The 576716-nt window shown below is 47.6% G+C and overlaps 1 protein-coding gene and 2 long non-coding RNA genes across 4 annotated transcripts; 1 reads left to right on the top strand and 2 right to left on the bottom strand.

Annotated features, from left to right (window-relative positions):
* Window positions 1-259788: 259788 nt before the first annotated feature.
* Window positions 259789-271420, bottom strand: LOC137207099 (uncharacterized). 2 transcript variants are annotated; one of them, XR_010934932.1, is made up of 5 exons: window positions 271114-271420; window positions 270894-271024; window positions 270615-270789; window positions 270338-270477; window positions 259789-259932 (listed from the first exon to the last, which is right to left on the bottom strand). It is a non-coding gene; the product is annotated as an uncharacterized lncRNA (long non-coding RNA). The 2 variants fall into 2 exon arrangements; XR_010934931.1 differs by lacking the exon at window positions 259789-259932 and adding an exon at window positions 266099-267410.
* A 522-nt stretch (window positions 271421-271942) lies between these two features.
* XYLT1 (xylosyltransferase 1) lies at window positions 271943-576428 on the top strand. The gene is made up of 12 exons (XM_067706537.1): window positions 271943-272341; window positions 358796-358834; window positions 436759-437269; window positions 493474-493646; window positions 494588-494790; window positions 527885-527965; window positions 542559-542775; window positions 545845-546021; window positions 550594-550856; window positions 557355-557550; window positions 563907-564240; window positions 569937-576428. Exons 1-12 carry the CDS (start codon window positions 271994-271996, stop codon window positions 570257-570259), a joined length of 2865 nt encoding a protein of 954 aa, XP_067562638.1. The 5' UTR covers window positions 271943-271993; the 3' UTR covers window positions 570260-576428.
* Window positions 539449-549826, bottom strand: LOC137207101 (uncharacterized). The gene is made up of 2 exons (XR_010934934.1): window positions 549782-549826; window positions 539449-539761 (listed from the first exon to the last, which is right to left on the bottom strand). It is a non-coding gene; the product is annotated as an uncharacterized lncRNA (long non-coding RNA).
* Window positions 576429-576716: the final 288 nt, after the last annotated feature.

Here is a 576716-nt window from a genome sequence, read left to right as displayed (position 1 = left end):
CATTAGGAGACGGGTGAGGGTCAGGCTTCGGGGAAGGTTTAGGGTTAGGGTTCGGGCTAAGGTTAGGGTTAGGGTACGAAGACGGTTTAGGGTCCAGGTGAGGGTACGACAACGCTTTAGGGGGAGCGTACGTGTGAGGGCGCGGGTTAGCGTTAGCTTACGGGTTAGGATTAGGGGACGGGTGAGGGTCAGGCTTCGGGGAAGTTTTAGGCTTAGGGTTCGGGCTAGGGTTAGGGTTAGGGGACGGGGACGGTTTAGTGTCCAGGTGAGGGTACGACAACGCTTTAGGGGGAGCGTACGTGTGAGGGCGCGGGTTAGCGTTAGCGTACGGGTTAGCATTAGGGGACGTGTGAGGGTCAGGCTTCGGGGAAGGATTAGGGTTAGGGTTCGGGCTAAGTTTAGTGTTAGGGGATGGGGAAGGTTTAGGGTCCAGGTGAGGGTACGACAACGCTTTAGGGGGAGCGTACGTGTGAGGGCGTGGGTAAGCGTTAGCGTAAGCGTTAGGATTAGGGGATGGGTGAGGGGCAGGCTTCAGAGAAGGATTAGGGTTAGGGTTCGGGCTAGGGTTAGGGTTAGGGGAGGGGGACGGTTTAGGGTCCAGGTGATGGTACGACAACGCTTTAGGGGGATCGTACGTGTGAGGGCGCGGGTTAGCGTTAGCGTATGGTTTAGGATTAGGGGACGGGTGAGGGTCAGGCTTCGGGGAAGGGTTACGGTTAGGGTTGGGCTAGGGTTAGGGTTAGGGGACGGGGACGGTTTAGGGTCCAGGTGAATGTACGACAACGCTTTAGGGGGAGCGTACGTGTGAGGGCGCAGGTTAGCGTTAACGAACGGGTTAGGATTAGGAGACGGGTGAGTGTCAGGTTTCGGGAAATGGTTACCGTTAGCCTTCGGGCTAGGGTTAGGGTTAGGGGACGGGGACGGTTTAGGTTCCAGGTGAGGGTACGACAACGCTTTAGGGGGAGCGTACGTGTGAGGGCGTGGGTTAGCATTAGCGAACGGGTTAGCATTAGGGGAAGGGTGAGGGTCAGGCTTCGGGGAAGGGTTAGGGTTAGGGTTCGGGCTAGGGTTAGGGTTAGGGGACGGGGACGGTTTAGGGTCCAGGTAAGGGTACGACAACGCTTTAGGGACAGCGTACGTGTGAGGGCGCGGGTTAGCGTTAGCGTACGGTGTAGCATTAGGGGAAGGGTGAGGGTCAGGCTTCGGGGAAGGGTTAGGGTTAGGCTTCGGGCTAGGGTTAGGGTTAGGGGACGGGGACGGTTTAGGGTCCAGGTGAGGGTACGACAACGCTTTAGGGGGAGCGTACGTGTGAGGGCGAGGGTTAGCGTTTGGGTTAGGATTAGGGGACAGGTGAGGGTCAGGCTTCGGGGAAGGGTTACGGATAGCCTACGGGCTAGGGTTAGGGTTAGGGGACGGGGACGGTTTAGGTTCCAGGTGAGGGTACGACAACGCTTTAGGGGGAGCGTACGTGTGAGGGCGTGGGTTAGCATTAGCGAACGGGTTAGCATTAGGGGAAGGGTGAGGGTCAGGCTTTGGGGAAGGGTTAGGGTTAGGCTTCGGGCTAGGGTTAGGGTTAGGGGACGGGGACGGTTTAGGGTACAGGTGAGGGTACGATAACGCTTTAGGGGGAGCATACGTGTTAGGGCGCGGGTTAGCATTAGCGTACGGGTTAGGATTAGGGGACGGGTGAGGGTCAGGCTTCGGGGAAGGGTTAGGGTTAGGCTTCGGGCTAGGGTTAGGGTTAGGGCACGGGGACGGTTTAGGGTCCAGGTGAGGGTACGACAACGCTTTAGGGGGAGCGTACGTGTGACGGCGCGGGTTAGCATTAGCGTACGGTTTAGGATTAGGGGACGGGTGAGGGTCAGGCTTCGGGGAAGGGTTAGGGTTAGGCTTCGGGGTAGGGTTAGGGTTATGGGACGGAGAAGGTTTAGGTTTCAGGTGAGGGTACGACAACGCTTTAGGAGGAGTGTACGTGTGAGGGCGCGGGTTAGCGTTATCGTACGGGGGTAGGATTAGGGGACGGGTGAGGGTCAGGCTTCGGGGAACGGTTAGGGTTAGGGTTCGGGCTAGGGTTAGGGTTTGGGCACGGGGACGGTTTAGGGTCCAGGTGAGGTTACGACAACGCTTTAGGGGGAGCGTACGTGTGAGGGCGAGGGTTAGCGTTAGCGTACGGGTTAGTATTAGGGGACGGGTGAGGGTCAGGCTTCGGAGAAGGGTTAGGGTTAGGGTTCGGGCTAGGGTTAGTTTTAGGGGAAGGGGACGGTTTAGGGTCCAGGTGAGGGTACGACAACGCTTTAGGGGGAGCGTACGTTTGAGGGCGCGGTGTAGCGTTAGCGTACGGGTTAGGATTAGGGGAAGTGTGAGGGTCAGGCTTCCGAGAAGGGTTAGGGTTAGGGTTCGGGCTAGGGTTAGGGTTAGGGGACGGGGACGGTTTAGTGTCCAGGTGAGGGTACGACAACGTTTTAGGGGGAGCGTACGTGTGAGGGCGCGGGTTAGCGTTAGCGTACGGGTTAGCATTAGGGGACGTGTGAGGGTCAGGCTTCGGGGAAGGGTTAGGGTTAGGGTTCGGGCTAAGTTTAGTGTTAGGGGATGGGGAAGGTTTAGGGTCCAGGTGAGGGTACGACAACGCTTTAGGGGGAGCGTACGTGTGAGGGCGCGGGTTAGCGTTAGCGTACGGGTTAGGATTAGGGGACGGGTGAGGGTCAGGCTTCGGGGAAGTTTTAGGGTTAGGGTTCGGGCTAGGGTTAGGGTTAGGGGACGGGGACGGTTTAGGGTTCGAGCTAGGGTTAGGGTTAGGGGACGCGGAAGTTTTAGAGTCCAGGTGAGGGTACGACAATGCTTTAGGGGGAGCGTATGTGTGAGGGCACGGGTTAGCGATAGCGTACGGGTTAGGATTAGGGGACGGGTGAGGGTCAGGCTTCGGGGAAGTGTTAGGGTTAGGGTTCGGGCTTGGGTTAGGGTTAGTGGATGGGGACGGTTTAGGGTCCAGGTGAGGCTACGACAACGCTTTAGGGGGAGCGTACGTGTGAGGGCGCGGGTTAGTGTTAGCGTACGGTTTAGGATTAGGGGAAGGGTGAGGGTCAGGCTTCGGGGAAGTGTTAGGGTTAGGCTTCAGGCTAGGGTTAGGGTTAGGGGATGGGGACGGTTTAGGGTCCAGGTGATGGTACGACAACGCTTTAGGGGGATCGTACGTGTGAGGGCGCGGGTTAGCATTAGCGTACGGGTTAGCATTAGGGGACGGGTGAGGGTCAGGCTTCGGGGAAGGGTTAGGGTTAGGGTTCGGGCTAGGGTTAGGGTTAGGGGACGGGGACGGTTTAGGGTCCAGGTGAGAGTACGACAACGCTTTAGGGGGAGCGTACGTGTGAGGGCGCAGGTTAGCGTTAACGTACGGGTTAGGATTAGGAGACGGGTGAGGGTCAGGCTTCGGGGAAGGGTTAGGGTTAGCCTTTGGGCTAGGGTTAGGGTTAGAGGACAGGGAAGGTTTAGGGTCCAGGTGAGAGTACGACAACGCTTTAGGGGGAGCGTACGTGTGAGGGCGCGTGTTAGCGTTAGCGTACGCGTTAGGATTAGGGGACGGGTGAGGGTCAGGCAACGGGGAAGGGTTAGGGTTAGGTTTCGTGCTAGGGTTACGGTTAGGGGACGGGGACGGTTTAGTGTCCAGGTGAGGGTACGACAACGCTTTAGGGGGAGCGTACGTGTGAGGGCGCGGGTTAGCGTTAGCGTACGGGTTAGCATTAGGGGACGTGTGAGGGTCAGGCTTCGGGGAAGGGTTAGGGTTACGGTTCGGGCTAAGTTTAGTATTAGTGGATGGGGAAGGTTTAGGGTCCAGGTGATGGTACGACAACGCTTTAGGCGGAGCGTACGTGTGAGGGCGTGGGTTAGCATTAGCGTACGGTTTAGGATTACGGGATGCGTGAGTGTCAGGCTTCGGGGAAGGGTTAGGGTTAGGGTTCGGGCTAGGGTTAGGGTTGGGGACGGGGACGGTTTAGGGTCCTGGTGAGGGTACGACAACGCTTTAGGGGGTGCGTACGTGTGAGGGCGTGGGTTAGCGTCAGCGTAAGGGTTAGGATTAGGGGATGGGTGTGCGTCAGGCTTCGGAGAAGGGTTAGGGTTAGGGTTCGGGCTAGGGTTAGGGTTAGGGGACGGGGACGGTTTAGGGTCCAGGTGATGGTATGACAACGCTTTAGGGGGATCGTACGTGTGAGGGCGCGGGTTAGCGTTAGCGTACGGGTTAGGATTAGGGGACGGGTGAGGGTCAGGCTTCGGGGAAGGGTTAGGGTTAGGGTTCGGGCTAGGGTTAGGGTTAGGGGACGGAGACGGTTTAGGGTCCAGGTGAGTGTACAACAACGCTTTAGGGGGAGCGTACGTGTGAGGGCGCAGGTTAGCGTTAACGTACGGGTTAGGATTAGGAGACGGGTGAGGGTCAGGCTTCCGGGAAGTGTTAGGGTTAGGCTTCAGGCTAGGGTTAGTGTTAGGGGACGGGGACGGTTTAGGGTCCAGGTGAGGGTACGACAACGCCTTAGGGGGAGCGTACGTGTGAGGGCGCGGGTTAGCGTTACCGTACGGGTTAGCATTAGACGACGGGTGAGGGTCAGGCGTTGGGGAAGGGTTAGGGTTAGGGTTCGGGCTAGGTTTAGGGTTAGGGGACGGGGACGGTTTAGGGTACAGGTGAGGGTACGCCAACGCTTTAGGGGGAGCGTACGTGTGAGTGCGCGGGTTAGCGTTATCGTACGGTTTAGGATTAGGGGACGGGTGAGGGTCAGGCTTCGGGGAAAGGTTAGGGTTTGGCTTCGGTCTAGGGTTAGGTTTAGGGGACGGGGAAGGTTTTGGGTCCAGGTGAGGGTACGACAACGCTTTAAGGGGAGCGTACGTGTGAGGGCGCGGGTTAGCGTTACCGTACGGGTTAGCATTAGACGAGGGGTGAGGTTCAGGCTTCGGGGAAGGGTTACGGTTAGCCTTCAGGCTAGGGATAGGGTTAGGGGACGGGGACGGTTTAGGTAACAGGTGTGGGTACGACAACGCTTTAGGGGGAGCGTACGTGTGAGGGCGTGGGTTAGAGTTAGCGTACGGGTTAGCATTAAGGGAAGGGTGAGTGTCAGGCTTCAGGGAAGGGTTAGGGTTAGGCTTCGGGCTAGGTTTAGGGTTAGGGGACGGGGACGGTTTAGGATCCAGGTGAGGTTACGACAACGCTTTAAGGGGAGCGTACGTGTGAGGGCGCGGGTTAGCGTTAGCGTACGGGTTAGGATTAGGGGACGGGTGAGGGTCAGGCTTCGGGGAAGGGTTAGGGTTAGGGTTCGGGCTAGGGTTAGGGTTAAGGGACGGGGACGGTTTAGCGTCCAGGTAATGGTACGACAACGCTTTAGGGGGAGCGTACGTGTGAGGGCGCGGGTTAGCGTTAGCGTACGGTGTAGGATTAGGGGACGGGTGAGGGTCAGTCTTCAGGGAATGGTTAGGGTTAGGGTTCGGGCTAGGATTAGGGTTAGGGGCCGGGGACGGTTTAGGGTCCAGGTGAGGGTACGACAACGCTTTAGGGGGAGCGTACGTGTGAGGGCGAGGGTTAGCGTTAGCGTACGGGTTAGGATTAGGGGACGGGTGAGTGTCAGGCTTCGGGGAAGGGTTACGGTTAGCCTTCGTGCTAGGGTTAGGGTTAGGGGACGGTGACGGTTTAGGTTACAGGTGAGGGTTCGACAATGCTTTATGGGGAGCGTACGTGTGAGGGCGTGGGTTAGCGTTAGCGTACGGGTTAGCATTAGGGGAAGGGTGAGGGTCAGGCTTCGGGGAAGGGTTAGGGTTAGGCTTCGGTCTAGGGTTAGGGTTAGGGGACGGGGACGGTTTAGGGTACAGGTGAGTGTACGACAACGTTTTAGGGGGAGCATACGTGTGAGGGCGCGGGTTAGCGTTAGCGTACGGGTTAGGATTAGGGGACGGGTGAGGGTCAGGCTTCGGGGAAGGGTTAGGGTTAGGGTTCGGGCTAGGGTTAGGGTTAGGGGACGGGGACGGTTTAGGGTCCAGGTGAGGGAACGACAACGCTTTAGGGGGAGCGTACGTGTGAGGGCGCGGGTTAGCGTTAGCGTACGGGTTAGGATTAGGGGACGGGTGAGTGTCAGGCTTCGGAGAACTCTTAGGGTTGGGCTTCGGGCTAGGGTTAGGGTTAGGGGACGGGGACAGTTTAGGTTCCAGGTGAGGGTATGACGACGCTTTAGGGGGAGCGTACGTGTGAGTGTGCAGGTTAGCGTTAGCGTACGGGTTAGCATTAGGGGAAGGGTGAAGGTCAGGCTTCGGGGAAGGGTTAGGGTTAGGGTTCGGGCTAGGGTTAGGGTTAGGGGACGGGGACGGTTTAGGGTCCAGCTGAGGGTACGACAACACTTTAGAGGGAGCGTACGTGTGAGGGCGCGTGTTAGTGTTAGCGTACGGGTTAGGATTAGGGGACGGGTGAGGGTCAGGCTTCGGAGAAGGCTTAGGGTTAGGGTTCGGGCTAGGGTTAGGGTTAGGGGACGGGGACAGTTTAGGGTCCAGGTGAGGGTACGACGACGCTTTAGGGGTAGCGTACGTGTGAGGGCGCGGGTTAGCGTTAGCGTACGGGTTAGCATTAGGGGACGGGTGAGGGTCAGGCTTCGGGGAAGTGTTAGTGTTAGGCTTCGGGCTAGGGTTAGGGTTAGGGGACGGGGACGGTTTAGGGTCCAGGTGAGGGTACGACAACGCTTTAAGGGGAGCGTACGTGTGAGGGCGCGGGTTAGCGTTAGCGTACGGGTTAGGATTAGGGGACGGGTGAAGGTCAGGCTTCGGGGAAGGGTTAGGGTTAGGGTTCGGGCTAGGGTTAGGGTTAGGGGACGGGGACGGTTTAGGGTCCAGGTGAGGGAACGACAACGCTTTAGGGGGAGCGTACGTGTGAGGGCGCGGGTTAGCGTTAGCGTACGGGTTAGGATTAGGGGACGGGTGAGTGTCAGGCTTCGGAGAAGTCTTAGGGTTAGGCTTCGGGCTAGGGTTAGGGTTAGGGGATGGGGACAGTTTAGGTTCCAGGTGAGGGTATGACGACGATTTAGGGGGAGCGTACGTGTGAGGGTGCGGGTTAGCGTTAGCGTACGGGTTAGCATTAGGGAAGGGTGAAGGTCAGGCTTCGGGGAAGGGTTAGGGTTAGGGTTCGGTCTAGGGTTAGGGTTAGGGGACGGGGACGGTTTAGGGTCCAGGTGAGGGTATGACAACGCTTTAGGGGGAGCGTACGTGTGAGGGCGCGGGTTAGCGTTAGCGTACGGGTTAGGATTATGGGACGGGTGAGGGTCAGGCTTCGGGGAAGTGTTAGGGTTAGGCTTCGGGCTAGGGTTAGGGTTAGGGGATGGGGACGGTTTAGGGTCCAGGTGAGGGTACGACAACGCTTTACGGGGAGCGTACGTGTGAGGGCGCGGGTTAGCGTTACCGTACGGGTTAGCATTAGGCGACGGGTGAGGGTCAGGCTTCGGGGAAGGGTTAGGGTTAGGGTTCGGGCTAGGGTTAGGGTTAGGGGACGGGGACGGTTTAGGGTCCAGGTGAGAGTACGACAATTCTTTAGGGGGAGCGTACGTGTGAGGGCGCGGGTTAGCGTTAGCGTACGCGTTAGGATTAGGGGACGGGTGAGGGTCAGGCTTCGGGGAAGGGTTAGGGTTAGGGTTCGGGCTAGGGTTAGGGTTAGGGGACGGGGACGGTTTAGGGTCCAGGTGAGAGTACCACAATGCTTTAGGGGGAGGGTACGTGTGAGGGCGCGTGTTAGCGTTAGCGTACGGTTTAGGATTAGGGGACGTGTCAGTGTCAGGCTTCGGGGAAGCGTTAGGGTTAGGGTTCGGGCTAGGTTTAGGGTTAGGGGACGGGGACGGTTTAGGGTCCTGGTGACGGTACGACAACGCTTTAGGGGGAGCGTACGTGTGAGGGCGCGGGTTAGCGTTAGCGTACGGGTTAGGATTAGGGGACGGGTGAGGGTCAGGCTTCAGGGAAGGGTGAGGGTTAGGCTTCGGGCTAGGGTTAGGGTTAGGGGACGGGGAAGGTTTAGGGTCCAGGTGAGGGTACGACAACGCTTTAGGGGGAGCGTATGTGTGAGGGCGCGGGTTAGCGTTATCGTACGGGTTAGGATTAGGGGACGGGTGAGGGTCAGGCTTCGGGGAAGTGTTAGTGTTAGGCTTCGGGCTAGGGTTAGGGTTAGGGGACGGGGACAGTTTAGGGTCCAGGTGAGGGTACGACAACGCTTTAAGGGGAGCGTACGTGTGAGGGCGCGGGTTAGCGTTAGCGTACGGGTTAGAATTAGGGGACGGGTGAGGGTCAGGCTTCGGGGAAGGGTTAGGGTTAGGGTTCGGGCTAGGGTTAGGGTTAGGGGACGGGGACGGTTTAGTGTCCAGGTGAGGGTACGACAATGCTTTAGGGGGAGCGTATGTGTGAGGGCGCGGGTTAGCGTTAGCCTACGGGTTTGGATTAGGGGACGGGTGGGGGTCAGGCTTCGGAGAAGGCTTAGGGTTAGAGTTCGGGCTAGGGTTAGGGTTAGGGGACCGGGACGGTTTAGGGTCCAGGTGAGGGTACGACGACGCTTTAGGGGGAGCGTACGTGTGAGGGCGCGGGTTAGCGTTAGCGTACGGGTTAGGATTAGGGGAAGGGTGAGGGTCAGGCTTCGGGGAAGGGTTAGGGTTAGGGTTCGGGCTAGGGTTAGTGTTAGGGGATGGGGACGGTTTAGGGTCCAGGTGAGGGTATGCCAACACTTTAGGGAGAGCGTACGTGTGAGGGCGCGGTTAGCGTTAGTGTATGGGTTAGGATTAGGGGACGGGTGAGGGTCAGGCTTCGGGGAAAGGTTAGGGTTAGGCTTCGGGCTAGGGTTAGGGTTAGGGGACGGGGACGGATTAGGGTCCAGGTGAGGGTACGACAACGCTTTAGGGGGAGCGTACGTGTGAGGGCGCGGGTTAGCGTTAGCGTACGGGTTAGTATTAGGGGACAAGTGAGTGTCAGGCTTCTGGGAAGTGTTAGTGTTAGGCTTCGGGCTAGGGTTAGGGTTAGGGGACGGGGACGGATTAGGGTCCAGGTGAGGGTACGACAACACTTTAAGGGGAGCGTACGTGTGAGGGCGCGGGTTAGCGTTAGCGTACGGGTTAGGATTAGGGGACGGGTGAGGGTCAGGCTTCGGGGAAGGGTTAGTGTTAGGGTTCGTGCTAGGGTTAGGGTTAGGGGACAGGGACGGTTTAGGGTACAGGTAAGGGTACGAAAACGCTTTAGGGGAGCGTACGTGTGAGGGCACGGTTTAGCGTTAACGTACGGTGTAGGATTAGGGGACGGGTGAGGGTCAGGCTTCGGGGAATGGTTAGGGTTAGGCTTCGGGCTAGGGTGAGGGTTAGGGGACGGGGACGGTTTAGGGTCCAGGTGAGGGTACGACAACGCTTTAGGGGGAGCGTACGTGTGAGGGCGCGGGTTAGCGTTAGCGTATGGGTTAGGATTAGGGGACGGGTGAGGATCAGTCTTCGGGCAAGGGTTAGGGTTAGGCTTCGGGCTAAGGTTAGGGTTAGGGTACGGGGAAGGTTTAGGGTCCAGGTGAGGGTACGACAACGCTTTAGGGGGAGCGTATGTGTGAGGGCGCGGGTTAGCGTTAGCGTACGGGTTAGGATTAGGGGACGGGTGAGGGTCAGGCTTCGGGGAAGTGTTAGTGTTAGGCTTCGGGCTAGGGTTAGGGTTAGGGGATGGGGACGGTTTAGGGTCCAGGTGAGGGTACGACAACGTTTTAAGGGGAGCGTACGTGTGAGGGCGCGGGTTAGCGTTAGCGTACGGGTTAGGATTAGGGGACGGGTGAGGGTCAGGCTTCGGGGAAGGGTTAGGGTTAGGCTTCGGGCTAGGGTTAGGGTTAGGGGACGGGGACGGTTTAGGGTCCAGGTGAGGGTACGACAACGCTTTAGGGGGAGCGTACGTGTGAGGGCGTGGGTTAGCGTTAGCGTACGCGTTACCATTAGGGGAAGGGTGAGGGTCAGGCTTCGGGGAAAGGTTAGGGTTAGGCTTCGGGCTAGGGTTTTGTTTAGGGGACGGGGACGGTTTAGGGTCCAGGTGAGGGTACGACTACGCTTTAGGGGGAGCATACGTGTGAGGGCGCGGGTTAGCGTTAGCGTATGGGTTAGGATTAGGGGACGGGTGAGGGTCAGGCTTCGGGGAAGGGTTAGGGTTAGGCTTCGGAATAGGGTTAGGTTTAGGGGACGGGGAAGGTTTAGGGTCCAGGTGAGGGTACGACAACGCTTTAGGGGGAGCGTACGTGTGAGGGCGCGGTTTAGCGTTAGCGTACGGTTTAGGATTAGGGGACGGGTGAGGGTCAGGCTTCGGGGAAGGGTTAGGGTTAGGGTTCGGGCTAGGGTTAGTGTTAGGGGATGGGGACGGTTTAGGGTCCAGGTGAGGGTATGCCAACACTTTAGGGAGAGCGTACGTGTGAGGGCGCGGTTAGCGTTAGTGTATGGGTTAGGATTAGGGGACGGGTGAGGGTCAGGCTTCGGGGAAAGGTTAGGGTTAGGCTTCGGGCTAGGGTTAGGGTTAGGGGACGGGGACGGATTAGGGTCCAGGTGAGGGTACGACAACGCTTTAGGGGGAGCGTACGTGTGAGGGCGTGGGTTAGCGTTAGCGTACGGGTTAGTATTAGGGGACAAGTGAGTGTCAGGCTTCTGGGAAGTGTTAGTGTTAGGCTTCGGGCTAGGGTTAGGGTTAGGGGACGGGGACGGATTAGGGTCCAGGTGAGGGTACGACAACACTTTAAGGGGAGCGTACGTGTGAGGGCGCGGGTTAGCGTTAGCGTACGGGTTAGGATTAGGGGACGGGTGAGGGTCAGGCTTCGGGGAAGGGTTAGTGTTAGGGTTCGTGCTAGGGTTAGGGTTAGGGGACAGGGACGGTTTAGGGTACAGGTAAGGGTACGAAAACGCTTTAGGGGAGCGTACGTGTGAGGGCACGGTTTAGCGTTAACGTACGGTGTAGGATTAGGGGACGGGTGAGGGTCAGGCTTCGGGGAATGGTTAGGGTTAGGCTTCGGGCTAGGGTGAGGGTTAGGGGACGGGGACGGTTTAGGGTCCAGGTGAGGGTACGACAACGCTTTAGGGGGAGCGTACGTGTGAGGGCGCGGGTTAGCGTTAGCGTATGGGTTAGGATTAGGGGACGGGTGAGGATCAGTCTTCGGGCAAGGGTTAGGGTTAGGCTTCGGGCTAAGGTTAGGGTTAGGGTACGGGGAAGGTTTAGGGTCCAGGTGAGGGTACGACAACGCTTTAGGGGGAGCGTATGTGTGAGGGCGCGGGTTAGCGTTAGCGTACGGGTTAGGATTAGGGGACGGGTGAGGGTCAGGCTTCGGGGAAGTGTTAGTGTTAGGCTTCGGGCTAGGGTTAGGGTTAGGGGATGGGGACGGTTTAGGGTCCAGGTGAGGGTACGACAACGTTTTAAGGGGAGCGTACGTGTGAGGGCGCGGGTTAGCGTTAGCGTACGGGTTAGGATTAGGGGACGGGTGAGGGTCAGGCTTCGGGGAAGGGTTAGGGTTAGGCTTCGGGCTAGGGTTAGGGTTAGGGGACGGGGACGGTTTAGGGTCCAGGTGAGGGTACGACAACGCTTTAGGGGGAGCGTACGTGTGAGGGCGTGGGTTAGCGTTAGCGTACGCGTTACCATTAGGGGAAGGGTGAGGGTCAGGCTTCGGGGAAAGGTTAGGGTTAGGCTTCGGGCTAGGGTTTTGTTTAGGGGACGGGGACGGTTTAGGGTCCAGGTGAGGGTACGACTACGCTTTAGGGGGAGCATACGTGTGAGGGCGCGGGTTAGCGTTAGCGTATGGGTTAGGATTAGGGGACGGGTGAGGGTCAGGCTTCGGGGAAGGGTTAGGGTTAGGCTTCGGAATAGGGTTAGGTTTAGGGGACGGGGAAGGTTTAGGGTCCAGGTGAGGGTACGACAACGCTTTAGGGGGAGCGTACGTGTGAGGGCGCGGTTTAGCGTTAGCGTACGGTTTAGGATTAGGGGACGGGTGAGGGTCAGGCTTCGGGGAAGGGTTAGGGTTAGGCTTCAGGCTAGGGTTAGGGTTAGGGGACGGGGACGGTTTAGGTTCCAGATGAGGGTACGACAACGCTTTAAGGGGAGCGTACATGTGAGGGCGGGGGTTAGCGTCAGCGTACGGGTTAGGATTAGGGGACGAGTGAGGGTCAGGCTTCGGGGAAGTGTTAGGTTTAGGGTTCGGGCTAGTGTTAGGGTTAGGGGATGGGGACGGTTTAGGGTCGAGGTGAGGTTACGACAACGCTTTAGGGGGAGCGTACGTGTGAGGGCGCGGGTTAGCGTTACCGTACGGGTTAGCATTAGACGACGGGTGAGGGTCAGGCTTCGGGGAAGGGTTAGTGTTAGGGTTCGGGCTAGGGTTAGGGTTAGGGGACGGGGACGGTTTAGGGTCCAGGTGATGGTACGACAAAGCTTTAGGGGGAGCGTATGTGTGAGGGCGAGGGTTACCGTTAGCGTACGGGTTAGGATTGGGGACGGGTGAGGGTCAGGCTTCGGGGAAGGGTTACGGTTAGCCTTCAGGCTAGGGTTAGGGTTAGGGGACGGGGACGGTTTAGGTAACAGGTGAGGGTACGACAACGCTTTAGGGGTACTGTACGTGTGAGGGCATGGGTTAGCGTTAGCGTACGGGTTAGCATTATGGGAAGGGTGAGGGTCAGGCTTCGGGGAAGGGTTAGGGTTAGGCTTCGGGCTAGGGTTAGGTTTAGGGGATGGGGACAGTTTAGGTTCCAGGTGAGGGTATGACGACGATTTAGGGGGAGCGTACGTGTGAGGGTGCGGGTTAGCGTTAGCGTACGGGTTAGCATTAGGGAAGGGTGAAGGTCAGGCTTCGGGGAAGGGTTAGGGTTAGGGTTCGGTCTAGGGTTAGGGTTAGGGGACGGGGACGGTTTAGGGTCCAGGTGAGGGTATGACAACGCTTTAGGGGGAGCGTACGTGTGAGGGCGCGGGTTAGCGTTAGCGTACGGGTTAGGATTATGGGACGGGTGAGGGTCAGGCTTCGGGGAAGTGTTAGGGTTAGGCTTCGGGCTAGGGTTAGGGTTAGGGGATGGGGACGGTTTAGGGTCCAGGTGAGGGTACGACAACGCTTTACGGGGAGCGTACGTGTGAGGGCGCGGGTTAGCGTTACCGTACGGGTTAGCATTAGGCGACGGGTGAGGGTCAGGCTTCGGGGAAGGGTTAGGGTTAGGGTTCGGGCTAGGGTTAGGGTTAGGGGACGGGGACGGTTTAGGGTCCAGGTGAGAGTACGACAATTCTTTAGGGGGAGCGTACGTGTGAGGGCGCGGGTTAGCGTTAGCGTACGCGTTAGGATTAGGGGACGGGTGAGGGTCAGGCTTCGGGGAAGGGTTAGGGTTAGGGTTCGAACTAGGGTTAGGGTTAGGGGACGGGGACGGTTTAGGGTCCAGGTGAGAGTACCACAATGCTTTAGGGGGAGGGTACGTGTGAGGGCGCGTGTTAGCGTTAGCGTACGGTTTAGGATTAGGGGACGTGTCAGTGTCAGGCTTCGGGGAAGCGTTAGGGTTAGGGTTCGGGCTAGGTTTAGGGTTAGGGGACGGGGACGGTTTAGGGTCCTGGTGACGGTACGACAACGCTTTAGGGGGAGCGTACGTGTGAGGGCGCGGGTTAGCGTTAGCGTACGGGTTAGGATTAGGGGACGGGTGAGGGTCAGGCTTCAGGGAAGGGTGAGGGTTAGGCTTCGGGCTAGGGTTAGGGTTAGGGGACGGGGAAGGTTTAGGGTCCAGGTGAGGGTACGACAACGCTTTAGGGGGAGCGTATGTGTGAGGGCGCGGGTTAGCGTTATCGTACGGGTTAGGATTAGGGGACGGGTGAGGGTCAGGCTTCGGGGAAGTGTTAGTGTTAGGCTTCGGGCTAGGGTTAGGGTTAGGGGACGGGGACAGTTTAGGGTCCAGGTGAGGGTACGACAACGCTTTAAGGGGAGCGTACGTGTGAGGGCGCGGGTTAGCGTTAGCGTACGGGTTAGAATTAGGGGACGGGTGAGGGTCAGCTTCGGGGAAGGGTTAGGGTTAGGGTTCGGGCTAGGGTTAGGGTTAGGGGACGGGGACGGTTTAGGGTCCAGGTGAGGGTACGACAATGCTTTAGGGGGAGCGTATGTGTGAGGGCGCGGGTTAGCGTTAGCCTACGGGTTTGGATTAGGGGACGGGTGAGGGTCAGGCTTCGGAGAAGGCTTAGGGTTAGAGTTCGGGCTAGGGTTAGGGTTAGGGGACCGGGACGGTTTAGGGTCCAGGTGAGGGTACGACGACGCTTTAGGGGGAGCGTACGTGTGAGGGCGCGGGTTAGCGTTAGCGTACGGGTTAGGATTAGGGGAAGGGTGAGGGTCAGGCTTCGGGGAAGGGTTAGGGTTAGGGTTCGGGCTAGGGTTAGTGTTAGGGGATGGGGACGGTTTAGGGTCCAGGTGAGGGTATGCCAACACTTTAGGGAGAGCGTACGTGTGAGGGCGCGGTTAGCGTTAGTGTATGGGTTAGGATTAGGGGACGGGTGAGGGTCAGGCTTCGGGGAAAGGTTAGGGTTAGGCTTCGGGCTAGGGTTAGGGTTAGGGGACGGGGACGGATTAGGGTCCAGGTGAGGGTACGACAACGCTTTAGGGGGAGCGTACGTGTGAGGGCGCGGGTTAGCGTTAGCGTACGGGTTAGTATTAGGGGACAAGTGAGTGTCAGGCTTCTGGGAAGTGTTAGTGTTAGGCTTCGGGCTAGGGTTAGGGTTAGGGGACGGGGACGGATTAGGGTCCAGGTGAGGGTACGACAACACTTTAAGGGGAGCGTACGTGTGAGGGCGCGGGTTAGCGTTAGCGTACGGGTTAGGATTAGGGGACGGGTGAGGGTCAGGCTTCGGGGAAGGGTTAGTGTTAGGGTTCGTGCTAGGGTTAGGGTTAGGGGACAGGGACGGTTTAGGGTACAGGTAAGGGTACGAAAACGCTTTAGGGGAGCGTACGTGTGAGGGCACGGTTTAGCGTTAACGTACGGTGTAGGATTAGGGGACGGGTGAGGGTCAGGCTTCGGGGAATGGTTAGGGTTAGGCTTCGGGCTAGGGTGAGGGTTAGGGGACGGGGACGGTTTAGGGTCCAGGTGAGGGTACGACAACGCTTTAGGGGGAGCGTACGTGTGAGGGCGCGGGTTAGCGTTAGCGTATGGGTTAGGATTAGGGGACGGGTGAGGATCAGTCTTCGGGCAAGGGTTAGGGTTAGGCTTCGGGCTAAGGTTAGGGTTAGGGTACGGGGAAGGTTTAGGGTCCAGGTGAGGGTACGACAACGCTTTAGGGGGAGCGTATGTGTGAGGGCGCGGGTTAGCGTTAGCGTACGGGTTAGGATTAGGGGACGGGTGAGGGTCAGGCTTCGGGGAAGTGTTAGTGTTAGGCTTCGGGCTAGGGTTAGGGTTAGGGGATGGGGACGGTTTAGGGTCCAGGTGAGGGTACGACAACGTTTTAAGGGGAGCGTACGTGTGAGGGCGCGGGTTAGCGTTAGCGTACGGGTTAGGATTAGGGGACGGGTGAGGGTCAGGCTTCGGGGAAGGGTTAGGGTTAGGCTTCGGGCTAGGGTTAGGGTTAGGGGACGGGGACGGTTTAGGGTCCAGGTGAGGGTACGACAACGCTTTAGGGGGAGCGTACGTGTGAGGGCGCGGGTTAGCGTTAGCGTACGGGTTAGGATTAGGGGACGGGTGAGGGTCAGGCTTCGGGGAAGGGTTAGGGTTAGGGTTCGGGCTAGGGTTAGCGTTAGGGGACGGGGACGGTTTAGGGTCCAGGTGAGGGTACGACAACGCTTTAGAGGGAGCGTACATGTGAGGACGATGGTTAGCGTTAGCGTACGGGTTAGGATTAGGGGACGGGCGAGGGTCAGGCTTCGGGTAAGAGTTACGGTTAGCCTTCGGGCTAGGGTTAGGGTTAGGGGACGGGGACGGTTTAGGTTCCAGGTGAGGGTACGACAACGCTTTAGGGGGAGCGTACGTGTGAGGGCGTGGGTTAGCGTTAGCGTACGCGTTACCATTAGGGGAAGGGTGAGGGTCAGGCTTCGGGGAAAGGTTAGGGTTAGGCTTCGGGCTAGGGTTTTGTTTAGGGGACGGGGACGGTTTAGGGTCCAGGTGAGGGTACGACAACGCTTTAGGGGGAGCATACGTGTGAGGGCGCGGGTTAGCGTTAGCGTATGGGTTAGGATTAGGGGACGGGTGAGGGTCAGGCTTCGGGGAAGGGTTAGGGTTAGGCTTCGGAATAGGGTTAGGTTTAGGGGACGGGGAAGGTTTAGGGTCCAGGTGAGGGTACGACAACGCTTTAGGGGGAGCGTACGTGTGAGGGCGCGGTTTAGCGTTAGCGTACGGTTTAGGATTAGGGGACGGGTGAGGGTCAGGCTTCGGGGAAGGGTTAGGGTTAGGCTTCAGGCTAGGGTTAGGGTTAGGGGACGGGGACGGTTTAGGTTCCAGATGAGGGTACGACAACGCTTTAAGGGGAGCGTACATGTGAGGGCGCGGGTTAGCGTCAGCGTACGGGTTAGGATTAGGGGACGAGTGAGGGTCAGGCTTCGGGGAAGGGTTAGGTTTAGGGTTCGGGCTAGTGTTAGGGTTAGGGGATGGGGACGGTTTAGGGTCGAGGTGAGGTTACGACAACGCTTTAGGGGGAGCGTACGTGTGAGGGCGCGGGTTAGCGTTACCGTACGGGTTAGCATTAGACGACGGGTGAGGGTCAGGCTTCGGGGAAGGGTTAGTGTTAGGGTTCGGGCTAGGGTTAGGGTTAGGGGACGGGGACGGTTTAGGGTCCAGGTGATGGTACGACAAAGCTTTAGGGGGAGCGTATGTGTGAGGGCGAGGGTTAGCGTTAGCGTACGGGTTAGGATTGGGGACGGGTGAGGGTCAGGCTTCGGGGAAGGGTTACGGTTAGCCTTCAGGCTAGGGTTAGGGTTAGGGGACGGGGACGGTTTAGGTAACAGGTGAGGGTACGACAACGCTTTAGGGGTACTGTACGTGTGAGGGCATGGGTTAGCGTTAGCGTACGGGTTAGCATTATGGGAAGGGTGAGGGTCAGGCTTCGGGGAAGGGTTAGGGTTAGGCTTCGGGCTAGGGTTAGGGTTAGGGGATGGGGACGGTTTAGGGTCCAGGTGAGGGTACGACAACGCTTTAGGGGGAGCATACGTGTGAGGGCGCGGGTTAGCGTTATCGTACGGGTTAGGATTAGGGGACGGGTGAGGGTCAGGCTTCGGGGAAGGGTTAGGGTTAGACTTCGGGCTAGGGTTAGGTTTAGGGGACGGGGCCGGTTTAGGTTCCAGGTGATGGTACGACAACGGTTTAGGGGGAGCGTACGTGTGAGGGCACGGGTTAGAGTTAGCGTACGGGTTAGGATTAGGGGACGGGTGAGGGTCAGGCTTCGGGAAAGGGTTAGGGTTAGGGTTCGGGCTAGGGTTAGGGTTAGGGGACGGGGACGGTTTAGGGTCCAGCTGAGGGTACGACAACACTTTAGAGGGAGCGTACGTGTGAGGGCGCGTGTTAGTGTTAGCGTACGGGTTAGGATTAGGGGACGGGTGAGGGTCAGGCTTCGGAGAAGGCTTAGGGTTAGGGTTCGGGCTAGGGTTAGGGTTAGGGGACGGTGACGGTTTAGGGTCCAGGTGAGGGTACGACGACGCTTTAGGGGTAGCGTACGTGTGAGGGCGCGGGTTAGCGTTAGCGTACGGGTTAGCATTAGGGGACGGGTGAGGGTCAGGCTTCGGGGAAGTGTTAGTGTTAGGCTTCGGGCTAGGGTTAGGGTTAGGGGACGGGGACGGTTTAGGGTCCAGGTGAGGGTACGACAACGCTTTAAGGGGAGCGTACGTATGAGGGCGCGGGTTAGCGTTAGCGTACAGTTTAGGATTAGGGGACGGGTGAGGGTCAGGCTTCGGGGAAGGGTTAGGGTTAGGGTTCGGGCTAGGGTTAGGGTTAGGGGACGGGGACGGTTTAGGGTCCAGGTGAGGGAACGACAACACTTTAGGGGGAGCGTACGTGTGAGGGCGCGGGATAGCGTTAGCGTACGGGTTAGGATTAGGGGACAGGTGAGTGTCAGGCTTCGGAGAAGTCTTAGGGTTAGGCTTCGGGCTAGGGTTAGGGTTAGGGGATGGGGACGGTTTAGGTTCCAGGTGAGGATACGACAACGCTTTAGGGGGAGCGAACGTGTGAGGGCGCGGGTTAGCGTTAGCGTACGGGTTAGGATTAGGGGACGGGTGAGGGTCAGGCTTCATGGAAGGGTGAGGGTTAGGCTTCGGGCTAGGGTTAGGGTTAGGGGACGGGGAAGGTTTAGGGTCCAGGTGAGGGTACGACAATGCTTTAGGGGGAGCGTATGTGTGAGGGCGCGGGTTAGCGTTAGCGTACGGGTTAGGATTAGGGGACGGGTGAGGGTCAGGCTTCGGGGAAGTGTTAGTGTTAGGCTTCGGGCTAGGGTTAGGGTTAGGGGACGGGGACAGTTTAGGGTCCAGGTGAGGGTACGACAACGCTTTAAGGGGAGCGTACGTGTGAGGGCGCGGGTTAGCGTTAGCGTACGGGTTAGAATTAGGGGACGGGTGAGGGTCAGGCTTCGGGGAAGGGTTAGGGTTAGGGTTCGGGCTAGGGTTAGGGTTAGGGGACGGGGTCGGTTTAGGGTCCAGGTGAGGGTACGACAATGCTTTAGGGGGAGCGTATGTGTGAGGGCGCGGGTTAGCGTTAGCCTACGGGTTTGGATTAGGGGACGGGTGAGGGTCAGGCTTCGGAGAAGGCTTAGGGTTAGAGTTCGGGCTAGGGTTAGGGTTAGGGGACCGGGACGGTTTAGGGTCCAGGTGAGGGTACGACGACGCTTTAGGGGGAGCGTACGTGTGAGGGCGCGGGTTAGCGTTAGCGTACGGGTTAGGATTAGGGGACGGGTGAGGGTCAGGCTTCGGGGAAGGGTTAGGGTTAGGCTTCGGGCTAGGGTTAGGGTTAGGGGATGGGGAAGGTTTAGGGTCCAGGTGAGGGTACGCCAACACTTTAGGGAGAGCGTACGTGTGAGGGCGCGGGTTAGCGTTAGCGTACGGGTTAGTATTAGGGGACAGGTGAGTGTCAGGCTTCGGGGAAGTGTTAGTGTTAGGCTTCGGGCTAGGGTTAGGGTTAGGGGACGGGGACGGATTAGGGTCCAGGTGATGGTACGACAACACTTTAAGGGGAGCGTACGTGTGAGGGCGCGGGTTAGCGTTAGCGTACGGGTTAGGATTAGGGGACGGGTGAGGGTCAGGCTTCGGGGAAGTGTTAGTGTTAGGGTTCGTGCTAGGGTTAGGGTTAGGGGACAGGGACGGTTTAGGGTCCAGGTAAGGGTACGAAAACGCTTTAGGGGAGCGTACGTGTGAGGGCGCGGTTTAGCGTTAACGTACGGTGTAGGATTAGGGGACGGGTGAGGGTCAGGCTTCGGGGAATGGTTAGGGTTAGGCTTCGGGCTAGGGTTAGGGTTAGGGGACGGGGACGGTTTAGGGTCCAGGTGAGGGTACGACAATGCTTTAGGGGGAGCGTACGTGTGAGGGCGCGGGTTAGCGTTAGCGTATGGGTTAGGATTAGGGGACGGGTGAGGATCAGGCTTCGGGCAAGGGTTAGGGTTAGGCTTCGGGCTAAGGTTAGGGTTAGGGTACGGGGAAGGTTTAGGGTCCAGGTGAGGGTACGACAACGCTTTAGGGGGAGCGTATGTGTGAGGGCGCGGGTTAGCGTTAGCGTACGGTGTAGGATTAGGGGACGGGTGAGGGTCAGGCTTCAGGGAATGGTTAGGGTTAGGGTTCGGGCTAGGATTAGGGTTAGGGGCCGGGGACGGTTTAGGGTCCAGGTGAGGGTACGACAACGCTTTAGGGGGAGCGTACGTGTGAGGGCGAGGGTTAGCGTTAGCGTACGGGTTAGGATTAGGGGACGGGTGAGTGTCAGGCTTTGGGGAAGGGTTACGGTTAGCCTTCGTGCTAGGGTTAGGGTTAGGGGACGGTGACGGTTTAGGTTACAGGTGAGGGTTCGACAATGCTTTATGGGGAGCGTACGTGTGAGGGCGTGGGTTAGCGTTAGCGTACGGGTTAGCATTAGGGGAAGGGTGAGGGTCAGGCTTCGGGGAAGGGTTAGGGTTAGGGTTCGGTCTAGGGTTAGGGTTAGGGGACGGGGACGGTTTAGGGTACAGGTGAGGGTACGACAACGTTTTAGGGGGAGCATACGTGTGAGGGCGCGGGTTAGCGTTAGCGTACGGGTTAGGATTAGGGGACGGGTGAGGGTCAGGCTTCGGGGAAGTGTTAGGGTTAGGCTTCGGGCTAGGGTTAGGTTTAGGGGACGGGGAAGGTTTAGGGTCCAGGTGAGGATACGACAACGCTTTAGGGGGAGCGTACGTGTGAGGGCGCGGGTTAGCGTTAGCATACAGTTTATGATTAGGGGAAGGGTGAGGGTCAGGCTTCGGGGAAGGGTTAGGGTTAGGCTTCGGGCTAGGGTTAGGGTTAGGGGATGGGGACGGTTTAGGTTCCAGGTGAGGGTACGACAACGCTTTAGGGGGAGCGTACGTGTGAGGGCGCGGGTTAGCGTTAGCGTACGGGTTAGGATTAGGGGACGGGTGAAGGTCAGGCTTCGGGGAAGCGTTAGGGTTAGGGTTCGGGCTAGGGTTAGGGTTAGGGGATGGGGACGGTTTAGGGTCCAGGTGAGGGTACGACAACGCTTTAGGGGGAGCGTACGTGTGAGGGCGCGGGTTAGCGTTACCGTACGGGTTAGCGTTAGACGACGGGTGAGGGTCAGGCTTCGGGGAAGCGTTAGGGTTAGGGTTCAGGCTAGGGTTAGGGTTAGGGGATGGGGACGGTTTAGGGTCCAGGTGAGGGTACGACAACGCTTTAGGGGGAGCGTACGTGTGAGGGCGCGGGTTAGCGTTAGCGTACGGGTTAGGATTAGGGGACGGGTGAGGGTCAGGCTTCGGGGAAGGGTTAGTGTTAGGGTTCGTGCTAGGGTTAGGGTTAGGGGACAGGGACGGTTTAGGGTCCAGGTAAGTGTACGAAAACGCTTTAGGGGAGCGTTCGTGTGAGGGCGCGGTTTAGCGTTAACGTACGGTGTAGGATTAGGGGACGGGTGAGGGTCAGGCTTCGGGGAATGGTTAGGGTTAGGCTTCGGGCTAGGGTTAGGGTTAGGGGACGGGGACGGTTTAGGGTCCAGGTGAGGGTACGACAACGCTTTAGGGGGAGCGTACGTGTGAGGGCGCGGGTTAGCGTTAGCGTATGGGTTAGGATTAGGGGACGGGTGAGGATCAGGCTTCGGGCAAGGGTTAGGGTTAGGCTTCGGGCTAAGGTTAGGGTTAGGGTACGGGGAAGGTTTAGGGTCCAGGTGAGGGTACGACAACGCTTTAGGGGGAGCGTATGTGTGAGGGCGCGGGTTAGCTTTAGCTTATGGGTTAGGATTAGGGGACGGGTGAGGGTCAGGCTTCGGGGAAGTGTTAGTGTTAGGCTTCGGGCTAGGGTTACGGTTAGGGGATGGGGACGGTTTAGGGTCCAGGTGAGGGTACGACAACGTTTTAAGCGGAGCGTACGTGTGAGGACGCGGGTTAGCGTTAGCGTACGGGTTAGGATTAGGGGACGGGTGAGTGTCAGGCTTCGGGGAAGGGTTAGGGTTAGGCTTCGGGCTAGGGTTAGGGTTAGGGGACGGGGACGGTTTAGGGTCCAGGTGAGGGTACGACAACGCTTTAGGGGGAGCGTACGTGTGAGGGCGCGGGTTAGCGTTAGCGTACAGGTTAGGATTAGGGGACGGGTGAGTGTCAGGCTTTGGGGAAGGGTTAGGTTTAGGGTTGTGGCTAGCGCTAGGGTTAGGGGACGGGGACGGTTTAGGGTCCAGGTGAGGGTACGACAACACTTTAAGGGGAGCGTACGTGTGAGGGCGCGGGTTAGCGTTAGCGTACGGGTTAGGATTAGGGGACGGGTGAGGGTCAGGCTTCGGGGAAGGGTTAGGGTTAGGCTTCGGGCTAGGGTTAGGGTTAGGGGACGGGGACGGTTTAGGGTCCAGGTGAGGTTACGACAACGCTTTAAGGGGAGCGTACCTGTGAGGGCGTGGGTTAGCGTTAGCGTACGGGTTAGGATTAGGGGACGGGTGAGGGTCAGGCTTCGGGGAAGGGTTAGGGTTAGGGTTCGGGCTAGGGTTAGGGTTAAGGGACGGGGACGGTTTAGCGTCCAGGTAATGGTACGACAACACTTTAGGGGGAGCGTACGTGTGAGGGCGCGGGTTAGCGTTAGCGTACGGTGTAGGATTAGGGGACGGGTGAGGGTCAGGCTTCAGGGAATGGTTAGGGTTAGGGTTCGGGCTAGGATTAGGGTTAGGGGCCGGGGACGGTTTAGGGTCCAGGTGAGGGTACGACAACGCTTTAGGGGGAGCGTACGTGTGAGGGCGAGGGTTAGCGTTAGCGTACGGGTTAGGATTAGGGGACGGGTGAGGGTCAGGCTTCGGGGAAGTGTTAGTGTTAGGCTTCGGGCTAGGGTTAGGGTTAGGGGACGGGGACGGTTTAGGGTCCAGGTGAGGGTACGACAACGCTTTAAGGGGAGCGTACGTGTGAGGGCGCGGGTTAGCGTTAGCGTACGGGTTAGGATTAGGGGACGGGTGAGGGTCAGGCTTCGGGGAAGGGTTAGGGTTAGGGTTCGGGCTAGGGTTAGGGTTAGGGGACGGGGACGGTTTAGGGTCCAGGTGAGGGAACGACAACGCTTTAGGGGGAGCGTACGTGTGAGGGCGCGGGTTAGCGTTAGCGTACGGGTTAGGATTATGGGACGGGTGAGTGTCAGGCTTCGGAGAAGTCTTAGGGTTGGGCTTCGGGCTAGGGTTAGGGTTAGGGGACGGGGACAGTTTAGGTTCCAGGTGAGGGTATGAGGACGATTTAGGGGGAGCGTACGTGTGAGGGTGCAGGTTAGCGTTAGCGTACGGGTTAGCATTAGGGAAGGGTGAAGGTCAGGCTTCGGGGAAGGGTTAGGGTTAGGGTTCGGTCTAGGGTTATGGTTAGGGGACGGGTACGGTTTAGGGTCCAGGTGAGGGTATGACAACGCTTTAGGGGGAGCGTACGTGTGAGGGCGCGGGTTAGCGTTAGCGTACGGGTTAGAATTAGGGGACGGGTGAGGGTCAGGCTTCGGGGAAGGGTTAGGGTTAGGGTTCGGGCTAGGGTTAGGGTTAGGGGACGGGGACGGTTTAGGGTCCAGGTGAGGGTACGACAATGCTTTAGGGGGAGCGTATGTGTGAGGGCGCGGGTTAGCGTTAGCCTACGGGTTTGGATTAGGGGACGGGTGAGGGTCAGGCTTCGGAGAAGGCTTAGGGTTAGAGTTCGGGCTAGGGTTAGGGTTAGGGGACCGGGACGGTTTAGGGTCCAGGTGAGGGTACGACGACGCTTTAGGGGGAGCGTACGTGTGAGGGCGCGGGTTAGCGTTAGCGTACGGGTTAGGATTAGGGGAAGGGTGAGGGTCAGGCTTCGGGGAAGGGTTAGGGTTAGGCTTCGGGCTAGGGTTAGGGTTAGGGGACGGGGACGGTTTAGGGTCCAGGTGAGGGTACGACAACGCTTTAGGGGGAGCGTACGTGTGAGGGCGCGGGTTAGCGTTAGCGTACAGGTTAGGATTAGGGGACGGGTGAGTGTCAGGCTTTGGGGAAGGGTTAGGTTTAGGGTTGTGGCTAGCGCTAAGTTTAGGGGACGGGGACGGTTTAGGGTCCAGGTGAGGGTACGACAACACTTTAAGGGGAGCGTACGTGTGAGGCCGCGGGTTAGCGTTAGCGTACGGGTTAGGATTAGGGGACGGGTGAGGGTCAGGCTTCGGGGAAGGGTTAGGGTTAGGGTTCGGGCTAGGGTTAGGGTTAGGGGACGGGGACGGTTTAGGGTCCAGGTGAGGGTACGACAACGCTTTAGAGGGAGCGTACGTGTGAGGACGATGGTTAGCGTTAGCGTACGGGTTAGGATTAGGGGACGGGTGAGGGTCAGGCTTCGGGGAAGGGTTAGGGTTAGGCTTCGGAATAGGGTTAGGTTTAGGGGACGGGGAAGGTTTAGGGTCCAGGTGAGGGTACGACAACGCTTTAGGGGGAGCGTACGTGTGAGGGCGCGGGTTAGCGTTAGCGTACGGTTTAGGATTAGGGGACGGGTGAGGGTCAGGCTTCGGGGAATGGTTAGGGTTAGGCTTCGGGCTAGGGTTAGGGTTAGGGGACGGGGACGGTTTAGGTTCCAGGTGAGGGTACGACAACGCTTTAAGGGGAGCGTACATGTGAGGGCGCGGGTTAGCGTCAGCGTACGGGTTAGGATTAGGGGACGAGTGAGGGTCAGGCTTCGGGGAAGGGTTAGGGTTAGGGTTCGGGCTAGGGTTAGGGTTAGGGGATGGGGACGGTTTAGGGTCCAGGTGAGGTTACGACAACGCTTTAGGGGGAGCGTACGTGTGAGGGCGTGGGTTAGCGTTACCGTACGGGTTAGCATTAGACGACGGGTGAGGGTCAGGCTTCGGGGAAGGGTTAGTGTTAGGGTTCGGGCTAGGGTTAGGGTTAGGGGACGGGGACGGTTTAGGGTCTAGGTGATGGTACGACAAAGCTTTAGGGGGAGCGTATGTGTGAGGGCGAGGGTTAGCTTTAGCGTACGGGTTAGGATTGGGGACGGGTGAGGGTCAGGCTTCGGGGAAGGGTTACGGTTAGCCTTCAGGCTAGGGTTAGGGTTAGGGGACGGGGACGGTTTAGGTAACAGGTGAGGGTACGACAACGCTTTAGGGGTACTGTACGTGTGAGTGCATGGGTTAGCGTTAGCGTACGGGTTAGCATTATGGGAAGGGTGAGGGTCAGGCTTCGGGGAAGGGTTAGGGTTAGGCATCGGGCTAGGGTTAGGGTTAGGGGACGGGGACGGTTTAGGGTCCAGGTGAGGGTACGACAACGCTTTAGGGGGAGCATACGTGTGAGGGCGCGGGTTAGCGTTATCGTACGGGTTAGGATTAGGGGACGGGTGAGGGTCAGGCTTCGGGGAAGGGTTAGGGTTAGACTTCGGGCTAGGGTTAGGTTTAGGGGACGGGGCCGGTTTAGGTTCCAGGTGATGGTACGACAACGGTTTAGGGGGAGCGTACGTGTGAGGGCGCGGGTTAGAGTTAGCGTACGGGTTAGGATTAGGGGACGGGTGAGGGTCAGGCTTCGGGGAAGGGTTAGGGTTAGGGTTCGGGCTAGGGTTAGGGTTAGGGGACGGGGACTGTTTAGGGTCCAGGTAAGGTTACGAAAACGCTTTAGGGGAGCGTACGTGTGAGGGCGCGGGTTAGCGTTAACGTACGGTGTAGGATTAGGGGACGGGTGAGGGTCAGGCTTCGGGAAATGGTTAGGGTTAGGCTTCGGGCTAGGGTTAGGGTTAGGGGACGGGGATGGTTTAGGGTCCAGGTGAGGGTACGACAACGCTTTACGGGGAGCGTACGTGTGAGGGCGAGGGTTAGCGTTAGCATACGGGTTAGGATTAGGGGACGGGTTAGGGTCAGGCTTCGGGGAAGGGTTACGGTTAGCCTTTGGGCTAGGGTTAGGGTTAGGGGACGGGGACGGATTAGGTTCCAGGTGAGGGTACGACAACGCTTTAGGGGGAGCGTACGTTTGAGGGCGTGGGTTAGCGTTAGCGTACGCGTTACCATTAGGGGAAGGGTGAGGGTCAGGCTTCGGGGAAGTGTTAGGGTTAGGGTTCGGGCTAGGGTTAGGGTTAGGGGGCGGGGACGGTTTAGGGTCCAGGTGAGGGTACGACAACGCTTTAGGGGGAGCGTACGTGTGAGGGCGCGGGGTAGCGTTAGCGTACGGGTTAGGATTAGGGGACGGGTGAGGGTCAGGCTTCGGGGAAGTGTTAGGGTTAGGCTTCGGGCTAGGGTTAGGCTTAGGGGACGGGGACGGTTTAGGGTCCAGGTGAGGGTACGAAAACGCTTTAAGGGGAGCGTACGTGTGAGAGCGCGGGTTAGCGTTAGCGTACGGGTTAGAATTAGGGGACGGGTGAGGGTCAGGCTTCGGGGAAGGTTTAGGGTTAGGGTTCGGGCTAGGTTTAGGGTTAGGGGACGGGGACGGTTTAGGGTCCAGGTGAGGGTACGACAATGCTTTAGGGGGAGCGTATGTGTGAGGGCGCGGGTTAGCGTTAGCCTACGGGTTTGGATTAGGGGACGGGTGAGGGTCAGGCTTCGGGGACGGGTTAGGGTTAGGGTTTGGGCTAGGGTTAGGGTTAGGGGATGGGGACGGTTTAGGGTCCAGGTGAGGGTATGCCAACACTTTAGGGAGAGCGTACGTGTGAGGGCGCGGGTTAGCGTTAGTGTATGGGTTAGGATTAGGGGACGGGTGAGGGTCAGGCTTCGGGGAAGGGTTAGGGTTAGGATTCGGGCTAGGGTTAGGGTTAGGGGACGGGGAAGGTTTAGGGTCCAGGTGAGGGTACGACAACGCTTTAGGGGGAGCGTACATGTGAGGGCGCGGGTTAGCGTTAGCGTACGGGTTAGGATTAGGGGACGGGTGAGGGTCAGGCTTCGGGGAAGGGTTAGTGTTAGGGTTCGTGCTAGGGTTAGGGTTAGGGGACAGGGACGGTTTAGGGTCCAGGTAAGGGTACGAAAACGCTTTAGGGGAGCGTACGTGTGAGGGCGCGGTTTAGCGTTAACGTACGGTGTAGGATTAGGGGACGGGTGAGGGTCAGGCTTTGGGGAATGGTTAGGGTTAGGCTTCGGGCTAGGGTTAGGGTTAGGGTATGGGGAAGTTTTAGGGTCCAGGTGAGGGTACGACAACGCTTTAGGGGGAGCGTATGTGTGAGGGCGCGGGTTAGCGTTAGCGTACGGGTTAGGATTAGGGGACGGGTGAGGGTCAGGCTTCGGGGAAGTGTTAGTGTTAGGCTTCGGGCTAGGGTTAGGGGTAGGGGATGGGGACGGTTTAGGGTCCAGGTGAGGGTACGACAACGCTTTAAGGGGAGCGTACGTGTGAGGGCGCGGGTTAGCGTTAGCGTACGCGTTAGGATTAGGGGACGGGTGAGGGTCAGGCTTCGGGGAAGGGTTAGGGTTAGGCTTCGGGCTAGGGTTAGGGTTAGGGAACGGGGACGGTTTAGGGTCCAGGTGAGGGTACGACAACGCTTTAGGGGGAGCGTACGTGTGAGGGCGCGGGTTAGCGTTAGCGTACAGGTTAGGATTAGGGGACGGGTGAGGGTCAGGCTTTGGGGAAGGGTTAGGTTTAGGGTTGTGGCTAGCGCTAGGGTTAGGGGACGGGGACGGTTTAGGGTCCAGGTGAGGGTACGACAACACTTTAAGGGGAGCGTACGTGTGAGGGCGCGGGTTAGCGTTAGCGTACGGGTTAGGATTAGGGGACGGGTGAGGTTCAGGCTTCGGGGAAGTGTTAGGGTTAGGGTTCGGGCTAGGGTTAGGGTTAGGGGACGGGGACGGTTTAGGTTCCAGGTGAGGGTACGACAACGCTTTAGGGGGAGCGTACGTGTGAGGGCGTGGGTTAGCGTTAGCGTACGCGTTACCATTAGGGGAAGGGTGAGGGTCAGGCTTCGGGGAAGGGTTAGGGTTAGGCTTCGGGCTAGGGTTTTGTTTAGGGGACGGGGACGGTTTAGGGTCCAGGTGAGGGTACGACAACGCTTTAGGGGGAGCATACGTGTGAGGGCGCGGGTTAGCGTTAGCGTATGGGTTAGGATTAGGGGACGGGTGAGGGTCAGGCTTCGGGGAAGGGTTACGGTTAGGCTTCGGAATAGGGTTAGGTTTAGGGGACGGGGAAGGTTTAGGGTCCAGGTGAGGGTACGACAACGCTTTAGGGGGAGCGTACGTGTGAGGGCGCGGGTTAGCGTTAGCGTACGGTTTAGGATTAGGGGACGGGTGAGGGTCAGGCTTCGGGGAAGGGTTAGGGTTAGGCTTCGGGCTAGGGTTAGGGTTAGGGGACGGGGACGGTTTAGGTTCCAGGTGAGGGTACGACAACGCTTTAAGGGGAGCGTACATGTGAGGGCGCGGGTTAGCGTCAGCGTACGGGTTAGGATTAGGGGACGGGTGAGGGTCAGGCTTCGGGGAAGGGTTAGGGTTAGGGTTCGGGCTAGGGTTAGGGTTAGGGGATGGGGACGGTTTAGGGTCCAGGTGAGGTTACGACAACGCTTTATGGGGAGCGTACGTGTGAGGGCGCGGGTTAGCGTTACCGTACGGGTTAGCATTAGGCGACGGGTGAGGGTCAGGCTTCGGGGAAGGGTTAGGTTTAGGGTTCGGGCTAGGGTTAGGGTTAGGGGACGGGGACGGTTTAGGGTCCAGGTGAGAGTACGACAATGCTTTAGGGGGAGGGTACGTGTGAGGGCGCGGGTTAGCGTTAGCGTACGGTTTAGGATTAGGAGACGTGTGAGTGTCAGGCTTCGTGGAAGCGTTAGGGTTAGGGTTCGGGCTAGGGTTAGGGTTAGGGGACGGGGACGGTTTAGGGTCCTGGTGAGGGTACGACAACGCTTTAGGGGGAGCGTACGTGTGAGGGCGCGGGTTAGCGTTAGCGTACGGGTTAGGATTAGGGGACGGGTGAGGGTCAGGCTTCAGGGAAGGGTGAGGGTTAGGCTTCGGGCTAGGGTTAGGGTTAGGGGACGGGGAAGGTTTAGGGTCCAGGTGAGGGTACGACAACGCTTTAGGGGGAGCGTATGTGTGAGGGCGCGGGTTAGCGTTAGCGTACGGGTTAGGATTAGGGGACGGGTGAGGGTCAGGCTTCGGGGAAGTGTTAGTGTTAGGCTTCGGGCTAGGGTTAGGGTTAGGGGACGGGGACAGTTTAGGGTCCAGGTGAGGGTACGACAACGCTTTAAGGGGAGCGTACGTGTGAGGGCGCGGGTTAGCGTTAGCGTACGGGTTAGAATTAGGGGACGGGTGAGGGTCAGGCTTCGGGGAAGGGTTAGGGTTAGGGTTCGGGCTAGGGTTAGGGTTAGGGCACGGGGACGGTTTAGGGTCCAGGTGAGGGTACGACAATGCTTTAGGGGGAGCGTATGTGTGAGGGCGTGGGTTAGCGTTAGCCTACGGGTTTGGATTAGGGGACGGGTGAGGGTCAGGCTTCGGAGAAGGCTTAGGGTTAGAGTTCGGGCTAGGGTTAGGGTTAGGGGACCGGGACGGTTTAGGGTCCAGGTGAGGGTACGACGACGCTTTACGGGGAGCGTACGTGTGAGGGCGCGGGTTAGCGTTAGCGTACGGGTTAGGATTAGGGGAAGGGTGAGTGTCAGGCTTCGGGGAAGGGTTAGGGTTAGGGTTCGGGCTAGGGTTAGGGTTAGGGGATGGGGACGGTTTAGGGTCCAGGTGAGGGTATGCCAACACTTTAGGGAGAGCGTACGTGTGAGGGCGCGGGTTAGCGTTAGTGTATGGGTTAGGATTAGGGGACGGGTGAGGGTCAGGCTTCGGGGAAGGGTTAGGGTTAGGCTTCGGGCTAGGGTTAGGGTTAGGGGACGGGGAAGGTTTAGGGACCAGGTGAGGGTACGACAACGCTTTAGGGGGAGCGTACGTGTGAGGGCGCGGGTTAGCGTTAGCGTACGGGTTAGTATTAGGGGACAGGTGAGTGTCAGGCTTCGGGGAAGTGTTAGTGTTAGGCTTCGGGCTAGGGTTAGGGTTAGGGGACGGGGAGGGATTAGGGTCCTGGTGAGGGTACGACAACGCTTTAGGGGGCGCGTACGTGTGAGGGCGCGGGTTAGCGTTAGCGTACGGGTTAGGATTAGGGGACGGGTGAGGGTCAGGCTTCGGGGAAGGGTTAGTGTTAGGGTTCGTGCTAGGGTTAGGGTTAGGGGACAGGGACGGTTTAGGGTCCAGGTAAGGGTACGAAAACGCTTTAGGGGAGCGTACGTGTGAGGGCGCGGTTTAGCGTTAACGTACGGTGTAGGATTAGGGGACGGGTGAGGGTCAGGCTTCGGGGAATGGTTAGGGTTAGGGTTCGGGCTAGGGTTAGGGTTAGGGGACGGGGACGGTTTAGGGTCCAGGTGAGGGTACGACAACGCTTTAGGGGGAGCGTACGTGTGAGGGCGCGGGTTAGCGTTAGCGTATGGGTTAGGATTACGGGACGGGTGAGGATCAGGCTTCGGGCAAGGGTTAGGGTTAGGCTTCGGGCTAAGGTTAGGGTTAGGGTACGGGGAAGGTTTAGGGTCGAGATGAGGGTACGACAACGCTTTAGGGGGAGCGTACGTGTGAGGACGATGGTTAGCGTTAGCGTACCGGTTAGGATTAGGGGACGGGCGAGGGTCAGGCTTCGGGTAAGAGTTACGGTTAGGCTTCGGGCTAGGGTTAGGGTTAGGGGACGGGGACGGTTTAGGTTCCAGGTGAGGGTACGACAACGCTTTAGGGGGAGCGTACGTGTGAGGGCGTGGGTTAGCGTTAGCGTACGCGTTACCATTAGGGGAAGGGTGAGGGTCAGGCTTCGGAGAAGGGTTAGGGTTAGGCTTCGGGCTAGGGTTTTGTTTAGGGGACGGGGACGGTTTAGGGTCCAGGTGAGGGTACGACAACGCTTTAGGGGGAGCATACGTGTGAGGGCGCGGGTTAGCGTTAGCGTATGGGTTAGGATTAGGGGACGGGTGAGGGTCAGGCTTCGGGGAAGGGTTAGGGTTAGGCTTCGGAATAGGGTTAGGTTTAGGGTACGGGGAAGGTTTAGGGTTCAGGTGAGGGTACGACAACTCTTTAGGGGGAGCGTACGTGTGAGGGCGCGGGTTAGCGTTAGCGTACGGTTTAGGATTAGGGGACGGGTGAGGGTCAGGCTTCGGGGAAGGGTTAGGGTTAGGCTTCGGGCTAGGGTTAGGGTTAGGGGACGGGGACGGTTTAGGTTCCAGGTGAGGGTACGACAACGCTTTAAGGGGAGCGTACATGTGAGGGCGCGGGTTAGCGTCAGCGTAGGGGTTAGGATTAGGGGACGAGTGAGGGTCAGGCTTCGGGGAAGGGTTAGGGTTAGGGTTCGGGCTAGGGTTAGGGTTAGGGGATGGGGACGGTTTAGGGTCCAGGTGAGGTTACGACAACGCTTTAGGGGGAGCGTACGTGTGAGGGCGCGGGTTAGCGTTACCGTACGGGTTAGCATTAGACGACAGGTGAGGGTCAGGCTTCGGGGAAGTGTTAGTGTTAGGGTTCGGGCTAGGGTTAGGGTTAGGGGACGGGGACGGTTTAGGGTCCAGGTGATGGTACGACAAAGCTTTAGGGGGAGCGTATGTGTGAGGGCGAGGGTTAGCGTTAGCGTACGGGTTAGGATTGGGGACGGGTGAGGGTCAGGCTTCGGGGAAGGGTTACGGTTAGCCTTCAGGCTAGGGTTAGGGTTAGGGGACGGGGACGGTTTAGGTAACAGGTGAGGGTACGACAACGCTTTAGGGGTACTGTACGTGTGAGGGCATGGGTTAGCGTTAGCGTACGGGTTAGCATTATGGGAAGGGTGAGGGTCAGGCTTCGGGGAAGGGTTAGGGTTATTCTTCGGGCTAGGGTTAGGGTTAGGGGACGGGGACGGTTTAGGGTCCAGGTGAGGGTACGACAACGCTTTAGGGGGAGCATACGTGTGAGGGCGCGGGTTAGCGTTATCGTACGGGTTAGGATTAGGGGACGGGTGAGGGTCAGGCTTCGGGGAAGGGTTAGGGTTAGACTTCGGGCTAGGGTTAGGTTTAGGGGACGGGGCCGGTTTAGGTTCCAGGTGATGGTACGACAACGGTTTAGGGGGAGCGTACGTGTGAGGGCGCGGGTTAGAGTTAGCGTACGGGTTAGGATTAGGGGACGGGTGAGGGTCAGGTTTCGGGGAAGGGTTAGGGTCAGGGTTCGGGCTAGGGTTAGGGTTAGGGGACGGGGACTGTTTAGGGTCCAGGTAAGGGTACGAAAACGCTTTAGGGGAGCGTACTTGTGAGGGCGCGGGTTAGCGTTAACGTACGGTGTAGGATTAGGGGACGGGTGAGGGTCAGGCTTCGGGAAATGGTTAGGGTTAGGCTTCGGGCTAGGGTTAGGGTTAGGGGACGGGGACGGTTTAGGGTCCAGGTGAGGGTACGACAACGTTTTACGGGGAGCGTACGTGTGAGGGCGAGGGTTAGCGTTAGCGTACGGGTTAGGATTGGGGGACGGGATAGGGTCAGGCTTCGGGGAAGGGTTACGGTTAGCCTTTGGGCTAGAGTTAGGGTTAGGGGACGGGGACGGATTAGGTTCCAGGTGAGGGTACGAAAACGCATTAGGGGGAGCGTACGTTGGAGGGCGTGGGTTAGCGTTAGCGTACGCGTTACCATTAGGGGAAGGGTGAGGGTCAGGCTTCGGGGAAGTGTTAGGGTTAGGCTTCGGGCTAGGGTTAGGGTTAGGGGGCGGGGACGGTTTAGGGTCCAGGTGAGGGTACGACAACGCTTTAGGTGGAGCATACGTGTGAGGGCGCGGGGTAGCGTTAGCGTACGGGTTAGGATTAGGGGACGGGTGAGGGTCAGGCTTCGGGGAAGGGTTAGGGTTAGGCTTCGGGCTAGGGTTAGGGTTAGGGGACGGGGACGGTTTAGGGTCCAGGTGAGGGTACGACAACGCTTTAGGGGGAGCGTATGTGTGAGGGCGCGGGTTAGCGTTAGCCTACGGGTTTGGATTAGGGGACGGGTGAGGGTCAGGCTTCGGAGAAGGCTTAGGGTTAGAGTTCGGGCTAGGGTTAGGGTTAGGGGACCGGGACGGTTTAGGGTACAGGTGAGGGTACGACGACGCTTTAGGGGGAGCGTACGTGTGAGGGCGCGGGTTAGCGTTAGCGTACGGGTTAGGATTAGGGGAAGGGTGAGGGTCAGGCTTCGGGGAAGGGTTAGGGTTAGGGTTTGGGCTAGGGTTAGGGTTAGGGGATGGGGACGGTTTAGGGTCCAGGTGAGGGTATGCCAACACTTTAGGGAGAGCGTACGTGTGAGGGCGCGGGTTAGCGTTAGTGTATGGGTTAGGATTAGGGGACGGGTGAGGGTCAGGCTTCGGGGAAGGGTTAGGGTTAGGATTCGGGCTAGGGTTAGGGTTAGGGGACGGGGAAGGTTTAGGGTCCAGGTGAGGGTACGACAACGCTTTAGGGGGAGCATACGTGTGAGGGCGCCGGTCAGCGTTAGCGTACGGGTTAGTATTAGGGGACAGGTGAGTGTCAGGCTTCGGGGAAGTGTTAGTGTTAGGCTTCGGGGTAGGGTTAGGGTTAGGGGACGGGGACGGATTAGGGTCCAGGTGAGGGTACGACAACACTTTAAGGGGAGCGTACGTGTGAGGGCGCGGGTTAGCGTTAGCGTACGGGTTAGGATTAGGGGACGGGTGAGGGTCAGGCTTCGGGGAAGGGTTAGTGTTAGGGTTCGTGCTAGGGTTAGGGTTAGGGGACAGGGACGGTGTAGGGTCCAGGTAAGGGTACGAAAACGCTTTAGGGGAGCGTACGTGTGAGGGCGCGGTTTAGCGTTAACGTACGGTGTAGGATTAGGGGACTGGTGAGGGTCAGGCTTCGGGGAAGGGTTAGGGTTAGGCTTCGGGCTAGGGTTAGGGTTAGGGAACGGGGACGGTTTAGGTTCCAGGTGAGGGTACGACAACGCTTTAAGGGGAGCGTACATGTGAGGGCGCGGGTTAGCGTCAGCGTACGGGTTCGGATTAGGGGACGTGTGAGGGTCAGGCTTCGGGGAAGGGTTAGGGTTAGGGTTCGGGCTAGGGTTAGGGTTAGGGGATGGGGACGGTTTAGGGTCCAGGTGAGGTTAGAACAACGCTTTATGGGGAGCGTACGTGTAAGGGCGCGGGTTAGCGTTACCGTACGGGTTAGCATTAGACGACGGGTGAGGGTCAGGCTTCGGGGAAGGGTTAGTGTTAGGGTTCGGGCTAGGGTTAGGGTTAGGGGACGGGGACGGTTTAGGGTCCAGGTGATGGTACGACAAAGCTTTAGGGGGAGCGTATGTGTGAGGGCGAGGGTTAGCGTTAGCGTACGGGTTAGGATTGGGGACGGGTGAGGGTCAGGCTTCGGGGAAGGGTTACGGTTAGCCTTCAGGCTAGGGTTAGGGTTAGGGGACGGGGACGGTTTAGGTAACAGGTGAGGGTACGACAACGCTTTAGGGGTACTGTACGTGTGAGGGCATGGGTTAGCGTTAGCGTACGGGTTAGCATTATGGGAAGGGTGAGGGTCAGGCTTCGGGGAAGGGTTAGGGTTAGGCTTCGGGCTAGGGTTAGGGTTAGTGGACGGGGACTGTTTAGGGTCCAGGTAAGGGTACGAAAACGCTTTAGGGGAGCGTACGTGTGAGGGCGAGGGTTAGCGTTAGCGTACGGGTTAGGATTAGGGGACGGGTTAGGGTCAGGCTTCGGGGAAGGGTTACGGTTAGCCTTTGGGCTAGGGTTAGGGTTAGGGGACGGGGACGGATTAGGTTCCAGGTGAGGGTACGACAACGCTTTAGGGGGAGCGTACGTTTGAGGGCGTGGGTTAGCGTTAGCGTACGCATTACCATTAGGGGAAGGGTGAGGGTCAGGCTTCGGGGAAGTGTTAGGGTTAGGCTTCGGGCTAGGGTTAGGGTTAGGGGGCGGGGACGGTTTAGGGTCCAGGTGAGGGTACGACAACGCTTTAGGGGGAGCATACGTGTGAGGGCGCGGGGTAGCGTTAGCGTACGGGTTAGGATTAGGGGACGGGTGAGGGTCAGGTTTCGGGGAAGGGTTAGGGTTAGGCTTCGGGCTAGGGTTAGGTTTAGGGGACGGGGAAGGTTTAGGGTCCAGGTGAGGGTACGACAACGCTTTAGGGGGAGCGTACGTGTGAGGGCGCGGGTTAGCATTAGCGTACGGTTTAGGATTAGGGGACGGGTGAGGGTCAGGCTTCGGGGAAGGGTTAGGGTTAGGCTTCGGGCTAGGGTTAGGGTTAGGGGACGGGGACAGTTTAGGTTCCAGGTGAGGGTACGACAACGCTTTAAGGGGAGCGTACATGTGAGGGCGCGGGTTAGCGTCAGCGTACGGGTTAGGATTAGGGGACTGGTGAGGGTCAGGCTTCGGGGAAGGGTTAGGGTTAGGGTTCGGGCTAGGGTTAGGGTTATGGGACGGGGACGGTTTAGGGTCCAGGTGAGGGTACGACAACGCTTTAGGGGGAGCATACGTGTGAGGGCGCGGGTTAGCGTTAGCGTATGGGTTAGGATTAGGGGACGGGTGAGGGTCAGGCTTCAGGGAAGGGTGAGGGTTAGGCTTCGGGCTAGGGTTAGGGTTAGGGGACGGGGAAGGTTTAGGGTCCAGGTGAGGGTACGACAACGCTTTAGGGGGAGCGTATGTGTGAGGGCGCGGGTTAGCGTTAGCGTACGGGTTAGGATTAGGGGACGGGTGAGGGTCAGGCTTCGGGGAAGGGTTAGGGTTAGGCTTCGGGCTAGGGTTAGGGTTAGGGGACGGGGACGGTTTAGGGTCCAGGTGAGGGTACGACAACGCTTTAGAGGGAGCGTACGTGTGAGGACGATGGTTAGCGTTAGCGCACGGGATAGGATTAGGGGACGGGCGAGGGTCAGGCTTCGGGTAAGGGTTACGGTTAGCTTTCGGGCTAGGGATAGGGCTAGGGGACAGGCACGGTTTAGGTTCCAGGTGAGGGTACGACAACGCTTTAGGGGGAGCGTACGTGTGAGGGCGTGGGTTAGCGTTAGCGTACGCGTTACCATTAGGGGAAGGGTGAGGGTCAGGCTTCGGGGAAGGGTTAGGGTTAGGCTTCGGGCTAGGGTTTTGTGTAGGGGACGGGGACGGTTTAGGGTCCAGGTGAGGGTACGACAACGCTTTAAAGGGACCGTACGTGTGAGGACGATGGTTAGCGTTAGCGTACGGGTTAGGATTAGGGGACGGGCGAGGGTCAGGCTTCGGGTAAGGGTTACGGTTAGCCTTCGGGCTAGGGTTAGGGTTAGGGGACGGGGACGGTTTAGGTTCCAGGTGAGGGTACGACAACGCTTTAGGGGGATCGTACGTGTGAGGGCGTGGGTTAGCGTTAGCGTACGCGTTACCATTAGGGGAAGGGTGAGGGTCAGGCTTCGGGGAAGTGTTAGGGTTAGGGTTCGGGCTAGGGTTAGGGTTAGGGGACGGGAACGGTTTAGGGTCCAGGTGAGGGTACGACAATGCTTTAGGGGGAGCGTATGTGTGAGGGCGCGGGTTAGCGTTAGCCTACGGGTTTGGAATAGGGGACGGGTGAGGGTCAGGCTTCGGAGAAGGCTTAGGGTTAGAGTTCGGGCTAGGGTTAGGGTTAGGGGACCGGGACGGTTTATGGTCCAGGTGAGGGTACGACGACGCTTTAGGGGGAGCGTACGTGTGAGGGCGAGGGTTAGCATTAGCGTACGGGTTAGGATTAGGGGACGGGTGAGGGTCAGGCTTCGGGGAAGGGTTAGGGTTAGGGTTCGGGCTAGGGTTAGGGTTAGGGGATGGGGACGGTTTAGGGTCCGGGTGAGGGTATGCCAACACTTTAGGGAGAGCGTACGTGTGAGGGCGCGGGTTAGCGTTAGTGTATGGGTTAGGATTAGGGGACGGGTGAGGGTCAGGCTTCGGGGAAGGGTTAGGGTTAGGCTTCGGGCTAGGGTTAGGGTTAGGGGACGGGGAAGGTTTAGGGTCCAGGTGAGGGTACGACAACGCTTTAGGGGGAGCGAACGTGTGAGGGCGCGGGTTAGCGTTAGCGTACGGGTTAGTATTAGGGGACAGGTGAGTGTCAGGCTTCGGGGAAATGTTAGTGTTAGGCTTCATGCTATGGTTAGGGTTAGGGGACGGGGACGGATTATGGTCCAGGTGAGGGTACGACAACACTTTAAGGGGAGCGTACCTGTGAGGACGCGGGTTAGCGTTAGCGTACGGGTTAGGATTAGGGGACGGGTGAGGGTCAGGCTTCGGGGAAGTGTTAGTGTTAGGGTTCGTGCTAGGGTTAGGGTTAGGGGACGGGGACGGTTTAGGGTCCAGGTAAGGGTACGAAAACGCTTTAGGGGAGCGTACGTGTGAGGGCGCGGGTTAGCGTTAACGTACGGTGTAGGATTAGGGGACGGGTGAGGGTCAGGCTTCGGGGAATGGTTAGGGTTAGGCTTCTGGCTAGGGTTAGGGTTAGGGGACGGGGACGGTTTAGGTTCCAGGTGAGGGTACGACAACGCTTTACGGGGAGCGTACGTGTATGGGCGCGGGTTAGCGTCAGCGTACGGCTTAGGATTAGGGGACGGGTGAGGGTCAGTTTTCGGGGAAGGGTTAGGGTTAGGCTTCTGGCTAGGGTTAGGGTTAGGGGACGGGGACGGTTTAGGTTCCAGGTGAGGGTACGAGAACACTTTAGGGGGAGCGTACGTGTGAGGGCGCGGGTTAGAATTAGCGTACGGGTTAGGTTTAGGGGACGGGTGAGCGTCAGGCTTCGGGCAAGGGTTAGGGTTAGGCTTCGGGCTAGGGTTAGGGTTACGGTTCGGGCTAGGGTTAGGGTTAGGGGATGGGGTAGGTTTAGGGTCCAGGTGAGGGTACGACAACGCTTTAGGGGGAGCGTACGTGTGAGGGCGCGGCTTAGCGTTACCGTATGGGTTAGCATTAGACGACGGGTGAGGGTCAGGCTTAAGGGAAGTGTTAGGGTTAGGGTTCGGGCTAGGGTTAGGGTTAGGGGACGGGGACGGTTTAGGGTCCAGGTTAGGGTACAACAACGCTTTAGGGGGAGCGTACGTGTGAGGGCGCGGGTTAGCGTTAGCGTATGGGTTAGGATTAGGGGACGGGTGAGGGTCAGGCTTCAGGGAAGTGTGAGTGTTAGGCTTCGGGCTAGGGTTAGGGTTAGGGGACGAGGAAGGTTTAGGGTCCAGGTGAGGGTACGACAACGCTTTAGGGGGAGCGTATGTGTGAGGGCGCGGGTTAGCGTTAGCGTATGGGTTAGGATTAGGGGACGGCTGAGAGTCAGGCTTCGGGGAAGGGTTAGGGTTAGGGTTCGGGCTAGGGTTAGGGTTAGGGGACGGGGACGGTTTAGGGTCCAGGTGAGGGTACGACAACGCTTTAGGGGGAACGTACGTGTGAGGGCGCGGGTTAGCGTTAGCGTACGGGTTAGGATTAGGGGACGGGTGAGGGTCAGGCTTCGGGGAAGGGTTATGGTTAGCCTTCGGGCTAGTGTTAGGGTTAGGGGACGGGGACGGTTTAGATTCCAGGTGACGGTATGACAACGCTTTAGGGGGAGCGTACGTGTGAGGGCGCGGGTTAGCGTTAGCGTACGGCTTAGGATAAGGGGAAGGGTGAGGGTTAGGCTTCGGGGAAGGGTTAGGGTTAGGGTTCGGGCTAGGGTTAGGGTTAGGGGATGGGGACGGTTTAGGGTCCAGTTGAGGGTATGACAACACTTTAGAGAGAGCGTACGTGTGAGGGCGCGGGTTAGCGTTAGCGTATGGGTTAGGATTAGGGGATGGGTGAGTGTCAGGCTTCGGGGAAGGGTTAGGGTTAGGCTTCGGGCTAGGGTTAGGGTTACGGGACGGGGAAGGTTTAGGGTCCAGGTGAGGGTACGACAACGCTTTAGGGGGAGCGTACGTGTCAGGGCGCGGGTTAGCGTTAGCGTACGGGTTAGTATTAGGGGACGGGTGAGGGTCAGGCTTCGGGGAAGTGTTAGTGTTAGGCTTCGGGCTAGGGTTAGGGTTAGGGGACGGGGACGGTTTAGGGTCCAGGTGAGGGTATGCCAACACTTTAGGGAGAGCGTACGTGTGAGGGCGCGGGTTAGCGTTAGTGTATGGGTTAGGATTAGGGGACGGGTTAGGGTCAGGCTTCGGGGAAGGGTTAGGGTTAGGCTTCGGGCTAGGGTTAGGGTTAGGGGACGGGGAAGGTTTAGGGTCCAGGTGAGGGTACGACAACGCTTTAGGGGGAGCGAACGTGTGAGGGCGCGGGTTAGCGTTAGCGTACGGGTTAGTATTAGGGGACAGGTGAGTGTCAGGCTTCGGGGAAATGTTAGTGTTAGGCTTCATGCTATGGTTAGGGTTAGGGGACGGGGACGGATTAGGGTCCAGGTGAGGGTACGACAACACTTTAAGGGGAGCGTACCTGTGAGGACGCGGGTTAGCGTTAGCGTACGGGTTAGGATTAGGGGACGGGTGAGGGTCAGGCTTCGGCGAAGTGTTAGTGTTAGGGTTCGTGCTAGGGTTAGGGTTAGGGGACGGGGACGGTTTAGGGTCCAGGTAAGGGTACGAAAACGCTTTAGGGGAGCGTACGTGTGAGGGGGCGGGTTAGCGTTAACGTACGGTGTAGGATTAGGGGACGGGTGAGGGTCAGGCTTCGGGGAATGGTTAGGGTTAGGCTTCGGGCTAGGGTTAGGGTTAGGGGACGGGGACGGTTTAGGGTCCAGGTGAGGGTACGACAACACTTTAGGGGGAGCGTACGTGTGAGGGCGCGGGTTAGCGTTAGCGTACGGGTTAGGATTAGGGGACGGGTGAGGGTCAGGCTTCGGGGAAGGGTTAGGGTTAGGCTTCGTGCTAGGGTTAGGTTTAGGGGACGGGGAAGGTTTAGGGTCCAGGTGAGGGTACGACAACGCTTTAGGGGGAGCGTACGTGTGAGGGCGCGGGTTAGCGTTAGCGTACGGTTTAGGATTAGGGGACGGGTGAGGGTCAGGCTTCGGGGAAGGGTTAGGGTTAGGCTTCTGGCTAGGGTTAGGGTTAGGGGACGGGGACGGTTTAGGTTCCAGGTGAGGGTACGACAACGCTTTACGGGGAGCGTACGTGTATGGGCGCGGGTTAGCGTCAGCGTACGGCCTAGGATTAGGGGACGGGTGAGGGTCAGTTTTCGGGGAAGGGTTAGGGTTAGGCTTCTGGCTAGGGTTAGGGTTAGGGGACGGGGACGGTTTAGGTTCCAGGTGAGGGTACGAGAACACTTTAGGGGGAGCGTACGTGTGAGGGCGCGGGTTAGAGTTAGCGTACGGGTTAGGTTTAGGGGACGGGTGAGCGTCAGGCTTCGGGCAAGGGTTAGGGTTAGGCTTCGGGCTAGGGTTAGGGTTACGGTTCGGGCTAGGGTTAGGGTTAGGGGATGGGGACGGTTTAGGGTCCAGGTGAGGGTACGACAACGCTTTAGGGGGAGCGTAGGTGTGAGGGCGCGGCTTAGCGTTACCGTATGGGTTAGCATTAGACGACGGGTGAGGGTCAGGCTTAAGGGAAGTGTTAGGGTTAGGGTTCGGGCTAGGGTTAGGGTTAGGGGACGGGGACGGTTTAGGGTCCAGGTGAGGGTACAACAACGCTTTAGGGGGAGCGTACGTGTGAGGGCGCGGGTTAGCGTTAGCGTATGGGTTAGGATTAGGGGACGGGTGAGGGTCAGGCTTCAGGGAAGTGTGAGTGTTAGGCTTCGGGCTAGGGTTAGGGTTAGGGGACGAGGAAGGTTTAGGGTCCAGGTGAGGGTACGACAACGCTTTAGGGGGAGAGTATGTGTGAGGGCGCGGGTTAGCGTTAGCGTACGGGTTAGGATTAGGGGACGGGTGAGGGTCAGGCTTCGGGGAAGTGTTAGTGTTAGGCTTCGGGCTAGGGTTAGGGTTAGGGGACGGGGACGGTTTAGGGTCCAGGTGAGGGTACGACAACGCTTTAAGGGGAGCGTACGTGTGAGGGCGCGGGTTAGCGTTAGCGTACGGGTTAGGATTAGGGGACGGGTGAGGGTCAGGTTTCGGGGAAGGGTTAGGGTTAGGGTTCGGGCTAGGGTTAGGGTTAGGGGACGGGGACGGTTTAGGGTCCAGGTGAGGGTACGACAACGCTTTAGGGGGAGCGTACGTGTGAGGGCGAGGGTTAGCGTTAGCGTACGGGTTAGGATTAGGGGACGGGTGAGGGTCAGGCTTCGGGGAAGATATATGGTTAGCCTTCAGGCTAGTGTTAGGGTTAGGGGACGGGGACGGTTTAGGTTCCAGGTGACGGTACAACAACGCTTTAGGGGGAGCGTACGTGTGAGGGCGCGGGTTAGCGTTAGCGTACGGGCTAGCATTAGGGGAAGTGTGAGGGTCAGGCTTCGGGGAAGGGTTAGGGTTAGGTTTAGGGATAGGGTTAGGGTTAGGGGACGGGGACGGTTTAGGGTCCAGGTGAGGGTACGACAACGCTTTAGGGGGAGCGTACGTGTGAGGGCGCGGGTTAGCGTTAGCGTACAGTTTAGGATTAGGGGACAGGTGAGGGTCAGGCTTCGGAGAAGGCTTAGGGTTAGGGTTCGGGCTAGGGTTAGGGTTAGGGGACGGGGACGGTTTAGGGTCCAGGTGAGGTTACGACAACGCTTTAGGGGGAGCGTACGTGTGAGGGCGCGGGTTAGCGTTAGCGTACGGGTTAGGATTAGGGGACGGGTGAGGGTCAGGCTTCGGGGAAGGGTTAGGGTTAGGCTTCGTGCTAGGGTTAGGGTTAGGGGACGGGGACGGTTTAGGTTCCAGGTGAGGGTACGAGAACACTTTAGGAGGAGCGTACGTGTGAGGGCGCGGGTTAGAGTTAGCGTACGGGTTAGGTTTAGGGGACGGGTGAGCGTCAGGCTTCGGGCAAGGGTTAGGGTTAGGCTTCGGGCTAGGGTTAGGGTTAGGGGACGGGGACGGTTTAGGGTCCAGGTGAGGGTACGACAGTGCTTTAGGGGGAGCGTACGTGTGAGGGCGCGGGTTAGCGTTAGCGTATGGGTTAGGATTAGGGGACGGCTGAGAGTCAGGCTTCGGGGAAGGGTTAGGGTTAGGGTTCGGGCTAGGGTTAGGGTTAGGGGACGGGGACGGTTTAGGGTCCAGGTGAGGGTACGACAACGCTTTAGGGGGAGCGTACGTGTGAGGGCGCGGGTTAGCGTTAGCGTACGGGTTAGGATTAGGGGACGGGTGAGGGTCAGGCTTCGGGGAAGGGTTATGGTTAGCCTTCGGGCTAGTGTTAGGGTTAGGGGACGGGGACGGTTTAGATTCCAGGTGACGGTATGACAACGCTTTAGGGGGAGCGTACGTGTGAGGGCGCGGGTTAGCGTTAGCGTACGGCTTAGGATTAGGGGAAGGGTGAGGGTTAGGCTTCGGGGAAGGGTTAGGGTTAGGGTTCGGGCTAGGGTTAGGGTTAGGGGATGGGGACGGTTTAGGGTCCAGTTGAGGGTATGACAACACTTTAGAGAGAGCGTACGTGTGAGGGCGCGGGTTAGCGTTAGCGTATGGGTTAGGATTAGGGGATGGGTGAGTGTCAGGCTTCGGGGAAGGGTTAGGGTTAGGCTTCGGGCTAGGGTTAGGGTTACGGGACGGGGAAGGTTTAGGGTCCAGGTGAGGGTACGACAACGCTTTAGGGGGAGCGTACGTGTCAGGGCGCGGGTTAGCGTTAGCGTACGGGTTAGTATTAGGGGACGGGTGAGGGTCAGGCTTCGGGGAAGTGTTAGTGTTAGGCTTCGGGCTAGGGTTAGGGTTAGGGGACGGGGACGGTTTAGGGTCCAGGTGAGGGTACGACAACGCTTTAAGGGGAGCGTACGTGTGAGGGCGCGGGTTAACGTTAGCGTACGGGTTAGGATTAGGGGACGTGTGAGGGTCAGGCTTCGGGGAAGGGTTAGGGTTAGGCTTCGGGCTAGGGTTAGAGTTAGGTGACGGTGAAGGTTTAGGGTTCAGGTGAGGGTACGACAACGCTTTAGGGGGAGTGTACGTGTGAGAGCGCGGGTTAGCGTTAGCGTACGGTTTAGGATTAGGGGACGGGTGAGGGTCACGCTTCGGGGAAGGGTTAGGGTTAGGCTTCGGGCTAGGGTTAGGGTTAGGGGACGGGGAAGGTTTAGGTTCCAGGTTAGGGTACGACAACGCTTTAGGGGGAGCGTACGTGTGAGGGCGCGGTTTAGCGTACGGGTTAGGATTAGGGGACGGGTGACGGTCAGGCTTCGGGGAAGGGTTACGGTTAGGGTTCGGGCTAGGGCTAGGGTTAGAGGATGGGGACGGTTTAGGGTCCAGGTGAGGGTACGACAACGTTTTAGGGGGAGCGTACGTGTGTAGGCGCGGGTTAGCGTTACCGTACGGGTTAGCATTAGACGATGGGTGAGGGTCAGGCTTCGGGGAAGGGTTAGAGTTAGGGTTCGGGCTAGGGTTAGGGTTAGGGGACGGGGACGGTTTAGGGTCCAGGTGAGGGTAGGCCAACGCTTTAGGGGGAGCGTACGTGTGAGGGCGCGGGTTAGCGTTAGCGTACGGGTTAGGATTAGGGGACGGGTGAGGGTCAGGCTTCGGGGAAGTGTTACGGTTATCCTTCAGGCTAGGGTTAGGGTTAGGGGACGGGGACGGTTTAGGGTCCAGGTGAGGGTACGACAACGCTTTAGGGGGAGCATACGTGTGAGGGTGTGGGTTAGCGTTAGCGTACGGGTTAGGATTAGGGGACGGGTGAGGGTCAGGCTACGGGGAAGGGTTAGGGTTAGGCTTCGGGCTAGGGTTAGGGTTAGGGGACGGGGACGGTTGAGGGTCCAAGTGAGGGTACGACAACGCTTTAGGGGGAGCGTACGTGTGAGGGCGCGGGTTAGCGTTAGCGTACGGGTTAGGAATAGGGGACGGGTGAGGGTCAGGCTTCGGGGAAGTGTTAGGGTTAGGGTTCGGACTAGGGTTAGGGTTAGGGGACGGTGACGGTTTAGGGTCCAGGTGAGGGTACGACAACGCTTTTGGGGGAGCGTACGTGTGAGGGCGCGGGTTAGCGTTAGCGTACGGGTTAGGATTAGGGGACGGGTGAGGGTCAGGCTTCGGAGAAGGTTTAGGGTTAGGGTTCGGGCTAGGGTTAGCGTTAGGGGACGGGGACGGTTTAGGGTCCAGGTGAGGGTACGACGTCGCTTTAGGGGGAGCGTACGTGTGAGGGGGCCGGTTAGCGTTAGCGTTCGGGTTAGCATTAGGGGAAGAGTGAGGGTCAGGCTTCGGGGAAGGGTTAGGGTTAGGGTTCGGGCTAGGGTTAGGGTTAGGGGACGGGGACGGTTTAGGACCCAGGTGAGGGTATGACAACGCTTTAGGGGGAGCGTACGTGTGAGGGCGCGGGTTAGCGTTAGCGTATGGGTTAGGATTAGGGGACGGGTGAGGGTCAGGCTTCGGGGAAGGGTTAGGGTTAGGCTTCGGGCTAGGGTTCGGGTTAGGGGACGGGGAAGGTTTAGGGTCCAGGTGAGGGTACGACAACGCTTTAGGAGGAGCGTACGTGTGAGGGCGCGGGTAAGCGTTAGCGTACGGGTTAGAATTAGGGGACGGGTGAGGGTCAGGCTTCGGGGAAGTGTTAGTGTTAGGCTTCGGGCTAGGGTTAGGGTTAGGGGACGGGGACGGTTTAGGGTCCAGGTGAGGATACGACAACGCTTTAAGGGGAGCGTACGTGTGAGGGCGCGGGTTAGCGTTAGCGTACGGGTTAGGATTAGGGGAAGTGTGAGGGTCAGGCTTCGGGGAAGTGTTAGGGTTAGGGTTCGGGGTAGGGTTGGGGTTAGGGGACGGGGACGGTTTAGGTTCCATGTGAGGGTTCAACAACGCTTTAGGGGGAGCGTACGTGTGAGGGCGTGGGTTAGCGTTAGCGTACGGGTTAGCATTAGGGGAAGGATGAGTGTCAGGCTTCGGGAAGGGTTAGGGTTATGCTTCGGGCTAGGGTTAGGGTTAGGGGACGGGGACGGTTTAGGGTCCAGTTGAGAGTACGACAATGCTTTAGGGGGAGCGTACGTGTGAGGGCGCGGGTTAGCGTTAGCGTATGGGTTAGGATTAGGGACGGGTGAGGGTCAGGCTTCGGGGAAGGGTTAGGGTTACGGTTCGGACTAGGGTTAGGGTTAGGGGACGCGGAAGCTTTAGGGTCCAGGTGAGGGTACGACAATGCTTTAGGGGGAGCATATGTGTGAGGGCACGGGTTAGCGATAGCGTACGGTTTAGGATTAGGGGACGGGTAAGGGTCAGGCTTCGGGAAAGTGTTAGGGTTAGGCTTCAGGCTAGGGTTAGGGTTAGGGGACGGGGACGGTTTAGGGTCCAGGTGAGGGTACGACAACGCTTTAGGGGGAGCATACGTTTGAGGGCGCGGGTTAGCGTTTGCGTACGGGTTAGGATTAGGGGACGGGTGAGGGTCAGGCTTCGGGGAAGGGTTAGGGTTAGGGTTTGGGCTAGGGTTAGGGTTAGGGGACGGAGACGGTTTAGGGTCCAGGTGAGGGTATGACAATGCTTTAGGGGGAGCGTACGTGTGAGGGCGTGGGTTAGCGTTTGCGTACGGTTTAGGATTAGGGGATGCGTGAGTGTCAGGCTTCGGGGAAGTGTTAGGGTTAGGGTTCGGGCTAGGGTTAGGGTTAGGGGACGGGGACGGTTTAGGGTCCTGGTGTCGGTACGACAACGCTTTAGGGGGAGCGTACGTGTGAGGGCGCGGGTAAGCGTTAGTGTAAGGGTTAGGATTAGGGGATGGGTGAGTGTCAGGCTTCGGAGAAGGGTTAGGGTTAGGGTTCGGGCTAGGGTTAGGGTTAGGGGACGGGGACGGTTTAGGGTCCAGGTGAGGGTACGATAACGCTTTAGGGGGAGCGTACGTGTGAGGGCGCGGGTTAGTGTTAGCGTACGGTTTAGGATTAGGGGACGGGTGAGGGTCAGGCTTCGGGGAAGTGTTAGGGTTACGCTTCAGGCTAGGGTTAGGTTTAGGGGACGGGGACGGTTTAGTGTCCAGGTGAGGGTACGACAACGCTTTAGGGGGAGCGTACGTTTGAGGGCGCGGGTTAGCGTTAGCGTACGGGTTAGCATTAGGGGACGGGTGAGGGTCAGGCTTCGGGGAAGGTTTAGGGTTAGGCTTTGGGCTAGGGTTAGGGTTAGGGGACGGGGACGGTTTAGGGTCCAGGTGAGGGTACGACAGCGCTTTAGGGGGAGCGTACGTGTGAGGGCGCGGGTTAGCGTTAGCGTACGGTGTAGGATTAGGGGACGGGCGAGGGTCAGGCTTCGGGGTATGATTAGGGTTAGGCTTCGGGCTAGGGTTAGGGTTAGGGGACGGGGACGGTTTAGGTTCCAGGTGAGGGTACGACAACGCTTTAGGGGGAGCGTACGTGTGAGGGCGCGGGTTAGCGTTACCGTACGGGTTAGCGTTAGACGACGGGTGAGGGTCAGGCTTCGGGGAAGGGTTAGGGTTAGGGTTCGGGCTAGGGTTAGGGTTAGGGGACGGGGACGGTTTAGGGTCCAGGTGAGAGTACGACAATGCTTTAGGGGGAGCGTACGTGTGAGGGCGCGGGTTAGCGTTAGCGTACGCATTAGGATTAGGGGACGGGTGAGGGTCAGTCTTCGGGGAAGGGTTAGGGTTAGGGTTCGGGCTAGGGTTAGGGTTAGGGGACGGGGACGGTTTAGCGTCCAGCTGAGGGTACGACAACACTTTACAGGGAGCGTACGTGTGAGGGCGCGTGTTAGTGTTAGCGTACGGGTTAGGATTAGGTGACGGGTGAGGGTCAGGCTTCGGAGAAGGCTTAGGGTTAGGGTTCGGGCTAGGGATAGGGTTAGGGGACGGGGATGGTTTAGGGTCCAGGTGAGGGTACGACGACGCTTTAGGGGTAGCGTACATGTGAGGGCGCGGGTTAGCGTTAGCGTACGGGTTAGCATTAGGGGACGGGTGAGGGTCAGGCTTCGGGGAAGTGTTAGTGTTAGGCTTCGGGCTAGGGTTAGGGTTAGGGGACGGGGACGGTTTAGGGTCCAGGTGAGGGTACGACAACGCTTTAAGGGGAGCGTACGTGTGAGGGCGCGGGTTAGCGTTAGCGTACGCGTTAGGATTAGGGGACGGGTGAGGGTCAGGCTTCGGGGAAGGGTTAGGGTTAGGGTTCGGGCTAGGGTTAGGGTTAGGGGACGGGGACGGTTTAGGGTCCAGGTGAGAGTACGACAATGCTTTAGGGGGAGGGTAAGTGTGAGGGTGCGGGTTAACGTTAGCGTACGGTTTAGGATTAGGGGACGTGTGAGTGTCAGGCTTCGGGGAAGCGTTAGGGTTAGGGTTCGGGCTAGGGTTAGGTTTAGGGGACGGGGACGGTTTAGGGTCCTGGTGACGGTACGACAACGTTTAGGGGGAGCGTACGTGTGAGGGCGCGGGTTAGCGTTAGCGTACGGGGTAGGATTAGGGGACGGGTGAGGGTCAGGCTTCAGGGAAGGGTGAGGGTTAGGCTTCGGGCTAGGGTTAGGGTTCGGGGACGGGGAAGGTTTAGGGTCCAGGTGAGGGTACGACAACGCTTTAGGGGGAGCGTATGTGTGAGGGCGCGGGTTAGCGTTAGCGTACGGGTTAGGATTAGGGGACGGGTGAGGGTCAGGCTTCGGGGAAGTGTTAGTGTTAGGCTTCGGGCTAGGGTTAGGGTTAGGGGACGGGGACAGTTTAGGGTCCAGGTGAGGGTACGACAACGCTTTAAGGGGAGCGTACGTGTGAGGGCGCGGGTTAGCGTTAGCGTACGGTTTAGGATTAGGGGACGGGTGAGGGTCAGGCTTCGGGGAAGGGTTAGGGTTAGGGTTCGGGCTAGGGTTAGGGTTAGGGGACGGGGACGGTTTAGGGTCCAGGTGAGGGTACGACAATGCTTTAGGGGGAGCGTATGTGTGAGGGCGCGGGTTAGCGTTAGCCTACGGATTTGGATTAGGGGACGGGTGAGGGTCAGGCTTCGGAGAAGGCTTAGGGTTAGAGTTCGGGCTAGGGTTAGGGTTAGGGGACGGGGACGGATTAGGGTCCAGGTGAGGGTACGACAACACTTTAAGGGGAGCGTACGTGTGAGGGCGCGGGTTAGCGTTAGCGTACGGGTTAGGATTAGGGGACGGGTGAGGGTCAGGCTTCGGGGAAGGGTTAGTGTTAGGGTTCGTGCTAGGGTTAGGGTTAGGGGACAGGGACGGTTTAGGGTCCAGGTAATGGTACGAAAATGCTTTAGGGGAGCGTACGTGTGAGGGCGCGGTTTAGCGTTAACGTACGGTGTAGGATTAGGGGACGGGTGAGGGTCAGGCTTCGGGGAATGGTTAGGTTTAGGCTTCGGGCTAGGGTTAGGGTTAGGGGACGGGGACGGTTTAGGGTCCAGGTGAGGGTACGACAACGCTTTAGGGGGAGCGTACGTGTGAGGGCGCGGGTTAGCGTTAGCGTATGGGTTAGGATTAGGGGACGGGTGAGGATCAGGCTTCGGGCAAGTGTTAGGGTTAGGCTTCGGGCTAAGGTTAGGGTTAGGGTACGGGGAAGGTTTAGGGTACAGGTGAGGGTACGACAACGCTTTAGGGGGAGCGTATGTGTGAGGGCGCGGGTTAGCGTTAGCGTACGGGTTAGGATTAGGGGACGGGTGAGGGTCAGGCTTCGGGGAAGTGTTAGTGTTAGGCTTCGGGCTAGGGTTAGGGTTAGGGGATGGGGACGGTTTAGGGTCCAGGTGAGGGTACGACAACGTTTTAAGGGGAGCGTACGTGTGAGGGCGCGGGTTAGCGTTAGCGTACGGGTTAGGATTAGGGGACGGGTGAGGGTCAGGCTTCGGGGAAGTGTTAGGGTTAGGCTTCGGGCTAGGGTTAGGGTTAGGGGACGGGGACGGTTTAGGGTCCAGGTGAGGGTACGACAACGCTTTAGGGGGAGCGTATGTGTGAGGGCGCGGGTTAGCGTTAGCGTACAGGTTAGGATTAGGGGACGGGTGAGTGTCAGGCTTTGGGGAAGGGTTTTGTTTAGGGTTGTGGCTAGCGCTAGGGTTAGGGGACGGGGACGGTTTAGGGTCCAGGTGAGGGTACGACAACGCTTTAGAGGGAGCGTACGTGTGAGAACGATGGTTAGCGTTAGCGTACGGGTTAGGATTAGGGGACGGGCGAGGGTCAGGCTTCGGGTAAGAGTTACGGTTAGCCTTCGGGCTAGGGTTAGGGTTAGGGGACGGGGACGGTTTAGGTTCCAGGTGAGGGTACGACAACGCTTTAGGGGGAGCGTACGTGTGAGGGCGTGGGTTAGCGTTAGCGTACGCGTTACCATTAGGGGAAGGGTGAGGGTCAGGCTTCGGGGAAGGGTTAGGGTTAGGCTTCGGGCTAGGGTTTTGTTTAGGGGACGGGGACGCTTTAGGGTCCCGGTGAGGGTACGACAACGCTTTAGGGGGAGCATACGTGTGAGGGCGCGGGTTAGCGTTAGCGTACGGTTTAGGATTAGGGGACGGGTGAGGGTCAGGCTTCGGGGAAGGGTTAGGCTTAGGCTTCGGGCTAGGGTTAGGGTTAGGGGACGGGGACGGTTTAGGTTCCAGGTGAGGGTACGACAACGCTTTAAGGGGAGCGTACATGTGAGGGCGCGGGTTAGCGTCAGCGTACGGGTTAGGATTAGGGGACGAGTGAGGGTCAGGCTTCGAGGAAGGGTTAGGGTTAGGGTTCGGGCTAGGGTTAGGGTTAGGGGATGGGGACGGTTTAGGGTCCAGGTGAGGTTACGACAACGCTTTAGGGGGAGCGTACGTGTGAGGGCGCGGGTTAGCGTTACCGTACGGGTTAGCATTAGACGACGGGTGAGGGTCAGGCTTCGGGGAAGGGTTAGTGTTAGGGTTCGGGCTAGGGTTAGGGTTAGGGGACGGGGACGGTTTAGGGTCCAGGTGATGGTACGACAAAGCTTTAGGGGGAGCGTATGTGTGAGGGCGAGGGTTAGCGTTAGCGTACGGGTTAGGATTGGGGACGGGTGAGGGTCAGGCTTCGGGGAAGGGTTACGGTTAGCCTTCAGGCTAGGGTTAGGGTTAGGGGACGGGGACGGTTTAGGTAACAGGTGAGGGTACGACAACGCTTTAGGGGTACTGTACGTGTGAGGGCATGGGTTAGCGTTAGCGTACGGGTTAGCATTATGGGAAGGGTGAGGGTAAGGCTTCGGGGAAGGGTTAGGGTTAGGCTTCGGGCTAGGGTTAGGGTTAGGGGACGGGGACGGTTTAGGGTCCAGGTGAGGGTACGACAACGCTTTAGGGGGAGCATACGTGTGAGGGCGCGGGTTAGCGTTATCGTACGGGTTAGGATTAGGGGACCGGTGAGGGTCAGGCTTCGGGGAAGGGTTAGGGTTAGACTTCGGGCTAGGGTTAGGTTTAGGGGACGGGGCCGGTTTAGGTTCCAGGTGATGGTACGACAACGGTTTAGGGGGAGCGTACGTGTGAGGGCGCGGGTTAGAGTTAGCGTACGGGTTAGGATTAGGGGACGGGTGAGGGTCAGGCTTCGGGGAAGGGTTAGGGTTAGGGTTCGGGCTAGGGTTAGGGTTAGGGGACGGGGACTGTTTAGGGTCCAGGTAAGGGTACGAAAACGCTTTAGGGGAGCGTACGTGTGAGGGCGCGGGTTAGCGTTAACGTACGGTGTAGGATTAGGGGACGGGTGAGGGTCAGGCTTCGGGAAATGGTTAGGGTTAGGCTTCGGGCTAGGGTTAGGGTTAGGGGACGGGGACGGTTTAGGGTCCAGGTGAGGGTACGACAACGCTTTACGGGGAGCGTACGTGTGAGGGCGAGGGTTAGCGTTAGCGTACGGGTTAGGATTAGGGGACGGGTTAGGGTCAGGCTTCGGGGAAGGGTTACGGTTAGCCTTTGGGCTAGGGTTAGGGTTAGGGCACGGGGACGGATTAGGTTCCAGGTGAGGGTACGACAACGCTTTAGGGGGAGCGTACGTTTGAGGGCGTGGGTTAGCGTTAGCGTACGCGTTACCATTAGGGGAAGGGTGAGGGTCAGGCTTCGGGGAAGTGTTAGGGTTAGGCTTCGGGCTAGGGTTAGGGTTAGGGGGCGGGGACGGTTTAGGGTCCAGGTGAGGGTACGACAACGCTTTAAGGGGAGCGTACGTGTGAGGGCGCGGGTTAGCGTTAGCGTACGGGTTAGAATTAGGGGACGGGTGAGGGTCAGGCTTCGGGGAAGGGTTAGGGTTAGGGTTCGGGCTAGGGTTAGGGTTAGGGGACGGGGACGGTTTAGGGTCCAGGTGAGGGTACGACAATGCTTTAGGGGGAGCGTATGTGTGAGGGCGCGGGTTAGCGTTAGCCTACGGGTTTGGATTAGGGGACGGGTGAGGGTCAGGCTTCGGAGAAGGCTTAGGGTTAGAGTTCGGGCTAGGGTTAGGGTTAGGGGACCGGGACGGTTTAGGGTCCAGGTGAGGGTACGACGACGCTTTAGGGGGAGCGTACGTGTGAGGGCGCGGGTTAGCGTTAGCGTACGGGTTAGGATTAGGGGAAGGGTGAGGGTCAGGCTTCGGGGAAGGGTTAGGGTTAGGGTTTGGGCTAGGGTTAGGGTTAGGGGATGGGGACGGTTTAGGGTCCAGGTGAGGGTATGCCAACACTTTAGGGAGAGCGTACGTGTGAGGGCGTGGGATAGCGTTAGTGTATGGGTTAGGATTAGGGGACGGGTGAGGGTCAGGCTTCGGCGAAGGGTTAGGGTTAGGCTTCGGGCTAGGGTTAGGGTTAGGGGACGGGGAAGGTTTAGGGTCCAGGTGAGGGTACGACAACGCTTTAGAGGGAGCGTACGTGTGAGGGAGCGGGTTAGCGTTAGCGTACGGGTTAGTATTAGGGGACAGGTGAGTGTCAGGCTTCGGGGAAGTGTTAGTGTTAGGCTTCGGGCTAGGGTTAGGGTTAGGGGACGGGGACGGATTAGGGTCCAGGTGAGGGTACGACAACACTTTAAGGGGAGCGTACGTGTGAGGGCGCGGGTTAGCGTTAGCGTACGGGTTAGGATTAGGGGACGGGTGAGGGTCAGGCTTCGGGGAAGGGTTAGTTTTAGGGTTCGTGCTAGGGTTAGGGTTAGGGGACAGGGACGGTTTAGGGTCCAGGTAAGGGTACGAAAACTCTTTAGGGGAGCGTACGTGTGAGGGCGCGGTTTAGCGTTAACGTACGGTGTAGGATTAGGGGACGGGTGAGGGTCAGGCTTTGGGGAATGGTTAGGGTTAGGCTTCGGGCTAGGGTTAGGGTTAGGGTACGGGGAAGTTTTAGGGTCCAGGTGAGTGTACGACAACGCTTTAGGGGGAGCGTATGTGTGAGGGCGCGGGTTAGCGTTAGCGTACGGGTTAGGATTAGGGGACGGGTGAGGGTCAGGCTTCGGGGAAGTGTTAGTGTTAGGCTTCGGGCTAGGGTTAGGGTTAGGGGATGGGGACGGTTTAGGGTCCAGGTGAGTGTACGACAACGCTTTAAGGAGAGCGTACGTGTGAGGGCGCGGGTTAGCGTTAGCGTACGGGTTAGGATTAGGGGACGGGTGAGGGTCAGGCTTCGGGGAAGGGTTAGGGTTAGGCTTCGGGCTAGGGTTAGGGTTAGGGAACGGGGACGGTTTAGGGTCCAGGTGAGGGTACGACAACGCTTTAGGGGGAGCGTACGTGTGAGGGCGCGGGTTAGCGTTAGCGTACAGGTTAGGATTAGGGGACGGGTGAGGGTCAGGCTTTGGGGAAGGGTTAGGTTTAGGGTTGTGGCTAGCGCTAGGGTTAGGGAACGGGGACGGTTTAGGGTCCAGGTGAGGGTACGACAACGCTTTAGGGGGAGCGTACGTGTGAGGACGATGGTTAGCGTTAGCGTACGGGTTAGGATTAGGGGACGGGCGAGGGTCAGGCTTCGGGTAAGAGTTACGGTTAGCCTTCGGGCTAGGGTTAGGGTTAGGGGACGGGGACGGTTTAGGTTCCAGGTGAGGGTACGACAACGCTTTAGGGGGAGCGTACGTGTGAGGGCGTGGGTTAGCGTTAGCGTACGCGTTACCATTAGGGGAAGGGTGAGGGTCAGGCTTCGGGGAAGGGTTAGGGTTAGGCTTCGGAATAGGGTTAGGTTTAGGGGACGGGGAAGGTTTAGGGTCCAGGTGAGGGTACGACAACGCTTTAGGGGGAGCGTACGTGTGAGGGAGTGGGTTAGCGTTAGCGTACGGTTTAGGATTAGGGGACGGATGAGGGTCAGGCTTCGGGGAAGGGTTAGGGTTAGGCTTCGGGCTAGGGTTAGGGTTAGGGGACGGGGACGGTTTAGGTTCCAGGTGAGTGTACGACAACGCTTTAAGGGGAGCGTACATGTGAGGGCGCGGGTTAGCGTCAGCGTACGGGTTAGGATTAGGGGACGGGTGAGGGTCAGGCTTCGGGGAAGGGTTAGGGTTAGGGTTCGGGCTAGGGTTAGGGTTAGGGGATGGGGACGGTTTAGGGTCCAGGTGAGGTTACGACAACGCTTTATGGGGAGCGTACGTGTGAGGGCGCGGGTTAGCGTTACCGTACGTGTTAGCATTAGACGACGGGTGAGGGTCAGGCTTCGGGGAAGGGTTAGTGTTAGGGTTCGGGCTAGGGTTAGGGTTAGGGGACGGGGACGGTTTAGGGTCCAGGTGATGGTACGACAAAGCTTTAGGGGCAGCGTATGTGTGAGGGCGAGGGTTAGCGTTAGCGTACGGGTTAGGATTGGGGACGGGTGAGGGTCAGGCTTCGGGGAAGGTTTACGGTTAGCCTTCAGGCTAGGGTTAGGGTTAGGGGACGGGGACGGTTTAGGTAACAGGTGAGGGTACGACAACGCTTTAGGGGTACTGTACGTGTGAGGGCATGGGGTAGCGTTAGCGTACGGGTTAGCATTATGGGAAGGGTGAGGGTCAGGCTTCGGGGAAGGGTTAGGGTTAGGCTTCGGGCTAGGGTTAGCGTTAGGGGACGGGGACGGTTTAGGGTCCAGGTGAGGGTACGACAACGCTTTAGGGGGAGCATACGTGTGAGGGCGCGGGTTAGCGTTATCGTACGGGTTAGGATTAGGGGACGGGTGAGGGTCAGGCTTCGGGGAAGGGTTAGGGTTAGACTTCGGGCTAGGGTTAGGTTTAGGGGACGGGGCCGGTTTAGGTTCCAGGTGATGGTACGACAACGGTTTAGGGGGAGCGTACGTGTGAGGGCGCGGGTTAGAGTTAGCGTACGGGTTAGGATTAGGGGACGGGTGAGGGTCAGGCTTCGGGGAAGGGTTAGGGTTAGGGTTCGGTCTAGGGTTAGGGTTAGGGGACGGGGACTGTTTAGGGTCCAGGTAAGGGTACGAAAACGCTTTAGGGGAGCGTACGTGTGAGGGCGCGGGTTAGCGTTAACGTACGGTGTAGGATTAGGGGACGGGTGAGGGTCAGGCTTCGGGAAATGGTTAGGGTTAGGCTTCGGGCTAGGGTTAGGGTTAGGGGACGGGGACGGTTTAGGGTCCAGGTGAGGGTACGACAACGCTTTAGGGGGAGCGTACGTGTGAGGGCGCGGGTTAGCGTTAGCGTACGGTTTAGGATTAGGGGACGGGTGAGGGTCAGGCTTCGGGGAAGGGTTAGGCTTAGGCTTCGGGCTAGGGTTAGGGTTAGGGGACGGGGACGGTTTAGGTTCCAGGTGAGGGTACGACAACGCTTTAAGGGGAGCGTACATGTGAGGGCGCGGGTTAGCGTCAGCGTACGGGTTAGGATTAGGGGACGAGTGAGGGTCAGGCTTCGAGGAAGGGTTAGGGTTAGGGTTCGGGCTAGGGTTAGGGTTAGGGGATGGGGACGGTTTAGGGTCCAGGTGAGGTTACGACAACGCTTTAGGGGGAGCGTACGTGTGAGGGCGCGGGTTAGCGTTACCGTACGGGTTAGCATTAGACGACGGGTGAGGGTCAGGCTTCGGGGAAGGGTTAGTGTTAGGGTTCGGGCTAGGGTTAGGGTTAGGGGACGGGGACGGTTTAGGGTCCAGGTGATGGTACGACAAAGCTTTAGGGGGAGCGTATGTGTGAGGGCGAGGGTTAGCGTTAGCGTACGGGTTAGGATTGGGGACGGGTGAGGGTCAGGCTTCGGGGAAGGGTTACGGTTAGCCTTCAGGCTAGGGTTAGGGTTAGGGGACGGGGACGGTTTAGGTAACAGGTGAGGGTACGACAACGCTTTAGGGGTACTGTACGTGTGAGGGCATGGGTTAGCGTTAGCGTACGGGTTAGCATTATGGGAAGGGTGAGGGTAAGGCTTCGGGGAAGGGTTAGGGTTAGGCTTCGGGCTAGGGTTAGGGTTAGGGGACGGGGACGGTTTAGGGTCCAGGTGAGGGTACGACAACGCTTTAGGGGGAGCATACGTGTGAGGGCGCGGGTTAGCGTTATCGTACGGGTTAGGATTAGGGGACCGGTGAGGGTCAGGCTTCGGGGAAGGGTTAGGGTTAGACTTCGGGCTAGGGTTAGGTTTAGGGGACGGGGCCGGTTTAGGTTCCAGGTGATGGTACGACAACGGTTTAGGGGGAGCGTACGTGTGAGGGCGCGGGTTAGAGTTAGCGTACGGGTTAGGATTAGGGGACGGGTGAGGGTCAGGCTTCGGGGAAGGGTTAGGGTTAGGGTTCGGGCTAGGGTTAGGGTTAGGGGACGGGGACTGTTTAGGGTCCAGGTAAGGGTACGAAAACGCTTTAGGGGAGCGTACGTGTGAGGGCGCGGGTTAGCGTTAACGTACGGTGTAGGATTAGGGGACGGGTGAGGGTCAGGCTTCGGGAAATGGTTAGGGTTAGGCTTCGGGCTAGGGTTAGGGTTAGGGGACGGGGACGGTTTAGGGTCCAGGTGAGGGTACGACAACGCTTTACGGGGAGCGTACGTGTGAGGGCGAGGGTTAGCGTTAGCGTACGGGTTAGGATTAGGGGACGGGTTAGGGTCAGGCTTCGGGGAAGGGTTACGGTTAGCCTTTGGGCTAGGGTTAGGGTTAGGGCACGGGGACGGATTAGGTTCCAGGTGAGGGTACGACAACGCTTTAGGGGGAGCGTACGTTTGAGGGCGTGGGTTAGCGTTAGCGTACGCGTTACCATTAGGGGAAGGGTGAGGGTCAGGCTTCGGGGAAGTGTTAGGGTTAGGCTTCGGGCTAGGGTTAGGGTTAGGGGGCGGGGACGGTTTAGGGTCCAGGTGAGGGTACGACAACGCTTTAAGGGGAGCGTACGTGTGAGGGCGCGGGTTAGCGTTAGCGTACGGGTTAGAATTAGGGGACGGGTGAGGGTCAGGCTTCGGGGAAGGGTTAGGGTTAGGGTTCGGGCTAGGGTTAGGGTTAGGGGACGGGGACGGTTTAGGGTCCAGGTGAGGGTACGACAATGCTTTAGGGGGAGCGTATGTGTGAGGGCGCGGGTTAGCGTTAGCCTACGGGTTTGGATTAGGGGACGGGTGAGGGTCAGGCTTCGGAGAAGGCTTAGGGTTAGAGTTCGGGCTAGGGTTAGGGTTAGGGGACCGGGACGGTTTAGGGTCCAGGTGAGGGTACGACGACGCTTTAGGGGGAGCGTACGTGTGAGGGCGCGGGTTAGCGTTAGCGTACGGGTTAGGATTAGGGGAAGGGTGAGGGTCAGGCTTCGGGGAAGGGTTAGGGTTAGGGTTTGGGCTAGGGTTAGGGTTAGGGGATGGGGACGGTTTAGGGTCCAGGTGAGGGTATGCCAACACTTTAGGGAGAGCGTACGTGTGAGGGCGTGGGATAGCGTTAGTGTATGGGTTAGGATTAGGGGACGGGTGAGGGTCAGGCTTCGGCGAAGGGTTAGGGTTAGGCTTCGGGCTAGGGTTAGGGTTAGGGGACGGGGAAGGTTTAGGGTCCAGGTGAGGGTACGACAACGCTTTAGAGGGAGCGTACGTGTGAGGGAGCGGGTTAGCGTTAGCGTACGGGTTAGTATTAGGGGACAGGTGAGTGTCAGGCTTCGGGGAAGTGTTAGTGTTAGGCTTCGGGCTAGGGTTAGGGTTAGGGGACGGGGACGGATTAGGGTCCAGGTGAGGGTACGACAACACTTTAAGGGGAGCGTACGTGTGAGGGCGCGGGTTAGCGTTAGCGTACGGGTTAGGATTAGGGGACGGGTGAGGGTCAGGCTTCGGGGAAGGGTTAGTTTTAGGGTTCGTGCTAGGGTTAGGGTTAGGGGACAGGGACGGTTTAGGGTCCAGGTAAGGGTACGAAAACTCTTTAGGGGAGCGTACGTGTGAGGGCGCGGTTTAGCGTTAACGTACGGTGTAGGATTAGGGGACGGGTGAGGGTCAGGCTTTGGGGAATGGTTAGGGTTAGGCTTCGGGCTAGGGTTAGGGTTAGGGTACGGGGAAGTTTTAGGGTCCAGGTGAGTGTACGACAACGCTTTAGGGGGAGCGTATGTGTGAGGGCGCGGGTTAGCGTTAGCGTACGGGTTAGGATTAGGGGACGGGTGAGGGTCAGGCTTCGGGGAAGTGTTAGTGTTAGGCTTCGGGCTAGGGTTAGGGTTAGGGGATGGGGACGGTTTAGGGTCCAGGTGAGTGTACGACAACGCTTTAAGGAGAGCGTACGTGTGAGGGCGCGGGTTAGCGTTAGCGTACGGGTTAGGATTAGGGGACGGGTGAGGGTCAGGCTTCGGGGAAGGGTTAGGGTTAGGCTTCGGGCTAGGGTTAGGGTTAGGGAACGGGGACGGTTTAGGGTCCAGGTGAGGGTACGACAACGCTTTAGGGGGAGCGTACGTGTGAGGGCGCGGGTTAGCGTTAGCGTACAGGTTAGGATTAGGGGACGGGTGAGGGTCAGGCTTTGGGGAAGGGTTAGGTTTAGGGTTGTGGCTAGCGCTAGGGTTAGGGAACGGGGACGGTTTAGGGTCCAGGTGAGGGTACGACAACGCTTTAGGGGGAGCGTACGTGTGAGGACGATGGTTAGCGTTAGCGTACGGGTTAGGATTAGGGGACGGGCGAGGGTCAGGCTTCGGGTAAGAGTTACGGTTAGCCTTCGGGCTAGGGTTAGGGTTAGGGGACGGGGACGGTTTAGGTTCCAGGTGAGGGTACGACAACGCTTTAGGGGGAGCGTACGTGTGAGGGCGTGGGTTAGCGTTAGCGTACGCGTTACCATTAGGGGAAGGGTGAGGGTCAGGCTTCGGGGAAGGGTTAGGGTTAGGCTTCGGAATAGGGTTAGGTTTAGGGGACGGGGAAGGTTTAGGGTCCAGGTGAGGGTACGACAACGCTTTAGGGGGAGCGTACGTGTGAGGGAGTGGGTTAGCGTTAGCGTACGGTTTAGGATTAGGGGACGGATGAGGGTCAGGCTTCGGGGAAGGGTTAGGGTTAGGCTTCGGGCTAGGGTTAGGGTTAGGGGACGGGGACGGTTTAGGTTCCAGGTGAGTGTACGACAACGCTTTAAGGGGAGCGTACATGTGAGGGCGCGGGTTAGCGTCAGCGTACGGGTTAGGATTAGGGGACGGGTGAGGGTCAGGCTTCGGGGAAGGGTTAGGGTTAGGGTTCGGGCTAGGGTTAGGGTTAGGGGATGGGGACGGTTTAGGGTCCAGGTGAGGTTACGACAACGCTTTATGGGGAGCGTACGTGTGAGGGCGCGGGTTAGCGTTACCGTACGTGTTAGCATTAGACGACGGGTGAGGGTCAGGCTTCGGGGAAGGGTTAGTGTTAGGGTTCGGGCTAGGGTTAGGGTTAGGGGACGGGGACGGTTTAGGGTCCAGGTGATGGTACGACAAAGCTTTAGGGGCAGCGTATGTGTGAGGGCGAGGGTTAGCGTTAGCGTACGGGTTAGGATTGGGGACGGGTGAGGGTCAGGCTTCGGGGAAGGTTTACGGTTAGCCTTCAGGCTAGGGTTAGGGTTAGGGGACGGGGACGGTTTAGGTAACAGGTGAGGGTACGACAACGCTTTAGGGGTACTGTACGTGTGAGGGCATGGGGTAGCGTTAGCGTACGGGTTAGCATTATGGGAAGGGTGAGGGTCAGGCTTCGGGGAAGGGTTAGGGTTAGGCTTCGGGCTAGGGTTAGCGTTAGGGGACGGGGACGGTTTAGGGTCCAGGTGAGGGTACGACAACGCTTTAGGGGGAGCATACGTGTGAGGGCGCGGGTTAGCGTTATCGTACGGGTTAGGATTAGGGGACGGGTGAGGGTCAGGCTTCGGGGAAGGGTTAGGGTTAGACTTCGGGCTAGGGTTAGGTTTAGGGGACGGGGCCGGTTTAGGTTCCAGGTGATGGTACGACAACGGTTTAGGGGGAGCGTACGTGTGAGGGCGCGGGTTAGAGTTAGCGTACGGGTTAGGATTAGGGGACGGGTGAGGGTCAGGCTTCGGGGAAGGGTTAGGGTTAGGGTTCGGTCTAGGGTTAGGGTTAGGGGACGGGGACTGTTTAGGGTCCAGGTAAGGGTACGAAAACGCTTTAGGGGAGCGTACGTGTGAGGGCGCGGGTTAGCGTTAACGTACGGTGTAGGATTAGGGGACGGGTGAGGGTCAGGCTTCGGGAAATGGTTAGGGTTAGGCTTCGGGCTAGGGTTAGGGTTAGGGGACGGGGACGGTTTAGGGTCCAGGTGAGGGTACGACAACGCTTTAGGGGGAGCGTACGTGTGAGGGCGCGGGTTAGCGTTAGCGTACGGTTTAGGATTAGGGGACGGGTGAGGGTCAGGCTTCGGGGAAGGGTTAGGCTTAGGCTTCGGGCTAGGGTTAGGGTTAGGGGACGGGGACGGTTTAGGTTCCAGGTGAGGGTACGACAACGCTTTAAGGGGAGCGTACATGTGAGGGCGCGGGTTAGCGTCAGCGTACGGGTTAGGATTAGGGGACGAGTGAGGGTCAGGCTTCGAGGAAGGGTTAGGGTTAGGGTTCGGGCTAGGGTTAGGGTTAGGGGATGGGGACGGTTTAGGGTCCAGGTGAGGTTACGACAACGCTTTAGGGGGAGCGTACGTGTGAGGGCGCGGGTTAGCGTTACCGTACGGGTTAGCATTAGACGACGGGTGAGGGTCAGGCTTCGGGGAAGGGTTAGTGTTAGGGTTCGGGCTAGGGTTAGGGTTAGGGGACGGGGACGGTTTAGGGTCCAGGTGATGGTACGACAAAGCTTTAGGGGGAGCGTATGTGTGAGGGCGAGGGTTAGCGTTAGCGTACGGGTTAGGATTGGGGACGGGTGAGGGTCAGGCTTCGGGGAAGGGTTACGGTTAGCCTTCAGGCTAGGGTTAGGGTTAGGGGACGGGGACGGTTTAGGTAACAGGTGAGGGTACGACAACGCTTTAGGGGTACTGTACGTGTGAGGGCATGGGTTAGCGTTAGCGTACGGGTTAGCATTATGGGAAGGGTGAGGGTAAGGCTTCGGGGAAGGGTTAGGGTTAGGCTTCGGGCTAGGGTTAGGGTTAGGGGACGGGGACGGTTTAGGGTCCAGGTGAGGGTACGACAACGCTTTAGGGGGAGCATACGTGTGAGGGCGCGGGTTAGCGTTATCGTACGGGTTAGGATTAGGGGACCGGTGAGGGTCAGGCTTCGGGGAAGGGTTAGGGTTAGACTTCGGGCTAGGGTTAGGTTTAGGGGACGGGGCCGGTTTAGGTTCCAGGTGATGGTACGACAACGGTTTAGGGGGAGCGTACGTGTGAGGGCGCGGGTTAGAGTTAGCGTACGGGTTAGGATTAGGGGACGGGTGAGGGTCAGGCTTCGGGGAAGGGTTAGGGTTAGGGTTCGGGCTAGGGTTAGGGTTAGGGGACGGGGACTGTTTAGGGTCCAGGTAAGGGTACGAAAACGCTTTAGGGGAGCGTACGTGTGAGGGCGCGGGTTAGCGTTAACGTACGGTGTAGGATTAGGGGACGGGTGAGGGTCAGGCTTCGGGAAATGGTTAGGGTTAGGCTTCGGGCTAGGGTTAGGGTTAGGGGACGGGGACGGTTTAGGGTCCAGGTGAGGGTACGACAACGCTTTACGGGGAGCGTACGTGTGAGGGCGAGGGTTAGCGTTAGCGTACGGGTTAGGATTAGGGGACGGGTTAGGGTCAGGCTTCGGGGAAGGGTTACGGTTAGCCTTTGGGCTAGGGTTAGGGTTAGGGCACGGGGACGGATTAGGTTCCAGGTGAGGGTACGACAACGCTTTAGGGGGAGCGTACGTTTGAGGGCGTGGGTTAGCGTTAGCGTACGCGTTACCATTAGGGGAAGGGTGAGGGTCAGGCTTCGGGGAAGTGTTAGGGTTAGGCTTCGGGCTAGGGTTAGGGTTAGGGGGCGGGGACGGTTTAGGGTCCAGGTGAGGGTACGACAACGCTTTAAGGGGAGCGTACGTGTGAGGGCGCGGGTTAGCGTTAGCGTACGGGTTAGAATTAGGGGACGGGTGAGGGTCAGGCTTCGGGGAAGGGTTAGGGTTAGGGTTCGGGCTAGGGTTAGGGTTAGGGGACGGGGACGGTTTAGGGTCCAGGTGAGGGTACGACAATGCTTTAGGGGGAGCGTATGTGTGAGGGCGCGGGTTAGCGTTAGCCTACGGGTTTGGATTAGGGGACGGGTGAGGGTCAGGCTTCGGAGAAGGCTTAGGGTTAGAGTTCGGGCTAGGGTTAGGGTTAGGGGACCGGGACGGTTTAGGGTCCAGGTGAGGGTACGACGACGCTTTAGGGGGAGCGTACGTGTGAGGGCGCGGGTTAGCGTTAGCGTACGGGTTAGGATTAGGGGAAGGGTGAGGGTCAGGCTTCGGGGAAGGGTTAGGGTTAGGGTTTGGGCTAGGGTTAGGGTTAGGGGATGGGGACGGTTTAGGGTCCAGGTGAGGGTATGCCAACACTTTAGGGAGAGCGTACGTGTGAGGGCGTGGGATAGCGTTAGTGCATGGGTTAGGATTAGGGGACGGGTGAGGGTCAGGCATCGGCGAAGGGTTAGGGTTAGGCTTCGGGCTAGGGTTAGGGTTAGGGGACGGGGAAGGTTTAGGGTCCAGGTGAGGGTACGACAACGCTTTAGAGGGAGCGTACGTGTAAGGGAGCGGGTTAGCGTTAGCGTACGGGTTAGTATTAGGGGACAGGTGAGTGTCAGGCTTCGGGGAAGTGTTAGTGTTAGGCTTCGGGCTAGGGTTAGGGTTAGGGGACGGGGACGGATTAGGGTCCAGGTGAGGGTACGACAACACTTTAAGGGGAGCGTACGTGTGAGGGCGCGGGTTAGCGTTAGCGTACGGGTTAGGATTAGGGGACGGGTGAGGGTCAGGCTTCGGGGAAGGGTTAGTGTTAGGGTTCGTGCTAGGGTTAGGGTTAGGGGACAGGGACGGTTTAGGGTCCAGGTAAGGGTACGAAAACGCTTTAGGGGAGCGTACGTGTGAGGGCGCGGTTTAGCGTTAACGTACGGTGTAGGATTAGGGGACGGGTGAGGGTCAGGCTTTGGGGAATGGTTAGGGTTAGGCTTCGGGCTAGGGTTAGGGTTAGGGTACGGGGAAGTTTTAGGGTCCAGGTGAGTGTACGACAACGCTTTAGGGGGAGCGTATGTGTGAGGGCGCGGGTTAGCGTTAGCGTACGGGTTAGGATTAGGGGACGGGTGAGGGTCAGGCTTCGGGGAAGTGTTAGTGTTAGGCTTCGGGCTAGGGTTAGGGTTAGGGGATGGGGACGGTTTAGGGTCCAGGTGAGTGTACGACAACGCTTTAAGGAGAGCGTACGTGTGAGGGCGCGGGTTAGCGTTAGCGTACGGGTTAGGATTAGGGGACGGGTGAGGGTCAGGCTTCGGGGAAGGGTTAGGGTTAGGCTTCGGGCTAGGGTTAGGGTTAGGGAACGGGGACGGTTTAGGGTCCAGGTGAGGGTACGACAACGCTTTAGGGGGAGCGTACGTGTGAGGGCGCGGGTTAGCGTTAGCGTACAGGTTAGGATTAGGGGACGGGTGAGGGTCAGGCTTTGGGGAAGGGTTAGGTTTAGGGTTGTGGCTAGCGCTAGGGTTAGGGAACGGGGACGGTTTAGGGTCCAGGTGAGGGTACGACAACGCTTTAGGGGGAGCGTACGTGTGAGGACGATGGTTAGCGTTAGCGTACGGGTTAGGATTAGGGGACGGGCGAGGGTCAGGCTTCGGGTAAGAGTTACGGTTAGCCTTCGGGCTAGGGTTAGGGTTAGGGGACGGGGACGGTTTAGGTTCCAGGTGAGGGTACGACAACGCTTTAGGGGGAGCGTACGTGTGAGGGCGTGGGTTAGCGTTAGCGTACGCGTTACCATTAGGGGAAGGGTGAGGGTCAGGCTTCGGGGAAGGGTTAGGGTTAGGCTTCGGAATAGGGTTAGGTTTAGGGGACGGGGAAGGTTTAGGGTCCAGGTGAGGGTACGACAACGCTTTAGGGGGAGCGTACGTGTGAGGGAGTGGGTTAGCGTTAGCGTACGGTTTAGGATTAGGGGACGGATGAGGGTCAGGCTTCGGGGAAGGGTTAGGGTTAGGCTTCGGGCTAGGGTTAGGGTTAGGGAACGGGGACGGTTTAGGTTCCAGGTGAGGGTACGACAACGCTTTAAGGGGAGCGTACATGTGAGGGCGCGGGTTAGCGTCAGCGTACGGGTTAGGATTAGGGGACGGGTGAGGGTCAGGCTTCGGGGAAGGGTTAGGGTTAGGGTTCGGGCTAGGGTTAGGGTTAGGGGATGGGGACGGTTTAGGGTCCAGGTGATGGTACGACAAAGCTTTAGGGGCAGCGTATGTGTGAGGGCGAGGGTTAGCGTTAGCGTACGGGTTAGGATTGGGGACGGGTGAGGGTCAGGCTTCGGGGAAGGTTTACGGTTAGCCTTCAGGCTAGGGTTAGGGTTAGGGGACGGGGACGGTTTAGGTAACAGGTGAGGGTACGACAACGCTTTAGGGGTACTGTACGTGTGAGGGCATGGGGTAGCGTTAGCGTACGGGTTAGCATTATGGGAAGGGTGAGGGTCAGGCTTCGGGGAAGGGTTAGGGTTAGGCTTCGGGCTAGGGTTAGGGTTAGGGGACGGGGACGGTTTAGGGTCCAGGTGAGGGTACGACAACGCTTTAGGGGGAGCATACGTGTGAGGGCGCGGGTTAGCGTTATCGTACGGGTTAGGATTAGGGGACGGGTGAGGGTCAGGCTTCGGGGTAGGGTTAGGGTTAGACTTCGGGCTAGGGTTAGGTTTAGGGGACGGGGCCGGTTTAGGTTCCAGGTGATGGTACGACAACGGTTTAGGGGGAGCGTACGTGTGAGGGCGCGGGTTAGAGTTAGCGTACGGGTTAGGATTAGGGGACGGGTGAGGGTCAGGCTTCGGGGAAGGGTTAGGGTTAGGGTTCGGTCTAGGGTTAGGGTTAGGGGACGGGGACTGTTTAGGGTCCAGGTAAGGGTACGAAAACGCTTTAGGGGAGCGTACGTGTGAGGGCGCGGGTTAGCGTTAACGTACGGTGTAGGATTAGGGGACGGGTGAGGGTCAGGCTTCGGGAAATGGTTAGGGTTAGGCTTCGGGCTAGGGTTAGGGTTAGGGGACGGGGACGGTTTAGGGTCCAGGTGAGGGTACGACAACGCTTTACGGGGAGCGTACGTGTGAGGGCGAGGGTTAGCGTTAGCGTACGGGTTAGGATTAGGGGACGGGTTAGGGTCAGGCTTCGGGGAAGGGTTACGGTTAGCCTTTGGGCTAGGGTTAGGGTTAGGGGACGGGGACGGATTAGGTTCCAGGTGAGGGTATGACAACGCTTTAGGGGGAGCGTACGTTTGAGGGCGTGGGTTAGCGTTAGCGTACGCGTTACCATTAGGGGAAGGGTGAGGGTCAGGCTTCGGGGAAGTGTTAGGGTTAGGCTTCGGGCTAGGGTTAGGGTTAGGGGGCGGGGACGGTTTAGGGTCCAGGTGAGGGTACGACAACGCTTTAGGGGGAGCATACGTGTGAGGGCGCCGGGTAGCGTTAGCGTACGGGTTAGGATTAGGGGACGGGTGAGGGTCAGGCTTCGGGGAAGTGTTAGGGTTAGGCTTCGGGCTAGGGTTAGGTTTAGGGGACGGGGAAGGTTTAGGGTCCAGGTGAGGGTACGACAATGCTTTAGGGGGAGCGTACGTGTGAGGGCGCGCGTTAGCGTTAGCGTACGCGTTAGGATTAGGGGACGGGTGAGGGTCAGGCTTCGGGGAAGTGATAGGGTTAGGCTTCGGGCTAGGGTTAGGGTTAGGGGATGGGGATGGTTTAGGATCCAGGTGAGGGTACGACAACGCTTTAGGGGGAGCGTACGTGTGAGGGCGTGGGTTAACGTTAGCGTACGCGTTAGGATTCGGGGACGGGTGAGGGTCAGGCTTCGGGGAAGGGTTAGGTTTAGTGTTCGTGCTAGGGTTAGGGTTATGGGATGGGGACGGTTTAGGGTCCAGGTGAGTGTACGACAACGCTTTAGGAGGAGCGTACGTGTGAGGGCGCAGGTTAGCGTTAGCGTACGGTTTAGGATTAGGGGACGGGTGAGGGTCAGGCTTCGGGGAAGGGTTAGAGTTATGGTTCGGGCTAGGGTTAGGGTTAGGGGATGGGGACGGTTTAGGGTCCAGGTGAGGGTACGACATCGCTTTAGGGGGAGCGTTCGTGTGAGGGCCCGGGTTAGCGTTAGCGTACGCGTTAGGATTCGGGGACGGGTGAGTGTCAGGCATCGGGGAAGGGATAGGGTTAGGCTTCGGGCTAGGGTTGGGGTTAGGGGACCCGGACGGTTTAGGGTCCAGGTGCGTGTACGACAACGCTTTAGGGGGAGCGTACGTGTGAGGGCGCGGGTTAGCGTTAGCGTACGCGTTAGGATTAGGGGACGGGTGAGGGTCAGGAATCGGGGAAAGGATAGGGTTAGGCTTCGGGCTAGGGTTAGGGTTAGGGGACGGGGACGGTTTAGGGTCCAGGTGAGGGTACGAAAACGCTTTAGGGGTAGCGTACGTGTGAGGGCGCGGGTTAGCGTTAGCCTACGATTTAGGATTAGGGGACGGGTGAGTGTCAGGCATCGGGGAAGTGATACGGTTAGGCTTCTGGCTAGGGTTAGGGTTAGGGGACCCGGACGGTTTAGGGTCCAGGTGAGGGTACGACAACGCTTTAGGGGGAGCGTACGTGTGAAGGCGCGAGTTAGCGTTAGCGTACGCGTTAGGATTAGGGGACGGGTGAGGGTCAGGAATATAGGAAAGGATAGGGTTAGCCTTCGGGCTAGGGTTAGGGTTAGGGGACGGGGACGGTTTCGGGTCCAGGTGAGGGTACGACAACGCTTTAGGGGGAGCGTATGTGTGAGGGCGCGGGTTAGCGTTAGCGTACGCGTTAGGATTCGGGGACGGGTGACGGTCAGGCTTGGGGAAGGGTTAGGGTTAGGGTTCGTTCTAGGGTTAGGGTTATGGGACGGGGACGGTTTAGGGTCCAGGTGAGTGTACGACAACGCTTTAGGGGGAGCGTACGTGTGAGGGCACGGGTTAGCGTTAGCGTACGCGATAGGATTAGGGGACGGGTGAGGGTCAGGCTTCGGGGAAGAGTTGGGGTTAGGGTTCTGGCTAGGGTTAGGGTTAGGGGACAGGGACGGTTTAGGGTCCAGGTGAGGGTACGACAACACTTGAGGGGGAGCGTACGTGTGATGGCGTGGGTTAGCGTTAGCGTAGGCGTTAGGTTTATGGGACGGGTGAGGGTCAGGCTTCGTGGAAGGGTTAGGATTAGGGTTCGGGCTAGGGTTAGGGTTAGGGGACGGGGACGGTTTAGGGTCCAGGTGAGGGTACGACAACACTTTAGGGAGAGCATACGTGTGAGGGCGCGGGTTAGCTTTAGCGTACGGGTTAGGATTAGAGGACGGGTGAGTGTCAGGCTTCGGGGAAGGGTTAGGGATAGGGTTCGGGCTAGGGTTAGGGTTAGGGGACGGAGTCGGTTTAGGGTCCAGGTGAGTGTATGACAACGCTTTAGGGGGAGCGTACGTGTGAGGACGCGGGATAGGGTTAGAGTAGGGGTTAGGAATAGGGGACGCGTGAGGGTCAGGCTTCAGGGAAGGGTTAAGGTTAGATTTCGGGCTAGGGTTAGGGGACGGGGACGGGGACGGTTTAGGGTCCAGGACAGGGTACGACAACGGTTTAGGGGGAGCATACATGTGAGGACGGGGGATAGCGTTAGCGTACGGTTTAGGAATTGGGGACGGGTGAGGGTCAGGCTTCGGGTAAGGGTTAGGTTTAGGGTTCGGGCTAGGGTTAGGGTTAGGGGACGGGGACGGTTTAGGGTCCAGGTGAGGGTACGAAAACATTTAGGGGGAGCGTACGTGTGAGGGCGTGGGTTAGCGTTAGCGTACGGGTTAGCATTAGACGACGTGTGAGGGTCAGGCCTCGGGAAAGGGTTAGGTTTAGGGTTCGGGCTAGGGTTAGGGATAGGGGACGGGGACGGCTTAGGGTCCAGGTGAGGGTACGACAACGCTTTAGGGGGAGCGTACGTGTGAGGGTGCGGGTTAGCGTTAGCCTACGGTTTAGGATTAGGGGACGGGTGAGTGTCAGGCTTCGGGTAAGGGTTAGGGTTAGGGTTCGGGCTAGGGTTAAGGTTAGGGGACGGGGACGGTTTAGGGTCCAGGTGAGGGTCCGACAAAGCTTTAGGGATAGCGTACGTGTGAAGGCGCGGGTCAGCGTTAGCGTACGAGTTAGCATTAGGGGACAGTTGAGGGTCAGGCTTCAGGGAAGGGTTAAGGTTAGATTTCGAGCTAGGGTTAGGGGACGGGGACGGGGACGGTTTAGGGTCCAGGTGAGGGTACAAGAACGCTTCAGGGGGATCGTACGTGTGAGGGCACGGGTTAGCGTTAGCATACGGGTTAGGATTAGGGGACTGGTGAGGGTCAGGTTTCGGGGAAGTGTTAGGGTTAGGGTTCGGGCTAGGGTTAGGTTTAGGGGACGGGGACGGTTTAGGGTCCAGGTGAGGGTACGACAACGCTTTAGGGGGAGCGTACGTGTGAGGGCGCGGGTTAGCGTTAGCGTACGGGTTAGGATTAGGGGACGGGTGAGGGTCAGGTTTCGGGGAAGTGTTAGGGTTAGGGTTCGGGCTAGGGTTAGGTTTAGGGGACGGGGACGGTTTAGGGTCCAGGTGAGGGTACAACAACGCCTTAGGGGGAGCGTACGTGTTAGGGTGCGGGTTAGCGTTAGCATACGGGTTAGGATTAGGGGACGGGTGAGTGTCAGGCTTCGGGGAAGGGTTAGGGTTAGGGTTCGGGCTAGGGTTAGGGTTAGGGGACGGAGTCGGTTTAGGGTCCAGGTGAGTGTATGACAACGCTTTAGGGGGAGTGTACGTGTGAGGGCGCGGGTTAGCGTTATCGTTCGGGTTTGCATTAGACGACGGGTGAGGGTCAGGCCTCGGGGAAGTTTTAGGGTTAGGGTTCGGGCTAGGGTTAGGGGACGGGGACGGGGAGGGTTTAGGGTCCAGGTGAGGGTACGACAACGCTTTAGGGAGAGCGTACGTGTGAAGGCGCGGGTTAGCGTTAGCGTACGCGTTAGGATTAGGGGACGGGTGAGGGTCAGGCATCGGGGAAGGGTTAGGGTTCGGGGTTGTTCTAGGGTTAGGGTTAGGGGACGGGGACGGTTTAGGTTCCAGGTGAGGGTACGACAACGCTTTAGGGGGAGGGTACGTGTGAGGGCGCGGGTTAGCGTTAGCGTACGGGTTAGCATTAGACGACGGGTGAGCGTCAGGCTTCGGGGAAGGGTTAGGGTTAGGGTTTGGGCTAGGGTTAGGGTTAGGGGACGGGGACGGTTTAGGGTCCAGGTGAGGGTACGAGAACACTTTAGAGGGAGTGTATGTGTGAGGGCGCGGGTTAGCGTTAGCGTACGGGTTAGCATTAGGCGACAGGTGAGTGTCAGGCTTCGGGGAAGTGATACGGTTAGGCTTCGGGCTAGGGTTAGGGTTAGGGGATGGGGACGGTTTAGGGTCCAGGTGAGGGTACGACAACGCTTTAGGGGGAGCGTACGTGTGAGGGTGTGGGTTAGCGTTAGCGTACGCGTTAGAATTCGGGGACGGGTGAGGGTCAGGCTTCGGGGAATGGTTAGGTTTAGGGTTCGTGCTAGGGTTAGGGTTATGGGACGGGGACGGTTTAGGGTCCAGGTGAGTGTACGACAACGCTTTAGGGGGAGCGTACGTGTGAGGGCGCAGTTTAGCGTTAGCGTACGGTTTAGGATTAGGGGACGTGTGAGGGTCAGGCTTCGGGGAAGGGTTAGGGTTAGGGTTCGGGCTAGGGTTAGGGTTAGGGGACGGGGACGGTTTAGGGTCCAGGTGAGGGTACGACAACGCTTTAGGGGTAGTGTACGTGTGAGGGCGCGGGTTAGTGTTAGCGTATGGGTTAGCATTAGACGACAGGTGAGGGTCATGCTTCGGGGAAGGGTTAGGGTTAGGGTTTGGGCTAGGGTTAGGGTTAGGGGACGGGGACGGTTTAGTGTCCAGGTGAGGGTACGAGAACACTTTAGGGGGAGTGTATGTGTGAGGGCGCGGGTTAGCGTTAGCGTACGGGTTAGCATTAGGCGACAGGTGAGTGTCAGGCTTCGGGGAAGGGTTAGGGTTAGGGTTCGGGCTAGGGTTAGGGTTAGGGGACGGAGTCGGTTTAGGGTCCAGGTGAGTGTATGACAACGCTTTAAGGGGAGCGTACGTGTGAGGACGCGGGATAGCGTTAGCGTAGGTGTTAGGAATAGGGGACGCGTGAGGGTCAGGCTTCAGGGAAGGGTTAAGGTTAGGTTTCGGGCTAGGGTTAGGGGATGGGGACGGGGACGGTTTAGGATCCAGGAGAGGGTACGACAACGGTTTAGGGGGAGCATACATGTGAGGACGGGGGATAGCGTTAGCGTACGGTTTAGGAATTGGGGACGGGTGAGGGTCAGGCTTCGGGGAAGGTTTAGGTTTAGGGTTCGGGCTAGGGTTAGTGTTAGGGGATGGGGAAGGTTTAGGGTCCAGTTGAGGGTACAACAACGTTTAAGGGGGAGCGTACGTGTGAGGGCACGGATTAGCGTTAGCGTACGGGTTAGCATTAGGGGACGGGTGAGGGTCAGGCTTCGGGGAAGGGTTAGGGTTAGGGTTCGGGCTAGGGTTAGGGTTAGGGGACGGGGACGGTTTAGGGTCCAGGTGAGGGTACGACAACGCTTTAGGGGGAGCGTACGTGTGAGGGCGCGGGTTAGCGTTATCGTTCGGGTTTGCATTAGACGACAGTTGAGGGTTCGGCCTCGGGGAAGGGTTAGGGTTAGGGTTCGGGCTAGGGTTAGGGGACGGGGACGGGGAAGGTTTTGGGTCCAGGTGAGGGTACGACAACGCTTTAGGGAGAGCGTACGTGTGAGGGCGCGGGTTAGCGTTAGCGTACGGGTTAGCATTAGGGGACAGGTGAGGGTCAGGCTTTGGGGAAGCGTTAGGGTTAGGGTTCGGGCTAGGGTTAGGGTTAGGGGACGGGGACGGTGTAGGGTCCAGGTGAGGGTACGAAAACGTTTTAGGGTGAGCGTACGTGTGAGGGCGCGGGTTAGCGTTAGCGTACAGGTTTGCATTAGACGACGGGTGAGGGTCAGGCCTCGGGGAAACTTTAGGGTTAGGGTTCGGGCTAGGGTTAGGGTTAGGGGACGGGGACGGTTTAGGGTCCAGGTGAGTGTACGACAACGGTTTAGGGGGAGCGTACTTGTGAGGACGCGGGATAGCATTTGCGTACGGTTTAGGAATTGGGGACGGGTGAGGTTCAGGCTTCAGGGAAGTGTTAGGTTTAGGGTTCGGGATAGGGTTAGGCTTATGGGACGGGAATGTTTTAGGATCCAGGTGAGGGTACGACAACGCTTTAGGGGGAGCGATTGTATGAGGGCGTGGGTTAGCGTTAGCGTACGGGTTAGGATTAGGGGACGCGTGAGGGTCAGCCTTCGGGGAAGGTTTAGGGTTAGGGTTCGGGCTAGGGTTAAGTTTAGGGGACAGGGACGGTACAGGGTCCAGGTGAGGTACGACAACGCTTTAGGGGGAGCGTACGTGTGAGGGCGCAGGTTTGCGTTAGCCTAAGGGTTAGGATTAGGGGACGAGTGAGGGTCAGGCTTCGGGGAAGGGTTAGGGTTAGGGTTCGGGCTAGGGTTAGGCTTAGGGGACGTGGACGGTTTAGGGTCCAGTTGAGGGTACGAGAACACTTTAGAGGGAGCGTACGTGTGAGGGCGCGGGTTAGCGTTAGCGTACGGGTTAGGATTAGGGGACGGGTGAGGGTCAGGCTTCGGGGAAGGGTTAGGGTTAGGGTTTGGGCTAGGGTTAGGGTTAGGGGACGGGGACGGTTTAGGGTCCAGGTGAGGGTACGAGAACACTTTAGAGGGAGCGTACGTGTGAGGGCGCGGGTTAGCGTTAGCGTACGCGTTAGGATTCGGGGACGGGTGAGTGTCAGGCATCGGGGAAGGGATAGGGTTAGGCTTCGGGGTAGGGTTAGGGTTAGGGGACCCGGACAGTTTAGGGTCCAGGTGAGTGTACGACAACACTTTAGGGGGAGCGTACGTGTGAGGGCGTGGGTTAGCGTTAGTGTACGCGTTATGATTAGGGGACGGGTGAGGGTCAGGATTCGGGGAAAGGATAGGGTTAGGCTTCGGGCTAGGGTTAGGGTTATGGGACGGGGACGGTTTAGGGTCCAGGTGAGGGTACGACAACGCTTTAGGGGGAGCGTACGTGTGAGGGCGCGGGTTAGCGTTAGCGTACGCGTTAGGATTCGGGGACGGTTTACGGTCAGGCTTCGGGAAAGGGTTAGGGTTAGGGTTCGTTCTAGGGTTAGGGTTTTGGTACGGGGACGGTTTAGGGTCCAGGTGAGTGTACGACAACGCTTTAGGGGGAGCGTACGTGTGAGGGCACGGGTTAGGGTTAGCGTACGCAATAGGATTAGGGGACGGGTGAGGGTCAGGCTTCGGGGAAGGGTTGGGGTTAGGGTTCTGGCTAGGGTTAGGGTTAGGGGACGGGGACGGTTTAGGGTCCAGGTGAGGGTACGACAACACTTGAGGGGGAGCGTACGTGTGAGGGCGCGGGTTAGCGTTAGCGTACGCGTTAGGATTAGGGGACGGGTGAGGGTCAGGCTTCGTGGAAGGGTTAGGATTAGGGTTCGGGCTAGGGTTAGCGTTAGGGGACGGGGACGGTTTAGGGTCCAAGTGAGTGTATGACAACGCTTTAGGGGGAGCTTACGTGTGAGGACGCGGGATAGCGTTAGCCTAGGGGTTAGGAATAGGGGACGCGTGAGGGTCAGGCTTCAGGGAAGGGTTAAGGTTAGGTTTCGGGCTAGGGTTAGGGGACGGGGACGGGGACGGTTTAGGGTCCAGGAGAGGGTACGACAACGGTTTAGGGGGAGCATACATGTGAGGACGGGGGATAGCGTTAGCGTACGTTTTAGGATTTGGGGACGGGTGAGGGTCAGGCTTCGGGGAAGGGTTAGGTTTAGGGTTCGGGCTAGGGTTAGGGTTAGGGGACGGGGACGGTTTAGGGTCCAGGTGAGGGTACGACAACGCTTTAGGGGGAGCGTACGTGTGAGGGCGCGGGTTAGCGTTATCGTTCGGGTTTGCATTAGACGATGGGTGAGGGTCAGGCCTCGGGGAAGGGTTAGGGTTAGGGTTCGGGCTATGGTTAGGGGACGGGGACGGGGAGGGTTTAGGGTCCAGGTGAGGGTACGACAATGCTTTAGGGGGAGCGTACGTGTGAGGGCGCGGGTTAGCGTTAGCGTACGGGTTAGCATTAGGGGACAGGTGAGGGTCAGGCTTCGGGGAAGGTTTAGGGTTAAGGTTCGGGCTAGGGTTAGGGTTAGGGGACGGGGACGGTTTAGGGTCCAGGTGAGGGTACGACAACACTTTAAGGGGAGCGTACGTGTGAGGGCGCAGGTTAGCGTTAGCGTACGGGTTTGCATTAGACGACGGGTGAGGGTCAGGCCTTGGGGAAGGGTTAGGGTTAGGGTTCGGGCTAGGGTTAGGGTTACGGGACGGGGACGGTTTAGGGTCCAGGTGAGGGTACGACAACGCTTTAGGGGGAGCGTACGTGTGAGGGCGCGGGTTACCGTTAGCGTACGGGTTAGCATTAGGGGACAGGTGAGGGTCAGGCTTCGGGGAAGGGTTAGCATTATGGTTCGGGCTAGGGTTAGGGTTAGGGGACGGGGACGGTTTAGGGTCCAGGAGAGGGTGCGACAACGGTTTAGGGGGAGCGTACGTTTGAGGACGCGGGATAGCATTAGCGTACAGTTTAGGAATTGGGGACGGGTGAGTGTCAGGCTTCAGGGAAGGTTTAGGTTTAGGGTTCGGGCTAGGGTTAGGCTTATGGGACGGGGACGTTTTAGGGTCCAGGTGAGGGTACGACAACGCTTTATGGGGAGGGTACGTGTGAGGGCGCGGGTTAGCGTTAGCGTACGGGTTATGATTAGGGGGCGGGTGAGGGTCAGGCTTCGGGGAAGGGTTAGGGTTATGGTTCAGACTAGGGTTAGGGTTAGGGGACGGGGACGGTTTAGGGTCCAGGTGAGGGTATGACAACGCTTTAGTGGGAGCGTACGTGTGAGGGCGCAGGTTAGCGTTAGCATACGGGTTAGGATTCGGGGACGGGTGAGTGTCAGACATCGGGGAAGGGATAGGGTTAGGCTTCGGGCTAGGGTTAGGGTTAGGGGACCCGGACAGTTTAGGGTCCAGGTGAGTGTACGACAACACTTTAGGGGGAGCGTACGTGTGAGGGCGCGGGTTAGTGTTAGCGTACGGGTTAGGATTAGGCGACGGGTGAGTGTCAGGCTTCGGGGAAGGGTTAGGGTTAAGGTTCAGGCTAGGGTTAGGTTTAGGGGACGGGGACGGTTTAGGGTTCAGGTGAGGGTACGACAACGCTTTAGGGGGAGCGTACGTGTGAGGGCGTGGGTTAGCGTTAGCGTACGGGTTAGGATTAGGGGACGGGTGAGGGTCAGGCCTAGGGGAAGTTTTAGGGTTAGGGTTCGGGGTAGGGTTAAGGTTAAGGGACGGGGACGGTTTAGGGTCCAGGTGAGGGTACGACAACCCTTTAGGGGGAGCGTACGTGTGATGGCGCGGGTTAGCGTTACCGTACGGCTTAGGATTAGGGGATGGGTTAGGATTAGGGGACGGGTGAGGGTGAGGCCTCGGGGAAGGGTTAGGTTTAGGGTTCGGGCCAGGGTTAGGGTTAGGCGACGGGGACGGTTTAGGGTCCAGGTGAGTGTACGACAACGCTTTAGGGGGAGCGTACATGTGAGGGCGCGGGTTAGTGTTAGCGTACGGGTTAGGATTAAGCGACGGGTGAGTGTCAGGCTTCGGGGAAGGGTTAGGTTTAGGGTTCGGGCTAGGGTTAGGTTTAGGGGACGGGGACCGTTTAGGGTCCAGGTGAGGGTACGACAACGCTTTAGGGGGAGCGTACGTGTGAGGGCGTGGGTTAGCGTTAGCGTACGGGTTAGGATTAGGGGACGGGTGAGTGTCAGGCCTTGGGGAAGTGTTAAGGTTAGGGTTCGGGCTAGGGTTAGCGTTAGGGTACGGGGACGTTTTAGGGTCCAAGTGAGGGTATGACAACAGTTTAGGGTGATCATACATGTCAGAGCACGGATTAGTGTTAGCGTACGGGTTAGCATTAGGGGACGGGTTAGGGTAAGGCATCTGGGAAGGGTTAGGGTTAGGGTTCGGGCTAGGGTTAGGGTTATGGTACGGGGACGGTTTAGGGTCCAGGTGAGGGTACGATAACGGTTTAGGGTGAGTGTACGTGTGAGGGCACGGGTTAGTGTTAGCGTACGGGTTAGGATTAGGGGACGGGTGAGTGTAAGGCTTCGGGAAAGTGTTAGGGTTAGGGTTCGGGCTAGGGTTAGGGTTAGGGGACGGGGACGGTTTAGGGTCCAGGTGAGTGTAAGACAACGGTTTAGTGTGAGCGTACGTGTGAGGGCGCGGATTAGTGTTAGCGTACGGGTTAGGATTAGGGGACGGGTGAGGGTAAGGCTTCTGGGAAGGGTTAGGGTTAGTGTTCGGGCTAGGGTTAGGGTTAGGGGACGGGGACGGTTTAGGGTCCAGGTGAGGGTACGACAAAGGTTTAGGGTGAGTGTACGTGTGAGGGCACGGGTTAGTGTTAGCATACGGGTTAGGATTAGGGGACGGGTTAGGGTAAGGCTTCGGGGAAGGGTTAGGGTTAGGGTTCGGGCTAGGGTTAGGGTTAGGGGACGGGGACGGTTTAGGGTCCAGGTGAGGGTAAGACAACAGTTTAGGGTGAGCGTACGTGTGAGGGCACGGGTTAGTGTTAGCATACGGGTTAGGATTAGGGGACGGGTGAGGGTCAGGCTTTGGGGAAGGGTTAGGGTTAAGGTTCGGGCTAGGGTTATGGTTATTTGACGGGGAAGGTTTAGGGTCCAGGTGAGGGTACGACAACGGTTTAGGGTGAGCGTACGTGTCAGGGCACGGGTTAGTGTTAGCGTACGGGTTAGGATTAGGGGACGGGTGAGGGTAAGGCTTCGGGGAAGGGTTAAGGTTAGGGTTCGGGCTAGGGTTAGCGTTAGGGTACGGGGACGGTTTAGGGTCCAGGTGAGGGTACGACAACAGTTTAGGGTGAGCGTACGTATCAGGGCACGGATTAGTGTTAGCGTACTGTTTAGGATTAGGGGACGGGTGAGGGTAAGGCTTCTGGGAAGGGTTAGGTTTAGGGTTCGGGCTAGGGTTAGGGTTAGGGGACGGGGACGGTTTAGCGTCCAGGTGAGGGTACGACAACGCTTTAGGGGGAGCGTACGTGTGAGGGCGCGGGTTAGTGTTAGCATACGTGTTAGGATTAGGGGACGGGTGAGGGTCAGGCTTCGGGGAAGGGTTAGGGTTAGGGTTCGGGCTAGGGTTAGGGTTAGGGGACGGGGACGGTTTAGGGTCCAGGTGAGGGTACGACAACGGTTTAGGGTGAGCGTACGTGTGAGGGCACGGGTTAGTGTTAGCGTACGGGTTAGGATTAGGAGACGGGTGAGGGTAAGACTTCGGGGAAGGGTTAGGGTAAGTGTTCGGGCTATGGTTAGGGTTAGGGTTAGGGTTCGGGCTAGGGTTAGGGTTAGGGGACGGGGACGGTTTTGGCTCCAGGTTAGGGTACGACAACGGTTTAGGGTGAGCGTAAGTTTAGGGCACGTGTTAGTGTTACCGTACGGGTTAGGATTAGGGCACGGGTGAGGGTAAGGCTTCGGGGAAGGGTTAGTGTTAGGGTTCGGGCTAGGGTTAGGGTTAGGGGACGGGGACGGTTTAGGGTCCAGGTGAGGGTACGAAAACGTTTTAGGGGGAGCGTACGTGTGAGGGCGCGGGTTAGTGTTAGCATACGTGTTAGGATTAGGGGACAGGTGAGGGTCAGTCTTCGGGGAATGGTTAGGGTTAGGGTTCGGGCTAGGGTTAGGGTTAGGGGACGGGGACGGTTTAGGGTCCAGGTGAGGGTACGACAACGCTTTAGGGGGAGCGTACGTGTGAGGGCGCGGGTTAGTGTTAGCGTACGGGTTAGGATTAGGGGACGGGTAAGGTTCAGGCTTCGGGGAAGGGTTAGGGTTAGGGTTCGGGCTAGGGTTAGGGTTACGGTTCGGGCTAGAGTTAGGGTTAGGGGACGGGGACGGTTTAGGGTCCAGGTGAGGGTAAGACAACGGTTTAGGGTGAGCGTACGTGTGAGGGCACGGGTTAGTGTTAGCGTACGTGTTAGGATTAGGGGACGGGTGAGGGTAAGGCTTCGGGGAAGGGTTAGGGTTAGTGTTCGGGCTAGGGTTAGGGTTAGGGGACGGGGACGGTTTAGGGTCCAGGTGAGGGTACGACAACGGTTTAGGGTGAGCGTACGTGTGAGGGCACGGGTTAGTGTTAGCGTACGGGTTAGGATTAGGGGACGGGTGAGGGTAAGGCTTCGGGTAAGGGTTAGGGTAAGGGTTCGGGCTAGGTTTAGGGTTAGGGGACTGGGACGGTTTAGGGTCCAGGTGAGGGTATGACAACGGTTTAGGGTGAGCGTACGTGTGAGGGCACGGTTTAGTGTTAGCGTACGGGTTAGGATTAAGGGACGGGTGAGGGTAAGGCTTCGGGGAAGGGTTAGGGTTAGGGTTCGGGCTAGGGTTAGGGTTAGGGGACGGGGACGGTTTAGGGTCCAGGTGAGGGTACGACAACGGTTTAGGGTGAGCGTACGTGTGAGGGCATGGGTTAGTGTTAGCGTACGGGTTAGGATTAGGGGACGGGTGAGGGTAAGGCTTCTGGGAAGGGTTAGGGTTAGGGTTCGGGCTAGAGTTAGGGTTAGGGGACGGGGACGGTTTAGGGTCCAGGTGAGGGTACGACAACGGTTTAGGGTGAGCGTACGTGTGAGGGCACGGGTTAGTGTTAGCTTACGGGTTAGGATTAGGGGACGGATGAGGGTAAGGCTTCGGGTAAGGGTTAGGGTTAGGGTTAGGGTTTGGGTTAACGTTAGGGGATGGGGATGGTTTAGGGTACAATTTCGGGTACAACAACGGTTTAGGGTGAGCGTACGTGTGAGGGCACTGGTTAGTGTTAGCGTACGGGTTAGGTTTAGGGGACTGGTTAGGGTAAGGCTTCGGGTAAGGTTTAGGGTTAGGGTTAGGGTTAGGTTTAGGGGAAGGGGTGGTTTAGGTTACAGGTTAGGGTACGACAACAGTTTCAGGTGAGCGTACGTGTGAGGGCATGGGTTAGTGTTAGCCTACGGGTTAGGATTAGGGGACGGGTTAGGGTAAGGCTTTGGTTAAGGGTTAGGGTTAGGTTTAGATTTAGGTTTAGGTGACGGGGATGGTTTAGGGTACAGGTTGGGGTATTAGTACAGGTTAGTATTTTGTTTTCATCTGTGTGTCTTTGACTCTAAGTATGCTTGAATGGTTTTAAGGAACATTCATTTATTGATTAATAGCCTTTCCTATATATCTTCTTCTTTTGTGAATTTCCAAAAAGGCTGGTGAGAGGGGCCCCAAGCAGGGGCTTACAGGAAATGGGGGGACTGCTTTGTCAAGTGGCCCCAGTTTGCCCCCCACCTGCCCTGATTCTGCCTGAGCAGAGCACCAAGGTTTGTGAGTCTTAGAGGCACCTTTTTAGAGACCATACTTTAATTAAAACCTTTCTTACATCACACATTATCTATAAATGCAATTCAGTTAGGTTATTGATTTTGCTGTGTGGTTACAGAGTTCCCATGGGGAGTCTTATTCCACTCTCTGCAGCTTTCTAGCCATGGTATCTGCAAGCTTCTTTGTGAGAATTGCATACTCACCCATGCTCATATGCCTGGACACACATGCACACACATGCACACACACGTTCAGATGCACACATTCATACTCATACCCCTGTACACATATAGACTCACAAATACAGACTCATACACATACAAAAACATGGACACACATGCACACACACATACACATTCATTCAGACACACCCACACTCATATGCCTGGACACACATAGACACACTCATACAGACATAAACATACAAGAACACACATGCACACTCACACATACAGCCTTTTCTCCCCTTCACACGCAATGCTACCGCCATATTCAATTTCTTCCACCTCTTTGCACATGCCACAATCACTCTCTCCTTGAGTACTCTGTGCACATTATTTTTTTCTGCCTGGGACCCTCTTTCTTCATGTCCTGGACTCATGCCTTCCCTAGTTCCCTGGGTCACCTTGGGGCTTCTTGCCATCACTCCTGTTGTATGTGTACCTGCCTCTTTGGTGACACTCACTGGGCTGTATTACAATTATTCCACAAGGGCAGGGATTTCTGTCTGCTCTGCTCCATGCTTTGTCCCCAGAGCCTAGGAAGTACACCTGGTAGGTGTGCAAATATATTATTCAAAGAATGAATAGTCTGGGGAAACTGATGCTCTGGTTGACTATGGACACGAAGCTAGTAAGCAACAGAGGCAGGACTCAAATGCCCAGTTTCTGACTCCAGAGCCCATGTTCCTTATCTTCTATCCTGGGACCCTTCCCCTCTCTGACACTGGTTTTTCAAAGGATTCTTTTGACTATTAATAAACATGTGCACATATACACACACACACACACACACACACACACACACACATCAACCAAAGGAAAAGGTAGTTAAATGATCTTCCAGTTGGGATCTTCTTCACCCATCAGTCCACTCATCTCCTCTATGACAGTAGCTCCCCAGAGAAAGGGACTCTCCACCCTGTTTACCTGTGCGATGATAACCTTTGCACATAACACAGTGCCTGGCTCACAGCAGACACTCAAAAGTATGTGTTAAATGAACAGATGAAAGTGTTCAATAAGCAGTCACTGAACATCAACGAAGGACTGGACTAAGTGCCAGTGGGATTGCAGAGATGAATGGACACAGCCCTTGACCTCAGTATCTTGCTGAATGGTTTTTAGATATATCTTTGCCTTTATGGATATGCAGACAGTCTGGTCCTTTCCTGATCCTCTCTCATACCTGTGCACAGACAAAACAAAAGCACACACACAATGGCATGTGTGATTGCAGCTCCAAACACCCTGCACACATACACCTGCACACCCAGGCCTCTTGTCCACGTGAGGAATAAACAGGCTGCAGTATTTGCAGCCCAACATGGTTTGTTTCCTCTGAGTTCAAAGGAGTTTATTAATCTCAGGCCCTTCATGTGGAACTAGCAAAGCCTCCTGTAGGAGATACCATAGCAACTGCAGGAAGCAGCTGAAAAGGAAGATGTTAACCTTTTGGAGCCTGCTGCCCACTTTGTATGCCCTCCTTAGCATATTTGCAGTGTTGCTCGGAATGTCTGAGATAATGAGGCTCTCCGACCCAGAGAAGCAGCTGCCCTGGGTGTGGTGAAGTCTGGGGCAAAGGGGTGCCTCCTTCCTGAGCCGAGGACCTGTGCCCCAAGCAGGCTGGTGTTGATGAGGTAAGCCTGGTGCCAGCTGGTGTCTCGAGCTGGAGGTGGAGTGAGAGGCTAGGGCGACGTGGGCGTTAGCCTCGGCTTTGCCCCCAAGCTGCAGGCTGAACTTTCTGAAATTGCCAAAAGGTCTCACTCTGGGTCCTGCTGTCTCCAATCTGACCTTTTCAGTAAGAGTGAAAAATGTTCGGTGCCTCATCTTTAGGTCCAGAATGGATTGTTTCTTCAAGCGGGTCAGCCACTTCTACTCACTTCCTGACCTTTGGCACACCACCCCAATTTTGTGATCTCATCTGTGGGCAAGGGACTCCTCTGAGAGTAGAAAGAATGCCTTTCTTTCCAGCTTGAGGGTTAGGGGGAGGCACTAGGGTACAGCACAGCTTGGGAAGAAGGCACCTAGTTTCCTGCTCTTGAGAGAAGCTTGGTGAAGAAGGGGAGAAATTTCGGGGCCATTCAGACCAGATTCAAACCCCAAGTACATTCACATACTTGCTGTGTATCTTTAAATGAGTTCCTTGTTTCTATGCCTCAGTTTCTTCATCAGCAAAATGGACACAATGAAACATACTGTACAAACCTATTAGAAGGGGGAAGGAAATCATACATGCAAGCAGTTTAGATTTGTGCTTGGTATATAGTAGGTGCTCAGTAAGTAGTAGTTTACTTTCTTCCCTATCCTGCTCTGCTACCCTCCACTCTGTGCCAACTACAGATACAGATACAAATGAAGTCAGCCCTTAAGGGGCTCCCAGCCTAGCAGACCAGACAGATGAGCAAACAGTTATGAGACAATGAAGGCAGTGGCTAATTCGATGGGAAGAAAGCTGGGCATCTCCCCAGAAGAGGTGCTGTTAACTCAGGGCGGAGTGACCAAGCACACTGGGGTGAGGGGATCTATTTCCTGTAGAACAGTAGTGCTCAACTGGGGGCAACTTTTTCCCCAGGGGACACTTGGCAATGCCTGGAGACAGTTTTGGTTGTTAAAACTGTGACGGGTGCTACTAGCATCTAATGAGCCAGAGATGCCACTAACATTTTACAAAGCACAGGGCAGGCCTCCGCAACAAAAAACTATCCAGCCCCAAATGTCAATTATGCCAAGGCTGAGAAACCCTGCTGTAGAATAGCATAATATTCTTCATCATAAAAATTATAATCACTGATGATTATTGAGTACCTACTGTGTGCCAGATACGGCACTAAGGACTTTCTGCAGGCACCATTACATTTAATTCTCAAAACCAGTCTATGGGATAATTCTCATGACTCTCTTTTAAAGCTAAGGAATCTGAGGGTCACAGAGATTAAGAACCTTGCCTGAGACCTCCTGGAATCAGAAGTCAAGTTTGGAATTCAGGTCTGCCTGACTTCAAACCCTACTTTTTTCAAACTTCACCATGCTCTGCTCAAATGTCTATTGTGGAAAGATCTGGGGCTTGCTTTGACCACCCACTGGACGAGTGGTATGTAGGATGGGTCTGAGTAGCTTAGGGATTTAAAGAAGAGGGACCACTGCTGCCTTCAGAGGTACCACCTGGGGTCTTCTTTCAGACAAGGAGGGCAACTCTGGCCCGACCCAATAATATGTCAATTCCATGGGTAGAGAATAAGTAGAAAGGGAGTAGCTGGTCCTTACTTCCCCATCTCTCAGGCCTTTTTTTTTTTTAAGTTGCTAGTCTCTTTCCCGCCTAGAGGAGTTCCTTTAGCATTTGTTGCAAAGCTGATTTGGTGGTGCTGAATTCTCTTAGCTTTCGCTTGTCTATAAAGCTTTTGATTTCTCCATCAAATCTGAAAGAGAACCTTGCTGGGTAGAGTAGTCTTGGTTGTAGGTTCTTCCCTTTCATCACTTTAAATATATCGTGCCACTCCCTTCTGGCCTGCAGAGTTTCTGCTGAGAAATCAGCTGATAACCTTATGGGAGTTCCTTTGTATGTTATTTGTCATTTTTCCCTTGTTGCTTTTAATATTTTTTCTTTGTCTTTAATTTTTGTCAATTTGATTATTATGTGTCTTGGCATGTTCCTCCTTGGGTTTATCCTGCCTGGACTCTCTGCACTTCCTGGACTTGGTTGACTGTTTCCTTTCCCATGTTAGGGAAGTTTTCAGCTATTATCTCTTCAAATATTTTCTCAGGCCCTTTCTCTCTCCTCCTTCTGGGACCCCTATAATGTGAATGTTGGTGTGTTTAATGTTGTCCCAGAGGTCTCTTAGGCTGTCTTCATTTCTTTTCATTCTTTCTTCTTTATTCTATTCCACAGCAGTGATTTCTACCATTCTGTCTTCCAGGTCACTTATCCATTCTTCTGCCTCATTTATTCTGCTATTGATTCCTTCTAGTGTATTTTTCCTTTCAGTTATTGTATTGTCCATTTCTGTTTGTTTGCTCTTTAGTTCTTCTAGGTCTTTGTTAAACATTTCTTGCATCTTCTTAATCTTTTTTTTTTTTTTGCGGTACGCGGGCCTCTCACTGTTGTGGCCTCTCCCATTGTGGAGCACAGGCTCCGGACATGCAGGCTCAGTGGCCATGGCTCACGGGCCTAGCTGCTCCACGGCATGTGGGATCCTCCCAGACCGGGGCACAAACCCGTGTCCCCTGCATCGGCAGGCGGACTCTCAACCACTGCGCCACCAGGGAAGCCCGCATCTTCTTAATCTTTGCCTCCATTCTTTTTCTGAGATCCTGGATCATCTTCACTATCATTATTCTGAATTGTTTTTCTGAAAGGTTGCCTATCTCCACTTCATTTAGTTGTTTTTCTGGGGTTTTATCTTGTTCCTTCATCTGGGACATAATCCTCTGCCTTTTCATTTTGTCTATCTTTCTGTGATTGTGGTTTTCGTTCTGCAGGCTGCAGAATTGTAGTTCTTCTTGCTTCTGCTGTCTGCCCTCTGGTGGATGAGGCTATCTAAGAGGCTTGTGCAAGCTTCCTGATCCCTCAGGTCTTGATGCAAGTTCTGCTAATGCTGTTGCTGCTACTACTATGATTACTACCACTACTTCAGCTAATAATTTAATGAACACTCATCCAGCTATGCCTTCTATTCACTTGATATTGTGTAGTCTCCTAGCAACCCAGTGAAATAAGTATGACTGCTTCTATTTCACATATGCAAAACTGCGGCCCAGAGAAAGGTCAAACATAAGAGGGAGGGCTGGTAATTGAACCCATATTGTTCTATCAGTGGTTCCCAACTGGGGGAAAATCCCCCCCGGGGGGGATATTATCTGAATATCCAAATATTATCTGGAGACAGTTTTGATGGTTACAACTGGTGTGTGTGTGTGTGTAGGGGGTGCACTGAGTCTGCTGCTAAACATCCTACAATGACAGGACAGTTGCCTACGACACAGAATTCTCTGACTCCAAATTTCAGTTGTGCCATGGTTGGGAACTTTGGACTCTACCTCAGAAGCCCCTATTGTGCTCTACGTCTTCAGCAGGCAGTGAGATTGATGGCTTCTGGTTTGTGTTGAGTAAAATGTTCATTTAACGTTTCCTAAGGACAGAAAACTCCTTGCATTGTGCCTGGAAGCACAGAAGAGCAGCAAGAAAGTTACAAATTCTTTTTTGATTTATTTTTGACTATGGGATGAGTTCTGCGGCAAAAGTATGAGAAAGGCCAGGAACATGAACATTGCAAATCCACCTGTTTATGGCTATGTGAGGGTTTGTTTTTTATTTAAAAAAGATGGAAATTGGGAAGGCTAGCAGTGAGCCTTAGTTAAATATTCATGACCCCCATCTAATTTCTAATTCAATTAAAAGGTGCTAATGTAGTTAACTGTGACAACAATTATTTTTGTTAATGAATATATTTAAATGCTTATCAGCTAAGGTGATAAGGATTGCCCACAAGACCCAGCCACAAACTTGAATTTCAAATTGGTTTCAAAGTTTAAAGGTTGTTTTCAGAAAGCTGTGAACCAAATTCTGAATTTAAAAAATGGCTTATTTCAGAATTAGCTATTCAGTTCTAAAGGCAGCCTTCCGCGTTCTTGAGGATTCAAGACAGAATTCTTTTAAAGTGCAAGTTCCTCAATTGCATGTGAAATGGGATTTGATTTATAAACATTCAAATTACAATGACTTTGCAAGAACCCAAGGACAAGAAACTGGGCAAATCTCAGAGTTTGTTGCTGAGCAGAAAACAGAGTTTCTCTGCCTGGGATGTCAAAAGATTGTCCCAGGAATGGGAGGTTATGGGCTGGGAGCCCCTTTCAAGTGAAATTGAACAACATCTCCTTCTAAAAATTCAGCTCGTCTTGTGGTGGGGAGGGGTGAACCACAGGTGGATGTACTGGGGCTGGTATACCAGATGTCTAGACATAGTCTCTCATCCTTACACTGGTATTTAAACCATGTACTTGAAATTGCCTAGTTTTAAACACAGTCATCAAAATGTGAAATTGCCTATTTTAAATTTTACAGTGTTTGCATGACTTTTAAAAGATGGGTTTCTAGCTTCTGGATGAAAAATGTCTCTTTTCATGTCCTTGATTCTTACTTTCACTGTTCTGTTAACCACAGTAGCCACAATGATGGGTATAATGCCATCTTTGTGACCAACAAATCTGGTTTTGACACTCAATTCCACTTCTCACTAACTGTGTGATTTGGGGCAAATCAGTAAACTTGTCTGAGCCAGTTTTTTTAATCTATGAAATAAAGATTATAATATCTTGCATATCTTGCCAGGTTGTTGAAGGGGTTAGAAAAGTAACCCCTAAGTAAAGTTTGCAACAATTTAAGTGCCTAACAGTGTCTTGACGTATAAGTGCTCAATAAATGGTAGTGAGAGTGGTCATAGTACTAGCAGTAGTTGTTGTGGTCATTGTTTAATCTTTACATACTTTAATCTCAAAACATCTTATGGAGTAGATAACATTATTTCTATTTTATTGATAAGGAGACTGAGGCTTAGAGAATCTTACTTGCTTGTCCAATGTCACACAGTTGGTAAGTGGTGAGATTAAGATTTGAACCAGATTGGTTTGATTCTAAAGAATATGTTCTGTTCACATATAAAGTTCCTTGCACTTACAATACATATTCCATCTCCCCTCAACCTGACTGAAATCTCTACACACCTTACAATGCCTAGTGCTTCCAATTCATTGTAGGTCCTTAATAAACATCGTTTGAGAATAACCAGTCTCACCATTGCTTTGAACAAAAAATCGCTCAGTTCCTGTATTTTATCTCTTCAAGATAATGCAGAAAATAAGACAAAACACTGTGAAGGTACATCAAGCAGTAATGTCTTTGATATTGTTTGGAGAAAGATCCAGGACACTAGTTTCTACATGTAGACCTCACTCTAACCATAGAGACCTCTTGGGTAATATCTGAGGTAACTGTTTATAAATCTAACCCTTTCCCCAAATCTATCCAGAACTGGAAATGCTAAGTTCTTGCAAAGGTAGGAGTGAGAGAAAGGGGCAAAGACTTTAGTATTTGACTTGTGCTGTTGGTTCTGTATAATGACTCAGCAGAGGACTTTTGGCTCATGCTCCTGGAAATTCCAGGAGTAGTCCAGTCCAGAGCTTTTCCTGGAGATCCCAGGGAAGGGAAAGCATATAACATTCAACTGTTTCTGGTAAGGACTCCAGACAGGAACGCTCCCGGTGTGGTTCACAATGCCAGAGGAAGGCTCAAAGACTTGATCGGAAGAAGAAATCTGCCAAAGTAACCCACTGAGGGAGAGAACATCATTTTAAAAGCCATTCAAATCTCAACAACAGTGAAAACATTATGCTAAATGAAAGAAGCAGCTCACAAGAGACCACATGTTATATGATTCTATTCATATGAAAGTTCAGAACAGAGAAATTCGTATAGACAGTAGATTAGTGGTTGCTTGGGGCTGGGGGAGGACGGGGGAGTAGGAGGGTGATAACTGGAGAGTACAGGGCTGCTTTTTGAGGTGATGAAAATGTTCTAAAATTGACTGTGCTGATGGTCGCACATGCCTGTGAAAATACTAAAAACCACTGAATTATACACTTTAAATGTGAATTGTATGGTACGTGAATTATATCTCAGTAAAGCTGTTTTTAAAAATCTCAACAACCGGGCTTCCCTGGTGGCACAGTGGTTGAGAGTCCGCCTGCCGATGCAGGGGACATGGGTTCGTGCCCCGGTCCGGGAAGATCCCACATGCCACGGAGCGGCTAGGCCCGTGAGCCGTGGCCGCTGAGCCTGTGAGTCCCAAGCCTGTGCTCCGCAACGGGAGAGGCCACAGCAGTGAGAGGCCTGCGTACCGCAAAAAAAAAAAAAAATTCTCAACAACCAACACAGGCAATCTGTTGCCTCTGGCCATGCCCTTGCTCTCAGTGCCCACCCATTGCTTTCTCAAAGCCTTTGTGGTTCTGCCTTCCTTATCCTACCAAGCTTAACAAATTGATATTACCCATATGGTCTCAGAGTACCCATAATAATATGTATCTTGGAAGCTACAGAGTCATTTCTTTCCTTTTTAGAGCATGCTGATTTTTCTGATCACCCGAATTTGTTTTTGTGTATTTCAGATATACATTTGTAGGCTTTAAGGAAATTGATATACCACCACCCAATAACCATCTGTTCTCATACTTTTAAACCTGCTCTGGGAATCATTGGAAATTGAGAGGGGAAATCTCTTCAACATTATGTTGGACTTCCTATTTGGTGTCCTCAAGGGAGGCAAAGAATAACACACAGACCTTGGGAGCTCATTTTCTAACAAATTTGAATGTTACCACCTGTGAGATCCAGGGAACATGACAACCTCTCTGAGTCTGCTTTCTCATCTATAGAAAGGGAATCATTGTAGTACCTGTTGGGTTTTCTGTGTAAATGAAATAAGATGGTGTCTGTAAATCACTTACCCTGACATGCAGTAGGCAATCTGTGGATCAGAGCTATTTATTATAATTGCTGTGGTTACATTACAATTGACAGGAGTGTGTATACTTCTGAAGTTCAATCTTTTTGACTCCCTTAGGACCTGTACCCTAGGGAATACCCTAGGAGTACTCACCTTCTCGTAGACGCCCCCTTTCTTGAAGTGACTACCATTCTAGCCTGATCCAGAATTCAAATAAACAGGAGTGTGCACGTTACAAAGAAAACCCTGGTAACCATGATGGGGTGTAATGGGAGGGCTGGATCTTCAGACTGGCTGCATGTGTTTAGATTTTGCAGACCCACGGACCATTTGGTAGCTAGAGGTGGTCATTCCTTTAATCCTTTCATCTTTACATTTTGATAGCGATTTCTGGGAGAACCAAACCAGAGAGCACATCACCCACAGGTGTGTGTGGTTTGCACCAAGAAGTGTCCCTGTCTTTTATTTAGTTATCAGCACCAAGTAAAAGTCAGACTTCATTTATCGTGTGGATTTTTGATTCCCCTGCAATGCCTGTGCACACATTTCTGTGTGGCAGCTCCCAGTTGGAACTGAAAAGCAGCTGCCCTCCTTCAAAGGGATGTGCCTACGCCCGTTCCCCCAGTCTCTACCCTTCTTCCTGACTTATTTATGTTACCTGTCTGGTGTCTGGATGCGCCCGAGTTTATGATCCCCAAACTAAGCCTGTGTGAGCCACAGGAATGAATTACTCATAGCAGAAGAGATATTGATAAGCTTTCTTGGTGTCCCTAGAAAAATCACAGTCTATGAGGCCCAGTACAGGGATTAAGGTATTTTGTCTGGAAGTACACAGGAAGAGGAGCCCAGCTAGGACTGGAAACTCTGGCTCAGAACCCCATTCTAAGATGTATGAGGGTAGGAGATGAAGCTTTCAGGACAGACAAGTGGACTATTTCTCTCCAAGTATAACACAACATCATCAATAAATCAAACCCTCTAAAGGACAATGTCGGGGAATGTGCACTGCTCTCTCTCTTCCTTAAATGTGTTAGAAGAGGAATAAGTCCGCAGCTGCAGCCATTGCTACGGGTCTCATGCAGGTCTCTGAGGCCCTCTCCTCCTCTCCAGTCCTGAAACAGATCAGCTCACGTTTTAAATTATCTAACAGAAGCACAAATGAGGTTTATGAACCATTAACCTTAGGTCAGTTTTCCAAAATCTCAAAAAGCATTTTCAAACAATTAATTACTTTGCTTCACTGGAAGCAGATTGTAGATCAGTGCAATTAGGCAGATGCTCGAGGTGAAACATTTCACTAAGATGGACCGTAAGCTGCCACCCCAGAACTTTTTTGGGGGAGGGAGAAGCTTATTTCTCATATATTCCCCCCTCCCACCTTGGCAATATTATGATCATTTCTAAGCAAGACCTGTTTGCATTTTCCAAGCCCCTCCTTATGGGTTTGAAGTATAACCTTGATTTTTTTTTTCACTGTGCTTGGGGAAAGGACAGTTCTGAGTAAATGGATTTATAGGTTAAGAGGAAGATCCTCTTAAATTCATTCAGTTCTGTTGAAAATTTCTTCTAGAAAGTCCTCCATTATTTTGTATTAAGAGGATCCTAGAAAAGAGGTGATTAATAAGATGAATACTGTGCTGAGCCTAAGATACAGGTGGGTGGAGACACTGACTTTCTCCTATAATTTCTCAGGGTTCTTGGAGCAGAAGACAATGGCCAGTGTAGAGGGTGAGTGACTTCCTTCTTTGTCCCAGCTCTGCCACCACTGTGCTGTGGAGGCTCAGGTGAGTGAGTTCCCTTATGTTAGTCTCACTCTGTTCCTCAGTAAAATGATGGATTGGACTGGCTCTCGGATTTCCTCTCTAGCCCTGACATCCTATGATTACTTATAAAACTTATTCTGTAGACACAAAAGACATAAGAAATCAGTCTACTACTTTCAGTTCAAGATGGCTGATTGAGCACATCTTGACAGAAGAAATATAAGAGCAAGAATAAATCAATGGCGGTGCTGGAAAATGGGGAACATTGCCATCAGCAGGCCAAGAATGCTGAGAAATGTGTGGAAGAGATAAAATATATGGCATCAGATTAATGACCATTCCTTAACAGCCTTCAGGAAACTATAACCCCAAGTAGATAAAAGAGGAGACAATTGTAAAACTGTGTTTTCCCAACAGAACTCTGGAGAAGAAATCAAGATCAGAGAGAGAGCAATGTGGGAGAAACAATGGTCTATGGGTAATAAATTAGAGAACAGCAGAACAGTTCCGCAATTCTTCATTCAGAAGAGAGGCTGGCTATCACACTGTGGAGTCAGTTTTCTATGTAAAGTGACAACCGGAGCTTAGGTGGCTAGAGAGAGACATGGGTCACTGCCCTGAGTAACCGTTGCTGAGCACGAGTGAGACGGAGCACCCGCAACTAGAAGCATGCTTCCCTACCTCCCATCATGAAGAGAAGCCCACTGGATGTAACTCTTCTCCACTTAATGCAGGGAAAAGTGACAGTCACATGTTCGGAGGAAAGCCATTTTAGCTGCCAACACTGGTCAGGTTAAAGCAGCACTGTACAGCAGAAGTCTGTGCTGATAGAAATACTTTATGTGCGAGAGATGAATTGGGAGCTTGGGATGGACATATACACACTACTATATAAAATAGCTCACTAATAAGGACCTACTGTTGAGCACAGGAAACTCTACTCAGTACTCTGTAATGGCCTATAGGGGAAAAGAATCTAAAAAAGAATGGGTATAAGTATATGTATAACCGATTCACTTTGCGGTACACCTGAAACTAACACAACGTTGTAAATCAACTCTATTCCAATACAAATTTTAAAAATAAATAAAATAAAATAAGCTACAAGGATATATTGTACAACATGGGGAATATACCCAATATTTTATATTAACTATAAATGGAGTAGAGCCTTTACAAATTGTGAACCACTATGTCGTATACCTGTAACTTATATAATACTGTACAACAACTATACTTCAATAAAAAATTTTTTTAGTATTCTAAAAAAAAAAGAAATACTTTATGAATCTCAGAAACAGAAAGAAGAATGGTGGTTGCCAGGAACTGGGTGGGAGATGGGGGATGAGAAGCTGTTTAATGGGTATAGAGTTTCAGTTTGGCAACATGAAAAAGTTCTGGAGATCCATGGCACAACAGCATGAATATACTTAACACCACTGAATTGCACATTTAAAAGTGGTTAAGCACAGCAAGCTCTCAACGAGTTCAGCTTCTACTACCAATGTTATTTTAGTTTTTATGAGTGAGGGCCCTGTAAAAAGGAGAGAAGAGGATGCACGGCTTTCTTCCTTTCTTTTCTCCTTTCCTTCTGTCACCTTTCTCTCTTTCCATTTCTATTTCTTGGCCACATTCCAAAGGGGTAAAAAAAAAATAAAATAAAATAAAATAAATAAAAAAATAAATAAAAAAAAAATAAAAGGGGTTAAGATGGTCAATTTTGTGTTATGTGTTTTTTACCACAATTAACACTAAAAACTAAAATAACTGAAAAAAGAAAAAAAAGGAATACTTTATAAATCTGTGCTGCCCACTCCCACAGCCACTAGCCACATGAAGCTACTGAGCACCTGAAATGTGGTTAATGACACCAAGGAACTGCATTTGCATTTCATTTCATTTTAATTCATTTAAATTTAAATTGAAATAGCCACATGTTGTTAGTGGCTACCACATTGACTATTGAAATCGTTGCCATATGGGACGGCACATTCTCCTCCATAACTATAAACAGCTGCATCACCCGACATTTGAGGGAACTAAATGACATCAAAGAGAGACATGAAACCGAGCATACTAAGATCCTAAATCTTGACCAAAGTTAGTATAGGAAACAGAAGATGACTTCAAAGAATGCTGATTAGTACCCTCAGATCTGAGAGGATGTACCATCCATACAACCACCTGGGGTTATTCATAAGAGTACTTTAACAATGCAAACTAAATCTTGGAAAATAGAATGTGATTGGCAACATTAAAAGCTAAATAGAAGGTCTGAATGGCAGAATTAAAAATTAAATAAAAGGATTGACTTAGGGATTTGGAATATATAACCAAAGTAGACTCCCGACACATGGAGTAATGACAAAATTACAACAGAAAAGTTGACACATGAAGGATGGATCCAAGAGCCCTAATATTCATCAAAGGATGTTTCTAGAAACACAGTAAAGGTATAATGGAACTAAGAAATGAGCTGAGGAAATAATGAGGGCAAAATCCAAATAATTGCTGAAAATACAGGTGTAAAATTTCAAAGCAACTGTGAGATAGCAGTTAGTAAAATAAGAGACATGCCACAAAGGTAAGTATGTAAAATCCATGCATATCTACATCAAACTATTCATCTTAGACCAAAATTCTACGTAATAAGACCTAAGAGTTGGCAAATGGAGGGTGGAAGAAATGAAGGGATATTTCAAGGATTGTCTTTTCAGAGAGGAGGCTCTAGACTACTGGTTACTTTTTGACATTGCTAAGAAAATAGGATTTGAAATGTATTTGTTTTTGTAAAAATATATGTAAAATACAAGTATTTTAAAAAAGAAGGCAGACCTCTATTTCACTGGAAAAATAAAAATAAGAAAGAGTATTTGCTCAATTAAGTAGAATGTGGAAAGGGAAAACTCAAGACAAGAGGAAAAGTAGATGACATAAATTAAGATGACAGAAATAAAACCAAACATACAGTGATTGCAGTAAAGATTAATAACAATTCCTCCTATTGAAAGGCAGACACTATTAGGATTTTTCAAAGGGAAATCTAACTATATGTTGCTTAAGAAAACTTAAATAAACATTAGCAATAAAGTGTTGGAGAAAGCTATAAATACTGAATTAGTTTCAACTATCTTTTCTAAGAAAAGATTTTCCTTGTTTAAAGATTATGTCCCACTATTTTTTATTCTTGCTATACTAAAATACTCTTATTTTATGATACGTCAACCTTCGGTTAGCTGCTAAATCATTTTGAAAATTTCACTCTTGTAAAAAAAAAATCTCAAAGTCTGGCCTCATCTGAGTTACAGTGATAAGAAATCAAGATCCTGTCAGTCATTAAAAAAATCATAAAACCTACTAGTTTCAGATTATGTTCCAGGGCCACAATTACTTTTAACCTTCTTCTCATAATATTATTATTATTATTATTTTGTATTACAAAAGTCAAACTTGGTAGTTGGAAGAAGAAATTCAAATGGTTGAAAGGTATGTAAAACACATTAACTCCTAATACACACATACATACACTGCTACCAATTAGCTCTTTTTTTTTAAATAGAATGTGCACGTTATTTTATTTTTTTAGTTTAATTTTTTTCAATTAATTTATTTTTTGGCTGCGTTTGGTCTTCATTGCTACGCTTTCTCTAGTTGCGGTGAGCAGGGACTACTCTTTGTTGTGGTGCGTGGGCTTCTCATTGTGGCGGCTTCTGTTGTTGCAGAGCATGGGCTCTAGGTGCACGGGCTTCAGTAGTTGTGGCACGCAGGCTCAGTAGCTGTGGCACACGGGCTTAGTTGCTCAGTAGCATGTGAGATCTTCCCGGACCAGGGATCGAACACTTGGCCCCCTGCATTGGCAGGCGGATTCTTAACCACTGCCCCACCAGGGAAGTCCCCCAATTAGCTCTTTAATTATTGAAATAGTGTGGAGAACCAGTTCCTCCTGAACACTTCAGATATTCATTTTCCTTTCTAGAAAGCATTCCCGACGCATCTGCTCTAATCCATCTAATTGTCCTACGGGTCTGAATTGAGAAGGTTCTGCCAGTCTCCTACAAAAATCCATGTTTAAAACAATAATTCAGGGACTTCCCTGGCAGTACAGTGGTTAAGACTTCAAGCTTCAACTACAGGGGGCGTGGGTTCGACCCCAGTTGGGGAACTAAGATCCCACATGCCCCGTGGCACCACCAAAATGTAAAAACAAACGAACAGACAAACAAAAACAATAATTCAGTAAAATGCCCTAGAATGCCACAGCAAAAATATCTCCTTTAACTAATAACCACATTTTATAGCTGAGGAAATCTAGATTCAGAGGGATGAAGAGGCTTGCCCAAGGTCACACTACTAGTTTGTGGCAGAGTTAAGATTAGACTCTAAGTATAGAGCTCTTCTTTTTGTTCGTTTAAGGTGATAGGAAACCCAACTGAAACTAGCTTTGATTCCTATAAATGACAAGTTGAGGATCAGAATTAGGTTCGGGTGAGGCCCGAGCCCGGTGTTCAGATCACGTCATCATAATGAAGTCTCTGTCCGAATGCTTCCTTCCATATTGGCCTCATGTCAGATGCCATGGGGTAGCAAAATGGCTACCAGCACCCCCAACTCCAAATTCAAGTCTGGCTATAAAGATCCTGGGCCTGTGATCTTTACCATCAAAAGTATCTTTATGTCTCATTGGCTCAACTTGAATCATGTGACCATCTCTGAACTAATCACTATAACCACAGTAATGTGTGCTCTGATGGGTCTGGTCTGAGCCACATGCCCATCCCTAGAACAGGAAGTAGATTCAACTCCACCCAAAGCACATGGGCTAAGAATCAGAGCGGAATGTTCCCAGAGGAAGATCTGGTTATTCTAAATAGAAAAAGGATGAATGTGTGCTGAGCGGCCAAGTCAAGTCTCCTTCCTTCTGGTCCAGTAAGTCCACACTGTACACTCATTGAAACACGTTCATTCCTCCACTAAAGGAAACAACTGTTGCTAAACCTAGTCATACTATCAGTACTTCAGGGGCAGGAACAACCAGGAAGGAGAACTTGAACTCTTTTTTTTTTTTTTCTGGAGTGATGTTCAAAGGGCAATAGTGAAGGATGACAATAGCAAAGCCATTGTTCATTGTCCTGTCATCATCTATTGCAAATTCCAAATCAGCAAAAGCAGCAGCTGTCTGGAGTGATAAGTCCTTTGATAAATTGAAGCCTTCCTGGTTGCCAAGCACTGACCCTGTTCCAATCATTGATTGTGAAAAATCAATGGAGACTCTGGAACCTGAGATAATAGTATTTTTGAGTCTATATGCTTTCAAAATTAGCCAGAGTGTCTAGCCACAGTATCAAATTGAGGCACCAGTCCTACAGATGCTGCTTACAGAATACATCCAGTCTTGGTGGTGCATTTTATGAAGATATATAGGAAGGGTGGTGCTGAGTAGCCCAGCCTCTCTTGGACTTGGGATTGTACTGGAGGACTTCTGTAATTCGTGACTGCTCAAAACCAATGATCTCCTTGTGGAAAAAACACCCTCCCTAATCACAGTCTTTAGAGAATTTCTTCCTCCCTCACTACAACCCTATATTTTGTATAATACAAGTATTTAAAGAATGAAGCATAGCATCTTGCCGATAGGACATAGGAGAATCTAAGTTTGGACAATAAATATTTCTATTCCTCCTGGTCATAGTGATTGGATCCTAGTTGGACCAATCAGAAACCTAACCTAAAATTTGTGTATGAAAAAGTGGGAGGAAAAGTCATCTTTTTTCTTTAGAGTTGAGGCTGTGTATGTCTGGTCCCATAGATGCTGGTGATTATGGGGATCAAGATTTAGAAAGGATGTGTGCAGGGAGGGACAGGAGTTATAGGAAGAAAGGATGTCCTACAATATCTAGTGAGACATTTGCAAACACATTTTCGGTTTTTATCCAAAAGCCTTATTAGTGGAAGCTTCTCTCTGATTCTGACAATAGGTTTATGCTATGTCCTTGTGGAGTGGAATAGCCAGACTAGATTTTTTCCTTGTTTAGCTAAAGAAGGTGCCAGCTGCTCTTCATTCTGGTGGGGATAGAAGGTCAATATAGAGCAGATGTTTATGGACTCTCTTTAATATGCAGACGTATTCCAAAGAGACTCAGATTTGAGAACTATTATGATGAGGCCTTTGGTTTGACTTAGAGAAGCTACCTATACATTCCTTTTTGCAAAGAGAAGAAGGCTACTTTGCATATGGAAACCAGGGGTTTTCTGGGAGGAGGATGTTAACATACTTGCCCCTGATTATTTTACTTATGAAGCTCTACTGGAAAGGATGGAGTGGACCTGGACAAGATTCAGTGAAAGAGAAGAGTAATGGGGCCATTAATTAAAGTCATCATAAACATAGAGAGATGCAAGACCAATGATCTCTTTCTGGAACTAACTCAAGAAAGAATAGCAAAAGGTGGTTCTGGGGATCCAAGATGAATAAATCTTCAAAAGGATTCTGATCTAGCATTTCTGGTGTTAGCTCACATCAGGAAGCGCCTGTGCGTTAGCTGGTGCTAAGGGCCAAAGCAACTATTGATGCTTTTCCCATTGATGAGAATGTTTTAGAGATGCAGATAGGGCCATCTCCCTGCATCCTGTTCTTCACCAGTGTTACAGCTAGTAAGCAGCTGTGTACTCTGAACGAAGCAGCTCTTGGGTGCCCACTGATGTTCTCTACATTTCTAATTTCTGGTGCTGATAACCAAGAGGCTACCCAAGTGGAACTAGTCTCAATCCAAGGCAGCATATTCCTGCATGAAGTGGGACTTTTCATGATAATGATCACTCCTTTCTATCCCACTTTCTAAGACAAGCGAGGTAAGGAAAGTTGTGTTTGTGTGCTCGGGACTTAAGAGTGCTTGGACAACTTCTGTAATCCATAGACCATGGCTCCATAAGGGTTATTGGCTTTCTATTAGAAAACATGCAGTAGTGCTAGGCACTAAGGATGCTCATTGTTACTGGGTTGGCTATTGTTTTTAGGAGCTTTCAGAGAATATAATATAATATAATATAATATAATATAATATAATATAATACCTCATGCATTCATAGTGATATTTCCAGCTTTAAGTGAAGACTTCTTTCATTTAACTTTTTCAAATTACATCAATATGTCTTCTCTTCCATCCCAAGAATACTGGTTTTCAAGAGCACAAGGGGTGATAGAATTAGAATATACCATAATTTCTCACCTGTTTTATACAATTTTAAACACACAACACTCTTGGAATAATACTACTCATACCATTAAGAATTATGATTGTTGAAAACATTAAGAAATTTTGGTATATGTTCTTCTCATCCCCCTCCTTTTTGTCAAGTTTATTGAGATAAAACCTACATACAGCAAAGGTTACCTGTTTTAGGTGCACAGCTCTATAAATTTTGACAAACTTATAAAGATCCCCCCTCATTCTTAATAATTGTACTATATATACATGGCTAGAGCATGTAGGCATTTCATAATACACTCCTCCTATGGGTCCTCATTTATCTTGGTTTTCTCTGTCTCAACTGCTGTTCGTTTAATGCTCATTAGCAGTCATTATGTCACTGGCTCCTTAGTTATTTTTGGTTGTCTAAAACTCATTCCATGCTAGATTACTCAGAAAAGGCTTGTGGGAACAATATTTCTTGAGTTCTTGTGCTTTGATAAGTTTGTCTATGCCCTTTGCACTTAAAAAACCAATTTTGGTGCGTATAAAATCCTTGGTGTTCTGTTTCTTGAGTATATTAAACATATTACTCAATTTTCTTATGACATAAAGCATGGCTTTCAATGCCTAATAATAATCTAATTCTCTTTCCCTTAAAAGTCACCTGCTCTTTTTGCTAGATGCCAAAAGGATTTTTTAAATCCCAGATCAGAATATGTCTTGATAGTGATCATTTTGGATCGACGTTCTTATGTATGTGGTGCTCTTTCACAATGTAATTTAAAATTATTATTTTTTAATTTCAGGAATGTTTTATTCCTGAAAACATTTAGTTTTTAGTATTTCTTCTGTTCCCTTGTTTTGGTTTTCATCTTCAGAAATTCCTGTTATCCATGTGTTCAATCTTCTTTGCCTATTTTCAGTACTCCAGTTCTTTCTTCATTTCTTCTTTTGAAATTTATTTTTATTTATTTTTAATTGTGATTAAAAAATATATAACATAAATGTTAACATTTTAACCATTTTTAAGTGTATAGTTCAGTGTCATTAAGTACATTCACATTGTTATGCCACCATCACCTCCTTCCATCTCTAGAACATTTTTCGTCTTGCAAAACTGAAACTCTGTATTTATTAAAGAATAACTTCTATTTCCTACTTCCCCCATCCCCTGGCAACCGCCATTCTACTTTCTGTCCCTATGAATTTAACTACTCTAAGCACCTAGTGTGAGTAGAATCACAGTATTTGTCCTTTTTTCCCTGGCTTATTTCACTGTCTTCAGGTTTCATTCACCTTATAGCATGTGTCACAATGCTTCCCTTTTAAGGTTGGATAGTATTCCATTGTATGGATAGACCACATTTTATTTATCCATTCATCTGTATATGGAATTTTGAATGGTTTCTACCTTTTGACCATTGTGAATCATGCTGCTATGAGCATGGTTGTACAGATAGTGGTTTGTGCTCTTCATTTCTTATTGACTTTTGAATTTTTCTTCCTTTTCACCTTCTGTTTCTTTAAAGCATCATTTCTTTTGTTCTTTCCAGTTGACTACTATGGGATTCTCTTTTTCTCAAGCTCTTCAGATTCTGCGTCTATTGCTTCTCTCCTCATCCTCCTCTATAGACTTCAGTACCAGGCAAGTCTGATATCTGTTAATGATCTGTCCCCACCCTCCTGTCTTTTGGAGCTTGTGGGCGGTATCTTTTCCCCTAGAATTGTTTTGAAATTTTATAGCTTTGCTATCTAGTTGCTCTGTTTTTGTGTGGGGATTGAAAGAGATTGAAAAACTAAGCTGCCACTGCTACTGTCTTCTGAGAATCCCACAGTTGTTTCTTTCTCTTACTTCCTACTCACTATGTCTTACTTCCTACATGCTTAGACATTTATTACTATGTTCTGCTCATTTTTCTTGGAGATTTATTTCTGGCAATCCCTTGAGGACTGGGAAAAAGTTGCATTCCTCCAGAGAGCATTTTCATTTTCCTCTGCTGGACACCTGGGGCCACAGTATGCGATCGTGTTAAAACATTTCATGGCTTGGAGGCTTTTAGACCTGTGGGTGGTTCAGTTTGGGCTGTAACTGTGATTATAGCTTCTTTAGAAGGTTTTTTTTCCCCCCTGCTGTACTAAATCCTGAAGAATTTTTCTTGCAGACTGCAGGGATTGGGGCCATATATGTACAGTGGTTTTACTTCTGGTTCATCTTTACACTGATATTATAGCTCTTTGGGTTCCATATTTTTGTGGAGTCTTGCATTTAACTTCTCACTTTGGGAAGGTCCTAGGCTTGGTATTTAGTCCCTTGTGCCCCATGAGGATGTAAAAACTGAAGCCTAAGTTGATCAGTTTAGGGAAATGCTTTCAGCACAAAGATGGTTCAATACTGTGCTTACCATTCTGAATTTCTGCCTTCCTTAGATTTTGATTTGACAATTCTTCACTATCAGCATTTTTAGTTTTTTTCAGTGAGAATATTGGCCTTCTATTTGATCAGAAATGGAAGTTCAACATGATCTTCTTCTGTGTAGGCTTTTGTAGAAATATTGTCACTTTTTGCAGTCATAATAATTGCTCTTCATTCTTTCAGTTGGATATCAGGAACCATGCCTGGTGAGGTTAGGTTGTCCAGACCAAGTACTGGCACCCAAGAGCATCTAACAAGTTCAAGAAGGCCAGATCCAATCCTAGAATCTAGGTCAGATCTTCACATAGGCAAGTCATGTTGGAACAGCCCTGTCTTGCCTTTTTCTCTTACAATATACTCTCTGACTTCAGAAGGCTCACCTCAATTTCTGAGCTGGCATAAATGCGTTTTTCTTAGTTGATCTATCATGGACTGGAGATGGGTTCTGGAATAAGACTGCCTGAGTTTGAATCCTGGCTCCACTACTGTCGGTACTATGACCTTGAGCATGTCATCTAATCTCTCAAATCTACTTCCCTCACTTTCAAAGAGAATAGAAAGAGAACATGCTTTATTGGGATGTTCTGAGAATTGCATGTGATAAAGTATTTAACACAATGTTTGGCACATTTATGAGCCCTGAGTAAAAATTAATTGTAATCTTAATATCCCCAGAGTGAAAAGTTTTATGGCATTTTTCCCCTTCATTTTTTTTCTCCTTGTTGAGACATACTTTATCCATCCCTTCATAATTTCATCCTGACCTCTGTTTTTTACCACCCTTACTCTTTGTCATAATAGAAATGCTAAACTAAAGTTTTAGGGGATGAGATGGGAAAACAGTTTGGAAATACAAGGGCAAAGGGTTTTCTGAGTGAATGGGGAAGGTGACTGATGGGGGAAAAGATGCCATGCTACAGAGACCAGGTCCTGCTGCATCTGTGAGAATGATGGTGTTCAAGAGAGAGGAGCAAGGTATGGCTGAAGTGCGGGGTGGAGGAGCAAGGCGGGTATGGGAAAGTCCTGTGCATTCGAGAGACTGGGTCACTAACTGATTAACAGTGGCACATTTGGGTAATGAAGTCTCATATTTACTGCGCTATCGACTGCAAGAATTCGGCAAACAGTAGGATTGAGTGGACTATGGGGAACTGACCCCTGAGTTTGATCTGGGTTTTCAGAGTTCCTGAAGGTTGATTTTGGCTGCTCTGTTCTTTTTTACTTCACACCTTACCATCAAGAGACCCAGAGCTCTTTTGGTAATTGTGCTGTGACAGTCCTGGACAACCACACAAGCTTTCCTCCTTGCCCTGTATCCCCATCAAAACTCACCTCTCCTGTGATCTATTCTTTGCAAATTTTCTCTGCCTTGCTAAGTTGACAAACACATCCATTCTAAAATGTGGACTAACGTATTCTCCATTCTAGGAACATTCTATTGAGGGGTTTCTGGAAAACTGGTTGCTTCAGCCCAAGGATGGCATATTGATTCTGTCATGCATGCCAACTCCAATCTAGGGCTGGTGAGAATATAAAATGGTACAGTCACTCTGGAAAACAGTGGCAGTTTCCAAAAAAACTAAACATGTAACTACATTATGAACCAGCAATTACACTCCTGGCCATTGATCCCAGAGGAATGAAAACATATTTACACATAAGTGTTTATAGCACTTTTATTCCTAATTGCCTAAACTGGAAACAACCCAGATGCCCTTCAGGGACAAATGGCTAAACAGTGATACATCCATATCATGGAATATTACTCAGCAATGAAAAGGAACAAAAAATTGATTCATGCAACAACCAGAGCAAATCTCCAGAGAAATATGCTGACAGAAAAAAATTCAGTCTCAAAAGGTTACATCCTGTATGATTCCCTTTATATAACATTCTTGAAATGGCAAAATTATAGAAATGGGAAACAGGTTAGTGATGCCCAGGAGCTAAAGAGGGGATAGGGCAGGAGGGAAGTGGGCATGACTATAAAAGGGCGATATGAAGAATCCTTTTGGTGATGGAAATGTTCTGTATGTTGACTGTATGATTATCAATTTCCTGGTTGTGGTATGTTGCGATAGTTTTGCAATGCGTTGCCACTGGGGGAAGCTGGGTAAAGGGCACATGGGATTTCTCTATTATTTCTTACAACTGCATGTGAATCTACAATTATCTAAAAATAAAAAGTTTAATTTTGTAAAAATACTAATATAAATTAAGTATTCAGAACAGCGATTGGCACAAAGCCAGAGCTATTTAAGCATTTGCATTTGCTGTTATTAGTAGTGATAGTATGTTAAATTTTCAGCTCTGTTGGGTTCCAATCCCATGGATGATAGGAAGTAAAATAATCTCTACCCATGTAGGATGAAGATGAGGAAGTGGTTAAGTGGGCCAGCCCCTGTAGAGGTACCTAGAGAAAACCTCTCTAATATCCTTGAACTTCCCTACCTTGGGGTCAAGAGAGGTCATCCCTTCTGTTCATCTCCTTCTTGGCTTCAAGAGGGCTTTGCATATCACTACAGACCAACGTTGGCCCCCCAGAAAGTCACAGATCTCTAAGACTCTCAGTCCTGTAGCTACAGGGCTCACCCAGCCTTTGGAGAAGAAATCTCTTCCCCAGTTCTCTCTAGAAGGATTGAAGCAAATCCCAAGGCTTCATTTGCTTCTACCTGCACCTAGATGACGTTGATAGCTTAGACCTGTGGGTAGACCAGAAAGAAGTCTCATTCAGGTTGCCCTGCTCCCAGAATCCAACACGACCCTCTCTTAGGAATGTCACATTCTCAGAACCTCCCTCAACTTCCTCTCTCTCTGGAATGTCATTATGACCCATGTGCCCAGCATCTCCTTGGTCTGCTCTCTGGAATGTCATTAGGATATTCCCAGATTCCCTTTGGCCCTCTCCCTGAAGGCCCTCATGCCTCAATAATGCTTGTATTTGGGAAAGTGGTCCTCAGGGAGGGGGGACACCATCTTCTGGAGAGTGGGGATTTGAAAATGGTGCCATATTTTTGGTTGTCCAAATGAAGAGCCAGCTCCTCTGCCACAGGATGCTGGGCACATAGAAAACAGTACTTTCCTTCTCCCATTAGTTGGCGTTACCACACAGCCTGTTTCCCTCTAGCTTTTACCTTAATTGTAACCACACAGCAACATGATTAAAAAACCATGAACTCTGAGCACACGTGCATGGAACTTTGTGTTGACATCAACTTCTAACCAAGATGATCCCACACCTATCTAAGTATAAGCATCACTGTTGCCATGCTGCAGGGCAATTAGGCACATATCACATGCTCTCCTCATAAATGAAAGTGATTCCGATTCCTCTCTTCAAAACACCAGACTACGTGCTCCTAGACTTAAGGGAACGTGGGCAGTAGGAAGGGATCCTGACTCAGCAAGACCTCCATTCTCACTGGAGGAAAGCATTTCCCTTCCCTTCCCGATCCTCACCTGGATCTGATTATCAGGCTCCTCAAACTCTAAAATGCAGACCTAACTACTAGATACTTGGCTAAGTTTGTTTTGAAGTTTGAGATCATGTATATTCAGCTCCTGGTAACTGTTAGACACTCAGTAGCCATGAACTGTAATTACTCATCATAATTCAGAGAGAAAGAGAGGGATGACAGAGAACCAAAACTCTATGATCATTGCTGACACGTGAGCTTGATGTCCACTGGCGTTACTTTGTCTTTTGAAATTCCAATGACACTGGCTTCGTCTTCACCCCACATATGGTGGGAAGGCCACTGCCCCTTCCTGTCTCTCTAGGATTCTCAGAGGCCTGATTTGGATAAGCTCTATCTTCTCTGGTCACTGTCCTGTGTTTCTCCTTTCATTGAATTAGATCTGTTTAGGGAGCACCTCACTGTCTTCCAAGCTCCGTCCACCAAGAGTAAAACGTTTTTTCACTTCCACCAATCCCTGAGACAAGGTTATATTCATCAGATTGTTGGTGAAGATTTAGGGCAACAGAGGAGGTTCATGTGGCAATTCCCCCAAATCCAAGCTGGAGTGTTAGACATCTCTGCTCCTAAATAATGTTCTCTGACCTCACCACTGGGAACTTATCACTGATACATTTCTCAACAGGCTCCATCTTCCCACCCTGTTACTCAGTCCCTTTTGCCTCTCCCATCTCTCCTCTCTCTTATCTGTCTCCTTTCACATGGAGGATCTTTCCACACAAAAGCAGCCCATCAAGTATTTTCCTAGTCAAACATGGTTCTCACCCAAAGATCTCTGGTTCCAGCTGTTGAAATAACATTTTTATTCCACAACATGGAGAAACTCAGAAGTACAAATGTCTTTCGGACTCTGGGTCAAGGCCACCATATAAGATTTTGCCAGTTGTGCACTGCACAAAGGTGTGTGGCCAAGAAGGTAGATAGGGGCCAAAATGTAGCCAGTTCTCTACTCTCCAAGCTGTGTGCCCCTTGATGTTGGGTACCCTCAGAGAGGTAATTTTTCCTAGGTCAACCAATGAGGTAGAAATAACTTTTCTAATTTTCTCCCGGGGGGGGGGGCGGTGGGAGGGTGGAGGTTGTTGGTGGTGTGTTCTTTTAACTCATCTGTCCAGAGGGAGCCCCATTTTCTCATTCTCACAAAGGTACGTGTTAGCAGTAGCCTTGCTTGAAGTCAGGGCGTTTGCTATCAAGTTGGGTAAATCAGAGCCCCAGATTGAAGTAACAGTGTCGGTAACTGATTGGGAACAGCAGCGGGGCTGTGTCGTTTTGAAGGCAAGACATCTGCAGTTCTCCCCAGGCTGTCACTGGGAGGTATCATTTGCATATTAAACAAATATTTAAAATTAGCCGTGCAGCAAGCAATCAGAAGCTGGCATCACAGACGTCACTCCTTCGAAGCAACATCAGGTGTGCTCTAGGTGTGCTATGTACCTCTAGGTGTGCTCATCTGGATGGGGGTGGTGTGATTTGAGCCTGGATCAGTTTCTATGACAGGTGACATTTTCAGGTAAGAAAGGAAAAATAAAATGAAATAAAGTAATAAAATAAAATGACATAAAATAGAATAAAACACCAAATCCTTTATACTCCAATCTCAGAGGGCTATTTTGAGGGTTAAATGTGGTAATGCATTTAGAATAGTGCCTAGCTATAGTAAATATTCAATAATGTGAGTTACATTTGTCCGGAGGTGATGGCCAAAATATTTGTAAATGGACCAATCAGAATGGATGACACCTATGAACAATCATATATAGTCATCATCTGACCTGATTTTCCTCACTTGATCAAAATGTATTATTCAAACAATAGCCCAGTGTTTTTTGAGTAGGCTAAGAATGTTACATGTTTTATTTTATTTAATTCTTGTGAGAGCCTCATGTAGCAGGAAATAGCATTATCCCCACGTTACAGATGAGGAAACTGAGGCAGGGAAAAGTTAAGCAAGTTGGCCAAAGTCACACTGCAGGCGTTGGAACTCATGCCAGAACTCATGCCCTTGACCCCTCTGCTAGATTGTTTCTGTCCTTCCATTCTGCTCAAGGCACTGTATAGGGACACACCCATATTCTTTGATTTAGCAGGTAAACCCTTTTAGCAATGTAGTCATTGTGCCCCATAAGTAAATTTTTTTAACCACTTTATGCTTTTCTCTATTTTCCAATTTCCCACATTTGTCCTAGTATTTTTATAATTGGGCAAAGAGTGAGAAATAAAAGCAAATGCTAGTTAAATTTAAAGGAGAAGATAAATTGTTGCTTCCCACTCGACCAAAGGGACTACGGATTTGTGTCATTAATTAAAATGCTTTCTTAGGCACAGATACTTGCATCCCCATTAGCTCATTTTGTCTTTACGATATGTGGTGGGGGGGAGCTTAAACATCCCAGAGGGAAGTGGATACAGGGAGTGTAGTGACAGGCAGTCCAGATGCTGGAGCCCCAGTCCTCCAGGGCCTAAATCATTCATTCCTACTGGCCGTGTTCAGATCCCCCTCATATGCAGGCAGAGCAGGTAGCCACCCGCTCTTGTGATCTGAAACTACTGTTTATTCTTTCTCCAACTGGAGCGATATTTGTTTTTAATGTAGTGAACATAAGAATGATGTGGAGGTATGTGTTAAAAATGTAGATTCTCATACTAAAAAATACTGCCTTATTCGAGTGAGGGCAGTTCCAGGAGCCTCCATCCCCACAGACACCTTAGAAGGTGCAGTTGAGAGCTTTCCTTCCACTTTGCTTTGGATGGGAATTGGGTGGGGTCATGGGGTGCTTTCTCTGGGCCAGGTCTGGACTAAGCATTTCAGAAACACTTTCTCATTTAATCCTCATAACCACCATCATTAGCATCATTTTACAGCTGAGTAAACTGGGACTCAGAGAGTTTAACCCAGACCCACCAGACCCCAGGGCCTGCCCTCTTGTCCAGCATGTTAACAGCCATTTCCAGATCCAGGTCTATCAGCTGGTCCCATCATGGTCACTAAGACTTTTGTTAAAAATACGTATTCCCACCCTAGAATCACTGAATCAGAACCAGAATTAGGGACCCAGATTCTGAATTTTTAATAAATGCCCCAGAAGGTTTCTGATGTGCAGACACACGTATACCCTCTATTTCTGTCCAAGCAGGGCTGGTGTTCTGCTGGTGTGCCCTGGCACACTTACCTAAGTCGGTTAAACATCAGCATACCTCCATTCTGATTGGTAGAAACAGATACATGCTGACCCCAATCTCTGGTGCTCCAGCCTCCTCCTGCACCATCCCAGCCACTCAACCAGAACGTCTCACAATCCAGCTAATAGAGGGCTGTTGCCCAGCTCACTCGGGGTTTTCAGGGGTCTGCTCCAGTGCTGAAGCCATTGTCCTTCTGATTTGTGGACGCTCCTACATACCTGTTATCAAGGACTTTGAATATCACCCTGCATATCAGTACATCTCCCTCTTGCGATCATCCACCTGGGAAGTCAGGAAAGATGACTGACAGGTCTTCCCATTGCAAACAGGGCCCTAGGCAGAGTCAAATATTCATTAAATTGAGTTTTTAAAAAATCCCGACTGTATGATTTTTGTTCTCATACGTGTTGTAAGAAGGAGCCTGCACAGATGGAGAGACAGTGCGGGGAGGACCCAGAGCCGATTCCTGGAGGCTGTACAGCAGGGTGGACCTGGGCAGCCCGGGACAAACTTCCAGGTACTCGGGAAGACGAGAAAGCAGCTCTATGGCTGAAAGAGAAAATGGGGTGCTCAGCAGACATTTGTTCAATGTTAGGTGAGTGAACATAACAAGAGAATTGCAATTGGGCTCATTTTTCACATCATCTAAAGAGAAGAAAGGACCCGTGGGTAAGAAGTATGTCAGTTTCAATTCCACTGTAGCCGTGGCATGTGGAAAAGACATTAAATTCTCAGGAAGGAACCCATTAAGCCAAATAAACGTCACAGTAGCCAAACATTATTGGCTCCCTGACTTCCACAGATAACTTTAGAGATGGTTATTTCCTTAGTTGAGAAATCATGGCCAGGTATTTTCAATGGAAATGAGTTTCGCAACCTCTCACATGTTTGAGGAAAAGGAATATTTTTGACACTCCATTCCAATAATAGATAATGCAGAATAATCTCCCAGGTAAATCAGCAATGTGGAATGATTTGCTTCATCGCAGAAAGGCTGGTTCTACTCCCACCCTCACCTTTGCTTTCTGGAATGTCTGTATCATCTCCCATGCTGCTCTCGTGCTTCAGAAAAGTAATAAGAAATTTAGGGTTATACGCTAAATGTGTTTGTAGCAGAAAGCCGCGTTTCTGCACCACCAGCACGCCCACCAGCTTCTCTGGCACCTGGTCAAGTTCACTGACTAGAGTGTTGCAGTGGAATCTAAGAACGTCTAACTAACCCCGCTTATGGCAAAATGAGGTTTTTAATAGAGGAGAGCGTGCCAAGGTTGCATTTGGGAAACGTAGAGGAAAAATAAAAACTCAAACTGTGACCAAGCCAGCTCAGAGCATGAGAAAGAAATCAGCACAGAATGCAGACACAGACGACCAGACTCTTCCCTGTGTCTCAGCTGCAAGATTTCCAAGTTGAGGTCAGCTTTGAAAATAAATTCTCCAACCTGGCCATTCAGGGCAAATTCCAAACCATTCAGGAGCTTCCTGGTTGGAAAAAGGTTGCAATCTCTATTCTTTACCATAGAGGTGGTTCCCAAGGCAGCCTCTAGACCCTAAGGAATAGCAGCCCTGGTGGAGAAGAGTCACTGATGCCCCAGGTCTCTGCTTCCTGTGTTTCCATTTCCACTCCCTGGTGGAGAAACTAAAAGACAGAAGCATTTGGGCAAGGAAATCTTTCCATTCCTTGTTGCAAAAGTGAACCCAGTAGTTTCATGTTCTTTCCACAGCAGTGGGTTATTGGTGGAAAATGAAGTCATAGGACTTGCTGATGTCTTAGAAATTACTTGAAGAGAGTTCTCAACAAGAAGTCACCATAAGTGTCCAGAGCAACTGACATCAGGGAGCTATTAACTAAAGATAATATATATATAGTTCTGTGTCTAGTTCCCCCAAATACTGTGGTTTTCTCTCTTAGAGAATTCTTTGCTGATGGAAAGAATTTGGGGTGTAGAAGATCTGAGTTCAGATCTCTGCTCATCTCTCTTGAGTGATGCTGAGCAAATTTCTTACTTTTTCTGTGCCTCCGTTGTCTCAACTGTAAAATGGGAATGACCATTTCTGACTGAGGATGCTCTAGACGGCTCAGTTCAGAGGAAGGGAAAATGATCTTCCTCCAGCTTTACCTTACGCTTTGTCATCTGCTCCTAAAAGAACTCTGAAAATACTCAGAGTCCACAACGTCTAAGGACAAGGCAGTTTCAAGCACATATAAGAAAAGAGCAGTCCCAGAAGCCAGGGGAAGGGAGATAACATGAGGCCCCTCCACGGTTGTCTTCTTTCTCCCTTTTTGACCCAACAAAATACCAGCTCTCAGTTCTTCCCTGATTGTAAAACAAAAGCCTCCATGTATATCAACAGATGCACATAAATTCCCGAGGAGAAAAGAAAGAAAAACTTACAACATTCTATGTCTGAGCACGGTTGGCCAAGACGTCCTGACACTTTATAAAACACTCTCACCAACACCATAATTCCTGATTATTATTCCTGTTATGGTTAAAAAGACATGCCTCCACCTTGCTTTTGGCTGAAGATTGGGGCAGAATTTTCAGAACAAAGAAAAATGATGTTCTGAACTTCAGAAAAAGTTAGGTTTTTCAAAACTGAACACCGAATGAATATGAGCATATTTTATATTTTCACAGGGAATTTTGTAACAGAAATTGCCAGACCAATACAGCCCTGTGCTGATTAAACTGGAGACTCTAAGATAGTGATTTTTCACACCTGACTACACATTAGAAACATCTGGAGAGCTTAAAAATGAACAAACCCCAAAACAGTGTCCAGGCACTCTCCCTACCCTGCGATCCTGACTTAATTGGTCTGGGAAGGGACCCAGGCATCTATGATATCACAGCTCCCATGGTGACGTGACTTTAACATGCAGTTAGCGTTGAAAACCACGGATCTAAAATTGTTTCTTTTGTGGCTTTTTGAGGCTGCCAGTGCAAAATAAAGAGCAGATGTTGATGTTTATGTAGGCGTAGATTCCTTACCCTTTCTGACTCTAATATCCAATAAATCTAGCTAGGTTGCCCTGACCCCCAAGGAATACTGGATGTGGTCTCAGATTCAAAGAGCCAAATAAAAGTCGTAAAGCTCATTTAGCTCAGGAAGTCACGAATGTAGATTGACTGGGTGGTGGTTTCTAATGGGGAGCCTGCCTTTGGCCATGGCTGCATTCTCTGATGGGAAGAAAAGAGGACTGAAAGAGGCTTGATCAAGAAGGAAGAGGTGAAATTGGCAAGGAAGCACAATCACTCTGTATCACTGCATGCCTCCTCTAAGAAACAGACCTAATGTAGCCAGCAGGACAGGGAGAAACCTTCTGAGCACAAACTTAGCCATCTGTCGTGCTGGCTATGCTTGGTGCATGGTAAGGTGACCCAAGAATCCTCAGAAACAAAAGACACCTACCTATCTATCGCCACTAACATTGTACCTTAAACTAGTAAGTTTATAACTGGCCTGAGCACAGTTTTGATCGATAAGTCTTGAGTGGGTCTTTCCACTGGGCTGCCTTACAAATAGCCATGGCTCATCTGTCTATGTTCATCAAAGCCTGGGAAAAGCGACCCCTCCCCCCATTTATGTCCTTTAGTCTCTCATACACATGGTCACTCTATGGGACCTTCCCCATTTTCCTTTTTCAATGCCAAGGGCACTACCTTACACCTTGGGGGCAGATCTTTATATCACTATAAGGCAAAGTTTATCTTTGGGGCTTGTAGTAGATTTAATTATTGGTCTTAATTATGCCCTCCTTTGGAATAGTATTAGACACGTACCTCCTTGCCATGGTTTCATGGTGGGCAGTGTTCCCCTACCCTCTGCCTTTGGACTTGATCACGTGAGTTGCCTTGGCCAGTGGGGTGATATCAGACAAGATGCCAGCAGAGATTGAAATGTGTTTGTATGATTAGACTTGCTGTCTTGTGTTTTTGTCATTGCCATGACATACACCTGCCCTGGCTCACCTGCTGGTCCAAAGAGAATGAGAGACACGTGGAATTGACCTGAACCCAGCTTCCAGCTTGGAGTAGAGTGTAGCCTAGATCATCTATCTATCACCGCTATATTGTATCTTTACTCTTTATAACTGGTATCGCCAGCTGGCCCACAAATCTGTGAACCAGAAATAAATACTTGTTATTGTATGCAACTGAGTTTTGGCATGGCTCGTGACATATTATTATTGTGATATTATCTACTCCAGGACCCCTCTGGCCAAGTGCCTGGCCTTCAACCTTTGAACCTTTCCTACTTTGATACAGAAAAATCATCCTTTGGTGCCCTTTTATTGTTTATGGTCTCCATTCTGAACCAATGTCTTCATCCTACTCCCTCGCCTTGCTGACATGTTCTACATCTTTCTGACCTCTGTTCCTTGACTGTTGATGGCCTTATCTGCTCCATGGAAATTGTGCTCTTGGATACCTGCTGCTCCCTTCAAGCATAAATTGCATCTGGTCTCTGTGCTGGCATTGGTTAAGCATCTTTTGTGGATGCTGGGACTCCACAACCACGCTCAAAGCCTCAAAGGCAGATCCCCACCAGGGCTCACCTATTCCTGTGAGTTGGATCTAGATACATTTCCATTTTCTCCCAAGCACACAGTGGAGAAGCAGTACAACCTAGTGGACAGAGTGCAGACTCAGGAGCCAAGGTGTATGACCTTGGGCAACCATTTTCACGTCTTTACCTATAAATTAGGGAGGGCAATGCCTACCTTCTAGGATGGCAGTGAGGATTAATACATGGAAAGAACTTAGCAGAGAACTTGGCACATAGCAAGCACAATGTAAGTTTTTGCTCTAATTATCATTATCGTCACCATCATCATCATCCTTCATCTCCCTCAAATTACTCCATTTTACATCCAGCTCTCTCCGTATCCTACTCTGTGACTGGCATAAAACACATGAATAATCAACCAAGGGTTGACTATCTGAGACACAAGTGGTGTCCTAATGCTTTAGTGCCAGGCTTCTCAAATTGAAGTGAGCACATCGCTTAGTATACAATTCTGCTAGCAAGTACTCAGAAGCCATGGAATAAATATGGTGCAACTTTCTAGAATGTTCGTTTTGCTTGACAATAAGTTATTATAAATACTACTTTTATGTACTTAAATTATTTTTTAAAAATCTTATTAGCTTGAATAGAATTTCTCTTAGGGAAGAAATTCCTATGTTTACTCAAAGGCTTTATTAGCCTTGGGGTAGAAAGTGAGGCACCTGAAGTAAGGAGCCAAAACAAATATAAAAGTGAAGGATATTTTTGGTTTCAAGTAACAGAAAACTCAACTCAAATTTGCATTAAAAACAGAGGACGTTTATTACTTCTTGTACCTAAAAATCAGGAAGATCTGGCTTCAGATAAGGCTTCGTCTTCAAATGATTTTACCAAGGACCCAGATTTTGTCTTTCCTCTTTGCTTTCCTTTGTCTTTGGCTTCATCCTCAAGTTCTGGTGGATATCTCTTTATCTCCTCCTTAAGTCCTGGGTTTCCTTCTCCCTCAATGGCCTACATTGGGTGTTCAACTCTGAACCAATCACTGTAGCCAGGAAGCTGGCACATGCTGATTGGCTTAAGCCTCTCAGAGCTAATTCCTATAGGTAGGGAAGGGTTCATTCTACTCAAACAGTAAAACTGAGAGGGGAGGAGGGGTGCATTCCACATTGAAAGTGTAATAGGCTGTTGATGGGGAAAGGGACATGGATGTTTGGATGGTAACCTGCAAACATCCAATACCCCGATGAAAGAGATGATTAAATAGCTTTGCAGAAGATAAAGAACCTGAGAGGGAGGAAGAAGAAAAATTACCCGTTTTTGAGGTGAGAAAGTATATGTATATATACACACACATATATGTTTACTATTCAGTGTGTTTATATTATCATGATATAAATTCTTCTGAGGGCTGGGCTGGTAAACGTTTAACAGCTAGTTCTCCAGGGAGACATACATAAGTTTATCCAAACCTTTACTGACATGAAGGATGTGTAGCACACAATTTACAAATGAGAACAAAATATAGGCTATTCTTTACCATCTAGCCACTCGATTCTCACAGAATGCTTTCATGAATTTTGCAGAATTCTTGTATCTATAGTTGATCTGTGGTCACAATTCAACCATGATTTGACAAAACTGGGCTAAAAATAAATACTTGATTACAAGTGTAATTCTGACATGAACGTTGGTTGATATTTTCATTTATGTTGGTGAATAAGATGGAAGTGAAACAAGGGAGACAGACCTGTCAGAACTTCACTCATTTGTCAATGACATGAATGACTCCTTTGCTAAAATGGGTAATAGTTTTCAAATATTGACAAAAATTTCTTCAGGCTTTTATGCGAGTCACAGGTATGAAACACTTAAATTTAACTGATATTCTTAACGTAGTCTCCATGAACTTTTAAGTCTAGGCCATCAACAAAACAGTTAATCAAGCTTTGATTTATAGCATTTGCCAATTTATGTGGTATAAAAACTCTCACCATGGCCAATTTCATTCTACCAATATGAAATCATTGAACATAGAATTGGGAAGAGATGCAATAGCAGCTCATTTTATAATATTTCTGCCATGTGAATGTAGTAGACAACCTCTATATCTATATCTATGGTATAGATAATAATAGAATGTAGTGAAATGATTAGTAAGTAATGAGTTTTGGATATTTATTACCTTTATCAATAACATAGTTTATTTAATTTTAAGTTTATATAATTTAATTTTTAATAATGGCTGTGTTTAACAACCAGATTGCAAAAATCTTGAAAATTTAATAGCTGGCTCTTGTGAGCCTGTATGAGCCTGGTCCTGCACATCATTGCCCCTCATCCATGCATCTCTCCCCTGTTCTTCCCCAAAAACCCATTATTAGAGTGTACTGTACAGACCAATATTTTGTGAGAATTGATTTTACTGGAAATCAAGTATGGGTCACTTTACATGCATCAAAAAGTAGAGGTGATGTCCATGGAATGGTGAGAAGATCCAGAAACAGATTTAGTGGAAACAGGAATTTAGAGCCCAGAGATGAACCTGAGGTTATAAGCACCCACCCCTACCCCACCATGGATTTTCAGACATTTTGGGAAAGGCTGTGTATATCCATTGGGTAGAGCATGGGCTGTTCTAGGAAATGTAACAGGTATTCTGGACCCAGCTAACATCTGGGGTATGAACACACACACACACACACACATAGATATGCACACACATATATATGCATATGTTTATATAATGGTTATTATTAAAATGGAATCCAAAATTATATCATTTTTAGGATAAATGAGAAAATTTCAAAGAAATTCCCTGGTGGGAACCATCTAGGCTAGAAGCTCCAGCCTCTTGGGAGTATGTTTCATTCTTCTCTGCCATTTGGGATACCTAGTGTGTTTCTCTTCCCTGAAAACTTGTGTTTTTCACCTATTCTTGACATTTTAATCAGATGACTCCCATGCCTGACTAGTCATCAGAATCTGCCTGGAGACGTTTGAAAAAATAGAGATTCCAAGATCCCATTCCTAGATGTTGTGATTCAGTAGATGGAGGCTTGGGATTGAGAATTTGAATTCTGAAGACCCTACCCAGGTGGCCCAGCCACGTGTGGTAGAGAAACCATGTGTGGGTCTAGGTCTAGGATTGAGACACAGCTCTGCCCTTCGTTGTGTGACTTGGCAGATCACAGCTCCTTCTGGGACAGTTTATCTTTCAAGCTGTGACATTCAGGACAGTGTTGTGTAGCACAGCAGGCCAAGGAGGCCTCTCCTATCCCTCCTTGTGGGAAGGTCCTATCCACCTTCACATCAGCCCAGCCCTGTCTTCATGGCTGGCTTCTGTTTGATGGGGAAAAAGAACTGAGTTTCCCCTTTGCAGTGAGATGCCCTGATTGCAATACACTTTTAAACTTTCTCTCTAACATGGAAAACTTTCACTCCCATCTAATTTGCCTGGACCAGAGGGGCTCTGCAAGTCAGACTCCTTCCAGATGGAAAACACTTGATATGAACTTTTAAATCAGTTTTAAAAAATTATTATTAATCTGCCTCATGGGATACAGCATGCTGTGACTGAAAGCAGGAGGAGTCGGATAGCCCCCAAGTATCTAATTTAACGCCTGAAAACTCCTGAGGATGATTATACCATGTAAGGAAGACATATTAAGGATTGTAAGAAAAGGTTTAATAAAAAAATGTAAATGGAGAGGTCATAAAATTCAAATGAGGCTCATTCCCTGGGTTATGACAAGCTCTGTGCTCAGACCTTGTTAATAGCTTTTTTAAAAAAATAACTTTATTGTACCTTCTATTTTTCCTGTCAGTGTAATTAGAGCTTAATTAATTCCCCTCCAAAGGGGAAAAAGAGGACAAAATGGTATTTGATCTGAGACATGTACACCCTGCAAAGCAATTAGGATCAGCAAGTTGCTTTCTGTTACCTTTTTTCCTAGTTACGTCTTCAGGGAGGCAGAAGGCTTTGGACAGAGACTCCAGAGTCTCTTCCTGGACCAGACAATCAACAGTGCCAGGACATGCAATAGGGCCAAAGGGTTTTATTTAGACAGAGATCATGCAATTAAAAATATACATATACAACTGTAGACGGCTGCTGCATCAGTTCTCAGGTAATAAGAATGGTTAGTTAAGTTCTCGATGTAAAATATAGTTCAAAGTATTAAAAGCATAGCTCATGGAGGGTACTAGAAAGAACATGACCTAAGTTATTACTTAGACATGGGATGGAATCCCAGCTCCAGCACTGAAGCTGTGTGACTTTAAAGACCTCTCTGTGCCTTAGTTTCTTAGAATCTGTAAAACAAGAAGAGCAATAAGTACTATTGTACCTAATGGATGAGCTGGTCATGAGGAAAAGGAAGTCATGTAACAAAAAGCATCAGATGTAGGAAGTTGCTAAATGACAGCATGATTTTTTTTTTTTTTTGCCCTGATTTCACAGTAATGGAATTAGTCTTGAGCAGTTCCCAGTGTTAGAATTAATTACCCTGAGCCTTCATGGCAATGACTTATTATACCAAGCCTGTTAATGTGACCTCTGGTGGCCTCATAGGCTCAGGAGAAGCCACTGGCAGCGCAGGTGTGCTAGCTAATTAGAGAGGAACTAACACGCAGGAACCTCAGTCAGTTCACACTGCATGTTGGAAGCCAGGTGCTTGTGGGACCTGCTGAGTGGCAGAAAGTGATCTGGTGGGGGTGGGGAGGTCACAAGAGGATAGAGAGAGAGACATTTATCCTCCAAAAGCAAGCAAGCCAGCCCCTAGCTGGACTCCAGCATTGCTGGGGCCTCCAAGGTGATGAGGGGAAACGAGGCCAGGGAATAGCTCTTGCTCCAACATGCTCTGAGATGAAAGCTTGGAGGCAAAGCGGAAGTCTGCTTTTTGCTTCCTGGCCTTTGCATGTTAGTTTCTTCTGCCTGGAGTGTTTGCCTCGCCTGCTTCATCAAATTAGCCCCTCCTCTTTCTTTCATACCTCTTCTGGGCAACTAATTCTGATGTCAGCTGCCTCCTCCCAACATATTAAATCCAAGACAGTTGTTATAAGCTCTTATCTCGCCCTGTGAGCACTTTTTAAATAGATAAGTTTATTTGATTAAGCTCCACTAGAATACAGATTGTTTTGTTTGTTTACTTTTGCTCACCTCCATATCCTCCATTTCCAGCCCAATTTAAGATTTTTTAGGCAGCTGCTAGTGGCTGCCCACAGATCTTGGCTTGTGGCCCCATTACTCCAGCAACAGCCTCTCTTGACCCTCCTTCCTGCCTCTTATAAAGGACACTGGGTCCACCAGGATAATCCAGAATCACCTTCTCATCTTAAGATCCTTAACTTAATCACATCTACAATATCCCTTTTGCCATGTAAGGTAACATATTCACAGCTTAAGGAGATTAGAATATGGCTATCTTCTTGGGGGTCATTACTATATCTACCACACTCTCTAAAATGATCTACAGATTCAATTCAGTCCTTATCACTATTATAACTGGACTTTTTTCAGGAACTCACAAGCTGATCTGAAAATTCCTATGTCCTAGAATAGCCAAAACAATCTTGAAAAGAAGAATAAGGTTGGACTTACAGTCCTTGATTTCAAAACTTACTTCAAAGCTACAGAATCAACACAGTGTAGTACTGGCATAAGGTTAGACATATAGATCAAGGAAATAGAACTGAGAGTCCAGAAATAAACCCTCACATTTATGGTCCATTGATTCTTGACAAAGGTACCAAGACAATTCAGTGAGGGAAAGAATAGTCTTTTCAACAATGATTTTGAATAACTGGATATTCACAAGTAAAAGAATGAAACTAGATCCCTACCTCACACCAAAAATTAACTCAAAACATTTTGTCAAACTAAGTGTAAGAGTTGTAACTATAAAACTCCCATAAAAAATAGGAGTATATCTTTGTAACCTTGTGTTAGGCAAAACCTTCTTAGATATGACATTCAACATAAATGACAAAAAATAATTAGATAAATTGAACTTCATCAAAATTAAAAACTTGTGCTTTGAAAGACAATATGAAAAAAAGTTAAAAGGCAACCCACAGATTAAGAAATAATATTTGCAAATCTTATATCAGATGAGGACCTTGTATCCAGAATATATAAAGAAGCCTTATAACTCAACAATTTTAAAAAAACCCTCAATTTAAAAATGAGGAAATGGGACTTCCATTAAGACTTTGCCTTCCAATGCAGGGGGTGTGGGCTCAATCCCTGGTCGAGGAGTTAAGATCCCACAAGCCTCGTGGCCAAAAAACCAAAGCATAAAACAGAAGCAATATTGTAACAAATTCAATAAAGACTTTAAAACTGGTCCACATAAAAAACAAAAATCCTTTAAAAAAATAAATAAAAATGAGGAAAGGATTTCAACAGACATTTCTCCAAAGAAAATAAACGAATGGCCACTAGGCAGATGGGTAGATGCTAAATATAATTAGTCATTAGGGAAATGCAAATCAAAACCATAATGAGATACCACTGAATACCTACTGCAATGGCTATAAACAAAAAGACAATAACAAGTGTAGACAGGATTTAGAGAGATTAGAACCTTAACATATTGCTGGTGGGATTGTAAAATGATGCAGCCACTTTGGAAAACAGTTTGTTAATTTCACAAAAATGTTAAACATATCTACCATTTGACAGCAATTCTACTCTTAGGTATATCCCCAAGAGATTTGAAAATATACAGCCATACAAAAATGTGTACATAAATGTTGATAGCAGCACTATTCACATTAGCCAAAAAATTGAAATAACCCAAGTATCCATCAACTTACGAATGGAAAAGTAAAATGTTGTATATCTATACAATGTAATATTATTCAATTATAGAAAGGACTGAAGTACTGATACATGCTATCCCATGGATGAACCTTGAAAACATTATGCAAAGTGAAAGAACACATCACAAAAGGACACATATTTTGTGATTTCATTTATGTGAAATATCCAGAACAAACAATCCACAAAGACAGAAAGTAGAATAGTGGTTGCCACAGGCTGGGGAGAGTAAAGAGTGTGGAGTGACTACGTAATGGATATGGCTTTCTTTGGGGCATAATGACAATCATCTGGAATTAGACAGCAGTGATGGTTGAACAACTCTGAATTTACTAAAACCTACTGAGTTGTACACTTTAAAAAGCTAAATTTTATGGCATGTGAATTACATCTCAATAAAGCTGTAACTTAAAAAAATGAAACCATAAAGAATACTCAATTCAACAAAAGGAAGAAACAGAACAGAAACAAAGAAACAAATGGATCTAATAAAAATGGCAAGATGATAAACATGAACTTAACTATATTAATAATCATATTAAATTTAAATGGTCTAAGCATCCTTATTAAAAGGCAAGAAAGCCAATTTGGATTAAAAAAAAAACAAACAGACAAACAAGACCTAACTGTATGCTGGAAATACAAGAAATGCTCTTTAAATATAAATACACAAATAGGTTAAACATGAAAAGATAGAAAAAATATACCATGCTAACACTAGTTTTATAAAAAGCCAGAGAAGTTATGTTACTATCAGAGAAAATAGATTTCTGAGCAAAGAATAAAGAAGTTTATTTCATAACAATAAAGGGGTCGATTACTCCAGAGGACATACGTGTTTATGCACCCAGTAACAGACCTTGAAAAGACACAAAGAAGAAACAGGGAAATGCAAAGAGGAATAAAGAATTCCACAATTATAGTTAGAAAAATCAAACTCTTCTCTCAATAACTGATGGAGCAAGTAAATGGAAAATCAGCAAGGAAATAGAAGACTTGAACAGCACTGAACCAGCATCACTGAATTAACATTTCCAGAACGTTCAACAGTAGCAGAATACACATTCATTTCACTGTGTTGAATGTCCACACAGGACATTTAGCTATATCCTGAACCAAATACAAGTCCCAATATAGCTAAGAGGATTCAAGTCATTGAAAGTGTATTTTCTGACTATAATGGAATTAAATTAGATGTTAATAACAGAAAGATCTCTGGAAATTCAAAATATTTGGAAATTTAATAGCATACTTCTAAATAACCCATGGGTCAAAGAAGATATCAAAAAGGGGAATTGGAAAGTATTTGGAACTAAATGAAAATGAAAACATAGCACATGGTTAGGTGTGGGGTATTGTTAGGGAGAAATTTGTAGGATTTAAATGCCTTCCTTATAAAGCTGTGAAGGTCTCAAATCAATGACCTCAGTTTCCACCTTAAAATAGAAAATGAAGAGCAAGTTAGACTCAAAGTAAGCAGAAGAAAGGATGTAATAATATGAGAGCAGAGACAAATGAAATAGAAAACAGAAAAAAAAGAAGAGAAAATCAATACAACTAAAGCTGATTCTTTGAGAACATCAGTGTATTTGATAAACATTTAGCCAGACTGATCAAAAAAAAAAAAAGAAAGAAAGAAGACACAAATACCAATACCAGGAATAAGAAAGGTGATCTCATTACAGATTCTGTAGATATTTAAAGGATAGTAAGGTGAATATTATGAACAGCCTTATGTCCATATATTCAACAAGTTGGTTGAAATGGACAAATTTCCTGAAAGACACAAACTGGGAACGCTCACTCAAGATGAAATAGATAACCTAAATAGTGCTATCTATAAAATGAAATTGTAGCTTAAGCATTTCTCACAAAGAAAGCTCTAGGCTCAGATGTCTTCACTGGTAAATTCTATACATTGTAGAAAGAAATAATATCAATTCTACACAAAGTCTTCCTGAAAAATGGAAGAGGAACACTTGCTAATTCATTGTATGAGTCCAGCATTGCCCTGACACCAAAACTGTATCAAAGACATTACAAGAAAAGAAAATCACAGAGCGAGTTTCTGGTCACTCCCAAGATAGAGTCTGGATGTGAAAATATGGAGGACCAGCCTGGATAAAAATTCTACGGGACTGTGGTTAAGAGGGATTGTTTAGTCAGCCAAATTTAGGTTCAGAATTCCTTCTCTAACACTTTACCAGCTGTATGACCTTGGACAAGTTGCTTCACCTCTCTGATCGTCAGTTCCCTTATCTGTAAAATCAAGGTAATAACAGCACCTATGGCTGAGGATTGGAGTGAAAATTCAACTAGACTGTATTTTCCCAGCACCCTCAAACAGTGCCTGGGACATAACAAGAAGCTCAATAACTATTAACTTTAACAAGATAATATTCTTGTTAAGATAAAGGAGGCTTATGCCTTTTGTAGTGTGAATAACTGTTTGCAGCCGGTAGTTATTTTTTGATCAATGAAGCCATTTCAAAATTGTTGTTTTTCTCTGCATTTAAAGGAAGAATTAAAATCCTCTATAACTACATAGCTTGTATAACAATACAACTTATCTCTTAAACAGGAAGCAGTGGCCTATCTTTTTATTTTTTTCCTTTTTTTTTTTTCTTTCTGTCATCGGAAGAAGGAAGGTTTTTCTGCTCCAACGTAATGTAGAAGTTCCTCTTGGCCATCTATATTCCTGCCAGCCGAGGACCTGACTTCCCCGTATAGCAGTCACAGTTCAGTCCGAGACAGAGTCCAAAGAAGTCTTCCTCGCTGGAATGTGCTGGTTTCCCCAGGCCCATGTGGTTTACAGCCTTACTTGAGAAAAAGCCTGTCTGGAGGCTTTACCTGGCTCTGCTCAGAGCCTTGCCTTCCCCATGACCTGGGGAATAAAGACAAAGAAATAGACCTGAGTACTTATCCTTGTTTATGCCTCATCCCAAAGTCACCAAGATACCCAAATGCAAAGGATTCAAGTCTAAAATGCATTCCTTTCCCCCTTCCTGGTTAATGGAAATTTACATGAAGAGCTGGGACCCTGAGCTTTATAGGTAGTATAGTTTCCATGAGCTTCATTGATGGTTTGCACTCTCCCACCCCCATCACCACCAAATCCTCATCATTTGGTAAAACTGTATTATAGAAAATGGCTTAGATGGGGGCTCACAGGCCCCGCTCCCCAAATCTAACCCTGAAAAGGACACACCTTTAATGTATGAAAGCATAACAAAGCATCCAGCACAGGCTTGGAGTCCACACTAGCAGACATCCGTGAAAGGCAGGCTCCTCCCTCATCTGCTGTCCTCAGCAGGGATGCCCTGCTTATTGTTTTTACTGCAGGGGTCAGCAACAGGACAGGAGAAAGAAGATTTACTGTGTCTGGGGGCAGATGAGACCAGAGGAAGTAGACAGCCTGGCTCTTGTTTTTGAAGCTTTGGGAGCCCAAAGACCCTGACTGCTTATTAATATGCCTCAACAATTGTCCCATATTCTGACAAACAGGATTACTCACTCTCCCTCCCGCTGAGAGGACAAGTAAATCCATAGAGAGAGAGACTGAAATCACCAGGATATTTTTTTTTCCTCCTCATGGTTTCTGAACTGTAGCATTGCTGGCATTTTGGACCAGACAATTCTTTGTTGTGGGGTCTGTTCTGCACACTGTTGGATTGGCATCTACCCACTAGATGCCAGTAGCAGCCCCCTTCCCAAGTTGTTACAACCAAAATGCCTCCAAACAGCGCTGAATGTCCTCTGGGCAGGGAGGGGGCACAAAACCCCCTGAGGGCTGAAAACCTCTGACCTCTGCAGAACCATGGAAGTAAGAACATTTCTCATGAGCTCTACTACAGCTTTCTCTTAGAAAAATGGGAGAAGGAAACAAATTGCTGAAGTTCACACAGCAAATCAATGGATGATGAGAGAGGAAAAAATGGGTCTGCAAACGCTGCTTGGTCAGTTAACCATCTCTTATGAATGGTCAAACTTTGTCCAAGTAGAAAATGAATCACCGATTGATTTAGTCAGAAAAATACAAAGACTGCTTTGCAGGACTCTCCAGTGAGGGCTGAGCTGGAGGCTGCAGGATGACCGGACAGTATTTCTTAACATCCTGTCCCACCTGCAATGTGGGATGTCCAGAAATGCAACACAAACCAGCAACACAGAGCAGGGAGGAGTGAAAGCAAGAGCACATCAACCTCGAACGAAGTTCTCTCCCCTCCAGTAAATATGACCCTGAGAGGTCCTCACCCCTTAGCAAAACTAGGAAGGGGTTAGCCAGAGAAACAAGCTTGGAGAAAAGAGACATTGTCCCTCCTCTGCAACAGTGGTCACCATTCATCTGTAATGCAGCAAAAATGGGCTGAGGCTAACAAATGCATGCCCCTGATGGTGAAAGGACAGAACTGTGCGGGGTCAGTTGAATAGTGGCCTCCCAGGGATGTCCGCATCCTCATCTCTGGAACCTGTGAATATCTTACCTTACAAGGGAAACAGGACTTTGCAGATGTGATCAAGTTAAGGATCTTGAGATGGGAGATCATCCTGGATTATCCTGATGAGCCTGATATAATCACAGGGCCTTTAGAAGAGGGACGCAAGGAGGGTCAGAGTTAGATGGAAGGGCATGTCATGATGGAAGCAGAGGGAGAGAGATGGTTTGAAGATGCTACACTGCAGGCTTTGAAGACAGAGGAAGGAGGTCATGAACTAAAAGATGCAAAGGGCCTTAGAAGCCAGAAAGGACAAGGCAACAGATTCTCCCTGGAGCCTCCGGAAGGAACACAGCCCTGAGGACCCATTTTAGACTTCCAGCCTCCAGATCTGTAAGATAATAAATGTGTGTTGTTTAAAGCCATTAAGTTTTTGATATTTGGCTACAGCAGCCGTAGGAAACAAACAGAGAACCCTACAGAGAATCTCAGAGAATTCAGGGTTAGACACCAAGGTTTCAGACCAGCTTAGCCACTGAGGTCCTCAGCATCTCTGAGCCGCTTTCACTCCTCTGTAAAATAACACATGGCTACACTCTGAAAACACCCAGCCAGTTCTCAAGAGGGAAGCTGGGGTGACAGAGAAAGAAGGAGTGGTGGTGTCAACCTCTGCCCTGGAGGTATGATTATAAAAAAGAAAAATCTTGTCTTTGTTCCTTGTTCCTGGCACAGAGCTTCAAAAATCTTTGGAATTTCCTGAATGGTAGGAGCATCTTATTATTCATAAGGAACTCCTCTTGAGCACACCTGAGTTTACATAAAGAGGTAACGTATGGTGGACCCTTAGATAGTTTCTAGGGAGGGTCTGGCCACACCAGAAACACTAAGCATGCAATTAGAGGGTTGGAAATTCTAGCCTCACTCTGCTTTCTTATTAAAGTTTAGATAATTTAGAATGTTGTGTTAGTTTCAAGTGTACAGCAAAGTGATTCAGTTATACATATGTATGTGTGCATGTGTGTGTGTGTGTGTGTGTGTATATATATTCTTTTTCAGATTCTTTTCCATTATAGGTTATTACAAGATATTGAGTATAGTTCTCTGTGCTATACAGTAGGTCCTTGTTGTTTACTATTTTATATATAATAGTTTGTATCTGTTAATCCCAAATTCTCAATTTATCCTTCCCCCCCACCATTCCCCTTTGGTAACTATAAATTTGCTTCCTAGGTCTGTAAGTTTGTTTCTGTTTTGTAAATAAGTTAATTTGTATCATTCTTTTAGATTCCACATATAAGTGATATCATATGGTATTTGTCTTTCTCTGTCTGACCTCTCTTAAGATGGTAATCTCTAGGTCCATCCATGTTGCTGCAAATGGCACTATCTCATTCTTTTTTGTGGCTGAGTAATATTGCATTGTATATATATAAAACACATCTTCTATATCCATTCATCTGTCAATGGACATTTAGGTTGTTTTCATGTCTTGGCTATTGTGAATAATGCTGCTATGAACATTGGAGTGCATGTATCTTTCCAAATTAGAGTTTTCTCCAGATATATGCTCAGGAGTTTCATCTCCACTCTTGCCCAGACCTCCTTGGGAGGGGAGAGCAGCTGGAGGCTGAGTTCAGCACATGGCCAATGACTTAATCAATTGCACCTATCTAATGAAACCTCAACGAAAACTCTGGACAAGGAGGCTCATAGATCTTCCTGGTTGGTGACCTATGGCTGTACAGGTAGGATGGTACACCCCAGACTCCACAGATACAGAAGCTCCTGTACTTGGGGTCTTTCCAAACCTTGTCAACTTATGAATCTCTTCATCTGACCATTCATTTGTTTCCTTTATATTAAAATGATGATCACAAATACAGCACTTCCTGAGCTCTGTGAGTCCTTCTAGTTAATTATTGAACCTGAAGGAGGATCATAGGTACCACCAAATGTATAGCCACATTGGTCAGGGAGGAGTGTGGGTGGCCCTTGGGACTTGTGGCTAGCATCTGAAGTGATTCGGTCTTGTGGGACTGAGCCCCTCAATATGTGCAGTTTGATGCTAATTCCAGGTAGTTAGTATCAGACTTGAATTGAATTATTGGACACCCATTTGCTGTCAGAGAATTGGTGTTGGAGTGTAACCCTTGAGTGGTTTATGGCCTTGGGCCTAGCTTTTCTCATCTAAGTGAGTAGACTAGTGGGGTTCATGACTTTTAGCAGCAAAATACTTTTTTCTCTAGATAATATCTTACCCCTAAGCCCAATATATCTATATCTATATCTATGTGTATACAGTTGACCCTTGAACAAAGTAGCCATTAGGGGCACCGACTCCCACCCAGTTGAAAATCTGCATACAACTTTCTAGTCCAAATATACCCACGGTTCCACAACCACGGATTCGACCAAACACAGATCACATAGTATTTTAGTATGTATTTACTGGAAAAAAAAAATCCATGTATAAGCGCACCTGCATGGCTTAAACCTATGTTGTTCATGGGTCAGCTGTATATATAATAAATTAAAGCAAATTTCAGGGCCCAAATCTCTTCCAAAACTTCCTTCTCCTTACCTGCAAGTTGCCTTTGTGAAAACCTGGGGCCCTAGTGAATAATTGGAGAGCCACTGGCCTAGGTGATCTGAGATCCCCTTTTTTCTCAGGAAATCCTATTACACACTCTCCAAGTCTAGTAAACAGAGATGTGATTTCCCCGAGGCCCTGGATGCCGCTTCAGAGGGTCCCTTCCTCTTGCAAGCAGCTCCCAGGGGAACTGGTGACAGAGGATGCCTGCCTCTTGACTGAGTTGGAAATGAGCCCTCACTCCTGTTCAAGTTCTCCACCAGGAACCAAGGTCAAACCTGTGTGGTCGCAGAGCCCAGCTCTTTATTATCAGAAATAAAATAAATTCTTCCCTTCTCTCCTCCCCCACGCAAGGCAGCAGCGTGCTCTGGCCAGCACGCCATCTCTGGGCCAGATATATGGTAATATCAGGTTTATAAGAACAGTTTCTCACTTTTATTCATTTGAAAATTGAATTAGCTTTCACATTTGCCTCCACAACTTCAAAGAACATCTCCCAGCCATCCTTTACCACACTATTAAATCGAGAAGCATCTTGTCGGCACATCTGGTAATTTGATTCTGAGTGACGTTTGTGTCCTTGCTAAGGATTTTAGCCAGCGACAATAACGTTACGGATGTGTGGCTGGGTCTTTTAACTACCAACTCAAAAGAGATTTTGACAACTGGCTATAGCACTGGTAATGAAGAGACTAGATTACTTTAAAAGTTAATATGTTTCAATAGGAGGAACTGGATTCAATTTAAAGATACTCCCAGGTCTGGCCAAAGTAACATCTTTAGTTTCTCACATGAAACTAGGTAAAAATCTGCTGTTGGAACAGTGGGCAATCTTCAAGTCCCAGCATATTAAGTAGGTTCAGGATTGTCACTGTAAAGTTCCCTATTTAGTTCATCCTTATAGGCTGTCAAGAGTTATAGGCTGGACTGTAAGAGCACAGGGTTTAGAACCAAAAGACTGAGGTTCAAATCCCAGCCCTACTTCTTGGGCAAATTACACATTCCTCGGTTTTCTCTCTAGTCAAATCAGGAAAATAATAAGAATAGGGTTGTAGACGGGATTCACTTAGATCAGAATTTCTCAACCTTGGCACTATTGACATTGGGGATGGACTACTCTTTGTTGTGGGGGCTTGTCCTGTGTATTATAGGATGTTTAGCAGAATCCCTGGCCTCTACCCACTAGCTGCTAGCAGCAAACCACTTCCAGAGTGACAATCAAAATTGTGTCCAGACATTGCCCTATGTGTCTGGGAGGCAAATCACCCCGATTGAGACCCACTGGTTTAGATAATGTTGTCAAAGCTCTTAGATGGTGCCAGACACACAGTAAGGGCTCAGTAACTGTTAATAAGATTTCTTTTTAAAAAGTATCTGAGCAGCCTCGACTTCTCTCATTAATACTGGGTTGAGTGTCCTGCCCTTGGGTCTCTGCTATACCCGTGAGACCAGGATTGTCTGTGAATCCAGGTCAGGAGAACATCTAACGAGATGTGAATTCTGTTGGCTTTTGTGTGCCCTGACAGCCTAAATTTTCTAATCAGCAGACTCACAATGCAAAAGTCAGTGTAATCACTCATCTTGCTCAGAGCAGGTTAAGATACCTCTGTGGACAAGTGAGGTTAGCCAAAGTGATCTGTCTTGTGTCCATCCATCCATTTGTTTAATAAACATTTACTGAGTGTCGATTACATGCCATGTTCTGCCCTGGGCATTTGGGATATAATGAATAAGTGCTGGTCTCTGTCTCCTAGAAGTTACAATGTGGACGGGAACAGAGAAGTAAAAGATGAATACAACAGAGAACAATGAAAGAGAAAGAAGGAGAGAGAGAGAGAAAGAGAGAGAGAAAGAGAGGGTGGTGGAGGGAGAGAGGGAGGAAGGAAGGAAGGAAAGAAGGAAGAAAGGAAGAAAGACAGGAGGGAGGAAGGGAGGAATGAAAGTCCAGAGCAGAATTTGGCCACATAACACAACCTGGAATCTCAGGGAGAGATCCCTTCGTGAGACCTGAGTTGTAAGGATTTATTTCATATTCAAGCTCTTCACCTTTCAGATGAGAAAACTCAAAAACAGAGGGGATAACTCTTGTTCAAAGAAACCCAGTGAGCTTGTACCCATGAGAGTCTACTTCTCTGCACTGGAAACAACTGATTGGCCCAGGAATGGGTACCTAAGTCAAAGAGTCCATTCATTAGGACATTTGGACTAGCATTGAGGGAATGAGTTCAGTATCTCTAGGAGGACTGACATCATAAGTAGAAAACTCAGGAGTTATCAGGGGCCATGTTCTTTGCTGTGTAGCCAAAACCCATTTGCAATGAGAGAGAAGAGTAAGGAAATGAGCAGACAAATGCTACAGGAAATGGAAGAAGAATCGTAGTGTGTCTGAATCTTGGTTTTACAGTTCCTGAGGCCCACCTGCGTTCCTGCCTTTTCCTTGGCTTAATTGATCCATTCTTCACGAGATTCCTCTGTGTCTTTATAATTCCATTTTTCCTTAAGCTATTTTGAGTTGTGTGTCTGTCACTTGGAATCTGCAGAGTCCTGGCTGAACACACAGGCCCAGCATCAAGATAAGTTCATTCCCTTTGCCTGATTTGTCACTTCTGTGGATGGTATCAGGCAGCACACACCTCCATGCTGTAAATCATAAACACAAGGCCCTTGGTCTGTAATAAAGCAACATTCTCCTTCAAATGCATTCAATACGCCTTCACAAGAGTAATAGATCAGAATTTGCTTCATAACGAAGATGCCGAAACTATAGAAACTCAAGATGGAGAATTTACTGGAGAGAGAAGAGCCGTCTATTGACCTACCACAAATGTTCTGGTTCTGCTGTTATTAATATACTTCTATTGCCTGGACTCCTGAATTTTTTCCTCCACTCTCTGCTCCTAAGCAAATGGGAGAGTCTTTCTACTAAGCCTTCCCTACCTGTATTATTTTGAATTAATTCTCCATTGTGGAAGTAGCTGTTCATGGTGTCATAGTTTGTGGCAGCAAATAGTTTAAGCTGATGATAAATCCACATAATCTGAGTGCCTCCATTCAGAGAGGAAGGAAAATCCACCTTTATCCACTTTTCTAGGCACCATCCAAATGTTATCTATCATCTGATGCTCTCAGCCACACAAAGAATGTTGTTTTCCCTATTTTGTAGATGAGGAAACTGAGGCTCAGATTAGTTAAGGAAATTGTCCAGCTGGTAAGCTGTGGGGCAGAGGTTGGAAGCTGGATCTGTCCGGTTTGGCTGGCTCCACAGCCCATGTTCCCTCCTTGTTGAGATCCTTCAGGGACACAGAGGGACCACCTGGGAGAAATTCCTGACTGCCCGGAGCGGAAGAAAGTCCCAGTTCATTCAAACCAGACTCTCCTTACTGAAACTTGAGCGCCTGCAGGCAAGGAGGAATCCAGGTACAGTCTGCAGGACCTACAGTATTCCAAGGCTCTTCTCTCTAACCAACACACGGACTCCATGTTGGGAACCTAAAGTTTTTATAAAATAACGGAAGAAAATGTTCAAATACCTTTTCTCCCATAATTCTGGTCACTGGCTTCTTCTCCCCACTGCTGCTAATATGGCCATTTTCCTTCCCACTCAGGTGGGTCCAAAGCCTTGGAAATAGTTTGCCAGCTTCTTTCTTTACCTAATTTCTATTTTGCACCCCAGAGCGAAAATGAGATCTGAATCTGCTACTTTGCTTAAAACCCTTGTCTCTACAGCTTATCCTGACTCTTAGAATAAAGTCAAAAATCCTGAGCAGGGGTTTACAGGGCCTTCCAGCATCATCCAAGTCTTCTCTTGCCTCACCCGTCACTGTTCAGCTTCACTCTTGCCCATCCCTAATCTAATTATATTTTCCTAATTCCCTTTCTTCTTACTCTCACTCAGTCACCCCAACCCCTGTCGCCCTGGAGGTCTGAGTATAAAGGGCTTTCCCTCTGAGAAGTGTATTCTGACCCTTGAGGCCAGGTTGGGCACCTGCTCTATGCTCCTGTGGCACCCTGTGCTTCCCTTTGTAACACGAAGTTAGTACCTGGTTTTCCACGTCCATCTTCCTTACTAAACTGCAGAATGATGGGCACATGGCTGTCATATTCTCAAAGACAGTGCCAATGCTTTTCACCTATAATCACCTAATTCTTCTTCCTGTAGAGAATCCTTGGTATTCATTGTTTACTTTCCACTTATCATCATCCCAAATGTCTTCATACAATGCAGTTGGTTCCTGGGTCTCCCCACTCAAGTTCCTTTTGGTTCCCTAGTGGTTATGTGACCAAAACCATCCAATGAGCATCAGCTCCCCAGTTTTTCTAAACCTACTGGGAATGTGGGCACTTTCTCCATTGCCGTTGCTAAGCCAGAACTTCTGGGAGCTTTTGGTGAGCCCACCTGAGAATGAAGCCAACCCAGGGGAAAGCAGACATAAGAGCTGGGGAGGAGAACCCTGATGACATTGTCTGGGTACCTGCAGCCCTGGTGCCTGTACTTTGCAGCTCTGTAAGCCAATACACTCCATGGATCCTTGAGCAAGTTTGAGTTGTGTTTCTGGCATTTGCAAGCAAAGGAACCCTGACTAAAATGACAGGACATCATTCAGGACCAAGAGCAGGGATTCCAGCCATGTCTCCCAGGAGCCTGGAATTGGGACCAGGTGTCTGTGTCCATCTCAACGGTGTGGCTGGATGAGGACACAAGTGTCTCCCCTCTGTGTCTTTCTGCAGGCTTGTCTGCATTATTTTCTCTTTCTCTCTCTGCATAGCAGCTGTGTCTTTCAGAGCCAGGCTTCAGAATTGTGTGGCTCTTCATTCAAGCGCCTGACAGCAACTGTGCAGAGCTCCTGAACCACATTCTTTTTTTTTTTAATTGGAATATAGTTGATTTACACTATTATATTAGTTTCAGGTGTACAGCATAGTGATTCAATATTTTTATAGATTATACTCCATTTAAAGTTATTACAAAATAATGGCTAAATTTCCCTGTGCTGTACAATAGGTCCTTCTTGCTTATCGATTTTATACATAGTAGTTTGTATCTCTTCCCCGCTCACCCCCCGACACTGGTACCACTAGTTTGTTTTCTGTGTCTGTGAGTCTGTTTCTGCTTTGTTATATATGTCTGTTTGTTTTATTTTTTAGATTGAACCACATTCTCAATCCCCAAGTGATGCTGGCATTATCCCAATTTAGGCTTAGATTTGTGTCTATCTTTGGCCCAACCTACAGTCAAGGGGCAGAACACAAGGCTCATTTTCCACTCATCAGCCTCTGTGATAGAGCCTGAGATGGGCAGAGCGGGGAAGGGGTGGGGTATAGCACACTGAGTAATTAACACGCCAGCAACATGAATGACTCCAATTCACCGTTAGTAAGTACAGGTGGAAAGGAAATCATACATAGTTGGACCACCTTCAACTCCAAAGCCTGCTGGTTGGAATATGAGGTGACCTTTCCTGCAAGATGGAGGCCAAAATGATGAGTCCGTGGCAAAATCCAATGACATCTTCCTTTCGCCTTATCTAAGACCCAAATTTCCTTCCCCATCTGTCCATGGAGATGTACATAACAAGCAAAGCAACCAAGCAGCATTCCCAACATCAGTGCTTTGACCAGGATCTACACCCTGGTGTATCACTCATCTGACCCCGGTGGAGACGTGCAGGCTCTCACTAGTCAGCAAACCTTGTCATATCTCTGCTTAAGAACATTTCCCACAATCTCCTGGTCTCATCTGTTCCCTTGAAAAGGAAAAAATAATTATGGGGCCGTGACAGATCCCCTTATAGCAGATTTTCCCAGGAGCCCCCCATAATAATCCTCTAGAGCAGCAGTCCCCAACCTTTTTGGTACCAGGGACTGGTTTCGTGGAAGACAATTTTTCCATGGATGGGGTTGGGGAGGGGTGATGGTTCAGGTGCTAATGCGAGCAATGGGGAGCGGCAGATGAGGCTTCGTTGGCTCGCCCACCGCTCACCTCCTGCTGTGCAGCCCAGTTCCTAACAGGCCTCAGACTGGTACCAGTCCGCAGCCCGGGGGTTGGGGATCCCTGCTCTAGAGCTCAGAGTGGGCCTCTGGGGACCCCACTGGAGTCTGGGAAGGTTGAAGGCACAAAGCTCCAAGATGCTGCCTGCAATTCCAATTAGCAGCTCTACTTTCATTTTGTAGATTGGGGTTCCACTGCCTTTTAAAAAATCTACAGAGACACAGAGCAGACGAGTGGATCCAGGGGCTGGGGGTGGGGGATGGGTGTGGGGTTTCGTTCAGGAGTGATGAAAATGTTTTAAACCAAATAGAAGCGATTGTTGCACAGCACTGTGAACGCACTACATGCCGCTAAACGGACCCTTTAAGTGGTTAACCTTATGTTATGCCAATTTTACATCAATAAAAAAAGCTCAAAAACTGCTAGCTTAAATAATCTTGTTTCGAAGTCACTTGTTAGGCTGTGGGAATCACTTTACCTCCCTCGGCCTCAGTTTCCTCATCTGAAAAACGGGTTAATAAATTGTACCTATATCATGGGTATGATGTAATGTTGAAATGAGACAATGATTTTGAAGACCCTCACTAAATGTAGGTATCTTTCCCCTGTATCCCTTTTTGTTCTAATATTTCATGATTCCACCTTGATCTGTAGATCACTGAGAATGTTGTTGGAATTTTAGCAAGGACAAGATATGACGCCAGTGTTTTATTATCCCTTTGCATTGAGCTGGAGAATTTTGCTTGCCCTCTTTTTTCCCTGCCCCCAGAGTCTCTCTGGAGGTCCTGCATGTATAGGCCACATTTTTCTCTCCCAACTTGCTTCAGAGACTGTCACAGAATCTTGATGGAGGGATGCAGAACCGGGGATGAATTGCCAGGCTCTAAAGTCAATACCTGTTCAGAGGCTACACTGAAAGTGAATGATTACCGGCGGGGAGAGCTTGCCAAAATGGGCTGATGAATTGGGATCTATACAGTCACAATAAAGGTTGCAATGCTGTTAGGAGGCCAGATTAGATTTTTCTGGGCTACAATAGGCTGCAATCATCTTGTTATGTCAGCTTGTTTACTGTTTTGGATCCTGACTTATTTTCAGAGTGCAAGGTGCCCACAAAATAACGGCTGTAAACACTCAAATAATCTGTGTAGCAGGCATTTAATCCCACTAGTGTCCCCCATTAATCAGTAGAATGGGTCACCCTAGGGGAACGGTGACCCCGTATTGTTCAGGAATGCTTTATCATGGTAGAAATTTCACACCCAGTAAATTGCTAATGAACATGTCATTTTGCTGCCGAATACACCTGACATACTATTTCTCTTGCCATTGCCATTAGAGATAGAATTACTGTCAGATCGACTACAAAAAACAAAATTGATTTTTAATTAGGGTTTCTAGAACTAAAGGTTAAAGATGGTTTAAAGAAATGGAGCTGTGGTTTTCTCCTTAAGTATCCCCAAGATTGCTTCCTTAGTTCGGTGAGAGGCCAGCGCCATCACCAGCAGAGAAAATGCTTCATAATTAACCCTTCATACTTTTTCTGGCAACAGGAACATGAACAAATTCCTCTCTACCCCCGCCTCCGACCCTTTTGCAAGCCAGGGGTGTCAGAGTGTCAAAGTAGAACAGATTGCTTTGGTTTGTGTAACAAGGGTTGCTAAAATTGCAATCTTACCTTCACAGACGATTCAGGGAAGGCTCCGATAACCTCATGCAGGCGTTTCACATACAAGCAATTATAGGGAGATAGATTAGAGTGTCCAGAAGAATCATAACTTCCCTTTGCCTGATTTATAAGCCATATCCTGATGTTTTATAATACCATTTATAATATCAACACCATCTAGACATCTGTCTATGGGAGTTGGTTTCTCCCAAGCTTATGCTGGTGCCCGGCTGACACGGGAAACGAGATCCTAGAGGCAAACTCCTTGGGAGAGCTGATCTCGTGGAGAGGTTCTGAGTTCAAGTTCTGGGCTTGGGCCTGGATGTGAGTCTGAGCTTCGCCACTCATGAGCTGTGATGGTGGGCAAGTGGCTTAACCTCTCTGAGCTTTGGTTTCCTCTTCTGTAAATATGGGGCAACGATAGCTCGTACACTGTGGGGTTGTTGTCTGCAGTAAATGAGCTGAAACTTATAAATGGATTAGCATTGTATCTGATACATTGTTAGCATTCAGTAAATATTAGCTGTGAGAAGGGCAGAATATGGTGATGGAATTAGGACCTAAAACCATGTGGAGCTGTGCTCATAATTCATTCTCCCAAATATCTGATAGTTTGTACGATGTCACTGGACACCCACGCCTCATGCTACCTTCATAGTTTCAAATTATCTTTGCTGTTGTAGGAAAATCTCTTTCCAGTGCCCGGTCTCTCTTACTTTTCATGTTTTCCAGTTCTTTTCCTGTGGCCAGGCTTAGTGCCCACTTAGCCCACTATCATCAGCCTGTCCTTTTTCACCTTGATGCTACATCCACAGGAAGACTGGGTCCCTGGTGACCGCTCCCCTTAGCCCTCAGTCTGTGAATATGAGAATGAGAAATTGAAGAAGACAGAGGATCTCCACTGCCCTCAGCATTTGAGTTGGAAAGCCTGGGGCAGCAGAAATCCTGTAAGTCTCCACTCTGCCCTTTGGCTTACTTCCCATAAGAAGCCACGACTTGCCCCGCCTGATAAGTTCTTTATGCTTTAAACAAAAGACATTATTGGAAGGAAGGACATGAGTGTCTCAAAGTGGTATTTTGGTACTAAAGGATGTCTTAAAATAGCATGCTTACACTTTCCACTGGGGCAGGAAGGACCAGAGGAGAGAGAACATTAAGTCTGGAAAAGCCAAAATGATTGCCAGGCATTATCGTCCCCTGATGGGTAAGACGGCTCTCTGTGAGAAGTGGCTGTGCACTCGGCTGGTGGGCTGCTGGGAGAGGATAGGACCCCGTGATTAAGTGGTGGCAGGACACGTCCTCTCAATGGACAGTGCCAGTAAGACCCAGCAAGCTGGAGCCCACTTAGGCAGTAGGAAGAGGAGAAAGGTGATGAGTTTGTGTCATTCCTTCCAAGCCTGACCTGAGACCCTGCAGATACTAAACAGAGAGGCCATAAGTGACCAGATGATGGCTGCCGTCTGGTACCCGAGCCTCTGCTTCCACATACCCTGTCTCTGTTTTAGATGCATACGTTCAGTGCCCCCCATCCCTCACACAAAGAACCCATAATTCACACGTCTCAATGTCCAATACAGACATAACACAGATTCCCTAGGGGATAGAGAGGAGGAGTGTTATATAGTACACCTATTGGAGACCACTTAAAAATCCATGGTAGACATGTCTATTCTGCAAATTCTGTCTCTGAGGGAGTCTCTCTCTCCTTCTACATCAGGGATTAGTAAACTTTTTCTTCAATGGCCATATATAGTAAATATCTTGGGCTTCACAAGCCAAGAGGCAAAATCGAAGCCATTACATGTGTACTTATATAACCATTTAAATGTAGCCATTAAAATATATAAAAACCATTCATAGCTCAAGGGCCATAAAAAGTAGAGCTGGATTTGGCCTGTAGACTATAGTTTGCTGACCTCTGTCCTATATAATTCTCAAATTTCAGGCTCACCATTTTGCCTTAATAGCTCTGAAGCACTTCACATCCTCAGGTCTGCCCCTGCTCATATCCCTAAGCCAAACCCAGTTTACAGAAACAAACAGACCCTACAACAAACAGTTAATGGCCTCCAAACAGTTAACAGGATCAAACTTGTTTGAAAATGACCAGGGTTATGGGTAGATTTTTTTTTCCTGTCATATGAGGAAACATTGGGGACATTGGTGGAAAAGGACCAACATCTCAGGATTTCTGCCCATGAGTCAGTGAAATTAGGTCATGTTTCAAAGTGAGGGTGATGCCTCTCGGTCTGCTCTGAGGGAAACTGGCCCAGTGATTTGTGGAGGAGTACAAGACCCGCTATTGCTATATCCGTGTCTATGGCCAGTGCAAACACAAGGTACATACATCCATTGGGCAAGATAAGACTCCTTAATACCGGACTTATTTTTCTTCAGAAGCCATCAGAGACAAATCACCCGGCTACCAAAGGACACAGAAGTCTGGATTTCTCCAGACGTAGCAGTCAGCAAAACTCAGCTATCATGTATTCATTCATTTGTTCAACAAACATTTATTAGACACCTATCCTCTTCAGAGATTTTTTAAAATGCAGCCAATGAACTTATAGAGCTCAAGTCCAGGTAGAGGAAAGAGTTACAGGAATGGACAAATCATAGGCCATTTAGTCCAGAAAATTTGCATAAGTGCTGGGAGGAAGATTTGCCCAGACTAAAATGGGAGGGTATGGATGTATGTGGGGGGAAACCTCCCCAGACTGGGAAGGACAGAAAAGGGTTTCCAAAAAGGGACAGTTAGTCCAGGGAGTCCAAAGGCAGAGAAAGGGAGAGGTATCCAGGGCAAGCATATAAGGGCACAAGAGAACACAGTACATAAGAGAAGTGAAAGTATAGAAGGGATAGATAGGAGTGTCTGGGGGGGGGGTGTGTGTGTGTGTGTGTGTGTGTGTGTGTGTGTGTGTGTGTGTATTGAGATAGGAATGATACCAGAACAGAGGGCAGAAGATTAAGAGGACCAGTTAGGCAGGAGAAAGAAAATGAAAGGCCCTTTCAGCTTTATTTAGTGTTTGTCCTTTATGCTTAAAGCAAGGAGATGCCATTGGGAAACTTAAACAGAAGAGTGTCCAGAATTGTGTTCCTAGAGATGAAAAAGCTCCAAGCCTTTTTGCCTAATTATGGCCCCAGTTGCCATCAGAATGAAGGTCAATTCCTGAGCATGCATTTCAAAGTCCTTTGCAACGTGACCTTTCTCTGCCTTTCCAGTTTCTCTTCTTTGCATCCTTTCCCTCCTGCCCTAGACCATTTACTCCTTCCCTCAACATGTCATTGATTTTGTATTAGTTATCTATTGCTGTGTAGCAAAGAGTCCAAAGTTTAGCAAAGCTTAAAATACAAACATTTATTACCTCAGTGAGTTTCCAAGGGTCAGGAATCCAGGGCTGACTTAGTTGGGTGGCTGTTCCTCAGGGTCTTCCATGAGATTGTCATTAAGATGTCAGCTGAGGCTTCAGTTATCTGAAGGCTTGACTGGAGCTAAAGGATCTACTTCCAAAATGGTTCACTCCATAGCAATTGACTAGATCCTCAGCTCCTCACTGGCCCCCATCCTCACCGTGGAGACTTTTTCATAGGGCTGCTTACGTGTTCTCATGACATAGCGGGTAACTTCCCCTAGAACAAGCAATTTCAGAGAGAGAACAAAGAGGAGGCCAGAGTGCCTTCTATGACCTAATCTCATGTGTCCTTATTATGTCCACCGTATTTCCATTTCCGCGAAGTAAGTCACCAAGTTCTCCCCATTTTCAGGAGGGTAGGAATTAGGCTCCAACTCTTTAAGGAAGAGTATGAAAGATTTGGGGGACATATTTTAAGACCACACCTACTTTAATATTAATGTGCCTTTCTTAAAGTTCTCAATTAGGAGACATTTGCCAGGGGACATCCGTCAGTGTCTGGAGAAATTTTTGGTTGTCACAAGTGGAGGGGAATGTGCTACTGGCATCCAATGACTAGAGGCCGTGGATTTTGTTAAACGTACTGCAAGACCCAGGGCAGCACCCCCACAACAAAACATTCTCTAGCCCCAAGTACCAGTAGTGCTGAGGCTGAGAACCCCTGGTCTCAGCTGTTAGTAGCTGTGTGACTGGGCAAATGAATTACTCACTCTAAGCCTTGGTTTCCTCAGCTGTAAAATGGGGACACAACGTAATCCATCTGGTGGAAAAATGAGATAAAACATGTAAAGCAATTACACAGTGAGTCAAAGGAGTACTTTCTCTGTGCTAGGCCCCATGCTAGATCCAGGGAACTTGGCGATAAACTAGCCAGGCGTTGTCCCTGATCCTAGCATTTTGTGTTTGGAGCCATAATCATAATATGAGTCTGAGTTTAGTATAATTTATCATGCCGAGGTCATTTTTCCGTTTTTATGAGAAAATCTTGGAGACAGGAGCAGTCCTCTTTCCAGGTCCAGCCCACTTTGATGCCTAGCCACATGCTTTTCACAGAAAAGATACCCAATCAATACTTGTTGAATTGAATTCCACCCATTTGCTTCTTGAAACGACTACTCTTCCTATGATTTTAAGGTGCTGAAGATTTTTAAATGTACAATCTATTTAATAACAGCTTTCAATTTTGTTAGAAAGATTTGGGGAAAAAAACATTCTGTTAACTATTCTTCAGTTGTAAGACACATCCTGATTTGAGAAATGTTAAAATTTGAAAAACAAAACAAAAAAGCATCACAAAATTGAGGAAATACGGTAACGTTTGTATCTTGCTCTACTAGTTCTGAGTAAAAGAAGGCTGTGTTAGTTCCTCTATGATTCTTTCTACGGGCATGGTTTTAGTGTCGGCAGATTAGTTTTCTATTGCTGCTGTAACAAATTACCTCCAGCTACATGACTTAACACAAATGTATTACCTTACAGTTCTGTAGGTCAGAAGTCCCTGAAAATCTTCACCAGGCTAAAATCAAGGGGTCTACAGGGCTGCATTCCATCTGGAGGCTTTCAGGGAGAGTCTATTTCCTGGCCTTTTCTGGCTTCTAGAGGCTGCCAGCATTCCATGGCTCATGGCCCTCTTCCTCCATCTTCAAAGCCAGCAATGGAAGATCAAGTTCTTCTCACATCACATCCCTCTGTCTTTCTTCCATTATCACATCTTCCTCTGGCTCTCCTCCCCTGCCTCCCTTCTACTTTTAAGGACCTTGTGATTATTTTGGGCCCACCTGGAGAATCCAGGCTAATCTCTTTGTCAGAAGGTCATAAGGTCAACTGATAAACAACCTAATTCCTCGGCAACCCTGATTCCCTTTTGCCATGTCTCCTAACATAATTACAGGTCCAAGGGATTATTAAAACAAGGACATCTTTGGGAGAAATGTTACTCTGCCAACCACAGTCATTGATACTGAAGGAACCACAGAATCCCTCTAGACTTGTAAAGGTAATCCAAACCAAAGGTAATCCAAATCCACATCTCATAGCATAGGGAAGGTTGAACATGAGTTACATTATCCATTTGGATGGATGAATTCCAGCCTCTGCTTTCAAATGGCAGGATCCAGAGAAATATTGCATTTCCGTGCTCCTTGCCACTGGGTGAAGTGAGACTCAATCCTTTTCTACGTAAGCAAATGGAACCTATAAACCTCACTTTGGCTACTCCACGGTTCCAACATCACATTGCTCAGTGTCGTGAAACGTGACTCTTCAAAAATCTATTATGTGACAAGCCGGGTGGTTTATGACACAAATATTGTATTTTGCACACTTCATTTGCAGTTAAATTATTGAACATCTGACAACACAGGCCATGTTCTGTTTCTTAGTGCAAATCCATTAAAAGGTACTTTTTTGGTTGTTGCTGTTAAACTAGGGCTTTAATATTTCCAGACATGAAGAGTGAATTTATTCTACAATGATTAAAAATCATTTTGTAATTAGATTTGAATGAATAGGGAGTTATTGGAAAAGCTAAGCCTAACATTCAGCTTCTAAGGGAACAATTCCAATGCTCACGTTTTGATGATATTTACTGTTGTATCACTTGGCTATTTTATAAAAGAGGAAATTAAGGCCAAAGGGGCAATGACCAATGAGAGTTGAGACCAGGGAAGTAAATCTCCAGGAAGATTTTAATTTTGATTCACATTCTGAGATAGGTCAATCTGTGAGTTTTAAAACCTTGCACTGCTCCATCCTCTCCATGATTAGGTAATTTATTGCCTACAACTGGGTCATAACATCAAAGTCTGTTACTGCTAGGCAGTTAAAGAGAATGAGAGAAATGATACTGGTGCATTAGGGAGTAGTGGGGACTGTGGAAAATTGGAAAGTATATGTCTTGATAAATGAGTAGCTGCTACTCAGCTCTTACTGATTTTTCCAGAAAGGTATGGGACACCAACCAGTCTTGCCAAATTTTCCAACTTTTCACAAGAAAATAAAATTCTGGGTTTTTATGTAAAATCTGATTTTAAAATATAGACTATTAATACAGAAACATTTAAAAAAACTATTCAGGTCAAACAAAACATGTGTACAATTCCAATATAGCCCAGAGGCCATTTTTTCTAGAATTTTGGGTTCTAATGTTCCAGACAGACTATATGCAGTAGCTCATCCAAGGCTACAAACCCTGAAGTAAGCCATGTAAGGGCAGTACAATGAGGTATTATACAGCCTATAAACAGAATTTCTTGTTTCAACCTAACCTAGCTACTAACTGTTAATGACCTTGGGCAAGTTACTTAATATCTCTGTCTCCGTTTTAGTTTCTTGTTCATATAAAATGGAAATAATATCTATCTCATAAGGTTATTATGAAGATTTAGAATCAATGTCTGTTTAATTCCAGTAGTGACTGGTTGTAGAAAGTGCTTGTGTTTTGTTGCTGTTGTTACTGGTAAGGACACTAAGCAACTCATGCTCAAGGTCACATAATAAGTGTGATTCTGTGTATTGCCTTTTATGTGTTGCTACTGGTGAAAGTGTCAACAACTGTCTCATAATTGGTTTAAAAGTGGGAAAAAGTAAGTCCATAATTTGGATACTAAGATTCCCAAAGCCTATTTCATTAACACTTGATAAATATACCACAGGAATACAAATAAATGCCCTGAGGCTCTGACTCAATCTGACTGCCTTGTTTTCTCGTTGCTAGAGTTTGCACAAGACTGAAAACAAAATCACATCACTTGTAATCCTTCAATGACTCCCTATGACCTTGGGATAAATCTTGATTATTTAGCATGGCTTTGGGGACCCTCCATGATCTGGTCTCTCCTTACAGTGTTTGTTCCAGCCCTACCGAACTCTCTCTGTGTCCAGAATGCATCACATCCTTTTTTGCCTCTGGAAATTATACTTGTTATTCTCTCTGCCTGAAACACTTTTTGCATCCTTTTTTAAATTTTATTTTATTGACTGATTGTTTGTTTATTGGATATCAGGAGCACAGAGCTGAATTAATCATATTCCCTAGCCCATGCTTGGTCATTGGATGGCCCTTGTCTTATTGTATTATTCATTTATTCATTTATTTTTTCCCCTATACACCTAGTCCCCAGTATCATTTGCCTCTCTCATCTGTTTGATAGAAGTTCATAAATACTGTAAAATATGCAGTTATTTTGATTGTGAATGTGTTTTTAATTAGCATAAAGAGCATTGTGTTATAACCCACATCCTGAGGTTTTCTGCACTCAACACTGTTTTAAGATTTATCTGTATTGCTTTCTATATATTTAGCTTGTGAATTCCTCATGCTCTATGATTTTCTGTAATGTGCATTTATCACATTTTATTTACACAATCCCCTAATGATGGACACCTGAGTTCCCTTCAATTTCTTTTTTTATTATTATTTATTTATTTTTATTTATTTTTTTTTTTTTGGCTGCATTGGGTCTTCATTGCTGTGCGTGGGCTTTCTCTAGTTGTGGCGAGCGGGGGCTACTCTTCGTTGCGGTGTGCGGGCTTCTCATTGCGGTGGCTTCTCTTGTTGTGGAGCATGGGCTGTAGGCACGCGGGCTCAGTAGTTGTGGCTCATGGGCTCTAGAGCACAGGCTCAGTCATTGTGGCGCACGGGCTTAGTTGTTCCACGGCCTGTGGGATCTTCCCGGACCAGGGCTTGAACCCGTGTTCCCTGCATTGGCAGGCGGATCCTTAACCACTGCGCCACCAGGGAAGCCCCCTTCAATTTCTTGATATTATAAACAAACTGGATGCTACAAACCCATCCCTTTATGAATCTATGTGAGAACTCTCCCAGGACGTATGCATAGGAGAGAGATTAATAGGTGATAGGGCACACACAAGCCTAAGTTCACCAAGTCCCACCAGATAGCTTTTCTGAATGGTTTTGCCAGTTTACCCTCCCTCCGGGAAGGAAGGAGAGTTCCTGGCTCCATGCTTCTTGGCATTTGCCACCTGTCTTAATGTTCTGCCATTCTGATGGATAGGCAGCATCTCATTGTTTTACTTTGTATTTCTCTAGTTATGAAAGAGTTTGAGCACTGCTTCCTATATCAGAGCTATTCAGTTTTCTCATTGTCTGAATCATATGTTCTTGGGCTTTTTAAAAAAATCTTTCCATCGGGTTTCCTTTTTGATTCTGGATGTTGTCAGTATCTCTCAGGGTCCATCATGCTCACCTCCCTCTTCTTGGGCCACCTGACTCCAGCTCTCCAGGATTCTTTAGGATCAGACTAGACATCCCTTCCTCCACAAGGCATTGCCAGGCTCCCTGGATTCTGTGTTATCCATCTCATGTGCACTCCTCCAGCCCCCGCTACTTCTCCTGTCTTCACGCTTATCAATCTATTATAATCACCTGTTGGAGTCCCAATTTCCCCACCATGATGTTGAGCTCCCTAAGGCTATACATCACATCTTGTTCATTGTGGCATCTTCAGCTCCTGTTTCAAGGGCTTAGAATGAAGAACCAAGACAAATATGTATCGAATCAGTGAGAAGGAAACTCATTTGTGAAATACCTCCTATGCATTAAACCCTGATCTATGAGCATCGTAGGCATTGATCCATGAAACCATCCCAACAACCCTGAAGAGGAGGATTTGTTATCCCCATTTTACAGATCTGGAAACAGGGGTGAGACATGGTATGTATAGCAGGGAAGATGGATAGCCACAAGCATTTGTTATTTTCCACACTCATTATGTATATACAACTCCATAGCTCGAGCTGTCAAATTAGGGTTTCAAAAGTTCTTGGCCAAAGCATGATCATTTATTTTCCCTCAAATATTTCTTTTTTGCTCAATATGGCTGCAAGAATCTGATGGGGTCTGCCCCTGCCCCTCTCTCCAGCCTCATATCACCACCAATTCTTTCCCTCCAGGTTCAAGGAAGACCTGATCCTCTTGCAGTCCCTCAAATGCTCTTCTTTCCCTTCAGAGCAGCACTTCTCAGCCTTCAATGCAAATATAAATCACCTGAGGATCTTGTTAAAAAGTTTGGATTCTTATTTACTACATGGAGGAAGGGGCTTGAGATTTTGCATTTCTAACAAATTCCCAGGTGATGCCGCTGGTCTGAAGACCACATTTGGAGTAGCCAGAATTTAGAGCACTGTTTACTCAGCTCTCCCCCTCATCTCCCAGATATTCATGCTTCAGAGCTCAGGGTAACTATTATTGCCTCAAATAATCCATCACTAACCAGACTAGACCAGGAAACATCCTCATTGCTCTCTGTCCTTATTTTTTGAAGCTCTTCACACCATCGTACTAATGAGCCATGAGACAAGTCATTTACTGCCTATCTCCCCATCTCACATAAAAGCTCCGTAAAAGAGGGAGCATCACTCTGGTTCCCCATCATAGTCCTTGCACCTGACCATGACTTGCCCATAGTAGGATCTCAATAAATATGTGTTAAATGAAAGAAGGGCTGAATGGAGATGAGTGTCCTAACATTTGATTCAGAGACCCCACGACAGTGGGTTTTTAACCTCTTTGGGGTTGCAGATCACTTTGAGAATTTGAGGAAATATATCTCCAGGAAAAATCTCTCCCAGAAAACTGGGGCATTTAAATAAAGTTTTGCCTAACATCGTACTGCACTTCAGGAGGTGAAGAATCGCTGCCCTATGTAAATGTAATCATGGTGCATCTCTTCCGAGGAGCACCAGGCACCCTCCAGATCTTCCCTCCTTTCCTCTCATTTCAGTCTCATGCTGGAGGGCATGGTGGAAACTCCTGGTGTCCTTACAGTGTCTTCATTCCAAACTCACTCCCCCGCACAGGCAGTGGCAAAGCGCAGGTAAACATGGCCAGAACAAGGCAGGGATGTGTGTGCACTGCTGGGGGGTAGGGCTACGCTTTGCCAAATCAACAAACGCATCAGTCAGCCCTGAATTAACTGAGACATGTCATGAGCTAGAAATCGCTTCACCCGGAAGTGGGCTAATTTTTAATCTGGGGGTTCCAGCAAATGAACCTGATCTTAAAACATCTCAGAGGCCTACCTCTCTCACCATCATTTCTGTGCCTCTCTGTCTGCTGGAACAGAAATGCCTTGTTTAGAGGACTAGTGTGGACTTCAGGGACAGATGCATCTGCTTTCACATCCTGCCCGCCAACGTGTATTGCTTTCGAGACCTGTGGGCAAGAGAATGAACTTCCCTCTACCTCAGCTTCCACATCTGTGAAATGGGTCCCTTCAGGGTATCCTCTGAAGTCCTGACGCATATTTTCCAGGGCTGAAACAATGTCTGCAGATGATATGGCCCTTGCTTTTAGGCGCTCTGTCCCACTGCCCCCACCTCCCCAGTAAAAGAGCCAGCGTAGAGGGGCTTGCTTTGCCCTCTCAGGCCGATTATCTAATCTTCCTGCTCACTTCTCTCCTCCCAGGCCTCTGGGAATACAGCCCATTAAAATCTGTTATTGACACTGCTATTTATTTGGAGCCAGGGATAGTTTATCCTTTTCCAACTTGTACAAACCTGGGCTTGGCTTCCATCCACAACCAGACCTAGAAATGATAATGTAGGTAATATTTAAGGTGGTTTTTTTTTTTAAGTTCTTTAATATTCTCTCAGAGGCTCAATTAGTTACCATGCTAGCTTCAGGTAGAGAGTAATTTGAATATCACAGTCAGGAGAAACTGGTGGAGGAAAAGGTAGCAGTTTGCAAATCACACAAGTCAGCCTTGGCTTTGGTGTATACCACCAAGTTGCAGAAATGGAGGCTTGCATTATATCATGTTATAGTTTATTGATTTGTTTTTAAATTACATTAAAATATACATTTCTGTCTTTAGGGGTGATATTCAGAATACGCAACTGTGATAGACAAAGGATCAAAGCCTGAGGCTGGAGCAGGGATCTGGGCAGTCAAAGCATTAACCCTTTCCCTGTTGGATCATGGGGAAGACTACAGGGGGAGAGAGACCCTACGAAAGGGCCCTGGAGGGTCAGGAGAGTGGGGACATTCTTACCTGACTGGTACAAAAATATTTCAGTATTTTCACAACTGCTATAACCCAAAGGTTGCCTAACCGCTGAATATCAGCTGTCTTAGTTGTAACATTTCAGTAGTAAGAATATAATGATGAAGTGATTAATCTCCCCTTTTAAATCCCATTTGTCCTTAGTCTGGTACATTGCCCCTCATTCAAACACTAGGAACATCTATATCTACGGGTAGGGTTTTTTTCCTTTTTATTTAACTTCATCACAAAAAATGGAATCTATGTTATGAATAATAATAGCTAGCGATTGTTAAAGCTTACTGAGTACTAGGCACAGTTCTAGCAATTTACATAATTAACTCTTCCAACCTCCCTAATAGTTTTCTCAGCTGACAGAGGAAAGGAGGCATAATGTGGTTAGTTACCTTACAAGCTAATAAGTGCTGAAGGAGAGAACAAAATCCAGGTAGCCTGGCTCCAGACCTCCACCCTCAGTATCATGAACTAAGCTAAAAAATCTATTACTCTGCACTTTTTGTTCTAGATCTGACTCATTCTTTAATGACTACTATCATATTATCTTGTAGGGTTTACCATATTTTATTAACTCTTCTTCCTTTTGATAGACATGCAGCATGGTTCTCAGCCTCTCTCTCTCACTCTCTTGCCTGCCTCTCTTTTGCATTTTTCTTTTCTTTTCCTTGAAGGAGAACACTACAAACAACGCTACAGTGTGCCCATGTGCCCTTCTACAAACGAGCCTTTGTACAGCTTTTATTTCTGGAATATGTGCTTCCAAAAAAGAATTGTTGGCCCTAATGGTAAAAGTATTTTGAATTTTAATAAATGTTGCTAGAATTACATTGCTAAAAGGCCTCTGCAGTTTCAACCAATTGTACATGTGATTGTGTGATTGCCATTCCTCCACATCCTTACCAGCACTGGAGGTTATCAGTCCATCAATTATGCCACAAATGGGAGAAGGATGGTGCCAAATGGTTGCCTTAATTTACCTTTTTCTGATTATCAGTGGGATTGAGCCAACGTTTATAGGTTTAATGGCCTCCTCCTCACAACTTGCTTGTTGCTGTTCATGTGTTTTGCCCAACTTTAAATTGGGTTGTTTATCTTCTTTCTTATTGGAGCCCTTTAGCTGTTAGGAACATTAACCTTTTGTCAGTCACATGTATTGCAAACGTTCAATCCGCATCTGTCGCTGCCTTTTGTCCTTATATGGTCTTTGAAGAGGTTTAAGAAATTTTTTTGTAATCGGTTTTTCAATCATCTATTTCACAGCTTCTGGACTTTCCCTCTCGCATAAGAAGGTCTCTCCCATCCCAAGTTTACTCATATGGTCTCTTATTTCCTTTCCTATTTCTTTTATACATTTACATATTCAATCTATTCAAAATTGATTTCTATATCTAATTTGATGTGCGAAGCTGTGTTTTCCTCCAGACGGAGAGCCAAATATACAGTTCCGTTGATTAAATTAACCATACCTTCCCCATCAGTTGAGATGCCACAGCCAGCACTGAGGACAGAATCACAGGACTGGGTGGAATCTCAGAAAGACAGAGTCAAACCATGACTCCTAATTCCTCACTCCTCTGATTGTCCACATGTGTGCCAAGTCGTGGCCGCAGGTCTCCTTGGGAAAATGCCTCTACAACCATCTGTTTCTCTTTAAAAAGCAGGCAGTGTCTAGAGTGAGAACGAAGGAAAAGGAGGGCGTTGAGTCTAGACAAAAGGACTCTCTACCCGCCCACCCCCACCTCCCAAGTACACAGGATTTGGTCCAGGTCAGGAAGCCTGGGCCATCAAACCCATCACTATTAAGAGCATCTGCTGGGCAGCACCCAGCAGGCCTGGAAGACTTGTAGTTGCCGAAGAAAGAGCCCGGAGACAGCAACAGAGACGTCAGTGGTTTACTGGCAAGGGATCTTGCACGTCCGAAACAAAGGTCCTAGAGGGACACCCCACCATGTACGACAAACAGCAGGCAGTACACAGCAGCAATCTCCCCCTTCGGAGGAGAAGGAGGCTACTGTTTACAGGGGGAATTGACATCTGATTGGTTCAACAGTTATCAGGAGAACCAGAGGCTGGGGCAGGGGGCAAGCACGTAGGCAGTTACTTATTAAGCCCTGTAATTAAGAGGATTCGATAGTCCTGTGAGTGAAGCGGGGCCTGGTTGAGCAGGGGATGTACAGAGACCAAGAGAACAGCCATCTTGAGTGGCCTGACCACACAGCATTGGTGAAACCAAATCATGTCCTGGATGATTTGGTGGGAAGGGCACCAGCATCCTGAAAGCTTGAATTATGCAGTCAGTTCCTGCCTGCTGTTTGAAATATGCACTGACTTCTAAAAACTTGTGCACACATGGCAGTGTCTTCCTGCTTTACCTGGGACCAATATAAGCAAAGTCATGGGTGACTTACTTCCAGTCAGGTCTCAGCATGCAGCAACCTGGATGAAAGTTTAACCAAAGGCTAGAAGTGCTCGGCATTTGCCAACCAAACTGGAAAGCTGGTTTGGCCACTTTTTCTTTCCTTTTCCTTTTTGTTCTTTTCTCTCCTTACCCCGCCCCCGCCTTTCCTTTTCCTTTTCCCCTCCTTGTCCACTTCCTTCTTTCTCTCCTTCCTTCTTCCCTCTATCCTTCCCTCTACACCTCTCCCCTTTTCTGGGAAGATGAGATCCCGATGACCCCACTGAGGGCTCATCTCCAAGACAGAACAGAGCAGCCTGCCCTGCATTTGATCAACAATTGAAGTGGCTGCAAATACTCTGACTTCTCATTTCAATGTGTATTGATCTTCCAAATGGAAAACAGGCATCTACAATAAATTATATAGAGTTAATCAGGAAGGAGCCCGTGCACGAGAGGAATCTGGGGCTGGTGCCACAGATTTTGCTGATATAGAAAAGTTGCAGGGATGAAATATGGCTGCTTTGGAGAGAAGAAAATAAACAAAATCCAGTCCCCAAGAAGTCAGAATTATTGGGAAGTGAACCAGGGTCTCCCTGAACAGACTTCTTCCGTGGCTGGCAATTCCGGAGGTGAGAGTACATGGATCATTAAGGACAACCTCCTTCTTGAGAAGAAGCTGCAGAAATCCTATTTGGGGAAGGAAAGATCCACTTATAATAGGTATATGGTTTTTTTCAAATTAAGCCATTTCGAGCCAAACAACGCATGACTCTAGGAAGAAGAAACCCAGCAGGGAGCCTAGTAATATTAGTCTTTTCAGTTTGTGCCTTAAATCAAGTATCTGTAGCTTCTGTCTAATTTTTCCTGATTTTGACTTTAGGAATCATCTCAAGAGAAATAGACCTGCAGTGCAGGTTTAGCCAATCAGCTTTCATCCCATTCCCCCAGGGACTGGTTCAGAGATGGATCCAGTATTATCAACATCAATGTTTTGTTTTGCCACAATTGTTTTGGTTTGTTGGCTTAAGTGATTTAGTTGCCTACATTTAAACAATGGGTCTATTTTATGTAATATCATGGATTGACGGCTTCTACACCCAGCCCACATCATTCACTAGCCCAATTCCTACTTGCCTTCGAGTTTCTAAGATAGTACTTAATATCATTTCATTTCATATCAAATGTCAAGACTGATAGAGACCTCAGACATCACTTGTCCTCAATTCTCTCCTTACAGATGGAGAAACTGGGTCCTGAGAAGGGAAGTAAGTTGTTTAAGGTCACACCACAAGTTGAGAGCATAAATGGGAAAAAAGACCTAGGACATTTTTATATTAGCTCTCAGCAGCAGACAATAGTTCTTACATTTCCTGCCAGGGAAGGGCTACTTCCCCAAGGATGCCTCCAAAGGTAATATTCTATGATGTAATCTTTTAGGTGTTAATGGTGGAATTTCAGATCCAATAGGTGGTGAATATTTTTAGGCAACGGGACTAAGTGCTGTCTCTCAAATTGCCTTTCACAGGTGGGTGCCAACTCCTCTTATAACCGGGGTTGAAGGCTTGCTGTATAAGACTGTTCTTTTCCTGATCATTAAAAAAAATATGACAATATCCCTCAGTCTTTCTGAAGTGGGTGTGATTTACAAGCTTACAGATGGAAAAAATATCCATCTTTTTTCATTTGTTCATTCAACTGTTTGTCTAGCCATCCTACATTTACTGAGCATTAACTATAGGCCATGTACTATGCTAACTTCCAGAGATACAAAGATTGGCCCATGAAGCTCTCAGTTGAGCTATAAGCTGTAATGCAGACACAAAGAAAAGATGGCTTCACTGAGGAGGTGCCCTGTTACTAACCTTTCCAAGACAAGGAAGAGTTTTGGGTAGGAGTCAAGGATTAACATCTGTGATCTGTGCTTACAGCCCAGACCCACTCTGGTTGCCCCACCTCGACCCAACCTTAAAAATTAAATTAAACAGAAGTAGTTTCCCATATCTAAAAATTGGAAGATTTCAAATAAAATTCAGACTCCCAACTTCTCTTGAAAAATCATGGATCTGAAAACACTGGGCCCACATCCCCACATGCCACAATTACGTGTTGCTGGGTGGTAGCTGCGCCTTTTAGAAAGGGTGAACATTCTCCAGTATGTCACATTCCCCCCCAGTCCCTATCAGATTATTCATGGTTCCCATCATAAACTTATGTAACTTGCCTATCCTCTCTAGGGATTTGAATCGGTAGTCCCTGACCTAGCATCTCAAGGAATGCATGAAGATCACAGAGCAGAGGTGGAGAGTAATGTGTAGGCAGAGGCTTAGAGGTGGGAAACATAGAATATATTCAAGGGATGGCACGTCATTTTGCATGGCAGGCAGATGATACAGTGGGACAGAGGGTAGGCAGAAATGAAGCTGGAGAAGTAGGTGAGGGCCGAATTGCCCACGGAAGGTCCTGTGGGTCATGCAAAGGGCTTTGTCCTGAATCCTGTACTCTATAGGGAGCCTTTGGATTCTCGGCAGGGGAGTGTTATGATGATATTTGTGTCTTTGAAAGACCATCGTGCAACCACAGAGAGAATAAAACTGGCAGAGGTCGTGAAAGAGGCTGGGACATCATTTGAGCAGCAATTGTACAGACCAGGATAGAGATGAGGGATCCAGTACTCTTTAATTCCTGCCTGGTGTAGTCAGTAGGCAAATGATATCGAGAGATGAATGATGAAGTCTCAGGGGTCACTTGCCCCTTATATCAACCAAGGGTCACCATGACCACCCTCTAGGCTTCCTGTGGTCAAAGTTAGGCACATGGTCACAGGGCACAACTGAGTACTTTCTTGTCTGGAAAATACTTTTTGGCAAAGTACATAGGAATTTAGACTTTCTTAGTAGTAATTACATTACTATGCCCCAGGTGTGCTCAGAGAATTAATGGGCCTACCCGCCTCATTTACTTCTTAGGGTCCCAGGGTCTCCTTCCATAAATGAGCATTACCAGTGCACTGAGTGGGACCCTGGAGGGCTAGAAGAGTGATTGCTTCTCTCAAAGGTGAGCTGGAGGTAAACATCAGCCCCTTGAGGACGCCCATGGCCCACTGATGGGGAAATACTGCAGCGACCGAGGCAGAAGGCACTCCAGATGCGAAGAGCGTTATTCCAGGCAGATGAGGGAACCCAGCAATTATTTCCACTCAGAAGCCGGTAATGAATAGGAATGTAATTTATTCATTCATTAAACATAGGCAAACAAGGAACCAAAGAGGAAGCCGTCTGGGCATTCTTTTAATGAATCTGCCCCGTTTCTGAGTGAAGTGTGGGCTGTGTGGATGAAACGCTGAACTCTGGAAATATATTACCCACTCAAGAAGCCATCCTTCCAGCCTTAATTAAAGAAAATCAACAGCTCCCACTTACAATGGATGATGATGGAAATCAAACTGAGGAACTGAAATACAGACTTGCCAGGCAGGCTGGGCTGGGCTTGGCTGGGCTCCCAGAAGCCTGGGAACCTCATGAGTTGGTCTGAAACATTGTGCCTTGGGCATCCAGGAAGCCTGGAGCACCAAAGGTGGCCAAGACATTGCCGAGAATTGACGTCATTACAGGACACCAGATCCTTTTGGATGAAGCTTTGGTGACTCATTCATTCATTCCCTCCGTTTTTCATTCATCCACTCAGGAAGCATTTTTGGAGTACCTACTATGTGCCAGGTTCTGCACCATAGGTATAAAATGCTAAGCAAAAATAAACACTGTCTCAGTTCTACTACTCATATTTTAGTAGAAAAGATGTTTATTATGTAGAAATTAGGTAGATATATAATCACAAATTGACCAGAACTCAGAGGGAAAAACACAGTATTCTCTGCAAACATGTAACGAGGAGCTCTGAGCAAGCATGGGGAATCAAGGTAGATATCTGGGCGGGGGGGGACTTGGGGCAGGAATTCTAAGGGGTCAGGAGGAAACTGGGTGAGGACCAGAGGGAGAGGGAGAAGGCAGAACAATCCAGGTAGTGCCAGCATGTGCCAGTGTTCAGAAATGGAAGAGAGCGCTGTAGACAGAGAAAACACCCCTTGTGTATGATTTTGCCTCACTTTTATATACAAGTAATGGGATGCTCTTTAGATGATTAAATTAGGAAATACTTGTGGGCTGAAAACTGTCATGAGAACAGAAGGCTTGGTTTAAGCGTGTTGGTTTAGATGCGTCATAAACTAGAGAGAACCGTATTTTCACCCGAATAGCCTCTTAAAAGGAGGACTGAGCTTGCTTTGATGTAGTAGGAACACGACCTCTGGGTCTCCTGTCATGTCAGCACCTCCTGCCAGGTGAGTTGTCCCACCTTGGCTGAACCCAGAGTCCTAGAGACCTCTTAGGTCTTAGGAAGAGCTCCCATGCCCTCCTCTCCATGAGGCTGCCAACAGCATGGACTCCAGAGACTGATCATACTGCCCTGCTTTTCATGAGTTCTGTAACCTTGACCAACCCACTTAACCTCACTGTGCCTCAATTTTCTTGTCTAAAAGTTGGGTGTGAAAATAGTGCCTACCTTAGAGTAGATGACTCTTGTGAGGAGGGGCTATATGGAAGGCATGGTACAGTGCCTGTTCTATAGGAGGAGCAGCAAAAATACCTATATGATTATTACTTAGGGAACTCTCCCCCCTCCCATTTCAGGCCAAGGGGCAAGAAAGAAACTTATTGTTTAACACCAAAGCAGGTGGATGGATGTGTGTATGTGTGTTTCATGTTGTTATACACACCGAGAGGTAAACACTCCTGAGACAGAGGTGTAAAAGGTGTGTAGCTCGAGCAGTTGTCTTTGGCCACGTCTAAGGCAGGGTTCTTTGAGGGACTGCAAAGTCATTGGGGCTGGAGTCCACATGACTTGAAGTCTCTTAGCAGGATTCTGCTGATGGCTTCTGTGCAGCAGCTTGGGACTGTCTGCCATAAGAACATGTACTACTGAAAGATGGTGATGTTCCCGAGCTCTCCATATCTTCAACAGCCCCACCCACTTTTCAGGCTTAGCTAGTCACGGTGTGCTGAGTTCTGCATTGAATATAGACTACTTATCACCTCCATTTTATACCCAAGCTGTTCTTTCTGCTCTGACAGCCCTTTTTCTCCTGCTCCTCCTTTATCCACAGCCATCAGGAAAACCATTTATCTTCCAAGACTTGGCTTATGTGTCACACCCCGTAAAGTACTCCTGGACTCATCTTCCATCCCCACCTCCATAAAGTCAGCTATTTCCTTCTTTATTCCTAAATGAAATGTAGATGTAACTGTCTTGGCATCTGTAATACTGTATTGTTTCACTAAATGTATGTCTATCTCCCCACATAGACTCTAGAAAAATCCCTACAAGGCAGAGCCCTCTTAGGTCTCTCATGTGCCCAGGGTCTAGCACAATGTTTGACATGCAGTTGGTACTTCAAAAATATTGGTTGAATTAATAAACAAATGAAAGAACATGTGAAAACCTAGCTTATCGTCCCTTGAGTATAAAAGAAATTAAGTCACTATAATTGTTTGGGAATGAGTGCTTGTTTTCTTTTCAAAAGGTCTTTCATGGAATGCTACTCAGCAATTAAAAGGAATGATTCTGATATGTGCAACACCTTGGATGGCCCTCAAAAGAATTACACGTATAAAAAAACCTTAAAATGTTACATACTATATGATTCTATATATATAACCTTCTTGAAATGGCAAATTATAGAGATGGAGACCAAATTAGTGGTTTCAGGGGAGAGAGTGTGAGAAAGGGAGGGAGGTAGCAGTAGATATAAAAGGTAGCAGGAGAGATCCTTGTGGTAGACTGTTCTGTGGCTTGACTGTGGTGGTGGTCATTGAGTCTACGTACATAGTAAAATTACATAAAACTAGACAACGCACACACATGTAAAACTAATGAAATGCCAGTTTCCTGGTTGTGATATTGTACTACAGTCACCCAAGATGATACCATTGGGGGAAAATGAGAGAAGACTATATGGGATGGGATCTCTTTGCATTCTTTCTTGCAACTGCATGTGAATCTTCAGTTATCTCAAAATAAAAGAAACACACCAATATGCACACACACACATACACAATGAGATCCCACTACACACCTGCCAAAATGACTAAAATTAAAAAGACTGACAACATCAAGTGTTGGCAAGGTTATGGAGCAATTGGAACTCACATACACTATTGCTGGAAGTACTGATTGATATAAACACTTTGAAAAAAATGTTTGGCAGTTTCTACTAAGGCTGAAATATCTACACCCAGCATTTCCATTTCCGGGGATATAATCCGACAGAAAAACATACATACTAATGATTTGAAGTAGCACATTTCATAATAGCTCTAAACTGAAAATTGTCCAATGCCCATTGACAGTAGAATGGATAAATCAGTTGTGGTATATTCCCATGCCTCAGTCAGTTTGGGCTGCTTTAACAAAATACCATAAACTGGGTGGCTTAGATAGCAAGCATTTATTTCTCACAATTCTAGAGGCTGAAAAGTCCAAGATCAAGGTTCAGGTAGGTTTGGTGTCTGGTGAGGGCCTTCTTCCTGGTTTGCAGATGGCCATATCTTCTCCTTATATCTTCACATGGCCTTTCCTTGTTCAGGCTTGAGGTCTTTTTATAAGATATTAATCTCATCATGAAGGCCCCACCCTCATTACCTAATCCAACCCTAATTTCCAAAATCCCCACCTCCAAATACGATCACTCTGGGGATTAGGGCTTCAACATGTAAAGTGGGGGTGAAAACCACATATTCATTTCATAGCACCCATATACCACACCCTATCACAATTAGAATGAGCAAGTCGTAACAGCATGCATCCAGAGGAATGAATTTCAGAACCATAATGTTGAATGAAAGAAGATAGTCACAAAAGAAGACACACTATATGATCCCATTTATATAAGGTTCAAAATAAGCAAAATTAGTCTGTGCTGTGAGACATCAAGATGGTGATTATATTTGGAGGAAAACAATTGGAGAGGGACACGAAGGAGACTTCTGGGGTCACAGGACTGGTCTGTTTCTTGATCTGCGTTCTGGTTATGTGGATGAATTTAAGTTTGTAGAAATTCATCTAATTGTACACTTAGGATGCATACTAAGTGTATAATACTTCAATAAAAATTTTTATGATACTTCAATAAAAATTTTTATTATACTTCAATAGAAATTTTTAAAAGAAAACAGTTTATTCATTTTGTTCTGTAGTCAACATTTATAAAGGGCTGACTCTGTTCTAGATACCCTACTAAGCTCTTTGGAGACCATATAGTTGAAAGGAACCCTGGTCTTGGGACTCCCAGTCTATGGAGAAGCTACTTATTTTCTTCTTTCTTTCTCCCTGTCTTGCAAAATAAGGAACCAATAAGATCAGGAGAAACTTTTCTGTTGGTGGTATTTGTGATTTTAATTAATTATCGAACTAAAAGAACTTGCATAACAGAGAGTTTTTCTTGTCTTTACAGCAGAGCAGAGAGATCTTTTTTATAAAGTACTTACTGAGCTCTAAATCTTGAGCCCCAGCATCCCTGAGATAATTCCTTTTAAGACCTCCTCAAACTAATTTTCAATAAAAAGAAGAAAAAAAATCGCCAAATGTAATTGCTGTAAAAGAAAAGAAACCTCCTTATTAGGAAATCTATAACTACCTTCAGGAATTCAAAAATAAAAATGTTCAAGTGAAGGAATCGTTGCTTTGATTTGCCTGGAAATATCTCAGCTAAAAAGAAACTCTACATCTGTGTTTGCAATCCTCCAGCTTGGGTGAACACACCTGCTAGCCCCACCCCAGGACAGATTATCCCCACCCATTCAAATGAAGGGCAGTTCATGGCTTTCACTGTGATTTGGTGAAAACAGTGTTTCTTGTCATTCCATCTATCATAATCGTGTAATTTGCAGAACACAGGAGGCATTAAAGCATGGATAGTGTCACCTCCCGATGCCAAAGAAGGAAAAGAGAATTAATGAGATCAATAAAGCTACTCTCGCAGGAAAAATAGAAACACAGATGGGAAATGGCACCAGAGTTGGCAAGTCTGAGAGAGAGCTGGGGATCTGCTTATGGCCCTGTCTTAAAGCCAGGACTGTTACAGGGAACACGTGAGCTGGCGACCTCACCACCACACCTCCAGCAGAGCCCCACCCTTGGCAACATGCAGGGTTCTGGCCAGGATGAGAAATCAATCAGTATGGTCAGCAGGTATTGATGGAACACTGCCATATGCTTGGCACCAGGCAAGCATCATGGTGATGCAAAGAATTATGAAATATTGCCCATGTATCAAGGAGCTTATGTTCTACTATGAAAGTCAAATGCCCTCACCTCTTCCATACCATCACTTAAGTAAACATGTTGTATGGAGGTAGACATCTGATCAATATTTACAATAAAAATTGTGTCAAAGTTTATCCACGCTTCTCGAAGAATTGAACACAGAGGGTAAGGAGATGGAAGCTCCAATCAAGGAAATAAACATATAATCTAATACATCCATTAGGTCGTCAAAGCAACCCTTAGAAAGATGGATGTAATTACACCCTGTGTGCGGATGGAAAAAATGAGGCTCCAGGGATAATATGAACTTTGCCCAAGGTCCCAGAGCAAGTGATGAAGCCAAATCAGATTGTAATTAGTTCAAAGTCCATGCTTTCTCACCCCAACCTTGTTTCCTGTAGAGAGAGGCAAGTGGCACCTGGATGGACATTTTAAGTTGTGTCATCATGCATTCACATTAATATTTATAAGAAAAAATACACATAATTAGTATAGCAAAGCCCTGATTTCGGTCACTTTGCTTCAGATGAGCCTAAAGTATTTAAATACTTTAAATAGTGCTTCAGATGAGGCTATAGTATTTAAATACTTTAAAACAAATAATGCAATTTCTTAGAGCCATATGAATAGATCATCGTGCAGGTGATAAACGTTTGTAGCAAAAAGCATGGACGATTAAAGTTTGGACAGTTTTCACTACAGAAAGCAATTATCCCTGTGATAGGGAGACTTAAGAATGTTTTATGGGGTCCCAGACAAGGACTGAGGAATCTGGAGGTTACTAGGACTCATAATTCCTGCCTGAGGCAAAGGAGGTTAGTCTACGGGTGGTGGAATCAGAGAAAAACCTAGAGTAGAGGGGACACCATGTCCAGAGGGTCTGGGGTCAACATCAAAAATCTGAATATCAATCAGTATCAATTAGCATCAATATAGGAAAAACAGAAGCTCAAGCTTTTCACTACCAAGTCGAGGAGACAGGAAATACACATAATTTTTGAGAACTCTAAGCAAGGGACATCAGGAACCCTATTACCTGGGACAGCCTGGTGCCTACTGCTCACCTTGGTGGGCCTGGCAGCTGATTTAAAGGGCAAAGGTGGGGGATACGGGACCAGACAGCAGCAGGCTTAGGAGGGCAAATTCTAATTTTCTCCTAGTTTCTCAATGCCCTCAGGAATGAGCACACCTGAGACACACGTCCTCATCACCACCTCTGAGATTAGCTTCTTGTTGGCACTTCCGTCTTCTCTTCCTACTAATCTTCTTTTTGATATTTTAATTTATTGCAGTTCATTGGGCCCTCTTTCCCTTTAAGGCACTGAAATTAATGGACCGGTCTAATTTCCTTTGAGACAACGTTTTTAATTGCCATAATTCTCACTTATATCTTTTAGGCATCCCTGTTGGCGGTGATTCATTCGCATTCGCCTTCTCCAACTCTTCAATTATAAATACTCTGTCGATACAGGGAGACAGTTTTCCTTCCATCCAAGCATTCTTCGTGGTGTGTGCGAGCTTCAGGGCCTCTGTCTACCTTTTAACGTCTATTTTACAATTGAAAATCCTCTCAGTCTTGAAGTACATTGGAATTTTTATGAACTTCTGCGAAGAGGTTATTGGGATTTTTTTTTTCTTTTTGTTTGTTTGCTTTGGAAAGTCAGTACTGTGTTGTTGTTTTGTTTTTCTTTTTAACATCTATACTGGAGTATAATTGCTTTACAATGGTGTGTTAGTTTCTGCTTTATAACAAAGTGAATCAGTTATACATATACATATATCCCATATCTCTTCCCTCTTGCGTCTCCCTCCCTATCCCGCCCCTCTAGGTGGTCACAAAGCACCAAGCTGATCTCCCTGTGCTATGCGGCTGCTTCCCACTAGCTATCTATTTTACATTTGATAGTGTATATATGTCCATGCCACTCTCTCACTTTGTCCCAGCTTACCCTTCCCCCTCCCCGTATCCTCAAGTCCATTCTTTAGTACGTCTGCATCTTTATTCCCGTCTTGCCCCTAGGTTCTTCAGAACATTTTTTTTTTTAATTCCATATATGTGTGTTAGCATACGGTATTTGTTTTTCTCTTTCTGATTTACTTCACTCTGTATGACAGACTCTAGGTCCATCCACCTCACTACAAATAACTCAATTTTGTTTCTTTTTATGGCTGAGTAATATTCCATTGTATATATGTGCCACATCTTTATCCATTCATAGGTCGGTGGACACTTAGGTTGCTTCCATGTACTGGCTATTGTAAATAGAGCTGCAATGAACATTGTGGCACATGACTCTTATTGAATTATGGTTTTCTCAGGGTATATGCCCAGTAGTGGGATTGCTGGGTCGTATGGTAGTTCTATTTTTAGTTTTTTAAGGAACCTCCATACTGTTCTCCATAGTGGCTGTATCAATTTACATTCCCACCAACAGTGCAAGAGGGTTCCCTTTTCTCCACATCTGCTCCAGCATTTATTGTTTGTAGATTTTTGATGATGGCCATTCTGACCAGTGTGAGATGATAAAACCTACTTTTACTTTATAATGTTACATTATATTAATATATAATACATTATAATTATTGGGTTGGCCAAAAAGTAAGATGTTATGGAAAACCCCAAACGAACTTTTGGGCCAACCAGTATATTAAATTAACATATTATATTTTCCTTTATTTTACTCTCCACCGCATACCATGACACCCTCCTCCCTTTTAAGGAATGTACAAAAGAGTTGGGGGAAGCAAGACCCCAAAAAAGGCTAAAATGCAAAGAGATGACCATTAAGGTTTCTCAATGGGGTTTCTAATCCTTGTGGTCCCCCTGTCCTGCCTTCTTAGCGCTCATAAGCAACGAGGAAGGAAAAGGTCTGATCATGCTGAGAGTAAACTCAACAGCGTCGACTCTAAACTGTGTGACCTTGGGCAATGTATTTTGCTTCTCTGAGCCTCAGTTACTTTACTTTTAAAATGGGGATAATAGTACCTACCTCCCGGGGTGGTCGTGAGGGTTAAATGAGTAAGAATATGTAATATGCTTAGGACCATGCCAGGTGCACCTGCAGCATTTCTGTGTCTGGTGCTCTCATCAGCCTCATCCCCCTCATCATTTCCACAATCAAGCACAGCCAAGAAGGAGTGAGAGGGTTCACCCCTTTTGTGCTCCCAGTGCAAAAGCAGTCCCTCAAAAATACTGTGCATAGCACAAGGAGTCGGCAAGCTCTGAGGGTGCCCAGAGGCTGGGATGGGGCTTGGGGAGAGACTCCTGTAGTTCCCAGCTCTCCCTAGCACCTGCACTTTGGCTTAGGTGCTTATGCAAAGTCTGAAACCCTCCCCTCTCTGCTTCCTGTTCCAGTTCTTCCCAAATATGCCTCAAGCATCTCCAGCAGGGACCACGTGCTCCGGCCAAGGAGGGTCCCACAGAACCACTCAGCCCTCGCTTCTTGGACTCTTGCCCAGTCGTGGTAACACGGGGGTGGCGTTTGGTGACTGTGACCACTTTGGTGCCTGCCAAGTCTGTCACTCAATAACCTAAGGTAATTGGTTTCCTTTTCCTTTGTGACTCACCCCATTCTGAGTCTGTGATCAGCTCTATTGGAAAAATTGAGAATTTACTTTCTATTATATCTTGTAATCACCTGTTACTGTTAAATGGATAGTTTTAATTTTTCTACTGCTATTGTAATTTTTTAAATTTTATTTTGAAACAATTTTTCATTCCTACAAACATAGTTAAAAGAGTTGCTGTGTGCCCTTCTCCAAGCTTCCCTCAACAGTAACATCTCACATAACCAGACTACACCATCAAAATTTGGAAAGTGACTCTGGTACAATACTATTAACTAAATCACAGACATTATTTGGATTTTGTCCACCTTTACAGATTCTCATTCGCGCACACGCGCACACGTGTGTGTGTGTGTGTAGATCTACGAAATTTCATCAAATGAACAAGTCCATGCAACCACCACATTCAGGGCACAGAACTGTTCCATCAGCACAAAGAAATTCCTTCACGCTACCCTTTTCTAGCCACACCCCCACCCCTAATAGCCTGCAACCATCGATTTGTTTTCCATCAAAACAATTTTGACATTTTGCGAATGCTATATAAATAGTGCCCTTGTAATTTCTTATTCTAGCTTCTGGTTATGCCTCCTTTTGCAGTTCTATCTACTGTTTCCAAAGTACCCAGAAACATACTTTTATATTTTATTTTATTCCCCATCACTCCCCATGCATGACATCCTTCACTCATTTGGGAAATGTATAAGATAGGTGAGGGAAACAAAACAAAAGAGGAGACTAAAAAGCAAAGTGACAACCGCTAAGTTTCTAAACAAGGAAATAATCGTGAGAATAGTAACACTAGCAGTAATAACAGCTTACATTTACTGGGCCCTGACCTTGTGCCAGGCACCGCTATAGGTACTTTATGAACATCATCTCATTTAATTTTTACAACCCCCATCATGAGGTAGATGTTATTATTATCTTAACGGTGCTACTATTATATTATGGGTGAGGGAACTGAGGCACATGTAAATTTCTCAAAGTTAATGCCACAAAGTAATGGAGCCGGGCTGGGAACCCAGGAAGAATTCACCCCATCCCCCGAGTCCCACCACAACGAAGAATTCATTTGGTTTCTTTTATTCTGTAGCCAGGACCCATCCACATGGCTTCAGGAAACTCTGTGAAAATTCATAAACTCCTGAAGAGTCATAGATTCTCAGAGCTGAAGGGGCATCAGAGACCATGTGACTCAATTCCTTAACTTTACACTGAAGAGATGGAGGTCTGATTGCATTTGGGGCTTGAACAAATGATTTAGAGACACAAGATTAGGACCTTGAGCTACTGGTGTCTTTTGTTTTTAAAACAAATATTCCTTTTTCCCAGCTTTTTGGAGGTATAGGTGACAAATTAAAATTGTATATAGTTAAGGTGTACAATGTGATGATTTGATAAATGTATACAATGTGACATGGTTACTACAATCCAGCTAATTTACATTCCCATCACCTCACATGTTTACCCTTTTTTTTGGTGAGAACAATTAAGATATCAAGTATACAATACAATATTGTTAAACTGTACCATGCTGTACATTAGATCCCCAGAACTTATTCATCCTGCATAACTCAAACTTCATAGATTTGAAAACCTTCTTAGGGATTTTCAGGGTTTGGACAAAAGTCAAGGTGTGGGACCAGTTACCTTCTGCTTTGGTTTTTATATGAAAGTTTCTATCACTTGCTCTTGTCCTCCTCTCGCAAATAGAGCCTTTTTTTATGATCAGTATAACTTTGTCATTTTATGATTAGTCACTAACCAAAGTCAATTCACTTGTTCGATTCATATTAGTCGGGGTTCTCCAGAGAAACAGAACCAACAGGATGGTGGTATATATTAATATATAAAGAAATTTGTTATAAGGAATTAGCTCGTGCAGTTTTGGAGGCTGAGAAGTCCCAAGGTCGGCAGTCAGTAAGCTGGAGATGCCATGCACACACACACAGACACACACAACCACACACACTTCTACTGTATTACAGCCATTGTGATTTGCAGGCTTATTTGTTATAGCAGCTAATATTACCTTAATTAATACATGGCATCAGGTCTGATTCATTTTAATCCAATTCACCCAGCAACCAGTCACTGAGCATCTATATGCCAGGCACTGGCCTGAGTCGTGGAGTCCCAGCCCCTATAGGGCAGGTATGATTCCTGCCCTCATAGTGCTTTCAGGGTAGGGGGCTGGTGCCCTGCTTCTGGCCTCTGCCAGTGTTCTGTGCTTTTGTCTATCATAACACTTCTCATGTTTCATAATCATCGTGTATTTACCTGTATCTACTGTGAAAATATGAGTTGCTTGAGGGTAGATAATATGTCTTAATTTGGTTTCTAACACTATGGTGCTGGAGACACAGGGCAGGTTGGTAAATGTTTAATGAATAAATGCCCCACCAGCTGTTGTCACATTTTGCCCCCTTAACCCTGGTCAATAGAGAAGGACCCACTCCACGTCCTTTTTGCACTTTGTGACTTACTGGATTTTTTCAGAACCACATAGAAGTCTCTCCACAAACAAGGCAAATTCATTGAATCAGAAGAGAAATTTTATGTCTCACTCCATGGCTTCCCCACCATGAGAAAATAAAATATTTGACCATTTTCTCCATTGTCCTCCTACTATGTTTTGAATTGGGCTGCATTTTGCAGTGTTTCTCCTGCTCAGAAATGATGAATACCCTTTAAACCAACACAGTGTTATTTGCAAATGAACTTAAAGAGGAACAAAACTGTACAGGGCCGAGGTGGGCTCCAGCAGTGGCTTGGAAAAACACATTTTTCAAAGTACCAACCAAAAGGAATTTATCCAATTTAATTTTCAGGTAGGTCTATAAAATTAATAAGTATTCTGACTGAAAAACATAATTAAACCAACGGTGAATGTAAATGAGGAAGGGAAGTATCGTGCTATGACTAGAATATCGTTTTGCAACCGAATGACCCATACCAAGAAAACAAATTATTAATGCAGTCTTATTTCTCGAGAATATTCAGGGAAACAAGAAAGCTCTTGCAGTTCTGTATAATCATCTTCTTTGGGATGTATGAGCAAATAACAGCAGGCTCAGCTGGAACAAGAGGTCGTTTCCACAGCACTGAAGCCAAGGGGGAGCTGCCATTTTTCATATCCAGGTGGAGACAGTTGTTATAAAACCGGATCCCACCTCCCACCCTATGGAAGACACTGCTCAAAGCTAGGCCTCCTACTAACAGAATCTTGATTTTGTTTAAGGGAGGGCATTCTGCAAGCTACAGGGCATGGATCATGACTCGTGTAAGCCATTCAGGCACCTCTGTTTACCTTTGCTGGATACCGTATTTCTCAGCTCACCTTGCAGCTAGGAGTGACCATAGGACACTGTCCTGGCAAAGGAGACATCAGCAGATATCTGCTATGAAACTGGAAAATAGTTTCTCCCTAATAAAAGGAGAAAGAAGTAAAATGATCCTCTCTCAGCACCCTGGCTCCCCCATTTTAACCTCTCGTTCCTGTCTTTGAAGGTAGCCATGATGCCTGGAATTGTGGCAGCCATTTTGCAACCATGAATCAACAAAGAATATATTTTTATGAATATAAAAAGCCAATAAGCTAGAGATTGTAGTCCATACTGGAAGAGATCTGGATATTTAATGACATAATTGAGTTGCTAAACCAAACTAGGAGTGTCTGTCTCCAGCCTTCTTGTTAGTGAGATAAGAGATGTCTACATTGTTTAGGCTACTGTTGATTAGAATTCTATTACTTACAGCCAAACAGAATCCTAACTATGTCTAATTCAATCCCCCCGTAATGTCCCCAGAAGCCATCTCTTCCTCACCAACTGCTCTGCTGCTTTCCAGTTCAGGCCTGCTCATCTTTCATCTGAGCTATTGCTCCAGCCTTTTAACCAAACTTCCTACCTTCAGTCTCATCCAGACTATCTCCTGCACAGCAGCCTCTGTGATATAATGTTCCTTCCCAATTTGTGCATCTGACAAATGCCTGTTCATCCCTTAGGCGCCTTTAGGGTCAAAGTCAATCACCACCTCCTTTGAGAATCCATCTCCGTTTTTCCAGGCAAATTCATTGATCCCTTCTCCTTTTCTACAGGTAGTACTGTTTCCATATGTATTTCAGAGTATTCCTTCCTTCCTTACTTCCTCAAACATTTGATGTACCAGAAAGCACATCTGGTCTTATCTCTTCCACTTACAGTTACATGTATCTCAGTAGAGATTTAGCTTGTGGTCAGAGACTACATCTTATTCCTTTTGTGTCCCTAGCACCTAGCACAGCCTTTGACACCTCCTAAGAACTCCATAAATATTCATGGAAGAAATTCAACCTTCAAGGCACAGGAGATGAAGTAGTGAACAAGACAGAACAGTCCCTTCTACCCTTCTGGTTTACCAACTCCAGCAGGAGACTCAGTAAACAAATAATTGCAGACATTTAAGCTTGGAGAGTGTGTGGGATGCTAAAAAAGGGGAATTAGAAGATGCTGTGAGGAGTGTAACACAGGAATCTATATTGCCGGAGGAGGGGTCAGACCAGGGCTCCCTGAGGAAGTCACTTGTATATATTAAAACCCTCAAGGCCACGAAAAGGGAAGAAATTGAGTTTTTCCAAAGAGCTAGAAGAGAGTCATTGTGGCCGTAGCACAGTGAGGAAGGGGAGGAGAGGATTCAGGGAGGTAAGCAGGGGCCAGACCACGGGGGGCTTGGAAAACTGTGGGAAGGTTTTTTTAAACATAAAAAAGTGTATTTTTTCATGCTAAAAATGTCCAATTTTGTCACACATTATGTATGTTTTAAATAAATTTAGTCCAATAATCCTGATATACAGAAAACATTGATCATCAAATTATCAAATCAATAATACCTTTCCAGCATTTGTCAATAATGCGCATGTAGCTTATCTTGTTACTGGAATAAGTTAGTCAGCGTCTATTTCCCAGATGAACTGAAACACACAAAACGTTGGTCATTCATCTCAAGTTTCAGTTTTAAAATAATGAGTAGTGGTGATATGTGGTTTAATTCTTTAAAAAAATTATTTTATGATGGTAAGACCACTTAACATGAGATCTGCCCTCTTAACACAATTTTAAGTGTACAATAGAGCATGGTTGACGACAGGTGCCATGTTGCACTGCAGATCTCCAGAGCTGAGTCACCTGACTTCACTGAAATTTTGAGCCTGTTGATTAGCAGCTCCCCATTTCCTTCCCAGCAGGCCCTGGAAGCCATCATTCCTTCCTTGATTCTACAAATTTGCCTGTTTTCAATATCTCATATAAGTGGAATCATGCATCTTTCTGTGACGGACTTATTTCACTTAACACCGTATCCTCAAGGTTCATTCATGGTTTTGCAGAATTGCAGAATTTCCTTCTTTCTTAAGGCCAGATAGTATTGCACTGTATGTCTCTACCACATTTTCTTTGTTCATCTGTTGATGGACATTTAGGTTGTTTCCACATGCAAAGGATTTTTGATGTTTCTCCCAAGTGCAATGGGAAGCGACTGAAGGGTTTCAGGAAGGTGGGATGACAGTGATCTAATTTACATTTAAGACAGTCACTTTGTTGGCTCTGATACGAAGTTACTGGAAGGAAACAAGAGTGGAGGTTGAGGGTGGAGTTAGGAGTCTACTTCAGGAAAAGATGGCAACTTGGGTTAGGGAGAGAGCAGTGGGCTGAGAGGAATGGGCAGATAGGAGGGAGGTTTGGGAGTTAAATTGACAGGACTTGGTGACAGGTTGGATGGGGGGCTTGGGAAGCAGGTGAGACACAGTTTCAGACACGCAGGGCTGTCTCTACCTTCGCCCTCCTGCCTGGCTGCCTCCTGACTTCCCTTGGGGCATGGGGCCAGGGTCTTCCATCTCCGAGAGGCTGCCGGGCTCCTTGTCCCAAGCAAACCCACTTAGTGGGAGCAAGGTCAAAGAGAAGCCTTTCCTTCTAGAAAAATCAATGTAACATAAACCAGAAGAAAAAATATTAAATCTGCCTGCCTTTCCTTCCACACATCTGTCCCTGTAGAAAGATGCATGTGGCATTTCCCAGTAATTAAATCATACGGTTGAGAGGAAATGCAAGGGATCATTTAATTCTCCAAAGTCTGTTTCCCTGGAGGATGCTTCTTCTCTGGCCCCCACGGGAGCAAGGTTTGTGCAGAGTGCCATCAACCTCCTGCTGCAAGCCCTGCCCCTCGTGGCTATGGTCTCCTCTGACCCGACTCGGTCAGGATTTCCTGTTGTGAACTCTCAGAGCCCCCTACACCTTCTAGCACTTATCACTCTGCATTTAAATAATTAATCGTGTAGGCAGTTGCGTAATGTCCTCTTAGGGTGGGGGATATGCCTGGTGTGTTTAGCCTGCTTTCAGAGTTCAGACTTATTTAATAGCACTAAATTAACTCACCCCAAGGGCTCACCCAGACATCTGACCATCCCCTGGATCAGATGTGCCCTCCTTGTGAAGGGCACCCCAAATCCCAGCCAGCCCCCAATCCCACTGACTCAGAGGAAATTCCCTCGTCTCAAGTATCTGCTCTGATGCTTACAAGCTATGTGACTTTGTCCAGTTAGCTGACCTCTCCACTTCTCTGTTTCTTTTTTCCTACAGTGAAAACTGTACCACCCACCACAACATAGTGGTTATGACCCTGGAGTCAGTGTGGCTCAGGTTCAAATCCCAGCTCTACCACTTCTCTGCTGTGTGACCTTGGACAGGTCGCTTAACCTCTCTGAATCTGTTCCCACTTCTCTAAATTGAGACTCAAGAGTATCTATGATGTAGGATTGCTGTGAAAATTAGATAAGATAATGGGGTTTTTAGATAGCCCCAAATTTGGTGCTTATTAGATACCTAATAACTGTGAACTGTTATCATGTTGATGGCTGGTTTATCATCTCATATAACTGTTGCAATGAAAGCACTTTAGTACATGGAATAGATGCTTAAATGACACCATTACCAACACCAGGGACAACAATGGCTAACTCTTGTTGAGTGCTTACTAGGTGCCAGACATTGTCTAAGTGGTTTACTTACGTTAACTCAGCAACCTTGAGAGGTGCTGATAATATCCCCATTTTAACATAAGGAAATTAGAACAACTCAACAAATATTAGATAATAGTACCATCAACAAACATTCAATCAGCACTGCTATCTGCCAAGTACTACACTCAGCCCTGAGAATACAGACATTCTTTCCTTCTAGAAACTCACAGACCAGCAGAAGAGGTAAATAAACACATCATTAACTTAAAGTGCTCTGCTCACAGTATGAATAAAATTGTATGCAAGTACTGAGTTAATAAGCAGTTTTTTCTGAGGCAGTAGGCGAGAGGATTAAACTGAAAGTATAGGAAAGAACTATGTAAATATAAAAGCACACACACACAAAAGGAAAATAGTATCATTAGCAGTTAGAAATAGCTCCCTACCTACCTGCCCAGGAGAGAAACAACATACCTTAGGTGTGAGGGGAAGACAGTCAGCTTAGGCTCACTTGATTGACATTGTCCCCTCCTTGGCTGGTAGAGGGGAGGGTCTTGAGGTGGCCCATATCCGTTCATGCCTGAATGCGGGCTGATCCGTCTAATTCCATAGTGGTGGCCTGATGTTAATAATAACAGCGGCTGAAATAGGAAAGCAGCTTTATTAGAAGCAAACCATTAATTAATTTATTCATTCAACAAATATTTACTGAGTGTAGGACTCTAGTCCGAGTGCTCGTCAGTCTACAATCTAGGCAAAGTCTGTGCCATCGTAATGCATATATCCCAGTCAGGAAGATGGACCATGAGCAAATAAAATAATTTGCTTATGTTTTAAAACGTTTAGTGGACTTGATGGTGATGTGTGCTAACAGAGGAAAATAAAGCAGGAAAAGGAGGGGAAAATGAGTCTTGGGAGGGAGAGTGGAGTTATCATGTGTACAGGGTGTTGTATTCATCCGCTAGGGCTGCCGTAACAAAACACCTCAGACTAGGGGTCCTAAAAAACACACATTTATTTCCCACCGTTCTGCAGGTCAGAAGTCCAAGGTCAAGGTGCTGGCAGGGTTGGTTTCTCCTGAGGCTTCTCTAATTGGCTTGCTGATGGCGTCCTTCTGTGCATGTGCACTCCTGGTGTCTCTTTTTGTGTCCTAATCTTTTCTTATAAGGATACCAGTCGGATTGGATTAGGCCTCACCCTAACAGCTTCATTTTAACTGCATTACCTCTTTAAAGACCCTATCTCCAAATATAGTCACATACTGACGTACTGGGGGTTAGAACATCAGTACATGAATTTGGGGGGAAGTGGGGGGACAGAATGCAGTTCATAACAGGTTTTGGGAAGCCTTCACCCATTTATAGTATACATATATATATATATATATATATATATATATATTTTTTTTTTTTTTTTTTTTTTTTTTTTTTTTTTTTGCGGCACGCGGGCCTCTCACTGCCTCTCCCGTTGCGGAGCACAGGCTCCGGATGCACAGGCTCAGCGGCCATGGCTCACGGACCCAGCTGCTCCGCGGCATGTGGGATCTTCCCGGACCGGGGCACGAACCCATGTCCCCTGCATCGGCAGGCGGACTCTCAACCACTGCACCACCAGGGAAGCCCTTTATATTATATTTGATTGTATTTGACCAGAACTTGAAGGAAGAGATGAGTCACGCGGACGTTTGGAAGAGCATTCTGGCCGAGTAACAGCAAGGGCAAAGGCCCTGGAGTAGGAATTGAGTGGGTGAATTTGAAGAACAGGAGACAAAAGCAACTCAGGCTGATTGAGTGATGCTGTCAGAGAGACCATGAGGGAGGATGAGCCTTGTAGTCCATGCTTGAAACGCGACTTTTATTCTTGGTGAAAAAGAAGGGATTTTGGAGGGTTTTGAAAAAAGGAATGGTACAGATTGCATCACTCTTGTTTTTAAAAGATTCCTCTGGCTGCCGTGCTGAGAGCAGACTTTAGGAAGGCAAAGGAAGAGAAAGAGGACCGGTTACAAAGCTATTGCAGTAATCTGAGCGAGGGATGAGGGTGATCTGAGCCCAGGTGTTAGTCCTGCAGGTGTCAGGAAGCCAGGTGGAATATGAATGTTTTGAAAGTAGAGCTGAGAGGACTTACTGATTGGTTGGATGTGGGTGAAAGAAAAGCAGGAGACAGGGAGAGCCCACCTTCTTTGGCCTGGACCACCAGAAGAATGGAGCCTTGTTTACTGAGACAGGAGAGACTATAGTTGGACAGGTGGGAAGTGGGTAGATTGGAGCCCTTTGGACCATTTAGTGTGAGCTGCCAACAAGACACCTGCAGAACTACTGAAGGAGTTTCGGCAGAGACATCCAGGTTTGGAAGCAGAAATTTAAGAATCAGCAACTTACTTTGAAACCCATGGGAGTAGAAGATACGGCGGAGGGGATGAACACAGACAAAGCAGAGAAAAGCTCTGAGGAATTGCCCCAGGACCACAGCAGTGTTGAAAGCAGAGGCTTCTAGCCAGGAAGGCCATGAACTCAGAGGGGAAAAATAAAAAGCGTCTTCATTTTCACTGACTCCTAACTGAAATTTGATATGTCCCTCAATAATGAATGAGGGAATAAACCACAGCAGCATTAAGTATTAGAGTATTGTGACCATGTCACCAATACGAATCATAGCTAATTATCATGTTATAAGTGTTGCCAATATTTCAAAATATCATTTACACTTATCACTATTTAAACATTATGAAGTCTTTAGACCTGCCACTGGACCTTTTTCTTTAATGTGTTAATAAAGAAACCCATATATTACCATTTCACACATTAGTGTTATTAAATATTTTGATAACTATTTTCAGTGAAATTAGTTTCTTTGAAAAGGCAATACATTTTATGGATTTTTTTAAAAAATCATTATTCTGAGAAGATAGCCACAAGCTTCATCTGCCTGTTGAAGGGGTCCAAGCCACAGAAAAAAAAAAAAAAGCTCAGTCCTCTGGTTTAAAGGTTGAAGGATCAACAAAGGAAGTGGCGAGGAGCCAGGCTCCCAGGCTGATTCTACAAACCTGGTCCCTGTCCCTGGTCCTTCCACCCTCCCTCCCTGATGACCATGTCCTATTTGTCTGGCCCTGTGCTCAGTGCAACTTGGATTCGGAAATGAGCGAGCCAGAGCCTCTTCCCCCAGTGACCCTGTTTTCCAGAAGGGGCACAAGTACCCAAACAAACATTATACTCGTCAGACATTCTTGCAACCTACAAAGGATACTCAGCTACTCTGTGCAAGTTCCCAAGACTATACTATATAGCTTTCAAATGCAGGTTTTTACAGCCGGGGAGCAAAGAATTGACACTGCCATTGTATTCTTCTGTGGCTTTCTTTCTCCCAGAAGTATTCAGCTCAGAGAGAAGATCTCTTTGGAGAGAGTAGTCTATCTACATTGATTTCATCACAGAAGGAGTAAGTCCCTTAAAGAACACATCCTGCCTCACGGGGCCACTCAGGATGAGAAGTTACTTTCCACTGGTGGCCCGCTCTGTTTTCTCCTCGCTCACTTAAGTCCCTCCCTGGCCCAGGCTGGAGTCAGGGATGGGGGAGGGGACCAACAGCAAGAGCTATTTTCATTGTTCTTTTGCAGATTTTCTTTCCAGAACCTTGTGGGTGCCGTTTATCCCGCTGCATTTCTGAAAATAGAAGCACCAGAATGTTCAGATCCACATTTTGGGCCCTGTAGCTTGAGGCCTTCTATCTCACTGATGCTGTTTTTGGAGCTAGCAAACGGCTGAATAGATTTTCTTGGCTCAAACCCACTGTCTCAAAGCAGCAGTCAGGGGGGTAGAGCGTTTCAGAGCATTATCTTCACCCCAAGAGGAAACCAAGAGCATCAGAAAGCATCATCCTGCCTGCATTGCTAGGGGAAGACTTCATACCCACTCCCATGGCTTGCAAAAGAAATACAGGAAAGAGTTTGCTGCAAAAAAGTGTGTCTATTACAAAGCTTTAATTAAGAGACATACTGGACCAGCTTCATTTTTCCCCATTGGTAAAATGGAGGAGATGGTCTCAACTAAATGAAAGAATGTATGTATGAGGGGTGGGTATTTTACTATGAATTTGCCTTAGTTGAGAGGAGACTGTCTCATCTTGGGGAAAATATCGTGGTAAGTGGTTTAGATTAAAGGGAAAGTGTGGAAGGCATGAGACGGCAGAAGCTCGGCTGACAGAAGACTTGGTTAAACTGCTTGCTTTAGAAACAGGCAAGAAATAGATAAGAAGTAGACACCCTAGGCTTCCCTGGTGGCGCAGTGGTTGAGAGTCCGCCTGCCGATGCAGAGGACACGGGTTCGTGCCCCAGTCCAGGAAGGTCCCACATGCCGTGGAGCGGCTGGGCCCGTGAGCCATGGCTGCTGAGCCTGCGCGTCCGGAGCCTGTGCTCCGCAAAGGGAGAGGCCACAGCAGTGAGAGGCCCGCGTACCGCAAAAAAAAAAAAAAAAAGTAGACACCCTTTCATAAACAGTGGGAACTTTATTTTAATAACATATTCAATACAATGAAGTAAGTAAGGCCTTTCTAACCATTCATCTATTCAACAAACATTTTTAAGTGCCAGGCACTGTTCCATGCACAGGGATCCACATTTGTGTCTTCTAGAAGACTCCGTGAATATAAATGTGTGTTGGAGCATGGAGAAATGTTTGTAAAAATAAGGCGGCAAGAGCGCTAATGTATTCTTATAACTGGGTGACAGAGAGCAAGGGCTTTGCCATCAGCCAGACCTGCCGGGGTTCAAATCCCAGGCCTTCCTGCCAGTGATGTCACCTTGGTCAAGTTACTAAACCCTCTGAGCCTCTGTCAACCACGGGGTTATAAGAACCAGGTAAGATAATGGTATGAAACATTTAGCACAGCACCTGTGTATATGTACTTCCCAATGATAGCTGCTATCATTAAATAAACCCTTCCTTGCTATGTTCGTTCCCAAAGAACTTAACCTGCAAAAGTGTAATCTCATAATATGCTGGGGTTATTAGTAAAATTCAACCATTAAGAAAGTGTTCTTTCCTCTGCTTAGTGTGGAATCTGCGAAGCCCTGCTCTGGAAGGAGTTGGAATTATGCACTTCTGTGTCCATTCTTGTTCATGCATCCTTTAAGCCAATATTTGTTGAAGCCACACTATGTGTCAAACACTCTGCTGAGTATTGGAAAGGCAGTGGTGACAGAGAGGTGATCCTTGTTCGCATGGAGATTGCATTTTAGCTGAGGAGATAAAGTATTAACTGCACAGATAATTACTTAGCAATTATGTACTAAACAGCAGATGGACCAGTGAGAATGAGACAGAGGAAATGATCCTGGTATGGGAAAGACTGCTCTGTGGATGTGGCATTTGGGCTGATGCTTGAAGGATCTGGCAGGATTTAACGCATGACCTTGGTGTTCCAATCACTGTGTGTTGAGCCACTGGGCTCAGCAGTCCCCTGGCATTACTATTTGTGAAATCAGAGAGAGACTGAGCAGCATGGCGGGTAAGAACATGGGTTCTGGAGCCAAACTGCCTTGTTTTGTAAACACCTTGGATGACGTCTCTGCCTCAGTTCCTCATCTGTAAAATGGGGATGAAAATAATGCCTGCCTTGTTGGTTCATGGTGAAGATCAATGAGTAAAATAATATCATCAAATAATGGGAAACACTCATACAGTAAACCCTAAGTAAGTATTGGTGATTATTGGAGTTAATATTGTTACTTGAAATGAAGGAGTAGGTCTTCTCCAATAAAATCTGTCCCACAGATCTGGGAAATGGTGAGAAAATGGGCACCAAAAATGGGCTAATCACACCGATCCCACCTGCTCATATTTTCTATGCAGTCCCAACATTTTGAAGTGAATTTGGCCTTCTTTCTTTGCAAGTGACATCGTCTGAGGCTGGGAGTGGAACCTACATTCTTCTTAGAGAAGTGAACAATCAGTATAAGAACTGCCATGGGCAGAATGTCAAACAGAGACAAAGATGCAAAATCCGATATTTCTTCCATGGTAGTGTTTCCGACTCACTTTCATGGTCTTGATTCTTTAAATCCCTGGTAAACTCATCCAGTCCCCCCTTCTATGAAGCTTCCACTCCATAAAAAGGGAGTTAAAAATGTTATTTTTATAGCTGGCATGAAAATACTCTTTAGAGGATCCTGTCTTTTTTAGAAAGACATCTTGATAATAAGATTTAAGTGTAGAAAGATAGTAAAAAAAAAATAAAAGAGAGAGATAGATGACCAGCTTTGTATTCCAGACATTTTGGGTTGGGAAAAGTGAGAGACAGAGGAAAAGGGAAAAGTCACAATAAATCCAGCAAAGAAGCCAGAAATGGTCAATTTAAAAAAAAAAAAAAGAAACAGGAATAGCTGAAGGATTTTTTAGATCTCGTGTGCCTAAAAATCAGTTTTCAAGTTGTGTGCTGGGTAGAAGTCATCCATCACCTTAAACTTTCTTTTAAGACACACACCAAATAAATGTCTTTTGTGAATTTTGGACGCAGAAAATTAAGGAAAAGTTTATGGTGTCCATATCTGCATAGCCCTCCTCAGAATGAGACTGTGGTGAGATTAACAGGAAGTTAGAACTAGAGGTAACCTTAAGAATATACGACCCTGGAATCTGCAGAAATCTTGGAGCAGAGATTAAATTTTCCAGCTGAGTGGGGGATAGGGGGCTTGTGTCAATTGTAAGGAAATGGGGCAGGGTGTCCTCAGATGACTTGTGAGTCACATGACCCTCTCCTTTATAAAGTTTCAGACAGCAATGCATGGATTGCTGGAGAAACTAGTTTATGGGCCATTCTTATGACTGTTCGGGGCAGATCAGACATAAAAGACAGTAAAAAGAAATCATTAGGTGCTCAAAGCAAAACAAATGAAAGCATAAAAATCTCAATATAAAAACTTATAAAAGAGCCTAACTAACCTAAAAAAAAAGTCTTGCTAACTGAAACAAAGAAATCAATAGGAAACTAACACAGTATTGTGAAGCAATTATACTCCAACAAAGATCTATTAAAAAAAAAGAAAGAAATCAATAGGCAAAAATGCAGTGGTTTTACTGATTTAAGGTTCACCCTCTCTTCTAGATTAAAAAGGTATATTTAAACTTTTACTTTGCTTCTCCCAAGGCACTAGGAATTTTGTCTTGTCTTGGGGTGTTTTGTTTTGCCTGAGCTCATCACCCTATAAACTACCTCCTTCTGCAGTGGGAAGAGATGGAAACAATAAAAAGCTACAGGCGTCCCTCATTTCATTGTGCTTCATTTTATCACACTTCCCAGATTTTTTAAAAATAAATTGAAGGTTTGTGGCATTTCTTCATCAAGCAAGTCTATCAGCACCATTTTCCCAACAGCATTTGCTCACTTCGTGTCTGTGTGTCACATTTTGGTAATTCTCGCAATAGTTCAAGCTTTTTCATTATTACTATGTTTGTTGTGATGACCTGTGATCCGTGATCTTTGACGCTATCATGACTCACTGAAGGCTCAGGTGATGGTTAGCACTTTTTAGCAATAAAGTATATTTTAATTGAGGCATGAACTTTTTTTTTAGACATAACGCTTTTGCACATTTAATAGACTACAATACAGTGGGAACATAAATTTTATATGCGCCGGGAAACCGAAAAATTCATGTAGCTCAGTTTATTGCATAACTCACTTTATTGCATTTGTCTGGAACTGAATCTACAGTATCTCCGAGGTCACCTGTACCCCAATTTAAAAATGAGGTGCTGGGCTTCCCTGGTGGCACAGTGGTTGAGAGTCCGCCTGCCGATGCAAGGGACATGGGTTCGTGCCCCTGTCCGGGAAGATCCCACATGCCGCGGAGCGGCTGGGCCCGTGAACCATGGCCGCTGAGCCTGCGCGTCCGGAGCCTGTGGTCTGCGATGGGAGAGGCCGCAACAGTGAGAGGCCCACGTAGCGCAAAAAAAATAAAATAAAATTTTAAAAAATGAGGTGCTTCTTTTTTTATTGACAACTGCTTTATTATTAAAAGTTACTGAATTCCATAAAGCACACAATGTAGTTTATCTTCAACTAACAAAAGTTTCATACATGTATTTAAAATAAATAATATATAGATTTATCTGTCAATATTTATATTTTATTTAAAAAGCAGTAGCTTTACATATTTTACAACTTGATTTTATAAAATGCATACACCTGCCCTATGCAAATCTTCAAGCATGAGCTTCCATTCCTATTAATAAAATGCACAATCTGTATTTCTCAATATTGAGAGAAAAATGGTACCAACTAAAAATAACATATCCATTATGACTCGAACATGCACCTGGTTTTTGGCTACTAGATAACTGACCTAATAATCTATTCAAATAACTATGTTCCTTGAGCTTGGCAATCAATTTGCGTTATGTAAACAATCTGTGATTAACTATGAAGAGACTTGCATTTCCAGGGTATCTGACACAATCTACCAAATTCTTTATTTGTCCTGTTTCAGGTTTTTAATTAGAGAAGCGAGATTTTTCAATAATTTGATGTGCCAGGAAATCTGACAAGTGAAGTCACACCTAACAAGCCACAGCCCGGTGAGTTCTGAAACCGTGCTTTTGCCTTTGAGAAAACAGCTCTGAGAATTATTGTAGGAGCAAACTTTTCTCCAAACCCTGATGGTGTATGTGCCAAGAAATAGAACAAGAACTGTTTCTCCTTTCACAGTCAGCTGCGCTCAACTTGCAAAACTCGAGTTCTTTAGGTATGTGAAGACGTACTGGCTTCTATTCAAACATTCCTTCCACATATTCAAAATGGCGTCAGATATCACACTGTTTTATTAACAAAAAATTTTTCATAAGAAAGATATTCATGTAATAATTTTGGAGATTCATCACCAACTATAAGTCCCAATGCTAACATTTGAGAATTAAAGTCACAATAAACACCTTAATTATCAGGACCATAGTCAGAACCAGAACTTCAACTTGAAGGACAGAGGTCTAAGTTTGAAGTACATGCTTAGATTCCATGGGCATCTAATGATAATGGTGTATATAAGTCTGTCTTTAATTTATGCTGAGAAAGTAGAAGTCTCCCATAAATTATTATTTTTAGAAAATAGTTCCAAATCACAAAATGGTTTAGAAACTTAAATGGAAAAACACTTTCATCAAAATAAGTAATTTAATTCATTTGGGCAATAATTAGGCTTTGAGAGAGGAGTCACATACAAAAAGTAAACAAAATTCCCTCAATACCAGCATTTAAGAACTAAATTATAGCTAACAACAGCTTATTTATCAAGTAGTCAGTTATTCAACAAGTTTAGCCATCTACTGATGGACTAAAATTAGGTATCGGAAATTATTTTATTTGTAGGATGGAGTCTTTTTATTAAAATATTTTTCTGATATAATTTTAATAATCCTCCTTCTCTGGATTTCCTAACCTCAAGAAAGGGAAAGGGAGAGGAAAGGGAAGGAAGGAAAGAAGGGAGGAAAGAGGGAAGAAAAACTGAGAGGTCAGAAGGACACTGAAGACTGATCCATTGGTATCTGTGAGTAGACAGGAAGGAAGAAAAATAAAGGAGGAATAAAAATAAAGACTGCAGGGCTTCCCTGGTGGCGCAGTGGTTGAGAGTCTGCCTGCTGATGCAAGGGACACGGGTTCGTGCCCCGGTCTGGGAAGATCCCACATGCCGCGGAACGGCTGGGCCCGTGAGCCATGGCCGCTGAGCCTGCGCGTCCAGAGCCTGTGCTCCACAACGGGAGAGGTCACAACAGTGAGAGGCCCACATACCGCAAAAATAAATTAATTAATTAATTAAAATAAAGACTGCAAAGAGGATTAGGGCCAGGAGGTGCAGCTTAAAAGATAACTTCTTCACAGATCTTAATGATGCAAAGGCATTAGCATAACAGAATAGTGCAGTAGCTGATTTTGATAACAATGAATCCTCAGAAAAGAATCATATGGTCAAGCCTCAGCTCTTTATAAAAAATAAGACTTGATTACCAGAAACAAGTAATATGTGGTTACATACCATTTTCAAATCATTACTCATTTGGGAACAATTAAGCAGTCACTAGATACCTGTTCTAAGATCTGAAGAAATTGTTATCCACCACAGGAATCTAATGATATATATTTTTGCATATAGTTAAAATTTCAGAAGGGAAAAAGTAGTAAACTATTCTAGTTACTTTATACCAAATATTTATATACCTAGTCAAAACAATAAGTATTACAATCTTTCTCCAGATGAACTCTATATAAAAGCTATTTTTAGCATTTTCTCCCAAGGATTTAAAAAAAGCCTTATTTCCCTGCTAGCTAAAAAAGAGGAATTTGTACATTACAAGTAAGTCCTTTAGAGATGAATATTAAATTCCTTAAGAGAACAGCCGTAAAATTTATTTTTAAAAATTTATCTTAAAAAACTGAAAACCCTTTTTCTCTTTAAAATCTATGGTATTAATTACCTACTTGACATAATTTTTTTTTTGAAAGGACACCAAGTTCATGCAAAATAAGGAACTGAATGTATCACTGCCTTAACAGAATTTGGCAAACCGGAAGAATGACCTTAAAATAAATAAATAAAAAAGAAGAGAGTACATATTGTCCTAAATCTGAAGGTATAATTCTGTAGACCTATGCAGCAGATAGTGCCTCACAGAGGGAATGCAGGGAAGAGGGCAGTAGCATGTTCCCATGTACACTTTCTTATTCTGGTTGTCATTCAGCAATGCAGTACAGAGAAATATTCTTTTTATTATTACAAAACTGTTAATTGCCCTCTCTTAAGCAATGACTCAGGTAAACATCTTATGTCTTTCAATTATGTAACTTAACATTTAAAATTAACTTAATTAAATCTAAGTGTACAGGAGTTTTCAATGATTCCTAAGTTCAAGGAAGTAATGCATAAGGTGTTATCAGATTGCAAATTTTGAATGGTTGGTCCTTCTATATTTTAGGATATTTCATCCTATCTTCTTCTCCTTAAACCATAAAATGTACCAAAATTATTTGGTTTTCCTTTACTTTCCTCTGTGTCATTTTAATTTATTGTACGGTATCTCTATGTAGAGAGAGAGGTATGTTAAAATACTATTATTTGTATTAAAAAACTCAATTGAGGCTATGTATGACCTATTAATCTATACAGTAGCATTGTTAATCTTTGACCTGGTATATTAATTCCTTTGGTGAATAAATGTCACAGGTCATTTCTTTATAAAAGGGTTTTAGTAAGAGGACCAGCAGTACGGAGAGAGACCCCCTACCCCACCCAGAGAATGATCAAGTGAATCAGTAGTTTAGAGCAGTTATGTAAAATATGAAAAATACATAATTTACAGCTGCAATTTTCATATTAAAAAGCAGTTAAAAACTAAGAGTAGTTCAAAGCATTCCAAAAAACATTTTTTTGTCTTGGTTGAATCAGCCAATTAATAATACTGGTAGAGACTACTACTGTGAGAACTTAGGTACATCTAGTCAAGAACAAAATGCTTCTAAGTTTAAACAGTGGTAGTTGCTAACTAACAGTATAAACAGTGTCCACAGTTTGGTGGCTGGCCATAGTTTAAAATTTTTTTCCAGTTATTTCTACAGCAGACATATTTTAGAAGTCTACCCACCCCTGAGTTCAACAATTATCCTTTTAGTGTATAAAATTATATACTTTTAATTAACATGTACAAAGCTACAAAATGTCATCTATACAGAGATTAAAAACAATTTGTAAAATATTCTTTGCCAATTATTGATTGGAAGATTTTGCTGGGGTACATATTTCAAAACTTTTAGCCAACTGGCTTTCATTTTTAAGGCCAAATTGATTCATATATTCACTGCAGGATATGTCAAAAAGAGTGCAACAATAGGCATTAGTAAAAGTAACGTTGTAGTAGAAACAGATTTTGCATATGTGAAAAGATAACTTATAAAATACATTAATTGCTTTTCAAAAAAGAGAACCTAGTTAAGTATCATTAACTTACATGGTACTGGGAGCTGGACCCTTCAAAAAAACTTTTTTCTATAGAAAAATATTATCTAGCTGTAAGCAAAGTCTTAAATACCAACAAAGCAAAGCAAAACAAAACAAAACAAATCCCTCCAGAACAAAACTGTATGGTTGTGTGAGACAAATAAGCAAACATGCCATATTCTATAGTGTACTTTTACCTAAATTTTAAAATAAAAATGTCCACACTCCTTTGTTAAAACATTAAGCCTCTGTCAAAATGTATTCCTTATTTTAGGGTGCAGGATTGAGGGACAAGATGATGCTTACAAATAAAGAAAATTTACAAGGAAAAACTTGACATAAGTTTTTCAGTTAAAGTATTGTAACGTTCAAACTTGACTTAAAACATAACAAAAGAAACAAAATTGCAGACAAAAATGTTTATGGGTTTTCCAAACATAAATAAATGAAATAGTGTTTAGGCAGCAGGGCTTAATGCTGATGGCTAGCAGGAAGTAACAGAGTGTAATCTACTTGGGAAAAAAATCCTTAATGTACAAATAACAAGCCCAAATTATGGACTGCAGCAGTTTAATCATCACTGTCATTTTTCTTACAAAATAAAGCCTTTATTAAACCATTCATACCCTATATTACCTTTACTTTACTATAAATACTATATTTACTTTACAATACCCTATATTACCTTTACTTCAGAGATTGAGGAACTATATACAACAGATGAATTCATTTTCACCAGAGGGATAACGTATTCTACCTCTCTGCCAATGTTACTTGAAAACCGTCCATGTCAAAACAATTTGACAGCAGATATAAACAATTCAATAAATACGCAATGATCTTTCATTACAGTCCTTTAAAAACGCATGTTAATTCATGCTGTTAACCTTAGGTTCACAGTGCATAGAATCCGAATATAAGCAGTTGGGGTGGCTTTCAAAGTAACGTTGGATCCCTCACTTTATTTATAATCCCACTCTAACGGATAAGTTCATTTCATAGGCCCTATCGTGCATTAATCATTGGGTGGCAGGAGTTGATGAAAATTTTTCCTGTTACAACGTCCGTTGCCGGCAACGAACGTCCCAAAACCTCCAAGGAAGTCATTGTTATTGCACAGTACATGAGGACCTGGAACTTTTCCAAAATCTTAAAAAAAATAAAAATTAAAAATGGAATTATATTTGACATTTCCTGACACCTGCATCAATACTGTATGACTAATAAAAGCATGTCAGTTGCCTGGACTGAACCAGCGATCAACATGCGCCCAGAATGCACACAAGTAAAAATGCAGTAAAAGGAAGTAGTCTTCTTTGTCTATAGGTCATTTCCAGTCAAAGGTTAAAGTTCAAAGACTGAATGATCAAAGTGCTCATTTTCTCAGTAGGACTATCTTCTGCTAGGAGGATGATAACAGTGGCATCAACAAGTATCATCATGATACCACCATTTTGTTTTCTTTGGATTCTTGTTAACATGTTCGAACATAAAAAGAATTCTGGTGGTCATCTCTGAGGAGAGTCAAAAGGATATCAACTACTAAACTTAAATAGAAGTTGAAATTTTTCTCCTTCATATAAGGTACCTGGTGCTCCTTCCATATCTACAATCCACTGTGTAAATGAATTTTGAACACTCTTTTCATTTTAAGTCATTCCGGGAGGTGGGTCATTTTGCAAAGCCAACGGTTCTTTTTGTAGTCGTTCTGCATTGACGCCATCAATGAGGTGCTTTTGAATGTTCAACATGATTCAATTCAACCAGCAAATTCTAGAATCAGCAAAATTTTATAGAAAGAGCATGGATGATTCATTCTGGCAGAACTGGGTTTGATTTCTAGTTTTGTGTGACCACAGGCAACCTGCTAAGCCTCTCGGAGATGCAGTGTCTTCAACTGTTGAGTGGAATGGTACCTACCTTACAGACTGCTGGGAACATAAACTGAGACCAAAAAAGGTGCATTATTCACAAGAGTCATGTACCATAAAGTTTTGAGAACACCGATTTAGTGAACACTGAACCATTGTTCTTAGGGGAAATACAGGTTAGGTTCCTGTAAACCTCTGGTCACAGCATTTTCATCGAATAATCAATACAGAACTTTGTTTTAAGTGTGTTTCTGTTTAAAAGCCTTTTAATATTAATTCATTAACGTTGATTCATTAATGTTGGTCTCAGGGCCAGCAGCACTATGACCCCTGCCTGTTATCTAGCTGTTCTCTCCATAAGGCATGTCCCAGCCTTACTGCACTTAGGAACACCAGACAGCACTTCAGCTCTTTACTTGGAGACCATTTTAAACAGCGAAATCACCAATAAAAAGAACAAAAAAGCAAATAGCAGTAGTGCTAAACAGACTTCAAAAAGAGCACTTGTTTGCAGTGTGAGAACTGCAACAACAAAGCCTGGTTGTTTCTTCAAAGCCGTGCACATCAGCTGGGAATGTGCACGTTGAATGACTGGAATTTTTTGCAACTCTGTGCATGGCTGCAAATAACCACCAAAGTACTGCAAGTTTTCATTTGGGGATGATGAAAAAATTGTAGCGAGTAAGCAAATTCACAAATACAAAATCTGGAAATAAATGAGCATCTACTGAAATATATATATGCTTAAAACTGAAGAAATGCTTTGTTTCCCTCTTTTTCTCTTTTCCCAATAACATGTTAGACATTGCAGGGAAACCAAGGAAGTTTGAGACAAGTAGTGTAGAAACTCAGTTTGTCAACAGGGGGAATAAAAAACAAAAACAAAACAGCAGCTGAAAATTAATTAAGATGAGAGGAATAAGCATCTCTCACAGCCCAGGGGGTGCCACAGGTAGTGGGTGATTAAAAGCCACCTGCCTGATTCAGGCAGTAAAGACTACAGCTGAAATGCAAGCAGGTCCTTGCATACGCCTAGCCTCACTCCCTCACTCCTAGCTACCCGCAGAATGTGGTCCAGGACAAACAGAACATCAGCAGTTCCTGTGACTTCTGGAGTGGAATTTGTCTCTGTGGTCACAAGCAGAGCTCTCTCACTTACCAGCTGTGTGACCTTAGGCACATGACTTAACCTCTCTGAACCCTGGGAGATGTAACTGAGATGTTAAATTCCTCTCTCCACCCCATAGGAAGGTCCCATGATCATTTGGAGAAGCACCAATGGATCAGGAGAGGATCTTGTTTCCTGAGCATTGAAATCCTCAGAGAAGCGCTTTGAAAAAACCCTGTGAACAGCTATGTAAACAGCAGATGTATGAGCGCTCTGTGACCAGCCCCTCATGTACAGGTACTGTTAGAGACTGAATGTTTGTGTCCCGCCTCAAAATTCATAAGGTGAAACCTAACCCCCAAGGTGATGGCATTAGGAGGTGGGGTCTTTGGGAGGTGACTGGGTCATGAGGGTGGAGCCCCCACGAATAGGATTAGTGCCTTTATAATAGGGACTCCAGGGAGCTTCCTCCATGTTAGAGCAGCCTGAACAGATTAGGACAGGCACTCAGTTTCCTTCTCTGTGAAACTGACGTAATAATAAGACCTACTGCAGGAACTTTGTGGAGTTGTTTTCGGTCATTACATGGAAAGCACTGAAAACAGGATTCCAGAGGATCTCAACAAATACCAGTCACTAGCAATAACCATAACAACAACAGTGGTGGTAAAAAGAATAACAGTTAATGATGGTAGTGTTGTTCCCTTCCTTCCCAGGCCCCAGCTCATTCCCCAGGTCTGGAAACAGCTACCCCAGCAGATGGTTAAGCTCTAGAAAAAAGTTTCTAATTCCTGAGCACCTTCCGTGAGCCAGGAGTCAGGCCATCTCTTTTCGAGCATGATCTCACAACATTTGCTCTTTACACGAGGTTTTCTCAACTGCAGCCCTATTGACATGGGGCACCAAACAATTCCTTGTTGGGGGTCTGTTCTGTGCACTAGGAAGTTAGCAGCATCCTGGCCTCCACCCACTAGGTGCCAGGAGCAAGTCTTCCTCCCCCACCGCTGTGGCAATCACAGATGTCTCCAGACACTGCCACATGTCCCCTGGGTGGGTGGGTGGGGTGGGGGACAATGTAGTATGGTAGTTCTATTTTTAGTTCTTTAAGGAACCTCCATACTGTTCTCCATAGTGGCTGTATCAATTTACATTCCACCAACAGTGCAAGAGGGTTCCCTTTTCTCTGCACCCTCTCCAGCATTTATTGTTTGTAGATTTTTTTCATGATGGCCATTCTGACCGGTGTGAGGAGCTGCATAGCACAGGGAGATCAGCTCAGTGCTTTGTGACCACCTAGAGGGGTTGGGTAGGGAGGGTGGGAAGGAGACACAAGAGGGAGGGGATATGGGGATATACGTATGCATATAGCTGATTCACTTTGTTATACAGCAGAAACTAACACAACACTGTAAAGCAATTATACTCCAATAAAGATGTAAAAAAGAAATAAAAATGCCCTAAATCCTCCCACATGCCCCCCAAGAGGCAGTGCTACTCCGAGGAGCGCCACTGCTCTAAACTTCAGGCAGCATCCTCCCAGCCTTCCATCGGCCTGAGTTCACTTCTCTTATTCTGGTTCAAATCCCAGGCCTGTCCTTCTAGCCCATAAGCAGATCTCAAACCCCCAGGCACTGCCCATCTCTTTCATCTCTTTCTTCGTTTCTGGCTCCTGGTGAGTTTCCTCTCTGGCTTTTAAGTTTGGGTGGGTATCCTCATGTTTTTATGATGTGTTATCCTGCCTAACTCTATGTTTATAGCAAGAGAGGATGCTGTCCGCCTCAGCTTCACCTGATAATTTGCTGGAAACCACGTGTGGTTCCATTTTCTTCCTCTCTCACTGCATCTCCTGCCCTCATGGTGATGCTGTTCAGGTGTGGTCATTACGAGCCCACCCTGTGCTTTTGCTGGGCATTGACCCCAAGCACGCCAGGCCGGGGTTTCTCAGGTCCACCATCTATAGTCATCTCACCCCTGTTAGGACAACATCTGTTCCAAGTTTTTCATGTCAGAGGCCTTGGTTCCTAACCTACATATGCAGTGTCAGGGCATCTGGTTCTAGAAAGGTCTCAGCCACGGCCTCACACTCTCACAGAACCAACCTGCCCCCCAATGACAGCCTGGTCTCAGCCCCCAACCCCAGTCCAGCTTCTCCCTGCCTCTGTGGTGAGTCTCCCAGCTGCTCACTCCTACCCCGGCTCTCATGGTTTGTGGTGAACTCAGTCAGGACCACATGAGTCAGCAGAGATATCCTATAACCTTGAACCTCAGGTATGAAGGGGTCAGCATCTCCCCAGAAGGGGGTCTCGCCCCCTAGGCAGCTGTGCCCCCCCCATAACAGCCCTCTGTATTCGTTTCCTGTTGCTTCTGTAACAGGTGACCACACATTGAGTGGCTTCAAACAAATGTATTCTCTTACTGTTCTGAAGGTCAGAAGTCTGAAGTGAGTCTTACAGGCTAAAGTCACGGTGTCTGCAGAGTTAGTTTCTTCTGTTGGCGCTGAGAAAGAGTCTGCTCCCTTGCCTTTTTCAGCTTCTAGAGGCTGTCCTCAACTCCTTGGCTTGTGGCCCTGTATCACATGGCCTTTTCTCCCTCTGCCTCTATCATCAGCTCATCTTGTTGCTCCTTTGACCTTCCTGCCTCCCTTCTATAAGGACCCTAGTGATTACATGTAGGACCCACCCAGATAATCCAGGATCATCCCCCACCCCCTCCAAGATCCTTATCAGAGCTGCAAATCTCCCCTTGCTGCATAAGGGAACATTCACTGGATCCAGGGATTAGGACTTGGGTATCTTTTGGGGGCAGAGGAGCATTACTCAGACCACCATGCTGTCCACCACTTTATAAAGGAGAGTGGGAGTGCTGAGGTTATCAAACTAAAGAAGAAAAATGTTCCCGTGCTGTTGCATACACACTTCAGAGCCATTGCCACCTCCTTGGACCACGAGACAGAGTCACCACAGAAGTAAGTGGTTCTTGGTAACTTAGAGGCCTCTCCCCCACTGGACAGAGAAGGAGCTAACAAGGCTTGCATGGACGTTTCTTGTCCTATATTTATAATCGTTATAATAATTCATCTTAGCTTACAGTGAATCTTGCTGATAAGAAGGTACAGAATTCTAACAATAAATAAAGCACACGTCCTATGCCAAGTCTATACGTGCTTTACCTCATTGGATTACCCTCAAAAGCCTACATTATCTCAATTTTCTGGGCAAGGTCACTGAGGCACAGCTAAGTAACTTGCCCAAGTTTCCCAAGTTAGTGAGAGTCATATCCACGATTGGGAGCCACACCTTTGGACTCCAGAGTCTGTGCTTCTAACAACTGCAGATCATTCTGCTGCCCAGTTCTACCGTCAAGTTGCTGTGTGACCTCAAGTGAGCCCCTTTCCCTCTCTGGATGTTGGTTAAAGCAGGTGTGTTAAGTTAGGTCACGATTTCTCAACCCTAACACTACTGACATTTGGGACCAGATCATTCTTTGTGGTGGAGGCTGTCCTGTGCACAGTAGGATGTTAAGCAGCTTCACTGGCTTCTACCCACTAGATACCAGTAGTAACCCTCCCTGAACTCCCACCTCCACTGTGATAACCATAGATGTCTCCAGACATTGCCATATGTCCCTTGTGGAGGACAGAATCTCCCTTGGTGGAGAACCACTGAGAAGTCACCCATCAGGACTTGCCAAACTTACAATATTCTAGGATTTCTTTCATTCTTTCTTTAGCTTCAAGTTAGGAATTGCTTTGTATTCAGGAAGCTCTCTCGACAGGCAAGAGTTCAGATGCAATGTGCAAGCTAACCAGTCTCATAAATTAGCACAAACATATACCAGTGGTAATTAATTAAATACCTCTGTCGCATCACTAATAGCACCAGCTGAGGACAATATTACTGTTCAAAGTACACCGTCACCCATTTCTCAGTTTCACATTGCATGAGGTATAAGAGTAAACTGTTTAGGGGGTTAAACAAAACCTATTGCTTTTTCATGTTGAAGGAAAGAGGAACCTCCCAAGATAGAAACAGAGTCTGCTTACCCTCTATTCCTGCCACTTTCTGCAAGATCTTCTCAAGGAGCCAATTTACATACAGTGGACAAAAAACAAAAAAGACTGGTGCTCATTGTTAGTTTATCTTGTTCCCTCTCCCTGTGGTCTCAGATTTGTGAGTTTGCCCTTAGCTTCACGTTTTTCCATCACATTATTATAGGAGCTCTCCAGCCCAACTGCTACCTGGTACATAGGTACTGTTTTCATGTCATTTGACTTTATCCTTCATTTAAATCAGTTTTGGATTTTTTTTGGTACTAACTGAAGTCATGAAAACACAGATAAATACCTGATTCTATATTCCAGCTCTACCACCGGTTGTGTGATTCTGGGCAAGTGGTTTAACGTATCAGTCTCAGTTTTGTCATCCGTAAAAATGGAGATAGTAACACTTATCTCATGGATGGCCATAAAGATTAAACTAGATCATATCTAATCAGTGCCAAGACAGTGCCTGGCAGGTACTGATGGCTCACTTCTGCCACAGCAATGAGTCAGCAGGCAGAGAAGTGGCTTTGGGCTTCTCCCTTAGCTTCCTGCTGTCACGATTGAAGAGTAGAGCTCATGTAAATGAGATGGTCTAGATCTATACTAAAGGAAGAAATGAGGTGGAATAATCAGCCCCTGAATAATGAACTTCTGATTACCTATAATCGCTTTGGGAAACACAGCTCCTAAAGGCTGAGTCCATGCTGGCTTTAAGCAGGATCAAGTGTCCTTCTGACATGAGCTCAGTCTGGGAAGCTTCATCACACACACACACTTCACATGCGCACATAATCAGCCTGAAAAATCAGATCCACTGGGTCACCAAACTCCCAGAGCAGTGGAAAGAGTAGAAGCAATCAATATTCCATAGGAGTAAGTTTAAGTTTAGCATGAGAAACTAATCTCTGGCCTCTATTAAAATGTTTAACAAACAGCTCTTTAGCCAATGACCCCTCTTACCTCCTGTATCAGTTAGCTTTAATAGGTTATGCTGTGTAACAAGCAACCCCAAAATCTCAGTGGCTTACAACAACTTAGGTTTTTTTCACCATCTCTTTATATGCTGGTAGTCACAGGTCTGCTACAGCTCTGTTCCACATATCTTCTCATTTCAGGACCCAGATTGAAGGAACAGTCCCTGTCAAAGCCCCAAGAGACCTGATAAAAACACACAGTCTTAAAACTTTTGCTTGAACATGGTTTACATTACATCTACTCACATGCCATTGGCCAGAGCAAGTCACGTGGATAAATCTAACATCAGTAGATCAGAAAAATATACTGCTCTTACAGGAAGAACTGGTGAATATTTAGGGACACATCTCCAAAGTGTGTGGGGGGGGGCAGGGTTGGATTATGCTCTAAGCATTTCCAGGCCTTCTCTGATTTCAAGCTAATTTTCAGTTTTGAGAAGACAAACCAAGTTAAAGCCTTATACACACTATGAGAATGCCAAAGCTCAGAGTTCCTCTTGAAGGTTCTTAGGGTCTATGGTCTCCTAGAAAAACCAGGGTTTTTCTAACAGATTTCCAACAGATACCCATAAACCTCTAAATGTACTTTGTTAGAGTAGGGATCTCCTTATGGTAACGATAATCCATGGTAAGCATCTTTTTCAGGTATCTTTGTGGCTTTTAGGTATTTTCAGCATAGGAAGGTCACAATTCCTTTCTAGACTTGCTATGGCTATGACACACTTCACACTGGTAAAAGATGAAAGGACATATATAGAAAATGGGATATGTATGCACCTTGGAAGGAGTGGGCCCCTGAGGAATATAGAAATGCTGTCACCAGATGGTGAAAAGGATGGTGAATAGCCAAAACTACAAGGATTGAGGAACATCAGTTCTTCCTTCATTTCTGAGATTTCTTCTACATCTAAGATGTTATAAGTCCAAGTTTAGATACTACTTTCTCCATATAGACATCAAACCAACTGCAATATCATTTTCTAAGCATGACACTTTCCTTCACACCACTCACCCCCTCCACTGCCGCTTGGAAAGAAGGTCCCAAGTTGTCCGTCACTAATTCTTCTATTCAAACCTAAGACCCTTTGCTTCCCATTCACTAGCACCCGCCAAATCCGATCACTCATACTCCTAGTCTTCTGATTTTCCACTTTTTCCCAATGACTTTACCTTGGGAAACTTTGCTGTCCTTGCAGGTCTAAGTCAGCATTCTGAACATTCTTGCAGCAACAGTATGAATGTTCACACTGAGTTGTATGTCCATTAAAGGGAAAAGCTCACCCACCTTTGTTATCACTATGTATGGAGTCCCCAGTGATGTTCTAGGCACTGTGCTCCATCATGTTCATTTACTACAGCCACCCCTGAGTACAGGAGAGAATATATTATGACCCCAGTTGAAGAGGTGAACCAGATGGAGGCTCAGAAGTGTGAGGTGGCTCGCCCAAGGTCACAGAAGCCAGGAACCGGCAGAGCAGACATTCAGCTTTGCCTGATCCCAGTATCCATATCTTCCTTCTACGTCATGCCTCCTTCCACCTAAATACTGGATGAAACAAGCAGTATGAAGGGCACGCCACGCTGGGCCGAAACGATGCCCATTAAGTGGAATTCACACCTATCTTGTACTTCCTGCACACTTCGATTCACTCAACAGACTGAGGAATGGAACAGAAGACACTTATTCCTCTCCAGACAATAAATCATTGGCTTACTATCTGTCACTGGCTCGATTTTCCAAAGACTTGTTTTCATCAGTTTAATGAATTATTGGATTACCTGGAAATTGCTCAGAATTAACCTGTGGCTGACATTAATGGATCCGCAACACAAGTGTCAAGCTCTCTCTAACCAGTCCTATCCATCCTTTTGCGAGGAGGCCAGCTGCCCTGCACAAGGCGATTCATTTATTTTGATGCTGCATCTGCCTGTGTCTGCAGTGGGGGTATGGGGGTGGTGGTGAAGAGCCTGTGGGGAACAAAATGGCATCCTCGTTTCCAGGGGTACCTGGGCGCTGCCTGCTGCCTCCACCCTGCCCGTGTGGGTGGGCAGCAGGTAAGAATCATGATCAATCCCATTACAACTTGCCACACCACCCTCAGTTCTTTGGAGAGGCGTGGCAAGCTTTGGGCTTCTTTGCTTGGATCCCCTCTGTATTTTAACCATCCTAGAGTCCACTTAGCTCTAACTCCAGATCTAGCTCCAATCCAGACGGTTCTCTCCATCTCCCTTGTTACCAGCCTTCACAAGCTAACCCCAATTCATGCCTCATAACTAGCCAAAAAGCATCCTCCTTTCTCCCTGCTCCCACCCCCAGCCTGCAATAATCCATTCACTACAGAGTGGTCAGAGGGACCACTTTAGATCAGATCATGCCACCTTCCACTCTGCTTAAAAGTTCTCAGTGGCTTCCCACTCTACTTGGCATGAAATCGCCCAAGAGCCTCCAAGACGTGCCTCAGTCCCTGCGTTCCCCCCCCACCCCCAATCTAGCACCTTGCTCCAAGCTCTCCCTTGGCACCCATCCCTGGGGCCTTTGTCCCTCCCACATTCCACTTTCATTTTTCGGTCTGTTTCGCTAACAGCTCTATCCACAGCACTATGACTGAGCTTGGCACATAGCAAGTACTAACTTACTATGTTGACTTGATTCATTAATGAGTTATTTTCCAGGTCTTAAGGACATTGTGGAGAATGGGGAAATGGAGGGCTGCTGATCCTTTGTGAGTGGTTTTACAACAGAGTTCCACTCAAGGGAAGTCCCAAAGCTCACTGAGCTCTGGTGTTCAATTTCCAGTTTATCTGTCAGTCAACTCTCTAGACCAGGAAGTGGTACACTCTTCTTGCATAGGGCCAGGTAGTAATCATTTGCCCCATTCAGTAGTTGTGACAGAGACCCCATGCCGCCTTCTCCAGACAGCATTCAGTCTCTCAACTACTCTAATCAGCCATTGTAGTGCAAAAACAGTCATAAAAAAATATGTAAAGGAACAGGCCTCTTATGTGTTAGTAAAACTTTATTTACCTGCAGCAAGTTGGAGGTGGTCCACTGACTATAGTTTGCTAACTCTGCTTAAACTACAAGTTTCTTGAGTAACATGGCTGGCCAGCACTCACTTCGGGCCCACTGAAGAAGGTCCAATATGGTAGAGACAAGAATTCACCCCCTGCTATGGCAATCAAGAAAGCCCTCGGGCTTCCCTGGTGGTGCAGTGGTTGAGAGTCTGCCTGCCTATGCAGGGGTCACGGGTTCGTGCCCCGGTCCGGGAAGATCCCACATGCCGCGGAGCGTCTGGGCCCGTGAGCCATGGCCGCTGAGCCTGCGCGTCCGGAGCCTGTGCTCCGCAACGGGAGAGGCCACAACAGTGAGAGGCCCGCGTACCGCAGAAAAAAAGAAAAGAAAAGAAAGCCCTTTCCATGGCCTTCTATTTCTGGGACCCGCCTTTCACATCATGAATATTGGAATCAGGCCTGTCCATCACGGCTTCCCCCACAGACAAGGTATGCAGCCTTAGACAAGTTACCAAATTGTTCTGTCTTTTCTCCCATAAAAATGGGACGAGGGTTATTTTAAAGAGCAAAGGAGATAATGGAAGTGATTCCAGGTGAAGTGAGAATCACCTAGCACAAACGTACACATGCATGCAGGTACATGACCAGCAAAAATAGTTTTGATCGTCACTGTTCCGCTAACAACCTGGCTTTTATCCTCCTGAGTGATGTTTACAATCTAGAGGCGCAGCTGAATTGCTCAGGACAACAGAAGACATTTCTTTGTAATCTTCAGGGGAAGAGGGGAGAGAAAGATGAGGCAACTGGCGAGGAGAGAAGATTTTGATGAAAAAAAAAACCAACAGGCGTCTGAAGGGGATTTTCATGCTGCATGCAGTGTCTGATGTAAAACCTCTCCCTTCACCATCCACGGGACCCCAGTAAAATATCCCTGTCTTTTTACTGTGTTGGGGAGTTGGATCCATTTGTTTTCAGGGGGGCTGATCTGCTGAAGAGCTGACCCCTACTTGCTTAAGGCATGAGCTGAGAACAAGGGCTCCCTTGCCTGGCACATTAGAGATTCAGTAAATGCTAATTCGTTCCCTTCTCATTCCACCTTCGTCACTTTGTCTTTACAAAAAATTCTTGGTAATTCAGACTCCGTACCAAAAATCAGTAAGTCTCAAGTATGGATGTTTGTTGAAGGAAGAAAGTAATTCAAATGAGGCTTGCCCGATAGAGATTCCTCAAGGATACACAAGAATAGCTTGCAATTAACATACTCATTCTTAATATATGAATGGATTCTTCTAAAGTGCCGAAGTATGCTAAAAAGCAATTTTATTCTCAGTAGTTTAAGCATTCTCTTTGCAACCTTTTCCTCACACTGTTTACACTTCTCAAGAACAGGGGAAACCAGAGACCAACACTTGCCTGAATTATAACAAATTACAAATGAATAATTGTCCTAGCACTCCCTGGGAGAGAGAATTCAGCTTTGAGTCCTGGGAAAGGGAACTCAACCGGGTTCCAATTGATAGTTTCCCATATGTTTTTGTATGATCTTGAATAAATCACTTATTCTCTCTAGGTTTCAGTATTTTAATAAATTCAAAAACATCCTGTGTGCATTGATTGGAAGACTAAATATTGTTAAGATGTCAATATACTGAAAATGACCTACACATCTTCTTGGCATTGTTTCACATCTGAACTGTGATTCATCTCAGTAAGGTGCTCTAAAAACCTATTGTTCTTGTTGTTTGTCCTCCCCTAATCCTGGAGATATGCATACACACACAGACATACACACAGACACACACACACACAGACACACACACACAAGAAAAGACACAACTTATGTCTTTTCTTGCTAGTGCTTTTGGTATCATATCTAAGAATCTGGTGCTAAATCCAAGATCGTAAATATCTACCCCTATGTTTTCTCCCAGGGGTTTTATGGTTTTAGCTCATATTTAGTTATTGATCCATTTTGAGTTAATTTTTGTCTAAGGTATGAGATTGGGATCCAACTTCATTGTTTTGCACATGGAAATCCAGTTGTCCCAGTACCAGCTGTTGAAGAGACTATTCTTTCCCCACTAAATAGACTTGGCACCCTTGTCAAAAATCAATTGGCCATAGATGGTTTATTTCTGGGCTCTCAGTTCTATTCCATTGGCCTATATGTCTATCCTTATGCCAGGAACACACTATTTTAATTACTATAGATTTGTAGTAGGTTTGGGGAAGTATGAGTTCACCAATATTCATATTTTTCAAGATTATTTTGGCTAGTGAGAGCCCATTGCAAATCCATATGAATCTGAGGAACAGCTTTTTCATTCTTGCAGAAAAGGCCATTATAATTTTGATAGGCCATTGAATCTATACATCGCTTTCTATATATTGACATCTTAACAATACTAAGTTTTCCAATCCATGAACACAGGATATTTTTTCATTCATTTAGGTCTTCTTTAATTACTTTCAGTAATATTTTGTAGTTTTCGGTGTACAAGTCTTTACCTCCTTGGTTAAATTTATTCCCAGGTATTTTATTATTTTAGAGGCTATTGGATATGGGATTGCTTTCTTAATTTCCTTTTTGGATTGTTCATTGCAGTGTATAGATTTCAACTTGTATTTGCTTTATCCCCTGAAACTTTGATGAATTTTATATTAGCCCCATAGCTTTCTTGTAGATTCTGGGGATTTTCTGTGTATAAGCTCATGTCATCTGTGAACAGAGATAATTTTCCTTCTTCTTTTCCAATTTGGATGCCCTTCATTTCTTTTTCTTGTCTAATTCCTCTGGCAAGAATTTCTAGTACAGTGTTGAATATCAGTGGTAAAAGCATGCATCCTTGTCTTGTTCCTCATCTTAGAGGAAAAGCTTTCAGTCTTTCACCATTGAGTATGATGTTAGCTGTAGGTTTTTCATAAATGCGTTCTATTATGTTGAGGAAGTTTCCTTTATCCCTTGTTTTATGAGCTTTTTATCATTAAAGGGTGTTGGATTTTGTCAAATACCTTTTCGTTATCATCTGAGATGATTGCATGTTTTTTCTTCATTCTATCAGTCTGTGTCAGACTGACTGATTTTCTTACATTGAGACACCCTTGCATTCCTGGAATAAATCTTGGCCATGGTGTATAATCCTTTTATTATGCTGTTGGATTCTATTTGCTAGCATTTGTTGATTTAAAGGAATATTTTTAATGAGTCAAATCCTCAAAAATTCCATTGTCTCCATATTGTAATAAGCAGTAGCCCACTGTCTCCTGCCTACATATAACTAACTTGTCCTCTTATAATAGCACTAGATTTTTACTTTGGGGTTATGTTTGTTGTATATATAATAGCTTAAATAACTGATCTTTTACATCCTTAAATGTGTGTGTGTTCCTGCGTGTGTGTGTGTGTGGTTGAGGCAGTAGAGCACAGTAGACTGCTCCAGGCTTTGGGGTCAGAAAGATCTGCACTCAGCTCCCAGTTCTGTCACACACCATTTGCGGGAAACTGGACAGTGTCTTAGCTTCCCTGACCTTCAGTTTCATCACAGGAATAATTTCATCTCTAGCTTTCAGAGCTGTTAAAAAAAAAAAAAAAAAGGCAAATGAGACACTGTATACTAAACACTTAGCACAGTGCTTAGCATAAGACAGAAAGTCTCAATAAAAAGAGCAATTTGCTTATCAGGATTATTTGGATTTAACAAATTACAAGTGTGTTATGTTTATGCATTTTTCTCCCCAGGAAGTTAGTTTTGTTGGGAAAAACTGTTCAGTTAACATGAGCTTGAAGTGGTGGCTGTGGTTACATCTATCCAGCCAGATGTACCATGAAAACAATTCCATCAGGCATCCAGATGTGGGAAGATTGAGGTATGGACATCTCACCCAGATGCTGAGTGCAGTACTCCGACCTCAGTGATTTTCGTTGCTCTCTGCTTTATCAGCGTGGGAAGGAGGGCGGTATTCAGCTCATCTAGGCTGATCTTTCCTCTGTGATCTCCATCCTGGGCCAAGGGGAGGGTGCAATCCCTCATTCCATCACTAGGCGGCAGGAGACTTCCCAGGAAGGGAGCGGGGCTAAGTGGGTGTCCTGAACCAGAGGCTGTTGGAATAAAAAAAATGATCAGGTATTTGAGCCACAGTCTGAAGTCATGGCCTTGATTACAGCCCAATAGAAGAGGAATTGCTAATGCCACTGCTTTGTTTCTCTGCTTTTTCTCAAGAAATGGTACGATGTTGAGGGTAGACTCACCTTTCTCCAACACCCCATAGGAAAGAAATAATTACATCCAATTCCAGAAATGATGCAGCGACTGTAATAACTGAAGTATGCTCAAAGAATCACTATGACAGAAGTTCACAGTATGGCAGGATTGTATGCTAAGAACAAGGTCTCAGCAGACAGAGTGCCTCCATTGAGGTCCAGAATGTTCCACCAGTGACCTGTTAGCTGTGTGACCTTGGACAGGATGCTTCATCTCTCTGTGCCTTAGTTCTCTTATTCATAAAATGGTATAATAATAAAAGCTCTCTCTGGACTTTGGGGAGGAGCGGATGAGACCGTGGGTTAAGCTCTGAGAACAGTGCCCAGCACGTGATAAGTATTCAATACATAAGAGCAATCATTCATTTAGCCAACATTTGTGAGAGCTCATGACAGTAACTCCCCAAAGAGTGGGTGTGAGAAATAACAGATTACACAGCTCGAGTGCTTGGAACAGAGTCAGCGCTCAAATCAAAGTTTACTATCAGAATATTAAGGAGAAAAAGTTTACAAAATACTGGTGTAGAGCATGATCTCATTTTTCAAATATGCAAAGGGTTGGGGGAGGGATACAGTTCTCCTTTCTCTCCTTGCCCTGCACCTCTGGTGCTGCTCCAGAAAACCTTGAATACCAAACAACAAATTCCACCCTGGGATGTTAGAGTATTTTGCAGGTGGTTGAGAAGCCTTCAAGGCCTAAAACAAAGAGTTTCCTAATGGGATTTGGGGCGCCTCCACCAGTTGTGCCAGATTCTGACCCTCACTCAGGACCCAGGTTTCCTGGAATGGGGGTCTTAACCCTTAATGTGCTATGGACCCCTTTGCGGTCTGAGAAAGCCCATGAGTTCCTTCTTACAATGATGTTTTTACATGCATAAGATAGACTTCTTTGGATTACAAAAGAAGCCTATAATTTGACATAAACTATGCCTGATTTCTGTAAGTGAAAAGTCACAGATATTACTGATACCATTGTCATTTTGATTTACATTCATAATTGACTGAAATGCTAAATTTTAAGTGGAAGTTAGTTAAAACTGATATGCAAATTTTTTCCCATCCAATGCACAGACTCCTGAATTCTATCCACAGATATTGTGGGTCAGTGGTCCCCAGGTGAGGACCCTTGCTGGGACAGATATCCGTTATGCCTACACCCTTAGGCAGGCTGACTGAGTCATCAAGATCTTGTTGTTTCGTTCAGGAACAACAGATGTTCCATTATGCGCCTTGAAATCTAAATGAATTGATTCAAAACACATAGCTTATCACCTTCTTTTAATTATGAGATTGAGAAAAACTACAAGTGCACCTTATGTTGTGGGAAAATCCATCTAATTGGAATTGAATGATATCAACAGCTAATTCTTTTTTTAACACAACAATTCTACATAGAGTAAATTGGTTTAGCTGATCCGTGGAAAAGAATACTGTTTTAGGGCTTAATGAGAATAATTCCTTCTTCTTTACAAAGTTCTCACTCACAACTAGATGCATATTCCTCTTATCAACAAGTTTGGAAGTGATGCCACATTGTTTTTCATTTAAAAAAGAAAAAAAAAAAACACCTTTCCTGAACCTTTTCAGTACCACGGACGTTTGTGTATATGTACGTGTGTGTGTATGTGCATGCGTATGTGTACATTTTATCCCAGAGTTATGAAACTAAGATAAATAATTCTGTACCTAACAGAGAAAACCTTTTGAGATTGTTTCCATCAAGAAACAGCTAGAAGGGCTTCCCTGGTGGCGCAGTGGTTGAGAGTCCGCCTGCCGATGCAGGGGACACGGGTTCGTGCCCCGGTCCGGGAAGATCCCACGTGCCGCGGAGCGGCTGGGCCTGTGAGCCGTGGCCGCTGAGCCTGTGCGTCCGGAGCCTGTGCTCCGCAACGGGAGGGGCCACAGCAGTGAGAGGCCCGCGTACCGCAAAAATAAATAAATAAATAAAAGACACATAGGAGGGAACGGGCAAGAGCATTCCAGGCAGAGGGACAGAAAGTGTGGGAAGACTCGGTGCCCTCTTGGACTTTCAGTAGCCCAGCAGTGAAGATGTGCTGTGAGATGGAGCAGCAAGAGATAAAGATGAGGAGGTCAGCAGGCAAGACAAAGAATGTCCTTTATTAGCTAACTCAGGAGTCTGAACTTCATTCAGCTAGTAATTGAACTAGCGATCCCAGCCTGGAGCCCAAGAACCCCTCAAGATCCCTTATGCTTGATCAGAGGTCTGTGAGTTCCCTTTAAGAATTTTTCTTAGGAAACTTCTGGTGGGATGACTCAGGGCAAGTTAATGTCACCTCTCTGAGCCTCATTCCTCTCATCTGTAATATGGTAATAATAATAGTGCCTGCCCTATAGAGTTGTGAGGATTAAATAAGTTACTATATGGCAAGTACTTAGAACAGTGCTTGGCACATAGTAGTTGCTCAATAAATACTAGTTATTGTTATTGTTATTCTTGTTAGTTCAATGAAATGTAAAAATGAATATAGGCATTTTTAGGTCATTTGGGCAGCCCACTTATAACCTGGCACAGCAATGGGATTACAATGCCTATGTTTGCATTAATATTTATGATCCCACCGGCACCACTTAGCATATCTTTCATTGTCATGGATTAATGGGGAAAGAACAAAGGTGGATTTGATCCATGAAAGGTGTTTTTGTAGTAAGCGAGGGTCCAGTAGTGTCAGGGCACAGTATTCAAACAAAGGTACCCCATCTAGTTCAAAGGGAGGAAAGGGTTGGGAGAACTGAGCCATCCCAGGACCAGAGCACAAAACAGAACCTCCATGAGAAAGAACCTACATCACAGCAGCCAACAGGGCACCATAATCTCTCTGCCAGGGTCACTTTAGTTTTGGCAAAACAACCTCATCCATCCCATTAAATTAATGTTGTTCATTTGAATGTTATTGGTCTTATAGTCTTTTTTTAATTCATAAATTTGGCTTTATTGTTGTATAAGAGCTATTAGTATATGGACTACATGCCAAGTTTTATGTTGGTACATATTTAAACAGCGATATCGTAAACATAATTTAAGTCAGTACTAGGAGTCTGCAATTTTTATATTATCATTATTACTCACACTTGAGAATACTGTAGACAGCCGGGAGGGCATTGAAGGGCTGAAGTCTGTTTCAGAAAGCTCGGGCTGTGTAAGGGGATGATGAGTGGAAAGTTCTGTTGTCTCAACAGCACAGTTTGCTCTGAGAAACTAACGACCTTGTGGAAATAACAGTACGTTTTCTTGTCTGTATCTCTGCGTCTGGAGTAGGTGACCAGCAGTTGTGGTTTGCCTGGGAGCAGGGCCAGCTTCATGAGCCTGCGATGTGTGCAGGACCCCACCCTCAGAAGGACACCACATTTACTTTAATGCCCTGTTGTCGCAGTCCTGAAATTCTTCGTACGTTCTGAGCAAGGACCCTGCACTTTCGTTTTGCATCAGGCCCTGCAAATTCCGTGGTTGGTTCTTCCTGGACTGAGGGGATTCCCCAGACATGGGGCTTTCAGTGCTAAAATTGGGACCATCCCAAGCAAACGGGGAGGGTTGGTCACCCCAACTGGCATGTAGGGCCCAAGCCAAAAAGAGAGTAGGTCACCTTAGAAGGGCATCTGGTGGCTTTACTCCCAAGCCCCTGGATGATTCAAGGGGGCACCTGGCAGAGGATTTGTTGAGCCCGCAGGTCGGGATGGCATGCACAGCCAGGCTCAGGATGTCAGTTTCCCAAGGGGCTGCTCACTGCAGAGCTGGCGGATGGCTGGGGTAGCAGCTGGATCTCATTTGGCACAAGGAGTGAGTGGGTTGGGAGGGGGATGGCCTGGCTCTGTATAAATGGTTGGGACACACCAAAGGAAACGACGTCTGTACACGTCTCCCGGCAGGCTTGCTTTTTCCAAAGCATGAGCCATTCACAGAAATCCCGACTACCTTGAGAAGTAAAAGTTGCTGTTTCATCTGCAACAAAAATCCCAGCAGGATAAGGGCCTGGCACCTCCATAGACAGCTCCCAAATCCAGCCCAGCTCTACAGTCTGCCGCTTCATCTCAGGTAATGGGTGATCAAGGAAGAAGAGAAAAACGTAGTTAATCCTTCAGCTGTCAGGCCCCCTTGACTGACTAAAGAAGGTTCAAGGAACCCGGAGGACAGAGAAGCGTGGTCATGGGAAGCAACAGAAGTAGAAGCCTCGGGCCAAATACTTCTCTGCCACTGCAGCCCAAACGCCTTCCCTTTCCCCAGAAGGTACTCGTAGCCGTCCGATGCGAACTAGAAAGAGTCAGCCCTCTTCGGATGTTAAGTCTCTAAAACAGGGACACGCTACATGATCCATTGGGCTACTGGACACAAAATATCTCTGTCATCTTTGTATATCATGCTTTTCAAGAGCTCTTTTTCATATGTGCATCATAATTTGGAGAGTATGTAGTTCAACGTAGACTTTATACATATGTGACTATTCTAATATTACAGCGCCCATCCACTTTTTTTTGAAGGAGGTGTCCATGATCAAACGTATTTGAGGACTGTTGACTCAGATGTTTTAAGCTGTGGAAGCAAAAGAGGCTGTGAATTTCCATTCAGGCTCTTTTTCCCCTTCCCACAATTCAGTGGATTATGTGCACTGACTATGCAGATGACATCATACAGATGCAGCGGAGAAGCACACACAGTCGATGTCCCCCTGGGATTTGCAATATGATGCGAGAGGCAGGGAGACACACAGAAGGGGCTTAATCCATATTTTTGAGTAAAAGATGGAGGGTGGGATTTAAGCATGGATAAGGGGTTATTGGATGGCTACAGGGCGGGAAGGTATTTTAGGCAAAAGACAGAGTTTGAACAAAAATACGGAGAATAGTGTTCAGTTTAGAGTTTAGTGTAGAGAAGAACGCAAGTGGGGAGAGTGGAGATGGATGTTTGCTTGACAGAGGACAGTGAGTAGAAAGGAGGACTGATGGGCTGTTGCCCAGAGCAACATGCTAGGTTTTCAAGAAATATTTTTTGTGTCAATGAAGAAAGGAATGAATGAAAGACAACCTTGAATGCCAGGCTAGGGACATGAAATTTAACTTTAGGCAATGAGAAGACATGATAATAATACTGGTTAACATGTATCATCTTCAATAGTTTTGAGAATAGGGGGTGAGCTGCTCAGAGCTTCACTTTGGGAAAACAGGGCACAATATATGGCATCTCGGCATAGATGGTGAGTTGGATGGGAGATGTTAAAAGTCCAACATTGTATCTACTCCAGTGGAGCTTAAATTATGTTGGTGGAAACTGAAGTTAAAGAAACATCAATGCCAGAAAAATAAGTAAAGACAGAGGTAGGAAGGAAAATACAGGGTAGTATGAAATAAAACAATGGGGAAGTTTTCCCTGAAGAATTCCCACTTCAAGTGAGAATTGAAATGTTAGAATCAGTTAGCCAGGCAAAGGGAGAGGAAAGTGCATTTCAGGCAGAGGGACAGCTCATGCAAATGCCCTGAGCTGAGAAGGGCTTTGGTGAACTAGAGAAACAAAATGAAACAATATAACAACAACAAAACTGGTGTGACTGCAGCATTGTGAGGCAAAGGGAGAGAGCGGTCCGTACTGAGGCCAGAAACAGGCAGGGGCCAGCTCAGGCCAGGCCTGGAAGGCCTTGATAAGGATTTTGATTCCCATCCAAAGAGCAAGAAAGGGCCATGGTAGGGTCTAAGCAAAGGAGTGGCGAGCTTCTATTTATGATATTTAGCAGATCACATCCAAGTGCGTGGGTCCAGATGATTTGTACCTGGACCAAAGACCTGCTTATCTTTCTTTCCTCAGGACAGTCAGATGATCTGCTTTTGTTTGCTAGTAATAGAACTCTGAAATAAAAGTGTATTAACCATATCAATTAATTTTTTTTGTACTTAAGAAGCAATCCAGAGGTAGGTGATTCCAGAGCTCACTCAGCAGTTCAACAAGAGCTTCTCTATGATTCTTTGGCCCTTTCCTCATAGTCCCAAGTTGGTTGCCACAGCTCCAAACATCACATCCTCACCTGACAGCACACAAATGGGAAAGAGAGGAGAAGAAGGCCTTCTCCTTGCATCTCCTCCTTTTTTACTGACAGAGGGTATATTTTCCACGAACCCCTGAGCAGATTTCCTCTTTATGGAGACTGGGTCACTGGCCACGCTATCGGTAGGCTAAGAAAGTGAATAGCTACCATCTTCTGCTTCTATCATAAAAAACAGTCTGCTGGCACAGCAGGGCCGTTGGGCCCGCAAACAAAAGTGCTGCCAGTCCAGCTTCTGGATGGGATTTTTGGTGACTTCCTGATTCAGTTTATGAAAGGAAGTTCCTCTTTCTTGCACCGAAGCTACATGGAAGCCAAACCATACTCTGGGATATGGGGAGACAACTTGAAGGAAGGTGTCAGGGGTGATGGTAAGGCAGTGATCAGGGAAGGAAGGAGGGAGAGATATGGATTACTCAACATGGCATTTCATCTCTTCCCCACGTTGCACAATGGGGTGATTGTCTGCTTTTTGGACAGCTTGCTGCAGGGGAAAGAACACTGGACTAGGAATCAGGAGGCAGATATACTGCCCAGCTGCATCCCTAGACAGCTGGCTGACCTTAGGCAAGGCATCACCTTTTTATAAATGAAGTATTTCCACTGGGGAAAAAAAAGTATAAAATAATGTAATAAACACCCACGCAGCTTAAGGAAACCATTCCAGCAACCATGAGACCCCTGGTTACTCTCCACAATATCATCTCCATCCCTTTAACCATAATTTTGAATTTGGAGCTTATGATCCCGTGAATTTGAGCATGGCTATTAACGTTTGTATCCTTAAACAATGCATGGTAATGTTTGGTATATTTTTGAACCTTGATATGAAATGGTCCTATACTAATAGACCCTTTGGCAGTTTGTTTTTTTCATCCACACTGTTTTCTCCTCCACGTTAAAGGTGATATGAATACCCCTAGTTCATTCAGTTTAACTGCCATATATTATTTCGGTGTTTAAATGTTCTAGTGTGTCTATCCTTTCTCCCACTGACAGGCATTTGGGATTGCTACCACTTGTTTTTACTATTACAACCTGATATTTTTGTATATATTTCCCTGTGTACATGGGTATGTTTCTCCAGGGTATATAATGGGAGAATTGCTGTGTAGGGAAAGCACAAAACTGAGAGTCAAACCCGCTTAGGACTGGATTATAGCTCTGCCACGTCCTAGCTGTACGATCGTAGGTGAGTCCTCTAACTGCTCTCCCCCAGGTTCTGCATCTGTGAACCACGGGACAATGATGTCGTTATGAGAATCATTATGAAAATTAAATTAAATTGTGTCCATTGAATGCCTAACAGAGCTCAGGCACAGAGTGGGTTCGAGTCCCCCTTACTTTTCCCTCGGTTCTTCTCTTGCTTCATTATTTTATAAAATGGTGATTATATTCCTCATCTTGCTAACCACCCAGAATCAAAGGGGATAAGGTTGTAGGTAAAAATCTTATGAAATCGCTGCCTTTATAAGACAAATATTCTAATAGCAGTAACATCACACATTTCAACCTAACATATCAAAATGCTTTGGAAGTGAAACCCAGCCCTCGTTCATTCATCAGATATTTTTTGAGATCTACTGCACGCCAGGCACCGGGTCATCAAAGATTGAGCAAACAGACCCAGACGTGGACTCCCAAACCTGCAGAGAAAGTTAGTGAACAATTAGCATACAAATAAATGTAAAATATGGTAAGTGCGAGGAAAGAAAATAATAGCTAGTAAAAATAATAATAATGGCAAATAATCTTTGCACTAACTACATGTCCTGCACTGGAGCTAATTTAATTCTCATAACAACCCTGTGAGATTGATACTGCTATTGCATGGGGTGGAATCCTCGCAGGAAGCAGATGGCATACACCAAGGGGCAACCGACATGAGTGCAACGAAGGGAACATTTACAGAGGTGTGGGCAGGGCTAAACGAAACCAGCCAGGGGTGGGGAGGCTGCCAGGAGCTGGCAGCGTCAGGGAGCTGTGACCTTCTTGGTGTTGAAGAAGCATGGTGGGGGGCAGTTTCTAGAACTGAGTGCACAGCTGCCCATCAGGAGCCTGGGGAGGCAACAGAGCCATCACCCAGCAGGCAGGGAGCTGGGTGAATAAATTGCCTGATCTCCTGTTCACCTGCCTTTCACTGACTGAATCCAGCTGGAGGACGGGGCAAACCATTGACCAGCCCAAGGGAGCATAGAGGAGAGTGGAAAAGGATGGCCAGATAGAGAATATGCAGTACGAATTGGTATCCTTATTGACCAATGAGAAAGGTGAGGCACAGGGAAAGGAAAAACAGCATTGAGATCAAGGATAATCAAAAACAACCTTTTGCTATTGTGTGATCCAGGAGGGCTTCTCTGAGGAGGTGACCCCTTCAGTGAGAAGGGACCAGCAGAAGAAAGATTGTCCACAGAGGATTTGCACGGGTAAAGATCCTAAGTAAGGAAAGTTCCAGGTGTGTTGGAGAGATGGAAAGAAGGTCAGACCAGAGTGGCTGCAGGGTTGGAGCAAGGTGGATAGAGGCACGTTACAAAGAAAGCACTTATTATTACTACAAGCCGACCCTGGCTCCCAAGGACCCGGCTGGAAGGCCCCTCGTGGCTGGCCTCTCTAATCTGGATTCACAAAGGGCTTGCTATGGACACCGGGCTGGTTTTTCCTCATCGGGTCACCCCACTGGTGTGTGGTGACCTAAGAGAGGCTGCTTTTCGGCTGGAGGTTCTTGGCAGGATGCCCCGGCCAGACTGGCTGAGCTTGGCTCGGGGCCTGAGGACCCTGCCACGCGGCCGTGAATCCGTTGAGTGATGAGCGCTGCCTAATGGAACGGAATGTGTTTAAAATACAATCCAGGTGCCGGGCCCTATTCTACATGCAGTACCGTTAGGGAGACTCCATCCTTGGCCAAACACGACTCCCGTATCCACAAGGGCACCACTTAGAATGAGATTGCACTGAAATTGACTTTGGAGGGAGGTGGCCTCCCTGAGTGAGAACCAGACAGGAGGGAAGCAGAGGGCCCCTCTACTCTGGGCACCAGGCAATTGCTGTGGGTCTCAATTACTGCTGTTCGGTGTTCTTGCCGGTGCCCTCAAGGGACAAGGCACCCTTCAGAGGGGGAAATGAATCTTCTAGCTGTTGGCATGCTGAAATCCAGTTATGGGCCTTATATAATTAACATATTTGTTTTAATAATGTTTATTCATGTATGCATATCTATATCCACCCATCCATCCAACCATCTATGTATATATCCATGCATCTATCTGTCTATCACAGATAACCACAGGGCTAACATATTTGACCACTTATTCCATTCAAGGAACGGTTATAAGCACATTAACTTCTTTAATCCTCACAAAACACCTGATAGGTACTATAATAATTCCCATTTCAAGATGGTAACATTGAGGCACAGAGTGTTTATGTAACTTGCCCAGGGTCATCCCCTAGCTAGTAAATTAGAGAGTGGAGATTTGAACCCAAGAAGTCTGGCTCCAGAGAAAGGCTGAAGGAACTGTAAGTGACCGCCTGCATATCCTCCACCTTAGATTTAAAATTGTTGCCACTTTGCAATTTCTGCTCTCTCTCCCTCTCCCTCTCTCCCTCTGACTCTGTCTCTCTCTCCATACAATACAATGCTATATGTTAATTATATCTCAATAAAGCTAGGGAATAAACAGAATTAGAGGAGAATATATTACTTATAGGCAATGCATGCTGAGATATTAGTGTTGAAGTAACATGATGTACACAGTTTACTTGCAAATAGTTCAGAAGAATGTACAGAAGACATACAGTTGGCCAACAGGCCCATGAAAAGATGCTCAACATCACTAATTATTAGAGAAATGTAAATCGAAACTACAATGAGGTTATCACCACACTGTGGTCAGAATGGCCATAGTCAAAGTCTACAAATAATAAGTGCTGGAGAGGGTGTGGAGAAAAGGAAACCCTCCTACACTGTTGGTGGGAATGTAAATTGGTGCAACGACTATGGAAAACAGAATGGAGGTTCCTTAAAAAACTAAAAACAGAACTACCATATGATCCAGGTATTCCACTCCTGGGCATATATCCAGAAAAGACAAAAACTCTAATTTGAAAAGATACATGCACCCCAATGTTCATAGTAGCACTGTTTACAGTAGCCAAGACATGGAAGCAACCGAAATGTCCATCAACAGATGAATGGATAAAGAAGATGTGGCACATATGAAATGCAATGTCACTCAGCCGTAAAAAAGAATGAAGTAATGCCGATTGCAGCAACATGGATGGACCTAGAGATTGTCACACTAAGTGAAGTAAGCCAGACAGAGAAAATATCATAGGATATCACTTATATGGGGAATCTAAAATATGACACAAATGAACTTATTTACAAAACAGAAATAGACTCACAGACATAGAAAACAGACTATTGGTTACCAAAGGGGAAAAGGGGAGGGATAACTCAGGAGTTTGGGATTAAAAATACACACTACTATATGTAAAATAGATAACCAACAAGGACCTACTGTATAGCACAGGGAACTATACTCAGCATCTTGTAATAACCTAAAATGGAAAAGAATCTGAGAAAGAATATATATATATATGAATATATATATATGAATCACTTTGCTGTACACCTGAAACATTATAAATCAACTATAAGTTAATGAAAGGAAGGAAGGAAGGAGAGAGAGAAAGAAAGGAAAAAAGAAAGAGAAATAAAAATGTGTGTGTGATGAGAAATTTTAAGATCTACTCTCTTAGCAGCTTTCAAATATACGCCACAGCACTGTGAACTATAGTCACCATGCTGTATATTGCATCCCCAGAACTTATTCATTAGACACCTGGAAGAGTGTACCTTTTGACCACCTTCACTGATCCCCCCAACCACACCCCCACCTCTGGCAACCACCAATCTGTTCTCTGCTTCTATGAGTTCAGTTACTTTAGGTTCCACATGTAAGTGAAATCCTGCAGTGTGTCCTTCTCTGTCTGACTTATTTCACTTAACATAACGCCCTTAAGGTTCATCCGTGTCGTCACAAACAACAAGATTTCTATCTTTTTTATGGCTGAATAATATTCCATTGTGTATACATGCCACATTTTCTTAATCCATTTATCCATCAATGGACACATATGTTGTTTCCGTGTCTTGACTGTTGTGAATAATACTGCAGTGAACGTGGGACAGGGATTTCATTTCTCTTGGATAGTTACCCAGAAGTGGAATTGCTGGATCATACAGTGGTTCTATTTTTTATTTTTTTTGAGGAATCTCCATACTGTTTCCTGTAATGGCTTACCAATTTATATTTTTACCAGTAGTATACAAGGATTCTCTTTTCTCTCCATCCTCACCAGCACTTACCTCTTGTCTTTTTGATGAAGCCTGTGCTAACTTGTGTGAAATATCTCACTGTGACTTTGATTTGCATTTCCCTGATGAGGTTGAGCATCTTTTCCTGTACTTGTTGGCCATTTGAATAACCTTCTTTGGAAAAATGTCTATTCAGGTCCTTCCCCTATTTTTAATTCCATTACTTGGGTTTTTCTGTTTTTTTTACTACTGAGTTGTATGGGTTTGTGTTCTCAAACCTTGCTAGCTACAGGTGGACACACTGTCTTGTGATTTCCTCTTAGCTAGCGATCTGTTAAACCCTCGGGGAAGGGGGGCCCTTACATGGTAGGGGCCAGTGAGAGACACTCAGGAGATCTGAGCAAAAGTCCTTTGCAAGAGACAAAAAGGAAGTAAAACCCAATTTCGCTGAAGGTGAACCACCTTCAGCTGAGTGATTCTCCATTTCTCACCCTGATTTTTGAAACTTGCAATGCATGAAGGTAAATTTCAATCCCACCTTCCCTCTCCCCGCTTTAAAAATGCAGCTCACTCTGCCAGCTCCCCATCAAGATGCCCACAAACATCAGACAATCCTCTGCCTTAGTTGATTCATCTACAAATTTCTCTGCCACTGTTGCAAGGCCACTAGGATCTGATTCTGTTTCCTTCCCTCAGCATCTTTTTTTTTTTAACATCTTTATTGGAGTATAATTGCTTTACAACGTTGTATTAGTTTCTGCTGTATAACAAAGCAAATCAGCTATACGTATACATATGTCCCCATATCCCCTCCCTCTTGAGTCTCCCTCCCACCCTCCCTATCCTACTCCTCTAGGTGGTCACAAAGCACCGTGTGCTATGCAGCTGCTTCCCACTAGCTATCTATTTTACATTTGGTAGTGTATATATGTCAGTGCTACTCTCACTTCGTCCCAGATTACCCTTCCCCCTCCCTGTGTCCTCAAGTCCATTCTCTACATCTGCGTCTTATTCCTGTCCTGCCCCTAGGTTCATCAGAACCATTTTTTTTTTTAGATTCCATATATATGTGTTAGCATATGGTATTTGTTTTTCTCTTTTATATTTCCTGTAGCCATGAGTGGAATATTTTTCAAGTCCTCTCTGCTATTTGTTTGTGGTTTTCTTTTTCCCTGCCCCAAGCCCATCTTCTTGTTCCTCATTGGTGGCAGGAAAGCTGGTCTTTCTGACAGCTGGACAGACTTAAATAGATCACAGCCCATAATGGGACCCTACAATAAATAGCTATATTGCTCAGAGTGATGGCCTCTCTCAGAATGAGTTATAAAGCTGGCTGACGTAGTAGCATGGCACATTTGTACACTGTAACTCCTGCTCGGTATGTTGTATTCCGTGGGGAGCATCCTGATACAAAATATGGTATTTTGCAAAGCCCTGCAAGAATTATTTGTGCAGAGTTTTAACAAAAGCTTCTTTTCGAGGCTTGCATGGAGCAGGGGGTTTTGAAGATTATAATAATTGTGATAGCAACATTTATTGAGCTCTTACTGTGTGCCAGGCACTGTGCTAAATAGTTTACATGCATATCTCATTTAATCCTTGCAACGGGTCTCTGAGATATAGGTACTGCTGTTATTCTAATCATTTCACAAACGAGAAAATTGCGGTTCAGAAAGGGGAAATCATTTACCCCACCCCCAGAGTTTCTAATTCAGTATGTCTGGGGTGGGACCTAAAAATTTGCGTTTCTAGCAAGTCTCCAGGTAAATGCTGTTGGACTGGGCCACACTTGGAGAACCACTGAGTTTTTGAGCAGCTGTTCTCATGCCAGTGCTTTACCCGTTCACCTAGGTTAACAACCTCACCACAATTCAGACAAAAAGTTGCCTTATCCCCACTTGAGATCTGAGATCCAGAAGAGGGAAGTGGCTTACTCAGAAGCATGCAGGTGTGGCTGACTTCACTTCCACCACTCTCTACACTAAAATGCAGCTACCTTCTGAAGTAAGAAGCTGTCATGGACCCAGGCAAGTGGAGGGTTTCTGAAATAAATTTTGTTGGAAGATTCTTGACATGGATTTTGAAACTCGTAGTCAAGTAGAGAATGCTGGTTAGGGTTCGCCCGCCCCTCTTTGCTGTCCCGGGATGCTGCAGGGAGCATGAGTAAAGCGGAGGCACTCATGGTGCTTCTTAATTTGATCCGGATATTTTTCCAAGTAGAGCTGGGGAGGAATGTCTCAGACACTTACTTCTAGCTGTGTCTTTGCGGGTCCGTGACTCCAGTGCCCCTACCCAGAAATAACCCTGTTTCTTCTCAGCGCTGTAAATGGCCCTCTGCTGGCCCTCAGCAGACCCATGCTCCCATTAATTTCTTTTGGAAATTAATGCAATTTCCAAAAGATTCAAGATGGGAAGCACAGAGCTGTGGAACTTGTCTGCATTGAGAGAGCCTCAATCCTGGCTGTGTCCTGGAATCACCTGAGGCAGGTGGGAAATGCCAATAGCCAGCCCCAGTACCAGAGCTGCTCATGAAAGTGGGCTGGGGGAATCTAGTGTCCCAGGCATTCCAGCTTTAAAAAACATTCCAGGCGAATTCTAAGATCAGCCAGGGGTAAGAACTGATGAAGCATGAACGAGAATCCCCCAGAGAGCTTGTTAAAACATAGATTTCTGGTCTCCACACCCAGAGACTTCAATTCCCTGGGTCTGGGGAGGAAGAGAGTAATTTACATGCCTAACCATCTGCCAGATGATGCTGATGCCACTCTCCTCAACCATACTCAGAGGAGCAAGCACACTCATCCATGTCAGTTTCAGAGACCCGAGCTCAGAACAGAGGGGAGCGATTGCTTTGGGCTACATAACCAGTTACTGGCATATTCAGGATGAGAATTCAGGTCTTTTGACTTTTGCCTGAGTCATGCTTTGCTACTCAGCCCAGAATCTTCATTCAGCCATTCAGCAAACATTTATTAAGGACCAAATAAGTACTAGGTGCTATTCTAGATTCTGGGGGGTTAGGATGAGAAAGATAGACACACTTCCTGTCCTCCCAGAGCTTACAGTCTAGTGAAGTGGTTTCAACCAGGGATGATTTCACACCTGCCCCCACCTGGGACACTTGACAACATCTAGAGACATTTCTGGTTGTCACAACTGAGATGGAGAGGGAAGGATGCTACTAGCACCTAGCGGGTAGAGGCCAGGGACGCTGCTAACCATCCCACACCGCACAAGAGAGCCCCTGCAACACAGAATGATCTCGCCCCAAATGGCAATAGTGCTGAGGTTTAGAACCCCTGGGATAGTAGGTAAGACAGACATATAAACAGGCAACTAAAATACACTGGAGGGGGAAGGTGGTGGCCAAGATGGCAGAGTAGGGAGACACTGAGCTCACTTCCTAACACAGATACACCAAATTACAACTACTTACGGAGCAACTACCCATGAGAACAACCCGAAGACTAGCAGAAAAGATTTTCCACAACTAAAGATGTAAAGAAGGAACCACAGTGAGATGGGTAGGAGGGGCTGAGAAGTGATATAGTCAAGACCCACACCCCCAGATCAGCAACCCACAAATGTAAGAAATACCTCCATCATCACCTTCCCAAGGAGCAAGGGATCCAAGCTCCACACTGTGCTTCCCAGCCTGGAGGTCCTGTACCAGAAAGGGGAACCCCCAGAATGTCTGGCTTTGAAAACTATCAGGGCTTATGTTTGGGAGGGTTGGAGGGCTATAGGAAACAGAGTCTCCACTCGTAAAGGGCACACCCAAAATCTCACCTGCTGAGTGACAGTGCCAAGGCAGTAGTTTGAAAAGAGCCTGAGTCAGACCCACTTGCCCATCATGGAGAGCCTGCTGGAGAGGCAGGAGGCACTGAGACTCCCCCTGGGGACATAGACATGGGGGGGGGAGCCATTTGGGGAGCTCTTACTACCACGATAACACCAGCACTGGCAAGCACCATTTAAAAGCACTCCCTTTAGTGAATTAGCACTGGGGACCCAGCCCCACCCACCAGTGGGCCAGCACCAGCACCAAGCACCCCAGGCTACACACACAGCCACACAGGGACCTGGCCATGCCCACCAGTGGACCAGCAGCAGACCCATGCTCCCCTGGGCCACACAGCAAACCATGCAGGAAGCCTACCTGGCCCTCCAGTGGGTCCACAGTCACTGCACGGGGCACAGCCTCATAGCGCCCCGGGTCGGGGCCCTGCCCCACCTACCAGGGTGCCCACAGTAATCAGCCTCCACCACAACAGAAGGGCACAAGCAGCCCACGTAGGCACCACTGAAGCACATAGCTCTGGTGACCAGAGGGGAATGTGCTGCTGGGTCCCATAGGATGTCTTCTACATAAGGTCACTTCAAGATTGAGAACATTACTGACCTATCTAACACACAAAATAAACACAGAGAATTGGGCAAAATGTAGGGACAGAGGAATTGTTTGAAATGAAGGAACAAGTCATACATAACCTTAGAAAAAGACTAAACAAAGTGGAGATAAGCAATCAACAATACATTAAAAGGATCATACACCATGGTCAAGTGGGCCTTATCCCAAGGATGCAAGGAGGTTCAATTTTGCAAATCAATCAATGTGATACACCACATTAACAAACAGAAAAATAAAAATTATATGATCATCTCAATAGATGTAGACAAATCTTTTGACAAAATTCAGCATCCATTTATGATAAAAACTGTCAACAAAGTGGGTATAGAGGGAACATACCCTCTAAATAAATGTAATAAAGGCTATATAGGGATTCCCTGGTGGTGCAGTGGTTGAGAGTCCATCTGCCGATGCAGGGGACACGGGTTCATGCCCCGGTCCGGGAAGATCCCACATGCCGCAGAGCGGCTAGGCCCATGAGCCATGGCCGCTGAGCCTGCGCGTCCAGAGCCTGTGCTCTGCAATGGGAGAGGCCACAACAGTGAGAGGCCCGCGTACCGCAAAAAAAAAAAAAAGGCTATATATAATGAGCTCACAGCTAACATCACACTCAATGGTGAAAAGCTGAAAGCTTTTCCTCTAAGATCAGGGACAAGACAAGGATGTCCACTCTCACCACTTTTATTCAACATAGTATTAGAAGTCCTAGCCACAGTGATCAGACAAGAAAAAGAAATTTTAAAAAATCCATTGGAATTGAAAAGGAAGAAGTAAAACTGTCACCATTTGCAGAGGACATGATCCTATATATAGAAAATCCTGAAGATGCTACCAAAAAGCTATTAGAAATAATAAATGATTTCAGTGAAGCTGCAGGATACTAAAATGATACACAGGAATCTGTTGCATAGAAATACAATAATAACTCACTATCAGAAAGAGAAATTAAGGAAACAATCCCATTTACAATTGCATCAAAAAGAATAAAATACCTAGGAATAAATTTAACCAAGGAGGTGAAAGACTTGTACTCTGAAAAGTATAAGACATTGATGAAAGAAATTGAAGATGATTCAAACAAATGGAAATATATACCATGCTCATGTTTTGGAAGAATTAATATTGTTAAGATGACTATACTACCAAGGCAATCTACAGATTCAGTGCAATCCCTATCAAAATACACAGGCCATTTTTCACAGAATGCAAACAAATCATTCTAAAATTTGTGCGGAAACACAAAAGATCCTGAATAGCCAAAACAATTTTGAGAAAGAAGAACAAAGCTGGAAGTATCACACTCACTAATTTCAAACTATACTACAGAGTTACAGTCATCAAAACAGTACAGTACTGTCACAAAAAAAGACACACAGATCAATGGAACAGAATAGAGAGCCAAGAAAAAACCCCACACTTATATGGTCAATTAATCTATGACAAAGAAGGCAAGAATATACAATGGGGAAAAGACTTCTTCTTCAATAGATGGTGCTGGGAATACTGGACAACTACATGCAAAAGAATCAAACTGGACTACTTTCTCACACCATATACAAAAATAAATTCAAAATGGATTAAACACTTAAATGTTAAGACCCGAAACCATAAAACTCTTAGAAGAAAAGATAGGCAGTATGCTCTTTAACATTGGTCTTAGCAATATTTTTTTGGACCTCAGGCAAAAAAACAAAAGCAAAAATAAACAAGTGGAACAATATCAAACTACAAAGCTTTTGCACAGCACAGCAAACTATCAACAAAATGAAAAGTCAGCCTCCTGAATGGGAGAAGATATTTGCAAACAATGTATCTGCTAAGGGGTTAATATCCAAAAATGTACTAAGAACTCATACAGCTCAACATTAAAAAAAAAAACAATTTAAAAATGAGTGGAGGACCTGAATAAACATTTTTCTAAAGAAGATGTAAGGTGGCCAACAGACACATGAAAAGATGCTTAACATCAGTCATCATCAGGGAAATCCAAATCAAAAGTGCAATGAGACACTACCTCACACCCGTCAGAATGGCTGTCATCAAAAAGACAACAAACAGCAAGTCTTGGCGAGGATGTGAAGAAAAGGGAACACTTGTGCATTGTTGGTGGAAATGTAAATTGGTGCATCCACTGCTTTCCATAGAAGATTCCTCAAAAAATTAAAAATAGAACGGCCATATGATTCAGCAATTTCAATCTGGGTATTTACCAGAAGAAAACAAAAACCATGAAAAAAGAAAGACATAGGCACACCAATGTTCATTGCAGCACTATTTACAATAGCTGCACTATGGAAGCACCTTAACTGTCCATCAGCTGATGAGTGGATAAAGAAGATGCGTATACATATATACAGTGGAATATTACTCGACCATAAAAAAAATCTTGCCAATTGTGACAACATGGATGGATCTGGAGGGTATTATACTAAGTATTTTACTATGTGAAATAAGTCAGACAGAGAAAGACAAATACTGTATGATCTCACTTATACGTGGAGTCTAAAAACAAAACAAGTAAACAAACAGAACACAAAGAAAACAGGCTCATAGATACAGAGAATAAATGGGTGGTTTCCAGAGGAGAGGAGGATGGGGGCGGGGCGGTACAGTGAAGGTGATTAAGAGTACAATCCTCCAGCTATAAAATAAATCATCCACGGGGATGTAATATACAGCATTAGAAATATGGTCAATAATATTTTAATAACTTATTATGGGGACAAATTATGGTGATCATTTCATAATGTATGCAAATGTCAAATCACAATGTAATACACCTGAAACATAACATTGTATGTCAACTACATTTTTTTTTAATGTGAAAGTTTGCCACCTGGAATTATCTCTCTCCAGAGGAATTTATTATATTTTCAGGTAATTAAATATGTATCTGTCCCATTTAACTTTGTCACATTATATTCTATGTTACGCATGGCTGTAATTTTTGAAGCGTTCCCAGATAACGGGCACACAGGATGTTTCCTCTACTGTTGCTAATACAGACTGTAATATGGTACAGTCTTTAAAAACTTTCTGTGGATATGTACTCATTTTTGCCATTAGAGATACCTAAATCTATACAATTGTTTGTGCTCATGGTAAAGTCGTTTTTGAATTTTATGTGTACTAATGGCCAAGTCATTTTTGTATTCTATGTATGTAGTTGAATTTCACTGAAAAAAGTTTTGCAAGTTTGCTTTCCAGTAAACATGGTCTGAAAGGACCTGGGATGCTGCCCCTTTTGCAAGGCCTCTAGTTCTCAGTGCCCAGTCAGGAGACTTTGGGGAGTTGGGGATAGAATTAATGACATTGAGGGTGTTAGACTCTTCTCTTCATTGAAGGTTTTCTGGCTACTGACTGCTTCTCTGACCCTGCTTAGGAGTTTCACATTAGCCACAAACAACCCAGATAAACTTCAACATAGGATTGTATAAAAACTTTGGCATCTCTCCATCTCAATAACACAGGAAACAATGTAGATGAATCTTAAGAGTTACTGAAAAACTTCAAACCTTAAGTGTTTATTTATTATTCCACTTTATTATTCCACTCATATGACACTTCTGAAATGACACATTTATAGAAATGGAGGGCAGGTAACAGATGAATGGTTGCCAAAGTTTAAGATAGCAGTGAAAGCTGGAGGGAAGTGATCATAGCTATAAAAAGGCAACCAGATAAGAACCTACTGTAGAGCACAGGGAACTCTATTCAATACTCTCTAATGGCCTATATGGGGGAAAAAATCTAAAAAAAGAGTGGACATATGTATAACTGATTCACTTTGCTGTACACCTGAAACTATAACACAACATTGTGAATCAACTATACCCCAATAAAAAGTTTTTTAAAAAGGCAACCAGAAGGATGCTTGTGATGATGGAAATGTATATCTTGAACTGTACCAACATCGATATTCTAGTCTGTACGGACCACCGTTTGGCATTGGTGGAACTGGGTAAATGGCACACGGGATCGCTGTGTATTATTTCTTACAGCAACGTGTGCACCTAAAATTATTTTGAAATAAACATTTTAATTAAGTAATATACTGGGGATGACATCTGTGAGGGAGGAAGTAGAGGGTGCTGTAGGAGCCAGAGAAAAGCACCTAACCTGCAGATAAGGGATCTGGAAGGATTCCAGGAAGAGGAAACGTCTAAACAGAAAATCGAAAGATGAGTCGAACAGGAGAATAAGGGATTGGGGCAGAAAGAGAGATCCAGACAAAGGAAACAAGTGTGTGCAAAGAGAAACAAAGCACAGTAGAGGAGCAGTCCTGCCCACTTATCTCTTCTGAGCACACAGCATCCACCAACCACTGTTGTAAGCACTGTAGAATCATTAATGCATTTGACACTCACAATCACCTTAAGAGGAAAATGCTTCTATTATCCCTGTGTTATAGACGTGGCACCTGTGTCCCAGAGAGGTCAAATGACTTGCCCAAGGTCACACAGCTGATATATAGTGGAGCTAGAATTAGAACCAGGCATCCTGGCTCCCAGACTGCATAACTTTGAGCACTCTGCTGCATGCAAACGGTAATTCACTATCTGGGAGCATGAAGGTAAAGGGGGTGGGGTGTGGATAGGTATGGGGAAGGTGGATCCAGGAGGTAGGGGATGGGCCCACATGGCCATGTAAGACACCTGAGAGGTTTAGGCACCAACTAATGGCAGTGGGAAATCGTTGAAGGATTTAGTTGGAAAAGGGACATATTTAGATATTCGGGAAGTAGCATAGGTCAGGGAAGAGCCCAGATTAAGAGTGCATTGAGGCAGAGAAGACTTTTAAATTCATGACCCTAGAGGAAATCCTGGTGCCCTTTGTATTCCAGGGAAAGATGCACATTTCTTGGCTCCTTAAGACATCTCACCTGTCCAGTATCTCTCCCCACGTGTGTCAGCAGATCACCCTTCAGCCCAAGATAAAATCAGAACAAAGTGGTAAAAAATGGGCTTCATTGCTGTATTTCAGAAGGAGTCTTCTCCATGGCCAGCTGCCGAGCATCATTTAGCCAGCTCGCTAACTAGAAGCTTTAAAAGAACAGAATCGTTGAGTAGTAGAAAAATACAGTTATTAGCTCTGATTATAGGGGAATCCTATTGAGCTGTGAGCGTGCTCTGCCCGTCTTCTCCTAACTGGCAATTTCAAGCTGCCTCCTTTCCCCAGATTTCAGAAAAGGAGAAACCCAAACCTTGCAAGCGGCTCTGCATTGTTTATTTGTTATTTTTAAACAAATCAAATGGAAATTGATCTGCCTTCTTGGGAACGCAGTAGCTACCAAGTGGCCTGGCTCTCCTGCAGGTGTTTGTGGCGAACACCATCCGCAAGCCACGATCGCTTCAACTGCGAATAATCAGGGAACTAATTACAGGCCCTGTGGCTCGCCCTCACCAGCAGGTAACGTAATTCACTACTAAGTGGGGTGAAAATGAGCCTCCCGTGCTTTGGAGGAAGCTGTCAGTCCCCATAACATTCCAACACTCCGCTACTGCAGGTTTCCCTCAAGGAAGATCTGGTGAGCCTCAACTTCAGGGAGAACGCTGACCACCTGCCCATCCCTTCCTTCTCAACACGTATGTATTGAGGCTCTAAGTTTCAGACAAGCCAATGGAGCTTGTAGCCTACAGGCTAGCCATAAGTAAAGGAGATCATTGTTTAATGGTGATAAAGACTGGGAAGAAAAGCAAACACACGTTCCCACAGAGTGGGGTCCTTAGAATGGTTGCGTCTCTCAAGAGGCAGCATCTCCCAGAGACCTGACTGATGAGAAGGATATGGTCCTGCAAAGATCTAGGGGCAGAAGATTCCAGCAAATGCAGGGGCCTGAGGAAGGAGCAAGCTGAAGGTTCAAGGGCAGAAGGCAGTGTGGCCTGAGTGGGTTGAAAGCAGAAGAGAATGTAGGGAACCAGGCAGGTCATTTCCGCTTTGCAGCCACCGCCACGAGCTTAGATGTATTGTGAGGGCAGTGGGACACTCCTGGAGGGCTTCAGGGAACAGCAAGGCAGGATTAGTGTGAGACCACAATGGAAGGTGGGGAGCAGGGCAGGAATCGTAGGCATATTCCGGAGGTAGAGCCCGGAGGTGCTGGTGACGGTGTTTAGATGATGGGCATCCCAGGTCTCTGGGCGCATCACTCCATTTCCTCCTCAGACCAGGGGACAGAGCTCTCTACAAAGCATTGTCTTCTCCACCCTGTGTTTCTTAAGCATCTGCTGAGTGCACGGGTTGGAGTTCTCTTTTGAGGCTCTGTCTACTGCAATATTCAAAGGCAAGAGACTTTCCTTAATAGAAAACCACGGTGGTTTCCAGAAAGCCTGCCATACAAATGTGAAACAATATACATTGTTTTTGGTTTGGGTTTATTTCTGGGTCACAAAGACCTTACAAATTCTCATGAGGCGTGAAATGGACTAAAACTCCCAGAAAAATGCATATGCTTATAAGATCGTTCATACGTATATTTCACTAAAGACTATCTGTTAACACTCTGGGGACCTGTGAGCCCCCAGTAAAGATTCCCTCCCATCAAGTGACAGGACACTTACCCCTTGATCCAGAAAATCTTGAAATAATATCCCCATTTTCAGCAGGCCTCACGACCCAAAGTCCTTGCCTATCATGAATAACAGAATCAGGGGCAATGCCCCCAGGGGTATATATTATCTTGTCCAGTTTAAAATGCAGATAAACTCTCGCTGTTGAAACCAAATGAGGTCACGAGGGAAAAAAGAGTCAAGAGCCAGCAAGGGTGTCCGGGCCTGTCTTGGCCCTGCACAGGGCAGACTGACTAGTGGTCACAAATGTCACCAGAGTCGGGCAGCTGGGGGCCAAGACCAGCTCTGGCACTCGCTAGCTGTGTGAGCTTGAGTGAGGCAGCGTGTTTTCTAAGGTTTTGTTTGTTCATCTCTGGAAAGGGGACGGGCATTGCACTTCCCTCCAGGTTTTGGGGGAAGGTTAAATAAGATTGTGTCTACAATGTGAGCTTCCCACGGCGGTGTGGTCATAAGCTGAGCAGGTTTGGGCGAGTCAAGGCAGCTCAGAGCCTCACGTAACAACCCACTCCTGCCCTATTGGGCTCGGGTATTTGGAGAATCAAATGGGAGAATGTACATGGAAACCCCCTTTACATCCCTAAGAGTCAATACTTATAGTACTGTTGCTCTGACGGTTCATCAGGACAGGCTTCTGAAGGTTCCCTGCTCAGAAAAGAGAGGGTCTGTGATTTAAAACAAGCAAACAACTTTCCCTTTTAGTCTGCTGCAATAGCCTTTGAGATCACTGGTGACATCCTAAGAAACTGGGGCTGGAAATTTTTCGCCTACGCTCGTAAAGCAGGTTGAATAAGACGATTGTTGGATTGCGCTGAGGAGCTGGCGAATCACAGCTTACTGCTGGGTGCGTTCCAACGTGTGGTCACATCTGGATAAGCTGGATCTGCACAGGGGGAAGTTCGGATCCCTGGATATCTGGTTATGAGAGGTTTCCCCTTTGATTCTTGCCCTGGTGTTTAAAAGGCTTTTGGAAGAACCCAAGTCCACTGCCCTTCTTTGTCAGTAGGAACTAGGGGGCAGCGGAAGCTCAGGCCGTGCCAGTATCACTGTTGTCAGGGTGACGGCCACTGTTATTGCACAGAGCTGGACAAGGACATGACACAGGTTGCATATTCAGTGTAAAGCAGGATGGACCCTCGGACATTTGTACGCCCATAAAACAGAATATTTTCTCGGTGCAGCAACTATGGAGAACAGTATGGAGGTTTCTTAAAAAACTAAAAGTAGTGTTATCAGGTGATTCAGCAATCCCACTCCTGGGCATATACCCAGAGAAAACCATAGTTTGAAAAGATACTTGTACCCCAATGTTCATTGCAGCACTATTTACAATAGCCAAGATATGGAAACAACCTAAGTGTCTATTGACAGATGAATGGATAGAGAAGGTGTGGTACATGTATACAATGGAATATGACTCAGCCATAAAAAACTTTTTGGAAATAATGCCATTTGCAGCAACATGAACGGGCCTAGAGATTATCATGCTAAGTGAAGTAAGTCAGACAGAGAAACATAAATATCACATGATATCACTTATATGTGGAATCTAAAAAAATGATACAGATGAACTTATTTACAAAAGAGAAACAGACTCACAGACATAGAAAACAAACTTATGGTTACCAAAGGGGAAAGCTAGGGAGGAGGTATAAATTAGGAATTTGGGAGTAACATATAAACACTACTATATATAAAATAGATAAACGACAAGGACCTACTATATAGCACAGGGAACTATACTCAATATTTTGTAATAATCTATATGGGAAAAGAATCTGAAAAAGAATATATATATATATGGCTGAATCACTATGCTGTACACCTGAAACTAACACAACATTGTAAATCAACTATACATCAATTTAAAAATCTCATATTACACAATATTGAATGGCAAGAGAAGCTGTTATGAATTATGTCCCTTCCCCCCAAAAAAGATATGCTGAAGTTGTAATTCCCAATACCTCAGAATGTGACCTTATTTGGATATAGGGTTGATGCAGATGTGATTAGTTAAGATGAGGTATGCTAGAGTCAGGCCATGTGAAGACACTGACAGACACACAAGGAGAATGTCATATGGTGACAAAGGCAGAGATTGGAGTGATGCACCTGCAAATCAAGGAACACTAAAAATTGGCAGCCACCATCAGAAGCTGGAAAAAGTCAAGGAAGAATCCCCTGTAGGTTTCAGAGGGATCCTGGCCCTGCATCACCTTGATCTCGGAAGTCTATCCACCAGACTGTGAGACAACACATTCCTGTTGCTTTCTTTTTTTTTTTAAACATCTTTATTGGAGTATAATTGCTTTACAGTGGTGTGTTAGTTTCTGCTGTATAACAAAATGAATCAGCTGTACATATACATATATCCCCATATCTCCTCCCTCTTGCATCTCCCTCCCACCCTCCCTATCCCACCCCTCTAAGTGCTCACAAAGCACTGAGCTGATCTCCCTGTGCTGTGCAGCTGCTTCCCACTAGCTATCAGTTTTACATTTGGTAGTGTATATATGTCCATGCCACTCTCTCACTTCATCCCGCCTTACCCTTCCCCCTCCCCGTGTCCTCTGGTCCATTCTCTACGTCTGCGTCTTTATTCCTGTCCTGTCCCTAGGTTCTTCAGAACTTTTTTTTTTTAGAATCCATATATATATGTTAGCATACAGTATTTGTTTTTCTCTTTCTGACTTACTTCACTCTGTATGACTGTGTACGTCCATCCACCTCACTGCAAATAACTCAGTTTCGTTCCTTTTTATGGCTGAGTAATAGCCCATTGTATATATGTGCCACATCTTCTTTTTCCATTCATCTGTCAATGGACAATTAGGTTGCTTCCATGTCCTGGCTATTGTAAATAGAGCTGCAATGAACATTGCGGTACATTATTCTTTTGAATTATGGTTTTCTCAGGGTATATGCCCAGTAGTGGGATTGCTGGGTCGTATGGTAGTTCTATTTTTAGTTTTTTAAGGAACCTCCATACTGTTCTCCAAGGTGGCTGTATCAATTTACATTCCCACCAACAGTGCAAGAGGGTTCCCTTTTCTCCACACCCTCTCCAGCATTTACTGTTTGTAGATTTTTTGATGCTGGCCATTCTGACCGGTGTGAGGTGATACCTCATTGTAGTTTTGATTTACATTTCTCTAATGATTAGTGGCGTTGAGCATCCTTTCATGTGTTTGCTGGCCATCTGTATATCTTATTTGGAGAAATGACTATTTAGGTCTTCTGCCCATTTTTGGATTGCGTTGTTTGTTGTTTTGATATTGAGTTGCATGAGGTGTTTATATATTTTGGAGATTAATCCTTTGTCAGTTGCTTCATTTGCAAATATTTTCTCCCATTCTAAGGGTTGTCTTTTCGTCTTGTTCTTGCCTCCTTTATCAAAGATAAGGTGACCATATGTGCGTGGATTTATCTCTGGGCTTTCTATCCTGTTCCATTGATCTATGCTTTCCTTTGCTGTGCAAAAGCTTTTAAGTTTCATTAGGTCCCATTTGTTTAATTTTGCTTTAATTTCCCTTTCTCTAGGAGGTGGGTCAAAAAGGATCTTGCTGTGATTTATATCATAGAGTGTTCTGCCTATGTTTTCCTCTAAGAGTTTTATAGCGTCTGGCCTTACATTTAGGTCTTTAATCCATTTTGAATTTATTTTTGTATATGGTGTTAGGGAGTGTTCTAATTTCATTCTTTTACATGTAGCTGTCCAGTTTTCCCAGCACCACTTATTGAAGAGGCTGTCTTTTCTCTATTGTATATTCTTGCCTCGTTTATCAAAAATAAGGTGACCATATGTGTGTGGGTTTATCTCTGGGCTTTTTATCCTGTTCCATGGATCTATATTTCTCTTTTTGTGCCAGTACCATACTGTCTTGATTACTGTAGCTTTGTAGTATAGTCTGAAGTCAGGGAGCCTGATTCCTCCAGCTCTGTTTTTCTTTGTCAAGATTGCTTTGGCTATTCAGGGTCTTTTGTGTTTCCATACAAATTGTGAAATTTTTTTGTTCTAATTCTTTGAAAAATGCCAGTGGTTATTTGATAGGGATTGCATTGAATCTGTAGATTGCTTTGGGTAGTATAGTCGTTTTCACAATGTTGATTCTTCTAATCCAAGAACACGGTATATCTCTCCATCTGTTGGTATCATCTTTAATTTCTTTCATCAGTATCTTATAGTTTTCTGCATACAGGTCTTTTGTCTCCTTAGGTAGGTTTATTCCTAGGCATTTTATTCTTTTTGTTGCAGTGTAAATGGGATTATTTCCTTAATTTCTCTTTCAGATTTTTCATCATTAGTGTATAAGAATGCAAGAGATTTCTGTGCATTAATTTTGTATCCTGCTACTTTACCAAATTCATTGGTTAGCTCTAGTAGTTTTCTGGTAGCATCTTTAGGATTCTCTATGTATAATATCATGTCATCTGCAAACAGTGACAGTTTTACTTCTTTTCTGATTTGGATTCCTTTTATTTCTTTTTCTTCTCTGATTGCTGTGGCTAAAACTTCCAAAACTATATTGAATAATAGTGGTGAGAATGGGCAACCATGTCTTGTTCCTGATCTTAGTGGAAATGACTTCAGTTTTTCACCATTGGGAATGATGTTAGCTGTGGGTTTGTCATATATGGCCTTTATTATGTTGACGTAGGTTCCCTCTATGCCCATTTTCTAGAGAGTTTTTTTAATCATAAATGGGTGTTGAATTTTGTTGAAAGCTTTTTGTGCATGTATTGAGATGATCATATGGGTTTTTCTCCTTCAATTTGTTGATATGGTTTATCACATTGATTTGCATATATTGAAGAATCCTTGCCTTCCTGGGATAAACCCCACTTTATCATGTTATATGATCCTTTTAATGTGCTGTTGGATTCTGTTTGCTAGTATTTTGTTGAGGATTTTTGCATCTATGTTCATCAGTGATATTGGCCTGTAGTTTTCTTTCTTTGTGACATCTTTGTCTGGGTTTGGTATCAGGGTGATGGTGGCCTCGTAGAATGAGTTTGGGAGTGTTCCTCCCTCTCCTATATTTTGGAGAGTTTGCGAAGGATAGGTGTTATCTCTTCTCTAAATGTTTGAGAGAATTCTCCTGTGAAGCCATCTGGTCCTGGGCTTTTGTTTGTTGGAAGATTTTTAATCACAGTTTTAGTTTCAGTGCTTGTGATTGGTCTGTTCATATTTTCTATTTCTTCCTGGTTCAGTCTCGGAAGGTTGTGGTTTTCTAAGAATTTTTCCATTTCTTCCCGGTTGTCCATTTTATTGGCATTTACTTGCTTGTAGTAATTTCTCATGATCCTTTGTATTTCTTCAGTGTCAATTGTTACTTCTCCTTTTTCATTTCTAATTCTATTTATTTGAGTCTTCTCCCTTTTATTCTTGATGAGTCTGGCTAATGGTCTATCAATTTTGTTTATCTTCTCAAAGAACCAGTTTTTAGTTTTATTGATCTTTGCTATTGTTTCCTCTAAGTAGTGTATTGTTTAGCCTCCATGTGTTTGTACTTTTTACAGATTTTTTTCCTGTAATTGATGTCTAGCGTCGTAGCGTTATGGTTGGAAAAGATACTTGATATGATTTCAATTTTGTTAAATTTACCGAGGCTTGATTTGTGACCCAAGATATGATCTATCCTGGAGAATGTTCCATGAGCATTTGAGAAGAAAGTGTATTCTGTTGTTTCTGGATGGAATGTCCTATAAATACCAATTAAGTCCATCTTGTTTAATGTGTTGTTTAAAGCGTGCATTTCCTTATTTATTATCATTTGGATGATCTGTCCATTGGTGCAAGTGAGGTGTTAAAAGTCCCCTACTATTATTGCGTTACTGTCAATTTCCCCTTTTATGGCTGTTAGTATTTGCCTTATGTATTGAGGTCCTCCTATGGTGGGTGCATAAATATTTACAATTGTTATATCTTCTTCTTGGATTGATCCCTTGATCATTATGTAGTGTCCTTCTTTGTCTTCTTGTAACAGTCTTTGTTTTGAAGTCTATTTTGTCTGATATGAGAATTGCTATTCCAGCTTTCTTTTGATTTCCATTTGCATGGACTATCTTTTTCCATCCCCTCACTTTCAGTCTGTATGTGTCCCTAGGTCTGAAGTGGGTCTCTTGTAGACAGCATATATATGGGTCTCGTTTTTGTATCCATTCAGCTAGTCTATGTCTTTGGCTGGAGCATTTAATCCATTTACATTTAAGGTAATTATCGATATGTATGTTCCTATTACCATTTTCTTAATTGTTTTTCGTTTGTTATTGTAGGTCTTTTCCTTCTCTTGTGTTTCCTGCCTAGAGAAGTTCCTTTAGCATTTGTTGTAAAACTGGTTTGGTGGTGCTGAATTCTCTTAGTTTTTGCTTGTCTGTAAAGGTTTTAATTTCTCCATCGAATCTGAATGAGATCCTTGCTGGGTAGAGTAATCTTGGTTGTAGGTTTTTCCCTTTCATCACTTTAAATATGTCCTGCCAATCCCTTCTGGCTTGCAGAGTTTCTGCTGAAAGATCAGCTGTTAACCTTATGGGAAGTTCCTTGTATGTTATTTGTTGCTTTTCCCTTGCTGCTTTTCATATTTTTTCTTTGTATTTAATTTTTGATAGTTTGATTAATATGTGTCTTGGCATGTTTCTCCTTGGATTTATCCTGTATGGGATTCTCTGTGCTTCCTGGACTTGATTGACTATTTCCTTTACCATATTAGGGACGTTTTCAACTATAATCTCTTCAAATATTTTCTCACTCCCTTTTTTTCCTCTTATTCTTCTGGGAACACCTATAATTTGAATGTTGGTGCATTTAATGTTGTCCCAGAGGTCTGTGAGACTGTCCTCAATTCTTTTCATTCTTTTTTCTTTATTCTGCTCTGTGGTAGTTATTTCCCCTATTTTATCTTCCACGTCACTTATCCGTTCTTTTGCCTCAGTTCTTCTGCTATTGATTCCTTCTAGAGAATTTTAAATTTCACTTATTGTGTTGTTCATAATTGTTTCTTTGCTCTTTAGTTCTTCTAGGTCCTTGTTAAACGTTTCTTGTATTTTCTCCATTCTACTTCCAAGATTTTGGATCATGTTTACTATCATTACTCTGAATTCTTTTTCAAGTAGACTCCCTATTTCCTCTTCATTTGTTTGGTCTGGTGGGTTTTTACCTTGCTCCTTCATCTGCTGTGTATTAATCTGTCTTCCCATTTTGTTTAACTTACTGTGTTTGGTGTCGCCTTTTCTCAGGCTTCAGGTTCATAGTTCCCACTGTATTTGATGTCTGCTCCCAGTGGCTAAGGTTGGTTCAGTGGGTTGTGTAGGCTTCCTGGTGGAGGGGACTGGTGCCTGTGTTCTGGTGGGTGGGGCTGGATCTTGTCTTTCTGGTGGGCAGGACCATGTCCGGTGGTGTGTTCTGGGGTTCTATGACCTTATTATGATTTTAGGCAGCCTCTCTGCTAATGGGTGGGGTTGTGTTCCTGTCTTGCTAGTTGTTTGGCGTAGGGTATCCAGCACTGGGGCTTTCTGGTCATTGAGTGAAGCTGCGTGTTAGTGTTGTGATGGAGATCTCTGGGAGAGCTTTCACTGTTTGATATTACATGGGGCCAGGAGGTCTCTGGTGGTCCAGTGTCCTGAACTCGGCTTTCCCACCTCAGAGGCTCAGGCCTGACACCTGGCCAGACCCTGTCAGCCACACAGCTCAGAAGAAAAGGGAGGAAAAAAAAGAAAGAAAAAAATAATAAATAAAATAAAGTTATTAAAATAAAAGTTAAAAAATATTATTAAAAATAAAAAAGTAATTAAAACAAAGAAAGAAGAGAGCAACCAAGCCAAAAAACAAATCCACCAATGATAACAAGTGCTAAAAACTATTCTAAAACAAACAAACAAACAAACAAAATGGACAGACGGAACCCTAGGACATGGTAAAAGCAAAGCTATAGAGACAAAATCACACAAAGAAGCATACACACTCACAAAAAGAGAAAAAGGGAAAATATATAATATATATTTATATATAAAATAAGGAAGAGAGCAACCAAATCAATAAACAAGTCTACCAGTGATAATAAGCTCTAAATACTAAACTAAGGTAACCATAAAACCAGAAACAAATTAGATGAAGAAAGCAAACCCCAAGTCTACAGTTGCTCCCAAAGTCCAGCACCTCAATTTTGGGATGATTCATTGTCTATTGAGGTATTCCACAGATGCAGGGTACATCCATCAAGTTGATTGTGGGGATTTAATCCACTGCTCTTGAGGCTGTTGGGAGAAATTTCCCTTTTTCTTCTTTGTTTGCACAGCTCCCGGGGTTCAGCTTTGGATTTGGCCCTGCCTCTGTGTTTAGGTCGCCCTCTGGCATCTGTTTTTTGCTCAGACAGGACGGGGTTAAAGTAGCAGCTGATTCGGGGACTCTGGCTCACTCAGGCCGGGGCGGGGGGGGGGAGGGAGGGGCACGGAGTGCAGGGTGAGCCTGTGGTGGCAGAAACCAGCGTGATGTTGCATAGCCTGAGGTGTGCCATGTGTTCTCCTGGGGAAGTTGTCCCTGGATCACGGGACCCTGGCAGTGGCGGGCTGCACAGGCTCCCGGGAGGGGAGGTGTGGATAGTGACCTGTGCTTGCACACAGGCTTCTTGGTCATGGCAGCAGCAGCCTTAGCGTCTCATGCCCGTCTCTGGTGTCCACACTGATAGCTGCAGCTCGCGCTAGTCTCTGGAGCTCGTTTAGGCGGTGCTCTGAATCCCCTCTCCTTGCGCACCTCGAAACAATGGTCTCTTGCCTCTTAGGCAGGTCCAGACTTTTTCCCGGACTCTCTTCCGGCTAGCTGTGGTGCACTAGCCCCTTCAGGCTGTGTTCACGCAGCCAGCCCCAGTCCTCTCCCTGGGGTCTGACCTCCAAAGCCCAGGCCTCAGCTCCCAGCCCCCACCCATCCCGGCGGGTGAGCAGACAAGCCTCTCGGGCTGGTGAGTGCTGGTCAGCACCGATCCTCCGTGCGGGAATCTCTCCGCTTTGCCCTCTGCACCCCTGTTGCTGCGCTCTCCTCCGTGGCTCCGAAGCTTCCCCCCCCAACCCTTCCGTCTCCGCCAGTGAAGGGGCTTCCTAGTGTGTGGAAACTTTTCCTCTTTCACAGCTCCCTCCCACTGGTGCAGGTCCCATCCCTATTCTTTTGTCTCTGTTTTTTCTTTTTCCTTTTGCCCTACCCAGGTACGTGGGGAGTTTCTTGCTTTTGGGGAAGTCTGAGGTCTTCTGCCAGCGTTCAGTAGGTGTTCTGTAGGAGTTGTTCCACATGTAGATGTATTTTTAATGTATTTGTGGGGAGGAAGGTGATCTCCATGTTTTACTCCTTCACCATCTTGAAGGTCCCTCTATTTCTAAGTCCATTTCTGTTGCTTTAATCCACCCAGGTTGTGGTACTTCATTCTGACAGCCCTAGGAAATGAATGCAGCGGCTGTTAATGCTATATAGCTAAGTGTAAGAGCAACTAATAAATCAGTGTGCAGACTATGATCTCACTTATATAAAAATCATGGTTATGTAATTTTAAATGACACGAAAGATATACAATAAAATACTAACAGATTTATCACTAGGGGATGTAATTTCAGGTTTAAATTTTTGTTCATTTTTCTAGTCCATATTTTCCAAATTTTCAAAACAAATAGATTATTAGTATAATAGGAAAAAAGGTTATTTTTTAGAGCAGACATAAATTGCCCCTGGAAATAGGCTCCCCACACATACACCTTATACCAACAAACAGCGTATTGAATTTGCTTCCTAAGGTCTCATCCTCTCTTGCCCACACATGCTCAGACTATGACTCTTCACCGAGAAAGGAGCAGAAGCAGGAGGGTTTGTGCCTCTCCCTTTTATAATCAGCGGCTCCCCAGTACCATCCGAGTACGAACCATGTGAGATCTACCATGCCCAGCCCCTGCCAACATCTCCATTCTCATCCTCCACCCACAGCCACCCTCCCATACTGATCAGCTTGTAACACACACGCACACACACACACACACACACATCACTTGTACCTATTTGTTTAGTAATATTCTGCCTCATTCCCTAAGGAATCTCATGTGACTTCCCACGTAAAACCACGCTGTGCCATGCCTTAGTGCCTTTGCTCATCCTGTTTTCTTTGCCAAGTATGCCCTCCCCAGCTAAATCCAAGTCATCCTTAGATCCTCAGCCTAAATGCCAATTCCTCCAAGATGCCCTCCTTGATATCTCTGCCTCTTTAGGTTCTGTTGGGGTTCCCGCCGTGTGTCGTCACATCATCTGGGTATCCAGATATCCTATCCCAAGTCATAATTGCTGGCTTCCTTCTGTCTCTCCCACTGCAGCTTCAGTTCCAGTGCAGGCAACACTCCCTGATCATCTCTGTACCCAGAGTACCTGGGCCTGGTATGCAGTAGCAACTCAATAAGTTCTTATTGAACTGCTTGGAAGCCCAGATAGCTGAAGGCAATAGTGAGACAGACTGGGACTTAGGACCTGGGACCCTTTGCTGCAGTGCTTACACCTGGACAAATGTCTCCTCGAGAAACAAAATACAAAGAAAATATAAGGGACTAAAAATAAGTGCGTGCATGTGCAGTTGGGGCAAATTATGGACAACAAGATATAAAAGATACAAAAAGATCAAAAAACCCAACTGCCACTTCTGAAAAGCCAGGAGCAAAAGCAGGGTACTGTGCATGTCCCCTGCACAGAACACCAAGAAAGGGGTGGGCAAAACACCTAAGCCACCCCTCTGCCCTGACCCCTGGGCACCACCCCTACCCTCACCCCATATAAGGAACCAGCTGCCCCCCTTCTCGGGGGAGCGAGCTGGGGAACGTGTTGCTTGTTCTTGCTCCGCGCTGCTGCAGCAGGGGCCCCAATAAAGCCTTGCTTGAATTTCTTGTCTGACCTCTGATCAATTTCTATTGACTGGGGAAGGCCAAGAACCTTGGTCCGTATCAATAGGCCTGTCAGACTGTGTTATTTAGAGACTGCATCTCCCTGCTCCTTCTTTTGCCCCCTCCCACCCACCATCCACAAACCAAAGTAATCATTTTAACTTACGTTTAGGCTACCTCATGCTAAAACCCCTACATGGGTCCCTGTTACTCTTAGAATAAAATTCAAATTCCATGTCATGGTAAATAGGATTGCCTTCTGACAACCCAACCTCAGCTTAGATGGTAAATGTGTTATGAAATTTGCTGAATGATGAAATGGATGCATGGGTAGGTGGATGGGTCATGGGGGATAGATGGATGGATGGATGGATGGATGGTTGGATGAAGGGGAATGTAAACTTATAGGGAGTGCAGCTTGAGTATTTACTTGTTTCTCTTCAAAGAAACCCTTTGAAAACATTCCATAGCAAGAGAAAAGTGGAAAGGACATTTGATTTTTGGTTTTGCCACTTAGTATCACCCATCTTTTTGCAAGCATTTTGCTGCCCTGGGACTCAGTGGTCTTGTCTTTTCACGGGCTTTAAGCCAGATGATTCAACAGATTTCACTGGAGATGCTTCTCTGGCCAGTGGTCCCAGGCATCCACAGGGCATTGCCTAACTGATGCCTTCCTCACCCATTCTAATCTCTTTTTTCTCTCCTCCAACCCCACGCCAGGGAAAATTCTGGAGAACCATTAAACCTTGCTTTAGGGGACTTTGCTTTTACTGACTGATGACTTCAGGGTCTCACTTTTCCTCTCAGCTGCCCATCAAGGTGTCTTTCTTAAAAAAAAGTTTTATCCCCAAGAGTAGTTTTCAAGCCAGCTGGCAAGATAATGGAAATTTCCCTACAAAACATCCTCACCAATCACTGAATAGAGAGTGGCTGAAGAACTTTTTTCTTCCCAGGATTCAAATCTCCCCACTACATTTCACTTCAAAATCAGACCAGAGCTGCCTTTGTACAATTTTTCTCTCACAGCTAGAATTCCACCTGAAGTTTTCGGTTGTAAGTCAGGGCATTCCAAAACATGCTAGAATTCATCCACTTTTCCTCACCTCTACTTCTGCTAATAAAGTCTCAGCCACTGTCACCTCCTCCCCGGACAAAGGGAACTAACTGGTCTCCATGCCTCCTCCACCTCCTGCCTACGATCTTTTTGCCACATAACAACCAAAAAATTCTTTTTGAAAAATGCCAATCAGTACATGGGAATATAAAATAGAGCTGCCATTGTGGAAAATAGTTTGGCAGTTCTTCAAAACATTAAACATAGAATTTCCATACGACCCAGCAATTCCACTCCTAGGTAGATATCCCAAAGAACTGAAAACAGGTGTTCAAACAAAAACTTCTACAAAATGTTCATAGTAGCACTATTCACAAAATATGGAAACAACCCAAATGTCCATTCACTAATGACTGCATCAACAAAACGTGTTCTATCCATTCAATGGAATATCATTCAACCCTGAAAAGGAATAAAGTTCTGATACTTGCTACAACATGAATGAACCTTGAAAACATGATGCTGAGTGAAATTAGCCAGACACAAAAGGTCCCATATTGTGTGATTCCATTTATATGAAACATCCAGAATAGGTAAGTGTATAGAGACAGAAAGTAGATCAGTGGTTAGCAGGGCTCGGGGAGGGGGTAGTGGGAGTGACTACTTAATATCTACAGCTTTCTTTGGGGTGAGGCAAATGTTTTAGAACTAGAGATGGTAGTTACACAGCATTGTGAATTTACTAAATGTCACTGAATAGTGCACTTTAAAATTAATGAGTTAATTTTATGTTAGGCAAATTTTACCTGTATTTACAAAAAATGCAAATCAGCATATGTCACCTGATTACAACTCTCCAGTGGCTTCCCCTGAGAATTAGAGTCAAATGCAAGCTTCTTCCCTTCAGGTGAGTTTCCAGGATCTGGTTCCTACCTACCTCACACTCTCAGCTCTGGCCTTCCCCCTCTTTACCCACAACATCCAGCTACACTGGCACCCATCAGGCCCATCTCCTTCCTGCCCCAGGGCCTTTGTTCTTACTCTTCCCCTGCCTGTAAAGTTCTTCCCTAATCTGCAAGGTTTTCCCCTCCAGGCAATTGCCTTAAATGTTGCCCCTTTGTGGACAGCCTCTTACATTTCATCTCTGATGACCTCATTATCCTGCTTTATTTTCCTATTAGCTCTTCTCATTATCTGAAATTATTGTATTAACATGTACTTTTTAAATTAATGTGAAATCCACACAACATAAAATTAACCATTTTAAGTGTATAACATTGGCATTCGGTATTTTCACAGTATTGTACAACCACCACCTCTATCTAGTTCCAAAACATTTTCATCACCCCAAAAGGAAACCCCATACCCATTAAGCAGTCACTCCCATCCCCCCCACTCCAGCCCATGCCTCTAACCATCTGCTCTCCCTCTGTGTGGATTTACCTATTCAGGATGTTTCACATTAATGGAGTCATACAATAAATGGCCTCTTGTGCCTGGCTTCTTTCACTGACCATAAAGTTTTCAAAGCTCATCCATGTTGTAGCAAGTATCAAAATTTCATTCCTTTTTTTAAAAAAATTTGTATTGGGGTAGAGTTGATTTACAATGTTGTGTTTATTTCAGGTGTACAGCAAAGTGAATCTGTTATACATATACCTATATCCACTCTTTTTTAGATTCTTTTCCCATATAGGCCATTACAGAGTACTGAGTAGAGTTCCCTGTGCTATACAGTAGGTCCTTATTAGTTATCTATTTTATATATAATAGTGTATATATGTCAATATCAATCTCCCAATTTATCCCTTCCCCCCATTCCCCCCTGGCAATTGCCAATTTCTACATCTGTGACTCTATTTCTGTTTTTGTTTGTTTGATTTTTGCAGTACATGGGCCTCTCAGTGTTGTGGCCTCTCCCGTCATGGAGCACAGGCTCTGGACGCGCAGGCTCAGCGGCCATGGCTCACGGGCCCAGCCGCTCCGCGGCATGTGGGATCTTCCCGGACCGGGGCACGAACCCGTGTCCCCTGCATCGGCAGGCGGACTCTCAACCACTGCGCCACCAGGGAAGCCCTCTATTTCTGTTTTGCAGGTAAGTTCATTTGTACCCTTTTTTTTAGGTTCCACGTATAAGCGATATCATATGATATTTGTCTTTCTCTGTCTGACTTACTTCACTCAGTGTGACAATCTCTATATCCATCCATGTTGCTGTAAATGGCATTATCTCATTCTTTTTCGTGGCTGAGTAATAGTCCATTGTATATATGTACCACATCTTCTTTATCCATTCATCTGTCGATGGACATTGAGGTTGCTTCCATGTCCTGGCTATTGTAAATAGTGCTGCTATGAACATTGGGGTACATGTATCTTTTTGAATTGTTGTTTTCTCCAGATATACACCTGGGAGTGAAATTGCTGGATCATATGGTAGTTCTATTTTTAGTTTTTTAAGGAACCTCCATACTGTTCTCCCTAGTGGCTGCACCAATTTACATTCCCACCAAAAGTGTAAGAGGGTTCCCCTTCATTCCTTTTTATAATTGAGTGATATTCCATTGTGTGGATAGACCACATTTGGTTCATCCACTCATCTGCTGATGGACATTTGAGTTTTTCTAGCACATGGGCTATTGTGAACAGTGCTGCTTTGGACATTTGTGTACCATTTGTTTTAGTGTCTGTTTTCAATTCTTCGGGCAGTGGAATTGCTGGGTCTTATGGTAATTCAACGTTCAGCTTGCTAAGGAACCCAACTGTTGTCCACAGAGGCTGAACCATTTTCCTACATTTTTTTTTAATTTATTTATTCATTTATTTATTTTCGGCTGTGTTGGGTCTTCGTTTCTGTGCGAGGGCTTTCTCTAGTTGTGGCAAGCGGGGGCCACTCTTCATCGCGGTGCGCAGGCCTCTCACTGTCGCGGCCTCTCTTGCTGCGGAGCACAGGCTCCAGACGCACATAGCTCAGTATTTGTGGCATACGGGCCCAGTTGCTCCGTGGCACGTGGGATCTTCCCAGACCAGGGCTCGAACCCGTGTCCCCTGCATTGGCAGGCAGACTCTCAACCACTGTGCCACCAGGGAAGCCCTTTCCTACATTTTTAATGTCTCACTGTCTAGAGTCCAAGCCTGGTTCACAGTGGTGGTCTCAGCATCTAGAAGACTGGCTGGCACATAGTAGGTCCTCATTTTATTCTAAAATGAATAATAATAGTAGAGTGACTCTCTGGCTTGTATAGGTAGGAGAAAATGGTCATCTTCAGTTCAAAGCAACAGCTCTTTAATGAGGAGCCCTTCCCTACATCAGCGTCCCTCCAGTCTAAATCCAGCTTAGGCAAAGTTCTCTCCCAGGACTTCTTGAAAATAGCTCACTCTACTGAAGGAAATCTCGTTTATAGGAAGATGTTTTGGGAAAACTTCAAGTCTCAGAGTATTCAGGAGAGAAGCTTGTCAAGGATATGGCTGCATCCTACGAAAGAATGGCCACCGCGACCCTCGCCTAGCTCCACGGTCCCCACCCCAATTTGCCATCACCATCCACCTACCCTGGGCAGAGGGAAAGGATAACCTTCTCCATTCCAGGCTCAAAGCCATGCAATCAAGTATGTCACCAAGATAATACTCACCCTTGGGATATTAGTCTCTGGGTGGATGAGAACAGACTTAATGACTCCAGGACTGGAATTAGAGCCCAAGTTAGTAAGTGCTTTGTGACTGTGGTGAGGGAACAGATCACTTAGCCCAGTTCTATTAAATTATGTAGTAAATTATATCAGCTGGTAATGGCTCCAGTATGGCAACTTTAGCAAAAACGAAGAGACAGAGATTTTAAAATTGGATGTTCGTTCTGCCTCTCTTTCTTTCTGCATACCTCCCTCCTCTGCCTACACACAATGTGTATATACGTTGTATGCACACACAAACACCCAGACACACACACCTTTACTGGAGCCCCATGATGCTTTACTCTTCAGAGAGGCCATGGAAAGAACATGGATATTTTAAAGTCAAACAAACAGAATTGTGTTAGCATCCCGTCTTTTCCACGAATCAGCTGTGTGACCCCATGCAGCTTACTTTACCTCTCTGAACCTCTATTTCTATACTATTAAAACGGGAATCTCAGTAATACTTATGCCAATCACTGTGATGGGTGTGACAAGTATCAGGTGCATACCTGCAGATTGTAGGGTGAGTAAACCTCCTTTTTCATCCCAAGGAGGCTAGAAGTCAGTGGGAGGAAGGGGCTGAGGGCTCAGGACGCCGGAACATTTTTCAGAGTCGTGGCAGCCATGTCCTGGGAAAGTCATCTCGAAAAGAAGGCCAGTTGGAGGTGTTTGGTGGTAATTTAAAATCACAAAGAACAACATGTAACCCAGCAATCTTGGAAATACCCATTAGCCCAAACCCTTAAGGAAAAAGCAAAGAGAGCCACAGCATCGTTCAGCACTAGATTTCAGACTGACATGCTTTAATCCAGCTTTTAAATGTTTAATTATGTTAATCTAATTTTAGACAGTAATGAGATTGTGGTGCACAGCATTTATTTCCATTTCAGGTTGTCTCCTTTCCTTCTCAATCACCCACTCTCTCCAACAGTGCTGGGCGCTAGAGCCAGCCAGCTTCCTTTTCCTCGGAACGCCGGCAATCGCTTCCCACTGTGCGTCTGCCTGGCTGCTCAAAGCACGGTGTGCCCACCGCAGTGGCAGCGTCGCCTGGGAGCATGTTAGAAATGCACGGTCTCGGGCCCTGCCCTAAATCAGAATCTGCATTTTCAAAAGACCCGTCAGGTTGTTCTTGAGTCCATCAAAGCGTGAAGTACTGCATTTGAGGACTCTCTAGATACCAGGTGATCTTTCTAAACATGGCTGGGCCATCGAGCCGTGGGCCACCGTGGGCTGCAAACCTAGCCAAAGCCAACTCCTCATGCTTCCTGGCTTCCTGTAGTTATTCTTGTCTTATTTCAATTGGGCTTGGAGATATATGTCCTTTGGCAACACAAGGTTTATTCCTTCCCTGTTGTCAACCACAGCTAAAGGGGCCCTTGTGAGAATAAGCTTAGCATACCTTTATTCTGTGTTGACTGTGTCAGCTCTTGTTCTCAGTGGTTTATTGATAATAGCTCATGTAATCCTTGCAGCATCCCTGGGAAGTGGGTGCCACTATTACCCCCATTTCACGGATGAGGAAACTGAGCCTGACAAATGTCAGTGACTTTCCCAAGATCACAATTAGTCAGGCTGGCACCCAAGAGTCTGAGTCCAGACCCTGAACCTTTATCAGTGTGTGCCCTGGGGGGACTTCAACCCAAGTGAGACTCTGATTCCTTCATTCAGCAGATATTTCCCGAGCGTAATGGGAAAATTCCAGACATGTGCAAGGCACTGGGTGTAGGATTGCAAAGACAGAGATTTCACCTTGGGGAGCTTAGTCTAGTGGGAAAGAAGGACATTAACCAGATAACTACACACACACACACACACACACACATGCACAAGTATGCATACGTGTACTTTCAAATGGGGAGGGTGTTAGATAGAAGAGGTACGTCTGGTATGGGTATGGGTGGGCCCCCCTAGTAGAAGATCTTTGAGTTCAAGACTCACTGAAAAATTAGCCAACAATGGGGTATGAACAGTCCAGAAAGAAAAAGCATGTGCCCTGAGGAAGGGATACCTAGGATGTGAGAGAACAGGAAGCAAAGGGGATGGAGTTGTCCAATGCAAGGAAAGAGAGAGACAGGTCCCACTGGGAGGGCCTCAGAGACCATGCCGAGAAATCCTTATTCGTGGCTCCCTTATCTCCACACTGTCCCTTTCAGTGCTCTGGGATTTCTCCCTCTCCTGCCTCACCACACCCCTGTCCCCTTGCCCCTACTCCAAGCTTTCCCCTCCCCTTTCTTCTCTTTCATGCTCTAGCCCTGTTGTGTGTCAGCACAGATTTGCGGCTGTAGTCATCAGGTCAGGGTTGGTTGCATGTGGCAGAAGCTCAACTCCAACCGGCTTAAACCTAAATGGTCTAGCTTCAGGAACAGCTGTATCCAGGTGCTCTACAATGGCATTGGGAATTCCCTCTCTTCATCTTTGGACTCTGACTTCTTGGGTTGGCTTCATCCCCAAAGGTTTTGATGGCCCCCTGCAGCTCTGGACCTCGACATCCCATTGGCTTGTTACCAGCCAAGAGGACCTAAGTCTCAGTGGCCCAGCTTGGGTGATGTGCCTGCCCCTGAACCAATCACTCTAGCCAGGAGGTGCTAATGCTTTAGTTTGCCAAGCCAGAGGACCACCCATGGAGCCCAAGTTCCCTTAAGGGTCCTAAGAAAGAATTCGAATAGTGGATATTTCAGGCATGATGAGCATGTGGGGAGGGGGCTAGAGGAGAGAGAACCATGGCTGGCTTCTGGGTGTCCTCATCCTTGACACAGTTCCTAATGGCAGGGGCAACTGAATCATTCCTTCTTACAGGAATTTACTTCAATTATAAAATGCCATTGGTTATTTTTAAAATATTGTATTAAAAGTAGACTTTTATCATAGAACACATGCTGGCTTTAGAAATGTCAGCATGGTAAGGACAACATCTTAAAATCAACGAGATGGTATCTAGTGCTTTTAGTAAGCATGAGGTTTGGGGTGAGGCACTGAGAAAACCCTAAGTAATAAATTCTCGTCTCATTTTCCCAGAGTTGCCACGTTCTGCTTCCTCACCCCCAGCAAGGTTGCTTATGACAACTGATAAGACTTCATTCATAATCTACTGAGGATAAAATTCTGTATCTTGGTGGAGGAGAGAAGGAGACTGACAGAAACAGGGTGGACAGAGACAGATAAATGGAGAGAGCAAGAAATAAAAGCTAAACACATCAAGAGTGGGCTTACATGAGAGTTTAGGGAAATGCCCCAAGCACAAGTGTAAAGTTAATCATGATTCATTTGTAAGTGGGTATGGTTCTTGGGCCAAAGGACAGGAAGCACTTTGATCTGGAATCTTCTTAGGAACTGTGGACTGTTCCTATGCCTGGAAGGGGAGAGAAAGAGGCGGGTCAGAGACGAGAAAGGCAGGTCTTCTGGGAGCTTCTTCCTCTTTCCCAAGACAGTGCAGGCAAACAGCCTTCACCTCCAGGAGGAATTGCCATGGCCCAGGCATGAGGCATCTGCAGCCAATGCACACACACCCACCCCTGTACTGTTGTTGATAAGACGTTTACAAATTCAGGGAGGGAAAAATGTAGTCGTTTATACTGCCATGTTGTAAAGCTTGCCATTAGTGGAGCTATTAGTCCATGAATCACAGAAGGAGGTAAAACTTCAAATGGGTATAAATGTCCATTAATAGTGGAAGGGTTAAATAAATTACACTTCATCCATAGCATGGAATAATATGAAGCCATTCTAAAAATGAGCTAGACCTCTACTGAGTGCCACAAAAAGGTCTCCAAGAAATACTAAGTTAAAATAAAAAAGCAAATTGCAGAACAATACATATAGTATTATTCCATTCATTTATGCTAGAAAAAAAATAGCTGTGTATGTAAATGCACAGGTAAAGGATTTGCACCAAGCAATACCAGTGATTATCTCCTGGGGGGAGTTGAGCATAGTAAGATTGAGATTTCCATAATTTCTTTATCCATTTATATTCTTCAAACATTTTCTACTATTGGGCTCTTTTTCAATGAAAAACTATATATATATATAGAGTTTATATAAAACTAAATATTTATATTTATTATTTATATATAAATATTTATATTTATTTATATAAAACTAAATATGTATACATATATTATACATATACCTACCATGTGAGAAATAACATTGTACTTACCATGTGAGAAATAACAATGAAAGTTAGTGATTTGGGGAAAGAAAAAAAGTTACTTAGCTTACTTACTTCCAGGCTCATTAGTATCCCTTGCCTCCCACCCTCCACCACCAGAACTACTGATATGCTGCCTCTGGCTGCCCTGGCCACTGTGGTTCTCCTGCCCAGGCTGGAATATTCTCCATCCCATCACGCTCCGCCATTCTGTTCTATCTACAGGGTTGTGCTCATGTAAACGCATTTTGTTCAAAAACATGTAGAATCCAGAGATGGTACTATAACCGCAATTGCCACAGTGCATCCATCAGGATAGGCATGGGTATGCTGCAGTAACAAATGAGCCCTAAATTTCAGTGCCTCAGAATAGCAGAGGTTTATTTCTTGCTCATGTCTCATGTCAGCTCTCATCACAGGTCCGATCGGACTCTGCATCAAGTTGTCTTCAATTCCAGGGTCAAAGTTTAGTCTCTGGAGCAGCCTCTGGGATGTTGCTGGTCTCCTGTCGAAGGCAAAATGAGATCAGCGTGAACCCCACAATGGCTCTTAAAACTTCTTCCTTGGAAGAGAAGAGACCTGTGTCACTTCTGCTCCTATTTCACTGACTCAAACAAGTCACATGGCCAAGACCAAGACCAAAGAGTCAGAGAAGTGTGATCCTCCTGCGGCACGGAGGTATGATGGGGAAGAGGCAGCAGATACCTTTCAACAATAATACAGCCCCTCGTGCATGGTTTCAAAGACTTGAACCACAGCAAATATTCCTGGGGTGCCTGCTATGTGCTAAGTACTGTACCCCATGGAGGGGTCTGAAGACAATTCATAATGATAAAAACTAGAGATTTTTATGCCTTATGACACCAGATACTATGCTAAACATGTTGCATGCATTAATTCATGTAATCCTTAAGTCAGCTATTACTGGACATGGCAACCTGGGACCGAGAAAAGTCAAGTCACTTGCCCAGATTCACACAATCCCTGCCCTCCAGGAGTTTACAGTCTGCAAGTGTCCCAGACTTTGAATATGAAAGCTGAGCCACACTCTATGCTTTTCAAGAATTGATTTATTAGTGTATCAATCACCCACCATATACAAGAACTGAGCAGGGTTCTTAGGATACTTTAGAAGAAAAGTATCATCAGAACATTAGTTCTTCCTATCTCTCTATTAGCTATATGACCTAGGGAGTGACTCAACCTCTCTCGGCCTCCAGATTCTCATCCAGGACTGAAGATGATTGTGGAGCCTGCCCTTCATTCAACAGGATCTACTGAGCGCCTCCTCTGTTCCAGACACAGTTCTAGATATCAGGGCCTCAGCAATGAGTTGATCTCCCTCCACCCTTATTGGGGGCTGAAAGTCTAGTGAGGGAAGAAAGAAATTAATCAATATATAACTTAATGTGGATATAATAAGTGCTATAAAAAGTAAAAAGGCAGAGAAAGGAGACTGGGTGATAGGGGTGCTATTTTAAATAAAGTGGTCAGCAAGGACCTTACTGATGTGGTGATACTTGAGCCGAGACCCAAATAAAGTGAGGGACAAGAAGGTCATGTGAAGTTCTAAAAAAGAATGTTTCTAGTGGAGGAAATAGCAGATACAAAGCCCCTGAGGCCAGGCTGTTTCCCATACGTGTGGGGAGCAGAGGAGGCCAGCGTGGAACGGCTGAAGCCGGTGAGCAAGGAGAATGGCAGGAAAGGGAGGCAGGACCAGATCGTGAAGGACCCCATGGGCCATGGAAAGGGGTTTCAGGTCCATTCAGCCCTGAGGGTAAAATGAGATAATCCCTGGGATGTGCTGAGCGCTGTGCCAGGTGCGTAGTAAGCCTTCAACAAATGAATGGATGTCAGCAGTTCTTCATGCCATCGGTGCCCAGTGACTTATACAGGGCCTTTACGTGCTAGGCATTGTCCTGGATGCTTGGGAATCATCAGTGCACACGGCGTACAAAGATGCTCTCGTGAAGTTTGAGTGTGAGAGCCAGGAAACAAAATAAATAAATATAATAAATAAATAAGTAAACGGTGAGGCATGTTAGAAAGGGATACGTGCTATGGGTAGCAGATAGGGAAGGGGGTTCAGGCATGGGCAAAGGGGTGTCAGGCTGTGATGTTAACTCCTATTGCATGGGTGAATAGGCTTCAGTGAGAACAAACACTCAGGTGAGCAGTTTAGGGAAGCAGATCTCTGGGGGAAAAGCATTGCAGACAGAGGGAAGAGCTGGAGCAAAGACCTGGAGGCGGAGGCGTGACTGATGTTTTCCGTGGACATCAAGGACACCAGAGAGGAGCAGTAGTGATAGGAGCCAGATCACGATCACGCAGGGCCTCGTAGGCCACTGTAGAAACCTTGCTTTTGCTCTGAGTGCCAAGGGTACCACGGGAGGGTTCTGAGCAGAGGAGGGACATGATCAGAGGTAGGTTCTAACAGGGTGGCTCCAACCTCTGGTTGGGAAGATATTGGGGGGGGGGTGATTGGAAGCAGGGAGACCATTAGGAAGCCAGAGCAGGAATCCAGGTAGGGGGCACTGGTGGTTGTGGCCCAGCTGGTAGTGATGAGGGTGATGGAAAGGAATAGGATTCTGAATATGTTTTGAGGTTAGAGCCCCCTCCGCAGACCTCTGTCCATTTCCTCCACCCCCAACCTCTGTATTGTTCCTGCCATGAACAATTGGGGAGAAGGGAGGTCACCATCAGCGTCCCATGCCTGAGCTCTAAGCTTGGGACATCGCGCACATCTCTATTCCCTGCTTTGCTGGACAGCTGTCCGCTTATTAATGCCGGCTGCTCCCGCCTCTGACAGCATGGAAGCAGTTCCGTTCAGCTCAGATTGGCAATCTGAGTGTGGGTGAGATAGGAGCACAGGATAAAGATGAGAGCAGTAGAAAGAAAGACAGCCTTTATACGAGAGGACTCTCATCTCTCAGTCCTCCCCTGGTGCTATTTCTAGAAGGGCCCCCCTGTTTAATCCTATATACACCCCCTTAAAGTCTTGGAAGAGTGATCTTACCTGATTCCCTGTTATCATGCAGACACGCATCTTGGGTCTTTCTTTTTAAAAGGAATTAACGCATTCTTGCTTTCCCATGTCCCTTCATTTATTCGTTTTGCAAATAAATTTAGTGTGAGGCATTCTGATAAGTGATAAAGATAGAGTGGGCACAATCAATACAGCCCTTGACTGTGCAGAGCATATAACTGAGTAGACAGATAATGAATAAGTAATCCAGCCTATAAACAGTGGAACACTGTAGTCAGGAGGAAGCAGGGGTTAGGGTTTCAGACTTTGGAGCTAGTTGCTTGCCGGAGGATATTGGGCAAGTTACCTAACAACTCTGTGCCTCAGTTTCCTCACTTGTGAAAGGAGGGATAATAGGACTTCCTACTTCACAGATTTAGATGTGTTGATGGATTGAATTCACATGGACAAAGAAATATCCAACTCATAGGAAACATCGTCTGAGTGTTCGCTACTATTATCATAAGCATTTAATTCTGATTATGATTATTCTATGAAGGGAGTTTACAGGGTATGTACAAAGGTGGAGAAGATCAAAAAGGGTGTGGAGGGTGACTTTAAGGTGAGCCCTGAAGGATAAGGAGGAGCCAGCTTTGCGGACATGTAGGGGGAGGGGCCGCAGGACAGAGTGTTGGAGGCAAGGGGGAGGGTGTGGTGTAGGGAAAGAGGCTGTCTCTTTGGGGAGTGCAGAGAGGGTTGGGCAGGGCACAGTGCACCTGCAGATCCACCTGGTCCTTTCCTGAGTCTTAGACAGCAGGAGGCAGGTGACGGGGGTACTGACTGAACTAGCCACTGGCAAGCTTATTGCCCCAGAAGATTCTGACATGGATCCTTGTCGAGTGGTCCTTCCAAAGCCCAAGTCATTGTCAATCACTGCAGGCGTTTGTCCTCTTTTCCTGCTTTGTGTATTGAAGATGCCTTTTAGGCCCCTATCTGGCTCACACCCCTGCGACCTGGTATCTACCCCACCCCTCAGGGGTCAGCTCCTGCGGCCATGTTTGTGATATGGGACTTTGACCCCAAGCATAGATGATTGGACGAGAGGGCACAAAATAGGCCAATCGGATTCTCCCCTGGGAATTTGGAGTTGTACTTCGTTATCTTTGCTGGTCATTTATGGAGACTAGAACTGAGAGAAAATGAAGAAAAAGCGGGGTGGCCACATTTGGGTTGTGGGCAGGAGAGGCGTAGAAGGCTGCTCTACCCAGCAAGGGAAAAGAAAAAACAGATTAGTTGAGAGCAGCAGAGAGGAGGGAGAATGCAGCTCCAGAATGAGGAGAGAGAACAGAGCAGCCTTAGACCCTGATATGTCCAATTCTTGGCTCTAGACCCTTGAGCCCAGATGTGTTGTAGGAGGTACCCTTGAATACTTTTGAACAAGCTTAGACTGATTTGAGTCAGTTTCTTTGGCTTGCAGCCCAGCACCCCCTGAGAACCTTCTTCACCTCCTTCACCATTCCATGAAATGCCAATTACACTGTTGCCAATTAGACTTCCAGGTCTCGGGAGTGGGCACAATAAGGTTTCATGGACAGTCCACCAAATCTTCCACTTCTATGAGCATTTTATTTGATTATATTTTTGCATTCTTGTTTTAACCCAAGATTTCTTTTTTTAAATTTTTATTTAAATATAGTTGATTTACAATGTTGTGTTTGTTTCAGGTGTACAGCAAAGTGATTCAGTTATACATATAAATATATATATATTCTTTTTTTTTTTTTGGCTGTGTTGGGTCTTTGTTGCTGTGTGCGGGCTTTCCCTACTTGCGGCGAGCAGGGGCTACTCTGCATTGCGGTGCACGGGCTTCTCATTGCTGTGGCTTCTGTTGTTGCAGAGCACGGGCTCTAGGTGCATGGGCTTCAGTAGTTGCAGCATGCGAGCTCACTAGTTGCAGGACGCAGGCCCTAGAGCACACAGCCTTTGGTAGTTGTGCCATGCAGGCTCTAGGACGCGTTGGCTTCAGTAGTTGTGGCACACAGGCTCAGTAGTTGTGGCTCGCAGGTTCTAGAGCACAGGCTCAGTAGCTGTGGTGCCTGGGCTTAGTTGCTCCGCGGCATGTGGGATCTTCTTGGACCAGGGATCGAACCCTTGTCCCCTGCTGTGCTACCAGGGAAGTCCCTATATCTATTTTTTTTAAGACTCTTTTCCCTTATAGGTTATTACAAGATATTGAGTATATTTCCCTGTACTATACAGTAAGTCCTTGTTGGTTATCTATTTTATATATAGTACTGTGTATATTTTAATCCAAACTCCTAATTTATCCCTCCACCCCCTTTCCCCTTTGGTAGCCATAAACTGGTTTTCTATGTCTGTGAGTGTATTTCATAAGCCTTTTAAAGTAGAAAATTCTCTGCAACAAATACATGTGCATTCCAAGAACAACAACAACAAAATCCAGCTCAGCATGTAAGGTCTTTGTACAAGGTCTTTGTACATACAAAGAGCAATCGTTTTAGGTGGTTTATCCTAGAATTTCTGCATATCTGGGCATCTAGTTGACTGAAATATTTGAAGGAGCATAGATCATTTGGACATTGTACGAACAGATCTATCCACAGAGTAGCACTTACGGATTTCTTTTTTTTAATTTTCTTTTCTTAATTAATTAGTTGTAGACTTAATACTAATAGTTAATATTTATCAGTTAATTATTATGTGTCAGATACTGCTTTGAGGGCTTGACATGAATTAACTTATTTAATTCCCATAGCAATCCTATGATATAGGTACTATCATCCCCATTTAAGATGGGAAAACTGAAGCACACAAGATGGAGAAACTTGCCCAAGAACATCTGTTAATAAATGACAAAACTGGAGTTAGAACTCACTTGTTGAGTTCCAGAGTCCAGGCTTTTAGCAATTACACAGCATTTGTCCCATGCTCTACATTTCATAATCCACAGAGCTCGTTCTCTAGCTGATTTTTATAGTGTTATCATGTTTCTGACAGTTACTATTTTATTCCTCTGAGATGTTAGAAAGTCTCTTTCCCCATCTTCTCTGCCACCACTTCACTCTCCCTTCATCTCCAAATATTTGGTAGATGTGGCAGATCAACCAAGAGGCATTATTTGCATATGAAAGAGTAGAGCCACTAGGCAAATAATTCACCTAAGGAAATGAATATGATGGCATTTATATAGTCCTTAGTGTATACCAGGCTGTGCAATCATTATTTCACTTAATCCTTAATTTTCCTTGTGAGGAAGTATACTTATTCCTCCCACTTTGCAGATAATAAAACTCAGACTTAACAAGATAATGTGACTTAGTCAGGGTCACAGAACTCGTATATGGTAGAGCCAATATTTAAACCCCTGTTGTATGACACACATGCACACACACCCCCAAAGCCTTGACTGTTAATTACCAAGACCTTAGTCCCAGAACTGGAAGGAAGGACAAGATAGAACCCAGCACAGGTCTTGCAATTCAGACCAGTCCGTCTTGAACCCAAGGGACTCTTGCCTGAATGCTAAAAAGCACAGGCTACAGTAAAAGAGGTCAAAGCCAAAAGCGTTGTTTCAGTGAAATTTCTGGGGACCCTGAGTGCACCTGTGGTCACTGGTGGGCTTAGCAGTATTTGTTTCGACAGGGACTTTTGGAGTGAGTGGCACTGTGGTTCCAGTGCCATCTCATCACCCTTGGCGCTAATGGTGTCCTCGCCCCCTCACCCATAGCGGGCAGTGCAGAGCAGAAAGAAAAAGGCTGGCTTCACAGGATGGCCAAGCAAACTAGGCTTGTGAGAATAGGCCAGATGTTCCCCCAGAGACTCCCAGAAATGGTGAGGTTGCTGGTACTGTGAGCTTCGGGTGGAGACTGGGGTTATCGCCATTGGAGATAGAATGAAGGCAGAGAAATAAGGCTCTGGGATATGTGTCCAAGATGATCAATTTAGTCTTGTCACCTTATGGTCCATCAAACACAGATTACACACCCATCAAAACAACACAGCTTTATTCACTCAAAATTCACAAAACACCTCTCATGAGCCAGGCACTGTAGGATACAGCACTCACAACAGAAGAAGAGGCAGTACATCCACAGGTAACCAAATCGAGATGAGGTTATCAGATGAGAGGGGTGACAACAGAGGCAAAACGATTGAAGATGTTTTCACATGTTCACATGTGTCAGTGCTAAACTAGGAACTTTATTGAATCTATTTAATCCTCACAAAAGCAAAAACAAAAAAACGACAACAAAAAACCAGGTAGATGTTAATATTCTCCAGGGATGAGAAAACCGAAGCTCAGAGAGGTGAATAATGTTATCAGGGCCACATAGCCGGTAAGAGGTGGTACCAGGTTTCAGGTTTCAACATCCCTCTGGCTTCTGAGCCCAAGTGTGTAAACATCAGGCTATATTGCTTCTCATGTTTGTCAAATTATTTTCTTCCTTAAAATGGGCTCCAGATATTCATGGAAAGTTCCCCTTGGAGAGACTCCATTCTCACCCCACGAGCTGACAAAGGCTGATGCTTGCTGAGCAGTCAGGGCGATAGGACACGGAGAGGCAAGGAGACACTGCTGTCTCCTCAGAAGCATTCTAAGGGTTTGGGCTTGTTCCGTAAGTTTTTGTGGGTGAGTTTGATCTGGTTTTTATTTTTTAACAAAGGCCATAAATAGTTGATGTGGTGAGGCTAACCACCTAGCCCTCCTTTCTGTAGTGGGGTCTGCATCCCAACCTCATACAGCCAGGAGGTATGTTTTAGCCTAGAAGGAAAAGTCTCAGTCACAGAGCTGCTGACACAAGCATTTCATTCCTCTATGGGGTGGCAGGATTCAAAGTGAGCAGACAGGAAGGCCAGGCATCATCCATGCCTGCAGAGGCCAGAGTCTCAGGCTTGGGACCCAAGCAGGGGTGCAATGCCAGACACCTCTTCCCAGCTGGGGACACAGAATGGAAATTCAGGTAGGGCGATGTCAGAGCCCAGTTTCTGGTTTTCAAGCAACAGGAACCAATTCAGGCTGGTGTGAGCTGAAAAGAATATTACTCAGGCATAAGAAGAAATGAAACTGAGTTATTTGTGGTGAGTTGGAAGGACCCAGAGTCTGTCATACAGAGTGAAGTAAGTCAGAAAGAGAAAAACAAATACCGTATGCTAACACATATATATGGAATCTAAAAAAAAAAAAAAAAGTTCTGAAGAACCTAGGGGCAGGACAGGAATAAAGACGCAGACGTAGAGAATGGACTTGAGGACACGGGGAGGGGGAAGGGTAAGCTGGGATGAAGTGAAAGAGTGGCATGGACATAGATACACTACCAAATGTAAGACAGATAGCTAGTGGGAAGCAGCCACATAGCACAGGAAGATCAGCTCGGTGCTTTGTGACCACCTAGAGGGGTGGGATAGGGAGGGTGGGAGGGAGGGAGACACAGAGGGAGAGGATATGGGGATATATGTATATGTATAGTTGATTCACTTTGTTATACAACAGAAACTAACACAACATTGTAAAGCAATTATACTCCAATAAAGATGTTAAAAAATTTTTTAAATATATATATATAAAAGGTTATTTGTGAGCTCACAGGATCTCCAGGAGGTGGTACAGTGGATTGAATGGTGGCCTGCAAAAAGACACATCCATGTTCTACTCCCTGAAATCTGTGAATGTGACCTGATTTGGGAAAAGTCTTTACAGATGTAATTAAGTTAAGGATCTTGAGATAAGATCATTCTGGATTATCCAGGTGGGCCCTAAATCCAATGACAAGTGTTCTTACAAGAACAAAGCAGAGATTTGACACAACTGGAAGTGAAGACACAGAGAAAAGGGAAGACCACACGACCAAAGAGGCAGATTGGAATGGTGGGGCCATAAGTCAAGGATTGCCAACAGCCACCAGAAGCTGGAAGAAGCAAAGACCCAATTCTCCCCTAGAGCCTTACAGAGGGAGCTTGGCCCTGCCAGCACCTTGATTTTGAACTTCTGGCCTCCAGAACTGTGAGAGAACAAATTTCTGTTGTTTTAACCCACCAAGACTGTGGTTATTTCTTAAAACAGCAACAGGAAACTAATACCAGTGGAGAGAACCAGGCCTTGAGGCTCCACCAAGAGCAATCCCTAAACTCACACCGCAGAACTGGTGCGGCAGCGGCATCACCGCCCCCACAGTGGGCCCTACGGACCTTGCAACGTCAGCTCTCTGGACGTTCTACTACACCATCGACCACTGATGCCTCTGGAAGCTGGATGAAAGCTGCTGCCATTATGGGTGGTACCAGCTTCCAAGGCAAAGTCTGGAACAAGCAATCTGATTGGTGGAGACCATGCTTTCACTCTAGCCGCAAGGGAGGCTGGGAAAGGGGGCATCTGGCTTCTGTTGTAAAAGGTGGGAACTTATAGCAGGGAAATTCCCCAAACATAGGAAGGTGCTGGGCAGTCAAAAAGAGGAAGGGGTGTCCTCTCAGGGTGGCTTGCTGGGCAGAACCCCATCCTGTTCCCTAACTCCTCCCATTCAGTTGAAATAACAGGGAGTCCCCCCGCATCTCCAGCTATCATCAGCCCCGGAACCATCTTACTGAGTGAACTGTGCTTCAGGTATAATAAGGCATGGTCATAAAATACTGTAGAGTTTGCTTGCCCAATTTCATTACTGTAGCAGCTGGGTTTTGTTTTCGCTTCTGTTTTTCAGAGTTAACTTTTCTTTTGTTGTTGATATTTGCTTCCTTTTGAAGGCTATGCAGTTACAGGTCACATTGCATGATCTGGCCCTGCCACTCTCCCCACTGCTCCCTTGGTTCCAGCCACAGTGAGCTCTCCACTGCTTCTTGAACACACCAGGTACCATCCTCCTCAGGGCTTTTGCTCATCCATTCCCTCCTGCCTGAAGTTCACATCCCTTGAAACTGACATGATTCACCACCTCACTTGATTCAGCTTCAGCTCTTGGCCCAAATGTCATCTCTTTGGAAAAACCTTTGCTGACCACCCAGTTTGAAATAGCAGCCCCTTCCCATCACCGTCCATCTCTTTACCCTGCTTTATTAGTAAAAGCACTCATTACTAACCAGTATAAATTGCACATTTATTTGCTTATCTTATATGGTGCCTTCCCCGCAACTAGAACATAAGTTCCACCAGAAGAGGAGTTTTTATGTTTTGTTTGCTGCTGGGTCCCCAGAACCTGGGATAAGTCCTGGTATGTAGGTGGTGCTCAGTAATATTAGTTGAATGCAGAACTCATATTGTCACTAATAGTTTAAATGTTTTCTCTCCCCCACTAAGATTTAGCCATTTTTATGAAATGATTCAATCTTATTCTTCTGTATTCCCCCCGGAGCCTAGCAGAGTGCTGAGCACACAGAGGGCCCCAGGGAGTATTTATGAGAGGAATGAATGACTAGGCAAGCACATTCACACTCTTGTTAAACCCAAACACTCGCATGTACAAGCAAGGTTCTCAAGTGGAGATTTCTCCTAATGTTACTTCCCAGCTCTAAGCTGGCATCCAGTATAATTAGATCTGCCTTTCTATAGCTAACTTCTCACATACAGACAGCCAGAGTGGTTTTGTACACATAGCATCTAATTCTTGTACGTAGCAATAAGCATCCACCTAACTTGTGTGTTTTTACTCATTAACAGAAGAGTTCTCTTTTCCCCCAAACAAGAACTGACCCTGAACACCAACCTGTAAAACAGATAAACAGGGAATGGCTCTGGTCAGGGGACCTGACTCCTTGCCCATGGGACCTCTCCTTGTAGCATCACAACTGTGAGCTCTGGGTCTCTCTAGCGACATTGGGAACAATTCTATTGCTGAGAACAAGGAGTGTCTCTGTCTCCTTAAGATGGCATACAAATATCCTTTGTTCTTCTTTCCTTCTTCTGTTGTCAATGACAACTCTTCTGGCTGTGTGTCTAGAAGGTGGATAACCTCATGGGAGCTAGCAAGCCTGGGCAGGAGTGCAAGTAAAACAATCAAGACAGCCTAGCTGGGGATGTTGTCCTCACTGCCTAATTCCAGGGGTTTCCTTTTGGCTTGATCGGGGGCCTCTATGAGAAGAGGCTTCTTAACATATATGTATACCTTATATTTATATTATATGTTACATGTATATTATAGTTATATATAATGTGTGTGTGTATATATATATATATATATATATGCACACACACACCATGTGTTACACACTATTAGAGCATTAAATGCTCTACATTCCCACATTTACATTGGGCGCTAGGGACTATTCCTATCACACCCATTTTACAGAGGAAGAGGAAGAGATGAAGGCTTAGAGAGGTGATCTTATCATTTACTTAGGGGCACAAAGAGACAGAGCCCTAGAAACCAGGTGTGACTTTCAACCTCTACCTACAGAGGAAAAGAGGAGGAATGACTTCTTTCACCAATTGCATTTGAGAGCTCTGAGATCAGACTGCCACAGCCCTTAACTCTCACTGGGCTCCCAGGTGGCCAATGGCGAGTCCCTAGGAGGTGGTGCCCAGTGTCTTGACTTACTGAGATTGCAGCTGGGCTGATGGCTGGCCGATGTGAACTCCATGCTGACAGGAGGTGCTGCCTTCAAGGAGGCTCTTCCCTCCTATGTCAATGACGGATGGTGCCGGGGCCCAGCCAAAGAGCGTCCATCAATCCACATTTCCTGGGGGCCTGCTCTGCACCAGGCACTGTGCTAGGTGATGGGGATGTGCAGAGATCATGATGGCCAAGGCCTACCAGGCCAGCAGAGGGTCCATAGCCTGCAGCCCCCAGCTGTGCCCTGGGCTAGATGCCTTTGTGCAGTGCATGGAGGTACAGCCCTGGCCTTCATTTTCATGGAGCTGCTCATCAAAAGGTGGGGAAAAAATGCATAAGCCTACTGAATACACCATTCGTATAAGAGTGACAAGGGAGGCACAGGAATGTATGAAAAAGGAAACTGAGCCAGATCAGGGAGAGTCAGAAAAATCTCTCCAGATATAAATATTTGATCTGAGATGAAAAAGATGAGTGAGAGTAAATGATGTGGCGTGTGTGTGTGTGTGTGTGTGTATAAGAGAAGGAGGGGCAGAGCCTGGAACCCAAGCTAAGGGAAGAACTTGTAGGAAGCGGAAGCATGATGCTCAAGGCCGTGCAAGAAGTCCAGCGTGATGGGAGCGCAGTGAGCAACGGTTGGAGCAGTGTACAACGCAGATAAAACAAGGCTACCTTTAGTCCAGTCTCAGTGACACTGTGATGAAGAAAGACAAATCTAAACCCCAAGAAATGGTTTAATACTCACATTTTTCTCACCATATCATGGGCTTATCATCTAAATCACACCTATCCAAGATGCATGGAAGGCTCAGTTTCCATCGGTATTGACAGTTGAGCCCGCCGTTTAAGCTCCTGTGGATTTTATTCTTTCATCAATAAGACTCAAGGCTCTCACTGACCCTTCAGTCACGTCCTGAGAACCTTTGTCAAGTCCCATCCCATTCACCTGATTGGTGTCTCCTTAGCTTGAATGGGCTCCCTTTCTCACCGTTTTGCAGACATCGTTCAGAATGCAGTGGTCATATACAGACTTGGACAAACAGGGCACTGGGTAGCCATGAGATAATAACAAAAACATTTTCCTGTGTTGGGAACTGTGAGGCCTTTTATGATTTACTGGGGATGTCTCCAGGCTCCTAAATTGTTTGAACTTTTTAAAACATGACCTTGAACATAAATGATCTTTGGGTAACAAGTGAGAGAATTCATATTTCTAAAGCAGGAAGCCATATTAAGTACTTTCCAAAAGGAGGTCTATTGTATTTGCCAGGGAAAAGGAAGTTCAGGCATATACCCCTGACTGCCTATGTTCTTCTTCCATTTCAGACTCTCTAAAAAGGCACTGGGGGCTTCCCTGGTGGCGCAGTGGTTGAGAGTCCGCCTGCCAATGCAGGGGACACGGGTTTGTGCCCCGGTCAGGGAGGGTCCCACATGCCGTGGAGCGGCTGGGCCCGTGAGCCATGGGCACTGAGCCTACGCGTCCAGAGCCTGTGCTCCGCAACGGGAGAGGCCACAACAGTGAGAGGCCCGCGTACCGCCAAAAAAAAAAAAGGCACCGGGCTTGGGATTCTGTATTTCCAAGCTCCCAGTGCTCACTAATTTCTCTATAGAAGAAGAGCAGGTGGGCCGGTTGCCACAAAGTACCTAAGAGGAAGCTTGTCGGAGTTTGGTTTATTGGAACAGAAATGACAGAATGTCAATTTCCTTCCTAACTGCATGTCATCATCAGGAATCAAATAAGCAATTACACAAGGCTAAACTGAATTCATTTTACATTCAGATGTGCAGCCTGCACCTAGGATGTCCCGCCAAGGGGATACAGCCTTTCTAACTATGTGTATAGTAAGAGCAAACCCATGGGTGGTGGGTCTTTGAGCCATGCTACCTCTCTCCTGCTCAGGGTTGGCCTGAAATTGTCACTAACAACTTCCCACCTGGTCTTTCCATATCCACTCTTGTGATCTGTCATGCCCTACTCCAAGCCTCGAGCTGTGAAAAGTGGCAGCGATATAGCTCTAATGGTAGAATTTTAGGCATCAAGTCAAAGTATGGGGATGTGTCCATAAAAGATCAGGCCCTTTGTGACTCGTCCCAGGGGCTCTATAGAGCATCTTTTCAATTGGTCCTGCCAAGTAACATGGTAGTCTTTGAAGGTGAGAAAAAGAGAATGAAAGAAAATCTCATTTTTTTTTTAATGTCAGTCACTGGATGATACATGATTAAACGAACGAATCCATTTTAGCTTGTTTAATTCTTAAAATAACCCTCTGAAATAGGTATTAATGTAATTCTTTCCATTTTTCCAAAATCTTAGTTGCCAGAGACAGTCTCGTACATTCATGTTCTCCACTGTATTTCCTTGCCTTTATTGATTGGTTTTGGACCACGTGACTTGCTATAGCCATTGGGCTATAAGCAGAAGTGATCCATGTCGCTTCCTGGCCAAGGTAGTTAAGACACCTCCTCCGACTCTCTCTTCTCCTGTTGCAGCAAACATGGAGGCCACGTGGTCCAAATGGTGCACTACCAAGATGGAGGATGGTAGTGTTAATTATGCTTACACACTCATATTTGAAAGAGTTTTTAGAAGGCTGATACTTCTCCAACATCACAGCCAAGTTCATTTCTTCTTCTTGTACACTTTCAGTAACCAAGAGCTCACCACCTCCTGAGCTCCTTATACGTAATTAAGCTGTGTCGAATAGCACTTGTTTGCAAACAGAACATCTTTCTCAGTATTTAGATAGAAGCACTCCGTCCTTTGTGAGTTTTCCTTTTCCCCAGCTTAGTTTAGTTTAGTTTTGGTTTGGTTTTTTGCGGTACGCGGGTCTCTCACTGTTGTGGCCTCTCCCGTTGCGGAGCACAGGCTCCGGACGCGCAGGCTCAGCGGCCATGGCTCACGGGCCCAGCCGCTCCGCGGCATGTGGGATCTTCCCGGACCGGAGCACGAACCCGTGTCCCCTGCATCGGCAGGCGGACTCTCAACCACTACGCCACCAGGGAAGACCCCCAGCTTAGTTTTTTTAAGCTGTTCCTTTCTTTTGCTTGGTGTTGAGTTCACTCACCTCTCATATCTCAGGCAGGAAGACAGAAGCCCACAGAGGGCAAGTGAGGCATCAAAACATAAACCGTTCCTTACTGACAGAACCTGGCATTGAACACTCAGTTCCCTGAGGGAAAGGATTTGAGTCTGTTTGATTCACTCACTGTTGCATCCTAGAACAGTTCCTGGCACATGGTAGGTACTCAATTAATATTTATTGAAAAAATGAATGAACGCAAGAGTCCCAACTCTCAGTCACTTTTTTCTTTTTCCTTTAAACAACGTAAAGAAATCAACAGGCAATCATAACTTCCATTCTAAACTCATAGATTCGAACCCTTGGGCACAAAACACTATAACACATCCAAGTAAAACAAGTATCAAATAGGCTTGGGCTTATAAGGCACTTAAACTGGGCAAAAAGTTTGTGTGTGTGTGTGTGTGTGTGTGTGTACGTATCTTAAAGATGATGGTGAACACACGTTTGACCACCCCACCTCCCATTCCCACAGCTCTAACTTTGTTGGATCTATAGTAAACCATTTCTCACGGAAAGTGTTCCAGATGCCCTGCATTCTAATTCTCTCCACCAATATCATGATAATCTCTAAAGCCTTATTAAGACACATATATTTTGAGGCATATTTCAAAAGCTTGGATAATAACTTCATGGATTAGAGGTAAGCACAATAACAGAATGTACCTAGCTTTTGACATTTAAATTATTTACGTTTTTTTTTTTTTTTTGCTGCGATGTGACATTATAATAAGGGAAAACTTTTCTTTTGAAAAGATGAATACGATTCTGGGATGAAAAATGAACACTGGTTAAAAAAAACACAGATAAGTATACCCTGGCATGATGCCATTATGTTTAGGCAATAATTTAAATATGTCTGCCTTACTCCCCAGTGGATGAGGCAACATATTGCTGAGAAAAAAATAGTTGGGGGGATGGGTGCAAATCCCAGCTCTGGTGTTAGCTGTTGTGATCCAGCTTTTCATTATGTGTAAAGTAAGGATAAGATAAAATTCATTTATTCATTCATTTAAAAAATAGCTTTGGAACTCCTAAGATATGTCATGCACTGAAAGTTTAATTGCTTTCTGTAATAAAGGGAAGAGCAGTCACTAACTAGTTAGTTATCTGAGTGACCAAGTGGGTAGGTAGATGGATAGATATGGGTAGATGGATAGATATGTAGGTGGATGGATGGATGGATGGATGGATGGATGGATGGATGGATGAACAGCCAGATATATAGGAAGGATGGTAGAGAGCCTTTCTTTGCATTTCCAGGATTACCCCCCTTTCATCCAATAATAACAATCCAATTCTTTTTAGGGAATCCCTCTTCATCATTCTCTGCCCATATGTTTTACATGGATCTGGCCATAGCCATTACCAACAGACCCGTCCTGACCAATGAGACCACTGAGACTGATCCAAGGCTAGGCAGAGCCCAACAGCTCTAATTCCAGACCTAGGGCAGGCATGACCTAGAGAGAGGCAACACTCTTCTACTGGACTTGGATTTGGGAGGGTCTAAGCCTGGCTTTGCTTGGTAGGTTGTGGGTGCACACCAAGAGAGCTTGCCTAGGAGTGAAACCACCAGAGGGGAAAGCAGAGGTGTAGGAAGGAAAAAAGTAGAATATTGAGTAAATGATTTGAACATCTGCTTTCTGCCATGCTTGATACCAATATCTAGGCTTTTGAATTCACGTGAGATTTTACATCTCCACTTTGTTTTGCATAAGTTTCTCTTTTGGTCTTTTGCAATGAAAAGCATTCTAAAAACCCAGATACCTAACTCATAGGGACTCAGCTATTGCACAATGTGCTATGGAGGATGTAAAGTGGAATCAACCACGGCATCCCATTCACTACCTCTTGGATGAGTAACCACAGCCTGTGGGCCATGTGACCTGCCTAAACTTTGGGATACAGTCTATAATCTAATTTCAAATTCAACAATTTGAAAGCCAATGGCATGGGGCTACTTCTTAAATATTTGATATTTAGTATATCAAATATACAGATATTTGCATTTTAGTGGCCAAAAAGCAAGGCAAATCTTCTACTGATGGCCTTCCATTTAATTGAGTAAGCAAGCTCAGTTTTGAGAATGCATCCCTTCCTGCCAAGGAACTCAATAAAGCTATTCCACTTTGAATTCACTTTGAATGAACCAAGAGGATGTAGATGGTAAACATGTTTATTTTCCCCAAAGCAGTCCTTGTGTATAAAATGTTGCTCACCATTGTTTTTGATAGATGATATCCTCCCAGGGTCTTTCCAGCCTTAAAACCCTGAGATTGCATGAAAAGAGCAGTGAGAAACTTCTCTTTGCATCATCATGTAAAATCCTCCGAGCTCAGCAGAGTGCCCAGCACAGAGAAGGTTCTTAGTAAGTATTTGGTGAATAATTAATGAATAACTTTCGACTCCTCCAGAATCCTCATTCCCCTACCTGCTCACTTAGGAGGACCCCAGTAGAGAAGGCTCATAAGAGGCAATTAGATTCCAAAGGAACAAACCCGGAGAGTCAAAATGTCCCTTAAAACTCCGCTTAAGCTACCCACACTCTGAAGAAGTAGATCATTCTCAGTACATCCAACTGAGTCCATTCTCCCTCCGTCTTGAACAGACTACCGTGTCTTGGGCTGAGCAACTGATGAAGAGGCTGAGTTGTGTTTAAGCAAATCACGCTGACTAAAAACAGCAGTGTGGCCCTCAGCACGGGGAAACACTCGTACTATGAGAGGCAAAGGGACTACAGGAGGGATCTGTAGAATCAGATTCTCCATCTTCTGCTTTCTCAGCCTGTGGGTGGGATGGAGGTTGAAATAATCTATGTGATTAAAAAGATTCTCTCTCTTCCTTGGCCTCCTTCTCCTTCTTCCCTCCCTCCCTCTCTCCCTTCCCTTCTCTCCCCTCTCTCGCCTTCCCCACTACCCATCCCATATAATATAATTTGGATGACTAAAATATACTTCTGATGCAACTATGTTGTTCAACTGTTGTTGAACACTATACCTTCAGAGACCAGTGAATGCCCCCAGTGAAAGGCACAAAAAGGAGATTTCCCCCTGTCCCCTGATGCCCGTCCTAATACAGAACATTCCAGGGTTGGTAGAAAGTATTCTTTGTGTCCTTCCTTGTTCCATATTCTGGTGATCTTGAAGCAGAAAGATCAGAGGGAAATGCTTCAAGCAAGCTCCACATTAGACCCTAAAAACCACGATGATTCATTCTTTTTCCATCCAAACAAAATCCCTGTCTTTACAGTAAATGTGATGAATAGAAACGGCATCCTCAGAGATTTATGTACATCTTACAGGCTTTTTCCCCCCTTTCTCTCTCTTCTTCCCCATCTTCTTTTCATTTTGCAGTGCAACAAACTTTCACAAGGAAGGGTTTTATAGGAAATCCATGTCTAGGGATTTATTCAGGCTTTTGTCATAAATTATAGCAACATAGAACCAGTCTCTTGATATACAATTCCAAATATTTCAACAAGGTGATTACAATAAAGTCCTCGGCTCTCTTCAGCTGGAGTAGGGCTTGTGAGTGTGCAGCTGCTCGCCCAGATATGAGTGAGACAAACGTGATACAAAGGCTTCCTTTGATGAAAAGGCAAGGCTTTTGGAAGGGAAGGCAGTTTTTCCCCCGAAGAATACTATGTTGAAATAGAATTGTCTTTTTAAAACCCAGATCAGCATCTAATCTATGGGGCACGGAAATGACAGCATGCAAGACTAAAGAGTTTCCCTGGATGAGAAATGACCTCATCCCTGATTCATCTTTGCAGTTAATATAATGACCCTTAAAATCGAGTTGCTGAGAATTGGACAAACGTTAAAAAAATCAAGCATGAAAGCCCCAAAAACATGATAAGGGATTGTTTAAATGCCAGCTAATTGGGCGCCACGCCATCTGTGACCTACAACGTAAACCAAGGGAGCAAGCGAGCCATTTTCCTCACGGTCTCTGGATAAAAATCTAACGTGAGAATTAAGAAGTACTTCAATGATCAATTTCCATTCTGAGCCAAATTTCTATGGCCCGTCCAACCCTAGATGCAGCCTTCATGGAGGCCACTAGGGATGGTCAGTGGTCCAGCTGACCATCTCAGATAAACAAGATGGTCCCCTCCATCCATTAGATGATGCTGTTGATTCATTTCGGCTTTGAGCAGGAACTTGTGAATCCCTTCAGTTTCAACAGATCGAGTTTTATCTGCAGAAGCCTGGATCTTCTTTGTCCTTCATTTCTCAACCTCCTCCAGAGGTCCTCCCTGGTCACTTCATAGAAAGACTCTTTCCGTACCCAGTCACTAGCTACCATTCCCCATTTTATTTTCTTCATGTGTTTTAATATATACACTTCCTCATTAATATATTTATTTAGTCATTTATTTATTGTCTCTCTCCCTCCATAGAACCTAACTCTGAAAATCCTTTTCACTATGGTGTTGGCACCTAGAACAGTGCCTGGAACCCTGCAGTTGAGGATAAAAAATTCTGAATTATAAAATGGCTGTCCTTTCTAAAAATAATTTTTCCACGTGTACTTTATTTTGTGGAAGCCAAATTATTCTTAAATAATTTACAAGATTCTTCCAGTTGATAAAGTAGATGTGGTATATATATATACAATGGAATACTACACAGTCATTTAAAAAAATGAAATAATGCCATTTGCAGCAACATGGATAGACCTAGAGATTATCATACTAAGTGACGTAAGCCCATAGAGAACAGATTTGTGGTTGCCAAGGAGGAGGGGGGGTTAGGGTTGGGGGAGGGATGGAGTGGGAGTTTGGGATTAGCAGATGCAAACTATTATATATAGAATGGATAAACAACAAGGTCCTACTGTATAGCACAGGGTTCTATATTCAATAACCTGTAATAAACCAGAATAGAAAAGAATATATATATATATATATATATAATATCTGATTCACTTTTGCTGTACAGAAGAAATTAACACAACATTGTAAATCAACTGTACTTCAATAAAAGAAAAAAGAAAAAAGAAGATTCTTCCACTTGAAATTCCACAAAAGAATCCTACAGCCCGCTCCACGAGGACATGAAGGGACAGTTTCACCCCCTGTCTTTCAAGAGCACAATAGATACAATTGGAAACACGAATCCACTTTGGAAACTGTTGAGGCACCTATGGCATGTCCGGTCTTCTGGAAGCAGATGTTGACTTGGAGTCTGGGGTACAAGGTGTTTATTAGGAATCAACACCAGGGAAAGGAAGCAGGCTGGAGACAGAGGTAGTAAGAGGTGGAATCGCAGTGCAGGCAGGTCTTAGCTCTGGAGCAAGTACTGGGTAACATCAGAGTGACCCAAGTGAGACATTAGATCATAACGCTGCTTCACTAAATCACAGGCTGTGGGCTGACCTGGGGCCTGAATCTCTGCAGCTGGGGCCGACCCTGAAGGAGCTGAGAGCTGGAGGTCATCTTCCAGCCTCACTGCATAGAGCTGGGCATGGAATCGCTCCTCTGAGGGGCGCCTGGACAGGGCACCACCTCCACACTTCAACGCTGCAAACTTCAAGCGTGAACCAGCGCTTTTAGAAGTCTGGCTACTGGGTGTCCACTGAGTTCCCGCTGTCTTCAAAGATGAGCCACAAATAGTCCAATTCCTAAATTAGCATTCACGTCCTGTAAGTGCTTGCTGACTTGGCAGCAACAATAATTTCACAAATAATGATGTTATCCGAGGCAAAAGTTGCATTTGATCAATTACCACTCTATTTCGGCGCCATCTTAGTGGCTCTGTGTTTATTTCAGTTCACCTATTTTTAAACCAAAGCTCTTAGGCTTCTGAACCACAACCATGAATGCACCTTCCTTTTCCAGTCCTTGACAGCATCTTGCTCACATTTTGAACTAGAGACTAATGATTTGAATATCCTCCACCCCAATCTCGCATCTCAGCTTCCTTTCTTTGTGTTCTTTAATTTGGGGGGAGGGGGAGAGGTTGTTCAGCTACAAAGAGAGTCAAAAACTTAAGGCTCAAAAAAGAAAGGAGAGAATATTGATATCATAGGAGAATGAAAGGAGATGAATTTAAACTGTGACAGGAGAAAGTTTGCGTTAGATTAGGAACGTTTTCCTATTGGATAAGGATGTTGAACATGGGTGAGCTGTCAAGAGCAATCATTAGACCTCAGATGCACACCTATGTGGCTGGTGTTCGGGACTGAATTGTGTTGCCCCCAAAATTCACATGTTGAAATCCTAACCCCCTCCCCGTACCTCAGAATGTGAATTTATTTGGAAATAATGTTGTTAGAGAGGTTGAAGTGAGGCCATTAGAGGGGGCCCTAATCCAGAATGACTGGTGTCTTTCTAAAAAGGGGAAATTTGGACACAGACATAGAGGAAAGATGGTGTGAAGAGACATGGGGAAGAGAAAGCCATTGTTCTGAGCTGACTATTTGTGTCTCCCTCCCTACCCGCCCCCCTGCCTGTGCCTCTCCGTTACTCTCACGCGACTATGACAATCATGCTTCTGACACCAGATGTGGGCGGAGGGTTCCCCACACCAAGCAATTCTAAAACCCCAGCTGGGTGTCGTACAACTTAACTCAATTCTGACACTGTCTACCTGGAGACAGCATCAGATCCCACTGGTTAAGGGCTCATTCCCACAAGACTGCCCCCCTACTTCAGATGCCAATCACAAGTATGAGATTCCCAGATGACCCACAACTTCTGTCAGACTTGGCTACAAATCAGAGGCTCCCATGACCTCCTCCCACTTGGATTTGAAGATTTGCTAGTACAGCTCACAAAACCCAGGGAAACACATTTACCAGTTTATTAAAGGATGTGACAAAGGAGACAGATGTACAGCCAGATGAAGTGACATATAGGGTGAGGTCTGTGAGGGTCCCAAGTGCAGGATCTTCTGTCTCTGTGGAGTTGGGGTGTATCACCCTCCCAGTATGTGGATGTGCTCGCCAACCTGAAAGCTCTCTGAACCCCATATTATTGGGATTTTATAGAGGCTTCCTTGTGTGGGCATGATCCATTATTAACTCCATTTCCAGCCCCTCTTCCCTCTCTGGAGAATGTGGGTGGGGCTGAAAATTCCAAGCTTCTAGTCATGGCTTAGTCTTTCTGGTGACCAGCCCCCAACCAGGAGCCATCCAAGAGCCCACCCAGAGTCACCTCAGTAGAACAAAAGATGCTTCTAGGGCTCTTATCACTTAGGAATTTACAAGGGTTTTAGGAGCTCTGTGCCAGGTATTGAGGGCAAGGACCAATCTTTATATTTTCTGTTATCTCACACCCTAAAATTATATGTTGAAACCCAAGTCCCCAGCATGACGGTATTTAGAGGTGAAGCCTCTGTTTAAGCTGCCTGGGTTCTGGTACTTTGTTAAGGTGGCCCTAGCAAACCAACCCAGCTGGATGAAATCAAGTGAAGACCAGGTGATCCTTATGAACTGTCCTAGCTCCAGGCTGAAGGACTCACTGTGTCTCAGAAAGTAGGGGAATTTAGAGGAGAGAGTCCCGCTGTCATGCAGGAGACCCAAGAGAATATGAGAAAATCACCTCCTCCTCCCTTCACCCTCCTCTCCAACATTATATTTACCCTTCCATTCCCTGACCTCGGGTCTTTCTCCATATCTATTAAACAGTAGATGTGTTGGCTGTGACATGGGGCTCCCTGCATTTCAGGGCCCTTGTATATCAAATGGACATCATAAAATAATCAATGTGCAAGTGCTGTTGAGAGGAATCCATAGAATAATACAGGTACAGGTAAATAGCAGGTGCTCAGTAAACAGACACTATAACCACCATTACTGGGTGAGCAAGAGCTTTACATTATACTTTATCCATTGGCATTTATCACTGTGAGTAATGATAAGAAATTATAATTAATGGGTGAATCATTATTATTATTGGTATATCAAAGCCCTCTTCCAATCTCTCTCTCATTCCTGGGATGTGTCATAGATCACACAAGCCTCTGTTCAAAACCTGGCTCTACAATTTACAAGTGGTGAGACCTGGGTAAGATGCTTAAGGGATTTGCAGAGATGGATATGTAAGGGGGGGAGCCTAAAGACACTGAAAGGGGGGCCAAGGAAACAGACCCATCCCAATGAAGGAGGAGTTGAGTGGAGAAAAGAGGGTGGAGGACACAGTAACTGGGTGGTTTTAAAACATCGGGGTAACTTTGGGGAAGAGGCAAGAACAGTGAGTGATTATTTTGTTTCTGACACCTGTCCATGCCCCACTGTAGTTGGTTAGTATTGAAGGTAGAGCCCTTCGTCCTTAGCACCAAACTCCTGAGGTCTTGATCACAGTCAGCCACCCATATCCACGAGTTCTGCACCCACAAAGGGCTGACTGTCCTGCCCCATTTTATATAAGGGACCTGAGCATTGTGGATTTTGATATGGGGGTGGTCCTGGAATCAATCCCCGGTGAATACTGAGGGATGATTGTGTCTTATTGGAGATAAAAATCACAAACATCTTCAAATCTACAAGGGACCAAGAAGTTTTCCAACTAGTGATAATAATAGTTTGGGATATTTTGTTTGTTGGTTGGTCGTTTTTGGTGATTTTGTCATTTTGACCCCTCCTCTGTGCCAGGAACTCTGGTCACTACCTTGGATATATTGTTCACGCTCTTAAAAATTCCATAATGTAGTCCATATTGTTACCCCATCTTAGAGAGATAAGAGATCGTAGGGGCAGGAGTCAAGGTGGTGGTGTGGGAAGACATGGAGTTCACGTCTCCACACGACTAGGGTGCCTGCAGGACACTGGTGGGGGACCTCGAAGCCCGAGGAGACAGGAGGAACCCCCAAGTGAACCGGTAGGATGTGGGGGGATTGAGGGGGGAGAAGTGGAGCCTGGACAGGACTGGGACCCCTGAGGGGTGGCTGAGAGGGGGGATGGGTTCCCACACCTGGAGGGACCCTCGGGGGGATCAGGGGGGAGCGCACCCAGCGTATCCCCTGCCCAGTCAGCCAAGGAAGTCTGCCTGGCTCTCAGGCTGGGTCCTATGCCCTCAGAGGCCCTTTCTGGGCTGTATTTGTCCTGGGGGCATAAGAGGGAGGCCGGGGTCGGGGGGAGCAGGAGAGGCAGGCAGGAGGGGCCCTCCAGGACCAGAGGAGCAGTAGAGGAGCGGAGGGCATTTGCCCCACCCACTCAAGCCCAGGAAGTCTGCTGGGCTACCAGGTGGGGTCACTCACTCTCTGAGACCAGAGGTGGGGGCATGCCTGGGCCCCTTCTGCTCCGTTGAGGCTAAACCCCACCCCCCACAACCCACACCCCACAGGGCCTTTTCCAGCCCTGTAGGTCCTAAGCATAGGCCCCACCCACTGCCAAACCCTCCCCCTTTTTAGGCCCCGCCCTCCACAGCCAAGACGTTTTCCACCTTTTATTTTTTTTCCTACTCCTCTTTTTTACTATCGTGGTCTGTTTTACCTTCTGGTTGTTGTTTCATCTATATTTTTATTTTTATATTCTTTTTAACATATCTGTTAGTTTCTTAACCTAATTTTATTTTTTACTTTGTTATTGTTCTTTCTTTTTACTTTTTGCTGCCCCACACAGCTTGTGGGATCTTGGTTCATGAGCCAGGGGCCAGGCCAAAGTCCCTGCGGTGGGAGCTCCAAGTGTGAACCACTGGACTAACAGAGAACCTCAGACCCCAGGGAATATTCATCAGAGTGAGGTCTCCCAGAGGTCCTCATATCAGCACCAAGACCTAGCTCTACCCAACAGCCTACAAACTCAGGTGTTGGAAGCCTCAGGCCAAACAACCAGTAAGACAGAAACACAATCCCACTCATTAAGAAAAAAAAAAAAAATGAGATGGCACAAAAATGTGTCATGAAGGAGCAAGGTAAAAACCTACAAGACCAAATAAATGAAGAGGAAATAGGCAATCTACCTGAAAAAGAATTCAGAGTAATAATAGTAAAGATGATCCAGAATCTCAGAAATAGAATGGAGGCACGGATTGAGAAAATACAAGAAATGGTTAACAAAGATCTAGAAGAACTAAGGGACAAACAAACAGAGATGAACAACACAATAACGGAAATGAAAACTACACTAGAAGGAATCAATAACAGAATAACTGAGGCAGAAGAACGAATAAGTGAGCTGGAAAACAAAATGGTGGAAATAACTGCCAAGGAGCAGAATAAAGAAAAAAGAATGAAAAGAATCGAAGACAGTCTCAGAGACCTCTGGGACAACACTAAACTCACCAACATTCGAATTACAGGAGTCCCAGAAGAAGAAGAGAAAAAGAAAGGGTCTGAGAAAATATTTGAAGAGATTATAGTGGAAAAATTCCCAAACATGGGATAAGAAATAGTCACCCAAGTCCAGGAAGCACAGAGAATCCCATACAGGATAAACCCTAGGAGAAACTCACCAAGACACATATTAATCAAACTATCAAAAATTAAATTCAAACAAAAAAATATTAAAAGCAGCAAGGGAAAAACAAAAAATAACATACAAAGGAATCCCCATAAGGTTATCAGCTGATTTTTCAGCAGAAACTCTGCAGGCCAGAAGAGAGTGGCAGGGTATACTTAAAGTGACTAAAGACAAAAACCTACAACCCAGATTACCCAGCAAGGATCTCATTCAGATTCAACGGAGAAATCAAAAGCTTTTCAGACAAGCAAAAGCTAAGAGAATTCAGTACCACCAAACCAACTCTAAAACAAATGCTAAAGGAACTTCTCTAAATGGGAAACACAAGAGAAGAAAAGGACCAACAAAAACAAACCCAAAACAATTAAGAAATGGTATTAAGAACATACATATCAATAATTACCTTAAACATGAATAGATTAAATGCTCCAACCAAAAGACACAGGCTTGCAGAATGGATACAAAAACAAGACCCATATATATGCTGTCTACAAGAGACCCACTTCAGACCTAGGGACACATACAGACTGAAAGTGAGGGGATGAAAAAGGATATTCTATGCAAATGGAAATCAAAATAAAGACTCATATCAGATAAAATAGACTTTAAAATAAAGAATGTTACAAGAGACAAGGAAGGACCCTACATAGTGATCAAGGGATCTATCCAAGAAGATATAGCGATTATAAATATATATGCACCCAATATAGGAGCACCTCAATACATAAGGCAACTGCTAACAGCTATAAAAGAGGAAATCAACAGTAACACAATAATAGTGGGGGACTTTAACACCTCACTTACACCAATGGACAGATCATCCAAACAGAAAACTAATAAGGAAACACAAGCTTTAAATGACACAATAGACCAGATCGATTTAATTGATATCTATAGGACATTCCATCCATAAACAGCAGATTACACTTTCTTCTCAAGTGTGCACGGATCATTCTCCAGGATAGATCACACCTTGGGTCACAAATCAAGCCTCAGTAAATTTAAGAAAATTGAAATCATATCAAGCATCTTTTCTGACCACAATGCTATGAGATTAGAAATCAATTACAGGGAAAAAAACATAAAAAACACAAACACATGGAGGATAAACAATACATTACTGAGTAACCAAGAGATCACTGAAGAAATCAAAGAGGAAATCAAAAAATACCTAGAGACAAATGACAATGATCCCACTTATGTAAAATGTCCACAAAAGGTAAATCCATAGAGACAGAAAGTAGATTAGTGGTTGCCAAGAGCTGGGAGTGGGAACAGGGATTAACTGTAAATGGGCATGTGGGTTCTTTTTGGGGTGATGAAAATGCTCTAAAAATAAATTATGGTGATGGTCATGCAACTCAGTAAATTTGCTAAAAATTATTAAATTGTACAATTAAAATGAGTAAATGTTATAGTCTATAATTTATACCTCAATAAAGTTGTTTATAAATAAAATGAGGAAGAGGGCTTCCCTGGTGGCGCAGTGGTTGAGAGTCCGCCTGCCAATGCAGGGGACAAGGGTTCGCGCCCCGGTCCGGGAAGATCCCACATGCCGTGGAGCGGCTGGGCCCGTGAGCCATGGCCGCTGAGCCTGCGCATCCAGAGCCTGTGCTCCACAACAGGAGAAGCCACAACAGTGAGAGGCCCACGTACCGCAAAAAAAAAAAAAAAAAAAAAAAAATGAGGAAGAAAGTGGACATAGTGAAGTAGTCGCTGATGTCCTGCCCACATCCCCCAGGCCTGTAGGTTTCCATACAGGCTCTCTGGCTTCCACCTCCAGTTCTAGAGCTCTTGGCCTAAGGGCTTTCTCTGGTCACCAGCACTCATTCTGCCCACATGTGTGGCAGACTGGAAGTGCCAGTGAATTCATGTCCCTTGAGAGCAGCACTCAACCACTAACTGCTAAGAATTGGTGTATAAATACCTCAGCTCCCTGCCCTTTGGGCACATTTTACATGGTGCTTCCCAGATACATTGCTTCCTAAGATACATTTTACAGGCTTCCTTCCCTCCGCTGCTTCAATTTCCCACTCCTCTACTGGTGTTTCCTGCCAAATTACTTCCACTTGAATCGCTATCTCAGAGTCTGTTTCTAGGGTAACCGACTAAGGAAGATGTGTTGGCAATTGGTAAGAAAAGTTAGATTAAACCATTTAGACTGAAGTTGAGCCATAGATTCTGGAGTCTGATTCCCTGGGTTGGAGCCTCAGCCCTACCTTACAACTCTTATGACTTTGACTAAGTTTCTCTACCCTAAAATCTCATGTCTCTTATGTGTCTAATCGGGATAACTATACTATCTACCTCATAGGGATACTGTGAGGATGAAATGCAATGCCATAGTGCAGCTGGAGCTCTTAGCAGAGGGATCGGCACGTAGTAAACGTTTAATAAGATGTAATTATATGTGATTTTATGAGGCAATGACTGGTCCACCAAATAATCAGACATTGGATCCAGACTGAAAAAGAGTGGGTTGGATTTTCTGGGGCTCAACCCTAGAGGATGCATTTGTAGCCAAGATCATAAAGCTCTGGGCTTGTTACTAGGGTGACATGAGCACCACCCTCACCAAATGACACCAGCCACTCTGGGGTTGGGCAGAAAATGGAACAGACCGTGCCTTATCTTGTCTTGATGAACAAACTGGATTACATATTTCTCCAAAGGGACCCATTTAACTAAAGTAATTATTAAAAATTAGCAGGATTAGCTTTATGACCTTCTGAAAAGTAGGGGACACTATCATATTTTATTTGGTTCCATGTTAAGCCCGAGTTGTTCATTGGCTCAATGTATAATTCTGCTGTGACTGTGGGACTTTGAAGAGTTGTCTCCCTTCTCTTAGCCTAGGTCCTCATCTGTCAAAAGGCAATAATAATGCTCACCTTAAAGGGATATCCTGAGATACGATGACTTATGTGTAGAGGACTGTACAAGGTCTAGCATGGAGCAGATGGCCAACATTTACTGTTTTGTCCTCCTCTGTTAATGTTTCTCCAGTGATGTTAACTTGGATAGAACTTGGTTTTTTCAACCTGTAGGATATAGAGCATGTGTCAGGGCTGAAGTGACCATCATTAAATTGGCAGAAATAATCCAGCAGGTATGGCAAATGCATGGCACATAAACCACAATTTCCCTGTCCACAATAACAGCAGACATTACTAATCGATCATTACGCTCTTCATCTGAGTCTGGATACAGTCCCAGAATTTTTCCAGCAGAGCACTCTAGGCCACCACTACCAACTGATCAAATTTGGCGTGCAAGATGAAAGTTATTTGCTAACCTCTAGTGTAAGCTTAAAAATAGTGGAGTTTAGCACAATGTCTGGTACTCGATAAATACTTAATAAATGGATGACTAAAGGATAAATGCAATGAGGTTAGTTAATACTGTCATCACCTATGTCTTCACTAGCAATCTTACTCAATGATCAAGCTCAAATTCCTCCAAGTTCCTCCTCCCATAATGTGGATCTTTCCTTAGTGGTTGAAGGTTTTGGAGGAAACCTGGAATGCTCATAACTATAGGTTCAAAGGAACCTCCTCTGAAAATATGTATATTGGTATGATCTCATCTTGGGATATTAAATCTCCTTTAAGTTACAGCATTTTAATCTAGTGCTGGCTGCACAGAAACTTCCCAGAAGTGTAAGTTTCTGAAGCACTTGTTCTGGCAACAAAGGAGAAATCCTTAATTGGTAGAACATAACCAACTATTTTCTGAGCAGGTGGTACATCTCTAAACTGTATGTCAGGAGAATTACTACTGAGCTGTAACGCTGAAGCTGATGGTGGTCTCCTTAGGAAATTGGTTTTAGCCATGGGAATGACTGCCCTTTTAAAGTAAAGAGACCGGCATCTGACAACAAGTCTGCAATTCCAAACATCCCATGCTATTAGTCACTGCAAGATTGATTCCTGGTCCAATGTTTGCTTTTTTCTATTATAAATTTAAAAGTATTGATTACATTTATACAATTGTGAAAATTAAACATATTTATTATAAATGCAGAAAATTTGAGAGAAGAAAACAACGTCATCCATAGAGTCACCACTAGAGGATAGTATTAAAATCTGGAGTATTTCCCTCTTGTCATTTTTCTATGATATTTTAGCACAATTATGTTGGCGTACTATACGTAAAGATTTTACATTCTGATTTTTTTTCCAATTTAACTTTATAACATGGCATTTCTCCATGTTTTTGCAAACTCTCCACACACATTTTAGTTGTATAAATATTCCAATAAGTGAATATGCCATAATTTACTTAACCTTTAGATGGTATTGTCCAATGTTAGGTTGATTCTGATGTTCTGCTATTGTAAAAAATGCTATGATGACTATATTTGTATATAAGGTTTTTTCTGTATATATGAATGTATGAGTATTTCCTTGGAATACTTGGGTAGATTCCAAATCTTTCTTTGTCTCTATCTCTGTCTCTCTCTCTCTCAGAGATATAAAATACATAAAGGGATAAAGTATACACATCTTAAGGGTAGAGCTAAACTACTCTTTATGCATGTATCCGGGTACCACTACCCAGGTCAAGGTGTAGTACTTTTCCAGCACACCAAAAGGCACCCACGAGTCCTTTCTATGCCATGATTTTTCAATAAAAATTTGCACTTTGCACCCTACAAAGAAATACATCTCCTTCTTTGCCTTTAAAAACCAAAGCACTATCACTGCGTTAGACTATAGAGATGTCTTCCTTTCCCATCACTGTGGAACCTTGGTGTATGCAAGGTCCTCCCAAAGCAAGCTGCTGAGAGGTTGCTTACACCACCTACAAAGGAACTTAGAGGGGTGCTATTCAGACTCTACAAACAGCATTTAGTTCTCCTTCCATCTGTCCTTGGCATGTTGATTAGAAAGTTTGAAGATACCACATATTTTCCTCTCCAGTTTAATAAATGACTTTGGGAGAAGCCAGTGATTTTCTCTCTAGCAGCTGTGGAACTTGACAAAATTAATTTGCCAGATGATAACTCACCACGGATAATAGTGTGAATGGTAACATAAATTATCTATGTATAAAAAAATACATATAAGTAAAAATTAGAATGAATAAAAATAAACATATTTATACATATTTCTCAGATTCTTTCCTGCTCTAATCCTAATCACCACCACCCCGTTATCGTCAACACCATCACATTTATTGAGCACCTACTATGTGCCAGACATTACCTAAATTATTTATATACATCACCTCATTTAATTCTTCCCATTTTGCAGATAAGGAAACAGGCCACAGACCACACAGGGAGTACGTATCGAGACTGGCATTTGAACCCAGTGTGGTCTGCCTCCAGAACTGGCACATTTAATCACCAAGCCATACCTCTTGCTAAGGTAACGCACACTTGAAGTTTTAGGTGATGGTGATGTACTGAGCTTCCATTTAGATTTCTGACAACTGACCTATTTGAAATGGTATATGCCAATTCTGGAAAAAGGACATTTGAGCCTTATATCCTTGGTGAAATAGGTTACCCTATGTTTTGCAAAGTTAGTAAACAAATGTGGTTTACTCTGTGGTTTAATGAGCTTTACTGAGATTTAATTTACATACTGTAAAATGCACCTGTTTGGGTGTGTTTAGAGTTATGCAACCATTACCACAATCTAATTTTAGAACATATCCATCATCCCCCAAAGAAACTGTGTACACATTATCAGTCACTTCCTGTACCTGCCTTTCCCCAGCCTCTGGCAACCACTAAGCTTCTTTCTGTTTTAATAGATTTGCCTATTCTGGGCATTTCGTATAAATGAAATCACACAGTATATGGACTTTTGTGTCTGGCTTCTTCTTGAGCACGTTTCTGAGACTCCTCCATGTGGTAGCATGAATCTGTACTTCAGTCCTTTGTATTACCCACGCTGAGGCACTGGTGGTTCAGTGGTAGAATTCTTGCCTCCCTTTATGTTACCCAATAGTTGTCAACTGTGCCATTAATATTTTCACCACACTAAGCATCTTTCTTATTCTTTCCCAGTTTGTAAGGCTCAATTTATTCAAAAGTGTCTTTCCCTCCCTCAGGTCAAGCTCTGCCTGACCTCCCCATCCTCCTGTTGTAGTTTATTCTTAAAGAGTTGCTTTCTCCTTTCCTTCTTTCTTCCTTTCTTTTCTTCCTCCCTCCCTCCCTCCTTCCTCCCTCCCTCCTTCCTTTCCTTCCTTTCTTCCTTTCTTCCTTTCTTTCTTTCTTCCTTCCTTCCTTTCTTTCTTTCTTTCTTTCTTTCTTTCTTTCTTTCTTTCTTTCTTTCTTTCTTTCTTTCTCTTCTGACATTTTTATTGTTTTACTTATATTCAAGACTTTAATCCATCTGGAATCTTCTTGTACATGATATAAGTGCTCAACACTATTTTTTCCCAATGGAAAATCAGTTGGGCCAGCAACATACTTTAAAGAGACCATATTCTCCTACTGGATTCAAACATCACCTTTGTCATATAAGGAGTTCTCTGTAAGAGATCTAAATGATCTACCTTTTTCTATTCCTAAACCAGCAATAACATATTTATTAAGTTTGACTTATATTCTGATATAACTTGAGGCAAGTCTATCCTTGACACTTGTTTATTTATTGGCTATTTTAGGGCGTCTCCTCTTCCGTTTGTTTAATCTAGTCTCCTACTTTCCCTCTCTTCAACACGAAAAGCAAGTTGTTGATATTCTAATTGATACTGAAATTTTAAGTTAATTTCATTAACTTTGGTAATATTTGCATTTTATATCTTCCCACTCAGAAATATGGTATTTGTTTCCATTTGTGTGAATCTTGTTTTATGAAATTCAATGATTGTGAAAATTATTTTAAAAATACTTTTCTTCATATAATTCCTGAGCTTCTCTTCTTAACTGTTCCCCAAGTTATTTTATGGTGGTGCTATTGTGATTGGGATATTTTTTCCATCTAAGTTCTCCCATATCCATTTCAAAGTCATTATTGTTAGTATAGAGAAAAGCTATTAATATTTATATAGTTTTATTGTTTCCAGTCATCTTACAAACATGCTTATTGATTCTAGTAAGATTATTGTTTTAATTTCTATTAAAGTCTACTAGTTTCCTTAGTATACAACCAAACCATCAGTAAAAATAGTTTAAAGTTTTCTTTCCAATGCTTACACTTATTTTATTTTCCTATTTTAATGCATTTGCAAGAACTTTTGTAACTATTTAAATAATTCACCATTTGGAATAGGGTTTTTTATTCATTAGCCTAAATTATATTTAGGTGATTTCCTTCTATTAATGATTTACTTGTTGATTTATTAGAAATGACTACCAAATTTATTCAAATGGCTTTTCAGCTTCACCTTTAATATTGATGTAATTAATATATTATGTCGATACCTTCCCTCATCCAAACAAGCCTTGAATTCCTGGAATAAGCTCTCCTTTGCCATAACACTTTATGCGTTTGGTGCCAATAGCTTAGTGAAAAGGTTTGCCTTTATTCATAAGTAAAATTTATAGTTTTCTTTTCTGGTGCTATCCATCAGAAGTGGGTTTTAAAAGAATCGAAACACTTATAATTACTTTCTGTGGTCAAGGTTATCAACCCTGGCTGCGCATTAGATCATTTGGAGAGCTGTTTTAAGATGCTGACGCCTGGGGCTTCCCTGATGGCGCAGTGGTTGGGAGTCCGCCTGCCGATGCAGGGGACGCAGGTTTGTGCCCCGATCCGGGAAGATCCCACATGCCGCAGAGCGGCTGGGCCCGTGAGCCATGGCCGCTGAGCCTGCACGTCCGGAACCTGTGCTCCGCAACTGGAGAGGCCACAACAGTGAGAGGCCTGCGTACCGCAAAAAAAAAAAAAAAAAAAAAAAAAAGATGCTGATGCCTGGCATAGCCCAGAGGGATTGAATAGGAAATTCTGTGGATGGGGTTTGAACATCATTAGTTTTAAAAAATGCTCCAGGTGATTCTATCATTTGATCAAGTCTCAGCATCACTGTGTATGATTTGCAATTGTTTAAACAACATTGGAGTACCAGTAGGTGGGCACCAGCCCCAGGCCCCCTAGTACCCCCAGCCAGCTGCTCTGGGAACCTGACCCCCCAAACCAGTGGGTCAGCACCAACCCTGGACCTTCCTGGCCCTGTAGCCAGCTGCCACAGGACACAGACCCATCCACCAGAAGTCTGGCACCAGCCCCAGCCCACATAGGCCCCATAGACAAAACCCTGGGACCTGGCACAAAACACCTGCAGGTCAGCAACCTCTGCATGAGGCAGGGCCTGGCAGCCAACCAGGCCAGGGGCCAGCCCCACCCACCAGTGTGCCAACAGCAGTGGGCACTTCCACAACAGAAGAGAATATACAACCTGTATAGCAGGCACCCCTAGAATATACAGCTTTTGTTTCCAGAGGAGAGTATGCTGTTGGGTCTCATAGGATGTATCCTACATAAGGCCACCTCTCCAAGACTGGAAAATGTAACAAACCTACCTAATATGTAGACATAAATACAGAGAATTAGGCAAAATTAGGAGACAGAGGAATATGTTTCTAACAAAGGAACAAGACAAAACCCCAGAAGAAGAACTAAGAGGCTTCCAATAAATGCCCTTTTCCCTTGAGCCTTTTTGAAATGGATTCCTGAGTTATACAATTGAAAGAGACTTGAGCGACACTGAGGAATAACAACAGGTAGAAGATGGGTTGAGATGAGGGTGCAGAACAGAGGCTGCAAACAAGGTAGGAGAAGAGTTTGGGGTAAAAGGCTGAACCTACCACCTTAAAGACACAGGGACTAGACAGAAACATTGGTAACACAGAGAACCTCTGAGAGGCATGAGTGTAAAGTTAATAGCACAAAAGGGTGTTTGGACAAAAAAGATTGAGGTGTAATATTATTGGGTTGGCCAAAAGGTTCATTTGGGTTTTTCCATAAGATGTTACAGATGTTTTTTTGGTGAGATGGTATCCTTTTAACTTTTTTCTTTTTTAAATGAACTTTTTCCTAATTCATTCCATCCCCCCATCATACCACGCAAATTGTTGAGTTTTCAACAATTTCAACAATGAGTAATCATCCAAAACGACAAAAGAACTACTATGAATTAAGTGGCATTTGTCATTTATACATTACAAGAGCACGTATACACGTTTGAAAAAATAGATCTGTTACTTATTCGGCCGACAGATCATGGTGCTTTAAAGAAGTCAGACGACAGTTCACGAAACACTCCAGCGTAACCCCCTTGCTGAGGCCCCCTGGCCAGCCTGTTTAAACTTGCCCTATTCTGGTCATTCTAGCAGGTGGCTCCTTTTAATTTTCTTCGGAACACTCATCACTCTCTGACATTACTTGTTGACATATTTATTTACTTATCTTGGTCCCATCTGCAGTCTAGAATCTAGCATGCTATCTCCAGGAGAGCAGGGGCCTTCCATGTTTTATTCAGCATTGAATGCCCCGACATGAGCACCATCCTGGGTATCTCGTAGGTTCGCAATAAATATTTGGTGAATACTATTGTTAACAGTATCAATACAGGGCTTGGCACATAGTAAGCGCTCAAAAAATTTTAACTCTCACCATCACCATCGTTATCATCACCACTATCATCACTGCTGTCCTCCCACAGTTCTAAGCCTATAGCCCCAGGGACAAGATTGCACACCACTAACACACAAAATAAACATTTATTTTAAAGAAAAAAAGAAGTCTGCCAAACTAGTCTAAGACTTGGATCTGGAGTGTGTCCCCTTTTCAAACATCACATGATTGAGAGGGTAGTACAAAGGCTGTGAGGTGTCTAGAAGTGGGTCAAAGGGCTGGTACAGAACAAGGTCAGATAATCCGCTAAGCAGTGTGGTGACTTTCATGCATCTTTTCCTCAACTGGTGTCTCTTCCTCTCCCGGATCACTACCCAGCCCTGACCCCCACCCCCCAAGCTACCCTTGCAAATTGGTGGCGTTTTCTTCTGCACAGGATGGACGCCAGCTCCACTTAGGACCCCTGCTTTTCCTTGTTTCCTACAAATCTTTTCTACAGGAAAGTACTGTCTGCTGTCAGAGGACAGTTATTTGCTACCTAGAGCTCCCTCTGCTGATACAGTGGCTGGATGGTTCTCTGGAAAAGCTGCAGGTTTCAGAAGCACAGCTGGGAGTCTGGCGGGGCATGTCCTCTGCCTAAGCCTGTGGTCTGAACAGAGGCTGTTTCCTTCTCTTGGGTGGGGTTGGGGGGGGGTGTGGTACAGGTGATGCGTGTTCATGGCTTCATGTGCTTCTGGGGGCCCCGAGGGAGGGGCTTTGGGCATCCTGGCTCTTCTGACCTCCAAGCGCCCTGGAACCCTGGTGTTTGCATGCACTTGGAGAGAATTGGGAATTCCTGGGGATGGGAAGATGGATGTTCCATGCATAACTCTCCTGCTGACACTCAGGGACAGGTGACCCATGTTGATGATATCTCTCTTCTGATGACACTCAGGAACAGGTGACCCATGTTGATGATTTCACTTCTGATGATGCAGAAGTGAAACCTAGGGGGAGGTTTTTAATTTTTTAAGAGCAAAGTCAGGGTCAATTTGTAGAGTCTGGGTAAAAAAAGCCTCTAGTAAACCAAAAAGAAACAGGCACATGCTTAAGATTTTAAAAAATAATAACCACATATTTGACTAAATTTATTCTTAGGCTGAAGTTTATTTAAATTCAGAAGAAGGCATGTCAAGTCCTAGGTCTCTGGTACCTTCTGCCAGAACTATTTGAGAGAAGGGGAGAGCATTTCCTTACAGACCAGCCTGCTAACATTCCTTCAACTCTGCCATTGGTCAGTGCCAACATCTTATAGGAAATATATGATGCCACTTCCCTGTCCCTGCCCCCTAGTAAACTTAAGAAATAGGTATTACTCTCTTTCACTTTTTACACATGGAGATATTGAGGTCTGGTTAAACAACTTGCTTAAAATCATACAACTAAAAAGTTGCTGTGATGGGGTCTGCGAACTTGTGGGTACCAAGCTCCACTCGCCAGCTGTCTTGCCGCTGGAGGAACACACTAGGCTCATTTCCAGCTGCACGCCTGTCATTGGTGTTCATTGCTCAACCAGAGTTGACTCAGTGCCCTGCACTATGGAAAGTGCCAGAGAGAGCCGAGAAGAATGAGACCAGCTCCCCGCCCTTGGGGTACTTGGCAGTCCTCCATCAAAATCAAGGACTAAGTTTAGTGCCACTTCTTCTAGGCTGCCTTCCCTGACTATGCTTTTTTCCCTCTTATATCTTTCGACTCTGCCTTACTGTTATAAATGAAATCAATAATGCCTTACCTTTATTGAGCACTTACTGTGTGCCAGTCTCTATAGAAAAAAATCTTTACATGGGTTACCTAATTTAATCCTTACAAGAAATCTATGAGAAAAGCCCTATTATTATCCCCCCATTTTACAGATGAAAAAACTGAGGCATAAAGAAGGGAACAATTGATGCTGAAAGTCTCAGTTAAAAAGCGGCAGAGCTGGCAATCTGACAGCTCCTTGAGGGTGAAGACCGTGCCCCGCCTCTCCTCCCGATTTCCCTCTCGGCCCCGAGCCTAGTGCTGGGCAAACCAGGAGCTCAAAACTACTGATTCACTGATTTTCTCTCCTCTCCTTGGAAAGCAGTGATGAAACAAGATTTGGGGATGGGGAAGGGAAGGGAATCCCACAAATCAGCTGGAACTTTTTTGAGCTCTGGCTCTCAGTTAATGCAAGAGTAAGAACCATACTTAAAAAGAAAAATTCCTTAGGGAATCTTCTTCATTTCTATATCTCGCCTGCCCAGCATGACGCCTGGCACATAATAGGGTCCAATACATCTGTGTTGAACGACTGAATGAGCTTTAAAAATTCTCAAGAAACTTGCTGCTGTTGCTAATGGCTGCTGCCGCCGGAGTCTCAGGCAGTGCTTGAGCTCCACGAAGGTGCCTGAGGTGCTGCTCGTCTGCCCTGGGGCAGGAAGGTGGGCCCTAGAATTCTGCCTTCCCGCTCCTCTATCTCAGGTGATTTTTTCATCCTAAAAACCTCACATAAGCTGTTTATGGCACCCATAACCTGCCCGGAGCTTTTAAACCTCTTTTTCATGTGGCATTTTAGGAGTTGAGATAAACAAACCACTCTTTCTCCAGGGACTTGGGGGCCTGGATCCTTAACCTCACTCCTTCAGCCTGTGGCCCTCGAGGGAGCTGAACCAGAGTGTGGGCCCCAAAGGACTGTGGTTAAACGTATCACGTGGAGGAAGCAGATAACATCATTGCTGCTTAGAGGAAGAACGCAGCAGAGCCGTTGAAGCAAAGACGGGCCAGAGGGCAGGGATGACAAGAGTCTCCAGGGCAGCCTCTGCTGGATTGAAAAGCTCTCTTTAGACATTGAGGAAGAGTTTTGGGGACATGACATGATGATCTTGGGGACCATCTCATCCAATCCTTCATTTGGCATGAAAGAAACTGAAGTCCTGGGAAAGGAGTGGCTTGCCCAAGGTCATGTAAGCATCACAGTGGCTGCATAGAGTAGAAGCAGCCTCCCCGGCACCTATTCCCACCTTCCTGTCAGATCCTGATCCCTATAGAACATCCAGGTGGTTGTAGGGAAGCTGGCTTCGCCTGGGTGCCAGAGGAGGTATATGGGACCTTGGCCAAGCTGATCAGCACATTCTATCTTTCTGGCCACAGTGCTTAGTTTAGGGGTGACCTATGACCTAAAGCTGGTTCAAAAAGAGAGAATATCTGGACCTTTGAGGAGAATGCTGGGAAATACTGACCCTCCTTCTCCTCGGCTAGAAATGAACAAAGGATACAATTAATTGATGTCTGGCTGTGACATGAAGAGAGGACCTCAGGATGAAGCAGACCTCGTGAAAGGCAGAGAGGAGAGATGGAGAGTAAAAGAGTCCTAGGTCATAGTTCTGATTTGCTGGATCAAACTTCACCTGATATCTTTACTCTAGAACATTTTGTTATATGATCCAGCAAACTCTATTTTTAAAGGTATAATAAATGCTTTATTACTTGTAACCAAAATATTCCCAGGTGATAAACAGATGACAAAAGACTTGTGGCGTGGCCATAGGAGCTCGCCTCTGTTCGAGCTCACTCCTGGTTAGGTGGGCTAAGCGCAAGGGGGAGGCCTCTGTGCCTGGCTCCACGGCTGGCCAGGTTTGGGTAATCTGAAGGCTGAGTCTCATTTGAAGTTCAGACCACGCCCCCCGCCACCAGCTGCCATTTTACACTCCCAGTTCAGGGAAGCGGGCTCGCTTATTACACGGATCCAGAAAGCATCTTTTTGGTGGTCACTCCTGCCCCACCCTCATGAACCCATAGCACTTTGTGCACATCTCCAAAGTGACACTGACCTCACTGCTTGTTAACGACCGACATGCACGTCAGGCTCCTCTAGACCCCAAGCTTGCTGAAGGGGAAATGAAGCCTTACCCACCTTTGGATTCCTGCACCTTGCCCAGTGTCTGACACAGCTTGATGTCCACAGACTGTCGTTGAGTGGATGAAACCATCTCTTCCCTGCCTCCTCTGATGGATCCTCTTTATTCCTTCACTTTCCTCCCTTAAAATTAGGATCTGGTTTACAAACACAGTGGACAAGATGCAAAACGTTCACCCCGAGTCCAAGACTGACAAGCCGGGGATTTGATCTGCTATTGTATTCTGATAGTGCTAAGTCCTGTCTGGGCCACCCACTCCCTCTATCCGCTCACCATGTGTTCAGGGCTGCTGGGCAAGAGGACAGGGGAGGGAAAGACTGAGTCAGAGAAGGCTGACTATGAAACTTGAGGCCGTTGGGATCGTCAGCCTTAACCGTCGTTGGCAGAGGAGGAAGCTCAGGCCCAGGGAGGAGTCCTCCTGGCTCAAGGTCACCAGGACAGTCCAGCCCTGATGGGAAAGAACTCCACTTTAGAAGGCAAGACCTGTTCCCCCAGGAGGTGGGCCCTGTGCAGTCAGGAAGACGGGCTTCAGGGTGGATGAGAAGAATGGACCTGGTGGAACGCAGGGGCCAGACTTTGGGGCTTGCAGCCAGTGAAGGTTGAGAAACTCCACTGGGTCTCCCTTTCCCCATGAAAAGCACTTGCTTGCCAACTGGGTTTGGAAGTCTCTTGGCTTGTTCGTCCTTAGGGATCAGAGAAGTGACTCAATAAAGCACTTAGTACAGTACATCTTTGGCACTAGGGGGTGGGGTGTGATTCAGAAGTCACTCACACTCATTTGTAGCCTCCTCCCTGCCCCTTCAAACCAGGGATCCAGGGATCCGCAGCGTGAGCCCCTTCCCTGGACGACACATTCCTGACACGTTTCTCCCGTCTCCACCTGCCAAGCAGTCTCTGTGCTCATAGAAGACACCTGGACCGCAAACTCCGGACGGGGAGCCCGCTCCACTCAGCTGCCTCGTGCTTGCTTCCCACATGGAAGGGGATCTTAGGACCTCCAGAGCTTCCCGACCACCCCTAGATTCTGAGCGGGCCGACCCTCACCCAAAGCTCCCCCTGCTTTTTTGACCCCTCCTCGTCTTCTCGGCCGCGGGAACTGTCCCCCTTCCCCCACCCACTCCGGCTCGGGTGCTGGGGGTGGGGTGTGGGCCCCTTCAGCTCGCCCCCACCCCCTTCCGCTCCCTCCTCCTTTTCCCTCCCGTGCTCCGCCCCCAGGCCCCACCCCTCTCCACCCCAGCCCGCTTGCCCGCAGCCTCTTCCCCACCCCCGGCGACCCCAGCCCAGGCAAGGGGCTGCGGGGCGGGGGGGAGCCCCGCGGGCTAGGCCCCCCGCCCTCCCCGCGCGCCCCGCCCGAACGCGCGCGCCCGCCGCCCCCTTCCGCGGCCTCCAGCTCCCCGCCTCCCCGCCTCCCCGCCTTTCCCTCCTCCTGGTGACGTCCGGGTCCCTGCCCGTCTGAAAACTCCGCGCCGCGGCGGTGAAGGCGGCGGCGGCGGCGGAGGAGCGGCGGCGAGCCGAGGCAGCGGCGGCGGCGGCGGCGGCCAGAGCGGGAGCCTGAGCGGCGGCGGCGGCGGCCGCGGGAGCCGCGGGGAGCGCGGGGGCGGCCCGTAGCGCCCGGGGTCCCCCGCGCCCCGCTCGCTCGCCGCGCTCCGAAGATGGTGGCGGCGCCGTGCGCTCGGAGGCTGGCCCGGCGCTCGCACTCGGCGCTGCTCGCGGCGCTCACCGTGCTGCTGCTGCAGACGCTGGTCGTGTGGAATTTCAGCAGCCTCGACTCCGGGGCCGGGGAACGCCGCGGGGGTGCAGCGGTCGGTGGCGCGGAGCAGCCGCCCCCGGCCCCGCGCCGCGAGCGCCGGGACCTGCCCGCCGAGCCGGCTGCAGCCCGAGGAGGAGGCGGCGGAGGCGGAGGAGGACGGGGGCCGCCGGCGCGGGCGCGAGGAGGCGGCCCCGGAGCACCCCGCGCGCAGCAGCCGGCCAGCCGAGGGGCACTGGCCGCGCGGGCGCTGGTAAGTAAGATGCCTTTTCGGCTCGCGTCCCGGAGGGAAGGAGGGAGGCAAGCGGGCAGGCGGCCCGACCCCACGCCCCCCAGCCCTTGAACCCCGCTCATCAGACCGGGACTCCCCAAGCCTGCTGGCTCCACATCTCTTTCCCCTGGAAACCGGGGTTCGGTCCCTTCCCAGGCTCAGGGGCCGAGGGCTGCCCCATCCCGAGTCTGAGGACTGCCCCCTTGGGGTCTGGGGAAGTTATCTCCAGAGGAGGCGCTTTGGGGGTTACCGGAGCCTGGCTGGGCCCCTGTACCCCGTCACTCTCGCTGGGCGCCCCGACTTGCTCTGTGCATGTGGGTGTTGGCGCCTCGCTCCCGGTCTGAGTGCCTGGACCGTGCCGGGATCCTCAGCTGCTGCTCTAGGCGGTGGTGCTCACCGCATCTCTGGATTTTGCCCAGCTGGGTGCAGGCAACTCAGTCCTCAGCTTGCTGCCTCGTTGTTTTTGCCTAGCCTGAGAGGGAGGGGGTCTGGGATCGGTGCCCCAAGTCCTCAGCCGTGCCCCGGAGTCAAGACTCAGTCTTGGGTGCCTGGTCTTACTTTGAGTATCCTGTCTTCCATCCCTGGATGTCTGAGACTCTTGTCTCCACCCTGCCCGTGTCTAACCTTGCCCTGTCCTGGTGCCCTCTCTCCAGTGTCAGGGCATGGCCCCTTCTCCTAGGTGGTTGTGTTTGGCTCTCTGTCTTGTGTGTGTGGCTAATTCCTGTCACCAGCTGTGTGTCAGATCACATCATCTCGACTTAGGCTTCTGTGGGTTTACTTTGCCCTCCTTGGGTGTGAACAGACCAGGCTCTGAAACTGTTCCTTCCGCAGATCTTCTGGGGCCATCAGGGTGTCTTCTACCCTGCCCCCAACTTCTCCAGGGGTGACTTTCACACCTTCTTTGGGCTGATTTGTTTAGCCCACTGAGCTAGGACCACACAGGAGAGGTCAGAGTCCCCAACTTCGGGCCAGGGTCTCAGTGCCCTGTGGGCGTGTCTGTCTTGAGGCATAACGATGTGCTGTGTGTCTGTCTGTATCTTCATTACTCCAATTGCCTAGAGAGTTTCTCCCAGCCCTTGCGGACATTAGACACCAGGGGGTAGTTTCAGGCTCTCAGGTGTTGAATGCATGTCTCTGTCGTTTGTCACTTTGGGAGGCTTCACTGAAGGCTGCCTTCGGACACAGCGTGATGCTCTTTGATCTGCTAAACTTCTTTGGAGTCAAGGCAACCCTCTTTGCCACAGCGCTGCTCTTTGTACTTGTGGGCTGAGCCAGCCCAAGACGTGATGCGATGGCATTTCACGTTGCTGGCTGGTCTGTGTGGGTAGCAGGGAGAGACATCTTTTCCCCATTTGTGGGGAGGAGAGTGGAGTGAGATTCCTGATGGAGAACCAGAACATTCCGAATGCCTCTTATTTATAGCAAAGAGTACTCTCAGACACTGCCTTTGAACTCCAGGAGTGGATAGAAGAAACGCAATTAGAAGTTCTTTCTAGATTCGGAGGCCTGCGGGGAGGTGGGGTGGGAGGGGGTCAGGACATGCACCACTAGCCTGGGGAACACGTGGGAGGCATAGGGCTTACTGTACCCTTTGCACCCGGGGGTCCGGACAGGCATCAGGAGGTGCCTTTCCAGGCAAATACCACCTGTTGAAACAAGCGGAGGGAAGGAAGGAGGCCTGGCTGGTTGATTTCTTCCTGGGTCCCTGACATTTTGGGTCCTGTGTCCACACCTGCTCTTTGTGCGTTCAGTTCTGTGTCTTACTGTCTCATCCCCCAGCTCGGCTGCACTGAGGTTTGCAATTGGGAAGGTAAGTGGGAGCGTGCCACTTTTCCTTTTTTATTCCTTTTGGAACACCAGTTCCAGCAGCAGAGTTGCTTTGCTTTTCTGAAACTCTGCTCTCACCTGTAAGTTCAGTGACTGTCCCCCTACACACATCTCCCAGTGTCTCAATTTCTTCCGATATAGACATCCCTGTATTTTGTTTTTTCTGCCCTTCTCCCTTCTTTGTGGTTGTCTACCATGCGGTTGTTCACTGCTGTCTCTCCTGGATTTGTACTTTATTTTATCTGTTTGTGTCCTCTCTCTTCCTTTCCCCGACGTCTACCCCAGTGCCCTGCTAGATCCTGAAATCACAGCACAGACCTGCCGGATGGAGCTGGGGGTCTGTCCTTCTCTAGGTGTGCCCACCCAAGCGCTGCCCTTCCACAGAGCTCAAGGAGACCAGAAGGGGGCAGGCTGTTCCCAAAGTCCGGCGTTGTCTGAGCTTAGGTTGCAGGCTGGGAGGAGAGGACCAGGCCTTTCGGCAGGCCATTGAGGCCCTCAGAACATATGGTTTGTTTGCAAACCCTGCTGAGGCTGCCGGTGTGTGATGCTTTGGCGGGAGACTCAGGAGTGGGACATAAAAAAAATTCCCTGTGATTTTCCAGATGACTCTCATAAAGAGCTGGTGAGGCACGTGCTTGGGAGATGATGCTTTGTCTCTGTGCTCTGCAGAGGATGCAGGTGGGGAGGACAGTTGTGGTTTTGGGATGCAGAGGGACTCTGTGGCTCTGGTGGTGGTGGCAGTGGGTGTGTCCCAAGGAGTGTCAGGCAGGCTCTGTAGACAGAGCATTTTTTCAACCAGACCTTGCTGCTTCCTTGTGTTCACCCTCCCAGAGCTTGTACCTTTTATGTTTGGGGAGCTGCACCCCAATGGAAGGACCTGATTGTAATTTTGGTGCATTTTAAGAAGTCAAAAAGAAACACCCAGTTTCTCAAGCAGACAGAGCCAGAGAGAGTGCAGGTGGCGGCGAGCCGGTCATATCCCTAAAAGATCTGCAAGCTCCCCTTTTCCTCTCCACCCCTGTCAGAGCTCTTACATATTAGAATTATTGGGTGGATGGCAGCTGAGTTTTGCGGCCGTGATACTCATCCCTTCATTGGGTCTCCAGTAAGCTGTGGATTTTATTGTCATCTCAGAATGTAAGAAACAGATGGGCTCACTTATGAAGGGAGGGAAAACATTGAGGAGAGTGTCAAAAAGATCACACTACAGGTTCTGAATCAATTTTGGGGAGAATGAAAGAGAACTGTATGTTAATGTAACGAATGTTTATTTTCTTTCCCTTTGCCCCCAGTGATCCTCTGAAGTCCTCACATATATTGCTTGTGCCCTTAGATAAACTATTACCCAGTAAGTTTCATTTAAGAAACCTAATTTTTTATTGTGCACACACACACACACACACACACACACACACTCACACACTCTTAAAGTAGAATGGACTTTCTGTATTGTCTGACTCCTTTGAAATGTTGATTTTTCGGCAGAAATTCCTCATACTTCAGATTACTCAGATAACTCAGGACTTTTTCAGACATTGGCAGTGACTTTGAAAAATTGGTTCACTGTATCCAGATCGCCTCTGGTTCTAACAGCCTCAGAGGCGTAGCTTTTCTTTCTATCCAAATGTTTTGAGACCAGAGAGAACAGAGGGTATTTTATTGATGGTTTGTTTTTCTCACACTCTCAATGGAGGTTTATTTTGCCTGAGCAGTGCATTACACTTTGTATACAGAAATATGCATCACTGAACAATATTTATCTTGATGCAAATGTTGCCATCTGCTTAATCATGTACTGGAAAATGTTAAATAGATAAATAAAAGTAGAAATTATTATATGCTTATATATATTTTACATATATATTCACTTTCCTTCCAGTCTTACACTTTAGACGTTCTCTCTAGTTTATCACTTCTTTTTATTTTAATCTTCCAGAAGGTTGAGTGTCAGATGCTTGCTGTTTTGCAAATAGGAAGCCAAAGCATAAGTTCCTGTTTGCTGGGGATTGTCCAACTTTGATCCATGGTCTTAATAGAAAAGGAAATTACTTTGAGCTAGAGCATATATCTGACATTGTTGTGTGTGTGTGTGTGTGTGCGTGTGTGTGTGTTTCCCCAGAAAACAAAATATCCTTAAGGATATCTCTGCAGTAAGTGTCTGTCCTTCCACCCAGAGTTATTTATGATCAGTGGGGCCTTAAATCTACATGCAGAAAGACAAAAATGCAAGCTGCCAGCATAATTGGACCTGGTCTCTATCTTGGTCAATACTGCCCTAAGACTTGTCACTTATAACTCTCCCGGTTTTTCCTTTGCATCTCCCATTTCTATTGCCCCCAGCCCCTATCTACCAGAACCAGAGAGAAAATACTTTAGGGAAAATGAAAAAATAAATAAAATACAAACTCAACCTCAACAAAACCCAAGCTCAAAGGAAGGGGTATGGGAACAGGAGAAGAGTCACATGAAACCCGTGCCAGGCCCCAGCACAAGCGAAAGAGGCCTCCATTAACTCTCCTTGGGTCCGCCTTTGCCGGGTTCAGGTCCCGGCTCTGCTCTTGGCCACCCCTGGGATCTTGGGCAATCATTCTCACTTCGTTCCTCTGAAAATCAGGGCCACCTCATAGGGTTATGTGAGGCTGAAATGTAATAATACGTGGGAGCCAATTTGCGCCTGGCACATAATAATAACAACGGCCAAATGTGAGCCGTTGTTCTTAAAAAGAAACTCTTAGTATGTTTGAAAATAAGCAAATTTTCGCAATTATTCATCTTCCCAAGCCAAGTAAGGCTTGAGTGTAATCCAAGGCAATAGAGTGCGTCCAACTCCTCTGTGTGTCAGCCGTGGAGCAGGATGGAATGTGGGGGAGGGAGGAGCATTGTTGAGTGCCAGCTGCCGGGCATCCTTCAGGTGTTTTGCATATATGATGTTATCTTTTTTATTACTACTACTATTATTATTAATTTGCAATCACAGAGTGGTATGCAGTTAATAGAACAGCAGTTATTTTGTACAAGTTGAATCAAAGACAGTTGAAGATGGGGAAAAAGCCAAACTCTATCTGTAACTAATTTGTACCACGTACCAATAAAACCTGCTTTAAATTTCTGTGCCAATTTAAACCCCTGTACTCTACCAGGCAAGGTTGGTGGCTATTGAAAATACCATTAAGGACAGGGCTATCTAAAGACAAACTTGATAGTATGTTATTTTTACAAAAATGAAAAGGTACTGTACAGTGTCCAGTTTAAAAACAAATCATAAATCATGCACATATGATGTTAATTGCTCACACAAAAAAATAATAATTCAGGATGTAAGAAGGTGTTGTATACAGAATTGAGACTAAGGACTCCTGGCTAGAGATTGCTGCCCTTCTGAGTACCAGTTACGTGGCAGGGATAATGAAAGCTCTGCAGACATTACCTCACTATCTCAGTGAATCTTCCTAACTCTGTGGGATAGAACTGTTGCTGTCCCCACTTCACAGATGAGGAAACTGAGGCTCAGAGCAGGGAAGCAGCTTGCAATGCTGGGGTTGCAGCACAACTGGGATCCAGACCCAGGACTGCCCCATTCCAATCGATGTGCAGATTTCAGAGTGCCTTGTCTGTGTAGTTCTTTGACAAACCTTAAATGCAGCCAGCTCATTCCTGAAAATCTTCATACCACTTTTCTCACTTGTTGCAGATTCCTAAACATGTGCCAACCCTGAGATACACAGTTTTCCTTGAATCAGACCCCTGAATAACGAGACAAATAGAAGGGTAATCATAATAACGGTAATGATGCCTGTGTAGCAGTTAGGTGTGCCAGGCACTGTTCTTGTCCTCCTTATGTATTTTATTTCTTTAAGGAATGCACTGTTATGTTTCAACAGCCAACAGTCACGATGCTTAATAGAACCAGGCCCTGTTTGGGGTGTTTTACAAATATTAGCTCATTTAAACCTCATGCTACAGTGAGGAAACTGAGGCGTAGGGAGCTTAAGTAACTTTCCCAAGGTTCACAGTGTAAATGGCAGAGCCGGGATTTGAACCCAGGCAGTCTGTGTTCTCAGTCTCTCTATTCCACAGTCTCCCTCTTCTAAGCATCTTGTGAAGGGCCCCAACCTTGGAACCACAGACCCCATTTAAGGAGGTGCATAGGTAAGTGATTCGGTCACAGTGCCCTGCCCCAAGGACAGGATTTTATGGTCCAGGAAAAGAAGGTATCACCCTTTAGTGAAATATGCATCGTGCACCCTAGGGAGTAATTGAACTTGAACTGCTGAGTTGGTGGAGGAAGGTGTTTTGAATTCAACTCCCCCAGCCAGGGGAGGAGGGGAAGAGGGTGCTGTGCAAGCTTCCTTGACCAGAGAGACAGACTCCTGCTGGTCTGCTCACCAATGACTGTTCCCCAGGAGCCTGGGTGGAACCAGGAGGCGTCGCCAAGAACACGCAGGCACTTCCTTCTTTCCACCTGCAACAGAAACTACCTGTCTGCCCTCAGATACTCATTGGGTCGCGCCCTTCTGATCCCTGTAGGGCTGCTCCCTCCCCCATCGAAAGCCAGAGCCTTGAGAAGAAGGTGGCGGGGACAGGGCCAGTGTGTGTGTCACCTTCAGCCCGTCAACACTGTAGTGAGCAGGGAGCTGGAGTGATTACTATCAGAGTCTGCGAGCCCAGACACCTGGCCGGATGGGGAAGGGGTGGGACCCTAAAGGCATTCTCCAGTCTTCTGGGGGAGGAGAAAATCTCCTTCAGGGCCCTCTGAGGGCAACAAAATGGATTTGTTCTGTGTCAGGCCTGGTTTGTTCCAGCCAGGTGACTGCTGGCTTATCTGGGCATCTAATCCACGCTGATGTGTCCGGGGATGCTAATGACAAGCATTTCTCCTCCCAGGGGATCCTTTGCTGTAATCCTTGGCCACAAGTCACATGGTTTAAGCCCAAAGGAGTTGAGCTAATGGGGCAGAGAGATTGATGCAAACGTCCCCTACCCAAGGGGTACAGACATTGTAACTATGATCCTGATGAGAAGGAGGGGGGCTTCTCTTTATTGAGTGTTTACCTTGCTCTAGACACTGTGAAGCACTGGGAAGACATGGTCTTATTGAATCCTTGTCCTGCAAGTTAAGGGCTCTTAGTCTCATCTGTTTTACTGATTACAAGTAATAAAAGCAAGACAATAAGTTGGATGAAAGTGAGAGATAAGAGGGAACCAGACTAGGAATTGAAGGTTCGTGGTGACCCCAAAGGTTGCGTTCTTGGTTTCTACCCAATTCAGAGTCAGTAAGTCCCCTGTCCTTTACCCCTGCCCTGTCTCCCCTCCCTCCTATCCGTGCATGCATCTATCCATGCCTTCATGCGTCCACCCTTGCATCCATCCACATGTCCACCCATTCACCCATCCACCCGTCTTCCACTCCAACCGTGCCCAGCACTGGGACTGCCTTTGTGAAACAGGACAGATGTGCCCCTCCCCTCAGGGAGGGCTGGTCCAGCAGGAGAGGGTTAGGGCCACGGCCTATCAACAGAGAGCTTCCTTTCCGGTCCTAGCCCAGTTCACTCCAGAGTGGCTTCTTGGACACAAGAGAAAGGTGTCCTCTGTCAGGTGGGGCCTGGAAGCCCTCAAGTCTCCTCCCACCCCCAAAGCTGCCAGACTTGAGACCTGACTGCTCCATCCATGGAGTTCAAGCGCATCTTCTGGCCGAATAAGGAGCCCAGAGACAAACCCAGAGATGTGGTTTGTGAGGGGAGCAGCTGGTTGGAAGCTGGGAGGGCTGGGAGGCGTGTCATGAAGTGTCAGGTTGAGGGAGCAGTGTGTGACCCAGACACATTCCTTCGCCTCCTGGGGCTTGGTGTCCTCACCTGCGATGCAGGGACCTTCCTACCTGGGAGGGCTTTGCGATGAGGCACAGCCCCTGCTCCCACCTTCACCTGACGCAGCCTCACCACGAGAGATGTTTCCAAGACCGGCCCTCGTATTCACGGCCCGTGGGTAGGTTTCTTTTGGCCCACACTGTCTTAAAATAAAAACTGAAGTCTAAGGATTAGGATAGAAGACAGCGCGGATGTTTGGAATGCCTTTAAAAAGTCATGAGATGTGGCAGCACTGGGCCACAGCCTTTCCTGTTGTCCACTGGCCAAGCTGGGAGGACCTTCCCGAGATCCTCCAGGTTCCCGAGAGCCCGCCCCCCCCCCCAAGATCTCTTCCTTTACCTGTGATACCTGACTGGGCCCTTTAGGCTGATAAGTTTGCAGCCTCTGCTTGGAAGATCTCCGTGTTCACTGTGACGAGCTAAAAATAAGCATCTGTGGTCACTTTTCAGTGATCCCCATATGGTTTATTCACAGCACTTCTTTACCCTGAGTGCCTTTGCCTTCCGCAGGCCTGATGGTGGTTTCCTTCCTTCTCTCCCTGCCTTTGGTGTAAACCCAGAATATGCAAATTCTTGTAAGCATTAGGCATTAGGACGTTGTGAAGGCAGTGTCCTCAACAAAAATAGAATCGTGCATTCTCCAGTTTGGTGGACTGGTCTCCCCTCTGCCGGGGGCGTGGGTAACACGCTGTTTTGAATCATCTGCCTTCACTTTTCTGAGCGCCTCACCACCTTGCCCTCCCCCGCCCCCCACAACATGTGTTGGGATGTTGTGAGTTGTCAGAGAGCTGGCCAGGGGTTGGAAGAGTGGGACGTTCCGGAGCATCTTGGCTCAGGTCCCGACTCTGTCAAGGGACAAACCCTGACTTTCACCTCTGAGTCTTTTTGGCATTTCTGCCAGATGATGCTAATAAGCTCACTCCACCCCCTCACTGACTTGTGAGGATGTAATTCGATAAACAGATGAGAAAGCATTTGGAGGCTCAGAAACCCTGCGTGAATATAAGACGGGGCTCCCGTCTTTGTTCTTGGAGCAGAAGAATGTGGGAGCAGTCAGGCCAGTTGGCAGTGCTCCCCTCCCATCGCCTTGGAACCCCTGGGGGGCGAGGAGAGAATGAATGGGTGAAATCCACCAGAGGTTTCCCACCCACTCCTCCATCTGCCCATTATTTCAACAGGTAGTGTTTGAGTGTTTGTGTGCCAGGCGCTGCACTACAAAGTATGGGGGAAGGCCGGCTGTGCCTGCCCTCATGGGGTTTATGGTCAGGAGGCAGGATGACTCCCAAAGAAACAAATTTTTTTTGTTGTTGTTGCGGTACACGGGCCTCTCACTGTTGTGGCCTCTCCCGCTGCGGAGCACAGGCTCTGGACGCGCAGGCTCAGCGGCCATGGCTCCGCGGCATGTGGGATCTTCCCGGACCGGGGCACGAACCCGTGTCCCCTGCATCGGCAGGCGGACTCTCAACCACTGCACCACCAGGGAAGCCCCAAACAAATTTTTTAAATTATCAAATTGTTCCAAATGCAGTGACCTCCAGTTGGGGTGCTGAGAGAAGACAAGAGGCTGTGGGTGAAGATTTATTTATGATGGGGTGGATTAATGTTACCTGTTTTTGCTTGAGGACTTATTCTGGACGGACATCTTTTGCCAGAGTAGCTCCAGACTGACCCTAGGAATCCGAAGTGTGATATGCACGTGGATTCTGATACACCAGTGATTGAAGGTGCTATGTGGGTAAACAGTCTCTATTATAGCAGCTTTTTTTTTTTTTTAAAGAGGATGTTGGGGGTAGGAGTTTATTTATTTATTTATTTTTGCTATGTTGGGTCTTCGTTTCTGTGCGAGGGCTTTCTCTAGTTGCGGCGAGCGGGGGCCAGTCTTAATCACGGTACGCGGGCCTCTCACTGTCGCGGCCTCACTTGTTGCGGAGCACAGGCTCCAGACGCGCAGGCTCAGTAGTTGTGGCTCACGGGCCCAGTTGCTCCGCGGCATGTGGGATCTTCCCAGACCAGGGCTCGAACCCGTGTCCCCTGCACTGGCAGGCGGATTCTCAACCACTGCGCCACCAGGGAAGCCCCTGTAGCAGCTTTTAATAAAGAGTTCCTATTCATACCTGTGCAAAATTTATTTATTTCCTAACTTTTGCCTATATTTTTAAATGTTTTTTTAACCAAAATATATACACAAAAGTGCACGTTATTCTAAATGTATAATTCAATGAATTTTCACGAACTGAACACACCCAAGTAACCCATACTCAGACCAAGAAACAGGGCATCTGTGACCTCCCAAATGCACCCATCCCTTGCTTCTTGGGTGAACATTTTTTAACACTTGTCATAGCTGTATATATCTTTAAATGTTTATTAGGGGAAATAGGTGGATATAACCAGTCAATCAAAATGACCGCGTCAGGGCTCTTACTGCTTAGCATGCAGGTGAAGGGGCATTTATGTAAAAAGAAGTTAGCTAACATAATGAAAATGCATAAATTGTAGTATCTAAAACTCTCATTCTAATGCTAATCCTGACCTCGGTTTAGATGTATGACTGACCGGGGGTGGGGGGGGTGGTGGTGGGGGCAATGGAATGACCAAGGTTTGGTAAACGTTGGCTTAACCAGTTTGAAGATACCCTGCGCTTCTGGTAAACAGCTGTGCTGTTTTGTTCTCAAGTCCAAGTGGAAAGGATTTAAGTTAGACATTAGGAGGAACTGTGCTCTGGGCCTGTTTGAGTGGACATCCCCGTCGTGGGCCCTCTCTGAGGGTTTGGGTCGCTCTCTGCATTGCTTCTATAGCTGTGGGCCTTCCCAAGCCCATCTTCTGGACTCGGGTCTGGACTCTTCCTGTGCATCTCTTGGCTTCACGCTGAGCTTCCACTTCACATTGACTCTTTGTGCTCGAGTCCCCCCGTGTGTTGGACATGAATCAACTGTGATGAATGGGTCCCCAAATGGGCCCATAATGACTACATTAACTTAACCGTGAACCTAGACTGTCTTCAGAACCAGGATAACAGAACCACAGTACAACTGGAACAGCATTTCAAAAGGGCAGTGGAGAGGACTAATCATTTTATAAAGAGCAAGAGGAGAAGCAAGAAAAAGAGCCCAAGGACGGCATGGTAATTTCCCAAAGTCTTAGCACTCAACCAGACTCACGTTAATAAAATAAACAAATGTTTTTTGTAATGGAGAGCTAATGTATACATTAGTTGAGGAGAGTATTAAAACCAGATTAGATGGATCAAGTAGAGCAGTGGTTACGTCGTTAAGCATCCTTTCTTTGGGGATGTGGAAAAGTTGTTCTCTCTTTTTTTCTTCTTTCCTTGTGAAATGGTGCTTTATTAATTAGAGAGGTAATGGGGAATCTTTTTTTTTTCCTCCCAGACTGGTGGCTGTTTTCTATTTATTTTTTAATGTAGGACCATGCTTTGCAGATGTTCTCTTTGAAATAAAAGCCTATTCATTGTCTCTCTTCCTCTCTCTCTTTTATCCCCAGCTCAGAAGGGGCAGCTGTTATAAAAGACACAAACAGAGAACCCTGTTTGCTTGTCATCAGGCATTACAGAAGATCCCATTCCCCATGTAAAATGCCCCCATTACCTGCCCTTTCTCGTAGTCCTACTGAGGAACAGTTTTTGAATTGTTACATCTGATTCCCTCTTCTTTAGAAGAGGAGGTGATGACAGAGAACAGGGTGGAGATGACCTCAGGGAAGCTCTTAGGAGAAAAACTGACCTGTTTGCAGATGGGCGTGGACTCGGTTGTTAACTCCTCTTAGGACAGAGGCTGCCTGCTGTTTGGTTTTCTGTTAGGGTTAAAGAAAAAAAAAATCATGTGGAGCAGACGAACTCTTTTTTTGGAGTGAGCAGGTGGTATTAAACCCCCAATAAAAGTGGACGCTGTGAAGTACCGATGAAGGGAGATGGGCCCTCTGTGGGTTGGAGCTGGGCAGCATAGAGCTGGCTTTCTTATTCTCCTTGGTTTGGTATTTTAGTTTTTTTTTTTTTTAAATTAAATTACTGGCCAGCATTTAAAAATCAGTGATTTAAAATAAAAATTGTTTGGCATTCCTATGAAAAATTTTGAAATTCTGGCCTTTATTCCCAAAGAGGTAATAATTTGAGGGAGCAGGGGAAGATGTGGTTGTCCCCCTACATGGAACCCCTCTTTCCAGTTTTCTACGGAGCCCACCTGTCTACTTGGCTTATTTGTGTTTCTTGCAGGACCACTGTTAGGATTTGAGTTTACAACTCTCAAAATAATAATAATAATAGCTATTATCTATTAAATGCTATGTGCCAGGCACTGTGCTAAGCAGCATCTCATGGACTATCTCATTTAATCATTATAACAACCTTATGATATTATTCCCATTCACAGATGAGGAAATTGAGGCATAGAACAAGGAATTGCCCAAAGTCACAGACAGTAGACTTGGAATTTGAACTCAGGCAGTGTGGCTGGGGAGCCCGTGTGTAAGATCACTTGTGCTGCACAGAATGTTTTAACAAAGCAATTCTGGTTAGGAATTCTTCACATTGACTTTGCAAAAGGGTGGCACTGTTTGCCCATTGCATGGATGGAACCAGTGAGACCCATCAAGGTCAAACCATGATGGAAAATGCAGATCATGACTCACTATCTCTAAAGAGAGGACAGGCATGAAAATGACCGTGGGACTTGGGCACTGGTGAAGCTGGCAGTCTGGCCGTGGCAGAAGGACCCTCACCAGGATCCCCACCATCCTCACACTCACACAGAGCAGGGCAGGGGTGGTGGCCTCCACCCTCCATCCTTGCAGCAGCGAGGTAGTATCTACAGGGTAATATTTTGATAAGTTGCTGATTTGTATTAAAATAATAATTACAGTGATAATTACGAGCACAGATTTCGGTGAGGCTCAGCTGCTGACTGTGAGGAAAAATAATTAACTGCGTATTCTCTCGGAATCAGATGGAAACCAGGCCTGGCCTTTCTCCTTTGTGTGGATCCAGCACAGGTTCTGCTGCAGGTTGAAGGCCACATGTTTTGCCAGATGCTGTTTATGTTCACAGTATCGATGGCAGATCTCTGCGCGAGGAGGAGCTGGTCATCGGGCGAACACCATTGCCTCCTACCAGCATGGACAAAAACAACCTGATTGAGATCTGTGGGCTCACCATCCTTTAACTCATGAAATGCACCTCTCCCTGGAAGCAAATGCAAAAACAGCTAGAGGAAAAGTGATTTAAATCTACCTTTAATAAGTAAATGCTTGAGCATTGGCTGTTACCTGGCCATAGTGATGGCTTTGTAGCTAATTTAATTGGAAGGCTGTGATTCTCTTTACATGTCTATTTTTGAAGCCGATTGAATGGTCCTGCCTTGATTTTAACCACTTGCTAAATTTCACTTGAAGCAGAACATACGTACAGAAAAGGGCAGAAATCATGAGTGTACAGCTCAACCAAGTGGCCATGCTTGAATGATGAGGACTCAGATCCAGAGCACGGAGCATAAGTTACGGCTCCCTTCTCCTTAGGATCCTTATTCCCACTTCTAATCCCTGTGTCTCCAAGGGTAACCTTTATCATGATTTCTGACCCCATAGATTACTTTTGCCTCTTTTTAGCAATGGAATCATGTGGGCCATACTCCCTTGTGCCCACTTTGTTTTGCCGAACATCGCTTGTGATTAGATTATATGAGATCACATCAGTGGTTGGCAGACTACAGCCCACAGGCCAAATCTAGCCCATTGTCTGTTTCTGTATGGCTCATGAGCTAAGAATGGATTTCATATTTTGAAATACATGGTTGGGAAGAAAACCAAAAGAAGGATATTTTGTGACATGAGAAAAGCACTGAAATTTAAATGTCAGCATGTATCAATAAAGCTTTATTGGAATCTGGCCATGTCCATTTGTTTACATAGCAACAATGGCTACTTTTGCCCCCTAATGGCAGAGTTGAGTAGATTCAACAAAGGCATGTGGCCCACAAAGACCAAAAGATTTATATCTGGCCCTTTACAAAGAAGTTTGCTGACTCCGTATCTGTATTGTTTCATGTATTTGTAATTGTCCATTTACATGGCTCTATAGTATTTCATTGTGGAACACACCACAATTTACATAGCTGTTCTGTTTATTGGAAGGATCCCGGGTTTGGGCCATTACAAAGAGCACTGCTATGAACATTCTTGTGCAGGTCTTTTGGTAAAAAAAAATGTTCATAAGCATTCCTATTGGGTATATATGTAGGAGAAGAATTGATTTTGCTGCTCTGTTTTGTTGTTTTGTTTTTTAAATGGGTTGATTTGACAAGTGTATTTGAATTTGGAAGTCTTACTTTCCCTACTAGGGAGTAAGGCTCGGTGATATTTTCATGTGTTGAAACTCTGGAACAAGGTTTACTTTCAAAAAAGTAATTAGTCTTGCAAAATAGAGCATCCGTAGACCCTCAGTTCATTAGTGGATTACTGTTCTTCCATCTCAGTACCTTCAAGGATGCTGGGAACATGCCTGATATTAACTGCTTTAGTTGCTTTTGGGAATGGTGCCATCACTGAATTTCTTATACCGAAGCCATATTGTCCAAAGGCCTCTTATCTTTATGCGGCAAAACAGGTCTGGCAGAATTAGGTGAGTTTTTCCGATGTCGCTTTCTGCTTTGATTGACTTCTGTTTATCTCTAGCTGTCCTGCTTTTCTTGCTGGGAAGCAGATGAATACAGCTCTACATCCCCAATAAGATCTCTAGCCTACAGTAGCATGTGTCATTTGGCATTGAAACAGTGTGCTGAAATGTCCCTTCGGGGACTGCAGACATTGTATGTGGCCACAGCAATGGAGCTCAGAGATTTCCCCCTAAGGAGCTGTCTTCCTGTGCGTTGTCAGTATTGTTTAGCAGCGTCGGTCCTGTGTCAGTTCCTGCAACGCTGGTCCTTTTCTATTTGCTGTCCCACTTTTGCAGGCAAAGACATTGACAGGGTTGGGAGAAGAATGTCAGGATTCCGTGGGATCCACCGGTCTTTCAGGTTTGCTTGGCACTGCCTGCAAATGGCTTAATATTCTTTCTGGAGCTCTTCAAAGAGTCGTATCGGCTTCCTTTTTCTAGCCAGCACACTTTACCAGGGATAAAGTCCTGTTTGTTTTAATCTTGCCTTCTGGTTGCACCTTGTGCAATTAACAACCTTAAGGAATGTCACAAGAGAAGATGTTCAGAGGATATTTTAGTATTTCTTTTGGAAGACAGTTGGATTCTGTGGTGAAGGGGATAATGGAATTGAAACCTAGTCTCAGCTAAAATGTAGTAGTGTAGCTGACTCAGTCTCAGGCAGCCTCAGTTTTATAGTCTTTAAAATGGGGCTACAGAGCAATACCATTGTGGGTAATAATTCCTAGTATGGAACTAGATCAGAGAAATTTAATCCTTAGATTCTGGTAGTTCCTCCCCCTCCTTAATAGGTTGTTTACTTTCTTTGTTTGGATATTTACTTTTGAAAAGATAAAACTTTCTTTGGTAAGCATTATATGAAATTCTTTACAAAGGGGTGTGTGTGTGTGTGTGTGTGTGTGTCTTCTAGGAGATGGCCTTTTCTTTTTAAAGACTATTTTCTAGATGTTCTAAGATGCCCTAATTAAAATAGATAATTAATTTGTCTCAAAAGAAACATAATAGATTTCAAAAGTAGAAATTGTGCAAGCCTCATTTATAAAACAATAAGATATATTAAAAGTTAGCCTCTAAAAGGCTAGCATTAGAAAATTTAAACAAACCAACAAAACTCTTGTAAGTAACTCTTAAATCAAAGGAGAAATCAAACTTAGAATTTCATATTATAGGGTGATGAATGAGAATGAGAATACCTCATATCAAAACCCATGGGATGAGGCTAAAACTGTGCCCAGAGGAAAATTAATAGCCTATTATAAAAGCACTTTAGCTTTGGACATTAAGTACAGAAGATGAAAATGATTAAGACTCCAATTTTTATTTTAAAAAAATCATTGCGAACAACCTGAAAGAATGTAGGAAAGGGGCTAAATAGAAATAAAAGCAGAAATTCATGAAACATGACACAAACACGGTAGCAGTTGTTCTACAAGATCCTCTAACGATTAAGCACGCAATATTGATCTAGTTCCTCCTAGGGTTAGAATCTGTGAATGGGCTGCGTGTTGCTAACTCCCAACATTTGCTCAATGCTTCTGTTATGGCTGCTGAGTAAAGGAAGCAGTGGATAGCAGGAAGAGTCCCTGAACTCTCATGTTATTTGGGCTGGGTGGGTTAGAGGAAGTTATCGCTTAGCCTGTCCACATCAAGGCAGAGCCAGCCTCCTGCGCTTTTTTTCTTTTGACCAACTCCGTCTTGCCTTTAAGAACAATACAGCTGGCAGGGCATTTTGTTATTTTGTAGAATACATTGACACTCCCGCAGGTTCCGGGAGAGATTTACCCCCAGGTCTGATGCCTTCCTGGGTCTTGTAAAGGCAGCGTTCTCCTTGTCCTGGAGTTACCTGTTGGGGTTGGGTGGGGACTTGAGAGTGGACGTTGGGAGAGTGGACGTTGGGAGCCGGGCAAGAGGCTTCTGTCTCGCTAAGCATAGGACTACTCTCCGGGAGGAATGGGAAGCCAACCTCGTGGGCTGGGGTTCGGTTTTAATGTCCTCCAAGCAGCGTCCATTGAGGATCTATGGTGTATCATGTGCTAGACATTTTACATGCATGTATCGCTGTCTAGATTTACCCAGAACATTCACTTATTCATTCATTCATTCCCAGTATTACCAGGGACCTACTGTGTGCGAGGCATGTGCTGGGAGCTTTGGACAAAACAGGATCCCAGCCTGCTTGTAGCTCACGTCCTGGTGCAGGGACAGTGAGTAATGGAGGGGTCATCCGGGCAGACTTTTCCAGCAAGGTGACATTTAGGGTGAAACAAATAGAAGGTAGTCAGGCACGGATTGGGGGAAGATGGGGACAGAGTGTGACCTTCATGAGCAAGGGCATAGACGTCAGCTGGGGAGAGACAGGAGCCAGGGCCTGCAGGGGCTTCTGGGCCACTGTGCGGCGTTCTCTTCTGTAAGGGTCCCCGCAGCCCCGTCAGTGTATTCATCAGCCCCGTTTTCCTAAAACCTAAAAACGTTGACTGGGTTAGACATTATGTGATTTGGAGGTGGCCCTTGAACAGATGAAAAAGTTTACTGTTGTCCAAAACCATTCTGTCTCCAGTGGTCTTTTCAGAGCTTCTCTGTCTTTATTGCCACTCTGCCTCCAACAGGAAATATTCCTGCCTTTGCAGGGGCCTCTCACATCCCCGCCTGCTCCTCCAGCATGATGTCTCCAACTCGGAACTTTTCTCTGCATTCATCTCCATATCAAAACTCACCTGTCCTGCGTCCCATTCTCAGGGAGTTTGTTTGATATTGGCATCCTGCACCAACCCTAGCCTGGTAGCATCAGCCCAGAGAAGTGGCAGAGAGGGGCCTGCTGGCCTGGGCCTGGCAGCTGTTCTGGCTGTGGCAGGCGCTGTGCCGTGCTCCCGGGTTGCTTACGCAGTTCACGAAGTGGATCTGTTCTTCCAGGAGTCAGACACCTGGGGACCAGTCCTTGTTCTGCATCTCACTTGGCGTGGCTTTGGTGTGGTCCTCTCAGGGCCTCTGTCTCCCCGTCTTTCAGCTGCACTAAGAGATTTCCAAGTCCGTTATGCTCCCCGCTTTTAGGTCTTTTGTGGTTTCCTGTGCCCTGGTTGCATGTCTGTCTTCTTCCAGCTATGACCTGCCCCCAGCAGGGGAAGTTACGGGGAGCCTTACCCACCTACCCCATGTATAGTTGGCTGGTCTGGTGTGGCTCATGTGCAGAAAAGGGTCTTATTCCCCCCGACATCCACATCCTTCTGCTTGATGATAAACTCCAGTGTCTTAAGACCGTATTGGGAGTCCCCATCGCTGTCACGGCTGGTCTCTGGCCCACTGCCTCCGTCAGGGCATCCCCAGTGCTAGAACAGTGAATGGCACACAGTAGTTGCTCAGTAAGTGTTTTTATGTTTGTTTCCTTCAGAAATTGCGTGAAAGATCAGACGATGACATGCTCTAAAAGAGCCATAGAGCCCTGCTTTCAAATGACATTTTAACACCCAGAGGTCAAAGATTTTGCTAGAATTTGAATCATGTGTTTTTCCCTGGTTTCTCATCGGCTCCCCAACCACATTGATAGCACCTTAGGATTTACTTCTTGTGTTTAGTACCTGATGCAGAGACCTGTGGATGAAGATGTTGATGATGGTACCTAATAATAATAATTAAATAATAATAATAATAATAGCGGGTAACATTTATTAAGCACTTACCGCATGCCAAGCATTTTAACTTTTAATGCTTCCAACGCCCTGGGATGTGAGCATTGTGGAAGTTACTGTTTTGTGGACTGAGGAAGTAGGGCACAGAGAGGTTAAGTGACTCCCCCGAGATTGCACAGCTGGTAATAGGCAGCTCTGCATTTTCACCCAGGCAGGCTGGCACCTGATAACCACCATGTTATCTAATGCTAAGTCCTCCTCATGTGATTGAGAATTGGCTGGACCAAGGTGGACCAGGGGAGGTCCCCTCTGCCAGCTCTGGCCCCACCCCTTCCCTCTAGCCTGCAGGTGTGGCAGGTCTCCGTCTGCTTCTGCGCTCTTCAGGGTCTCCCGTTCTCCAGGCCCACAGATGGGGCGAGTGAGAGGCTGGCCACTGCAGAGTCTTCACCCGGGATGGGGCTGCAGACGTGGCCCTCCCTCCATTGCCATGGTCAGCTGGCCCCATGCAGATGCAGGTAGAGAGCTCGGAGGAGAGGCACAGACTTGGCCTCATCCTAGGGAGAGGAGGTTGGGCTCTCCAGGCCCAGAGGAGCTGTTCTGTTGCTTTTCATCATGTAGGAAGAGGAGGAGGAAGAACTACAAGAGGGGAAGTGTGGCCTGGCTGACTCAGCTCTTCCTCTCCTTCCTCCCTCCAGAGAGATGTGGGGACTGGATCCTGTTCCCAACTCAGCCGTGAATGTCTGTGTGCCCTTCAGTCAGTCACGTATCCTCTCTGTACCTGCTTTCTCACCTAAAATTAATATAATGATTGTAATAATAATAATTGACCTCATTTTAAGATGCATATTTTTATATTTAATAAATAGAATTTCCAACATCTGGGATGAATTTTACAATTGATGTATTTCCTTTGTTTCCTAACACAGCCTGTTGCCCTAAAACGGTTTTCAAACCAATGATGCATCTCAGAAGCAGTGGGGTCTTAAAATTAAGAGGCCATGGTGTCTGTGAGGTTCCAAACAAGGTGGTACCTGAGTGTTTTCACACGTGCCATTTTATTTACTCCTAACCACAGCCCTAGGGTGTAGGCACCATTACTGTCCCATTTTACAGATGGAGAATGAGGCTCAGAGAGAGAAAACTGAGGCTCAGAGAGAGAAAAAGTGGCTTGCATGGAAGGTCATGCTTGTTTAAGCAGCAGAACTAGTGCTCAACCACGGATGGGTCTGATGCCAGAACCTGAAAGTCTTTCCCAAGGGTGTTGGGTAACATCTCTTTCCTTCTCCCCGGGATGTGGGAAGTTGTTCCTGAAGATAGCCTCAGGTTTTTCAGGGGAAAAATGTTAATGGTGGCCTTAATGGCTCATAAGCCCCTGCCAAGTATCAAAAGTTCTTGACCATGAGCTTGGCAGGGCGACAGCACATCTGGGAGACCCTCGCAAGTCGTGCTTTCTGCAGAACACAATGTTTTCTGAGTCTGAAGGATTTTAGAAAATAAGGTGGGATTCATCCCAGAGCCTGGCAGAGGGTCTAGAATTCCTGAGCCCTGTTTTCCAGTTGGATTAAACTGAGGTCAGACATTCTGCCCCCAAGCCTGAAGCGAGTCACGCAGGCTGGGAGCAGCCCCTGGCTATCAGGCCGCTCCCGGGCTCTGGGCACCGAGGGGCCTTCCCCCTCCGTCTCTCTGCCCAGTGTCGAGGTGGGTAGTGGTTGCTAGACTTTGGGGGGGTCTGTGGGGAAGGGAGGAAATAAACAGTGGGCTGCCTGACAGCCTGGAGGAGGGCTTTTGGGAAGAATCCAGACATGATCTTGCTAACAGTGACAGTCTGTGAGTTAGTGGGAAGCAGGGTCGTGAATAATTGATTGCCACTAACTGAGCTGTGAAAACCGTTTTCAGAGATTCCAGTCATCGGGCTCACTGAGGGGGGCGGGTAGATGCGAGTGGGGGCTCCCTCCTCCCTGGAGCCCAGGGGACATTCTGAGGCTCCCTCGTGTCTGCCTGTGACCTTGACCACGGCCCCTGGACTCGGAGGTGGCGCTGGCTGCTCAGCGCCCTGTGTGGGGACCAGCTGTGAGTGGGTCAGGCGGAGAGGTGACCTCGCCGCTGCTGGGTGGGCTGTTTCTCCCTGAGGGTTGGTTGGGCCCCTTCTGCGGGCAGGTCCCCAGGTTGTCTCAGGTGCAGAGCAGTTCCCTGTGTCTTTAGAAGGGTGACACTGGAATGCAGACCTCAGGACACTTTGGGACTGGTTCATCCCACTTTGTTTCTAGAAAACGCAGCGTCACTGCATCGTTAGGAACCGAGGGCCTGGGCTTGGATGCTGGATCCACTCTGACTCTCTGTCTGACCTGGGACCAGTCACGTTACCTCTGTCTGCCTCAGTGTGCCGTCCGTAAAGTGGGGCTGACAGTGGTCCCTACTTGAAAAGATTGTTGTGACAACGAGGTTAGTGTTTAAACGTAAGGATAAATAAATACAAGCGCACATAAAAGAAAACTGCAGCTGTTTCCTCATTCGGTCCTCTTACCAGCCTGTGAGGCAGGCAGGGTGAGAAAGGATGGGCAGACGAGATGGTACAGGCAGGAGGGATCCAGTGTCAAAGCCACACAGCTGGCTTAAGGAGGGTAGACAGCCTCTGAGTTTGTGGGAAGCGAGGTTGTAAGTAATTGATTGCCGCTGAGTTGGGAAAACTGTTCTTGGAGATTCCGATCTGGGTTCAGATCCTGGTGCCACCACGGACCAGCTGTGAAACCCTGCTCAGTGCTGCTGGACCCTTCGGAACCTCACTTCCTCACATGCAAAATGGGGTGATAATATCACCTCCCCTGTGGGGTAATGTGAGCACTGATGGTCGTTCATTCATCCATCCAGTGAATACTTACCGAGTGCCTAATACCTGCCAAGCACTGTCCTAAGAGCTTGAAATAGATCTTGGAACAAAGCAGTGACCCCTGCCGTGTGGAGTTAACGTTCTAGAGGGGGAAAGCAAGTAATCAGTAATAAACATTTTAATAAATACAATAAACACTCTAGAGAAGGAACAGGCTAACATCTTCTGTAAAGGGCCGGATAGTAAATATATTAGGCTTCACAGGCCATACGGTCCCTGTTACGACTCAGCTCTGCCCTTGAAGAGTGAAGGCAGCCACGGACAGTGTGTGAACAAATGGGCGTGGCGGGGTTCCAATAAAACTTTATTTACAAAAGCAGACCATTGGCTGGATTCAGCCCACGGGTCATAGTTTGCCAACCCCTGTTCTAGACAAGAGTATCAGAAGGTGGTAAGTGTTCTAAGAAAGAAAATATGGGCCTACTCCAGGGTGACTCAGATGTGCAGGTTGGAAGGATAACGCGTGTTGGAGTTTGGACGCATGTCGACACTCGTGTAGCCTAGTGAGACTTCGCAGAACCGGAGGGTTCAGGGCCAGATGCAAGGTTCTCTCTGAACAGCGAGTGGAACGAGCTTGGTGGCACAGTGTAGACGGTGCTGTCTCGGGGCCCATCCTTTCCCTATGTCACCTTGGGAGACTGATGGGACCTAGACCCCCAGGGTGAGGTTAGTGACTGGTCAGTGTCTCGTCAGCATCGAGACACAGATGCTTTTCCCGTGGTCCCTGCCTGCCTTCCAGGAAGCATGGTGGCTGTCAACGTGTCTCACCAGGAACCTTCCTAGCCACTGTGGCCTCTGTCTGGAGCAGGGAGATGCTTTTCTTGGGGCTTCAGGGACCAGAGGTGAAAGCTACTTTCTGGGGTGTGTTTGAACTTGTGGGCTTAGTGCCGACCTTGGGCAAGAACTTCTTTACCCTTCTGCCTCCTTAAACCTTTTCTGCTTCTCTCTCCCTCTTTCTTACCCCAGCCTGCCTGTGGCCCCTCTGGGTCCCTGACCCCATGTCTCTTATCGGGATGTGAACCTCTTCCTCATGTTCCATTGCTGAGGGGAATCAGGAGCCCATAGCCCACAGTCAGATGCTCAAAGACCCCGCAGAAGGTTTCTGGAACCTTCTCTACTTTCTCTGACTCGTGAGAAGGCTTTGCTTAACTCTACATTATAGCCGAATCTTGTGGGGAACTTGAATGGAGGGAGAATTGGTGCTTTTTAGCCTTCCTGTCAGGAAGGTGATGGGGGATGAATCTTATGAAAGAATGAGAAAAGAGGGTGGGAGCCAGGAGAAGCCCTGGGTGGGGAAGGAAAGCGGGCCTCCATTCTTCCTGTGGGTTTTCGAGCTGGTCTGGTGAACGCTGGGTGCTTGTAGGCTGCTACTTTGTGCCTTTATGTGAGTTAGAGAAAAGTGCCCACTCTAGGGAATGGACATGGCTTGGCCAGAAAGCAGTGCTTGTGCAGAGAAAAGATGCCCCTTCCTCTGAGCAGTGCAGTCCTGGATGGTGGAGTGTGACTAGATTTTCCCCTCACTGGGCACTGTATGCAGTGCCCAGCCTGTACATGGTGGCCCTGTGTAGGATGGCACGTGTATTTAGTAGCAGGTAGTCACTTTCCCTGGGCACCTTGCTCTCTCACTTCAAGCCTAAAGAGCTATTCCAGGTTTCTCTTATCCATGGGTGCTCACCTGAGTCCACTGTTCGGCTGACCCCTTGGCCCATGCCTAAGTTTTCAGCTGGGAGTTGGAATGGACTCTCAGGTATCCCTCGAGAGGCTGACATTGTGCGAGATATTGCCCCAAGGCCTGGGGCCTCCCCACGCGATGTCTTCCTGCTTGTGTCCAGACTTCCTAAGGGTCCCCCACTCTTTATCCTGTTAAAAATAAACACCGTTTTCTTCGCTCCCTTCAGCTGCTGAATTGTGCCCTGGAGAACAAGCGTTTGTGTTTCCTCCCAAAGGCTTCGAATAAACAAACTGTAAACAGCTGTTTCTCCTCTGGTGACAGGATTCAGACAATAGACCCTTGGAGGGTATTAATCAGCTGCCTTTTCCGTGGCAACTCTGCGTTGCGGGCTGCCGAGGAGCCTCCATGCTGGGGTGACGGTGGCTGTGACTTCCTGAACGAGCAGGGGGCCGTTATCCCACACAGGCCTGGTGGCAGTCGCCACCTCAGCACAGCCGTGGGGGACTGGTGCAGTTTCCAAACAGATGTCCAGGCAGCTGGTGGGAAGCTCCCAGCTTCCCTCACTGGCAGCCTCTTGAGAGAGATCCTCGGTTAGAAAAGTGGCCTCCAGCTGACTCACTCTACCTGGTCACCTCTTTCTTTGCAAATGGATGGCATTCACTCAAATACCCTTCATCCAACAAATATTGAGCACCTGCTGTATGCCAGGTACTATGCTAGGTTCTTGGGATAAATCAGTGACCAGTATTTAATTCAAGAGGTTATTTATTGAGCACCTACTATATGCAGGTGCTGTACTAGTTTCTTGGGACATCTGTGAACATTTGAAAACAGATACCCGCCCTTTATCTATTCATTCCTTCAACCGCATGTCAACAGATATTTACTGCGTACATACTGTGTGCCAGGTACTGTCCTAGGTACTTGAGATGAAATGGTGAGCAAGATAGGCAAGGCCCCTGCGTTCCACCTGAGGAGGATACACCGTCAACCTCAAATATATAAATAGGATCAGTTCAGGTAGCAATGAGTGCTCTCACGAAGGGAGAGAGAAGTATGTGATAGAGGGTGGTTGTGATGGGATGAGGCTGACTTAGCAGGGGTGACCAGGGAAGGCCTCTGAGCAGGTGGCATTCACACTGACACCTGGACATACAGCTTTCCAGGCAGAAGATGCGGCAAGGGCAGATCCTGGACTGAGTTTGGGATTCAGAGAGGTGACCAGAGGCCTCTGGGCCTGGGTACCCTGAGTGAGGGGCGCATGGGTGAGATGGGAGGGGGTCAGCAGGGCTGAAGTGTGTGGGGCTGGGAGACTAGGGCCAGGAGCTCCGGTTTTATTGAAACTGTGGGAAATCATTGAGTTTAAAGCGGGAAAGTGATCTGCTTTGAGCTTTTACAAGAAATCCCTCTGGTCTAGACATGGTGACAAAATGCATTGTGGTTTTCTGGATTGGATGCTGGAACAGAAGAAGAAAAGGTCATTAGTGGAAAAATTGGTGACATCTGTATAAAGGCTGCAATTTAGTGTCTTAATGAATAGTGTTGCACTAATGTTAACTTCTTGGTTTTGATGAATGAACCATGGGCAGGGCAAGATGTGGACATTCGGGGAAGCTGGGAGAAGGGCACGCAGCAACCCTCTGGACGATCTTTGCAATTTTTCTACAAATCTAAAATTGCCTGAGAATAAAAGGTATGACATTAAAGCTCCCTCTGGGTGATAGGTATTAGGGGAAGCACTGAAAAAAGGTGAGCGAGGAGACAGGGAGAACAGCTAGGGGGCTTTTGAGGTCAACCAGATGAGGGATTATGGTGGGAAAAGCACAGTGGGGTTTCTGACCTGGGAGAGGGGGCCTCCTTAGTTGAGTGGTGGGTCTGCAGCCCTAGCTCTTGAAGATCTTTCTGTCACTGATCTAAGTTGCCCAACCAACTCCAGTTCAGCTGGTGTTTTTTGAGCGTGTTCTAGGTGCTCAGTGCCATGCTGGGGGTCAAAGTTCGTCTTCACACCCCCTCCCGGTCAGTGTGGCCTCTTATTTCTACTTGCCTCATTCCCTTGATGGAAATTCCCACCATCACCTTTGGTAATGACTTGGAGTTAGTGAGAGGGACAGAGACAGAGAGATAGACACCGAGAGTGAGTGAGTGTGTGTGTTTATATAATGCCTGACCCTCCACTACACAGGCTAGGACACATGAAGCGGGGGTTAATTTTATTACTGGCAGGTAGCAAGCACTCAATAAATACTGTAATTATATAAATATTTTACTATGTATACACATAATAATATGTAAATACTATGAAACAACAACAATAATAGTGACAGTAAGCTCTTGATTAGCATTTGCTATTTGCCAAGCACATGTTAAGCCCTTTGCTTGAATTTTAATCCTTGCAGCCCTATGAGGTAATGACTATTTTTGTACTCATCTTACAAAAGGGTTTAAGATCATTGCTCAAGGTCACAGAGCAGCGCCAGGATTTGCACCCAGGGAGTCTGGCTCCGCCGCCCCCAGCCTCTAAACATTGAGCTACATGCCCGCCGTAGAGTGAATGCAGAATGAATTGGTAACTTTTATTATCTTTGCTGATTAAAATAACATATGTTCTTGGAGAAAAATTTAGAAAACCAAGACGTGTGAAGAAGAAAATCCAAATCCCCTGTACCACCACTCTCAGTTTCCTTCTGGAGGACAGGAATAAGGTGGTCATGTCTTCTTTCCTGGAAGAGACTAAGGATGCGGAGAGTTGGGCTCAGGAAGAGATGGGGGAAAGGGGAAGAGAGCTGCAAAGGCTTATGGGAGGATGTTCTGCACTTCTTCCAGCATTCCTTGGGGTGGCATCTGTCTCTTTCCTCAAGGCAGGAGACTCCACCAAGCTCACTGGACATCCAGAGCCGAGAGACCTTAGAAGCTAAAACAGACACTCCAGTCAGCCTGTAGTAGCTGGTGAACCTCTAGGTAGTTGAGTCTCCTCAGCTTAAACAGCGGTTCACGGGAAGAGATGGGGCTTCCCGTGGTTCTTTGATTATGATTTGCCATCAGTTGTAAGCTCTGTACCATCGATTTGATAACAGCTTTTTTTTTTTTTTTTTGAGAGGGGGTTGTATTAGCTTCTTCCAGAGTAATAGAACCAACAGGATGCATTTGTAGAGAGAAATAGATTTATTATAAGGAATTGGCTCATGCTGTTATGGAGGCAGAGAAGTCCCAAGATCTGCCGTTGGCAGGCTGGGGCCCGGGAGAGCTGGGAGTGTGGTTCCAGTCTGAGTCCGAAGGCCCAAGAGCCAGGAGAACCAATGGTGTAAGTTCCAGTTTGAAGGGCAGCATAGCCAGGAAGGCAGTGTTTCAGTTTGTATCTGAAGGCAGGGAAGAAACCACATTGTCCCAGTTTGAAAGCTGGCAGGCAGGAGGAATCCTCCTTACTTGGGAGAGGGTCAGCCTTTTTGTTCTATTCAGACTTTCAACTGATTGGACGAGGCCCACCCGTGTTAGAGAGGGCAGTCTGCTCTACTCAGTCTACCAATTCAAATGTGAATCCCCTTCAGAAACACCCTCACAGACACACCCAGGATGTTTGATCAGATGTCCGGGCAGCCGGCGAGGCACTCAACTGGACACATAAAATGAACCACCACAGCATGGGGGGAGGGCAAAATTTTTGATCCATAAGCTCTGGCAGCTCGTTTTTGGGTCACGTGCAGAGGGCTGTTAACAGAGGGCTGGATCTTTATCCTCCTTCTGATCTGACTCTGTCTGTATCCTCAGCCATTATCTGGCTCTTCCTGTTGCTGAGGATTTCCTTAGGGAAGACTTAATCTTATTCATTATCTATTCTTGCTATTGCTACCTCAAGTACTTAATATTTTTTCAAAAAAAAAAGTCATAGAATTTCAAATGGAGCCAAATCCTTAAGGAATTAAAGCAACGGTCAAAACCCCAAATGCCCTTAAGGCCAGGCAGGTAGGTAAGTGTGTTCTGTGGGACAGGTGTAGGGCGATTGGGAGTGGTGGGGACGGTGTTGAATAGAAGAGCAAGTTCTCTGTCCTAAGCGGACAGCGGCTTCTAGGCTGCAGCTGCCGGTGGCTGTGAGAGAGTCAGGCCCAGGGTCATCTGCTCTTTCGAGTTTTAAGAGAAACCAGAAACTTGGATTTTTTTCACTGTGATCTCATATATATTGGCAGCTAATTCAATTTTTTAGATTTATTTTAATAACACCCTGTGTGAACCAAACAAAACAGTTTTGTGGGCTGGATTTGTCCCATAGACCTCTGTGTAACCAGTGATGAATTAAATAATCATAGTGAGAATAATAGTAATCAGTAATAATTTTAACAAGATAGCTAACATGTATTTAATGTTCACCGTGGACCTGGCACTACTGCAAGTCCCTAATTACATTATTTCGTGCGGTCGTCAGAAACAAGGTGGGTGCTGATGTTATCCCCATTTTACAGATGAGGAAAAGTTAGGCGCTCACAGACACACCGTTAGTAGGTGTTGGAACTTAGCGTTTCTAAATCCATTGCCTTTGCCTTAAATTCCTATGTGTTGCTGACTCTCACACCCCCTGGAGACTTCAGCCTGGGTTATCACAGATCACAGCAGAGAGCCAGGGAGGAGCTTACACAAGGAAGCTCATGTTTTCTTGGGTAACTATGTGCCCTAGACCATGCTGAGCACTTTCAGATATAAACACGTTGAACCTTTGCATTGACACAGTGATGTGGATTTTATCCACATTCCGCAGATGAGGAAATAAGACTCTGTTTCTGTTTCCCCAAGGTCATGTAGCTAATGAGGGTGGGCCTGGAACCCAGGTCCAGGTGTCCCTAAGGCCCGTGGTCTTGCTACTCTCCTGCATAATTAAGGTCAAAGCATTGAAAAAGAGCTGGTCCAAATCACTGAGCGAGAACATGGTTGTACTAATGATAGCTAGACATGGGTGTGGGTCCTCGTTCAGACGGGCACTCTGATTCATACCTTAGTGCTTACTTGTGTGAGTGAGCACATCTCCACAAGTTGATGAAATGGTCAACATTTGACAGCTGTTTGTGTTTCCATGTTGAAAATTTTTCTCCATAAGGGTTTTCATTCTCTGTCTTTTATGTTGATGGGTCCAGTGATGGTGTCTGTTCGTTTCTGTCTTCACAAAATAAGTGCAGATCCATCTAATGCCTTCTGATTGGTGACCTAGTTTTGGCTCTAGACTCTCCAAAGGTCCTCTCACACACCTCAGTCTTTATAGTGTGAAGACATTTACCGTCTATACTTTTAGACCCATGCATCCCACAGCATGGGATGTGTTCTGTCAGTGGTATTCAAATTGATCGTATGTGGCACTGTATTAATTACCTATTTTGCATAAATTACACCGAAAACTTAGTGGCTTAAAACAGCAGACATTTGTCATCTCGGTTTCTGTGGGTCAGGGATCTACAAGCAGTTCAGCGGAGTGTTCTGGTTCAGGGTCTGTCTTGAACCTCATTTTCTAAATTTTTCTCAGTGAACATGTATTACTTTAATTAGAAAAGGTAACTAAAGTTATCCATTCGTTCTGCATTTGAACTGGTGAGTAGGGCTGTGGCCTCACCTGAGGGCTCAACCTGGGGGGAAGATCCACTTCCCAGCTCACTCACATGGTTGTCAACAGGCCTTGGCTTCTCAGAGGCTGTTGGACTGAGGGCCTCGGTTTCTTGCTGGTGCTTAACCGGAGGCCTTTCTCAGTTCTTCACCATCGGGCAGCTCACAGCATGACATGTGGATCCCCCCGGAGCTAGTTATCCAAGAAGGAGAACCATAGGAAAGAGAGCACCAAAAATGGGAGCTGCAGTTCTTGTATAACTGAACCTTGGACATGAAATACCATCGCTTCTGCCATATTCTGTTCATTAGACGTGGGCGTTTACCCAGTTCACCCTCCAGGGGAGGGATTTGCAGAAGACAGTGAATGGTCCGTCCAGAAGGGCTGTCTATACCAAGCAGCATCCAGTATTCAGCCCCTTTGCTACAAGTATTGTGAAGCATGATTTGGCCCTGGGGAAATGGTGCTGGAGTCCAGGAAAATGAATTTCACTCTGTTTTTAAAAATGGCCAGATTTATGTTTCTGCATACTTCTGAAAGATTCCCCCCGCCCCCAAGAACAATTTTCTGTAACTAGTGCATGGAGAGAGGTACTTCGAAGGAGTGGTCTGCTTCCTCTTTCCCTCTCCTCTCTTTATCTAGATAACTGCTCCATGAAAAGTAGGCTGTTGATCTTGTTGGACCTGGTGGCACTTTTCCAGGACGGCACTCCAAGAGAGACATAATTCCAAGTGTTGCAATGTGGTCATGAGTGCATGCCAAGCAGATGTGGGTGACATTGTTCATATTGGCTTAACATGGGACCGTTTCCTGGAGTGGTCCCAATAAACATTTGGTACAGATAAAGATCACTTGTCCCCAGATGCCTTCTTGGTTTCAGTGGAGCCAAATATGATTACAGGCAGAGGATGCTGGGCTTGAAAAGCGCTTTTCTGTGGCCATGTGTGGGAGTTTAGCCCAGGGAAAATGCCAATAAAGTGGGAAGCAGGCAGCTTGTACCCGACACAGGCCCGGACGGTCCCAGCCGTCTTGCCTTCCTGTGTGAGATGTCAGGATTTTGGCAAGCATGTTTTTTTTGTTTTTGTTTTTTTCCCTTGACGTGATCTCCAGTGTTCTTTGCAGCAAAGTGTTGGAAATGTGATCTAAGGACTGAGTCACATGCCCCTCAGTCCCACGACCTGCGTTCACAGCCTGGCTTCAGAGCCTGGTTTGCCTCTCTGTAAAATGAGACCCGTGACATTTGCCTGTCACAGAAGGGTCTTACGAGGATTAAATGGGATAGCGCAGTTAGATCATTTAGTGTGGGTCTAGCAACCAGGAAGTACACAGGAGGGTCAGTTATTATTATTGTTATTATCAGGCTTAGCCATCTCACACGGATGGCCTTCCAGACTGTTCTCTCGGGGAAGCACGAATGTTGGAAAGTGAGTGGAATAAGTCTTCATTTCCCTGTGTGACCCAAGCAGTTATATAAAACCCTGTGCTCCTATATTAGGAGCTTAACAGAAATGCTAATTTTACAAAAGAGAAAGTACCAGCGGAGACTTAAATTGTGTTTCTGAGCTGTTGCGTAATTCTTCAGCACATCTCATTTAATCATAATATATTGAGGCCCTGTCTTAACTCTGTGGTCATTTGAATAGATTCCTTTCTGTATTCCTACCTCGAACTCCAAGAAATTCCTCAGGGTAGACTTCTGCTTTCCATTTTTATAGAATGACCTCGTTCCTGGCCCATAGCTTAAAAGCTGAGAGTGATTGCAGTAGCTTTAAATAAGATGATCAAATTCAATGTAGCAGACATTGGCCGAGCCCCTACTATGTGCCAGCCACCACGTCTGGAGGCTGGTGGTGCCAACGTCAGAGCCACGGCAAACTTCCTGGAAAGATGAGGGGGCATGGTGGCTGCAGGCAGGGACTCTGGAGCCAAGCAGCTTTCGTTCACATCCCACCACCTCCTCCTGTCTGTGTGACTTTAGGGAAGTCGCTTCACCTCTCTGAGCCTCGATTTCCTCAGCTCTAAGATGGAGACATTAATAGTACCCGCCCACCTTTAGCTGGACGTAAATGAAGTCGTCTGTTTCGTGCCTCCTGTGGTACCCAAGCATCGTGCCCAGCTTCTGTCCCCAGCCATTCACAGGTCACGTGGGACAGGTAGAAAATAAAGCAGATGAGAGACTCTTGAGAAGATTAAACCCTGGAGATTCCCTTTGGCCGCCTGTTGGTCTTGTCTGGGGAGGCCGTGCTGTCTCGACTGGGTCATTGGCCGTTGGCCACCCTGCCTCTCCCCTGGCCCAACATCTGCTGTCTGCGTGTCCCTCCCCAGACTGTCATCTCCTGCGGGCAGGCCTGCTCTGTGCAGCTCCCCACTGGATGTCAGACCCTCGCCTGGAGCCTGGCACACGGCAGGAACTTTGTAAATATTGGCTGAAGGAGTCGATGACGTCTGCCGAGAGTCTTTTTCTCATCAGGCACAGTTTACCTCCGCAAACCTAGATGTAACCAAAGCTGCAGCTGCCGTTCTGACAGAGACAGAGCCTGAAATAGCCCCAAAGCCCCTCATCATGTATATTTCTTCATTTACTGCAGCTGCTGTCGCCTTTTAAAAAAGCTCGCTTGTGTGCTAGGACAAAGTGAATAGATGTTGGGTTGCCTGGTTCTGGGGGACCCTGGCTGGGAAAGAGAGGGTCTCGGGGGGGCCAGGTGGCACTCCTTTAGCCTCACCTGGCTTTCAGAGGCGGACCGCCGCCGGCCATCTCCCTTTCTGCTCTTGAACCAATGATGTGAAAGGTCGGTAATCGGAGAGCTCTGCGTGCACTTCCAGGACAGGTCCCAGGAGGATGGAAACTGCCCGTAACCCGCTGACGCTTCAGCCTGATGACCCCTTGCCTCCCACATGTCACGCTGGACCCCTGAGCTACTTACTCCGAAGGCATCTTAGTGGCGTCCTGCCTGGCTGCCTGTAATGTAAATGGCCCCTCTAGCCCCGCCGAGAGAGCGAGCTAGGAATGGAAAACTGAGATGTGTGCGGTGGATGCAAGGACCAGGCAGCCTGGGGACCCACGCGCTGGGCACCATCTCACGCGTCCCTCCTTTCATCTCTACGACCGCAGGCGTGTTGTTGCGACTCTGCTAAATCCATTTGCTTCAGTGGTTAACCTCAGGGTTAAAGAGAGGAGCTGGCTGCCGAGGATTCCTGACCCAGATCTTTCGCTTCCCTATTTTTTCCTATAGCTCACTTTTCTTTATAATTTTTCCCCCCACAAATTACAAGTAATGTGCTTTTCTTCCTGGAAACTGAAGAAATACAGAATACACATTGCATTGTTCACAGACCTTCACTGGCTGTGGCCAGTAGAAAGAGGAATGTGGGGTGAGGTGGCCCCCGGAAGGGAGCCCCGCACGTAACTCACCGGGGGGTGAGGATGCACGGTCACCGAGGCTGGGACATGGCTCGTTCTGGGCTGTACCAGAAAGACTGCTCCTAAAACATCACTTGACATTGATGATGATGGACATAATCTGCAAAGATTGGTTCCAGAGGGAGAGGGGAGAGTTTCTGAGCCAGAGCGGCTCATTCCAGGGCTGTCTACTTAAATAAAGCCCTGGCTTAGAAAACCCCAAACACGCTAAAGTGGATACTGTAATGGGATTTATGCAATACTCGGTTAAGGGCAAACCCAGCCCCATAAATACATGTCCGAAATTCAGTCTGCCAAATGAAATGTTAAAGGCGCCAAATGGATTTCTCGAAAGGATCAGAGCTAAGATGTAGTTTGCCTGCACTTGATAAGCTTATCCAGCCTTGCCACTGGGAAAGGAGAGAGAGAGAGAGAGAGAGAAAGAAAGAGAGAGAGAGAGAGAAAATGTAGTTAAGGATTTTACTGTGTTCTCCAGTATCTTAGATATTTTCTTTTTCAATGAAAAAGGAGACAGATTATCAGACTTCTAGCTGTGAAGCCAGTGTTTCTGATCCAGATACCTTCTGGGCTGCAGAGGGAGTTCTGTTAAATCACTAGCTGGAGCCCCAGTTCCATTCTCCTAGCCCTGAAGCCTCCTCGACAGGGTTCCTTCCATACCTGGTCAGCTCGGGTGCCTGGGTCTGGCACCCAGGTGGCCGAGGTCGTGGCTGGGCTGGCACGTGGGTCAGCCTGAGTGCCAGTTCCCATCCCCAAGTTCTGCCTTTGACTAGGCTGCCACCGTCAGGTGTGTTTGTGGGTGATGAAGTGAGTTAGGAGAGGAAAGCCGCAGTGGAGACTGTGCAGCATTCTGGGTACTTCCTCCTGATCTCCCCCTTCTCATGTTTTATGATTTTCCATCAGCAAGGAATACATCATCTCCTGCAAGTGAATTGGATTGTCCTGTTTTTCCAAAGGAAGAGATAGCGTAATAGCTCAGAATTTCGTAAGATGTTTTTGGTACCATTTGGAGGTCAGCCAAAGCTGTATTGCCAGTGAGACTTTTGCACTTTCTTCCAGGCACAGGAGAGTTGCTTCTGGCATCAGGATGTGACCCCAGAGAGGCACTTTCAGGGTGACAGCATGCTTCAAAGAACATGCCGTCTTGGTGGGTATGTGAGTCTGTGGGTGTGGGTGTACTTGGGGAGTTGGTGAATTTGGCTCTCAGCATAGCAAGTTTCCTTTTTCTCTTCTACTTACAGCTGATGCATTAGACCTTCACCATAATTGCCCTCACTCTTGATTTTCCTCAGGCCAAGGCTTTTGGGAGCCTGGTGGGCTGGGGTTGGGTTGGAGCCCATGGCTGTGGGTGTGGAGGCATCTTCACAGGCATCGCCCTGCTGGGCCCGGATGACGATGCTCGGACCACAGACGAATTCAGCACTTGCCGGACACATCAGGGACCTGCTCCTTCACGTTGATTTCCCTCCTTTGGCGAGTCAGTTGATGTGCCACCTCCAGGGTGTTTGTCTGGGCCAAAGGCCTGGGTTCAGCCTCATCTGGAATAACCAAAGGGTCTTCTGGGTCTGTTGAAGTTTACGGGATCCCTAAGGGATCCCTAAGTATTTTAAGAACCAGAGAATGACACAGGAAAGGACACAACGGGAACAGTTAATTTTTAAAACAACTTTATTGATGTATGATTTCTATACCATAAAATGTACACATTTTAATACTATCCAGTGATTTTTCGTAATTTCACCAAGCTGTGGAGACATCACCATAATCTAGTTTTAAAACATTTCCATCACCCCAATATTAGATTCTTTGTGCCCATCTGTAGTCACTCCCCAGATAACTGCTCTTCTACTTTCTGTCCCTGTAGATTTGCTCATTCTGGACCTTTCATAGAAAGGGGCTAATACCACGTGTGGTCTTTCGTATCTGGCTTCTTTCACTTTGCATAATGTTATTGAGGTCTGTACTTGTGGCATACTGCTGAGTAGTAACGCACTGGATGAGGGCCACTTTCTTTATCCATTCATCGGTTGATGGCCACTTGGTTCGCTTCCACTTTGTTGACTGTTGTGAATGATGCTGCTGTGAGCATTTCTGTCCAAGTCTCTGTGCGGACATACGTTTTCATTTCTCTTGGGTAGACTCCCAGGAGTGGAAATCTGGGTCATATGGTAAATTTGCATTTAACTTTTAAAGGAATTGCCAAACCGTTTTCCGAAGTTTTCCCAAGCTGCATCATTCTGCATTCCCGCCGGCAGTGAATGAGCAGAACCGTTCATTTCTGATCTTACTGCGAACTGGACAGTGAAGGTGTTCATGAGAGACCACTGCAGGTGAAATCCAAAAATTGCCCCCGGCGTGTGGGCAGCAGGCCCTCAGTGGGATCTTGACAACACACCAGAAGGGTCTTGACCCCAGTTTCCACATAAGCTTCCCCAGCAGATGTCAGAGCTTCAGCCCAGAGGGGCCACTGGCCCTTACTTCCACTTCCCTTCCCAGCTCCAGCCTTGCTAGCCACACTCCCCTGCAGCCCATCTCATTCCAGAGAGGATTCGCTCTTATGAAAAAATGTTCTGCATTGCACTGGTGCTAATTTAGCAACTTTATTGGACAATGTGATTTACCATCCGTGACCTGCTTTCAAATGGATTCATTTACCTGCATTGATTGGTATATGTTAACTGCCGCCAGCAAATGCACAGCAGTCCTTAAAAACTGTGTAGCATTTTGCTTTCTGGTAATGATAGTTAACTCCATCCTTGATCGCCAATGACATGGTACTCCCCTCTTGGAGATGGACTTAAATTGCATAACTCTGTTCCTTGATGATGAGAAAATAAATTACTCTTCAATACCGTATTCTGCTAAGAACTTCTTAAATTTGCGTTCTTTGGTAGGTGTTCCTTCTTTTCTTTTCTTTCTTTTTTGTTTTGTTTTGTTTTGTTTTTTTGCGGTATGCGGACCTCTCACTGTTGTGGCCTCTCCCCTCGTGGAGCACAGGCTCCGGACGCGCAGGCTCAACGGCCATGGCTCACGGGTCCAGCCGCTCCGCGGCACGTGGGATCTTCCCAGACTGGGGCACAAACCTGTGTCCCCTGCATCGGCAGGCGGACTCTCAACCACTGCGCCACCAGGGAAGCCCTCCTTCTTTTCTTTTTGGGTATACTCTACTCGCTATTCAAAGTGCTGTCCTTGGACCACTGGCATTGACATCAACTGGGAGCGTGTTAGAAATGCAGAATCTCAGGCCCCACCCCCAACTTCCAGAATCAGAATCTCATTTTAACAAGATCCCCAGGTCATATTCATGAACTTTGAAGTTTGCAAAGCGCCACTCTAAATCTGGAGTCATCAGAATAAGACCCTTGGAGCAAATCTGGCCAGCTGCTTGTTTTAGTAAAAAAAAAAAAAAAAAGTTTTATTAGAACACAGCCACGCCCACTCTTTCTGTATTGTCTCTGGCTCACTGGGACTCGAACTGCAGAGTTAAGAGCTATGACCGAAAGTGTTTATGGCCCGCAGAACTGAAAGTGTTTACTTTCTGGACCTTTACAGAAAAGGTTGCCGACCTTTGCTCTGGAGATGGTTTTATTCTTATTTACTTATTTTTATTATATAATATATAATTAATTGTGATTTACTTATATTTTTGTTTACTTAATTTCTAAAAATATGTTAGTTTTTCTTATTTTACTTTTTTCATCTTCCATTTACTATAACCTTTGGGTCATTCCACTTTTTTTTTTAACTAAGTTGTGAGTGCTGTCCATCCCCGGGTTCTCTTAGGATCCTGCCTCTTAGAATAAAGTGACAGAACTTAAATGAAGCTTAGGCTTCGGGTTTCTCATCCACAAACTGGAAAACTCTGAGGTGCCCTGATTTCTCAGATGCCATCCCACTCTGCTTGAAGAGTGCTCTGGGTAAGCTCTGTCATTTTATTCTTTGCAAAAGAGGAGATTATTTGTGAAACAGGAAGGCCATATTTGTTATTTTTTGTAAAGGCTTTAAAATGGAGATACTCACAAAGTAGAAGAAAGAAATGAATTCCTTTGTCAAATCACAGGGTCTGGTTAGGGTGGGAAAATCTCACCAGAATGGTCATGGGAGGCACCCAGAAAGGGAAGGGGGCAGGACAGTCTTCGTGGGGTGCACCCTATGCACGGGGTCCCACGCTCAGGAGGGCCCTGTGCTTGTTTCATGCTCTGTTGTCACCATCTTGAAATTCTTAATAACTTTAAAACCAGGAGCCCCCACTTTTGTTTTGCATCAGGCCCTGAAACTTAGGTAGTTGCTGGAAGCTAGTGATGGGGTTGGAAGACCCGCCCAGTGCCTGGTTCCTGGAAGCTGAGAGCTACGTGTGTGCCGTCCCGTTAGCCAGCACTGAATTATCCTGAACCAGTGATTCTATCACTGCCGAGCTGTCATCACCAGCCCGGCGTGTGTCTGGCTCTTTCTCTTACGTTACTTTGTGCCAAGGGAAGAAAGACCACTTTGGATGATTTCTTAAATTAAGCACTTCGGTAAATCTGCTCGAGCAGAGGCAACTCAAAGTGAAGTTCGGATTATCTCCAGTTAAGGTTGGTATTTGAGCCTCACAACTCGAATGTGATTGCTTTCAGGGGTTGTATGTTGCACTTTTCCCTGCAGAGCCAGTGAGAGATGCCGCTTTTCTGACAGGGGTGCTTCTTAAAGAAATTGGGCTCCCACCCGGTTTAGGTTAAGGTCTCTGGGGACATCTAAGCAGTCGGGGTTTTCAGGCCACAGGTCACTGGTGGAAGCCTCCCAAGGGTGCCACTTTCACCTGGTCCCTGTGGGGAGGAATTACATCCAGTGACCCTGCAGGTGGCTGACTGAGTCTGAAATAGCAGCCTCCCAACCCAGCAGGGACCAGAACAAGGAACATTGCTGTAATTTCTTTCTTCCTCCCCTCTGAACGATTGTTCATAAGGAGCCTTTTGGAAACAAAAAATCAAAGGAAAGCAAGAAAAAGGAGACTTAGTTTGGTGAACCCAATGGAAAACTATACTGTCCAGCCAAGAGGTCCCCAAAGGGTGATGAGTGAGCCGGGCACTGGGGATGTCTCAGAAGTTTAGACATGTTGGTGACAAGATGCTTTTAGCACTTTTTGAGAGACCAAAGGACATTTGATGATCATAATTATAGCCCTAAATAATTATGTATTTGTCATCACAGGTGTGGTCATTTATTGAGCATCTACTATGTGTCAGGGCCTGGGCCGAGTCATGCATATCTCTTAATTCTTACCCTGTGTACGGCCCAGCTCTTTGTTACAAATGAGAAATCTGAGGCTCTCAAGGTTTGACTTGGCCCAGAGCTCACAGCTGGTCAGTGACAGGGTCAGATTTAAGCTCTGTCTGACTCCAGAGCTTGGGCCAGGTTCCCTAAGCTGCCCTCTGACCTCACCGCCCCCTCTGAAACCACTACAGCACTCCCTCCCCAAAGTCATGTCAGGAGCTGGTCCTGGGTTGCATTAAATGAAGTTCCGGCAGATTTGAACGTCAGCACTTGTTTCCCAAAGAGTAGATGAGATGAATTTAGGTGGTAGACAGGTGAACATTTAAAAGAATGTCTTTATTGTATTTTAAGGAAAAAGTATATTTTTTACTGGTATATTAAACCTGTGATTTTAGAGAGAACTAACAGTTTCTTTTAAAACACGAATGTAAGAAAAGAAACAGTCTTTTAAATAAAAATAGTGTGGGCGAGATGTGTACGGCCCACTGGTTCAGCTGTTCTAGAGACCCAGAGAGATTTAGCAATGCACCCAAACTCGCAGAGCTAGGAAGTGAATGGATTTGAACACAGATCTTTCTGGCTCTAAAGTCCGAGTGATATGCACCAGCTTCTCCGAGGAAGAAAAGGAGGAAGGGTGTCCAAACATTCTCTGGGGTGGGTGGACAAATTTAAAGCTTCTCAGGACAGGCACAGATGGTAAGGCCGCTCAGACCTCCCGCCCCTTCTTGGGAGGCAAAGACAGCTTCAGCCTCCGACATCTAGATTCCTCTGGGTTTTGGCTACGGGACCTGCTTTGACTAAGAATTGTTCTTGGGACACTGTCACCATGGCACGGTGAGCCTTTAATCATCCCCTCAAATAACGGTGATCAATATTGACTCCCGCTGAGAAGCCCAGAAGGGTGAGGTGGGGGAGGGACGGCACACAGGACAGTCCCCACAGAGACACTGCCCAGCGCCCGGGGTGGCGGGAGTCCCCTCCTTTCTACCGGAGGCTCATTAGTAGTCAGTCCTCACGCAAGGACCTCGGAGGAAAAAAGTCATCTTAACGGGTTCTGAACAAGCCGAACCGGCGGTCGTTGTTGGACGGTGACAGGAAGCAGACTCGGCTGCCCTTGCCCTTGGGGCCGGGCAGTGACGGCCGAGCGCTGAGCTCTGCCCCGGGTTGGGCTGTTTCACGTGGCTTCGATCAACAAGCACCACCACTGAGTGAGCAGACCCGCTGGGCAGGGAGGGCTTCAGCCCGCATGTGGGGTTTGCAGCTTACGGAGAGAAGGAGGAAGGACTAGATTCAGTGGGCAAAGCCCAGCGAGGCGGCCAGGAGAGCAGCGGGAAGGATAACGGCAGTTGGCTGCGGTCATCACATTCTTCCTTAAAACTCATAAGTTTCCGGGGGTCAAGGTCTCAAATCTGGACAGCTGGGCTTGGGGTCAGTTCTGGTATATAGGGGCCCTTTCTCCTTGCTGGGATGATAAAGGCACCCTTTTCGTGGAGGACTAGAGAGAGTGTCCAGCTGGGCGAGGGCCGTCCTCCCCGGGCACAGCTTGGTGAGGGGCACTGGCTGGATTTCAGCCACCGCTTTGCAGTCCGCACACTAGATGGCCATTCACAGTGGCCTCGAATGAACTTGTTTACAAAACAGAAATAGACTCACAGACATAAAAAAAAAAAAAAACTTATGGTTACCAAAGGGGATAGCAGGGTTAGGGGGGAGATAAATTAGGAGTTTGGGATTAAGATATACACACTACTATATATAAAATAGTAAACAACAAGGACGTTGAGTATAGTACAGGGAACTATACTCAGTATCTTATAATAACCTATAATGGAAAAGAGTCCAAAAAAGAATATATAGATATATTTGTATAACTGAATAATCACTTTGCTGTACGCTTGAAACTAACACTGTAAATTAACTATACTTCAGTAAAAAGAAAAAACACAAAATATAAATATAAAAAAAATCTACAGGTACTAGTTCTCTAGTATAGTTTAACAAGCTCGCTGAAAACCTAGTGGCTTGAAACAACCGTTCTGTCTTGTTCATGATTTCGTGGGTGAGGAATGTAGGAAGGGCTCTGTCGGGTGGTTTGTTTCTGCAGCTGGGGCTGGAGGACCCACTTCTAGGATGACTTTTCCATTCATGTGGCAGGTGTCTTGTTCCTCCTTACCTTGTTCCTCCTCTCTGTCCGTGTGGCATCGTCTGCCAGAGCCTCTTGTGTGGCTTGATTTTCTCACAGCCTGATGGTCTCAGAGGAGTGACACTTCTTCTGTGGCCACTGGCCTCCATGAGGCAGGAAGTGGAGGCTGCCAGAAAGCACAGCGTCGCCCTTGCCAGTTGTCCTGCTCAGAGCAGTCCAAGGGCCCGTGCAGATTCTAAGGGCTGGAAAAATAGATCCCACCTCTTGTCAGGATGGGGAGAGGGGGTGTGGGGGGCAAGGTCGCCTTGCAGAAAAGCATATGGGACGGGCGATACTGCATTCATCTTTGGAAAATACAGTCTGCCACTCCTTAACTGGCAGGGATTTTTCAGGGACCTCACAATGATTCTTGGACTCCCCTCAGCCTCCCATCAGAAGAACAATGAGCAAGACACAGGCGTATTCTTTTAAGATCAGAATATATGTCTAATTCTTAATTGTGTTAATGGAGTCCAGTTTGATCTGAAAGATGATGCTAATAAGGTAAACCAACTTGCAAAGAGAAGAGAACCCCAGCTGTGAGCACTGCTGTGGGGGAAAGGAGGCCAGATGCATGTCTCTGGTGGTTCAGGAGCGCCGTGGCAAAAGCAGCTGGCTTGGGTTTGGTGAGGTCTCAAAGATGGGGCCATTTGACTTGGAGCAACTCAGCGCCTGTCCTGGTGTTTAAATTCGAAGTGCATTTTACTGAGTCAATCAAGAAAGATTCAGTTGTTGAAATGGAGGCAAATTCAGACAGTAAATTGATGTTTTCAGTGGAAACTTGCTTCCAAGCCAAGCCCTTGGGTCATTACTGGACATTCGCCTCCCTTTAAAGATATGGTGTGACAAATAACATGCACGCCCATTCAATTGAACATTTGAACCCTTAGCTAAAAAAAAAAAATCTGAATAATTAGCCAAGCACATTTTTTTTGGATGTTGCTAAACTTTGCAAAGAACGATGGAAAGAGATGTTGCATGTCAGTTATAACTGGAGAGGAGTTATCCCGTTCTCCTGAGGTGTTCCACGTGTAAGGGGGCTGGGGGCTAGAAGCTGTGGTTTGCAGCCTCTTCTCTGCCACTTACGAGCTGTGACCTTGGGCAGGTCACTGGTACTTACTGTGAACGTCACTTTCTTTACCTTTCAAATGAAAACAGTTATACCTATGCCATCCACTTCTGAGTCTGATCTAAGAATAAAATGACACCATAGTGTTTTTTAAAATTGCTTTGTGAGTTCAGAAATCCTTTACATATTGAGTCATCATTGCTAATAATAATTAGCGTAGCAAATTTCTGTTGCCTGAGAATAAACACAAACATGCCTTTGTGGCTCATTTAAAAATTAAATGTATAGAGTCTATAATTATTTTAAAATACAGAGGTTGAGAAGTTAACTGTATAACTCTGACATCTAGAATTTGGGTACAACTCAGAATTTGTGCACTGTGCCTAATATGTTCATAAGTCCGGTTATTGTGCCAGTTTGGGCTAACACATGTAGTACTTTCTGAAATTAAAGGCTTGAGTCTACAAAGACAAAAGAGTAAGGAAGCCATTAGACAATGTTTTGCTGCTTTGCATAAACTTCACACAGCAGTTGAGCCCTATTGTTGAATGGACTAATGGTAATGAGTGGATTACTCCTATTCTAATAGATATAGATTCAGTTATTTATTAACAAATAATTTACTGAGGGCCTGTGAGGGGAAGTTCTCTTTGCCATTAGCTGCCTCAGTACTTTCCAGATGTCGTTCTCATGGGACGTTGCTCTCATGAGCTGGCCAAGGGCATCCCATACTCAACTCAAAGAAAGCAAGCTCACCCTCCCCCAATTTACAGACAAAAGAAGAGGTCAATGGATGAGATTTTCTCTACATTAATTTTTTTTACTGTATCTTTTTCTTACATCTTTAGCACCTGAACCTACTTGACCATGCTAAAATATGGTGAAAGATGCCATCTACAATGCAGTATTGAGTACTGAAAGTCATTTTCCATCACAGGTGTTGCCTGTTTCATTGGTCACTCCCAAATTTAAGGACCACTGGATTACACTCTATCCAGGGATGGGCAAATCTGGCCCGCTCTCTGTTTTGTAAATAAAGTTTTATTGGAACACAGCTGTGATCATTCATTTACATATCATCTATGGCAGCTTTCACCCTATGGCAGAGTTGAGTAGTTCCAACAAGAGGCCTTATGGTCTGCAAAGCTGAAAATATTTATGTGGCCCTTGACAGAAAAAGTGTGTCGGCCTCTGTGCAAAATACCATGGTGAGGGCGTGACAACACAAGAGCAAGCTCTCTTCAACTCTGAACTTTCCCCTGGCTTAGACAGCTGCTGAGGCTACCATTTTGTTGTGACAGGACTCGATTTGAGCATTCCATTTTTCCTCCCAAACCTGTAGCAAAAAAGAAAGGCAGGGGGAAAAAATGACGTTTTCCTTTCAAGGGAACATGAGGTCATGGTTAAAAAAGAAAAAAGAACGGGGATTTGGAGTTCTGCAACCTAGTTCAAATCCAGACTTCACCATTAGTTAATTCACATATTCAAGTTCGTATTTAATCCACAGATAATATGTTTATTAAGCACCTACTCATAGTTGCTGCCCCAAGAATGTACACCTAAGGTGTACATCATCCTGGATCCTATGGGATCCTGGTTATCTATTGCTGTGTAACAAACTTAGTGGCTTAAACAGTTACTTATTATTATCTTTTCAAGTTTTTGTGGGTTCACTGGGCTTAGCAGGATGGTACTCCCTTGGGTTTTCTCATGCGTTACCATCAGCTGTGGGCTGGGGCTGCCATCACAGGTTTGGCTGGGATGGAGCCCAACGTGTCTCATTCCCAGGGCTGGCAGTGGGTGCTGGCTGTTGGCTGGGAACTCAGCTGGAGCTGTAGACTGGAGCACACGTGGCTTGGGCTCCTCCAAGCATAGTGGCTGGGTTCCATGAGGATGCTTCCCAAGAGTGAACGTTCCAGGAGTCCCAGCAGGAGCTTCTTATAACCTAAGCTCAGAGCTCCCAGAACATTACTTCCACCACATTCTATTGGTCAAACAAGTCACTAAGGCTAACTCAGTTTCAAGGGGAACGTGACTGCACCTTTCATTGAGGGGAACATCAAAGAATCTGTGGCCTCTTGAATCTGCCACATATACATGCAGTGGGGAGCCAGCACACAGTGGCTCTTTTGTTAAATTGCAACATAAAGAAGCCCTGATGATAAGAGAGCTTTTAATAGGGTGGTTTGGTCTGGAAGAAAGCCAGAGAAGGCTTCTTGGTGGATGAATAAACTGAGATGTGAAGGTCCAGTGGAGTTAACCAGATGAAGAAAAGAGGACAGGAAGCAACCTGTGCAAATGTCCTGGGGCAGGACTGTAAGAAGGTTGGTGTAGCTAGAGCTTAGAGTGTGAGGGAATTGCAGTAGGAGTTAAGTTTACTAGCTTGGTGATGAATGTCACAATTCCTCATCTCTCCAGACTTCTGTTTTCTCACTTAGAAAACAGGATAATATTTGCCACATGAGGCTATTGTGAGGATAAATTAAGAATGAGTCAGTAAAGCCTTGCACAGTGAAATATTTTTTCCTCTTGGAAATGGCCATTAGCAAATGAGAAAAGCATCCCCCTGGCCCCTCTTCTCCACCTCCTTGTCACTCATCATCTCTCTCCAGGGTCAGAAGTGAGCCTGCAACTCATGCCTTTAGAGTTGCAGTGGATCCATGAAGTCTCACCTAAACTGTGAAGTCCTGGGGCTTGTGAAGAGTCCCAGTGAACTGAAGCCATTGCCTGGCCGTTATTTGTTTTAAAGTGACACCAACCACCGCCTCAGCAGCACGTGTGGGTACTGCACAAAGGGTACATTTCTTTGCCTGCCCTCAGTGCTGATTTGCATAACTTTTCCCCCAGCCTTCACCACCCCTCCCCGACCTGACCAGCTGTAGTTAACACGTGAATTCACTTACAGTGCACGGGACAGCCCCCAATAAAAAAGTATGTTCTGGTCCAAGATGTGAGGAGTGCTGAGTCTGAGAGACCCCACTCTACTCCCATTCTCTATGGCTCTCCTCTTGTTACTAATTCGTCATCACTCTGGCTCCCTGGTAGTTCCGCAAACACGCTGACCCCCGTCTTATTTCAGGGCCCTTGTACCCGCCTTCCTTCTGCCTGAATGTGCTTCCCCAGAGACGCCTTCCCTGGTCTCTAGATTTCAGTCAGCCTCCACAGCAGCTCTTGCTTCCCCTTCATGGCTCTTTTCTCTGTCCGCAATGCTCCACTTGTGTCTGCCGCCAGCCACCATCCCCTGTGACCCTCCCTCCCACTACCCTGTAAGAGTCGTAAAGACTTGGTGTCCTCAGCTCCCCGCCCAGAGCCTGGCACAGAGCTCAGTATATATTCATTGAAGTTGGGGGACAAGGAATGGGAGAGGTTGAAAGTGGGGAGAGGAGAGGACTGTTTTTAGAATCAGAAATCCTGGCTGCATGCACCAATTTCTAGCTTTGTGATTGGGGAATACTTGCCCAACCTCTCTGAGCCTCGGTTTTCTCATCTGTATAATGGGGGTGATAATCACTTCTACCTGGTTGGCTTGCTGTGTGAGGATGGTTTTCAGTGTTTGTACCAGATGTAGTAAGTGCTGAATCAAGGGTATACACATTGGGATGATCTTTCCTCCACGGAGGGCTGGCACCGATGCCCTGAGTGCCTGATTTGAAACGGTAGCAGTTAACACCCGGACGGCACTCTCTATGCGCTGGGCACCTTCGCTTATTAATGCGCTTTCGTTCTCACCCCGCTTCCGGTGTCACGAGTCCCACTGAGGAAGGGCAGTTCAGGATGGGAACAGCTGAGCCGGGCCCACGGTGAGTAGGTGGCAGAGGTGGGGTTCAAACACATCCAGGCCATCTGGCCCCAGAGTGTTAACCAGGACTCTGAGCTGCCCGCCTAGGATTTGTTTCTCACCTCACTTTGTGGAAATGTTTTTTTTCTCATTTCTCATTGCGTGTGTCAAGACTTCCTGTGGTTGCAGTCCAGACAAGCTGATTAGTCAGATGGAGTCGAGGCTGGGGGTGCGGGGAGGGCAGGACACTCATAAGGAGACCCACAAACACGCCCGCCCCATTCTGTGGCCTGGTCTTAGTTCATGAAGGTGACTGAGTGATGACCTGGAGAGGCCATGGAGAGAAGAGTTTCATGTTACTCACTGTTTCCCTAGAAATGAGATGCAGGAAGTGGAAGACGGGAAGGAGGGGACCGTCTAGGCCAGAGCCTTTATTGGGGTTTCTGAGGGAAAGGCGAGGTGGGGCAGAGTAAACAGCTTAGGATTGGCTAGTTTGATCATTCTGAAGGGCTCTGGGCTATAGGACCTGTAGTTGCCTAAAACCCAGCCCTGGGGCGATTTAGGGCAGGGGAAATATTGTCTCATCAAGGTCGTTGTTGAGGGTTGCAGACGAGAGGTCGGGTGGTGTGTATGTGGACCCAGGGCTGTCTCTCAGAGCTGGCTCGCCCTGGGGCGGTGGGGGGGGGGGGCAGGGGACAGTCTCTCCCCGGGTCTGTAAGGCCATCACATGCTAGAGCATCAAGAATACAGAAAGTAAGAAAATACAGTTAATATAACTGGCCCTGTGATGGGGATGCCAACTAGACAAAGAAAACACAGAGCATCACTTTCCCTTGCTAACGTGTGGGCACCTGGAGTGACACTGGGGAGTCCAGCCTGGGCCCCCTGAAGTGCAGAGCTGTGCGGTGTTGATTCATCTTGTCATCAGAAATGCCACCTCTTTTCTGAGTAGACTGTCAGGTCCCAGAGGCACAGACAGGCCAGCTGTCGCCATGCCGTTCTGCGGGCTGCATGCCTTGAGCGCCTGCTGTGTGTCAGGCTCCGGGTGAGGTGCGGCGGAGCAGCGGTGAGCAGTTAGGCTCATTCCCTGACCTCCAGACGCTCGCAGTCTAGTGGGGGAGGGGGAGGTTAGTGAGATTTGGCAACAGGGAGATCAGTCTGGGAGATCATGGAAGTCTTCTTGGAGAAAGTGACATCGTAGTTGAGTTTGGAAGGGTGTTTTGAGAATGTCCGGTGGAAGCCGGAAGAAGGGGAAAATGGATGTAGCAACGCCCAAGTACACTTTTCTTCTAGCTCTGAAGGACCTGTGAACATCTCTGTGCCAAGAACCAGGACCAGCGCCTCCTTTGGGGGTTCAGATCTGGCCTTTTGCGAAGGTTGGATTGCTTTGTGGGGTGTGCTTTGCCTCATGGTCTATCTAAGCTTGAGCGATAATGAGTTTCGGGGAAAAGAGGAGTGTCATCACTGTATGTATTCACCCCTCCAGCCACACTCAGCCCACATTAGCCACTGGAGTAAGTGACTAAACAGATACGAATATTAAACATGGGCTGGATTGCAAATCAGGTGTAGGATTTGACAAGTTTTATACCCCTCCTTGCTTCACCCCAACAGTAGGACCATCAGGAAAACAGCATTGCAGCTGCAGACACACCCCTGTCCAGGTGTTTCTTGTCTGGGAAATCAAATGTGTTTAGACCTCCTCGGAGCTCCATCAGTTGGGCCACCTTCCAAGACGGCGGATGGTACCTGACAGGGAAAACCAAAGTTTGAGACCACCCTATTTCCATCAGGGCTGGAAAAGAACTTTGATTACTTCGATTCATGAGAGCCTCTCTGCCCTTCCCTACTCCCCTGAGAATTGATAATCTCAACGTGAATCTTTTTTCCCCCAATCCTTGGTATTTGTAAGGTTGGAATTTGGTTGTCATGGCATTTAATCTGTTTACATGGGTTTTATTCTGGCCTCTAAGTACACTGTGGGCAGTGGGGTCGAGTCCAGGCAGGGTTAAGCCTGGGGTTCTGGAATCCTTGGGTTGTGTGTGTGTGTGTGTGTGTGTGTGCGCGCGTGCCCGCATGCTGGGTGCTTCTCACATGGATGTGAGTGTTATGGTCTCCACACCTCCAGAGGTGCTATTCATGTAGTTTCTCACGTGAGTGATTCCCTTCGACTCGGGGTGAACTGTAGCCATGAGAACGCAAACTCCACCTCATCAGGATATGGACCTTCACCTCCAGGATCTGTGTACAGCATTTGTGGGGGGCGTTTGGGGACCCAGAGAAACAATCTTGCACGTACTTCTCACACATGCCCTTCACGGCAAGTTGGTGTGAGATAAGAGGCTCTGGACACCTGCGCATTAAAAACATGATTATATTACGATGGGGGCAAATCTCGTTCCCCCTTCTGTATCCTCCCCCCCGCCCACCCCGAAGAAGTTTGAAGGGCTTTCTGAAAGTCATGTGCCAGTGGAAAGGAAACACCCTTTTAGCCTTAGGCCTCCTTGCCACCTACTGTTGAGAGCCAGGCTGAGCGTCAGAGTAGATTTCATGATTTAAACAGCTAGATCAACTGTGTCCGTCTAAGTCCGACAGAGGCCTCCAGGCACTAGGGTTTTCTTCTTGGGTGGTCTCAGGAGTCCTGACTCTGTTTTACAGCCAGGTAAGCAGTTGGTTACCCTCACAGATGTACCCTAGTTACACTCTCTGACCCAGAGCCGCTAGAGATTGGAGGTCTCGGAAAAGTCACCCTCTTGAGCAGTTACCCTCCAATCCAGAGCCAGCCAAGGAGTGTTTTTATCCGCTCTTCAGATGTGATTTTTCTCAATTCAGTGTCACGAGGCCTCATGGCCAAAAGACTTCTTCAAAAAGTAATAAACTTTCATCAAGTGAGTTGACAGGGATGCCTTCTAAGCAAGTTCGTGGTGGCAGGGCACTTTTAACAGCCCGCGGTGACACTGCCAGTATTCCTCTGAGAGTGAGATGGTATAATTCAATTTGGATATATTATAATTAATAAATTGGGGAGCAGATTGCATTAAGTAGATGGCTCTTGGCTTTAAGGGTACTCTGTCAAGAAACTAGCACCGCGAAGGGGGTTGTGATATTATTATTTTAATTTTTATTATCAGCATCAATAATAGCAACTCCAGCTAATATTTTTGCACACATTTATGTTACAGGCACCACTTTGAGTGCTTGGCTTTAATTCACTTGTATTCTATAAACCTCACAACTAGCCTGTGACAGGCGTGCTCTTGTGATGCGCATTCTGCAGTGGGGGTTGGATTCATTGCCCGAAGTCCTCCAGGTCATAAGGGCTAGATTGCAGGGTTCAGACCCAGGCAGGTTGGTTCCAGAGCTCAGGTTCTTTACTGCTGAGTGGGCAACCCAACGTCTTTATTAGAATATTTACATCAGTGTCTGGAATATGCAAGAAGCCTTATGCAAGGCGTGATGGTCGGCAAAAGAGAGCCAAAGTGTGGTGGACCCGGTGGGCCGGCGATGTTCAGGTTTTCTCTCTACACACTTAAGGCTCTAATGTACCTTTCGTATCAGCATTTCTGGATTTCACGCGGAAGCAAATGAAATGAGGAAGCGGGCCCAGCACTCTGGTGTGAAGGGCAGCAATGGAGGTGTTGGCTGCAGGGCAGCCAGCCCAAACTCATGGTTTGGGTTCTGTGCCCGGCACAGGCGGTGTAAACTCGAGAGCAGCAATGGCAGGGTCTGTACGGGCCGGTCCCAGTGTGGTTGGGTCATCGTCTCCCCCAGCAGAGCCTCCAGACTTGACTCCCGTTGTCCCAAAGGCCCTGCAGATCACCTGGTATCATTTAGTGCATTCCTTTTGAATCTGTGTTTACAACTGCAACCTTATTGTACACACACCCTTCAGATATCAAAACTGCAAACACAACTGAGTAACTCAGGCGGGCATTCTTTCTCAGTCTGTGGCCAGCCATCTGGTCTCCTAACTAGAGGAGCTAGGACGGTAACTGTGGTTCAGAGTGAAGGGCACGCACATCGTTGCTCATTGGCTTGTGCCCAAGGGGGCTTTGAGGGGCTGTGAAGATATGGGGAACCCAAGCTGTTGGATTTATGAATTCTTTGGTCCTAATATGTGTGTTTCAGTTTCCTCCTTGTCTTCAAACTGCCGGCCTCTCTCAAATCCCTTTCTTATTTTCTGCTTTCCAGTAAATTTCAAAATAGAATTAAATTGCAAGTTGGAATTTGACCCGTTACTCTTTCTAGCTCTGAAGGAGGAGGTCTGGGCTCACTTTGGCAGCTCCTCCTCTTTCTGTTCACTTTTAGAAGGTGGTTCGGAAGAAGGTCTTTGTAATTTTCATCTCTTTTTCCCCTTGACTAAGGCTTTCTCTGGTTTTAATGTGTGTCATTATGGGCAGATCCTTTGGCCCAGTTCCTAGAGCCCAACTTGGGTCCTGAGTACTGTCTAAATCTGGCATCTGAACTCAGAACAGGCCTGGGGATGTCGACCAAGTGCCTCCCGATGTCCCTCCCCACCAAACATCTGACGCTTCTTACTCTTCTAGCTAAAAACATATCAACCAGGGTTATTGTGGTCCCATCTAGTGGGTTTTGAATAAGCTGGAGGAATGTTTCCAGTTTGAGCCTGGAAACTGGGTACGTGGTCAGGAAATTTCTGGGTGAGCTATTGTGATCACTCAGATGTGGAGCTTAGGAGTGAATGTCAACCACTCAGGAAACCGAGATTGGTTCTAGAAGATCAGTGTGGTGGCCTTCCCGACAGCTTGGCTCTGAAGACTTCACGAGAATTTGTGATATATTCGTAGAGACCATTTAGTAAGTGCTTACCAAGCGCGTGTCACTGGGCCCAGTAGGGACTTTAAAAAGCAAGATCCCGTTTATTCCTTAAAAAGAAATCTGTGTGATTTCCGTTTTGCAGGAGAGGTAACTGAGGCCCTGAGAGGCTAAGTAACTTGCTTAGGATCACACAGCCTGTACTGGCAGGATTAGAATGCATACCTGCCTGATTCCCAGGACCGGGCTCCACATTGACCTTCACAGTGCTTGTTTCAGCAGGAGTCCCACAGATGGGTGGTGAGCAGGCAAAGAAATGAATGAATGAACGCGGCAAAGGGTTTCAAATAAAGAGGATGACTTTGAAAGACTGCGTGACTCTTGCAAGAAGAGACACTCTCCGTTCTTTTGTTTTCCTTTCGCATCCCCACACCCAGCCCAGTGTCTAGCATATTCTAAGCACACCACATAATTTGTTGAATGAACCCTGAATTCATGAGCAGAAGAAAAGGCCACTTCTTTTCTTTTCTTTTGAATTAATGATTTAGCTGTTTAACATCTTCCTCCTTGTCCTAAAGGGCCCTGTGGTCCCTTTTGACCCCCAGCTTCTAAGGGCTGTTGAAGAAGGTTGGCGTGAACACAGCTTCTTTTCCCCAGGACCTCCTTCTCCCCATCTGCTTTCCAGATGAGCAGATGACTCACCAACTCCCTGCAGCCTTCCCAGACCAGCTTTTTTGTCTTCTCCGCTCTCTTTCCTAGTCTCCTGGGCAGAGCTCTTTTGGCCGCAAGTGATGGAAAACAACTCAGTGTTGTTCAGACCCTAAGGGGGAACTTGGGAACTTGGTCCCAGATGGTGGTTCACAGAACCCTAGGAGAGAATTCACTGAAGCACAGAGAGGGGCAGTGGTGTGCTCCAGATCACCCAGCTATTAACTGGGGGGAAGGCTGGGGAGAGCTTAAGGATTTTGAGAATAAACTGCATTAGTGTGGAGACTCTTTCATTCACCATGGTGTGTGCTTAAAACAATAACCCCCCGCCACATAGTAGGTGCTCAATAAATATCGTTGACTGGATGAATGAGTGAATGAATATGTGAATAGATGAAGTCGTAGTCTTAGAACCTCCCTCCTCCCCATGGTGGAGTCGCGGGGGAGGGTAACTGAGACCATGGAGGAGGTTCGGGAGGGCCGTTGCCAGCCCCGCTCAGCTGCCTCCTCCCCATCACGCCAGGCCCCGCCGCCTGGCTTCTGCTGGCTCCCGGCCCCAGGTTCTCTCTCTGCCTTGAGTCCATCTCAGCCCCTGCCGGTGATGCAGAGCCTGCTCGCCTTAGTCCTGGCTTGAGTGTCTCCGGGCTCCCAAAGGCCCCACGGTGAATGAATGGGCTTTCAGTTCTTTTATCAGCCTGTCTCGGCTGTGACCACAGCAAGCTGTGGCCCCTGAGGAAGATGCCAGAAGCGAGGTCTACTGCCAAGGGCTCTCCGATGCCATCCCCGGGAATTCCAACTCCCTGGGGCTCCCAGCCGGCGAGAACAAGGGCCTGCTGTACCCAAGCCCCCCAGTCTTTGGGTGGGGTGAGTGCTGAATGGAAAGTCAGCCGCCTGGGCCGCGTGGCTTGGCCTCCGTGAGCAGGGATGTTTCATAAAGTGACTTTTCAAGGCCTTCTCCCTCCACCGGGCCTTGGCAGCCACGCCGACTCTGCAGAACTGAGCGGGCCTTGTGTCTGTTGGGAAGAAAGACGTGAAAATGAGGGCTGGAACGGACGCGGGGCTCCGATTCCAGGAGAAACAGGGCTCCGTGTCGTGCTGCCCCTGAGGCAGGGCCGACAAGCGGCACATTCATTCCCAGGCAGGAGGCTCTCCCTGGGTGGCATCCCATCCCCCTGCACAGCCGCCGTGGGACAGCGGGGTCGCCGTGTGAGAGGTGGAGCTGGGGGAGCCCTCAATCCTGGCTTCTCGTCTGAGTTACTCCTCCGGGAAGCTCTGTGCTCATGCTTTGTATTCTGTGTGAATGGTGCCACCTGGAAGTGTGCAGAGCGGTGGCCCTGGAATGGAGACGGGTGTGCTTCTTACAGACTGAAGGTTTGTGGCAGCCCTGCGTCAAGCAGGTCTGTCCGTGTCAGTTTTCCAACAGCATTTACTTACTTCGTGTCTCTGTGTCACGTTTCAGTAATTCTTACTGTATTTCACACTTTTTCATTATTATTATATTTGTCAATGTGATCTGTGGTCAGTTATCTTTAATGTTACCACTCCGACTTGCTAGAGGCTCAGATAATGGTTACCATTTTTAGCCATAAAGTCGTTTTAAATTAAGGCACGTACTTTTTTTTAGACTTTATGCTATTGTACACTAGACAATAATAAAGTATAAACATAACTTGTACTGGGAAACCAAAAAATTCGTATGACTTGCTTTATTGCGATTTTTGCTGTATTGCGATGGTCTGGAACTGAACCAGCTGTATCTCCGAGGAAGCCTGTATTTACGCCTGTCTTTTGTGTGTGGACACAACTCTTCGTCTTGTTTGTGTGCACATTACTGTGTGCACGAGTGTGGCTACCTAGATTCAGATCACAGCCGCGTGACCTTGACAGAGCAACTTAACCCAGTAAGCCTGGCTTTTCTCACCTTTGCAAAGGGGATGATGATTGTTCTTACCTCACAGGATAGTCACGGACAGTAAATGAGGCAGTGCCGGGCCCCAAGTAAGTGGTGGATAAATGTCAGTTCCTGCCACTGTTACCGTGTCTTGACTGTGTGTGTGTGTGAGTTTCTCTGTGGCTCACTTCACATTGTCAGCTTTGACAGGAATTGTGTCAGCTTTTTCTCTTTCTTTCTGAGCTAAAGGTCCAGCACTTTGAGTTCTGAAGGGGAAGTGACAGCATCAGAGGCTCTTTGGGTCTCACTGAGGCTGCCCAGCCTGTTCTGTCTCACTGGACAGGGGACAGGTGTCCGTCCCACTGGTGCCCTGTGTCCTCCTCAGCTCACTCATGCTTGTCACCCTCTCTCCGAGCCCTTCTACACACACACACACACACACACACACACACACGTGTGCGAGACTACAAACACACACGCACTCACGTGTGCGCGGGACTACACACACGTGCGGGACTACACAGACGCACGCACGCACGGGAGTACACACACACACGCGCGCACGCGGGATCTTTCTGATGTCACTGCAGTTTCCAGGGGGCCTTAAATAAAATTTTCCATGGCTGTGGTCTCAGCTGCAGAGAGAACGTCTTTGTCCTGATCCATAGAGTGGACCCTCCTTACCCAGCCTCTGGCTCCTAAGAGCGACTCTGGTGTTTCAGGCGGCCTGTCTACCCCCAGGGCTTGAGGTCTGGGAGGCCAGCTCTCAATGAGACCTTGTGTCTAAAGTAGAGACCGGGGTGAGCTATTCTGGGATGGGCCTCTGGGCAAGGGACCTCTCGCTTCCTCCTGCTGTGAGCAGCCTTCCTGGCTGTTCATCAGAGATGGATTGGTGGGTTGGTTGAGCGTCTCCCCGCCTAGACTGTAAACTTGACGAGGGCAGTAGGCACCAGAACTGTGTTATTCTCCAAGGTACCTAGCACCTAGCACAGTGCTGGTACATGGTGAGCTGTACCCACTGTTGGTTGACTGAATGCTTGATGTACCTCCTGGCACCTGTCCTTGCCATCAACATGGCCATAGACTAAGAAGACTGTGAGCGCCAGGGGAGAGTTTGAGGTTGTGATTTCCTTGTTGCATAATGAATGTGAACCCCAGAGAGGACCAGTTAATTTGATGGCAGCCCCTGGGGGAAATCTGTTGACTGGTCCTTGGTGCCTGGATTTAGAATACAGTGGTTAGGTTTTTTTCCTTCCCAAAGAAATATTTGCTTTATCTCTGACAGTGTGTATTTTATTGGCATAGACCAGGAGGATGTTGACCTGCAATGTGAAAACATAGTTTCCAAAGAGACTCTGTCAATGGCTTAAAATTAATAAAGGCTCAGCGGTGGTGGGTGGGGACGGGGAGGGCAGGGACCTGGTGATTGAAGTGCTGCCATTTTGCTGTGGGTACACAGTGCTTTTCTTTTAAAGGTAGGTTAAGGGGATGAAAATCTGAATTGGCCTATCTATAAACAAGTTATTACTTCAGCCGTGAGATAATTTGTTGAGAAAATGCCATTATTTTCCCAGTCTAGGTCCTTGGGAGTCTCTGGGTTAGCACGCTGCCGGTGTTGCTCCTGCACGTAGAGGCTGAGAAGTCGCCGAGTGGGAGAATGAACCTCGGGTTAAAGCCTGTTTGTTCTCAGATAAATCGAGTTTTCTGTTTTCCACGGTGTGATGAATGGGGAGAAGGGCTTTCGCTGCTGCTTGCAGTGCGGGGACCTGAGTTGTCCACCCCCTCCCTCAACTCTCAGGATCCTTCTGGCCGTATCGAAACTTCAGGCGGCCCTGGTTCTGCTCAGAAAAATCCAAGGGCACCCAGGTCCTTATTCTTCTCAGGGAGGAGGCTCAGAAAGGGTTCTGAGACTCTCAGCTCCTTGACCCCATGCTTTCCCGCCACCTTGAGGAAATCATCTCTTATGGATTGAACTGTGTCCCCCCCAAATGCGTTATGTTGAAATCCTAACCCTCGGTACCTTGGAATGTGACCTTACTTGGAAAGAAGGTCATTGCAGATGTAATTAGTAAAGATGAGGTCATTCTGGAGTAAGGTGGGCCCCTAATCCAATGTGATTGGTGCCCTTATAAAAAGAGGAAATTAGGACACGGACATGCACACCGGGTGATTCATGTGAACGTGAAGGCAGATGTTGGGGTGATGCTTTTATAAGCCAAGGAACCCTGAAGATCACCAGCAAGCCCCCAGAAGCTCAGAGAGAGGCATGGAACAGATTTTTCTCACAGCCCTCAGAAGGAACTAATCCTGCTGACACCTTGATCCCAGACTTCCAGCCTCCAGAACCGTGAGACAGTACGTCTCCATTGTTTAAGCCGCCCCATCTGTGGTGCTTTGTTACAGCAGCCATGAGAAATGAATGTGTCATCCAGGCTTGGCTGACCTAACATCCACCGCTAACTGCCCACCCCTAAAAAAACCACTCCTATCCACTCAAATCTCTATATCCACCCTGTGCCCGGGGTGGGCCCTTAACTACCGCTTGGTCTGCCTAGATTTCAGCCCAGGCTGCCCTTCGCACTTTCCAGAAACACAATCCGCCTTGTATTGTTCCTGTGCAGGTACCGGCCTCCCTGTGAGATTCTGAGCCCCAGAAGCCCAACCAGGCCTCTCTCTCTGTGACCTGCTTCCAGTAGGTACCTAGTCAGTGCTGGTCAGATTCATTAGATTGTTGACCCTGACGCAGATCTGATACCTGTCCACTTGTCCTTCTTTTTCTGGAGTTTTAACCTCTTTCCTCATTAATCCCTTGGTGAGCATATGCTCCTTAATCTTTATGCAGCCTACGTGGATCCAAGATCTTCTGCCTTCTCTAAGGTCTCACGTATGTGAAAGACCCTGCAAACTGTAAAGTGCCCTGGAAAAATCGCAGTGATGATGGATTCTTTTGTTCGAATGTCTGAAGAGGGGCAGTGAGCTGGAGTCAGAGGCCCTGGCTCCTGTCCAACTTTAGCATTTCCCAGCTGGGTGTCCTTAAGGAAGGCACTTAACCCCTCTGAACCTCAGTTTTCCCATCTGCACAGTGGTAATGATTACCTTGTTTATCTCCTGGATTAGTAGGGGACCGAAGAATATGTATGGGAGGCCTTTGACAGCAATGGAGAGGAGGCCAGATCTGTATAAACTGGGGGCGGGAAGTGGGTCCTCCAGTGAGCTGGAGAGGCTCTGTAGGAGGGCAGGCCCACAGTGTGCTAGATACTCAGAATTTTACAATAGAAGCCAGAAAGGCAGCTTAGCATGATATAGCCCAGTCTTCCAGTGCCATCTCAAGTACTTTTAAAGCCATACAGCAGGTTTGCAGACTGTTTCTGGTCCTATGAGCCACCGTTTGGTGGCCTCTGCTGTAGAATTTAATATAAGTAGGGGTTGGTGGCAGTCCTTGCTTGCTTTCTTTTACCCAAACCTTCAAGAACTCTGTGAAAAGCAAGAATTAATACTGACTGAGGAAAAGTTAGGATGTCACCTCCTTCAGGAAGACTTCCCTGATCTCATTCCCACCAATTTGAATTGGATGAGGGGTTGGTACACCTTTTCTTAAAGGACCAGGTAATAAATATTTTAGACATTGAGAGCCGTTCAGTCTCCTTGGTGACTAATCAACTCTGACTCTGCAATGTGAAAGCAGCTATATGTAAATAAATGGGCATGGCTGTGTTCCAGTAAAACTTTATTTACAAAAACAGACCACCAGCCGGATTTGGCCCATGGACTGTAGTAGCTTGCTGACCCCTGAATTAGATGCCTCTTTTATACATTATCCTAACACTCTGACCTTAGCCCCTTTCAAGCAGTCTACTACTACAACTAAGAATAAAAACATTAATGGAGCGCTGTGTGCCAGGAGCTGTTCTCAGTCTGTCATTTGCAATTACTCAGTTCTCACAAGTTTATGTGGAAGGTTTAGCTGCTATCCCCGTTTCACAGATGAAGAGACTGAGTCTCCGGGAGGTTAAGCGGCTTGCCCAGAGTCACCCAGCTCACAAAAAGCTCAGCTTTCACAGTGTATTAAAGTGAACTCTCTGCTTCTCTGGCTCACCCAGCAGAATGGTCCTCTTCACCTTTGTCTCCTCGGTGCCCAACACGGACCAGCTCAAAGGATATGCTCAGGAATCACTGAGCAAGTGACAGGCATTGTTTCAGGTCTTGCAGACCTGTCCAGGAGGGGGATAAAAATGCCACGTTTCGGGCTTCCCTGGTGGTGCAGTGGTTGAGAGTCCACCTGCCGATGCAGGGGACACGGGTTCGTGCCCCGGTCCGGGAAGATCCCACGTGCCGCGGAGCGGCTGGGCCCGTGAGCCATGGCCGCCGAGCCTGCACGTCCAGAGCCTGTGCTCCGCAACGGGAGAGGTCACAGCAGTGAGAGGCCCGCGTACCGCAAAAAAAAAGCCACGTTTCCAAATAGACTGCAACAGTCCGCCTGTGGCAGGAACCTGCCCCCAGACTTTTCCAAGCAGGTCCCTTTGCCTCCCTGGCACCAGGAATCTGGCAGCGACTGCTGGGGGTGGAAACCCTAACTTGGGCTTGCATGGGCCTGATTTTGAACATCTGGTTCTCTTAACGGCCCTAAAATCTGACAGACCTGTGACAGGGTTGATCTCTCTGCCTCGTTGCCTTGAGAACCATCACAGCCTCCTGCCCCTGATTGGAGGGACTTGTGAGCGGAATCTCCCACTAACCAACAAACAGATGAGCGTAACAGAGAAGACGCAGGAGGTCTGGGTGTGTCCCTGAAGACTTCCGTGCCAATGTGGTAAATTGATTCTATTTGAAAAGCCCTTCAGGTATTTCACCATGTTTAAAGAAGTTTCCGACGGGAATCCTCTGGACTATAAATGATCTCCTGGTAATTTCCCTGCTTTAGGAGTCTGGCTTCGGTTTAACTGGGGCACCTGTATTGTCCTGCCTTTCTGCCAGCAGAGCTCCAAGTGTCCTAAAGAGTAGTAATAGTGAGTACGATGATTTTTATTGAGACCTTCTGTTTACCAGGCACCCCGCCAGCTGCTTTCTGTACACTGTCTCATTTGACCCTTTCGACTTTTCTATTAGCTTAGGTGCTGACCTGTGGGTAGATTGAGGCATGGGAGTTAAATAATGTGCCCAAGGGCACACAGCTAGTGAACGCTGAGACTTGAGCCCAGACGGGCCAGCTCTGGGGCCCAAGCTCTTCACTGCCTGTTGTGCTGTTCCCTCTGTGCGCAGTCTTATTAGCTTCCATAAATGATGTCCTTCTCCATGGTCAGACGCAGAGGCTCGGGAGCATGGCACACACCGGCCAAGGTCATGGCAGAAATCAGTGAGGATGGAGTGACCACCTTCTGTTCTCCCGAACACCTGCCTCCTTGGTGGAATGATGATTACCCCTGGGAGTATCACTACCTGTGTCACCCAGCATTGTGGCCACCAGCTATGGGCGGCTGTTGAGCCTTGAAATATAGCTAGTATGATGAGAAATTTAATTTTATTTGATTTTAATTAATTTAAGTTATAAATCGGATACAGTTATTGGAAAGCTTCTAAACACGTTTGGAACAACTTGGGCCTGAGAATTTGTTTTTCCATCTGACATTTTTACGAACCAAATACGGAGCATGTATTTTTCATGAAAATTTATCGTCTAGATTGAGATGTGCTGTAATGTAAAACACACACCGTGCCCTCCACATTCAGCTATTTTCTCCCTTAATGTAGCTCAGCCATGTTTTCTTCCAATGAACATTTATTCATTGGACAGAGATTTCTTGAGCACCAGCTATGGGCATGCTGAGTGTGCAGCAGTGAACAAAATGAGAAATCAAAAACGAAGAAAAAATTCAAATGATAAGCATTGTACGTAGAATTAAAGCCAGATGATATGATGGAGATGCCGGTCACCAGAGGGCCCTCTGGGGAGGTGACATTTGACCTGACATCTGAATGACCAGAGAAGCCATGTAAAAACCTGGAGAAAAAGCATTAAGGGCAGAGGGAATAGACCTTAGGCTGTCAGGGAGGGTGGAATGTTCTAGAAACAGAAGGTCGTCAGGACCGAAGCACAGAGGAAGAGGGCAGAGTGGTGTGAGATGAGCCTGAGAAATAGGCAGGACTCAGGGCGGACTAATAGCAGTCCAGAGTGAGGGGTTTAGATTTTATTCCCAGTGAGATGGGAATGTTGGATGGATGAGTCACTATTTTGTATGTTATTTGGTTTATAATTTTACAGAGGCCCCTCCGGCGGCTGGGTAGAGACAGGACCCCAGGCAGGGAAGAGGTGTTGATCTGATGTGACCTTGACTTGGACTAGCATGATGGTGGCCGAGACCAGCAGTGGATGGTTCTGGACACTGTTCGGTGGTGGATTCTGCCGGACTTGCCAGCGAACTGGAGCTCGGTTGGCTGTGGGGGGCACGTGAAGGACAGAGGAGTCAAGGGGACTCCTGCATTTTTGGCCTGAGTGCCAGGGTGGGTGGTTCTGCCATCGACTTAGGGTCCTTCATGTTGCTTCCAACCTGCAGTATTGTTTTGATTTCCTTCCTCCCTCTGTCTGTCGAGCTCTTTCTGGTAGCTGGTAAATGTATATATAGCCTCAGCCTTTTTGGATACATCTGCTGTGAGTGGGGAAAGTGAGACTTGCTTGGTTCAGGGCTCTGCTTCCCCCCTGCCCTCCGCAAAGTCTGTTCCTGCTGTTGGAAATGACGTTGGCACTAAGAACAGACCTCTTAAACCTGGCGTTGACTTTCCTGGTGTTTTTCTCTCTGTGGGGAGATGCTAAAGATGCCAAAGAAGTGGGGGGTGAAGTGATTATTTAATTGTGTGCAAATGAGAAGCCACAGACAGAGGGCACGACGGGAATTCTGTAAGAGCAACCTGACACGATTCCATTTCCTGACTTTAGGGTCTAAATGAATTTCTAGCTGACTAAAAATACCTCAAGAGCTAGGTGGCAGCTTAAAATGCTGTCGGTAAATTTAAAACAGGTTTACGTGCCACTGATAATAGCAGAGCATAAAAAGTTGGGAGAGAATTGTCGGCTGCACGTTTTAACTCCTGCTTCTCCAGCCTGTCTTATGTCCTAACCACTCTGATTATCTGGGGAGTTGGGATGGCAGGTTGTATATTTAACTTTCTTTTTTTTTTCTTTTAACTTCTTGAGGGCCAGGGACTCCATTGAATGTATTATAGGCTTTAGTTCTGTCCTGCTTAAGAGAAGATGAGATGCAAATGTCCTGGGGCTGAGTCCAGGGCAAGTTTAGTGTCAATCAGGCACGTCTCGTGCCTTGCTGCATAAACACTCCCAGGCTACATATTTATCTGCAAGACAACTCCAGAATGCCTCCATCCCATTCTCTACCTTCCAGCTCTAAGAGCCATCCTTCTAGATTATCCTGGAAATAAACCATCATGAACCAAAAACTAAAAGCAGCTAGTGCTGATGGAGTTTGTTTTAAACACTTTACGTGCGTTGTCTCATTGAATCCACACAACAGCCCTCTTGAGTGTTGACAGGGTTGAATTTTACCTGAGCCCTGTGCTCCTGGGAAAGAGCAGAGGGCTCTCCCCACCACTTTGTGTTTTTGAAAATTGCTTACTGCAAAGAGCCACCCTTCTCCGTTTGAAGTATACGATGCACAGGTGCCCCCTTGTTTACCGGTGAGAAAGCCAGGCGTACCCTCCGCATTCCCATTCTTTGTCTCATAAATGATTAGCTGAAATGCTCGTCACCTCTGATCACGCAGAACAAAATGCTCGTTAACCAAACTTTGCTTAAGCTTCTCTCCTTCCGCCAGCCTCAGCCTGAGCCAGCGGACAGCCCCTCCTGAGAACAGGCTGGCTTCAGGATAAAACATCCTCTGCTCTATCAATCCCTCCACCCTTTCATCTGGTTTCCCCACACCCAGTTCTTTCTGGTCTGTTTTACTCCTGTCTAGAAAAGAAAACCCCCAGCTTTTGAGATGCTTGCAGATCTTACGGTTCAAAGCAGCCTTCTTATTGCAAGAGTCCCCATCCCCTTTTTGCAGTAGCCCCTTTCTCACCCTTGCGGTAAAGCCTTCAAGTAAAGCCTGTCCTTACTAAGTCCAGATTTGTTTTCTCTTGGACAGTACCTGTTACAAAGATCTCAGCTTTGCAGAGGAAGAAGTTGAGGTTCAGGGAGGTGGTAAAAGGCAGGAGAGGGAGCTCTGGTCTCTCTGAACCCAGATTCTTTGCCTGTGCTGCTGACGATTTACCGAGGCTCTGTTCGTGAATTTTGGACTTCATCTGAACTCCACCTGGCCCTCAACGTGCTTAGTATCTAGCTGGAAACTTAACACAGCGAGTTTGTGCAGCGTCTTTGTTTTATAGCTCTTGGAGGAGAGAAGAGCGTGCAAGATGCTGACTGTGTCCCTGCCCTACCCCCATCCCCCATGCTGAGCTCCCAGCTGGGATGTAGGAGGAGGTACTTGGCCCTGGAGGATGGGTCCGTTGGGACGATGTGGGGTGGCAGGGCTCTCCCGTAGGGGATCATCTGGGATGAACGTGTGGGTGTGAGAAGTAGGATGAGGAGAAGGGCAGCGGCAGTGGCACCCGTGGCCTTGCCTGCCAGGCTGCCAACTGCACCATCTCTGGGCAGTGGGGAGCCACGGCAGGCCTTTAGGCAGGTGCGTGTCATGATGAAAATGACAGTAATAATGATCGTGCTGATAATAGCCTGCTCCTCCGTGTTTTTATAGCTGCTCTCCCAAGGTGCCCTTCTCCACGAAGCTGGGAGCGCTTCGCAGATGTTATCTAATTAATCACCAGCACTTCCCTGCCGAGGGAGGCGAGGGGGAGCTAATATCCCCATTTTTCAAGGGAGGAAAATGAGGCATGAGAAGCCCTCAGGTAGCCTCGTAAGGCGGTGTCAGCAATGGTGGAGCCTCTGCCAAGAGTTCCTCGTTCTCCCTTTATCCCCAAGGCCCACAGCCCACCTCTGGGGAGTAGAGGCTCCCAGGAGAGACTGGTTTGTGCTCAGAGAGGTTCTGATGTCAGGATCCCTAACATTAAGGACGGAAGAGAGGGTCTGGGCATTGAGTGTTTAGAGGTGCTGGAGCATGGACAACAGGGGGTCACATCTGGCTTTGGGCACAGCCTGGACCCTGCTTCTGCTCCCCGTCTTCTGCTCCCACAAAAGTCTCTCTTAGGGCCTTTATCATCTTTCTCTGTATCTGTTGGCCTCCTCGGCGATCTTCTGTGTCCTCCTTGAGGCAGGGATCCTGCCTTTTATAATATAACCTCAGTGCTTGGTTCCTGGATGTAGGCTTGAGTATTCACTCAGCCATCCACTGGCTGTAGGAGAATCACCTTCCCTCTCTTAGCTTCAGTTTCCTCATCTACAAAATGATGGTAACAATGACACCCTCTCCACTGGGTCGCTTTGGTAGCTAGATGAAATAATGCATGTCGTGTGCTCAACAGCACCTGGTACATTACAGGGACTTACAATGACATGTAGTAAATTGTCAGTGTTTTTATAGTAGGGGCTTAAGAATCAACATGCTGGATCACTGCTTTAAACTGGCTCATGGATACAAGTGCATCTTCTTTCATGCAGTTGACGCACAACCAAAATACTGGGTAGGAATAGGGTTCTTTGAAATGGAATAGTTTTCTGTTGTTGAAGCCCATTATAATTTTAAAGAAAGCATGCACACTTTTACATTTCTGGTTGGGCGTAATCAGGCCTTTGCTTCGAGTTCCTGGGCCCCTCTACCTCTCCATCAAGTATTTAGTAATCCATAAACAAGGCTTAAGCCGCTATTTAAAGCAACTCTGCTGTTAATCCTTTTGTAAGAGCAAATCCTTTTGGAATGTGAATAACCGTCTCTCCCCTGCCCCCCAGCTCCTCCCTTTGACTCTCATTGTGTAGAATCTGGTTTTCCAATTTTATTTCTTTTTAGGTAGGATCATTCATGGATTGAGAGTTTGAGATTCCGAGCTGGAAGGTGGATGGAATTTTAAGAGTGTCTAGCCCAGAATTCTCATTTAAAAGATGGGAGGATGGGGGCCTGGGCCCAGGGGGCTTTACCCATCTGGGTAGTAGCAAAGCAGAGGCTCAGCCCTGTGTCTCCATAAGCGTTTTTTAGCTGCTACATCAGTGACTTTTTTTTTCTTTCAATTGTCATATAATTATTTTAATATGTTAAATGATACTGTTTGGTTTTTTTTTTTCCTATAAAGATCCTAATACAAATAGTACTCATCGTGCTTACTGTGGACCAGGCACTTTTCTAAGCACTTGCTGTGAATTAACGTTACATGTTTTAGTTCATTTACCCCTAACATATGGAGGTAGCGCTCATTAGTCTGTCTTACAGATGGGAAAGTTGAGGAAAGAGGTTTGCTCCCTTTTCCAAGGTCACACAGCTAACAAGGGATGGTTAGCTCCCAAGCTCATTGATTACAGGGGTCTCTCGATTGCCTAACTATAGTGTCAGAAAGTTTTATTTTTAAAAATAGACATAATTCAATTTAAAAAAATGAGAGTTGGTCAAAGAAAATACTCAATTGTACAGGTGGCCAGAGAAATATGGCAAGAATCATGAAACTGTCGTGTAAGCTTTGGAAGCGTGGACATGTTACAGGCACCATACATGATGTCAGAGAGGTACTAAGCAGGTTTTCAGTAAGGACTTGTGTGGTGCCAAGTACTGCTGAGGCTCCAGAAACACACAGCTGTTTGGAAACAGACCATGTCTGTTTCCTGCCTTCCCTGGAGTGTATAATCTAGTGGAAGAGAGACAATGCACAAGAGAACAAATAAGATATTGCACCTTGAGGGGAGGGTATTACAGTGCTGGGGAAAAGCAGACGCGCGTGTGCGCGTGTGTGTGTGTGTGTGTGTGTGTGTGTGTGTGTTACGGGGACAGGGACAGAAAGCAGGGGCCTACTTTTACCAGGTGACACTTCAGAAGAGACAGGAAAGTGACATGAGCGTGCTTGTGTCTTCACCTGCTTTATCTCCTTGTTCCATCATTTCCTCTTTGAACTGTGAGTAAATGCAGAGACCTTGCAGGCCCAGGTCTCTCGGCAGCTCCCGCAGCCTTCAAGGACTCTGCAGTCACCTAAAATCAAGAGTTCTTCCAGGCCTGAAGCTGGGAAAAGGACGCTCGCCTGACACCCGACTGTCAGGTGTAGATTGATATGCTGAGCCACGAGTGATTTATTTTTAGCTTTCTCCGTGAGAGAGGCGGCGAAGACATGCTTAGTTTATTATTAAACAGAACCATTTATTCATCTGTGTCTTTACATATTGGTGATGTCAAAGAGACAGTCAGGTGGGTTTGGAATACTGAGTTTTACTCAGACTCAGATCTGCTCCTTGCCTCCAGCTAAACCAACAGCGGGAGGACTGTTTCTGGCCAGATCCCTTCTCATAGGGCAGGGCTAAGTCAGATGCCTTCTGAGCGGGCAGGTGATGAGAACGAGGGTGGCGGTCACAAGGGAGCTGAGAGCTCCCACACCCCATTGCAGGTGGACACTTGCTTCTTAGCTCTGGCTGATTGGGAATGCAGACCCAGCATGGCCAGATTTTTGATTTTTCAAGCGAGGTGGGATACCCAGAATTTGAATGCATGGTGTCTTCCTGAATTTTAGATATTGGCAACCAATTGAAAATTTTTAAAATGCTTCATAGGCCAAAACCAAAATCCATCTGAGAGTCAAAATATATCTGGCCGCTCAGTGTCTTTTGTCTGAGGGACCCTCAAAACCCAGGCCTGGCCAGCTGAGAAAGCCAAATGGGTGCAGTCTTCCAGAACTTAGTGAGAAATGAGGAGGAAGACATTGGCAAATCACCTGTTCGCCTGGGACTGGCTGTCCAGTGCCACTTCCTTCGCTCTGATATGCTTTCATTCTGAGACGTTGGGCCCAGAGCTGGCTGGTCTTTGGGGTCCGCCTGGATGAGCTCTGTTGCATAAGCTGTCCTTTTAGGTGACTTTCCAGTGATCGAGGACATTTACCTTGTGTCTTATCTGAGCTGAGGTTCCATGCCAAGTGTTTTCCATATGTTGTCAGCTCAGGTGACCCTCACAATATCCCCTGCAGGTAGATCCTAATGGCATCCCACCTTATAGATGGGAACTGTGGGCTCCAGGAAGCTGAGATCCTTTGCTTAGGGTCACCCAGCTAGAATGTAGCCGAGTTGGAAAACTCACCCTGGTCCGTCTCCAGGGCCGGAGACGTTGAAACATTCTCACAACTCTCTCCCTTTGACATAAGCCAGTTCTTAATTCACCTCCTAAAATTTAAATCTTCCTTTTGTTTAAACCATTTGTCTTATCATTGCCGTTCAGAGTCTGAAGTGCATGGGCTCATCCCCCATGGAATTAGAAGTTCAGTTCCTTAGTTGCACCAGCCACATTTCAAGTGATCAGCAGACACAGGTGGCTAGTGGGCGCCGTATTAGATAGCCCAGATATGGAACATTGCTACCACTGTAGAAAGTTCTATGGGGCACTGCTGCCTTAGACAACTCCTGGACCCTTGCTGAATCTTTCCCTCAGAGGAGCTCTGTGTGTGCCTGTGATGGGGGTGATAGTGCTTGCCTACCCTAGAGGTGAAAAGAAAAGGTACCAGGACTGGCATCTTTACCTGTCCCTTTTTGTAAACTTATGGCTGAAAGTGGCTTCTGTCACTGTGAATCCAGCCTTAGAGAGGGCCTGACATGCAGTAGGCTCTCAATAATAATTGACAGAGGGGTCTGGCACAGTGGGTAAGAGCATATGTAAGAGCATGGATTCTGGAATAATCCAGCCCTGGTTCAAATTCTGGCTTCTCTGTGCCTCAGTTTCCTCATCCATTCAATGGGAAGAACACCAGTGATGTCCTCATAGACTTGCTGTGAGGATTTATGAGATAAGGTTTACAGAGAACTAAGCACAGTGCCTGATGCATATAGTTAGAGCTCATTAGATGATAGCTCTCACTGTGATTAGTTGAGTAAATTCCTAGAAGTCTTTTATTTTCTTTTGGTATTTTACCTGGACTTAGAACTATAATTCATAGACTGTCAGAGTTAGAAGGTTAGAAATTTTCTAATCTAACCCCCTCATTTTGTTTTATTTTATTTTATTATTTTATGTTGTTACCTTTTTTTTGAAGAAGAAGAAGAAGATGTTGGGGGTAGGAGTTTATTAATTTATTTTATTTTTGCTGTGTTGGGTCTTCGTTTCTGTGCGAGGGCTTTCTCTAGTTGCGGCAAGCGGGGGCCACTCTTCATCGCGGTGCACGGGCCTCTCACTATCGCGGCCTCTCTTGTTGCGGAGCACAGGCTCCAGACACGCAGGCTCAGTAGTTGTGGCTCACGGGCCTAGTTGCTCCGTGGCATGTGGGATCCTCCCAGACCAGGGCTCGAACCCGTGTCCCCTGCATCAGCAGGCAGATTCTCAACCACTGCGCCACCAGGGAAGCCCCCATGTTGTTATCTTTTATAAGTTCTCTTTTGTTTAGTTGTATAGCATTAAATTTTTTTTTTTTTGGCCACGCCCTGCGGCATGCAGGATCTTAGTTCCTGACCAGGGATCGAACCCGGGCCCCCTGCATTGGGAGTGTGGAGTCTTAACCACAGGACCACCAGGGAAGTCTTGGCATTAAATAGGTTTTTAAAACTTTTTTTTGGTCCAGCTTTATTGAGGAATAATTGACCTGTGATAATTGACTTGCACATGTTTAAAGGTACAGTTTGATGAGTTTTGATGCATATGTCCACCTGTGACACTGTCACTGCAGTAACTGGAAAATGAACATCATCCCCAGGATTTCCTTGTGACCCTTTGTAATGCCCGCCCCGCCCCCAACCCATTCCATGGCAACCGCTGATCTGCTTTGCGTCACTATAGATTAGTTTCCATTTGCTAGAGTTTCGCATAAATGGATTATAGGGTACGGACTCTTTTTCGTCTGCCTTCTTTTACTCAACATACTTATTTTGGGATTCACTCGTATCAACAGTTCATTCCTTTTTATTGTCAAGTAGGCTTCCGTTCTATAGATGTACCACAATTTGTTCATTTTTTCATATTTGGAAATTTGGGTGACTACTTACATGGAAAGTTTACAGAAGAAATAACAAGTTATTTATAATTCCCTGGCTCCAGTAATCCCTAATGCATTTGCTTTTAAAAAATTTTTGTTTTGTTTCTCGGTAAAACCTCTATCTGATTCCAAAGTCAAATCTACAAAACAAGAGGCATTTGGAACAGTCTCTCTTTTTACCACCAAGTACCAATTTTTATTGGTTTTTGTCTTATCCTTCTATTTTTTTTGTCTTTCACATATTTTATTATGGAATGATATATGTAACATAAAACTTACCATCTTAACCATTTTAAGTGTACAGTTCAGTGGCATGAGTACGTTTACATTGTTGCACACCATCGCCATCACCCATCTCTAGAACTTTTTCGTCTTCTGCAAACCCAACTGACACTCTGTAACCATTAAACAACAGCTCACCGTTCTTACCTCCCCAGCCCTGGCATCCACCATTCCACTTTCTGTCTCTGTGAATTTGACTGCTCTGGGAACGTCGTATCAGTGGAATCATACAGTATTTGTCCTTTTGTATCCGACATATTTCACTTAGAGTAATGTCCTCAAGGTTCGTCCACATTGCAGCATGTGTCAGAATTTCCTTCCTCTTTAAGGTTGAATAATAGTCCACTTTATGTGTATACCACATTTTCTTTATCCATTCATCCCTCTGTGGCCACTTAAGTTGTTACCTACCATATTTTGGCTATTGTAAATAATGCCATTAGGACAAGGGTGTGCAAATATGTGTTTGAGTGTCTGCTTTCAGTTCTTTTGGGTATAGACCCAGAAGTGGAATTACTAGGCTCTATGATAATTCTATGCTTATTTTTTTTTATGATAATTCTATGCTTATTTTTTTTGAGGAACCATATACTATTCTTTCATTTTTAAGTGACATTTGCTTTTTAAATAAAAGGAGTTACAAGCATATGACAAGAAAATTCACCCATGAGAGAAGGATACAAATAAAGTAGAATTCTATCTCCCCCATTTTTTCCAGTCTCTCTTAAAAGAAATCATTGCTAACAAATTCTTGTGTATCTTTCCAAGGGAAATATCAACATTTTCAAGTGTGTCTTGAGAGTGTGTGTGTGTGTAACTGAGTCATATCCCTCACTTCAAGGATGGGGAAACTGAGAGGGTACACTTGGCTTCTTGCCAGTCCCGAGAATGACATGAGCCTCAGAGAACGTTTAGAGGTCACCGCAGCCCCTGGCGCACAGATTACTTACCCACTTCCGCCTCACCACCGCAAGACCCGCAGCCCTGGCGTGGCTCCCTCCAGCCTCCACCCACTGCACCCTGTCTAATTTCACTCCAGCACCCTCCCTGGGATAAGCTCTCGTTTTCTTGCGGTAATAGTTTGCTCAGAAACGCTGGGGCATCACTGCTGGGACAGGCTGTGCTAACGCACAGGGGTTTCCATCTCTCAGCCGGCCTTTCTGATTTCAAACTGCCTGTGAGATGCTGCAGATTACATTAGAAATTAGCCGTTTGGGCTGAATTTTGGAGAAGCTGCCGCCAGATGGGAACTCTGGAGTGTTTTTTTCTATGTATGGTCTTTATGATGAGCTAACTGAAGTGAGCATGGTTTATTTTAGGAGGTAACTCCTTGGAGCAGGGCAAGGTAGATGGGGCTGCTCGCCCAGGAGAGCATTTGAGAGATTGGTAAGACCGACATCCTGCAGGGAGATCTGGCCTCTGAAACTTCTGTGGCATTAGTACGTTTACACTAATGTGTAAGAAGAAGATGCACTTTGGCTGCACTCTCCTCTGTAGCTGGCAACAGTCCTGAGAGGTGGTTGAGAATTACACCGATTTAACAGATGAAACAGTTGAGACTCAGTGATTTTGCAATGTGCTAATGATTGCGAAGCGGTTGTAATAGAGCTGAGTCAGGACGGAGGTTTTCCAATTCCTTGTTTCATATCCTTCTGGTAAAAATTAAGTTCCTTGGAGTGTCCTGTGCATGGAAAAATACTAAGAAAAAGTAGAGGGTGGAAGTGGGCTTTAATCTGAGATGAATAGGACATTGTGTAAAGAACTTGGACTTCAGAGTAAGACCCAGGTTCAGTCAGCCTCTTACTAGCTCTGTGACACTGGAGCAGTTATTTTACTGTCTCTTAGCCTCAGTTTTCTCATCTGTGAACTGGAGATATCTCCTTATGGTGTCATTATGAAGGTGAAAATGAGAATCCAAAAGCGTTAAGGCCAGGACTTCCCTGGTGGCACAGTGGTTAAGAACCCGCCTGCCAGTGCAGGGGACATGGATTCGAGCCCTGGTCCAGGAAGATCCCACATGCCGCAGAGCAACTAAGCCCGTGCGCCACAACTACTGAGCCTGCGCTCTAGAGCCCACGAGCCAAAACTACTGAACCCACGTGCCACAACTACTGAAGCCCATGTGCCTAGAGCCCGTGCTCCGCAACAAGAGAAGCCACTGCAGTGAGAAACCCGCGCACCACAACGAAGACCCAATGCAGCCCAAAATAAATAAATTTAAAAACAAACAAACGAAACAAAACAAAGAACAAAAGAGTTAAGGCCAATAGAGTACCTGGCACATAATATATGCTTAATAAAAATAGCAGCTCATTACTTTATTTGAAAGAAAGGAAGCCTTTAGCAATATCTGCCTAGAAATTACTTTAATTAGAAGGAGGCAGCTTTGCTAGAATACTAAGATTTTAGGTTAAATTATGCAGATGTGTATATAGGGTCACCTTTTGGAAAGTGGCCACTTACTGGTGGTCTGGCAGAAGGAGACTTCCATCAGGTTTCCCTGCGAGGGCCTGGCCTCTTTGAGCAAATCTAATAGACATAATCGAGATTATAGAATATATTGTTTAAGAGGTGGTTATAATAAAATGATTTTTTTGGTAAAAACAAAAAACAAGAGAACACCCATTTGGTATGGGGACCGCAGTGTCTCTGTCTCTCTGTCTCTGTCTCTCTCTCTCTCTCTCACACACACATACACATACACTCACACACACACACACACATATTGTCCCTCCAACAGTATACCTACTAAATGCTTGCTGAACATTCACTGAACATTTATTGTCAGCTGTATGCCATGCCCATTGGTGTGAAAACTCCTAGCAGTTGAGTAGTTATGTTTGACCTGCCCTAATTCAGCTGTGGAGAAGGAAGCAAAGGAGAAAAAGCACAATGCGAATCGTCTGAATGTCTCCTTTGTTCTTCTAAGCCTCAGTTTTTCTGTCTGTACAATGAACACAGCTGGATGTAACTGTCTCTAGGTTCTTCGTAGCTCTTTGCTTCTAGAACTTTGCCAAGGTCAGGAGTTTCTTTTCCTTGATCGGCACCCCAGCAGGCCGATTCAGAGCTGCTGGTGAGGCCATTCCACCATGTGATGGAATGCTCAAATGCTCACACTTGCAGTCATCCTGTGGTCAAGCCAGAGACAGGAAGAAAGTCACGTCTGGGCTTTGAGGGCTCCCTGATCATTCTAGTTGTCTTTAGAAAGGGAGTTAAGGATAGAGTGGACTGATGGCATGGGATTGTATCTTCCATTGCACAGAAGTTACAGTCATTCAGCCTTCTTAAGTGGGATGTGTGTGTGTCAGGTGGGGGTGACAGTCTTTAAGGGTCTTGGGAGGGGCAGTGATCCAACTGAATGGTTTTCTAAGTCCTTCCCCAGGAGGTGGAGCAGGCTGGCTGTCCTGCACACCAGATTTGAGCCTTGGTCCCCACTACTTACCTGCTGTGTGAAGTTAATAAGTGTCTTTAGCTCTCTGAGCCTGTGGTTTCCTTATATTAATACCTATGGTTATGGTGGGTTGAGTGACCAATTCATCCTAGTTTGGGACTTTCCTGATTTGAGTACTGAACACCCAGACAAATTGGGACGGTGGCCACATTAGTTACGAGGTTAAAGTAAACCAGAGCACAGGGCACGCAGTAGGTGTCAGGAAATGGGAGCTTGCAGGAATTAGCATATACAGCTTTGTTGTGTGTGTGTGTGTGTGTGTGTGTGTGTGTGTGTGTGTGTGTGTGTGTGTGTGTGTAGGGGTAGGGGGGACGTTTTTGCTATTCATCTCTTTTAACTGAAAATGCCTCTGGCATTTTCCTAAGCCATAGAGCTCAGAGTTGCAAATTGACATTTGTATAACCTAGATCAATTTCTTTTTTGTAGACGTACGAAAGATATCAGACTTTCGTATGCTGTGACATAGCAGCACTTTTTTCACTGTCTATAACAATAACGAGGATTGAATAACTCACGAGGTTGGTAGGTCGTAGCCACCTATGGCTTAAACTTTATGGGCTTTGTGACCCCTAAAAGTGGGAAATAGAAATGACTTGAAACTCATCTTGACTCTTCAGCGTGTTGGTTCACTGAGTTGGTTTTCGGAAATACCTGTGGAGCCGATACGGAAAGCCAAGTATATGTGATTTAGATGGTGGCACTGAAAGCTGGCTTCTAACGAAGATACGTGTCCCTCCACACTAAGCCTTGTCAGCGACTCACCATGCTCTTTGGATAAGATCCAGACTCCTTCCTCGGACCCCGCGGGACTCCATCACCCAGCCCCTACACCAGTCTTCCCACCTTGTTGGCCACTCGCCCGTTCGCATTCTTAAGTTCAGACCTCCTCTCTTTGTTTCTTAAAAGTTATGTGTTCTTTCCCACCTCAGATCCTTCACTAATGCTGTTCCCTCTGCCTAAGATGCTTATCCTTTCTCCCATCTCAGACAAGGTGCCCTTTCTTTGAAGCCCAGTTTAAGTCTCACTCCCTGAAAGAATCTTTCTGATCCGCCACAGTGGTCGAAGTCCCCTGTTTTGTGTCCTCCCTCGCTCCCCTTTGGCAGTGCTTATCACAAAATTAACTAAATCACCAATTTGGTCATCAGTTGTTTGATATATGATGATTGAATCAGTCGATCCCTCCTCTGTCTCTTTATGCCTTTTGTGTTCATTGAAAAGGTGACGGTCATCGAATTTTACAGCTATTATGAGAAACTACAGAGCAGAGGGTTCAAGATCAGGGGGTCTGGAGCCAGATCTCCTGCATCTGGTCAAATTCTGACTCTAACACTTTGCAGCTGTGTGCTTTGGGCGTGTTGCATAACCTCTCTGAGCTCAGTTCCCTCATCTGTAAAATGGGGGCTAATAACAGCCCCACCCTTACAGGGTAGTTGTGAGGATTAAGTGAGTTAATACCTGACAGTGGCTCAGAATAATGCCGGGCACGTTACGTGTGTTGGCTGGTGGTGGTTGTTACCATTTGTTCTCCTACGAGCAGCAGTAATCGTCTTCAGACATGTAGCTTAAGAAAATGTTAAAGGAGAGATTGTTCATTGTTCGTGCCACGTTATGACTGTTTTATTAGCAAGCTGTGGTCACAGAAGAGTTGTTTAAAGCCTCAGCCTCCTTATCTATAAATGGGTTCGGTGCCACCTGCTCCATGTTACCTATTCACAGGGCTTGTGTGAGTTCAGAAAGATGGGGCTGTGGATGGCTGAGCCCAGGCACACAGCAGGTGCTTGGTGACATTTAGCGGTCCAGGCACTGTGAGAACCTCCTCAGGGGCTCCTCAGGTGCCACAGCCTGAGCTGTGCTTGGGCTCTGAGGAACCAGACTGTAAATCTGGGCTCCCACAATAGCCCTTCAGGGAGAGGTCTGCTTCTCTGTGATTTAAAACAAAACAAAATGAAAAATAATGATGGATGATCTAAGGTGCTGGTTTTAGATGGCAGCTAACGGGATAGAAGGACAAGTAATTGGAGAAGTTATTGCTAACAGACAACAGTAAATACAGCTGCGATTATATATTAGCCATTCTCAAATGTCTCGTAATGCAGTGAGTATGCATGAGGTCAAGAAAGAGTTAGAAAACAGATGTTGTTCACGTGCGTTACAGCCTTATAATAGAGCCCATGCTTTTTAAAAGAAATACTTATTGGATGATTCTTATGAACCAGACATTATTTTAAGTGCTTTACAAATGTTAATTCAATCACTCCTGATAACAGGCATGGGAGGTAGGCATTATTATTATCCCTATTTCTCGTAGGAGGAAACAGAGGCACCAGGATAGTAAGTAACTTGCTCAAGGTTGAACAGAGCAATTGACTGACCCAGCATCTGAGCAGAGGTCATCGGATGCAAGAGTCCGTGTTCTCAACCACTACTCCATGCTGAAGCCACGTGGAAGAATATGACGAATGGAAGTAGAATAATTGAATGCAAAATACCCCCTTTCTTCTTGCGTGGGCAGGACCAGCTGTCCTTGGTCCTGATATCTACAGGTCTCTCCATTGATGAAACTTGTCTAGTGGATTCTGGAATACTAGCGTTGGCAGAATGTTAGCCCTCAAATCAGTGGAAGCTATACAATCTCTTCTCTTTACCTTTGACACTGTGCCCACCCCCGCTTCACGCCTTCTCCCCAAACTGATTTTCTTTTAATTGGTTAAAATGAGTGAGCCGTTTACCCTACCTGCTGAAAGCAGGGTCTTAATTAGCCTTAATTTTTGCAGTTGGCAGCTGTAAACGGTGTTGAAAGATTGAAAAGATTACTGCACTAGTAATAAGATAATTGTCCCTGAGAAATGCTGTTAGCATGTAAACACAGTTAGCATATGAAATCAGAACAACTGTAATATTTCCCCCTTTTGGTGTTTAAAGATGCTCCTGTATGAATAATTATAGCTAAGTGCAAAGTGCAGAAATGAAATTCTGCATGCTTTTATTCTTTCTCGCTTGTGTCACAGCTCAGAAATAGAAGTCTGCTTAGTGGAATCTCTCCTGATGCTGCTTCCCCGCCCCCAGTGGCCATTTGAAATTAGTACAAGAGTGGGGTGACTCAGGGGAATTCCCCAAAATGAGAGATGCAGGGCAAACGAAATCCACAGATCCCTCTGCAGCTTTTTAGCAGGGCTTTGGATGGAAGAGACCCCATATACGTGCATGTGTATGTTCACAAATGTTTGCATGTGTGCACATACATACAGGCACACAAACATACACACACACTCATATACAGAGCTGGAAAATGGTCTTGGCTACATACAGCAGAAGCAGATACAGTAAAACCTCAGTCTACCTTTTTAGACCTAGAAAAGCTGCAAGAGAATATGCTGCATCTGCCCCGACTCTGAGGGCTACCTTGTCTCTGGTGAGGTTTTGGATCCTTGGATACCTTGGGAACTTACTTTCATTTTACGATGTCAGCACATGTCATATCTTCCCAACAGACCTTATGCTTATAACGTGTATATCAAGTATACTGTGTGTCATATGAAGATGACCTCTCTGCTTCATCATCTCAGACGTCCGCCAACCAGTAAGTAGGTTGAGCTCATCTACTTCTGCTCAGTCTTTCATTCCCAAGGGACTTGTCTTGACTTGCAGTTAGGAAAACATCCTGCACCTCTTAAGTGGGCTGGGTTCAGAGCATATGCGTCTCTTAGGTTCCAACCCAACACGACTTGAGCTTCGGTTGATTTTGGTTCAACAAGAATTTGCCCAGTGCTGTCCGTGTGGCAGGCCCAGGACTTCGTTAAACATGAACACAGAGAAGATTGCCTTGGAAAACAGGACAAGTTGTTAAATAGTGTATAGCAAAGAGTGAGGAGAGCAGAAGAGCCTCACCCCTATTCGTGGGCGTGGACGCTTTTCCTCACCAAGGGTTCCTGGTTGTGTGTTCGTGTACATTTCTTGAGTCGAATTTTGAATTTTGTAGCCAAGTTTGCTTACAACCAGTCCATATCCCATCCTTCTCTCCAACCCCAGGGCCTCTGCTGAGAGCTTTGGGACTTGATATACTAGAGATTGCAAACGTCAGTGCTCACAGCAGCCACGTGGCAGCCTTAGTGAGGGAAGCATGTCAGGGGGTCAGTGGCAAGCTGGAGGGCGCGTGCCCCATTAAGAGAGACAACCTCTCTCCAGATCTGAGCTCACAGTCAGTGCCTTACGGAAATGATGAATTCCTGTTGCAAGATCTTCTGATTTTCAAAGAAATGCCAGAGCTTTGTAGTTTTACATGAAACCTCCTGAACTTTAAGTGTTGGCATCACACGTAGCATTCTTCTTTTGAAAACATCATGCGGGCTGAACAAAACACGTCTGAGCTGAATACTGCCGATAGGCCCCCAGTTTGCTGTTTGCTCCCTGTGCAATAAACCCTCAAAGATGGTGTTCTCAGGGAGCCTGCAAAGCAGAGGCTCGGGGCTTCCCTGGTGGCGCAGTGGTTAAGAATCTGCCTGCCAATGCAGGGAACACGGGTTCAAGCCCTGGCCCGGGAAGATCCCACACGCCGCGGAGCAACTAAGCCCATGCGCCGCAACAACTGAGCCTGAGCTCTAGAGCCCGCGAGCCACAACTGCTGAGCCCGCGTGCCAAAACTGCTGAAGCCTGAGTGCCTAGAGCCCGTGCTCCACAACGAGAGAGGCCACCACAATGAGAAGCCCGCAACGAAGAGTAGCCCCCGCTTGCCGCAACTAAAGAAAGCCCGCGCACAGCAACAAAGACCCAGCACACCCGTAAATAAATAAATTTTATAAAAAAAAAAAAGAAAAAGCAGAGGCTGCTGCTGGGTGGTCAGCGATGAGTTCCCACTGCATCATGAATTTGGTCAACTTGAGACGGCAGACTTGAACTTGCATCGTGCTTCTCCAGTCTCATCCTTTCTCATCCTGCCCTATCCCCTCCCTCCATACAGATGTCTCAGTGAAGTTCGTGAGAAAAGAGCACTTACTATCCTGGGGAGATCCTACAGTTATGCCCAACAGGTCACGCGTGTGAATGAGGGGCCCCCGCCCCCGTGCAGAAAAGCGTAGAAATCAAAGGGGCTCATTGTAGATGCTGGGTCAGCCGAGCAGCACTGAGCACAGTGGTCATCTCCTGGGGGCTGATATCAGCTTGCTGGGGGATCTCAGGCTCTTTCCTGACCTTGGCACAGGGTCTGGCAAATTTGGCTTTCTGGGTGTAGAATGGGTTGTTTCAGAAACAAAGCCATTGAGGCCGAGTCGAGGAGCGTACTCCATTCACCTCTGAAAGGAGCTCATTGTACAGGATCGGTGGGCCCCACTGGATCCCCTTCCTCTGGCCTCCCCCTCCTCCCTTTCCCCCAGCTGGGGCTTTGTCTGCGGGCCCCGCAGGATGCTCTAGGCCAGGCTGCGCTTTCTTCCCATTTTCCTGTCTCGGCAGCTCTGGGGCTGTCCTGTACAGAAGAAGAGCTGGGCTCGGAGCCCCCGCGCACGTTCTTGGCTCTTTGGGCCAACTCTGTTGTCGTGGGTGATGAGAGCGCTTCCTTCCAGGAGAGCTGGGAACAAACGGTCAGTTCACAGGCAGCTGCACGCCGCGGCCGTGCAGGAAGCAAGAAAACAGTGGGCGCTAATAACTTCTTCCTGTTCCGCACTCTGCACTGAAGCCTCCCCGCCCGCCACCCGCTGTGCCTGATGCCCACCGCCCCCGGGAAAAGTCAAGACCATTGAGCTCCAGGTAGAGGCTCGTAGATGAATGAACTGTAGTGCTCAGCTCACTTGTGCAATATTAGAGCTTGCCTCTTTCTCCTCTCAGGTCTCGGCATCCTGAACTTTTCTTTCTTGGGATCCGGGGTGAGCCTGGAGTCACGTAGAATAAGTTGTCCAGTGGATAAAATGGTACTGTCCTTTGGTGGGAGAAATAAAGTATGGTAGTTAAGAGGTGGGAGGTCACAAACTAAGATGCTTCTGGGGCCAGCCCAGGTGGGCGGGGTAGGGGCTGTAGCCAAGAGGAGGGTGTGTACCCATCGTCAGGGGGTAGCAGCAGTGGTTAAGAACCCGCCTGCCAATGCAGGGGACACGGATTCAAGCCCTGGCCCGGGGAAGATCCCACATGCCGCGGAGCAGCTAAGCCCGTGCGCCACAACTACTGAGCCTGCACTCTAGAGCCTGCGAGCCACAACTACTGAAGCCCACGTGCCGCAACTACTGAAGCCCGCGTGCTTAGAGCCCGTGCTCCGCAACAAGAGAAGCCACCGCAATGAGAAGCCTGCGCACCGCAACAAAGAGTAGCCCCCGCTTACCGCAACTAAAGAAAGCCCACATGCAGCAACGAAGACCCAACGCAGCCAAAAATAAAAAATTAATTAATTAAAAAAAAAAGTGGTAGCAGCTACTCAGCTCCAGCTGCAGCCATGCCAGCCTGCACACCTACTTGGCTGGATCTTCTGACATTTAAGAAAAGCCAGAAATCTGGGTATTGTGAAATCACCCAATTTTTAAATGTTGGCAACTAGGTTTTTTTTAAACGATATTGTGCACTGTGTAGGTCAGACCATACCACATCCACGTATTTTGGTTACTTTATTTTTTTAACTTAGAAGATATGAAGGTTAAATGGGCCTGGCTCTGACTTTTGGGCAAGTCTTCCTGAGCCTCTCTAAATTAGGAATACTACAGGAAATCCATAGTCTGGAGACAGAAGCAAACATATAACGTCATCAGGAGCATCTCCCAATGGTACGAGCATAAAATAAAATCATCTGTGTTTCCAGACTCTATGGCCATCCTGTAGCCACCCCATGAGGTGAAATAAGGATTTACTGAAATAATGCATAGAAATTGCTAAACAGGGTGCTTCATAAAGACTTAAATGAAAGCTGTCCTAATGGCCATTGTCACCCATCCCGTCATCTTCATCCTCATTACCATCATGAGCATTAAGAAATACAGGAAAAGGCTGGGGAGGCAGGAAGGGGGCAATCAATCCCCCCAGGTCCCACCTCTTTGAAACTTCCTGACATTGAACCTGACTCTCACTGTAGGAAGCCTCTGCCCATCTGTCTCCTGTAGGCCCACCTGTCAGCCATCTCTCTTCCAGCCCAGGAAGGAGGCTCCCCTGTTCCGAGGCACAGCCTGGAGCGGGGGATGCGCCCCCTGTACCCGCTGTAGAGCTCTCCACTCCATCACCATGTGTCCACATCCTGGGATCCATTTTCCCCCAGTTTGAACCAGCAGTTCTGTGTGCACCTCTTGGAAACATTCCAGACATAAAGCACTGCTGGATCACAGTTTTCCCAGAGCTGGGATCCGCTATCTTTTGAACAAAAGATGTCCTAGTTAGAGGCTCTGGTGAGGAGCTGAAGAAGAAGAAATGAAGAAAAGGTGGGGGTGGGGGGCGGGCAAGGACACACGTAGACATTTATTTTGGCAAAAAAGGATGAACCCAGGATTTTCTATCAAGAAACTTGGATTCTAGACTGGGTTTTGCTATAAATGGTGTGTGGCCGTTAGGAAATCCACTTCCCATTTTGGATCTCATATGCCTCACCAGAAAATGCTGGGTCTGATTCAGGTCAGGGCAAGAAATATGTTTCATCTCACTGGAAAGCAGGAATCTACTGGTAGTGTCTGCTCGTAGAGCCATGTCGAAAATTTGAGGCCTATCAAATTTTCCATCATTGCTTAGTATCCACCTTGGGCATCCTATAGAGAAGCTGCTGCTTACCTACCCTACATAAGTATCTTTCCAGCATTCACAGTCTTAGATTCTGGGGCTCAGATCTTTAAACTAGATCCCCGTGGAACAGAAAACCCACTGAGCGGTGCCAGGAGCTGTAGAGCAGAGCATAGTGTCTTTGGAACTCTGGACAGTGTCTACAGGACACCTGGCAGCGTTGGTTGCAGTTGGGCCACACGCCATCTTGGCAACCACAGCCAACGGGTGCCAAGTTGGCAGGTGCCGTGCGGCCTGTGCCTGGGAAAAGGTAATTATTGGGCTGAGCTGGAGATGCGCCTTGTGTTCTGAGCTTCAGGAAGGCTTGTGTACAGGCCGAGCCCAGGTGGCCGGCCTCAGAAGGACCTAGAGCCCTGGACGGGCTACCAGAACCTCTTGTCCGGCGTTGCTCAGCTTTTTCTCGGTGTGTGGCAGGCATGCCTTCTTTCTGGTCCGAAATGCCTTCGAGCTGTGAAAAACAGAACGCTGTAAAGTGACAGTAATTGTCCTCCGAGAGGAACTACCATTTGTGGCTTGCCTCCTCAACACCAGGACTGGGCAAGGCTCTGATACACCATCTCAGTCAGTCTTTACAGTGACTGTTGAGATGGTTATTATATTGTTATTATTATCATTATTATAAGTTAAATAATTAGCTGAAGATCCACAACGAGGAAATGGGAAGATCCGGTATTTCCTAAAACCATGTAATCCAATTCCCTGCTCTATAAGGCTTCCTAGCGCTAGCAACTCACAAAACTATGAACTGTGGTTTAGTGATTACGATTTACCATGTGGTTGTCCCGCTGGAAAACAGTGTAATTTAGTGGTCCAAAAGCGCAGCCTCAGGAATTAGGCTGTCCTGGTCCAAATCCTGTCTCTGCCACTTAGTAATGAATGCGTTTGAGCAAATTACTTTCCCTCTGAGCCTCAGTTACACCGTCTGTAAATTGGGGCTATTAATATCTACTAATGATACCTATTAATACTCTAAGAGTTGTTGTGAGGTTTTAATGAGATGGTTCTTACAACCCACTAAAAATAATGTCTTGTGATCAGTATGAGCCCCGTGTTAGCTACTATTCTGATTATTGTCATTATTGATCAGACATGTGACCCTAGGATAACTGCGTGATTAAGGGGGAGGTGACAATACCATTGTTTGCCAGGCAGCAGCCATACGGCCGAGAGCTTTGCTTTCTGGCAGAAATACATGTCCAGTGTCTCAGGCAGGTGTATTCAAAACGTTGTCGTTCTGAGAACTGTCATTCTGTGTACTTTGTAAAGAATTACAAAACCTCTGTAGGCACACACAGAACAAAGTGTTATATATGATGGTTTAGATTTTTGGTAACCGAAGATACACACACCGAGCTGAGAAACACAAAAATCACTGCCGAACTTCCATGAGTCTGTGGTTTCTCCTATCTTCCCAGGCTGGGGATGGTCAACTACCAACTCCAAGGGCTGGAGCTTCATTTTGAGGCTCTGTTGCTCATTTCTGGGGTCTGGACTAAAAAATGTGGAAGGAGTGCAGAAGAGCAAAGAGGGCTCTAAACTTTTAAAACCTTTAAGACAAAAGAGAGACAGACGGAGCGAGGAAATTCCACCCCATTTTAAGGTGCTAACCACATCTATCACCATCTCTCTGAAGCAGTGAGAGTCCCCTTGCCCTCATTGTGGGGTTTCTGCTTTCTCCCCTGAGTCCTATTTGACGGTGAGTTTGCATTTTCTAACAAGGTGAGTCTGTGTGGTGCTGGCCAGCTTCACATTCCAAGTGCAGCCTTTCTCAGAGAACAAGGGCGGTCTGTGTCCTTGGCATTTCTCCCTGGTCTCCCAGTGCCGCCTGCCATGCACGTGCCCCGCCTTCATCTCAGGAGCCACGGCCGTGCGAGATAAGCTCGCTGTGACATCCCACAGGGACGTCTAGACAGAAAGCCCCATTGTGTGAGCACCCTCATGGCCGTGACCAGATCTCGAGAAGGAGTTGAGAAGGGGTCACACACCCCTGGGGAGGGAATGGTGGAGGGAGGAGGGTTGATGACAGGGTTTCTGGGGCAGGAGGGATACCGTCACCATTTAAGTGGGGAGAAAGGAAGGGGTGGAAGCCACCCTGCTAGAGGCTGAATGTGTGTGTCCCCCCCAAAATTCATATGTTGAAATTCTAACTCCCAATGGGATGGTATTAGGAGGTGGGGCCTTTGGGAGGCGATTAGGTCATGAGGGAAGAGCCCCCATGAAAGGGATTAGTGCCCTTATAAAAGAGACCCCAAAAAGCTTCCTCGAATCTTCTGCCATGTGAGGCCACAGCAAAAAGACAGCTATCTGTGAATCAGGAAGCTCTCACCAGATCTGCTAGCACCTTAACCTTGGACTCTCAGATTCCAGAACTGTGCGAAATAAATTTCTGTTGTTTATAATCCACTCAGTCTGTGGTATTCTGTTAGAGAAGCCCGAATGGGCTAAGACACACCCATCAGGAAATTTCTTGGGGGCACAGAGCACGAGCACCAAAGTCCTAAGCATGCGTTAGACACTTGGTGGCTGGCAGGCTATCAGAGGTTGGGGTCGTAATAGAAATTTTTGGTTTTTCGCTGACTGTCCTTCTCACCTTGGATGCTTTCAGTCTTGTATTATTCGGGATATAATCAGGGGTTCTCAGGTTTTGGCCTGCGTAAGACTTGCCCAAGAGTATCTAATAAAAATGCAGGTTCTTTGGATCCTTACCCAGAGATCCTGATTCAGTAAGTTCACGCTATTAGAAACACCAGGATATTGGGTAAGGGACCAGTTTCTGGCAGTTTACAAACCTGAGCACCGGTCCAGGCTCCATCCCTTATCAAATCTGTGTTTTAGAGCAAATTGTCCTGCCGGAGCGTCAGTTATCTGATCTGTAAAATGGGGATATGAGACTTCCCTTGGCAGAGCTGCAAGTCGTTCACATGCTTGGCACAAAGTAAGCATTCAGAACAGAGTAGGTAAACTTACCCATTTCACGGCTGTCCAGTTACCTGCAATAACTCTCAGTTCAGAAGAGCTGTGGTTGAGTAGGGTTGGGTGTGGAGGGTTATGTCTTAGCCTTCATAAGCCTGGAAGAAGAAAACAAAGGGAAGGTTATCTTTGAGCTTAATTTTAACCCAGGGACCAGACAGTTAAAATAGCGGGTTTTATTTAATGTTCACGACAACCTGTGATGTCAGTGGTATCCTGTTTTCAAGGCAGGAGGTGACTGTGTATCTGGGTTCCTGTGAGACAGTCCAGGTTTACACCTGTTAAGCTGGTGTAATAGTTATCAGTACTCCTTCTCACTTACAGAAGTGGCCAGACAATACACTCTGTGCTTTACTCTCTTGCAGTAGCTCTGTAGGAGAATACAGACCCACCTGTTTACATTGTGTAAACGAGAAGGGGAAAGCTCACAGAAGCTGTGGAGGTCGCTAGTCTAAGTGGTTGTCACCTGCTGACTCGCCAACCCCAGTACTTGGGAACATGGTTGCATTTGGAGACAGGGCCTTTAAAAAAGTGATTCAGTGAAAATGAGGCCTTTAGGGGGGCCCTAATCCAGTCTGACTGGTGTCCTTGTAAGAGGAGGAAATTTGGGCACACAGAGACACATAGAGGCTCACGCACAGAGGAAAGAGACCACGTGAGGACACAGGGAGAAGGTGGCCGTCTGCAAGACGAGAAAAGAGGCCTCAGAAGAAAACAACCCTGCTGGCATCTTGATCTTGGACTTCTAGCTCCCAGAATTGTGAGAAGATAAGTTTCTCTTGTGGAAGCCACGTAGCCTGTGGTATTTTGTTATGGCAGCCTGAGCAGACCAAAACAGTGGTTATGCATGATTTGAATCCAGAGCTGACCCCAAACCTGCACTTTTTTCCCGTGAATGAACCTTCTTTGCCCTATGCCAGGCTGCAGTACAAGTGACCTTATCCGTTTAGGTCTCTGGCCTGACATCCAAACTCAGCTTCCACTGGGTGGTCTCCAGTGAGCCAGTTTCTCCAGCAGGCAAGGGTGCTGAGTTTTTGATCCCATGAAGAGCTCATTGCATTTCCCAAGGCACCTGGTGTTTGACAGTGACCAGAGTAAGGTCCAGTCTCTGGATGGTGGAAGCTTCCTCCTTCTATCGCCAAGCAGAGGGCTCCCGGGGAGAGCACCACCCAGCCTTCTGCAGTGTTGTCCTGGGTGTGTCTGCGCTGAGGCTGTACTATTGGGGCCCATTGTCTATATGCTGACTTGATGGGCCTCGGGGAAACTGGCTCAGAAGGCTTGAATCACAGGATTGTCTCACCTGTACACCGAAGTCATCACTCAACACGCAAGAGCAAACGCTATCTTATGATATCATCAAAGCCAAGGAGGAGAACGCCCCTTCCATTGACTAAGGCTTACGGAGGTCTCAGCATAACCAGGAAAGCCAGAAATGTTTGATGCATGCCTGGAATGAAAATGAACAAATTCTTCCTCCTCTCTGCTTTCTTTATGAAAGTTTAATTGCTTGTTAAAATTAGGGCTTTGGCCCTGATGGGCTCGAAAGTTTTTGAGCCTGGCTTCCTGGTCTTACGGGCAAGACTCGAGGTGCAGACAAGTTTCAGTTCTGCAGGAGCTGTAACCAGGCTCTTGCCTCTCTTTTAAACAGCTTTGGGATGGAAGGGCACACAGGGTCCCTTTAAACTCATTTTTGTCTCCCTCAGGGTACCTGCCAGGCATAGCGCTAGCTGCTGAGTTGGAACACGGTAAACATTTGTGGACGGATTTGGCTAACCCTGCATGGTTCCTGCCGTGGCACAGTGACTGCATTTTGTTTTTAGTCACGACACATGTACTGATTTCGATCAACCATGTCCACTACCTTTTTAAAAAAATACAGATACTAAAAAAGGATTCCAGTAGTTGTTAAGGTGGTACCTTTCATTTGCTGTATTCTTCCTTTAGACAGACATTCTCTAGGTTGCAGGATTACATTGTCTAAGGTGGGACGATATTCTCAGATAAGAGCTGGTGTAAAATAGTGGAGCACAGGTTTCCTGAGTGTGGGACGCTGGGATTGAATCCGGGCTTCAACACTATCTGTGTAGCCTTGGACAGGTTATTCAGTCTCTATGGTCATCAGTTTCCCCATCTCTATCATGGGAGTAATGGTGGTTCCTACCATAAAGTTGTTACAGTGGTAAATGGAAAGATGCAGGTATAGAGGTTAAGCCAGTGCCTGGAACATGGGAAGAACTTAACAAATTATTAGCCATTACTTAACAAGTAACTTGGGAAGTTAATAGCTACTACTAGTATTCATGACTGTTCTGAACTGTGGTCAAGTAATATGCCTATGGGATAAAGTTTAGAATAAACCAAAAGAATGAAAAATGTCTTCATCTCAGGGCAAGGGCACTCTGAGTGATGATTTCCATTAATGTGGCTGTAACGGCATCTAAATGAATTCAGAAGGACTGGTATATTTAGCAAAGAGGGCTGAAGGCTAACTCATAAGTAGTGCAAGATCCTGATGGTCGAGTAATTTCTTTGCTTGGTGTAATGTACATCTTGCATGGAGCCTGGCACGTAGTAGGTCCTCAATAAATGATAGCGATCAGTTTGGTTATTTCCGGTTCCTGGGATGTATTTGCAGACTTAGGGAGAGTATGCATCATTTCGTTTCCAAGGCTGGACTGTCTGTACAGTATGTTTTGGTTCTATCAAGGTCCATGTTTGGAGAGTGTATCTGCCACAGTGGTGCAGTATGACAGATCAACCTGAAACTCAATGACTGGAAAGAACAAGCATATATTTTCTCCATGTGTGAAGGTTGGCTAGGGGTTGGCTGATCTAGGCTGGGTTTAGCTTCAAGCTGCAGATTGGATGGGGTCTGCGCCGACTGTCTCTCATTCTCCTTGGACCAGCAGGCTACCTGGGGCACATTCTTCTTGTGCTGATGGCAAAAGCACAAGAGGTCATGCTCAATCACGCAGCCACATTTCAAGCTTCTCTTATGTCCTAACTGCTAATGGGCAAGCCCAAGTTCAAGGGATGAGGAAGCACGCTTGGCAAAGAAATGCAAAATCACAGGAACAGAGGGTGTGGATCTAGGGAGTGGTGAAAACGAGGGCCACTTATTCAACCTACCCAGTTCCCCAATTGACTTCCTCCATGTAGTCATCGCAGTAGATGATATGAAAGGGCTTTCCTTGCTTTAGGTGGTTCCCTGGTTCCCAGTCCCCACATTAAGATTCTAAAAGCACTCCACTGTAGCATCCAAGCACGTTGCAGGTTCCCCTTTGGGCTCTGGGAGCCTTTCCTCTGACAGACAGGAGTTTACTGTAAACCAAAGAGTCCCAATTTAGACAGACAGGATGGATTAGGCAGACAGCATCAATGACCTGGTTCCACTTCGTTAGCCTTTCCAATTAAGGAGGATGTTACTGAAAGTGAGACCTCACAGAGGTGCTGTCGTACCTTGAATCCTCTGCGCTGAGCCTCCGTAGGGAGAGTCTTATATTTCAAATGTGCACAGAGGAGGGGAACACAGCTTTCTTGGCAAGTGAATCCCAAGTGTCAATGACATGGCCATTTGTGAGTTACTTTGTCTTCTTCTTGGCTAGGTGATTAACATGCTGAATAGATAGCATTTTTGCTTTTGTTTTTCAGAAGCTTTTTAATGAATATTAGTCCCCTGACCCTGAGCCCAGAAGGTCTTCCTCTCCGTTGGAACACCAAATAAAGAGTTGGTGCGACACTGTATCCAAGGATCAGGCTCTGGGTTTTGTCAACACAGTTGTCAGAGGTTCCCTGTGGTTTCCCAGGAAGGTTTTTTCCAGTGGAGTTGTTCATAGGGGTTCAGGATGGCATTCTCCCCTCTCCACCCCACCCCACCCAGTGGGATTCTGAGCAGTGAAGAGTAATCCCCAAACAATAGCCGAATGGGCTGTGAAGTACAGCTTAATTAATCTGGGCACGCACCCAACACCCTGTGCAATGCTTTGCAAAGACCTGGCTTTAAAAATGAGGCTAATGTCTGAGTCTGAGAAGCAGCTTCTTCTCTTCTAGTCAAAATCTGGATGGTAGGATCTGAATAAGGAGAGGGACAGGGCTTCCCTGGTGGCGCAGTGGTTGAGAGTCCGCCTGCTGGTACAGGGGACATGGGTTCGTGCCCCGCTCCGGGAAGATCCCACATGCCGCAGAGCGGCTGGGCCCGTGAGCCATGGCCACTGAGCCTGCACGTCCGGAGCCTGTGCTCCGCAACGGGAGAGGCCACAACAGTGAGAGGCCCGCGTACCGCAAAAAAAAAAAAAAAGAGGGACAGACAGACACACGGAGACTGAGCTGAAGCACAGACTTGCCTGCTGTCACTCACTGAACAGCACGGTGGGATCTGACCCACACTGCCCGGCACAGACCAGGATGATGGCCTTGCCTCCTGGCAACTAGCATGGGCCCTGCCCAGCATGCTTGCCTGACACAGGGAAACTGGGAGTACAGGGTCCACTCTCCCTGCATACGAGTGATACAGGAGCTGGCTGGGGGGCTTCGTGAGAGATGCTAAAATAATGAACCTCACTTGAAAAAAAGTGGTTCAGTGAAGGTTCTCCCCCGTCATAGTTGCCACTGCTTTCCCCTTGAGAAGGAGCTAGTAAGGGTTTGAAGACAGAGGCCTGCAGTATTTCTCTTAAGACTTCTCCAAGTTCCTTTATGGGCCAAGGCTGCAACGTGGGAGAGAAAATGCCCCTCAGTCTCTTCCTGAGTACGAGGAATATTCAGTGCCAGGGTGGAATGTGAAAATTAGAGTGAGACGTTCTCTTGGCAACAGTCTCTGAGCTGCACCGTTGGAGAAGTGCTGGGAATTAGAACAGGAATCAGGAGAGAGCATTCCCTCGTCTTGAAGGAAAAGTCAGTACAGACCAGAACGCAAAATGATCCTGGGGTCAGGACTCCACGCTCATCACAATTAGGTACCAAAGAGAAATGAACAAGAAATGAGTGACAGTTCACCTGGGGTAGGGGTTTAAGATGTTCCGCTTTCTCTACACTTCCTTCTTTTAAAGTTGTGGAAAGAACACTTCACATGAAATCTACCCTCTGGGCAAAATTTTCAGTGTACAATATAGTTTGTTAACTCTAGGCTCTGTGTCGAACAGCAGCTCTCTGGAGCTTATTCATCTAGTGTGAACAAAATTTTGTACCCGATAAATAGCACCTCCCCATTTCCCTCTCCCTCCGGCCCCTGCCAACCACCCTTCTACTCTCTGCGTCTAAAAGAGTTTATTTTAGGTTCTTCATATAAGTGGAATCATGAAATCTGTACTCTCATGTTTATGGCAGCCAAATTTGTAATAGCCAAAACATGGAAAGAACCTACATGTCCATTGACAAGTGAACGGATAAAGAAAATACATAGTATGTACATGCACAGAGGAATTTTTTTTTTTTCTTTGTGGTACTTGGGCCTCTCACTGTTGGGGCCTCTCACTGTTGTGGCCTCTCCCGCTGCGGAGCACAGGCTCCAGACGCGCAGGCTCAGCAGCCATGGCTCACGGGCCCAGCCGCTCTGCAGCATGTGGGATCTTCCCGGACCGGGGCACGAACCCGTGTCCCCTGCATTGGCAGGCGGACTCTCAACCACTGCGCCACCAGGGAAGCCCTGCACAGAGGAATATTATTCAGCCTTCAAACAAGAAGGAAGTCCTGCCGTTTGTGACAACATGGATGAACCTTGAGGACACCATGCTAAGTAAAATAAGCCGTTCACAGACAAACAGATAGGGTGTGATTCCTACATCTCCTTCTTGTTGACAGCAGAGGCCAGTGAGCTGGGGCTAATTTGCATGGCTTCCTTGAAGCCTGTGTTGGAAAATCTGCTCGGATAAAGCAAAGCTTCCAACTGAGTTCGCACTGAGGGGCCGTAAAAATCACGCCCATTCTCTGTAAGAGGCAGCTTGAGGTTACTTTCCCAGAATCAGGAATCCAAGATGATGAAGCTCAGAGCTGACATAGTCCAGACAAAAATAGCCTTTATGTGCCGAGCTTCCTGTTTTCTTTGGAATCCACTTGCTGAAAACCATTACCTCCTCCCCAGCTGCCCCTTCCTCCTCCGTACCCACCCTGCCCCCCACCCAAGAGTTCACGTTTAATGACCCGAGACATTACCTCCAAGCATTTCCAGTCAATTGGCTTTTGTAGCCAGTGAATGAATGGGACTTTCTCTGGCCTTCTCTCGCCTGAAAGGAGTCTTCCCCAGCCCATTGGAATGTGCCACACAGACCAGGAATTAAGCTCTTCTTTTCCTCTCAGTCCTTCCCTCATTCTTTCCAAGATCAGACACAAAGTGGTGGCCTTGCCCCTAATGGGGATTTTATATTCTTTCAGGTTTATTTCTAATCCTCTTACGGACCCATCTTCTCCTTCACATCAGTGATTTGAACACGCTTTGAGATACTCGGCGAGGGGCCGTTGTTTCTTATTTCTTTACGCTGACACTTCATGGTTGTGCACGATCTCCACGCGGGTGTCCCTGTATCCGCCTAATGAAAGATTACAGCCTCCTTCGTCCTGTGGGTGTGGGAGGAGGTGTGGTGGGGGGAGATTGGGCCGGGCTGTCCTCCTGTCACGTGGAATGGGGGCGACAGAGGGGGGCCAGCTTCCCTGCCGGGGTTGCTTGATGCCGGGGCAGTAGGTTACACTTCTCCCACCGCTCACGTGTGTTTTCTCCTCTTTTCCCACAGGCCGCACAGCCAAGCCCTGTGATCACCCTGGAGGCCCAGGTGAGTACCTTCCCGTGGTGTTTGTCACTTTCTCTGCACTGATGTCCCCGGACCAGCTCTCCAGGGAGCGTTCGTGCATCCTCTTGGCTCCAGGACTCAGGAAGGCTGGACGGACACATAAGGCCATCCTCCTGCCCGGTTGGGATATGTGCGTGCACCCACATGTGTACACACACCAGCTGATTGTTCATGAGTGTGTGTGCAGGCATGCATGTACCCAGGTTCTGAAAGCACCGTGGGAAGAACCAGACGTGTTTCTTTTGAGTTTTCTTCTGCCCTTTGCTTCCACCCAGCAGTCGCGAGGAGGTGTATGCAGGGGGAGAGGGAAGGCAGAGAGGAGGCATGCAGTGGGGGATGGCTGCCCTTTCATGCCTTGGGTTTGGAGAACTTTCTCCTGGGCAGTTAGTTGTGTGCTTGTGTCTGCTTGCGCGATGGGCCATTCTGAGGAATGTGAATCACGGTGGCATTTCTGTGCGGGGGTGGGGGGTGGGGGGGCAGGTGACCAGTGGGCCTTGTAAGGAGGGAATGGCCCTTACTGTCTACTTTCTGCTTTCCGGGGAGCTAGGACAGCGGGGCAGCTGTGAGTCCAGCAGACCCAGGTAGAGCCCCAGAGCTGTGTCTTCTGGACCTGAGGGTCACTGAACCGCTCAGCCTCTGTCTCCCCATCTGGAATATTATTACCACAGGGATCGTGCCTGCCCTGCAGGGCTGTGGTGAGGAGGAAAGGACAGGGTGTCTGTGAAGTCATCAGTATGGCTAAGTGCTTGTGAGTGTTAGCTTTTTTTTTTTTTTAAACATCTTTATGGTGGGAGTATAATTGCTTTACAGTGGTGTGTTAGTTTCTGCTGTTTAACAAGAATGTTAGCTTTTTAAACCAGTACAACGGTGCTTTTCTGACGGGACTTGAAGGGGGTGTATCTTTGGATGGATGGTTTCCTTAGCTCTGGTCAGACAGTAAACAGAGAAGCCAGGGTGGATGCCACCAGCGCCCCACAGCTAACGGCGTGTCAGACAGGCGAACGCAGCTGAGCTTCTCAAGGCTTCTCGGTGACTCCTGCACATCCTGGGACCAGCTGCGCCCTGCTCTTCACCCTCATCGCGGGCATCTCTGCCCTGCCCCTCCTTCCTTCATCAGAAAGGCCGGACGTTGGGAGGACAGTGGATTCTCAGGGTTTCTTTGGGCTCTTGTGGCCTCTCACTACCCACCCCCGCTCTCCCCACACACACTTATGTCGGCTTCAGGGATGACCAGACAACAAAGCTGGCAGGAAGGAGCAGTGCAGGGGGACTTGGAGGGGATAAACGCCCAGTTTTTAGCCTCTGTTTGGCCATCCTCTGGTCTGGTTTTTGGCAGACTTCGGCCAGTCACCTGTCACCTCGGCCACGTTTGGCAAATGTGAATTGTACCTGTGCCAAGTCACCTAGAAACACATCCTCCCTGAAATGAACATATTTTACTTTCAGAAGTAATGTTAAATTAATACAGTTGAAAAGCTCCTTTGGGTGCCCGCTAAAATCACTGCAGCGTCCTCTCAGAAGTATGGGAGCCATACTTGGGGACACGTGTCTCTCTCCACGTATTTTGACAGAACGTCCAGGGCGGGTTTTTGAAATGCTGGCCCTTCTCTTCTTTATCAGTCTTTCCCCAGAAGGAAAAGTTACTAGACTCAGGGAGACCCCTGGGCAGATAGTCTGCACCCAGAATTCTGGAAGCCAAATCTGAGGTGGAGTGGCTGCAGCCTGGATGGTTCTGTCCTTTGCCCTGCTGTATCTTTCGCCCCACCAGCCCTTCAGAAGCTCCATGGGAAAGAACGGTCACATGCCCTGGCTCTGGGCTGTGACAGCTCACCCCTACCTACACAGTGACCTCTCCCCGAGTCACATCCATCGGCCTGAGAGACCTGAGCCCTGGTCCGCACGCAGCCAGCTGTGGCACGTGGCCGGCTTTCTGGAGCTCGGTCTTTGGGGAGCCGTAGGATGCTGTTGTCTTTCCCCGAGTTCTGGTTTCCCCTGTTAAAGGGACGTTGGAACCCAACCAAAGTGCAGATGTTTTATTTTTGTTTTTTTTGTAACTGTTGGCACAAGCCCGTGGCCAGATCTGACTTTGTGCTGGGCCTCAGCCCATCATGGGACTCAGGATGGGATCCTCTTCAGCTGCCTGAAGGCAGGTCAGATGAGAGGGGCAGGGAAAGGTTCTCTGGCAGGACATGGCACCCCAAATATTACCCATATAGCACAAGCGAGGTGGCAGATGTGGCCGAGCTTGGAAGAGCCAGCCATGCAGAGGTGAGTGGTAGATGTGCTCTGAGCCCTGGGTCAGTTCCCACTTCCTCCCCCTGTGCCCTTTGCTCCCAAGAAAGCCATCACCTGCTCCATCCTGGAGCACAGGTGCCACAGGTGGGCCTGAATTTGATATTTCACCGTGAGCCATGTCCGTACGTCATGCTTCAGTGGCGTGCCTGTCCAGGGTCCAGTCTGCATAGGGACATTGGGCCAGCCAGGGACCCTTCCCTCCACGCGTTCCCTCTCTCCCTAGTCCTCACTGCATCAGCCCCCGCCCAGTGCTCAGTGCATCTGTCCCCGGGCAGCTGTTCTGAGTTGGAGGGGGCGTGGGATTGCTTGGCTGCTGAGGCCTCCTCTAGTGCTCTGCCACTGGCACAGCAAAGCTTCGCATCTGTTGGCATCAGCAGGACTGTCTCTGCTTAACGGCCAGATTAATAGGATGAGGGCGTCGAGTAAGGTTTAAACCCCTGGTGTCAGCTTTCCCGCAGCAGGTTGCCCCTGGGCGGTACCGAGGACTCCCTCACTTGCAGGGGTGAATACTTTTCTAGTCTCCAGGTGGTGGTTACCCGGGAACCAAGTGACCTAGAGATGAAAAAAAAAAAGCGTCTGAAAGGAATTTGAATTTGGTTAGCAGCATCGTCAATGATCCCCGCTCTTACTGATATTTACCACTTGCCAAGAACTGGCTTCTCCCACTGAATCCTCAAGTGCCGTTATTACATAGGTCTTTTCATGATACCCGACTTCCAGATGAGGACCCTAAGGGTCAGAGAGGTTAAGTAACTTGCTCAAGGTCACACAGGACCTAACATTGGTGAGTGTCAGACTTGGGGCCATATGACATCAGAATCTACCTTCTCAACCTCTCTCCTATTTTTCCAGGAAAAAAAAAGTTGCCTAGAAAGATTTGCTGATGCTCAGAAAAGCTGGAGGGACGAGCCTGACGTATGCACCCCAAGCTCAATATAGATAAATAGATAGATGGATGGATAGTGCTTTGTACAAGTATCCGCAGATGTACTTAGGTAAGTAGGTAGAGGGATGATAGATAGATGATATGTGGGTGGATATATAAATAAATAGATAATAATGCTTTACATGGTAAGTGATTCTTTGACCGATAGTTTTGCCACAAGGCTGGTAGGTAAAAGGGTTTAAGCAATGGACCCAATAGAAAATTTATTTTTAAAACAACACAAATGAAACATCTCCCCGTGCATCAGTAGTGTTTTGGTAAATATGAATGCTCATTATTTGATTCTTTCTCATTGATCGCCACGATGGTTTATCATTTCTGAATTCACTCCAACTGGCAAGGCCTCTCGTTATTCAATTGTAGCTTCTGTCTCCCTTCCTGCCACCCCTTCCCCCAACATCTTCACTGTCAAATTACTTCATGGCCTCTGCGCCAACAGTGAGATCCCCTGGGAGGTGTCATAAAGGAACTCTCAGGACCTGAAGATCAGGGGCATCAGGAGGAAAACTCCTGACTGCTCAGCTTTCAACAACCAACCAGGTACTTGAATTTCTTTGATCAACCAGCTGGGGGTATAAGGGGAGGGAGTTACATTCACATTATTTAATGATGATGCTGGGGTCATTGAAGATTGTGAGCAAAACTCACGAAGAAAACGAGTAGTGGGTGCAAGGAAATCAGTCGGTGAGAAATTAATCCATTCATCCAGTTGGTTATTTAATAAATAGTCTGGGGTCCAGGAAGAGGCCAGGCCTTGATGCTAAATGTACAGCAGTGAACGAGACAGAAGGCACCTTGCCCATGGGGCCCCCATTCTGTCTGGGGGAGTCAGACAGTGAATTTAAGAGCAAATAAATACGCCCATGGTTTCAGGGAGTAATGAGTGAACGAAAACAAGACCAGCGTGTCTGTAAGTGGGAGTGACCGGGCGCCACAAGGGGGAGAGTGTTCAGGGAAGTCTGTCTCTGGAGGTGAGTTTTAAGCTCAGGAGGTGACATCTGAGCTGAGAGCTTACAGTAGAAAGAGTTAACCAGGCAAAGAGATGGCAGTAATTGTGTTCTGAGAGTTTTGCATATTATATCTGGGTTCCTGTAACAATAATGCCAGTTCTCCGTAGAATCAATTAAAAGTTCTAGCTCCTTGGAGCTCCTTCAATGCCTCGGTGTCATTAGAACGTCAGGATGAATAAGGAATTACCTTATCAGACAAGGGTGAAGGGCAAGGACTGAGGGGGTGGGACAGAGGAAAAGGGGCTTAAATTTGGGACCATCCAGTCAAACTAACACCTGCGGTGAGCATTTTGACAGGGAACTTCTGACCTGAACAATGTTGTGCTGTGATAATGGGGCTTATGTGAGAAATCGGCTAATATTCATCATTAGCTAATTAGCTGGCTCCCTTTCAGCTGAACGGAAGCCTGAGTCTAAACCAGTGGTTCTCAACTTGGGGCAAGTTTACTACCTTCACACCTGAGGACATTTGGTGATGTCTGGAGACTTTTTTTTTTTTTTTTTTGGAGACATTTTTGATTGTTACAGCTTGGGGGCTGGGGAGTGCTACTGGCATCTAGTGGGTAGAGGCTAGGGACATTGCTAAACACCCTACCATGCATGCAGGAAAGAATCATCTGGCCCCAGATGTCAGTAGTGCCAAGGTTAAGAAGTGGTGGTGTAACCTCATGTGCTACGCGGACAGCTTATTTTACAAAGACAGTCCCAGCCACATAATTGTGACCGTGTAGAAGGGCGAAACTTGTTCCTTCCCACCTCCGCCTCCAGGCTCTTGGCCGTGACACCTCCATCCCCCAAAGCCTCTAGGTCTGAGTTGCCAGGGAGTGACTGCACACAGGGTCATGATTCATGATGTGTGTGAGCATGTGCACAGTGTGTGGAAAGGGGAAAAAACCTCTTAGAGCTAGTTTTCTGAGAGATGCTAGGGCCCAACGGCATTTGGAGAAAAATGCAGCATTTAAATAAAAAAAATGAAAAAGCCCATCTACGTGGCTGAGTTCAGAGAGGGTTGGGCTAAGGTTTCTGGACCAACAGAGTAGGACTTGTGAAAGCCTTAGCTTCAAGGCCCAGTTCCTTTTTCAGAGGCAGACCACAGCCTCTTCTGTGCAAACTTCTTTCTCCTGAAGCTCTTCCCCCACTCCCGGGATTAAAGCAATTGCTGTCTCCTCACCTCGCTTCCAGCTCTGGGCTTCGATTAACCTTTTCCTCCGTGGAGAGCGGTTTGGGGAGTGATCAGGGAGCTTCTGAATGGCTCTTACCTGAGTCTCCAGCCCATTAATTCTTATGGTGCCTGGCATCTGTTGAGAGGACGTTGAGACCAAATTGCTTCTCAGCCCATCTGCTTTCCTCTCCAGAGCAGACAAGGCTGCTTTGGGGACAAGGCAAATCCCTCCGCCACAGTCTTTTCCTCTGGCTCTGATTTGCTGGGTCTGTAATTAGACCTGGTGGGAGAGGTGGGGCAGGGAGGTGACCAGCTGGACCACTGCCCGGGCCAGGACTTGGCTTGCCAGGCAAGGAGGCCGGACCTGGCGGTAGAAACGTTCTCAGGGAGGATTTGCGTTCCTATGGCCATCGTGCCTCTCTAGTCTGTATGACTCAGGGCAAACGAAGTGATGCAACATTCCATAAATAGCCGGCAAGTTCCCCAAAGTGTAGCCACATGCGCCGTTTCAAAAAATAGATCGTGTTGAGGTCATTATTCCTCTATTCTCCATGCGAGATGGTTTCTCCCGAGACATTGGAGGTTTGAGTTTAGCTGTTGACTGAGAACACTTCAAACTATTGCTCTTGTCAGTAATGACCAACATACATCGACTATAAGTTTACTATGAGCCGAGAACTGCACACTGTATGTGTATTTGTAAATTTAGTACATTTAGCCAGTATCCACTAAGCACTGGTAACATGGGCTGGGTGCTCTTCTAAGTAAGCGCTCAGATTTCACAGCTGCCCTCGATGGGAGGTATTAAATCCTTCCTGTTTTACAGATGAGAAACTGAGGCATCACAAGACTAAGCTCCTTGTCCAATAGCTACCAAGTGGAGCAGCCGGGATTTGGACCTGGCAGTCTAGCAGGTACAGATCTTAGCCCCATTTTACAGACAAGCCGACTGAGGCCCAGAGAGACCGAGTTTCCTATAAAAGTTATACAGTCAGGGCTTCCCTGGTGGCGCAGTGGTTGAGAGTCCGCCTGCCAATGCAGGGGACACGGGTTCGTGCCCCGGTCCGGGAGGATCCCCCGTGCCGCGGAGCGGCTGGGCCCGTGAGCCATGGCCGCTGAGCCTGCGCGTCCGGAGCCTGTGCTCCGCAACGGGAGCGGCCACAGCAGTGAGAGGCCCGCGTACTGAAAAAAAAAAAAAAGTTATACAGTCAGTAAGTGGTTGAGGCTGGATTAGAGCCAGGCTACAAATGAAGCACCGTCTCCTTCGCTGCTGTGTTGCTAAGACATAGATGACATATAGACAGAGAATAGATACAGATGATAGATAGGTATAGGAGGTAGAGATGTAGGCGTAGTTATAGGTCTGTAAATTAATTACATAATGTGTATGTGATGTACAGTGTATACAGTCAGCCCTCTGAATTCCCCATCCACAGATTCAACCAACCATGGATCAAAAATATCTGGGAAAAAATTCCAGAAAGTTCTAAAAAGCAAAACTCGAACTTGCCATTTGCTGGCAGCTCTTCATGTAGCATTTACATCGTATGAGGTGTTGTAAGTGATCTAAAGATGATTTAAGGTGCACAGGAGGATGTGTGTAGGTTATATGCAAATACTGTGCCGTTTTATATAAGGGACTTGAGCACCTATGGATTTTGGTCTCTATGGGGGTCCTGGTACCAATCCGCCTGGAAATACTGAGAGACGACTGTATACACATAATACATATATACATTATGATATCCATTATACATTAGATGTCATATATTATACACTGTACATTAGAAAATATAATTCTGTATCTATCAATATATCTAATTTATATCTCTATATCTGAACCTATGTCTGTCTAATCTATATCTAATGTATATATGTATTATAGTGCATATATTATTATAATGCATGTATGTGTAATGTATACAAATAGCATATATATGCTACATATAGATTAGAAAGATACAGAGATTAGGAATAGAGAGATAGATTAGATAGAGAACATATACAGATATGATGTAGCAATAAATGTAGATATAGACATAGATAAGATTTAGATATAGATATAGCTACAGATATATGTATAGTTACAGATATAAGTAGAGATAGAGACAGAGGTAGAGATCACTCCCTTGGCCATCCCCAGCAGACGGGTTTGGAATTATCTGTCCGTACGGAGTGAATTCCAGGTGCGGAGCCGAGGTTCCATGCAGCGGGAGGGTCCCCCTGCAGAGAGCAAGCAGCGTGGTCTCACAGTGAGAAGGAGACACTCACGTTTCCCTTCCAGCAGATGCACCTTCTTGAAGAGCACCCGCCCACACAACTTCCAGCACTGAGGGGAAGCCCACAGTGCCACCAGCTGAGCAACATGGCAGTGTCTCCAGATTTGCATCGAATTACAAGCTGGAGTCTGGGTGAGCAGGCGTTGCTCCTGTCTGGCATCCGTAGCACATGGACCAGGATCTTTGAGGCTTAGTGTGTCTGCTCCGTGAGGTTTCCGGGCAGGGCGGTGTGAACCCAGGAGCTTATTTAAAAAGAGAAGAATGTTCAGGCTGGGTTTGAAGGTTCTAGCTGTCGAGATAATTCAGTCAAGAAAATCGCTTTCGCATAAAATAGCACGACAGAGGTCCAGGTGGTGGAGGGACATCAAAGTCAATACCCAGAGCCCAGACCTGGAGGATTTAGGAACCAGAGGGGATCTGGGTGCTGCTTCTGCAACATCGCCTGCATGTTTGCTCCACACCAGGGACTTTGCTAAGTGCTTTTTTTTTTTTTTTTTGCGGTACGCGGGCCTCTCACTGTTGTGGCCTCTCCCGTTGCGGAGCACAGGCTCCGGACGCGCAGGCTCAGTGGCCATGGCTCACGGGCCCAGCCGCTCCACGGCATGTGGGATCTTCCTGGACCGGGGCACGAACCCGTGTCCCCTGCATCGGCAGGCGGACGCTCAACCACTGCGCCACCAGGGAAGCCCTGCTAAGTGCTTTTTACGTATCATCTCATCTAATCGTGATGGCAGCACCTGGGGAAGGGGCTCGCGTTCCCCTCCTTTGCAGGTGAAGACACTGAGACATTGACAGGTTAAGTACTTGGTTCAAGGCCACAGCCCTCCTGAATGGCAGAGGGAGGACCGAAGCCAGACCTCCGTCTCCTGCAGCGTTTGCTGTGCCCCCTGCCCCTCAGGGCTCACCTTTGTGCTTTATATGTGGAAAAACCCAGAGTGGCTCCACAGCTTTCATGGTCACCCAGCACGTTAGTGGCAGACCCGGATTCAGGTGACACTTCACCATTGCCAGTCAGATAAGCCACACGTGGTTCCTGGCCACAGGAAGTTCAGGCTCCGTGTGGAGGGTCAACCGCCCCACGTCTCCCTCACGCACCCTCTTGCTGATGCCACCTCGGATGTTAGGTCTCAGCTGAGATGAAGCGTGTTGGCTGTATTCTGTCCCCACCCGCCTCAGATCCACTCTCCACCCATCCTCCCTTCCCTCGGCCCCCAGAGGCTGACCTCGATGGATTTCATCAGCATGCACTTCTCATTGCTTGGTCCAGGGGAGGCCATGGCAGGAGATGGGAGGAGGTGGGGACAGTGGGATGGGGTCATTTTCTGTGGGTTGGCTGAGTCGCCTGGGAGGGCCACAGCTCCTGTAGGGCTGCCCTGTCCCACAGCTACAACTGTTCTCTCCAGGACCTGATCACTCGGATCAGGTGGTGACAGCTCCCCGCTGTGGCCAGAGCTGCTTTGTCGGTCCCCCTTAGAAAGTGTCTCTTGGTAAAGTGTCCTCAGCTTTCCCTAGGAGAGTGGCCTCTGTTTCCTCGGGGCCTGGACACGGAGCCTCCAGCCCCTTCTTCCCATAGCACTGCCAGTGGGTTTTCCCAGGGTGAGTCACTGTCGTTTCCTGTCCTGTTGTGATAAAGTGGGGGGGTCTTCAAACCAAGGGGTGGTCCCAGAAGGGGTGGGAGGGAGCAGTGATTCTTTTGAAACTGAATGCCCAGTTGTGGGTATCTGAGCATTTTTCTGGGCAGAGGATCAGGGCTGTCATTCTATTTGTGACAACCTCCCCCCAAAACCAAATCGAGAAGCAAACATTCTCAACACCGCTGTGCTAAGTAAAGCACGAGAGGACCCACATGCGTGAGAAAGATGCCCCAGGCAGGGGCCAGTTTGCTCTGAGTCTTGTCACTCACACCCCTCTGTCTGTCTTGGCTCTGAGACAGTGAAGGACTCCTTCACCCGGGAGGGACCAAGGTCTAGGCTGACAAGGCGGGGAGGGCAGGACTTCAGCTCCTCCCTGTAACCCCAGAGCAGACAGGCAGACAGAGACAACAGGCTATTTCTGCTGGCAGGGAAGGCCTTTGCAAACTCTCCTTTTCTCATTCTCCATCACACCTCCAGGAAATTAACTGTCTTAGCATTTGAAACTGATTTCTCAAAAGTGCCACCACCTCGCCTCTGCCTCTGAAAGGCCCTGGGAGGTCCAGCACGTGGCCATTTCTCCAGTCCAAGTGGTTCTGGCTGGGGAACTGGGCTGTCCTCTCCCAGGAGGTTGGAGAGGTGGGGTCCCAGCTCCAACCTCAATGCAACCCTCCCTGCTGGGTTCAAGTGCCTTTCTGAAAAGGAACATCTTATTAATAATAACCCCTTCTGATTTTCTTCTGGGAACTATAGCACTTATTTTTCCACTGAAAGGAAGGGGACTGGATGGAAAACTCAAGTTAGCTGTGGTACCAGATGGGTGGGGCTGAGGACAGTGGGACAGTTTTATCGTCTTGAGAAGGAAGAGCCCAGCCAGCTCAATGCTAGAAGAAAGAAACTCCAGCTATACAAGGGGCCTAAAGCAACTTCTTTGCCACACGCTCCCTGCCCCAATTATAACCGGCACCAGTTATGCGGTGGCAGGAGGTAACTTTCTCATGACATCATCCTAGACCCAGAGTCATACACAGGCCTCCTGGTGGCATCTCCAACTGGCCCACGGGGTTTTGGGGGGCAGGGAGGGGGTTTGAAAGGTTTTTGAAAAATTGGAAGGTAAAACTACATTGAGCCTTTAGATGTCAGCTAGTGGCAAGGACTAGCTGCCCCCTTTGGATGGAGCCCAGTGTCCTGGATTCGAATCCTGACCTCTTCACTTACTGAATGCATCACCTTTGAGAAGGTATTCAGCTTCCTGAGACTCAGTTTCCCCACTGGTGAAAGCAACCACGTCACCTACCTCCTTGGACTTTTAGAGGCTGGGGTGATGATGCCCACTTGTCACTTATAAACACTAACCCCACCCCGCTTTCTCTCTTGTGTCAGGAGCAGACCCCAGAAGCAAGGGCTCTTCAGTCTCCTTCCATTGTCTCCCTGTGCAGGAATTTGCTTTGTCCTTTTTCTGGAACATTCTTCCTTCTCTGTTCGGATGGCTGCTTCCCTCTTTGCAGAGAGGGAAGTAGCATTAGTTAAATTACCGGAATGTTTCTGGCAGCTGAGCCAGGTGCTTGCGTCCTGTGAGTGGGCTGGGACGTTTGCCTTCACGCGGGACAGGGCAGGCTGTGTTGTCACCACATAAGCAAAGCCCAGGTCTGCCTGGACTCCGAGTGGTCAGCAGAGTGGCAGAGGCAGGCACAGTTCTTCTAATGAAAAAGCGTCTTCTGGAGGGGAGGGGAGGGGAGATGAGGCTCTCCCACTAGCCCGGCCAGTGGAACTGCCCCTGGTTAAGAGCCCCACACAGCTTCCTTAGACGGCTAGACGGCCAGACGTCGAGCATCTCAGTAGCCCTCAGGCCGAGTGTGGGCCGGGTCTCATCAATTCTTCTGCCTCCTGTCTGCCCATCACTTCAGGGTCTCCCTTCCCCAGGGCAGCCTCGTCGTTCACCCTGCGCATCCACCAAGCTTGCTCAGCCGAGGCACTCCTGCCGTTTTGGACTTCACTGTGGGCGCTGTTCTGTGCAGCGGACCTGGGCTCTACCTACTACGTGCCAGCGATGCCCCCTCCCCAGTTGCAACAACCCAGAATACCTCCAGACACAGCCAGATGTCCCCTAGGGGCAAAGTGGACCCCAACTGAGAACCACTGGCCTGAGTGTGGTTTGCAGGGACCATGTCATGAAACGGTGCTGGGGAGGGTTAGGTGAAGTCCACGGGTTGGATACCTCCTATAAATATCATTGGATTTGACGTCTTTGCTCTCAAGTGACTTTATATGGGTGGGGCGAGAGGGAGAGTTTAAACAAACCGGCACATGCCAAGCCTTTCATTGCTGGCTAGATGAGATACGAAGGAAAACTCAAATGTTCCAGCAAACTCTGAGCACAGAAAGGTGAAGGGCCCGGCGTGCTCCTGGGGGCTGGAGACCCTAACCCCAGCTCTGAACACTGGCCGAGTTGCTTTTAGGCTGGGTGCCTGGTGAGTGAGGGCCAAGTTCCAGGCAGGGCTCCCGAAGCCTGCAAGCGTGGGGTTGGCAGATTTGCTGTGGTTTGGCGCTCTCAGGAGGGCGTGGGCTTGCCTGACACCCGGAAATAGTCTGTGGCTTTGGGACTGACTCTGTAACGTGTTCAAACCGGCTGGTTTTACTCCCCAGTTACTAACTCTAACTGTACCGCATTCATACAAGCTGCTCTTCACTCCCTGGACTCCGTGAAAGGGTCCTATGTGCGGAGCATCAGCTTAGAACAACCAGGCTGCTGTGTGCCGTGCCGGAGGTTACTTGTTTACGTGTTAGTTTGCCCTTGAGCGTTTCTCCACCCTGTTCTCTATGGCTAGAAACATGTTGGTTTTTAATTTTTATTCATTTATTTATTTTTAGGTTTTCCTTTTGGGACTTAAGATCTTTTTCTGGATTTGTTTTTCATTGTTGCTATGATCAGTAGTATATTGTATTCTCCGTTTAGTACTATATTATTGATTAGTTCATTCATTGAATATTTATTGAGTGCCTCCTCTGTGCTAGACACTGTTTCAGGGGCTGGAGATACAGCAGCAAACAAGACAGGAGTCCCTGCTCTCACGCGCCCTCATTCTAGACAGATGGTGAACGAGAGATGTGTGTTTCAGTGTTATGTCAAATGGTGACAAGTGCTAAGGAGGAAAGTGAGGCAGGGGAGGGGTGGGCCAGGCCAGGTCAGTCGAGGAGGGATTGCCCTTTGACTGTGGTGGGGCTGGGGAGGGCCGCCTGGAAATGAGGCAGCGTTTGAGCAGAGTCCTAAAGCGTATGCGTGGGCGAGGAACAGAGAGCAGCCAGTGCAAAGGCCCTGAGGTAGGTTTTGCTTGGCGTGGTTTTTGCACCGTAGAAGCCAGTGTGGCTAAAGCAAGAGTGAGCAAGGGAAAGAGGGGTGGAGGTGGGGCCAGAGCGTTAGGATCTTATTGAACCTAGAAAGGACTTTGCTTACACTCCGTGCTGGGAAGCCTCTGGAGGAATTTGAGCAGAGGAGCGACATGGCCTGACTTTTGAAAATGGGATTGGTTGCTGCCCTGGTGAAAATGCACGGTTGTTAGTCAAGGGCAGGCACAGGAAGACGGGCGAGGGAGGAGGCTTTGCAATATCCAGGGCAATGCAGTGGCGGTTGGGACCAGCATGTTCACAGTGGAGGCCGAGAGAAGTGGTTTGATTCTGGACACTTCTGAGAATAGAGCCAACTGGACTGACTGTGGGTTGAACACATATAAAGCAGTACAGGCACACAATAACAAATAAATAAAATCAAATAATACAGAAGAGTATCAAGTGAAAGGTAAATCTTATACCCCTTTTTCCAGTGTTCAGAGGCAACCACTATTAACAGTTTTCTTATTTCTCCTTCCAGGTTTTTCCTTTGCATATTAATGTGGGGGGGTGTGGGGAAGGGTACATAGGCAGGGATTTTGTTTCCTTGAAACTGAATCTGAAGAAACATATTTTATAATAACTTGCTGTTCCTCTCTCTGTATCTTAGACGTCAATTTATATCAGCACCCATCACTCTTCTTCATTGTTTTTAACTGCCTTCCATTTTCTCCAAGTATTCCCAGCACCCAGCATGGTGTCTGGTATGCAGTAACTGTTCAATAAATATTAATCAAATGAATTAAATATCCCATCATCTCTTTAACTGATTTCTTGTTGGTGGACATTTAGATTGTTTCTCTCTCCCTTTTTTTTTTTTTCCTGTCTTAATGCTGACATTCTTGTACACGTACCTTTTCACAATTGAGCGTGTACGTCTGTAGGGTGAATGCCTAGATCTGGGACGGCTGGCTCAAAGGGTATGTGCGTTTTAGGTTTTGGCAGGCATAGTGGATCTGTCCTATACAGAGGTTTCTTCAAATCACCTATCGAAGTGATTTCCTGTTTCCTCTCTCAAAAGCACTGGGGATTATCAACCTGTATAATCTGTGTCAAACTGATGGGTAAAAACAGTACTTACTGTCTTGATTTGCATTTTAGATATGAGTGGGCTGGAGCATTTTTAAAAAGTCGTATCTGTTGATGAATCCCTTCACTCTGTTTTCCTGGGTGCCGGAGGCAGCACTCTCATCCTTGGCCTCCTTGAGATGTGCCGGGTGATACCCGAGACTTGCCGGGCGCTTGCTGTGCCAGCACGGTGCTGAGTGCTACACGTGCGCTAACTCCTGTGATCATGCGCCATAAACGCTGTGAAGGAGCTGTGGTTATGTCCTCCCTCTCAGATAATGAAAATGAGGCTCAGGGAGGAGTTAAATAAGTCCTCGGAGGTCGTTTGTCATGTGGAGTGTACGTGGGGAGCTTGCAGACCTCGTTTTATTGCACTTTGCTTTATTGCACTTTGAAGATACTGTGGGGTTTTTTTCTGCTTTTGTTTTTTTTTTTTTTACAAATTGAAGGCTTGTGGTAAGCCTGCCTTGAGCAAATCTGTTGGGGTCGTTTTTCCAACAGCGTTTGCTCACTTCACGTCTGTGTCATATTTTGGTAATTCTCACCATATTTCAAAATTTTCATTTGTTATGGTGAGCTGCAATCCATGATCTTTGATGTTACTATTATAATTGTTTGGGCACATTTTAGCGATAAAAAATTTCAAATTATGATAGGTACATTGTTTTTTTAGACATAACGTTATTGTGCACTTAATAGACCACAGTATGGTGCAAACAACTTTTATATGCACTGGGAAACCAAAAATTCGTGTGCCACGTTTTACTGTAATACTTGCTTTACTGTGTGGTCTAGAATCAAACCCACGACATCTCCGAGGTGTGCCTGCATTGGACCTGGGCAGAACTCTTACCTGCCGTGCCAGACAGATCAGTGGATTTGGTAATGGCCACGATCCCCCACTTTAAGACTTGGCCTGATATTTGGAAAACAAGCCAAAGCATTCCCTGGCTTTAGGGAATAAATGGACTGGACCTGGCACGTGGCCGCACGTGGGCCTGGGGCCCCAGCCCGTGGGGTGAGAGCTGGAGACACAGCTCTGAGCCAGGCACGCCCTGCCCAAGGCCACACAAGAGACCGGGGTCACCTTTTTCCCCCCAGGAACACATCTCCTCCTGGAACTGGATCTGGGGGCTGACTGCAGAGATGTCAGTAGTTAGAACTGTGGCTTGGATCAGGTAGCTGGAGAGACGAATGGAAGATGACGGAGGGACAGATGGAAAGAAGGAAGGATGGAAGGAGGGGAAGGAAGAGAAAGGAAAGTGGGAAGGATAGATTAATAGATATAAGATCTCAGTTCATATTAAAAAATCCCTACTATACACTGACCACTGCTTCAGGTACCCGGGATTGGAAGATGACGGACCCAGTGCCCTGCACCCAGGGAGCTCACATCCAGAGCAGGGTGTTTAAACCTTTTGTGTCGTGGACTCCTCTGGCATCCGGCAAAAACCTGTGGCCCCCTCTCCTTAATAATCTTTTTAAATGCAAAAAAACAAATGCATAAGATTACAAAGGAAAGCAGTTATATTGAAGTACAGCTATCAAAATATATATAAAAATAACATACATTGAGAAATAATGCATTTGCATCTTTATTAATACATTAAGTAACTAGATTTGGTGGCAGGTCTAATAACTATGGTAATTTTGAAGTAGTGACAAGTGTGAATAATATTTTGAGACATCTGGTACCAAAGCAATGTGATATGAAAATATCTGTAATTTCTATTGGTGTTGGAGTCTCAGGTCTTGCTAATACCTCTGCAGCCTGGTGCCTACATTCATAACTGAAGGACATGCTAAATTTCAGTTAGATTTAGTGAAAATAATTATGAAAATAAATACGTACACATTCAAGACCCCCGGAATTCTCTCCACAGACCCCCAAGTCCATGGACAAGGACCCCTGGGTTAGATGGAGAGAGAAATCATTGCAAGGTGGTGTATACTCATTTCACTGAGCGCAGTGGTGGACAGGATCACCTGTATTATTTAAATGAGTTGTCTTGCTGTCTCTCTGTCTCTCTGCCCTTTTGTGTTTTTCCTGACCATTTATAATTGAAATTGTTGTAAGATAAACGGACTTTTGATATCTCTTCCTGTGGAGTGCTGTCAGGTCTATAATAATGTAGGAGCACCCAGTACAACCCAGAACACTCCTGGAAGGCTCCCTGGAGGAGCCGTTGCCCACACCATTGTCCTGAAGGGTGAGTGAGAGTAGGCCAGGAGAGGCAGGGATGAGGGGATGTACAGGCCATTGCCAACAGAGAGAACAGAGTTGAAATGATGGGTTCTATCAGGAAATTACAAGAAATATGATATTAGTGGTGAACAAGGAGAGGAGCAGAGAATGGCAAGAGATGGGCCTGATGAGATGAGAACAGGCCCGGATGATGTAGACCATTCAGGGAGCTTGAGATTTATCAGGTAGGCAATGGGGAGCCATTGAAGGTGTTTGAGCAGGAGAATGACATGGTCCAAGACCAGTGTGAGAAGATCACTCTGGCTGCTGCTTGGGGAATAGATTGGAAAGGTGAGCCGGGAGGCAGGGGGACCAGAAAAGGGGCATTCAGTCCAGAAGAGCTATGATGAAGGCCCGAACGGGGCAGGGACAGTGGGAAAGGAGAGGAGGGGACAGATCTAAGGGCCATTAGTATGTAGAGTGGACAGGGCAGGATTTTGGCAAGCAGTTGAGGGGAGCACGGGATAGGGAGGGCACAGAAAAAATTGAGGTAAGGATGTGTAAATAAAGGACCAATTTGGAGGGAAGATGAAATCTTCTTTGGACACGGAAGTTTGTGCAAAGTCTTGTGGGGCTGTCGAGGAGCAAGTGGAGTGGAAAAGCCCTTCAGGAGCCTCCTATGCCTGTTTGCCCAGAAGCCCAAGCCTTGGAAGGGGGTCCTCTCTGGACTTAGCAATATGGAATCTTGCACCTAGGACCTATTTGGGGTGGCATTGCAGTGCTGCAAGTTTAATACAGGCCACTATCTCCCAGGAATGAACCCAGGCAAAGGGTAGTAAGAACTAAACCACTTTTTAAAAGAAAAACCTGCACTTCGCAGGGATTTATATGCCTTTCTGTGGCTGAATAATAAATTTTTTACAGCTACAGCTGGCGTTATATATGACCTTATAAAACGCCATGATAGCGTCTAACGAATATCGTATCGTGGAATATATGAATTTCTTTTCCAAGGGCTTTTTAAAGCATCGTCTGTGGCTTGGGCAGGCAGGAAAGCCTCACTGCACTTCATCCGAGTGGGCAGGCGAGCATCTTCTCTGGGACTGCTTGTCACTGTCAAGGTCTCCAGGCCCTGAGGAGGCAGCCACTGGCAGGGAGCGGGGTGCTGATCTGACACACATGCAAAAGCCCTCAAGTTTGGGGGATGTCAGCTCAGCTGGATCAAAGGTCAGGCTGGCTCTTCCCCATGGCATTCAGCCTGGCTGGACTTTCTGTGACCAGTTTAGAAGTTGACCTTTTACAAGATATGAGTGTCTTTGATGGCCTGGAGGAGCCCTGGGAGAATACACACACACACACACACACACACACGCACGCACACGCGCACACGCACACACACACACACACACACACGCACACACACACACACACGGAATGGGATTCCAGTGTCAACATTGTCTCATTGGCCTTTGACTACCCCCGCCTTTTTCTCCATTCCTATCCCCCCCACCCCGACCTTGGACATCTGCATTCAGAATTCACCATCCTCCAGAAAACAGGATTTTTTCCCTGCCAGAAAAGTGCAGTCTAATGACAGTTTTGGGAAACACGGGGGAGTGGCAGCGGGGGCTTGGGTTAATTGTTTTCTGGTTAACTGGGAGTTATGAGAACACTATTGTTTCAACCCTTGCTTTTAAAGTATTTCCAAAGTATGTCAGTCCATATTCCCGGTGTGGTAAATGCATTGTGGGTAACTGAACCTGTTTGTAGTGATTTAATTACACAGGTGTCAATTTCCTCTCCACATTACATGCCTCCACACTCCATCCGTGTCCACCTCTGCACCTTTCTCCATGCTGTGCTCCCCGCCTGGGGTGCCTTTCCTCCCCCTCCTCCTACACAAAGTCTTCCCAGCCAGCCAGGCAAAGCCAGGTCTCGACTTCTGATGGCAGCCTTTTCCAAAGTGCCGCATGAACTGGCAGAGCACGAGATCGTTCCCAGCAGTGCATGAACAAACTTCAAAGAAATTAATTGCTATCTGTTTAAATTTCTAGTTACATTCTATTTATGGCAAAAATTATGCTAGTGTTTCCTCCAGTTTATGGGTAATATTTGCTTTTTAAATTAGTTCATTAAAGATAAAGATAGATGAGCTGATGTAAAGAGCATTGGTAAATAAAGAAAACAGCAGACGCTACATGGATAGGTCAAAATCGGAAAAGTTAGCAGATGAATGATTAAAATTTGGAAGGGGTGACTGTTTCTTGCTGTCTTCTTCCTCCTGAAATTCCCAGTGCAGCGGCGGGTAATTCATTCATTTTTCTGATCTCAGTTTTCTCATCATGGTACCTGTCTTATATGTCGTCCAACCCTCGTTCCAGGTAGCCAGCAGCCAGTTTTTATTGGACCCATAATTAATTGATCTTTTTTCACGTGGGATCTGTCACTGCCCCTGCTAGACTGCAGGCTCCTTTGGGGAAAGTCTTTGTAAGCATCATCAAACTCTGTACATTCCTGGGTGGTCAGTAGGAAAAAGGTCTTTTTAGAGAAGGATTTACTTTTTTTGGCTATAAAGCGTGAGTTCATTTAAAGTGAAAGATGGGGCAAATACTGTCATAGTCTGAGTCTGAGAAAGAGGCAGGTGGTTTGGTGGAGGCCATGGTCGGCAGCGCCTACTGCAGCCACCTTTCTGCTGGGAAAGGCCCTGGCAGCCCCTTCTCCAGGTACGAATAGACCCACTAGAGCCCAAATTCAACTTGTCCATTATGACGCACCAGTTGGGAAGAGACACGTAAGCGGTTGTTGATTGACGATCAATTAGTTGTAAACACCCAGAACCAGCGTTCTCAACAGTCAGTTGAGACGTCTGCTCCAGAGCTGCCCTGTCCCGGACGGTGGCCACCAGCATGGGGGTTGCTGAGCACTTGAAATGAGGCTGGTTCAAGTTGAGTTGTGCTCTAGCAGAACGAGTACCAAAGTATCACATCGATACTTTTTCATCTTGATTACATGATGAAATTATAATATTTTGGATATATTAGGTTAAATAAAATAGATGATTCAAATCAATCTCTCATTTCTTTTCCTTTTTTTTTTTAAACTGGCTACTAGAAAATTTTTTTTTAAACTGGCTACTAGAAATGTAACCATGACGTTACATTCATGGTTCACACAATGATGAAGGAAATCGGGCTGGATCAGAGCCAAACCTTAGAAAACAATTTTTCTTTTTACTTTTTTAGAGTTAAAAAAAATTTTTTTTTGACCACGTGTCTTGTGGGATCTTAGTTCCCCGACCAGGGATCGAACCTAGGGCCCCAGCAGTGAGAGCGCTGGGTCCTAACCACTGGACCGCCAGGGAATTCTCCAATTTTTCTTTTTAAATTATAATGTTCTCAGTTCCTAAGCTCGGGGTCTCCTGAGAGGAAGCAAAAAGATTTCAGTTAATTGATGGTTCTGGTTAGTTGAGTTCACTTAATCAGGGCTTTGCCTCTAATTGCATCTACTGTCACCTCTCACCAGGTACAGGGCACACCACTTGTTATCAATTGCTCACGCTTTCTCTGTGGCTCCTGCCCAGGCTCCATTAAGAAAGGTACGGGTTGCAGAATTCAGGGCTCCTGCCTGTGGACACGTGGTAGGGTGACAATGGAATGTTGAAAGAAGTAGGACTGCTGGATGCTGTCAGTGCCCAGTCTGGGGATGAATCGAGACCCGGTTATCTGAATGCCAGAGCCCTCGGCACCTGCGAGGAGGCACTTTGCCAGATGACCTCTTGAGGGGGACTTGGCAACAATATATTCTCTCAGGAAAGCAAGGCAGCGTGCGAGGCTGGGGTTCCCACCCAGGGTCCTGGGGATGGCTGAATGCACGACACCCAGTGCCAACAGGTGAGACGGGCAGCAGTATTTTAGTCCCAGATACAGCCCCAGGGAGGAGGATGTCACATGCCATGAAGAGCCATGCAGGGACTTGCACTCAGGGACAGAGTGACCATCCAGGGCCTCCGGGAGGCTGACTTTGTAGTATCAAGAGGATGAGGGGACCACTGGTTCCCACAAGAGGACATGGTTACCTTCTTTGAATAATTCCGAGGAACTGAAGCAGGGATGAGCAGGAATTGCACCTGGTGCCTGTAATAGGGAGGGTCCTTTGGCTAGGGGACCTTATCCCGGGGAGCAGAGTAGAGGGGGAATTACATTCAGGCCCTTTGAGTCCCTCCAGGTTTTCCCCAGATATCACGGCAGTGCATATTATTAATTTTAGCCCTTAGGTCACAACGTGGTGGGGGGAAAACTGGATGGTGGAATCATCATATCTGGGTTTGAATCTTGGCTGTGTTACTGATTAGCATTTCAGCTCATGGATCCTCAATAAGCCCATCGGGGATGTTAACATCTACCGTGTGCGTGAGTGTGTGTGTGTATGTATGTCTGCCTGTATAGCTATCTACCTATCTACCCACATACATAGATACATACACACACACACACACACACACACACACATTTCTCCTTTCCAAAAGGGTGGTTTAATCCCCACCACCAGCTTTAAACAACAACATAACCACAACCAACTCAAGAACAGCATTTAATGAAGAGCAGATGCGTCAGTTAAGCAAGCTGAGTTCTTCCAGCCAAAGGCTACATCTGGCCCTCCATGTACTATTTCCACTGACTTACTGAGGATTTGGTTTTGCATGGACAGAGGCAGACATTGGCTCATTCTGATTCAGGGCCAAGGAGCCAGGCTGTTAGTTTATGTAATGCTAAGAGGACACAGCCTCCGCCCTAGTTCAGATAAGGAAGGCCAAGCTCCAAGGGCTTTCCTTGGCATAGTTGAAGGCAGCTGCCTGGGAACCAGGCAGCCCCATAGCACGATGACCCTGTACGCTGCAGCTCCTCCAGAGGTGAGCTATTGCCTTCTTAGCTTAGCGGTGGCCTCACCTGCACAGACACCCAGGGGACCAGCAGGGACCTGGTTGAGCAGAAGTACCCCCTGCATGCAGAGCAGTGGGGCATCCGTTGGCTTTTTCCTTCCAGATACACACACTGTCTTTCTTCAAAGACAGAGCCTCATCCCAGCAGTTCAAGGGACCACCCTCAAGCCTCCTTTGCTGCTTCAGTTCCATCTGTGTGTTGAGGATTTTGCTTCTTCTTGTTCACCCTCCTCCTTGGCAGGGACATTCTCCGTGGAAACCCCAGCCTTGGTGTGTCCTGGGATCCTGGATTCGCAGCTGTGCTGAGCACCTCAGGGGACTCCACTGGTGTGGTTCTTTGAGCAATGTGGGTGGTGGTGTTCTGGAATCTGGCAAGCAGCCAGCAGAATTTCATAATCCCACGCCTGGGTCACTCCTCAGCACCTTCCAGGGGACGAATGGATATGGATGGACAGTTGTGAGGACCTTGGGTAGCCCAGCCCAGCCCACCTATCAGCTGTTTGCAATTATCTGTTTACATGCATGTGTGTGTTCATAAACAAGCAAACAGCTCTTCAGTGAGCCCATGCTTTGTGTCAGATATAGTTCTTGCCTGCATGGAACTCACATCCCTGTGTGCACGTGTGTGCATGTGTTTGCATGTGTGTGTAGGTGTGTGTAGGCCTGTCACTAACAAAGCAATGATCATCGATGGGACATTCCCTGAATGTCAGGCCCTGGGCCTGAGAATACTGTTCTCATTTAATCCTCACGACCACACGCAACAGAGGTTGGTGGAACACTTACTACAATATGTGCGAGGCATTATATTGAATACTAAGCTTAGCATTTCAAGGTAGAGCCTTCTAGAACCTATCCTATTATTAACCCCATTTCACAAATGAAGAGACCCAAGCTGAGTTGGTCAAGTGCCTTGCCTGGGGTTATACATCCAGTAAGCGGCCGAGCCGGAACTCATAAGTCATGCCCCTAACCATGGTGCCTCGTCTATCTACATGGATAGATTTCTCAGTGGGCATGTCTACAAATTCGTGTGCATCCGTGTTTGTATGAGTAGCCCCAAAGCCAGGGGTTACTGGGTTTGAGAGTATACTTTATCCCTCCGGCTATGGTATCTACTGCCATGAGTCTTTGTTTCCTTATCAGTGAATCAGTTGATGATGTCTGTCTATTAGCCTCATGGAATATGGGCAGGGGGGTTGGGGGCAATGAGATAATGTTCAAGAAAGGCCATTGTCTGAAAAGAATCATATGGATAAAGAACCAAGAAAAGTATCCTGTAGATGGAAAGAAAAACTATTGGGTGAAGAAAGTTAATTTTTATCAATTCTCTACTAAGTTTTCCATTTGAAGCTCATAATCACCCAGACGAGTGGGTATTATTGTCCCCCATGTTACAATTTGAAAGAGGGAGAATGAGCCTCTGAGTAACAAGATGGTGGAGACAGGGTTCTAATCCAGGTCTGGCCCTGCTGGAGCCCATGTTCTTTGCTCTAGACCAACGGTTGGTCAACTATGGCTCACCGGCCCAATTCGGCCAGCTGTCTGTTTTTGTAAGTGGAGTTTATTAGGAACACAGTCATGCCCATTCCTTACAGACTGTCCGTGGCTGCTTTGAGCTACAACAGCATAGCCGAGCCATTATGACCGAGACGGAAGACTTTACTATCTGAGCCTTTACCGAAAAGGTTTGCAAACTCCTATTCTAGACTCTGATATAAGGCCTGTGGTAAGAATGATTTTTTAAAGTAGGTAAAAAAGAAATGCTAAAAAATGTGAACACGTACATATACTGTGTATGTTGCATGTGTACAGAAAAAAACTCCAGCCCTCTGGAGCCTTTGGGAGATAAGACAAACCTCATTTCCTCAAGTTACATTTTACCCATAAGGAATATTTCTAAATTATATCACCCACTTTCCTACCTTCTGAGGCAGAGTATGCTGGGCATGTGTTAAACTTTCCTTGAAGAAATCTCACCATCATTTTAAGCACTAGATTCTGGGTTCTGCTAAAAGCACTAATGACTCCTGATGGAATCGAGAATACTGTAGCTCTTCACTCAATGGCCCCAGAGTCCTTTTTTTAGAACTAATCTTTCTGTCTGCTTTTCAATCATTTTTCCTGCTCTTACATTTCTCGCCCACTGTTATTTCTCCCCGCTTTCAATGTGGCTGATTGTAACCCTCAGCTGGCTCTGCTTCTCAACTCCAGAAATCATCGCACTCATTAGAAATGGACAGAGAGTAAATAGGTTGTGGTTCCGAAGCTGACACCTGTGTATCCTTCTTGTCCTTGGCTGTTCTGTGTAGCTGAGCTCCATGGAAGCGAGTTGACACCTTATGTGTTGGTTTCCTGCTGTTGTCTGAAGGCAGGAAGTGGTCCGTGTTTCCCTCTCCATGATGGCCCTGGTGTCCCAGGGTTCAGATTGACGGTAGCCGAGGAAACAGCAAGCACCGGAAGCAGATGGTGAGTGTGGCTGGCGCCTCTCACTTTGCAAAATACCGAATCTTATCCTCAGGTTTGAGCTTCAGTAGCCAGAGCTGACTGACTTACTTTCATCTTCATCACAGATGGTAGCAGAAATAAGGCTGAACATGGTGGAATTTAAGACTTGGGAAACTCAGTTGCCTTTGAAATCCAAGCACAGTTTCATATTTAGAGACGTGTCTTTAAAATAGAAACTGATTGTAATCAAGTATGAAAACGCAATTGTTACTCGTTTTTTAATCACCCGACCTGAGTGTGGTTAACTAGTTTTGTTGACATGTGTGAGTGTTTCTTATTGAAAGTAAGAATTGTGAGTAATTCTTATTGAAATGTACACACTTGGTCTGCCAAACACTTTTAAATCCGCTTTTGTTTCGGTGGGTGGTTGCTGGTAGATGGCAACAGCTAGAGATGAGGGCAGGGCTAGACGGGCGTGTGTCCCGTGCTCAGTGGGACCCTGCACTTGGTTGAATGCTCTCTTGTCACTGCCTTGAAATTCTTAGTAAGTTTTTAATAAGAGGCCATGCATTTTCATTTCGCACTGGGCCCCGCACATTACGTAGCTGATTTTGGCCGTTATGGAATAGGATCGTGGAATATCAAAGTTGGAAGGAGCTTCAAGATCAGCCTTCCAAACCTCCTATTTTATTAATTTTTTAATGTATTTTTTTATTGAAGTATATTTGATTTACAATGTGTTAATTTCTGCTGTACAGCAAAGTGATTCAGTTATACATATATATTTTTTTTTCCGTTATAGCTTATCACAGGATATTGAATATAGTTCCCCGTGCTCTACAGTAGGACCTTGTTGTTTATCCATCCAATATATAATAGTTTGCATCTGCTAATCCCCAGCTCCCAATCCATCCCTCCCCCACCCACCTCCCCCCGGCAACCACGAGTTTGTCCTCTATATCTGTGAGTCTGTTTCTGTTTCGTAGATAAGTTCATATGTGTCGTATTTTAGATTCTACATACAAGTGATATCATATAAAACCCCTCATTTTAAATATGGAGGAACTGAGGCCAAAACAAAAATGGAAGTGACTTGCCCAAGGAAACAGGGCAATGGATGGCAGATTCAGAGACGTGGGACCCCCGATCTTCAGGTCCCTGTGATTACAGCCCCTTTCTCCTACACAGAGGCAGTGCTTCCTGCCCAGTTCATGATTAGGGATGATGAGCGAATTTAATAATAATCTAAGCAGTTAATACTGATGAATTTAAATTTGCCATTTATCCCCCTTTCCCCAACATACATGCACACAGAGTAAGTAACCAGTTTTGTCTGTAACATTCGAAAGTGGTATAATGGAATTCTTATTGATAGTATAAAAATTAGGACAAAACTCAAAAATGCTAGCAATTTCCCTGAATTAAAAATTTGAATGGCATTTTCTTTCTTGCTTACAAAAGTAATACATTCTCATGGTTGGAAATTTGGAAGATGACCAAGAAGAAAAAACAAGTCACCATGCCACAGTTTATGTGTGTTTTTTCCAATCTTCTTTTCCATGCATGCACGTTTTTTAAATAGTTGATCTCTAAGTCTATTCGTTGAACCTTTATATTCCGTTTAACATTATATTAGCTTACACCGTATGAAATTGCTGTTTTTGTAGATCAAAAAGGGTTGAATACTGTATTGGCAATTTGACGTTCAACCAAATTGCAAAAGCGTTTCCTTAAATCATGGAGTATTCTTTGTAAACGTCATATTTATTGGCTGTATAAAACTCCATCGTGTGTCTGCATGCAGTTATGTAACTTTTACTGAACAGTATTATCCTATTTTATGTAGTAATTAATATACTTATTATAACATCATACATAAATAATTATACACAAATAACTGTGTCTTATGATAAAGCATCTTATCCCCTTGCCTTCATAGATGGAATATTCTTTGCTAAAAATCACTTTGATTCTTTTTTATGTTAAAAAAAATGGTGTTTTATTTAAAAAGCTTAAAAAAGGTGGAAAGAAAGCAAGAAGTAAAATCATCATCCTGAAATATAGTCTTTGGGGCATTTCTTTCTGGTCTTGGTTTCCTATGTTTGTATGCATTTGAAAGCCTGCATTTTTTTGTCGCTGAACAACATGTGGTGAACATTACATAGAATATTATGAATCTGATTAAGTGCATTCCCAGTGACTGTGGGAAAAGAACTCCTCAAAGTGAGGTCCATGGGTCAGGGCCAGTCACGAAGCGTTTGTTTGTCACCGTCTGTGCTGAGACAACTTCAGAAACTGAGGGCAAGCTTTTAGAAACTTTTATAGTAATTGGGCATTGCCTGGCGCCCAAGCATGGCCAAGCATCTCTTTTTTTTCCCTTTTTTTCCGATACTTCATTTTTTGTTTTATTTTACAAAGCCATCAGTCTGAGATAGAGAGGAGGAAAAAGACCTTTCATCCCAGCGGGATGGAGAAGCATTGCTACATAACCCAGCCAACGCCCGGGCTCCAGCACAGGGAGGGCAGATGCTTCTTCTCTGATCCTAACCACACGTGTGGTACAGGCTTTTAAAATTCCTGGGTTTGCTCTCTTGCTGTCTTTTTTGTCTTTTTCTGTCCCTTTTTGCTGCTCACATTGAGGATGTCTTTCATTTTCTTTGTTCCTGCCTTTTCCTCTTCTCCCTTTTTCTTCTCATTTCTCCCCCTCTTATCTCCTGGTAACAAGGGAGGAGGATAGCAAACCCCAGTTTTACGCTTGTTAGAATGAGTTGGGAAGTGTGTCTTACTGGGGTCTCAGAGTGGCTCCGTGTAAAGCGAACATGCGTTTTCATCCAGCTGTTGTGACACATCCTCCCACAGCTGGAGAACGAGGCTTTTTCTTGTTTAGTAGATACTGGTTGCATTTTAGATCTGAAGTTGGCCGTCTCTGAATAACTTCAATGTGTTTTACGGCTGAACATTTTTTTTCACGTTAGCTACACTTTGTCACCTTCTCTATCCCTGCCATCCTTCCTTGATGGAGAGTCAAGAGCTAACTGGGCATTTTGGGGGGCATATGCAGTACCTGATCTTTTTCTCAGCGGGCTTCAAACCCAGAGAAGACAGCTGCACGTTGGTGACGTCTTGTTGCCGGTGAGCAGGAGTGAGTGACATCACGCTTTGGAATGTGCGTCTCAGGCTCCACCAGCCTGATGTCCCCTGGATGACACGCACAAGGCCAGTGCTGAGAATAAAGCAAACCGCGATGCCAAAATAACTGGCTTTAGTTAAATAATTTGCTGTTTACGGCTTCTCTGTTTATGAATCAGTTAAAAGCCCTTTTAAGTGAAATTGGATAGACTACAGAGTGTTGGTTTCATGTGTTTTATTTGCAGTTTAATCAGCGTGGTCCAGCTGCTGGAGTGGGAAGAGTCGAGCAGGGGTTTTAATTATCCCTGCTTTGACCAAGTTAGGAATTCCCAATGGTGCAGTCTGTGCGAAGATGCCAAAAACTGCATTGTTCTTTAATTAGCTGTTGTAATTGTTTTAGTCTAATCTCCGTGATTAGCAGCAGCATTAAATACAGCAGGAAGAAAAAGGCCTGTCCTCTACGCTCTGCCCCAGTAAACAGAGCCTTTCTCCCTTCTGGAGAGGGATATCAGAGAGAATCAATTAGAACTCAACCAGCGTTGATTGGAAGATGATAAAGACCAGCGACCATGAAGAAGAAATGGCTCCGGCGAGTTGGTTTATGGCCCCCACTGCCGGCTGGCCTGGGGCGCTCTTCAGCCCTGCCCTGTCCTGGAGGCGCTTGGACAGGCCCCGCTAGATGGCTCTGTCCCTCTCTGGGGATGGGGAAATGGACAGGTCAGGCACCAGCTGTTGTTTTGGCTTCTGGTCCTCTGCTTCATGCATTCAACCACAAGCTTTTCTTAAGCACCTCTTTTGTGCCAGGCATCATGCCAGGCGCCCGGGCTACAGCTCTGATCAAGGCAGGCACAGTCCCTGTCTGCACAGAGTCTGTAGTCTAGAGGAGGAGACCGATGTTGATCAAACACTTGCATGAGTCTTTAGTTCATTGTAAACTGTGAAATGCTGTGAAGGAGACCTAGGAGGGGGTTTAACGGAGGTAACTCACCTGGTCTGAGGGTCAGGGAGGGTATCCCAGAGAAGTGAAGTATATAAGCTGAGTGCTAATGGGGAAGGAGGGTTAGCTGAACCCAGAGGCCAGAGGAAGGGTGTTTAAGGCAGAAGGAACAGCTTATGCAAAGGTCCTGAGGCAGGGAGGAGTTTGATCCTTCCTTTGCATCATTTTCTTGGAGGCAGTAGTATGGTGGCAATGAGCCAGATTCTGGATACAAGCTCTCTGGGTGCAAATCCCACCTCTGCTACTTACGAGCTGTGTGAAATTCTTCAAGTCACTTCACCCCACTCTGCCTCAGTATTTCCAGGCTGTAAAATGGGGATGATGATGATAACCATGGTAGTATCTGGTTCACAATGTTGTTGTGGAGATTAAGATCATACATGTTAAGCATTCAGAACATTGCCTGGCATGTGGTGAGGCTCAGGAAGTGTAAGCCAGGGCAGCCTCGACTTTGGAATCAAACAGAATGGGCTAAAATCTAGATCTGCTGTGTGCAAACTTTGTGACCTTAGCCTGGTTACCTGCCCTTGCTGTCCCTGCTTGCTTTTGGATGAAGTGGGGACATTGCCTTGTGGTTTAGTCCTCTTGTAGTCTGTTGTAGATCCTCAGAGACTAGTAGCTATTGTCATTTTTCATGAGACATCTGCTTGGCACAGGGCTCGAGGTTGATACTCAGTAATAACAAATTCCCTTGGAGTTTTCTTCTTTCTTATCATTGTCTGTGGTCCTCCCCACACCTACAGAAAGGGTATCTCTATAGCAAGGTTTCCCAACCTTGACATTATTGCCTTTTGGGGCTGGATAAGTCTTTTCTCTAGTGGTGTCCTGTGCACTGTAGGGTGTTTAGCAGTATCCCTGGTCTCCGCCCACTAGGTGCTGATACCATCCTTCTCCCCTGAGGGGTGATATCCAGAGTGTCCCAGACATTGCTAAATACCCCTGTGGGGCAGAATTGCCCCCAGCTGAGAACCACTGCTCTAGAGAAAAATAGAACAAGTAGACTAGCTGTTACTTTGGGAATGATCGTTGGATAGTAGGATAAAAATGGTAAAAATCTATTGGAGAAGGGAGTATACAACTGATGGTTTTGAGGCCCTTTGAGCTTAAGGAGTTTACAGTGGTTCTCGAATTCAGCTCTGCACTGGAATCACCTAGGGAGGATAAAAAACTGATGCCTGCGCCCCCCGCTAGAGGCGCCAATGTACTGGTGACCCTTGAACAACTCGGAGGTTAGAGGCGCCTGCCCTGCACGCAGTTGAAAATCTGCTTATAACTTATAGTCGGTCCTGTATATCCGTGCTGCCAGGCGTCCACAGTTCCTGGTACCCAAGGTTCTTCATCCTCGGATTCAACCATCTATGGATTGTGTATTACGGTAGCATTTACTATGGAAAAAAAAAATCCATGTTTAAGTGGACCCGCGAAGTTCAAACTCGTGTTATTGGAGGGTCAGCTCTAATTGAGCTGGATGCCGCCCAGGCATGAGGATAACGTGAAGCTCCCCAGGTGATTCTGATGGGCTGCCCGGGTTGAGAACCACTGCCTGGTTTCGGAGTGGACATACCTGTGTGAAAGGTAAGGTACTCGGGTGGACCTCGTGTTTCTGTGCCACAAAATGGTAGTGACAGGAGTATTATCACTGCTGCTGCTGCTACTACTACTAGACGTCGTTTATTCACGTACAGGACCTAATTCTAAGTGCTTTACATATGTTAACTCATTTAATGCTGAAAACAAGTCTGTGAGGTAGGTACTGGTATCATTACCCCTGTTTTAATGGTAAGGACACTAAGGCACAGCACAGAGTGGTTAAAAACTTTTCCGAGGTCACACAGCTAAAAGCGGTGGAACCAGGAGACGCGTCCGTTGCCCTAGAGCCCATGCCCCCATTGCCTTAGGATGTGAGGCGGGAAAAGGACAGGACGGGGCACTGGGGGTGGTTTGGTTGGAGTTTGGGGGACTGGGCTGGGTGACGGCTTTGATGTGTACAGAAATGCCAAGCACTCATCCATTCACTCATCAAACCTTTATTATTATTTTTATTTATTTATTTGCGGTAGGCGGGCCTCTCACTGCTGCGGCCTCTCCCGTCGCGGAGCACAGGCTCCGGACGCGCAGGCTCAGCGGCCATGGCTCACGGGCCCAGCCGCTCCGCGGCATGTGGGATCTTCCCGGGCCGGGGCACGAACCTGTGTTCCCTGCATCGGCAGGCAGACTCTCAACCACTGCGCCACCAGGGAAGCCCCATCAAACCTTTATTGATCACTTGCTGTGTTCCAGGCACTGTGCTAGGTTCTGGAAATACACTGCTGACTAAAAAAGGCATGGCCCCTGTCCTCAGGAGGCTTACAGTCTCACAGTCTGTGGAAGAAACAGAATGGAAACCAGGGAACGGCACTCAGTATATAACCACACATGTTGAGGGGTGGTAATAAGAAAATTAATACAGAGCTGTGGTCAGATCTCATAGAGGGACCAGTTTAGCCAAGACACCATAGAGCCAGAAGGAAGGCTGTTCCAGGCAGAAGGAATGGCAGGTGTAAATTCTCGAGGCCCAGATTGAAGACCTGAAGAAGTCCAGCGGGGAGGGGCCTTATGCATGGGGTGGGCAGGGGAGTAGGATGTGAGGTTAGAGAGGTGGACAGGGACCGGATGACACCGACCGTTATCCTACTTGACGGCTGAGGAAACTAACCGCCAGAAACAGGGTGAAGGTGCATTGTTTCCCCAAGGTCACACAGCTGGTGTCAGAGCCGATTTCAAATCCAGGCTGTGCGGCCTGGACGTGACATGGTCCAGAATGGTCCCTGTTTCCTCCTCTGCCCCGAGGTCAGCCTTTATGTTCTGATGTGGGGTTTGAGAAATGCAGTGAAGACAGGGCTCTTCCTGTCATGCTTCTAGGATCTAAGAGGCAGAGAAAACTCCGGCAAGGTACCGACTGCACTTGAACTTCTTAGGCATGTAATACATCTTTCGTGACCACTGCCTGTGAGGCGCCAGGCTCTGTAATTGACACTTGCCATGTATTTCTGGACATGGCATTGGAGGTAAGCCCTTTAAAATAAATGGACTCTCATTGTCCCCATTTTACGTATGTGAAAACCAAGGCCTAGAAAGTGGGGGCAGCTCTTTCAAGCTCACCCAGTAAGGGAGTAAGCAGAGCCCTGGGAGGAAGCTCGGGCTACCTGACAACACACCATGCTTTCTTCCACTCTGCTTTTCTGAATTGTCCCTGCGTTGTCCGTGACGCCTGGAAGTTCGTTATATACATTTGTAGCATCAGTTGTTGAATTCATGGGCCAGGTTCTGAGCTGCAGTAGCGCTTGAGATCTACGTCATTGATTTCTGTGTTGCCTGACATTGCATTTTGCTAAGTCACCAGCTTGGTCCTAGCGTACAGGAAAGGGACCTCTAGCTAGAACCAAGCCAGGAGCCCCTGATCCCGTATGTTAGGGAAGTATTGACACAGGAGCCAAGGTGATTCTTAGGCAGTGGTTTACAAAACAAAATCAGATCTCAGCCTTCTGGTGAAAGGTACCCCTCCCCCCCGCCCAAAGCCACATGCACCAGCATGTCTTTGGAACATGGTGGTGTCTTTGGAAGTCCAGCAGACTTAGCAGGATGTCCTGTGCTGAGGCAGTGTTGCCCAATGGTTAAGAACTCAAGCTTTGGAGTGATATCAACCAAATTCAGGTTCCACTTTCTCTATCATTCTTTCCCGGAGTATTTATTCAGTATCTACTGTGTGTCGGTATCGTTCCAGGCATTGGGCGTACTGGGAGTCTAAGGTCCCTGACTTCATGGAGCTCAATAAGTAGAAACAGACTAGGAACACCTAAGCAAAGTCATAAATAAGAAACTTCAGGGATGTGGTAAGGTGCTATTAAAAAAGAAGGGTGATGAGATGGACTAACGACTTGTGTGGGGTAGGTGGTATTTAAGCCTAGCTTTGAGAGAATGATGAGAATCAATCAGACTGACATTCAGGGATTTAGGGAAGAGTAGTCTAGGCAGAGGAGTGAAATGTGCAAATGTCCTGAGGAAGGAATGAGCTTGGCCTGGTGGTTGAAACATAGTGATGCGTGAGGGGAGGAGGGAGGGGCTGACGGGGCGAGGTGGGGGGGCAGTCGTCGGATCCCATAGGGCCTTGCAGGCTGTGATAGGGAGCTGGGATTTTATTTTAATTACAAAAGAACACATGAGGGTAATGCAATACTGCATATAAATATCCATACAGTACCTGGCACGTGTGCTAGGTCCTCTAAATATTAACTGTTTGTTTCATTATTTATTTATGGTTACTTTTTATTTGGACATTCATTCCCCAGACCTCTGGAGTATATGCCATGAATCTCAAAGGTTGCCTTTTCTCTCCAGTCCTAAATGACCTAAGAAGTTACAGCTCAAAGAGCCATGAAGAGATGGCACGAGGCAAACACCTAGAAATGGAATCCCATCACAGTTCATCCACAGTTCATGCCAATGATGAGATGCCCATTAAATCTGTCTGGAGCTTAAAAGTCAGTTCTTTCTGATACCAGGTTCTGTGGAGAATTAGCTTTATCCCAAATCCTTCCAGTCTCCAAGCCAGCCAAGTAGAGGTAAAACAGGGCCTCAGGAGAAGGGACCCCGACTCAGAAATCCGCACGGAGTGCGGAAGCAGGGTAACTGTGCCCCACGCCCACCCCGCCCCCAGCTGTCATTCAAAACTCAGTACATACCCGCTGCCAATAACCTACAGCACCCCAGGCCCAGATGACATGTGTAAGTATCTCTTCTCCACGTGGTATCCAAAGACTGAGTCAATAAGCTTAATTTCCTGTGGATTCCACTGTTTGGTTGCGGCAGCCTAGAAAACTGATCAGATAAAGGCTGTGTGCTTCAGGGAAGACAGCTTGTGTTGTGAGTAGGGATCCTGCCTCATCCCTCTTCGCTCTCGCACTCTGCTGGGGCCTGACCCAGGTATGGCTGCAACTTACTGACCCTCTTCTGGGAGCTTTGCAGGTCGTCATCACATTCTTGTTGGCCCCGGGTCAAAGCACAAAGATCTTGATTTAATTCAGTGGCAAGAATCTTGCAGAGTAACATCAGGGCCGGATCTTCTGATTCGAGTCCAGAGCAGTTGGAGGGAAGGATCAAGGGCCCTGGCCTTGGAGGCAGACCTGGGAACCACCAGCAGGTTGGTGACCTTGTGAGCTTCTGTTTCCTAATCTAGGAATCATTCTCTGTCTACCTCATAAGGCTCACTTATTCACCAGAATTTTTTAAGCACCTGTTATGTATCAGGTCTGGGGCTGTGATGCTGGAGGAAATGCAGTGGAAGGCATGTCTTGATCTTCATGAGATACCAGATGTCCTGGTGGAGATCATAATGACCCGCTGTGACTGGGTGCTAGGAAAGAAGAGAACAGGTCTGGAATTGAGGGAGGTCCTACATAAGATAAGAGTTTGGGAAAGGGCTCTCCAGGGGCTAACTTTGAGCTGAGACGCAAAGGATGAGGGTGCACAAATGCCCAAAGTGATAAACACACAGGACAAGAAATGGATGGAGATCAAGGTAGCGGAAGGGAGGGGACGGAAGGAAAGAGGCATGAGTTGGGGTTGAATGGAGAGGTGCGTTCAGAGCGTGCCAAGCCTGGTAGGTCCCAGGAAGTAGCATGGTTTTATTCTAAGCGTTTGCACCATCTCTTGCTTTAGCCTCCACATCTGCTTCCCTCTTTCTCCCTTCCCTCCCCCACCCCCCTCCCCTCAACAGATATGCTCAGCATGGCTTCCAGAGCTGCTCTTTTAAATCATGTGTCAGATGAGGTCATGCCTCTGCACAAAGCCTTCCAGTGGCTCTCATGCCACTTGGAGTATAAGCCAAAGGTGCATCCTTGGCCAGGCTGCCACTCACCTCTGGACTTCATCACCTACTGTCTCCTCCCTCCCTGCAGGCACATCACACCAGGTCTGAGCTTTTCTCTTTTCTTTGCCTAAGCTTCCAGGTTATCGGATCGTGAGTTATATAAAACAAGACATCCCTTTTTGCTTTGGCCGCCAGGAAGCTCAGAGCCTCATCTAATGTCAGTCGTAATCATTCTGTTAGGTTTGGTTTGTACAGTTTCCCCTTCATCACTTCTGCCTCTAGTGCAGTCCTTGTCTGGCTTCTGTGTCTTTCATCACAGGCCTGCCTTTTTTTGGAATGGGAAGGTGTAACTTGTAAGTTGGTTTCACGTGTTGCGGTAACCTAACGGTGTGTCCATTTCCCCCCTAGTATGGGTTCTTTTGGAGAGCAGGCGCATCGATGCCATTCATGGAGAAACAATTGTTGGCGTTGTGGGGGGAGAGGGAACCCTCTAGCACTCTGAGGGGACCCGCGATGCATATTCTGGGATATCGAAGCTAGTAGTTTCTAGAAGGCTCTAAAAATGACTTTGACACAGCCGGTGCAGCTGGGGTGGGCTGACTTTTCCTCTTCTGCAGCACCCAAGGTGCTGGTGTGTGGGTGATGAACCGGAGGCTTCTGAAGTCAGAGCCCCATCGGGTTCCTTGCCAGAGAGTGGGAAGCTGGGTGACACTCCAGGGCCGCCATTCATTACCCCCGGTCCTGTCACTGCAGAACTTTCTCTGAATCTCCCAGTCCAAGGGTTATGGAGAGCTCCTGAAATGGTTCCTGGAAAAGGGTTATTTAGAAATCAAAACCAGTAACTAGTGAATCAGCAAGTTTGCTTTGACCCGTAGAATTTTTTTAGACAACTGGGTTTCCATGTTCTCTTGGCTGGACAAGCCCTGTCCGGTGCTTCCGGCCCTCCTACAGCGGATCAATGACCATGACTCAGTGCTGCACCCTGTCTGGGGCTGCACTTCGAATCTCTGGACAGAAGAGAAGTAAAAGACCGCCCCTCCCCCTTAACCCTGTCCGCTCAATCCTACTCTCTCCCATACAGAGCTCTGTGGGTTAACAGTCTAGGGTGGATCCTTCCAGCCTGATGCACACTTTCCAGTTGGGGAAACTGAGGATCAGAGAGGTTAAGAGAGGAGCTTCTTGATCGGGCCCTGACAGTAGTTGCTCCACATCGACGCAAACTCGTTCCCAGTGCCGTAGTGGAGTTTTTCAAACTTTTTTTCCCATATGGTTTGAATTTTTTTTTTCTTAATGAAAAGAAACCTCTTCTACCTAACTACACCAATAGCATTATAGCAACAGGAACAGAGCACCAAGTTGAAGAAGGAAAGAACTCACCCGCAGCCCCACCTATCTATCTGGCCAGAAACCAAGTGCAGCGTACATGGGTCTGGGCAGTCCCTGTCCACACACATAGATCTTGCTTACAGATTTCTAAGCACAACGAACGCTCCCTTCCAAGGAGCCCCACATGCCATAAAAGTCAGCAGCAAAGGGGAGCCTTGTCTGGTAGGTCGCTGGCCACGAGGCAGTCTCTGGAGGCCTGGCTGGTGAGGGAGGCCTTGTTCCGTGCTGTAAGGCCTCGCTGTGTATCCCCTCTCCCCGCTCCTGCACCCCACCCTAACCCCAGCAGCCAGGGGCTGAGAGGTTGGCCAAGCAGCCCAGCCTCCTGCTTCTTGCCCTCACAAGCAGGCCTCTGTGGGGTTGCCAGGCGCCAGGGCAGGGGCTGGGACATGGAACTGCAGCTTTTTGTCTGGTCCTGATGTTGGCAAGACAGCCCAGGCCAGCCTTGCAAACATCACCAGACCAGGTACCTGGGGGCAGACCTGGCAGACAGGAGCACCTTTGAGCCGGAGCGAGACTGCCTGGGAGCCAATGGGACGGGGCATCTGTGGCCACAGCCCTCTCCCCCGGCTTCTCCACCCAGCCTCTGCCAGTGGGCTCTTTCCCAGAGGACCTGGTCCTTCAGGACAAGCCTGGAGCCTCCATTTGCCACCCAGCAGTTGTTCTCAGATGTGGATGGTCCCAGAAACATCCCTGATCCATGAGAGCTTGCATGCATGTCAGAACTTGCCAGAGAAGCAATAATGAGTGTCAGCTTTGAGCCAAACTTCTGGAATTTATTAATATTTCTGCCCCCTGCCCCTCCTGTGCAAGTTGCTTTATTCTCTCTGCGCCTCAGTTTCCTCATCTGCAAAATGAGGTTCTGATAGGGTGGTTATGAGGAATCAATAGTAAATACACGCGTACACACACAAGTGAGTGCAAGGAAAATCTGAAAACTAAGGCCTGTGGTCTGGTTCACAGTACTGGACTGATGTTCATTGTCTGGCTCTGATATTGCACCGCCGTTACATAGGATGTCACCTTTGCGGGAAGCTGGGCCAAGGAACATGGACCTCCCTGGACTATCTTGGCAACTTCTGTGAGTCTATAATTATTCTGTCATACAGAGTGAAGTCAGTGAGAAAGAGAAAGACAAATACCGTATGCTAACACATATATAGGGAATCTAAGGGAAAAAAATGTCATGAAGAACCTAGGGGTAAAACAGGAATAAAGACACAGACCTAGTAGAGAATGGACTTGAGGATATGGGGAGGGGGAAGGGTGAGCTGTGACAAAGCGAGAGAGTGGCATGGACATATATACACTAACAAACGTAAGGTAGATAGCTAGTGGGAAGCAGCCGCATGGCACAGGGAGATCAGCTCGGTGCTTTGTGATCGCCTGGAGGGGTGGGATAGGGAGGGAGGGAGGGAGACAAAAGAGGGAGGAGATATGGGGATATATGTATATGTATAGATGATTCACTTTGTTATAAAGCAGAAACTAACACACCACTGTAAAGCAATTATACTCCAATAAAGATGTAAAAAAAAAGTTGAAAAAGAAAGAAAAAGGGCTTCCCTGGTGGTGCAGTGGTTGAGAGTCCGCCTGCCGATGCAGGGGACGTGGGTTTGTGCCCCGGTCCGGGAAGATCCCACTTGCCGCTGAGCGGCTGGGCCCGTGAGCCATGGCCGCTGAGCCTGCGCGTCCGGAGCCTGTGCTCCACAACGGGAGAGGCCACAGCAGTGAGAGGCCCGCGCACCGCCAAAAACAAAAAAAGAAAGAAAGAAAGAAAGGAAAATATGTTAAAGTATGTAAATAGCCTTAGGACAAGGCTTGGTGTGAGGACGTCTCAGTCCCTCCTTTATGGCGCCTCAGTCCCTCCTTTATGGCGTCTCAGTCCCTCCTTTATGGCGCTGGGCCACAGAGATCTTACAGGCCAAGAGGAAGCGGAGCTTCTGTGGCCTCCAGGCTCCCTCCCCTTCTCCCCTCCCCCCCCACCTGGCTGGTGCAGGACATTCCCTGTGCACACCTTGCTTCCTGCTGCTGACGGCCCTCCTGCAGTGCCCTCTGTCTGGAATGCCCCTCAAACCCTTCTTGTCCAGTGCGCTCCAGCTCACACTTGCCTCTTTCAGAAGACCTTCCTGGGCCCCCGTGACCTCTGCCTGGACCCTCACAAGTTTATAAAGCAGTTGTTCTCAAAACATGGTCCTGGGTGGACAGGCGGCATCAGCATCATGCGGGAACCTGAGACAAATGCAGATTTTCCTGCCACGCCCCGGAGACCTCCTGCATCAGAAAGTTGAGGGGGGATGGGGGGGTAGGGAGATCCACAGTTTAACAAACCCCCCAGGTGAGCTTCTCACACTTTAACACGAATCACACCCGGGCTCTTGGTCAAGCGCAGATTCTGATTCAGCTGGTCTGGGGTGGGGCCTGGGAGTCTGCATTTCCAAACCAGCCCGCAGGTGATGCAGTTGCTGCTGGGCTCCTGGAGGCCACAGTCCACATCTCCTTTCCACTGCCCAGGCAGTAGGAACTTGGCAACGTGTTGTTGTTGTTGAAACAGCGGGTGGATTTGCAGGGACTGGTGATCCTGGACTGAGGGGCGGTTCTTCTCATGGAGGGCGGGGGGCAGGCAGCCAGGACCCGTCCTCACGTGGCTGCAGCTGGAAGAGGGAAGCTTGTAAAGTGGCGAGAGAAGGGTTGGCCACAGACCATCCAGGCAGGCAGACACCACGCTCTGCCCGGCCCCCTTTCTATCCTAATGGTGTCTGGGAGCGGAGCCATGGGACGTGACCCCTGAAAGGGACACTCTTTGTCTACGCTTGGAGCAAGCCTCTCTCTTCCTCCTCCTATTTATGCACTTATTTATTCTGCAAACGTTTATTGAAACTGAGTAGAGCAAAGTCACGTTAGTGGGCAAAATAGATTCCCACTCTGCCCTCAGACAGTGCCATCGTCTGTTTGGGGAAAGATGTCGGTCATTGAGCAGGACAGTGATAAGGGCAGTGAGATGAAGGTTGAGTGTTCTGAGGGGTTCTGCTGCAGGACCTGGCCAGGGAGCGTCAACAGAGTTTCCCTGGGGAAGTGACATTTAAGCTGAAACAACGAAGTGTAGACTGGGTAAGGATTAACTGAGGAAGAGGAAGCAGCATGGGCAAAGGTCCTAGGCTCAGTGGGAACTCATTCCGACTCATAATGACTGGAGAGAAAGCTAAGAAGCAGGAGAGAGTGGAGAAGGGAAGGGGAGGGTGGGCAGGGGCTGTATCTAGCAGGGCTGTGCAGGCTGCAGTCAGAATTCCATCTTTGTCCCAAGAAAAATAGGGAGAATGGAAGGATTTTAAGTGAAGGAGTGGCATCTGATCTGTCTTTTCAAAGGATCGCTCTGGCTGCCGGAGGGGAAAAGGAATGGATGGGCGGGGGAGGTACATGCAGGGGCTCAGTCAGGAATCTGCACTTCTCATCGGGTGCAGGTGATGGGGGAGCTGGAGGGAAGTGGATGGGGCCAAGGGAGACCTAGGACTTGACAAAGGATTGGAGTTGGGATGAGAGAAGGAGGTAGCGTCCAGTGATTCATTTCGGTTGCAGCTCATTCCTAAAGGCAGATCCCGGAAGTTTCAGTCTAATTCTATCTTTACGCCCTGCCGCCAGCCTCCAAGCCCAGCTGCCTTTGAGCTCACATGACTTTTCTCCCCTGCTACCCTTTTCCCCTGGGGTCCTTCCACCCATGTACCTGTGACCTTTGCACTTTGCTTTCTCTCTCCGTAGCCTCCCTGAGCGTCCCCTGAAAGGTTACGTTCAGATGCTAAAGAGAGGCGCGGGTTTTGCCACCTCTAAGCCCAAACCACAAACCTGCGGCTTAACTCCGTACCTCTTCATCTTCCCGACTGCAGAGGCTCCTCCACGGAATAGGAACATTAAACCATTGGGGACGAGAAGTGCTTCGAAAGAATCGCTTTGGAGGGAGAGGAACGAGAGGCAGGTTGAGTGGCGGGGATGTTTACTACGATATCCACATGAAATCTTCAGGGCTGGAAAAGTAGGTTCTCAGAAAAGTCTCCCTCTTCACAAGGCAGAGCACAAACGATGCACTCTCGTAGCAGCCGACTGTTTCAGAGAAACTGAGCTGGTGTCTGCCCTGGACAGCCTCTCTCCCGGCTGAAGCAGGCAGGGGCGGCTCAGTGCTGTGCCCTCGATCCTCTGCCCCCGCCTTCTTCCAACAAGTAGTTGCTGAGTGAGGGCCCACTGTGCGTCGGGTGCTTCAGACTAGTGGCTCTCAACCAGGGGGCCCTTGTGCCCCCCAGGGGATGTTTGGCAAAGGCCAGAGACAGTTTTGGTTGTCTCCATTCCAGGATGCAGAGGGAGGGATGCTGCTGGCATCTAGTGGGTAGAGGCCAGGGATGCTGGTAAACATCCTACTGTGCACAGACAGCCCCCCAACCACAGAGAATCATCTGTCCGCACATGTCAGTAATGCTGAGGTTGAGAAGCCCTGTTGTAGACCCTTGCGCTTCCCTGAGCCTCCCTGGCCCCTCCTCCGCACTGGGCAGATGTCTTCTGAGCTCTCCTTCATGCTAGGCTCCGCGTTGCAGATTTGCTTTTCCACGAACCTTCATTTTTTTTGGTCATTCAGGTTTTCATTCCCCTGTCTCCGTCCACCCAGATTTACTCAGCATCAGTCGTGGCATTAGGCACCATGCTAACTGCTCTTCCTACCTTACCTCTAATTCTCACGGCAATTAGAGGAAATAGGCATTTTTCCCCACAGAAAATAATGAATCCCATGTACTGAACATCGTGTGCCAGGCAGTGGGAAGGATGCTGATTTCTACACCTCATGGCAACTCTGACATGAATTAGGCTTTATAATCCCATTTATCCCAACATTGGCGCTTGGATGAGAGAAGCATCTCAGTCAAGTTCACAGGCCTAGGAAGTGGGAAAGAAGCTTGGGATCGGGGCGATCTTTAGGCTGGTTTGCAGAGCATGGGCAGGTGTCTTAGGACTAAACCAGCCTGTGAGAGGCAGATAGAGCTTCCGTCTTCTCTGCATCCTCGGCCGCCTTAGAGAAACCAAGCGAGAAGTGTCGGTGCTAGTGGAGTCTGACCCTCACCAGCTCTGAAGAGGAGAAGGGCAGGAGCTCCCTTCATGCTAGGTCTGTGCTGTGCCTGGCCCTGGTCTGTGCGCATGTTTCATAGCCCTGGGGACGTCACACAGCAACTTTAAGGCATGTTTTGTCAGCTCTGACATACTGCTGCTATTCCGAGCTGGATCTCTCTTTGTTGTGGGGGGCAAGGAGGTTGTGTACTGTAGGATGTTTAGCAGCATCCCTGGCCTCTGCCCACTAGAAGCCAGTAGCATCCCACCCTACCTCCCCCGGTTGTGAAAACCAAAAATGTCTCCAGGCAGTTCCAGATGTCCCCTGGAAGGTAAAAGTGCCCCAGCCCACAAATTGAAAACCACTGCCGTAAGATAAGCAGCCTCACACCAGTTTTGCAGGAAAGGAAAGCACTGCCCAGAGGGAGAAGTCTGTTGCTCAAGGGGCGATAGTTAGCCAGTAGCCTCATCTAAGACTGAACTCAGGCCTCCTGGTCTCCCAGCCAATGGAGCGCTCAGGACATCGGCCGCCATTTTGGGCAGTTGGGGTCGTGGAAACGTCTGGAGGAATGGGCCATCCTTCTCAACCCCCTACACCCCTTTGCCCTGTTCTGGAGCCTTCGGGCTCTCCCACTCTGCCCAGCCCATTGTGGATTCTTAAGAGATGCCAACAGACTGGCTGATGGATGCGCTGAGGCTATATTACACCCACCGTGCGTTGGTGATCACCAAGAGGGGAGACAGATCTGCTGTTTCTGAACTCCCAGTGGCAAGCCTTTCCTGTGATCCCTTTCAAGCTTGAGACTTCCAGGCATCAGCCCCTCTGCAGACCCAGCAGACGGAGGCTGAGCACGATCAACCCATCACTGCCCACTCTTCAGAGGCCATGCTTGCCCCTACTGGGCACTCCCTCCAGGAGCAATTGCCCAGTTGAGTTCCATTTGTAGACTCTGCCTCCGAGAGCGCAGGAAGGCCCCCGGGCATGGAAGCAGTCCAAGCCTCGATCAATCCCTTCTTTTATTCAGGGCAAAGTTACAAATGGGCCGGAGTCATTGGAAAGATTTTCTACCTCACTGTTCAGAGAAGCCCTTATGAAAGATGTATTGATGGATCCCCTTGCACCAGGATGTTACTGACCTCAGGAAATAAGGATCTGCTGGCTATCATCCTGCCACAAAAACCCTCTTTCAGGTCAAATTTCCTCTGTGCCCAAGCTCATTTGGTTTAAATCATTTCGCTGCAAAATATAAATAAAATAGAGATGACTGCTGTAATGAAAAGGAGAAACACCCTGGTGATGTAGTTTTGACTTCCAGAAAATAGGATGTTAAAACTACAGGCTCATATAACTAACGGATTCCCAAGCCCCAGGCACTGGCCCACTTATTTCAGGCAGCACAAGTGAGTAACCACCCGAACGTGTACCGCCAAAGAGACCATACTCTCAGGTTCGAGACTCAGCTATGACTCACTTCATCTGTGTGATCTTGGTCGAGTAACTTTGCCTCTCTGGGCCTTAGACTCTTCCTGTGTATAATGAGGAGGCTGGAATACATGCCTCTAATATCCTTTGGTTTCATGAATGTAGGGACATTCAAGACTTGGAAACTCAAAACTTACCAAAAGCATACTCTTTAGAGGCTGGGAATTGGTGTTCATTTTCCCAGAGGACCCTTGTCTTTGTGAGTGGGTTTGGAGATGGTGTTAGAGGCTAAACATTCGTAACCCCAGCCCCCTCCAAATTCGTATGTCAAAGGCCTAACACCCAATGTGATGGTATTTCGAGGTGGGGCATTTGGGAAGTAATTATGGTTCAGTGAGGTCATGAGGGTGGAGCCCCCAAGATGGGATTTGTGCCTTTGTAAATAAAAGAAGAGATACCAGCACTCTCTCTCCACTATGTGAGGACACAGTGAGAAGGCTGCCATCTGCAAGCCAGGAAGAGGGCTCTCACCAGCACCTGGCTATGCTGGTGCCCTGATCTCACACTCACAGCCTCCAGAACTGTGAGAAATAAATGTCTGATGTTTAAGACACCCAGTCTACGGTATTTTGTTATTGCAGCACACATGGGCTAAGACAGATGGATACCTTCAAGTTGTGAGCTTTCAAAGATGTATACAAAGAGGACTTTTTAACAATTCTGTTCATATCCAATTTTTCAGAAGAGCATCTACTGCATAAAGTGAAACACACGTGTACAGTGGAATTGTATCTTACTTGGGGTTTAGGTTTAAAAGTCAGCAAGAATCCTGTGTGGTCTGAGTTTTTGTTCTATCTTGTATATTCTCTCTCCTCTCTCATTCCTTCTCTCTTTACTTCTCTCACTTTTTTCCCATTCTTTCACTCTTTTTCCCTCCTCAGTGACCTACATTTGAATGCTCTTAATTCGAATACACATATGACGTATCCCCGCCCCGTCTTAGCTCAGGCTACTCCAACAGAATACCGTAGACTCAGCGGCTTATAAACGACAGACTTTTATTTCTCACAGTTGTGAAGTCTGGAAGTCTGAGATCAGGGTGCCAACATGGTCAGCTTCCCTTTTCTTGGCTTCAGACAAACAACTTCTCATTGTGTCCTCACGTGGCAGGAACAAGGCAAGAACTCTCTAGGGTCCCTTTTATAATGTCACGAATCCCATTCATGAGGGCTCTACCCTCATGGCCTAATCACCTCCCCAAGGCCCCACTTCCTAAGACCATCCCATTGCGAGGTTAGGATTTTAACATGAATTTTGGGGGAAACCGGCATACGTAACCTAATAGAAGAATGCTCTTGGTAAGTTACTCAGGAAACGACGCCCGCATGGAAAGGAGAGTGGAGAGCTTTCAGCTGCCCTTTGCTTCTCAGAGGCCCTCGGGGTTGACTTTATAGCTGTTTCCTGGCTCAGGTGTACTTCCCTCTGCGTGTGTCGGGGAAGGGGCTTAACACGGCAGTTTTCCCCAGCTGGAGAGGGCACCCCATCCCCCATAGGTAGCCTTACCCAAGGCCGAAGGAGTGATGGGTGAGTCACCGTCAGGTTAGAAGCAGTGAGTTAACACCCCCGCCCAGGCTCCCCATGGCCGCCCAAGCGTCTGGTCTGCGGGAAGGGGGTCAGCACACAGGACTGACTGTTTCTCACACGGGTGGGCTCCAGACCTGGCTCTTTTCACCTGGAAATAAAAACTGTCTGGAAGCCACAGCCTAGGGTGTTGCTTTAGTAGAGCAAAACCTCATCTGTTCAGCAGAAAGGTATTCTGTATTGTAAATAAATGTTTCAGAGACCAAAAGCTGACCCCTGGAAGTCACACACACACACACACACACGGTTTAGTTGACTTGTCCTCTAACGTGATGTGTCACGTCTGTGCTTTATCAAACATGGTCTGGAACAGAATGCAGCGTTCTCAATGGCATCCTCATTATCATCGTTGATGGTTGTGCTGTGCTGTGGTTTGTGACACCTGAAGGAGGTATGAGGGTGCGACAGAGCTCTCTGCCTGTCCACTGAAGGCCCCTCTCCCCGCACCTACTCCTACTGACTCCGCCCTCTCCTCCCTTCTGCAGCGTCCTTCTCAGTGCGCTTGCTTCTAGGAGGCCGTATTGATCTCCCCTCCCCAGCCTTCCTCTCCTGTCCTCTCGTTCACACTCACGTACTCATTCTCATCTGCATCCAGAAGGACATTTTTTTAGAAACCAGAGAAAGTGGTTCGATGAGTAGCCGTAGATTTATACTCACATTGGACACGTGAGCTTGAATCCCAATCTGAGAGTGAGCTGAGCTCCTGTCCCGGTTGGTCAAGGCCAGGGCATCCTGACGTAGGGAACTGAACGAGCTTCGGAGTCAGCACCTCCCTGTTCAACGGGGGTGATGTGCAGGGCCGCCGGGTGTGACCGCGGGAGACACTAGGAAGTGTGACTGCACACATGCACGTGGGCTTTGGGGTCAAGACTTCGTGGCCACCCGGATGCCATGACCCTGCCTTTTCTGGGTCTGTGGCTTTGTTCTCAGTGAGTTTGCCGACCGAGAATCCCTGCAGAAGAATGTCGGAGCCATGACCTCATTACCCCATCCTTTCCTCTGTCTCTGCAAAGTTGGGGGATATGTACACACTTTGATTTACTTGTCTTGAGTGCTCTGCAAACATTCTGTGGAAACAGACACCTTCTCGCTCAGTTTTACTGGCCAGGTGCAAAGAAGGAACTTGCTCAACTGGCCCTACAATTCCGATGACAACCCATCCAGTTCCCACGACTTTCTGGGGAAAAAAAAAAGTCTTACCTGTGGATTGAGTAGGTTTTTGGCAGGTGATTCATTTGGACATAGGCTTACAGCAGGTTTAGGACCAAGAACACATGTCAGCTGTTTCAAAGGAGCTGAGAGGAGTCAGCTGAAATAAAGTGTGTTGCAGTCACTGACCGCTCTCCCCTTCCCAGCCCAAATCCCAGTCCCTTGTTTCACGCCTCGACTGTCCCATCCACGTATGGTCCTTCTGTAATCCAAGGAGAGTGAGCCATTGGTCACTGCTTTGGTGAGGGGAGGGGGAACAAAAGACACACTGCCAGATATGCATCTCTGCACCTGAACTTGCACCTGCCCTTTCCTCTGCCTGGAGCCCTGTGCTCCCAAATTCCAGCAGGCCCGCTCCCTCCCCTGTCTTGGGTCATCTTCTGGGGAGGCCATCCCCACATCGCCACTTTTAAATTGCAAAACTGCCACTGTTCTCTGTCCCTCTGCTCTGCTTTGTTTTTCTTCGTAGCTTTTATTAGCAACTGCCCTACTATGTGCTGTCACTGTTTGCTCCCCCATTCCCATGTAAACTCCATGCGAACATGACTTTATGTCTTATGAACTATATATATACACGTATATACACACCCCCGTGTATGTACACATACGTATATGTATTGTTCACATAGATGTTCACATAGATGTTCATATATCCTGAGAGTCTGCCACATCATTGGTTTGCAACAAATAAGAATTAACAAATCATGTGTACACATTAATTATAAGACAAGCCTTAATTTCAGAAATGTTAAAATAGGGGAAAAATGTTTGCCTTAAAATCAAGAGAACAGAGTAAAAAGTATCCTGAAAAATGCCTGGATCACTTAGATCAACTAGTCATACCTATTCCTGGAATAGGATGAAAACGCGGAATGTATTTTAAAGACGTGTTGGAGTGAAATCATTTCTCTTCTTCCAACCACTGTAATATCAGAAATAAGGAGGATAGAAAAGTATTGCGGGCGCCTGTGTTCTAGGCTTGCTTCTGAGTACTTCCCATGCATTCTCCCATTTAATCCCCACGATGGCATGCTTATCGTACCAGTTTAATAGAAGGGAAAACTGGGGAGAGAGGGTATCAGAATTTCATTTTTGTTGATTGAAACATTTTTAAATACTCACAAATAAAATGTGCGGTGGGCAGACTTTCTGTGAAGAGCCAGATAGTAAATATTGGGAGCTTTGTGGGCCAGATGGCCTCTGTCACAACTGCTCGGCTCTGCCGGTGTAGCTCTCAAGCAGTTGTAGACAGCATGCAAAGGAGCAGGCGGGGCAGTGTTCCAATCAGACTTTACAAAAGGCAGCTGGCAGGCCAGACTGGGCGCAGCAGGTAGAGCGTGCCGACTTCTGAACTAAGTATAATCTTCATGAGGGCAAAGGACCCTGCCATTTTTTAGTTCATCATTGTATCCCGTTTAGGGAACACAGTACTTTGCACATGGTAGGTCTTGAATGAATGAATGAACCAGGGACCTGTGGTTTCTGCCTGTTGAGACCCCGTGACTAAAGCTCGCTTTTCCTCTTCATACACGTACTTCCCTTTCCTTCCCTTGACCTTCTCTCCGGCCTGCCTCTCCTTCTCACCACTCTAGGCCCAGGAGACCGCTCCCACTTTCCCAGCCTCCCTCAAAAGGCCCCAGGGAGTTGGGTGATGTAGCCCAACGAGTTATTCTGCCAGTAGTGGCTTTTTCTGGAACCTCTCAGAGTTCTGTGTGTGTACTGATTGATCTCTTTACACCCCGTCCTGTCCTAGGGAGGGTGTGTGGCAGTCAGCAAAGCAAAATACGATTGCATAAATTAAAATGAGGCCAAAGGAAGGAAACACGATGCTGGGGCCTCAAGTGGGAGTCAGAATTGACTTAGAACACAGGCCACGAAGACCTCGCTTGTGCGGAAACTGGAGATTCGGCTCAGAGCTTTCTGGGCAGCCAGCAGGAAAAGCAAATATACTCCCTTCCACCACTCTGTGTCCAAATAACTGACCCAGATCGTTGCTCGTGGCAGGCGAAGCTGTTCTCAGCACTCAGGTCGGTTGAAAATGTCTCCAAAGGGACTCACGAGAGGAAACTGTGAGGGCAAAGGAATAGCAGCTCTGAGCCTTCCGCACAGCGGACATGCTGGGAGTTCCTGGCCGTCGGGTACCGCGGTCCCTGGACTGCTGCTCAGATGGGTGAAGACACATCTGGGTATCTGGGCCTGGGTTGACCTGGCAAACGCCAGAGTGGATTTCAGGGCAGCTTCATAAACATCTGGACCCTGTGGCCTCCGAGCAGTACTAGAGCATTTAAGTGGAAGCTCTGAGTCAGGGAGACCAGGTGAACATTCTGCCTCTGCTCTTGACCTTTGGCCTAGTCCCATCACTTCTTTGGACCTCAGGCTCATCATCTGAGAAATGGGGCTTGATATTAGCATTCAGCACCCGGATGGAAAGACAGCCCTGCGGCCTCTGCAGCTCTCATTCTGTTTAAGCCTCACAGCCCTGTTGTAAGGTAAATGTCATCCCCATTTGCCTTGTGCTGCTGAGAACTTTAGATCAGGGTTCCTCAACCTTTTTTTCATTAGTATCCTCCCAAGAAGAAAAATTTAATTTAATTTAAATTCTCCCTAGTGAGAGAAATTAAATAATAAGAGATAAGATTGATCATGTAATGTTGAGCTTTGGAGGACCACAAACCATTGTAATAGCTAAGATTTTTTTCACCACTGCTTTCTCTGAGCCAGTCTTTGCTCCCTTGTGGGGATGATATCACCCCATGAGAATGTGTGTTGTAGAGATATTGCTGCTTCTTAAGAGTCCATTTGGTGGATGAAGAAACTGAGGCCCAGAGAGGTAAAATAACCTACCCAAAGTCCCATAGCTAGAGAGAGGGAATTGGAATTCAATCTTAGAGAGTCAGCCAGACTCTAGACTGTGCTTTGAGCCACATGCCAACTAACTGTGCCTCTGTTCTGTGTCCTGCTTTTTTCCCTTCTCTGTATACCTTGTCCACTGCTCTGTTTCAGTTCATATAGAGTCACCTTGTTCTTTTCATTGCCGCATAATTTTCCATTTGCATCAGCATAGCCTGTTATTTATCCAGGCCACAGCTGATGAAGATTGGGGTTATCTCCAGTCTCTGGCAATTACAAACTCAGCTGTAACAATCCTCCCTGCGTATATGTCATTTTACCTAAGTGCAAGCAGCCCTGAAGGTTAAATTCCTCGAAATGGAATCGCTGCACACTTGCTAAAAGATAGCATTTTGGATGGGAGTGTGGAAACTGTTGAAATTCTTACCAAGCCATCCAAAGTAGACTTGGACGACTTTCTCAACTTCTAAGGTACTGTTTTGACCCCCTCATTCCGCCTGACCTGGTTATTGATTTAGATATGCGCTCCCCACCCCTGCCACCTTTTATGCATTTGGGCACTGGATTGTCCTTGTGTCATTTGGTATTTCCCTACGAGGCTTTGCACAGTTATTTTTGAACTTCAATTCTCATTTCATTAAAAGAAAGCCTGGGCAGCCAGCTTTTATTCCTGCCACCTGGGTACGTGCCTTGAAGAGGGCTTAGAAGGAGGCAGCACATCGCTTCTCCCAGGTCTCGACGCCTCTCGGGTTGGGGGCAAAGCAAAATCCTTCCCGTGTTGCTAGTCCTTTTGAAACTTTCTCTAAGAGCGAAGTCTCAGTCTGCAGACTTTCCTTGACCTTCACTTATATGGGATAGGGCTGTCCTTTGGCAGTCAGGGAAATCCAGCATGAGTTGTCCTGCTTCAGTATCTGCAAGGGGCAAATTAAAATCGCTTCTCCTAGACCTTAGTGGTAGAGTTTCTATGGCTGAGTCAAGACTAAATCGACCCCCATATACTGTGATCTCCGTGAGAAAACCTTGAGGTGGAAAGGGGACTGGAAAGGGGACTGGAAACTCATGGAAGGTGCCTTCAGCCGCTCTCTGCTGCAGCGTGGGCTGTGATTAAAGCCTGTGCACTATTAAAATCATCTGAGTAATTAAACCTAAGGGTGTCTGGCAGTGGTTTGTTCTGTTAAGTTCCATGAGGAAGACTGGTTAACGGGATGGGAAGGCATGAATAGTATTTGGTACAAATAGAACCTCGCAGCCTACTTTGGTTGTGAAGTCTGGCTGTCGCTTACTGCCACCCCACTCCCATTCTGTAAACTTTCTCCAACTCAGCTTGGCTGATTAAACATGGCGGCCAAGTTGAAAATTGGATGTAGCTGGGTTCCACGGTGGGTGGTGGTGGGGTTAACCAGGGGGAGGTTCTTGGAGGAGGTGTCTTCTGAGCAGTTGCATGAGGAGTGAACCATGAGAATATTTAGGGGGAGATTTTTACCAGGTATAGAAAACAGCAAGTGCAAAGGCCCTGAGGTTGGTTACAGCATTTGCCTTGGGAAGCACCAGTGTAAGGTCTGCAAAGAGCACCACAGGAGGTCAGAGCTGAAGGCTATTCAGTGAAGCCCCTGCCCTGTCAGATGAAGACTGAGGCCAGAGCAGGGGTAGCTGACTGTCCCCAAATCATACAGCTGCTGGTGGAACAGTTTTTCAGGACTACTGACTCCCATCCTCACACTTTGAGGGGCCTCAAGTGTCATGTCAACCAACATGGCTCAACTCCCAACATCTCCATTCACCAGCTGTGTGGCTTAAATTACTTCACTTCCCCTGAAGTGACCTCAGCTGCCTCATCTGTGAAATGGGAATAATGAGAGCAGTTACCTTCAGGCTCACTGTGAGGATTAAGTAACACATGGGCTCCGTGTGTGATGTGCAGTAGCTTAGTCTGTAGTGAATCTTAGGGCCCCAAACTTCTTGGTACTGAATATACCACCCCCCCAGCCTACTCCTTCACCCCCAGGGATGATACCCATCCTTCCTTACGTGGCTGTCACCTGACCCAAACCACATTTGCGTTTGTTTGGACTTTTCTTTGGGGGCTCTGTTTTCCCGATGAAGACTTCTGGCAAGTGGAGCAGTGAGGGATGTGCTTCGGTTTCCTCCTCTGTGAAAGGGAGCTGTGATTCTCATAGCTGGCTCTCAGGTGTGTTACAAGGACCTGGCCTGGCAGCACACGTGGGAAGTTCTATGTGCTCTGCGTATGGTAGTGTCACTAACAGAACATGGAGAAAAGGGGATTCCACTCCCTGGTCAAGATGCGGTTTAATCCCTCGAAATCACAGCACTCTCGTATTAAAATGGGACACCCAATACCACATTGGGTTGTTATGAGAATTTAACAAGCTAATAAGTCTAAACATTTAGCCCGGCATCCAGCGCCCTAGAATCAGTAAATATGACTTCTCTCTTCTCCATTCCTTCCCTTCCTGGCCAAAGTGATTTCCAAGGGTAATTCCTGGTTGTTGCTGTTTGGTTCCATTTTACAGACGAGGAAACTGAGACTCAAAGAGGTTAGACTATTTAACACAGCCAGGAAGTGAAGGAGCCAGGATTTGAACCCTGATGGTTTGACTCCAGCCTGGAGAGCCTTCCCCTGCCCTCTCCCATCTGGAAGCGCCCTCTGGATTCTTGCTGCTTTGATTTGATTTACCCGTGAGCTGACAGAAGAAGGCTGGACCTTAGCAACTCATCTGTCCTTGTGTCTTTGGTCTGAGCTAAAGGGTCAGCCTGGCCCTGGAGAAGCCACCCCCATTTGGCCCTGGGCTCTGGGCTTCTGGCCCCAGCTGACCTCATCCCCAGCGATCCCCGCTGACATTTGTCTCAGATCCACCTCACAGTTTTATTTTCAGAGTTTCTTAGATGTCTTGCACAGCTAGTTCCTCGTCCCATGGGACCATGGCTAATTAGCCTTTGATTATTCACCAACAGAGGCAGGAACGGAGACTCGAGTCGTCCGTGCTTTAATCACCCACGTGAAACTCAGGCAAGACTCTAGGTATCTGGAAGTGGCTTGGCCAGGATTTGAAGATCAGAGGTGAAAACACAAGAAATCACCAGGGAAGCCCCTGCCTTCAGTCTTCACATGGGGAGAACAAACATTGATCTGCTCTCCTCTGGGGCCCCCTCACAGCCCCGGGTCCCAGCAATCATGTTTGTTATTGTTGATTTTTGCTTTTTTCACTTGGGAAGCTCCTGGCCACCTCCATGTCCCCGCAGCCGGCTTTCCAAGAAGTTCCTTCTGTTGTCACCAGACCAGAGGACAGCTGGCCTCCTTTTAGGCTGCACATGAAGTAGGACACTTCCAAACCAGGAGTTCCACTGTGTGCTTTGGCAAGAAGAAAGGTCCCTTTTCTTTCATTTTGACTCTATTAATAGGAGGAAGGGTTCTGAAGAAGATGGAACATACCTCCCTACTTACGATTTGTGTTATCGTTGGTGCAGGTGTAGGGTTGTTCATTCATTCAACAAATAATCTCAACTCACTCAAGCCAAAGTCCTTACAGTGATCTGGATTTGCACTTGGTGACTTACTGGGCTGGATAATTATTTGCTGGGCTGTCCTGTGCAGTGTAGGAGCTTAGCATATTCCGTGGCCTCTGCCCACTAGAATGCCAGGACCCTCCACCCCCAGCTGTGTCAACCAAAGATGTCTCCAGACATGCAAGATGTCCCATGAGGGGTGAAACCGCCCCCATGAGAACCAGGGTTCTAGAAGGCTTTGTATGATCTAGCCCCCATTCCCCCTCTCTGACTTAAGCTACTTTTCATTCTTTTACTTCCTCCATTCCAGCCACACTGGCCTCCTTGCTGGACCTTACTGGCAAGGTGAACTCTGCGGGGCGCACTGTCCCCTCAGGGCCTTTGCACTGCAGTTCTGTCTTCCTGAAACATTTTTCCCCTAGTTATCCACACAGCCTGCTCACTTACCCACTTTGAGCCTCTGTACAAATCCTACCCTCTCAGTTCAAAGCCTACCTTGAACATTCTTTTAAAAGTTGCACCCCTCCCAGCCTCCTAACCCCCTTTCTCCTGCTCTCTTCTCCCCTCCTCCCCCCCTTACTTGTACATATTATTGTTATTGTTATTATTATTTATTGTCTGTCTCCCTACGCTGGAATAGTTCCATGAAGGCAAGAGTTTTGTCTGCATTGTTCACCGATGCCTCCCAGGCCCTTGGATAAGCCCTTCTTTTGTGATAGATTTCTGCTGTGCCTGCTGTGTACGTGCACCAGGCGTTATCCGGACACTGGGAAGGTAATGGTGAGCACGGCAGATCGGGGTCCTGCCCGGACAGAGGTCAGAACGGTCATCACGCAGATCCCACTTGCCCAGAGCTAGAAGATTAAGTTTTGTCCCCGGTGCCACAGGAAGAAGGAGCGTGACGATCCCTGGGCTGGGCAGTTAGAAGTCAGGGCCCTCCCCTGGGGCAGCAGGGAGCAGGGCTGAGTTTGGGGAGAAGGGCCTTTCTCCCCGCCAGGTCTCCTCACTTGGCAGGGCAGGGCCCTGGCCCCTGGGATTCCCCGCAGCCAGCCTCCTGCGGGCCCCATTGATATTCAGGCCGCCCCTTGCTCTGAATAAACATTTCCCTGTCATCCAGCCTTAGGCAGCAGCTCTTGCCTGTGGCCTGAGAGTGTGGGAAAGGCGATAAAAATAGTGTTTAGTTACCTGCACTCTGCTTATTTTGTACTTTCCAGCAGTAACATGTCTTCTGACAGGTCGGGCCCGCAAGCTCATCATTTCTCCCTGGCGTTGAGCAGCCTTGAGACAGCCTCCCAGGTGCCCCGTTGTCTGGCATGCGTCTTCAGCTGTCAGGGACACCGGCCAGATGGACCCAGCCCTGGCAGCCAGGTTTTCCAGAAACCTCCCCTTCCATCCCCCGTCTTGGTCAGCAACCCCTAAAGAATAGGACAGAAGCAAATTTGGAGGCTGTGCTGAGCAGAACCCATGCAGGGAAACTGTCCTGACCCTTGTAGTTGCTCCTGCCTCCAGCCACAAGGCTGCTTTGGGGACGCCTAATGACACTGGCCGAAACATTTTCTCTCCTTTAATTTTCTCCACCAGTTGGTAGCTGTCTTTGCCCCCATTTTACAGATGAGAGGACAGCGAGGTGCAGAGACGTGAAGTGAGCAGCTCAGGATCACACTGGGTGCGGGCAGTAGAAGGTGGAGCCGGGATCCCACCCTCTCCTTTCCAGCCCACGCTGGGAGCAGGGCCCCGTCCTGGCCCCGCCCTGCCCTCTGCCCTTCCCCTAGAGCTCTCCAGGGTTTCTTGCCTGCAGCTGCTTTTTGATGCCCTTTCTGAATAGCAAACAGTAGTCACTAATGTCGACTCTTCAGAGAGAGATTCTTTTTCCACTTAAAATCTTTTAAGTTAGAGCCCTCAGGCCTCTGGTTTGGGAGTAAATACATGGCTTTACACCTCTAAAGTGTCGCATTATTTAATTGGTACAACTATCCTAAGGGAACCACAGTGGCTTTGCTAAGTGGAGGTTACATTAGGGAGATGCGGGCAGGTCAACAGAATGAGAGATTAAAGAGCAGCTGTTGGGTATTAAACAGAGGTTTCCAGAGCTGTCTGACGGCATTAAAGTCCGGGATGGCAGGATACCTGTCCCGCCCGTCACCCATCCTCCCTCCTGGTTTCCTAGGATCTCTGGACGTCAGCTAGAGTAGCAGACAGGGAATCATCTTCCCTGTGTCCTAGCGCAGCGTTCTCCTAAAAGGGCTGCTCTGGTGCACAGGGCTTGGAGGGTGGAAAGGCATTCTCGGCTCTCCTTCGCTTGCAGCTGCAGACCTGAATTTTGGCCCAGGAATGCTCCCACGTGGTCAGCGAGCCCAGCTCAGTTTATGGTTCGAGCGCGTGGAGCCAGCAGAGCAGTGTCCGCCAGAGGCTGGTCCCTGCCTCTCACATGCGGTGCCCCACGTGGCCCTCTCAGTGCTCGGGGCTGAGATCAGTTGGATGGGCCTTACATCCTTTCACCAGAGGGACTGGGTAGGGCATGGAGAGAAGTGGGGAGCAGGCACCTTATCCCCAGGTGCCTCACTTTGTACAGAAAAGGGTTTCAGAAAATCTGTGTGGCGCATAGATACGACATCTACCCAAACGTTCATTTTTTCATTCACCTCCGCTTTAAAGTAAGAGATTTCTCTACTTCACTTCTGATTGCTATTCTGGTGGCGCAGTCTCCTACCAAAGAGGTTTTAGACTTCTCCTTTATCACCAGTTTGTTCATGTGACACTCAGTAAATAAACACTTGACTGTACCAGGGGTGCAGGGATGTGAGCCGGCCAGCTCATCTGAGCTTTTCTGTAGAGCTGTGCAGCAGATCATTCCAAATCAGCTCAGCAGTTACGGAGACAAAACTAACGCATAGGAAACGCCATACAATCAGAGCTGATGACACTGAAAAATGAGGGGTGACAGAGTATCCTTTTTTTGAAAAAATGAGGACTCCCATTTGTGACACAGAAGCAAATAACCAGCTTTGTTTCTCTCTTTGCATTGCCTACTAGGAAGCTCAGAGACAGAATTCATACCTCTCACAAGTGCCCAGGACTTGTGGTAATTTTCTGGATGCTTACCAAGTCCTGGTGGCAAATTAAGTTTCCTGTTTCTTGATTCCCTTGCTTACTTCCCCCTACGTCCTGTGTTTTGTCTGTAATCTTTGGTCAGTGGAATAGTGTGTTTTGCTTAAGCCTTTTATTAACATGGAAGAGCAGGGATAAATAGATATCGAGATAAAAATACAATTTGCGGCTATATCTTTTGCGTGCGTATGCCTTTTATTTAAGCATGTTTTGCCCCCCTGCACCCCTTTTCAGTATATTCTGAATGTGAGGCACTCAGAAGCATATTTTGGTCTTCAGAGGTCTAGGAAAGCACAGTTCAGAGGGCTCACAGGATTCCTGGCCTTGGAGTGTGTAGAGGCTGTGCAAGGTGGGCACTCCGCCCCACCCCGCCCCCAGCCCCCAGCCAAATCCACACCCCTTTATCGACTCTGGGCTGGAAGTCCAGGATGTGTGGTCCATTCTTGACTGTGCCACTAACGACGGGCTGGTGACTGTGGGCAGGCTTTTCTCCCTTCCCTGGGCCTCAGTTTCCACATCTCTGTAGTGGGAAATAATTACCCTTACCTGCTGACCTCATAGGTCCCATATCTTACATGCTGCTCATCAAATGAAAGTCCTTTTAAAACAAGACAGTTGGCAGGTGGCCCAAGGATGGTCGGGATTTAGTGGGAGATCCAGAGGTATTGACAGACACCTGGACACTGTCATCACCCACACAAATATGACCCTTTGCTAAGTCAGTTATTTCGTCTTGATTAAGAGAGGTCTCTGAAGTCAGACAAGCTAGCTGTGAATCTCAGCTCTGTCGTTCGCTAGCTGTGGACCTTGGGTCTTGGTCTCGGTTTCTCTATCTGTATAACTGAGATAATTATGTACAGAGTGGTTAACACAGCTTCTAGCACAGAGCAAGCCTACGTCATTGGGAGCCATTGACAAGTACATGCTTGTGGCTGGCTTTGGGCTCTTCGTTGAGTGGATCAGACTAATTAGGGTGCCCCAACTACAGTAGAGGGTTCTGGACATGGAGTACACACATAGCTCCACGTACTTGAGGACGCTGTTCTGTGAGGCATCTCTTTTCTCTTCGCCCTTGGCCATCGTGGTAATGATGGCTCCAGAAACAGCTCACTCATTGCCAGGTCCTGGGACCAAGGGCGGCTGTTCTTGGAAATTGAATTTAACCATAATGAAAAATGAGATGGGTCTTCCTCTGCCTTCCTAGTTTTAGGACTTTAAAACTTAAGTCAGTCCAGATAGACATCTTTATTTTTACTTAGAAGGTTAAAAATTCTGGAAAGTTTGACACTAACCCTGACTAACCTTGGATGAAATTTTCAAGACGTGGCTCTCAGCTTCTAAGTTGGATGAGCTCCTTTGCTAAACTCTTAAGTCTACTTTTTTTTTTCCAATTGAAGGAAAAAAATAGCCAAGCTCAGAGTTCACTTTCATTGCCAGCAAGGTTCTGTATTTTAAGTAGGGCAGCAAAGAAGTGAAAAGGGCTCAAGAAAGATGTGGAAAAACTGAAATCTGTTATAACATTTTATTTTCTGGATGAGATGTCCATCCATAAAACTGAAAATCGCTGAGATTTCATTTGTTCCAACCCCAGTTTTTATTCTCTGCAAGAAGTCATCATCACATGCCTCGTCTGCTTCTTAGAGAGAGGTTGCCCCAGAGACCGGGTGTGTGGAGTGATGAAAAAGCTCTCAGAATTACTTCTGTATCACTCTGGATTTTTGGGGGGGGGGGGAGGGGGGACTTTTTTGGAGTGAGTCAAATTTCTACAGCTACAGATCTGAAACTTCTTCTTGAAATGTTCTGAACAGGAGTAATTTGCATTCCCAACTGTCACGGTGATGATGTTGGGTCTTGGATTTAGAATATAATCATAACTTTTTAAAGTTCCCATACCTGGGGAATCCGGAGAGCTATCAACCTAACATTAGGAAAACATATCAGTCAAATTGATTTTTGGAAATGACAGAGATTTGCAAAATTAGGGAGTGGAGTTACACACATGCTGGGAAAACAAAGCCACTGAGTTTAGAGTTAGTTGTCACATGTCGTGGAGTAGAATATAAAAATGGCGCAATGTAATGAGGGGTTTTGCATGGAAATCCTAGAGAAAAGGAAGAAGTGAAATTACAGGGAAAAGAAAGGGAAGAAAGGGTGGTACGAACAGTGGTGGTGTAGGGAAGTGATCTACAGCTCATGGGCCAAATCTGGCCCTCCATTTGTTTTTGTAACTAAAGTTTTATTGGAACACAGCCATGCCCACTTGTTTGCATATGGATTATGACTGCTTTGGCTCTGTAATGGCAGAGTTGAATAGGTGCCACAGAGACTGGCCTACAAAACCTAAAATAGTTATTAGCTGGCCTTTTACAGAAATAGTTTGTCGACCCCTATGGTCTAGATGGTCTCGATCATCGTGGGTAAAAACTCTGAGAATGGTGCAGAATCCCTGCTCCATCACTTATTAGCCGCGTGGCCTTAGAAAGCATCTTCACGTCTCCAAGCCTGTCTCTCTGTCTGTATAATGCTCATTCTATCATTGGGGTGATTTAACAAAGCACTCCCAACTCGGTGTTATAAAACTGTAAGTGTTTTTGTTCTTAGTTACTGCTTACAGGTCTTTGGGTCAGCTAGATGGTTCTTCGGGTCTCTGCAGCGGCTCCTCTGATCTTGGCGGGCTCTCACGTCTGGGGATCGACTCGCTATGGGCGGCTCTAGGATTGTCTCATCCGGGAAATGCGGACTGTCCTCCGTGTGGTCTCTCCTCCTCCAGCAAAGGAGCCTGGGCCTGTCCTTATGGCAGTGGCAGGGTTCCAAGAGAGAGTGCAGGAAGTGTGCAAGGCTTCCTGAAGCCAGACTTAGAACTGGAACGGGCTCACTTCCACCACATGCTTTTGGCCAAAGCAAGCTCCAGGCAGCCCCACATTTAAGATGTGGGGAAACAGATTCCAGTCCGTGATGGTAGGACATGCAAAGTGACCTCGCCCAGGGCGGGGATACAGCAGACTGTGGCTTGGGGCCATCAGTGCAGCGGGTCTACTCTACTCCTAATAAGACAGGCCCCAGTAGGAACAAAAGAGTCATGACCATGACTGACAAGTAGGAGGCGGGTAAGAAATCCCAGCTGCTGCAGGAGTGAGGCTGCACACCTAGGGTTGTACTCCAGGGGTGTGGCTGCGATGGGTGTATCTCGTGGCCTCCCTGCTTGGGCAGGGCATCACGCTTATATTGGGGAAGGGCAGGTAACTGCTGCAGGTCCGCGATTGAACAAGTGCACTGAATATTGCGCCTGGCACCTGTTAAGCCCCCATTTAGTGTTAGTCTTTGTTAATAAGTGATTGATAAACTTGATATCTTGTTATTATTTCTACTGCTCGTCAGAAGTACCAGGCTCTCCCTTCCACACAGACTTGGGGTTGGTGTCTCTGTTTTTCTTCTTCAGATGCCCGGTCTCTCTCTCTCTCCCTACCTCTCACCTCGCTCCCTTTATCCCCCTCTGTCTCTCATTCCCTCTTTCTCTCTCTCTTACCCTCTCCCTCTTCCTCATTTAGCTTCTCTCTTGGCGACATTTAGCAGAGAGCCGTTGTGCTCTATCTCTGGGAGCCCAGGCCAGTGAGCCTTTAATGCAAAGTGACATCTGCTCCGAGTCCAGGGCCCTGGGAGTGCTCCCTGGTCACAAGCGCTTTGGGCTGCAGAAGCCTCAAGCAGAGCAGGGTCCCAGGAATGGCCAAATTGTAGCTGGACAGTGTAGATCGGGAAGGGTCACTGTGCAAAGTGGCTGCCTGACTGAGGTGGGGAGATAGCGCCACCGAGGTACCCACTGCAAGAATTCGACAATTGTCTTGTTGCAGTGGAGAGTCACCGTCTGTGAGCCCAGAGTCTCTCTGAGACTGGGATGAAGTTGTCACAGCTCCTGGGGATGGAAGGGGTCTGTTCTGGAAGGATCTCTCTCGACCAGTACACCTTGACTGAGCTTTTGCCCACTTAAGGATACTGGACTGGGCATTTTCTGAACATCCTTGGATAGGATTGAATCTAGAATTGCGTTAGAAAAGAGGGGTGTGGTGTCTGAGGTGGGTGATGGAACACCTATAGTGATTAAAAGCCAGATGCTAGTCGGACCTGGGTCGGAATCTCAGGTCTGCCATTTATCTGCTGGGTCACTACTTCCGTGTACAGTTGTCCAGGATGTACACTGCACAAGGGAACAAGTTGGAGCTAAAATTCAACTTGCAGTTTAGTCAGCAAGGCGTGCACCTAAACTCGGCATTAAAGTTGCCCAGAGTAAGGGACAATTCTTGTCAATAATTCTTACAGAACTGCAGTTTGAGAGAGCAACAGTCTGGGCTGGGTCGCGTTGGGAGAGTTCAACCTCTCTAAACCTCACTTTCCTCATCTATAAAACAGAGATGAAAATAGTACCACATCATGAGTTTGTTGATCACATCAAGTATTTGTAAAATGCTTGGAATAGTAAAAAGGCCCAATCAATAATGGTTACCCCTAGGGCTTCCCTGGTGGCGCAGTGGTTGAGGGTCCGCCTGCTGATGCAGGGGACACGGGTTCGTGCCCCGGTCCGGGAAGATCCCATATGCCGTGGAGCGGCTGGGCCCGTGAGCCATGGCCGCTGAGCCTGCGCGTCCAGAGCCTGTGCTCTGCAACGGGAGAGGCCACAACAGTGAGAGGCCCACGTACCAAAAAAGTAAATAAATAAATAAATAATAATAATGGTTACCCCTAGTGGTTAAGAGGGCAGATGACCCGAGTTCAAATTCTGTTCTGCCACTTGCTAGCTGTGACACCTTGGGCAAGTTACTTAAATGCTCTCGTTTATTCATCTTTTAAAATGGGGTGATAATAATATTACCGTCCCATGGAGTCATGGTGAGAATTAAACGAGTTAGTATCTATAAAGTGCTGATTTAGTTAGCGCCTAAGTATCTGCCACGCAAGCCAGTTTTAGTGCTGTTGTGACCAAGGATCCATGTGGGTAACAGGTCAGTCCAGGCTAGAGCATTCGCCATGAATAAGCAGCCGTGGATAATTGAAGGTGAGTGGTTTGGGATGCAAGAAACAGCAGCTTGTATGTCGGCAAGCCGATGGGCATTTCCACTGTTCCACCAGGAGAGGGAAGAGAGTCTCTGACGTAGTGGTTCTAATTTTCCATCTGCCATCCTCTTTCCTGATGCTCTAGCCAGTACCACACGCTACTACCCACCCATAACCCGCTCTCGGTCCACCCTTTGAGGTTCAGAGTAGTGATGAAGGGGCTTGACTTATGGGCTTCAGTGAGCCTGGTTCATATCCCCAGTCCTACCGATGACCAGCTGTGTGACCTTAGGCAAGTTTCTTAGCCATCTTAACCTTCAGTTTCTTTGCTATAAAATGGGAATAATGAGAGGTCGCAGGTTTACTGTGAGGGCAAGTCAGGTGTCCAGCACATGTGGGGAGGGACATGGGCTCAGCCTCATATGTTAGCTGCTGCTGGTGTTATTGTTGGCATAACTTGCACACACGTGCACACACATACACGCAGCAGGTTTGGGGCTAGACTTTTGGGGGTTATACACATAAGTAAGATCTGCTTCTTGGAAGTACGTATTTGGATGGAGGTTACACCTATGCTAACCAGTTATCCGCATGCAGTGTGGAGGTGAGAACAGAGTTTTGTAGGTGCAGAGGAGGAGAAGCATGTCTGGTGAGCACAGGGCTGTAAAGCAGAGGGGAGACGGAAAGCGGGAGTCCTCTGAATGCTAGCTTGTGGGTGAACTACATTCTCAGCCAAGGCAGCGGCAGAGAGCAGCCCTTCCGGGTGGTGGCGGAACGTGCAGCTGGGTTGAATGCTGATTCTGGGTTCTGGGCATGAACACACAGTAGCCACTGCATGCCAGCAGGTAGGCATCTCCCACTCTGAGACCGTGACAGGGTAGGGGCTGCCCCAGGTCACCAGGGATCAGAGCCCCAGATCTGGTGGGAAATGACAGAGTCATTCATTCTGCCACCGACTCGCCACTAGGGACCTCCTGAGGATAGGTCAGATGCGGCCCCTCCAGGACAGGCAGCCAGGGCTTCTGGGGGGCTTCAAATTAGTCAGCGCTGCCCTGGTACTTGCGACACATTAGAATTGTGATTTAGGACCATTGACCGGCGTGAGATCACAACGGGGTGCTGGGTGGTTATGGCCACCCAAGCTTGCAGCCGAAGACTATTAAATAAATTCCCATCACTTCCAGTGTTACTCGTGCCTGTCCCCAGCCGTCCCTGACAACACCCCAGAGTCGGGGAAAGGCCAGAGCAGCGCCCAGGAAATGTGTTCTCATCATCATGGACTTGGTGGGGGCTGCCTGCACCTTTGTCCCCCCTCCTCTGTTCTCTGCCTGCGTCTGTGAGTGGTGAGGGACAGGGCCCCTCCTCACACCAGCTAGAGGGACCTTTGTGAAACATAAGTCTGATCGTGGCACGTTCTCCTGCTTGAAAAGCCTGGTGTCTTCCCAAGGCCTTATCATGAGATCTGGAGTCCTTCTAGGTGGACAGCAAGGCCCAGCCCCATCAGACCCCTCCCTTCCTCAGCTGTTGCACCTCGGACCCCGTGACCCCATCACAGCCCCACCGGCCTCTTTCTGCTGCCTACATAGGCTCATTTCTGCCTCGGGAACTTTGCTGTTCTGTTCCCGCTGCCTGGTGCCTCTCGCCCAGAATCTTCTCGTGTCGGCTTCTTCCTGACATCAGACCCAAATGCCACCTCCTTGGAAACGTCTTCCCTGACGCTCATCTGTCATTCCCCACCTCTCTCCTGCTGTCTTCCTTTAAAGGACTCAACGCGATATCACATCATATTTTACAACCATTTGTTGCTCTGTTATCTCTCTGACTATAGAATGTAAGTTCCATGGGTCTATTTTGTTCACTCCCCAGCACCCAGAGCGCTAGGTGTTGCTTAGAAGGTGCTCACATATTGGAGGGATGAATGAATGAATAAGAGGTAGTAGTAACAATAGATAGAATAGTAGTAGTAATAATAATAATAACGATCGCTAGCTACTACTCTTCAAGTGCATGCCATGTGTCTGTCGCCAGGCTAACCACTTTACCTACGTTTTCTCATCTGATCTTCACGACAAGCCTATTGAGGTTGGTGCTATTTCCTCCCATTTTACAAATGAGAAAACTGAGGCTTGGAGATGTTAGCAGTAGCTCGCCTAAGATCACCCAGCTTGTAAGGGGTGATGCTGAGATTCAGTTCCGTTCTTAACCCCTGCTCTGTGTTGAACTGGAATAGTGAAGACAGGGGGCCATGCCCTCTGTTCCCCTTCCCTGGCTGAAGGGCTCAGGGGGGCTTATTGCTGTCGACAGAATCACAGCTGGCTCCATGAAAGACAGTGAAGTTGGTGAGACCGTCTGAAAGTTCAAGTGGTTTTCAAGTGGAAAAATATTGCCTGCGGCCACCATCATCAAACCCCACCCCCTTGGAATGGTGGTGGTGGGGTTGTGTGTCTGACCCAGGACACACGAAGGACCCTGAGACAGGCCAGAAGACAGGGTTCCAGAGTTTTCTTGCTTTACTTCATCAAGAAGATGAGCTGTGTTTGCTTTGAAAGTCCCAAGCAGCTAAGCGGCCTGAGCCATTTACATCTTTTCAAATTGGAGCTTTTTTTTCCAAAGGGAAAATCTGAAACTCCACTTGAATCTCATTGCTGAATACAAAGGAGGCTGATACGGGCTTTCAGAGACTCTAGAATGTCAAGTGAGAACCTGGCTGTCAGGGAGAGGCAGCGTTGTGTGCTTGTGTGTGTGTGTCTGTGTGTGAGCACACACACGCGGGTACACAGGCCTGGACCATGCTGTCTGTGGCCTCTTTCTTGATGCTCCGCACCCTTCTTCTGTGATGTGGGGGGACGGCCCAACCAGATTCCTTTGTGTCTTTCTGAGTGACTGTGACTGCCACTGGCCTTCGGAGTTTAAGCTCCTGACAGATATTAAAGAACAATTCACTTATTTCGGCTAAACAGAAAAGCATATGGAAAAAGCAAACTGCATTAACATCTGCCGCCTGGGCCCCATCTGCTCCCGTTGGCGTGGCTTCCCCTGCAGCCGTGCCAGCCTGTCAGCTCTCCACGGCCGCTCCTTTTTCCTTCCAAGCCAGGGCAGGATGTGCCCATTCATTTCGATCCACTCACGCAGGACTGGGCACGTCCTAGGTGTTTTGGAAATGTGGGGAAGTGCATGAATGCAACAAGTGGGGAGGCGGTGGGCTCTGGAGTTCATACTCTGGATCAGCTGCTTACTAGCAGGCCTTAGGCAGGTGTCATGCCGTTTTTGTGCCTCAGTCTCCTTGCCTGTCAAATGGGCTTAGCAATAGCGGCAGCTACATATAAGGATCATTGTGAGCATGAAATGATATAATGTATCTGAATCCCTTGCAGTGGACGGGGGGCATAGAGTAAGTATGCAGTAAATACTAATTCTTGCTTTCAGTAAGAATGTTCATTCCCCGCTTCCCACCTGTGTTACTCATCCTCTTTCTACAGCTTTACAACTTGTCTTAAAGATGGTCACCTATAGCAAAGTTCACACTGACACCTTTAGGGACACAACCCCTTCTCCCCAACCATCGTCCAAAACACACTGGTGTCTGGGCAGGGCTGACTGTGATTCACAACAGGACCTGAGGCTGGAGGGGGCTGAGTCGGGGGTTTGCACCTCTGGCTACACATTGGGATCACCTAGGGAGCTTTGAGAAGTTTCCGTCCCCAGGCTCCAGCCCAGACTAACTCAGTCGTATCTCCCAGGTTGCAGCGTGGGCATCAGTATTTTTTAAAAGCTTCTAGGTGATTCCAGTGGGCAGCAAAGATGAGAACCAGTGGGCTAAAACTCTGCCCATTCTCAGTGCCTCATGTTATCTGAGGGAAGAAGAATTGAGAACAAAAATTAAGGGGAGACGGCGGGTGGGGAACGCTAAAAAAATACTGAATGAAACAAACAGATTGCAAAGGGGATATTTACAGCCAGCCTGGTGCCGTTTTGTCAAACTTATAAACACAAAAATCAATATTACATACTGTATGTGGAAACATACAAATTTACTAAAGATATAGACACACAGATGTGAAGGGTAGAAGTGACCTCTGGGTTTGTTTTTTTTTTAAATTTATTAATTAATTTATTTCTTTTTGGCTGTGTTGGGTCTTCGTTGCTGTGAGAGGGCTTTCTCTAGTTGTGGCGAGCGGGAGCTACTCTTCATCGCGGTGCGCGGGCCTCTCACTATCGCGGCCTCTCTTGTTGCGGAGCACGGGCTCCAGACGCGCAGGCTCAGTAGTTGTGGCGCACGGGCTTAGTTGCTCCGCGGCATGTGGGATCTTCCCAGACCAGGGCTCGAACCCGTGTCCCCTGCATTGGCAGGCAGATTCTCAACCGCTGCGCCACCAGGGAAGCCCACCTCTGGGTTTTTGATAAAGGGGATTAAGTGATGAGAGGTGTTTCAACTGTATCTAAAGTTTTCTTCCTTTAAAGAGCTGAAAAAAGCATGGCAAGACTGGTACATGGGGGCGTTAGGTTATTTTTCTGTACTTTCAGTATGTTTCGAAATCTTTCATGATTAAATGATGATTCTATTAGAAATTTGATAAACATTTGCATTAAGAAACTATTTAGATCCATTTGAGAAAATGATGTAAAAACCATAATTTGACCACCTCACTTCCGAAGTTTAGCAACTTTTAAATGTCCCAGGCCACGGGCAGCCTTTTGATTGGGGAATGACGCAGGACAGTGGGGTGAGAGAGAAGGAAGAGATGGACAGACAGAGGGACAGAGAAAGGGCAGAGACCCACAGGTGGAGACAGCTTGACCCCCTGGGGGTGTGAATGAAGTCAAGGTCCTTATCATGCGAGGCTGTCCCAGCGAAGGTGAGTGCTCTCCACCTGACTTCTTCCGGGACTTGGAATTGTCCTGTTACTCCTGACGTGGACACCTCAAGCCTTGGCTACAAGCGGTAATTAATACAGGAAGGGGAAAGTCGGGGAGGCCCAGCCTGACCCTCATGAACTTCTCTGGCCATCCTGATGGAGCCGTCAGTGGCCTGGAGGTGGATGGAACCGGATGGTGCTGGGCAGCTGACCTCCGCGGGTCATCCTCCGCACAGAGAGTGAGCCCAGGGTGGATCTGAAGTTGCAGGCATGGCCGTCCCCAGAGAAACTGCCAGCCTTTTTCTAGGTGTTTCACTCCCAACAAGAAGAGCTCATTCCCAGACTGTGGCTCGAATGGGGCTGTTTTGGGAAGTGTCTCTGAGCTGAGGCTCCAGAGTCAGGCACTGTGGTTTAAATCCCCGATCTGTGTGGCCTTGAGCAAGTGTCTTTACCTCTCTGAGCCTCTGTTTACTCATTTGTCCAAAAGGATAGCCTACGACTAATAGGAGTATTATTTACAGCTGTGATTTGTGTTTTAGGCACTGTCCTACACGCTTTCCCAGCGATGACTTGTTGCATCCTCCTAGTAATTTTTTTGAGCTGGTTACAGCTGGGAAACCTGCCCCAAATCGCAGGGCTTTGAAATGGCACAGGGACCCAGGTCGTCCACTGCAGTGCTCATGGCCATGGCCGCTGGCAACACTGCCTCTTTGTAAAGCTGTTGGGAGCATTCAGCGAGAGACCACATGGAAAATGCTGCCCTAGCAGTGGTGCTGCGTCATGAAATCATGAACACCTGCTGTCAGCTAGGATTCTCGTAGTCTCAACTACAGGCGTGTGGATACAACAGGTAATATTCTGTTGTCTTCCTGAGGTCCAGCCAGGAGGGCAAAGTTCACAGGTGGCCTTGGTCCAACTTCGGACACTTCTGAGGCTATTGAGAGATGAGGCTGGGAAGTTAAGAGCACAAGGTTTGGAATCAGACCGGCCTGGGTTTGATCCCAGCCTTGCCCCTTCCTACTACCTGTGTGACGCTGGGTGAGTCACATGACCTCCTCTCTGGGCCTCAGTTTACTCTTAGGTCAAGTGAGGATGATAACATCCCGTATGTCAGAGATCAACGTGAAGGTCAACGGAGGGAATTTTGCAAAGTGTTAGGTAAGGTGCAGGCGCTCTCCCGTGTAGCGAGTGCCAGGTGGGATGGGATGAAGCAGACATACAGAACGGCAGGAGGTGGGATGAAGCAGGAAGCTGGGAAAGTGGGCAGGCCCTGCTTTACTGAGGCAGCTGCAATGACTCGGGCATTTGGCCTGTATGTAGTAGTCAGCGTGGGAGTCCCTGTCTTGCTGTCTTAAACTTTTCTGAAGTGAAAAATCCTGACGGGAGGAAAAGGAAAGTGACCCGCCCTGGGGCAGTCAGGCAGCCAGGAGACCCGAGGAGACCCTAGAGGGCTCCCCAGAAGCTGAGGACTCAGAAGGACTACTTAGAGATGTGTCCCGTCCAGAGAGAAGGCAGCCTGTCTTCAGAACCTCCGTACAGCTAGTTGCACTCTGTAAAGTTCACGGGAAGAGCCATCTAGTGGCCTGAACTACTGTGGTCCATTGGGTCTCCCAGAACCACCTTCTGCTGGGTCTGTTTCATGGGTCGTTTGAGGATAAAGGGGAGCTCCTTTGTCTGACTGCAGCCCGACTTGAGAAGTCAGGGCACGTCTGCCAGGAAAGATCCGCTGAACAGCTCCTTGAATAAGGAACTTGTCCAACAGCAAACCATCTCCCCAACCCAGATGGCACGTGTTCTGGGGGAGGAGTGTCACTCTCCAGGACAGGAGGGGCAAGAGGAAGCAGAAACAGCCCTTTTACCTGTCGCCTGGGCACCCAGCCTCTCTCCAGTTCCTCTTCTCGCTTTCCCAACTCTCTGGGGCCAGACAGACCTGGCTCTTCAACCTGCTTAGAGAACCTCTTCCAGCCTCAGTTCCCTCATCTTTAAAATGGGTGGATAAAAACATGTAAGAGATGCTCAGCATTGCATCCGCAGCACGTCCCGTCTATTTTTGTCTTTTTATTGAGTTGTTGGTAGGTTGGTTGTCTGTCTTGTTCTACTAGAATGTAAGTTTCACAGGAGCAGGCGTCGCTGTATCTTAGTGATAGACATAGCCCTGCTGCCAAGGACGGTGGCTGGCGTGTACTTGGCATTCAGTAAATACGCATGAATTGGTGCACCACAGAAAGTTACTCTAGCAGTTTGGGTGAAATGATGTTGATAACAGCTTCCATTGTCTGTGCTCTGAGCTGTGCTTTTGCACAAAGTCGGTATATCTTCTCATCAACCCTGTGAGGTTTAGATATCATTATACCCGTTTTACACAGGAAGGAACCAAGGCTCAGAGAGGTTAGCTAACTTTCCCAAGGTCACACAGCTAGAAAGGGGCAGGGCCAGGTTTCAAATCCAGAGGAGTGACCCCAGAGCATGCCCTTGTAACCCGCCAGCATGTCACAGTGGCCGTGATTGCCCATTGCCCCCTCTGACTCAGCACAGTTTGAGAGATGAACATCAGACACATCCCATCTGAAGGGAGTGACCAGAACTCTCCTTTGCGGGGAGAGAACAGGGCACACAAAAGTTAGTTGTGAGGAGGTTTTCCATCCTGAAGCTTGACAGAGAATGTCAGGGGCTCGTGGGCCGTGTGGCGGTGAATGGCATGTCCCATCACACAGCCCCCTCAGGCCAGGAGGCAGAAGCCGTTTTCCACAGCTGTTGAAGTGGGTACCACTGTCACCTCCATCCCCATGGCCCTCGACGGAGATGGCTGTTCTTCTCCATGTCACGCCAAACCCACACGTAAACAGGAAGTACCGGTGGGGCTCCTACAGTTGGCAGGGGGTAGGCCCGCAAAAAGGCAGCCTTCTTTGGGAACTTAGCCAGTGAAACCTTGCATGGAGGCCCCATCCCTGGTAGGTAGGGCCAAGGCAAACACACGCTCGTAAAGGAGATTTAGGGGGTGACAGCAGCACACTCATTTGTACCCCTGCATAATAAAGATGATTTATTGGGAGCTGCTGGGAAGCTCAGCTCTGAAATCACGTGGATGGTAATGTCAGGTGCCTTTCCCTTGTTTCCTCTCCCCACCCCAAATGGCTCTGGCTTTCAGATGGTATAAATTAATTGGGTTTGTATGCATGTATTTGTGCATATATATTTATTTATTTACAGGCGTCTTTCCTTATTTATATTGCTGCCTCCGTGAGCATTTACATTTCTTTAGAGACTTTGCAGTAATGAGCTTACAAGTGGGTCATTCATTACCCACTTGTGGCAGGGTGTGTGGGGAGTAGGGGACCCGGCAAATGCAAAGGATGAGTTTGATTCATCCACAGGAGGCCTGTTTGTCTCCTCAAGTGCCCCTTCCCCAGAGGACCTGGATGGGAGAACATCAAGCAGGAGATGCCGGTACCACGAGGGCTTCCAGGGACTTGGGGCAAGAGAAACATAGACAGTGTGCAGGGAAATAAAACCACAACAGATAGCACACTGAGGCCAGCGGGTACAAGGCTGGGGTTAGTCTCAAGTAACGGAGACAAGGCAGCGGCGCAAGAGGACTTTACACCAAGGACTCAAGTTGTTCAAGTAACCCTCTGCCTGCTGACCCTCTCTCCGCGCTTAAAGATTTCAGCCCACTTAGTGGTTGCTCTCTTCCAGGGTCTTTGGTGGAGGTGGTGTCACCCCCTAGGGGTCATTTTGGGTACACGTCGGACGCTCCTCCAAGCCTGGATGTTAACAGCCTGAGGGAGTAGAGTGTAGCTTTTATAGCCATGCTGTGTGATTTGGAGCATGTTACTTAACCTCTCTGTGCCTCCATACATTCATTCACCTGTAAAATGTGGATACTAATAGTACCTACCCAAAAGAGTTGTTCTGGGATTCTTTTTCAGCTGTGTTGAGGTATGATTGACAAATAAAATTGTAAGATATTTAAAGTGTGCAATGTAAGGAACTCAGTGGGAACCCCACTGAGTTCATTAACAAATGGTTCTGGGATTTTTAAAGATAATCTGTGTCAAGTGTTAGCGCAGTTCTTGGAATAAACGTTCTATAAGTGTTAGCTGTGCTCGTTGTTGTTACCAAGTTTGGTTGTGCTGGGCTCGCCTGCCCGTGATGCCCTTGTCTGCCTCATGAACATGCTCTTTCTTCTCAAAACTGGGCAGGAAAACTGCTTTCTCTGTGAAAGGCTCCTTTACTCTCCTTGGACCCCGGACCACGTTAGGTTCCAACTCTTGATGAAACCCTTGGCACTCATTCATCGCCCCCCTGCCCGCCTTCACTCCCGCCCTGTATTGGAATAATGTATGTCCACACCCACTCCCCTGTCCTGTGTCTGAACTCCAGCAACAGCAGGAAGCATGTCTTAATTCACTTTCCTATCCTTTGCCTCCGCCGTGCCTGGTAGGTACATAGAGTGAATAAATCAGTGCTTCTCAACCCTATTGGACCCAACCCCTCTTCCTGCAAAAAATCTTTGAAAATGTTCCTTTTGTCTCTCATGAAATGAAATCCATACTTGTTATAACCTACTTACACTCACAACTCTGAAACGTATCACTATACTGCCCTGATAATAATATAACGAATATATAAAAGTAATTTAAAATAAAAACAATGTGTATTTCATTCTGTAAGTGATCAGGCACAACACCGCCAGACTAGCACCTCCCAAACTGTAATGTGCAGATGAACCCCCTGGGGGTCTTGTTAAAATGCAGATGCAGTGGGTCCAGGTGGGGGCCTGAGATCCTGCATTTCTAACAAACTCCCAGGGATGCTGATGCTGCCGGCTGACGAGCCTCACTTTGAGTGTCGAGGGCCTGGAAGACACATGGAAAGTTCCCGTGCTGGATGTTGAATCATCAAGAATTACAGTTACACACAGCTTGCATGGCTGTTGATGATAGGATTTTTTTGAAATCGTACTAAAATTCTGTATGATGTAGGATCTCCCCTTGAGTTAAAGGTAGTTACTTTCCTAGAAAATTCAGTTACATTAAAAGCATTCAAAAGTGCTCTGTCATACGTAAATTTGTATTAGGTTCCTGACCTGCAAAATGAAAGATGAGTTGTTCACCCACGTGACATGTAGAGACATTCAGAAGTCCTGCAGGATGTGAGACACTTCCCTACTGCTTTGGGAACATGCATTGCCAGGGATCTGGTGTCCTGCCACCAGTCTCTTCCAGGAGCGACCCCCGGTCATTGTGGCAACCAAAATGGCATCACATGTTTTCAGAACACCCCGTGGGGGGCGGTCCCACTTCCATGGAAGACTCTGGAATTAAAGGATTCATTAAGGGCTCTGAGGTCTTTGAGGCAAGGCTCTGAAGTTGAGTTCGTTGAAGATCCTGGGTCCTTGGTTTCGAGCAGGCTCGCGGCATGCGGGTGGGTAAGGGGACCTGGGCCAGGCTGGACGAGAGCTGTGATGATCTGTCCCCAAATGTCCATAATATCATAGTTAAGAAAGTCCGTCTTAGAGGAATCCAGAAGGCTTTGTTGTTGAAGCAAGGCTGGGTTGTTCATTGTCACTGTCACTGTCACATCCTCCTGGTGGGCTGCAAGGACAGCGTGGGTCAAGTCTGGACTCCTGTGCTGAGGCCCCAAAGACGCGGCATTATGGGGTTGAGGTCCAGACCATGTGGCCTTGGGCAGTGTCAGAGATAAACAAGACCGTAAGGACAGATTTTGATCTGCAAAGTACTGTTGCACTAGGGGGAAGGGTCCAGTGTGAACTGAACTCCACTGTGATTTGTACAGCGTGACTGGGTCTTTTAAAGGGAGCACGAGGGAATAGTGCGGGGGTGAGCAGGGGCTCAGTAGAGTCAGGGAAGTGAAAAATGACAGAAAGCAGAAAGGGGGGGCTCTGTCCCCAGGAAACTCATCTGGGTTTGCTGACTGGCGCTTCTCCAGGTTAGTCCTCTTCCCTCCCACAAAGGCTGGGACGGATGCTGGGGCCCTGTCGTCGGGGGTTGGCTGGAGCAAACTAGATTCTATTAGCAGCCTTGAGTTTTCTCAGGCAGGCGCTATGCGGGGGGCTCATGTCATGCAAGAGCTGTGTCCTTGAAATGTCAGAAACTATGTTAGTGTTTGCTCAAGTCTACAGGCCAAGGTTGAGACCTGGTTGAGGAGGGGCTCGGAGGGGCTGGGCTAGAGTTTGGTCAAAGGGGAAATCTTTGCCAGCAGGTCACTCTCCCCCCAAGAGGGTGGGCCAGGGCTTCAGGGTTCTGCCTCTTTCTAGATAAAAGTAGTTATCAGCACCCCATTTCCAGTTGCCCTAGATTTCTATCTGTGTGTGTGTATTTATTGTGTGTGAGAGTAAAATGTAACTCCACAGGCTTGGTGTATAGGGAAGGACCCAACTTAAAAAGGCCCTCAACTTTTTATTTCCTCAATGAGTAGATATTTCGGATGACAAGTATTTCAGCAATTCTCAAACTTGGTGGTCTCCATGGACCCCCTTATATTTTCAAACATTATTTCAGACCCCCAAAGAGCTTTTGTTTATGTAGGTTATATCTATCAGTTATTTGCTATATATTGAAATTGAAACTAGGGCATTCTTAAAATGGTTATTTATTGATTTACTTAAATTAACCGGGCTTCCCTGGTGGCGCAGTGGTTGAGAGTTCGCCTGCCGATGCAGGGGACACGGGTTCGTGCCCCGGTCCGGGAAGATCCCACATGCCGCGGAGCGGCTGGCCCCGTGAGCCATGGCCGCCGAGCCTGCGCGTCCGGAGCCTGTGCTCCGCAACGGGAGAGGCCGCAACAGTGAGAGGCCCGCATACAGCAAAAAAAAAAAAAAAAAAAAAAAAAAAAAAATTAACCATAACCCGTTACCTATCAATATAAGTAAAAAATTTTATGAAAAATGCATATGTTTTGTACAACAAAAGCAAATTTTGTGAAAAGAGGCATTGTAATATCTGGCTTAATAGAAGACAGCTGGATTCTCACATTTGCTTCTGCTTTCAATCTGTTGCGATTTCACACATCATGGAGCCTCTACAAACTCCACTGTGTGCTTGTGTGAGAGGATGAATGAGAAAAAGGAAAATAACATCTTCAAATTATGATGGAAATGGTGACCTTGAAGATCCCCTGAAAGGGTCCCCCAGGAGTCCCCAGAGCACACTTTGAGATCTACCTCATTAGATCATCACAGTAAGCATTAATTCCAGTTAAATCAATTGTAGCTAACATTTATTAAGTTCTAGGCTTTGTGTTAAGTGCTTTACACGTATTTAACTCTTTGAGCTGTTGTAAAAGCCCGGTTAGGTAGGTACTGGTTATTATGCCCATTTTACAGAGAGGGAGACTGAGGCTCTCAAAGGTAGGTACTGTGCCCCGGGTCACTCAGTGAGCAAGTGGCAGAGGCCGGGTGGATCTGAACGCACTTCACCTCCCGACCCTGCCTTTCCAAATGATTTAGGTCTGCTCCTCAAATGATGGGGTGCCAGGTAAAAATGTTGATTGAGGGCTGAGTACATATCAAGCCTCATGCTAATTGTTCTGTTGTTAACTAGAATTAAATATGAGTGTGCCCTATTATTTAATCTCTCCTGCACCTTTGCAAAGTAGGTCTTCCTACCCCTTTTTTTTTTGTAGATGAGAAAACTGAGGCTGTGTGAGGCTAAGCTTCTTCCTCTGTATCTCAGGGTTAAGGGGCAGAGGCTGGATTCCAAGCCAGCTCTATCCATCCAGCTCCCTCCCTCCTCACCCCATGCTGGGCGTCCCGTTAACATGACTAAATCTGCTAAATTATACCAGGCTTATTATTGAGGGTTCTGTTAAAGCCTGGCCTGCCCGTGCCCAGCAAAGACCACGGGTTTCTAAGCTCTGGCCAGCCCTGCCACTTTTTGTGCATGCAAATGAGCCAGGCGGGTGGGCGCCGGGCCTCTGTGAGGTCTATTTGCATTGGCAGCCCGGTAATTGCATGTCCTAATTGGGTGCAGCCATGCACACTGCGCCTCCTCCATTCCACTGCCCTGGCACAGAAGTCCTTCTGGAAGCAGGTGTGGGCTTCTCCCCCATGTGCCCCTCTCAATGGCCTTGATCACCTTGGTGATTGGAATGAAGCCTTGGACACTGAGTTCAACAGCAAACAGCTACTCAGCTGGCAGTGTGTCCACATGGCACAAAAGAAAGCCCTAAACGGGTCATGATGAGTGAGCAGGTGGGACAGGCGCCCTCACGCCTGCACAGCGCACCTGGCCGGGGCTCCCCTCTGACACCATCTCTATTCCTCATAGCTGCAGAGAGGCGGTGCAGTGTTGGCGGGTGTGGCCTCTGGACCCCAACTGCCTGGGTTTGAATCCTGGTTCCTCCACTTCCTAGATCTGGATTTAGTCACTTAACTTCTCTGAACCTTCATGATCCCATCCAAAAAATGGGGAGAATAACATAGCATCTCCTTCATAGGGTCCTCATGGGGATCAAATGAACTAGTCTCTGCAGAGGGCTTGGGAACAGAGCCTGGGGCAGAGCCAGCACTGTATGCATATTTTCTAATAGATGCATGTTTCGTAAGCACCTTGCACGTGTCAATCACTGTGTCCTGTGCTTCGTCTGTTCTCTCAGTTCCAGGGAGTTAGATGCCAGCCTCAGCCCCTGGGATGGATGAGGACGTCAGGGTGCAGGGAGATGAAATGGTCGGTCCCAGATCAAAGAGCTGCTGGAGAAAATGATCACAGGATGAGGCAGGGGGAGAAGACGATGCACTTAGGAGCGTCCATCTATCCCTCAGTCCCTGGTCTCTTAAAATCCATCAGTTATTTCTCAATGATCTGAAATGGCAGAGCTTTGTTCATCGATTGTATCGATTAACGGTTAATTCAGAGAATGTTCAGCAGCACACACACAGGACCTGTCATTTTACAGATGAGAAAATCTGATGGTCGCTAAAGCAAGACAAGTACCCAGGTCTCCTCCTTTCTTGTTCGGTGTTCTTTCTACACAAAAATAAGAGCAAAGGTTTATCAATGAGTGGAGAGTTTGAAAACACAGCAGCCCACCTCCACCCCTCGGAAACAGGACCTGGGTACAGGGGAGGAGGTTGGGCCGATTCAGTTGATCAAGTGAGGAGAGATCCATCCTGAAGTCTGAACGTTAGAGAACCAGGAAGGACAGAGCAGACCCAGGCGTCTCTGAAACAGCAGCCTGGGTCCTGTAACCTGCCTCTCGAAGCGATCTTGTGCTTGGCATATTTCTACCTGATTGAAATTGACTCTAAACATGCCCAAGGTTGCATGGGAATAGAGGACATTATTGCATTTAATTATTTCTCCAGAATAAAAATGGATTCTAGCAACAGCTTAGGGGTAAGGCAACAGCAGAGCAATTAGAGTTTTGGAGCTCGCATGCAAACATTTGAATGTGCAATCATTGCAATAAGTACATTAAAATAAAATAAGTCGAAGGGTTGCATTTGCATAAATAACCCAAGGTGAGAGTGTTGGGTTGCTTAAGAATAAAGGGGACACAGCTAGCGATCGTAATGAAGAAATACTAACTGATCGGTCCTCCAGGTGGAGACCATCAGGGGTGAGGTGGTGGAGGCCCAGTGTTGATTAGTAGGGAAACTTCTTTGCTCATTGTTTCTCCTGCTTTGGGTGTGGTGGGCACATTCTGGACGTCTTGACATACATTCATCCTCACCAAATACCCATGACATAAGTATTATTTTCACACCCCCATTTTCCAGATGAGGAAACTGAGGCATGCAGAATTTGAGTCATGTCATTTCTAGCATCACATTCATTCCTTGGTCAGGTTATTTAACCTCCCTGTGCCTTACTTTCCTCCCCTTCATTAGGACTCATGCTGTTGCTTCACTGGGCATTCGAGAGGATTAGAGACACAAGGTGCGTGAAGGGCCAGAGTATGAGGGGACATGGGTGCTGAGGATATGATAGTCATCTCGCGTGTATTTGCCTGGAAACCTCCCAAGATTGGTTTTTACAGGGAAGGGAGCCTGGGTTTGGATGTCTGGATCTTGATTCTCCAGGGGAAGAAGAGAAAAGCTGAGACCCGTTTGCCTCTTGGCGAGCAGGTGAAGAGTTAGAGGGAAGGTAAGGTGATATCTCATGCCCATCGAGGGATGGATGGATAAAGAAAATGTGACATAGACGTACAATGGAATATTATTCAGTCTTGAAAAAGAAGGAAATCCTGCCGTATGTGATGCCATGGATGAACCTGGAGGGTGTGATGCTGAGTGAAATAAGCCAGACAGACAAAGACAAACGCTGCTTGATCCACTTACATGAGAATCTAAAACAGCCAGACTCAGAAATTCGGAGAGTAGAATGGTGGTTGCCAGGGGTTGGGGGAGGGGAAATGAGGAATTGCTAATCAACAGGCATAAAGTCTCACTTACGCAGGATGAATACATTTTAGAGATATGCTGTACTACCTTGTGTCTGTAGGTAGCAATACTGTATTGTGCACTTAAAACGTTTGTTAAGAGGGTAGAGCTCATGTTACGTGTTCTTGCCACGATAAAATAAAATGTACAAGAAAAGAAAGAAAACTGTGGAGGGAAGGTGTAGGAGAACTCATCAGCTATTGTAGGAAGCAACCCTGACTCAGCGTGACAGATCATCCCAGGCCTCTGGGTGATGCCTGGTTCTCACTGACTATGGCTCAGTGGCTTTTCTGGAAGCTATCGAATATCTGTGAGCTCTTCATTCCAGAAGACAAAATATTGCCCTTTTCTCTTACACTCGAATCTTTTGATTGGCAGCTGAGTAGCACCTGGGGCCAGGCGGAAGGCCAAGGGGCCACCGTGAGCTCACCATCCCCATCGCGGGGGTGTCTCTAAGTAGACGACGCTTATTAATCAGGAGTCCTGTTAGAATTGATGGTGGCGCCTGGTCCTGATATCACAAATTAACCAGAGGAGCCAGCCGTTCTCTGATGGCCACATTAGCTTCGTTGATTGCAGTGCTTCCTGCGACTGGTGTTGCTTGGAGAACTTCTGCCAGAAGGTGGTAGATAGAGAACGTGAGCTTTTGAAATTAGTGGTTTTATGGAGGTTTTCTGCTTGGGGGACAAACTGGTGATCATCAGTTCATGATGAGGAAAGAGAACAACCCGGGAACAGTACTGAGGATGTGTTTGATGAGAGAGGATGCAGATGGCTGTGAGGGCAGAGGCCTTTCTGCTCAACTCTCTGCCTTCTTGTTAACTTCTAGAAAACGGGCTTAGGGACAGAATTTAAATTCTTGTTCTCAGGCAGCAGGAGTCATCGAACTGATTTTCCAACCGTTAGAGGCAAAAAATGATAATAAACTGGCTTCTGTATCTGAGGGCAGCTAAGAGGAAGAAAGCAGATCAGGTTGGCTCCTGTATTAATCAGGATGAGCTAGACTATGCTGCGGTAACAAAGATCCCCAAACCTCAGTGACAGCAGCAGAGGTTTATTCTGCCCATGGAGGGTTGGTGGAGTCTATCCTCCACCCTGGCCTCACTCAGGAATGCAGGGCCTTCACCATCAGGAGTGTGGCTGGATGCTATGGGGGAAGGAGGGACATGGCAAACTGTGCCCTGGCCCGAGTCACTGGTCTTGGCCACGGCAGGTTGATTGGCTGTGCCTCATTTGCAGGGGATGGGAAGTACAATTGTGTCATGTGCCTAGAAGGAAGAGAACTGGAATATTTGTCAAGGGCTTTATTGAATACCATCCCCCCATCCAGCTCCATCCCAGCCTAGGCTAATATGAGCAAAGAGAGAGATACGCCATCCATTCCCCCACAGAGAGGGGGGAGCTAAATGCTCCTCCCTTGACCTCTCAGCCAAACAGAAGAGGCACGAAACTATAGCAAGTTTTAGAATTAAACGGGTACGCGTTCACAGCCTCCCCTAAATGATGTCGGGCAAATCACTGAACATCCCCAAGTCCCCCTTGTCCCTCTTTTGTAAGATGGGGGAATGGTAATACCTGTCTTGAAAGTTACTTCTGAAGGTTAAACATGGAAGGGCTTGGCACAGTGCCTGGCACTTGATACGTGCCCGTGCCTGAGAGTGTTAAAGCAACAAGCCTGACGCCTCTTTCTGTAAAATAGTGAGGAGGGTACCCCTTATGGGACGACTGTTGGTATCCAGTAAGTAATACCTGTGTGTCGTTTGCATATGGTGCCTGCTGACAGCGAGTGCTCAGAAAGTGCATCTGAGAGGCTGCTTGGGATTCTTCAAGGGCCTCTGGACAGAAAGAAGGGAAAAGAGGAATATCAGTGTGGTTTGTTTATAAGAACAGAGGAGCGGCCCCTCACTGAGGGGGATTTCTTGCAAGATACGTGGAGAGGTAAGAAAGACTGGAAACGGGTGTCAGAACCAGAAGTTCCCCTTCACAGACCAGCATGTAATAGCAGCTCCTGTGTATGACCAGTAGCCACTCCAGGACCCGTCACAGACTCCACTCTCCCTCGGCCTCTCCTTGTTTCCTTCTTCCTACCCATTGCCTCTCAGCTCCTGCCACCTCAAGCTCCTGGTGCTTCGTAGCCCCTCCTTACTGTCCTCTCCCTCTCTGTGACTCCCTGCCACCTAATGGCCACTGACCAGCCTTGACACGGCTATTTGGAGATGACATGCCTATCCCAGATCCATTTAGCTGGGTGGGAGTGGCTGGGAAGGGAGCCAGGCTACAGTGCTTAAGGGGACAGAGTGATGGGGATCAGAAGGGCTCTGTGGCTTCCCGGAAGTGGCTGGTGGAGCTGGTAGCCTAGGGCATGGGGTCTGCAGTCTATCTGGCTTGAATCCCAGCTTCACCACCAACCAGCTGAGTTACCTTGGATAAGTCACTGATGCCCAGTACCTGCAAAATGAGAATAAAAGTAACATCAACTTACAGAATGGCCACGAGGTATCTTAGTGTAGTCTTCATTCTTACGGCCTCTTGAAATTGGTGCTTGATGCTAGGGGAGATGGGACAAAGGCAAGAAGAGGGCAGACACGTTGCTGGGCCAAATGGGGACATTGGAGACAAGGGCAGTCAAACCAAGCCCGGGAGAACCTTCTAAACTCACAGTTCTTGGAGAGCTGGGGTCTGCACACTTTTTCTTAAAGGGCCAGCTAGAAATATTTTAAGCTTTGCAGACCAGTCTCCATGGCAACCGCTCACCTCTGCTGTTGTGGCAGGAAAGCAGCCATAGACAGTCCATAAATGAACAGGCGTGGCTGTGTTTCAATAAAACTTTATTTACAAAAACAAATGGCGGGCAGGATTTGGTTCGGGGAGGGCAGTAGTTTGCAGAACTGCTGAAGGAGGAGCCACGCTCAGTGTCAGCTGCACGTCAGCCGATCCTGGGCACCAGCACTACCGCCACTGCTCTCCACCACCCTCTTCCTTGAGAACCTTTAATTGGCACATTCAGGAAAACGCACAAGGATGTCTGTCCTCAGAATTGCTACTCATTGCCAGTGTGTTTCTAGAGCAATGGGTGTAGATTTATGGAGTCAATTAGCGTTCTCTGTGGCCTCTGTGTCCCCTCTGACTAGCTTTGGGACAGTGGATTCTCTTTCAGGTTAAGGCCTTGATAATGGGCTCTAAGCAAAAGCAATGTGTTTTGGAAGTGATGCAGGATGGTAGTTGACCAGTGCATTTGATCCGAGATCAAAATGGCCAGGGCCCACCTACCCATGGAGAAGCTGAGTTTGGGGTGCCCGCCTTCCCAGAAAGACTCATTTTCTCCAGAATGATTCTTGGCCTTTCTCTTGACACCCTGCCCCCCCACCCCGTGACTTAATCAGTTCTGCTCTAGGTACAGACATCAAGAGTCAAAGCTCAAACATAAGACTGTCACAAGTTTTCATCCCCCTGGGACCCACTGTAGGATCCTTGCATAGGATTGTCCTATAAAGGGCATATTCCCCTCAAGATAGCCGGTGATGCCTCCCCCTCAGAATTCACTATGGCACGGTCTGATTTCTCTTACGGGCATAGATCTACGAGCATGTCCTAAAGGCAATGTAAATTATATACTAGCCTACCAATATTTTCTCCCCTTAGAGCTTTATTATGGCATTTCTAGCCATTAAATAAACCATCACAGTGCTTGCTGCTAGAATTTAAACAGGAAGCTTGGAACAAACTGTCCAGATTCCAGTAGCAGAGACAACCAAGGAGACTTATATGAAAAGGGGGTGTGGTTAATAACAAGCATTGAGGATCATAGTCGTAGCACGTTAGAGCTTGCAAAAGCTTTATTTTCTAGTTGGAACATCTTCTATTTCCAGGTTGGGAAACTGAGGTTCAAAGAGAAAAACCTAACATGAAGTCTAACATTAAGCTCGTAGCAAAGGCAGGGCGTGGAACCAGGGCCCAGACTTCCAAGCCTACGTGCCCCACCCTCCAGGGCCTGCTTAGCGTGATGGCAAAGTCAAGTTTCTCTTCTGTGTTTCCTTCCTGTCTTCTCCAGGATGGCTACTTCTCTCACCGGCCAAAAGAGAAAGTGCGAACAGACAGCAACAATGAGAACTCTGTACCCAAGGATTTTGAGAACGTGGACAACAGCAACTTCGCACCCAGGACTCAAAAGCAAAAGCACCAGCCCGAGTTGACGAAGAAGCCCCCGAGAGGACAGAAGGAGCTTCTGAAGAGGAAGCTGGGGCAGGAGGAGAAGGGGAAGGGGCATCTGTCCCCAGGGAAAGGTGCCAACGAGGTGCTGCCTCCTGGTGCGAGAGCCCCGGTCAATGGCAGCCGAGGGAAGGATGCCCCCAGACAGCCCCATGCCCGGAAGAGTGGGGGCAGCTCCCCCGAGATCAAGTCTGACCGGCCCCTCAAGTGTGACATCTCGGGTAAGGAGGCCATCTCCGCCCTGTCCCGCTCCAAGTCCAAGCACTGCCGCCGGGAGATCGGGGAGACCTACTGCCGCCACAAGCTTGGGCTGCTGATGCCCGAGAAGGTCACTCGGTTCTGCCCCCTCGAAGGTAAGTCCCAGCCCCGTTCTGCTCACATTCTCAGACCTTCTCAGAATAACCGCCCTAGTTTTCAAACCCCAGATGAAGACAGGAGATCTTTTGTTTTGGGCCTCCCTGAATTCAGAAGTCTCGTGTGAGAAAAGTTTCGCAAAATCAAATTACCTTTTGTTACAGCTTTAACCTGTCGCTTTGGTGGCCAAGGATAAAGTACAGTGCAGTCGGGGCTAATGTGGAAGTCGTAGGAGGCAGTGGTATTGATATGGTTTGTTTTCTGTCTCAGCAGAGTATTGGGATTAAAATTGACACCAATGTTACTGTAATTGAATAAGATTTGAAAGGTTTCTAGTTGGTTGCATTGACATTGGAGGCTCTGGAAAACATCCTTCCCATTTTCCTCCACCTAAAATTCCTTCCTTCCTTATTTTCTCCCTCCTTCCCGTCTTCTGTCTCCCTCCCTCCCTCCTGCCCTGTGCTGGGCCCTGTTCTCTGTGCTGATGACCAGTGATAAATCAGACCTCTTGCTGCGATGCAGTGCGAGTCAGAGCTGTAACAGCGGCGTTCACAAGCACAGGGGAGGGTCCTCAGAAACTGGGGGGGGACAGTTTTGCACAGGTGAGGCATCACCGTGCATCTCTGCATCTCACCTCACGCCTCTGACACGTATTCCTTGCTGGCAGGTTTCACCTTTTCCAGTGCGTGTGAAAGGGGGGTAATAACAATTACCAAGTGCTCACTGTGTCCCGGGCACAGCACGGGCACTTTGCATTCAATCAGCTCATCTCACCCACCGCCCAGTGAGGCTAGCACCGTCATCGTGAGCATAACTTTTTTACACGTGAGAGACGTAAAACAACTTCCCTAAGGTCACGTGGCTTGTAAGTGGCCTTACAAGCCTGCAGGTAGAGACATCCTGAGATAGAGATATTGCCATCCTGGGTTAGGTCATATTTTGTCAAGATCCCTTCTTAAAAAAAAAAAATATGTTATGGCAGAAAATTTCAAACCCACCGCAGAGTAGGGAGAACCTTCATGTTCCCATCGTCTGGCTACAGTTAACTCGTGGTGGTCACTACTGTTTCACCCATGTACCCTCATCCCCACATAAGCTCGTTGTGAGCCAGTAGATTTATTTTTCCTTGCAGAAGACGTTACATCCCAAATAGTTTGTGAATTAGTTCGTCCAGTGGTTTTCTCCATGCAGAGGGCGGACTGCATCCAAAAGACACTTTCTACAAAGAAAGAGCCAGTGTCATTGGGAACAGACAGGGAGGGATGCATTTGAAATGGAGAGATTGTGTTCTAGTGGAGTTCAGCCATGAACTGATAGGAAAAGCCCTTTCCGCTCGCTGGTTCCGTCTTCCTTATGTGTCCAGGGAGTGCCCTGCATTAAATACTCGAAGGGTCTTCCCACTTGGTCTTCCCTTGCGGCCCATTTCCCAATTTGCTCTTGGTCACCCCTCATTCTCATTGGCCATAATCAGTGCAAGGGGTACCCCGCTATCCCTCACTAAATGGTCAAGCGTTCAAAATACCTCCTTGTTGCTTCTGAATTCAAATAACACCAAATGCTTTAGTTCACTCTCAAGTGGAGAGAGAAGGTCCCCGACCATGGGACAACCCAGAGGTCCTGAGGGCAGGGGTTGGGGGAGGACACGTGGAAAGACCTGCATGGGGCAGGGACAGGGTCCACGCGTGGAAGAGGAATGGGTCCATGGTCCCAGTGGCTGGGTCCGCCTCTTTGTCGAGACAGAAGGTCAGAGCATCAGGAAAGGTGACAACAGAGCTGGACCAAGAGGCAGGGTGGGGGCAGGGGGCTCTCAGTTCCCCCAACATTGGAGGATTTGGAAGCCAGGCAGGAAGATGCCTAGTGCTTCCTCAATCCCCCATCTCTCTCGAGAGAAGGATGTGCATGGTAAGAATGGCTCCCAAGGAAAAGGGGACTAGATCACCCCTAGAGAAATCCTAATTCCGTCTCTCCACTGGACAGGTAAGAAACGAGGTCCATAGAGGAGAGGAGACTTATCAACGAGGTCACCTAATCAGTTAGAGGCTGAACTTGGGCTAAAATTCAGGCCTCCTCATCTCTCACACATGCTTCTCTGTTGACCGCTGGTCACAGAACGGAGGGTGTGGCTCAGGTGGGGGATGGCCACGTGGGTAAGTGTGTAAAGAGGCTTGGAGGTGTCCACGGCAAGCCCTTCACGTGGCCCTCTGGGTGGGGTGCAGTGGGGACAGCTTCAACTCATTACTCAAGTTCATCTGTATTTTTTAAGTTTTCTGTTGGAAACATGTATCTGTACTATACTCTCTTTTCAATAGCAAGGTCTAAAAAGAAAAGGTTTGCTTCTCTCTTGCATTTTAAACCTTGTCTAAGCAGTCCCGGGGTCCCCGTCATACTCTTGACACGACTTGGCAGATGGTGGCAGAATAAATAAGTGGAGATGTTTCCAAAATCTTTTTCTTAGCCAGTGCATGGCCTGGCGGAGGCCTGAGCTGAATGTCTTTCCATGAGAATGACAGTGGGTCCTCGCTGTGTACCAAGGGTCAACACACTTTTTCTGTAAAGGGCCAGAGTAAATATTTGAGGCTTTGTAGGCTGTGCAGTCTCTGTCGCAACTCCTCAACTCTGCCATTATATCTCAAAAACAGCCAGGACAATAGATACGCAAATGCGCTTGGTTATTCCAATAAAACTCAATTTACAAAAACAGGCTGTGGGTGGGATGTGGCCCATGGGCCATAGTGTGCTGATCCCTGCAAGGTACCAGTTCTGTGTAGTAATACCTCCAGCACTGTGCCTCCCATCCCACTGTATCCTCACACCAGCCCTATGAGGTCGGTCTCTTATCGACCCGTTTAATGGATGATGAAATGGGGGCTCAACGAGGTTTAGTCCTTGGTCACAGGTGCATGGCTAGTAGATGGCAGGGCTGGTATCGTATCGCAGGAATACAGAGCCTGAGTCCTCCCGAGAGCCTTTCCCTCTTCAGGAGGCAGAAGGTTTCACTTTAGCCTAAACGGTCCGAGCTTGGGGATGTCCTGAGCCCGCAGGCTGTCTCTCTCCACCATCAGTACAGTTGCAAGGAGAAGGGTGGGTGTTGATGGGGGAGCGAGCGGGCTGATGTGGCCTGTCCTGGTCCCGCTGAGACACCTCCAGCATGGCTGTGCAGCCTGGGGGATTCCCTGTGGCCTCTGCTGTGTCCGCCAAAGTGGCACACCCTCCAGGGAGCTGGGAGCTGGGTAATAAGATGGGTGTCTGAGCCTTGGCACACCAGCCCGGGCAGTGCCTTCATTTACTGCACCACAGCCTTCCCCTTTTGCAATAAATTCTCTGTGAATAGACTAATTGCAAAATAACCCTAATTGGGTAGTTATCAACGAACAACTTCCCGTGGAACAAAACAGCTTACAATTAATAGCATTTAAACCGTAAACTATTCTTCTGCAGAAAGCTAAGATGTAATTACACCCCATACGGAGATCGCGTTCCCTTTCTGGAAACCATGACAGCCGGATTTCCCTCCGCTCAGGAGGGATTTGAGCTCCAGCTCTGAGGGCAGTGAGGAAGCCAAGTGGGGAGGGGAGGGGAGGGGAAGTAGGTATGTGTGTAAACAGACAGACACGTACACTTCCGCACGCAGATGTACGCACTGTTTGTCATTTTGCCGAACTCAGCGTCACCCAGACTTCAGCTGACAGGATGCCGGAAGTTGAATATCCCTAAGGACACAATTCCTCATGGCTTGAAGTCTGAAAAGTTACGAGGGGATCGATGTGAAATGTTGGCTTGCTGAAGGGCTCCTCCTCCGATCCCCATGCCTCCAGTCCCCGCGGCCCAGCACCTTCAGGGAAAAGGAAGAGTCTAGAACCCCCGGATTGGTGTGCTCTGCACGGATACCTTGCCCCTGTGACTCATCTGCTTCACTGCCAGCCTCTGGGAGGAAGCAGTTGGAAAGGTGACATGTTTTCAGGAGGAAAACGCGGATCTGCGGACCATCTACTCACAGCCCCCAGGAGTGAGATGCGGTGAGGTCAGGCGGGGTCCTCTACCCCATCGGCCCCCAAGCCTGGCCTCCGAGCAGGTTGTTTCTAATCCCGCAGCGCCCCTCTTTCCTCCCAGAGCCCCCCGTGCTCACTGCAGCCGCCAAGCCACCGGACCCCACCCCCGCCCACGTTCCCCACCCAGGTGGCCCAGCCCCCAGTGGCCCCCCTTACCTCCCACAGTTGCCTAGGCCTCCTGTCCCTTCCTTAGGCTCCAGAATCACCCAAGAGCCTCCAGGCACTCCAACCGGACCTCCCAGAGTTCCATGGAAATGAAACCATGTTGGATGGAAGGCCCAGGGTGGCCTGGGCTGGAAGAAGCTTTTCCATCGGAAGATCTGCTGACACTGGGTTTTGAATCCTGGTTCTGTCTTTGCTAGTGGTGTGACCCTGACTTCCTAGTGCCTCAGCTTCCTCATCTGTAAAATGGACACAGATACTCGTACCCTATCCTCATAGGGTTGTTGGCTGACATGGGGCCGTGAATATGAAACCCCTGGTGCAGAGGGGGGTAGGGTACGGCGAATGTGTTTGGCTGTCGGCTGTAGCAAGGCAGTGGTGGTGGCGTTGAGAAGAGTGGAAGGCCCGCCTGTAGGGTGACCACCCCTTGCCCAGCCCTAGATGTCTCGCTCTGGTCTTCAGACAAGGCCCCGCGTGCCTCAGCCACTCCCTCCTGCTCGTCCCAGCCCCCTGCATTGTTGCTCCCACTGCAGACTCCACCCCAGCTCTTCCCTCTCCAGATCTCAGCCTAAATGCCTCTTCCTCAGAGAAGCCTTCCTGGACCACACCTTCTGCGGGGAGCCCCGGCCACAGAGGACACACCAACCCTGGTGAGGGGCAGAGGTAGCTTTCCCAATAAAGACCATTTGACCTGTAGGAGGCATTCTAAGCAGGCAATACCTCATTATATTGGGAACAATTAAAAGTCAAGATGCTCTCTCCAACAGCCCTCATAGGCCACCAGCCTCCTTTCATCTTGAGTTAAAATGCCTCAAGAGAAAAAAAAAACAACATCTCAAGAGAGGCCCCACCGGTTACCAGGGTGCCTCTGACACCTCCTCACTCTTTGCTGTGCCAGGTAAAGCCAGTGGAGTGACTGCAGCCCAGGTGTCCAGGTGAAGAATGAGAGAGGAAAACGGAGAGGTTCCACGGAAAGCAGTCACTGAGAGCGGGGTTGGGGGCCACCGTAGCGGGGGCTCCAGGCCCGAGCCTCTGAGTGGGCCGGTGGTCCTCCGATGAGTGATGAGCAGGGGCTCTCCCTTTTCAGTCAGCTGACCGGCTGCAGGTTTGCAAGCACGTGCACGTGGCAGGGGCAGTGGCTCCAGTATTAGGAGTGAGGACGGACTGGAGGAGGTTTCTGATGAAAAGGCAACCATCCTTGGACGCAGCAACCCGTCTTTACCCATCAGTCTTTGCAGGAAGCCAGAGACTCTGGACAGATGGCTTCCGGATGGAGGTGGCTGAGGGGAGACTGTCGCCTCAGATTCCCCATCTGTCGGGGCAGGAACACTGCTTTCTCCCGGGTCTTTGCTGTATCGCTCAGTATGAGACAATGAGGGAACAGCCGTGGACAACTCAGAGACACCGCGCTACCGGGGTGGCCGTGATGAAGCCAGATGATCTTCCTGCGGCTCAGCGAAGCCGATGGGGCCGACGTGCCCGAAGCCCAGGTTTGCAGAGGACTCTTTCTCGGCTTTCTCTCGTCAAACCCCAGTGAAAAGGAGGTTTCCAGTAACAGTTCATCGGGGTCGGAGTAACCTCATGCCAAAGGCCCTCCTTGGGCTTCTGAGGGATGGGTAGGACCCTGACCGCAGTCAGTCCAGAAAAAGTCAGCAGACCCCATTCATTGGTCGCCCACTAGGTGCCATTGGACGTCCCAGGCCAGCACTCCCCAAACGTGTTCTGCGAAGGGCCAGATAGTAAATACAGTATGAGGCCTTGCAGGCTGCAGGGTCTCTGTCACAACTACTCAACTCTGCATGAAAGCACCCACAGGCGATACATAAACGACCAGCATGGCTGTGTTCCAATAAAACTTGATTCTGGGCATCAGAATGTGAATTTCACATAATGTTCATGTGTCGCGAAAGGTCATCCATTTGATTTTTTTTCAGTTATTTAAAAATGTAAAAAGTGCTCTTAGCTCGCAGGCCATACCAAAACAGGCAGTGGTGAGCTGCCCTTTGCCAGCTCTTATTCTAGTATCTGGGGACGTAACAGTGAACAAAAGCACAGGACGCCTCATCCCCACAGGGCCTCTGCCCTACACAGCTCAGAGCACCATGTCTGTTGCCACAAGCTGGATGGTGACTCTGGGAGGCGTGCAGCCTGAGGCCCCACCTTGGTAGCACTTCTGCCCTAATGGGAGAGGCCAGAGGGGACCGGTGACCCAGTAGACCTACAGTCCACTGTCTGGTGTGACGAGAGCTCGTAGACAAGCACAGCAGGCGACAGGACAGGGGAGGTGGACGTTTTAGGTAGGTGGCCAGAAGGCCCCTCTGAGGAGCCGCGGTGGCAGTGTCACCGGGAAGAGGAAACAGTCCTAGCAAACAGCCTGGCTTGTTCCAGAGGCAGCCAGGAGGACAGTATGGCTGAAGCAGAGGGAGCAGTGAGGGGAGCAGAAGGGTGAAGGGTCAGAGGCCAGGGGTAATGGCCAGGCCACCGCAGGGGGTTTGGATACTGATGTCAAAGAGATGGGAGCCATTGGAGGAACTGAAGAGTTTTAACATTATCTGATTTTGAATTTTTTTTTTAATTTTATGCTACTTTAACATTTTTTTATCTTATTTTGTTTTTGTTTTTGTTTTTTTGGTTTTTTTGTGGTATGTGGGCCTTTCACTGTTGTGGCCTCTCCCATTGCAGAGCACAGGCTCCGGACGCGCAGGCTCAGTGGCCATGGCTCACAGGCCTAGCCACTCTGCGGTGTGTGGGATCTTCCCGGACTGGGGCATGAACCCGTGTCCCCTGCATCGGCAGGCGGACTCTCAACCACTGCGCCACCAGGGAAGCCCTTATCTTATTTTGATGAGAACACTTAACGTAAGATCCACTCTCTGAACAGATTTTCAAGCGCACAATGGTGTATTGCTGGTTACAGGCACAGGGTCGTACAGCAGATCGCTAGAACTTATTCATCTTGCTCAGCTGAAACCTTATACCCATGGAACCCCATTCCCCATCCCCCCAACCTCTGGCAACCACCATTCTGCTCTTTGCTTCTATGAGTTTGACTGTTTTATATTCCTCGTATAAGTAGAATCGTTCAGTATTTGTCCTTCTGTGTCTGGCTTATTTCACTCAGCATGATGTCCTCCAGGCTCATCCATGTTGTTACACATTGCAGAAGTCCTTCGTTTTTTAAAGCTGAATAATATTGCATTGTAAGTCCGAATTTTTTAGTCCCTTCATTCCTCAGTGGACCTTGAGGTTGTTTCCACGTCTTGGCTATGCTGCAGTGAATGTGGGTGTGCTAATATAATATCTCTTTGGGATGCTGATTTCACTTCTTTTCGATAAATACCCAGTGAGATATCACCCCACACAAAAGACAACAAGTGTTGGTGAGGATGCAGAGAAATTGGAATCCTTGTACATTGTTGGTGGGAATGCAAAATGGTGCAGGCACTGTGGGGAACAGTTTGGAGGGTCCTGAGAAAATGAAAAACAGAACTACTGTACGATCCACCAGTCCTGCTTCTCACATGATTTAGCTTTAAGGAAGGAGTAGAAACAGGGAAATTGTGGAGAGGTTCTTGCCGCGGCCCCAGTGAGAGGATAGGGTAGTAGGAAAAAGCTGCTAGGATTGGCCGATGGACTGGATGGGGGTGACCAACTGTTGGTGTTCTGGGCTGAGGGGTTCCTTTGGGGCACAAAGACGACTCAAGCCTGACCCTTGAGCAAACATTTATTGAGCTCTGCTGTGTGCCAGGTCGTGTGGCCAACAGTCCCCCAAGGCCCCCCATCGGAAGGTGGGTCTCCACAGGCCAATCCCACGTGGCCTTCTCCTGCTAAAGCACCGTGGTATTTGACCCCCTCCCCATTTGGGAATCGTAAAAAAAAGCCAGCTGTTGCCCACATGGCTTTTTAGAAAGAGAAATATGCAGTTATGGGAAATATCATAAATGCCCCCCCCACCTCCCTCCCACCTTCCTCCTCCCGGAATGGCCTGCCAGCTGCAGGCTCTGCCCTTCACTCTGAAAGTTGTCATCAGGGTGTGTTTGTTCCCTAACTGCCATGCCTAGAAGGCAGAGCTGAAAGGTTTAGGCACGGAAAGAAGATGAAAACACCAGCCCTGAAAGAGCGGGATTAGCGCCCTCCCCGGCCTCACCCGGGCAACCGGTTCGGAAACTTCAGGCAGACATTTCCCAAGGCTTCCGCAGTGTATCTGAGACAAGGGGATCATGGTTAGATGGATTTTTTTTTTTCCTTCTCATGTGCTCACAATGACATCTAGAGACTAGGGGACCGGGAGCATGTTGATAACCCTGCATTTGTGGACCACTGCTTGGAGCAGCTCTGCAGAGAGCCTGACTAATCGGGGGCTTTGCAGACCAGTAGGGATTTTGTTCTTAGCTGGGTGACCAGGGGGAGCTGCTGAAGGGATTTGAGCAGGGCTGGGGGTGGGGGCTGACCTGACGTGTGTAACAGGATCCCCTGGCTGCGGTATTGACAGTAGCTGCTAGGGGTGAGGACGGAAGCCAGGAGAGCTCTTAGGAGTCGCTGGTCAGCATTTGCTCTGAGATTGCACATGGGGCATGAAGAAAGCGCCCCCTACTGTTTATCTGTCTCTGCCCCAGCCCCACGTGGCAGGGGCTCTATCTTACTCATCTGAGAATAGCACTGCTTGGCATGTCATAGGCCTCAATCTTATCCTCCCTGGGTAAGAAGATAACACGGTTGTTTTGAGCTTCAGTGGCTCAAGCTACCTGTCCCGGGAGCTATGCAGACGCCCTCATGCACTGGGATGGGAATGGAACAGTTAGAAGTCTGTGAGTGGCATAGCCACCAGCTGAGGACTGAAAGTGTCTGTCCCCCACTCCCTTCAACATTCACTCATTCAGCAGTTACCCACCGAGCGTCCTCTGTCTATGCGGGGCACTAGGTTTGCGGGATCTGTTTGGGAGGAAAACAGACAGAATCCCTGTCCTTATGGAGCTTCCAGCCTGTTAAACGTGGGAGGGGAGACACACGAATCCAGTGAGCACAAAAATAAGTGCAGAATTGCAACCGCACCACCGATTCTGCAGAGACATGTGGTTGAATTTTAGTGGGACTGAGAGATGAAGAGTGGGAGGAATTACCTAGGGAAAGAGCAGGAGGGGGAGTCTTCCAGGACAAGGGTCCATCGTGTGCAAAGGCTCTGAGGCAGTAGGAGGCGTAAGGAGGTTGAAGAACTAACAAGACCACCTGGGGAACTCTGACTATGAGCAGGAGGGTTGGTCTGTCGTCTTCCCAGCTGGATTTTAATTCCCCAAATCACTGGGTCTAGATGATCTATGTCTTTGTTTTGAGTGAGGAGAATGGAGCAGAGGCATCTGTAGGGACCAAACCGAAATCACCGGAGAGCCAAGGGAAGACCAGCCCGAAAGACAGGCAAGGCTCTGGCAGTCCGGGACCGGGGACGGGTCCCACATCCCCTCCAGAGAACCGTGCTCCTTCCACCTTTGGGCCCTGACCCCCACCTCCACCCCAGCCTGAACGCGGGCTGCCAACTCCTGGGGGCCTCACCTCCTGTGGCACCTTCGTTTTCCAGGACATCCAGGGCACAGAGGGGAATCCTCAGTGCCTCCAGCGGTGAGACAGACTCAAGCAGGCAGTGTGCCCGGGGGTGTTCCACTGGCACTGAGCTAGTGCAGGCTTAGGGGAAGGCTCTGAACCAGTCTCCCCAGGAAAGCCTGGCGGCCCCTCTACCACTGAGTGAGCTGCCAGACCCTCAGACAAGGCACTTGTTTTCTCTGAGCCTCACTTCTTACCTGTAAAATGGGTTGTTGGATGCCTCTCCTGCCTCCTCGGGTTGCTGTATGAAATACCGTGTTTGAGAATATTTAAAATTTGCCCTCTGTTCAGTCAGCGAATATTTACAAGCACCTGTTACAAGTCAGCATTAGATTATTGCGGTTCGGAAGCCAGCCTCCAGGGTGGGCACAGTGGACCCGCTTACGCAGCCGGGCAGTTTAGGATGCTTTCCTCAGCTTCCGTGAGTGTCTCGCCCAGAACCTGCCCTGGGACTAGGTAGTCACTAGGACAGTTTCTTGTGCTTTGAGCCGTTCCTTCCTTTGGGTGCAGCTGCTTCTGTGTCAGCCGCCCAGGGCTTGGAAATCAGAGCCCTGGTGCGGAAGGAGAGCCCGGGCATGGCCCTTGAGGCGGCTGGTGGATGACAGTCAGTCTGAGCTAGTCCCTCCTTTTTGCACAAATCAATAAAACCAGCTTGCTTTTTCTCCTCTCTCAAATTATTTGTCAATTAAGCGTTAAGAATTTCTTTCAACATCACTTCCTTCTGGAAGTCTTCTGGGACTCTCTCCCTACCTCTCCATGAGGTTCTCAGACTGTGTACCCCCAAATCACCTTACCCGCTCACCAGTGGAGCACACATCACATTATCCTGGAGTTGCCAGGGTCATCTGCAGCCCCCATTTAGCCACGAGGCCAATCTCATCTGTGTTCCAGGTCATATCTCCAGCCCCTGCTGTTTGCTAACCCCATGTTACAGGTGGGGAAACTGAGGCTTGGGGAGGTCGAGTAGCTTGCCCGGGGTCACACTTGCAAGTGGGAGACCTTTCAGACTCAGTTCTCTCTGCCTGACTTCAAAACCCACATCTCAGCCTCTCTGCTCTGTGGAGCCTTTAGTAAACCTGCCATCGGAATGTGTCGAATGAGTAATCCAGTTTCTCCAAAGATAAAGGGAAATGCAGAGGCAATGGTAACACCTATCTCTAGCTGTTCATTACTCTCCTTCCCTGCAACCAGAAAGAGCAGGGCGCCGAGGTCTCCGTACAAGAACCTGTGCTTAGATAATAATGCTTAACCTTGACCTAGGGATTGCTAAGTGCCAGGGACTATCTTAAGCGTTTTAGCCATATTAGGTCATTCATTCTTCTGACAACTCTGTAGTCCAGGAAACTGACGCACAGAGAGGGAGGACACTTGCCTAAAATCACACATTTGCTCAGTGACAGAGCCAGGCTCTGAGCTCAGAGGCTTTGGTGCCAGCGGCGAAATGCTGAACCACCGTGCTTCTATCCCTCTAGCAGCGGCTGCCTTTTAGCTGCAGTTTTCCTCCTCAAGCTCTGTCTGTCTGTCGCAAAGAGAACCACGCAGTCAGGTGATCTACCTGGTGCTGGAGGGGGGCTGATCCTGTGAAAGACCTCAGGTCTCACCTGCAAAGCTGCGTTGGGTGAGAAATTGCCAGTGGCAGTGGCCTCCCATTTTTCTGCCAGTGTCTAGTTTCCATGGTATATTTGTGTTAGTGTAAAAATGACAAAGCAATCATTTTTCATTGTATCCCTCAGTCACCCATGAGAAATTGGATTTAGGTCACAATTTATTACCCCATGGAACTGAATCCAATTTTTAACACCATGTCAGCCATTCTGGTACTAGAGCCTTTTAATGGCTGTGAAATTTATACAATGATAAAGTAATTTAAAACATATGTAGGAAGAGCATTAGGCAAATTGATGTATGGAGAACCCTGTGGTAAAAATTGAGTAGGAGATAAACATGGGAAATGGTGATTGATTAGAGGACAGTTGAAATAGGGCTCGCTTTGAGAAACTCTTAATGGCGAAATTAGTAAATTAATTTACTTCTCGGAATTTTGAGGGGGGTTTATGTTGCCCTAAATCAGAATCGAGGATGAGGCACAAAGTGCAAATTAATAGCTCACCTCAAAGCGTGGCACCGTTTGAGCGAGACGCCTCGTCTGAGTAACTGGGATGCTGCCAGGAGCCTGGCCCTGGTGGTGTTTCCAGCGGCCAAAGTGAAAGGATGGGGAGAAGACAGGGCAGCGGGAAGGGAAGCAGAATTTTTTTTTTTTTAATTTTTAAAACTTGCTCAAATAATACAGAAAGCATGCTTGTTATAATACCTTTATTCAAGTGGGACCATATGCATTCTCATTATTTCAAAAAACTGGAAAACGCAGCAGATAACTGGAAAATCTTTAAAAACTTGGCCAGTCCCCTCGGAGAGGTAACGACTGCAAGCACATTTTTGGTTTTGTTTAGATCTTTAAAACCAGCACTTGCAAAAATAGAGTTTGTTTTGGAACAGAGGGTTTATAAATAATAAGAAACTGATGTATAAATCTGGAACTTACAAAAATATCAAATCTGGTTTGGGGCATGGGAAAATTCAAAAATCATGTGAAATTGATATCTGGTTCTGGAACTTGCTTCTTTTCATCTGGGCGTGTATCTACGTCTGAGACCTGTATCCCTGTCAGGAGATGGAGAACTGTATAATCCTTTTTTTCTGTTTCCCAGTATAATGTTTATTTACCCAGTCTCTTTTATTGCCTATATAACTCTTCGTCATGGCTGACTGTTACTCTGGAGTATGGCCTCACCACAGCTTAACTAGCCATTCCCCTATTGGTGGACATTTAAGGTTGTTGCCAGGTTTTCGTATATTGGGTGGCTCTTTTCTCAACTCTCCCAAAGATGGTGCATAACCTCTACCATTCTAGGTGCATCAGAGAAAAGCTAATTGCTGCTTATGGTGGGTGCCTCAGGACATTAGAGCTTAATTCTCTTGGGGACCCTGAGTTGAGACTGGCTGCTCGGAGCATCTGAGAAATGGAATTGGTGGGTCCAAAGGCTTGTCTGTTTTAAATTTCAGTAAATACCATCACACTATCCTGCAAACATGCTGTACCAATTATGGCAGCCTGTTCTATCCTGTGTTAGTCATACACAGGATGTTGGAAGCTTCCAGAACATCCTCCTCCTCCTAAAGGGATCTGCTTTCTTCCCAGGAGCCCTGGTCAGGTTTCAAATTAGTAATGGCTCTGCATCCCAACCTTCTGAGATCCTAGCAAGTCTCCTCCATGACCCAGGACAGTAGTTTGAACATTGAACTCCTGAATATGTGGGCACCTGGGCCTGCCCCCAGAGATGCTGGTCCAGGTCTAGCGCGGGACCCAAGAAATTACATTTCTAACAGATGCTGCAGTTGCTGCTCCAGAACCACACTTTGAGAACTACTGACCTGGAAGAATGATTCATCCCCTCTAGTTCTGCCCGTTCTCCAGGTCATTGGTTCTGAATGGGGCAGTTGTGCCCCCCAAGGGACATCGGGCCACACCTGGAAATGTATTTGGCTGTCACAACCTGATGGAGGGGCAGGGTGCTATTTGCAACTAGTGGGTAGAGACCAGGGATGCTGACAAATGTCCTACAGTACACAGAACAGCCACACAATACTTTTCCGTCCCAAAATGTCAATAGTGCCTTGGTTGAGAAACCCGCCTGTGGTCCTACCGGGATGGTGTGTCTGAGACGGGGCCATCTGCCTCCCTCCGGGGGCCTTCATCTCCTCCACGTGCCTAGCTCACATTCAGCATGGCTGTGTCGCATCCCCAGCCTGGTTCCTGGCCATGGAATACCTCCAACCTCACCCCCCCCACCACCACCTTTCTGAGCCCTTAGCTGGCTCCTTTCCCCCTGAAGGCTCATCTCCCCAGTCTGAAGAGCCAATAACAATTAGATACCATGTATTGATTACCAGCTGTTGCCAGGCTGCGTGCTATGTACGTGGAATTGTGCTTCACAATGAAAGCTTTAGTCAGTTGGCCTGGGTTTGAATTCTGGCTATGCCACTCACCAGCTGTGTGACCTTGAAAAAGTAACTTCACCTCTCTGTCCCTCATTTTTCATCTGTAAAATGGGGATGATGACTGGCATTCCAGTTTATCCCAGACAGTCTCGATTTGTGCCTGTTGTCCCAGTACAATTATTAATAGTGCCCCCTTTCCCTCTCTAGAATTACCCAGTGTGGGCAATAAAGTTCTGTGGTCTCTCTCGTGATAATAATAGTCTAACCTTGTAGGGTTGTTTGAGCACTGAGTGAGGTGATCTGTGTGGAGTGTTCATGCAGAGGCTGGCCCTAGGAAGTGCTTGATAAAAGTTAGCTCTCCTCTTCTGGGTCTATACCTAAAAGAATTGAAAGCAGGGTCTCAGAGAGATATCTAAACACCCATGTTCATAGACGCGTTAATCACAAGAGCCGAAAGGTGGAAGCAGCCCAAGTGTCCACCGACAGATGAACGGATAAACAAAAGTTGGTCTGTCCATACAATGGAATATTATTCAGTCTTAAAAGAGAAGGAAATTCTAGCACATGCTGCAACACGGATCAACCTGGCAGACATTACGCTAAATGAAATACGACAGGTGTAAAAAAGGCAAATACTGTGTGATTCCACTTATATGAGGCCTCCAGAAAGGTCAAGTTTATAGACACAGAAAGTAGAAGGGTGGTTGGTTGCCAGGGGCTGGGGGAGGAGGAATGGAGAATTGCCGTTTAATGGGTAGAGTTTCCCTTTTGCAAGATAACAGAGTTCTAGAGACTGGTTGTACAACAATGTGAACGTACTTAACGCTACCGAACTGCACTTAAACTTAAAAGCTTACAAATGGTTGAGATGGTAAACTTTATGCTCTGTGTGTTTTACCACAATTAAAAGTAAAGTTAGTTCTTCTACAGACATGTATCGCCTCATGTGAGCCTCCCTCGGCCTCAGTGAGGTCAGCTTCGTTGTCTTCATTTTATAGACGAGGATCCTAAGACCGAGTGAGGCTGGGTGATTGGTCTACACATACAGACGAATGACGGAGAAGGTGTGGGACATTAGACTGGGGCCCAGTTAGAAGGTTCTGGAAGTCTGGGTAAGGCATTTCCCTAGGAGAGTAGGGCGCCCTTGGTGGGTTTTGAGTAGGAACAGTGGCATGCTCTATGACAGGAGCAAACTTTCCATAAAAGGCCAGTTAGTCTTTTACAGCGTATTATATAAGTCTTTGTCTTAACTACTCAGCTCAATGTGCAAACAGGATGGAGGTGAATAGGCATGGCTGTGACCGATAAAACGTTATTTACACAACAGACAGGCTGGATTTGGCCCGAGGGCCATAGTTTGCTGACCCCAACTTCATAATGAGCTGACTGCTGTAACCTCTCAGCTGTGGTGGGTTGGGAAAAGAGTTGCAGAAGACAGGATACTTCCTTGCCTCTTCCCCAACCATACGCCCAAGGGAGTCCCCCATGTCATCACCTGGAACTTGTAACGAGCCTCCCAGGGAAGCAGCAAGCCCCCACTGGTGGCCCATAGGTCCCAACCTAGGTGCAGCCTCCGCTCCCCCTGATTATACTGAAAGCCCCCGGGGGCAGGACCCTGACAAGGTGACCTGGAGGCCCAGCGAAGCCACAGCAGCCAGGCCAGCCATCTGGGCCCTGGATGCTGGCTTGAGAGTGTTGTTTGTTTCAAGACTTTATTAACATTGCAGCTGGGGACCCAGAGAATTTAGAGGTGCTGTTGCCATCGCTTTCTCAGCCTAGACCTCAAGGGGCAATCACCCTGGTTATCCAGGCCTCCCGCCTCCCCCTGTTTATTGCTGTGAACACAGGAAATGCACTGTGAAGGGGCATGGAACGCTATCAAGGAATTTAACTGTAATTTAAAAGGCTCTATGGGGAGGACCCCAGTGGCTGATTAATAATGCATTTGCAGAACAGTGAAGACTCCAGCAGATCAGTGGAGCTCCGCCTCCAAACTTTATTTATGCAGCTGGAATCCTATAAGCCTCCTCTCCAGGGGGTTGTCGGCACTGGGGTTTCCTGATTTGAATTACCCTGGGCAGGATCCTTGCGAAATTGAGAATTGCAGAAATGGGACTACTGAGCTGCTGGACAAGGACACGGGGGTTCTGATCCTTGGGCTTCTGGAGGTGAAGCCTGGTTCTCCAGGGCTAGCTATGGAACCTTGGGTGTGCTGTTCAAACCTCTCTGTGCCTCATTTTTCCCATCTGTAAAGTGGGACTAAAGATAGTATCTAACGCATAGGTTCCGTTAAATGAGGTGATGCGTATGAAGCACGTAACACAGGACCTGGCACGTACAGAGCAGGTGCTCGTACAGTAGTAACTGTCCTATTTCTGCTGTCCTCACTTGGATTAGTATTCCCTTCTGAGGAGCTCAGGTACTGAGGCTGGCTCAGGCTTGCTTCTGAAGAGATGTAAAAAGTCAGTTTTTATTTTCACATCTCACCCAGCACTGAAAACTTTCCTTTCTGCCTCCCGAATATCACTCCCTGGTCCCTGTCTCTCTGTCTCCTGGACGAGTTGCCAACATCTCTTGTGTGGGTGGGGCCAATATGTCCCTAACTCATCTTCTCACATCTGCTCCGCCGCAACCCCCCTTACCCTGCTGCCAAGTGATTCTCCAGTCTGCATCCAGAGCGTTCTTCTTAAGGTATACTGTGGACATTGCTCCTTGTCTGCCGAAAACCTGCCAAAGGCTGCCCGTGGCACTAGGGCAAATCTGCCTCCTTACGGCACCCTTCGGAGCCCCACCTCTCTCTCCAGCTTCATCTCCCATCATTCTCACCCCTCCTTCCCCCATGGCTCACGGTGCCAGGGCCCGCCAGCATCCTGCAGCCCCTAGAGAAAGCAGACTTCAGACTAAGCCTAGCCCACGTGCTGATCTCCCTGTCCAGACTCCTGTTCTCGTGTCTCTCCTGACAAGCTCCCATCATTCCTTGGACCTGAGTTTAAATCAAGTTATGCTTTCTCAAGGGAACCTTTACTTTTCTTTTATAACATTTATTCTGGCTTGTCACATACATATATTTTTGTGGTTGTTTCTTTAGCATCTTTTTCCTAATTAGACTCAAATATCCAGGAAGGTCGGTCCTACCTTTTTATTCACTACTTACCCCATCTGGCACAAAATAGGTACCCAGGAAGGATGGATGAGTGGATGGATGGATGGATGTGTTGATAGACCAGAAGATGGGTGGATGTATGAATGGATAGATGAAAAGATGAGTGGATTAGATGAATGGATGGACAGACAGATGGATGAATAAGTGGATGGATGGATTAGAGAAATCGAAATCTGCAGGCAGAGAGTCCAATAAACATGTTTCGGAGCTAGTCCAGGCGAGAAATGACGATGGGTTCAATTAAGAAAGAGGAGAGGTTGGATCTGAGAACAATTCAGGAGGCAGATTTGATAGAACTTGTCAGTTGGCTGTAGAGACGAAGGATGGAGAGGAATCAAAGGAGACGCCTGGATTGTTCATTAGAGTGACGGGCTGGTGTTGGTAAAAAACAGCTGAAATGGAGAATTTACCGTTTACCATGTCTGGAAAATGAAGCTGATGACTGCACCCACATCACTGTTGTGAAGGTAAACAAGAGAATGTAAACTCCTTGGCTATTTTGCAAAAGCCGATGGAAGTGGGAAAAATTTCCTAGATTCTGAACTAAACTGGAGTCCAGTTCGGGTGGACTTTTTTTTTTTTTTTTTTTTTTGCGGTACGCGGGCCTCTCACTGCTGTGGCCTCTCCCGTTGCGGAGCACAGGCTCCGGACGCGCAGGCTCAGCGGCCATGGCTCACGGGCCCAGCCGCTCCGCGGCATGTGGGATCCTCCCGGACCGGGACACGAACCCGCGTCCCCTGCATCGGCAGGCGGACTCTCAACCACTGCGCCACCAGGGAAGCCCTCGGGTGGACCTTTTGAAACAGGAAGAACAGCTGTGCAAAATCCTGAAGTAGCCAAGCACTTGGCAGGACCAAGAAGAGACGGGAGGAATGGGTGACTGAGGATCAGTAAGGAATGGGGGGGTCCGCTGGGCCATGAAGACAAAGAGTAGGGTAGAGTCTGATTGGGCGGGGCCTTGTAGGCCGTGAAAAGGAATTGAGAATTTTTCTTTGGTGGGATCCAACAGCATCACAAAAACCACACCTGATTTCTCAAAGACAGGAGTCCTTGGTCCACATGGGCTGGCAGCCTGCTTCTGTAAAGCCACGGCTGCACCCATTCACACATGTACTGCCTGTGGCTGGTTCCCAGACTCAAGCACAGAATGGAGTAGTTACAGCAGAGGCTGAATGGCTCCCAAAGCCTGTTTACAGTCTGTCCCTTTACGGAAAAAGTTTGCTGACCCTTGTTCTAAGATAAAAGCTCCCGCTTGCTATGTCCTGTGTATATTCCAACATTTTACAGATTTGCCATAGCCTTCAAAACAGATTGACGGGAATAAGTTAAAAATGTAACAAGGTGTGACTAAAACCTTTTGGCAGGGTTTCAATTGATTTTCAGGGATGGGGTGGATGGATGGAAAAGTCAGAGGAAAAATGCTCTGATTCTAGCTCATTATAAAAAAAGCCTCCACCCTATGTCCCAGATACACCTACACTCACTGGAGAGATGCTGCAGAAGGCAGGATGCCTGACACATAACAGATGCTCAGCAGATGTTTGTGGAATGACTAATGGATGAATAATAACTTTCAGAGGAGTTTGGAGCTGGCCTCTCACCTGGAGTGTTTTAATACTGACTTGGAAATAGGATAAAGACTTACCAGCCTGCTGCTGCCTTTTACCTGGGCTCTCAATCAGCTAACTTGTCCTGAATGGCCTAAACCCCCAGTATTCACCTAAGTGGCACCAGAGGAGGCCCTGAATTTTGCCAGCAGACGACACACATCATCGACACCACTGTGGTCTCACAGGGAGCAGAACTGGGCCCAGATGAATATGGTATCATCATTTTAAAATGCTGGTAAGAAATGCTGATGATTACGGTCTCCGGATTCTAATTACACCACTGCACTGCCTCTCTCAGGAAGGGAGAGACCTTTTGCCACAGGCATACTTCGCAGCTCATCTGAAACCCAACGGGCTCTGGTTAATTACATGTGCACTTCCTGAAACCATGAGAAAGGTTCTGACAAACGAACTCACCGCCTGTCAGGAAAAAGGGCATTGATCTTAAACCTTGAACACCACTGGTATCTTCAACCAAGACACAGTGCTATGCCCGGCAGGCGAGGGGAGGGCACACCAGCTTGTGGGGTGAGAAAATTCCATCTGGAAAAAAGATGAATAATTTCTCCTCCATTTCTTTGAGCTTCTTTCCAAAGCGAGACTGGGAAAGAAAATACTGGAAAATACAGATCTGACTCTGGAACTCTTTCAAATAATAGTAATTATAATAATGAAAATAATAATAGTAATGCTCATTGATTGCCATTATTTCCACTTCTGGACATTAAAGTTTGAGAAGCACCAAAGCTTTATTACCAAGCAGCGTTATTACACATAATTGGATCTTTAATTTTTTAAATCCCTGAATGAGATTCACCTGAAGGTTGTTCTCCATCTTCATGAACAGTGAACAGTCAATCCTGGTGAGTCCCAAATCAGGCCTCTTCCCAGAGTTACAGAATCCTACACTCAATTGCTAGGTAGATATTATGGGTTGCATCATTTCCCCCAAAAGATGTTGAGGTCCTAACCACCAGTACCTGTGAATGTGACCTTATTTGGAAGTAGGATCTTTGCAGATGATCAAGTTAAGATAAGGTCATTAGCGTGGGCCCTTAATCTGACTGGTGTCCTTATAAGAGGGGGAAACTTGGACATAGAGATAAACAGGGAGAATGCCATGAAATATAAAAGTGGAGATGCTGGTTATATATCTACAATCCAAGGAATGCCAAGGGTTGCCAATAAACCACCAGAAGCTAGGAGAGAGGCATGGGACAGAATCTCCCTCACAGCCCTCAGGATCTCCACTTCCAGCCTCCAGAGCTCTGAGACAGTTTGTTGTTTAAGGCCCCTGGTTTGTGGTACTTTGGTAGGGCAGCCCAGGAAACTGAAAGAGTAGACATCGCCTCCCAGAGGTCCCTCTGGCACCCCAAACCCTCCACCAAATCCAGCCGTCTGGTATTCTCTTTTTCAGTCATTCACTCTAACTAACAACCCAGTGTCTTCTTTGCTTCCTGATAGCCATTTAGGCTAGTAAACAAAAGAGAGGATTTAAACCCTAACACCCTCTGACTGTCACTCTTAGCCTTGGGGCTAGGGCTCGTCGACTGGCAGGTCTGGATGAGATGTTAAATTTTCTGAATCAGTTGCTAATAATTAAAAATTGGAGATCTTCATTTAAATTTCCAAATTTCCAGATTCCCTTGAAATTAATGGGAAGAGCTGGCAGCCCCAAGCCTGCAATGCCCCATGTTGCAACATTTATCTGTTTCTGAGAAGTAACCTCTTCTGCTGGGACACAGATTCTCTCTCCTGCAGTCCCCACCACGCAGTCTGGTTCCCGCCCCCGCCCCGGGCCCTCCTCATTCATCAGGTTACCCGCCTGACCCCTGACAACAGCAGTTGGCAGGATGCCAGGGGACCAATTCCAGCACAGTGGATAAGTGGGGACAAGGCTCCAGAATTTCCATGGTGAGGAGAAATGAAACCATCCCATCAGCCAGTGAGCCCCCCAGTTTCCACTGAATCTCCCCCACCTCTTAATGACTTTGGTCCTTCCTTCTCCCCATCAATACAGTCTTGGATAAAATAATCAAGTATAAAGTACATGGTTAAAAATATAAGGATGATAGCACCTAGGAACTGGCTGTTTCTTGAAGGATGCTCGAGGTGCCACTTTATCAACACATCAGATTTTCTGTAAATAGATGCAGGCACTAGGCAAACGTGTTTCCAGCCTGAAAGCCCCATGATCAAGAGAGACACAATCCTTAAAGGAACTACTCTGAAGGCATTTGTTATAATTCCCCACTCAATATCTCAAATGCATAATTCCTGCCCTGAGTCAGCGCATCTTTGGGGACTGAGAAATAAACAATCCCTCTCATGTGTATAAGAGTTCAGATCCTGCTGCCACCGCTTTCTAGCTCTATGACCTTCAATAGGCCACTCACCTCTCTGATCCCTTCGTAAATGAGGATATTGGTACCTCCCTTTGCAGATTCGGTGGGAGGCCTAGGAAGAGCGCTGTGCACTATGCGTAGCACATAGTAGGTCCTCAAAAAAAACAGCATCATGATGGTGTTGGAGGCTTGATTCTACCAACTCTAGGCCACTTTCAACACACTTCATCTTATGTGTGATTCGAATGGCTTTGATGCGTCTGGGATCAGGGAGTTTTTCTTTCTGAAATCCAGAACTTCATTTAATTTGGCATCAGGAACCTTCGTTCCCAAACTGAATTGGAGTGAGCTGTTTTTCCACACTAAAACAAAACAATGACTAAAATGGAGCATTGTGACTCTATTTTTTTTTTTTAGGGAGTTTCCCCATTTTCTCATAATGAGAGATCATTAAAACAACCAGAAGACAAATGGCATCAAATTAATTAAAATGTGAATCAAATGATACTCTATTACCTATTTTTGCTCAATTGCAGTTGAGGAATGCGTTGATTAAGCTGCCAGCAAACCATTATGGTCATATTAGTTACTAGAGCATAATCTATTTTATTATGATAGGATAATCACTAACACAGTCTTGCAGACAGACATTTCTCTGTGGGCTAAGTAATCATTTACTGTGGATCCTCACCAAAGAGCACTGGGTTCATTTTGTTCATGGTGGAATGGAGCCTTTGAGCTGGGGAGGGGAGAAGATAGTTTACTTTCTTCGTATTTATCACATAGCTCAGCTTGCTGGGTTCTCAGGTGGAGGACGCTTGGAGTACTGCTGTGTAATCTACAATGATCCAATAGAGGTTGCAGAAATATTTTTTAAAAAAGGTAACCAGTGAGCTTATTTAATTTTTTGTTGTTTTTATCTACTCCATACCCCATAGTGGATTTGATTGATTTCTCATGTGCTTATTTATTCATTAGGTTCATTTATTCATTATTCATTAGGCAAACAGGTGATAGGGTATGGCGGAGGGCCCAACCCTGGCCTTGCAGACATCAGTATCACAAGATCTCGAATTGCTCACGGACTAAGGGGAGAGGCAAGGGCGCAGCTGAGCAGTTAGGCTATACAGGGATAGAGATATGCACAGAGATTGCTTATAGCAAAACTGGAGCGGTGATTTTGCCACTGCATGCAGGCGGCCTCAGAAGTGTAGCCCCTAGAGTAGCAGTGATGATGAACTTGAGTGCAAGAGGCAGGCCTTCTGCATTTGAACCCAGACCCCGTCACTCACGAGCTAGGAATTCCTGGGCAAATTACATCATTCCTCTAATCCCAAATTTCTCCTCTGCAAGCTGGGGGTGATCACAGGACTCCCGCACTGTGGTTCCATTATGTAGATGAATGCTTTGCATTTACTGTGTATTGTCTTGTTGAAGTCTTCAGTATGGAGGAACCAGTGTCATGGCATTCTTGCTTTTTACCCAGGAAGAAATTTATCATTTAGAGAGAGTGAGCACCTTGCCCGAGGTCACCAAGCCAGCCTGAGGCAGAACCAGGAGAGGAAGGCAAGTCTCCTGTCCTCCCAAGTGCATGCTCTGAACCAGTATGAAGTGAGCATTTTCATACATCTGTGTTGTTTAATGCAAGGGTCACAAAATACCCTGAGGGGCCAGGCAGGACGTGGATGCCTGGAGCAGGCAGGCGGGGATGTGAATAATAGCACAGGTCCATCTAAAGCCCCACACGATCTTGCCTTGTGGATTACAGGCTCAGGCTTGCTCACTCTCCTAATTTTTTTGAAAATAAGAAATCTGACGTTTTGTCCAAAATCTCTTGATTTAACTGACAATTATTTTAATTTAAAACAGAGTGTGAGCCCAACAAAACCTGTCTGCAGATGGGGCAGGCCCAGGGGCTGCCAGCCTGCAAGCTCTGCTGTGAAGGAAGACCTCTCTGCAGGCCACTAGGTGCCCTAAAAGCCTCCTGCACACTTCGTCCTACTTCAGTTTCTGCTTGGAGGACCCTTGCTTGTCTCCGGGCAGTGAGAAATCTCTGACACAGGCTGGCAGCAGGGAGCCGGGCTGCTTCTTTTCCAGCCCCTCTTTCTGCGGGGCTCAGCCCCAGCACCCATCACTCACTGTTCACAAGAAGGATGGTCAGGCTCCACCCTGTAAGGAAGCTTGTCTTCTGGGGCTGCCCCGACTCTCAGAGTGATTTGAAGCTGGGGATGGGTTTGCCTTGCGGGGGGGGCGGGGGGGGCGTCTCCTTCAAGCAGGCAGGGATGCAAGTTTCCCCTGAGTTGTTTTTGTTCTCATTGTTTCTTTGGGTTGAGAGAAACAAATTGGACCATTTAGGTGGCGTAGTAATCCACCCCATTCATTGTTAGCGTGCGTTTACTAAATGACCATTCTTTGCATGGGCCAGGTGAGGGGAGGGGTGCCCTGTAGGGCAGGGGAGACAAGTAGGTACAGGAATCCTGAGATCATACGGCAAGTATGGTGGAGGCATTAACAAAATGCTACAGAACACAAGTGGGGAAGAATTATGCCCAAAGGAGGCCATCGGTGAAAGTGTCATAGTCTTTGAGCTAAATCGCTAGGTGTGGATATAATTTCACCAGTTCAGGAGAGAAGAGGAAGGACAGTCCAGGCAGAGGGAGAACACTACCACCATCACCATCATTGCCACCACTGTTGCCAACACCATCACCATCCAACACCATCATCAGCCACTAACCATCACCATCATATGATCTCCATCGCCACCAGCACCATCACCAACACCATTGCCAACACCATCGCCAACACCATCATCATCACCTCCATCATATCACCACCACCGTCACCACCACCATCTTCACTATCCTCAGTGAATCAATAGCCAACATTACTGAGAGCTTAAAATAAAGTCCTTGGGGCTTCCCTGGTGGCGCAGTGGTTGAGAGTCCGCCTGCCGATGCAGGGGACACGGGTTCGTGCCCCGGTCCGGGAAGATCCCACATGCCGCGGGGCGGCTGGGCCCGTGAGCCATGGCTGCTGAGCCTGCGCGTCCGGAGCCTGTGCTCTGCAACGTGAGAGGCCCACGTACCACCAAAAAAAAAAAAAAAAAGATGAGGAAATTGAGGCTTAGAGAAATGAGGGGACTTACCTTCTCACAGCTCATTAGTGTGACTCCAGATTCCAAGCCAACTGCCTGACTTCAGAGCCTGCACTCAACCCCTGCATCTCACTGCCGGCCGTACACCAATACCTGAAGGGGACAAAGGCCTCAGAGTACATGTGAAGGGATTAGGGTGCTGCTGGCACATAGTAAGTGTTAGAGACTGTAGATTCTTTCAGAAGAATGTTAAGGGCTCTTGCCCAGTCAAAGGGCTTCTGTAGTCAAATACCTATAGGAAATGGTAGCTCAAAGAAAGTGAAGCAGGTTTGGCTGCAGAACTTGTCAGAGCCTTCCAAGTGTAAACACACATTGGGAATCTCCCAGAAGCAATGCAGGAACCTTTACGCCCTGAGCATGTGGTCAAGATTAGGGTTCCTTGAGAAACACAGATCATGAGATAGATAGTCAAGAGCATCACAGTGGGGTTAAGTGGGCTCAGGGTTTCTCAGCTGTGGCACTATTGACATTTGGGGCTGAATCCTTCTTTTTGGGCAGGGCTACAGTATACACGTTGGATGCGCTTTGGCCTTGACCCACTAGATGCCAGTCGGACCCCCTCCCCCGGTTGTGATCATCAAAAATGTCTCCACACGTTGACATAATGGGAGACAAAATCACTTCCAGCTGAGGGCACAGTATGCTCTAGTCCACGGAAGGACTAGAGCAGCCAATAGCAGAAAATGCCATTAAGATGGGAAAATCTGACCTGGTCCAGAGAAGGACGGAGGAGGGCATGGTGGAGAGGGAGTCAAGGAGGAAGTGGGTTGATGAAGATCCAGAAGAGGGGATAGGCAGAGAAAGGTTCAAGGACGTGATCCTTTCACCAAAAGAGGGGCGGTGCGCACTTGCTTCTCACAGACTCACAGACATCTTTGGTTTAGCCCACTGTATTCGTTTCCTAATTCGGTGGCTTAAAACAACATGAATTTATTGGTTCATTCTAAAGAATGGGAGTCCTGGAGGTCAGAAGTCCAAAATCAGGTTGTCAGCAGGGTTGGTTCCGGGTCAGTTCCTTCTGGGAGGGGTCAGAGGGAGAATCCATGCCTCTCTCCTGGCCGCTGGTGGTTGCTGGCCACCCTCGCATCCCTCGGCTTGTGGACGCACCACTCCATCTCTGCCTCCTAACGGGGCTGTCTTTCCTGTGTGCCTTCACCTGGCATTCTTATGAGGACACCAGCCATTGGATTTAGGTCAGCTAATCCAGCTGACCTCATCATTTTTTTTCTTTGCAACAGGTTTTTATTTTTGCTTTATATGTATTACAGGGTTTGAAACCTGAAGAAATACGTTTTCTCTTCAAATTTGGATGTGTATATAAATATCATTAGTCTGGACTCAGCACACTCAATGCCATGGTTTCTTGGCCTGTATCTGCTCTGAAATCATCAAGCTTTGTCTGTCTACCCAGGGGCCCTGAGAACAAAGAAACCACAGCCAGAGTTTATAGTTCTTAAAAGCAAATAAATTTGAAAAGAAAAACCAGTGAGGAAAAAGGTTTGATTCACCTTCTTAGGGTCTGTAGCTGGGAGCCCCAGTTGATTTTGAGGGACATCTGGTCTGTCTTGGTAGTTGGGGCCTCATACTGCCTTTGCTCCTTTAATGGTTCAGACAAAGGCAGTTCCCACAAAAGCTGGCTAAAAGAGCCAGTACCCAGCTCCAGGGCCTGAGGGTTTTGGCATGGCAGAGTTTTCTCTTCCCAAGCCCAGAGGCTGACCATCTGACCTACATGGGGGAACAGGGCTAGAGTTTAGCAGAGGGGTTCACAGCTGACCTCATCTTAACTTAGCTAATGACATCTCCAAAGACCCTAAATAAAGTCCGAGTGGATACGAAGTTTGAGGAGACAGCTACTCAACCCAGTATATTCACATACAGATTTTTTACAAATTTGACTCAATAACCATTTTAAACATTGGGATATGGAACATAAGAATCAGTATTTCTGGGGCTTCCCTGGTGGCGCAGTGGTTGAGAGTCCGCCTGCCGATGCTGGGGACATGGGTTCGTGCCCCGGTCCGGGAAGATCCCACATGCCGCGGAGCGGCTGGGCCCGTGAGCCGTGGCCGCTGAGTCTGCACGTCCGGAGCCTGTGCTCCGCAACGGGAGAGGCCACAGCAGTGAGAGGCCCGCGTACCGCAAAAAGAAAAAAAAAAAAAGAATCAGTATTTCTGGAGTCTTCTGGAAAACCAGAAGCTTTAGCAACACTGGACTGTATCCCCCATGGCAAAAACAGTTGGCGCAGACAAGTGATTGCCCGTGTTAGGGTGAGCGGGCTCGTTCTAACCTGCCACAGCTCCTGCCCAGCCTGCTTCCCTCATTGACCTTACCTGGGTGGCCCCTGTATGGGCTGGAGTTTCAGGTGCCTGGCCAAAACCCTGGGGGCAGAGCCCCATTTTCTAAATTACTGACGGTCTGATGGAGATCAGCTGTCATCCTCCCCTGATGTTCTTTCTGATCCTAGGTTTAACCACAGTCATGTTCAACCATCCAGCTTAGAGCACACAGCTGGGATTACACAAGCGGGTAACCCCACTGGGCCCTCCTGTGGGTGTTGGACCAGGACTGGCTGGGTCTGCTAGTGTTTCTCCAGTTAAAGTTCAGGAGGCCCTTGGCCATGGTGGTGGTTCTGGAATCGCACTTCAGAAGGGCATGGTGCCAGCTTTAGAAATCAAACAGATCTGACTTTGAGTTCTAAGGCCAGCCCCAGGTACCTGTATGGCCTTCGAATGAGGATTTTGTGAGAATAGGAAATAATGTGTGTAAAGTGCCTCAGACTGTCCCAGGTTTGAAATGAGCACTTGATAAATGCAACCGTGAAAAATTATTACCAGTTCTGTTGTTAGATGAGTTCCAGGTCACCAGACAGATGGCATATCGCATTCACAGGTCAGGGAGAGCAAAGTGGATGGAGAAGAGGGAAGACGAGGCCTCCCCCGACTACAAGCCTCAGTAAGGAGGACAGCAGGATTCTAAGTCACCCATTGGCCGTTTCAAACGGGAAGTCTTTTAAGCAGCTACCACCCATCCCCTTCTCCCCCACCCCCACCCATGTTCTGTGCTCATTTCATGTGCACCATCCAGTGTTTAGGTGACACTTTGTTAAAACAAGGTCTGCCTGTGACCCAGCAAGTCACAATGAAGACAGGAATTAAGATATAGCTTCCTGCAATGCCTAATTGGATTACAAGGATCTTGTGAATGTGGCATTGACTGTGAAATGTGCAGGGGATTATTTAGTAATGACTTTTCTTCTGTCCTCCTTCACTAATCCTGTCAATTGGGAATAGCTTTAGATTAGGAGAGAATCCCAGTGGAAGGAGCTGTCTTCCTCATTTACAGTTGGGCCTTCCCGGGCATTGGGGGAGCAGGGTGGTTATAGGTGATTGATTGCCCGGTGATGACAGCTGCCGTGTGTAAGCCAATGACCCTGGTCCGAATCACTCATCTGGATTCCTGCTCCAACCATCCTACAGTCAATGGACGTTTCTACCCTGGGATCTACCCAGAAGCCCAGGAGTCTCTGTTACTTCCACTCCCTTAAATCCATGAGGTCACTCTCAGTTTAAACTCCTAAACATCTCTTGTGTCCATCTCCTCCTCCCCCACCGTGTTCCCCCCATTAGGCCTTTATGAGCTCTCTCTTATGGTATTACTGTCACTCCCCCACTCTGTCTCTTGCCTCTACGCCTCTCCAATTAAAACAACAATAACAACAACAAAAAGATAACAAAAAGCATGGCTTTCAGAATGAGTTTTTTTTTGTTTTGCGGGCCTCTCACTGCTGTGGCCTCTCCCGTTGCGGAGCACAGGCTCCGGCCGTGCAGGCTCAGCGGCCATGGCTCACGGGCCCAGCTGCTCCGCGGCATGTGGGATCTTCCCGAACTGGGGAACGAACCCGTGTCCCCTGCATCGGCAGGCGGACTCTCAACCACTGCGCCACCAGGGGAGCCCTCAGAATGAGTTTTTAAAAACGTCCTTCTGCTCATATCACTCGCCTGATGAAGATCCTTCCATCACAAAACCAGTAAATAAACACTGCGTGTTTGGGTCTCCTCTTCCCTCCGGGGCCCAAGCAGACATTACTGATCAATCACTGCATTGTGTCCTGCTGAGCAGGATTTGAACAGAGCTTTGCTATGAGCTCATTGGCCCTGATATGTCAGGGTCCTTCATCACCTGCCTTCTGCCTGCCGGTCTTGTTTGTCTCTTGCTGCTCCAGCCCTTCCCCCACCTCTACTGTGGAATTCACCTCCCAACAATCCTGAGCTCTGGGTAGTTATGAACGACTCATACCGCCAGGCCTTTGCATGTGCAGTTTCTTCTGCCTGGAATGCCCTCTCTCACACATGTCTGCGTGGAAAACTCTTCCTTCACTCAGGTGTCATCTCTATGAGTCCCCAAGATGTGGGCATTTTTCTCTAAGCCCCCCTTGCCTGTGCCTCCTTTTCAGCAAGTGTCCCATTTCCCTGACGTGGTTGGTTTGCATGTCTGGCTGCCCACTAGTTTTTCTAGCTCCCACAGTGGGGACAGGGACGATGGCTTGGCTCATGCATCACTACGTCCTCAGCACCTATCATGGCTTTATGGTGGTCACTAGCTGTTTATCAAGGAAGTGATTGGATAAGTAGCATCTCTTTATTGACCACTTACTTTGTGCCGGACACTGGGCTAAGCACCTTCATGCATCACCATCCTCCATTCTTCTATGAGGTAGTCAGGCTTCTTTTCCATTTTGCATGAGAGGAAACCAAGGCTCAGAGAGATAAAGGCACTTATGGGCTCAAGGCCACACCCAGGAAGGACCCATTTCTGTCTAAACTACTGTTCCCCCAGGGGACATTTTGGCAATGTCTGGGGACATATTTGATTGTCACACCCGAATGGAGGATGCTCCTGGCATCTAGTGGGTAGAGTCCAGAGATGCTGCTAAACATCCTACAATGCACAGGACAGGCCCCCAATAACAGAGAATTACCCAGCCGCCATTGTCAATAGTGCCAATGGTGAGAAACCCTGCCCGTAACCCTTCGCAGATAATCATGGCCTTGAGCACCTCTCTGTAGTATGTGTACCTTTGAACTGTTGGTGTTTTCACTGGTTTTGGTTGCTAAGGCTTACAAACTGCAAAAATACAGTTAGAAGGAGCCGCCCTCTCTTTGGTGACATCAAGACTGGATGGGGACACACATCCAGGTGTACATTCTAAATCATAGGACTTCTGAAAAGACATTAAACCATGACAACACCCAAAGACGATAGATAGGTCTCAGTGTAGCTATCTGCTCCCCAGTCTGTCCACCCCTGAGGGGTCACCTCCAAACCCACTGCTTTATGCAGATTTCCAGCAGCTGAAATAAATACATGCAAATTTTGGGGGGGGTGGGGGGAGGGAGCAGATGCTCTTAGGAGCAAGGTAAATAAGTAATTTAGATAAATGCAGAGAACCCATGATCCGATCTGCTTACACCCTATGAAGTCGGCAGAGGGTTAACAGTACTCAATCCATTTTCATGAAGAAATCTGAACGTTGGTCCCAGTGTGCAACTTAGCCGGATTTTACATTATTTATTATTCATGGGGCCCTGTAACTTACCACAGTCTCTGAGTAATCGTTTTAAGCCTGCCAAAAGAACTGGTGTTAATTGCTTACACTGGAACATATTTGCTGTTGGAAATGTCACACCGTAATTATATCCCATTTCGCTGTCTGACAAGTAATATACTAAAAGAAAATTGGGTTTCTTTTTTTTCCCTTCTTCTTCTCCTTCTTCCTGTGATGTGTGAAACCATTCCCGAAACCCTTCAGGCAGCAAGAAGGTAGAAAGTTTCTTTACTTGTCAAGAAGTTAGAAAACTTTTGGGGCTGGATGATGGTGATACAAATGAGCAGGGCTGGCTCATGGACAGACGTGCTAGCTGGACAGTCGCTCAGAGCCCACGCCCAGAAGGGCCTGCACTTAACTTACTGCTCTGATTTCACTCTCTCGAAATTCTTCATCATTTTTGAACAAGAGGCCCCGCGTTTTCATTTATACTGGGCCGTGCAAATTATGGAGTCCAACCTGCAAAAGGGGAAGGAACGGGGCAGTGATGTGGCCCGTGGAGGTGTGGTCAAAGGTGAGGCAAGAGTTGATGTGAAAGGAAATGGTGAGAATTTCTGGGACACAGACCAGTTATAACTGGAAAAATACGTGTATCTGTTTGTGTGCCTGTGTGTGTCGTAAGAATCGGTGGCTTGTGAGGTCAGGCAGGGCAGAATGTCTAATCAGATGGCTCTTTCTGGAAGGCGAGTGACTATATTTGGGTGGCTGAGTTTCTCTTAAACCCGGGGCTGCTCAACTATAGCCCCCACTCCTGTCGTGTAAGTCAGGTTTTGCTGGAATGTAGCCACATGCGTTTGGTTAGGTGTTGTCTAGGGCTGCTTTCTCATACGAGGGCAGAGTTGAGTAGTTGCAGCAGAGACTGTATAACCCACAAAGTCCAAAATGTTTACTCTCTGGCCCCTTACAAAAGAAGTTTGCTGAGCCCTGTCTTAAACCAAGAGGGGGGGAGCTTCATCCACCTGGCTGCACGAGAGGCTCAGAAGTGCTGTCTCAGCTGGGCAGCCACTTTCCCATCTACAGAAGAGACGGGAGAATGGATTTTCATGGGTGGTTAGCTGTTTCTGCCACACCCATTGACTTCAAGAGATTGAACCATTTGCTCACAGAGAGAGGTCCACCTGACTTGAAAGTATTAAAGTGCATGTTCTTTTTTTGATCTGATATAAAAACATGTACCTGTCACTTCCCCATTTCTCCAACATCCTCTCCTTTTCCTCTCTTCAATAAATAAACATGCATAGTTTCTCTTTTGTCATTCTTATTCCAGGAGCTGGCACCATGGTTTTTGAGGGATGTAAAATAAGAAATGAAGTCTGCTTGTGTCGAAAAAGATACTACAAATTTATTCTATAAATACTGAATCAGGGTATACTCTGTGCTAGGCCCTGGGCTAAGCACTTGGGATAGGATGTTGACTAAATTGTCCAGGTATAAGTAATTAATTAAAGTCCATGTTTTCTAAATTGTAGTAGTTTACCTGCATCAGGTCACAAACAGACATGCACTGAGTAATCTTCTGCACAGAGCACTCTATAGACTGAGAAAGAAAACTAGCTGAGTCACAGTGGATCTTGCCCTGGAGGGCAGATGAGGCCTGCACATGCTTGATCCTCATAAAAGGTGATCCTGCTAAAGGTGTTTGCTCATTCAAGCCCATTTGGAAAGTTCAGGCTGCACCTGTACCTGGCTCGGTGCCTTGCCTTCCGTTCATGTCCCCGACTGGTTGCTGACAGGCCAAGGCTGAGCGCATATGTAATAGCTACCAGTTACTACATGGTTACTCTGTGTCACACCCTCTAATTAAAATATGTAGGTTAATCCTCCCAAGTATATTATTTCCATTACATCTGAGGAAATTAGGCTCAGAGAGGTTCCTGTAACTTCTCCAGATCACACTGTTAGCAGGCACTGGTCCTAGACTTTTCTGCTCTCAGAGCCCAAATGTGCAGTCAGTATATTACTTAGGGCAACGTTTGCTGCTGTAAGAAACAGGCCTGGTAACGTATGATGCCTCAAACATGAAGGAGGCTTGTCTCTCAATGCTATGCCATCCAAAATGGATGTTCCGGAAATTGGTTCCCCTCCAACTGGTGATTCAGGGACCCGGGCCCCTTCAGTCCTCTGGCTCCACCAGCTTCAACACACAGATTGCCGTGCTCTTCTGCATCCAGAAGTGGAGGGGGGAAAGCATGGAGGAGAGTGAGAGGGAGGTACCCGCGGGTCAAGCCTAAAATGCATGCTTGTTACTTACACTTGCACTGTATTAGCTAAAGTGCAGTCATTGAGCCAGATGTAACTGCAGAGGATGCTGGGAAGTCAGTTCTAACGAGTGGTAAGGAAAAAGCAGAAATGGGTTTACCAAGGAGCCTGCGCCACTCTGCTTTGCTCTACTGCTCTGGTCTTGCTTCCTCTACTGCTCTGGTCTTGCTTCCCCCTCCTTTGGGTTATTTCTATCCAAGCCCAAGTCCCCTGGCCCCTTTGAAGTATGTGACCACGTGGCTCTTTTCCGGCAAAAGGGTCACCTTCCCCGATGCTGGGGATGCATCTCCAGGAAACATTCCTCTGTTAATGTGGCTGCATGTCTGACAGGGATACGGGGCACGGGAGAAGGCGAGGTTAGTAATTTAGTTGTCATTGGCTGACAGGTTAGTCTTAGAATATGTTCCCTGCAATTCAAGGCTTGCGAGAGAGAGACGGAGAGAGGCACTGAACAAATGTCAGCTTTTTTTTCCCTGGCACAGCTGTCTCACACTGACCCTGACACGTTCGGGGAGTGTCTCGGCACCGTTCCATCAGCACTTCTTCCCCTCACCCTTGGTGTTCTTGTCTCATTTTCCTAGCAAGGTTCCCCTGCGTGGGGTCCACAAATAGCGATCATCACGATCACCAGAGGGCCTTGTGAAAGCTGCCAGGAGAGTGAGCTCCTGGGAGGAGCCCAGGAATCTGCATTTTTGATAAGCTGCCCAGTGAATCTGTTGCAAATCACTGGTTTCAAGCAGTTTTTCAACCTCAGCACTTGATATTTTGAATCTGATGAATCCCTTTTGGGGCCTGTCCTGTGCATGGTAGGCTGTTTAGCAGCATCCCTGGCCTCTACCCACTAGATCCAAGTAGCACCGTCTCCCCCAGTCATGATAACTTAAAACGTCTTCAGACAAATTGCTAAATGTTCCCGAGAGGGGGCAGAATTGCCCCTGGTTGGCTTAGAACATGACTCACTGTGTTTCTGTGCCATAAACTGTAAATGCTCCCCAGGGACCCATGTTCTCCTCTCTGTTGCCCACTCCCATGCTTCTGGGTGGGGTCCTGGGGCTGGGTCTCCCTAATAGGGACATGAGTGGAAGTGATGGTTCACTTCCTGACCCTGGCAGTTAAGGGTGGGTGTGAACCCCACCCTGATCCCTAACCCCTCTGTGCAGCAAGAGGACTCTGAGTGAGATGGTGGAGTTGCAGTGGAAACAAGGTGGGTCCTCAAGTCACCTCTTGGAGGATAGGCACTGGAAGGAGCTGCCAGCATGGCACACGAGTGAGAAATAAGCATTGGTTGTGTCAAGCCACTGAGATTTGAGGGCGTACACATTACTGCAGCAGAGCCTTGTGTGGCCCTGACTAATACAAGATCTAGTGCTCAGAGGCTTCCACGTGAGAAGCAGTCACCTTCTTTCCCTCACCTGTCCCCCGAAACAGGTTCACAATACATTTAAAGCAGAAGCGGGTAGTGTCTCTGAAATCAGATTAGCCGATGGTACCTGCCTCACAGTGTTTCATGAGGATTCAATGGGGAAAAAGTGCAACAGAACAAACAAAACCAAAAAGCACACTTGACGCTGTGCCTGGCATATTGTAAGGGCTCAACAAAATGTGAGCTTTTCTCAGTATTCTATTTCTGGCAGGTTCAATGTAGACATTGTTTCTTGGTTGTTTTTTTTTTTTTTTTTTTTTTTGCTATATAGCAGGTTCTTATTAGTTATCTATTTTATACATATTAGTGTATGTATGTCAATCCCAATCTCCCAGTGCATCCCACCCACCCTCCCGTTTTCCCCCCTTGGTGTCCATACGTTTGTTCTCTACATCTGTGTCTCTGTTTCTGCCTTGCAAACCAGTTCATCTGTACCATTTTTCTAGATTCCACATATATGTGTTAATATACAATATTTGTTTTTCTCTTTCTGACTTACTTCATCTGTATGAAAGTCTGTAGGTCCATCCACGTCTCTACAAATGACCCAATTTCATTCCTTTTTATGGCTGAGTAATATTCCATTGTATATATGTACCACATCTTCTTTATCCATTCGTCTGTCGATGGGCATTTAGGTTGCTCCCATAACCTGGCTATTGTAAATAGTGCTGCAGTGAACATTAGGGTGCATGTGTCTTTTTGAACTATGGTTTTCTCTGAGTATATGCCCAGTAATGGGATTACTGGATCATATGGTAACTCTATTTTTAGTTTTTTAAGAAACCTTCATACTGTTCTCCACAGTGACTGTATCAATTTACATTCCCACCAACAGTGCAAGAGGGTTCCTTTTTCTCCATACCCTCTCCAGCATTTATCGTTTGTACATTTTCTAATGATGGCCATTCTGACCAGTGTGAAGTGATACCTAATTGTAGTCTTGATTTGCATTTCTGTAATAATTAGAGATGTTGAGCATCTTTTCATGTGCCTCTTGGCCATCTGTGTCTTCTTTAGAGAAATGTCTATTTAGCTCTTCCACCCATTTTTTTGATTGGGCTGTTTGTTTTCTTGATATTGAGTTGCATGAGCTGTTTATATATTTTGGAGATTAATCCTTTGTCCATTGATTCATTTGCAAATATTTTTTCCCATTCTAAGGGTTGTCTTTTTGTCTTTATGGTTTCCTTTGCTGTGCAAAAGCTTTTAAGTTTCACTAGGTCCCATTTGTTTATTTTTGTTTTTATTGCCATTACTCTAGGATGTGGGTCAGAAAAGATCTTCCTGTGATTTATGTCCAAGATAATTATTCCTATGTTTTCTTCTAAGAGTTTTATAGCATCTGGTCTTACATTTAGGTCTTTAATCCATTTTGAGTTTATTTTTGTATATGGTGTTAGGGAGTGTTCTAATTTCATTTTTTTACATGTAGCTGTCCAGTTTTCCCAGCACCACTTATTGAAGGGACTGTCTTTTCTCCATTGTATATCCTTGCCTCCTTTGTCATAGATTAGTTGACCATAGGGGCTTTGGCTTATCTCTGGGAGTTCTGTCCTGTACCATTGATCTATATTTCTGGTTTTGTGCCAGTACCATATTGTCTTGATTACTGTAGCTTTGTAGTATAGTCTGAACTCAGGGAGTCTGATTCCTCCAGCTCTGTTTTTTTTTTTCTCAGGACTGCTTTGGCTATTCGGGGTCTTTGGTGTTTCCATACAAATTGTAAAATTTTTGTTCTAATTCTGTGAAGAATACCATTGGTAATTCTATAGGGATTGCTTTGAATCTGTAGATTGCTTTGGATAGTGTAATCATTTTCACAATATTGATTCTTCCAGTCTAAGAACATGGTATATCTCCCCATCTGTTGTCATCTTTGATTTCTTTCATCAGTGTCTTATAGTTTTCTGACTACAAGTCTTTTGCCTCCTTAGGTAGGTTTATTCCTAGGTATTTTATTCTTTTTGTTGCAATGGTGAATGGGATTGTTTCCTTAATTTCTCTTTCTGATCTTTTGTTGTTAGCGTATAGGAATGCAAGAGATTTCTGTACATTAATTTTGTATCCTGCAACTTTACCAAATTCATTTATTAGCTGTAGTAGTCTTCTCACGGCATCTTTAGGATTTTCTATGTATAGTATCATGTCATCTGCAAAGAGTGACAGTTTTACTTCTTCTTTTCCAATTTATATTGCTTTTATTTCTTTTCCTTCTCTGATTTCCATGGCTAGGGCTTCCAAAACTATGTTGAATAAGAGTGGCGAGAGTGGGCATCCTTGTCTTGTTCCTGATCTTAGAGGAAATACTTTCTCAAAACATCACTGAGAATGATGTTTGCTGTGGACTTGTCATATATGGCCTTTATTATGTTGAGGTAGGTTCCCTCTATGCCCATTTTCTAGAGAGTTTTTTATCATAAATGGGTGTTGAATTTTGTCAGAAGCTTTTTCTGCATCTGTTGAGATGATCATATGGTTTTTATTCCTTAATTTGTTAATATGGTTGTGTCACATTGATTGATTGGGGTATACTTAAGAATTCTTGCATTCCTGGAACAAATCCCACTTGTTCATGGTGTATGAGCCTTTTAATATGTTATGGGACTCTGTTTGCTAGTATTTTGTTGAGGATTTTTGCATCTATGTTCAACAGTGACATTGGTCTGTAATTTTCATTTTTTGTCTGATATCTTTGTCTGGTTTTGGTATCAGGGTGGCGGTGGCCTCGTAGAACAAATTTGGGAGTGTTCCTCCCTCTGCAATTTTTTGGAAGAGTTTGAGGATGATAGGTGTTAGCTCTTCTCTAAATGTTTGATAGAATTCACCTGTGCAGCCATCTGGTCCTGGACTTTTGTTTGTTGGGAGATTTTTAATCACAGTTTCAATTGCATTACTTGTCATATGTCTGTTTATATTTTCTAATTCTTCCTGGTTCAGTCTTGGAAAATTTTACCTTTCCAAGAATTTGTACATTTCTTCGAGGTTGTCCATTTTATTGTCATCTAGTTGCTTGTAGTAGTTTCTTATGATGCTTTGTATTTCTGCAGTGGCAGTTGTAATTTCTCCTTTTTCATTTCTAATTTTACTGAGTTGCATCCTCTCCCTTTTTTTTCATGATGAGTCTAGCTAAACGTTTATCAATTTTGTTTATCTTCTCAAAGAACCAACTTTTAGTCTTACTGATCTGTGCTATTGTTTTCTTCGTTTCTAGTTCATTTATTTCTGCTCTGATCTTTATGATTTCTTTCCTTCTACTGACTTTTGGTTTTCTTTGTTCTTCTTTCTCCAGTTGCTTTAGGTGTAAAGTTAGATTGTTTATTTGAGATTTTTCTTGTTTCTTGAGGTGAGTGTACAGCAGATATTAGCACAACATTGTAAATCAACTATACTTCAATAAAAAAATAAATCTAAAAAAATAATAAAATAAAATAGATAAGAAGGACCTACTGAATAGCATAGGGAGCTATACTCAATATTTTGTAATAAGCTATATGGGAAAATAGTCTGAAAAATATATATATATATGTATGTATATGTGTGTGTATATAAACATATAGCAGAATCACTTTGCTGTACACCTGAAAGTAACACAACATTGTAAATCAACTATATGTCAATTGAAAAACATGAGAAAAGTCAACAGGGACGTTGGCCAGAGTCCCCTCGATTCATCCAGACCACCTCCAGCCCAAGCTGCCACTGCTTCTCTCAAGCACATTGTACTGAGAACGCTTAGGGGCCCTGGCCCGGGTGACAGCTTGCTGAACTTTCAGTTGTGCTTGTATATTTTTTATGACAGTCTTAACAAATTCTACCCACTGATGCATTATTTAACCAAATGTCATTTCTCTGCCTTTCTCATTTAAGCATCATCTGTTCGATTTACACATTGGTACCCCCATGAAATTAACATTACACATGTTTCCTTTTGGAGCCGACTGAATTTAATTTAATTTAAATTGTTGTCACTGTCAGTGGCCTTCCAGAGCTGCAGTAGTGCGGGTCTTGTCTCCTCAAAGGCTTATCTTAACCCCATCCTGTCTCAAAAGCTACAACTCTGCTTTCTCTGGTCTAATGTCTAGTCCACATGTAAGATGAGCTTCGTCTGCCAGTTCATTTATAGGGGTTCTTATTTACGAAAGGGTCTTCTCAGAAGTCCCCTGGCTTAAATGAAGCTTCCAAGCCACGGTTGAGAAACCAGGGTCTCTTTGGCCTTCTAGGCTGATCAAGAAGTCTCAACCCAACATGTTAGGGGACTTGATTAATACAAACACCATGGCAAATGATGGTTATCCCACCATGAAGCTCTAGTGGTGAAAGACAAGACATAGCATTTGTTCATTCCACATTTATTTAGAGACTCGCTAGGAGAGAGACTGCGCCTGTCTGGTCCATGCCGGACCCCTCAGTGTGTCCCCAGTAGCAGGCATCTGATAATTATTTCTCAAATACGTGATACTCAGTCATACCTTGGAGACATTGCGGGTTTGGTTCCAGACCACCGCAGTAAAGCAAATATTGTAATAAAGCGAGTCACACGAATTTTGGGGTTTCCCAGGGCATATAAAAGTTATGTTTACACTATACTGTAGCCCATGAAGTATGCAATAGCATTATGTCTAAAAAAACAATGTACATGCCTTAATTAAGAAATATTTTATTGCTAAAAAATGCTAACCAGTCTCTCAGCCTTCACTGAGACGTAGCAGTAACATCAAAGATCACCAATCACAAGTCACCATAACAAATATAACAATAATGGAAGAGTTTGGAATATCGCGAGAATCACCAAAATGTGACACAGAGACACGAAGTGAGCAAGTGCTGTTGGGAAAATGATGCCGATAGACTTGCTCAACACAGGGTTGCCACCCACCTTCAATTTGTAAAAAATGCAGTATCCGCAAAGAGCAATAAAACGAGGTGGGCCTGTGTCCATCCTGTTGTGCGCTGCCCCGCCCCAGGGCATAGCACTCACGGGCATTTATAATTATGTATCAAATGAATGGTGTCACGTGCTCAGGAGACTTCTAAAAAAATTTTTACAGTGATCTTAAGCTGTACTTGTGCCACAGATGTCAGCCAAAGTCTGATGGCGTCTACTCAGTCTCAGGAAAGATCGTGACGAAGACACCCTAAATGCAGCAGGAGCGAACTGAAGTGAGCTGGGGGCGCACACTTGGCCTGGACTTGGAGTTTGGTCGGGGGCGGGGTAATTGCGTAATAACAATTTCCAAGTACCGGAGAGGCTGCAGTGCTGTCTTTGAAGGCAGAATTAGGACCAGCGGATGAAACCTTCTGGCAGGCGTATTTTGGGAAAAAAACAGCTCAACACTGTCCACAAGCGTGACTAGCTGCTGCATAAGGCACTGAGGTGCGCATCTTTGGAGGCATTCAAGAAAGAACTGACAGACCCTTCACTATGTTTTCACTATGTTTTTTTGTCATTACACTAGAGAAATTTCAAAAACACAGGAAAGATAGCTGATTCACTTTCTTATAAAGCAGAAACTAACACACCATTGTAAAGCAATTATACTCTAATAAAAATGTTAAAAATAAATAATTTAAAAACCCCAAACAAACACAGGAAAGGATTGTGAAAAACCAAACGGAGACCCCCACCCCTTTAAAAAATTCTGCAAAGTACTGTTTTTACCTCTTTGAGACCTGGACTCACGGCCTTTCTTTTGCCTGAAGAGACACCCTCTTTACCTGGCTCCCACCTCCTCATGTTTCAGATCTGGGCTTCATTGTTGCTTCTTCAGAAAAGTCTGAACACCTGGTCTGCATTGATCCCCCCACCCCGTCTTCCTCCTGCTGGTACTCTGCACCTTTTCTTCATTGCATTAAACATCTTTTGTAAAATATGTTTGTCTCTTCCCTTCACCCACCCCACTACTGGACTGTAAGCTCCTTGAAGACAAATTCAATATCTGTTTCATTCTTGTGAGCATCCCCCAGCTCCTGGCGGGGACATTGCTCATGGTAGATGCTCAGTGAATATTTGTGAAGGAAGGAAAGAAAGCACGTCTGTGCTCACTGACGTGGAGAAGGTGTCAAGAGCATATTGTTGAAAAGAGAACGCATATGACAAAGCAGAATGTACACAATGGTATGTAATGTGTGTGCATAAAAATATTTGGCAAACGTTCACCAAAATGTTAACAATAGTGATATCTGGATGCTCTACTATTTGAGTTTTTTCTTTTTTTTCCTTTCTTCATATTTTTCTGTATGCTTGAATTTCCTATAGTAAGTATATGTTAATCTACATAGAGACACCAAAGAAACCATCCAGAGCTGGCAAAGCTAGATGGGCTTCTTCTTGGTTTAATCCTGTAACTGCAGCTCCCAAGTGCCGTGTTCTCCGGTCTGGGCGTCTGTCCCCGTGCCCTAGTCTCACCAGTGCAGGGAAACGGGTCTATCGTGATCCCAGGTGCACCTGCGATTCTGTGTTACTCATTGCCATGAGCCCTCTTGCACGTGTATTTTGACATCTGTTTCTTCCTTCAACGGGAATGTATTCAGTGTGTCCCAGGTGCTTCTGGCATTGTCACTGGACATTGGGCTGAGCCCCAGGGAGGCAGAAGTAAAGAAAAACGTAATCCCTGCCCAGTAGGAACAAAACCTAATGTTGTATTGGATTAACTGTGTCTGTCACTGCTGTTGAAATCAACTGGACAGCCTGTTAGCACTGGGGATAGCCAAGAGGCTCCCACGGGTACTTGTTTCTCAGAGGCAGGATGGCTGAGGTTTCTGCAATCAGCTCACCTAGATTCAAAGCCCAGCTCCATTATTTCCTAGCTGTTTGGCCCTGGGCAGGTCCCCTCTGTGAATCAGTTTCCTCATCTGGAAAATGGGGATGACAGTGGCACTCATCTCCTAAGTTTGCTGCAAGGACTAAATGGCCGAGTGACCAGCACAGAGTAAAGGCTGCACAAACGTGAGCCTAGGTCATTACTCCCGTCTGCGTGCCGTGATGTGACAGCATTAACGTGACAAATGGGTAACAACTGGAGGAAACATCCCTGTTTAAATAGAAGGCACCTGCAGGACGTATTTATGGTGTAGGATCAGGAGGCAGTGTTAATGGCCCTTATGTAATTACTATAAGGATTTTTATTAGGAAAATTCCAACCAATTTGGCATTAATTAATGTACTGTTACTTTAGTGTGTTACCCTTCTAGTCCTTGGAGAGTTGGAGAAAATAAACCTGTTATTTTCTCAAACCCTTTCCTGAGAAGTAAGTAAGTGTTGTTCTCTCCTCCAGTGGCTCCATTTGTAATAAAAATAGATGAGTCCCTGTGTTTTTCTAGGGCAGGATTTATGGAGCCTTCAAGGACCTTCAGGAGAGGTGAAAGGAGGACAGAGATGAAAGTGTCAGGCGACGGGAAGGCTCTTAGGAGAACCTGTGAACAGCAGCTCAGGCTCAGAAGGCAGGGAGGGAGCAGGTGATCTTAACACCTCAAGCTGCAGCCTGCAGGAGGGCCCAGGCTCCACTCTGCACCCTGAAGCCAGGCTTCTCACACCAGCCCACCTGTGGTTCCACCTACAGTCCACTCCTCAGCCACCCTCAGCAAGCCCGTTGTGATGGTTTGTCACTCTCTTCCACTGCAGCCCTTAAAATGGTGCCCAAGGCCCTGCATGGGGCCCCTGCTGTCTTTCCATCCCCATCTCACCCTGTGCTCTGTCGTGGCCTCTGTGCTCCAGCCACACTGACCCTCCTGCATGTCCCCTCACTTACCATGCTCTGTCTCACCCCAGGGCCTTTGCATATGCTGTTCCCTCTGCCTGGGGACACTCTCTGCTCCCCCCTTTTACCTAGTCAACTTCTTACTCAACCTGTAGATCTTACTCCAAGGAATGCATCCCTTGAGCTCTGACTAATATATTAGTCTGCTCAGGCTGTCATAACAAAATACCGTGTAACAACAGACACTTACTTATCACAGTTTTGGACCCTGGGAGTCTGAGATCAGGGTGCCAGCTGGTTGGGTTCTGGTGAGAGCGCTCTTCCTGGCTGGCAGGCTGCCTTGTCCCTGTGCCCTCGTGTGGCAGAGAGAGAGAGAGCAAGGTCTCTGACGTCTGTTCTTATAAGGGCACTCATCCCATTGGATCAGGGCTCTTCCCTTATGACCTCATCTAACCTTCATCACCTCCTAAAAGGCCCATCTCCAACACAATCACATGGGAGTTCGGCCTTCAACATAGGAATTTGGGTGAGTGACACAGTTCCTTTCATAGCAAGTCATATTTTTGAAAAAGGAACAGAACAGTTAGGAACAGAAACAGGGGTTTGATGACATTATGTTACAGCTTCCCGGAAAGGGAAACTGGGTGAGTACAGTGGGAAGTGAGCTGGAAAGGGGAGAAGAGAAATAGGATGCAGTTCCTTGCATGTCGTTATGTAAGGTAACTGTAATGACAGCCGCCATTTAATTTTCTTCATATCATGGAATTGTATGTGTTTATTGTCTGTCTTCCCTTTGGGAAGGTCTGCTCTTCAGAAGCCCAGGCTCTCGGTGGCATGTGCTTTGCTCTGTTACACCTAGAACACTGCCTGCCTGGCATGTCATAGGTGCCTGTTCCAGTTACTACTGCTGAGTTAAAAAAAAACCACCCCAAACACAGTGGCACAGAACACTTCATTTTTTATGCACATTGATTCTGTGGAATCGGGAATTCAGAAAGAATACCTAGGAGATGGGTGGTGGCATGGACAAAAACCACCACTCTTACTAGGCACTTTTCTGAGCACATGATTCCATGGGTCCCTCCCTGTGAAACAGGAGTCAATATTTTACCCTTTTTGTACTGATAATGGACTAGAATCTTAGAGGTGATATAATTTGCCCAGCCTCACAGAGTTAGAGAGTGAAGAGCTGTGGTTGGAAGCCCGATCTCTCTGATTGCAAAGTTTGCAAAGCCAAACTTCTTTCCACTTGCCATGCTGCCTTTCCAGAGTGACTGCCCATGTTGCCAAAAGTGAAGTAGGCCATCTTGGCAGGGAACCTTCTGCCTCCCAGTAAGATGAGTGGTTCTCAAGCAACAACCGTATTGATTCGCTATAGGGGACTCTGGGAAATATAAAGGGGAAGAGGCTGTTTGGGGGACTAGGGATATTAAATGTCCCATAAGGCATGAGACAGCCCAACCCAACAAAGAATTATTATCTCTCCCCAAATGCCAGTGACCCCTGTTGAGAAACACTGCTTGAGAAGGGGCAGAAATGTGTGAAATATTAATCTGTACCAAAACCATCTGTAAGGTTACTCAGATGACAATAGAAGCTGTTTTTTCCTTGCATGGTTTAGCTTAGGGCTTGCCTTAGTCCATTTGGGCTACTATAACAAAATACCACAGACTTGAGTGGCTTATAAACAACAGAAATTTATTTCTCATGGTTCTGGGGGCTAGAAAGTCCTGCAGATCTGGTGTCTGGTGAGGACTTGCTGCTGGTTCATAGAGCACTGTCTTCTCCCTGTGTCCTCACTTGGCAGAAGGATAAGGGAGGTCTCTGGGGTCTGTATTATAAGGGCACTAACCTCATTCATGAGGGCTGCACCCTATGACTGAATCACCTCCCAAAGGCCCCACCTCCCAATACCATCACTTTGGGGATTAGGTTTTCAACATATGATTCTGGGGGGCACACAAACATTCACACCATAGCAGGGGTTAAAAGCCCTCATTTTAGTGGCTGACAAATGGAGATCTGAATCCCAATTCCACAGTGTATTAGCGGGCCCCAGGTCACATAACCACTCTGAGTCTTGACTTCCTTATCTGTAAAATGGGAATAATTAGAATACCTCCCTCATAGGTCTGCTGTAAGAAGTAAATGAGATAATATCTGCTTAAAAACACTCTGCCCGGGCCTGGTACACAGTAGTAGCTGTTCATCATAATAGCACTTTCATCCTTGATGTGTGGGAAAAGTAACATCAGCAGGATGGACAAGAGCTTGCAGGCCTCAGCACAGTGCTTTTGCTGGGTAACCAGCAGAGTGACTGGGACCCAGTGAATTGCAGTGAAATGCACCATACGCCATCAATATTTATCCCACTGGTTTCCATTTATTGAGCAGTACATCATTAGAATATCCCAGGGCTCTTGACAATAAAATCAATAAGACGGTTCAGCCATGGGCTGTGGTTTAATAACTCCAGACTTGAATGAGGGGGAAAAAAAAATCAGTGAGCAGGAAAGTTTCCTGAGTGCTTGATCAGGAATGGAGGGAGACGTTTCTCAGAGCGGGAGAAAAATAATGAGTGAGACAGCCTTGGGTCTCCAGCGGAACAGGAGGCTGAGAGCGTGTGAGGTGGCACCCAGAGAGTATCTGGGTAAAACTCTTTCCACCTTGAGAGATGCAGGTTTTAAGAGGAGGTTGAAAGGAAAAGAAGGTACAAAATGTGGTCCTCAACCCTGACTGCATGTTGGATCCCTTGGGGAGCTTTAAAAACTTGCCAATACTGGCACCCACCAAAGTAATTAAATTATTATTTCTTGGGGTGGGGCCCAGGCATGGGTTTTGCTTTTTGTTTTGTTCTCTTACCACGTTCAGGTCATTCTAATGGGCAGAGGTGAGCCTCACTAGCCTGGGCCAGTGGATTCGAACTTCAGCTTGCCTGAGAATCACCTGGAGGGCTTGTTAAAACACAGATTGCTGGTCCCCACCCCAGAGTTTCTGATTCACAAGGAGTGGGGTAGGGCCTGAGATTCTGCCTTTCTAGCAAGATCCCAGATGATGCTGTTGCTGTGGACCAGAGACCACCTTTTGAAAACTTCTGTTCTAGAGCAATGCTTTCCACCGAGAGTGATTTTGCCCCTCCTCCCAGGGGACACTTGTCAATGAATGGAGACATTTTTGCTTTTTCACAAGCGGAAGGATACTGTTGGTATCTAGTGACTAAAGACCAGGGATGTGACTTAAACGTCTCACAGTGCATAGGACGGCGCTCATCTCCCACAGCAAAGAATTATCTGGTACCAAATATCAATCATGCCCAGACTGCAGAACCCCATTCTAAAGTAGGCAGTGGTTTAGAAGCCATTCAGGGAATACGATGCTTTGGGTCCAGATGAGCTTGGCAGTGGGAGCCTGAGTGGAGACCGAGATGCCCAGATTCTTGCTAGGAGCATGCATGGAGCCTAGTATCTGAAGTCAGGTCAGTTTGTTTCTGTTTCTTCATCTCTTCTTCACCTCCTAGCTCTGTGACCTTGGGTGAGTTCCTCACCCTCTCTGAGCCTGGGCCAATTATCTGTAAATGGGGATAATTTCTATATGCAGCATTGCTATGAGAGGTAAGAAGTCTGTGCAAAAAACTTTATAAATATTAAATGCTCAACATATTGGAGTGCAAGTCAAAAGGACAGTGTTTCTCAGCAGACCCTTGTGTCTGTCTGTCTGTCTCTCTCTCTGTGGCAGGAAGGTGGTCTCCCAGTGGCTACTCCAGAAAACTCCCAACGAAACCCTCCTGGGCCCCTGAAGCCTGGAAAGCAAATGTCATCTGGACCTACAGGTCCTTCCATGAAATACGAGGCTGCTTGGGCATCAGTCTGTACCTGGCCTTCACCTGCCCTCATTTGTTTAGCAACCTCAGCACATCCTAGTTGGAAAGCAAGTTTGTGGAGTCTAATTAATATTCTCCAAGCTTCCTTCACACTCTCTCACCTTCACGATTTTGCCAAATCCCTATTTGCCATTATGCCCTATTATTTGCATAATGTTTTCATTGCAGTAGACTCGCTTTCATCTTTACTTAAGTCAATTGTATTTTGAAAGTCATTTTGCATCACTGCCAGAAGTGGAGATCTCTCTCTCCCTTGCCATAGAGACAGCAACCATGCAAATGAATCGGTGAAATCACAACAGTGGTCTTCAGTGCCCGTAGTTACTTCTCTTTTCTGCCAGAGACACCAATACTGTGGGCAGATCTCCCCTTGTTGGGAGAGGAAGTTCAGTCCCCGTGCTGTTGAGGAGATGTTTGCGTTGATCTGAGACTCCCTTGGTGGGCTGGCTAATCAGAAAGGCTGGATGATAATTGAAAAGGGAATCCCTTTCCCATTCTCACTTAGTGCCATTTGATGTCCTGTGTGTGGGCTATGTAAATCTTCCCTTGGGAAGAACACCAGCTCTGAAGTCCTCATGGTCAGGTCCTGCCCCCACGCCCCCCACCCCGCCCAGCTGTGTGAACAATTACAAGTTTCACTGCACTGGGCAAGGGTTCCACAGTCACCCCACATGGGCTCAACAGCTGGCTTCTCCATTGTCGAGCTGCATGACCATATTTTGCCTGTGTTATAGCTTTTAGTCCTTACAGCATCCCTTGGAGGTGAGCACGCTTTGACAGATGAGGAAACAAAGGCACACAGCAGCCAAATGACCTGTGAGTAAGTGGTGGGTTCAGGATACAGACCCAGGCTGAGCCCCTACATGGGATGGCTGAGTTCAGTAGTGCAGGATGGGTTCCTCAAAAAATAACTTAATAAAAATTAAGTTACCATATGATCCAGCAATTCCACTTCTGGGTATATACCCAAAAGAATTGAAAGCAGGGTCTCAAAGGGATATCTGAACACCTATGTTCATAGCAGCTTTATTCACAAGAGCCCAAAGTTGGAAGCAACCCGGCTGTTCACTGACAGATGAATGGATAAACGAAATGTGGTACATACACACAGTGGAATATCATTCAGCCTTAAAAAGGAAGGAAATTCTGCCACATGCTACAACATTTTGCTACATGAAAGAAGCCAGTTGCAAAAAGAACAAATATTATATGATTCCACTTATGTGAGCACCTAGAGGAGTCATAGAGACAGGAGTAGAATACTGGGTGCCAGGGGCTGGGGGAGGGGAATGGGAGTTAGTGTTTAATGGGTATAGAGTTGCAGTTTTGCAAGACGAAAAGGTTGGTGGTGACGGTTGCACGACCATGTGAAGGTACTTAACACTACTGAACTGTAGGCTCAAAAATGATTAAAAAGGTAAATTTTAAGTCATGTGTATTTTACCACAGGTTTTTTTTTAAAAAGAAGAAATTCAGGATTCTTGGAGGGCCTGTGGGAGGGTGGTGCAAGGAAGGGATGGGGGAGGGGGTCAGGGATGGCTTGGCAGAGAAAGGGCCATTTCTCCTGAGCCCCGAAGCGTGTGGCCTGGCCAGCTTTATCCTTGGACTTGCTCCCTCAGTTCCCCTCTCCCGACTCCACGATCCCTGCTTAGTATCTCCTCCCCTCACTTCCCATCAGGTCAGGTTGGAGGTGACATGACCACAGGAGTCAGAGCAGCAGCCCTGATGTTAGAGACATGACCAGGCACTTGCCCGGCTCCTCCCAGGGAGGCCTGGGGCTCCTGAACAGGGAAGAGCGGGGTCCAGCCCTCAGCCAGTTCACATGAGCGGAGACCGTCCCATGCAACAGCTCGGCCCTGAGGCTTCCACTTCGGCCCCCTGGGCGCTGAACGGCTTAATCCATCAGTCCGAATCGTTCACTCTCTGAGGGCCTCTCCCCTGAGCCGGCAGGGGCGGGGGCGTAGGTGATGGGGATGGCATGCTAGGAGAGATGAAACCTTGGCCTCGGCTCATGAGGAACTGCCAGCTATCAAGAAAGCCCACCTGATGTGGTATATACCAGGGAGTATCACTCCGCCTCGAGAGAGAAGGAAACCCTGCCATTGCGACAACATGGATGGAACTTGAGGACATGATGCTAAGTGACATAAGCCAGAGAAAGACGAACACTGTGATATCACTTACATGTGGACTTAAAAACAGTTAGACTTTTGGAAACAGGGAGTAGAGAAATGGTCACCAGGGGCTGGGGCGTGGAGGAAAGAGGAGAGGTTGGCAAAGGATACAAACTCTCAGCAATAAGATGAATAAGGTCTGAGGATCTAATGTGACTGTATCCTGGTGACCATAGCTGATAGCACTGTGTTGTACAATTGAAATTTGCTGAGAGGGTAGAACTTAAATGTTCTCACCCCCAAAATACATAATAAACAAACGAATAAGTGAGGTGGTGGATGTGCTAACTCACTAGATGGGGAGAATCATTTCACAACGTGTAGTATATCAGATCACCCCAATGTACAACTTGAATTATCTTACAACTTTATATGTCAGTTATACCTCAATAATAATAAATTATACCTCAATAAACCTGAAAAAGGGAGGGAGGGAGGAAGAAACTAAGTGAATTACCAAAAACCAACCCTGTCTCAAGGGAGGACAGTTTTCTATTCAGTGATGCTGACTCCATGATTGGGCTAGAATCCCAGACTATGGGAATGTTATCTACTCATCTGCTAGAATAAAGCATGAGTTTGTCTCTGAGCCGACACTCTACAGAGAGGGTAACTCATCAGTTACTCAGGGCCTCTCAGCCTCAGAGTCCTCCATGGTGAGATGGGGGTAATAATCACGGTGCCTGCCTCGTAGGCCTTAGGAAAATTAAGTAATGAAATCATGTATGCATAGTGCTTAGGGGTCAATATGCCTCAGACATCATTATTTTTCTAGAAGAGTCTTCAGGACCAAGGAAGGGAAATGACTCGCCTAGGGCCCCACGGCTGATTCATAGCAGAAGCAGGATTTGGACCCAGACTTGTGGCCCTTGGTGTGCTGCCCAGTGAGAGAAAGGCCCTTCGGCCCAAGTCTGACAAAGAACCTGGAGCCTGTCAGGCTTTCCCCTCCGATGACATGAACCCCACTCCGTGCGGTGTGCCTGGTGGGCAAAGGTGCCCCATCCACAAGCACGAATCACCCCACCGTCAGCAGGGCCAGGATGGATCTCTCATCCCTCTTTATTTTTAAAAAAATTTTATTGTATTTTGGAAGAACACTTAGCATGAGCTCTACCCTCTTAGCACAGTTTTAAGTGCATAATACAATGCCGTTGGCTGCAGACACAGTGCTGTACTCAGGTTCTCTAGAGCTCGTTCATCTGCCTTTTGCCTGAAACTTTTTGCCCATTGATGATAACTCCTCATCTCCCCAACCCTTCAGCCCCTAGCCACCATCTTTCCGCTCTTCGAGTCTATGAATTAGACCATGTAAGATAGCTCATATGAGTGGGATCACACAGGATTTGTCTTTCTGGGACTGGTTTATTTCGCTCTGCGCATGTCCTCAGCGTTCATCCTGGTGGGAACGCAAAACGGAGTAGCCTCAATGGAAAACAGTATGGAGGTTCCTCGACATATTAAAAGTAGAACTACCTGTGACTAACCCAGTTTATAGAAGAAGAAGTGACAACCGGAGAGGTGTCTTTCCAAAGCCCCCGCGGTGAAGAGGCAGAGCTGGACCCAGTTCTGAGCCGCAGAGCCCGTGCCTCGCTGGCGGCAGGGAGCTGGGCCCACCCCTGATGCAAGCCCCGTTTGCACACAGCCTCGTCTCCACTGGTCTCCAAGACCCAGCCTCCCCTCTTATTTGGAACCAAGTCAGAAAGCTCCCCCTCGCAGTCGCCGGAAGAGCCCCTTTCAGAGTATAGGTAGAATGGAGGGCTTTGTTGGTTGGAATAACTATTCCAGTCCAGAGGCTCCTTCGTTTTGCGTTTGTTATTTAGTCATTGTTTTCAGAGGCAGACGCTGCAGAGGGACATCCAGGGTGTGGATGTTTATTTGCAACCCGTGGGCTCTGGGGTATACACAGCCCTGGGAGACTGTGCCGCCTTGGGTAGGACGCTGGAGCTGGGCCCACTGGGTCCACCAGACTTGATCCACATCCTTGGGGACGAACAGCCAAATAGAGTAACACTGATGGTGATGCGAGCTATTCTAATGGCCATGAGCGTCCACGAGAGACAGGCTCTGATGATCACATACCCATTTTTACAGATGAGAGAACCGAAACTTAGAAAGGTGGCTTACCTGGTCCAAGGTCACGCAGACCTGCCTGACCAGAGGCCACACTCCTAATCCCTGCAGCTTAACTTTCTCCTCCCAGATCGTATTCCTACAAGGTACCACAGGCGTGATCATTGCTAGCATCACGACATGTGCACAACCCATTGACCCTTGCCAAGTACCTTCATCTTCGCCATCTCTTTAGGGCCCGAGGTTTACGTCGTCCTTATTTGACCAAATGATGATAAAGAGACACACAGAGCTTGGGTGGGTAACAGGCCACAGCCCTCCGTGAGTCCTTGGCCTCCACACCTGCATCACAAAAACATACTTGATATGCTTCCCTACAACCCTGGGTTTTTAACATGTGTCTGAAGTCAGCTTTCCCCGCTGCCTCTAATCACTCTGATTCTTCCACCTATTTTCTGTTTTGTACCACAGGAATCTGATTATACTGTTAAATTCATAGCTTTTTTTTAGGAGCCGGGCAGTGTTTGGGTTTCCGTCTGTAAAGACACACATAGCTCTGACCACATGCCATTGTTTTCTGTCCTGCAGCTGGAAAAAAGTCAACTGACAGGCTTCTAGGAACAGATTTTTGTCTTTTGGAAATGGGGACAATTGGATCGAGCATAGTGGCCATGCTAGGGCTCTGGCATCACAGACCAGCTCCGTTCCCAGCTCAGCCAACTCCTAACTGGGATGTCTCTGAGCTCCAGCTTCCTCAGTTGTATAAGAGGAAGGTAATAACTCTTTTCTCATAGTGGTTTGGATAGAAGTAAAAAAGTCATGCACAGAAATTGTTTTACACATAGTAGGCACTCAGTAAACAGTATTAGAACTAGCAATAAGCATCACCTTTATTGTTAGGTTCCATTATAAAAGTAATCCATTTTACAAAATGCAGTTAACACGGCAAAGTGTAAAGAAGAAATGAAAACCGTCATGCCACCATCTGACCCTCTGTTAATATTTGGGTCCATGTCTTTTAAATTGTTATGGATTGCATTGTAGGACTTCTCTTTGGCTTAATATATTATAGGCAATGTTCTGTATCAACAAGTATTACTAAGACCTTTGGGTCGACTCCTATTTTGGACCATTATACACACTATTGAGGTGGAGGCCCCAGGACCTTTGCACTTGCTATGCCAGCTGCCCAGAATCCTCCTCCATCCATGATAATTGCATGACTCACTCCCTCAGTTCACTCGTTCAGGCTTGTTCAAGTGTATCCACTTCACATCAGCCTACATTTGGCCACCATAGCCAAATAAACCCCGCCCTGAACATGCTTAAATTTTTTTCTTCATAACCTGTGTCACTGTTTGCAATCGTATTCTCTATTTGCTTACTTTTTTAGTGGCTTTCTATCCCACTAGCCTAAGCAGCGTTTGGGAAAGGACTCTGTTGTGTCCACTGACAGGACCGGAACTGTGCCTGGCACAGAGGAGATGCCGCATGAGTAACTAATTGAACAAAGAACATCCTATACATAGAGATGGGCATATTTGCCTTCTCCTCCCCCCAGGATAGATTTTTAGGCATGGAGTTACGGGGTCAAGGGGACTGCATGTTTAACACTGTATGCTGTTGCCACATCACAGCCAGCTGTGCCAGCTGCCACTCCCTCCAGCAGGGTGGGAGAGAGCCCATCCCCAGTTCCCGCCCCGCTGGGAATCTCACCACAACCCACTGACGATCCCACTCCTGGTGCAGGAGGCTGGGTGCTTTTCAGGAGCACAGTCCCAGAAACGGTGGCCCGGGTGGGGGAGGCCCACCCCCAGGGGGGGCCTCTCTGCCTGGTCTACGGGGTGTTTTCTTGTCCTGTCCAGTGACCCTGTGTCTGAGCAGCTTGCCAGAAAGGGCGATGCAGGAGCCGGGGGTGTGGAGCAACTATAGGAAGCTGGTTACTGGCACCTGGCAAAGGGCACCATGAACCTCGGCCCCTTTGAACAGTACCCCACCCTGCTGCAACTCGGGGCAGAGAACTCGCACATTCAGTCTCCTGTTTATTCGATAAAACCCCTCAGGGTCCAACCATGTGCCAGATGGGGAACACTGCCATTGTGGTCATGGAGCCAGCCGGAGACTGTCCCACCAATTTGATGGGTCCTCGGCAAGGCGCTTCGCCCCCCTGAGCCTCACCTTCTTCCTCTACCTCTGGGCTCATATGTGGACAGGACTGGTCAGGGCACAGGCGAGGGGCAGGTGTGTAAAGGATGGAGGTAGACTGGGGGGCAGGGGGAGAGGAACAGGCAGCGTCTCAGGCCTGGAGGCATTGTTTGACTCTGAGATTCTGGAACTTTCGTTGGCCTTTGCTTTTAAGGATAGCTGCAGTGCTCTGAGGTCGAGTGCATCCAGCTTTTACAGCGTGGCTCCCCTCCTTCCCTCTGCCTAAGCTGTCTCAGTGTGTGTGTCTGGTCATGTGTGTTTGTCTCCATTTATGTCCGTGTGTCTGTCTTTCCCCGCGTTTCTGTGTGTCTCTCTCTACATGCGTGGTCCCCCGTATGCGTGGGAGGGGAAGGTCCTCCTGTCTGTTTGCAGGTCTCTCTCTGCGTTTCTCTCGATGTGTGTGGCCTCTCTGTATCCCTCCCCTGATCCCCACCTCTCATCCCCATCTCCATCTCTCTGTCTCCTTTCTGTAGATATTTTTTGTCTTTCTCACCCACCCTTATCCCCAAAATAGCTGTGCTCCAGAAGAACTCTAGGTTTTTGTTCCCCCTTGTCTTTACTGCTCCCCAGACCGACCGTCTGACCCAAGGATGGCTTTATGCTATTCACGCCCGGGAGCCTCTGCTGCTGGTGTGGCAGTGTATCCATGTCTGCGTCTGTCTGTCTGTGAATCTGCTCTGCTTTCTAAAAACCCTAGAGAGAAGTTACAAAAGGCGTTTCTCATCGTCAACACCCAAGTCCCCTTAGACACCAGCGGCCTTCACTCCCCGTACTGCTCTCCAGTGCAGCAGAGCGGGGGTGGCAGGAGCGGGGCTGGATTGGGGCCCCTACTCTCGCCTCTGTGCGCACTCGCTGTGTGACCGGGGGAAACGTGCTGACCTCTCTGAGTCTCGAGTATGACGTAGAATTCCTCCTGGAGCTAAGTAATGACCCACACAGAGCCCCCAGGACCGGCACTCAGATGACGTCAGCTCCTCTGGACCAGAGCAGCCCGTCTTCTCCAGAATGCATTCATTCACTCACTCATTCAACAACATGGCAAGAGACATCCAGGGCTGGAGAGCGTGGCTGTTCCCAAAGGCCTCATAAAGCTCACTTGCTGGGAACTCCAGATCATTGTTACCCAGAGGCCTTGGGGCAGGGGTGAGCAGTATTATCTGAGTGCCACCGGGAACTCCTACAGAGTGGACTTCCTGTGAAGCATCGTATCCACGTTTAAACCTTTGAAAAATCACCCAATGAAATCCAGGGAGAAAAAAGTGACACAAGTAGCCATTGTGTTTTTGTTTTGTTTTTTTTTTTCGGTACGCGGGCCTCTCACTGTTGTGGCCTCTCCCGTTGCGGAGCACAGGCTCCAGACGCCCAGGCTCAGTGGCCATGGCTCACGGCCCAGCTGCTCCGCGGCATGTGGGATCCTCCCGGACCGGGGCACGAACCCGTGTCCCCTGCATCGGCAGGCGGACTCCCAACCACTGCGCCACCAGGGAAGCCCAGTAGCCATTGTTTTTAAGCATCCCTCCCTTTGTTTGATAAAGAGTCTCCAAGGGAGGCGGAGAGAGGTTACAGCCAGCCCTGTGATAATTACGCTGCCTGTGGGCTGTGGTTGTGGGAAAGAGAATGTAAGCTTTTCTCATATGTCATTATCTTTTTACTTTGGATTCTCACATTCCTTAATCCATTCATAATCCATTTGTGAAAACAGCCTCACATCCCATGTGCTTTTGTGCTCAAGACTGTGTCCAGGACTGGCAAGTAGGAGGGTTTAAGGATTCTGGGTGGTTGGTTGGATGGATGGGTGGATGGATGACTAGGTTGTTGTGTGAGTGTTTAAAGGGACATGATCCTTCCAGGCACACCTCTCGTACGACCACCAGGAAGGCCCAGTGTATTTGCAAGTGGTTTGGAGAGATCAGAGGGTGGTTAGGATAACCTCTGCTCCCCAGCTTGTCTTCAACCAGAGCCAAGCTGTTAATTATCCCCAGGCTCGCAGCTACTGACTGAACAGTCAAGGAGACAAAGATGGTGGGGTATCAGGAGAGCCGGGGAAGTGGGCTCCGGAGCTTTGGGCTAAACTCTCTGCGGTCTCCTCTGTCCCTGTGGGCAGATTGTTCACTCCTCCCCCACCCTCCAAGAGCACACTTCTATCATAAAACAATTGAGCATTGCCTTCTGTTTTTCCCACTTGTCTGAGAGCTCCTCAAAGGCAAGGATTTTTTCCCCCAATTTTAATTTTCTAGTACCTAGCACAGTATGTGGCACGTAGTATAGGCTAAGTTAATATTGCGTGGATCAGTGAGTTGATCGTTAGATGTTTGGAAGAGTGGATGCGTGGATGGTTTGCTTGGAGGAGGATGGGTGAGTGGATGAATGGATGGTTGGGCTTTTTGGGGGAGGTGATAGGCCATTGAATGCTTTGCTAGGTGGGTAGTTAAATGGTTTGTTGGATGGGTGGTTGAATTTGGACGGATGGATGGATGGGTGGGTGGGTGGAGGGCGGATGAAAAGATGTAACCTTATTGACTACCTAGAGTCAGCCTCCCACATGATACAGGAATCCACCTTGCAATGCCTCTGACTTCCTCAAGTACATGCCGATCTACCTGCAATAACTAATTTACAAGATATTTCATTAACTAAGCAGAATTGTTATAAACATTTCCAAATTCTGGGTATGGTAATGTAGTGTATATTAGTGGTTAAGCACATAGGCTTTGGAAACAGACCTGGGTTTGAATCTCAGCGTAACTTAATTAAAGCAGTGTGACCTTGAACAGATAAATCGCTTGGCCTCGCTAAGCTGTGGTTTCCTCATTTGCAAAACGGAGATAAAGGCCCTACCTTTCAGGGTTGCTATAAGGATTAAATGAAATAATTAATGGTAAGGACTGCTGAATGCTCAAGAAGAGGTACTGTAATCGTTATGGTACCAAAATGTACCCACCTGTAACTTTTATTTTCACCAAAAACCAGATGTGTGCCAGATATTCTTACAGTGTTATGTATCCAATGACAAACATTCTGATACAGTCCCTCATCTTTTGGCGTTTATGTTCTAGTAGGGGGGTTCAGACAATAAACAAGGAAACAATTTCAGATGGTGTTAAATGCTATGCAGAAAATCGAAATAGGTCGAGGTGAAAGAGAGTGATGTGGTTGGTGGGGGCCGGGTGGCCTTATTGTGACCTGTGAACTAGTGACACGAAGATGTAGCCATACGAAGATCTAGGGAGAGTGTGTCCCAGGTGTCAGGAATGGCCAGTGGAAAGGTCCCAAGGCAGAGACGAGCTTGCTCAAGGAAAAGATAAAAGGCCAGGGGGCGAGGTAGATGGTAGGGGCGATCAAGGCCCAGGGGTGTGCAGTCATATCTGCGGGAAGCAGGTCCCACAGGCCGTGGACACGATACACGCTAATCTCATTCCGTCCTCTGGGACAACAAAGAAGGAGCCTCGCTCATTTGGTGGCCATTCAGCTTCCCAGTGGCAGCTGACAGGCTCCCAATCTCCTGACCTCCAGGCTAAACAGTCCTAGTTCTCAGCTTTCCCAGTTGACAGTCGGAGACACCTGCAGCTGCTACCCTGACAAGGTTCTGAGTCCCACAAACCTAGAACCCACAAGAAATCAGCTTAGACCCAAAGGAAATTCGGCTCAGGAAAACCAGGATATTTCTAGTTGGGCCTGTAATGAACTGAACCAGTAAGCTGTGTTCCTCCCTGAAACCTTGCCCCTGGAGCATTTGCAAGGGAAGAAAAGGAGAAAAGGTGTCTTTGAGGCTGCTTCCAGGAGAAAAGAGGTCTGGAATCATTTATTCAGGAGCCTCTGGTACAGGTTCTGGGCTTTCAAAGAAAAGGAAGCTCTGACCGCGGCTGATCTCCACCCGGGCTGATCCAGGAGCCCAGGTGGGTTCATGAGGACCTAGACCCCCTCCATCGCTCAGCAGTGCTTCCCTCTGTGTTGGCTTTCCTCTCCATGTGGGGACCAGAGGGCTCTGAGCATCTGCCAGTTTCATGGATTGCAAACGTCTCTCATCTAGTAGTTCCAACGAAAGTCCAGAATTCTGTCTTCTTAGCTGAACAGCTTGGTTAGGGCTGAACCATACCTACTGTGGCCAGAGAGAGGCGGTGTCCTGATTAACCAAGCTTCATCCCTGTGACCACCCCTGAAATCGACAATGGAGAGAGACCCTCTCCTTCCACACAGACTGAGAATTGAGGAGGGGGATGATGCCCCCCCAAATGTCAGATGATAAATTTCCCATTATGCAAGATGGATAACTTCTAGGGATCTGCTGTACAACATTGTGCTTATAGTCCACAGTACTATCCTGTCCGCTTAAAAATGTGTTAAGAGGGTAGATCTCATGTTATCTGTTCTTCTACAATTTTTTTAAAACGGATGCTCTTAGGAGGAGAAGGGAGAGTGTATTCTGGACAGGCAAAAACAGCATGTGTATCTTGCGTTTCCCAACTTGAAATTAACTGCTCCTTCCTCTGTGATTCAGAAATACAGCTCTTCCATCTCTCATCTCCTCCTGCCTTGTTCAGTAGTTTAATATGTGTACACATGTCTCCGTCCGTTCTTTTCAGCTTCCTGGGGATGGAAACCGTATCTTCAGGTCCTCAGGGTTCCTACTCCTGTTGTACCAGGACAGCGTAAGGGTCCAGGACTTGTTTGGTTAAGTTGAATCAGGTTTCAGGGCCCAATATGACTACTTTGCCCCTCAAATAGTTTCCGGGGAGAAGCATCAGAGAAACGCCCCCCGAGGGCGACCGAGCTCACCCCACCTCTGTGGTTTCTCGGGTTTTCCCAGGCAAAGCCAACAAGAACATTCAGTGGGATGAGGATTCGGTGGAGTATATGCTGGCCAACCGGGTCAGAATCGCCTTTGTCCTGGTGGTCCACGGCCGCGCCTCTCGGCAGCTGCAGCGCATGTTCAAGGCCATCTACCACAGAGACCACTTCTACTACATCCACGTGGACAAGGTGAGGACCGCCCTTTCTCTGCAGGTCTGTCTGCCTCTCTCCAAGCTGACCTCCCTGCTTCCCCCCAGAGCATTTGGTCTTGAAGTGCTGTGTGTGTGTGTGTGTGTGTGTGTGTGTGTGTGTGTGTGTGTGTGTGTTGGTTTCAAAGTTCCCAGCTGTGACTTTAGACTTTCTCCATAAACATTGTCATTCGTACCTCTTTTCCTCACTGTCCCACTGCCTGATGCAGTGCCTGTCGCTCTGTGAAGATAACTAACCCAGGGGTGGGCACACTGCTTCTGTAAGTGGCCAGAGAGCAAGTACTTCAGGCTTTGTGGGCCATACGCTGTGTCGCAGCTACTCAGCTGTGGCATTGTAGCATGAAAGCAGTCATAAAAAACATACGTAAATGGACGTGTGTGACTGTGTTTCAATAAAACTTTACAAAAAACCTGCAGCCAGCTTGCTGACCCCTGAGCATCTTGTTCCAGAGGTTTCTGTCGGTCTGCTGACGTGACATGACTAGGTCTTTGGTCAAGAAGGCAAAGGGGATGCCTATCCAAAAAGCTTGCTTCTTGCAGGCCTGTGAGAGGGTAATGGAGAAATTCTACCTCTTGAAATACTCATCAGGTCTAGATGCAGCTATATTTCTTAGCTTGTTAACCTCAGACCATATGTATCCATCTTGTAGAAAAATGCAGACTCCCAGGCACCCGCCTACACCTAGTGAACCAGTGGCTTAGAGGCGGGGCCAGGGAATCTGCATTTCAGATAGCTAAAGTAACATTTTAAAAATAATGAAGTTCAAATAGCAATGCAGAAAGACACCCTAGGCCTGAATCAGTTACTTGGCAAAGTTCAAAAGCCCTGTCAACTAGAAGGGAAGGGACAGAGAGGGGGCAAGGGACAGGTCTTAGTGTTTTCTGCGCTGCTGAATGTCACCCTTTCTCTCCTGGGAAAAGCGCTCTAATTACCTGCATCGCCAAGTGCTCCAGTTCGCCAGGCAGTACAGCAACGTCCGCGTCACCCCCTGGAGGATGGCCACCATCTGGGGGGGAGCCAGCCTGCTGTCCACGTACCTGCAGAGCATGCGGGACCTCCTGGAGATGACCGACTGGCCCTGGGACTTCTTCATCAACCTCAGCGCGGCTGACTACCCCATCAGGTAAGGCGGCCCGGCCCCAGGCCAGCCTGCTGTGGAGTCCTGCTTCCCCTGTCACAGCTGGGAAGCCAGAGGCAGAAGCAGCCTGCCTCCTGTCTGGAGAAGCCTTTGTGCCTCTGTGAGACGCTTATGCACTGTCTCCATGAGATCTCTCTGCACAGGGTCCACCCTGAGCCTGAGAATCATGTGAGCATTCGCTCATTCATCCACTCGTTCAACAGAGATTTCTTAAGTACATGGTTTTTCCAGCTCTGTTTGAGAACACACTGCAAAGGCCAAAACCTTTGCAGTGGGGGAGACAGCACATAAAATAAGTAAAATGGTACATCAGAAAAATAAGGCAGAGAGCAGCAAGATGAGAGTGGCCAGGAACGTCCTTCCCGAGAAGAATGGAAGACGCCGCTTGAGCCACCCAGACAGGGAGAGTGGTCCAGGAGGAGGGCGGAGCTGGTGCTGGGCCCTGGGGATGCCTGGTGTGTTCCAGGAACAACAGGGCTCAGCGTGGCTGGAACAGAGTAAGTGAGGGGAAAGTGGTAAGAGACAGAAGCCAGAGAGAAAACTGAGGTGAGATCATGGAGGTTCTAGAATTTGGCCATTACTCAAAGAAAGATGGGAATCGCTGGCATGTTTGGGGCAGAAGAGGGTCAAGGTCTGACTTACGTGTTAATCTGAAAGGGACAAAATGGAAGAAGGAGGAGTGCTGTGACGGCTCCGGCAGAATCACAGACAGGCGCCTCCGGGTTGGAGGCCCGTGGTGTGTTCACCTGGCTCCTCTCAGATTTTAACACATGAGTTGATTGCCCACATTTTAAAACTGGGAGATTGCAACTGAAACTCCAGATTTCTAGCTTCTCTTGAAGCCCTCCCACTGAACCTGCAGGCTGCTTGGCCACAATTGTGGGCAGCTGGCGGAACAGCCAGCAGCCCCTAGGCAGAGAGAAACTCAGATGCCACCAGGAAGGCCTGTCCCTTTGCACGAACATTGGTCTACTCTTTAAAAGAGACGTAAGCAAAGAAAACCCCTGGAGATCTGTAGAGGGGTAAAAAGGCAAGAAAATGAACTATATTTCCGATCAAGAAGGCAACTCTTTGCTTGACTGTGTCTTCCATCTTGATTTTTTTTTTTTTTTTTTTTTTTGCGGTACGCGGGCCTCTCACTGTTGTGGCCTCTCCTGTTGCGGAGCACAGGCTCCGGACGCGCAGGCTCAGCGGCCATGGCTCACGGGCCTAACCGCTCCACAGCATGTGGGATCTTCCTGGACCGGGGCACGAACCCGTGTCCCCTGCATTGGCAGGTGGACTCTCAACCACTGTGCCACCAAGGAAGCCCCCATCTTGATTTTTGACAAGGCTGAAAAGGAGAGGTGAACAGGATGAAGGGGAGAGGGCCTTCCTTCCTCTCCTGGCACTGGGTATAGCATTCCCAGAAGAGCTAGATAAAAGTTTTTGTCATTGTTGTTTAATATTCCTTTATCCGGGCAATTTTCAAACATGCACAAGAATATGAGACTAGTATAGTGACCCCCACGGCACCCAGTTTCAACTGTAATCAATTCACCTTGTTTCTATACAAGTACAGACTTTCACCCTCTTCCACCAACCCTTGGTGAAGCATTTCCAAGACGTCATACAATTGTATCTGTAAATATTTCAGTAAACATATCTAAAAGGTAAAGTCTCTCTTGGAATTTAACATCAATTTGATTATCACACCCCAAATATTAACAGTCATTCTTAATGCCATCAAATGTGGAGATCACATATTCCCAGGAGTTTGGGTTTTGAATCAAGATCATAGAAGATACAGGCATGGAGGGAAGACCTCTCTTTAAAACTAGCAATGGCTTCTGTCTCCTTTCCTGTGCCCCTTTCAGTCCTGGGCCTGGTGGCATCCCATCATCTGCTGGGAGAATCTGGACCTTGGAGGAGATCAGGGGAAAGCACAATCCTTGGTTAGTTGACGTAGGATACTCCTGGCACTCTTTGAACCTGAGGAAAATAATGGGGATTAGAAAGATACCAGTTTTCTTTTATTCATAGGGTGGCAGGAATACAAGGGGGTGATTATGAAGTATCTCTGGCAGACTTTTACTTACTTATTCATTCATTCAAACATTCATTCCACAAACATTTATTAAGCAACTACTATGTTGAGTACTACAAGCACTCCTTGGGCATTCAGTGGAGCATGGATCCTAGCTGGGAGGATAGAATTAGATAATCATGCAAGCGACACATCATAGTAGGTGTGAACAGACTGTAAAGAAAGGAAGATGGTGTGAGTGGAGGAGGGGCATAACCAGGGGGTCAGAATGGCAGCAGTTCTGAGCTGAGACCTGAAGGATAAGAAGGGATCGGCAGACAAATGGAAAACAGGAAGATCCTTCTAGACGAGGATTTCCCAACCTAGACACGAGTGACATCAGGCTGGATCATTCTGTGTCCTGGGGGCTGCCCTGCTCACTGCTGGCGTTTGGCAGTACCCCTGGCCTCTACCCACTAGATGCCAGCAGTGGGCCCCGCCCCCAGTCACTTGTGACAAGCACAGACATCTCCAGATGTTGTTCCCAGAGGAGCAAAATCGCCTCCAACTGAGAACCGTCTGAACAGCCTGGACTCGGGTCAGAGATGAACTAGTTGCCGTTGAGAAATTTAAACATGGCTGGAGTATAATAAACAAAACGGTGAGGAGAGGTGAGTGTAGAGAAGCACAAGGCATGGGTGAGTTAGAACATTCTCCCTCCACCTTCCAAATAAGGACCGCATTCAGAAATATCCCAGCATGCTGAGTGCAGCTGCTAGCGTGGCAGGCACTCCCATCAAGGGTCTAGGGTCTCACTCTCCCACCTCCGGACCTCCTGTGGAGGCCTCAGAGTTCATCTCAGCCTCGGTCGGGTGGTGACACTTGGCCAGAGATCTCAAGGGCAGGTGGGCCAGCCCATGGCCCTTCCCCGGAGAATCTCATCAGGTCTCAGTGCTGCCCCCCAGAGGCCCTCTGTTGATTTGCAAGTTGAAGCTGTAGCAGCGGCCACTTAGCCAGTTCACCTCGGCCAGGATGTCAGGATTTCTAGCATTTCATATGCAGGAGGATGAGTGCTCAGGCTTCCATCTGATGGCTCAAGGTTTGACTCTGAGTTCTGCCACCTTACGAGCGGGTGACCCTTGGCCAGTAAATTCAATCTTTGTGAAATCAGGTTATAACAATAGAACCGAGCAGAGTTTGGGCACTTAGAAAGCTCAGTAAATGTCAACTGTTAATTCCCATGCTGTCTCCAAGGCTGCACCTCATAATCTCCAAGAAAGATCCAGAAATCCTTTCTCAGACCGTGCGCCCCACCCATTTGGGGGTTCAGAGAAGGGAGTCGTCATTTTTTTAGCTTTAATGCTTCAGTTGTCTCGACATCTCTGTCAGTCTGTGTCTCCTCTGCCCCCCACGGCCCTCATTCCCATGCGCCCCACCCCAAGCTCTTCTGGCCACTCACGTTGCCAGCCTCGTGGCCAGAGGCACTTCACGCATCAGGCACTGCTGCTTCCTCTTGCTGTTGTTTTCGTAAAATCGCCCCACACAGAAACATATGAATTTTGCAGATGAATGGTTTTATCCTGGGCAACTCTGATAAGCTTTCACTTCCCATCTGCCGCTCCATCTGTAGCTTCCAAAACCATGACTTCTCCCCTCCCAGGAAGGATGAGCAAACTTAGGAGCCTTCTCGAAGGGGCGTGAGTGCCCAAGTCAGTAGCTTCTACGAGGCTCTGAAAACCTGGGGGGATATCCAAGGGCAGAGGCCACCTGTCATGGCTGCTCTGAGCTGTTTGTGACTTGACATCGCCTGCCTGGTCTGCTGCCTAGTTCTGACTGCTGGCCAGACTCATTGGTCTTCACTGGCCAGTAGCCTCGATGAGACCGTGGACACAGACAGCCTGACTGCAGAATCTTCCACCACCGGCCGGCCGTGTGAATTGGTACCATCAGCTTCAGCCTTCTGCATCTCAGCGTCAGCACCTAAAAGGGGGCACAGTATCAGTACCTACTTCATAGGACAGTTAGGAGGATTAGAGGACATGTTGCATGTCAAGGGCTGAACACAGTGCCTGACACAGAAAGTGCTCGTTAAATGCAGGCTGTTATTATTATAGTGGTGGAGTAGCGTGGACCCCATGGGCTGGACTTCACCGTCAACTGAGTTGCTTTCCTTTTTCCCTTCACTCGTGAGAAGACCAGGAAAATATTTCTTGAACATCTCTTTCAAAAGTGGGAAAATCAAAGTTAGACTTGAAGCCTAAAATGTTTCAAGAGAAGCAGGATAGAACCAACTCGTCTATGAATGGGAAGACTGTTCTCATGTTTGGAATATGCAAGCGAAGTGTGTTTAAGAATCCAGGTCTTTCTCCTTCGCCGTTGATGTGACCGCCTGGCCCACGTAGGCTCTGGTTGGAGATGTTTACGTATCCAGCGTGTGAATGCAAATGGATGCTTTCAAGCACTGAGACCCTGCTAGGTCTGGAATCCTCAAAGGACATGATGGTTTTATTCAATATGTTCTATGTACTGAGTAAGGCTGGACACTGCGCTAGCATTCTTCGGTTAGATGGGCCACAGGAAGGGATGAAACCCTAAAGCATTGCGCCGTTGGTCTGCGTGGTTTGGGCCAGTAGCAACAGACCCCACACAGTCTGTCACTGGGCTCTGTGTCCCAGAGCAAATCAGATGCAAAGGCCGAGTGTGTCCACGGCCCCTCTGGGGCTCATATTCTGTCTGTGGTGTATGTGTGCATGCGTGGGTGCATGCATGCATGTGTGTAGGTGTGTGCGAGCATGTGGTAGGGGAAAACAGTATTTCAGTTTTTCAAGCTAAACCCAGGATTTACTAATTCTGCCTCTTGGGGATCCACAGCAACAAGGTCTAACCTAGCGGGACCTACCATGTGGATATTTAAGCTACACTTGACCTAGACCCAAACCTCTCTCTTGACATACCACCAGGGACCCAGAGCAGGAACCTAAGAGGTTTTCTGCAGCTCCTCAGCAGGAAAGGCCAGCTCGTACAGACAGGAAGCAGGTGTCCTGGCTTCTTTGCAGCGTCCCCAAGACCAGGGTCTCCATGGCACTGATCAAGCAAGACTAGAGCCCAGATCCAGCAGCTGTTTCCTGTGTACCTACTGTGTGCCAGGCCCTCTGCTGGGACCTTTAACACGTGTGTGTCTTAATCCTCATCCCTTAAAACATGACTTCTGGTGTGTAAAAACGTTTAAAGAGGTTAGTATTCAAACAGAACTTCTAGTGAACCTTGCAGAAAAGTTAAGCCCTTGATAATATTCGGCACGGAGCCTGGTCGCCCTGGGATCTGGGCAGAGGACTCAGGCATCTGTGCACAGCCGATCCCCTGCTTTTCATTCCTCTAGTCAGTTCAGTGATTCTCGAGTGGGTCACGGAAATCCTGTTGTTAACAGCAAATGCAACCACAGCAAATGCACTTACAGCACTTAGTACATCCCCGGCGTGATTCTAAGTGCTATCCATGGTCCTGACAGCAGTTCCATGAAGTACATACATACTTTGGGGATCCCATTTTTCAGATGAAGAAACTGAGGCACAAAGATGTTAAGGGACTTGACCACAAGGTTACAGCCAGTGATCTTTTTTTTAAATTGAGGCAAAATTCACTTAACATTAAATTAAGCATTTTAAAGTGCTCAATCCAGTGGCTTTTAGTACATGCACAATGCTGTGCACCCTAGAACCTCCATCTAGTTCCAAAACAATTTCATCACCCCAAGAGGAAACTCCATCCCGCCCCATTCACCTCCCCCCATGAGCCCCTGTCAATCTCTAATCTGCCTCTCTGGGTTTGCCTACTCTGTATATTTCATATCAATGAAATCGTACAGTGTGTGATGTTTTGTGCCTGGCTTCTTTCACTTAGGATAATATTTTCATGGTTTACCCACCTTGTAGTATGTGCCAGTATTTCATCTTTTTTATGGCTGAATACTATTCCATCGTGTGGCTATACCACGATTTGTTTGCCCACTCATCAGGCGGTAGAGCCGGGATTCTTAAGAGCTCCCCGAAAGCCGTGTCTTTTGGCCAGCCTGGATTGTGCCGTATGTCCTGAGGTGAAGACCTCATCAGGTTGAAGAAGATGCAGGTCCATCACGTGGGACTCTGCACAGCATTGGTACTTAGGGACTTTTGTTGACTGATCCCTGATGATGCTGGGGTCGGGGTAGGGGTGCTGATCTGATGCACCGCCGTCCACAGAAGCCTGGTAACCTTTCCCATTCAGCCTGGCCCACCTCTGCCTGGTTCTAGCAGAAAAGCTTCCAGTGATTCCGGTTGGCTGAGGCAGATTTGAGGTTGAAGATGGAAAGATGGAGGCTTAGGGTCAGAGCTCTAAGCTTCCCTTTTTCCCTTCCTCCTTCTTTCACCGTCCAAGCCCCTTCTGAAGGCAGCCTGGGGGTGTCCTGGGGAGGAAAGAGTTCAGGCCTGCCTGTGAGGCCAGCTGAAAATGGTCTCGCAGATGAGATCAGGAGACAGGGCTCCTCTGACTTCACTCAGTCATGCAACAGATAATTATTGAGCACCTACTATGTGCCAGACACTGTGCTGGGTACCAGGTGTTCAACGGGAAAGAAGAACATGGTCAGTCCCTGCCCTCATCCTAGTGGTCAAGGGTGCAGACTTAAGCCAGACCAACTGAGCTTGAATCCCAGCTCTTCTGTTTACTAGCTGTGTGAAATTGAACTTGAGAAAAATCGCTTAATATCTCTGGGCCTCAGTTACGTCATCTGTAAAATGGGTGCAATAACAGTACCACTCCCACACGGTTGTTAGAGAATGAAACGAGTTAACGTGTGTAATGTGCTTAGTAAGTACTTGGTAAGTACTGTCTGTGTGGCAGCCATTGTTATTGATGGGAGAAGACACATTAACCAGAATGATCACACGAGTGAACACGTGGTCACAAAGTGAGGCAAGTATTCTGAAAGGAAGGAGCGATATAAGAGCACTTAGCAAGCAAAGCTCACCTGGACCAGGGAGCCTGGGGTGGCCTCCCTGAGGACGCAGCACGTGAACTGAGGTGTGCGAGATGGGTTGGGCTTAGCTAGCGGAAGTGTGCAAGATGATTCTGGGGTAGTGTTCCAGGAAAGGGGATGGCATGGGCAAAGGCCTGGTGGGAGGAGGGATGCTGGCATGCCTGAGGAGCTAAAAGAAGGCTGACGTGGCTGAAACACAGCGAGCCAGGGGTTGCCTTACTACCAGGGAGGATGGTCCAGCCAGTTCCTGCAGGGACTTTTGATCACCTGTCCGGTGGTTGAATCCTTAGCCCATGAGCTGTGTGGTTTCAGCGTGAAGTAACCTTATTTACAATGTGGAGGGATCACTTTGGCTACTGTGAGACAAGAGTGGGGAGGGGACGGAGCAGGAAAGGGGAGACCAGTGAGGAAGGATGGGGGCTGCAGCTGCTGACCTAGAACCACATTCAGGGAGCCCCCTTCTCCCTGCACCTCCGGCAGGGGCCAGAGTCCTGTAAGCCATCGTGAGCTTCCTGAATCCAAGCAGCAGCTCAGCCTTTGAGGCACAGAGTCAGGCCGCCTCCTGTGTGGCGCTCAGGCCCCCCCATCTGCACGGAACAGCCCCATTCTCAGGAGACCCGTAGAGCAGGGCTGGTGCAGAGGACCCAGGACGCCTGGGGGCCTGAGGCCAGAGTTTCAGAAGAGGACTGAGTGTGAGGCAGGAGGGGACAGCTAAGGACTGAGAAAGAAAGTGGCTCGAGACCCCTCTTTGTTCATTTGGTTTTAATTGTGATAAAACATGCGTAACATAAAATTTACCATTTTGAAGTGTACAGTTCAATGGTTAAGTACATTTACATGGTTATGCAACCAAGCTCCAGAACTCTTCATCTTGCAAAGCTGAAACTCCACACCCATTAAGCAAAACCCCCATCGCCCCTCCCCCAGGCCCTGGCAACCAGCATTCTCTTTTCTGTTTCTGTGGATTTGACTGCTTTAGGTACCTCATGGAAATGGAATCAGACAGTATTTGTCTTTTTGTGACTGGTTTATTTCTTATTCTTTTTAAGGAACATAAACTCCCAAAACAAGGGCCCTGGAACCCTTGGAAGCTTTCAGTAGCTGGTACAACTCTCAGTAGACCCATGAGGTTAGCTACAGGCAGTTGTCTCCCCACAGGATCATAGCCCTCAAATGATTATTCTAGAACTTCTTCCCAGCCCACATCAGTCCCCCTTCTCATTCCCCATCCTTCTGAATAAGACCACCGGTTCACCAGCAGCTGGAAACCTGTGTGCCTTCCATCTCACCACTCCATGGGGGCCTGCATATTCTCATTCTAACCCTGATATCTTTCTCATGTGTGTTTCCACCTATGATTCTTCTATCTCGGCCCAATTCAGACCCTCATTGCTTCACACCTGGGCCTTCAGAGTTCCCCAAGAGGACATAGTCTGAGCCAGACTCTGAAAACAGGCTAGAGCTTCTCCAGGGCCGTTCGGAAAAGCAGCGGCCACTACCCTCTCTGGGAGCAGCTTGCAGGATATAATCATTTATTTACTCAAGCAAGTGTGCAGTTCACTTACCGACTGGGTGTTGAGCCAGGGTGAGTGCCAGACACTGTGCTAGGGACTGGGAGGTGCAGCAGAGGAACGGACTCGCTCATTCACTGAGGGGGTTTACAATCTATGGGAGAAATGGTGATGACTTCAGTAAAGTCATGTTGGGGTGCCGTGATGGGGAATAAGAAGGGGGTCCTACTTTAAGGAGCATGGTCAGGGAAGATGAGATGCTTTTAAAGAGTGCTGTTTAAGCCAACTCCTGAAATGGGGCCCACTGTGCAAAAGAGGGAGTGGAGGTACCAGGTGAAGGGGAACAGCACATGCAAGGGCCCTGAGGCAGGGAAGAGCCCAGCGCGTCCAGGAACTAAGGAGAAGAGAAGTAGGTGGAGCAGAGTGATGGAGGCAGGGGGTGGAGCAAGGTGAGTTTGGAGAAACACACGAGCCCTCTGACTCCTCCTTCTGCCCACCTGCCTCTGCTCTCCGTGCCCTTAGCCTGTGTCGTGGGTTCCTCAGGCTGCTGTACGAAATGACCACTAACTGGGTATCTTAAAACAACAGAGATTTATTCTCTCACAGTTCTGGAGGCTCAAAGTCTGAAATCAAGGTTTCTGCAGGCCCGCGTTTCCTCTGCTGGCTGGAAGGGGAAACATTTCTTGCCTCTTCCTAGTTGCTGGTGGTCACCGTCAGCCCTTGGTGTTCCTTGCCTGGTAGACGCGTCACTTCAATCTCTACCCCCATCTTCATTTGGCCTTCTTCCCTGTATGTCTGTCTCTCTTCTCATGACCTTTTTATAAGGACACCAGTCATTGGAGTTAGGGCCCACCCTAGTCATCTTAACTAATTACATCTACAAAAATCCTATTTCCAAATAAGGTCACCTTCTGAAGTTCCAAGTGGATATGAATTTGGGGAGGGGAGACACCCTTAAACCCGGTACAGCCTCCCTCCGCCCCTTGCTGGGCCTGCCCGCAGCTTCTCTGCGGGAGGGGACGGTGCTGTCCTTGGTCTCCAGCAGCATCTGGAGTGGGCATTGCTGGGAGCCCCCTCTGAAGGCAGCTCTGTCAAGGAACCCATCCTCTCAGCCCTGTGTGGGGATGGAGCTGACGTTCTCCAGTTCCTTCATTCAATAATCATTTCCCGAGCACCTACCAACCTCTGGACCCTGGGGGACAGCAGACAGCAGGACAGACAGGGTCCCTGCCACGGGGAGCATGGCATCCCGTGACACGGTTCTCAATGAGGGAAAATCAGAGTTCTGTGTGATTCCCGGAAATTTCCTCTAAAATATCTTTCAAGTATCAGGTTCTTTAAAATATTAGGACTCCAACCCAGACCAGTTGAATATAAATTCCTTACGGGAAGCAAGAATCTATCTCTTTTTTAAAGCTCCCCAGGGGATTGGAATACACAGAGAGAGTTGCAGATCATTGGTCTGGGGGAGACATAGACATTCATCCCTTAATTACAGTAATAAATAGCAAGGTGAGTGCTAGGGTGGAAAATATGTTAACCTCACTACTTCGTGGGAGGTCATATTTGGGAGCCCGACACCAGATCTCTGGATGCGACCAGCTCTCTTGTTGGCTGCTTTCTCAGCATCCAGCCACTTTTATTCTTTGGGTGATCAGAGATGCGCATCCTCTTTCCTGAGACCCCAAAACCCACGTGGACACCATCCAAGGAAAGCTCCGCCCAGATAATGTGTGAGTCGGAAAGGGAGTATCCACTCAGGCTGTTGGTCACGAGGGAACTGGAAAAACATGCCAGTAATTATGCCGTTAACAGTTCTGTTTGCATCGAGTAGCAAAATAATCATTTCCTCAGCCCTGTTATTTTCCAGCCTGACGGGTCGCACTCCTGCCTTTGCAGAAACTCAGTCTGCTTTCCCCTTGCTGGCCCGTCTGGGTCTCCTGAGCTGTACTTTCGGTTGGACAGCTCTTCAGCCTTTCTGGAGGTGAGGACCGACCCAGAGCATCCCCTGGACAGAGGGAGGCTGGAGTTCTCATGGGACACAGATGAAAAGCACCGAGACTCCTCAGAAGGTCAAGGTAGAACACTGTGTTGGCTAAAATAGGTAAGGAAGGACATTCCTGGGAGGATGTAGGGAGTTCACATAATCGGTACAGAAGGTGGCAGAACACAAGGCAAGAATGACATGACGTTTTTCACCCAAGGGATACCGCCATTTGGCTTAAATACTTCCCAGCCATATCGTATGTTTGCTGTTTTTGTTTTCCCTTCTTTCATTACTGAGAAAAGTTCAGTCCTGGGGAAAGGAGGTGGATGGTTTTATCTTGAGTCATGTGTCCTGGCTTTGGCCAGCAGGGCAGAGCACTTCAGACATTCCTTCCTTCCTTCATCCATCGCACGCTTATTGACACCCTACTGGATGCCAGGCAGTGCTCTAGACCTGCGCTGTCCAGTAGAACTTACTGTGCTGATGTCCAAGTGCAGTAGCCACCAGCCACATGTGGCTACTGAGAGCTTGAAATGTGCTTTGTGGGACCAAGGAACCAAATCTTCAGTGTGATTTGATTTTAATTTAAATGTAAACAAATAACATATTAAGCAGCACCGTCCTTGATGCTCGAGATGGAGTAGTAAAGAGAATGATTTTAAAAACTCCTGCCCTTGTGGACCTTGTCGTGGGGCAGGAATACTTCCACTAGAGAGAATTGCACTGCTGTTAGCAAACAAGAGAGAGTGGATGCTACCAGCTCAGAAACAAATGTGATCTCTATGCTCTGCCAGTTTGATGGTCTCACCACATCCCAGACTGACCATGCCATGAATTTTGTAAGGTATTTTCTTCCTAGCTCCTCCCTCCTCAGATCTCATAGTTCTTCCTCTTGGCAAAAGCTCTCTACGTGTCCATTGATGGGACATTTCCAGCCCTAGGCATCTTCCTGTCCAGTGCATTGAGCATGTTTGCATCTCGGGAAAGTTTCAATGATGTGGCTTGTCCACCAGTGGCAAAGAGCAGGGATGCTGTGCACTCTGGGATGCTCTAAGCACATCCAAGTGCACCCTGGGAATTTGAGTGTGAGCCCAGGTGGCCCACAATGTGGGCGATCAGCACTGCAGAGCCTGTTATTCTTCCCCTGCCTCCCCCTCACATGTAACTGCAGATGGAGATTATCCTCAAGGGCATTGTAGAGGAACAGCATGTCTTAAAAGGTCAAGTGGGATAAAGGAGGGGAGTTTCTACCCCTTTTTATTGATGATAGCAGAGATTTAGATGAACATGGGCCCAATGGACAGGGTTAAGTTCCAGTTGTTGGGTGGATAGATGGAAACTCTGTGCGTTTCATCATCATCATCATTCATTTCCTTCCTCCCACTTGCTGCCACTTTGAATCATTGCCCAGCACGGAGAATGGTCACTAGTGGACTCTCAGAATAGTTGCCCGGGGAAGCCCTTCACGATCTGCCAGGCTGCAGTGGTTGATAATATTCGCTAGCATTTCATGAGTCTAGTCGGCCCCTGTATCCACAGGTCCACAGCCAGGTGGTTTGGTTGTGGAGCCCGCAGTTATGGAGGGCCGACTGGAAGAGACTCAGCATCCTCGGATTTTGGTAGGTGCGCAGTGGGTCCTGGGACCAGTCCCCTGCCTATGCTGAAGGATGGCTGTATTCACCATATGTGGCATCCTGAGCCAGAAGATTTCCATGTGTTACCTAAAGTCACAGAAACCCCAGAAGGTAGAGGCTATGTCTGCATCCCATTTTACAGATGAAGAAACCGAGGCCGAGAGAAGTTAAGGAATTTGCCCTGTGCCTCACAACTGGTGGGGGTCAGAACCAAGATTCACTCATGCTTCCGGGGGAAAAAGGAAAAATAACCTGAGTTCTTCACCAATAGGTCGTATTGCACCCACTGAGCTGTTGTGGACCAAAGCTCTCCTGCTCATTCCTTCCCCATCTAAACCCTCGTTCTCTTCATCTGGAAGAGAATCCGGGTGGCAAAGATGTCCAATAACCAAGAGAGGAGCAGTGCACATCAGAACCTGAATCCAGAGCCACCAGCATTCCGCCGTCATTTTCTGTTTTGGTCCCCACAGCATCCCCAGGGGGCTGGCACGGAGAAGGGCACTGAGGCTCAGTGGGTTTGAGTGACTTGCCTAAGGTCACACAGCTTGGCAGTGGCCCAGCCTGGGTTTGAAGGCGGGTGCAGGTGACTCGCAAATGCAACCTCTTTCGGCTTTGCGCAGCTGCCCCACTGTGAGGCTGGCCGGCGGTGGACCCCAGGGGAAAAAGCCAGTCACAACAGCGCAAACCGCACCACGTGACCATCATGGCTCGTGTGCTCCCATTTCCACACTTGTGGGCTGTCTCCCTCTGGCTGATGGAAGATCGGGCTTTACCAGTTGTGTTTGCTGTAAGCGTGGACGGAGGAACCAGCTGTTCTGCATTAGCTGGGAACGCCTAGCTTTCAAATTCCTTGATAATCCTGTCCCTTTTGATCTCAGACCGTCCAGACCCCTCCCCAAACTGCCAAACTGCAGTGCTGAAGGAATTCTCACTCGTTTAAACCTTAGCCTCAAGCAGTGTAATTAAGAACGAATGGCTGCCATCCCTCCAAACGTGCACAGTTGTTCCATTGCAGAATCGAAACGATGCTGGCGTGTTCTGCGCCATCACTCGCTCCACGAGGGCACGTGAGTGAGCACGCAGTGTCATCCTGACCTGGATTTGAATCCTCTCTCCATCCCCTTCCACCTGCATGATCTCAAGACAGGTGAATCCAACCTTCCTGAGTCTCGATTTTCTCACCTGTAAGAGGGAGATGATAGTGTTACCAATGGCCAGGTGGGAATCCAAGGTCTGCCTGAGGTCCAGCTCTGCAAGCTGTCTGATATGCAACCAGGCGTGGGCACAAAGGCTCGGGCCTGGCACCCACGTGCGTCCTCGTGTTCATCTCTCGCACCGTCTAAACGTTGGGCCCAGGATGCTCAGCCATGGTGACGGCACTGAGGAGACAGAGATGTCCGGGTCCGCCAGGGAGACCACCTGGTTCCATGAACGGAGGAGGCAGAAGAAGAAAGCATGACTGATTCAGGCCCCAAGTGTTCAGATGCAGCCTAGGTTTGAGGCAAGAAACATGAGAAAAAGTAGTGAAATCCAGGTAGGGGCTTTCACCAAACAGTAACCCAGCCCACTAGTAACCATGCCCAAGCAATCTCTCCGGCCCTGAGTAATCATACCGTCAGTTCCTCTCCCTTCGGGTAAACCTAAGGAGATGGGCAGAGGAGGGCCTGATATGCAAAGCAAGGCCGGAGCCCCCTCCCCACCACACTTTCCTCCTAGGGTCATTATAAAAATGAGAGATAGTAAAATACAGGGCCCAGTGCAGAGTTGGGCATTTATTACAAGTTCCGAGAAAATGGGTCTCTTATTGTTCTTCTTATGATAGCTAGAAATCCTGGACAGTTATTCATTCTGCACCAAAATCATGGTCTGGCCTTTTTTTTTTTTTTTTTTTTTTTGTTAAAAGCTTGTTTTTTATTTTTGTTTTTTTTTTAAATGTATTTATTTATTTATTTATGGCTGTGTTGGGTCTTCGTTTCTGTGCGAGGGCTTTCTCTAGTTGTGGCAAGCGGGGGCCACTCTTCATCGTGGTGCGCAGGCCTCTCATTATCGTGGCCTCTCTTGTTGCGGAGCACAGGCTTCAGACGCTCAGGCTCAGTAATTGTGGCTCACGGGCCCAGTTGCTCCGCGGCATGTGGGATCTTCCCAGACCAGGGCTCGAACCCGTGTCCCCTGCATTGGCAGGCAGATTCTGAACCACTGCGCCACCAGGGAAGCCCTGGTCTGGCCTTCTTTTGTGGTCAGTCTGTAGTTGAGCAGCCCGGCCCCCATTGCCCCTCCCTGATGCAAGGCTGTTTGAAAAGAGCCTTGGTGTTGATCAGCCTGCTTGACTGCAATGGGCTGAAGCAACACTCTTGAGTCATCGCAGCTGCAATCTCCCTGAAGGTTCAAGTTGGAACCTTCCTCCAAAGTTCTACCTTAGACCTCCTCTTCAACCTCACTTCCCCCACCCCATCACCAGGCTCAAACGATCTGTCCCTGACCAACCTGGTGGCCACTATAAGGCTCCCAGGCAGTTTCTGAACGTGTCAGATGTCAGCTCTGACATCTGGGTGGGTCCCAGCCTGGGAAATAGTCACGGAGTAGATGCCAAGGCAGAGAGCAGAGTCGCAAGCCTCCTCCCTCACACTCTTGTCCATCTGAAGAGAAACAGCCCCACTGAGGCCAGATTGGACATCTAACCCGGATTCCGGCCCTGGCCCAGTGACCATAACACTGCTTAGTCGGAAAGTGGAGAGTGGGAAAGAGGAGGCCGTTTGGTGGTGCTGGCCAGCCTTCCCAGGGTAGGGCCCGAGTGGAATCCCACATCAGTGTTTTGTTCCCTCATGGAGGAGGGATGGAAATTGTGTCCCCAAGAGCCGCCGGCTGTCTCCTGTGTCCTTTCCTCCCCCAAGAGAAGGAGTGTCCTCGGTGCAGTTTAATTGTGTTCATCAGGCAACATTACTTGGCAAACCCAGCCAGGGGCACAAACGTTGCCACTCCTTTCTGCGCATAAATGTGCTCTTTGAGATGCTGGAATGTGGTTTAAGGCCAAGCAGTTTTTTATTACAGAGTCAATCTTTGTTTAAAACTTTGCCGCCCTGGGGAAGTTTCTAACAAGTTACTTTAAACAATGCATTCTCTGAACACCTACAGCTAAATGGTCCCATTAATCCAAATTGCTCTGCCGGGATGCGGTGCAGCAGAGGGCAGTGTCCGAGGTGGGCTTCACTGAGAGCGACGGCTGCAGAGCCGAGGTGCGGCTTGTCGTGAATTGATCTGCCAGGAGGTGCCCGCTCCCCCAGTGTCCCCGCCTCTGTTCATCCAGCCCCAAGCGTGCGCAGGGTGCTGTGCTAGTGCCTGTGGTCTCACTTCATCCCTCAGCTACCTGGTGAGGCAGGACCTCATCACCCCCATTTGAGAGACAAGAGATGTGAGGACTCATCCAAGGTCACTCATCTACTGAGAGATGGAGCTCAGGCTTCAACCCACTTGTCCTTAACCACAAGCCGGGGCTTCCCGAGTCTTAGCCGCAGTAAGCCAGATGAGTTAAAGGAGTACGCAGTTGAGTTTTTGAAAATGGCAGTATTTATCTATATTAACACGTGTAAGGAAAAACTAGCATGCTCCAGCTTTCTGAAGTTGAAGTTTTCTTTTTAAAAAAATAGTTGATCTAAATAAGAAAATATTAATAAAGCAAAATACAAGGGGTGAGTGGTTCTTCGAGTATTCAACAAACATTTATTGAGTGTCTACTATGTATGCCAGGCACTTTTCTGGGGGCTGGGATACAACAATAAATAAAGCATATTCATGGTGTGCCCACCACCCCACCCGGTGCCGATGAGAGAAAGAGACAATAGATAAGAGAATGGGTCATGTGTAGAGTGGAAATATGTCTGAGGAAAATTACAGCATCGGAAAGAGAAGGGAGGGTGGGCCAGGAAGGCGCTTTGATAAGGTGGATATGCCAAAACGTTGTGAGAAAAATGTATGAATGACCAAAAAAGGAGGAACAGCATAATGGCAGGGGTCAGCAAACGTTTTTATTAAGGGCCGGATAGTAAATAAAATATTTATTATTTTTAGGTTAGGTTTTGCAAGCTGTATGGTCTCTGTCACAATGACACAGTTCTACCACTGCAGCAATAAGGTAGCCGTAGACAGGATGTAAACAAATGGGCATGGCAGTGTTCCAGGAAAACTTTATATATGAAAACATGTGTTGGGCCATAGTTCACAGACCCCTGCACTAGACCATTCTGCCAGATCTCCCACATTCAGATAATGGCCCTGCCCAGAACACACCTGTCTCAGCCTTTGCAGATTTAGTTCCCTGTCCACCCACCCATCTTCCCAGGCAGGCCTTTCCTGCATTATCTCAGATGAGTCTGTCACCCAAGGTGCCAACGTTGATGGACTCCTTGCTTCAACTTTCAGGACCCTGGATAGAGAAAGGGTGGTGGAGATCGCCAGGGTCTTCTGGTCAACATCCTCTGGAGTCTGGCCTGGACCCCCACCCAGCCGTGGGTGGCTGAACTTGACATAAAACAACAGTCTTCTTCTACTTTATTTTTCCCCAACCTGCATGGCTTACCAGTACTGAAGTTGAGCTAGAAAGAAGCACATGAAATCCAGCTCACCCGTCAGTGTTGCCTGGCCCTGGTCATTTGTTCACAGAGGGGCCTACAGGACTGTAGGCCTATCCAGCCCTTCATAGTATGTGTCAACCAGAGCAAATTGGATGTTCTTACCACTCAGCTTTCTCTGCATAAGCCTGTCAGAAATAGCTGGTGCCCCTTAGCACTTAAATCACCCTGCGCTACCTACCTCAATCTGAATCAAAAAGGTTAATGACATTGAATCCTGAGACTCATTGATTTCAGGATGTACCCCAGCTTCCCGCTTCCCCTCAAAGCACAAGACTCGTTTGTCTTTCCTTGGCTGCTCAGGCAAGTTGCTGACTAATGCCCTGAAGCCAGCTAATTCTCAAAGATTTCCCAGAGTGACTGGACGCCTGTTCCTGTAGTGCTTTCTGTAAATCTGGTTGATTTTGTGTGTCTGGTTCCCCACCATCTTTCTGCCTGGATGTGTCTGGGCTCCCTGTCTGTAATTTGTCCCATGAGTCTGCTACAGGTTGCAGTGTTGATCTGACAAGAGAGAGATGAATTTTTAACCAAGGTGATGACCGCAAAGTACACTCTAATGAAATATCAGCTTTAGTTCCTCACTATTTATTTTTATTGAAGTATAGTTGATTTACAGTGTTGTGTTAGTTTCAGGTGTACAGTAAAGTGATTCAGGTATACACATACATATAAGTTCCTCACTGTTGATTGATTGATCCTTTCATATAGTCAATCTGTTGACTGACTAGTCAGCACATGCTTAGCGGGAACATACAATGTGCCAGACATTTGCTAGGATCTGCAGTTACAGCCACCAACAGGGTAGTTAACATTCCTGTCTTCATAGATTAGCATTAAATAATTATATCCTTATGACATTGTTAGGACAGAAGTTCACATACATATAATATAGGAAGCCAACATGTATATAACCTTTTCTCTTCTAGGGAATCAGAGAAAGCTTCCCTGGAAAAGTGTTCTTAAACTGAGAGAAGTAGAGAAAGAACTAATTGGGTGAAGAAAAAAAAAATAGGGGCCAAGTATTCCAGGCAGAGAGGGCTGTGTGTGCAAAGGCCCTGAGGCATGAGGGAACATGGCCCATGCAGCAAGTTGAGAGTGTTAGGTGGACAGGGTATGGTAAGGGGATAAGCCAATAGAATGAGGCTGAAGAGGTAGGCTGACCCAGATGCTGTGGGACCCTGAGGGCCATGTTAAGAAGCCCCAGTTTATCCTAAAAGCATCAGGTTACCTGTGAAAAGTTTTTTATTGGAAAGCACCATGATGAGATTGCTTTAGTTCTTAATCAATTGCTTGGCGGTGGGGAAAAAAAAGGAAGGAAAAAAAGTAGAGAGCTATACCAGGCTGCTGGAAGAGGGGAAATACAATAGCTAATATTTTCTGCTAGTGGATATATACATTATAGCTCAGGTAATTATTTTCCATCAGGCCAGTCCCCTCTGTTGTTTCGGTACAGTTATTTTTCTCTCTTTGTTGGGCCTTTCTGCCCCACTCGGGTTTCTTAGTCCCCAGACCCCTGGGATTCCTGTAGGGACACTGTAACCTGGAGCCAGACCCAGAAACCTTTCTCATCTCTTGTTTGGCAGAAATTTTCCAGGACTGAGGCCATGGGAAGTGTAGCAAAGGGATCCGAGTGTACACTTGCAGAGTCAGCAGAGTCTGAAGCCAGCCTATCCCATTTACTGGTCATGAAACCTTGGACAAGTTGCTCATCCTTTCCATACCCTGGTTTTCTCATCTGTCACATGGGAACCATCAGTCACCTACCTCAGCCTTCGCCGTGGGGATGAAGCTGTGAAATGTGAAGTGCTTGCCTGGCACAGAGAAAGTGCTCAATCAATAAATGATGACGATAGGGTGACAAGAGGGTAAACCCACTAGGTTGACAGTTTTTCAAGTGCAGAAACAACATCTGTTTCACTTAGCTTGTGTCTCCGGTGCCGGGGGCAGTGCCTGGCACATAGTAGGAGCTCAGTAAGTCCTTACTGAAGTAAGAAATCAGGGAGCAAATGGACCCATGGCCGTCCCATGTAACACCACTGGGGCTGCAGTGCCGGTTGCCATTTATTCCCAAGTGGTGGAAGACTTGCTTATCCTTTATTGCATGTTTTTTACTTCCATGATTATTAAAAGCATCTCAGTTTTTTCCTAGATTGAAGACCAGTGGAAAGGTTTTTGTCTTTACTTATTTCTTTCCACCAGAGGCATTTTCAGATCTCTCCGCCATTAAAATGGAAAACATTCCAAAGAGCCAGAGAGTCAATTTCAGAAGAGCGATGAGCCATGGTGGGTTCTCGTAAATCCTAAAGTTGGCTCAGCCACTTCTCCCCTTAACTGGAGGTGCCGGCACAGATAGAGAGGAGCCCCATCTGGGGGCCCAGCAGGCCAAGGGATGGTGACACGTCACACCTGTCCGGCCACATGCTGGCTCCCTTGCAGCCGGGAGAGGGTCCGATATCACATGTAATTCCCTGATGTCATAAGGCAGGTATCTCAGCTGTCCCTGTCTCCACAAGAGGGGGCTGGGAGGCAGACATAGCAGCACTTTCCCTCCAGTTTCCATGACCACACCATGTATCCTCCAGGCCTCTTTGGTGAAGCCCTTGAGGTCAGGTGGCCAGGTGCAAATCCCTGTTACTGTTATATGTGGACTGTCTAACCTGGCACGAGTAATTTAACCTCTCTGTACTCCTTCATTGCAAAATGGGTGATGATAACAGCACCCATCACAGCGGTCGTTGAGAAGGCAAAATGAGTCAATATATGGCAGGTGCCTGGAACACATGATTTATATCTTCAGTAGTCATCATCATCAATATCATTATCATCATCAATATCATTATCATCACCATCATCACCATTTTTAGATGCGTTATCCAAGCTTTGAGAAGCCCAGTTTGCTCCACTGTAAAATACAGCTACTGCTGCCTACCATCTGGAGTGGTTCAAGGATCAAGTGAATAGTGCATACAAAATACGAAATACCAAGCATGATTCTTTTTCTTTTTCTTTTTCTTTTTCTTTTTTTTGCGGTACGCAGGCCTCTCACTGCTGTGGCCTCTCCCGTTGCGGAGCACAGGCTCCGGACGCGCAGGCTCAGCGGCCATGGCTCACGGACCCAGCCGCTCCGCGGCATGCGGGACCCTCCCGGACAGGGGCACGAACCTGCGTCCCCTGCACCGGCAGGCAGACTTCCAACCACTGCGCCACCAGGGAAGCCCCCAAGCATGATTCTTATTGTAGCTATGTTATAATGACTTTTTTTCAGTTTGGAATTTGGGGCTTCCACGGGTATTTTTTTATTGTGGTGAAATACGTATATCGTAAAATTTACCGTTAGTGGCGTTTAGCACATTCACAGTGCTGTGCATCCACCATCACTGTCTAGTTCCCAACACTTTAATCAGCCCAAAGGAAACCCTGTGCCCACTAAGCAGTCACTCTCCGTTTCCCCCACTTCCCAGCCCCTGGCAATCACCGATCTGCTTTCTCTCTCCATAGATTTACCTCTTCTGGACATTGCACATAAGTGGAATCGTACAATATACGGTCTTTTTTGTTTGGCTTCTTTCACTGAGCATCGTGTTCACGAGCCCCACCCATGTTGAAGCGTGTGTCAGTATCGTTACATTTTATGGCTGAGTAATATTCCATTGCATGGATAGACCACATTTACTTTATCTAGTCGTCTGTCAGTAGATGTTTGGGTAGTTTCCTCTTTTTGCCTACTGTGCCTAGTGCTGCTATGAATATTCATATACAAGGGGTTTTCTGAACACCCGTTTTCAATTCGTCGGAGTACTATTGGCTTTTTAACATATGTGGTTCAGCTATGTAAGAAAAGGAAGAAACAGTACAAAGATAAAGTAGGAAAAAAGGGATTTCGGCTTCTGTATCTGGATTTCCTTTTTCTGCCAACCTCAGCTGTTTGGGACCAGCAAGGGAACCAACCACAGAGAGTTTGGTCTTGGCTTTGTTCTTTTTCTTTTTAATTATTATTTTTTATTTTTTTATATTTTACATCTTTATTGGAGTATAATTGCTTTACAATGGTGTGTTAGTTTCTGCTTTATAACAAAATGAATCAGTTATATATATACATATGTTATATATATATACATATGTTATATATATACATATGTTCCCATATCTCTTCCCTCTTGCATCTCCCTCCCTCCCACCCTCCCTATCCCACCCCTCCACGTGGTCACAAAGCACCGAGCTGATCTCCCTGTGCTATGCGGCTGCTTCCCACTAGCTATCTACCTTACGTTTGGTAGTGTATATATGTCCATGCCTCTCTCTCGCTTTGTCACAGCTTACCCTTCCCCCTCCCCATATCCTCAAGTCCATTCTCTAGTAGGTCTGTGTCTTTATTCCTGTCTTACCCCTAGGTTCTTCATGACATTTTTTTCCTTAAATTCCATATATATGTGTTAGCATATGGTATTTGTCTTTCTCTTTCTGACTTACTTCACTCTGTATGACAGACTCTAGGTCTATCCACCTCATTACAAATAGCTCAATTTCATTTCTTTTTATGGCTGAGTAATATTCCATTGTATATATGTGCCACATCTTCTTTATCCATTCATCCGATGATGGACACTTAGGTTGTTTCCATCTCCGGGCTGTTCTTGAGCTCCTGGGCGCTGTCCATGCCCCAAGGGCCACAGATCCCCCTGGGGAAAGCCCTGATGACTGTAACTGGTGTGCCTGGGGAAGCCAGCTAGCCAGTCATCCTTCCTCTCCCTCAGAGGGAACAGGCAACAAGAGCTCTGGGATAATCAAGCACTTACTGTGTGCCAGGCACGGGGCTGAGCCTTTCACATACATGATCTCATGAAGTCTTTGCCCAACTCAGACAAGGAAACGGAGGCTCAGAGGGGTAAAGTAACTTACAAGATGACACAGCAAGGAAGCAGATAGGCAAGCTTCAAACCCGGTCACCCAACGCAGAGTGATGTCCCTGCAGGACAGTGGCACATCTGGCTATCACTCAGTTGGACCTGCCCAGGTATCTGCCTTGGTGTAAGGGGGGTTCTATGTACGTTTGGCAATTCCATTTCAGGGACCTTGCACAGCCTCAGGGATTTCATTCAACCTTTGTCCCTGTGTATATTAAGCAACTATTATGTGCCAGACATTGTGCCAGCCAAGCCTCTCTCAGCTGGAGTTCCTCATCTGAACCTCAGAACACAGCAGATCATCAGGGTGACTATGTTCTTGATTCCTGCAAGTATAGAACATACCTAGTACCGTTCCCGATACACAGGAGGGAAGCTAATCCAGGACATACAGTGGATGCCCCGGGAGCAGGGCTAAGTTCTCACAGAGACATGGTCTCAGTCAGTCATCGCTATGTCTCCAGCATCTAGAACAGTGCCTGACACACAGTAGGTCTAACATAAATATCTGCTGAATGGATGAGCGGGGACAGAGTGACGGGAACAAAATAGACATGACTCCCCCCCTCATGCAGCATACATACATCCTGTTTTACAATTTACAATACAGTCCTCTTTAATAATCCAAACCGTTCAAATATTCGAGGACCTCGCACTGCAGATAATTTATCAATGATCAGTGAATTTGTACCAGTACCTTTCCAGCATAGCCATGTGTGAACAGGTCTTTGGAATAGTCCCAGGTGACATTTCTTAAGCTTATTTTCTTAAGAAACACTGTCACTATAAGAACAAAAGGGAGTGGGACTAAGGCATTACCCCTAGTAAACACATCAGGAGTGCCTGTAAATGGATAGGCGTTACCCAATGAGCAGGATGCATGAATTCACGGACAGTCAAATAAAAGCGGGGCTTAAGTTACCCCCATTGAAATGGGTCCATACAACTCAGTGATACCAGTTGAAAAAGCTGAATCCGGTCTTCCCCGGTGGTGCAGTGGTTGAGAGTCCGCCTGCCGATGCAGGGGACACGGGTTCGTGCCCCGGTCCGGGAAGATCCCACATGCCGCGGAGTGGCTGGGTCCGTGAGCCATGGCCGCTGAGCCTGCGCATCCGGAGCCTGTGCTCCGCAACGGGAGAGGCCACAGCAGTGAGAGGCCCGCGTACCGCAAAAAAAAAAAAAGAATACCCTGGGTGCAGCATGTCCTGATCCTCCAGAATCTCTCTTGAGCCAAGAATCTGTGTCTGCTTGAGGTTTGCAAGGGTGGCTACAGCATTTCTTTTTCCGTGGGGGAGTGTGTGGCTTCTCTTCTGTGTTGCATCTTGACCTGGTTCCAATACGAACAGGCTAGTGAACCTGGCAGGCTGCCAAGGTGCTCAGGGACAGTCAGCTGTCCTCTGAGCTAAGTCTCACCCCAGGGCTGAAATCTGAACTGACCTAACCCTGATGTTCTGGGAGATGGAGATCCTTGTTGTATTCCACCCCCAGCAGAACGCAGACTTCAGTCCTAGAGAAGTAATAATAATAACAACGATAATGATAGCTAGCATTTCAGCCTTCTGTGGGCTAAGCTACTCAACCTAGAGTGATCCCTGTTGCTCTCCCCTGCCCACCAGTCATTATCCCACTTCTGATACCGGTTTCTGTATCAGCCAGGATTGTTCAGTTGCAAGCAACAGTTAATGCCCTCTTATTTCATTTAATCCTCATAGCCGCCCCATAAAGTGTAAGTATTGTTATCATCCTCAGGTTTTTTGTTGTTGTTTTTTGGGTTTTTTTTGCGGTATGCGGGCCTCTCACTGTTGTGGCCTCTCCCGTTGCGGAGCACAGGCTCCGGACGCGCAGGCTCAGTGGCCATGGCTCACGGGCCTAGCCGCTCCGTGGCATGTGGGATCTTCCCAGACCGGGGCACGAACCCGTGTCCCCTGCATCGGCAGGCGGACTCTCAACCACTGCACCACCAGGGAAGCCCCCATCCTCAGTTTTAAAGAAGAGGAAATTGAACTTCAAATAGATGAAATGACCTGCCCAAGGCCACACAGCTCATAAGTGGTGGAACCAGAACTTGAACCTACATCTCTCTGTATTATTTTAACCACTTCAAATACTGATGTGTTAGTGTTGGTGCATTGGGACACTTGTCTGGTGACTTGGAATTGATCATAGGTCATTGCCGTCCTTTGAACCCAGGGGAATGTGAAATGGTGTAAGATATCTGTTTTTAGCCATACACACAGAAGGAAAGTTGAACTTATCAATACAGATCAGTTTAGTTTAACACTCATTTATACTCTATCCCTTGCCAGTTGAACTGACACTGAGCTGATTCTTGCAAAAACAGGCAGGAATTGACCAGGCAAATGTGTAGGAAAGGTGTCGCCAGCATAAGGGACGGTACAGAAAAGCCCTCATTCTGGAATGCAGCACACGTGTTTAGAGCAGTTTCTGTGGACCACTCTAAAACAGGCATGAGGACCCAAAGAGGAAGAGGCATGTGGCTGCTAGAACCTGCCCTGTTTCAGGCCTGTGCTGGACACTGGGGAAAGAGAGACGAATCAGACAAGGTTCATGTCCTCAGGTAGCTTACAGTCAAGGGAACTGAACATATATAACTTACAAATGGGAACACAAGGCATATAAGAGTTAAAATGTCACAGCTTGATAGAAGATTGGTAAGGAGTGGGAATGCCTTCCCTCCAGCATTTCTAAGCAAAGGATCTAGGGACTTCCTTCTGAAGGCTCCCTTTTACTGAACACATACTATGGGCCAGGTACTGTGCGGGCCATACCCCCAACACACAGGCAACTCGGAGGCCATTGTCATTCCTGTTTTGCAGATTAGAAAACTAAGACTCAGCGAGCTTGCTTAAAATCAAACAGCAAGAAAGTGGCAAAGATCAGAGAGAAACTTCTACAAACACCTTTCTAAAAACAGCTTTCATTGCAGCGAAGTTTTGGCTTTCCCACATAAATCGCATTTACTTTTAAGATTCAGTCTTTTGATGTCCTCCAAAGGAGGTCTTGTCTTGTCCCCCTCAAAACCAAATCAAATAACTGGCTGTAATCCGTCGTTGTAAAGGGATGCAGGATTTAGTTAACCAAATGTTCTGCTCATTTGAGATGTCTCGTGGCATATGAGGACAACCAGATTTCAGAGAATTAAAATACAATCAAACAGACTTCACACACACACACACACACACACGCGCGCGTGCACGCGCAGCTGAATGGCAATTCAGTTCTTCATTCATGATTCCAGCAATGTTATTTTATCAGGCTCGGCCTCTGGGTTCTGATTCTTGTCAGTTACCTTTCCGTTACAGCCATCTGGAGGAAGGGCTGACGTGTTTAGAGTTCCCACCGATGGAAAGTCAGATAAACTGCCTCTTAGAATGGCTGATGTATGCTTAAAATGAAAAATGTGTGTTTTACAAATGTTCTGTGAAAGTGTTGAGGCTTTGAGAAATGGTTTGCCAGTTCCTAGAAACGCAGTGAGCATGTTTTAATTCTGCGTCATTGTCACCAGTAACGAAAAGATGCATCCAATTAAAAGCAATTGGGTTTTATTATCCAGGTGGTTATCTAGTTCGCTGTCTGCCTGTGTGGAGGGGAAGAGCTGTCCCCTGGTGCCTCCAGAATGCTTTGTGCTTTAGTTCACCTGCTGTTTCACCCCCTATCCCAAGAATCTCCCTGTTTGTCTGCCTGCCCCACTGTCCCCGCCACTGGAGGACAGGTACCATGACTGCCTTACCCACTGAGGTTCCAGGGGTCTGGCCTCTGACCTATCAAACTGGGAAATCATGTTTCCCAGGAGAGCAGACGGAACTTGCAAAATCTTAAAGTCATGAAAGGGCACAGAACGTTTAGAGAACTTCAAGTAATCTTGAGACTGAACAGGCAGAGCCAGCTGACAACCCACTTTCTAGCCTTGCTAAGGAGTTAGGACACTGTCCTGCAGGGGCTGGAGAACCACCAAGGGTATTAAGTAGAAGAAGGGGCACGATCAGACTTACGTTTTAGAAGATCTTACAACTGCTTCCCCAAGGATGGATTAGAGTGGAGTCTAGAAGCTGGGGCTGCATTTTATCCAGTTCACTTTTCCTCAGGTACCCAACTATGGCTGTAATTATGCCCCCAGGGTCCAGGAAGAATTACAGCATCTAGCTTTCCCAGTATGCTAGCACTCAGGTCTCGCTATGAGCTTCCACTACATTTGAATCAGGGGTTGCCTTCTCTTGTCTCCAGTTGCCTTTGCTCTTGCCTCTTCTTCAGGGAACCCTGAACTTGGCCTTTCCTCTGGTTGTTCTGGAGTTCTGGCCTTCCTGAGAGATTTCCTAGCAGATAAGACTTCAGTAAGGCTCACGCATGAGCCATCTGGAAAGTCGAGGACAGTGATGGGAGTGCCTCTCCCCAACCCAAAAAGAAATAAGCCGGATGGAAAAATGGGTCTGAATCCACTTGTGAGATGGAGTGCAGTGAGAGGAATCAGGTGGCTGGGGTCAGATTGTAGACGGCGCCACAGAAAGGCCCACACCCCGGACAGACGACGCCTGATGTGCAACCTATGCTCCACAACGATCCCCTTGGAAGGAAGTAGGAGGCGTCAGAAGGTGGCTGCAGTTTCCTCTGCTTGTTTCCTGACTCTTTCTAAAGAAATGAAGCACATTCCTGTAGCCTGTTCACCATGGGGAAAGCAGGATTGAAAAGAGCCTGCACTCTCGGCCTGGGGTGCTGAGGTCCAGATCTCAGCTCCACCTCTTCTAAGACTTTGGCCAAACTGTTAAATCTCTGTGTCCCACTTTATTCACATATAAACTAGTACCCACGTGATGGGGTTACTGTGAAATTAAAAGAAGGAGGAGCACTTAGCACTTTGCAGGCAACAAAAGGCATGTTTTCTACCCTCATTGTTTTCTGCCCCACATCTCTCCCAGGTCAGAGACACAGGGAGCAGCATTCCTGGCAGAGGGAATGGGATGGGCAAAGGCACAGATGTAGAAGTGAATGCCTGTGCTCTCCGCCCTCGGGAGCTGAGCCCGTCCCGTGGGGCGGACGCTGTGCTGAATCACTGTTGAGCACCTACTGTGTACCGGGTCCTGGAGGAACAGAATGGAATTAGACCCAATGCCTGCTCGCCTCATGACTCTAGCCAGGTTCCTGAAAAGTATCGTCCAAGGTGCCCGACTGAAAATCCCGGGGCTGTTAGCGGACAGATGGGCACCAGCTGGAACAGCTGCCCCGAGTACTGAGGAGGATGGTTTTCTGCCGTGCCCCACACACCCATGCTGCTCGACAGAAGGTTCATTTGGGTCCCACTGGCTGTTGGTACCCTGGGGAAACAAGAAGGCCCCTGCTCAGGCCTGGCCACCCTGCTGGAGAAGCCCACCAGCCTCCCCACCTCCATCCCCTTTACAGTTTCCTTCTCCCTGCCCACACCACTGGTAGCCAGCTGGTCAGTTCCTGTGTAATGATGTGAGCCCCAGCCATGCCCTCAACCCTTGGGGCAGCCTCAGTCCATGTAATGAGTCTTTCTGAAAGCAAAGAGAGACTCAAAGGCATCCTTTGCATGAACAGTTCCACATTTGGGAATTTAATCCTACAAACATCTGTCATACCCACATGTGGAAAGATAAATGTGCAAGGATGTTCGTAGGAGCGATACCTGCAAGCAGGGAGGCGAATGAGGAAACAACCTAAATGTCCATCACTAGGGGATCGGCTGTGCCCATTCCATAGGAGGCTGTGCGGCCATTAAAAGGATGAAGTCTGGGGCTTCCCTGGTGCCGCAGTGGTTGAGAGTCCGCCTGCCGATGCAGGTCACACGGGTTCGTGCCCCGGTCCGGGAGGATCCCACATGCCGCGGAGCGGCTAGGCCCGTGAGCCATGGCCGCTGAGCCTGCGCGTCCGGAGCCTGTGCTCCGCAACGGGAGAGGCCACAACAGTGAGAGGCCCGCGTACCGCAAAAAAAAAAAAAAAAAAGGCCACGAAGATGCATATTCCCGTTTCTGTAATGAAAAATGGATATAAATACAACAGCATCTACTTCATAGGGTCGCCATGAGGAATAAGTGGGTTAATAGGTACAGAGTGCTTAAAATAGTGTCCCCCACATAGTAGGTACTCAAGTGTTAGGTGCTGTTGTTGCCTCTGCTGTAATTTCATGATCTTGCTGTAGCCTGAGTGTCATAGTTATAATTTTGAAAGCACAGGAGAGGGTTACAGCTGGCCTTCCCATCATTGTGGTTTTCTGCACTCAGGTTTATCATAGAAAGATGGAGGATGACGCTTCTCCCGGGGTCACACATCCTGTGGCAGGTCCATGTGCCCAGAACCATCTGAGTTTAAAATGAAAACTTCTGTGTCCTGGGCACCCCGGGGCAGAGGGCCACTCTCCATATGCCTTTGGTGGCCCAGTGGCTTTAGGAGGAGTACGGACAAGGCATCATTGTTGCTTTTCACATGTCATAGGAGAAAACATCAAAACGGTACGTCAGGATGGAATATTATGTAGCCTTATAAAGGAGAGAAATTCTGACCCATGCCACCACAGGGAGGAACCTTGAGGACATTGTGCCATGTGAAAGAAGCCAGTCACATAAAGATAAATACTGTATGGTCCCACTTACGTGAGGTCCCTAGAGTTTGACTGCTCTGAATATGCAGAGACGGAGAGTAGAAGGATGGTTGCCGGGGGCAGGGGGAAGCGGGGAGTTGTTGTGTAACGGATTCAGAGTTGCAGTTTTGCAAGATGCAAAGAGTTCTGGAGGTGGATGGTGGTGATGGTTGCACGACAAGATGAATGTTCTTAATACAACTAAACTGTACACTTAAGCTGGTTAAGGTGGCAAATTTTATGTGTATTTTGCCGTTTGAAATTTGAAAAATAGAAGGGTACATCAGCTACCGCAAATATTGTCGCATAGGGTAATGCAAAGGTGGTACTTAAACTGAACATATATAGGAAATAACTGTACAGATGATACACTAGTGGAAGAAGTTGGGGAAATACTGTAGTATATTCTGAGCGCAGATTGAAGGTGCCTCAATGCTTAGCTTGCCCGATTCCACAGGCCTCCATCCACTGCCTCTCACACACACTTCGCTCCACAAATGGCCCGCCCACTGCCTCCAGGAGGGCTGCATCCGGTGCCCTCTGGGGTCTGGGCATACCTGGCAGCATCAGGGGTTTGAAATCCTGACATTCACGAAACTCTGTGCTGACCTTTGCTTTAGCGCCGTCGGCCTCGCCATCAGCCATGAACACCTCTGGCAGCGTATTAGCATCCTGTATCAGGGAAGGGCTATCGGGGTAGGCAGGAGGGACCCAGAGGAGGGCAGTTGGCTCTGTGATGGGCTCCTTCCAAGTGAAACCGAGCAGGTCCCAAACGCTCCTTGCCCTGCCACTCGCTGCCTGCAGACAGGCTGGGCTGTGACTGGACTTCTGGGCACCCGAGGACCTAAGAGCTATCCCCCTTCTTCCTGGGTATCTTCATGCCCAGAGCTACATGCGTATCGGACACACGCAGCAGTGTGGTGGTCCTCTGGGAGCCAGTTCATAACTGTGATGCCAGCTGGGAGACTGTAGACAGGTTCCCTTCTGTGGAGCGTCTCCCAAACCATGCTCCGCAGAAAATTCGTGGGTATGAGGCACAGAGAGATTTCCGAGTTCAAATCAGCTTGGGTCTTTATACTGCTGTCCTCAGTTCAACATGTCTTAAGCTTCTGATGCTCACGATGGCAATAATAATACTATTAAACAGCAGTTAACCTTTATCAAGGGCTCACGGTGGGCTGGGTGCTACCGCACGGGTCTTACGTGCATTATTTTATTTAATACTCCCAACACCTGAGGCTTATTGAGATGAAATAACCTGCCTGAAGTCTGGGCTCTCAGGGAGAGACCGTGGGGAGAAGATGAAGAGGAAGAGAATTAACTACCAATATTCATGCTTGGCTTTAAGCAGCACTTCCTAAACTTTAAAGGGCGCACACATGCCCTGGGAGTCTTGTTAAAAGGCAAATCTTAACTCAGTATATCTTGGGTGGAGCCTGAGGTAGGGCATGTCTAATAGCAGTGGGCTAACGCTGCTGGTCCCAAGACCAGGCTCTGAACAAGGAGGCAGTGGAACACGTGTGTTTTCTCTTGTACCTGGGATGGAATTCATTCACCCATTCATTCACCCATTCATTCACCCATTTGTAGACGCCATCTAGTAGCAAAGAACACGAGCTTTGCATTTGGAACCAGCTTCCAATCCTAGTTCTGCACTGTTCACTAAGGGGTGTTTCCTCTGAGTCCCAGTTGCCCATCTGTAAAATGGGAATGAAACTCGCATTTTAGAGACTCTTTGTGATTATTCAGTGCAATAAATTGTAGCAAAAGTCCGCCCGGGGGCCTAGGGCGTGGTGGACATTTCCTAATGGTGGTGCTTCGGGAGCTCATTTTACTCTGCATGTATTTCCTTCTAACCGAGGTTCCCACATGGTTCCAATAAGTTTATTTACATTAAAATAAATGTATTTATTAAAACAAATTATTTACTATAATACTTATTTACTTACCTATTCCCATAAAGGTGTCCCAGTGGCCCCAAAGGCCACAGTGATGGGTCCCAGAGGCCCCACCATGAATCGGAGGAACTGGCATAGACGTGTCTTCTGATCATTTCCACAAAAGGTGGAAGGAAATTGTGGAGGAGACAGACGCAAGTGATGAGCTGTGGAATTCATTTGGCAAATGACCCCACCAGAAAGGAGTGAGAAATGCGTGTGAGGGGGAGAGAGTGGGAGAGAGCACGGAACTGGGTAATATGACAACAGATCGCAAGCTGTTAATTAATCAGAGGGAACTAAATATTATGTAGGCAATTACCAACAGGCGTCGGAAAGCCCCACAGGGAAACCTGGTCCTCAGCCGATCTGTCTCCCCCTGCAGAAGGGCTGGGGGACAGGTTTTAGCTCGAGGGGCAGGCTCTTCACCCAGGGAGGGGGAGGCAGGGTCCCCTCCGTGTCCAGCCCAGCCAGGACCCAGCGCTGTGCTTTGAAAATCGCTTTACCCACAGGCTCTGGGCCTGGAATCCGCAGCCCCCTCCCTGTCTACGCTCCCTCCCCTAAGATGTCATCTTTTGAGACGATTTCATGTGGAAGCATCGCTAAGTAAATTCGCTAAATGCCTATTCATCCCCGTCAGATGGGGACGCAGTGAAGCGGTAAATGTGACAATGGCCCCAGCTCGGGGCCCTGAAAAGCGCTTTCTGGGGCTGCTAAATGGAGCCTCAGCCGCTGACCCTGGGAGGCCTGAGGCTTCGTGAGAGGGGGCCCAGGAGCCCCAGCCCGGCCCCTTCAATCCTGCCACGGAGGCCGCTCAGAGGCCCCTCTTTATTATTCCTGCTGCCAGGGACCCATTCAGAGGTTAACTTGTCCCGGTATTCATCAGGAGGACAATAATGAACTGTCGCAGAGAGTAGAGAGGGGGTTGGTAAACAGGAACTGCTAAGACGCGCGGAGATGGAACGGGCCTCTATGGTTCGGAAAGAGAGATTGCTTTCATTTCCTTTGCAGGCTGGTTTAGTTTCCACCTCTCCAGCAACTTCAAGAGGCCCTCTGCCCACAGCAACCCGTAACTGGGAGGGAAGCACGCGTGGGCTTTACGTCGCCTGTTTGCGGAGATGCTCCACGTGCGCATGGACACGTGGACTTGGCCTTTTGCCTGTGTCCCTGGGATTCCCCTGTGCGCATCCGCAGGACTAAGCTTTCTGCGTTTGTGTCTGGGTGGGTTTACCTTGCTGTAGGCACACGGGGTTTTTCTGGCATCTGCAGCCACTAGGACGGCAGGTTTTGAAGTGGTGTTGATTTCTGTAAACGAGTACGGGATGTCGGCCGTGCTCGTTTCCACTGCAGCATCTGTTAACTTCTCCGTCCCCCTCCGCTGAAATTATGAGTTGGTCAACAATAGTTGTCCAGAGAGCAGGGGCTTGGAGTGGCACGACTGCAGGTGATGCAGGGAACTGAAGGAGGGGGTGAGGGGTGAGGGCGGCCCTGACTGGGTGCTGGGAGGCCAAGAGCAGAGCAGCTCGCATTTATTGTGCACCTACTGTATGCCCTTTAAGTCCACCCAGTTATCCATCAGTATGTATACCTACTGTGTGAAGGGCAGCCAGGTGAAGGCCGCCACTCAGGTTGAATGACTTACCGTAGGACACACAGCTGGGTCAGAAGTGGAGCTGGGATCTCTCCCCAGCCCTTTCTGCTTCTAGAGCACAGGCATCGCTTTCTTAGGCACCCACCTGCCCCCCAGAGTCTAGCCTCCTTTCTCTTCCCAGAGATGCGCCTTCACCGTTTCTCCCAATTTGAAACAATGGTTAACCCTTTCCTTCTAAGTAAAAATGCCTGAGCGGAGAAGCCAGATGATAAAGGAGCTGTCACTTCAGCACCATTTACCTGTTTGGGTTTATTCAGCGTAAGAGGCAACCGCGTTTCTGGCAGATGGAGACCCCGTGTGACTGCCTTTTTAAGTACTGTCACAGCTGTATGCACAAGCTGATTAGCTGTGACTACACCGCTAGTGCTGAGATTGATGGCGATAAATCTGGGATAACAATGCCGGGAACAATGTCACCCGTTTGCATCACACTTCGTATTTCTTAAAGCTCTCTCAGTCAGCCTGGGGGTTATGGATTCATCCATTCATTGACTCATTCATTCCTCAAAACACATTTGAAGGAGTCAGTTTAAACTCATCTCACCTTGAGTCATCCATTCATCCAACAGACATTAATGTACCTCTTACCATGTGCCAGTGATGAGTGAGTTGCATTAGGTTCTGTCCTCACAGAGCTTACGTCCTAATGTAAGCAAATATAGCTCTTTCAGATGGTGATGAGCTCATGTTGTGAATATAGTGATGTGATGGGGGTGGGGAGAGGCAGGTGCTACTTTAGGTTGGGCAGCAAAAAAAAAAAAAAAAGCCTCTCTGAAGAGGTGACATTTGAAAGGAGACCTGGATGACAAGAGCAGACATGGAAAGATATGGGGTAGAATTTCCCAGGCATGGCAAGTGCAAAGGCCCTGAGGTTACTCTGTATCTGGCATTGAAGTATTCACTGATGCCTTACGGTTTGCCAAGCCCAGTGTTGGGCACTGGAGATTCCAAAACAAATAAGGTACTATGCTTATTCTCAAGGAGTTCACAGCATATGGAGTATGTAAGAGACAGACAGTCCATTTTAGCATGCTGTGGTAAGCTCAATGATGGCGACATATGAAAGAAGATGCCTTCCCTACCTGCATGGTGTGAAAGAAGGAGGGGACCTGGTTTCTGTGACAAAGAAAGGAGCCAGGACACAAAGTCTGCATGATTTCTGGAGGACCCTGACTTTCCTCTCGGTTTGCTTCCACAGGACAAATGACCAGCTGGTGGCATTTCTCTCCCGATACCGAGAGATGAATTTCTTGAAGTCACACGGCCGGGACAACGCCAGGTAGTGTATCCTCCCCCTACCCTTGTGCAAAAGGGAAATGGAAATCTGAGTGATCATTTGGGGGCTTCCTTCTAGGCTGGTTTGATGCAGCCAGAGAAAAGTTGAGGATGGGAGAGAGGCATGGCATGGGCCTTGGCCCTTTCTTTGTAGCATCTGAAATGGTGTCTCCTGCCAGCCAGGGACAGAGATAACAGTGAATGTGTCTCATCATGTCATAGTCCTTTACACCTTTTCCCCCAAGCCCTTTCATGAGTCCATTATCACATTATGGCTGTCCTTCAAGGAAACTAGGGTAGTCATTTTAATACCCAATTTATTGGTAGGAAGACTGAGGCCCATAGTTCAAGTAAATGATGTCCCCAGATCATTCATTCGGTCAGCCAGTCATTCAACAAATACTCACTTAGTGCCAAGCATGTGCCAGGCACCCTTCTAGAGGAGAACAAGACAAAATCCTCACTCTCATGGAATTTACCTTCTAGCAGGAAAGAGTCTCATACCAGCATGGAGTTGAACTCAAGTATCCCGACTCCCAGCGCTGCGCCCTCACCATTGCCTCACTCTTGCTGCCTAAGATGTTGGCAGGGATTGGAGGCACCAGAAGCCCAACCTGGATCTGTTGTGCCTCTCTCACTTAAACTGAGCAAAGCCAAACAGCATCACTGCAGTCCCGCTTTGAGCTGAGCCTAAATCCCCGTGGCCAGAGATCAGCCAGAAGGGACACAGTCTTGAGCACCCTCTGTAGGAGAGACCACAGGGTCCGCTCCACCATTGGACATAAAACACTGCCCAGGATCGCTCTGCCATCTTAGAGCCTTTTCCTAGCGTTGCCTTCAGAACTTAATCTGGCAGCTCACAGGATACCTTTAGCGTGTTAATGTGTTTTCTTTGGCCTTCGTGCTGGTTTTGTCTTGTTTAATTCAGGTGCTTCATTTGAAAGTTAATAGCCCCTTTTAAAAACAGCAATATTTCCCAGGGAACTCCAGATTTCCAGCTCATCTTAAAAGAGCCAAAGGTCCACTACATCTGTGCTTGAATTCTCTCGTGGAAGTTATGATCTGGTTCTTAGACAAAGCCCACGTTCTACAGGTTGCTGCAGCCGTCGCTGCCCTCTCCCCTACCTCACCCTGTTGGCATTTCAGTTTGCCGGCTCTGCTGTAGGTGTTCTCTGCCACTGCCGACGGAGGTGTCATTTTAGCTGTTTCTGTGATCCCCTTTACCCAGATATCCACAGAAGGGGGGGACAGAGGCAAGCAGTGAGCTCCATTTCCTGAGTTCTCAAGACGTAACCCCAGAATCCTTGGGTTGTATCATTTTCCTTAATTTTAACGTTGATGGCATCCAGCTGTCTATATCCAGATTGGGCCTGTCCTACTGGCAGCCTGCACTCTTTACACTTAACCCAGACTTGAAGATGCTCTGTAAATGAGCACAGATTACCATAGCATGTTCTGGCCACTACACTGGAGAGGCCTGGTGGATAAAGAAGAATGGCAGACATATAGTGGACTGTGTTCCTGCTAAGTGCACATCGCTCTGCTGGGCCCTTTTCGCACGGGATCCAACTTTATTCTTCCAGTCACTCAATGTAAAAATACGTATTATTATCTCCATTTGTCAGGAGAAGAAAGGGGAGCTTTGGGAGCCCAAATGATTTTCCCAAAGTCACACAGCTGGTAAGTGCTGGAGTTTGAACCCAATTCTCTGGCCCCAAAGCCCATGGAAGCAGGGTAGAGCTGAACAAGATTCCATGCAGGTGGTACGTTGTCAGAACTAGACCAGATATTGGTATCCCCACCCTTAGGTAGAGAATGAAGATGCTTCTTCACTTCCAAGTAGCTTATAATACATGTTTTGTGCAAAGTCATATCGTTAGAAAGGAATCCACTGTAAGTTGATAGACTTGTGTCTGCATTACATCCACCCTAGTATTGTTGTTTCAGCCTGCTCAGTATTTATTCTCTATCTACTATTTCCAGGCCCTGTGCTAGGAACTGGCTACAACACAGAGGTTAAAATCATGAGGTTTTGAGGTCATACCTCCTAGGTTGAAGTTCTGATCCACCACGTCCTGTCTGTGTTTCACTGGACTGGTGACTTAACCTCTCTGAGCCGGTTCCCTTATCTGTACAAAGGAAACATTAATGGACTTATGCGCACGAGATTGTTGGAAGGATTAAATGAGATGTTGTATGTAAAGCATTTGGCATATCATAAATGCCCTGTGAAGATGATGATGGTGGTGGTGGTGGTAGTGATGATGTCATTGCCATGATAAACGTTGGACTCACATATTGCAGGTGGGAGAAATAAATAGATGGTGTATAGGCCAGAGTTGTGCCTCTGGGTGTATGAGTACATCTTGTCCAGTTGATGTGCATCAGCAGTTGACAGGTGGTACCCAAACGGCCCAGCAGGATAAAGGGCAGGATAAAGACGCAGGCTAAGGAGTTGTTGCTTGCATCTCCCTCTAAAACCCTAAAACCCAAGGCTCTCTGGACAAAACAGCTCACAAGTTCCAACACTCATGCATGAGTCCTCAGCTGGGCTTCTCTCACTTAGATGAATTCAGGAGATGAATTTAGAATTAATTCAGTAGTAAAATGAGCCGTCGACGGTGACTTTCTCCTCTTTGTCAGTTGAGGCCTCACCTGCTGAGTGAACAAACCTAGCCACGCCCATCTTCCCTCATGTCTCCCACGGGCGCAGCCTGAGTGGGGCTTCGCTCTGGCTCTGCACTGATGGCATGTTAGGAAGGACCCTTTTTTGGTGGGAAGTGACAGAAACTCAGCTCAAACTCGCTTAAAGGGTAGTAAGGGAAGTTATTGGGTGATGCAACTAAAACATTAGTATCTGACTTCAGGCATAGCTGAATCAAGCAGTTCAAATGATATCACCAAGCCCAGACTCTGTTAATTCTTTTTTTTTTTTTTTTTCTGGCTGCTTAATTATTTCTTATTATTTCTGGAGAGGGTTAAAGTAAAATAAACACATCACATCAAATAGCCAAGTAGTTCACTGGCAAGAATCTTTTTTTTTAATTAATATATAACCGACATATTATGTTAGTTTCAAGTAAGTGATATAACAATTCAATATATGTATATATTGTAAAATGACCACCACAATAAGTCTAGTTAATATCCATCACCACCCATAGTTACAATCTTTTTTCTCGTGATAAGAACTTTTAAGATCATAGCAAATTTCAAACATGTACAACACAGTATTATTAACTGTAGTCACCGTGCCGTACGTTACATCCCCAGAACTTACTTATTTTATAACTGAAAGTTTGTACCTTTTGACCACCCCCACCCATTAACTTCTGTTCTCTTTCCCTTTGTGTTTAATTTTCTGGCTCCAGACGGCGACCCTCCTCAACGTATTAGCCTCATTTTACTGATAAGGTAACTGAGACTCAGAGAGGTGAAGTAACTTGCTTAAGCTCACGCAACTAGGGCGGGGTTAGGGCTCAAACCTAAGTGAGTGTGTCCCCAGAGCCCAAGCTCAAATCCCTGCATGATGCAGCCTGTCTGTGTTCTGGTCCTGCTTTCCTCCAATATGCTGGGTGGCTTTGAGGCAGCCACTCTGCTTCTCTGGGCTTCATTTTCTCCCTTTGAAAAACAAAGTAGTTGAATGACATGATCTCCAAATGCCTTCCCATTCTGATGCTTCATGCTTCGGGACCAGACAGTGTGACAGAGGAAGAGAGTTTAAAAGACAGAGAGATGGAGAGGGACAAAAGCAAGCAGTGAGATACCAAATAGGCCACAGGGCGCCTTAGTTTTTAATTCCACGTGGTTCCTAATAGCAGTTTTGACCTTCCTGTCCCCAACTTCAGCCTTTAGCAGCCAATTTGGACTTCCAGCTCCCGCTGCTAAGAGATGGCATAAAGGCAAACTGGTACTTTAATAACTGCCAAATTGGTCCTGACTGTTCCTATAATTAAATCAAGGGGAGTGTTGTGTTCACTGTATTTCCTTGCTTTCCTCCAAAAATGTAGCTAGATATATTGAAAGACATATAGCACAATTATCAGTTTCCCAGATAACCTCTGCAGGGCTAAAAGAAGTAAGTGCCCTTAGTAAGCAGGTCTTGGCAAACATCCCCAGGAACTCCTGGGTTCTGCTCGGGGAGTATCGGAGAAGTTTCCCAAATCTCGGCAGCCTGATCAAAGCTCAGTGTGTAGGGACAGGCCCCTTACAGGGAGATGGAAAGGGAAAATCATTTCCCTCATTCCCAGCCGGAATAGTTTCCTCTGGGAATTTTCCGGCCTTGATTGGTCTAAGTTCTCCAAATAATTCAAGGTCACCAGGGCCCCAGTGCTTAGCCCTGGGGCAGAGTGTGGTGTGGTGGTAAGAGCATGGGCAATGGAGTCCAGACACCTGTGCCAAAATGCCAGCTCTGCCGTATGGCAGCCAGGGGACTTTGACAAATGGCTTTGGCTCTCCATGTCTTCATGTCCTCTTCTTTATAAGATCCGGACAGTGATGTGGGGATCGTGGAGGACTGAGTATCCTCGCTGACCACAGGAAGTGCCGAGCCAGGCGCTTTCGAGTGGTGTTATCCTCTTTTAAAGAGTACAACTGAGGCTTGCAGAGTTGGTTTAACTTGCTCAGGGTTCCACACGGCTGGCATTGGAGTCTGGTTAGGTCTGACTTTTATCCCCCCATGATTAGTGACTGCATCTGAGAGGACCTGTTGTTTTCAGTTCTTGGAGTGTGTGGATGAAAGAGCAAAGCTCTGCTGATTTTAAGCAGAATCATTTGTAAAGGAGCAAGAGAGGAAAATCAGTCCTCCCCCTGCTTTCTAGAGTCACCCTGTCCCAAAGTGTGTTCACAGTCCACCAGTGATATGTGAGATTATTTTGGGGTGTTCACGAATGGGCATCATGGGAGAGTTAGTACTGATTTTATGTATATCAACGAAAATTTATATAATTAGCCACCTAATCGATGATTTAATGGACATGATGCTTAGAATAAGACTAAGTTTAAAAGAAGACAGTTGAAGCTATCTAAAGTTGGTTTAGAAAAGAAATATTAAGGAAAGTCTCATACAGACGTCATAAAACCTATAGCATGGCAGTTAAGAATCTGGGTCCTGGACCCCGACTGCCAGCGTTCGTATGCTGAGCACTCACTAGGTGTGTGGCCTTGGGTAAGTTACATCCATCACTTGTGCTTCAGTTTCCTCATCTGTAAAACGGGAATCATGATGATAAAACCAATCTCATAGAATTGCTGCAAGAATTAAGTGAGTGAATATGTGAGTAAGCTCTTGGAATAGTTAGTTACGCATATGAAGTTGATGATGGTGGTGATGTTGATAGTGGTGATGGTGACAACAGTGGAAAAGCCTTGAAGATGGTATATATACACGTGATTAATGTTTTCAAAACACTTTCTACAACTCTTAGAGAAACAGCTAGCATTTCAAATGTAGGAAGACTAGACCAGAAGGAAGCTAGGAGGGGTCCCAGCCCTCAGGTCAGAAGTGGCATAAACAAGTTTCTTCCTGTTCCCTGGTCCGGGCCCCCCCTGCTAGAGGCGGCAGTCCCTCGCTGGGCACCAGAATGGCAGCTAAAGCAGCTTCAGCAGCTTCTTCTCTCTGACATTGAACTAATCTTCAGGCCCAAACCTCTCTTGATGTATAAATAGGCAATTGTTTAACCGAAAGCTGTCAAATCCATCGAGAGCCTGGCCAGGAACCTCCTCCAAGCAAATCTGCTTTCAGGAGGCCCTTTGGTGCCAACTTGCTTATCAGGAGAAGAGCTCTCTCCCCATCTGTCTCCTAGTACCATGATTGATGGGAGGAGGTAACTAATATCTCATCTCCAATGGGGAAAGCAGATTGCATTTCCCTCTTGCTTTTCTTAAACCCAACCGGTGAGTTTATCCCTGTTTGCATGTTCACTTTATTTAATCCAGTTATGGTAGCCATGTCAAAATAAAGCTTAGCATCACACGGGCACCCATACAAGGCTGTGTACACAGACGCTCTGTGGGCCTCCGTATGAGTTTTGAGGTCGACTTTCAATCTTTTCTTTTTTCAAAACAATACATGTCAAAGGTGGACCAAAGGCTAGAAGGACGATATGTGCAGTGTCATCTCTGAGACGTAGAGCATGATTTTTTATTTCCTTCTTTTCTTTCTTTTTGTGTTCCATGCCTTTTATGGAGGAACTGCGTTATTTTTTTTTTTTTTTTGCGATACACGGGCCTCTCACTGTTGTGGCCTCTCCTGCTGTGGAGCACAGGCTCCAGATGCGCAGGCTCAGCGACCATGGCTCACGGGCCCAGCCGCTCCGTGGCACGTGGGATCTTCCCAGAACCCGCGTCCCCTGCATCGGCAGGCGGACTCTCAACCACTGCGCCACCAGGGAAGCCCCCTTTACTTTTACAATAAGAACAGAAGGCAGTAGACTTTGTTTATAAATATGTGTGAAATAGGGAAAATCAGTTAGCCCTCAATGGACCTTTAGACTCTGGGAGGTGCAAGCTGATTGGGGCCCACGTGAAGAGCATGGGCCACCAAGCCTGGGATTCTCAGTTCCAGGATTTGGGCCCCTAACTCTGCATTTCTGCTCAGGCTGGGTTTTTTTCCATTCCTGAATGTCAAAACCAAGTCAGCTTTCTTTGCCCAGGGCATGTGTAATGATAGAGTTTACTGTGTTCCAGAGACTGTCCCAAATGCCTTAGAGATATTAATTCTTTCAATTTTCACAACAATCCCATGGTGTAAGTGCAGTCATTATCATGCCCATTTTCCAGATAGGGACACTGAGGCTAGAGAGATTAAACAACGCACAGCTTGGGAACGGGGAAAGAGACTCGAACCCTGGCAGTCTGGCTCCAGAGTCTACATTCCTAGCCACCGTGCTATACCATTTCCCTAAGTATGTTCATTGTGGAGTTTCCTGCCATGTCCAGGCCACATGTACTTACGGCTAATACATTCCTTCCACCAATCAGGTCAGAGTCTGCCTCTCCTGTGACTGGTCTGCTCTGGTGTGAGGTAGTGAAGCTGAGCTTCTTCCTGTAGCTTCCACTCCTACCACGTTAGCTTCTTTTCATTCATTTGGGCTCTTGCACACACTATTTCTGTCTCCTATGAAGCTCTTCCCCAGAATTCTTCAGATGACTGGTTCCTTCTCATGCTTCTTGTCAGTGCCACCTCTTCAGCAGAGTCTTCCCCAATAGTCTCCACTAATTAAGTCCCTGTCTCTTTATTTTGTCATTGCACTCTAAGTTTTCCTGTATAACACTTATCACAAACATCTAGTTACATATGCATGTGTTTCATAGCTGTTTATGACTACTTACCTATTTACTAGAGTAGTGTTATAGTCTTGTGGCTAAGAGTGTGGAATCCAGAGCCTGACTGCTAAGGTGTGAATCCCTTCCTTGCCACCAACCAACTGTGTAGCCTTGGGAAAATTAGTTAACCTTTCTGTGTCTTTGTTCCTTCATTTGGAAAATGAACCCTCGTAGGATTGTGATGAAGATTAAATGAGAGAATATATGTTAAGCACTAGGAACAGGACCTAGAAAGTAGCAAGTGCTCAATAAATGGTAAATATTATGGTTTTATTTTTCATCTTAGAAGAGAGAGGGTAGGGATGATGTCTGTCTTCTTCACAACCATATTCTCAGCACAGAGACTTGGAGAGTTGCTGAATGAGCAAATACCCCGAGCCCCTTTTCTCTTCCAACTACTGCAGAGTTGAGGCCTGACAGCTGACTCCAGCCCATCTTGGGAAGGGGCATAACCCACACTGGACATGTGAGAAATGGCCAGCAGAGCCCGTGGAGCTGCCAAACTAGGAACCCAGTGACCTGAATCCTCACTGACTTGTGCCTTGGAAAGATGGGAGGGTTTTGTAATTTGTGGTTCTCAGACAGAATCAGGGTGCCCGTGTTGCTTGTCACCCTCTACCACCACAGCCATGGGCATTGCTGAACTAAAATAATTGCAGGACATGGGTGCGCTGTGAGGGCTTTGGGGCTTCTGTCCTTGGTGCTGAAAAGGCATTCTTCTCAGAGCATAAAGGGTTTCTCCTTAGCTGTGGAGGTGCCCTACACATGCCTGTCTACCAAATCCCAGAACAGAGAAGAGGACAGATAGAAGTTTTAATTTCCTGGCTTGATGAGGGAAAAAGTTAAGTATCTTGGTGAACACTTATTGAGCACTTACTAAGTGCCGAGCACTACGCTAAGCCCTCTCCATATATAATATAATCTCACTTAAACTCTCTGAGGCAGATATTATGACGATCGCCAGTTTCCATGTAAGAAGCTGAGGCATCCATGTTCAGGTCGCCCAAGGTTAGTGGCAAATCCAGGACTTGTACCAAATATTCTGGCTCCAGAGCCCAAAGTTTGGCGCCTGTGTGACATGGCTGTTTTGTGTGAGTCCATTCACATAGCTGGCTGATTCCATACATTGTGTTTTCATGCTTTGTTCCGTGACTTTATTTTTAAACTAAAATGCTTAGGTTGTACTTAGGCTAAAGGAGTAATCTGGGTTCAGTGGGAGATCGCTGGAGAGAGAAATAGAAGAAGAGAAAATATTTTTCTAGGCTGTGTGACTTTGGATCACACGTCCTTTCTGAGTCTCGGTGTGTTGGGGTTTTTTATCTGTAAAATTAGTTATGTTCGCTGATTGCTGAGATTCCTTCTTGCTCAAACGTGCTGTAAAATCTGAGGGGCAGTGTTCTTCCTTTCAGAATTCATTACAGGACAAGACAGTTCTGGAATAATTCCACACTTGATGAATATACCGAGATTGTAGCCAGGGGATTAACTGAATTGAGAGACTTCTTCATTGTCTGCCCTTTCTGAGGCCATTTCCAAAGGCTACAGTTACTTTCTTAACTGACCTCTTATCCCACGGGGGAGATTCAGGACCCCTTGCCATCCTCCATCTGATTTCCTTTGATGCCCAACTGAGTAGATTTGGTCCTTGTGACATCCTAGTCGAAGCATATTTAGCTCTGACTTTGTCCCATATCGTGACAGTAGAGAAAAATCTCAGGGAGGCAAACCATCCCTGAGAGCCCAGGAGGTAAAACCAAATGCAAACGATACCACGTTTGCCCTCAAGTAACCTGTTCTGAAGACAGAAGCCCTTGTGAGGACTGGCTGAAAGCCTCTTCCAACCAGCAATGAGCCGTTTTCTCTTGGTTCACTCATTTCCGGGCATTGTCTTTTTGAGGAAATAGAAGTTCTCAGATCCTTCATTTGGGTCCTTTTGGAGGGACCCTGGCGAATTGAGATGAAAAATGGCAGCGTAGTTAAGCATGTGCATTGGATTCATCCAGACCTGGATTCACGTCTAGGCCTGTTAGCTGCGTGACTTTGGAGAAATTACTTAACCTTCCTGTGATTCAGTTCCTTTGTCTGTCGAACGTGTGTTAGAAAAATCTGATACCTGGCTAAGTAATGGCAGCTACCTCCTGATTGCCTGACAGACGTGGCTGTTACTGTTCCCTTCATTCGTTCACTCAACAAATATTTATTGGGCACTGGCTGTATGTTAGGCACTGTAGTAGAATACAGAGGTGATCAAAATCTCTGCCCTCTTGGGGCTTACATCCAGTAGTAGAAATAGGCAATAAACTAAATAAATACCTTGTATATTATATTAGAAAGTGAAAAGTGCTATGGAGAAAAGTAAAACACCAAAGGAGGATTGGGGAGGGATGGTGTCTCTATGAAAAAAAGAACTGATGGTTGGGTCAGCCCATTGCTTGGGTGAAGAGTGCTTACTTTGCAAGGACCTTTGTAAACAGTCACCCATCACAATTTTGCAGCTGATTTGGGAACTTGTTAGGACAGGTGTCGTGGAGCTCATCCTACAGGTGAGGAAACTGGCATTCAGAGAAGTTAAGCCAGCCCCACTTCTCAGTGAAAGCAGAGACAGCATCGGTACCAGATCCTCTGCATGTCTGCTCTTCTATGGTATCACCTGTTGAGCCCAGTTCTACCAGGTAACCAGGTCAACTGGAAACAAAACTGAAGGGAGGGCAGCATCACTGGTCACCTTCTGTGAATTGGGCCCATTGCTGCAAATCTTCCCTCCATCCCTCAGGTGAGAGAGCCGTGCACCTTTTCCTGGTGAGCCAGCGTTGATGACAAGACTCACCCGGGTGTTCACAAACTTACTATGGTTTCCGACCTTTACCTTTTCAAGTTACAGTAAATCCACAGGGAAGAATAAAAAGCAAATCACTGTTGAAACAGCTGATTCTTTTCGCCTGCTAGATACCCAGACTCTGGGCGTCTGCCACCTTATCTGAGTCCAGACCTAAGTTCCTGGTAGCCCCTTTCTGATACCTAGGCAATCTGTGGTCCCTGTTTACTCATAATTAACCAAAGCATGTGTTTGCAGCCTATCAGTTTTTGAAGGCAGTCAATACAGCGGCCAATCTCCCAACCCCGTGAATATTTCATTTTGGAGATCACTGCATAAATATTGTATTTGGATATTGCGGTCCGGGTCATCACATTAAAATTGCAAGATGATGCTGTTATCCCATCTAATGGAACATGAAATTAAAAGGCTGCTCCACGGAAAGAAAAATTCTGCAAGTCGTCCCACCTGTATTTCTTCTCTCTCTCTCTCTTATTCTCAGTTGGTCTTGATTACCATGTAAGTTTTGATATAGAGTATGTCAAATTTAAAGTTTTAAACACAGTTAAGTGTGCCCACTGGACATTATCATATAATTGGCACCAGCCAGAGTCGAGGTAGGATTTTATTGCCTCAGACTCGGCGGCTTCCTTCAGTGGGTCCGTGAGTGTCAGTGAGTGCTATGGTGAGCGTATTGAAAACCCTTCACCAGGTCGCTCCCCAGAGAGATCATGGCTTTGCTAACGAACTTGGATTTTGCACTAGGAAAGGTGTGTTAGGGAAAGAACAGGGCCAGGGATGCTGGACACGTGGGTCTTCTGGTCGGCTTCTGCCCTTGTTTGTATCCTCAGAAAAGCTGTCAGCCTTCTCTGGGCTCCCATGCGTCCGTCTAATGCTTGCCCCACACCTCTTGCTGAGTATAACGGAGGGACTTAGAGAATGTCACAGCTGGAAAGTACCCTAGAGATTACCTAACCCAGCGTTATTATGACTGGTGGCCTGTGGGCTGGATTCAGCCTAGAGATATGTCTTATTTAGCCAGAAATGCTTTTTTTAAGGGATTTGAGTGCTTTTCAGAAAATGCAGTCTCTACGTCTTTGCTGACTCCACCTACCCTGTTATCTTATACTAAGCCCCCCTCACAAACTTATATTATTTGTCTGACCCCTGTAGACATTTAATTTTATAACCTAGACCTAGCCCAACTTTGTCAGTTTCCCATGGGGGAAAACTGAGTCAAGGTCATCATTTTCCAAATTCACCCAGCTGGTTACTGGTAGAGCCACATTGCAATGTAGATGAAAAGCACATTTTAGCAGAATTAAGTCCGTTCACCACCAGCATCATTGTTGTCACCACTTTTATTACACTAGCATCAGTTTGGTTAAGAATTAAATATATTACACCATCGTGCTCAGTGAGTGACCAACGTCAGGAAGCAGGTCCTCTATTTATGCAGAAGAAAATGCTAGGGATGTGGGTTTATTAGTGAGGTTTCAGGCAGTTCCCTTTGGTGGATTTGTGGGAGGCCCAATGGGAGAGATTCTTTGTAGAATTCAGCATGACCAACAGGGTGGGACTGTCTTCAGCTTCTGTGCTCTGACGTCTGGTCATCACCATAGACCTTTCCTGAGCAGATGCCTTGCACTCTTCCAGGACCTGTAAGGTAGGCAGAAAGGAGGAAGCCAAGATCAGTTCTAGTGAGCACAGCATCTACCTCAGAGGAGACAGGTAACTCTAATGTGAAGACAGAGATGAGGTCTGCCGTGGAGGCACAAAGACCTCTAGACACACAGTGGGGGATGCAGCCTGCTCTAGTGGAAGAGGTGGCATTAATGTGCCACAGCCATGGCTACCTGCCCTATCTGGAGCCTAAGAACATTTGCATTCATCACGGTAATGATAAAGGTGAAATCATTCAGGAATGTATTAGTCAGGACCCTTTCAATTGCAAGTCACGGAATCCCATCTTAAAATGCCTTACGCACTTTACTGACAAGTCTGGGGGTGAATCGGGTATAGCAGGATCCAGGGTCTCAAGCAAAGTCATCAAGGCCTTGTCTGTCTGCCTCTCCCCCTCCCTTACTTCCTCCCTCCCTCCCTCCCATTCTCCATCTCTCTTTTTTTGTCTTCTCTTCTATGTTACCTTCATGATCAGACAACCTCTGTACTCATGGTGACAAGATGGCTGTCAGCAGCCCTCAGCTTGCATTCTTCCAGAAAAAAATCCCCTAGAAAAGCTCTCCTTCCTAGTATTTCCAGCAAAACTCCGGAACCTAGTCTCAGACTCAGCTTGAGGTGCGTGCGCATCCAGGAAGCAATTATGGCAGCCAAGCGGGTGGAATACTCTGATTGACCAGGCTGAGTCGTGTTCCCACCCCTGGTGCTGGGGGTGAGGCAAGCCAAGTGAACTGAGAGTTGAGGGTGAGCAAGTGTCCAAAATAAAGTCAAGGTGTGGTTCCCAGACAATGGATGCTGGGCAGACAGAAACAAGGGAATGAAGCCCCGTTATTTGCTACAATGTGGAGGACCCCTGAAAACACGAAGCTAAGTGGAAGAGACTACAACTTGTGTGATTCTCTCTATAAGAAATATGCAGAGTAGGAAAATCCATAGATGGATTGCCAGGGACTGAAGGGAAGGGGGAATGGGAAGCAACTGCTGATGAGGATGGGGGTCTCCTTTGGGGGTGACAAAATATTTTGAAACTAGAGATGACGATTGCACAACCTCGTGAATGAACGAATGCCATTGAATTGTATGCTTTAAAATGGTTGATTTTATGTTGTATGAGCTGGAGGGGCAGCAGGATCCCTGGGTGGGGAGACCTGTAGACTATAAACTCCCAACGAGATAACCAGCTCCTGAGGAGGAGGGACCATCCTCACTTCTCCTTGCCTCAAGGCCAGCACATGCCTGGCACATAGTAGGTGCGAAGTTAGTGCTAACTGCAAATGAACTGAGAGTTTTGGCCAGAGAGTTTGGCCCTAGTTCTGTCTACCCTCCCAACACACCCCCCTTACCAGCTCTTTGACCTTTGATTTCTGCATCTACAAATTAGGAAATGCCAGTTCCACCTTGCCTGGCTTGCAGAATCCCAAGAGTGTGTGTGTGTGTGTGTGTGTGTGTGTGTGTGTGTGTCCTAGAGCAGGAGTTATTAATCTGAGGTTCATGGATAGAATTCAGGGGTCTGTGACTTTGAATAGGAAGAAAATGATCTTAATTTTCACTAAACTCTAACTGAAATCTAGCTAAATGTAGGCAAAATGTAGGGTAACAAACCACCACAGTATTAGCAGTTACTGTTAGGAATCACTTTTTTTTTTTTGGCCATGCCACATGACATATTGGATCTCAGTTCCCTAACCAGGGATCGAACACATGCCCCCTGCATTGGAAGCGTGGAGTCTTAACCACTGAACCGCCAGGAAAGGCCCAGGAATCACATATTTTCAAATCGCGTTATAATTGAGGCATCCACTTCTAAATGTCATATATGCTCACCTCTTCTTCAAAATTACAGTAGTTTTTAGACCTACTACAAGACCTTGTGATTAAATGTGTTAAAAAGGAAACACATGTAATTATCATAAATGTGGTGTTTTAAAAAATATTTTGTAATACTCATTTTAATGTGTGAATCAAGAATCATGTAAATTACTATATCATCACTTTGGTGTTTGTGAACATATTTTGTAACCCTGTGTATTTTTGTTGTATGCATTTAAAAGCATTATTCTGCAATGGGATAAATTGGGAGTATGGGATTAACAGATACACACTGCTATATATAAAACAGATGAACAACAAGGATTTACTGTATAGCACAGGGAACTATATTCAATATCCTGTAATAAGCTATAAAGGAAAAGAATCTGAAATATATATATGTGTATATATATATATGTGTGTGTGTGTGTATATATATATATATATATATATATGAATCACTTTGCTGTACACCTGAAACTAACACTATATTGTAAATCAACTATACTTAATTTACTAATTAATTAATTTTAAAAAATAAATTAAAAAAATAAAAGCATTATTCTGAGATGAGGGTCCCTAGGCTGTATTCACCAAACTGCCAAGGCGTCCATGGCATGAAAAGGTGATTTCAGAAGTTCTCTAAAGAGGAAGCAGATGTAGCAGATGATCATTGTGCTGGTGGGCAGTGTGCATCTAATTGTGCTGGGTGGGCAAGTCTCCTACGCTCTCTAAGCTTCTGTGTCCTCATCTGTAAAATGGGCATAATAATAGTACCTACCTCATAGGGTTATAGACACCAGCCTCACTTGTGAAGATCAAGTGAAAAACTACACACAGAGCCCCTAGCTCAGTATCTAGCACACAGTAAGTACTCAATAAATGCCTTTATTGCCGAGACTGTGCCATTTCATTTGGACTCTAGGTGGCGCTCTTTCAGGGCTAAGCACTACTTTGTCTTGCCCAGGTTCATCCGGAAACAGGGCCTGGACCGGCTCTTTCTGGAGTGTGATGCCCACATGTGGCGCCTGGGGGACCGGCGGATCCCAGAGGGCATTGCCGTGGATGGCGGCTCAGATTGGTTCCTGCTAAACCGGAAGTTTGTTGAGTATGTGACGTTCTCCACAGATGATCTGGTGACCAAAATGAAGCAATTCTACTCCTACACCCTGCTTCCTGCAGAGGTGAGTATCCAGGAAAAAATCCCTGAGAAAGGTAGGGGTTGGCTCTAGCCTTTGGAGCAAAGTGGATGCTGAATTTTTTGCTGAATTTTTGGCAAAGCCACGCAGGGTTCAATACGTTGTCCTCCAAACATCCAGAGGAAGATGGGGAACTGTTTTGGCTACCAGGGACCTTGCTGTCACAGCAGGGCCCCTGGTCCCCTCCAGTCTACATAGAGGTTGTATGGAGTAGATGCATAATGCTGCCACCAGCAATCTAGACAACATCTTTAAAGATGTAAAGTAGAAAAGGCAGTTCTTCCTCAAGACACTTGGCTCCCATTGGTCATAAAACCATCACCATATACTGATTTTGTTAGAACAAGACACTTTATTGCCATTTTTCAGAAAACTGTTCTTTATATAAATACAAAGCTCTCATACCTACAATAGCAATGGTGCCCCCTAGAATTGTGCAGTGTGTAACCTGCACAACTGTATATGCTGGCTTTTTCAGGAAACACCCACATCAACTATTGACAGATCCTCCACATTTACCAATCCTGTAATAACTTTTCAACACCAAGAATTCCTTTTCTAATTTTGAATAGTATTCTATCATTCCCTGACAGACAGTAGTTTTGGCCTCATCAGTCACACCAGAAATTCCAGTGATCCCAAAGCCAGGGCTTCTGTTGCGTTTGCACTAGCTCCCTGCATTGACAGCCACTGTGTCCAAATGCTTGGGACTCGGCATTTCCTGTCGGCTTTTGGAAGTATTTGAAAAGCTCTGGGAAGTCTGTCAGCACTTTTCAGACCTCAGGATGGGAAACTGTCTTAGTTCAGGGTGCTAAAACAAAATACAATAAAATGGATGTACTTATAGTTTTGGAGGCTAGAAGTCCTTGATCAGGGTGCCAGCATGGTCAGGTGAGATCCCTCTTCTGGGTTGCAGGCTGACTACTGACAGTCCTTGCTGTGTCCTCACATGACAGAAGGGGTGAGGGTCCCCTTTATAAGGGCACTAATCCCATTCATGAGGACCCCACCCTCATGATTTAATCACCTCCCAAAGGCACCACCTCCTCACACTGTCACATTGGGGGTCAGGATTTCAAACTATGAATTTTGGGGGGACACAAACATTCAGTCCATTTCAGAAGTTCTATTGTGTAAGATTGCAGGGTATTCTGAAACAGCACCAGCCCCATCTGGAAATGGGCAGGGACTCAGTGCTGAAGTGTTGCCCCTGACACGCCAGTGGCCTTCTTATCAGACCTGGACTGAGAGATTCTAGATTAGCTCCCTGACCTCCAGTTCACTTTCACCCTAATTTCCAACTTCAGAAAATTCCAGAGCTGGTTCTGTTTCTATTGAGCCTGCAACACCTCCCATGAATGGCCCACCATTCCTGGCTGTGCCCCATCTCTGGACCACTCAGATTGTGTGTTTCTAGGCCAGACAAGTCAGTGCAACTCATTTGATGGTTTCCACATCCCTTACCGACATCTGGGACAAGGCCAAGCTCTGAGTAAGGCTGACTGCCCACTTCAATCCTGAGGGATGATGGGCTTGTCATCACTGGGCCAGGTTTTGCTATTCTGCACACATGTTAAGTAATCAGCTTTTAATCCTATTTCAGCAAAAATCACCTTTTCTATCAAGTCTGATAACCTCCTCGTCCATTATCTTGCAGGGAATTTCTGTATCATTACAAAAGGACACAGGGCAATCGATAATTGGGTACTTTCCCCCACTGCTTGATGGAGAATATGTGCCTCTCTGGGCTTGTAGACAATTCAAGCTTAAAATGCAGGTTCACAGGCATGTCATTTAACATCATAAGAAGGGCAGCTGGGGTGTGGATAGAGCCTCATTTTGTCCACTCACCCATTGAGAAGAGACTGTTTGGGGCTTTGGCTGTTTAATCAAGGTGCCCATCCAATGCTGGTTCTCTCTGTCCCAACCATCACCCACTTCCCAGCACACACAGGCACTTTACACTCCAGCATCCCTGTTAGATCCCACCTCCTCCATCCCAGCCTTTCTGTCCTGCCCTTCTCCCAGACCACCTCCAGGGGACCAGTTTAGAAGAAATCTGAAGGCTGTGCCATGAATTTGTAACAGGAAGACACGTGTTCCCCAGCAACTTTCCCTAGGAAGCAGAGAGCAGGGGAGAACGTATCTGCCTGGTATCTGAGGTTGTTATAAAACAGTTGTCCAAATAGAAGTCAGTCTCTCTCTCTCTCTCTCTCTCTCTCTCTCTCTCTCTCTCTCTCTCTCTCTCTCTCTCTCACACACACACACACCCACACACACACACACACACACCCCCACACACACCCCGTCTCTCTCTCTTTCAGCAGCTCCAACTATGTGTCTCTTCTCTGGTCTCTCTTTTCACTCTCAACATTGCCTCTTTCTCAGATTCCTAGGAGAGGTTGACCAAGCCTCAGGAATGGGGGAAGATTACGGCGCCTAGTTCAGCAGCACGGACAGTGGGAAGCCCAATGGACCCCCACCTCCTCCCCTCCCAGTGTTGTAGTCGCTACTCCAGTGACTAGGGCAGGAGGGCATCCGTGATTCTGGCCTCCCTCTCCCAGGAGTGAAATTCCAGAGCTTCAATCTTTGTTTTCAAGATATCTCAGACCTGAGTCTCTTTGGTTTCAGGTCTAACTATTTGCAAAATCAAGAGCCCTTTTGGCCCAGGGTTTTCTACAAACTTGTCCCAGTGTTTTTCTCTGGTCCCCATGTGTTGACATACCCTAAGGGACTTTCTCTCTCTGCTGAGCGGACAGAGGATGTCCTGGGTGATAAGAGATGTCTTGAAATCAGTTTCTAGGCTGCTGGGGAGAGACATCTTAGAGAAACACTCGGAGCAGTAACTTCTAAGCAGCATTAAGCCACCCTGGACAAAACCTCCAGGGTACCCTTGGTTGGCCTGGACTGGCACTGACCCCATTTGCAGAGAGAACAGCTGAGTCTCCAGGAGAGTCCCTTCACTGTCAGGTGGCCCTCGGGAAGGACCCCTCACTCCAGCCCACTCGAGGGAGGCTGGACGAGGTCTCAGGTTGGTCCCTCTCTGCCCCGCAGTCCTTCTTCCACACGGTCCTGGAGAACAGTCCCCACTGCGACACCATGGTGGACAACAACCTGCGCATCACCAACTGGAACCGCAAGCTGGGCTGCAAGTGCCAGTACAAGCACATCGTGGACTGGTGCGGCTGCTCCCCCAACGACTTCAAGCCGCAGGACTTCCACCGCTTCCAGGTGAGCCGCGCCTTCCGGCCAGCGTCCGCAGACATCCAAGGCAGCCCTGCAGGTCATTGGATCCTGCAATTCCCAACCCTGGTTTTTTTTTTTTTTTTTTTTGCGGTACGCGGGCCTCTCAGTGCCGTGGCCTCTTCCGCTGCGGAGCACAGGCTCCGGACGCGCAGGCTCAGCGGCCATGGCTCACGGGCCCAGTCGCTCCGTGACATGTGGGATCTTCCCGGATCGGGGCACGAACCCATGTCCCCTGCATCGGCAGGCGGACTCCCAACCACTGCGCCACCAGGGAAGACCCCCAACCCTGGTTCTTGATGATAATCATGACAACGTCAACAGTAGCCAACATTTATTGATCACTAACACCATGCAAGGGATGTTCTAACCACTTTCCCTGTATTGACCCATTAACCCTACAACAGCCTTGGAAGATACATACATACATAGATTATTATTCCATTTTAGAGATAGGGAAACTGAGGCAGAGAAAGTTCCATAACTTTATGCAACGTCACATAGCCCAACATATCTGTTTCCAAAGCCCATACTTGTATCCATTTCTCTATACTGCCTTTCAATCAGAATCTCCTGAAATATTTGTTAAAAATATATTTCTGGGTACAAACTTGATGAGAGGGCAGAGTTTCTCAACCTCAGCACTCTTGACATTGTGGCTGGATAATTCTGTGTTGGGGTGAGGGGGCTGTAGGCTGTTTAGCAGCTTCCCTGGCCTCTACCCACTAGGTGCCAGGAGCGCTTCCCCCTGTTGTGATAACCAGGGACGTCCCCAGATGCTGCCTAATGTCCCCTGTGGGGATCCAGTAGCACCCTGCTGTTATGACAACCAGGAATGTCTTCAGACATCGCCAGCTGTCCACTGGTGGCAAACTCATCCCCATTTGAGAGCTTTTGATCTCCAGTGTGGTCCAGGAATTTTTATTTTTAATATATTACACTTTGAGAAATTCTGATGAGCAGACAAGTTTGTAAAACACCGCGCTCTGTGAACTTTAAAGGAGGAACAAGAAGAAACGTTATTGCCTTCACAGGTATCTCTGCAAGGCCCATCGATTCATAGTTCTGGGGAGAGCAGAGACAGGAGGGTGGCCAGTGCCCCATCTGCTTCCCGTGAGCACCAAGGGTGCCTTGGACCCCAGACCTATTCAGGATGGCGACCTCTTCCCACCCCGTGTGAGCACACCTCCCACTCCCTTTAGGCCAGTACCCTGAGTTCTTCCTCCTCTCCCCCTCACCATGCCCAGCCTCAACTGCCCAGAGCACAAACAGAAGGCTACAAAGTGGTTAAACAAGTCACTTTGACGTCACTAGAGCCACCACGTGGAGATGATGTGCTGCTTCCCAAACCACTAACGTGGGGGAGGATGGGGGGGGACAACAGTGCCAGACTGGTAACCCAGTCCAAGGTGCCCCTGCTGCCTTGCTCTGGTACGTAACGGAAACGTCCAGGGAGGACACGGACTGCCACGTGAAGCTTCCACCCTCGTAGCCTGGTTCCTCGGAGTGTGGTCCACAGACCAGCAGCAGCAGCATCACTAGGGAACTTGTTAGAAATGCAGGATCTCTGCTGCTCCTGACCTGCTGAGTCAGAATCTGCATCGTAACGAGACCCCCAAGCCACTAGAAGGCTATTCTGTTTGAGAAGCACAAGGTATGGGTCTGTTCTATCCCAGGCTGTGTGCCTGGTCCTCTGTGGGCGTTGCCTTCACCGGGTAGAAATCATCTCCATTGTGCAGGTGGGGAAACCAAGGCACAGAGGCAGGGACTTGCTTGTCCATGGACATGCAGCTTGTGGAGTGGTAGGGTGGGAGGTCCCACACAGGTGTTTCCAGTTCCAGACCTGGGCTTTTTCCACCAGACCCCGCTGCCAGCCTGGTCTCATGCCTGGTCGGGTGCAGAATACACAGCAGGTTTCATCCTATCCTTCTTATTCCCTCAAGGTTCCCACCTAACGTCTTCCGCCTGCGTAAGCAGTCGCTGCAATAAGTATTCTTTAGTCTGTTTTTGGTAGCAGATTGAGAGCTACCCGGGGGCCTCCTCAAACCCATGTTAATTGAGGCATGAACTTGGGTGACATTTTAGTTCCATTGTCCGTGCAGAAAGGATCTGCTGAGCAGAAGGAGGGTGGCGAGGGGAATATTTGACCTATTCAAAAGAGAAAATAGAGAAGAATTCCCACTTTCGTAGAGGACCAGTCATCACCCTCATTGCAAAGGACCTTCATCATTTAGAGCAAGAAGCCGGGTGATTCTTGGGTGCACTGCCCCTCTGGGGCCACTCCTGGGCGCCGGCACTTGTATTCCAGTCCCAGCATCCTGGGGACGTTGTGGTCTCTGATAAAGATGAGCTGACATAGAGACTGAGTTACATGCTCACAGCTCTTTAATTCGCAGTAAACAAAGATCAAGTATATCCCCCAACATCTAGACTCAAGAAGCTGCTGCCTGCCCGGAACTCTTGAGTTCTTGTTGAAAGAACTCCGAGGAAGAGAACTGTAAATATAGAAATGTGCCCTTTAGGAGCTCCAGCTATGATCAGAGAATCTCGGGAGGAGAAAGGAGGCTGCCCTGCCACTGAGTCTGGTTCTCTGCCTCCAGAAAATGAAGACTTGGAAGCCCCTGGTAGCAGGCTTAAGGGTGTAGTGATAATAGTCACATACTCATAGCTGCTAACACCGTGTGCCAGACTCTATGCTAAGTACCCATATTATTATACCCATTTTAAGGATGGGGAAACCGAGGCCCTGGATGACTTGCCCAAAGACATACACAGCTTGAAAGATGCAGAATGAGGATTTGAACCTACGTGGTCTGGCTCTTTTCAGTGCTACTATAAGGGAGCTGACCTGACCCCTTCACCACAGAGAAGGGGGTGTGGTTCCCAAGGGTCATGAAGCAGAGAGCAGGTGGGATGTTCCAAATACTAACAAGGGTTTTTGGTATTGAGGCTTCGAGTTCCCCCAACTAGCAGTGTGATCCTAGGATGATGCAGAAGAAAGAGCTTGGGTTTTAGAGTCATCGGATCTGGGTTCAAATCTTACAACTGTGTGAGTTTGTACATATCACTTGCCCTCTCCAAGCTCAGTTTCCTCATCTGTAAAATGGGAATCGTAACACCTGCTTTGCAGAGTTACGAGGAGTAGAGTTGGGAGGATTAGAGGTAATGACAAAATGCAGTGCGCTGTATATAGCACGTGCTCAGTAGTTTTTATTGACATTATTGTTGCTATTAATCCACTGCAGTGAGAACAATGCTAGACCCAAGTTAAGGTCAATAATTACACTAGATCATAGGCTCCTCAAGGGAGCGGTCTGTGTTTTAATTGTTTCCGTAGCCCTAGACCAGAGGTCAGCAAACTACAGCCCCTGGGCTAAATCCAGCCCACTACCTGTATGTGTAACTAACGTGCTTCTGGAGCACAGCCGCTGCCCGTTCATTTACCTGTCCGCGGCTGCGTTCACACTATGACAGCAAAGTTGAGTAGTTGCAAAGCTGGAAATACTTACTGTCTGGCCTTTTGCTGAAAAGGTTTATTGATCTCTGCCCCAGACCATAGTTTTACCCCTGGTGGATAATAAGGGCTCAGTATTTGATTTCTCTAACCCTTGATGCTGTATCTGAATCCTGGCTCTGCCATTACCTTGCTGTGTGACCTTAGATAAGTAAGTCCCTTTCTTCTCTGGGACTCAGCCTCCTTGAAAATTTGGTTTACATAAATGGTTCTCAAACACTGCAGCACAGTCACCTGGGAGGCTTTTTTTGGATACGGATTCCTAAACCTCATCTTCAGAGATGTTGGTTCAGTAGGTCGGCGGGAAGGACTCCGCAGTCTCCACAGGTGGCTCTGATGTGCAGCCAGGTCAGGTGTCCTTCGCATTAGCCTCAAACCCTAGTGAGCAAATGAACCACCTTCAAAGCCTGTGCAGAATACAGATTTCTAAGCCCCACTCCTGAAGGTTCCGATCGGTAAATCCAGGGTGTTCCTTGTGAGTCTGTAAGTCAGTTACAATGCCCAGGAGGCAATAGGGAATGGTAGGGACTGTGGTGAGCCAAAAACCCCATGGCCATCTAAAGGGACAGGTGCTATTCAGCTTTAACTACTTGTCACCGTGTAGGAACATGGGGCCAGATCGTTTCTGTTCAGAGGGAAACCAAAAGTTGCTTCTGTGAAGTCTTCTACCTTTTAAATGTTGTCAGCTAATTCAATTTTAAAACATTCTTCTGGACAACTAAAATATATCCGTAAGAGGTATTAGACCTCCAGCTAAATGATTTCTGAGATCCATCCCAGCTATAAACATCTAGGATATAATTTATTTCACAGATATTTAAGTGATGCTTCCTACATGTCCATCATTGCTCTAAATGCTTTACAAATGTTAACTCATTCAATCCTAACACCCTTTTTACAGATGAGGAAACTGAGAACAGAGAGGGCAGTAAGTGTCAGAGCTGGGATGTGGATCCAGGCAGGCTGGCTGCAGAGCCCGGCTCCTAAATGCCCACCTACCCTCATCCCCACTTGCTGACATTGTTCTTTTTATTTCATGAGCGCAGCAGACAGCCCGGCCCACCTTCTTTGCCCGCAAGTTCGAAGCTGTGGTGAATCAGGAAATCATTGGGCAGCTGGACTATTACCTGTATGGGAACTACCCCGCGGGCACCCCGGGCCTCCGCGCGTACTGGGAGAATGTCTACGATGAGCCTGACGGCATCCACAGCCTGAGCGACGTGACACTGACCTTGTATCATTCCTTCTCCCGCCTGGGCCTCCGCCGGGCGGAGCTGTTGCTGCACGACGCCGGGGAGAACAGCTGCAGGTGAGCCAGGGAGCAGGGGGACCAGGGATGAGGGAACGTCCTCCTCTGTAGGGGCTGCGGCTCCACCCAAGCTTCTCCCTAAAACCATCCACGCAGACATCCCAGCGTTCAGAGCATTTCCTGTCTAAGCCTTCGTCACCCTTTTACCTTCGCAGGATAGCCGATCTAATATTTACCTAATTATTTCCTTTCTGTGGACTCATTCTTTGTGCTAAATATATGTATTTTAGAAGGAAGCTTTATGTCACCTTATTAGATAGTTATTTTTGTTCCACATGGAAAGTAATCATGAAAATACAGAACTGTTTTTTTTACTTTTTATTATGGAAAATGTCAAATATACACCAAATAGAGAGAAAAGTGTAACCCCATCTCTCATCACCAGCTCTAGCAATTACCAGCTCCCGGCCAATGCGGTTTCATCTGCGCCTTCACTCACCTTCCCCTCGTCCCAGATCAGTTTGATTGAAGCAAATCCCATAAATATTTTATCTCTGAAAATTGACTCCTTTTTAAAATGTAACCATACTATCATTGTTACACCTAAAAACAACCAAAAACATCACGAAAAGGCATAACTATTATTTAAAATGTTCATGTACCCTTTAGAATCATCTCACCTACCACTAGTGGGTACCAGTTGACACTTCAGGAAAGAATGGTCTAGAATATATGAATAGAAGACGGAAGGTGGGAAAACGATTCAACATAACCCCACCTCTCCCCTGCCTTTCCCTAAGCCAGCCAGCCCTTCTCATTTTGTGTACCTTCTCTTCCGTTCTCTAGCAATGTACATTGCAGATATTTCCACAGTGACAACAAGGATTTGGTGTCCTGCTTCTTTCGCTCGGCATTATAATACTAGCCCGTCTTCTCCTTGCTGCTCTGCAGCTTCCTTAAGGATAATGACCCTTTTTTTTTTTTTTTTTGCGGTACGCGGGCCTCTCACCATCGTGGCCTCTCCCGCCGCGGAGCACAGGCTCCGGACGCGCAGGCTCAGCGGCCACGGCTCACGGGCCCAGCCGTTCCGCGGCATGTGGGATCTTCCCGGACCGGGGCACGAACCCACGTCTCCTGCATCGGCAGGCAGACTCAACCACTGCGCCACCAGGGAAGCCCTAATGACCCTTTTTAATGCCACTAGTATTCCACTGAGTAGGAATTCCGGAGTTTGCTTAATTCAGCCCTTTCCTGTTGCTATTGTCAGTAATGGACCATTGTACATAATGTTCTGATGAATATCTTTTTGCAGAAAGCCTCTTTTATCCCCCTTCTCTTTTCTGATTATTTCCTGAGGATGGGTTCCCAGAAGTGCCTCTAGCCACTCTCCTTCTCCTTCTTGTTCTGCCTCCCACCTTCCTCTTTAAACAACAAAGAAAAAAAAGTATTAGTATCAGTCTCTCCCCACTGAGCCTTCTGTGTCCCTCCCTGCCCCGCTCTTCCCTCTTCTCAAGAACAGAAGAAAGAGAGGAAAGGAACCATTTTGTTCCCTAAAACTCTGAAAACATGGGGCCCCATGCATGCACACCAGCTGGATTTCCACAGGGCTGCACCAGTTTTTCCCTCAGCCTTCCCTCTCCTCTCCCTGCGGGTTCTGGTTTAGTTAAAAGGGAGACCAGAATGGGTTAGGAACCCAGGACCTGCCATTTGAACTCCACTCTACTTACTAGCTATTGACCTCGGACAAGTCATGAACCTCTCAGAGCCTCAGTTTTCTCATCTATAAAATGGGAGTGATCATAAGCCTTACAGCATATGGTGGTGTGAGGTTTAAAGGGGATAATCCTCCAAAACTACCTTATGAGTTATGTATTATTATTATTAGCCCCATTTTAACAGTATTTTACGTATGAAGTGCTTGGTACATGTTTATGCTGTTGTTGGTATCTTAGTTGCCAATATTCTTAAACTGCCAAGAGCAGCCAATAGGGAGCCGGCTGTGCGAGCTACACGCTCCATCACTGGTTACATGAACTGTTCATCGCTTCCTCTGCGCTGTTCTTTGCTGACCGTCGCCACTGTCCCCACTCATTCTACCTTTTCCCAGTCTTCCAGGGTCATCTCAGGTGCCACATCCTCTGTGAAACTTGCTAAGAGCTCCCCTGATAGCCCACCCCGTGCCTCTCCTGAGCCCAAAGCAGCCTCCAACACTCCCACTGCACTTAGCAGCAGTGTCTTGGATCAAGGCCGTTGGTGAATGTCTTTTCCCCCTGCTGGTCCGGGGTTAGAATCCCTGGCCGAGGAACCACATGTGTGTCCCCAGTAGATGGCACAGTGCCCGATGCTTGGGAGGCAAATGCCGTTTAAGAGTAGTTTTAATCCCAGGCTGCATAGCATTTATAAGGAAAATAATCTTACAGAAAATTTCAGAAGATTCCTCCAATTGATTTATAGTTGTTGAAATTTTCACCTGGTATTTGTTTTGGGATTAAGCAAGCCATCAAGTTGCCTCAGGCCCGGAATCCTTTGGCTTCTACCACATTTTTTATTATAATGGAACCATTGTGCCTGGCTGTGGGAAAAGCCAATATATATTTATGAATATGAGCCTGCAAATAAATCAGGACAAAGGACCCTTGTCCCAAAGGCAAAAAAGAGTAAATTTCTACCCCTGGGCTCTCTGGGGAAACAGCAAGTGAAAACTTTATTTCAGGAGTCTCATTTCCTCTGGGCATTTCATGCAAATTGTGTCTTTCTAGTCTATAGTATAACCTTTCATAAAAATGTTTATTGATTTTTTTCTCATTAGGTAATAACATTTGTTCATTGCAGAAAATCTCAAAATGGCAGTTTGAAAGTTTTCTTGTGAGCCCCATCCAGAGATAAGGAAGTCAGTATTTTATTACATGTCCTCAAATTCAGATGCCATCAGGACCAGGCAGGAAGCATGTATCCTCCGCACGGGGTGGGCTGACCTGTAAACCAGGGACCCCCGCCGGGGCCCCGGGGCTGAACACCAGCATATCCTTGCCCTCCGGCACATTCCTTGTAGGAATGTACCTTTGGAGTTGCCAGTCACATCTCCTGAATTTTCAAGACAAATCAGAAATCCACAGTTTTGTGTGAGCCTCCTAAATTTTTTAATACCCACCTCATTTAAATAAGAAGCAAAAGCACCTTTGGGCCAAGTGAACGCACCTGAGGCATCCTTTAGGTCCTATTGTATTGCACCTGGCATCTTGTTACAACTCCCTTCTTAGTCTTAATTACTTAATTACCATATAGAGTCTAGAGGAGGTACCAGTGGGCTTTGTGTTCAGTCCTGGGTTACAGGTTCCCTAGATGTACCTTAGAAGCAAAGGGTTCAAGAGAAAATCCTTCTAGAATCTTCCCTCAAACAGTAAGTATGGATTGAGCACCTACCATGTGGCAGGCTGTGTTAGGCACTGGGTGCTCTCAGCCATGACCCAGACAGACCAGGTCCCGAGCTCAAGGCCCTCCCATGCTAGTGTGAAAGCAGGCTGTACCCCAGCTCACAGAAACAAGAACAGAAGATCTATAGAGAATGAAGAATGAAGATAAACTCAAGTAACAGCAGTGAGCTGGTGACTTAAGTTCAGGGGTCAAGGAAGGTCTCTCTGAGACGGTAACATTTAAGCAAAATAAGACAGAGACAACTATGCAACCATAAGAGGAAAAGAGCATCTCCAGCAGAGAGAATGTCCTATGCAAAGGCCCTGAGGTGAAAATGAGCTTAGCATGTTCAAGAATCCAAAATAAGGTCCACGTGGGGCTTCCCTGGTGGCGCAGTGGTTGGGAGTCCACCTGCCGATGCAGGGGACACGGGTTCGTGCCCTGGTCCAGGAAGATCCCACATGCCGCGGAGCTGCTGGGCCCGTGAGCCATGGCCACTGAGCCTGCGCGTCCGGAGCCTGTGCTCTGCAACGGGAGAGGCCACAACAGTGAGAGGCCTGCGTACCGCAAAAAAAAAATAATAATAATAAGGTCCACGTGGCTAGAAGGTGGTAGCTTGGGACGGAGGGAAACGATGAGGCTAGAGAAAGAGGTAGGAGGTTTAGACCAGGTAAGGAGTCTGGGTTTTACCCAAGCATAAGCAAAACCCCTTGCAGTATTTAAGGAAGGGACAATGCATATTGCTACTATGAGGATCAGTTATAGCAGACAAAAGTAGGAGGAAGACGAGTAAGGACGCTTCTGCAAAGGTCCAGCAAGACGTGATGTTGGCTTGACCAAGATGCTGGCGGTGCATAGGACAGTAGAGGATGGATTCAGGTGGAGAAAACAGGATTTCTTGGAAGAAGATAAGGGAAAGCGAGCAACCCAAGATTAACTCCTAGATTTCTGGGGCACTTGACCATTGCTCGTTTGCCTGACCCCTTAGCAGCGCCCCATACAACTGACCACCGCCTTCTGGAAACACTTTCTTCTTTTAATTCCCATGACAACAATCTGTCCTGCTTTTCTTCCACCTTTACTAGTCAAACACTGACGACCTTACAGAACAAACACTGACGACCTACCATTTACCTATTGCAATAATGTCGTGTAACAAGCCCCAAATCAGTGCTTTGAAACGTTAAGCATTTACAGAGCCTTCAAGTTTGCGGGCGAGCTGGGCAGTTTTCCTGGGCTCAGCTGGCATCTCTCCTGCATCTGCAGCCAGCTGTAGGTCTTGGCTGGGAGTGGTTGGCGGGTCTAGGATGGCTTCGGCTGGGATACCTGGGGTGGCTCTGCTCTGCTCTGAGTGTCTCATCCCTCCACAGGCTACTCTAGGCGTGCTCTCGTGATCACAGAAGAGCAAGAGAGAGAGTGGAAACGTGCAAGGCTACTTGGGGCCCTGGCTCAGAACTGGCATGATACATCCCCCTCTTCTGGCCAAAGCAGATTTGAGATGGGGGAATAGACTCACCTCATCGGTGCAAGGAAACCTACAGAGTCACATGGGAAAGAGACAGGAGAGGTGACGAATTGCAGACGTTAATGCAGGCAACCCCAGGACACTCTCACAGTGCCATCTGTGCTGTCCACAATCGCCACTAGCCACAAGGAGACATTTAAGTCTAAATTAACTACAATTTCAAATGCAGTTCCTCGGTTACACCAGCCACATTTCAAGTGCTCAGTTGTCAGAAGTGGCCGAGGCTACTGAACTGAACTGCACAGATGCAGAACATTCCATCATGGCAGTGAGTTCTGCAGCACAGTCCAGAGGGAGGGTTTTCTGCTTCCAAAGTCCAGACCAAAGTGGACTTGCGTGGGCCGGGAATGCCCAGCAAGCAGTCTGAAGACAGTGCAGGTTTTTTTTCTCAAAGCCCCGAAGGCATCCGATAACAAGGCAGTGATTTCAGGAGATGCGTAACACAGGAAGGCAGCTTCCCTAACTGTTATAATCAGACATAAAGACTTAAACTCCAGAGCAGGACCAGAGGAAAGGAAGGCTGAGAGGGACAGTGATTTGTGGAATGCTGTCATTAAGGAACCACAAGCACCCTCTAAGTACCATGCGCCTTACACACTGCAGAAGCCGACAGCTTTTCACTTCACAAGTAGGAAGGACAAAGAACTGGGCTAGTCCAGGCTCCTCCCTCCTCTGGGCATCTCTGCTTAGCTTCCCTGCCCCTTTCAGCGAGAAGCCTTTGCGGATCAAAGGCATGCATCTTAAAACGAGCTACCTACTTGTGTATGTACGAATTTATCTCAGTTTGGCAATAATTTTTAAGGACCATACCCAGTGCCACTGGTAAGGACAGTGAAGTGTAAATCAGTACAACCTTTCTGATAAACTTGGGCAGCAGACATCAAGAGCCCCTTGGAGATTACAGAGGAAGAGAGATGTTCCCCAAAACATTTTTGCTCAAGGACGGTTAATGCAGCATTGTTTAGAATGGCAAAAAATTAGAAACCAGTTGAACACCCAATGATGGGGAACTTTCTCTATAATATAATAATGCCATATTTGGTATTATATTTCCATATCATGGTATTACATACAATGGAAGAATGTATACACACACACACACACAAATCATGTTTTCAGAGACTATTCAAAGACATGATAACGCTCAGGAAATACTATGAAGCAAGAGCAGGATATAGCCAGTGTGTATATTATGGTCCCAGCTCTGTAGGATTTATGTAAATATGTGTGTAGAAAATAAGGCTGAAAAGAAATATGTCACGATGGCATTGTTTGCACACCGTTGTCGCTTCTCAGTACCTAGCGCTGGAGGGTCAGTGAATGTCTGTGAATTGACATCGTCTATGGAAGGAAGCATCAGTAGTCGTCGTTTCTATTTTCTTGATTGTGCTTTCACACAGTCAGCATGTTTTACATTTATGATCAGCAAAAGGTTACTGTTAACAGTTATTGAGATCATAGAATCACAGGAAGCAGCTTTCGGGAACACAGCGAGCTTTGTATAAAATGGGGATTATTTTAAGGACAGGACCAGCGTGATGGGTGGGGAACCCCACTGTGACCCAACACACGTCCAGCCCTGACCCATGAGCTTGCATGAGCCTGTGCATGTTTTTCAGGTACTATCCAATGGGCCACCCAGCCTCTGTCCACCTCTACTTCCTTGCTGACCGTTTCCAGGGCTTTCTGATCAAGCATCATGCTACCAATCTGGCCGTGAGCAAACTCGAGACCCTGGAGACATGGGTGATGCCAAAGAAAGTCTTCAAGATCGCCAGCCCACCCAGCGACTTTGGGAGGCTTCAGTTTTCTGAGGTAAGAGGCCAGAAACTACCACACGACATCCCCTCTGGCAGTCCACTTGCTGGGTTCTGTTTCTGCTCTGACACTTGTAGTTGGAGCTGGAGGAGAAGAGGACTTGAAGAGGCCCCAAGATAAGCTGGCCCTGTGCCTGGAGAAGGTTCAGGGTGGTCGATATCAGTGCACCAACCAACCCGGAGCTTTGGTATATTTTTATAGTAGAACTTCTATTCCTTTTCATTTTTCACCCTAACCAGTGATTCCTCCTAAACCTATGTTAGTAATAAACCAGTAACAAACCAGTTTCCTAATGAAGTTGTGGCATGAGTCCCATCTTACAGATTGGAGAACTGGGGCCTATAGAGAGTCAGTGATTTTCTGGATCGTAGCGAGGAAGCAGAAGGGCTCAACATTGAATCCAGGTCTCTTAGGCCACAAATCCCATGCTTAATTGTGCTTTTGTTTCCCCAGTTCCTAACACAGGGTTTAACTCAAAGTAAGCACCAGATCAGTCATTGAACGGATGAGTGAACGGATGCATGCGTGCGTAGAGGGATGAACAGAGGTGTCAGTGGATGGACAGATAGATGGTCTGATGCATGGGTCCATGGGATGCAGTTCCCACCTCCCCAGGACCGCACTGGCTTTTAGTTACTTTTCTGCCTGGGGAGATGGATTCACCTAACACCACCCTCGTAACATCAGCCCCACCTCGAGACCTGAAAGGCCCTACATGGTCTGGCCTCTGTCTGCTTCTCCAGCCTCATCCAGGACCACTCTCCTTCCCGCTCACTCTTCTTGCATCTTTGTCACACATGCCAAGTTTGTTCCTGCCTCGGGCTTGACACGTGGTGATCCTCCTTCCTAGAATACTGTCCGCCAGGTTTTCACCTTTTTTGTTGTTGTTGTTCATTCTGATCTAAGTCCAAATAGTGCACCTTCAGAGAAGCCTTCCGTGCCCACCCACTTATGCCACCTTTCTACACCCAACACATCTCTATTTTATTTCTTTCTTAGCATTTACCATCTCAAGTGATCTTGTTGATTTCTCTGATCACTTGGTGATTGTCTGCAAGAGAGCAGAGATCGCAGCACTGGCTCACTGCTGCACCCTCAGCACATACAAGAGTACGCAGCCTTCGTAGATGCTGAATAAGATTTCTGAATGAGTGAGTGTACGTGCTTGGGTAGCGATGCTGGTGGGAAGGGGAGACATGATCAAGCTTGGTGAGCGTTGCCCACACAGAATTCCAGCACCTGATTTCTAACTTCCCCACGTCAGCAAGAAGCTAAACGGGTGATTTCATTCCCAGAGTTCAACATCCCCAATGTGTTTGGCTGCTGGGTTAGGGATGAAGAATCCTGTTTTAGAATATGGAGAATCTTGAAGGTCAGGAGTGGGGTGGGAGGAAGTGTCTGAGTTGCTTCCATTTTCCTTGCTGGTCCTTTTCCAGTCCCTCTGGCCCCACCTGGCCGACCTGTGCCCGACTGGATGGGCACTGAACAGGCATGGGTGGAAGTTTCTTGTTCAGCCACCATTTTCAGTTAAGGCTCCACATGGATTGGCCGGATCCGAGCTGCCATGGGAGCCCACTCCATAAATTACTGGCATCAGGGGGCAATTAGACGCTGTCCCAGTTGGATTCTGTGCTGGGGGCCCAAGAGGCCAGTTGAAGACATTAATGTCCCATTAGGGAGATGGATGCCTGGTGGCTGGGCTCTCCCTGTTTATCAGCCTGCCAGTGGGTAACTGGGCACTTCCGGCAGTGACGGATGTTGGCCCCTCTGTGACAAGTGATTTGTGAGGATTTCTGCTACAGCTCTGGTGCCCTTGGTGTGGGAACCACCCAGCTCTCCGGCAGAGTAACAGCATGTGATGCAGGGAACCCTGAAACTTGTGTCTTGATTTTTTTTTTCCCCTTAGTTTTAAGGCAAACAGTGTAAAATTGGATGTGAAGGGGGGAACAAACTGCAGGGCCACTTTGTGGGCTATTGAGAACCTCCGTCGGGTCAGCACTGTCCCAGGGCTTTGCGTAGGGCCTGGCTCATGGCAGGCGGCCAGTGTCATTGAATAGCTCCGATTTCTCCATCCCTGGGAGTCCCATGTTAGTGGCTTAGAGGAAACATGCTCATTCCTTCAGCAGGCAGCCCCCAAGTGCCTACAATACATGAGGTGTGGGAGGGGCAGTGGTGTACCAGACAGACCAGGCCCTTGTTATTGTGGAATTGCAGTCTAGTGGGGCACTCGGCCAGTGAGTGAGCAAATAAATGAACAAAAACACTCCAGTTAAAGGCAAGTATTATAAAGAAAATAAAACTTCATTCATGTGATTCCTGAGGACTTGAGAGGCTGGTAGGGACAGCTTTCTGTTACCAAACCAAACTTGGGTCTGCTCGCCCAAGCACAGCAAAGCCAATCTACTGACACCGGGTTGTGGTGAAGGAAAGCACAGCGTTTATTCTAGGGCGCCAAGCAAGGAGTCCAGGCAGCTAATGCTCAAAAGACGCAAATTCCCTGATGGTTTTTCGGGAAAGGTTTTTAAAGACAGGATGAGGGAGGCCGGTTGTTGGGTGAATCATCAGCTCATGGACATTCTTCTGATTGTTTGGTGGTGAGGTAATCAGGAGTCAACATCATAAACCTTCTGGTTGCAACCCATCTGGGGTCTAGTGCTTGTGGGCAGCATACAGTTAACTTCTTCCACCTGGTGGGGATTTCAATATCTGCAAAACAGCTCAAGGATATGGCTCAGGATATTATCTATAGCTCTTGAGGAGGAACTAAAAGGTCCTTGACTTTGTTTAATGACTAAACTCTTATTACTTTGTCTCACTTGACTGTTTTCCTTTCTTTCTGAATTTTCTCACTTCTCTAATTAAATTTATTCTGTGGAACTCAAGGAAGGCCTAGGAGGGTAAAGTTTTTATTCCAGACAAGAGGCAGGTGGAGGACCTAGGAGGATCTGTCTGTAGAAGGCCCCGTAGAGTCCTGCTGGGTTACATTTGATGGAACGATTCATTTGGGAAGGCTTTACTAATGAGATAACTTTAGGGTTGAAACCTGTAAAAGAGTCAATGGTGGGAAGACCTAGAACATTCTTGGATCTTCCAAGAGAAGAGCGTGCACAAAGGTCCTGAGGCTCCAGGAAGGAGGTTGGCATATTCAAGGAGCAGCAAGGCCAGCGTGGCCAGTGAGAAGGAGGAAGGTCTCAGGGGGCCAGAGGACAGATCATGAGGGGTCTCGCAGGCCCTAGAAGGAAGTTTGAATTGCATTTTAGGTGCAGTGGGGAGGAAGCCTTGGTGACTTTGAAGCTGGGGACCAGTATATTGAGCTTGAACTTCAACACGTACTTAAATTTGAGTAATTGACCACTTGGCAGTGAATGGCAGTGGACTTCCACAGTGAGGCCTGGTGAGAAGACCTTGAGGGCCACAGACGATGTGACAGCAATGGGGCTCCCTCTCGGGCAGCCCCGCCTCCCCTCATGTTTGGAGGCAGTAGCTGATGTCCTCCTCCTCTCCTAGATACAGGACAAATTCAAGTTTCCCACCGTCAGCTGCTCCACAGCTCTTCCACCTGGGTTATCTTGGTTTTAGAACTCAGACTTAGGAGACCTGTTCACCCCCATTTCTCTGGGGGATCCAAAGATGATGTTCTGGACTGTCCCCCCGCTCCCCTAACGGGTCATACATCCCTTCCTTAAGTAGGACCCCAGAGTGGTTTTGTGATCATTGATCCATTTGTCCATGTGCTCGGCCCCTAATCTTTCATGACACTGTAGATAACGGATGGATTGACCACATGCTCAACACTCTTCGGCACTAGTGATATAGTAGTGAACAAGCCAGATGTAGTCCCTGCCCTCATGCAGTTGACAGTTTGGGGTTTTTTTTTATTTTATTGAAGTATATTTGATTTACAATGTTGCATTAATTTCTTCTCTACAGCAAAGTGACTCAGTTACACACACACACATATATGTGTATATTCTTCTTCACATGACAGTTTTGAGCTATGGAGAGAGACGTGTAAATTAGAAGTTGTGATACTGCGCAAAACAGATAGATAGATAGATAGATAGATAGATAGATAGATAGATAGATAGATAGATAGATAGATGATAGATAGATAGAAGATAGATAGATAGATAATAGATAGATAGATAGGTTAAAAGGCTATGCTGGGCAAATGCTTAGACAAGCACATCAGGGGTGCCTGTAAGCAAAGAAACCTTCCAGGTAGAGGTGACACCTGGGCTGAGAGCTAGATGATGAACTGGCCAGGAGGAGGGCGGGGAAGGAAGGAAGACTGAGCCCGAAAGAGGGCCAGGCGTGGACAGAAGATCAGGGGAGAGAGAGCCCTTCTGGCAGAGGCGCCGAGAGTGTTCCAGGGTGGCCTGGAGCATGGGGGAGGAGAGGGGAGGGAGAGGGATGGAGATGAAGCTGGAGTCGGATCGTAAAGGACCAGACCTCGCAGGATAGGACAGGAGGAAAGACTGGACTCGTGAACAGTGGGAAGGAGCTAGAAAGGATTGTATGGATGGAGGTCACAGGATCAGGTTTCTCTAGAACAATCTCTGACTTTGAGGCCTAGCTTGCATCCTGCCCACTCATTCATTTATTTCTTCAATAGACAGTGTTGTTTTCATTCCTCCTGTGTTTCAGCTGCTGTGCTAGGCCCCAGGGGTCCTCAGTAGGAGCCAGTACCTGGAGAGGGTGGCAGGGTGGCAGAACAGGCCAAGATCTCCCAAGGCTGGGAGGGACGGCCGCCTCTGTCCCAGCATAACTCCCTCTGCTGCCCCTTAGGACAGCTCCTCAAGGCCAATCTTGGCCTAAAGATGGAAACCTGAAGCACATTGTGGGCCAGGAACATGCACGTATTACAACCACCCCAGCAGGTGGTAGGCACCGGCACATGTGTTTTGGATGGATGAATGAATGAATGGATTAGTGGGTGAGTGAGTGAGTGAATGGGAGGCAATATATAGAAGAGTGAATAAGAACCCAGACTCTGGGGTCAGACTTCCTGAGTCCCCCTCACTGATCAGAGCTAGTCATCCAACTGCTCTGAACCTCAGTTTCCTCATGTGTGAAGTGAGGATAACGTCAAGGGTCCCCCCTCCGTGGAGTTGGGAATGTTAGCCAGATCGATGCACCCACCCACTTAGCAGTAGGGCTGGCACACCAGAAGCTCTCAGTAAATATTAGCCGTGGAGCCCTGTGTCCTGGGTATAGTAACTTGTGGCCCGAACAACGAGAAAGTAAACCAGCTCATGTTTGCACTGCACATGTGAAGTCTGCTGAGGGTGTAGACATGTTTAGCCACACCTGCACCCCAGCCTGCACACACACACATCAGAGATGCTGCTCACAGAAGGACCACGGCATCAGTGTCCTTGTAGTGTGCTCATCACCTGCTACCATGTGCCCACATGCTGTGTCTTCACAACATTATATTAAACCTCCCGGGGGAGAGAAGAGCCCCTAATTTAATCTGACTTGAAATAGTATCAAAGCTCAGTATCAGGGATGTATGTGGTTAATTCATTTTTTGCCAAGTCATTCATGCATTCATTTGACAGGTGATTGATGGAGCATTGATTATGTACCAAGCACAGTGCTGGGCACCAGGAATCAGCAGGGGACCAGCCACAGGGATTTGAGCAGTGAGAGGACATTTCACAAGGTCTTTCTGGTTACTGGGTGGAGAATAAATTGCAGGCAGCAAAAGGGGAAGGATGGAAGCCAAGAGCAGATTTCTGGGGGGTCAAAGCCATACACACACCCCGCTGGCTGGCAGGAAGGATGGATATGGTACAACCATCTCCCACCCCTAGAGTCCAGCTCAGAATGCTTTAGGGAAGCCGAAGCTGTGTCTTCCCTGGAAAGCCACCTGAACTCCTGCAAATGATGGGCGATACTAAGGGGCCCTCAGGTTTCCTAGCTTATAGTAGGGCAGCTCCAAATCCTGAGCTCCACTCTTGTTCAGAATGATTGTACTGAAAAGAGGCACATTATCTGGAAAGCCAGTGACTAAAGTGGAAATCACCTGCACCTGTTGAGTGGCAGGGTGTATGTTTCCATGGAATGGCCTGCAAGCAGGTATTCATTCATTCCATGTACACACCACACAGTAGGCACAGGAGGCCCAAAGGTTTAGTGAAATGGACCACAGGCCTCGTAATCCTTCAGACTAGGTCCAAATCCCAGGTCTCCTGCTTACTGCCTGTCCAACATTAAGTTACTGTGCAAGTAACTTAATTGGAGCCTCAGTTTCCTCGTCTGTTACATGGGTATAGGAAGCCCAATAAGCAGTAGCCTAGGCCTTCCTAAGAGGCCCAGTGATTTCAGAACTCGCTCTCCTGTTTCAGGTCGGCACTGACTGGGATGCCAAGGAGCGGCTCTTTCGCAACTTTGGGGGTCTCCTGGGGCCCATGGATGAGCCAGTCGGCATGCAGAAATGGGGGAAGGGCCCCAATGTGACTGTGACTGTCGTCTGGGTGGATCCCGTCAACATCATCGCAGCCACCTACGACATCCTGATTGAGTCCACTGCCGAATTTACCCACTACAAGCCCCCTTTGAACTTGCCCCTGAGGCCTGGGGTCTGGACAGTGAAAATTCTCCACCACTGGGTGCCAGTCGCAGAAACCAAATTCCTCGTCGCGCCTCTGACCTTCTCAAACAGGCAGCCCATCAAACCGGGTGAGTACTTCCACTATTTCTGTGGGGTAATATTCCATTGCCCGAGGCCTCCTGGGTCCTTCACCCGGGCGGGCGGTGTTGCTCAGACATGGGGCATGTGGGCCACCTTCGAGAACAGTGCTCTCTGTTCTCAGGATTTTTTCCTGCTCATCTGTCATACAGAACCTTCTACTTTTCTGCCTGTCTCTGCACACTGAGGTGATGTCATCTGTCTTTGTATTAGACACCTATTTATTAGATGCTCTCTCACTGGACTTCTAGAAGGTCCTGATCATATTTAAGACAGGTGGGAAATAAACCCAAGCTGAGATTGAGTTTCAGCAAATCTTGTTCAGTGTTTTTAAAAAAAATAACTAAAATAGGAATCTCTGTTCATCAAAAGCATGATACTAGGTGAGGAGCCGTATCACATACTAAAGGAAAATATTTGCACACACAAAAAAGTACTCAAATTCGGAAATCCCCTAAGTCAGAGCAAGCTACAAGCCACAGGCCAAATCCAGCCCACTTCCTGTTTTTGTAAATAAAACTTTACTGAAATGCAGTCATACTCATTTACATATTGACTGTGGTTGCTTTGGGGCCACAACGCCAGCATTGAGTAGCTGCCCACAGAGCCAAAAGTATTTGCTATCTGGCCCTTTAGAGAAAGGGCCAATCCCTGATATAAAAGAAATAAAAAAGAGAGAGCATATACACACATATAAAAAGATGCTCAGCCTCATGAAGAATGAGAGAAATGCAAATTAAAAGCAAAAAGAGATTCCACTTCACATCTGCCATGTTTAGGACATGTTTGAAGATGAGACAACATCATTTGATGGTCAAGATGGAGAATAATAACTGTCCACGTAAGTGCTAGTGAGAGAGCCATGTAATAAAATGAGTTTGCATTTGCTGGTGAAGTTGAACATATACACACACCCTACCGCACAGAAATTCCACCCGAGGTAGAGGCCATAGAGACTTGTGCAGAAATACAGCAAGTTGTTCATAATAGCACCAAACCAGAACCAGTCCAAATATCTGACATCCAATGGACCAACAATGTGGTCTGTTCCGACAGTGGAGGTCTACGCAGCAGGGAACACGGCGTAGGACGTGTTCTAGAACGTAATGTTAGGGTGGGGATATCAAAATTACCATGCATGTATCTAAAGTTCAAAAACAGGCCAAGCCAACAATACAGTATTTCAGGGTTCATGTATCAGTAGAAAGCTGTAAAGAAATGAAGGAAATTATTAACAGGAAATTCAGGATGGTGGTTCCCACTGGGCATGGGGTCAGGGAGAGGGGTGTCAGACTCCTAGCATGCCTGCCTTTTTTCTTTTTTTTCCAAAAGGGTTTCTTTTATTTTTCTATTCCCCACCCCCCTTTCTTTTATCACAGGTAACGTCTTCCTCCCTGCTCAATCCCATCCCCAGGAGTGGCCACTGCCAACAGTTTGGTGTACAGTCCTTCTAGAGGTTTCGCAGTGCTTTTAAAGCATTGACATAAATCACAAAGACATTGTCACTCTTTTAAGAATAGAATGATACACTTCGTAGTGAAACTTGCTTTTTTCACTTTCCGAGTCAATATATGTAAAGCTGCCAGCTGCCTAGTGTTCCTTTGGGTTAAGGACCCACAATCTGTCTGTCCCTACCCCACCCCCGCCTGGGTAGACACATAGCTTCTTTTGTTGTTGTTGTTACAGATACCACTGCAAAGAAGATTCTTGAACCTAAGATAGTATGTGCCCATGAAGATGCATCCATAACATAGATTCCTAGAAAAAGGATTTCCAGGTCTCTTGGTGTTTGAAATTGTTCACCTCCATTTAACAGATCGCAAACCCAGAAGCCAGAAACGCATTACAGCCTCTGTTGGCTAAAAAGAGCTCTGGGCTGGGTGTCATTTAGCCAGTGACACGAGGAGAGGGGGACATAGATATGGGGAAGGGCACCTGGAGTCCTAAGAAGGGAGTGTTGATGTGAATTCTGTCCATTTCTGCTAAGTTTTTCTGCTAAGTTTCTGTGCTGAACAAGCAGAAAGATTTGGACCTCATGTTTTCAGGTAATGGAAGTCTGCTTCTCCTCTCCCCCATGAAACAGGCAAAAGACAGCTCCTCCAGAACTAGCGGGGCCAGAGCCCACCCACTTAGGGTCCTCAAGTGTCCCACGGATGAGGCTCACGTCCTTAGCCTCTCTAAGGGTTCCCAAAGCCAGACGTGGAGGAGAGGGATGGAAGTGGCCGTCTCCTCTTTGCTTCCCATACAGCTAATCGGACAGAAAACGAGTGACCCTGAATCCATCCCTACCTCAGTAAAATAGCCCGGGGCCATTCGTGGGGTCCTGATTCTTCCGATCTTTTCTCCTGGGATTTCTGAGGACAGCGAGGCTCTCCCCACGCATGTCCAGGATGAGCCAAGGGTCATTTTACCCCACCGGGAGCAGCCCCCCCAGTCATCAGTAATTGGATCTGTTAATGATGTTCTGGTGACAGGGAACACGAAGGTGGGAGCGATGCAATTTGTAGAATGATTCATCAAGAGTAATTTGCTATTGATGCATCCCTGGTAATCTCAAGAAATCTGATGAGGTGGAATTGAGGGAAATTTAATTATAGAGGCGAGCTTTGTGGGCTGATGCTATAATAGCATTTCCCACATGAACCTCATTTTTCATAAGGGTTTTCTGCACCAACCACAATATTTGGTTACCAGCGTTCAAGTGTTTGTTAACTCCTCTTTTCACTTTGAATGTCCTGCCTTTTCTCAGTTTGGGTGTCTCCCCAGTCCCCAGCTTCTCATCTCTGCAGTCCCTGCAGAGATGAAGGCGTTGAGAGGCTCTAGTAGGGAAGTCAGGACCTGCTCCAAAGAGAACAGACTCTGTCCTCCTGAAAAAAACAGAGGAAAAGAAAACAGGGTTTTTTTTCCTGAAAACCCTTTGGTGGGCATCAGGGAGAGGTGGGCCAGACTCCTTAAGGAACTCGAGAAAGAGAAGCTCTGCTAAGTATAGCGAGATAGGACATGTGCTCCAGGCGTGCTTCTCAGCTTTCTCCCACCGGTTCCCCTCCAGACCAGAGTCCAGCCCCCCCAGCTTCCTGGGGCATTGGGAACTAAAGGAATGACTTTCTCGTACACGCAAGTCAAAGCATATTTTTAGTTCAACTAGCTTTCTCATTGCTTTTTGGTTTTTTAATGAATTTATCTTATTTATTTATTTTTGGCTGCATTAGGTCTTCGTTGCTGCGCACGGGCTTTCTCTTTGTTGTGGTCGGCGGGCTTCTCGTTGCAGTGGCTTCTCTTGTTGCGGAGCACGGGCTCCAGTAGTTGTGGCTCACGGGCTCATTAGTTGTGGCTCATGGGCTCTAGAGCGCAGGCTCAGTAGTTGTGGCTCACGGGCTTTAGTTCCTCAGTGGCATGAGGGATCTTCCCGGGCCAGGGCTCGAACCCGTGTGCCCTGCATTGGCAGGTGGATCCTTAACCACTGCGCCACCAGGGAAGCCCTCCCATTGCTTTTTGAAGGGCAGGCATATATACACGGTCTTTCTTCCTTACTCAGGACCACACATATTAGAAAGTAACGTGCTGATTATCCAGGCTCTCCTGGTTGTCTCCGAGGGTGACAGCCACCATCAAGCAAAGAGGAAGCATTGTCATCTGAATGCTACATTGTCTTATAAGGAGGTTTCTTCTAATCCTAGTGATCTTGGCTATAGCAAAACCTGATTTGGTAAAACACAACCCACCAGAATCATTAGCCAGTCTTTTCAAAAAAATATATTCTTGTGTTTGGCAATGAAATAAGCCATGAGTGGGAACTTCCTCAAGATAGAAACATCTAGCTTCTTTCCTTCAGTCCAAATGTCTAGACTTTCTGCTTCCCCATCTTTAAGCCCTGGGAAACAGTCACTGTCTCTCTTGTTCATACATTACTTTACTGTTTACAAAGCACGTGAACTTCTGCCTGAGCCTCGTGCCAGGTAGAAGTGAGTCTAATTGCTGGAAAGGGTGAGTATCCCCATCTTGCAGATGGGGAAACCAAGTCTGCAAAAGACTAGCTCCCAGATGGAAAAATAAAATAAGAACAAAAGCATTCTTTTAGCTTCCTGCTGCTGTATGAGCCTCTTGGTAGAGTATCGTAATGACAAGAACGGGCTTTGGAGTCAGCCAGCCCTGGATTTAACTCCAGGTCTGTCTCTAAACTACAGCTGCTTCCGTTTCCTCATCTGTAACATAGGGATGATAAAATCCGCCCTATAGTTGTGTGTGTGTATTGTGTACTAATAATGCCAATAATACTGATCCTAGCTAAACTTTCCCACGTACTTAGAATACGCCAGGCACCATTTTAAGCACCTCACGAGCCAGCACATTTAATCATCACAAACACAGCTACGAGGAAGGTACCGGTTCTCCACCCATTTTATTGATGAGGAAGAAGTAACACACCTGGTATGCGGGACATGGGGATTCAAACCCAGACGGCCTGACTGCTGTCCCCGAGCTCTGGCGTGAGACCCCAGTGCTCAGCAAGGCGGAGCTGTTTTGGGAGCCAGCTGGACCTCCCACCCCACCCCACTCTGGTCCCAGCTTCACGGTTTCCAGGACTCCTTGCTGTGGGCCATTCATGCCCCACATCTTGGACCGAAGCAGAGATCCAGGTCTTATACAGAGTTCATGGTGGGCATTCAGCAGCCAAGGGTGGGGCTGCTCGCCAGGCCCTGAGGTCCACAGACCCGGGTTCCAGCCCTGGCTCTGACTCTCATCACCTGTGTGATTTGGGGAAAGATGCTTTGCATCTTTAATGAGCTTTAATGAGGCTTTGCATCCTCTGTTCCCAATGCCTGGAATTCTCTTCTCCAGGATCTGCACGTGGCTTCTTCCTTCCCGTGAATCAGTGCTCAGCTCAGATGTCATCTCCGCAGAGAGGTCTCCCCGGCCATCCCAGCTAAAATGAACACCCTTGTCACTCTCTAACCCAGGAATCAGCAAGCTTTTATTGTAAAGGGCTAGATAGCAAATTTTTCAGCTTTGTGGGCCATATACAATCTCTGTCTCAGCTACTCAGCTGTGCTGTGGTAACGGCCATAAACAGTATGTATCCAAATGGGCATAGCCATGTTCCAATGAAACTGCATTTACGACAGGTGGTGGCCGCATTTGGTCCAAGGCCCGTAGTTTATCAAGCCCCTGCTCTGACTCGACACAGCCCATTTATTCCCTTCATGACACTTATCACTTTCTGGAATGACCTGATTTATTTACTTCTTTCTTTCTTTCTTGTCATCATTCTTCCTCCCCTGGATTGCAGTCTCCTTCATTGTCTGGTCTGCTCCACCGCAGAGTAGAGCCTGGCACTTAATAAATCTGTATCAAATAAATAAATGAATGAATGCCTTGCAGATGTAGATGTTTCGTAAATATGTGTTGAATGAATTATCGTCTGGCCTATAGAAAGGGCTCCATAGATACATGCTGAACGAATAGGTGAATGGACCATGCCCTGCACAAAGTGGGCGCGTACCTGTTGAAGGAATGTCCTCGTAGGCTCAGTTTCTTTGTACAATGGGAGTGCTAAAGGAACTTCCTCGTGAGATTGTCCCGCGAACTGAATGGTGCTACACAGTGCCCAGCACAGTGCCAAGCACACAGTAGGAGGTGACCGGTCCATGGCTCTTCTAATGATGTAATTGTTCCCTTTGGCTTTCAGAGGAGGCATTGAGGCTGCACAACGGGCCCCTCCGCAGCGCCTACATGGAGCAGAGCTTCCAGAGCCTGAACCCCGTCCTCAGCCTGCCCATCAACCCCGCCCAGGTGGAGCTGGCTCGGAGGAACGCCGCGTCCACCGGCGCCGCACTGGAGCACTGGCTGGACTCGCTGGTGGGCGGGATGTGGACCGCCATGGACATCTGTGCCACAGGCCCCACCGTCTGCCCAGTCATGCAGACCTGCAGCCAGACGGCCTGGAGCTCCTTCAGCCCTGACCCCAAGTCGGAGCTGGGCGCAGTCAAACCCGACGGCCGGCTCAGGTAGCACTGGGCACGTGGGGGCCCCAGCGGATCTCAAAGGGGAAGCAGCCAGAGGGCCAGTGGGAGCCGGACCCTGGGCTCCCACCCCCTGGGGGTGGGGGTGCCTTTTGTGAGCGGGGCTCTCCTGGCCATCGAATGACGGGAGGGAAGGTTTGGAGGCCGAAGCAGGTTCTGCCAGCCACCTGACCCAGCAGGCCGGCTCCCGGGGGTGGGGATGGCTCAGTCCCAGCACCGTGGTGGTCTTACCTCTTCTGATTGATCCTCGAGTGCTACAGGTTCCTTGTCTTCCCCTCAATGACCTGACCCCCCCCCCCACCCCGCCCGGACAAGTGATTCCAAAACTTTTATTTTGAGCAGCAGAGCTTTGTTGACTAAATCGTAGGCGGAGGGAGGTCCCGGGTGAGGAGGAAATCCAGGCTGCTCTGCTTGAAGCTGCGAGCGTGAGATTCTTTCTCAAAGCTCAGCCCACCGGGCAGTCCCTTGCCAAGGGCGTCTCCTAAGGTACCTCGTCAGAACCCAAGGGCTCTACAAAACCTAGTTTGAAAAGCACTGCCCAGAGGGTGGGTTTGCTCTCCAGCCCCGCCTTCAGCTCCTCTGGGCCAGGAAACCCTTGTGCCAGCCCTGAAGTGACAGGACACTAAAGTCACGTTCTCGTGGGCCCGTCCCCAGGGAGGCCTCCCACCAGCCCTTCTCAGGTTCAGCCATCCTCCTTCGTAACTAGATGAGCCGGAGAGCCTTCTGATGTGCCACGGCCAAGGTCCACCCAAACTGTGACCGCCAGACATCCTGGGCTCCAGGCCACCCTCCTTCGAGGCAGAAATTGGGCGATGCTCATGAGCGTGAGGGTCAAACCCCCAGCCGTTCGTGGGCGAGGAGATCAAGACCATGACCCCTCTGGGCCTTGACAGTGGGAACTTTGGGGACCATGGCCATGAAACTCACTCATAGAGATCCTTGGGAGCAAAACTCCTCAGCTGGTCAGTACAGCAATACCTGTATTGCCTGAGCCCTTTGTTCTGAGGTCAGGTGTTTGTTTGGAACATTTGTGAATCGCACACTCGGTGCTGCTGGGAGCAACCAAACTGCATGGAACAGACTTTTCACGGCCAGGAAAGAGCATTTTAGATTTAGTTTTTAAATTCATGCCCTTTCTTATCCAAGGTGCCAACAGGCCCATCTGACACGCAGTGTAAAAGTGGGAAGCTTGAGTATCTGGTGGTTTGAAACCTAAAGAACAGTGTTATTCAAATTGCTTGAGTTACTAGAAACGCAAAGGGTTTCCTTGCCATGTGTACATCGGAGGGCTGCCCTGCTCATCCGGAGACCCCTCCCCGGAGGCCCCCTCCTCCGCTGATCCCACCCTCCCCCCAAGGACAGGGTTCTCTTGGAAAAGTCCTTCCCACGGAGAGCTGGTCCTTGGCGATTCCCCTCCAGTTTGGGTTTGAAGGTACCGCCGTTTGCTCCCAGTGACCTGTCAGCTGTCGCCCCCTACTCACACCCCCAGCCCAGCAAGGCAGAATGTCCTATGGGCCATGGAGGATATAGAGAAGGGACACTTTAGATATTTATTATTTATATGTTTTAGTCAATGACTAATTAGTAGGTGCTGTTTTTGCAGCTTGTCAATTACGTTATCTTACTAACTGAAGCTGCCTTTATTCACTAAAGGCCCCTCCCCCCCACCCTTCCACTCCCTCCCCCTCTCATCCCCCAGCCCCTCATGTCTGTCTCTGTCTCTCTGCTGCTTTATCTATCTATCTATCTATCTGTCTATCATCTCTGTCTCTGCCCTGCGTTCTCCGTGTCCTCAGTGGGAAGCAGGGGACTTGGACACCATGAGGAGAACGCCTCAACCAGCATCACCCACTGGCCAGAAGTGGGGTGTCCTTGGGAACAGTGGCGCCTCGCTCTTCCTCATGCAGGGTGTTAGCGTGACTCAGCCCTCCGGCTCTGGGGGTGTTGGAATTCCTGAGCCATCCCCGCCACCCCACCCCCAGCACAGGGACGCAACAGGCCAGCGACTTGCAGAGGGAGGCTATGCCGGCTGCAGAACCTGGGGCGTCCCCGCTTCCTCCATCACTGCCCTCCCGCAGCCAGTCTAACCGTGGGCCTCCATGTGAGGGAAAGCAGGCTCCCTCCACGCCCTGGAGGAAAAGATCTCTATTTTAGGAAGATGGTAGGGGGTCAGACCCGGCCAGGAGAGCCCAGGAGCTGGCCCAGTGTTTCCAGGGACCTCGGCGTGGCTTTCTCAGAAAGCCCACATGAGCTCCACATGGGTTCGCAAGTTCTGTGGGAGCCAAGAGGCCCGTGTCACATCCACTTCCTGCCCCCGGCCTCTGCCTCTGGCCAGGGCCTCCCTGAGCCTGTGGAAGCTGCCCGGGGAGCCGCCCTTTCACCCTTCTCGCCACTAGGGCCCTGTGTGTCATTTGTGATGGTTTTGGGGGCTCTGCCCTGGCATGTCCCTGCGCGCCCATGAGCCTGCAGACTCCTCGACGGGGCCCCACCTGCACCCTGACATTGCTGACTCCTGTTCCATCTGGGAACAAGTGGAGAAATGGGAGAGCTGGCTTACTCTGGGGACGGCCCCCACCCCCACGGCCCAGGCCCCATTCCCTACTCACCGCCAGGAGACTGGGAAGCTCAGGGGCCTCATGGGATGTTCCTCAACATCTTCTGTTTTTGAACCAGAGAATCACTTTGACGATGTTACATTTGGCTTTAAGGAAAAAAGGGAGAATTTCAAACAAACAAAGCCCAGGATGATTTGAGCAAAGGTGATGTTTTCCCAGGAGAAATAGTTGAACTCATTTTTGTAATCTACCTGAGGATGATTTATTAGTTAGAGGCCATTGGTCAGGCAACCTTGAGCTGTGGCTGCCTGAGGGTTTCAAAACCTGAGAACATGGTCTCTGGAAATCCTATTAAAGAAGCAAAGTGACTGTGGGCTGAGTCACCGACCAGGTCCTCGGACTTCAGGAGGGCTTAGAGGTGGGACGTGGGCTTGGGGGAGAAGGACACATTGAATAAGCTGCGACACTCTGTCCAATTTGCCATTCACCCCTGTGACATTCGGGTGGAAACCACGCTCAGGAGGCAGGCAGCCTTCCTGAGTCCCGCTTCCCCGGCCATGTGCAAGGCGGTCTGTCTCCAAGGAGGGCACGAGCAGTTCCTAGGACCCCCATGTTCTCAGAAGTGCAGATGCTCCTCCCTTTGGAGAAAGGCCGTTCTGATCTTATCAGGAATCATTCCGACTTCATTTGCCATTGTTAATTTAACTTTCAAAATGCCAGTGGAGTTGAGAAGGAATGAGCACGCCGCCCCAAAAGGGCAGATTACAGATGCTCTGGGCACATGCGGGGACTGGGGGGGACCATGCTTCCTTCCGGTTCTCCAGTTTGCAGGTACAAGGAGGATGCTGGCTGGAACCTTGATCTCTTTGCCAAGAGGGTGCAGGGGAGGGCGGTAGCTGCTGGGTGTGGGGCCTGAGCAAAGATCCCTTTCGTAGCCAAGTTCACTGGGGACTCAGGACACGCTCCTCCAGCAGCACCCAAGGGGGCTGTGCTAGAAACAGCTGTTAGCAAACACCTGGCAGATCGAAGCCACACCCTCTGGCAGGGGTTACAAGTGGCTATAGGGCCCAGAACACTAGCACAGATGAGTGACGCCGTTGGTGTAAGACGTTAGGGAGTGGTGGGGACTGTAGTCTGCAGTGTGCACATGACACAGACAAAAAACTACAGCTGCATCTCAGCTCCAGCCTGAGTTGCATGTGAGAATACGGGCACAGTGCAGCAGAATCATCTAATTTGGTAAGGGAAGCCAGAAATCCATATTTTTATAGGAAATGTGATTTTGAAATGTTGGCATTTTTTTTCTTTCCAGAGTGTAGGCAAAGAGAAACCTCACAGTTCAGCCTGTGCGCTGCCAGCAACCTCTGCTCTCTGGAGACGTGGTTTGAAAGGAAGCTAGGCTTGTCCCAGTGGGGGAGGGAAATGACACCACTAGGAAGGGGCAAAAAACTAACAGCTCATGTCCAGCTCCGAAGGGAATGGGGACCTCTTACTAGTCATTCCCGTCCCAAAGAAACGGTCCCTCAGAGGAGAAGTGTCTCATAACTGGCGTGTTCAGCTCTCCTGGCCTCAAGACAGTTTGTACTGAAGGGAAGATGGCACAGAATTTGCAGACCCCAAGAGCTGCCCCTTAGACGTACGGAGGTCCACATTGGCCTGGTCCCCGCCTTCCAGAATTCCATCCTACCAGGCAGAGAGGTCCAGGATGTGTTTCAGGAGGAGGGCTTGGCGTGTCAAACAGCCCGGCTCTCTCCAGATCCCAGGTTTTAGCAGCCATCTTGCCACATGTCCGGAAACATCTTCGGAAGCCGTGCTCACGGGAAGTCCTCTGCTTCTGCCTCACTTACCTTACTATGCCCATGGGTCAACCACAGGCGCTACCTCATGTGTCTGCTGAGAAGTTTACCGGGGTGGGGGTGGGGGGATAAAGGTGTCCAAAATCTGCTGGAGCTAAATGCATAATCTATGCAAATTCTGTCTTTCTCTTTCTTTCTCTCTCGCTCTCTCAGAAGTATTACTTTTTTTACCTGGCAAACAAGATACTGTACAGACCCCTCTTAAGACTGAGGAGGGCGTTCACGCGCCACCTGTGTCTGCCCCGCACGTTGTCATTGGTTCTGTCCTTGCCAAGCCCCAGGCAGCGAGAAGGCAGCCCTCCGTCGCCCTCCCCTCGGCTGGGAACGCTCCAGCCGCCTCTGCCTACACACCCCGCGGGAAAGCAGGTTCTGCACCTCGCCGCCGCCGTTCGCAGCTCCATCCTCTCCACCCCTCGTTTGCCTCCCTATCCTTCCCTTCCCCCACCCCCAAAAGCCGTAGGTTTCTCCTTTTTGAAATGAGGCCTTAAAATTATTTTGGGAAAGCTAACCACCCTCCCCCTCCCATTTCCACCAACATCCGAGAAGAAAGAGCATCTTGAAGCTCTCGGGGCAACCTCCTAAGCCAGGGGCTGCCAACCTGTAGCTTGCAGATGTGATAGAAATGGCGTCTCTTGTCGTCCTGAAGAAAAATTTTCTGTTTTTCCTATGGGTAACATGAAGGCTTGGGTGCTCATCTAAACCTCAACCAACTCCCGAAGCACTCTCCTAGAGCATATCGCCACTGCGATGGGCTGCCGACGTGGGCTTTCCAGCCCTCCCCCGACCCCCGAAACTTGGTGACTTTAGGTACTTCATTCATGGGTAAATCAGGAGAGTTTCTCAATATATCTCTTCATCCTTCCTGCCTGGAAAGTGATAGCATTAAATAGTCCCAGCGGATGGGTCATGTTCTCAAAGGGATCACACTCTACCTACTTGCAGAATCCCCCCATTTCCCTGCCATCGCTCCAGGGCTGATGGAGGCCAAAGACAACCCCAGGGTTTTCATAGGAAATTCACTGGAATTGAGCGCAATCGTCTTTGTCGTCCTTTGTCTTTATATATATACATATATACATATATATATATATATATATATATATATAAAAATTATGTTGTCAAAGACGTTTGGGTATTTTTTTTAGAGGCATCACAATAAGTTATTACCGTTCCCCTCATTGTTTTTCAAAGACATGCGGTGATATAGTTTTTAAAAAATAACTATTTTGTTATAGATCATAATACGCATAAAACTGTACAGAAATATTTTGTAATGTATTGATTTAAAAAAAAAGAGAGACTGTAAATAAAGTTTTTAAAAAAAGAGAGAGAATTCGAAAGGCACACACTGAAAGATGTAGATACTTTGCTATTTATTTAAAGGAGTATTTTAAGAGATACTGAACTATCTGAAATTGACCAGTAATCAAAGTTCCAATCATCCGAATGCTTTTCCTCGCAGTAGAATGTGATTCTCAGAAACAATTGCACTACCGGCCCATTTTTGCACCTTTTCTGTCTTTTCATTTAGCGGAGAAACAACAACGAAATTGTGCCTTAGCTGTATTTTTTTGTCTAGGGGAGTTTGTTTCTGTCTGACAAAGCAAAATTTTTTGCAGAAAACAGTGGATGTACTGAATACTGTATCATACCAAAAACACTGCAGGTTGTATATAGATGCTTTCTGTCATACTGTGTTTTCAGATGCAGAATTTTAAAATTAAAAAAAAATACTGTCTTTATGGAACAGTGGGTGTATGACTTTTTAGTGATAACTGCATCTTCATGCAATCCTGTATTCGCCCCCCTCCTCTGCACTGGCCTCCTGCTGAGACCGTCTCTCCTGGGAAAACCTGATGTGCACACACTCCGTAATCAAGCCTGCTGTCCTCTCCCAACCAGATTATTGCAACACCCTCCTGTAAATGATACCCCTGGTTAAGGTAGAAGTGTTTGGTTTTAAATCCCTTTGGTAAGTAGAGGATGGTGAGGAGGAGTGCCATCTAAAGTGGCAAGCGTTTTCTATACCCAGCTG

This window comes from Pseudorca crassidens, chromosome 15, assembly GCF_039906515.1.
Source record: "Pseudorca crassidens isolate mPseCra1 chromosome 15, mPseCra1.hap1, whole genome shotgun sequence".
NCBI classification, from domain to species: domain Eukaryota; kingdom Metazoa; phylum Chordata; class Mammalia; order Artiodactyla; family Delphinidae; genus Pseudorca; species Pseudorca crassidens.
Note: the sequence above shows the minus strand (reverse complement) of the source record. Positions and strands in the feature narration are given on the sequence as shown.

Bases quoted from the DNA above. Each gene is read 5' to 3' on its own strand.
- XYLT1 (XM_067706537.1), top strand. From the start codon at position 271,994: ATGGTGGCGGCGCCGTGCGCTCGGAGGCTGGCCCGGCGCTCGCACTCG. The intron at 550,857-557,354 runs GTGAGCCAGGGA...CATGTTTTTCAG, and splicing joins GCCGGGGAGAACAGCTGCAG to GTACTATCCAATGGGCCACC. The intron at 564,241-569,936 runs GTGAGTACTTCC...TTTGGCTTTCAG, and splicing joins CAGGCAGCCCATCAAACCGG to AGGAGGCATTGAGGCTGCAC.